Source organism: Scyliorhinus torazame, chromosome 5 (genome assembly GCF_047496885.1).
Source record: "Scyliorhinus torazame isolate Kashiwa2021f chromosome 5, sScyTor2.1, whole genome shotgun sequence".
NCBI lineage: Eukaryota > Metazoa > Chordata > Chondrichthyes > Carcharhiniformes > Scyliorhinidae > Scyliorhinus > Scyliorhinus torazame.
Window position 1 is genome coordinate 275,324,223 of NC_092711.1, and position 575,059 is coordinate 275,899,281.

Below are 575,059 nucleotides of genomic sequence, written 5' to 3' on the forward strand. Positions count from 1 at the left end.
GGGAGATCGCCTGAAAGAAGCTCCATTGCAGAGTTGGAATCAGAAAAGCAGAATAAACAAACTCCACCGTGCAGCTGAGGACTTCTTCACAAGATCTTGTGGAGGCCCATTATCACTTCCCACAGAGTGCAGAGTCACAGGATCTAGTAGGGCTGAAGAATAAATTTAGTTCTAAGCAGTGTCTAGTTTAAAAAGCATCAGCGCTGTACAAAAAAAAGCCAGAGGAGGCCACTTCCAAAAATATAGCAGCCAGCTTGGGTTTAGAATTTGCGCCATACCATATTATAGCCGAACTTATTGTAAGAGAAAAAAAAAGAATCAGAAGATTTAAAATTATCCGCCAATGCCAGGAATCCCCTCTAAAACACCCAGAAATCCTCTAATATCACAGGGAAGGCCCAGAATAGTTGCTTGAGTAAATTGCTGCACAAAACACTGCACAAAACTAAAGACAAAAGCCCGGGATCATCACTGCCGTGGGAACTCACCAAAATGTGACAAATGTGGGAAGACTCTTTCAAAAATGGTTATTGTGGTGCCATCTTTAAAACCTGCATGGCATTTAAAGCTGTACTCACCTGACCTTTCAAGCAACCACGGACAATAGTTAATCAACGCTACCAGACTAATCTGGACTGATCCAAGGGCCAGACCAAACACAACATTGGGGATTTTGGCAGAAAATACATGAAATTAAATGAAAGTTGCCATAGTCCCAGAGGCTGCTCTCCCCTTTGAGAGAGAAAGAGCGGACTGGTGGTTGTGGTGTTGGGTGTTCTGACACACAGATGAGCCAACACAGTTGCATATGGTACAACGCTTCTTTATTTAAACTTACTATTTACAGTTTGGTCTTTGCACTCTGCACGTGGGGGGTTCCCTGCTTGTGGTGTTTTAACAGCTCTTTCTTGTTCCCTTCTCCCCAGACCTACTGACCACCAGGTGTCGTGCTCATGCTTTTTATGTGGTTGGTGTTCTTGTCTGTGATTGGTTGTGGTGTTGTATACTCTGATTTGCCTGTTAGTGTGTCCATCATGATGTGTGTGTTTGAATATTATGACATCCCCCCTTTTTACAAAGATATGTGCCTACGTGGTAATAAATATGATCGTGTCGTGAGTGCATCTAAGAGTGTGTGTGTGTCGTGTGCAGCATGTGCATATGACGGAACTATGTACATGGGGCGATGTCGGGTGCGTCACATGAACCAAGTTGTACCATAACATAACATAAATGCGAACGAGAGAAGAAGAAAAAAAAACTTGAACAGTTGTCCAGTCAGACGACATCTGGAACGACAAACAACAACAGGTTATCATGTAAAATTGTGCAACTTGTTAAACATATGAACGGTATTATAAGTCCAGTCTAATGGGCTTGCGACGAGTTCGGGTTGACCGCCTCAAAGGTGGATCAAGAACCACCGGCTGCTGTGCAGGCATGGCCATGGGTGGCGATGGAAAGGGCGTGATGTGCGGCAGCTCCACAAAGTCATCCTCGGAAGCCTGTTGAGGATCTGGCGTGTGCGTACTGTGTGGCTGTGAGCGTGGAAGTCGGCGAAGGCCGCGCCGATTGCGGCGACGCACGGAACCATCCGGCATGCGAACCAGGAACGAGCGGGGAGCCACTTGTCGGAGGACTTCGGCCGGTGCTGACCAGCCACCATACAGTTGATGGACGCGTACTTCGTCTCCGGAGGACAGGGGGGGCAGGTCCGTCGCTCGTGTGTCGTACCGACTTTTCTGGCGATCACGCTGCAGTTGCATGTTCCGAAGAACCGCCTCATGGTCTGTTGTTGGTGCCAGGATGGAAGGTACCGTCGTCCTGAGGGAGCGACCCATTAGTAGCTGCGCTGGCGAGAGACCCGTGGATAGCGGGGCCGATCGATAGGCCAGCAAGGCAAGGTTAAAGTCCGATCCGGCAGCAGCCGCCTTGCACAGGAGCCGCTTGGCGATGTGGACACCCTTTTCAGCCTTCCCGTTCGATTGTGGATTTAGAGGGCTGGATGTCACATGAGTGAAACCATATGCTGCGGCAAAGGACGACCATTCTCGGCTGGCGAAACAGGGTCCATTGTCTGACATGACAGTCCTTGGAATGCCATAGCGAGCAAATGTTTCCTTGCAGGCCCCAATGACTGCGGACGACGTCAGATCATGGAGAGGCATAACTTCCGGGTAGTTTGAGAAGTAGTCTATAATAACGATGTAATCTCTGCCGAGCGCGTGAAATAGGTCAACACCCACCTTCGCCCAGGGGGACGTCACCATCTCGTGTGGTAGAAGTGTTTCCGGAGGTTGCGCCGGCTGAAACCTCTGACAGGTTGTGCAGTTGAGCACCATGTTGGCTATGTCTTCATTAATACCCGGCCAATATACCGCCTCCCGGGCCCTTCGTCTGCATTTTTCGACGCCCAAGTGGCCTTCGTGTAGTTGATGAAGAATCATCTGGCGCATGCTGTGCGGAATAACGATCCTGTGTGATTTCATAAGGACCCCGTCTATGTTGGTGAGATCATCTCGCACATTATAAAACTGGGGGCACTGCCCTTTTAGCCACCCTTCCGTCATGTGGCGCATCACTCGCTGCAGAAGAGGGTCAGTCGCCGTCTCTGCGCGTATGTGGGCCAGACTAGGATCATCAGCTGGCAGATTTGCTGCTGTCAGAGTTACGTGTGCCTCAATTTGACGCACGAACCCCTCCGCATCTGGTGGTGTGCTCACTGCTCGGGAAAGAGTGTCCGCCACGATGAGCTCCTTCCCCGGAGTGTAGATCAGTTCAAAATCGTACCTCCTGAGTTTAAGTAAGATGCGCTGGAGGCGAGGAGTCATGTCGTTCAGGTCTTTGTTAATGATGTTGACCAGGGGGCGGTGGTCAGTTTCGACCGTAAATCGTGGCAGGCCATACACATAGTCGTGGAACTTGTCCAGTCCAGTTAACAAGCCCAGGCATTCTTTTTCGATTTGCGCGTAGCGCTGTTCGGTAGGGGTCATGGCTCGTGAGGCATATGCAACCGGGGCCCATGACGACGTGCTGTCTTTTTGCAGGAGTACCGCTCCAATACCAGATTGGCTGGCGTCTGTTGAGATCTTTGTAGGGCGAGTCGTGTCAAAGAAGGCCAGCACTGGTGCAGTGACCAGTTTGTGCTTGAGCTCCTCCCATTCCCGCTGATGCGATTGGTGCCAGTTGAATTCTGTCGATTTTTTTACGAGATGGCGCATATTTGTTGTATGAGAAGCCAGGTTGGGAATGAACTTCCCAAGGAAGTTGACCATGCCCAGGAATCTTAAAACAGCCTTCTTGTCAGCCGGTCGTGGCATGGCTGTGATGGCGCTAACCTTGTCTGCATCGGGACGGACCCCTGACCTTGAGATGTGGTCCCCGAGGAATTTCAGCTCCGTCTGGCCGAAGGCACACTTCGCACGGTTGAGACGCAGGCCATTTTGTCGTATGCGGGTAAAGACACGTCGTAGACGATGCATGTGTTCCTGCGGAGTGGTGGACCAAATGATGATATCGTCCACATATACACGTACCCCTTCGATGCCTTCCATCATCTGCTCCATAATGCGGTGGAAAACTTCAGATGCTGAAATGATGCCGAATGGCATCCGGTTGTAGCAGAATCTGCCAAAAGGGGTGTTGAATGTGCATAGTCTTCGGCTGGCCGGGTCCAGTTGGATCTGCCAGAATCCTTTGGACGCATCCAATTTGGTGAATATTTTGGCTCGCGCCATCTCGCTGGTGAGGTCTTCTCGTTTCGGGATGGGATAGTGTTCCCGCATGATGTTGTTATTCAGATCTTTAGGATCTATACATATACGGAGCTCGCCAGAGGGCTTCTTTACACAGACCATGGAGCTGACCCATGGCGTGGGCTCCGTGACCCTGGATAGGACCCCTTGGTCCTGAAGAATCTGCAGTTGTGCCTTGAGGCGGTCTCTGAGTGGCGCAGGAACCCTGCGAGGTGCGTGAACGACAGGGATGGTGTCCGGTCTGAGTCGAATCTTGTACGTGTATGGCAATGTCCCCATGCCTTCAAAAACCTCCTGGTTGTGAGCAAGGAGGGAATGGAGATTTGCGTGGAACTCAGCATCCGGGAAGTCGGATATCTCATCTGGAGAGAGAGACATAATGCGCTGTACCAGGTGAAGGACCTTACATGCCTGTGCGCCCAGTAACGAGTCCTTTGATGAGCCGACAACTTCGAAGGGGAGTGTGGCCGTGTACATCTTGTGGGTCACCTGTAGCTGGCAAGGTCCTATGGACGGGATGACGTTCCCGTTATAGTCAACCAACTTGAGCCGGGATGGCGTGATGGGTGGTTTGACCTTCATGGCCTGGACTGCAGAATATGCAATCAGGTTGGCGGATGCGCCGGTGTCCAGACGGAAGGCGACGCGCGACCGGTTGACCGTCAGGGTGGCACACCACTCATCGGCTGGATTGATGGCATTGACCTTGTTGACATTGATGACGGAAACGCGGAAGGCATCCTGGTCATCTGCATCACTTAGCTGGAAGTCTTGATGCGTGGGCTGGACGGTCCTGACTTGTCTGCGAGATTGTCGAGGATGCGCCGGATCCATAGGTTGAGCCGCACGACAGTGGGCTGCGTAGTGGCCCATCTTGCCACATCTGCGGCACTGTCGGTTTTTTGCAGGACATTGCCCTTTTAAATGTAGAGCTCCACAATTGCCGCACGTCATGACGTCACGGCGTTCGTTGCGCCACTGCGCATGCGCAGTGCGATCTTGCGGTGGGCGCGCCTGCGCAGTGCGTCTCTCGTTGTGGCCGTTATTTTTGGCGCGCACCTGCGCGGGAGACCGCGAAAAGCGCGGGAAGCGGCCGCTGTCGTCCGGGCCGTGGGTCGGGAAGTGATCGACGGCCTGGATGCGTTCGACGTCGTGGGCGGCCTGGCTTGCCGATTCGACGGCTGGGGACCCCCTCCGTCCCAACTCGGACGCCTGAAATCGGGCAAAACGGCAGGTAGCATTTTCGTGGAGGACACAGGCTTCCACAGCAGACGCTAAGGTGAGGCTTTTCATTTCAAGAAGCTGCTGGCGTAGGCCACTAGAGGCAACGCCAAAAACAATCTGGTCCCTGATCATGGACTCTGTGGTGGTGCCGTAACCGCAGGACTGCGCTAGAATCCGGAGGTGAGTCAAAAAGGGTTGAAAAAGCTCCTCCTTACCTTGCAGGCGTTGCTGAAAGAGGTATCTTTCAAAACTTTCATTTACTTCAACTTGAAAGTGCTGGTCCAGTTTGAGGATGACCGTGTCATATTTGGCTTGGCTTTCGCCTTCTTCGAACACCAGTGAGTTGAAGACGTCGGTTGCGTGCGGACCTGCGTAGAAGAGGAGCATTGCAATCTTTGAGTCATCCGAGACATTCTGTTTCTCGGTGGCACGGATGTACAGGTCAAATCGCTGCCTGTAGAGCTTCCAGTTGGTACCTAGGTTCCCCGTGACTTGCATCGGCTGCGGTTTGCCGGTGTGGTCCATGTCCAGAATGGCAGGTTAGTAGGCAGGTATCGATCCACTCCTGTACCATGTGGTGTTGGGTGTTCTGACACACAGATGAGCCAACACAGTTGCATATGGTACAACGCTTCTTTATTTAAACTTACTATTTACAGTTTGGTCTTTGCACTCTGCACGTGGGGGGTTCCCTGCTTGTGGTGTTTTAACAGCTCTTTCTTGTTCCCTTCTCCCCAGACCTACTGACCACCAGGTGTCGTGCTCATGCTTTTTATGTGGTTGGTGTTCTTGTCTGTGATTGGTTGTGGTGTTGTGTACTCTGATTTGCCTGTTAGTGTGTCCATCATGATGTGTGTGTTTGAATATCATGACAGTGGTCACCACACCTCAGGTGAGAGGTGAGGTTGAGAAGGCAGGGCCTTCATTAATAACCTCAGCTGGTTGGGATTGGAATTGTGGGCATCGCTCCGCATCACGAATCAGCTGACCAGCTAACTGAGCTGACAACAATAGCTGCAGGATTAGATAAAAAAGCAAAACCTGAACAAATGAATACACTAATTTTTTCAGTAGGTCCTGGGTGAGACACAGTCAGAGTGAGTGTGGATATTGGGAATTTGGATCACAGTGGGAATTGAACTGATAAGTCTTCCTCTTTAATTTTTGTAAGTTCAGTAGGCTAGTGAAAGGTTTCTCAGGTAGCTGACTCAGCTGACTGAGTGACAGTTAACTGTCAATCACTTGAAGCCTGATTAGGGCCTCAATAAATGTTGATTACAATTGGAGCTTGACTGAGTCTAGATACATAGAAGATAGGAGTAGAAGGAGGCCTTTTATCCCTTCAAGCCTGCTCCGCCATTTATCATGATCCTGGCTGATCATCCAAATCAAAAGCCTAATCCTGCTTCCTCCCTATAGCCTTTAACCCCATTCGCCCAAAGTGCTATATCTAGCCGCCTTGCGAATATATTCAATGTTTTAGCATCAACTACTTCCTGTGGTAATGAATTCCATCGGCTCCCACTCTTTGGGTGAAGAAATGTCTGCTCATCTCTGTCCGAAATGGTTTACTCTGAATCCTTAGACTGTGACCCCTGGTTCTGGACTCACCCACCATTGAGAACATCTTCCCTGCATCTACCCTGTCTAGTCCTGTTAGAATTTTATAAGTCTCTATGAGATCCCCCCCTCAGTCTTCTGAACTCCAGCAAGAACAATACTAACCTAGTCAATCTCTCCTCATATGACAGTCCCACTATCCCAGGAATCAGTCTGATAAACCTTCGCTGCACTCCCTCGAGAGCAAGAACATACTTCCTCAGAAAAGGAAACCAAAACTGCTCACAATATTCTAGGTGTGGCCTCACCAATGCCCTGTATAATTGCAGCAACACATTCCTGCTTCTGTACTCAAAACCTCTCGCAATGAAGGCCAACATACCATTAGCCTTCTTTACCGTCTGCTGCACCTGCATTCTTACCTTAAGCGATTGGTGCATAAGGACACCTAGGCCCTGCTGCACACTCCCCTCTCCCAATTTACAACCATTCAGGTAGCAATCTGCCTTCCTGTTTTTGCTTCCAAAGTGAATAACCTTACATTTATCCAAATTATACTGCATCTGCCATTGATTTGCCCACTCACCCAACCTGTCCAGATGATGCTGTAGGATCTCTGCATCCTCGTCACAGTTCACCCTCCCACTCAACGTGGTATCATCTGCAAACTTTGAGATATTACATTTTGTTCCCTCATCCAAATCATTAATATATATTGTGAATAGCTGGAGTGGGAACTGCCACAAGCTTCCCGACGGTCAGCCCAGCAAGGCCGTCATCGCTATAAAACGTTTATGGGTCCACGAACGATGCCCCACGGCATTCACGCTGCAAATAATGGTCTCGCCAGCTGATTTGCCGGGACTGGGCTTGATAGCCCCTGCTAACAAGGGAGGGCGGCACTTAAACCGTCAACCCCTCACAACTCGGTTATGCCACCGAGGAGACCATCCCCACGATTTGCCAATGCCGACCAGGGCAGATTATGGGATGTGGTAGATGCCAGACGGGATACCCTGATACCCTGATAACCTGTTAACCTGAGGGTCTCGGAGGGTCAGCCACAGGGCAGCCAGTGTCGCCAGAAGTGGCGACGGTCTTCAGCTCGGGGAGTATGACCAGGAGGACCGGCACCCAGTGCAGCGAGATCATGACCTCCATCAGGCCGCATGGGTGAGTTGGCACGAGACCCCTTCTCCCCTGCCTCCCGCCCTCCCCCCCACCCCCCCCCCCCACCCCCCACATACTCACCATTTCCCTCCTTCTCCATACGGGCGGTCTCCCCACCCTTGTCCCCCAAGCCCCCGCACCGAGCCCTCCCACCCCCGCAATGAATGACACGCATGGCTCACAATGACCCTCTGTGTTCCCGCAGGAAAGGTTGGCCCACAACAGGCGGGAGAGAGGTCCCAGACAGGCGGCGGGTTGCCGGACATCTGAGTCCTCACCCAATACGTGGAATGGGCCCTGGGAGTCACGGGGTGGCCAAGGACAGATCAACGTAGTAGTTGGTGTATCGTGCAGAGGTGAGGTTCCACTGGCCCCCATTCAGGTGACCTGCCATACGTGAGTTGTTTGTGCCATACCGACCGACCCATCCTTCCCACTGACCAAGTGTTCATTCTCCCACAGGATCTCCATCCAACGGAGCCAGACCATTCGGGGTGGACCTTCCCCGGCTCCCAAGGAGAGGTCCGAGGATGTCACCATCAAAGCGTCACTACTGTTACCCCACCCTTTACCAGCACAGAGACACACACCTCAGTGGGCAATAGTAGTGGTCAAGCTTCAGGGGCACATACTGGTGAGCACTGCACAGCTCCTGATGCACATCGGGTGGAGGCAGGAATGCCTAGACGAGACAGCAATCGAAGATCAGCTGGATCCCAGGACGCTGCTGGGTCCCAGTCAGATACTGAACCTCTAGACCAGGTTTACCCAGAGGAGATGCAGATGCTAGCGTGCGGCCGTTATAATCAGAGAGGGTCTCGGAGTCAGCACCTGGAACAGGGCAGCACGGTGAGGCCCTCGGGGCCCAGAGCCCCCAAAGGATGCCCACCAGGGGCTTCGAAGGCCATGGTAGACAACAGGCTGCCTCCACCTCTGATGCATCCTGGGGACACACCTAGGCACAGCTGTAGAGCACAGAAGGCTAAGCAAGTCAAGGATCACTGAGGGTGAACGGGTTAAGTGGGGGATTGGTGCATTGTGTGGGGGGAGGGGTGCGGTAGGGGTTGTGGTGGGTGTGGAAAGGGGGTGGCACTATCGGGGGATTGAGGCAGTGTTAAATAGCATTTGTTCAATATTAAAACTTGTTGATCTTGACCAACATGACGCCTCTGGCACTTTCTTCCACAATGCGGGCGGAGCCCCAATCCCAAACAGCAAGCCCCATCTCCCCGGACACGGATGTCCTGGATGCCTCTCCACCCCACCACCTGGCACACCCTGCCCACGCATCCCTGGCCGCAGCGGGGGCCCTGGCTCACTGGACCCCAGACCCTGTACCTCAGACATCCGTACGTAACGTTCCCTGGACCGGGCGCTCATCTCCTCCCCCAGTGCACACAACCACCCTCTGGTTGCAGTAATGCCCCTGGTGCTGGGGCACAGCCCCTGGATGTTTGGATGTTGGTGCTGCATCCATCATGTTGCATCCCGCAGTGTTCAGGCAGTGTCCAGGCATCACAGTCTGATTCGGATGCTAGGCAATAACCCCCACATGCTACATAGCCACCTACCCACGGGAAACAACTTGGGATGTGTGAAGCGCTCACTGAACCACGATTGTTAATTTCCTGTTAGCAATAGCCTTCAGCCACGTGGCCAGAGGCCTCTGCTGTCAGTGGGAGTTATGAGTGGCCGGCGGAGCAGGCGGGCAGGGGCTTGGGTTGCTCTGGGAACAGGACCACATGATCTAGGGATTGGGGTGGCGGACCTGTGGGTGCTGAGACACCCCCACCCCCACCCGATGGCGGCTCACACAACTGAGGCAGGAACCCTCGGGGGCTCCGCCACCCCTTCTGAGTTCTGGGGAAGCAACTCCAATGACCCCGGGCTCATTAATAATAATAATAATAATCGCTTATTATCACAAGTAGGCTTCAATGAAGTTACTGTGAAAAGCCCCTAGTCGCCACATTCCGGCGCCTGTTCGGGGAGGCCAGTATGGGAATTGAAATCGCGCTGCTGGCCTTGTTCTGCATTACAAGCCAGCTGTTTAGCCCACTGTACCCAGGTGCGAAGATGGCTACTCACCTCCTCGGGTTCCCGCAGCAGCCCTTCTGCCAGCATCACATTTTTAAAAAGGAGTACTAATCGGTGCACGCATGACCACTTGCTGGGGAGGTGTTTGGATCATATGGTGCCGTTAGGTAGTGGGTCGCTCCTGTTAATTGGATGGAGAATAGTCTTAAGTGATGATTATTGGTTTCTTGCCATGCTAAGGAGGGTTCCTGATTTCGGCAACGGGTGTGGGCCAGTTCGATTGCAAACAGATTGGCTCCTGGCATGATTCTCGATTTTGGCCTCTCCCGCGATTTAACGGCCAGGATGGCAGTACCAAGGAGCCAGGCTGGTATTTTCCTGTGCCAGGGATCGGGCCCGGGGATGCCCTGCCCACGTTAGGTGGGTATGCGGGAGCCCAAGGACCCCTATATAGGGGAACTGGGGCTCCAGGGGTCATGTAAGGAAGGGGAGGGGCAGTCGAGAGATCGGGACGCCATTTTAAAATCTCCTTCTGCACTAAGGGTGATGTGTTGGGTGTTCTGGTTCACATGCAGGTCACCAACACTTGAAATTGCAACACGATTAGATTGAATCATTAACTGTTTAAACATACTCAGACTGTGGGTTAATACGATACTAGCTTGAAATAAAGAGCTTTGCCTTGTCCCAACCAGTCGATCCACTCAGCACATGGTGAATGTTTGTGTTGCAGGCTGTGAGCTGTGTCCTCCTAGTCAGCTGCAACTCCGAATGAGTGGGAACTCTGATGCCCCCTGTCTTTATAGTGCGTGTGCTCTCATTGGTGATTGGCTGTTGTGGTGTTGTGTGTGTTGATTGGTCCCACTGTATGTCCATCAGTGTGTGTCGGCACACTGGTGTATATTATGACATGCCCCTTTTATAAAAAATGTACCTGTGTGGCAATAAATAGTGTATGGTGAGTGGTCCTGACTATGTGTGTGCAAAATATATACAGGACTATGTACATAAAAACTAAGCTATTTACATGGGAAGGTGCCTGGTGCAGAAAAACAGTGTATCACAAGAATAACGAGATGAACACTATATACAAACCACTTGAACGATTAAACGGAAGAACAGAACAAATCAGAAAGTCCATAAGTCCACAAAGTTCACAAATTAAAGGTGGGAGCCGTATTCTGGTTGACCGCCTCAAGGGTGGGTTGGGAGCCGCCGGCTGAGGAGCGGGCTGGACTGCGCCAGAGTGAGGAGGACGCAGAGTGACCGGAATCTCTGTATAGTCCAGGTCAGGGACAACAGGAGGGCGTGGCAATGGTGGAGGATCACGTAGCGAGCGCGGAATGAGAGGAAGGGCACGTCGATTGTGGCGCAGAATGGAGCCATCCGGTAGACGAACCAGGAACGAGCGGGGAGCCACCTGCCGATGACTCACAGCGGTTGCAGACCAGCCACCATCCGGAAGATGGATACGGACGTTGTCATCTGGAGCCAGAGCAGGAAGATCAGCTGCACGGGAGTCATGAGCCACCTTGTGCTGTGCACGAGACAGTTGCATTCGTTGAAGGACCGGAACGGGGTTAAGGTCTGGGACATGAATGGACGGCACAGTCGTCCTCAGGGTGCGACCCATGAGCAGCTGGGTTGGCGACAGGCCAGTGGACAGTGGGGCCAAGCGATAGGCCAGCAGGGCGAGGTAGAAATCGGACCCAGTATCGGCAGCCTTGCAGAGGAGCCGTTTGACTATGTGGACACCCTTCTCCGCTATGCCATTGGATTGGGGGTACAGGGGACTGGATGTTACATGCACAAAGTTTAACTTCCTGGCAAAGTTGGACCATTCCTGGCTTGCGAAGCAGGGGCCATTGTCCGAAAACACAGTGAGTGGGATGCCGTGTCGAGCAAAGGTGTCCTTGCAGGCACGGATGACTGCAGACAATGTGATGTCGTGTAAACGTACCACCTCCGGGTAGTTGGAAAAGTAGTCTACAATCAGGACATAGACCCTGCTCAGCGCATGGAACAGGTCGATGCCGACCTTGGACCAAGGCGATGTGACCAACTCATGGGGCTGCAGGGTCTCACGTCGTTGGGCCGGCTGGAAGCGCTGACAAGTGGGGCAGTTGAGCACTGTGTTGGTGATGTCGTCATTGATGCCGGGCCAGTACACAGCCTCTCGGGCCCGTCGGTGGCACATTTCCATGCCAAGATGGCCCTCGTGTAGCTGTTCCAAGACAAGCTGGCGCATGCTGTGTGGGATGACAATGTGGTCCAGTTTCAGGAGAACACCATCGACTACCGGCAGATCATCTCTGATGTTGTAGAACTGCAGACATTGGCCCTTGAGCAACCCGTCTGTTAGGTGGCGCATGACACGCTGTAGGAAAGGGTCAGCCACTGTCTTGCGGCAAATTTGGATGAGGCGTTCATCCGTGGCAGGTAGATTGGAGGCCACGAAGGCCACATGGGCGTCAACCTGATAGACGAATCCCGCTGGGTCACATGGAGTGTTGACTTCCCTGGAGAGAGCGTCGGCAATGATTAGGTCTTTGTCCGGGGTGTATACCAGCTGGACGTCGTATCGCGGGAGCTTGAGCAGAATACGCTGGAGGCGAGGCGTCATGTCATTCAAGTCTTTCTGCATTATATTGACCAGCGAGCGATGGTCGGCCTCGACGGTGAATTGGGTAAAGCTGTACACATGGTCATGAAACTTGACGACACCGGTCAAAAGGCCCAGGCACTCCTTTTCTATCTGCGCATAGCGCTGTTCCGTGGGGGTCATGGCGTGTGACGCATATGCAACGGTGGCCCATGATGAGGCCTCATCGCGTTGCAGGAGCACTGTCCCAATGCCAGACTGGCTGGCATCGGTCAAAATATTTGTCTCTTTCGCTGGATCAAAAAAAGCTAAGACCGGGGCCGTGGTGAGTTTGGTTTTGAGTTCTCTCCATTCGCTCTCGTGGGCAGGGAGCCATTGGAAGTCTGTCGTCTTCCTGACCAAGTTCCTGAGAGCCGTGGTATGAGAGGCGAGGTTAGGGATGAACTTCCCTAGGAAGTTGACCATGCCCAGAAATCGGAGGACCGCCTTCTTGTCCTCTGGCGTTTTCATGGCTGTGATGGCAGCCACCTTGTCCGCATCCGGCTGCACACCCAACTGGGAGATGTGGTCCCCTAGGATCTTGAGTTCCGTCTGACCAAAGGAGAATTTGGCTCTGTTGAGGCGTAGGCCCTGCTCCTGTATGCGTTTGAACACACGCTGGAGGCGACTGACATGCTCCTGCGGGGTGGTGGACCAAATGATTATGTCATCGACATAGGCGCGAACACCTTCAATGCCTTCCATCATTTGTTCCATGATCCTGAGGAACACTTCTGAAGCCGATATGATCCCAAACGGCATCCTGTTGTAACAATATCTGCCAAAGGGGGTGCTAACGGTACACAGTTTCCTGCTGCATTTGTTGAGCTGGATTTGCCAGAAACCGTTCGAGGCATCAAGTTTGTGAAGAGCTTGGCACGAGCCATCTCGCATGTGATCTCTTCACGCTTGGGAATCGGATAATGCTCCCTCATGATATTGCGATTCAGATCCTTGGGATCAATGCAAATTCTCAGCTCGCGGGAAGGCTTTTTGACGCACACCATGGAACTGGCCCAGTCGGCTGGTTCCGTAAACTCTGGAGATCACTCCTTGGTCTTGGAGGTCCTGCAGCTGCTGCTTGAGGCGGTCCTTGAGGGGTGCTGGGACTCTGCGAGGTGCATGCACCACAGGCGTGGTGTTCTGTTTGAGTAGTATCTTGTACGTTTATGCGAGCGTTCCCATGCCTTCGAAGACGTCGTGGTGCTGATCAATGATGGCGTCGAGTTGCACCCTGAAGTCAGCGTCCTGGAAGGCAGACGTGTCATTAGGAGAGAGAGAGTGAACTCTTTGAACGAGGTTCAACAGCTTGCACGCCTGTGCGCCAAGCAGGGAGTCCTTCGAGGAGCCCATGATCTCGAAAGGAAGGATGGCATTCCATGACTTGTGCGTCACTTCAAGTTGGCACGAGCCGGTGGCAGGAATGATGTTGTCATTGTAGTCCAATAGCTGGCAGGCCGATGGAAGGATGGCTGGTTTGACACGAGGGCTTTGGAAAGCAGACCACGCCATGAGATTGGCGGAGGCACCAGTGTCCAGGCGGAATCGTATTTGGGACCGGTTGACCGTCAGGGTGGCACACCACTCATCGTCTGGATCGATGCTGTATACCGACAGCGGCTGGTGTCTTTGCTTCGGGGACAGCCTGTTTTTCGTTACGACACCGACTCGAAAAGGCGCCTTCGGGTCCTCGGTGTCACTGCAGTGTGGGAATCGGACTCGGTGACCGTGGGTTGAATTGCCCGAACATTCCTGCGAGGCTGGCTGAAGCGATATGAATTGGCAGGCCAAGCTGCTCGACAGAAGGCAGCATAGTGACCAAGTCTTCCACATCATAAGCATTGTCGAGATTTTGCGGGGCATTGCCGCTTTAAGTGGGTGGAGCCACAGTTGCCGCACGTCGAAACGTCAGCACGTTCGTTGCGCCACCGTGCATGCGCGGTGCGGTCGTGCGTGGTGCGCGGCTGCGCATTATATTCCTCAACATTGGCGTCCCCTCGTTTGGTGCGTACAAGCGCAGGAGTCCGCGAAAAGCGCGCGAAATGGCCGCCCTCATCCAGGCTGAGGCCCTGGAGGTGCTCAATCACTTGGACCCGTTCCGCCTCGTGGGGACCTTGCCGCGCCGTTTCAGCCGCTTGTATATGGGAATACCGACTCGTGGCGTTTTCATGTAAGACACAGGTCTCGATGGCGGTTGCTTGGGTGAGCTGCTTTACTTTGAGGAGCTGCTGATGTAGGGGGTCCGACTGAACACCAAAAACGATCTGGTCGCGTATCATGGAGTCGGAGGTGGGCCCATAGCTGCAAGATTGCGCAAGGATGCGGAGGTGCGTGAGAAAGGATTGGAAAGGTTCATCTTTACCCTGCAAACGCTGCTGGAACACGTAGTGTTCAAAACTTTCATTCACCTCTACGCTGCAGTGAGTGTCAAACTTGAACTTAGTATTATCTTCGTCATCTGCAAAGGTGAGAGAGTTGAAAATGTGGACGGCATGGTCCCCAGCCGTGGAGAGAAGAGCAATCTTTCTGGTGTCCGAGGCGCCCTGCCTGTCCATGGCTTTGAGGAAGAGCTGGAAGCGCTGTTTGAAAATCTTCCAGTTGGCCCCGAGGTTGCTGGCGATGCGGAGCGGCGGCGGCGGGCTGATGTTGTCCATGTTGCAGGATGACGGAATGCTGGCGGAAGGCAGATCACTTGCAGGGAGGTCTAAGAAGTGCTAATATCCCACCACTCCTGGTATCATGATGTGTTGGGTGTTCTGGATCACATCAGTGTGTGTCTGCACCATGATATACTGGTGTATATTATGACAAAGGGTTTCTGGCGAGCAGAGTTCCTGAGTGCAGGAAACGGGACTAAGTGCAGCCTCAGTGGGGCAATCCCCGTTCAAACCCTGGATTGTAACAAAGTCCTGTTAGGAAGCACCCGGCTAAACGCGCTCGACATGGGACTCTGTTGCAATTCAGTTAGATTAGGCCCTGAATGTTTTTTTTAAAAAGTTAGGTATAGCTCTTGGGCCGAAGGAGATCATAGAATATGGGGGGAAAGTGGGATCAGGCTACTAAGTTGGATGATCAGCCATGATCATAATGAATGGTGGAGCAGAAATAAACAAATCCTCGAATACATGTGATGAAGTTCTAAAATCATTCGATGCATAATTTAGTCTAAGAAGCAAGAACATTTTTTGGGGAGTGAAACTCAACAATGTGTCCAACAGATTGGAGAACCGGTTGACTCTTTTACAAAGAATTATACAGATTGGCGATGGCTATGACTATGCTGACTTTAAGTCAGATCTCAAAAGGGACAGAATTGTTGTCGGTGTAACTGATGATGTCTTTTCAGGCATATGAAGCCAAGGACAATCTGAACCTAGGAATGGCCATCACTGTCTTGTTCTGTGTCTGTTTCCTGGCCTAGTGTACAAAAGTATTGATTCTACTTATGACCTGCTGCCAGGAATAGTGAACTACAAATTGTGATTGTGCCCTGATGGTGGCATTTTGTTGCACCAGCAGAGAAGTTGTCTCAAGTGGTTGGAAATTGAAGGAGCACAAGCATAGGGACCAATGTACGCAACCTGTATTCCAAGCAAGGTATTAGCACGTGACAGTGCAGCAATAGTAAGTTGTCCTAAAAAAAGCACTAGATTAGCTACCCAGGGATCATGAATTTATATCGGACCCTTGGCAAGTTATCACGGAAGGTGCTGGATATTAGTAAAAAAACAACACAGCTTCTCCACTATTGCCTTACCGAAAGGGAGTCTGCTGCTCCTATACAGCCTGGTTTACATATCAGTACAGTCCTATGCCTTTCGATGCTCCTTAAACAAATGGAATGAATAGTGAATCCAATAATTATCCCTCGGCCACCATCATCAAAACAGATTATCTGACCATTATCTAATTACAGTTAGTGGGACCTCACTGGCTGCAAGTTGGTGCTGCATTTCCTTACATTACAACATTGACTACACATCAAAAGTATTTCATTGGGCTTTCTGAGATTGTGAAAAGTGATATAAAATAAAATTTTGCTTTTTTGGGGGGGGTTTGCCAGTGTTGCTCAGCCCTGAGAACAATTCTTTTTAAATATTAGGTCTTATATACTTGAAAGATGTGAACTTGGCAAAATTTGTATGATCCCTTTGCATCTTTAAGGTGCACCCACTTGAAGCACGGGTCTGGATAAAGTGCAATGGTCACACTAAGTTTGTGTGAAACTTTGACCTTCACACTCCGATACCTCAGCGAACTAAGCAATCTCTGGCCTGACACTGAGTTAGATTGCATTGTTGGGTAGTGTCCCCTTGTCAGATTCCTTTAAATACACCATCTTGTTTTGCATCTGTTTCCTGGACCTGTGGCTAGTGTATGGTCGCCTTAATTTCACTTATGGCCTTCTGCCAGGAGTAGTGAAATTGATTTTGGGCCATGATAAAGGCAGATATAAATATTTGTCTCCATAAGGCAGGCACCTGTATTTGTAAGTGCCCAGGCCCCTCTAATTTAGATTGACTCACCAGAATTTCTGCTTCTCCCAGTGGGTTTCTTCGCAGCACAAGGACAAGGTTGTATTGGCAGCTAAGAATAATTATTCAAATCAGCTGAAGCAAAAAACTTGGCACAATCAGTTCACCACACCAATGGTGGATGACGGCCCGGCAATTTGGCACAAATGCTGCAATTACACCAAAGTACAATTTTGGGCTCGTGGTTCATTGAAAGTTGCACAGCTTTTTGGATGCAACACTACATGAGGTACTGCATTGATAGGATGAAAAAAATATTTGCATACAGCTGGAAGGAAAAATCATTAATCTTTAAGAGGAGGGAATTTGACGAGTTCAGTCTTATCCTTCAGCAAAGTACTTTGTCACAGTTCAGTTGGTAAAGGCAGCAGATAACTCAGTGACAAGCACTTAGCGAATCAGTTTAAGGCCTGTGCGGCTGTGAGTAGCACTCGGGGTGCTTGTCCTCCGTAACTTTCAGCAGGGGATGAGAAAACTCTGCCGCCGAACATTACACATTGACCTGATGCTGGAATGTGCAAGCGTTTGCAGGGTGGATGCGGAAAGGAGAGGAACTCCGCTGCGATGTACGCTACTGTTGAATGGACTGATGACATTGACACGTGCTTTTCCACTTGAGGGACATACAGCAGAGAAATGATCTTAACTAAAGTCAAAACCATCAGTGGAGGAAAAGACAGCTGAGGGAGGGAATCCTTGCTTTCTAAAAATGTCTGAAATATGAAGTTAGAACTTCTGGTGAACAGCAGGGAACTGGGTTAATTGTACCTTCTAAGCCCCTAAGGAACTTGAGTATGTAAACACTATTCAAAGGAATGGATATTTCGTTACACCTGAACCACAAACCAGTATGGAATGTAGTAAAATAACATCATAAAATCACCAAACATTTTGTAAATCTCTGAGCAATTGAGCGACATTGATTCACCAGAAAACAACTGTTTGTTGGCATTTGGTGTCACCTCTGGTCTAATGAATCATGTATTTGCAGTATTGATCCAAAAAAGGCAGAAATGTTTTGCAAGATAGGGTAACCCAGGCAACCAAAAGGACAGCTTACTATATTGCCTTGCTAAGCCCCCAATATACTAAGGCACTGTCCAGGTATTTAATTTCAAACCAGCACACTGTAAACAGTTAGACAATTAATTTCTTGAGCCTGATATATATTGCATCTGTGTGGATAAGGTAGAATATATATTTTCTGTTTGGGGGATGGGGACAAGCAGCATTGTAAACAATTGTCTCAAACAGGCGGCAGATCCATTTTAATTTGCATTTAGAAGTAAGGTTGACCAGTGCACAATTGCCTAGCATTCAGTTGCATGAACAATTGGGAATGATTTTCTTTGTGCTCATCCTACTCATGCTGCCCATCCCTCTACCCCCTTGCCCCCAACTCCCCACACTTCTCTGCCGCCCATTCACTGTAACCTTTGAACAACAACCAGGAAACCGCTCGGAAAATAGTGTAAATGTCATTTGCGTGTTTGCACCATTTTTCTATAATTTCCACAGCTCTGGAAAAGTATGCTATGAGGACCATCCAAACAAGATGCAAAAGGATACAGGCTGGTTAAGTGATAGGGCAAGAACAAAGGAACCAGCCATTCAGCCCCACGAGCCTGTCCCGTCATTCAATGGTTGATCTGTGGCCTAACTCCATAAACCTACCTTTGGCCCATGTCTGTTTTCTATCTCAGATTTAAAATTATCAACTGTTTTAGCTTCAATTGCTGTCTGTGGGAGAGAATTCCAAACTCTACCAGCCTTTGAGTGAAGAAGTTCTTCCGGACATCTCTCCGGAACGGTCTGGCCGTTATTTTTAAACTATGCCCCCTAGTTTTAGATTCTCGAACCAGTGGAAATAGTTTATCTTTATCGACCTTGTCTTTTCCTGTTAATATCTTGAAGACTTCAATCAGATCACCCCTTAACCTTCCAAATTCAATGAAAATAGGCCTAATTTATATAATCTCTCCTTATAGCTTACTGCCTAAAGTCCAGATTTCATTCTTGTAACCTTACATTGCACTCCCACCAAGGCCAAAATATCCTTCCTAAGGTGTGGTGTCCAGAACTGCTCACAGTACTCCGAGTGGGGTCTAAGCAGGGTTTTCTTTCGCTGCAGCATAACTTCTGTGTCCTTATACTCCAATCCTCTAGATGTAAAGAATAGGCTTCATTAACCTTTTTGATTATTTTCTGCACTTGTTCATGGCATTTTAAAGATCGACTCACCTGAACCCCCAAGTCTCTTTAGACATCCACTGTACTTAACCTCTTCCCATTTAGAAAGTACCCTGCTCAGGTGGCTGATGGAGTATAATGTGGGAAATGTGAAATTATTCATTTTGCTAGGAAGAATGGATAAGCAGGTTTTTTTTATTGTAAAAGAGTAGTAAATGTTGGTGATCAGAGAGATTTGGGATTCATTTTACACGAGTCACAGACGTTTGCAATTAGGAAGGCAAATGCTAAGTTAGCCTTTACTGCAAGAAGGTTGGAGTACAAAATAAATTATTTCTGTAATTATAAAGGCCTTGGTGAGACCGCACCTGGAGTATATTGTACAGTTTTGATCTCCTTATCTAAGGAAGGATAAACTTGCCTTAGACGAGGCGCTACATAGCTTCCTCAGATTGATGTAATAAAAGCAAAATACTGCAGATACTAGGGGCAGGATTCTCCTTTCCAGGGACTAAGTCCCCACGCCGACGGGAGAACCGGCATCAACCACTCCAGCGTCAACAGCCACCGAAAATGCAGAATTCTCCGCACTTCCTGGGGCTAGATGGACGCCGGAGGGGTTGGTGCCGCTCCAACTGGCGCTGAAGGGACTGCGTGAGTTTGCGTATGCGGCGAAGGGCCGGCGTGATCTTGCGCATGCATGGAACCACCGGCATGGTTCCGCGCATGCGCAGACTGGCTGGAATATTCTGCCGCATGCGCAGGGGGTTGTCTTCTCTGCGGCGGCCATGGCGGAGCCCTACAGGGGCTGGCGCAGAAGGAAGGAGTGCCCCCATGGCACAGGCCCGCCCGCAGGTTGGTGGAACACGATTGCGGGCCAGGCCACCGTGGGGGCCCCCCCAGGGTCGGATCCCCCCCCGCCCCCCCCCCCCCCCCCCCCCCGAGGACCGCCCCAGCCTACTTACCTGCCAGATCCCACCGTATGGGACCAAGCCTAACCCATGCCGGCGGGACTGGCTAAAAACGGACGGCCACTCAGCCAATCGGGGCCTGGAGAATTGCCGGGGGGGCCGTGACCGGCGTGGCATGAACCCCGCCCCTGCCCAAAAACCAGCGGTGGAGAATACAGCAGCCGGCGTTGAGGCGGCGGGGCGGGATTCATGCTACCCCCTGGGGATTCTCCGCTAAACAGGTGTTTATAATACAGAACAAGGCAGCAGCGTGGGTTCAATTCCTGTACCGGCCTCCCCGAACAGGCGCCGGAATGTGGTGACTAGGGGCTTTTCACAGTAACTTCATTGATGCCTACTTGTGCAAATAAGCGGTTATTATTATTATTATTATTATTATTAATATGACTTTTCTTTGGAACTCCTTTGAAGAGGAACTCAAATTGATTCAAAATATTGACTCATGGATGGTGTTAAAATTCACTCGAAGGTGTGCCTTGGAACTTTCAACACTCCTCTTTGGGCTGCTTATATATAATACAGAAAATGTGCATTCAGTCATTATTTCAATACTGATTCTTGGGATCTGGACATTGTTGTTACAGTCAACATTTGTTATCCACCCTGAGTTACTCTGCATTTTGGACCACTGATAAACTGAATGACTTGATAGGCATCCTCAGAGAGCAGATAAGAATCAAGCATGTTTACATAGGATTGGAATCACATATAGGCCAAATGCAAAAGGTAGAAACAAACCTGTTGGACTTTAACCTGGTGTTGTAAGACTTCTTACCATAAGGAAGAGGGTGGTGTCTGGCAGTGATTTTGGTTGGGGGGGGGGGTGCCTGCCAGCAATTGGGTTGGGGAGATGTATGCCAGCGATTCGGGGTGGGGGAGGGGTGCTGTCTTGTTATTCTGAGTTCGAGGCACCATTTTAAAATGGCGCCCGGATCTCTGCGGAGCGGGAGGACCTGTCAGTGAGTTTAGGCCCTGCCGCTCAAGGCTAGCACTCAACCCAACCCTCTTCAAAAATGCTTCAAGGTGCCTTCGAATTGTACCTCAGCAGCGTTACCAGGCCAGTGGAAACACACTGATTTTAGATATGATTAGGGAGAATTGCTTCCTCAGTCTTGGAGTAGTTGCACCTCAAGGAAATTCTACAGTTCAACGCCAGGACACAGTCTGCAGGTGCCACGCGAGGTTGACGAAACCTCAGACCACATGCCCCCACGCTGTCGAGAAGTTGGCCCATTGGGGGCAGGGCATCGGGGGAGGACTTTCAAGTAACATCCTGAGGCCGTCCCAAGGGCGTGCAGCGTACTCACCGATGATGTTGTTTTGGAGGGGGCAGAGCATTAGAGTGATGCACGATCAATCACTACTGAAGCGAGATTGTAGTCCAATTGAAGGCTTTAATGATCAAGTAGTTACCCCGGCAGCTCCGGTACAGAATGACTGCTGTGGGTGAAACACAGACTCTTATTCTCCACCTGCTGGGCGGAACCAGCAGGCAGGTTCAACCACTCATACTACAGTATAAGGTACATCACACCTAGGTACCGTGATACCCCTAATATAGCCTACCACATTCACCCCCTGTTTAAAAAAGAGTCCGGCGGGGGTGGTGGCCTTGCTTTTACAGTGGTAGATGTTATAGCGGTACCCTTCGGTGCCTTTACATGCAATACACATATTTACAGATAATTATTTACAAGTTCATTTTACAATGAAACTATCAGCCGGTCGGAGGCCCTGGTCGTCCTCTGCGATCGTCGCTGTCCTGGTGGTGATGCTGGCGTCGGCTCGGGCATCCGTGGCTCTGGGAGCATGTCGTCTTCAGCTTCATCGCATCTGGATGGGGCCAGTGGGAGGACGGATCATCCTGGGAAGGGGGCTGCGGTGCTGTGCGCCGGTGAAAAAATGGTTGGGGTTGGTGGTGGGGGTGAGGGTGGGGATCCAGCGGGGACCAGATCCCGGAGGGAGACGGTGTCTTGTCAGCCGTCGGGGTGTGCCACATAGGCGTACTGGGGGTTAGCATGGAGGAGATGTACCCTCTCAATCAGTGGGTCCAACTTGTGGGTCCGTACGTGTTTGCGGAGTAGGACGGGTCCGGGGCCTGCCAGCCACGTTGGGAGTGAGGTCCCCGAGGAGGACTTCCTAAGGAAGGCAAGGAAACGTTCATGAGGTGTTTTGCTGGTAGTAGTGCACAGTAGTGATCGGATGGAGTGAAGTGCGTCGGGGAGGACCTCCTGCCATCGGGACACTGGGAGATTCTTGGACCGTAGGGCCAGTAGGACGGCCTTCCAGACCGTCCTGTTCTTCCTCTCTACCTGCCTGTTTCCCCGGGGGTTGTAACTGGTCGTCTTGCTGGAGGCAATGCTCTTGCTGAGCAGGAATTGACGCAGCCCGTCACTCATGAAGGAGGACCCCCTATCGCTATGGATGTAGGCGGGGTAACCGAACAGGGTAAAGATGCTGTGGAGGGCTTTAATGACGGTAGCAGCCATCATGTCGGGACAGGGGATGGCGAAAGGGAACCGGGAGTACTCATCAATCACGTTTAAGAAATAGGTGTTGCGGTTGGTGGAGGGAAGGGGCGCTTTGAAATCCACGCTGAGGCATTCAAAGGGGCGGGAAGCCTTCACCAGGTGCGCTTTCTCTGGCCTGTAGAAGTGCGGCTTGCACTCCGCGTAGATTTGGCAGTTTCTGGTTACGGCCCTGACCTCCTCGATGGAGTAGGGCAGATTGCGGGTTTTAACAAAGTGAAAGAACCGGGTGACCCCTGGGTGGCAGAAGTTGTCGTGGAGGGTCCGGAGTCGGTCTACTTGTACACTGGCACAAGTGCCGCAGGACAGGGCATCAGGAGGCTCGTTGAGCTTCCCGGGATGATACAAGATCTCATAATTATAGATGGAGAGCTCGATCCTCAACCATAAGATGTTATCATTCTTAATTTTGCCCCGCTGTGCATTGTCAAACATGAAGGCTACCGACCTTTGGTCAGTGAGGAGAGTGAATCTCCTGCCGGCCAGGTAATGCCTCTAATGCCGCACAGCTTCGACGATGGCTTGGGCCTCCTTCTCGATGGAGGAATGGCGGATTTCTGAGGCGTGGAGGGTGCGTGAAAAGAAGGCCATGGGTCTGCCCGCCTGATTGAGGGTGGCAGCCAGAGCTACGTCTGATGCGTCGCTCTCAACCTGGAAGGGGAGGAACTCATCGATTGCGTGCATCGTCGCCCTGGCGATGTCTGCTTTGATGCAACTGAAAGCCTGGCGGGCCTCTGCCGATAGGGGAAAAACCGTGGACTGGATTAGTGGGCGGGCCTTGTCCGCATAATTGGGGACCCACTGGGCGTATTAAGAAAAGAAGCCCAGGCAACGTTCCAGGGCCTTGGGCAGTGGGTGAGGAGAAACTCCATGAGGGGGTGCATGCATTCGGGATCTGGGCCTATGACTCCACAATGCACTACGTAGCTGAGGATGGCTAGGCGATCGGTGCTAAACATGCATTTGTCCTTGTTATAGGTTAAGTTAAGGATTTTTGCGGTATGGAGGAATTTGCGGAGGTTGGTGTCGTGGTCCTGCTGATCGTGGCCGCAGATGGTGACATTGTCGAGGTATGGGAACGTGGCCCACAGACTGTATTGGTCAACCATTCGGTCCATCTCCTGTTGGAAGACCGAGACCCCATTTGTGACACCAAAGGGAACCCTTAGAAAGTGGTAGAGCCGCCCATCTGCTTCAAATGCAGTGTACTTGCGGTCGTCCGGGCGAATGGGGAGCTGGTGGTAGGCTGATTTAAGGTCTACTGTGGAGAAAACCTTGTATTGCGCTATCTGGTTGACCATTTCAGATATGCGGGGAGAGGGTACGCGTCGAGCCTCGTATACCTGTTGATGGTCTGACTGTAGTCTATGACCATCCTATGTTTCTCCCGGTCTTTACAACTACCACTTGAGCTCTCCAGGGGCTGTTGCTGGCCTCGAAAATGCCTTGCTTTAGTAACCGTTGGACTTCCAACCTAATGAAGGTCCGGTCCTGGGCACTGTACCGTCTGCTCCTGCTGGCGACGGGGTTTGCAATCGGGGTATACCCCCTTGAGGGTCGCGGGGTCGCAGACAGTGAGGGGGGGTATGGGGCCACAGAATTTGAACGTTAAACTTTGCAGGTTACACCAAAAGTCCAGTCCCAGGAGAGTGGCAGCGCAGGGATGTGGGAGGTCGTAGAGTCGGACGTTATTCAACTCCACGCCATGGATCGTGAGGTTGGCTATGCAGTACCCCCGGATCTCCACAAAGTGGGACCCAGAGGCCAGGGAGATTGTTTGTTTAATAGAGTGTACAGCGAGGGAGCAGTGTCTTACTGTATTGGGATGGATGAAGCTCTCCGTGCTACCAGAGTCGATCAAGCAGGATGTCTTGTGCCCGTTGATGAGTACCGACGTCGTAGCGGTTGAAAACGTTCGGGGCCGAGACTGGTCCAGTGTCACTGAGGCAAGTTGTGGCAGAAGCTGAGAGATCTCGTCGGACGATACATGGCCACCCGAGTCGGGATCCTGAGGCATCATCCAAGATGGCTGCCCCCATGAATCGCACATGGCCGGCTGGGAGATCTCATCGGGCGATACATGGCCAGCCGAGTCGGGGTCGTGAGACGTCATCCAAGATGGCTGCCCCCATGAATTGCACATGGCCTGTGAGGAGAGGAATGGCAGCGGGCCCGGTTCGCCTGTGGAGACAGCGGCGGCCGACCGGGCCTGGCATACTGCCGCGAGGTGCCCCTTCTTCCCGCAGCCCTTGCAGATTGCGGATCGGGCTGGGCAGCATTGCCGGGGGGTGTTAGTTTTGCCCGCAAAAATAGCATCGCCCCCCCCCCCCCGGTTTCCTGGCTGCCGCACTGCACATGCTTGTGGGGAATTTAGGGGTGCTTTGGAATCGGCCGCGGGTGGGGTCCACCCTGTCTATGCGGGTACCGCGCGGTCGGGAACATAGGCCTTGGCGTTGCGGGAGGCTACATCTAGGGAGTGCACAAGTTTCCGTGCCTCTTTAAGCCCTAGCATGTCGTTTTCCAGCAGTCGCTGGCGGATTTTAGAGGACAGCATGCCCGCAACAAAAGCATCCTGTATTAAGAGTTTGGTGTGGCCATTGGCTGAGACTTGTGGACAGTGACAGTTTCTACCTAACACTAACAATGCGCGGTAAAAATCGTCCAGTGATTTCCCCTGGGATTTGCCGTCTGGTAGCTAAAAGATGCCGAGCGTATACCTGCTTCACAGTGCGGACGGAGTGCTCTTTTAACAAAGTCAGTGCGTCCTCGAAACCGTCCGCGTCTTCGATAAGCGTGTAGATTTCTGGGCTCACCCTTGAGTGGAGGACTTGCATTTTCTGTTCCTCCTTGGGCGTACTCGGGGCCGTCCTAATGTACCCGTTGAAACATGCCAGCCAATGTTTAAAAGTTGCTGCTGCATTTGCCGTGTGGGGGTTGATTTGTAGACACTCTGGCTTGATGTGGAGAGCAGCCATTCTTCAATTTTGTTCATTAAATTGATGCACGATCAATCACTACTGAAGTGAGGTTGTAGTCCAATTGAAGGCTTTAATGAACAAGTAGTTACCCCAGCAGCTCCAGTACAGAATGACTGCTGTGGGTGAAACACAGACTCTTATTCTCCACCTGCTGGGCGGAACCAGCAGGCAGGTTCCACCACTCATACTACAGTATAAGGTAGATCCCACCTAGGTACCACGATACCCCTAATATACCACCCAGAGAAAAAGCGCCGCCCCTGATTTTGGCGTCAAAACGGATTCTCCGGGCCAATCGCTGAATGAGATTTTGCCGACGACAATCGGAGAATCCAGCCCTAAGTGTTGATGCCAGGGCAGAATTCATGGACTTTCACGGCAGCAAAACTGGCGCCGAACCTGGATCGATTCAGCATCTGTGAAGGGGCTAGTACCAGGGCAGGTGGAACACAATCGATTTCAATGAAAAATGGCGCTGGATTCGCCGGGTCTGCGATTGACACTCAGGAGGCTGACAAGGAGCAGCATATACAGATTACACACCCTACACATACTCATCCCAGCCAACAAGATGGCACTGGTTGTGCTGGAGCGTGCCTATTTAGCTGAAGCGTCGGCTGGGCCCAGAGGGCACCTCGGAGGGATGGGGTGTGGCCTGGGGGGACACCTATATGACCCTTGGCCGTATGTTTACAGTGGGCTGGCAGTGGTGTGCACAGCTGCATGCTGCCTTGCCAGCTGCAGCAACGGTGTTCCGTGCTCGTCCACCCCGACCCCACAGCCACCTCCAAGCCACCCCCTGCTACTCCCCCCGGCCCTGGCAAAAGCCCAGCGGCTCAACTGTCAACAAACTATGGTGATGTTGGACACTTTCCGTACCCCCTCTTTCTCCCTCAGCAGCCATGACGCCGGTTTCACGATTTGTAACAGCACAAGTGAACCGCGCCGTTGGGAAATCGGCCCATCAGAGGCGGAGCATCACGGAGGCCCTGGAGAATACCGGGTCAGGCCCGCTAATGACATGCAAACAGTGTTTACTGTACATACGTTCCGGACTGCATTGACACCGTTGTCGAGGTGACGGAGAATTGCGATTTGGCATCAAATCAGTGCCCGCCGCGATTTTGGCGTCGCAACCAATTCTCCGCTCCACCACGTTTCCCCATTTCACCGTCAGCCAACGGAGAATCCCGCCCATGAAGTATTATCAGGTCAGAGATAATGGGATGAGGTGCAAGGTGAACAGGGGGGAGCTGAAGGATAATGTAGTGTTTGTAAAGGGAGATGGCAGGATCTTGGTGGATGACAAAAGAAGGGTAGAAGGTACTGAACCTTTATTGATATAAGATGCGCACCATTGTTTAAATTTCAATGTTGCAACATAGTCCCATTGTGGGAGGAGGGTCTTCAGTGGTGGCTAGAGTTACTGATGTGCTTAGTGGTCCAACTAAAGGGCACCCTAAAAATGATTAGTCAACCATTTGATGGAGAACCATGCTCTATGGTCATAGACAGCAGCATTGCTCCATAATTAGTGTGTCATTGCAGCATCATGCCAGCAAGGTCTGAAGCAGCAGTGAAGCTTGTCTATCCAACATATCTCAAGAGTTTTAGAGGAAATCTCAACAGTGTCTGAAGTAGGGTGCACAGCTATGCTTTCATGACCTTGGTTTAGACCACATGCATCAATGCACATGGATGTCTGAATGCGAGGAGCTCACATCTGCGATTCTCCAGTACAAGCTTCACCAAGCTAGGATGTTGGGAGGGGTGGGAGGTGACAGTGGTAGATCACTTCTAGGTACAGGCCTTACTGGGGACAGAGGGAAAGTTTCAAACACTGTGGAAACTACATATGGGTGGCACGGTAGCACAGTGGTTATCACTGTTGCTTCACAGCGCCAGGGTCCCAGGTTCGATTCCCGGCTTGCGTTGCTGCCTGTGTGGATTTTGCACGTTCTCCCTATTTCCTCCGGGTGCTCCGGTTTCCTCCCACAAGTCATGAAAGACGTGCTGTTAGGTAGTTTGGACATTCTGCTTGCTCCCTCCGAACAGACGCGGGAATGTGGCGACTAGGGACTTTTCAAAGTAACTTCATTGCAGTGTTAATGTAAGCCTACTTGTGACAATAAAGATGATTATCATTATTAGGTCACTGCACAATGTGTTCACAGAGCACCTCAGACATCCTGGATGATGGCTGAAGGCAACCTTGCCATTTTGCTAGCCATGGTGCAACTGAGGAGGAACTAACACAGGTTGATCCAGCACTCGGAACAACAATGGCCAGAGCATCTTCATAGACATTCGATGTGAGACATTAAATGGTGATTGCATAGGCCCACATTGTCCACAGGTGCTTGTGAATCAAGTTCAATGCCCTTAAATGCACACAATCATTTCAGCAGCTAGCTGCAAAATGAGGATACAACAAGCAATTATACCATATTTACAGTTGTGATTGATATTTACAATAGTTGCACACCTGCACCACCTCTGTGCCCTCAATGTTTCTTTATTTTTCTCTTTTTCATCTTTCCTTTCCTTAGCACTATACTTAGGTAGTGTTCCAGCTGCAGGACATCACTGCAGGAGTTCCTCAGGGAAGTGTCCTAGGCCTAACCATCTTCAGCTGCCTCATCAATGACCTCCCTTCCATCATAAGATCAAGGGCGCGATTCTCCACTCCCACGCCGGTTGGGAGAATCGCCTGGGCCGCCAAAATTTCCGGGGACGCCGGTCCGACGCCCTCCCGCGATTCTCCAAAGCGGCGGGAACGGGCCGGTCGAGTTTCGCGGGCCGCAGGCCGGAGAATCGGCGGAGACACCCAAAATGGCGATTCTCCGGCACCCCCGCGATTCTGAGGCCCGGATGGGCCGAGCGGCCAGGCCAAAACGGCGGGTTCCCCCCAGCACCGTCCACACCTGGTCGCTACAGTCGTGGGTGGTGCGTGAACGCTGGGGGGGCGGCCTGTGGGGGGGCGTGGGGGAATCCTGCACCGGGCTTCACCTTGAATGTGGGGTGACCCGCGATCGGTGCCCACCGATCATCGGGCCGTCCTCTCTGAAGGAGGACCTCCTTCCTTCCGCGGCCCCGCAAGATCCGTCCCCCATCTTCTTGCGGGGCGGATTTGGACAGGACGGCAACCATGCATGCGCGGGTTGGCGCCGGCCAACCCGCACATGCGCGGATGACGTCCATTATGTGGCGCCGGCCGCGTCATCTATGCGGCGCCGCTTTTACGCGGGCGACAAGGCCTGGCGCCAGTATCGGGTAGATGACGCGGCCCCGATACTGGCCCATTGTCAGGGTCTGAATCGGTCGGGACCGGGGCCATTGTGAACCTCGACGGCGTTCACGACGGCGTGGTCACTTCGGCGTGGGGGTGGAGAATCCCGCCCCAAAAGTGGGGATGCTCGCTGATGACTGCTGCATAATGTTCAGCACCATTTGCAACTTCTCAGATACTGAAGCAGTTCATGTCCAAATTCAGTAAGACCTGGACAATATTGGGCTGACAAATGGCAAGTAACAATTGTGCCACACAAGTGCCAGTCAATGACCATCTCCAACAAGATAGAATCTAACCATCACCCCTTAACATTCAATTACATTACCAACACTGAATCCCCCACTATTAACATCCTGGGGGTTACCATTGACCAGAAACTAAACTGGACTATCCATATAAATACTGTGGCTTCAAGAGCAGGTCAGATGCTAGGAATTATGTGGCAAGTAACTCAACTCCTGACTCCCCAAATCCTGTACACAATCTACAAGGCACAAATCCGGAGTGTGATGGAACAGGCCCCACTTGCCTGGATGAGTGCAGCTCCATCAACACTCAAGAAACTTGACATCATCCAGGACAAAGTAATCCGCTTGAGTGAGACCTCATCCACAAACATTCACTCCCTCCACCACTGACAGCAGTGTGTATCATCTACAAGATGCACTGCAGGAACTCACCAACGTTCCTTGGACAGCACTTCCAAACCTATGACTGCTACCATCTAGAAAGAAAAGGGCACCAGATTCATGGGAACATCACCCTTGGAAGTTCCCCTCCAAGCCACCCACCATCCTGACTTGGAAATATATTGGCGTTCCTTCACAATTACTGGATCAAAATCCTGGAACTCCCTCCCTAACAGCAGTGTGGTTTCACACTCCTAAAGGTAATTAGGGATGAACAATAAATGCTGGCCTAGCCAGAAAAACTCACATCTTATGAATGAATTTAGAAAATGGTGCAGCCCTGACATCCACAGCTGAGATTCAGGCAGCCAGGTGACAGCTAGTCCCTGTTGATTTTGAGGACTTTGGCAGATGTTATTTGGTGGCCCGAGGAATTGTGGTCTCCTGCTCAGATGCAGGTGCACCTTCCTTGGCCTGACCAACTGGAGGCAATGGAGTCACTGGCCGAGGGGAGGTGGAGTAGCAGGGCAAAGCCTCATAGGGTGCCTTGCTGGCACTCCGCCACCCTGTTGATGTGCACAATGGCACCTCCTTGACTCCTTGAGGTGATGGAGCACCTGCATGGAAGTTGAGGTTTCCTGTCCCTCTCCTGCCTACCCACTGCTTCCCTGCACTCATGGCTAAAGCAGTGGAGCAAAGGCCCACATAACCATCTGAATTAAGAGCAACAGTCGGCCTCTCAGCCCCTTGAGCCTGTTCTGCTATTCAATAAGATCATGGCTGACTTGATTGTAACCTCAATTTCATATTCCAACCTTCCCCAGATATATTTTTACCCCCTTGCTTAAACAGATTCTATCTGCCCCGTCTTAAAAATATTCAAAGCCTTTGAGGAAGAAAGTTCCAAAAACTTAAGGAGGGATTCTCCTTTAGCGGGAAAACCGGCGCGAACCACTCCGACGCAAACAGCCCCCGAAAGTGCGGAATTCTCCGCACTTTCGAGGACTAGGTGGACGCCGGAGGGGTTGGCGCCGCGCCAGCCGGTGGCGAAGGGACTGCGCGAGACCGCGCATGCGCCAAAGGGCCAGCATAATCCCGCGCATGCACAGAACCGCCGGCGTATTCTGGCGCATGTGCAGGGGGTTGTCTTCTCTGCACCGGCCATGGCGGTACCCTTCAGGGGGCGGCGCGGAAGGATGGAGTGCCCCCACGGCACAGGCCCGCCCGCAGATCGGTGGGCCCTGATCGCGGGCCAGGTCACCGTGGGGGTCCCCCCCGGGGTCGGATTCCCCCGCGCCCTCCCGAGGACCGCCCCAGCCGACTTACCTACCAGATCCCGCCGTGTGGGACCATGTCTAACCCACGCCGGCGGGACTGTCCAAAAACGGGAGGCCGCTCAGCCCATTAGGGCCCGGAGAATTGCCGGGGGGGGCGCTGCCAACGGCCCCTACCGACGTGGCGTGAACCCCGCCTCCACCCAAAAACCGGCGCCGAAGAATATGGCAGCCGACGGCGGGGCTGTGGGGGGGCGGGGGGGGGGGGTCAGAGAATCCCGCTGTTAATGTCCTCTGAGAGAAAAAGATTCTTCTCTTTTGTCTTAAATTGCTAACTCCCTTATTTTTAAATTGTGACCACAAGTTCTAGATTTATCCACAAGAGGAAACATCTTCTCCCCATCCACCCTGTCAAGACCCCTCAGGATCTTATACGTTTCAATCTAGTTGCCTCTTATACCTCTCATAAAACCTAGCTTGTCTAACCTTTGCTCATAAGACAATCCATCAACTTTTGTATTCAATTCCCCTCGGAATAAATAATAACATTCTATTACCTTTCCTAATTACTTGCTATGCCTCCATATTAGCCATTTTTAAAATTCATACACTAGGACACCCAAATCCCTCTGCATCTCAGATCCCTCAGACACACAGAATGTTCCCAGGCATCTGTTGCCCTTGTCCTTCTAGATGGTATTGAATGTTGGTTTGGAAGGTGCTGCCGAAGGAGTCCTGGTGAGTTCCTGCAGTGCATCTTATAGATGGTACAAACTGCTGCGAATGTGCATCGGTAGTGGAGGGAACTATTTTTGTGGAGAGGGTGCCAATCAAGTGGGCTGTTTTGTCTTGGATGGTGTCAAGCTTCTTGAAGCTGCACTTATCCAGGCAATTGGAGAGCATTCCATCACAATCCTCCCATGTGCCTTGTAGGTGGTGGACAGGGTTAGGGAAGCCAGGAGCTGAGTTACTCACCGTAGGATTCCTAACCTCTGACCTGTTTTGTAGCCATAGTATTTATAGGGCTAGTTCAGTTCTGATTCTGGTAAATGGTAACCCCCAAGAGGTTGATAGTTGTGGATTCAGTGATAGTAATGTCATTGAATGTCAAAGGGCGATGGTTTGATTCTCTCTTATTGAAGATGGCCATTGCCTGGCACTTATGTGGTGCAAATGTTACTTGCCACTTGTCTGGATATCGTCCAGGACTTGCTTTTCATGTGAATTGCTTCAGTGTCTTGAGGAGTCACAAATGGTGCTGAACATTGTGCAGTCATCAGCGAACATCCCCACATCTGACCTTGTCTTTGGAGGAAGATCATTGATGAAGCAGCTGAAGATGGTTGGGCCCAGGACACTAACCTGAGGAACTCATGATATGATGCCCTGGGACTGAGAAGATTTACCTCCAACAACCACAACCATCTCCCTTTGTGCCAGGTATGACTCCAACTTCTGGAGAGTTTTCCCCCTGATTCCCATGGACTCCAGTTCAGCTAGGGCTCCTTGATGCAATACTCTATCAAATGCTGCCTTGATATCAAGGGCAGTCATTCTCACCTCAGCACTTTTGAACCAAGACTGTATTGAGGTCAGGAGCTGAGTGACCCTGGCGGAACCCAAACTGAGCATTTGTGAGCAGGTTATTGCTGAGTAAGTGCCGTTTGATAGCACTGTTGATAACTCCTTCCAACACTTCGTTGATCATGGAGAGTAGACTGATAGGATACACTCCAAAATGGAAGATACCGTCCAATGACTCAATTTCAATGAGTATTTCATTGGCTGTAATGCAAGCTTTCCTCCTCATGTGGGAAACTAAGACAAGGAGACACAGTTTTATAAAATATGGGGTCTTCCAGAGATTAATTTCTTCTCTCGGAGGACTGTTAATCTTTGGAATTCTCAACCCCAGAGAGCAGTGGAAGCTGGGTCATTCAATATGTCCAAGGCTGACTTAAATAGATTTTTGATCTAAAAGGGAGTTGAGGCTTATGGAGGGGCAGGCAGGAAAAGATCAGCCTTGATCTTAATGAATGGTGGTGCAATTGTGGGGGCCAGCTCCTATTTCATATGGCTTTTTGTTCTTACCTGGTCTATGTGAACACACAGACATATAGACACAAAGGTACACACACACGCACACATCTTGTTATTTTCTCTGTACATATCTGCACTCCTCTAATTCTGCCCTTTTGTACATCGCATCAGTGGGCATGACTTCTGTTCTCTCGGCAACAAATCCCAAACTCCGAAATTCCCTCCCTCCACCTCTTGGCCTCTCGACCTTGCTTTCCTCCTTTTAGACACTCCTTGAAACCCACATCTTTGACCAAGCTTTTGGAAATCTAACCTAATATCGCTTTTTGGGTGGCTTGGTGTCATACTTTGTTGTATAATGGTCTTGTGAAATGCTCGGGATGTTTGTTACATTAAAGATGCTACATAACTAAGTTGATGATGTGTAGTTAAGTAACCAACTGATAACAGGCCTCAGTTTTAAGTTTCCATTTTGTCACTAGAGAGACCAGGGAGTAATCTTCTCCAAACAATTTGGCCTGACTTTACCAATTAGATTTCAAGTTTGGGAGGGGATGGCTGCAAGGTCTGCAGTGGGATCAACAGACACAGTTCAGAGTCAGACACGGTCCTTGGGACAGGACCGGTCCTCAATGAGCGGGAAGGAATTGGAGCGTCAAACTGAATCCAAAGTGGACTGCTATCATTGCGGAGGAGACCATCCCCAGGACACTTGCCATGTTTGGGAGTTCATGTGCTTTCATTGCAACCAAAGAGGGCACATTAAGTCCTTTCTTGGTAGGTCAATTATTCTGGAACATTTATTTTGAATCGAGCCACAACATTGGCATCATTACCCCAGCTATTAAGGAACAATCAGCAGTGGCAATGGAAGAAGACTCATAAAGAAGCGGCACCATATGGGCGGCACGGTGGCCCAGTGGTTAGCACTGCTGCCTCACAGCATCAGGGACTCGGGCTCAATGCTGGCCTTGGGTCACCTTGTGGAGTTTGCATTTTTTCCCCATGTCTGCATGGGTTTCCTCCGGGTGCTCCGGTTTCATCCCACAGTCCAAAGATGTGTGGGTTAGGTGGATTGGCCATGCTAAATTGCCCCTTAGCGTCCAAGGATGTGCAGGCTAGACTACAGGGCTAAGGGGATAGGGCATGGTGAACATGGATAGAGTGCTCATTCGAAGGGTTGGTGCAGACTCGATGGGCCAAATGGCCTCCTTCTGCATTGTAGGGATTCCATCATTCTATGAAGCTTTCGAAAAGTGAAGCAAGCATTACATCATTCTAGCTCTAAACTCCCTAGACACTCTGCCATGGTCCATGGGGCACATACATATCTGGATGCAAAGAGACTGTATTCTTTCAAAGGTCAAATGAATGGTACAGTCTGGCTGGAGTTATGAGAAGTCTGAACTGCTTAGGCCCACTCACTCATCAAGATGAGTTGACATATGAAGACGGCGGAATTCACTGGGAATCACGGGTGGTCGTCCTGTCGCTAACTTTTGGTTGGCTCTTAAATGTTGCTCGTTGTGTCTTTACTTAATTTGCTCTGTTTCTATAACCTTTGCTCTAGATTCGCCAGGTATCTTTATGATACCGCCACAAGGTTCAAGTTCATGTGCTGATCAATAACTCAATACACCAGTTAGTAAGTTTCAAATCAAAACACATTTATTACACACAGTTAATCACTACTCATGCATAAAACTCTACTTACTAGACTATCTCTAACACTAAAAGGCCTATACTTAGCTTTGGAACTGGCCCACCAGGTCAGGGGAACAAATGGCCTTTCGTTTGATTCTGAGTCTGCAGGATTCAAAGCTGGTATGGACTGGTAGCTAGGAGCGCCTATCTCATAGCGTGCGTTGACTGGAGACTTACTTGGTTGATGCAGCGACTAGGCAGGTCACTATCAAGGGTTGTTTTGAGCTGCTGAGTGACCCTGCCAAGAAGGACGAATTGAACTTGGGGACTCTACTTTATAGTCCCCAGGGGCTTCGCGCCGTTCGGGGTGGACCCGTATCTGGTTCCAAGTGATTGGACTATGTTCTGATCACTTGGATCGATTTCTCCAATACTGGAGCTTGTCCCTGATCACTGGGCGGTTCCTAAGTGTCCATTGGCCTTCCTTTGTCTTGGCTCCTGCTGGCGCCAAGGAGTCTGGCTTGGCCTTGTTTACCTTAAATGTTTCCAATTGTTCCCAGGGATTGCTCATTAATATGTGGATGGTCTTTAGTTTCAATGCTGTCTGGGTTTCTGCAAGTTATAATACACAGGAAACTTTGCACCTGCTTGTTTTTCCTGGCTTGACTGAATTTCCCTGCATTCTTTGCGGACCTCCATTTTAAGTCGGGAAGTGGCCAACCCAGGTGGCTACAGTCCTGCCTCAGCCTAGAGGGGATCGCCTTCACAAGCTATATAGCACCCACCAAGGGCAGACAAAGATGAAGATGTTGGCATGCAGCTACGTCTGGTGATGAGGAATAGATAAAGTAATTGAACAGCTCGTACTACAGTGCCACCCTTGCCAAATGCATCAATGTTTGCCGCCTTTGGAAATGGCCAGGTTGCCCATGGACCTGATCCACGTGAATTATGTGGGCCCGTTTTTCAGCAAGATGTTTTTGGTGCTGGTAGCTGCCCACTTAAAGTGATTATTGGTCCAGAAGATGGGGACCACTACCTCAGCGGCCACAGTTGAGTCTTTGCTACTCATGAGCTTTCCGAGGCAATTGTTTTGGACAATGGTACCCCCTTCACCGGCGATGATTTCCAGTGTTTTGTGAGAGCAAATGTCAGACAACACACGAGAATAGCCCCCTATCATCCAGTGTCGAACAGCCTGGCTGAACGAGCCGCTCAGATTTTTAAGAATGCCATGAAAAAGCAGTCAGATAAACGACTTCACCAGAGGTTGGCTAATTTTTTGCTGTTGTACAACTCAACCCCTCATTCAACTACAGGGGTCACATCAGCTGAGTTACTCATGGGCGGTCGGTTGAGAACCCGGCTTGTATTTTCAAAGTTGGCAGGGAGGGTGGAGTCACATCAGGCCTCCCAGATGAGCCAGAGGTAAGAGCAGAGAAGCAGCTAGTCGTTCTGTGTGGGAGACCTGTTTTTGTTCAACGTTTTGCAGCAGGTTCACTTTGGTTAGAAGGAGGGGTTGTGGCCTGGTTTTATGTGGTCGATTTTAACGGGAACTCCGTTAAGAAGCACGTCAACCACCTGAGGAGGAGAGGGATGGCTACCCCCAACATGGAGTCAACGAGTTATATGAACATCTTGCACACTGCTGTAACTTGTTACAGTCAAGTGGGCTCCCACTTCTGTTAAACCAACTGTATCTGTCGAGGGCAGAGAGGCTAGTTTGCCCATTGTGGAAAAGAATGGTTGGAGCTATGAAGTTGAGGAAAAGAAGGTAAAGGTGCCCAAACCAAAGTCATATGGGCAAACTACTCTTTGTTTGTCCAATTAAGGGGCAATTTAGCGTGGCCAATCGACCACCCAATTTCCCAAAGGAATGCCGAACCTGTGGGGGGCTTCAGAGGTCCAGGAGGACCCAGAGACCTCTAGTCCGACTGATGTTTTCTTGGACTCATTTTCCTCGGTTGTCCCTGTTGTAACTTTTGTATATAGTAATGGGAAAGTGTGTTAAGGGACTTTAGTGTGAGTGTGTGGGGGGCGGGGGTAAATGTGTTAGTGTGGCCCCTTTACGGGACCACGGGACCGGCCAATGGAGAGTTTACGCGGGGTCCTGCACAGTGTGGACCAGGGAGCTGAAGAGTAAAGACCGGTTGTATAATCCTGTGTGTCTGTTATCTATCTGCCCTTGCCTTTCATCATAAAAAACCCATGCCTCGAGCCGCCACAGTTTTCAATAAACTTTTGTTCATTTATTTTGTGCGAACCACGTGTGAAATATTATTAAAAATGGAATGGTAGATGAGAATTAATTTATTTTCTCATGCCTCTATACGAGAGTTGGAAATCACCTGGGAATTTGTCCATCAGAGTTTTAGTTTGGCTTTGCTTAAAAAAAAAATTGGATGAGTTCATAATTCATTTTTTTCTGATTTGGCTCTCTCCTCTGAAAGCGCTACCTCTGACTGAGCTCTATTTCCTCAGATGTCAGTTGTCTACCATGACCTCACCCACTGGCCTATCTTCAGGCATGATCAAAGACTGAGTGTGGATAGGTTATGGGCAAATAGGTTATGGGGAAATGGGCATCATCACTAATCTAATTCCTATCTCACCAATTGCACCCGCCCCCCCCCAATAATTTCATGCAGCAGTGACTGGATGTGTGAACCCTGACCGAATGGCTTCTGCTGACTAACCTACAGGTGCTGAAGCCAAAGGCAGTCTGATGTCTGCTGCCCCAGAAAAATTAGGACAGACCCGGAATCAAACTTGGGACCTTCTTGTCTGTTTCACTCAGATACAGGCTGCTTTACTAATTAGGTTATCGCCGGAGCTTATCAAGCTTGCACAGCAAAGGTGAGGGGGGGGGGGGGGGGGGGCAGCTGTGCCGACGGTTTGTCAAATACATTTTAGTTTGCAGAGGTGTAATGTTCTGACAGTACATTTTTCACAAGATCACTGCATTCAAAGTGTTAACGTGGTGATGATTGTTCAACATCCTGGAAACGGGGAAACAAACTGAAATATTCCAGTGAAATTTATCTGCTATCTTTCAAAAGATACTTTGCATTCTTTATACGTTTGCCATTACTGTTAAATATTGCCGTCAACCAACCTCCTTCGTCCCCTCCCTGATGTTACTTGATAGGTGACAGCTAAACATTCATGACATTAGCGATTCTAGCATGATTGGCAGCTGCATCCCTGCCTGCTTGGTCACTGAATGATTAGCATGCGATGCCCGCCTCAGCTGTTGCCTCACACTGTGAGATCCCGCTCACGGGGCTGTTATTCAGAAACTGGCACTCTCTCTTTTCTTATCTACATGCAGAGTGACGTCTAATCTCCGCCGAATGGGTTTTTGCAAGGAAATTAGTGCAAGTGAAGCACTTGAGACTGATGCTGCAATCAGCTGGGATGGAATGAATTAGAAGGGGAAAGAAGAAATCTCATCTGGCATGGTGGATCTGTTGGACAATTTTAGTTCAGAGCCCAGGTTGACTTCACAGAGTCTGCCAGATCCGCATCTTGAGTACTACAGTCTCCTGCATTGCACCATGACCTTGGATATACAGACCATTGTTGTATTTGCCATTATCGTAGTGTTGGTGCTAGTGAATGTAATTTTAATGTTCCTGCTCGGCACACGTTAATGGATGACTCTTGAGGTATTGAGTGACACAGCGCTTCAGAGGGACAGCTACAGTATGGCCCTGCAGTGATATGAATGACGTTGGTATATTATCTACCTAATCTTTTGTCGTGTCTTGTCTTTAATATGCCTGTAAGTCTAGTTATTTGTTGGCCAGATCTTGTGTATTTAAAAACAAAATAGAAAAGCTCTTTTGTGGCATTTTTTCTAGCATTGGAAGCTGTGCTCTGTAGAAATTTCTAGCAAGCAATTATTGGTGGTTTGTGTATTACTGGAGGTTGGTGTAAGTGTGTGCAGTTTCTGAGCAGTTGTAGCTGGAGGATTATTAATTTTAGCATTTATACATAAGATGAACAAAAATTATAAGTCATTCTAAAGAAAGATCCTTTATAAAATTGACAACACCTTTCACAGCGATGAATTTTCTGCTGGATTGCTGGCCTTTTAAACAGGATGATTAATTGCAAGGGGGAGCATGTTTTTTTCTTAGAATTTTTAAAGCAGATTGTTATCAGCGAGGGAAATAAGCACTTTGTTATGCACAATATGGCAGATTTGTTTCTGCTGTGAGTCAGATTGTACTCTGAAATTACAAATGCTGGCCTTGTCTCTTCTGTTGAATGTGTATAGAGCGGATGTTTCAGACCAGAGAGAGTTAACAAACCTATTGCAGATTAAGTCAAACCCTGAAGCAAACCTCTTATTGCAGTGTTAATCAAAATGTTTTTGATTTGTAGCTATTTCTGTAAAATGGCATGGCACAGCTTTGTTAATCTGGCTTTAGTCATTTTTGAAACATTGGAGAAAAAAAAAATCAGACCTTTGTGCCCATTCCTATGTATTGGACTAAATTATTCCAGTAGAATGTATAATGATCTGCATTTTCCTTCAGCCATTTTTAATGTTTGGGCTGCAAGTCCGGCAAGCTTGTGCAATTAGAAAATTAAAGCACTGTTTGTCATATCATAATGTTTAAATGGCATAAGGGGTGGTACATTATGTGCAGGCTTTTTGTAACACTCTTTTGTGCACAATATTCCTCCCCGTTATTAGTAAGCACTACATAACACAATTCACCTTCAGGGCTATTACTGGGGTCTCTGTGACTGAAGGGACCTGAGACGTGTTTAAAAATACCATCTAGTCAGAGCAAGTAGGAGGATCAGTCGTGATTCATGGGAGCTGTAAAAGATGTCAAGAAGCAAAAGGCAGGCTCCTCTGCCCTGCTATCCTCCAACTAAGATGAAAGATAAGAGAATTGAATACGGGCATATGAATAGGATGTGCATGTAACGTTGCCGATTAGAGTGTTTTAGCTAAGTAAATCTCATCCAATCTTGCAGTCTTTGCAGACTTTACTCTTGTGTCGTGTTAGGAATTTTTATTTCAGAATTATTGCTTTGAAATTTGGCACCAATAGAATCTGCGTCCGTCATAACAAAATAAATTATTTGGATTTTCTTAGTGCAAGGATTATCATGACAAAAATTGATGCATTTGCTAAGGAAGGAGAAGAGGGAATTTCCTCATTTTCATTTCCATCCCATCATCACTCCTCTCTCCCTCAGGCAGCTCGCCCCCACTCATCTGATTAGAGATTGGTGGGTGCGGCAAATGGGCTGTAAATTTCCCCTTCAAGCATTTTCAAATTAATCTTTGCCATCGGTTGATTGGAATGACTCAAATGCTGTTGTGTCCATTTGCCTTCTCCCGCAAAAAAAGGATCTCTTTTTTGTTCCCTTGAAGTGTTCTGTCCAGCAATTAGTATGTAACTGGCAGAATTCCCCTAAAAAAGGTAACTTGAGTTTGGAACTCAAGCTCATAACCTTCTGTCTTATGCAAGATGTAATCCTTTCTGGACTAGCTAAAAATGTTGATTCTTTTTAATAAGTTCAAAAAAGTGCAAGTATGTGAAGGTAGGGACTATGATTGGTAATGCGATTGTCCAAATACCTAATACACTGATATAAAAAAATTGCTATTTACTGTTTTAAGCAATTATTAGCCTGTTTATTTAAAATGGATGAACGATTCCAATATAACAGTAGAGGAGAATTTGATAAAGCAATACAGTTGTATTAAAAATTCAATAAAAATTGTGAAGGAAAAAAAATATTTATTTATTTTTTGTTTTCCTGACAATTTCCTAACCAGCACTCCTCCGTTCCTGATGGCATTATCTGTTGCTAAGTTACAGTTTAATGAGCTTGATCATCTGGTAGTATCTCATGCTAATGTTCTTTCTTCACATACTCACCTATATCACCGGGGTAGATTCCTTTTCTATATGGTGTTGTTAATCGGCTGTCCGTTATAGAACATGCCTAATTTAATTTTAATTGATTTCAGTAGACATGAAAATGAGGCATCTTCTACAATGGGTGATCCAGCCTGCAACGCCAGCTTTATTTCCAATCAGTAAGTTGAAAATCTACCCCGTTGATCCTTGGCAGGCTGTTTGACCACGAGGATATCATTTGCATATATTTATTTACAGTGAGGCTGACAGGAGAGTGATTGACAACTCAGGCTGACTACCCTATTTAACACTGGATTACTGGTGACATTTGCAGCACTCCATTGCTGCTTCAGTTGATGGCGCTTACAATGTGCTGAGATCGCTGCGCTCCTCTAATTCCAGCCTTTTGCCCAACCTTGATTTCCATCGCTCCACAATGGGTGGCAATGCCGTCAGTTGCCAAGGCCCTAAGCTCCGGAACTCTCGCCCCAACATCTCGGCCTCTTCCATTAACTTACTCTTTAAATCAGCCTCTTGTACCACACTATTGGTCATTTATCCTAACATCTGATTACGTGCCTGAGATACACCTGGGAGGTTCTACTACATCTCAGGTGCTATGCAGATACAGGTTATTGTTAGTTTTTCATTCATCAAACTGGGAAAGAACCTGAAATGTTTTTGATCTGAATGGCTTTGCTATCCATTGCCTTAACGGGTAGAACATTTGAAGAGTTTCATTATTAATGTTTTGTGGAAATACATTTACCCAACATTATATAAAGTCACAAACACTCAGCAAGAATTTCTAGTTAAGGTGTTCTCCACCAGAAAGGAAACCTATAGACTTTTAAGCTATATTTTTTGATGTTAGTGATTTGCTCGTCAGCACTCTTTCGTTGAATGTTGCAACTATTTTGTTGGCTAAAACACAAATTAAAAATTAATTGTCTTATTTTGGTTTTTTTAGAATGGCAGCCAATTGTGCATACTTGATAACCTTTGCCCTACTGGTGCTTTGACCACTCGCCTGTATTAGAGAAAAATTGGTTTACAAAAACTTAAACAATTGTGACAGTACATGTTTTCTAATTCAACCATACTGTGATCTTTTTAAATATCCAGCTGTGTTGCCATAAATTTTAATGATTGTGAGAGATACACACTGAAGAGTAGTCCGTGTGAAGTACGTTGCAGAACACAATCCAATTTATTTAATGTTACTTTATATCATTTATTTGATTGGATTCTGCAGGACCAATTTCCACCTTGGTCCAAACAACAACAAGCGAGCTGAATTCCAGAGGAAAGTTGGAAGTGACTGTACTTGATATCAAGGCAATATTTGGCCATGTGTTCCACCAAGGACCTTGATTAAAATTGAGTTCAATGAGAATTAGAGGGGAAAATCTTCAGTGGTTGGAGCCATAGGAAGGTGGTTGTGGTTATTGGAGGCCAATAATCTCAGCCCTAGGACTTCACCGCCAGAGTCCCTCAAAACAATTTCCTAAACCAAAGCCACCTCCAGCTGCTTCATCAATTACCTTCCATCATATAAGAAGATAAGTTGGAATGTCTCCTAATGATTGCTGTTTTCTAATCTTCCACCATTGGCGCACAGATTGGCAGCAGGGCGCACCATGTAGAAGATGCACGACATCAGCTCACCAAGGCTTCTTTGATAGTACCTCCCAAACCCTGTACCTCTGCCATCTAGAAGATCAAGATATATGGGAACAGTACCATCTGTGAGTTCCCCTCAAGCCAGACACCATCCTGACTTGGAAATATATTGCCATTCTTTCACTGTTGCTGGGGTAAAATGCTGGAATATTTTATCCAATAGCACTATGGGAATAACTTCAACACACCAAAAATAATAACTCAAGAAGGCAGCTCACCACTACCTTCTCAAGGGCAATAAGGCATGGGCAATAAATGCTGGCCTAGCCAGTGATGCCCACATCCCACAAACAAATAAAACAAAATAAGAGCAGTTCTCGACGTCTGGGTAGCCCAGTGGAGAAAGGCTTGTTCCCTGTCTCTGTGCCTCTCTTCTACAAGGAGTGAAAGTAGGGAGGTGTGCAGGGAAGGGAAAGACACCATTTGTGGAGGATAACTGTGAGTTTTCAAGGGGGCAATAGGCTGAAGGTGAACATAAGATGTTCAGATGAGGGTGTGAGGCATTGCCTGCAGTGAGACAAATAAGTGAAGCTGCAAGGTATCATTTTGAGGTGTGCTGTGCATTTGATAGTGTTACACCATTTACCTGTCATGTTCTCGTAAGATATGGGGTGCGATCCGTGCCAGGCGTGAATCAGTCACAATCTAACTGGCCTGCCTCCAGTGACAGGTTCCAGATCCCACCCAGACATGGCAAGGCACCAATTGACACCAATTAAGACCAATTACCATCTTATTAGCGAGATAGAAGTCCAATCTAAGGCTTCTCGGGAACTAATCGGCTCTGCAGTAAGTGATCATGCGGCACCATTTAGTACTCCTTTTTAAAAAAGGGTAGCTGGGTGCTATGGCTGCTGAGGAGAGCTGTGGGGGTGAGTAGCCATTTCCATTCCCTGGTATGCAGCCCAGGGACACTTTAGCTGCCTCCCGACTGCTTGGGGGGGAGGAGGCGTAACATCTGGGGGGCCAACAAGTCTTCCCCCATATCAAAGGCAACTACAGCTACTGCCTGTTTGTCTTACCAAGCACTTCCAGGACAAAGCCTTGTTCTTGGTTATATATTGACAATCATTTCAAGGCCCTTTGACTGTGAGTAGCCTCTAGCTGCGTAGCTGAAGGCTACTGCTGGTAAGGAATTGGAATATGGTTAGTTATGTGAGCACTTCACAGCTCTCAAGTGCATTCCCGTGGGTACACATACCACGTCTCAGACAAGTGTTATTGCCTCGCGCTCAAATCAAACTGTGAGGCCTGGACACTTTGCCTCAACCTTAGAAGCATCAGCATCACATAGGGAGCACCCAATCATCCCCAGAGGGTCTCCCACTTTGTGGTGGTCTGCTGTGCCCTCCACAACCTGCTGCAGCAGTGGGTCAACATACTTGAGAAGGAGGATGAGGGACATGCGGCTTCGTCTGAGAAGGATGAGGAGGGGCCGGACAAAGAGGGGCTGGAGGACGAGCCCAAGGAGGACCACGGGAGCAGCCAGAGGATGGAGAACAGGCGGCGGGGGGGCAAGAGTCCGCATGCCCGGAGGGCCAGGGTGGCCCTCATCCTCACCCGCTTCTCCCAGGACGAGGCTTTGTCTGTCAGCTCACCTCCTTTCCCCCCACCATTCACCCCCTCCCCCCATTGACCCCCACCTCCGTTCCTTCCCATCCAATTCCCTGCTTCCGCTCCACCCCTCCCCCATTCCCCGACCCACCAACACCACCTCCCAGACTACCCTGTTCCACCCTCCCAGGGTCTGTGTAACATAATTCCAGGATAATGGACTGTGTCAGCACTGTCAGCAGGTCACTATAAAAGGCAGGAGAGTGATGATAACCCGCTGTGAGGTTAGCTCTGGTGCTCCTCAGTTTGTGCCAAAGTCTGACTCCTGTTTCCTGTCAGCGCGCTCACACAATCATCTGAACGCTGAACGGGGTCTGCGTCGGGGACCCTAGGACATCTAGGACCACTGTGCCCAGGGGGCATGGGGTGGGGAGAGCAGAGGGCAACAGGGAGTGGGGGTGCAGGTATGCCTCCTGTGCAAAATAACGTTACAGAGGCTGCACATGTATCAGGTGTTTGATGTTTAATGGTGAACATTTTAAACTTCCATCATGCCCACTCAGTGAACCTCAATCTTCTAATCTCTGCCGTTACGACTAGGTGTATCACCAGGATGCACATCAGAGGTGAAGGCAGCCTGCTGCTTCTCGTGCCCTATGGCCTTTGTTGACCTTGGCAGACATCCTTTGGGGGCCTGGAGCCGGAGGACCACGGCTGACTTACCGTTGTCAGTGGCATCGCCGAGCCACACTGTTCAGCCTGCCAACCTTGAGATGCGCTGGTATCAGGAGTGGGGATTCGGTGAGGTGGAGACCACCGTTGTCTCCCTGGTTGCAGGCAGTAGGTCGGTCTCCAGTGCTTCTTCCTCTCGGAAGGTGCTCATAGTGCCCTGGGGGTTTCCATGGAATGGAGGGGCAGCTGGAGTGAGCTCCAGGGGCCTCTGCATCATCTGGCTTTGCCAGTCCTGGCTCCTCCATATTGCCTTCACCATGGTCCTCAGCGACTGGGACATGCTCTGCAGTGCCGCGGCAATTGTCCTGTATCTGGGACATGTCCCTCATCGACTGGGACATGATGTCAAGGCCCTCAGCCATGGTAATCACTGACTGAGCCATGCCTGGGACACCACCGTTCAAGGTGCTGACCTCATGCTCCAGGCTTTCCACTGCGGTCGCCACCCAAGCAGTGTTGGCCTCGGTGCCACACATTGCCGGCACCATCTCCTGCACCCGTAGACTCTGGAACTCCTCCACCCAGCTATACACTAGCTGGAGTGTCTCAGTCATCTCCTCCTGGATCTCACAGCCATGCCCTAGCTTTTGAACCAGCTCTGGGAATATCTTGCCAAGATGCTCGGATCTGACTAGGACTCAGTTGAGTCCAGCAGGCCTCCAACTGCTGACTCCCTTGGATGTTCCTGCCTCCACCTGATGTGCATCAAGATCTTGGTGTTTACCAGTTGGTGTTCCAGAGGCCTGTCTATTATTGTTGCTCACCGAGGTGTGTGTACCTGCGCTAGTGGAGGGTGAGGTTGACGGCTGTGACGCGTCAATGGTGGTCTCCTCTAACTGTCCTCCGAGGTGTTCTCTTGACTGGGGAGGAGTTCTCTTGGGGGAGGGGGGCGACCCCAGGTGGCCCTGCCCCATCAGGTGGCGATCCTGCGGGAAAAGGGACATGAGGTCAGTGGGAGGGAAGGATCATTTTGTCTGACTTGAGGCAGGTCATCCTCACCTCTGCGGTGAAGGCCAACCCCACGATCCCCAGGGCCTGTTCCTCATAGGGCATGAAGACTCTGCTGTCTGAACATCCACCGCCCGTCTGGGCCCTTTCATGCCTAACTTCTCCTGGGCTAACTTCTCCTGCGGGGACAGAGAGGGGCCTTGTCAACCACACGCTTGGTGCATCGGGTGGTTCTACGGCTGGTGGCATGTATGGGCACCATGCCTGGACATGGAGGGGATTGTGCTGGTGAATGCCAGGATGTGCTGGTGTACAAGCGCAGTGATTGGATGTGGGGAGGGTGTGAGGTTCCAGCCTCTTAAGCTAGGCCTGTTGTGGGAGGGTGTGGGGGGCTGAGGTCCGGGGGGTGGCAGGCAGAACTGACACCGGGGGGCCAGTATTAACTTACCCTTGCAGCCTGTGGAGGTCTTTGGTCCTCTTCATGTGCTGTACAGCGGTCGCCCTGGTCTGTGCCCGAACTGACCGTCGCTGCCACTGACTCCCAGGTGTCATTGGTGGCCCTGTAGCTGGCCCTCCAACCCCCTTGGGGGAACAGGATGTCCTGTCTCGCTTCCATAATGCCCAGAAATCTGGCCAGGTCGGCACCCCCGAAGTGTGGAGCAGGTCTGCGTGGTGCTTTGCTCATGTACTGACTGGGAGGAAGCTTTTAAAAGCAGTTCCCCCTTGTTAGCGGAGAGCCGCCAGGCGTGAGTCTCGTGAATCAGCTGGCGGGACTACCAGGACTGGTATGAAACTCGTGGAGGATAACTTTCGGCACTAAGTGCCATTAAGTATGGACCACGATCCCGCCAGCCTAGCCATCGGGAAACACCCAGGCAATTGCGCCCGATATGATATTTAGAACTATTTCCATTAAATCGCACCCATGGTCTCCAGTTGGAGGGAACATACTCCAGCTGATGATATTCTTGCCCATAGCCATAATATCTGCTTGCTTGGAGATGTCCTCCTGTTCTGCTTCCTGTCCTTAGGAGAGCTCACCTCACTGCAGACCCTCAGTAGGCCCTCCAGATAGGAATGAGAGACCCAAGGGGCTGCCTTCTCAGATCAGCCGATCTCCTATCCACTCCTGCTTATGTTAGGCTGGAAAAATCCAAGCGTTGCTGAGCTTTTCTGAGAAATACTGTGGTCATTAACACGTCTTCATTTGTCCACAAGGCCTAGCCCAATGTTTCAATAAATGGGGGATGAGGCACCATTAACTTGTCACTAAGTCAGTCCTGTCACTCATAGAGACAGCTAACCTGAGAAGTGGTGACATTGGCTTTGACCTCACTTCAGTCTTGCTGTACATGAGACATCACCTGTGATTTAATGACCTTAACTTAAGTGCACATATCTGGACAGCAGATGTAGGCAGGTTTATGTTTGACTATGATGCTGTCTATGGCCAAAAACCTATCAACACTGAATATCACATGTGAATAATGAAGGAGACCCCTAGAGTTACCAGCACCCTCTCCAACAATAATAATTCTCTGAAAGAGCAAAGCGGAGATAATTTCAAAAAAATGTAGCTGGTACTGTTTAAGGAAGGTAGAGGAATAACATTTAAATGGGTGCACTTATGCTCGATACACTGGTGCATGCTGCATAATGAAGTGCCACGTTCAGCCATTTCAATTAACAATTATAAGATTAGCATCTATGATGGTTGGAATGTGACCATCAATCTTAAATTTCTGTGTGTGAGTTATGTAAATCTCTACTTCAATAAAAATTAGCTACATTGATTCCTGATGTGAAGGACAACCAGTGTTGTCAATACCATGGAAATTTAAGGGATGAGATTTATAATAAAAAGGAATGAGGCAAATCACAAACCCTTTTAAAATAGTTTTAAACACTACTGTTACATTCTCACATCCCCATCTGAACAGCCTGCGCACATCTTCAGCCTATTGCCCTCTTGAGCCCCTCACTTACCCTCCATCACTCACAACTTTCCGCGTCATCTCCCTCCAAATGAAGAGAGTAAATTAATTGATGAATCCCTACAGTCCAGGAGGAGGCCATTCAGCCCACAGCGTCTGCACCAACCTTCCGAAAGAGCACACTACCTAGGCCCAATCCCCCACCTTATCCCTGTAACCCCACCTAACCTTTGGACACTAAGGCAATTTAGCATGGCCAATCCACCTAACCTGCACATCTTCTGGACTGTGAGAGAAAACTGGAGCACCCGGAGGAAACCCATGCAGACACACGGAGAACGTGCAAACTCCACACAGTCACCCGAGGCTGGAATCAGACCCGTGTCCCTGACGTTGTGGGGCAACAGTGATAACCACTGTGCCACCGTGCTGCCGTGAGAGGCAGACTCACCGGATGGGAGGAGGTCGGTGGGGTTTGATGGGCACGTTATTAGCGACTGGCCATGCATGACCACCTATTCCATTAGGAAGATGCCCTTGTTCTGTGAGTGTGCAGTTGTGAACATCGACCTATTTTGAGAATGTGAGCCTCCAGAGGCACTGATGCTTAATATCTGGGAGAGTAATTTGTTCAAGCGTCACTACTGAATGAATTTCTTCTCCTAAATGTTTAAAGCAAAATTAATGAGTTTTATTCCAAATATGTGATATTTGGTAGGCCTGGATACAATGCTTTAAAACATATATGTAGAAATGAGAAAGGAGAGGGCAGCACGGTGGTGCAGTGGGTTAGCCCTGCTACCGCACGGCACCAAAGTCCCAGGTTCGATCCCGGCTCTGTGGAGTTTTCACAGTCTCCCCCGTGACTTCGTGGGTTTTGCCCCCACAACCCAAAGATGTGCAGGGTAGGTGAATTGGCCACGCTAAATTGCCCCTTAATTGGAAAAAATTAATTGGGTACTCTAAATTTATTTTTAAAAAAGAAATGAGAAAGGTAAATGTATGACTTTTTGATAGTTGTCATGTTCCAGTGTATTATGAACTTTCAAACAATACTATAAACTTTTGAATGCAAAGAGACCAGTAAAAGCATATGACAATTGGCATTTCGAGCTTCACATATGAGTCTCAAGCAAATACCTAATTAAATATGGATATTCACAGCCATCCGGGGAATTCACACAACTATTTGTTTAAGGATGGACTATCAACAGAAGAGTTGTAGTGTTCCAGCCAGCTCTTCACTCTGTTGCATCATTGACAAAAGAAGCATTGAAACTCAATATGTGTTAAACAGATGTGAATGTATTCCATTTACCTTCCATTGTATTTCAATGGTCCCTCATCCAAACTAGACTGGATGGATTTCAAGGTGTCAGATTTCATGGGATTTGGGGTGGGCTGGCTAGATGGATACAGACCTGGTTTGTTTATAGAAGACAGAGTAGTGGTGGAAGGGTGTTTTTCTGAATGAAGATCTGTAGCTAACGTGTTCTGCAGGGATCAGTCTTGGGACCTCTGTTGTTTGTCGTATATATAAATGATCTGGAGGAAAATGTGGGTGGTCTGATTAGTAAATTTGCAGATGACACGAAGATTGGCGGAGCTGCTGATCGTGCCGAGGATTGTCGGACGATACAACAGGATATAGATAGATTGGAGACTTGGGCACAGAAATGGCAGATGGAGTTTAATCCGGACAAATGTGAGATGATTCATTTTGGAGGATCAAATCGAGGTATGAATTATACTGTAAATGGCAGAACCCTTAGGAACATTAATATACAGAGGGATCTGGGCTGCACGTCCACAGTTCCCTAAAAGTAGCAACACAGGTGGCCAAGATGATTAAGAAGGCATAAGCATGCTTGCCTTCATCAGCCGGGGCATTGAGTACAGGAGTTGGGAAATCATGTTGCAGCTATATAAAACCTGGTTCGGCCACATTTGAAGTATGCATGCAGTTCTGGTCACCACATTGTTAGAAGGACATGGAAGCTTTGGAGAGAGTGCAAAGAAAGGTTCACCAGGATATTGCCTGGTCTCGAGGATGTTGGCTATGAGGAGAAGTTGAATGAACTAGGATTGTTTTCACTGAACAAATGGAGGCTGAGAGGAGACCTGATAGAGGTCTACAAAATTATGAGCAGCATTGACAGGGTAGATAGAGGCATTTTCCAAGGGTGGAAGTGTCAATTACAAGGGGGCACAGGTTCAAGGTGAAAGGGGGAAAGTTTGAGGGAGATGTTCGGGGTAAGTCTTTCATGCAGAGAGTGGTGGGTGACTGGAACGCCCTGCCAGAGGATGTGGTAGAAGCAGGAACATTAGCAACATTTGAGAGACATCATGGATACATGAAAAGGGAGGAAATAGAGGGATACGGACCGAGTAAGGGCAGAATTTGTTTTTGTTTAGTTAGGGCATTATGATCGGCACAGGCTTGGAGGGCCGAAGGACCTATTCGTGTGCTGTACTTTTCTTTGTTCTTTGTTTGACAGCACAAGATGTGTAATCAACACACCACCCAATTTTGGAAAAAATGGGTTTTGAACTTATAAATGTTACATGGTGAGGAAGCCATTTTGTTGTCTGCTTTTGCAATAACAGCACAAAGCTGTTCTGCAGTAAGAGTTCCACCAGAAAGCTATCTAACTGACTACTAGTCATCTAAGCAGCCAAGGTACGAAACAGCAATACCTTGAAAGTGGGAGAAGGACTCTCCCACCTGTTCCAATCTCCTAAAAATTCAACTATGAGAAGACTTGCAGCGTACTAAGAATCCTTTGCTGTACAAGATCTTCAGTTCAACTAGAATATCGACTCATCTACGAAAGTACAGACCTGCCAAAAAAAAGATGGAAACAATAATAAGTTGTGCTCTATTTTTTTATCTTCATACCTATCTAAGTTTTGTGTGTGTGAAATTGTGTGTGTGAGTCGAGTGAGTGATATAACACTAGGGGCTAGTGTGTGATACGAAATAACCTATTTTTAAAAAAATGACAAAAAGCTGCCTTCTGGGATTATTTAAATTGTGATGATCACTCAGGATAAGAAAATTCCCCTTTCACATATAAACATGTCGATCATGGATAACAAAAAATGAAATTTACATTTTGTCTGTGACAAAATTGGGGGCTCATCTGGGATAAAACCCATTCCAAATGAGCCAAACCTGACTTTAAAGGAATTGGAAGTAGGAGGGGAAAAGTAACATAGCCAAAATTGTTCAAACAAGAAACAAAAAAATGACAGCAGTAATCTTTGAGTATTGACAATAGAAAATAAGATGGCTATTTTCAATGTGAAATTATCTGTGCAGGAGGAGGACTTAACTTGGCCAAAATTAGTGTCCCTCAATATAGAACCACTTAAAGACATAGTTAAGCAGGTAGAACCTAGCATATGTAATAAACTAATGGATTTGGAAACTCCTGATACAAAGTCAGCTACTGGTTTAGTTTATTCAACATTCTGCCTGCAATGAGTTCTGCCAGTTATGATCAGACAAAGGCTGCTAGTCTTGGTGCCTATGATCTCATACTAAAGGCATACCATCAACAATTCTGGAACTCCCATTAAAGCCTACTTTGACTTTCCTGGATTTAAGAGAATTAAACAATTAGCTTTTGATCGGTGGGTGCGAGCCCCCAAAATAGTTTGCATTTACGATGGATTAAGAGAAATGACTTCTCCGTCTTCCAAGCCATGTGTTTCTTGGCAGCGTGACGTTGCTGGCAGCAGGATTCTCCGTCCCCACCACTGGCCAATTGTAGCCACCCCAAGCCGCCTGGACACCGACAAGAGGGTGTGTGTTGTCAGCGGAACTGCGGAGAATTCATCCCATAGTACTACTAGAGGAGTTTGAAAACTGCCTCAAAGGTTACATGGGGGTGCAAAGCATTTTCAAAATCAGAAACATGATTATCTACTCATCTAGGAAAGTACAGACCTACTACAAAAGAGACAGTGAAAATCATAAATTGTAATTGTATTGTTTTACCTTCATCTGTTTTTAAGCTTTGTGTGCATGATAGTGTGTGTGAGTCGAGTAAGTGAGATGTTGCGTTTTAAACATCTGGTGCAAGTGTGTCCTGCACTGAAGAACTGCCAGTCTCTGATTGGCTGGCGGCTGTTGCTGGGCAGGATTTCCATTGCCAGTGTCCTAAATCCTGGAAGGCCCGTGCTGGCGACTTACATGCCTGACAAACACTTAATTCGGTAGGGCTTCCCTCACCGAGGAGCCACGGATTTCCAATCAGTAGCAGCACCCACTTCAGGAACACTAAATCAGCCCAAAATTTCAATTGAATAAATAGATACTTATCCACGCTCCCTGTGTGCTGAAAAAGTATTATGAGTTTATTTTTATTTATTAACTAAGGGTCAAAAGGCCTAAACATATTGGCACATATGATTGTTTGTGGGACACTAAACAGCCACCTCAACCTCCAATATGACAGACAAAAATAACATGCTCACGATTGACCAGAACGTTAGCCTAGGCGAAGATATCAGCCTCCAGGGCTACACTTGAAACAATAGTTAGGCCTTTCGCATATTCGAATGATGGACCTCATGCCTATTTGAAACCGCCTCTCTAATATGGGGTTTCCCTGCTCGTAGCCCTCACCAAGTTGACAAGCAACCAAGCAGGTGGCCCTTAAAGGTGCATGCTGTGACCAACAAGGGAAGCATTGAAATGGACTTACCTGAATTTAAGAACATAAGAACTAGGAGTAGGCAATTCAATCCCTCGAGCCTGCTCCACCATTCAATAAGGTCATGGTTGATCTCATCTAGGCCTCACCTCCACTCTCCTGCTTACCCCCATAATCCTTCATTCCACTACTAATTAAAAACCTATCTATCTCCTCCATAAATTTGTTTAATGTTCCAGGGTCCACTACACTCTTGTGTAGAGAATTCCACTTTTCTGGTCTAAATCTGCCATCCCTTAATATAAAACTATGGCCTCTCATTCTAGGAGAAACATCCGCTCTACATCTACTCTGTCAATCCCCATTAGCATCTTATATAGCTCAATTAGATCTCTCATTCTTCTAAACTCCAGCGGATATAGGCCTAAAAAGCTCAATCTCTCTTCATAAGACAAGTTCTTCATCCCTGGAATCAATCGAATGAACCTTCTCTGAACCACCTCTAATAAGGTTACATCTTTCCTCAAGTAAAGGGACCAAAACTGTGCACAGTACTCCAGATGTGCTCTCACCAATGCCCTATGTGGTTGCAACAGTACTTCCCTACTTTGCTATTCTATTCCAGTAGCAACGAGTGCCAAAATTCCATTTGCCTTTCCATCTGCACTGGAGCATTTTTAAGTTTCTTTCCATTTAGGAACAGTGATTGTTCTAAGAATTTTGAGGAAGAGGACAAATGCTTGAGCCACAGCATGCTTCTTCACTGGTCAACTATACCTATCCATCTTGTCATCATATTCCTCAAACTCATCTCTTTCTTCAGGAATGCATCCATTGAACTTAATAAGCTTTTCTCCATATCCAGCTCATTGCATTGCCCCCAACAAGTGGAACTTTGTAAATCATATCAAATTAACATCTACCTCACTGTTTAATTTAATCAATTCACCCTCTACATTTTATCAATGGAATAGGTGATGAGCACCCATTATATAGAGTTTCACTTGTGTTATGACTATTCCTTGTTTTTGAATCATAAGATCAGTATGATATAAATAATAACCCACAGTTTTTCATTGCATATACTCAATGTTTTAAATTCAATACCAATTCTCAATTCAGAGTACCTAACAAGAACAAGACAATTATGGATGAGCTCCAGAATAGTTCATTCATCCAGAAGAATCTACAGATCTTATGGCAATGTCTATTGTTTCTTAAATGAATCCAATATATGTACATCAACTATTCTAACCAAATATTCATTCCATGAATAACAAGAAGTGTCCCTGAAATTGGCATTTGATCCTTTCGATCAGTACCATTTTTCCATTCATCATCATTTAAGTTAAAGTAATATTCTATTTTTACCTTTTACTATCATGTATAACTCCATAGGGCAATTTTTTAGTCTCTTTGAAGTTCGTAGGGCCTGGGTTTCTCCAGTCCTTCCTTGTCACAGTCTTCTGGCATCATGCCTCAGGTCTCAATGCCTGATAATATGTGGCAACATGAGTCAATCCTATGATTCTGGTGATAAATTTAGTTTGGAGACTAAGTGAACTATAAAAATGGAATGTGAGAACAATGCTATACATTATGTTGCTTCTAATGGGGCAGACTATATTGTGCAGTTAATGACTATTGATCAGCTTTGGAAAGCACTATGGCTGATATTATTCATGCCACATTTTATTCCAATTAAAATCCAATTGGAATCAGCCATAATTAAAGCGAATCATAATTTAAGTAAATGGAGAAGGAATGTGGACTTTAAAAAATAATTTCCAATGTGTTATTTTCACATAAAAACCATTGCAAAAGGAACACCTTTTTGAATTAGGTGTAATTGTGGTTTATAATAATAATAATCTTTATTGTCACAAATAGGCTTACATTAACACTGCAATGAAGTTACTGTGAAAATCCCCTAGTCGCCACACTCCGACATCTGTTCGGGTACACTGAGGGAGAATTCAAAATGTCCAATTCACCTAACAAACACATCTTTGGGGATTTCTGGGAGGAAACCAGAGCACCCGGAGGAAACCCACGTAGACACAGGGAGAACACGCAGATTCCGCGCAGATAGTGACCCAAACCGGGAATCGAACCTGGGACCTTAGCACTGTGAAACAACAGTGCTAACCACTGTGCTGCCATGCCGGTTTTAACATAATATTATGTTCATAATCATTGATGAACAACTTCTCAATTCCTGAGAAACACAATTTATAATAGTAAAATCTCTCCAATAATTTCTCCAATTATGATAAACATCACATTTTTAAACAACATTTTTATTTTTGTCAAAGCTGGTTTGAAAGGTTAGCTCCCTTCTCTCTCCACAGATGCTGTCAGACCTGCTGAGATTGTCCAGTATTTTATGTTTTTGTGTGACATGGGGCTACCATTGGTTCCAGTCGGCAAGCAAGACTCATTGTCAAAATTAAGTTCCACCCTTTGAGTAATTTCATCTCCCACTGTCATGCATCCTCACGGTAAGAAGTCTCACAATAAGTGGACTTTAACCTGGTGTTCTGTGAGCATCTGAGATTTTTTCCATTGCACTGTGGCTTATTGTTGAAAGCATGGGAGTGCAGTATCCTCTCTCATGACTTAAAACATATCCAGCATGCCCCACTTCAACCCAACACTGTAGAACTAGGGACACTGTACCTACCTCGGTGTCTTCTTCCTCCTACCATCTTGACGCTTTTAAAATTAAAGCTTGATGACACTGTCTCACTGCTTTTTGATTTCTCTGTTCTCTTAAAGGTTAAAATTCTTACCAGGAATGTTACTGTAGAAACGATTAATGTGTTTGTCCCAAATTCAATGCTGATATTTTAATGGAGGCATTAACAAATTTATCTTAAATGAGTTAACACTTCTGTTAAAATAGCAGAGAAGAAAAAAACATTAAGTACTGATATAAATTGTTGCCAACTATACGTACTACCTCTTAGTCTTTTCAATTAACTTTGGCCTTTCTCCTTGCTTCTCAATAACATTTTCAAAAATCATGAAATATGAATCTATTCTTTGTATTCTCAAATAAATTAATGATTAATAAGATCAATCCAGACTGATTAGTCTTCAAACAAAGTAGAGAACAGACATTTCCAAAGAATACAAAGGCATTGGAAATATTATTCGCAACCTAGGTTTTGGAATTATTCATTGCATTATGGTTCAACTGACACCATGTTATTCCAAACCTTACTGTTATCTGACACATCGCCGAGCACAGGTGCAACTAAGAAACAATAGCACTCGCAGAACTGAAGAAAAATATATGTAGCATTTATTTTTGATCAAATTATAAGAACAGGAAAATACTATTTGGCTTAAGAATACCATCTCTCGTTCAGTGTCCAGCTGCATGTGTGTTTTTTCATCATATCCTCAATCTCCTTTTTCCAGAGGAATGCATTTCAAGATTTTTGATCTTTTATACAGAAAGGATTTGAGGTTTGGGCTTTGATTAAGAGGCATTGTGAAACAACACAATGCCTATTTCAAACAAATACAATGATGCTCATTAAATGATCTTTGAAGAACTCTGAAGGTCTCTCATTCTGGCCTTTTGGTGAATCCCCAATTTTGTTCACACTGCTCCTGTTCATTGCTAAACATGCCTTCAGTTGTGTTGACCCTTTAAACTCCTTTCTTCTCCTTTAAGATGGCAAGGTGGCACAGTGATTAACACTGCTGCCTCACAGCACCAGAGTCCCGTGTTAGATTCTGACCTTGGGCAACTGTCTGTGTGGAGTTTGCACTTTCTCCCTGTGTCTGCGTAGGTTTCCTCTGGGTGCTCCAGTTTACGCTCACAGTCCAAAGATGAGCAGGTTAGATGGATTGGCCATGCTAAATTGCCTCTTATTGTCCAAAGGCTATATGGGGTTAAGGGGCGGGGGAGTGGGCCTAGGTAGGGTGCTCTTTCAGAGGGTTGGTACAGACTCAATGGGCCAAATTGCTTCCTTCTGCACTATAGGGATTCGATGATTCTAAGATGCTCCTTAAACTTTATCATTTTGACTGGACTTTTGGTGACCCATCCTAATGTCGTCTCTGTCTCAGAGTCAATTACTTTCTGATTACATTACTGTGAAGTGGTTTGGACAGTTCCACACGATAAAAGGTGTGGTAGTCTGTGTAGAGGTATTACGGTACCTGGTAATGCTGGAACACCATTGGTAGTTATTGTATGCTTCCTATTGGTCAAGCTGTATGGTAGCTCCACCCTGCTAGGCGGGGTATAAGAGCCCGTGCCGTCCCAGCAGCCTTCATTCTGTACCTGAGCTGCTGGGGGAAACATCTAGCTTAATAAATCCTTCAGTTGGACTACCACCTAGCTTTAGTGGTCATTGATCGTGCATCAATTTAAAAAGCTAGATTTAAAAGGATGGAGCTCTGAATCAAGCTGGAGTGTCTGCAACTCAGCCCCCACGCGGCGAACTCAGCAGCAATCTTCAAGCACTGGCTGGCGTGTTTTAAAGGATATCTCGGGACGGCCAAAAACATACCCACGGGAGAACAGAAAATGCAAGTCTTGCACTCGAGGGTAAGCCCGGAGATTTACACTCTCATCAAGGAAGTGGAAGACTTCGATGCAGCAATAGAGCTGCTAAAAGGACATTATATCCGCCCGGTAAACCAGGTCTACGCCCGACATCTGCTAGCAACGAGGCGACAAATCCCAGGGGAATCGCTGGAATAATTCTACCGTGCACCCCTGGTGTTGGGGAGAAACTGCAGCTGCCCGCAAGTTTCGGCGAGCGAACACACAGAACTCTTGGTCCGGGATGCTTCCGTGGCAGGTATGCTGTCCTCCCAAATCCGCCAGTGATTGCTGGAAAAAGACACTCTAGGTCTCAAGGAGGCATGGGCCCTTGCAGGCTCCCTGGATGTGGCCTCCAGAAATGCCCACGTTTACGTTCCCGACCGCGTGCCATCTTCCCCCTCCAGGGCCATGTGTGGACCCCGGGTGCCGCCATCTGGTCCCGCGGACGCCACATTAGATGGATGGGCGCTGCCATTTTGTGCACCCCCAGCCATGTGCGACCAATGGGAGCCGCCATCTTTGATGGACCCCCAGGACCCCAGCTCGGCGGACCACACACTGCCCGAAGCGAACACTCAACTGCTGCGATTAGCCTCGGTGACTCGGGATCAGTCCCGGCCTCGTACACTCTCAACTGCTACAACGACTGTATTTATCAACGGGCACGAGACATCCTGCCTAATCGACTCTGGGAGCACAGAGAGCTTCATACACCCCACCACGGTAAGGCGCTGTTCTCTCCTCGTCCACCCCGTTAATCAAAAAATCTCCCTGGCCTCCGGTTCCCACTCAGTAGAGATAAAGGGGTTTTGTGTAGCAAACCTCACAGTCCAGGGAAGGGAGTTTAAAAATTACCTGCTCTACGTCCTTCCCCACCTCTGCGTGGCCACACTCCTAGGTTTAGACTTCCAGTGTAGTCTCCAAAGTCTAATTTTCAAATTTGGCGGCCCTATACCCCCCTCACTGTCTGCAGCCTCGCGACCCTTAAGGTCGACCCGCCTTCCCTGTTTGCGAACCTCACCCCGGATTGCAAACCCGTCGCCACCAGGAGAAGACGCTACAGTGCCCAGGACCGGATCTTTATTAGGTCAGAGGTCCAAAGGCTACTGAGGGAAGGGGGTCATTGAAGCCAGTAACAGCCCCTGGAGAGCTCAAGTAGTGGTGGTAAAGACCGGGGAGAAGCATAGGATGGTCATCGACTACAGTCAGACCATCAACAGGTTTACGCAGCTGGACGCGTACCCTCTCCCCCGCATATCCGACCTGGTAAACAGGATCGCGCATTACAAGGTCTTCTCCACGGTGGATCTTACGTCCACCTACAACCAGCTCCCCATCCGCATTAGTGACCGCAAATACACTGCTTTCGAGGCAGATGGGCGGCTCTATCACTTCTTAAGGGTTCCCTTCGGTGTCACCAACGGGGTCTCGGTCTTCCAGCGCGAGATGGACCCAATGGTTGACCGGTACGGTTTACGGGCAACATTCCCGTATCTCGATAATGTCACCATCTGCAGCCATGACCAGCAGGACCACGACACCAACCTCCGAAAATTCCTCCAGCCCGCAAAGATCCTTAACCTTACATACAACAAGGATAAATGCGTGTTTAGCACCGACCACCTAGCCATCCTCGGCTACGTAGTGCGAAATGGAGTTATAGGCCCCGACCCTGAGCGCATGCGCCCCCTTATGGAGTTCCCCCTCCCTCACTGCTCCAAGGCCCTGAAACGCTGCCTCGGGTTTTTCAGTTACTACGCCCAGTGGGTCTCCAACTATGCGGACACGGCCCGTTCCCTGATCCAATCCACAGCTTTTCCCCTGTCGATAGAGGCCCGCCAGACCTTCAGCCGCATCAAAACCGACATTGCAAAGGCCACGATGCACGCCATCGACAGGTCCCTCCCCTTCCAGGTCGAGAGCGACGCGTCTGACGTAGCTCTGGCGGCCACCCTCAACCAAGCGGGCAGACCCATGGCCTTCTTCTCACGTACTCTCCATGCCTCCGAAATCCGCCACTCCTCAGTCGAAAAGGAGGCCAAGGCTATAGTAGAAACTGTGCGACCTTGGAGGCATTACCTGACCGGCAGGAGATTCACTCTCCTCACTGACCAACGGTCGGTTGCTTTCATGTTCGATAATGCACAGCAGGGCAAGATGAAAAACGATAAGATCTTGCGGTGGAGGATCGAACTCTCCACCAACAACCATGAGATCTTGTATCGTCCCGGGAAGCTAAATGAGCCTCCTGATACCCTGTTCCGCGGCACATGTGCCACCGCACAAGTGGACCGCCTCCGAGCCCTCCACGAGGACCTCTGCCACCCGGGGGTCACTCGCTTTTTCCACTTTATCAAGACCCGCAATCTGCCCTACTCCATCAAGGAGGTCAGGACAAGCACCAGAGACTGCCAAATCTGCGCAGAGTGCAAACCGCACTTCTACCGGCCATAGAAAGCGCACCTGATGAAGGCTTCCCGTCCCTTTGAACGCCTCAGCATGGACTTCAAAGGCCTCCTCCCCTCCACCGACCGCAACACGTACTTCCTGAACGTGATTGACGAGTACTCCCAGTTCCCATTCGCCATCCCATGCCCCGACATGACCGCAACCACCGTCATCAAGGCCCTCCATAGCATCTTTGCACTGTTCGGGTTCCCCGCCTACATACATAGTGATAGGGGGGTCCTACTTTATGAGCGAAGAACTGCATCAGTTCCTGCTTAGCAAGGGCATCGCTTCGAGCAGGACGACCAGTTACAACCCCCGGGGTAACGGACAGGCAGAGAGGGAGAACGGAACAGTCTGGAAGACCGTCCTACTGGCCCTACAGTCCAGGAATCTCCCAGTCTCCCGCTGGCAGGAAGTCCTCCCGGATGCCCTCCACTCCATCCGGTCACTGCTTTGTACCACAACCAACCAGACCCCTCACGAACGTCTCCTTGTCTTCCCCAGGAAGTTCTCCTCTGGTACCTTGTTCCCGACCTGGCTGGCAGCTCCCGGACCCATCCTGCTCCGAAACCACGTGCGGGCGCACAAGTCGGACCTGTTGGTCGAGAGGGTCCATCTTCTCCACACTAACCCCCAGTACGCCTACGTGGCGTACCCCGACGGCCGACCAGATACGGTCTCCCTACGAGACCTGGTGCCCACCGGAGCCCCACGCACACCCCAGCCACCAGTCCCACTACCCCCCCCCCCTCCCCCCCCCCCTCCCCCCCCACCAGGGCACATTACAGGAGGATCAGTCCTTCCGCCGGCTCCGTCTAGGCCCCCCTAGACGCACCCCTAGACACTCCCTTCCCAGGTCAACCGTTTTCCCCACCAGCGCCGTCGAGGGGTGTCGAAGCTGCCACAGAGACCGACGCCATGCTCCCGGAGTCACAGACGCCCGAACCTCCACCGGAGTCACCACCGAAGCTCCGACGATCACAGAGGACAACCAGGGACCCCGATCGACTGATTGCTTCATTTTAAATTGTAAATTTAAATCATTAATTGTAAATAGTTAATAGAATTGTAAATAGTTACAAAATACTGTCCGTCGGTATTACGGTACCTCCATAACTAATTCTATCATGTTGCCATGTTTGTAGTATCAGGCCACCACCACATCCGGACTCGTTTTTAACAGGGGGTGAATGTGATAGTCTGTGTAGAGGTATTATGCTCCCTGGTAATGCTGGAACACCATTGGTAGATAGTGTATGCTCCCTTTTGGTCAAGCTGTATGGTAGCTCCGCCCTGCTAGGCGGGGTATAAGAGCCCGTGCCGCCCCAGCAGCCTTCATTCTGTACCTGAGCTGCTGGGGGAAACATCTAGCTTATTAAAGCCTTCAGTTGGACTACAACCTCGCTTTAGTGGTCATTGATCGTGCATCAAAAGTTGCTATATAAATGTTGTTACACTGGCCATTCCGTAAGCTCTTATTTTAGTATAAAGCTTTTGGTCCAGTCCCTTTTGAGGTGATGGTCTATTGCAGATGACAACTGTTAACCAGAGATAGATAATTCCAAAGCATCGGCATAGCAGCCAAAGGCTATACTGCCAATGGTGGAGGAAGGCAGAGGTAATCTGTAAAAGGCTGGAGGTGGGCAGCTTTAAGAGCCAAAAAGTAATGGGGTTGAAGGAGGATGCAGAGATAGGGAGAGACAAGGCAATTAAGAAGGTTAAGCATTGGCTGGGAATTTTAAATTTGAGGTCTTGGGCAATAGGTGCTATTGTAGTGCTGCAATTTCATGTTGGGCTGCCCGTGGCAACAAGGCTTTGGATGAGTTGAAGATTATGGCAGGAAATGTTTGGGAGGCAGACAGATTTAACATTGGAATAGTTACATCTAAAGGTGGCAAAGGCTTAAATGAGTGTTTAAATAAAACAGCCAACGTTGTCTACCTCATACGCTGCAGGAAAGGATGTCCCGAAGCGTGGTACATTGGCGAGACCATGCAGACGCTGCGACAACGAATGAACGGACATCGCGCGACAATCACCAGGCAGGAATGTTCCGTTCCAGTCGGGGAACACTTCAGCAGTCAAGGACATTCAGCCTCTGATCTCCGGGTAAGCGTTCTCCAAGGTGGCCTTCAGGACGCGCGACAACGCAGAATCGCCGAGCAGAAACTTACAGCCAAGTTCCGCACACATGAGTGCGGCCTCAACCGGGACCTGGGATTTATGTCGCATTACATTCATCCCCCACCATCTGGCCTGTGAAATCCTACCAACTGTCCTGGCTTGACACAATTCACACCTCTTTCACCTGGGGTTACCCCATCTCTGGATCTGTAAAGATTTAATCACCTGCTAATGCTCACATTCCAAGCATTGTTTGGCAACTTTGAATCTGTCTATATATATGTTTCTGGAACATACCTCTTCATTCACCTGAGGAATGAGCAGTGCTCCGAAAGCTAGTGTTTGACTTGTTGGACTTTAACCTGGTGTTGTAAGACTTCTTACTGTGCTACCCCAGTCCAACGCCAGCATCTCCACATCATAAATAAAATATGGCTTCAGTCAATGGTGAAGATAGGTGTGTTGAGGAGGTGGAAGAGGCAGTGGCCAGTTATTATGATGGAGATTATATGAAATTGAAAGTATCAAGACAGTTGGTTTTGGGCAGCACGGTGGATAGCACTTCTGCCTCACGGCGCCGAGATCCCAGGTTCGATCCCGGCTCTGGGTCACTGTCCGCGTGGAGTTTGCACATTCTCCCTGTGTTTGCGTGGATTTCGCCCCACAATCAAAAGATGTGCAGGGTGTCATAATATCCACTCATGTACATAATGAGATGGAGACAGGCAGTGATTGACACACAGGATGACCAGTAAGCACACAACACAGTGCAGCCAATCACCAGACAGGACACTACCACTATAAAGCCAGAGGGCACTAGGTTTCCTGCTCTCTCGGGACCCAGACACTGAGCAATCGGAGTCCACGAGCTAGCAAGTGCAAACACCATGCGGTAACTAGTAAGTCTGGTCAGGCTACTAAAAGGTCTCCAGTCAGTTCAGTATAGTGTCGACCCACAGCTGAATATGTATATCAGTTCTATCATTGAATAAAACAGCGTTGGATCTTCTCCAGTGTTAGATGTCTGTTTCTAGCTTCCCTGCATGGAGTGCAGTCCACATTGAACCTACCTGCCTAACACATCATGGTACCAGAGTGATACTGATCTTGACGGACCTACCTCGAGTGAATCAGCATTGACCAGCAAGCAGCCATCCGGTGAAATGGAAAACATCCAGCCTCCTCCGCAGCTCCGCATCTCCGGCAACATCGGCACCAATTGGAAAATCTTCAAGCAAAAGTTCCTCTTGTACGGGACTTCCGGTTGCGGCCATGCCTCGGTAGATCGCACGTTCGGCAGCTACAGCCGTGAACGGACTTTTGGGCCCTTTTAAGGAGCCCCAGCGGCACTTGGACGACGATTCCCGGTGTGGGAAGGCAGCAGTGAGGTTCCCCCAGCACGGTATGGAGTGGACCAGGAGCGGAGCAGTCAAAAAGCGGCACTGGAAAAGAGAGGAGAGCGAGTGCGGAAAAGCAAGATGGCGGTGGGTGGAGACCAGGCAGCGTGGGCTCAGTGGTCGCGGGAGCAGCAGGAATTTCTGAAAAGCTGCTTTGTGGAGTTGAAGGCGGAGATGTTGGCCACTATGAAGGCGTCGATCGAGAGGCTGGTGGAGACCCAGAGGGCGCAGATGACGGCAATTAAGGAGGTGCAGCAGAAAAGCTCTGATCACGAGGGTGAGATCCTGGGCCTGGCAGTGAAAGTGGAGGCGCACGAGGCGCTACACAAAAAATTGCAGGAGAAGTTCGAGGACCTGGAAAACAGGTTGAGGAGGAAGAATCTGCGGATTCTGGGTCTCCCTGAAGGCGTGGAGGGGTCGGATGTCGGGACGTACGTGGCTACGATGCTGGGCACGCTGATGGGCACAGGAACCTTCCCGAGGCCCCGAGAGCTGGATGGGGCACACAGAGTCCTGGCAAGGAGGCCGAGGGCGAATGAGCCGCCGAGGGCTGTGGTGGTGAGGTGTGTCCTGAGGTTGGCTAAGAAGGAGCGGAGTAGCAGGTGGGAGAACGCTGAAATCCGCATCTACCAGGACTGGAGTGCAGAGCTTGCCAAGAAGAGGGCAGGATTGAACCGGGCCGAGGCAGTTCTCCATGGAAAGGGGGTGAAGTTTAGCTGTTGCAGCCAGCACGGCTGTGAGTCACGCATCAGGACCGACGCCACTATTTTGATACGCCGGACGAGGCGTGGACCTTCATCCAAAATGTAAAGCTGGACTCGTATTAGTGGTTTGCGGCAGGTTATGGGGATGCTGGGGAATGGGAAGGGGCGATTTGATTTGATGTGTGTGCTTTCTGGGTATGTGTATTGATTTGGGAGGGGCTGTTCCCCGCGTTTGAAGGGGGGGGGGAGTAGGGGCCGGAGGTCCTGGGCCTTTGGGGATCGGGGAGAGGCTGCAAGAGAAGGGAGTTGCGCCACAGGGGACGGGGCCGGCCCAGGCAGGGAACGCGGGCTTTTTCCCGCGCAAAAGGGGGGGGGGACATGGCCCGACGCGGGGGGGCGGTACCAGACGGGCGCTTGCACTGGTTTGTAGGGGGAGTGGGGAAAGGGGGGTGACTTCGAGGGTGAATTCAATTGGGGGATCGTCGGCAGAGGCAGAGGCTGTCGTGGTCAGCAGGAGTCAGCTGACTTACGGGAGTGCAATGGGGGGTGCAGGGGGGCTAAGCAATTGCCTGACCAGGGGAGGGGGGTTGGGGGTGGTGGTTCTGGATTGCTGCTGTACTGACTGAGGGGGAGCTGGAGGTAAGAGGGAGAGTTGGGGCGGGGAACCCCCGTCTGGGGGGCTGGAGAGTGCGGGAGGCGTGGGCACGTGGCTGGCCTAAGAAAGGAGATGGCTAGTCAGCAGGGGGCGGGGCGGGTAGTCCCCTGATCCGGCTGATCACGTGGAACGTGAGTGTGGTCTGGGAGGCGCTGAAGGTGGTGGTCAGGGGAGAGCTAATCTCAATCAGGGCTCACAGAGAGAAGAGGGAGAGGATGGAGAGGGAGAGATTGGTGGGGGAGATACTGAGGGTGGATAGGAGATACATGGAATCCCGTGAAGAGGAGCTACTGAAGGCGCGCCAGAGCCTCCAAACGGAGTTTGATTTGCTGACCACGGGGAAAGCTGAGGCCCAGTGGAGGAAGGTGCAGGGGGCAGCGTACGAGTATGGGGCGAAGGCGAGTCGGATGCTGGCGCATCAGCTACGTTGGAAGGAGGCGGCGAGGGAAATTGGAAGAATCAGGTACAGAGAGGGGAACACGGTCCAGAGTCCAGCCAAAATAAATTAGGTCTTTAGGGATTTCTACTGGAACCTGTACAAGTCAGAACCCCCGGAGGGGGGGGAGGAGATGCGGCGGTTCCTGGACCAATTGAGGTTCCCGAGGGTGGAGGAGGAACAGGTCGAAGGTTTGGGGGCCCCGATCGGGATGGAGGAGATGATTAAGGGGTTGGGGGGCATGCAGGCGGGCAAGGCCCGGGGCCGGATGGGTTCCCGGTCAAGTTCTATAGGAAGTTTGTGGAATTGTTGGGTCCGTTGCTGGTGAGAACCTTCAATGAGGCGAAGGAAGAAGGGATTCTTCCCCTGACAATGTCTCGGGCACTGATCTCGCTTATCCTCAAGCGGGACAAGGACCTGCTGAAGTGTGGCTCATATAGGCCGATTTTGCTCCTCAATGTGGACGCTAAGTTGCTGGCGAAGGTCTGGGCCACTAGGATTGCGAATTGTGTCCCGGGAGTGATACACGAGGAACAGACGGGGTTTGTGAAGGGCAGGCAATTGAATGCAAATGTGCAGAGGGTCCTGAACGTGGTCATCAGGAGGGGGGAGGGAGGCGGAAATGGTGGTGGCAATGGACGCGGAGAAGGCCTTTGATCGGGTGGAGTGCGAGTACCTGTGGGAAGTGCTGGGCAGGTTTCGGTTTGGGGAGTGGTTCATGGGGTGGGAGTACTTCAGACTGTACCGTGGGATGAGGCAGGGGTAACCCCTGTCCCCCCTGCTGTTTGCCTTGGCAATTGAGCCGCTGGCCATGGCACTGAGGGAGTCTAGGAACTGGAGGGGGTTGGTCCGTGGAGGGGAGGAGCATATGGTCTCATTATATGCGGATGACCTGCTTTTGTATATCGCGGATCCAGTGGAGGGGATGGCAGAGGTCATGCAGACCCTTAGGGAGTTTGGAGACTTCTTGGGATACAAGCTCAATGTTGGGAAGAGCGAGCTCTTTGTGGTGCATGCGAGGGGTCAGGAGAAGAGGCTGGAGGAGCTGCCGCTCAAGAGGGTGGAGAGGAGTTTCCGGTATTTGGGTATCCAGGTGGCCAAGAGTTGGGGGGTCCTGCATAAGCTCAACTTGGCGTGGTTGGTGGACCAGATGGAGGCGGACCTTAAGAGATGGGATGTGTTGCCACTCTCCCTGGCGGGCAGGGTGCAGTCCGTTAAGATGACGGTCCTCCCTAGGTTCTTGTTCGTGTTCCAGTGCCTGCCTATTCTCATCCCTAAGGCCTTTTTCAAGCGAGTGAGCAAGAGCATTATGGGGTTTGTGTGGGCAAGTAAGACCCCGAGGGTTAAGAGACTGTTCTTGGAGCGCAGTCGGGGGAGTGGGGGGGGTGGACTGGCACTGCCGAATTTGTGTTGCTATTACTGGGCAGCTAATGTGGCAATGATTTGGAAATGGGTAACGGAGGGAGAGGGGGAGGCGTGGAAAAGACTAGAGGCGGCGTCATGTGTAGGTACTAGCCTGGGGGCACTGGTGACGGCACCGTTGCCGCTACCGCCGACGCGGTACACCATAAGCCCGATGGTGGCGGCGACATTGAGGATCTGGGGGCAGTGCAGACAGCACAGGGGGGATGTGGGGGCCTCAGTCTGGGAGGGGGGGGGGGGGCGTGGTTTGGTTTATGTAAGGGGCGTTTGCCCCATTTTGTTCTTAATTTGTTAAATCGTTTAAGGGTTAGAGGACTAAGTTGCTTTGCTTGTTGGCATATTGTCCTTTTTACTTTTCTTTTGCAAATTTTCTTTCCTTTTTGGAGTGTTTTGTAAAAATTATTGAAAAACTTTGAAAAAAAAATATATTTTTAAAAAGTTCCTCTTGTACATCGAGGCCTCCGACTTCGAAGCAGCATCGGATGCCAGGAAGATCGCACTATTTCTCTCCACCGTGGGGGACCACACCATCCACATCTACAACTCCCTTACGTTCGCTGACGGCGAAGACAAAACAAAATTCAAAACAGTCCTGCTGAATTTTGACAGCCACTGCGACATTGAGGTGAATGAGAGCTTTGAACAGTACATTTTCCAGCAGAGGCTTCAGGGTAAGGATGAACCTTTTCAGTCCTTCGTGACCCATTTCCGCATCCTAGCGCAGTCATGTAACTATGACTGATGGGTGATTCCATGATCCGGGATCAGATCATTTTCAGGGTCCACTCCAACTCCCTTCGGCAGCAGCTCCTGAAAGTCAAACAGTTGGCCCTCTCTGTCACTATCGAGACGTGCATTGTCCATGAGCCTGCTAAGAATCATTTCTCCCACATCAGGGCGGCAGAAACTGCAAATCTGGCCTCCCACAAGGTGGAACGGGTGCAGGCCATTGCACAAACGCAGGGCCTGAGCATCGAGGAGAGTGGCCGTTTTGCACGCTTTTCCCAGGTCCCTGCGCATGCGCGCCACGACCGAGTGGACGACGAGCCTGACAACCCGACAACGCAGGTGCGTATGTTGACAGACCGCACTGCGCATGCGCGATGGCGCACGGAACGCGCTGATGTCGGCGTCATGATGTGTCCGAATTGTGGCTCTGCCCATTTAGAGCGGCAATGTCTGGCAAAAGGACGCCGGTGTCTACAGTGTGGCAAGCTTGGCCACTACGCAGCCCTTTGCAGATCTGCTCCACCGCTCAGCAGCCAGCGATCCCAGCTGCGGCGCAGAAGTGTCCGCTCAATACAACCAGGCATGCCAGATTCCAATCCCGACAGCCCAACAGACCCTGATGCTGAGTGCCTCAAGTCCCCATACCGGGTGGGCATCATAACTACATATGCGCTGCCTTCCACCACAATGGTGGAATTCTCGATCCCCAGCGTGGATCCCGACGACGAGTGGTGTGCTGTCCTCACAGTTAACAAGGCTCGCATCCGATTTAAACTGGACACAGGCGCATCAGTGAACCTCATCTCAAAATCCGACCTCGACACCATCCACGCCAGACCAAGCATTCTTCCACCGGCCTGCCAGCTCCTTGACTACAATGGCAATGCCATAGCTGCCAGTGGCTCCTGTCAACTAGGGGTATCCAACAAGGTGATCAAGGCAACACTGCAGTTTGAAGTTGTTGGGCCTGACAGAGTGTCCCTGCTTGGTGCTCGAACCTGCAAGCCCCTGAACCTAGTTCAGTGAGTCCACACCATGTCATCATCACCGGCGACGGTCTCGCCTGATGGAAACTTGCAAGCCGACATAGATGATATTATCACGCAGTACCACAGCGTATTCGATGGAATGGGCATGCTCCCATACCGATATAAAATCCTGCTCAAGCTGAACACCACCCCTGTAATTCATGCACCATGCCGGGTGCCAGCACCCCTCAAGGATCGTCTGAAGAAGCAATTACAAGACCTCCAAGATCAGGACATCATGTCGAAGGTCACAGAGCCAACAGACTGGGTCAGCTCCATGGTCTGCATAAAGAAGCCGTCAGGGGAGCTTCGCATTTGCATTGACCCTAAGGATCTAAACCGCAACATCATGCGGGAGCATTCCCCGATACCAAAACGTGAAGAGTTGACCAGTGAGATGGCTCATGCCAAATTCTTTACTAAGCTGGATGCCTCCAAGGGTTTTTGGCAAATACAGCTGGATGCATCCAGTCGCAAGCTGTGCACGTTCAACACCCCGTTCGGTCACTACTGCTACAACCGGATGCGTTTTGGGATCATACCTACCTCCAAAGTATTTCACCGCATCATGGAGCAGATGATGGAGGGCATCGAGGGAGTGCAAGTATACATTGACAATGTAATTATCTGGTCCACAACTCCCCAGGAACACATCACTCGCCTCAAGAAGGTATTCCAGAGAATTCATGAACATGGTCGCCAGTTCAACAGGGCAAGTGCTCATTTGGTCAATCGGATATTAAGATCCTGGGTGACCACATCTCGCAGCAGGGCGTGCGGCCAGACGCCAACAAGGTCTCGGCGATCAACGCCATGAAGACCCCGGAGGACAAGAAGGCGGCCCTCCGCTTCTTCGGGATGGTCAACTTCCTCGGGAAATTCATTCCCAATATAGCATCCCACACCACGGCCCTCCACCATCTCTTCAAGAAGTCGACGGAATTCCAGTGGCTGCCCACGCATGAAGAGGAATGGCATGAGCTGGAAGAAAAGTTCACCACAGCCCCGGTTCTAGTGTTCTTCGACCTGACCAAGGAAACCAAGATATCGATTGATGCAAGCCAGGATGGCATTGGGGCGGTGCTCCTTCAGCGAGATGACTTCTTGTCCTGGGCTCCAGTGGCGTATGCCTCCAGGGCCATGATGCCCACTGAACAACGGTACACTCAGATTGCGAAGGAGTGTCTGGGCCTCCTGACAGGGATAGGCAAGTTTCACGACTACGTTTACGGCCTGCCAAAATTCACGGTAGAAATGGACCACAGGCCTCTAGTCCATATAATCCAAAAGGATTTAAATAACATGACACCTCGGTTACAGAGAGTTCTTCTTAAGCTACGTCGCTACGACTTCGAACTTGTCTACACGCCAGGCAAGGAGCTGATCGTTGCAGATGCCCTATCCAGGTCCATTACCACACCGTGTGAACAAAGTGACTTCATCTGCCACATAGAAGCTCAAGTGCAATTGTGTGCCACCAACCTTCCGGCCTCTGACGAATGGGTGGTCCAAATTCGTGAGGAAACAGCCAAGGATCCTCTGCTGCAGCGTGTGATGCAGCACCTTATCAATGGCTGGTAGTAGGGACAATGTCCCCAGTTCTATAACGTAAAAGACGACCTGACGGTGGTGGAGGGATTCCTTCCGAAACTCGACAGGATCGTAATTCCTCAGAGCATGCGGGCTATGGTGCTGGGCAAATTCCATGAGGGTTACCTTGGGGTCGAGAAATGCTGACGCAGAGCTCGGGAGGCGGTCTATTGGCCGGGCATCAGCCAGGACATTGCCAACACAGTCCTCAACTGCCCTACCTATCAGAAGTTTCAACCAGCTCAACCCAAGGAAACGCTACAACAGCACGAGATCGTGACCTCTCTGTGGTCCAAAGTAGGTGTAGACCTTTTCCACGCCAAGGGGGGTGACTACGTACTCCTGGTCGACTACTTCTCCAGTTACCCAGAAGTGGTGAAACTGTCCGACCTAATGTCGAAGGCGGTAATCAAAGTCTGCAAAGAAACGTTCAGCAGGCATGGGATTCCGCTCACGGTAATGAGCGACAACGGTCTTTGCTTTTACAGCCAGGAATGGTCTGATTTTGCACAGTCCTACAACTTCTGTCACGTAACCTCCAGACTCCACTACCCGCAGTCAAACTGGAAGGCCAAGAAAGGGGTCCATATTGTAAAGCGGTTGCTGTGCAAAGCTGCAGACTCAGGCTCCGACTTCAACCTGGCGATGCTGGCATACAGGGCAACCCCACTGTCCACTGGGTTGTCTCCACGCAGATGCTCATGAATCGCACTCTGAGGACCACAGTTCCAGCTATCCATGTTCCAGACCTTGACCACCTCACGGTCTTACAGAAAATGCAGCAGTCACGGGCCCAACAGAAGGCCACGTACGATGCTCATGCCACGGATCTTCCCGAGCCGGCCCCAACTGATCATATTCGCGTCCAGTTGCCTGAGGGCGGCGGGTCAGCCACAGGTGTTGTGATCAAACAAGTGGCCCCAAGATCGTCCCTTATCCACATGGTTGATGGCTCCCTGCTACGGCGCAACAGACGGGCACTGCGAAGAGTTCCACGCCCACTACCTGACCGAAGTGCCCCGCCGCCTACGATGCTTCCTCCGGATGTACCCTGCCACGAGGCCACCGATCTACCAGCAATCCTGCTGGCCCATGCGACCACCGCGATGGCAGCGATCCCGCCTATCCACGTGCAGGCGGCTACTGATCCACCTCTGCAGCGATCGACAAGAATTTGTCGCCCACCACAAAGACTGAATCTTAGACTGAACTTTTGTACATTTCGTGACTTCATCGATTTAACCTCTGTAAATATTGTTTCGTTTGCCATGTATCTGCACTATCGACACCTTCCTTTGTATATACATTCATTTAGACACCTTTTGTATATAGTCAGGCATATATATGTATATATATATATATATACGCACGCACACCTTAATATTTACTTATCTAAAAAAAAAGGGGAGATGTCATAATATCCACTCATGTATATAATGAGATGCAGACAGGCAGTGATTGACACACAGGGTGACCAGTAAGCACACAACACAGTGCAGCCAATCACCAGACAGGACACTACCACTATAAAGCCAGAGGGCACTAGGTTTCACGCTCTCTCGGGACCCAGCCACTGAGACAATCAGAGTCCACGAGCTAGCAAGTACAAACACCATGTGGTAGCTAGTAAGTCTGGTCAGGCTACTAAAAGGTCTCCAGTCAGTTCAGTATAGTGTCGACCCACAGCTGAATATGTATATCAGTTCCATCGTTGAATAAAACAGTGTTGGATCTTCTCCAGTGTTACACGTCTCTTTCAAGCTTCCCTGCATCGAGTGCAGTCTACATCAAACCTACCTGCCTAACACATCACAGGGTAGGTGGATTGGCCACGCTAAAGTGCTGCTTAATTGTAAAAAATGAATTGGGTGCTCTACATTTATTAAAACAAAGACAATTGATTTAGTCTGAGGCAATAAATTGTGTGAGGGTTGGGTTTGCTGGCAAGGGTATGAAGTTTATGGCAGAAGCTGAAAATGATTACTTCTGCCCCAAAATATACCTAAATGGTGCTTTGAAAATGTGTTCCTTCTTCCTCAACCGTGATTTCCCACCTACAGTTGTTGACAGGGTGCGGTCCAACTCCTGCACCACTACCCTTGCCCCCTCCTCCCTCCCAGAATAAGGATCGAGTCCCCCTCGTTCTCACATTTCATCCCACCAGCCTCCGTAACCCTTCGCCATTTTCGCTAACTCCAGCGTGATGCCACCAAACACATCTTCCCTTCACTCCCTCTGTCAGCATTCCGCAGAGACTGTTCCCTCCGAGATAATCCAGTCCACTCCTCCACCATACCCAGTACCTCTCCCATGGCACTTTCCCATGCAATCGCAGAAGGTGTAACACCTGCCCCTTTACCTCTTCCATGCTTAACTTCTCAGGCCCAACACGCTCATTCCAGGTCAAGCAGCATTTCACTTGCATCTCTTCCAATTTGGTCTACTGCATTTGCTGCCCCCAATGTGGTCTCCTCTATATCGGAGAGACCAAATGCAGACTGGGTGATCGCTTTGCTGAGCATCTTCGGTCTGTGCGCATTCAGGACTCTGACTTTCCTGTTGCTTGCCATTTTAACCAAACACCCTGCTCCCATGCCCACATGTCTGTCCTTGGCCTGCTGCAATGTTCCAGTGAAGCACCATTTTGGAAAGTGGCTTTTGTGAGGGCCACGAAGAATCCAGCACGAGTTTCAAGGATACAAAGAAATAACATTTATTTACAATAACATATATATACACAACAGCAGCAACCTTGCTTGCTGCTTAGACCTTCCTGCTGGTTCCAAACTGGCCAGCTTTATTTATACAGGGAGTCTGCTAATGATTTCTCCGCCCCCCTCATTGGGGAAGCTCATACTCCCACAGGATGGTGGGATTGTCATTAGTCCCCAGCCAATGGTAAGCAGGCAGGTTATAACAGTGGCATCATCAGAACAAACGCGACGGAGGAGAAGGAGTTGAGAGAAAGGGATAAAGTCCTTACAGGGAGTACGGTGCGAAGAGCTGTAGTCCAGATAGCTGCGGGAGTCAGTGGGCTTGTAGTGGATATCAGTGGATAGTCCATTGCCGAATTGGAGACAGAAAGATCAAGGAAGGGAAGAGAAGTGTCTGAGATGGACCAGGTGAAAGTGATGGAGGGGTGGAAACTGGAAGCGAAGTTGATGAATTTTTCCAGGTCTGGATGAGAGCATGACGCGGCGCCAAAATAGTCATCAATGTATCGGTAAAGTTGTTGTGGGAGGGGGCCTGGATAGGCCTGGAACAAGGAATGTTCCACACACCCCATAAAGAGGCAAGTGTAGCTAGGACCCATGCGGGTACCCATTGCTACGCCTTTGATGTGGGGAAGTGGGATGAGTTAAAGGAGAAGTTGTTGAGAGGTAGAACGAGTTCAGCCAGGCGGAGGAGAGTGGTGGTGGATGGGAATTGTCCGGGCCTCTTTTCGAGAAAGAAGCAAAGAGCTCTTAGGCCATCCTGGTGTGGGATGGAGGTGTAGAGACATTGCACATCCATGGTGAATAGAATGCGGTTAGGGCCCGCGAACAGGAAGCTGTCAATATGACGCAGGGCATCAGAGGAATCCCGGATGTAGGTGGGGAGGGAATGGACCAGAGGAGTGAGGATGGATGAAGGTAAGAGGAAATAAGGAGCATGCTGACACAATGGGCCTGCCGGGACAGTCCTTTTGTGGATTTGGGGAAATTGGTAAAAGCGGGCTGACGGGGTTGGGAGACTATGAGGTTGGAAGCTGGAAGGGGAAGGCATCCAGTGTTGGAGATAATGTCTTGACATTCAGTGGTCTGGTCATGGTCCAGGGGAAGGTAAGAAGAAGTATCTGAGAGTTGGCGCTCAGCCTCTGCGAGGTAGAGTTCAATGCACCAGACGACACCAGCACCCCCTTTGTTGGCAGGTTTGATGACAAAAGTCGGGGTTAGACCTGACGGAGTGAAGAGGAGAAAGTTCAGAAGGAGAGAGGTTGGAATGGGTGAGGGGGGCAGAAAAATTAAGACGGCCAATGTCCCGTCGACAGTTCTCAATGAAAAGATCAAGGGCAGGTAATTGTCCCGGCAGGGGGGTCCACTTGGAGGCAGAATGTTGGAGGCACCTGAAAGGATCAGTGGAACGAGGGGAGGATTCTTGTCCAAAGAAATGGGCACGGAGACAAAGGCGACGAAAGAAGAGTTCAACATCATGTTGAACCTGGAATTCATTGAGGTGGGGACGTAAGGGCACAAAACTGAGTCCTTTGCTGAGAACAACACGCTCAGCCTCAGAGAGGGGAAGGTCGGAAGGTATGGTGAATAGGCGGCAAGGGCTGGGTTTTGCAGGCAAGAACGCAGCTATATAAATTACTGTCAGCCTTGACCTAGGTGCAAATATTCCATTGCCAGACTGTTGGGAATTAGCAGGGAACAGCTAATATAAGAAAGCAGTCATATCAGTGCAGCCAATGGAAAAATTTGCTTTACATTATTTGCCTCTTTTGAGTATAATCTGGGATTTCCATTATCAAATTACCATATGTTTCCACTTTCACTTCCTCCCCTCAATGGACAAGCCTTCTAACTTACTCCACAACCTGCCTATCTTGGGTGTAAAATCTTCCATTCCATTTAATGATTCGCTTGTGACGCCTGATATCTGCAACATCAGTCATTTATCTGTATTTTTTCAGTGACTCTTGTCATAAACTCAGCAGCTTCACTGGGATTACCCCATAGTCCCCTCAGTTTTGAAAATAAATGTAAGTAATTTTCCATAATCTTTCCTCGGAATTTAAATACTTGAAACTGGAATTTCTGACAAAGGTGAACTAAAGATGATGGGCAAAATGCCAGGTTATGTTGTTTTTTAAGCTTAGAATGTTGATGGATTTTGTTATTTTTAATGCCTTTAGATACCAAAATCTAAATATTAAACTTAACTCATCCAATTTAATCAGCTCTCTTGTGCCCACAGATGGTAATCGTGTCCAACTAAAATCAGGGGCAGGATTCTCCGACCCCCCGCCAGGTCGGAGAATCGCATGGGGCTGGCGTGAATCCCGCCCCCGCCGGTTGCCGAATTCTCCGGCACCGGATACTCGGCGGGGGCGGGAATTGGCGCCCCCCCCCCGGCGATTCTCCGGCCCGCGATGGGCCGAAGTCCCGCCGCTGTCAACCCACGCCAGCCGGCGTGGATTGAACCACCTTTGGGACGGCGGGACATGGCGGCGCGGGTGGGCTCCGGGGTCCTGGGGGGGGCACGGGGCGATCTGGCCCCAGGGGGTGCCCCCACGGTGGTCTCCACCATGGCGAAGGCGGAAGAGACCCCCTCCACTGCGCATGCGCGGGGATGCCGTGAGCGGCCGCTGACGCTCCCGCGCATGCGCTGCCAGGCAAAGTCAGTTTCGCGCCTGCTGGCAGGACACCAAAGGCCTTTTCCGCCAGCTGGTGAGAGAACTGTGTGGGGTTAAAGACCAAAATGCCAGCCAGTTTTGATATCTATTAAATGGATATATGTTCATTATTACCAGGCTCTACTACCTATGAAATATCAGCCCCAAAGGTCTGGTTTGAATGTGTAAGATGAAGTGTGATACCCAGGAAAGTATATTGCAGTGCCTTGAGCCGTGGAGCACTGCAGTTTAGGCATTAGCTTAAATTTATGAACCCTGGCTCTAGAGCATTCAAAATCATCTTGTTGTTTCCTTAGTCTCTGAGATTGACACAGATTGTCTTTCACACTAATACACAGATGACCTAAAAAAATTCCCTTACCTGTAATCTAGTTCAATACTCATAGGATTTATATACTAAGATAAGTCTGTTGAATACTTGCTGTCGTTACTAGATATGGGAAAGACAATATACTGGTTTCCATCACTGTCAATCCCAAGAGTAGAGAGTAGTGCTCGGTGTAAAGTGCACTTGTAATTATCTGTTTGCAATGGCTAAGTCTAAATCTATTCTCATCATGCTGCAATAATCATAGCTTTATATTCCCACCAGTAAGGGATTCAATCAAACTTTCTTTCCAATGTCTGTTCGGGCCAATACTTGCCTTGACTCTTGTATGGTCTTGCTTCATGAGGGGAATGAAACCGAAGGGCCAATTTTAATCCTGCCTATCTGATGAAAACCAGGCAGGCAGTTAAAATCAATCAAAAGGTTTACCCGTCAACCTCCTGTTCCTTTTCCTCCGTATTGAATTTTAACCCGCAGTTCAGAGTTGGCATCAAGGTCACGTGACTGAAACGAATAGCACTCTTCTTTTAGCTACACGGTTAAGTCACGGGACAGATTTCTATTTGAACCCGTGTCCTATGGGAAAACTATTGTGACTTCTCTACCAAATGAAAACAGCAGGATGAAGGTTTAGCCAACGACATGAGTTTTAATACCTTTCCTTAGAATTCCCTTGTGGGGCTAGAAGAAAGGAAGTTCTCCTCTGGACCCTGCAAGGAAAATTCAGGTCTCCCCATCCCCAGACATCCCTCCAACTCTACAGGAAGGCCTTCCTTTAAGATACACTTTAAAACCTACCTCTTTGACCAAGCTTTTGGCCATCAACCTAAACATCTTTTTATGTGGTTTGATATAAAGTTTTCTTTGATAACATCCATGTGAAGCACCTTAGGACATGTTATTACATTAAATATACTATATAAATTCATGTTGTCTTCTTGTTTCGAGTGAGCAAACTGACCAAGGGCATACCTCTCAAGTTCAAATGACCAGAAGCCCCTGCTGCTAAGGGCAGGTGATTTGTTCTGCACCTTGGTCTGAGTGCACCTGATTTACACTCTGAGTTAAAATGAAGACTAAAGTAACAATAAAAAGCTGAAGTAAATGTGCCACAATATTGTGGAGAAGATTCAAAATTTTATTGATCTTTTTTGTTCTCTCCAAAACATGTATTTTTTCCTCACATTTTTTTCCTCACATGTATGAATCAGCTGTTTCACTGTTCCCAAGCAGTCATTATTCAAATATTAACATTCCGAGGGCAGATTCTCCACTCCCCCAGCCATGTATTTCTTAGCGCCACGCCATTCATTGGTGGTGGTACTCTCTACTTCCATTGCTTGTCAATGGGATTTCCCATTAAAGCCACCCCACGCCATCAAGAAACTCATGGGCTGGAGTTCATTTCCGGCAGCAAAAGAGAATCACAACGGCCCGAGAATTCCGGCCATAATTTGCAGAGGCATCACCGGTGGTGCAAGGTAGTTCAGAAAATCATGGGTGGCATTTTCCGGTTGCACCTGTCCCAAAACTGGAAATTCCCACCTGAGGTCAACAGACCTTTAAATGGTCTGTCAAATTGACTGTCCCACCCTCGATGATTCCTGCGGTGGGCAGGGCCGGACATTTTATCCCCATGGCTTACTGTGATTAATTTGCAGTACCCTAACATTCTCTGGGTGATTTAGGTGAAGTAGGGTAACTGAAATTAATATATATTACGATTGATATTAAAACGTGCATTAATAGCTTCACAATAGACACATGCAATGAGAGCTCTTTTTCTGCATGATGGGAAACTTAGTCAATACTACAATCATGATGGGATCTTTCCATGGTGGCTCATCCAGCAGTTTTAACAATAACAGCTTTCACAGTAATTCAATGCTGAACAGGGCTTACGGAGACTGAAGCCCATACCCAAGGCTAAGGATTAAGCTAATGGGAATATCTGCTGATGAAATAGTATGGTTAGTTAAGAAATTAATGATAAACATTACAATGAAAAGCAGCAGGATAAGAACTATAAATACGAACTCAAAGCCTGTAACTTTGAGAGAAGCTGCTTAGCAGGCTGAGACACACTCTCTCCAGCATATGCTTGAAATAAAGCCTTTACTTACTTGAAAGCACACAGATTTGGAGAGGTTGCTTTTACCACAACATGGGGCAATAAATGATCCCTGGCTACCATCATGCAGAAGCTTAATTTAATTGAAATAGTTCAATTTGTGTTTAAATTGTGCGTATTCATACTTCCAACTTCAGTGAAACTCCATGAACAATGTACACACCACCCATATAAGTGGGAGCCTTGAAAATCCTGACATATGCCATGTTCAAGTCAGTTCTTCAAAGTAGCTTCACATTGCACTATTATTTACAAAAGTACTTTTCCCATATATTTGGTAAATATTGCTGCATTTTGCTCTGTACATTAGTTGGTTCTTCTGGAAAGGCATTGGGTTGACATTTTCTCAGAAAACAGAAAAGGCCGATGGTGGGCGGGAAAAGCGACGTCTTGCCCGCTGCCAGCAATGTTGGCTTTTCACGCCATATCGTGTGGCATATAGTACCAAACATTTTCAAATACAAGTTCCATGCCATGATGCCTCAGATTCGCCTGCCCTGCCATCACCTCACAGCGCTTGAATGATTGGGGCACTAGATTTAAAGCCTGCCTCTGCACACAGTTACCATGCCTGTCACTGGGAAGTCATGGCTCCAAAAACTAAGAAGCATACTGCCCCAGAATTCACTGATGCCCCCTTGGAGCACCTGCTGGATGCAGTGGAGGCCCGCCGTGATGTGATATACCCATGGTGTGGGCCTGCTAGCAGATCACCAACCTAACATGGGCAACGGTGGTTGGTGCTGGCACCTTGCATCCAGTGCTGCAAGAAGATGAATGATCTCCGGTCTGCCGGGGTAAGTCACTCTTATCATCACTCACAAATCACACACTCACACACCCATTACACATCCACAAGGATCTCACTTAGTTCCAGCTGAAGGGGCCCCATTGCTCAATCACTAATACACATCTTCATGTCCCCTCGCTCGTCCCACTCACCATTGATACATGTCCTTATCATTTGCCTTGGCACATATCCTGATTACAGTCTCCATCTGTCATCATGCAGGACACGTTGGCTCACGGCAAGAGGGAGAGATCCCGAAAGGGGGAAGAGATGCCAGAGCACGGACTTTGAGGAGAGAACATTCAGCTGGCCAGGCAGGGCATCTACTGTTCCTTTGCTGACAGTGAGGTTGGTGGCAATAAACCAAGTGGTGATCCAGCACTGCATCATCCATCGGACAACAATGCTGTGAGCCATGTGTTCTGTTTCGCAAACCCCTGCCATGCACTCAGGCCTCTTTCTTTCACAGGCACAACTGGGAAGCAGCCAAGGGGGTCCACCAGCCAGGTCCTCCAGTCCTAGGAACAACACGAGGAATACACAGAGCCCGAAGTGAAAGAACAGTCATAGGATTTACCCATAGCTTCCACCACTGTAGAGCCACACACCTTTGTGGTACCCAGTTTTAGAACAGCCTCAGGGATACAATCTGGTGAATGCACTACTCTGTGAGATTCACAACAGGTGGAGGCAGGCACAACCAAAGGTGCCAGCACTCAGAGAATTGCTGGGGATCAGGAATCTGCTGAGTCCCAGTTAAATGATGAGTTTCTGGACACGGTCATGCCTCAGTTGCAGGTGCTCCAAAGGCAAGGGAAGGAAAATCAGGAAGAGGTGTTTGGTACACTCCTTGGATTGAAAGGCTCCAAGGATGAGACTATCTGTCTTATGGCTGCGTTGATTGTGCTGACACTCCAACCCAACGGAGACTTTGGTGCAAGCATTTGTCCTGCACTGCTCCCTGGTGCAAGCGCTTGCTGGTATCCATCAGTGCCAATTCCAGAGGATGGCAGGGCTTCTTGAGTTCGCTCCAGCTGCCCCTTGATCCCAAGGAGGAGGTCAGGGGCCCTTGCGAACCTATAGGATGGAGATCAGCTGGGGCAGCTACCCAGGTGACTCTGGAGTCTCTGGTCTATCCAAATCCCTTTTTCCTGTGACCGCTTCAGCTTCAGCTCCACAGGTTGAGGAGGGCGGCACTGCCAAAAGCAGGTCGGGGCCTTGCAGGACTCTGTCCTCCAAAGGACACCTGCGAAGGTCATCCCAGGCAACAAAGCATGGAACAAAACAAGCTGCCTCCACCTCCATTGTGGATATTGGTGATGCACAAAGACGTAGGGGCAAGGTTAAGAAGGTGAAGAGGTTCTAGTTGCACACCATGGGCATGGCTGTTGAGCACTTGTACCTAACGTTCACCTCTGTAAATAAACTCCCACTAATTGCACCCTTTCTATGGCTTCTTGTTCCGATGAGCTGTGTTCCTGTAATTCAGACAAGAAAACCTGATTCCTGAAAAATATAAAGTCCAGGGCTTCCTCCATGTCCTTTGTGCAAGTTTTCCAGCACATTGGTGGCATTCCTTCACAGTCACTGAATGCATCAGTTATGACTATCTCAGAGGGAATGAGGATGTCTTGCACAATGTACAGAGCTAGCGTCACTCATTCCACTCCTTATCCATGTATGTGCTCTGCACATTTGAGCTGTGGCTGGACGCACATCCCATATATCTCAGCCTCCAGTGACACTGTTCCTCAAGGTTTCAGCTCATGAATGAGGACTCCAGCCAACGGAGAGTTTTCCCCCTGATTCCCATTTACTCCAGGTTTAGCTAGGGGTCCTTGATGCCGTACTCGGTCAAATGCTGCCTTGATGTCAAGGGCAGTCACTCTCACCTCACCTCTGGCATTCAGCTCTTTTGTCCATGTTTGAACCAAGGCTGTAATGAGGTCAGGGGCTGAATGACACTGGCAGAACCAAACTGAGCATCCGTGAGTAGGTTTTTGCCGAGTAAGTGCCGCTTGATGGCATTGTTGATGATTCCTTCCATCACTTTGCTGATGATGAAGAGTAGACTGATAGGACGATAATTGGCTGGGTTGGATTTGTCCTGTTTCTTGTGTACAGGACACACCCGGGTGATTTTCCACATTGCCGGGTAGATGCCAGTGTTGTAGCTGTACTGGAACAGCTTGGCTAGGGGTGCAGCAAGCTCTGGAATACAAGTCTTCAATACTATTGCCAGAATATTATCAGGACCCATACCCTTTGCAGTTTCTAGTGCCTTCAGCCATTTCTTCAAATGACATGGAGTGAATCATATTGGCTCAAGACTGGCATCTGTGATGCTGGGGACCTCTGGAAGAGACCGAGATGGATCATCCACTTGGCACTACTTGCTGAAGATTGTTGCGAATGCCTCAGCCTTGTCTTTTGCACATATATGCTAGGCTCCTCCGTCATTGAGGATGGGGATATTTGTGGAGCCTCCTCCTCCAGTGAGTTGTGTAATTGTCCACCACCATTCACGGCTGGATGTGGCAGGATTGCAGAGCTTAGTTCTGATGCGTTAATTGTGGAATCACTTAGCTCTGTCTATTACTTGCTGCTTATGCTGTTTAGCACACAAGTAGTCCTGTGTTGTAGCTTCACCAGGGTGACACCTAATTTTTCGGTATGCTTGGTGTTGCTCCTGGCATGCTGTCCTGCACTCTTCATTGTCCTAGGCTGAACCATCTTCAGCTACTTCAATAATGACCACCCTTCCATCATAAGGTCCGAAGTGGGAATGTTTGCGGATGACCGCACAATGTTCAGCACCATTCGCGACTCCCCAGATAATGAAGCAGTTCATGTCCAAATGCAGCAAGACCTGGACAATATCCAGGCTTGGGCTGACAGGCGGCAAGTTACATTCGTGCCACACAAGTGCCAGGCAATGACCATCTCCTCCAAGAGAGGATTTCACCATCGCCCCTTGACATTCAAAGGCATTACCATCGCTGAGTCCCCCATAATCAACATCCTGGGGTTACCATTGATCAGAAACTGAACTGGACTAGCCATATTGATACTGTGGTTACCAGGGCAGGTCAAAGGCTAAGAATCCTATGGCGAGTAACTCACTTCCTGACCCCCCAAAGCCTGCCCACCATCTACAGGGCACAAGTCAGGAGGGTAATGGAATACTCTCCACTTACCTGGATGAGTGCAGCTCCAATACCACACAAGAAGCTTGATACCGTCCAGGACAAAGCAGCTTGGTTGCTCCTCTTTCTACAAACATTCAAACCCTCCACCACTGATGAACAGCCATGTGTAGTACCTTCTACAAGGTGCACTGCAGTAACTCACCAAGGTTCCTCAAACAGCACCTTCCAAACCCACAATCACTACCATCTAGAAGGACAAGAGCAGCAGATACCTGGGAACCCCACCACCTGGAGATTCCCCTCTAAGTCACTCACCACCCTGACTTGGAAATATATTGCCGTTCCTTCACTATCACTGGGGCAAAAGCCTGGAACTCCCTCCTTAACACCACAGTGGGTGTACCTACACTTAAAGGACTGCAGCAGTTCAAGAAGGCAACTCATCCACCTTCTGAAGGGCAACTAAGGATGGGAAATACATCCTGGCCAACCAGCGACGTCCACATCCCGTAAATTAATTTTTTTAAATGTTGCCTTTGGATCAGAAGCGGTTAAATCTTTCCCGCTGCATCGCCATGATATGACCCTGGTCATTGAGAGCAAATGAGCTGCCATCAGCCAGACAGGAGTTAGACATTCACTCTGTGAGGATCTATGGACTGACGACACTGCAAGTCATCATGTAGGGACTATAGGCAACTGTTGTGTCCCCATGACAGGAACCTTCTCACAGAGGATGGATGCTGCCATGAGCCAGACGGGAGAACAATGCTCACAGACACCATGGATGTCCTCATCACTCACAATGCATGCTATCCTCTGTGGACAGTATCGCATGGCTCCACCAGACATGTCCAGACACCAGAACTTCATCCTCAGCATCCCTATGGTTTGCTCCACTAATGTACAAATTGCAGCATGAGATTAATTGTCTCAACTGCACTCTCCAGCCACTGCACAGGTGTCATCAGCCACCCCCTCAGTGGCTATCTCTGGGGCGGGATTCTCTCACCCCAGGGCTGGACCGGAGAATCGCCGCGACCGGCGCGAATTGCGCCACGATACCGGGACGTGATTCTCCGGAGATTGCGCCATCGGTGATTCTCCGCCCGGGATGACCCGAGACCCGCTGGCGCCGTTCTAACCTGGTCTTACCCGGCGGGACCTCGGCGTGGATGGATCCGGGGGAGGCCTGGTTGGGGAGGGGGTCTGACCCTGGGGGGGGGGGGGGCTCCGCTGTGGCCTGGCCCACGATCGGGGCCCATCAATTGGCGGGCTGGCATCTCAGGCTGGGGGGACTCCTTTGTTCCGCGCCAGCCCCTGTAGCCCTACGTCATGTTGTGTCGGGGCCGGCGCGGAGAAGGGAGACACCACGCATGCGCGGAAATCGCGCCGGTCCCACTGCACATGCGCAGACCCGTGGCGCCCATCTGACACCGGGATTGGCAGCTGGGGCAGTGTGGGTCGCTCCAACCCCCCGCCCCCACCCCTGGTGAGCCAGGCGCCTCTGTTGATGTCTTTTTCTCTCCTGTCTACAAGTGAGAAAAATGACAGCGAGATCACCGGGCTCCATGTTCTTGACGGTCTCGGTCTCCTCACTGCTGAAACAAAGAGAGACTTGACGGTTAGCATTTGTGTCCCAAGGACCACTCTTTGTCCATTCATCGTCGTAACCTGCCTCTCAAAGCTACCCTCTGACTGCCTCACTGACTCAGTCCTGGCCACAACATTGATGCCAAGCCCTTACTTTGCATTCTGCTTTGGCAACACCTCACACCACCCTTGCGCTACACCACATGATCAAGAGGCACAGCTTTGGCCACTCGAATACACCCTGAACTCTCATCTCAAGCATTGTCCAATGCTTCATTCCAAGACCTTGCGCTCATCTTGATCTATGTGGGGCACTTGTCAATACGCACCTCAGCACACAACCAAGGATTAGGAGTGCTCACCTCAGGCAGCGTGCCATTGCCAACTCTCTAACATGATTTAGTTGCTTGTCTAGCTGGGCAATGGTATAGGCACACCATGGCAGTCATTGATTTTGGAAGTCAATATGCCAAGGGTTGAGTGACGAGCAATAGCTCTCATAAACTTAACTGTTGCTTGACTGGACATAATTGCATGACCAGCTTGACTCCAGTTATGCCAATTGAGTTACAGTTGAACAGTCCCAGCTGCACAGGGTACAGATGACTGACATGTTTATCAATTAGCTTTGTCTTTAGCAACATGTTGCCTCCAGAAGTCCCCCCTTGCCCCCCCCCCCCCCCCCCCATATTTGAATGGAACCGTCTGTCCGTGATGACTTCCACCATCCAACGCACTGCCCTCGGCTTCCATTCCCTATGTAAGGCCCGTCTAAGAAGGCCCTGGCCTGGCAGCAAAAGGCATCCTCAAAAAGCTGCTTTACACACTTGACAGTCAAACCCTCCGGTCCCCCGGTTCCCATAAGACCAAAAGAAATAAGAACAGGAGTAGGCCATTCAATCCTTGAGCCTGCTGCCCCATTCAATAAGACTGATGTGTTAAGTAAGTTGGTTCAACGTTGACTGCAACTGGATGCAGTGAAACTAGAAACAGGCTTCTGACACAGGAGATGGTCCAACACTGTTTTATTTAACTTCCTGATTGCTGTACATAGTCTGCTGTGAGTTGACACTCTATCAATCTAACTGATAACCTCCTACTGGCTTGACCAGACTAACTCTCTACCTCATGGAGATGGTGCACACTGGCTTATGCACTCTTACTATCTCAGTAGCTGTGTCCTGTAGTGAGAGGGAGAGTCTTAATGCCCTGTGTGCTTTATAGTGGTGGTGTCCTGTCTGGTGATTGGATGTTATGTGTCGTGTGTGTTCATTGGTTATCCTGTGTGTCAATCACTGCCTGTCTGCACCTCATTATATACATGAGTGGATATTATGACAAAGACCATGACTGATTCGGCATCCCTCATGCCCACCTGCCCTTTCCCTGTAACCCTTGATTCCTTTACTGATCAAGAATCTAGCACTCTCAGCCTTAAATATACACAAGGACGCTGGTCCCACAGTTCTCTGTGGCAAGGAGTTTCAAAGACTCACAACTCTCTGAGAGAAGAAATTCCTCCTCATCTCAGTCTTAAATTGCCCCCCCCCCCCTTTATTCTGAGACTATGCCATCTGGTCCTAGATTCTCTCATGAGGGGAAACATCCTCTCAGCATTTATCCTGCCAAGCCTCTTATGAATCCTATATGTTTCAATGAGATCACCTCTCATTCTTCTAAGTTCCAATGATTGGAGTCCCAACCTGTTTAGCCTTTGCTCATAAGATAATCCCTCCATACTGGCTATTATCCTCATGAACCTTCTCTGAACCGGCACAAATAAAATGATATCTTTCCTTAAATAAGGCGAATAAAACTGCCCACAGTGCTCCAGATGTAGCCTCTTCAGTACCTTGTACAGTTGCAAGGCTTCCCTATCTGATACTCCAACCCTCTTGAAATATGGGCCAACATTCCATGCGCCTTCCTGATTACTTGCTGCACCTGTGTGCCAGTGTTTCATGCTCAATCACCCCCCAAGTCCATTTGTGTTGCAGCTTTCTGCAGTTTTTCTCAATTTAAACAATACCTTTCTTTTGATCTGCCTTCCAAAATGAACAACTTCACATTTTCTCACAATTGCTAACTTTTTTGCCCACTTACTTAACCCATCAATGTCTCTTTACAAACTTTATCACTCTCGCAGCTTGCCTTTGCACTTAGTTTTGCATCATCTACAAATTTGGCTACAGTACCTTTGCTTCCTTCCTCCAAGTCATTAATATACATTGTAAACAGCTGTGGTCCCAGCACTGATCCCTGTGGAACCCACTGATTACAGGGCACCAACCTAAAAAAGAAGCCATTATCCCCACTCGCTGTTTCCTGTCCGTCTCTATCCATGCCAATATACTACCTCTAATACCATAACAAACTTTTGTGAGGTACCTTGTCGAACACCACTACTGGCTTCACTCCAGTTGAGACTTCCTCGAAAAACTCTAATAAATTCATCAGACACGATGATCCTTTCATAAAGCCATGCTGACTCTGCTTGATTAGATAATGGGGGTAATTTAACGGCCTTATCGTGCCCAACTTGCTGTCGCAATGAGACCATTGAAGCTCATGAGAGGCCTCTCGTGGGATTCGCGACGCTTGAGATGTCTCGTGAGATTCAACTGAACCTTGCGAGGTGTTGCTAATCTGGATCTTGCCTCACTGGGCGAGGTCCAGATATGCATATTTAAACGAGCCATTAGACTCAGCTAAATATATGTTTGCCAGATTCCCCTGGTACCTCAGATCTAACGGCCGTGCCTGGGAGACCTCACCTGGGCAGCATTTCGTACTGGCTTCCACAAACATGAACCAATCGTCACAGCATTTGAGGGGGTCTCAAAAAACCCGACAAAGTGCCTTTGAATAGTGGGATCTTTCTTGGTGCCCGAAACCGGATATAGAATTTTTTCATTGATTTGCCCTTTATGATTTTCTAACTGTGCTGCTGTTACTTCTTAATACTTCCTTAATTGTTTCCAGCACTTTTCCAACAATTAATGTTCAGCTAATTGGCGTACAGTTACCTGCTTTTTGCCTTTCACCTTTTTGAAAAGGAGTGTCACATTGGCAATTTCCTAATCCTCTGGTCCTCTCCAGAATCCAAGAAATTTTGCAAAATTACAATCAATGCATTCAATCTATCTATCCTACTATCTCTGTCGCTACGTTTAGGATACTGGGATGTAAGCCATCAGGGTCAGGGAACTTATCTGTCTTTAGCCCCAATAGTTTGTCTAATACGACTATTCTAGTGATGCTGATGGTATCCCCATATTCTCTAGTATTATGGGATGTTTAATGTATCTTCTACCATAAAAACTGATGCAAAGTATCTGTTTAACTTCTCTGCCATTTCCTTGCTCCTTAACTATCTCCTCAGATTCATTTTCTAAGTCGTCTTTGTTCACTTTGACCACTTTCTTCATTTTTATATATTTAAAGAAGATCTTATTGTCAGTTTTAATTATTCGTCGCTAGTTTACCCTCGCAGTTTATTTTCTCCTTCCTGATTAATTTTTTAGACCTCCTTTGCTGGATTCTAAATTTATTCCAATTTATTGCTTTGAGTGTTATCCCTGTCTTCCTCCAAGTCAAACCCCGGTACCCCGAGTCTAGCCTGGTGTTCCGAGTCAAACCCAGTACCCCCTCTCCCCCTGAATACATAGGGCCACTGCGAGCGCTGCACTCACCTCCGCCCTCCCCTTGGAGGTCTGCTCACCAGGTGTACGCCTTTTGAAGCCATGTTCTGGCAGCACATTGCTGTGGATGGATTTTGTGACGGGGTGGGGGTGGGGTTGGGGGGGGGGGTGGTATGATTCTGGCCTGTGTGTCCAATAATTAGATGCTAATTGTATTCAAATGAGAATCCTGGTGTTCAACCATGGGAAATGTGGCCCGGCACTGATGGGAGATGGGATGATCGCAGCAAGCACTCACGATGATATAAAATGCAGCTTTACACTTCATTGTGACATTTTTCACTGCCATCGCCAAACCCGCTCAACATGAACATGAGCGGAACATCTTGGCAATTGTTTTGCACATTTTATTTCTGCCTGTAACTTCCGTCACAATGTTTGGTTGCTGCTGCTATTTAAATAACACCACATAAAGTGGTAAGACTGGGAATACCTTTGGAGATTCCAACAGTGCAGATGATTAAAATAAGGAAGACAAGATGATGAGGCCAACAAGTGCACAGTAAGCCCTGAAATGTTTTACCTTGGGATCTGCAGTTATAGAACATCCTACATTAATCTAAATGTGAAAAGAGGGCTAGAATGGCTTGTAGAAGAAGAGCCAGAGTTCAAATTGTGCTTTTCCTCAACTTGTTGTTGCGATATGCTTCAGTTCTGCTTTAGGAACCACCGTGACTGATCTGAAGCTGGCATTTCCCCTCCTATTTTTGTATTTCTCCCTGCTCCACTTGAATGCTTGCCCAATGTCCAAGTTTGTTTTTACTGATATAGAACAACAGAGGCCTCTGAGGGCCCTTCCACTTGCAATTGCATGTTGTCATTGATTATGGACAACATTCCACTTTACAAAGAAAATAGAGGGTTGGAATTTCATCCTTGAGGTGCACAGTGGGGGTTGGGAAACTTCCTGACTTGATGCGACCACCTCAGGTAAAAGTGGCTCTGCAGCCAGGATCTTAATTACTGGGAGGTGGGTGTGTGTCTGAAGTTGGGCCAGCCGATAGCATAAAAACTTTGGAGCACAGGAGGGACGAATTCAAGAGGCAGGCATTTTATGATTCAGGCCCTATATAAAGAGTCACCCTGGAAGTCACTCCGTGACAAGAATAAAGTTGTGAAGTGGTGGCAAGGCTACGTAGGAGGAGACTTCATTGCATTGTCATGTGAGTATAAGTTTTAAATGTTGGCCACGTGGTTATATTTGCTTTCAAATATGGTCCATTAAGACTCTTCCATAGGAAACCTTAGATGCTGAAGTTTGCCTGTTGCAGATGTGTCAGGAGTGTCCTCACAGCTGATATTCACTGTTTGCAACAATCCACCTCCCACAGCCATGTAGATGTCAGCATCTTTACAGCTACAGCAGATCAGAGTACAAGAATGAGCATGGCACCTCAGAGGCTGGTACCCTTCATGTCCAGACACATGTTATTTCACTGGTCACATTTTCAAGTGTGGCCAGACAAAAGTGCCTCACCCATAACACCAGCACACTGTCCTCACAGGCATATGTGGCTCCAAGGGATTATTCCAGAAGAGTCTTATAAGTTCCAGACCACATCATGACATTCTGGGGTGTTTGCAGACATGCACAGTACACTCAACCCACAAATGGAACCAACACAGCAACATAGGTCCGTGGACTATTCATGGCGATGGAATAACACAGCGTAAAGTTGGATTCATAATTCATCCATGTGCTTTATTCATTGTCATGGCAGAATGTCTCAGAGGAACAGCATGATTGAGTCTCACGGACTTAGTGCACCCAGGTTCTGTGATCAGGACCTGGAGATCCTGGTCCGGGTGGTTGAAGGCCAGAGGGGCACTCTGGGCGCGATTCTCCACTCCCACGCCGGTTGGGAGAATCGCCTGGGCCGCCAAAATTTCCAGGGACGCCGGTCCGACGCCCTCCCGCGACTCTCCCAAGCGGCGGGAACGGCTCGGTCGAGTTTCGCGGAATCTCCGGAGACACCGAAAATGGCGATTCTCCGGCACCCCCGCTATTCTGAGGCCCGGATGGGCCGAGCGGCCAGGCCAAAACGGCGGGTTCCCCCCGGCGCCGTCCACACCTGGTCGCTGCAGTCGTGGGCGGTGCGTGAACGCTGGGGGGGGGGCGGCCTGTGGGGGGGCGAGGAGGGATCCTGCACCGGGCTTCACCTGGAATGTGGGGTGGCCCGCAATCGGTGCCCACCGATCGTCGGGCCGTCCTCTCTGAAGGAGGACCTCCTTCCTTCCGCGGCCCCGCAACATCCGTCCCCCATCTTCTTGCGGGGCGGACTTAGAGAGGACTGCAACCACGCATGCGCGGGTTGGCGCCGGCCGCGTCATCAATGCGGCGCTGCTTTTACGCGGGCGACAAGGCCTGGCGCGTGTAGATGACGCGGCCCCGATACTGGCCCATTGTCAGGGCCTGAATTGGTCGGGACCGGGGCCGTTCCGCGCCGTCGTGAACCTCGACGGCGTTCACGACGGCGCGGCCACTTCGGCGTGGGAGTGAAGAATCCCGCCCTCTGTATCCAGCAGGTAGAAGGAACCCTCCTGTCATCAAGAATAGAGCACGGCAAGAAATTCCTGCTGCGATGAGCGCTTCAGGAGCAAGCTGTGCTCAGGCAAGGTGAGCTGTTGACTGAAGTATACATTTTCCTCTGGTTTGGATGACTGAGCTATCAGATGGGAGACAATTGCCAAGTACGTCACCATCAACAAGGATGACCGAATGGACATGACACTCTTTTATGTCCAAGCATAAATGGAGCGATATCTGACTACCCACTTTGACACCTGGCCACAAAGATCATGCACGTGCATGGATACAGGATTCAATGTCCTCAATTTGTTTTTATTGTTCACATTCAGGAGAGGAGAGTTCAAATGCTGAGGCAATGATCCAGACAGGGGCTGGACGTGTGAGCCTCAGGAAGTTTTGTCCAGTCGAGGAGAGGACTTCTTGTGTATTCCTAGGTTAGTGTAGGAGGTACCAAATCACTTGTTGTAGGTGTCAAAGGTGGTGTTAAAGGTACCTTCGATCAGGCCGACTTCCGGTGACGGTGGGCGGGAAGCAGCCGCACAATAGAGGGCTCCCGTTCGGGAATGGAATTTTCGGGGCTTTAAGCCCGGTGCCAGGGTCCACGGAGGTGGCAAAAGCAGGGAGGAGGCACAGAGGAGGCACAGTGAAGGCACAGTAAAGGAAAATGTTGAGGGTGAGCAAAAAAACGGCCGTAAAAAAAACAGCTCAAGGTCCGTTGGGGAATGGAAAGTTCACCGCGGCGTCACCAAGGAAAGTGGAGGCTGGAGCACCAGAGGAGGCCACATTGCTTACGGCTGAAGAAATAACTAAGGTGATGGCTGCGGAATTCGGAAGGCAGTTTACAAAATACATGGAGACAATGAGGAAGGAGATGAGGGAGGTTTTGAGTGTGCTGGTGGAGGAGGCGATTTCCCCGGTGACGACGGCGGTGGCGAGCGCAGTGGCAGAGGTGCGGGAGCACGGGGAGGCGCTGAAGGAAGTCGAGGAGACATTATTGCAGCACGGTGATCAACTTACCTCGATGGGGAAGGAGATGCGGAAGGTGATGGAGATTAACAAGGATCTGCGAGGGAAAATAGAAGACCTGGAAAACAGATCCAGGCAACGGAATTTGAGGATTGTCGGGCTGCCCGAAAGAGTTGAAGGACCGAGGCCAACTGAGTATTTTGCCGTGATGCTGGCGAAACTATTGGGGGAGGGGGAGGATCCCTCCCGATATGAACTGGATCGGGCTCATCGATCGTGGAGACCTGTACCAAAGGGGAGTGAGCCGCCAAGGGCAGTGACTCTGTGCTTCTGTAGGTACAGTGTGAATGAGAAGGTCCTGTGCTGGGCCAAGCAGAAGCTGGAGCTGGTATACATGTATACCAGGACTTTACGGTGGAGCTGGCGAGGAGGCAGGCTGCCTTCAACCGGGTGAAGAGGGCACTGTACATTATAAAGGTGCAGTGCGGCATTGTATATCCAGCGAAGCTGAGGGTGACTTACAAGCTCAAGGGCTTTTATTTTGGAACGGCGGAAGCAGCGGAGGAGTTTGCGAAGGCATAAGGACTGTGGCAGAACTGAGAAATTGAGAAATGGCCATGTGCCAATGTAACCTCATGACTGTATTTTCTTCTTTTTTTGTTTCACTGCGTGCGGGTGTATGGCTAAAGGAGCCAATGTTGTATATATTTGGACAAGGGAAGTGATGGGACTTTCACTCGAAATTAGGGCTCTTTGGGGTGTAGGTGGATATGCGGGGTTTGTGTGCTAAAAGGGGATTTCTGGGCTTTCCTAGGGCCAGGCAAGGGGGAAAGGGACCCGGGCGGGGGCCTCCACGCTGGTCGGTTTAAGTTGGCCAGTGAACGGGAGAGAGGTAGGGGTAGGGTCTGCGGCCATCGTAGCCTGGCAGAACAGGGTCCGAGTGGTCTAGCCGGGGTGGAAAGTTGGGGGGAAGGATCCGAGGCTGGGGGGGAGGAGTTTTACAAGAGGCAGTGGACGGGAGGAGTTGGAGAGGGGGGGAGGCGGGTGTTTACAACTCTTGGGTATCATGTACGGTTACTCTTTCAGAGGTTGGATGGCGTTGAGTGTGAGTGAGGTACCTCAATTTAATTACGTTTACTTTAGTGATGGAAAGGGATAGGTATATACCGCAGGGCAAGAGTTATATCTGGGGGAAAGGCAATTATGATGCGATGAGGCAAGACTTAGGATACATCGGATGGAGAGGAAAGCTGCAGGGGATGGGCACAATAGAAATGTGGAGCTTGTTCAAGGAACAGTTACTGCGTGTCCTTGATAAGTATATACCTGTCAGGCAGGGAGGAAGTGGTCGAGTGAGGGAACCGTGGTTTACTAAAGCAGTCGAAACACTTGTCAAGAGGAAGAAGGAGACTTATGTAAAGATGAGACATGAAGGTTCAGTTAGGGGGCTCGAGAGTTACAAGTTAGCTAGGAAGGACCTAAAGAGAGAGCTAAGAAGTGCCAGGAGGGGACATGAGAACTCTTTGGCAGGTCGGATCAAGGATAACCCTAAAGCTTTCTATAAATATGTCAGGAATAAAATAATGACTAGGGTAAGAGTAGGGCCAGTCAAGGACAGTAGTGGGAAGTTGTTCTTGGAGTCCGAGGAGATAGGAGAGGTGCTAAATGAATATTTTTCGTCAGTATTCACACAGGAAAAAGACAATGTTGTCGAGGAGAATACTGAGATTCAGGCTACTAGACTAGAAGGGCTTGAGGTTTATAAGGAGGAGGTGTTAGCAATTCTGGAAAGTGTGAAAATAGATAAGTCATCTGGGCTGGATGGGATTTATCCTAGGATTCTTTGGGAAGCTAGGGAGGAGATTGCTGAGCCTTTGGCCTTGATCTTTAAGTCATCTTTGTCTACAGGAATAGTGCCAGAAGACTGGAGGATAGCAAATGTTGTCCCCTTGTTCAAGAAGGGGAGTAGAGATAACCCCGGTAACTATAGACCAGTGAGCCTTACTTCTGTTGTGGGAAAAATCTTGGAAAGGTTTATAAGAGATAGGATGTATAATCATCTGGAAAGGAATAATTTGATTAGAGATAGTCAACACGGTTTTGTGAAGGGTAGGTCGTGCCTCACAAACCTTATAGAGTTCTTTGAGAAGGTAACCAAACAGGTGGATGAGGGTAAAGCAGTTGATGTGGTGTATATGGATTTCAGTAAAGCGTTTGATAAGGTTCCCCATGGTAGCTGTTCCTTGAACAAGCTCCACATTTCCATTGTGCCCATCCCCTGCAGAAAATACGGAGGCATGGGATTCAGGGTGATTTAGCAGTTTGGATCAGAAATTGGCTAGCTGGAAGAAGACAAAGGGTGGTGGTTGATGGGAAATGTTCAGACTGGAGTCCAGTTACTCGTGGTGTACCACAAGGATCTGTTTTGGGGCCACTGCTGTTTGTCATTTTTATAAATGACCTGGAGGAGGGCGTAGAAGGATGGGTGAGTAAATTTGCACATGACACGAAAGTCGGTGGAGTTGTGGACAGTGCGGAAGGATGTTACAAGTTACAGAGGGACATAGATAAGCTGCAGCGCTGGGCTGAGAGGTGGCAAATGGAGTTTAATGCAGAAAAGTGTGAGGTGATTCATTTTGGAAGGAATAACAGGAAGACTGAGTACTGGGCTAATGGTAAGATTCTTGGCAGTGTGGATGAGCAGAGAGATCTCGGTGTCCATGTACATAGATCCCTGAAAGTTGCCACCCAGGTTGAGAGGGTTGTTAAGAAGGTGTATGGTGTGTTAGCTTTTATTGGTAGAGGGATTGAGTTTAGGAACCATGAGGTCATGTTGCAGCTATACAACAGTCTGGTGCGGCCGCACTTGGAGTATTGCGTGCAATTCTGGTCGCCGCATTATAGGAAGGACGTGGAAGCATTGGAAAGGGTGCAGAGGAGATTTACCAGAATGTTGCCTGGTATGGAGGGAAGATCTTATGAGGAAAGGCTGAGGGACTTGAGGCTGTTTTCGTTAGAGAGAAGAAGGTTAAGAGATGACTTAATTGAGGCATACAAGATGATCAGAGCATTGGATAGGGTGGACAATGAGAGCCTTTTTCCTCGGATGGTGATGTCTAGCACGAGGGGACATACCTTTAAATCGAGGGGAGATAGATATAAGACAGATGTCAGAGGTAGGTTCTTTACTCAGAGTAGTAAGGGCGTGGAATGCCCTGCCTGCAACAGTAGTGGACTCGCCAACACTAAGGACATTTAAATAGTCATTGGATAGACATATGGACAATAAGGGTATAGTGTAGATGGGCTGTAGAGTGGTTTCACAGGTCGGCGCAACATCGAGGCTGAAGGGCCTGTACTGTGCTGTAATGTTCTATGTTCTATGAGTGTGTGTGTTGGGGGGGGGGGAGGGGAGTGGACTCTATAGGTTAATGGTGACCATGGGTGGTCTCGGACTCCTTTTTCTTTTTCTCCTTTGTTTTTTGTTTCTACCATGGGAGGGTTTATTTTATTGGATGCATATATTGACAGGTGGGCCGTTGTTTGGGGTGGTGGGAGGATGGGATCATTGTTATTGTTAAGGGGATTGATTTTGTATTTGTTACCGTTTACTGTTTGTGGGTGGGGAGTAAATTTTGAAGGAAAACGTGAAAATGGAGAATAAAAACATTTTTTAAAAAAAGGTGCCTTCCATCATGACTTCAATGGTGGTGTTGATGGTTGTTCAGCATGGGGAAGGTAGATCGAGCATATTGGGCAGTTGCCTCATGGGGCATAAAGGAGGTGTTCCAGGCCAAGGCTTCTGCTCATATGGTTTTTGATAATGATCTATAACTGCCCCTGTGCTTGCACTAAGCATGGATTATACTAATTATTTCCTGTTGTGTCTCTCTCTGTACCTGGGTGCAGGAGGAGGTGTCTGAGTCACAGACATCACTGCACAACTCTCCTCGAAGGAGGGAGCACAGTAAGACAGAATCATAGAATTCCTACAGTACAGAAGGAGACCATTTGGCCATCAAGTCTGCACCAACCCTCTGAAACAACAATGGTGAAGCCTTGTGCATCCATCATGGTCAAGTCAGCTGTTCAGTGAAATGTCCATTGCTGATTGCAGTCAACCATGGGATGTGGGCATTACTGGCTAGATAAGCATTTATCACACTTGAGAAGGTGGTGTGAGCTGCCATCTTTAACTGCTGCAGCTGTAGTTACACTCACCCTGCTGTTGGGAAAGAAGTTCCAGGACTTTGACTCAACGGCAATGCAGGAACAATGATATATAGTTCCAAGTCAGTATGGTCTGCATCTTGGAGGGGAACTTTCAGATGGTGATTTTCCCATGCATCTGCTGACATTGTCATTCTAGATGAAAGAGGTTGCAGGCTTGGAAGTCGCTGCCAAAGGAGCTTTGATGAGTAGATGCCAAGTATCGTAAGAATGGAACACACATCTGCCTCTTTGGATTGGTAATGAAGGAAGTGAATGTTTAAGCTCGTGATGCCATTCATGTGAGCTGCCTTGTCCAGTATGATGTCTCGTTTCTTGAATATTGTTGGAGCTGCACTCATCCAGGCAAGTTGAGAGTATTCCATCATACTGCTGACTTGTGCTTTGTAGAAGGTGGACAGGCATTTGGGAGTCTGGAGGTGAGTCATTTGCCACAGGAATCTCAGCCTCTAACCTCCTCAACCACAGTCTATATATGGCTAGTCCAGTTCATTTTCTGGCCAATGATAAACCCCAAGATGTTGATAGTGGAGGATTCAGTGATGGTAATGCCATTATATGTCAACGGGCAATTCTTTTATGTTGGAGATGGTCATTTCCTGACACTTGTGTGGTTGTAAAGGTTTTTGTGTCCAGTCTCAAGTTGCAGATTTTCTGCTATTGTATCCATCATATCTGCATCATTCTCAGTCTCAAGTGCCACTGCACAGGAACACTCTTACATAGGGGCCAGATGTCGGTTATTGACAGGTGACTGCTTCACCATTTAGGTGACAGTCTCCAAAGCATACTTGCAGGCCCTTCTGTCATAGAGCATCTTATTTTTATTTTTTAATTTTTTTTAGAGTACACAATTTATTTTTCCAATTAAGGGGCAATTTAGCGTGGCCAATCCACCCACCATCACAGAGCATCTCATGGTCAGTCCCTCAAGATGACAGAATGCTGACTTATGAAAGTGAACATTTTAGCCATTGTGATGCCAACGAATCTCAAGGACACTTCTGAATTTTCTTTCTTGTGGTGGAATGGAAACCTTTGGAAGGTGTGAGGCAGTAATGGTATCAAAGGCACTCACCTACCGACAGCTGAACTGCCATTTGCTTCCGACCTAGAGCGCACCTATATCCTCAGTATTGCCTGGGAGAAGAACATCTGTATTAGGTTCTCCTTGTTTATTATCTGCTGAGCCAGCTCTAGGTACACGGTCGCGCCTCTCATCATTTCCCTCATCATCCTTCTCATCCTCTTGCTTGTCGTCTTTGGTTCCATCTTCATCTGAGGCAGATGGCGCCAGCTCCTTCTCCATCTCTTCCTCCAGTGAACAGCCTACTTCATCTGGCTCTGAAACATGCCTTCGCTGCATCATAGTATGTAGCTCCAGCAGGTCACAACTATCCTTAACACTCTCGTAAAAGAGTGGTCAAGCGGGGAAGGCATCGGAAACACATTTTTAAACGCCCATTGGCCTGCTTGATTATTGCGCTGGTTTGAAGCTGACTGCTGTTCTGGCACTGACTCCACTTAACTCCAATGGAGTAAGCAGCCACCACCTCCGTGGGTAAACTTTGTCACCCAGTAACCAGCCATGGATCTGTGCGATAGGCTCGAAAAGGGGCGGCATGCTTGACTCCCTCAAGCTGAAAGAATTATGGCAGCTTCCAGAGAATCGTGCGCAGATGTTAAGGGAAAACGTATTGTGGTCCCACACAAGCTGCAGATTGATGGAATGAAAATACTTTCTATTCATATATTTGTGCACCTACTGCGATGGTGCTTTGATGTCAATTTGTGTGCAATTCATTACACTTTACACATGTGGAAAGCCAGCTATTGACATTGACATTTTTGGCTCTGAGACTCTACTACAGTTGGAAAATTATGTGCTCCCCTACCCGAGCCAAGAGAGAATTGCTCAGTGATGTTAGCAGTTGTGGGTAGTTGATTGTGAGATGCCACAAGAGGTCTACAGCAGAGCTCTGGAATATTTTGGCTGCATAAAAGTTGAGAGTCGCAGTAACATTCACTGCAACTTGGTGACCTGTTGTTCGAAGTGCAAGGGCTGCCACCAACATGGCATAGAAACCATTTCCTAAGACATTCTAAACCTTCGCCTACGTTGCCTTTAGGTCATTTTGAGGAAGCCATCCCTGTTCTGATAGACCCTTTTCTCAGGTTAATATCTCACCCTTTTCAACTTTGATGTTCTGACTGGAAGCTTTGCCAACTCATGCCCAGGTACCATGGCTCTAGCCGCATATTGCTGCCTTTGCCGTTCTGCTTGTGTGAGGGTCCTGCGCCCATTAATACAATCTTCCTACCTTCATGGACAGCCCTCTGCACACCCAAAGGGACTGAAAAGTCATCCTCTTGGCTTATGTGCAAGAAATGAAGACGAGCAGCCCACACAAATGAGCCCGTTTTCCAGAATGCCCCCCCTCACCTTCCTTGAGACCATACAATAGTCTCTATATCGGAGCTAATAAAGCTTTAAATCTGATACCACACAGCTGTAAATATGGCTTAGAATTCTTTACCTCAGGACAATTCTTACCTGGGCAGCACGGTAGCATACTGGTTAGTACAATTGCTTCACAGCTCCAGGGTCCCAGGTTCGATTCCCGGCTCGGGCCACTGTCTGTGCGGAGTCTGCACGTTCTCCCCGTGTGTGCGTGGGTTTCCTCCGGGTGCTCTGGTTTCCTCCCACAGTCCAAAGATGTGCAGGTTAGGTAGATTGGCCATGCTAAATTGTCCTTAGTGTCCAAAATTGCCCTTCGTGTTGGGTGGGGTTACTGGGTTTGGGGGATAGGGTGGAGGTGTGGACTTGGGTAGGGTGCTCTTTCCGAGAGCCGGTGCAGACTCGATGGGCCGAATGGCCTCCTTCTGCACTGTAAATTCTATCTCTGAAAACTATTAGATGGCCACATCTCCACTGTCAAGTCGTGGAACACACAAAGCAATTATTGCACCTGTTGACAGTGAAAATCATGACTTACTGTTCTCTTCTATCTCGTTAAAGGGACTGGCTGATTTGTAAATGCCTGTGTGTGCTTTTATGTCCCCCCTCCTTTCAAACAACTTTCAATAGTGTAAATACCGAGATGGGGGCAGAACTTCCAGATCCAGGTCCCGCTCGCCATTTTGAACGTTCCATGGAGTCTCCCTGACTACATGTAAATTCAGCCCAGAGACTGTGAAGAAATATTTGACTACCCCGAAAAGAAATGCAATCTACGTGTGAGAAAACATTTTGTTAAAATAGTTGCTAATATATATATATATATATATAGATGTCATTGTATCTTTCCCTTCTTGAAAATGGAAGGAAAAACATGTGGAGATTGTTTCCTTTGCTGCAGTGGTACAAGGCATCATGTTTCTTCTACTTTTTACAGCTTGTGCTCTGGGTTTCCCCAGTAATAAAAACGCATTTTATGTGGGCATATTAAGAGCCTGACTCAGGACACCCTACCAGAATAACCAACTAGATGCAACCAGGGATTGTCATTCCATTCTAATTGGATGGAAGTACCTCACTGGACATCTCTGTGGTATTTAAAGCATCATTCCCTAGGCAAGCCGACAAGTACAGTCCTTCAGGTGGCAAAACTGTCATGGGGAAAAATTGAGCAAAATTTGTTACGCTAGACATTTGAAGACAATTGTTTTTAAAGGATAAGTCTGCAATTGTAATACTAGTTTTTTAAAAAATAATCAGTTTCTTCTCTGCTGAAAACCAACATCTTAAGCCCCTCTCCCTTATTCCCTCCACCCTCAACTCCAACAAGTGCAAAGTAGCTCATGGACATTACTCTGGTTGAGATAATCCAATCAGCTGTCTTTTCTTCCTCTAGTTCACCTGGCCAAACTTTCTTTACTTTTCCTGCTGCCCTAGCCCTGAACTCACATCTTTCTCTGGTTTCTCTCCTATCTACCTCATGCCCTCTCTGAACTCATTCTGCCTACGAGACCCATCTAGTATTCCCTCTGTCTTATTCCCAAAAAAACAATGATCACCCAACCTTCCCTTCTGGCTCCTATGATCAACAGTATTGTAAATTGTTCTCTAATTTTAGGTGTTGTGCCTCTCTACTTTGAATTTTCTGTCATATAAATGGACTTTTGAGGTTATAAAGGAGGCCTCAAGGTGATTTAGACAAGTTGAGCGAGTGAGCAAATACACGGCAGATGCAATATAACATGGATAATTGTGAAGTTATTTACTTTGTAAGAAATGCAAAATGGCGGAGGATTAGTTAAATAGTGATGGACTGAGAAATGTTGATATACATAATAATAATCTTTATTATTGTCACAAGTAGGCTTACATTAACACTGCAATGAAGTTACTGTGAAAATCCCCGAGTCGCCACACTACAGCACCTGTCCGGGTGCACAGAGGGAGAATTCAGAATGTCCAATTCACCTAACAAGCACGGCTTTCGGAACTTGTGGGAGGAAACCTGGTTTCCTTGTATACCAGTCACTTGAAAGCAAGCATGCAAGTGCAGCAAGCAGTTAGGAAGGCAATGTTATATTGGCCTTCATTGCAAAAGGTTTGAGTAGAGAAGCAAGGATGTCCTACTGCAGCTTACAGGACCTTGGTGAGGCCACATCTGGAGTATTGTGTGCAGTTTTGGTCTCCTTATTTAAGGAAGGATATTCTTGTCATAGAAGGAGTGCATTGATAGGCCATCAGATTGATTTCTGGGATGGCAGATTTGGCGTATGAGGAGAGATTAGGTCAATTAGGCCTCTATTCACTGGAATTTAGAAGAAGGTGAGAGGACCTCATTGAAATGTATTAAATTAGGACAGGGCTGGTCAGAATGGATGCCGGGATGATGTTCCCCCTGGCTAGGAGGCTTAGAACAAGGGTTCACAGTTTCAGGATCAGGGTACAACTATTTAGGACTGAAATGGAGAGAAATATCCACCCTGAGGAGATGAACCTGTGGAATTCTCTGTCACAAGAAGGCCAAGCCACTAAATATAATTAGAAAGGAAATAGATGGGTTTCTAGGCACTAAAGGTGCCAAGAGGTATGGGGAGACAGTGGGAGTATGGTGCTGAGACAGATAATCAGCTATAGTCATTATGAATGGCGGAACAAGCTCGAGGGGCTGAATGGTCTCCTCCTGCTCAATATTTTCTATGTCATCATCCGTCTCCTAAAAAAAAAACCTTGATCTGTCCTTGCAAACTAGTGTCTCAAATCTTACCTTCTTCCCTTCCTAAAGTTCTTGAACATGTCGTCTCCCAAATCCGTTCCCATCTTTCTCTGAAGTACATGTTTGAATAACTCAAATTAGGTGTCCAACCCTGCCACAGTATCAAAATGCCAAAGTAACAAATTACATCTTATGTTACTGTGCCTGAGATAAACTTTCCCTCTTCGTACTTTTTAGACTATCTCCAGCCTTTGACATGGTTGACCACACCATCCTCATCCAATGCTTTTCCACTGTCTTCCAAATGGGTGGGATTGCTCTCAGCTGCTACCATTCCTATCCATCTAACATAGCCAGAGAATTGCTTGTAATGGCTTCTGCTGCTGCTTCTACACTATTACCTCTGGGGTTCCCCAAGGATTTATCCTTGGCCCCCTCCTATTCCTCATCTATAGGCTGCCCCTTGAAGACATTATTCAAAAGCACAATAGTTTTCATATCTACACTGATAACCACGATCACCTCTCTCAATTCTTGCACAGGTGCTAAGCTGTCAGACTGCTAATTCAGCTGGATGAGCAAAAATTTACTCTATTAAATTTTTGGTAGACTTCAGCAAATATCTCTATGTGAACTAATATCTCTTTATGTAGCTCTGCTTTTGGTCGCCATCCCAAATTTTATTCACCAGTTCCCAACTTCATCCTTCCACCTGGCAACAGTCTGAGATTAAGCCAGCTGTTAGCAACCATGGTGTCACATTTGATCCTGAGATGAGCTTTCAACCTTGTATTCCTGCCATCAGTAAGACAGCCAATTTCAACGTACATAACAACGCCTAACTTTGCCTCTGTCACAACTCATCTGCCATGGAAAACTTCATACATGCGCTTGTTACTTCCATACTCGACTATTCCAATGCACTCCTGGCTGGCCTCCCACATTCCACCCATGTAAACTTAAGGGTTATCCAAAACACTGCTTCCCATGTCTTAACTGGCAGCAAATCCCATTCTTCTATCTCCCCTATTCTCACTGAAATACATCGGCTCTCAGTCTCACCCTTGCTTTCAAATTCCTCCATGTCGCCCCCTGCCCCTTCTATTTCTACAATCCACTCCAACCTCACAACCCCCTGAGATATCTTCATTCTCTAACTCTGGCTCCTTTTGCATTCCCAATTATCTTGCTCTATCTTTAGTGGCCATGCCTTCAGTTGCCTACGCCTCAAGCTCAGGAATTCCCTCCTCCATCTTTCTGTCTCTGTACCGCACTTTCCTCCTTTAAAACTCTCCTTAAAATCGACCTCATTGATCAAGCTTTTGGTCATTTTAACTCTTATCTCTTTATGTGGTTTGGTGTCATATTTTGTTTTATATCCTGTGAAGCACCTTCAACCATTTCATTATGTTAAAGTTGTAATGCAATGATAAGTTATTGTTTTTGCTGAGGTCACCTGTGGAAAGTTATTACATTGAGCAAGTGGATATTCCCATGGAAATCACTCTTCATTCATACTGTTTGGAACGGGGGAGGAAGCAAGTGAAGCCAGACATGTCAGATTACAACAGAGAAGAATTGTGACCAACCTTGATTATCCTCCCAACTGCACAGAAGCCAAAAGTCAATCTACAATGACTCTTTAGAGGCCTATTGTACCCAAGAAATCCTTTGGCCAAATGTGGCCTGCGAGCTACCTTAAACCTGAGAGTGCTCCCCTTCTTTGCAGTTGTCGTTGGTGCTGAATTCAGTGTCTACAATATCCGTGAAATGTTTCTCGGCTGAATTAAGGCTGCAATGATGGATTTTGAGCTGCCATGATAACATTTTTTTAAACTTCCAAGTCCAACAATTTTTAAAAGTAAAGCATACCCTCTCATTCTCTTTAGCCCCAGTCAGATCTCATTGGTATGTACTGCACAAGCATCTTTTGAAGTGGTGTTGTCGCTGGATAGTAAAACCTTCTGAATGATGTATCGCAATGTGAAAGGTTGAGAGAGAAATTGAGAGAAGGGCAAAGAAAGAACCAGAGGGACAGCGGGAATAGAAGAGAAAAGATAGAGAGATAGAAAGGCACAAAGACAGTGAAAGAACAAAAACAGGAGATAAAAATAAACCAACCTTTGGAGGGGCAAAGGAGGTGAAGATGCAGGAAGAAGGAGGATGGGAAAGGCTGGCAGTGTTTTCTTTTTCTATAAAGGCCATTTACTATTTTTCAGCATGTAGATTTGTCTTATTTGTGCCTCAGAAAAATTACTTGTTTATTTGTGTTGCTCAGATGATTGCATAGTCACACTTGACACATGTATCAGGCTTGCAGCTTCAAAACATTGGACATCCCTTGCATGTGCTAGGGCTCATTCCAGTGGTAATAGAATTGTATTGCATGCTGGAGGGACTATTCTGTTATTGCTGCCAAGGCATTTCAGCTCTGGCATTTTATGTTTCAATTTCATCCCAGGCAGCTACAGGGGACATCAATAGTCAGCCGTGCAGAAATATGGAAGCAAGCAGGTATTATTTATGCGTTATTTAACAAGCTATGCAAGTTTGTCACATTCTTTGTAGCCAACTGTTAACAAGTTTTTGAAATTGCAGGATTCCTCAAAATGCAGGGCATCATTGATTGTCCGCACATTGCACACATGCACTGAATTCATTAATTGCAGGAGCATTCACTCCATTAACCTAACAGGACCAGGCAGGCCAATGCTTACTCCCCAGGTAGCAGATATGATGTCTTTATTATAAGAACATTTATCGTGCAGCCATCATTTGATGAAGAAAAAAATGTTGAAAATTGGCACCTGGGGAACAAAGACTGCTCTCCACATCTCTCGAACGCATGACCCCTCGACAGCAGCCTGCTAAGTGAAATGAATGAAAATGAAATGAAAATCGCTTATTGTCACAAGTAGGCTTCAATGAAGTTACTGTGAAAAGCCCCTAGTCGCCACATTCCTGCGTCTGTTCGGGGAGGCTGTTATGGGAATTGAACCGTACCGCTGGCTTGCCTTGGTCTGCTTTCAAAGCCAGCGATTTAGCCCTGTGCTAAACAGCCCCTTTATTGGTATTGGTATAATGAGAAGTACGCATCCATGAATATCAATGTTGTGCATACGATAGGCATATTATTTTATGAAAATATTTTTATTAAACTTTTATCATTTCATACAAAAAAATACAAAAGTTCTGAACAACACCAGGAAATGGAATAATAAAAACAATAACTTATTCAACACAGCCTATCTCCCCCCCCCCTCCCACGCCCCCCTCTCCACAACAACTAACAGTGACCAATTCCTTAAAGTACAATATGAACAGTTGCCATCTAAGATAGAATCCTTCAATTGACCCCCCACGGTATACTTGACCTTCTTGAGGTGCAAAAAGTTACCTAACCACACTAAGGTGTGAGGTGGCGTCATCAGTTTCCACTCAGGAGAATTCATATCTGAGCAACCAGCGAGGCGAATGCCAGGGCATCCGGCCCCATCCTCAACTCCAGCAGGTTTGATACCCCAAATACAGCCACTAAAGGACAGGGCTCTAGTTCAATATTGCCGATATGGTGCTAAAAAAGAGATCCAGAAACCCACAAGCTTGGAACACGACCAGAATATGTGCGTGTTCGCAGGATCTCTCGAACAGCGCACGCATCTATCCTTAATCCCTTCAAAGAAACAACTCATTTTGGCCTTGGTGAGTTGCGCCCTAAACACTACCTAGAGTTGGACCAAACTCAGCCTTGCACAAGATGACATGGCGTTCACCCTGCGGAGGGACTCACTCCAAATCTCCTCATCCAGCATGGGTCCCAACTCCTCCTCCCATTTAACCTTCACCCCCTCGACCAAGACCAAATCCCCTTCAAAATCTGTCCATAGGTGCAGGACGTACGACATCTTCAATCCCGAACAAGAAAGCACCTTACCCAATAAGGTTGTAGGCGGTGCCACCACAAATTTCGGAAATGTCAGCCGATCAAAATTCTGAAACTGGAGGTACCTAAATGCGTCCGAGCTCGAGAGCCCGACATTCTCTTTCAGCTTCTCAAGGCTGGCAAACCACCCCTCCAAAAATAAATCCCTCACTCTCTCCAGCCCCTTCTCCTTCGCCCCCCCCCCCCCCCCGCCCCCCCCCCCCCCCCAAAAAAAATATGGCATCTAACTTTGCCGGTTCGAACAAGTGGCTCATACAAATAAGGGCCCACCTTAATGCTGGCCCCAACTTGAAATGCTGTCTTGATATTTTTTAAGTGGAGACTACCACCGGATTTGAAGAGAAGATTGGCATATTAAAGCAAAGTGTAAGATGATTAGACAAATCATGAAGTATACCATAATACAGCTTGAATAAGCCTTCCATTGTAACTCATGCTGTACAATTTACAGAATTCAACAACAAGGTATCACCAAGGAGTACTGTTATAATTAAGAAGTATATAATATTGGCACTGTAGCTTTACATTTAGAATAAATGAAGGGGTCATGTGACTTTTTGACAGCCTGACAGGAAACTTGGGTGGTTTGATTTTTAGAGATCAAAGGAAGGCTTCAATTATTTTACTGAGAAAAAGGTGCAAGATATTTATGCTTGGAGACAATGAAAGCACTTTTTGGCAATAAGGGCACGGCTGATGGTAAATGCCAAGCTGCTCAAATCCCAGAAGGAAAATTTAAAACTGCCTGTTGTAGGGAAAAATCCCTTGTACCAGTGCAGTCAAGAGGCCGAGTCTCAAGGCAAGGTTCAAAGCGTTCTTTATTGTACAATTACTGAAGCCTTCAGGGAGACCCACGCAGCCGGCTCAAACAGTGGCTTGGCCCACGTTGATCTGAACAATTACACATTCGCTCTGGATTTTTATAGGAATCCAAATTCGAGCGGGAACATTTGCTCATACAAAATAGTTAAAGGGTAGTTTTGATTTAGATCTCTCAGACAGGTTTAAACTGAAAATATGCATCTTTGTCAATTTGCATCTGTATGGTTGTGTCCGTGTTGATGAGATTACCTGTGCTTGGTCCGAGTGTCCCTCCCTTGTCAATTTGCATCTGTATGGAGTGTGTTCGTGTTGATGAGATTATCTGTGCTTGCTCCGAGTGTCCTTCCCTTCTTTAATGTGTTTCCCATTATCCCCCTGATGTGTCTCCTTAGCTAAATCGACCTCCGATGTCTGTGGCTGTGCTATGCGTTTATTTCTGTGTTTGCTAGATGAGGTGTTAATGTCATCTTTGTCCTGCTGTGTGTGTCGGGGACGCTAATCTAATTTATACATTTTTTATTCCTCCTATTCTGGTTTCTTTGCCTGCCTTGGCCATTTTATTAATATATTATTTCATTCTTTCATACGTCTTTGCAATACAGTTGTGCCATGTATCCCACTGCCAGGGTCTTGACTCGCAGATATCCCGATCTCCTGGCCAGGGGGCCGTTTAAAGATGCAGCCTCATGCTGTTGCTGGGCAGAACAAGGGTCTTCCATAAATTTCGAATTAAAGGTCTCTCAGCTGTGCAGAAGGGGATTTAAACGAATGTCCATCCGGGTGTCTCCTTCTGCATTGTGGGCACATTATAAACGGTGCCAATCGGTCCAATAAAACAGTCCAATGAATGAAGAATGTTTGATGAGATGAGATAAAAATATGATCTTGGAAAATGGCCTACTTCATGCCTATACGTTTGTTTTGCAATTTGTATAGTATGAGGAGTGGTATTGAAATCCAGAAGTGATGTCCCCGACGACTTGTGATGATTTTATAGTAAAGTAAATGTTTATTAAGAAATAGATGAAAATAAAAATAGAATTACACTTAAAAGACCACAATGGCTTCACACAGTACCAATACTTTGTTCCACACAATCTTAATTAACTACCTTCAGAGCTATCCTTCCCCATATCTGTTTAGCAACTCATTATAGATTTTAAGATCTGTAAAACTCCAGTAATTTTTACCACTTTTATTCTCTCTTGGGGTGCCCTCTGAGGTGTACAGCAAGCTTCTCAGTTTTGGCTTTGCTCACACTGTTTTCAGGGATATTCAACCATTTATTCCTGTTGTCTGCTGAGATCTAAAACAGTGGTTCCCATAGGCTTCAGTATCTCCTTAAATATGTTATTTCCCTTTGCTCTCTGCATTGTCTCACCCAGTCTCTTTAGAAATGCAGTCTCCCGGAATAATTTCTTTACTTTAACTTTTTAATTTAAAAGAAATTTAAAAGAATTGAAAAGAAAAATAAACTCACGCTACCCATACTTTACCTATGACGCCCTTCTTTTACACCCTGCATATCTTCTCCTTCGAGCCACAATAACCCACTCTTGTTCTGTAAATATGCTACAAATGTACTTTATGTTAACATCTGTTTGAAATTTTTCTAGATGCATTACAATATCAAACCCACAGTTTAGATTCACACAGTCTCTCTATTCCGTGCTTTAACAGCCACTCATATCCCAAAAGTTTAAAAATATGACAAGAATATTACCAACAGAAAAATATTACAATTTACTGGGTTTTCCTGACACTAGATTTACAATGAAGAGACTCTTGAGTCCCCTGAAGTCCCAGAAAGGTGTTGGAGATACTGGGTTGCAAACAGTTGTACTATAAACTGTCCATTTACATCTAAGATTAAAAGGAATTGGGTTTAAGAACAGCTAATACCTGGATCCAAGGTTGATGTGTTTTACATTGCCATGAGAAAAGGATAGAAAAAGCTATCCTTAAGATCAGGTTACAGGCATCCTTACAAATAAGTGTACATCAAAGGCAGGCAGCAGTTCTGTGTCGTCAGCTAAGAGAAAGGGTTGCTTTGCTTTGCAAGCAAAATCAGCTGAATGCAGGAGAGAGTCTCTAGGTGAAGAGACATCTCCTGCCACCATTTAAGGATTCTGGGAGATTTATCTTGACGTGACCAAGGGGAGGAAGAATCATCAGGACAGGTTTTACTGCTAATGGTGGATTTAGGAAACTCTCTCAAAATGGAGGAAGACCCTTGGGGATGCTCACTTGAAGTTACTACTTGATTAAATAGAAATAGGAGGACTGTATATCCGTGGAGAGTGTAATGGGTGATAAGAATGAGAGTGGGATGTTCCTTTCTGTAATTTAAAGTATAAGTTGCCTACAAAAATAAAATAGTGCTTAGTCAGTAATCATATGTTACAGTAAATGTTTTGGAGCATGAAATCTTGTCATGTCATAGTTCCAGCAAATAACTAGAAGTTTGGATCTCTTTAAAACTTATCAGTCTCTAAGCAGATCATAACAGTACTTGGAAGTCAAATCCGGACATTGGAGAGATGCAGATGGGGCTATTAATGCCATGTCCACATTCCAACTTGAGGAAAAGCATTCTGTGTGAGAACTTTCTTTTGTATCCTCGTAACATATTATTCATTAATGCCGTTGAACATTTTTCTACAGTGGTTCGAGACATGTTATAAGAACAGAAGAACTAGAAGCAGGAGTAGGTCATCTGGCCCCTCGAGCCAGCTCCACCATTCAATGAGATCATATCTGATCTTTTGTGGACTCAGCTCCACTCACCGGCCCATACACCACAACCCTTAATCCCTTTATTCTTCAAAAAATTATCTATCTTTATCTTAAAAACATGTAATGAGGGAGCCTCTACTGCTTCACTGGGCAAGGAATTCCATAGATTCACAACCCTTTGGGTGAAGAAGTTCCTCCTAAACTCAGTCATAACATGGACTGGAGGTAAGATTCAAAATGGTGACCATTTACTCTCATCCCTTTCTGGGCTGCTCTTCTTCAGGATTTGCAGGAATCGCGGCTAAATCCCGTTCCTCTATTGCAAGAAAAAGCTCTTGTGCTACCATTGCAGAAGAAGCTACTTTATGGACTCGCCCACTTATTTTTGCCATTGGCCGTGAATATTGAACAGCTCTGTACCTATTTTTGGGAGCCAAACAGGCACTTAAGGTGGCAATATGGTGGGCTTGAAGCAGATGTTCAGTGTAAGCTGGAGAATCATTATCTGCCGTAAAGACTTAGGCGGCAAAAGGCATCCAGGGCACATCATGTGTAACCTGGTGTTAGGTTTTACATGTTCAAGTAATGTGCCTAATATCTGTCTGAGGCTTCCTCTGCAATATTGTCTGGATGCTTTCAGGAAAACTTGCTCTCCATCTGCCTTACAGGCAGTCCTTAAACAGAGCATTGCAGGCTGCAATTAATAAGGTTGATGTTCAGAACAGGCTTGTTGTGGTAGTATGCATTAGGGGTCATGTGGGACTGTGAAGCCGTGATGTCATTGGCTGACAGATCCCGGGTCCTGGTTGGCTGTTGACCTCTAGCTCCGCCCTGAAGGCGGAGTATAAGAACCAGGAGTTCTCCCCCGCAGGCCAGTCTGCTACTGAACTGCGGGGAACAAGTCACGCTTAATAAAGCCTCATCGACTTCATCTCTATTCGTCTCTCGTGAGTCTTTGTGCGCTACACTTGTCAAACCCACGGCTTGGGGGCAGCATTGTGGCTGGCAAAGCCGCCCTGAAGACCCCGGAGCGATTGTTGAAAATGCTAGTAAGTCAGCGCAGTGAGTTTGAAGCTTCCTGCAGGGGACTGCTCCCATAATCACACCCTGGTTCTCTCCCATGTTTGTTACTGATTGCCATGCGGAGAGAGAGGGGAGGAGTGAGAGTCTGGAGCGCGCGGTGCCTCCACTCACTGCACTTTCCCATGTCTCCGACTGCTTCCCCCCTGGCTTTGGCCACATGGCCAGTTCTCTCTGCATTCTCCCACGGCCCCTTCCAGCCCCGGTTCTCCCTGCATTCCCCCAGCTTTCCGCATGTTCTCCCAGCTCTTGACTCTCACCTGTGTTCGGGCGCCGCGAAACATCAGGCCTCCCTCCATGTCTATTCAACTCTCATCACATCTTAACCACCCTCTCAACTTATTTAGCGAATGAGGTTAGGTGGGTGAGTGTGAGGGTGGATGGGTATGTGTGAGGGCGGGAGTGTGAGTAGGTACAGAGTGAGTGGGTATGAGGGTGAGTGTATGGGTGGGCGAGTGAGTGTCAGGGTGGGTGAGTGAGTAGGTAAGGGTGGGTGAGAGTATGTGAATGTGTGGGTGAAAGAATGAGTGTGAGTTGGTGTGAGGCTGAGCCTGTGATGGTGGGTGAGTGAGTGATTGTAGTGGTGAGTGAGTGAGTTTGAGGGAGGGCAGCACTGTTGCGCAGTGGGTTAGCCCTGTTGCCTCACGGCGCCGAGGTCCCAGGTTCGATCCCGGCTCTGGGTCACTGTCCGTGTGGAGTTTGCACATTCTCCCCGTGTTTGCGTGGGTTTCACCCTCATAACCCAAAAGATGCGCAGGGTAGGTGTATTGGCAACACTAAATTGCCCCTTAATTGGAAAAATGAATTGGGTACTCTAAAATTTTAAAACATGAAGAAAAAAAGTTTGAGGGTGGGTGGGGGTGGGTGAATGAGTGTAAGGGTAAGTGAGTGTTCAGGTGAATCTGGGTGCATTGGGAGTGAGGGTGGGAATGAGTGAGAGGGTGGGTAAGTGAGTGTGTGAGAGAGATGATTGTGTGTGAGAGGTGAGTGTGTGAGACGGAGGGATGAGTGTGTGAGAGAGGGGTGAGTGTGAGAGAGAGTGTGAGTGTGTGAGAGGGGTGAGTGTGTGAGGGAGAGAGGTGAGTATGTGTGTGAGAAAGAAGGGGATGAGTGGGTGTGAGGGCGAGGTGAGTGTGTGTGAGAGAAAGTGAGCGTGTGAATGTGTGTGTGTGAGAGAGGAATGAGTGTGTGTGAGAGGGATGAGTGTATATGAGAGAGAGGGGTGAATGGGTGGGTGGTCAGAGGGAAAGGGGAATGTGTGTCTGGCTCACTTCTCAGGGTTCCCATTCACCCTCACTCCCGCATACCAGGACGCACTCTCACCATGGGTGAGGATGAGTGAGTGAGCACCCTGAGGCTGTCAGCCAGCTGAACACACACACTCTCACCCTTTCTCACATTTATTTATTACCCATTTTCTGATTTTCAGTTTATTGTTGAGATTTTTCTTTGCGCAGCAAATTATTCCTTTTCATACATCAGCTTTTTGTAAACATCATGTTTAATGTTGTGAAACCTTGGCCGGAATTCTCTGGCTGTTGGGATTCTCTTTTCCCATTGGCAGCGCACCCCTGCCCGGGTTTCCCAGTGGCACGGGGTGGCTTCAATGGGAAATCCATTGACAATCAGCGGGAAGCGAGAACCTCCCCGGCAGCAAACAGCGCACCTCAGAGAAACACTGGGCTGTGGAACAAGAGAATCCCGCTCCTTACCTTCCCAAACTTTGCTGCAGCCATCATGACCCATTTGCCTTCTGCGCACAATCCTTTCCTAAAGATCACTGCAGGCATCGCAGAAGCCCAATTTCTGAGTCCTTCAGTGGGCATTCTGCCGTGTTTGTTTGGTGTTCATAGCTCACTGGCTCAATGTTAATGGGGCCCAAGGTCCAATATTACATGTACCAATCCACTCAGGAGTAGAGATCAGTCCTTGCAACCTCTGTCTGTTTTCTGCAATGAATGCATTTTAGTGTCATTGATTTCAACAAAAGATTTCTGGAGAACTCAAAGGAGAGCTCAAAGCCTTGGTTTGCTCCTCTTGCTCCATGTGGGAACGTTTCCAGTTCCTGGGACCAGCATGCGTGTAGGAAATGTCTTCAGCTACAGCTCCTGGAAGCTTGGGTTTTAGAGCTGGACTGGTGGCTGGGACACTGTGGAGCATTTGATTTATGAAATAGCCTCACAGCTAATGCAGTGACTACAAACTCAATTTATACATACAAAAGGGAAATAGATAATTCTGGCTAAGTTAAAGATTTGATCAGTTTATGCATTTAGGTTAGAAGGCACAAACTACTTCTACTTCATGGCTTGTTTTTGTATTGATCCCCTCATTTTTTAATGACACTTTACTCATCTTCACTTCTCTTCAGTTGAGGCATTGACTTCTTGCTGGGAAGCTAGTCACTCGCCAACATCTCAATTAAATAGCCGTTTTTCAAGTTGAACTTTGGGCAGGTTATTTACACGTGGCAGGTGTTGACATACATGTTCTTTCATCAGATAGGAATCAGGAGCAGTAACTTTTTTCATTTTTTCCCCTTTCTCATCAGGGATACCAAACGGAGTGCCCTCATTAATAACCAAACTGAGATTAACTTCTTCAATACAGAGTATTATGCATTGCCATCTCTGCTCTGAGTATAATTACATTCCTGCCTGCACAGTTTACAATCCCTCATTCTAGATTCCTTTCTAAGGAAATGTGCTAAACAATTTATTTGTTGTTGAGTGTCTCAGCCATTTTTAGTTGGTTGTCTTTTTTCACAAAAGGAGTCTCTTTCTTGGCAGTAATTTTCTTCTCCTCTGTTGGGTTCTATTCACATTTTGTCAACTTTACGCAATCATACATCGTATAATTACCTAGTCAATCAACTGCCAAATAGAGTGTGATCATGTACCAGAGATTGTGTGTGTGAGATGGCTTGTATTCATTTGTGATGATAATAACCTTAATCTCTGATTTTTTTCTCTCTCTTTCTCTCCCCTTTTTCTATGTTTATTTGTAGCTGATCAGTGGCGGTTACATTGTCAGTGCTGAGGCAGTATGGGATCACGTCACAATGGCCGACCGTGAGTTGGCATTCAAAGCGGGGGACGTTATTAAAGTCCTCGATGCCTCTAACAAGGATTGGTGGTGGGGACAGATCGACGACGAAGAAGGCTGGTTTCCAGCCAGTTTTGTGAGGGTAAGTGAAGGAGAAAGGGATATTTTCCATTTATTGTTGATTGCATCTTTCGTGAGAAATGTATCTGCACCGTGGCACAAACTGACATTTTGTGAACAGAACTGAAAACCTCAAAGAGGAAAGGAAAAAAAAAACACTGCAATCGTTGAAAACATGAAATAAGAACAGAAATGTTAGACGGACACAGTAGGATTTAACATCTGTAAACAGAAAGGACTATTTTTTTATAAAGAAAATATTTTTGGTGGAGATATTTTGTCAGTTCCGATGAAGGGTCTATTCCCCAAACTTCAGCCTTTCTTTTGCACTCACAGATGCAGCACAATTTCAGTTTTTACCTCTGAAAGCTAAAGTCTGGATATAACATACCTGTATTGTCATGATACAAAACGATGAATGCGTCTTAAAACTGATCAAATATTTAGGCTTTCTAGTTGCCACCCTGTGGGAGTGTACATAGGCAGTCAAAACCAATGCTCTTGGCTTATATAAAGGCAAAATACTCTGGGTGCTGGAAATCTGAAATAAAAACGGAAAATGCTGGAAAAATTCGGCAGGTCTGGCAGCACCTGTGGAGAGAGAAGTGAACGTTATGGATCTAAACTACCCTTCTGCAGAATAGTTGGAAAGGAGGTAGAGGAGATGGGGCAGAATGGAAGAACAGGGATAGGCCGAAACAAAGGAGATATGGACAAATCTGTCAACTAAAAGCAAAATACTGTGGATGCTGAAAATCTGAAATAAAAAAAGAGAATGCTGGAAAAACTCAGCAGGTCTGGCAGCATCTGTGGAAAGAAAAATATTTAACGTTTCAGATCTAAATGATCCTTCTACTAAATTCTCTTTGTTTATCCTTTGCCTTCAACTGTTTTGCGCCTGATTGAAATTTATCTTTGGTGAGGGGTGACAAGGTTTATTTCATTCACCAAATGCAGCAATCATTTTGTTGTTTCATATATTGCCCAGTGATTAGAATGAGTCAATATCAATTCTCCACTGTTTGGGAGAGTGAAAACAAATTAAGTTGTTGACTACTCCTCAACCTTACCATTTATGCCAATGTAAAGGCTGTCCCAAATGGATGCCTATCACCAGATGCACTGTGCAGGTTGCCTTTGTGAGTTGCATTGGCTGTTTCTGGTGGTGCAACAGAGAACTGAAAGATTCAATAAACGTGTTTGTTCGTTCTGAATCTGTCTAATAGACCCATCTGGTATGAATGTTTAGGTTTCAAGTAATCCAATTTGAGTTAACAGGTATGCCGCAGTATTTACTTCCATGTCTTCCAAATACAGGCTATAGTATATACATCTTGAAAATGGAGGCAAAGGTCAAACAATTTCAACCTTGTAGTTGCCTTGTAGATCAAGAGACATAGAACAATGATCCCTCGGGAGGAAACTGTACAAAATTGCACAATAACCTACTCTCATAAAGAGGTAGTCTCAACAGAGCTATTTTGCATGGTTCCTGCAGTAGATACTGGGCTAGTTGATCACCAGATTTTCATCGCTGGGATCTGGAGTCAAGTCCAGCCCAGACTGATATAATAAATTTAAATGTGTTTTTAAAGTATGAGTGTGCACAACAAACTGCCTATAATAGATTGCTAAATTAGCAATCTTGTTTACGAAATAAATGACCGCTATAGACATAAAAAAAGTATCTGGAAAGAATGCTTTCTTGGGTTTGAAAAATTTGATAGGGTAGTTTGATTCTGTAACTAAACGTACTGTATAAATTAGGGAGCTATATAATATAGCTGTTACATCAGACATAGTGGTATTTCAGCATTGTTACAAATGAAATGTAACAGAAAGGATGGCTTATCTATTGATGAGATTTAGAAGCAACAGTTTCAGAAAATGTCCTATATCAGTGAGTAGTTAGTGGGGTCCTAAGATGGCAAATGCTGTCATATTCATTGTCGTCATATTCACAATCATATTTAATTTCATTAGACTTAGTGTTTGAATACAACAATTAATGAATTTAAAAAGTGGTCTAACAGCTGCGATTGGCAAATGTATTTTACTTTTGGGAGCATAAGCACTTCATATGAGAGAAGAGATTATCCCTCTGATGGATTTGATTTTCTCTTATAATGCATAGCTGAATTAATGAAATTATCCTGTTTGAAGTTGGTTGTTTGGCTGAAATGTGAATGGTTAAGCAGTACATTACCAGAGGGAATTAAATCAATGTGTTTCTAATTCCCTGTATTAAATGGAACGAAATATAGATTTATTAAAAGTCTCTTTTTTTTCTTAAAGATGAACATTTCCTTTTGTGGACCTGAATGGAATTGGCTTTACAAATTTTACAGAAGAGAACTACTTTTTTAAAAATTCAGAAACCAAAGCATAAATAAGGAAGTAGAGTTAGATGATGCCAAGGTTGAATTTTAAAACTCTGAACATTGTAAAGAAGCTGTAAATACCTGCAGATCCCAACTGCTTCAAAAATGACAATCTGATGAACTGTGTGAGGAATGTGAAGGTCAGCTGCCAAGGAGTCTGATTAAGTAACTATAAGCTTCATCCCTGATCTGTGTTGAGTTATTTCACCTTGGTGAAGTTGCCTGGATTATAATTGTCTCCATTTCTTTTGTTAAAATTAGTGAATAGTGGGAAATGTACTTGCCTTCACTATCCAGAATCCAGGGCCAGGATTTTGCACTTGCTGAGTGGGCATGCAGCTGGCAGGAGCAATCGCAAAATGGGACATGGTGATGTGGGGAGTGTCCCAATGGCATTGTGCCACCTTACGGTATTTCAGTTGGCAGGCACGTTTGAAAGTCGGGACCGCTCCTGCCAACAGTTAAAGGGACAATTAAGCCCATTTAAAGAGCAATTGTCAGCAAAATGTTGAGCGGCACATTTACACTTGGCACATGGGTCACTCGGCCAGGCGGCCGTCAATAATCCAAGGTGGGAAAAAAGACCTACAGGGTAGTGGTAAAGTGAATAGTTAGGAGTTCTGCTGTGAGTAGTTTGGAGTTGGTTTACAGATACGTTCTGACTTTTTTTGGGTGTTCTGGAAAACTCTCTGATTTTTCAGCATTTCCCGATGCTTTCTGTCATGAGGCCCCCTGAGTCCGGAAACTTGTGCAACCATGTGGACAAAAATTTGGATCATATATTCTGATAGAGGGACCTCATCAGAAGAGGGGGAAAGGAGGCCAGTTGCCTGCAGGCAGTTTCCCAGAATTAGACCAATGGAATGAGAAGCGCTGCCAGAAGGGGTGCAGGACCAGCAAGAAATGCAAGGCAGAAGGATCTGGAGAAGATGCCTTTATTCAGCAGGTAAAGTATATTGGCAGTGTTCATGCTACCAGGACATGTCTGAGGTGCAGTGCGGAAGAAGGCTCCATCTCTTCAGGAAGATTGTCAACTCAATATGTGAAATGACCCGTCCTAAAATCGCCTCCAACTGTTTCGGTGGCCACCCTATGCCAATGGATCTTAAGGTAACAGTGACCATGAACTTTTTCCCCTCAGGATCTTGCCAGCCCTCAGCTGCATCAAACTGATCACTGACACACTGTTCTGAAAAATCTGTGTCTTCATTGATAAATACTCAGTTTTTAAAAAAATAATCTAATTAAATAGTACACGAGGATTGGATTTAATCTGATGCAAAAACATCTTTCTAAAGTTTAATTTCAAACGTTTAATTTAAAGGAATAATTCATGGCAGGACAGCTCCAAGGTGTGGTCTGCTCCTCTTGCTCCATGTGGCAGGCTGGGGACAGTTCCAGTCCACAGGGTCAGCATGTGTGCAGGAAGTGTCTCCAGTTGCAGCTCCTGGAAGCTCGAGTTTCAGAGCTGGAACGGCGGCTGGAGACACTGTGGAGCATCCGCGAGTCGGAGAGTATCGTGGATAGCACGTATAGAGAAGTGGTCACACCGCAGGCTCAGACTCCGCAGGCAGGAAGTGACTGGGTGACCATCAGACAGAGCAAGAGAGCGAGGCAGATAGTGCAGGAATCTCCTGTGGCCATTCCCCTGCAGAACAGATATACCATTTTGGATACTGTTGAAGAGAATGGCCTCTCAGGGGAAAACAGCAACAGCCAAACTCGTGGCACCATGGTTGGTTCTGCTGCAGAGGGGAGGGGTGATAAGTGTGACAGTGCAATAGTTGTAGGGGATTCAATTGTAAGGGGAATAGACAGGCGTTTCTGTGGCCGCAAACGAGACTCCAGGATGGTATGTTGCCTCCTTGGTGCTAAGGACAAGGGTGTCTCGGAGCGGGTACAGGACATTCTGGAGGGGGAGGGTGAACAGCCAGTGGTCGTGGTACACATTGGTACAAACGACATAGGTAAAAAAAAGGGATGAGGTCCTAAAAGCAGAATACAGGGAGCTAGGAAGGAAGTTAAGAAATCCGACCTTGAAGGTAGTGATCTCAGGATTACTACCGGTGCCATGTGCTAGTCGGAGTAGAAATGATAGGATATATAGGATGAATACGTGGCTGAAGGGATGGTGTCAGGGGAGGGTTTCAGATTCCTGGGGCATTGGGACTGGTTCTGGGAAGGTGGGTCCTGTACAAACTGGACGGGTTACACCTGGGCAGGACTGGAACTGATGTCCTGGGGGGCTATTTGCGAGAGCAGTTGGGGAGTGTTTAAACTAATGTGGCAGGGGGATGGGAACCAATGCAGGAAGCCGGAAGGTAGTAAAACAGGGACAGAAGCAAAAGGCAGTAAGGGGGAAAGTGTAAGGCAGAGAGGCCACAGTCAAAAATCAAAAAGGGCGACAGTACAAGGTACAGTGACTGAGGGGAGCTCAGTAAATAGGCCCAGTAATACTAAAGGAATAAAACGGGAAGTAAAAACATAAATGGAAAGCGACGCGGCAGGTTGTTACATGAAGATATGAGTTCAACGACTAGGAAAATTAGGAGAAAAGTTAAGAGGAAAAATAATTTACGAGAGGTTACTGATCAAGGTGTTAAGATTCAAAACAGAGGTATAAAAGCCAACATAAGTGTACTTTACCTGAATGCTCGTAGTATTCGGAATAAGGTAAATGAGTTGATGGCGCAAATCATCGTGAATTACTATGATTTAGTGGCCAATACTGAAACATGGTTAAAGGATGGTCATGACTGGGAGTTAAATATCCAAGGGTATCAAACTATACGGAAGGACAGAGTGGATGGTAAGGGAGGTGGTATAGCTCTGTTATTTGAGGATGACATCCGGGCAATAGTAAGGGATGACATTGGTGCTATGGAGGATAAGGTTGAATCGATTTGGGTGGAAATCAGGAATAGTAAGGTGAATAAGTCACTGATAGTAGTCTATAGGCCACCAAATAGTAACATTATCATGGGGCAGGCAATAAACAAAGAAATAACGGATGCATGTCGAAATGGTACAGCAGTTATCATGGGGGATTTTAATCTACATGTCGATTGGTTTAACCAGGTCGGTCAAGGCAGCCTTGAGGAGGAGTTTATAGAATGTATCCATGGAAATTTCCTGGAACAGTATGTAATGGAACCTACGAGGGAACAAGCGATCCTAGATCTGGTCCTGTGTAGTGAGACAGGATTGATTAATGATCTCATAGTTAGGGATCCTCTCGGAAGGAGCGTTCACAATATGGTGGAATTTAAAATACAGATAGAGGGTGAGAAGGTAAAATCAAAGACTAATGTTTTGTGCTTAAACAAAGGAGATTACAATGGGATGAGAGAAGAACTAGCTAAAGTAGACTGGGAGCAAAGACTTTATGGTGAAACCGTTGAGGAACAGTGGAGAACCTTCCAAGAGATTTTTCACAGTGCTCAGCAAAGGTTTATACCAACAAAAAGGAAGGACAGTAGAAAGAGGGAAAATCGACCGTGGATATCTCAGGAAATAAGGGAGAGTATCAAATTGAAGGAAAAAGCATACAAAGTGGCAAAGATTAGTGGGAGACTAGAGGACTGGGAAATCTTTAGAGGGCAACAGAAAGCTACTAAAAAAGCTATAAAGAAGAGTAAAATAGATTATGAGAGTAAACTTGCTCAGAATATAAAAACGGACAGTAAAAGTTTCTACAAATATATAAAACAAAAAAGAGTGGCTAAGGTAAATATTGGTCCTTTGGAGGATGAGAAGGGAGATTTAATAATCGGAGATGAAGAAATGGCTGAGGAACTGAACAGGTTTTTTGGGGTCAGTCGTCACAGTGGAAGACACAAATAACATGCCAGTGACTGATGGAAATGAGGCTATGACAGGTGAGGACCTTGAGATGATTGTTATCACTAAGGAGGTAGTGTTGGGCAAGCTAATGGGGCTAAAGGTAGACAAGTTTCCTGGCCCTGATGGAATGCATCACAGAGTGCTAAAAGAGATGGCTAGGGAAATTGCAAATGCACTAGTGATAATTTATCAAAGTTCACTAGACTCTGGGGTGGTCCTGGCGGATTGGAAATTAGCAAACGTGACACACTGTTTAAAAAAAGAGGTAGGCAGAAAGTGGGTAATTATAGGCCAGTTAGCTTAACTTCGGTAGTAGGGAAGATGCTGGAATCTAACATCAAGGAAGAAATAGCGAGGCATCTGGATGAAAATTGTCCCATTGGGCAGGCGCAGCATGGGTTCATAAAGGGCAGGTCGTGCCTAACTAATTTAGTGGAATTTTTTGAGGACATTACCAGTGTCGCAGATAACGGGGAGCCAATGGATGTGGTTGGTATACCTGGATTTCCAGAAAGCTTTTGACAAGCTTCCACACAAAAGGTTGCTGCATAAGGTAAAGATGCATGGCATTAAGGGGAAAGTAGTAGCATGGATAGAGGATTGGTTAATTAATAAAAAGCAAAGAGCGGGGATTGATGGGTGTTTCTCTGGTTGGCAATCAGTAGCTAGTGGTGTCCCTCAGGGACCAATGTTGAGCCCACAATTGTTCACAATTTACAGAGATGATTTGGAGTTGGGGACCAAGTGCAATGTGTCCAAGTTTGCAGATGACACTAAGATGAGTGGTAAAGCAAAAAGTGCAGAGGATACCGGAAGTCTACAGAGGGATTTGGATAGGCTAAGTGAATGGGTTAGGGTCTGGCAGATGGAATACAATGTTGCCAAATGTGAGGTTATCCATTTTGGTAGGATTAATAGCAAAAGGGATTATTATTTAAATGTTAAAATATTAAAACATGCTGCTGTGTAGAGAGACCAGGGTGTGCTAGTGCATGAGTCGCAAAAAGTTGGTTTACGGGTGCAACAGGTGATTAGGAAGGCAAATGGAGTTTTGTCCTTCATTGCTAGAAGGATGGAGTTTAAGACTAGGGAGGTTATGCTGCAATTGTGTAAGGTGTTAGTGAGGCCACACCTGAATTATTGTGTTCAGTTTTGGTCTCCTTACCTGAGAAAGGACGTACTGGCGCTGGAGGGTGTGCAGAGGATATTCACTGGGTTAATCCCAGAGTTGAGGGGATTGGATTATGAGGAGAGGTTGAGTAGACTGGGACTGTACTTGTTGGAATTTAGAAGGATGCAGGGGGATCGAATAGAAACATATAACATTATAAAGGGAATAGATAGGATAGATGCGGGCAGGTTGGTTTCACTGGCGGGCGAAAGCAGAACTAGGGGGCATAGCCTCAAAATGAGGGGAAGTAGATTTAGGACTGCGTTTAGGAGGAACTTCTTCACCCAAAGGGTTGTGAATCTATGGAATTCCTTGCCCAGTGAAGCAGTTGAGGCTCCGCCATTAAATATTTTTAAGATAAAGATAGATAGTTTTTTGAAGAATAAAGGGATTAAGGGTTATGGTGTTCGGGCCAGAAAGTGGAGCTGAGTCCATGAAAGATCAGCCATGATCTCATTGAATGGCGGAGCAGGCTCGAGGGGCCAGATGGCCTACTCCTGCTCCTAGTTCTTATGTTCTTATGTTCATTCACTTCAGGACTGCCAAAACTAAACAGGGAGAGTGGGCCAGAGGCTCCGATGCAATTACAGGATTTCCCTGCATCCAGGGAGCCATTGACTGCATGCATGTGCCCATAAAGCTACCAGCTAGGGAGCTGGGTGTCTTTGTAAATAGAAAGGACTTCGACTCGCTCAATGTCTAGACCGTGTGACTACAAGAGGGATGCAGGCAGGTTAAGTAAGTGGGCAAAAACATGGCAGATGGAATAGAGTGCAGGAAAATATGAAATTATGTACTTTGGTGGAAAGAATAAAGGAGCTGAATATTATTAAATGGAGAAAGACAGCATAAAACTCCAGCACAGAGAGATTTGGGAGTCCTCATGTATAAATCTCCAAAAGCTAGCATGAATGTTCAGCAAGTAATAGGGAAGGCAAATTGAATGTTGGCCTTTATTTCAAAGGAAATGGAATATAAAAATAGGGAAGTCTTGCTAAAACTATATAAGGTACTAGTTAGACCACATCTGGAATACTGTGAACAGGTTTGGTCCCCTTATGTAAGGAAAGATATACTGCCATTGGAGGTACTCCAGAGAAGTTCACTTGGGTGATCTCAGGCATGGAGAGATTTTCTTAAGAGGCAGGTTAAGCAGGTTGGGCCTGTACTAATTAGAATTAAGAATAATGAGAGGTGACCTTATTGAGACATACAAGATTCTCAGCGGACTTGACAGGGTAGATACTGAGAGGTTGTTTCCCCTTGTGGGAGAGTCTAATAATAATCTTTATTAGTGTCAGAAGTAAGCTTACATTAACACTGCAATGAAGTTACTGTGAAAATCCACAAGTCACCACACTACAGCGCCTGTTCGTGTACACTGAGGGAGAATTCAGAATGCCCAATTCACCTAACAAGCACGTCTCTCGGGAATTGTGGGAGGAAACCAGAGCACCCGGATGAAACCCACGCATAGGGAGAACATGCAGACTCCGCACAGACAGTGACCCAAGCTGGGAATCGAACCCGTGTCCCTGGAGCTGTGAAGTAAGTTCTAACTACTATGCTACCGAGCCAAGTCTAGGGCCAGAGGACATAATATCAAAGTAAGGTGTTGCCCATGAAGGCAGAGATGAGAAGGAATTTCTTCTCTCAGAGGCCAGTGAATCTGTGGAATTCTTTTCTGCAGAGAGCTGAGGCTGGGCCATTGAGTATGTTCACGGCTGAGATAGACAGATTTTTAATCAGTAAGGGAATCAAGGGTTATGGGGATAAGGCAGGAACATGGAGTTTAGGATTGTCACATAGAATCTACAGTGGAGAAGGAGGCCATTCAGCACATCGAGTCTGCACTAGCCATTAGAAAGAGCACCCCACCCTAGCCCCATAACCCCTCCTAACCTTTTTGGACACTAAGGGCAATTTAGCATGGCCAATCCACTTAACCTACACACCTTTGGACTGTGGGAGGAAACTGGAGAAGCCGGAGGAAACCGCGCAGAGATGGGGAGAACGTGCAGACTCCGCATAGTGACCCAAGCCGGGAATCGAACCTGGGACCCTGGAGCTGTGAAGCAACAGTGCTAACCACTGTGCTACCGTGCCACCCCATCAGATACCATGCATCTGACCTGTCAGACTCAATAGGCTGAATCGAATACATCTGCTCCTACGCCTTCTGGTCTTGTGCCTACGTTCTTCATAATTCTCAGGTGCCAAGGCTGTTCTTTGCTCCAGCTCACGGGTGGCTGGCTCAAAGAACAAAGAACAATACAGCACAGGAACAGGACCTTCGGCCCTCCAAGCCTGTACCAGACATGATACCACCCTTTGCCAAAATCCTTTGCACTTCAAAGAAAAAAGAAAGGGCTCCTGGGGGACAAAAGCTCCTGGGGGACAAGGACTGCAGCTAAGGAGAGCTACAACTGCAGTCATAATAGGCAAGATGAGGTTTTATTGCCTGGACCACTCGGGGATCTCTTCAATATCTTCCTGAGTTTATTGATTCCTGATGCATGCTGCACCCTGCTCTGTCAAGGGCCCATTGGAAGGTGAAGACAGTGATCCTGCTCCACAGGTTACAGAGGACGATTCAATTGGTGAGTCTGAGTAGGAACCTGAAGAGCCCCAGGATGAGAAGGAATATCCCAATGTGAGGAAGCTTATGGGAGGCCTTGATTCAGAGGTCTTTCAGTTAGGAATTCAAAGCAAGGAATTAGGATGATGGCAGAGGATTTTAACCCCATTGGATGTGCAAATGATTTTTACCCCTGTCACTGCTCAGTCAAGTCCCGACCTCTGAAATAAATTTTACAGCCCTTCAGATATGTGACATATGACTCTCAAGCCTCTTTCCTATCAGTTGCCTGAAGCACACTAAGGTCATTGCTTATAATGTAACATTTTAATAAGAAAGCAAAGATCCAAATGACCAGTGCACACCTGCCAATTAAACAATAATCACCTGTGGCGACCCCTTATGTGATAGTTGTGATTTAAATTTCTGTTTGCGAGTGCTATGTTTTGATGACCCCCTTCATCCACCCTCTGCTGCCAGCTGGATAGGGGGCAGGCTGCTGACTCTGATGCCCCATCGGCCATGATGACCTTGGCAGCCATCCTCTGGTCGCTGGAGCCTGTGTAGGCGCTGGTTGGACCGAGACTGAACTTGGTCTCATCAGGTGTGAAGGTCACTGGCAGAGGGGTGAAGCAGTTGCTGCCATCATCCAGAGAGGAGCCCCAGTTGTGAGCTGCAGCCCAACATGAGGTTGGGTTGAAACTCCCCGCTCACCATAGATGGACGGGCAGGTAGCAGACTGCCTCGTCCAGCTGTAACATCGCCAGTGGCCTGCTAAGGTCACTGCCACTGTGTGGGCTCGCAGTCCTGAATGCAACCGCATTCAAAGAAACTTTGAAAATGTGTTAACATATCTACAATTGATCAGAATGCAGATATCTGACGTGCCACAAATATATTAGTTTTTCCAGGCTCGGGAGGTTGTTCGCTAGCAGTTGTGAATTCAACGCAACATTAACAACCTTCCACCAATCTCTTCCTTGTTCAGTGGACTTTCACTCTCATCAGACGCCCTTGCGTCTCTGTCACCAGTGAACCTGGCACCAGAACAGTTGCAGTGCCTGCTGTTCCACCTGATTTGGGATAAGAAAATTTGGGATCCCGCTACCGTCTGTCCTGGCTCCTGCGCATTGCAACGCTGCTCCTCCTGTGAGGACAACGTGTTTCCATTAGTCCCCCTCGACATGCCTGGACGTTACAGCCTCCCCCCTCAAAGATGCTGGTTCACTCATCCGTCACATTGCCACACATCACCCCGACATACATGCCAGCCCTAGCCTACCAAAGCGTGGGATTATGTGCCACTTCACACTCTACATCTCACACCCGCGAGCACCGACAAATGCTGTCACCTAGAGACACCTAGCCAAGGTTCTAGCTGGAATTAATTCTCACCATAGCAGAGCACAAGCGGTCATTGAACCTTCTCCTCCACTGGATCCAGGTTCTGCGCACAACATCATTGCTCCTGACCAGGGCTGCCACCTCTGTACCCAGGCCTCCTTAGTCAAATGAGGGTGACCTCCCTTTGCCATCCTGGGGAAGCAGGATGTTGCGACAGTCAATAATCCCCCCAAAAAATCAGCGGGCAGACTGGCTCCGAGCATTTCTATCACGCCTGGCGTGGACTCCTAGCAACTGTGACATTCCGGAGACGGGAGCAGTGCACTCAATCGAGTGAAGTGTCAAAACATGCGGGTTCCAGGACAGCTCCTGAGGCTCTGAGCACTGACTGCAGCCTTCAGGGAGCTTCATTTCAGTTCCCCGCCCAGACTCCGCGTCTGCCCTCTTCCCGCCCCCAGCGCTGAGCCTGTTTTTGCACGGTCGGAAGCGAATTTCACATCCGCTTGCAGTCCCGCAGACTGATCATCGGAGAGGCTGAAAATACAAGCTAATGTTCAGGGTATACATGTAAAAATGGATGGCTTCCAGGCCCCATTCCCGGGTTGTATGACTTTGCTGTGTGCCCTTTGAAGAGTGCGGCCTTTACTGACCCGGCCAGTTCAATTGCAGAGATACGCTCGTCCTACTCCTCGACAATTTTCCTGGACCCGCCGTGGCAGGGCCCGTCACAGTGAGGGGGGACGCGGCAGGACAGCTAAAAGTCCGCTGCTATTCCAGCAGTGGATGGGAACGGAAAATCCGCGGTTCACTGCCTCTCAAAGGAACCGCGAACCCCAGTCTGCATGAGGCAACCTTTTAAAAGCTAAGTTCAAAAGGTCCCCCTCATGCCCCCACGCCAAGCAACTTTGACCTTGCACCCATCCCTATGGCCCCTCCCGCCCCCTATGCCAAGCTCTACCATTATACCCACTCCCAAGATGTCTGCAAAAAAGGGGAACTTTTTTGCAGATGATTAATTGTTGAAAATGGTATAATATCTGAGCGAGGACTTGCAATTTTTGGAGAACAGGAAGTTTGGCAAGGAAATGAGCAGAAAAAGAAAGATGTCAATACTGTTGTATTGATAAAGACTGTTACAAATTGGCATTTGTAATGGTTATAAAAACACATTGAAAATAAAAGCTGCTGCCAATTAGCATGATATTCACTTTAAGAAAGCATTACAAAGCTGCTAAGAATTGCTTAAGATTGTTTATATGGTCATCCCTTGTTAACAAGCTGCCAAGTTTTTGTACAACACACATCCATTATGGACTAAAAATAGCTCGTGATCTCACCATCTGTAACACAGTCCTGTGCATGCTGTTTCTGATCATGAATCTGATTATTTTGGTCATACATAAAACTTCTAAAATGGAATCATTAAAAATCAGACATGTATCTGATTGATGTTACACAAGAAATGTGAGTGCAGCCTAATACAATAAATCAATGGCACAAGGCAGGTTTGTGAGATGAGTCGACTCCAAAGTAGGAAAGCTTGAATTTTGCTGAGGGTATATAGTATAAAGGAAAAGGTGCATTGTGGAATCTCATAAGGAATTCTGTTCATTTTGTAAATTCCCTTAAAACTGCCTTATTCCTAAACAGTGACCTGTTCATAAAGAACCAAAATGTAAATAATAAACTCGTAAAAGAAAACCCGTTAAGGGCTTATTATCCATTCTGCTTTTCTCAACTGAGAGACAATTGTCAGAGGGGAAGGTTGTCCAGTTTGATCTGACATTAATTACTCTATGATGTAAAGCTGCTCAAGGGGATAATTCTTCTACATACAAAATTAAAGGAAAAATATTGAGTAAACTGTCATAATGAACAAATGTTGGTGCAGTTGATTCTCACGCACAGGAAACCACAGCACCAAGCCTTCGCAGGCAAGTCAGTCATTATCTGCTGGACGGCTGGTTCGTGATGCACAGCAAGGTCACCAGCATGGGCTCAATCCCCGTACCGGCTGAGGTTATTCATGAAGAGCCACCTTCTCAACCTTGCCCCTCGCCTGAGGTGTGGTGATCCTCAGGTTAAATCACCACTAGTCAGCTCTCCTTCTATAAGGGGAAAGCAGCCTATGGTCATCTGGCAGTATGGCGATTTTATTCTTTTTATTTAACCCCACCTGGTTGTATGGAGATCCAACTTGATGTGAAGCACATAAGATGTTGGTATGATGTCTTTGCTGAGTAAGGCTTTTAGCTTATGGCATTTATGTAGAAAATTTCTGCTGGGAGCTTAAGATATATTGTTACTGTCAGCCATACAAATTGTTATTAACATATTGGGTGGAACTTTCTGGTACTTCCAGCAGGATGCACTATGAGCTAGAGAGATCAGCATAGCAACTGGGTGGGGGGGGGGGGGGGGGGGGGGGAGGGGGGGGGAGGAACATGGAGGCAACCTGGTTCACTAATGTCCTTTAGGGGAGGAAATCTGCCATCCTTACCTGGTCTGGCCCGCGTGTGACTCCAGATCCATAGCAATGTGGTTGACTCTCAAATGCCTTTTGAAATGGAGGACAGTTAGGAACAAACAGTTCACACCCCATAAATGAATAATAAAGGACAGAGAGAAAAGAGGAAGACCCCTTTAGAAGATGCAATTGGAGTCTTTGCCCTTTTGTTATACTTTAACAAGAGACAGCAGTCGTCATTGGCTTCACAATACAGTTGCTCTATTTGAGCATTAATAGAGATGTATTTGAGAAGGGAAAATGTAGGCAACCATTAAGGAATCACAGCTGAGACTTCCCGTGGCCACTATGTGGTGTGCAGTTATGGTGGCTCCTTTTTGCCATGTTTATGTGAGGAAATTAGTTTAATTTGATGGATAGGGTCCCCTCCTATGAGTAATGCCCTGTAAATTTAATACAATGCAAAAGACTGGCAAGGGATCATCGTCAGACTCAGAAGTTCCTTGATCCTCAGAAAGGAGGGGGGGGGCTCATGTCGGAGGCTTCTGCTGCATTGTTAGTTCCTCCATGGCTGACTGAAACGTTGGCTGGCTTCTTGACAGACAAATGTAAGAAGCAGCTGCAGGCGGTCGTGGATCTGGAGAAGGCAATGGAGGGGCTTTGGCCCCTATTCGGGCAGCCTTGTAAAAGATCGAATAGCGGATAAAGGTACAAGGTGCGACAATACAGAAGGTGGAGGTGGCATTCTCTGATCATAGTGACCGGATTGTCTCCCTGGAGGCAGAGAGCGCATTGTGCCTAAAGAGCGTAAGGAGTGTAAAGTGCTAAAGGCCAAGGTTGACAATCTGGAGAATCACTCCAGATGGCAAAAAAGTATTGGGCTGCCAGAGGGCCTGGAGGGCTCAAACACCATGGACTGTATGTCTAAGATGTTTAGAAAGTTGGTGGGGGGAGGGGGTTGTTGGCAGTACCTAATCCGTTATGCTATTACTGGTCAACAAACATTGATAAGGTCTGAGGATAGTTCAGGGAGCCAGATTTTATACGGGGGTGGATGGAGAAGCTTTTGTGCATTGGGTCAAATCTGAGGACCCTGGTCACTGCACCACTCCTATTTTCCCTTTGGTGGTGAGAGCCACTTTGAAGATTTGGAACCAGTTTAGGTAGCATTTTAAACTGGGCTCCAAGTTTGGCTCTGATTTGCAGGAACCATAGGTTTGTGTTGTCTGGCTTAGACTCATTGCTTAGGGTATGAGAGGGGTTGGAGAGGTTTATGGACATATTTCTGGAGTGTAGGTTTGCTGGACTGGACGAGTTGGTAAAGAAGTTATAGAAGAGGGAACTTATTCAGGTACGTTCAGGTGTGCAATTTTTTTTACTAAGGAGCTTCCTACATTTCCCCTGGTACTGCCATCCTTGCTTATGGACAGAGTCCTGACCTTAGCCGTGTTAGGGGAGGGTAGGATTTAGGACATTTATGGGCAGACGTTGGCAACGGAGCAGGCTTTGGGGGAAGATGTAAATGGGAAGTGGGAGGGTGAGCTTGGTTTGTTTTTTGAGCAGGGAGGGCACGGTGTGGAGTGAGGCTCTCCACAGGATCAACTTCACCTCCTCATGTACGAGCATAAGCCTGAACCAGTTCAAGTGGTGCACGTGGTGTACAAGGCGCACCTGACCAGGGCGCGTATGAATGGGTTCTTCTCAGGAATGGAGGATAGGTGAGGTTGGTGCTCCTGGGAACCGGCGAATCACACACACACATGTTTTCGTCTTGCCTCAAGCTTGTCAGTTTATGGGTCTCCTTTTTTGATACAATGTCAGGGACTTTGGGCGTTCAACAGGAGCCGTACACGTTGGTGGCCATTTTTGCTGTTGTTGACTCACTAGTACTGCAGATGGGGACAAGGGCAGATGTTCTCATCTTTGCTTCGCTAATAGCCCAGAGGTGAGTTCTGCTGCGGTGCCAGCCTAAGGCTTCGGACTGTCTGGGGGACCTGATGGAATTTTTGCACCCTGAGAAGATCAAACATAGCATGAGGGGGTTGTTGGAAGGGTTCGACTCGAGGTGATAGCCTTTCATCTTTTTCAGGGAGCAGGCTCCATCAGCTGTTCAGGAGGGGGGGTTTGACTTTTATTTAAGATTTTGCTTTCTTTCTGGGGGTTGAGGGGGGAGGGAAGGGAAGGGCTGGGGATTGGGTGTGTGTACTTTGTGTATCACATAGTGTTGGGATTTGCTGTATTGTTTTTGTTATGAAAATCTTATTTGAATAAAATATATATTTTTTAAAGCTGCTGCGTATCTGGTAGATCATCAATGAAAGCCTCTAATGTGCTTTCTTCAATTGGCATGGATAATGGGCCAAAGGGCATCCAGTCATTGCTGAAGTGCAAGTTGAACTTAATCAGCAAACTAGATCAGAGATTGCAGGAGTGTCTTTGGTAAAGTGGAATAATTCATGAAAGTGTCCAATCCTCTCCTAATCTCTGTGGGTTTGGGATGTCAAGCAGCTGGGTTAGTATAATATCACCTACATCTGTGAGTGTGCGCTTCAGCTGCAAGGCTGCATCAGTGAAGAGCTAGTAGCTCTACACAGCTCTAGGGCATGACATTGGCTTTCTGTTTGCCAGTTGGAGGTCTATATTTTCCCAGTATTCGTTAATCTCTTGCATCTCTCAGGCTACAGGGAGAAGGAGGATACGTGCCCTGAATAATGCAGCCTGTGTCCAATGCTGCCTTCTTGATGACAATGATCTAATTGAGGAGGAAGAGAGGACCCTGTGTCGCCTAGCCGACCTCCGGTCCAAGATCCAGGAGAGCCCCAGCAAGACTCCGAAGTTGAGGAGGATAGACCCCTCCCATGGAGGTGACTTGCATGACTGAGGGACTACCGAAGAATACTTTCCTATCTGCAGATGAGTGACAGACAATGCCATTCACTTTTGTGCTTGTAAAGAGATGTGGTGAATCATATCTGCAGGGCAGCATGGTAGCATTGTGGATAGCACAATTGCTTCACAGCTCCAGGGTCCCAGGTTCGATTCCAGCTTGGGTCACTGTCTGTGCGGAGTCTGCATATCCCCCCCGTGTGTGCGTGGGTTTCCTCCGGGTGCTCCGGTTTCCTCCCACAGTCCAAAGATGTGCAGGTTAAGGTTAGGTGGATTGGCCATGATAAATTGCCCTTAGTGTCCAAAATTGCCCTTAGTGTTGGGTGGGGTTACTGGGTTATGGGGATAAGCGGGAGGTGTTGACCTTGGGTAGGGTGCTCTTTCCAAGAGCCGGTGCAGACTCGATGGGCCGAATGGCCTCCTTCTGCACTGTAAATTCTATGATAATTCTATAATCTGGCATATTCTGTGGGAGGATCTAACTGGGAGGACATCCCCTGTCAGTTCTCTGGAAGGTCACCACCATACTCATATTTTTGTGCCAGTGATTCATTCCGGGGATCAACAGGGGACCTCTGCAGCAACTCACAGTCCTCAACATATAAATGTATCAAGGAGATGACAAATGCCCTCTTCAGTAAGGCTCAACATTATAGGAACTTCACATTCTATGAAGTTAGCCAGGCTGCTGGATTTCTGGGGTTTCCAGATATCTCAGGCTTCCCGAGAGTACAGGGTGCAATCGATTGTGGCTTTGATAGCTCCATGGCAGCAGCCCCTGATGGTCATTAACAGGAACGTGTTCCATTCCCTGAATGTTCAACAGTTATCATCAGAAGCACATCATGTTTGTTTTTGCCAGGTACCCTGGGAGTCCCCATGAGTCATATACCCTGAGTCACTCCCAAGGCCCTCAACATATTCAAAGGGCTTCAGTGATTTACAGGGACAGCCGCTCACTCAGACAATGGTTCATGGCACCTGTGCATCATCCTCAGTCATTCGAAAGAGAGATATAATGATCCGTCATTGAGCAGACTATTGGCATCCTGAAGGTGCGCTTCTGATGTTTGGACCACTCTGGTTGGTCTCTGCAGTACACTCCACAGAGTATGTCCCGTGTCATCATGGTCTGTTGCGCCCTTCACAACCTGGTGCTGAAAAATGCGGATCCTTTGCCAGAGGTAGACATGGAGGAGGCTGAGAGCTCCTTGGACATTGAAGGAAGGGCAGGAATCTGTATTGGGAGATGGGGTCAGCTTCCACATGAGGATTCTATCAAAGAAGCATGATGTGGAAGATGTGCCCATGCTACACTGAGAGCCACAAAATTCCAGGAGGATCAAGGTACAGACGGCGAGACACAGCCACATTTCTTCTGTCCCTTAGTGTGATGCCATCCACTGAAAGACCGTTACAACCAGTGACATCGAGAGCAAGTTCGGCATTTGGATTTGCACCTTAAACCCTCATGATTCACGAGGCCTTCATATTTGGAAGGGAAGTGTTCTGGGAAGTGAAACTGGGTAGAACAGCGCAAATGCTTGATGCAGTTGTCGCCATCTTTATGAGAAACCTTTAGTGAACACCAAAATGCGCCCATGGTTGGAGACATCATTGTGGCTACAGGTCTTGTGCTTTGGCACTGTCAGTGAATTCTGCCTTCTCATTACAAGAGACAATTACGATGATCCATCCAAGGTAACTCCATGCTGTCTTCTAAGGAGTTTGGTTCATAATGTATTTTGCAGACACTTCCAAGAAAGAGTTTTGACACATCTCCCTGAAAAATCACAGGGGTAGAGCAACTATCACGAGTCAGCTCCACATCACATGAATGTGATGCTCAGAAAGGGAGGCGAACACTGAATGGGAGCATGGATCAGCCTCGCGATAAGAGGGCACATTGATGCAAATGTATGATGCTTTCAAATAGTGAGACCATTCTCATAAAGAGCAAACATATTTACAAAGATGTTCTTATACTTCCCTCCCACTCTCCCTGTTCATCCACTGTTTTGATTCCACTGAAAGAATGATTGTGCTACTCCATTGGAAAGCCGTACTTGTTAAGAGTCCATGTCAGAAATCGGGGCCTTATGAAATGTTTACTTTCCCGATGGACTAAAAGTTAAATAGTCAGAAATATTAAACATGTGTTGAGAGAATTAACCATCCAAAGGAATTCAGATTTTGGATCTGGGATAAATATGATATGTGGGCTCTGCGTGGAGGATGATTTATGGTCCAAATTGTGTTTTTACTGCTCTGGGTATTCTTACATTCTGATGAGCTACTATGACATAGTTGATAAAGACACTGCTACAGCAGTGAACTGTGCAGACAAGATGGCAATCGATGCTGAGCTATGTGATCTTATCTAGAACAGTCGTTGAGATTCTACAATTAGCATCATTGGCTATGAGCTGAGAACGGATAAATCAGAAATCCAAGGTTGCCAAACAGTGACTTCTTCTGAAAAGTGCTAATGTGTGGACATCAGATGAGGAGCCATTCGCGTTTGGATATGAAATTGTCAATGATTCAATTGCCTGCCTGGCAATTACTGTCTAGTCTCTTATATAAAAATTGGCCATTTGAGCAACGTACTGACACCAGTGCATACAATTGGCAAATTAACTACAGTATAGATAAGTGAGGTAATAGATTTTGGTAGGAAGAAAAAGGAGTACTTTTTTGGAAAATAATGGTCCAAATGGGGTGGAGGGACAGGGGGATCTGGGGGTCCAGATAAATAGATCACTAAATCCATTGAAGCAGTTAATAAGGCAATTAAGACAGTAAACACAGTGCTGGGATTCATTTGTAGAGCGATAGAATTGAAAAATAGTGAAGTTGTGCTGAACTTGTACAGAGCCTTGGCTAGGCCAAAAGGAGGTATGTGCTTTTTTGGACAATAGTGTCTAAATGAGGTAGAGGGATAGGGGGATCTGGGGGTGCATAGAAATAGATCACTAAATGCATTGAAGCAGTTAATAAGGCCATTAAGACAGTGAACACAGTGCTGAGATTCATTTGTAGAGCGATCGAATTGAACTTGTACAGAGCCTTGGTTTGGCCACACATGGAGCATTGTGAACAGTTCTGGGGCCAGATTTGTGTCCCCCGGTGGAGGTGTGAATGAGGTTGCAAAGTGCTGAATGTGGTTTTGTTTTGTGCGAAAGAAGATATCTTCTGTCTTCCTGACCCTATGCCATTTTTGTGTGGCCCTGTGGCAGCTCGGGAAGGTTTTAGATGCAACACACACACACACCACTTCCGAGGATGCGATCCTCATTATGAGGAACATAGAAAAATTGTATTTTCTTCTCGTATACTATTCTCATGTGTTGATGTGGGTTGTAGAATCCGTAAAAATACGAACCACTTTGAACAGTTCATGATTACGGTGGGAAGCCTGCCGAGTAGTCAGGAGCATTCTGAAATGTTTTCACTTCTTCAATGTTACAATGCTGTATTGTAATGTAGATTTGTTTTGTTGTAATGGTTGATCATAGGCCTCTGCCCTGCAAAGATAAGTTAACCATTATTTTGACCAGCATTGTGTAAGTGTTAACATGCATTACAGTATTCTTCCAGAGGAATACGTTCCACTGGAAAAAGGTGGTGGTAAACTATTCTTGTCATGTTTAGCACTGGGATTCAAATGTATAGACTGCTCTGACTGTGAACAAAACATCTCCTGCTTTTGGTATGCATGAAAATTTCTGAACACCTGCTCTCCTCCATTGATTGACAGGCAATCTGTTTTTAAATGGAGATGCTACTATTCTTTCAATTTCAGGTTCTTGCAATTCCAGTAACATTTTGCCCACTGTGGCCATCATGAATGTTTGTCTGATTTCCAAAAACTACTGCAACACTCAGTCCTATTGAAACCTTCTGTTTGGGGGAATGAGTGACAGTTTTATGAGGCTGCAATAACATACACAGCCTTTGATGTGTTTTCAAAGTGCATGGTTGCTTGTCTATACAATTTCATAGCCATTTAAAGGATTCATTTTTTCCCCAATGGAGAAGTATTTTTGGAACATCAATAATAGACCTTTGAATTAGACTTTTATTACATTGTCACAGGTCTAATATTTTAACTCTGTATTTGAAATAATTTCCATTGATATTTCACAGCCCCTGAGAACTTTACATGGTGGATACTGGTTGAGTGTCAATGGAGGATACATGGGGGCCATGGAAGTAGACCTAAGAGGCATGGAGGATCTTGGGCCACATGGAGGTAGCATGGGAATCTGAGAGGGCATGGTGGTGGCATGGAGATATGAGGATGCATCGGTCATCATGGGTGATCTGAGGGGGCATGGGGTGGAATAGGCGGTGATGGGGATGAAGGTTGAAGGCCAGTAAACAATGTTGAGATCTGGAATACTGTGTTGGGGAAGAAAGATGGGCTCACTAACCAGCTTGCCTCTGCATTCACATTCCACCCACACTCCATTGTAGCTTGCAAAATTCACCGTGAACTTGAATCCTGCATGAAGTAACAAAAATCTCAGGCAAAGTTATGATGGGTTGGACGTGCAGTTCAGAAGCTGCAAAAGTGTGCAAGTCATGTTTCCCCAAACCACATGAAATTCCGGACCATATTATATAAGATATAGATGCAGTGGATAAGGTGCAAAATAGATTTACTGAAATAATAGTTGAACTGAGAAATTATAGCTATCATGAAAGATTGAACAAACTGTGGTCCATCTCCCAGAAAAGAGAAGTCTGAGGTGTGACCTGATCGAGGCCTTCAAGATAATGGAAGGACTTGATAGGGTTAACGCAGAGATGTTTCCACTTGAGGGTGAAGCTAATAACAAAAGGCTATAAAGGTAAGATAGTCACTAATAAACATAAAAGGAATTCAAGCAAAGCCTCTTAACTCTGAGTGACTGAAATGTGTAACTCACTACCACAGTGAATGGTTGAGGCAAATAGCATGAATGCACTCAAGGAGAAGCTAGAGAAGATGGTGTTGAGGCCATACAAGATGGCACCACTCGGGCTGGAAGCAGACTCCTTCACTCATAGAATCATCATAGAATCCACAGTGTGTAAGGAGGCCATTCGGCCCATCGAGTCTGCACCGGCTCTTGGAATGAGCACCCTACTTAAGCCCACGCCTCCACCCTATCCCCGTAACCCAGTAACCCCACCCAACCTTTTTGGACACTAAGGGCAATTTATCATGGCCAATCCACCTAACCTGCACATCTTTGGACTGTGGGCAGAAAACAGAGCACCTTTGTGAGGTGTGCCCTATACACCACCTTCAGCTGTATCAGCCCCAACGTGGTGCATGAAGTTGAGGCATTTACCATCCGGAGCATTTCACACCATAACCCTTCCTCCATGCTCTCTCCCAACTCTTCCTCCTGCTACCCTTCTTAAACAAAGGAACAACATTGGCTATTCTCCAATCTTCTGGGACCTCCTCTGTAGCCCGTGAGGATACAAAGATTTCTCTCAAGGATTCAGCAATTCCCTCCTTTGACTCTCTCAGTATTCTGGGGTATATCCCATCATGTCCTGGGGACTTGTCTACCTTAATGTTTTTCAAGACCCCAATACCTCCTTTTTGATCTCAACATGACCCAAACTATCTACATAGCCTTCCCCAGACTTATCATCTACCAAATCCTTCTTTTTGGTGAATACTGATGCAAAATACTCATTTAATAATAATAACCTTTATCGTCACAAGTAGGTTTACAGTAACACTGCAATAAAGTTACTGTGAAAAGCTCCTAGTCGCCACATTCCGGCGCTTGTCTGGGTACACAGAGGGAGAATTCAGAATATCCAAATTAACTAACAGCATGTCTTTCGGGGCCTGTGGGAGGAAACAGGAGCAGCTGGAGGAAAACCACACAGATACAAAGAGAATGTGCAGAAAATAGCTCGCCCATTTAAATAGAATCATAGAATTTACAGTGCCGAAGAAGGGCATTCTGCCCTTCGAGTCCACACCGGTCCCTGAAAGAGCACCCTACCTAAGCCCATACCTCCACCCTATTCCCGTAACCCAGCAAGCCCACCTAACTTTTCGACACTACAGGGCAATTTACCATGACCAATCCACCAAACCAGCACATCCTTGGCCTGTGGGAGGAAACCAGAGCACCCGGTGGAAACCCAAGCAGACATGGGGAGAACGTGCAGACTTCACACAGACAGTGACCCAAACCAGGAATTGAACCCGGGTTCCTGGTACTGTGAAGCAACAGTGCTAACCACTGTGGTACCGTGCTGCCCCTTCCTCTGGCTCCATGCATAGATTCCCTCCCCTGTCCTTGAGTGGGCCAGCCCTCTCCCTGGCTATCCTCTTGCTCTTTATATATGTATAAAAAGCCTTGGGATTTTCCTTAGAAGATTCTACACTGAAAGGAAATGAAGGGTTTATGCTGGCAGTGCATATACTAAGTGGGAGAAGAAACAAGATACAATTGAAAGATGAGGAGGTGTTGATTGAGAAACAAATATGTGAAACATCAAGTGATGAAGAAATCCTGAGGGATTTAACAAAGAGGACCAAGTGAGCATGGAATGGTGCTAATGGTTGATGTGAAGGGAGCAAGGAAGGTGTGTAGTATGTCCTTGTGCTGGGTTGTAAAGTAAGTGATGGAGGGGAATTGTGGCACTGGTGGAGGCATGGGGTGAAGGACTGCTACGTGCATTCGAGAGAGAGGGAGGTAAATGAAGAACAATACTCTTCCTTACTGCTCTACTGAGGTAATTGAAACACTTCCTGCACTGTATCCAAGACCTGTGGAATGACAATTTTGGGGTTGTGAACATCTGAAATCTCCCTCCATTTCTGGAAGACAGATTGTTTGTGGACTGTCTTGTGTTATGGACCAGGGTTTAGAGAACCCCAATGTGTGTCATGGAGTTCACCTGACCCACAACTTTTAATAGATTGTGGTATGGGGAGCACACGGCCCACTCTACAGGTATGGTACAGCAGAAATGGAAAAGTATTTTTTAAAGCAAAACAATGCTTATTCTATGAACTCAAGTTAACCTTTCTAAAACATACAGTGAACATCTTAGCAACCATTAATTTAAATACAACCGCGAAAGAATACAACACTAAGTAATCCTTAATAAATTCCCAAAAAGCATCCAGAAGACAAAAGAAACACCTTTTAACAGAAGCACATCAGGTTTAAATACACTACTGAGAACATTTATAATTCTGAATTCACCAAATGATCAAGAGATAGTCTTTTCATGGCAGAGAGAACAACAGTAAACCTGCTTTGTCTGGCTTCAGCTCCAACACTGAAACAAACAAAAAAAAAACACAGACACACCCAAGCTTTTCTCAAAGTGAAACTAAAAAGCAGAGCCAGAGCTCAGCTCCACTCACACTCTGACATCACTGCAGTAACATGAGCAGACAAACATTTCTTAAAGTGACATTCTCATGACACTTGGCAATAATGTCAAAGTGGAGTTGACTTTTCTTCCCCACCTCTTCCAGATGCATCTCTAGAGAGGCCTCTGAGTACCATACTGCCTACTCATTTCTCAGAATATCCTTCTTCCAGCAGCTTGCAAACAAAGCAATCCACAAGGGAATGCAACCTCACTTTAAGAGGTGAATTCTTGTTTTAAATTGATCTGTTGCTGGCCCATTGGAAGCTGTCCTGCGGAAAGTCGGCATGTTTGCCACTCGGTTGGTCAAATTCATTGGGAATCCAAGATTAAAATTATGCTGAGTCTGGTAATTTTTCTGCAATGGGTGAGTTTTTAATTGAAACAAAAGTGCACCCGCCAAAACCTGGCCAATGGTGCCACGCTCCTGGGATGCCAGTGTGCCAGTTTAGCATTAGATCCTAATGATACCCAAGTTTGCAGTGAAGTAGGTTATACCAGCATAGGTGACTAAAGGCAATAAAAGGTATAAATGAGAAAGGATGTCAAGGTAACAAGCCACAGATAATTTTGAATCATATAATCTGGAAGTAATTACAGACCCTGCAGTTGAGAGATTAATACCTAAGAGAAATGTTGAGCACAATTTCACAGTGTTATTCCCAGCTGAGGTACAAATAGAATAAATTGCTTTGGTGCCTGATTTGTGTATTAATTTAATTTGAGTTGTCCCTGGTTAATGGACTCGTTCAATCAGTTTTATCCTTAATTAATGGATTTATTTGACACAGTGATACTTAGCTAGTGGAACACTTTGGCTGAAACAATCGTTGGGTCAATAATGAAAGGATTACTCATAATTTAACCGGGAGGCTGTGCTCAGTCCTCAGCCATGACCAGCCCAAGAATTACAGGAGATCTCTGGGTCTTCAGCAAGTGCAGGTTGAAATACTGTGGTGGTACAATTAGCTGAGAGAGTCAGGAAGTTGGGAATTCTTTTGGTGGTTGCCATTGAGATTCATTATATGAATGAGTACCAGATTGGGCCTCAATTAGTCTTGTGGTGCACCTTACGAGTACACTGACAGCGCATATATTTACGTTCAGACTGCCAGAGTTCATTATTAAGATTATACTCTTAGACCTGCAAGTCCTAGTCCTTTGAGGAAACTCAGAAGTGAATTCCAGCAGCTGGTGTAAAGGGGGCATTTTACACTCTCTGAGGACAACCAATATAAGTGGTTTGTGTATCAGCTCGCTCCCCTGGACAAAGTTGCAGAATTGTTTGTGTGATATCACCATTAGGATTACTATTTTAATTAGATGACTATCTTCATGAATTAACTGATAAAGAAAAATCACAAAATAGACAGTGCAAGATATCCCTTTCCTACAGTTTTCCCCACGTTATATAGGGTTGCCACAACAATGGTTGATCACCTTGATGTCAACCATAATTTTTTGGATTTGGCAGATACCCTTCCTGCCGCTAACCTCCCTCATTTATCCATGGCTGGGAACCAGAGTATGGCTGACCAGGAGTTTCTTCCACTCTTACCACCTGCCTTCAGCATGTTGAAAGAATTTTACAGGTCGACAACAAACTTTTTTGACCACATTATAAACACATATTGGCCATCAGGTCCTAGAGCATGACTTGAACCAGGATCTTTGGGTTCAGTGATATGGATGCTACCCACTGTCCTTGAATGCCTCCTTTAGACAGTGCAGGGTATATTAGATAGGATCTTACCAGCCTTGCAGATGTTGCTTTGGAAGCAGGAGGGTGGGAATTTTGGAAAGTTGCATGTGCCTCCAGCTGCACCATCTTGCTAGAGGGGCGGCAGACTGACGCGATTGCTCATCTGGCAGCATTGGGTAGCCAAGTGGTGGCAATTAACTGGCCACTTGGGGGAGATTGGTAATGCCACTAGGATATTGTTGATGTGTACTGACTGCAAGGCTGAAGGCCAGCAGATGGCTGGAGGTAACTTCCAGGTTACAACTGCAACCACAAACCATCCTGTAGAAGAGTTATTGTCACCTAATGATGGTGATTCAGTGCAATTTTCCAAATGGAATATTGGATTAATTGTCCTGTGACTACAGCGCTTCTTATTAATTTAAGAAGCATAGCTGAAGAGCCAAAACCCATACAGTACATTACCACCATTGGAAGGAGCAGAAAGAAATTTGTGTTATTAAAATCAAAGCCTTATCCGAAAGACAGCACCCCTGACAATGTAGCCCTCCCACAGTACTATGCTGAAATGTCAACTTCGGCTTTGCGCCTGAATCTCTGGGGTGAGTTTAGCGAACTTAAAGCCTCTTGACTCAGAGGCGAGAGTGCCACCACTAAATTGTCAATTAGAATAATAAAAGCAAATTACTGCGGATGTTGGAATCTGAAACGAAAGTCTGGCAGCATCTGTAGGGAGAGAAAAGAGCTAATGTTTCGAGTCTGATGACTCTGTCAAAGCTAACAGACAGAGAAAGTGGGAAGTATTTATACTGTGGAGTGAGAATGAAAGATGAGTCATAGCCACAGAAACCCAGGGAAACCGGGTTCTAATGGCTGATGTGTTGGGTAAGCTGGGTCTGCGAGGACTGCGTTTACTGTAGCAGAGAGAGAGACAGGCTTCCAACACTTGAGGAAATGCAACTCTATTTTATTGAACTCTTAGCTATTAAACATGCTTGAACTGTGGGTTGACACTATGCTGCGTTGACTGGAGACCTGAGGCTAACCTGACCAGACTATCTTACTACCACATGGTGGATGTTCTAGTTGTTGCTCACCGGCTCTGATTGTCCCAGAGGCTGCATCCCGAGAGAGGGGGAAAACTAGTGCCCCCTGGTTATATAGTGGCCGTGTCCTGTCTGGTGATTGGCTGCTGTGTTCTGTATGTTCATTGGTCATCCTTTGTGTCACTCACTGTCTATCTGTGCACCATCATATACTTGTGTGTATATTATGACATCTCCCCCTTTCAAAAAATGTCAATAAATAATGGGTGTGTGTATGAGCCTGACTATGTACAAAGAATGTGAGCGTATTTACATGAGTAGGAGCTGAACTATATACAAAATACATGAACGTATTTACATGGGAAGATGTCTAGTGCAGATAGGGTGCATACAACAAATTAGGAAGAAACAATATGTACAGATGTGTAAACAAAACACAAGGCAATGCAACATTCACTCTATAAGTTCAGTCTCTGTGGCGGACGACGAATTCTGGTTGACCGCCTTAAGGGTGGGTCAGGGGCCGTCTGCACTGGAATGGGCAGAGCTGCGTCCAACGTAGACGGTGGCAAAAGAAACGGCAGATCAGTGACCTCTTGGAAGGGTGTGTCCTGAGGAATCAGCAGGCGAGGCGGGACATCACGTTCAGGTGGCGAGCGTGGAAGCAGCCGCAGTGCCCGCCTATTACAGCGAAGAAAAGAGCCATCATGCGTGCGAACGTGAAATGATCTGGGGGCCACTTGCTTGACCCCCACAGCTGTGGCAGACCAGCCACCGTCAGGTAGCTGAACACAAACCCGGGCAGCAGGGACCAGAGCAGGGAGATCTGTGACATGGGCATCATACGCCGACTTGCATTGGGCCCGAGACAGTTGCATTCTTTGCAGGACCGGAAAATTGTCAAGGACCAGGACGTAGATAGCTGGCACCGTCGTCCGTAGTGTGCGGTACATTAGCAGCTGTGCTGGGGACAGGCCAGCAGACAAAGGAGTCGCCCTGTAGGCTAGCAGTGCCAGGTGAAAATCTGAAACCGAATCAGCAGCTTTACACAACAGTCGTTTTACAATGTGTACCCCATTTTCTGCTTTCCCATTTGACTGGGGGAAGTGACATGCGTGAAATTGTACCGTCGGGCAAAGTCCATCCACTCCTGACTGAAGAAGCACAGGCCATTATCTGTCATGACCGTAAGTGGAATGCCATGACGGGCAAAGGTCTCTTTGCACGCCCTGATGACTGTTGCTGATGTGAGGTCATGCAGTCTGACCACCTTGGGGTAATTTGAAAAATAGTCCACGAGGAGGACGTAGTCCCGGCCTTTCATGTGGAAGAGATCAATGCCAACCTTGGTCCATGGGGACGACACCAGTTCATGCGGCTGCAAAGTCTCTTTCGGCTGAGCCGGCTGAAACCGTTGGCACGTTGGGCAATTTAGGACAGTGTTGGCGATGTCGTCATTGATGCCAGGCCAATATACTGCCTCTCGGGCTCGCCGGCGACACTTTTCCACCCCCAGGTGAACCTTGTGGATTTGGCCGAGGACGAGCTCTCGCATACTCTGTGGTATTACTATCCTGTCCAGTTTCATTAGTATGCCATCGACCACTGCCAGGTCATCTTTTAAATTGTAGAACTGTGGGCACTGGCCCTTCTGCCAACCATCTGTGAGATGGCGCATGACCCTTTGGAGTTAAGGATCCCTGGCCATCTCTTGACGAATCTGCACGACCCTTTCGTCAGTGGCCGGTAAGTTGGATGCGCAGAACTCAACACGGGCGTTGATCTGGCAGACGAAGTCCGACTGCTCGCACGGCATGGTGATGGAGCGAGAGAGTGCATCGGCCACAATGAGCTCCTTGCCCGGGGTGTAGACCAGGTCGAAATCATAGTGTCAAGTTTGAGGAGGGTACACTGTAGGCATGGCGTCATATCGTTGAGGTCCTTCTGTATGATGTGAACCAGTGGCCTGTAGTCCGTTTCGACCGTAAACTTGGGGAGTCCATACACGTAATCATGGAATTTGTCAATCCCCATGAGGAGGCCCAGGCACTCTTTCTCGATTTGAGCATATCGCTGCTCAGTAGGGGTCATGGCTCCAGATGCATTTGCGACTGGGGCCCAGGAGGAGGATTCGTCGCGCTGGAGGAGTACTGCCCCAATGCCAGCCTGGCTCACGTCAGTGGAGATCTTCGTCTCCTTGGCAGGGTCGGAAACCGCCAGGACGGGGGCGTTGGTGAGTTTTGCCCTGAGCTCACGCCACTGTTGCTCATGAGTGGGGAGCCACTTGAAGTCGGTGTTTTTTTTACAAGATTGCGGAGCGCTGTGGTGTGAGATGCGAGGTTGGGGATAAACTTCCCAAGGAAGTTGACCATCCCTAGGAAGCGGAGGACTGCCTTCTCCTCCTCCGGTGTCTTCATAGCATTGATCGCCGACACCTTATCTGCGTCTGGCTGCACACCGAACTGCGAAATATGATCGCAGAGGAACTTTATTTCTGCTTGACCGAACGAGCACTTGGCTCTGATGAGTCGGAGGCCATGCTCGTGGATCCTATGGAACACTCGCTTGAGGTGATCGATGTGTTCCTGAGGAGTTGTGGACCAGACAATGATGTCATCGACGTAAACTCGCACCCTCCCCGATGCCCTCCATCATTTGCTCCATTATTCGGTGGAACACCTCGGAGGCGGAGGTGATGCCAAAGGGCATCCGGTTGTCACAGTAACGACCAAATGGGGTGTTAAAAGTGCAGAACTTTCGACTGGATGTATCTGGCTGTATCTGCCAAAACCCCTTGGAGGCATCCAGCTTCGTAAATAACTTGGCGTGAGCCATTTCGCTAGGGAGCTCTTCTCGCTTAGGGATGGGGTAGTGATCCCTCATGATGTTACGATTCAAATCTTTGGGGTCGATACAAATGCGAAGTTCCCCTGACGGTTTTTGACACAAACCATGGAGCTAACCCAGTCCGTGGGTTCCGTGACCTTAGAAATGACGCCCTGGTCCTGGAGGTTTTGCAGCTGCTGCTTGAGGCGGTCCGTAAGGGGTGCCGGCACCCGACACGGTGCGATCGAAAGATGTGCGCACATACGCAGTTCGTTCCTCGGCCTCGCCGTCCCCTCGGTCGTTGTGCGTATGCGCAGGAGCCCGGGAAAAGCGCGCAAAATGGCTGCCTTCATCCAGACTCAGGCACTGGAGCTGTTTTACAGCCTGCACCCGCTCCACATCGTGGGGGCCTTGCCGCGCCGTCTCTGCCGCCTTGCTATGGGAGTACCGGTCATTAGCGTGGTCAAGTAGGACACAGGTTTCGATGGCGATGGTGAGGGTGAGCTGCTTAACTTTAAGGAGTTGCTGGAGAAGGGGATCGGAATGGACCCTGAAAACGATCTGGTCGCGGATCATGGAGTTGGAAGTGGAGCCGTAGTTGCAGGATTGCGCGAGGATACAGAGAAGGACTGAAAAGGTTCATCCTTACCCTGAAGCCTCTGCTGGAACACATAGCGTTCAAAGCTCTCGTTGACTTCGATGTCACAGTGGCTGTCGAACTTCAGCAGGACTGTTTTCAACTTTGTCTTGTCCTCACCTTCAGCAAAGGTGGGGGAGTTAAAAATGTGGATAGCGTGGTCCCCGGCTGTAGAGAGGAAGAGGGCAATCTTTTTGCTATCCGATGCGGCCTCAAGGTCGATGGCTTCAAGATACAGCTGAAACTTCTGCTTAAAAATATTCCAGTTCGCACCGAGATTGCCGGCGATGCGGAGCGGCGGGGGGGGGGGGGGGGGGGGGGGGGGGAACACACACACGCTGTCCATGTTACCGGATGGCTGATCGCTGGTCAAAGGCAAAGGCAGACTATCTCAAGGTGGGTCCGTCAAACTCAAACATAACTCACTGGTACCATGATGTGTTGGGTAAGCTGGGTCTGCGAGGACTGCGTTTACTGTAGCAGAGAGAGAGACAGGCTTCCAACACTTGAAGAAATGCAACCTCATTTTATTAAACTCTTAACTATTAAACATGCTTGAACTGTGGGTTGACACGATGCTGACATGACTGGAGACCTGAGGCTAACCTAACCAGACTATCTTACTACCACATGGTAGTGTTAAGGTAGATAGCGATGAGGACTGTCAGAGGATACAGCAGGATTTAGATTGTTTGGAGACTTGGGCGGAGAGATGGCAGATGGAGTTTAATCCGTACAAATGTGAGGTAATGCATTTTGGAAGGTCTAATGCAGGTAGGGAATATACAGTGAATGGTAGAACCCTCAAGAGTATTGAAAGTCAGAGAGATCTAGGTGTACAGGTCCACAGGTCACTGAAAGGGGCAACACAGGTGGAGAAGGTAGTCAAGAAGGCATACGGCATGCTTGCCTTCATTGGCCAAGGCATTGAGTATAAGAATTGGCAAGTCATGTTGCAGCTGTATAGAACCTTAGTTAGGCCACACTTGGAGTATAATGTTCAATTCTGGTCGCCACACTACCAGAAGGATGTGGAGGCTTTAGAGAGGGTGCAGAAGAGATTTACTAGAATGTTGCCTGGTATGGAGGGCATTAGCTATGAGGAGCGGTTGAATAAACTCGGTTTGTTCTCACTGGAACGACGGAGGTTGAGGGGCGACCTGATAGAGGTCTACAAAATTATGAGGGGCATAGACAGAGTGGATAGTCAGAGGCTTTTCCCCAGGGTAGAGGGGTCAATTACTAGGGGGCATAGGTTTAAGGTGAGAGGGGCAAGGTTTAGAGTAGATGTACGAGGCAGGTTTTTTACACAGAGGGTCGTGGGTGCCTGGAACTCGCTACCGGAGGAGGGGGTGGAAGTAGGGACGTTCGTGACATTTAAGGGGCATCTTGACAAATACATGAATAGGATGGGAATAGAGTGATACGGACCCAGGAAGTGTAAAAGATTGTAGTTTAGTCGGGCAGCATGGTCGGCACGGGCTTGGAGGGCCGAAGGGCCTGTTCCTGTGCTGTACATTTCTTTGTTCTTTGTTTGTTTGTTGTTGATGTTCTAGTTGTTGCTCACCGGCTCTGACTGTCTCAGAGGCTGCATCCCAAGAGAGCGGGAAAACTAGTGCCCCCTGATTATATAGTGGCCGTGTCCTGTCTGGTGATTGGCTGCTGTGTTCTGTATGTTCATTGGTCATCCTTTGTGTCACTCACTGTCTGCCTGTGCACCATCATATACTTGTCTGTATATTATATCAAAGGCCACAGAAACCAAGGGGAAAGAGTGCTAATGGCAGTCCCCAGAGAGGACAAAAGATGTGAAAGGTCAAACAGTTTGACCTTTCACATCTTTTGGCCTCTCTGGGGACTGCCATTAGCACTCTTTCCCCTTGGTTTCTGTGGCCATTAGCACCCGGTTTCCCTGGGTTTCTGTGGCTGTGACTCATCTTTCATTCATTCTCACTGCACAGTAAAATATTTCCCACTTTCTCTGTCTGTTAGCTTTGACAATTAGAAGAATAACTTGAGTTAACTGGCCTCGGTGTCTCTGAGCAAGGGAAATAAAGAAATAGGCAGAGTTCCCATTCCAGGTCACTCGTCGGTGACCCCTGCTAGCAAATGCATACGTGCATTTCGGACAAGGACAGGATCTGATCCAATTGTAATGTCCTTAACTGTTCAATAATGCTGAAATTGCTCATCTCATCCTGCACATGAATAATGGTCATTTGAGTAAGATACTGAAGAGCTACAACAACCCATGAAACCGTAAAGCAGCAAAAGTCAGTGACATCAATGAAGGGAGAAAATTGGAAACAAATTCAAAATGCTGATTTGTAGTGTCAATGAACAGGGTTGTAAGGGGAAATAAGAAAAGCTGAGTATTAACAGCATTAAAAAAAAATGTTAAAGAGATTTTTAAAAAGTATTTAAGACACCAAGGGGGATAGAAAAGATTTATCTGCAGCATTATTTTAAGTTAAATTACAATATTATTAACTGCAGGTTAAAGGTATGCAAGTACAATCTGATAAAATACAAGTGAAGTACAGTGTTGATGCCAGGAAGCAGTTCTTCACAAAAATAATAATTAATAATATTATTGTACACTGGTTTTCCAGGTACGATAGTACAAGTGAAAATTGAATATTTCAACAAAAATAATCTTTGCATATTAGGTACTGGTGATGGGACGGGAACATAGGAGTAGGCTATTTAGCCCCTCAAGCCAGTGTGATCATGGCTGAAATAAAATACAACTCGACACTGAAGCCAATTCCAGCACCCTAAATGCTACACTGGCTGGAAACAGTTAATTCAGCATAGACTGGGTCAGCATCAAATCTGGTGTCTCTGACCTGTACAGCTTTATGCTGCACTGAGTGGTTTCTTTACCCACTGTGTCATTGGGTCGTTGAAGTCAATTATTAGATTGTAAGAAAATATTTTCTCAATGATCCAATGCAGGAAAATAAACTGTAATAATTGAGAGCACAATGCTGATGGATAATAAGAATATGGATTTGGTGTCTATATGTAGCAGAAAGTGTAAAATTGTAATTATCTGTATTAATTCATGTCCCTTTTGGTTTGCAACTAAACAATTGACATCATGATTTTCTGCCATCCAAATGCATTTTCCTTGTTGCACTATTTTGAAAGGGGTGTAAAATACACCACCCTATTATTACAATCATTGCTGTTTCAAGTTACGAACATTTGGAATACCATGGGCTGGATTTTCAAGAAGTCGGGGAGACTCCTCGGAGGGATGTAAATGGCAGCCAGGACCCAATTCTGGAATTCCCAAACCCATTTGTTATGTTCAAAATCATGAGGGGTCTGGACAAGGTAGATAGGGAGTGACTGCTCCAATTGACTGAAGAATCAAGAACTAGAGGGTGCCAATTTAAAGTGTGATGCGACCATCAATTCACTCAAGGACTCGTGTCGAAGTAAAACAGTGGTTTTAATTAGCTATCAACTTTGCCTGCCTGTGACTGGTACATACTGAGGACAGTCCCACAGGCCAGCTACTCTTATACTCCTTCAAAGGGGCGGAGTCATTGGCTGAGCCCGTACATGCTCCAACATCCTCCAACATCTCCCCCTGTGGGTGAAGCCATACAATGGCCCACAGATAAAACCCACAGGGTTAATAACATAGAACATAACTGGTGAATTAACTGTATTTACAAACATAGAACATAACTGGTGAATTAACTGTATTTACATTCACCACAAAGTGATTGGAAAAGAACCAAAAACAACATGAGGAAAACTTTGTTTAATGCAGTTGGAGGTTAGGTTCTGGAACGCAATGCTTGAGAGTGGGGTGGAGGCAAATTCAGTTGGCGTTTCCAATTTTCCTGAGTGACTTTTAAGAGTGCGGGCTGGCTCGGGTCACAAGCCTGTACCCCACAATCCCGACCTGGCAGGCTGCAATGCGGGGATTGACATGTCCTAATCCCCAATTTTCATGGAGTCAGGCCAGCTTTACCCCATGCCAAGGTATGTCCCCACTCACCCCCTATGATCCCTCATGCCGCTCCATTGCCAAGCTAGTGCACCCCTATGCCCATTCACCTACTATACACTGTATAAACCAATGAACTCTATAGTGAAAATAGGATATGTTTAAAAAGCTTTTAAAAAAAGTAATTGATACATTTCTACTTATTTAAAAAAAACTTTTACTACAGGCCAATAAAAGTGATAATTATTAAGACCCTTTAAAGCATCAATAGCTGAATCTTCTAACACTTGAACCTCTTTATCTTCTGTAAATAAACATTGTAAAATTGACTGATGAGGTCAGAGAGCTAGAGCTGTCAATAAAACAATGTTTCCTCTGGGATTGAGGTGTTTTAGTACTCTGATGCATTTCTGGGCTCTCAGCCAATCCTCATCGTGCATTCTTGGTTGGGAGCCCAGGCATCCATTACAATAATGAAACCCCCAAACCCCCAGGGTAAACATTGTTTGATTTGTTCAAAATCATGTGGGGTCTGGACAAAGTAGAAAGGGAGTGACTGTTCCAGTTGACTGAAGAATCAAGAACTAGAGGGTGCCAATTTAATGTGATTGGCAAATAAACCAAAAGCAACATGAGGAAAACTTTGTTTCATGCAGTTGATGGTTAGGTTCTGGAATTCAATGCCTGAGAGTGGGGTGGAGACAAATTCAGTTATGGATTCTAAAGGAATAATTATCTGAAAGAGAGAAACATTTACAGGGTTCCAATGAAAAGGTGGAGGAGTGGAACCACCCAAGTTACTCTTGCAGTGACACTATTCATAATTTTGAAAACCTATTACAACTCAAATTTCAGTCTTTTTTACAGAAGAAAAAGCTGCAACCTGTTCAAAAGCAAATGTACTGTGGTTGCTGGAAATCTGAAATAAAAACAGAAAATACTGGAAATATTCAATATTGTGGAGCGAGAAACAGAGTTAATGTTTCAGGTCACAACCTGTTTATTTTTTCTGATAGACATAACCACTCACTTCTGGTATCATTCTAGTAAAACACTTTTGCACCTTATCCAGCGCCTCTCGTATCCTTTCTATAATATAAAGACATAACTGTTCACAATACTCCAAGTGTGGCCGAACCAAGAATCTGTACAAGTTTAGCATAATTTATCTGTTTTTCAATTCTATCTTTCTAATGAACCTCAGTGCTTAATTTTTAAAACAAATCTGTCGTTTTTAACCTGCGTCACAACTTGTAGTGATTTGTGTGTGGGTTCACCAGATCCTTTTATTTCTCTATCCACTTAGATACAGATTCTCCAAAGAATATGTGGCCTCTTTATTCATCCTATAAAGATGTACTGCCTCACACTTATTTATATTGAAGTTCATTTGCCAAACGTACTCCCATTCTGCAATTTTACTAATGTAACACACATTTTGCTGCTTTCTTCCTTGTAATGATTATACACCCCAATTTGGAGTCAACGGTAAACATTGAAATTGTACTTTAAATTCCTGGGTCCAAATTATTTATTCAAATAATGAACAACCGTTTGGGCGGCAAGGTGGCACAGAGGTTAGCACTGATGCCTCACAGCTCCAGGGACCCGGGTTCGGTTCTGACCTCGGTGACTTGTCTGTGTGGAGTTTGTACATACACCCTGTGTCTGCGTGGATTTCACAGGGTGCTCCAGTTTCCTCCCACAGTCCAAAGATGTACAGGTTAGATGAATTGGCCATGCTAAATTTACCCCTTGGTTGGGGTTGCGGAGATGGGGCGGAGGTTGGGCCTAGGTAGGGTGCTCTATCGGAGCAGGGGCCAATGCAGACTCAATGGGCTGGACTGTAAGGATTCTATGAACTCTTATCTGTGAACAGTGATCCCCCAGCACCAATCCTTGTGGGACATCACATACCATCGTTTGCCAGTCCAAGTAACTACCTTTACTCCAATGCTCTTTCCTATTTTATAGTCGGCTTACTATCCATTGTTCCTATATTCTACAAGTTCTGACATTTGTCACCAGTCTGCCATGTGATACATTATCAAAGGCTTTTTGGGAATCCAAAATATCTTACCTCTATTGTATTACACTTATCTACTTTTTCTGCTTGTGCACTTTAATTCTTCAATGAATTCAATATAAATCTTTTTTTCCGTAATTCAAACTTTGACATCAATCTCATGACTCTCCTCTACAATTTGAATATATCTTTACTCTCATAGTCATATAGTTTTACAACACAGAACACAGAAAGAGGCCCTTCGGCCCATCATGTCTGTAATGGCCATCAAGTGGGTCCCGAAGGTCAGCCAGTTGGCAAAAGTGGGTCTCGGGAAAGAAACGTTTGGAAAATACTGAGCTAGATGGTGGTGAATCTGTGGAACTCTTTGCCGCACAAGGCTGTGGAGGCCAAATCACTGATTGTCTTTAAGACAGAGATAGATAGGTCCTTGATTAATAAGGGGATCAAGAGTTATGGGGAGAAGGCAGGAGAATGGGGATGTGAAATGTATCAGCCATGATTGAATGGCAGAGTAGACTTGATGGGCCAAATGGCCTAATTATGCTCCTATGTCTTATGGTCTAAACTGATTCTGAGGCATGCAGGAGAGCATATGGAATGGAATGTTGTGGACTTCGTGTTAGGGGCTGCAGATTCGAGTTGTCACTTGTTCCAATTTGTCCCAATGGGTGATTTTCAGCCTGTGATCGCTGTCAGTGAGAGAATCAGGAAATGCAATTCTCTCCAGAGCAACCGCATTTCCTGATTTTCCCTGTACCTCACTAGTGATGTCACAAGGCTCACACCCACAAAGGGGGAAAATCTATTTAAATTGATTATAATGCATTTCAATGTTATTAACAGGCACCCCTGCCACATGTTTCCTCCTCACTAAATGATCATACCCCGCTGATGTGTCGTCACATCGGCGAGGTTTACAAAAGGTTTGGCAAAATGAAAATCAGTTGCGAGGATTACTCTAGGGGCGCAAAGTGCCCTGGCACTGCCCCTGGCACTGTCCTCGGATCAGGTTGGCAATATTCACCTGTAACAGGGGGGAAGCGCTGGAGCGGGCTCTCGTGGGATCCCCTTGGGGAGCGGGTTTCCATTAATGTGTGGTGGGGAGTGGAGAGTGGGCTGTGAGGGGGAAATCTTGCAGGCATGGAAGGGAGTCAGCACTGAGGGCGGTGGAAAGTCAACAAGACTTCAGTGGCGGGGGAAGTCCCCAATCATTGTCCATTGGGGGGGGGGGGGGTGACCCCTGATAATTATCCGGTGGTGGGGTGGGGGGAGAGCTCTGATGAAATTACGGGAGTGGGGAGAGTCCCATGGATAATCCGGGAGCTGGGCCGTAGGCCACGATACCTCCATGGTTGACGCTGCGTGCCGTTAGTTTTTATTGCTGATCTGCGCACCCCATAAAGATGGCACCCTGATCTCTGTGGAGCCGGCCTTCCAGGCTCTATCAGGCCCCACCCCACCAGAGTGATGTCATAAACCACACCCACTGTTTATTCTTTAAAAAGGCTCAAGATCTGGAGAGGAAACTGGTTTGTGCAGCTGGAGATCTACAAGGCAGTTTTTAGTTTGAGCCTGACACTTTGCCAAATCCTGGGAAGATTCTCCCCTTTGTGTTTATTTAGCAGTGGAAATGTTTTGGTATTCATCTCTCCTCTATTTTTCTGCTCATCTCAGTGAGGTCACTACACATCTCAATCACTCGCTAATAGGTCAATTGCTTAATCGGTCAATATCAATTGAATAGTTTGTACAGTTGTGTTTCATTCCTTGGAATGTATCTTCAGGAGCTTTTCTAGTGGCTCAGTCAGTCAAGGCCATGTGGCTGAGTCACATAGATCAAGAAAACATGTTTGGGCTGGAACTGCAGACAACAGTCTGCAGTTGCCTCCAGTGTCTCCCAGACTAGAGATTGAAAAATCTGTCAGGGCTCTGCTCCTGGTTTGTATTCAGCGATTGCATCTATCATGTGTGAGCATTGGACAATGGCAGAATTGGCTTTTAGTATAATGCTCTTCTATAGATGAATGGTACAGTGATACTCATCGCCTAGACTCGCATGAAGAATGATCATTTTAACAAGGTATCATCAGACTGATGATTGGCAGCCTATCACCCCCTTTCAGGTATGAAGAGCAAAGAAAAGTGGCTTCTTTGCACCCACTGTCACCAGACACGTGTGAAAGTGATGATCACAATTTTGTCAGGAAATCCTGCCTTGGTCCAGAATGTGTAGATAAGAAAATTTACAAGTTACCTGCTTGGAATACTTTTCCCTAAAGTTATTTACCTATCATCAGCAAGCTGATATAATAAGGGCGGTGAAAGAAATTGATGCCAGTCAATTATCCATCTTATTTTTCTTCATTTAATGGCAGCTTTGGGTGAACCAGGAAGACACTGTCGATGAAGCCAGTAGTGGGATTCAAAATGGGCATCTGGACCCGAACTCCGACTGTCTATGTCTCGGCAGGAGCATTCAGAACAGAGACCAAATGAGAGCAAATGTCATCAATGAAATTATGAGCACAGAACGACACTACATTAAACATCTGAAGGACATCTGTGAGGTAATAATAACTTAACTGCAGCTTAACTTCCATCATACTGATAATATAAATTACATACGAGAGCTCTGAAATGCAAGTAGCAATTGCTTCACATTTGTTCTGAGAATCATTTTGTGCTACTCATCAAAATGTCATCAAGCGGCTCAGGCTATTTAATTACTAATAATTTGTGTCTGCAACTAAAACTTAAAGCTGCAATGTGGTAAAGTATCAGGTTACTCATGAAAAGGTAACATATTCTCATTTAAGTATTCTTCTGGCAAACTGAATTCCAATAACATCTAATAACATCACAATTGAAATGCTCACTGGAGATGGGTTAAAGTGCGAGATGTTTGAACTTACAAATTTATGGAGTGACTGTTATATCCCTGAGAGTTGACACCCAGGTGATTTGTGTTTGCCTATAACTCCCTCAACTCCATTGGTCAATATAATTTACACAAGCCAACTCTTCCGATGGCGCAGTTAGTACGGAGCAGTATGTCACTGAGTCACATGGATTAACAGTCTCAGTTTGAACTGATTTCATAACCTTGCCATTTGGACTGCTACATTTGGGCCTTAGGAACAGTGAGCTCTTTGGTTTCTATCCAAAACCCTTTAGTTTGAAATTGTGTGTGTCTTGTTTTTAATTATAATGCTCTAATGCACGGTAGCATTGTGGATAGCACAATTGCTTCACAGCTCCAGGGTCCCATGTTCGATTCCGGCTTGGGTCACTGTCTGTGTGGAGTCTGCACATCCTCCCCGTGTGTGAGTGTGTTTCCTCCGGGTGCTCCGGTTTCCTCCCACAGTCCAAAGATGTGCAGGTTCGGTGGATTGGCCATGATAAATTGCCCTTAGTGTCCAAAATTGCCCTTCATGTTGGGTGGGGTTACTGGGTTATGGGGATCGGGTGGAGGTGTTGACCTTGGGTAGGGTGCTCTTTCCAAGAGCCGGTGCAGACTCGATGGGCCTAATGGCCTCCTTCTGCATTGTAAATTCTATGATAATCTATGATATAATCTAATGCCCCGACTGTTACTATGACAAAAATGGTAACTTTTAAATCATATTTAAATTTGTAATGATTTAAAAAAAAAGGAATATTGACTGAGGATCTCACTGCCCTTTATAAAAGAAACTGGTTCAATTTCTTCTGTTCAAAGTGACAGGCCGAGACTGGAGAATTAAACTTGGTACTTAGGGCTGGAGTTTTGCAGAGTCACCTCTAAAAATAACAGGCAGGCCCATATGTGGAAGTCCCACCCCCTCTTCCAACCGATTCATCTTTTACCAGCGAAGGGGAAAGGATCATGGCATGATTCACACAGAGGGAAACTTAAACTCTGCAGGGCCATTTGAACTTACTGCTAAATTCAAACATACCCCACTTTGGCTATTGCAAAGGCCTTAACCGACAGTGTGGGAGCCACAAATTGATGGAGTAGACATAAATGTTCATGAAGAGCAGATAAGGTCTGCTTAAGTGACAGGATCTGAAGTGTTTTAAATCCCCCACTCTTTAACCATGAAAAAAAAGACTGAACCTGACAATAAAAGTTAAAAAATATTCCTCTGCCTTCCTTGACATTTTCCAAAGGGTTATTATTATGCCAGTAGAAATGCTTTGCTGAGTTTCAAAAACTATAATTAGCTAAGGGGGGAGGGGGGAGGGGGGGGGTTCTGGGTTCATAAGTGTAATTGACATTTAAATAGGCTATTAAAGGATTAGCTGTCTTTAATGTGGGTCTGAACAAAGTTTGCTTTTATAAGAGATCAACCACTTGAGATTTCAAAGCTTTGAATAGGTTTCATGAATGGAATTTTGTTTCACCAGCAAAGGTGAGTGTGAGATATATTAGATTGTTAGACGTTTCTTTCATCTCCAAATGACTCTCAAGGTCTGTCCATGGTGGATCCTGGCTGAATGACTCTGGTGGTTGTTTGGGGGCTATGACGGGCCAGGGGGATGAGTACAAGGATGAGAGAGTATCAAGGGCGAGGGCCAGTGGACCTAACTGTGTTTTTTTTTAAACTTTAAAGTCCCAGAGAACTAAGTAGGGCTTTCTAAGCAGCTTCACCCCTCCATACCCCCGCACCCTCCCCAATCCTGCATGAACACGTAGTATCTGCATGAAAAAGAACTGGTCTGCAGGATTAGCGAAAATCCCAAGATAATCTATGTATATTGAGGGGAAGAGGGTAACCAGGGACAGAGTAGGCCCCAATATGGACCAAAGGGGGCAATCTGTGCTTGGAGCCGGAGGACATTGGTAGGGTGTTAAATGAATACTTCACATCTGTCTTCACTTGGGAGAAGGAGAATATAGGTACAGAATTTGGGAGAGGGACTGAGATTCTTGAACAGTCTGGCACAGGGAGTGAAGAGTGAGTGGAAGTTTTGGCAGACTGGACAAATCCCAGGTACAGATGAGTTGTATCCCAGACTGCTGTGGGAAGCAAGGGAGGAAATACAGGGGGTCTGACACAATTTGTTAATTCCTTCATGGCCACAGGAGAGGTACCAGAGATTTGAAGGGCAACAAATGTGGTCCAACACGCTGGTGTCCAGTGGCATAGCACAGGGATCAGTGCTAGATCCTTTATTGTTCATGATGTATATAAATGATATAGATGAGAATGTAGGGGGGGTGATTAGTAAGCTTGCAGATGACATGGAGATTGGCAGGGTGGTTAATAGTGAAGAAGATCTTAGCTTACAGGAGGATATAGATGGATTCGGTAGATCAGTGGCAGATAGAATTTAACCCTGAAAAGTATAAGGTGATGCACTTTTGAAGGCAAGGGAGTACTCAATGAATGGCAAGACACTAGGAAGCTCAGAGGAACAGCGGGATCTTGGGCTGCCTGTCCACAGATCCTTGAAGGCAGCAGGGCAGGTTAATAGGGTTGTTAAGAAGGCATTTGGGACTTTATTAGTCGTGGAATAGATTATAAAAGCAGGGAGGTTATGTTAGAGTTGTGCAAAACTTTGGTTAGGCTACAGATGGAGTACTGTGTGCTGTTCTGGTCATCTCATGATAGGAAGGATGTGATTGCACTGGAGAGGGTGCAGAGGAGATTCACCAGGATGTTGCTTGGGATGGAGCATTTTAGCTATGAAGAGAGGCTGGATAGGCTTGGGTTGTTTTCTTTAGAGCAGAGAAGGCTGAGAGGGGGACCTGATTGAGGTATATAAGATTATGAGGGGTATGGACAGGGTGGACAAGAAGCAGATTTTTTCCGCATTTGAAGCATCAATAGCAAGGGGGCATACTTTTAAGGCGAGGGATAGGAGGTTTAGTGGGAATTTGAACAAAACATTCTTCACCCAGAGGGGGTGGGAGTCTGGAATGTACTGCCTGGGAGGGTAGTGGAGACATAAAACCTCACAACCTCACAAAATACATGGGTGAGCACTTGAAATGTAATAACGTTCAAGGCTATGGGCCAAGGGCTAGAAAGTGGGATTAGTGTAGATTTAGTGTAGGTTTGTCAGTGCAGACTCAATGCGACAAAGGGCCTCTTCTGGACTGCATGACTCTGTGAGTCTATGACTGCTTCCAGGGTCAGTGAGTCTAACTTTACCCTGTCCCTAGAATCCCTCTACATATAGCAGCAAATTCTTTTTTGAAGATTACCTCTGTTATAGCCTGTGTTTTAGTCACCATGCTGATGACAGCAGGGGAAAAAGGACAATTGGAACATTTTAGGCTGACCTAAGTTACTGTTATGCAAAATACAGCAGCGCTAAATACATTCTAAACTTCTCCTAATCATGACTTCATTCAAATTACAGAACTCACTTGTCCCCGAACAGGAATGAATTACAAGGCATATGTTGATACCTGTAAATAGATTATTATGCTAAAGTTAAATTTACTACATATTAGATTCAATTCATTAACTTCGCCACCAAATGTTTTATCAAATATTATTCGCCCTGTGCGGAAACACTTGGATGAGGAAAAAATAGGTCAATAGAGAGTGAATATTTGACTTACTATTCATGGTGAATTATTGTGATTAAATTTGCTACTGCATATAAAGTTTGCTGAAGACAGTAAAATGTTTTTTTTTCTTATTTTAGGGATACCTTAGGCAATGCAAAAAACGCAGAGACATGTTCAGTGATGAACAACTGAAAGTCATATTCGGAAACATCGAAGACATTTATAGATTTCAAATGAGCTTCGTCAGAGACCTGGAGAAGCAGTACAACAAGGAAGATCCTCATCTGAGTGAAATTGGGCCCTGCTTCTTGGAGCATGTAAATTATAACCCTGTTCGATTAGAATATCATTTCACATCATCTGCATTTCTGTGTGTAATTGTTGTGTTCCTTTGTGCTGACCTGATGTTCTGGTACTGTAAAAAAAATATTCACGAAGGTGTTTAAATTGTGCTTTTCTTTAATAATAGCTAATGTGCATGAAATCCTTCTGCCTGCTTTTTTAATGAAAGCATTAATCCCCTTAATGGGCCTTCATTGAAACACTGGACAAAGGAATTTCAAATGAATCCATTCCTTAGCAATATTGCACATCACAATTTCAACTTTCAACCAAAGCTTATTTTGTTAACAATGTTGCCTTTATTCGTACACCATCAATGGCATTTTTGTACATTTTTTTTTTCAAATATTCCAGCGCTTCGAAAATCAATATTATTGAATATTGAAAATATATGACAAGAGACAATTACTATCTCATTGAATCAAAACCAGTGCTAATTTTTCAACTGTAGCTGTTAGTTCTATGTAAATCTTTCTGCTCCTTTTCAGTGTTCTTTTATATTTATTTTCAAATACTTATCTAATTCCATTTCAGTCCAGTTATATACTTAAAATAGCTGCTTGTAGTAAAGCAGATCAATTCTAATAGTGTGTCCCAGTAATGGCCGTGAACCTAAGCCCAATCCCCTGTTATTGATTTTTCACAAATGGAAACAGTAACTGACATATACTTGAAATATAGGGGTAAACGTTCCTCTTTTGTGATGGAGAGGAAGCAGATGGATTATGTGCCTCTAAGGAAGCATGTTTAATTTGTTGTCCAATACTTGTAACTGGACAGAAAATTAGATGGGCTCTGGGTGCAGGTATGTTAGTTCTTCACTTGATGTTCCACCAGGCAATAAGTTATACCAAGCGCAAAAATGAAAATCTGCCCCGTAGTATAATAGCTGGCTAATCAATAAGTGAAAAAAAATCCCTGTTTGAAGCAAGAAAATAGACACAACTCAAGGGCTTGGATTAAAGTAATTGGAATGTGTTAGAATACAACTAAAGAAAGAACAAATTCCTTTTGTGAACATATGTCACAGAGTGCTTTTCAGCCAATTAAATTGTTTTGAAGTGTAGTCGCTGTTCTAATATAGGGAAACACAGCAGCCAGTTGGTTCACAGTAAAACAGTAAGATGCCAGTGACCAGATTCTTTGTTTTATTGATGTTGGTTGAGGGACAAAATATTCTCCAGGGAAACCTCCTCTGCTCCGAGAATGCCATGGGATCATGAGATCTTTCATATCCACCTGAGACAATGCCTTGGTTCAACATTTAATTCAAAAGACAGAACCTCCGGAAGTGCAGCATCCTTTTAGTACTGCATTGAAATGTCGGCCTACATTTTGTGCTCATGTCCCAGGAGTGGGACGTAAACCTACAACCTGCTGACTCCAACCTGTTAAGTTATAGGAGAGAACTCCCACTGAGCAATGGCTAACACCATGTGGGAGCAATTCCCTTTAAGATTTACCTAAGGATGTCGAAATTAGAGGCGCATTTAAATACATTTGCACTGGATTCTCCTGGTTCCCGGGAACTAACGGCCTCCCCTGTTAGGCCTAGACCGGGCGCAGTTTAGTACTGGTCTACACAAACGTGGACTAAGTCTAATTGCACCTAGAAGTTTCCCACTGGGAGACCACTGGGTAGTTGGGAACAAGGTAGGGTTGCTGCCTGGCTCAGGGTCCCAAGGTAGCAGTGCTGGTGTGCCAGGGTAGCACTGCCAACGGTCGGGGCCTAAGGGGGGCTCTGCCCATGAAAGGGCGTGTGAGGTGGAGTATGAAGGGTGATTGGGGGGGGGGGGGGGGTGAAGGGTGTATATAAAGGCACCTCATAAACGTTGAGGGGGTTAAGGGTGGGGATTCTGAAAGAGGGGGACCCGATAGAAGTGGGGAGGCCTGCAAAGCGGGTGCCCTCAGCGACGGGTGTGGATCTCACCCAAAAAGCCGGCGAGAAACACCCCGCCAAACATGGCCAAAGAATTCAAAAATACTTTTAGATTTTTTAAGAACATAGTCCAAAAATGTCAGCCAGTTATCTCTACTGCCCACACTGATGTATTAGTCTGTCAGCTCAGGAAGTTGATTGTTCGGCTTTGCCTGCACATCTAGTATACATATATATATATATATATATAATATATTTGTTGTATTCATTTACAGCAAGATGGATTTTGGATTTACTCTGAGTACTGTAATAATCACCTAGACGCATGCATGGAACTTTCCAAGCTGATGAAGGATGGCAGATATCAGCATTTCTTTGAGGCCTGTCGACTCCTTCAACAAATGATTGACATTGCCATTGATGGCTTTCTCCTCACTCCTGTGCAGAAGATCTGCAAATACCCACTGCAGCTTGCGGAATTACTCAAGTATACAGCATTGGAACATAGGTAAGAATTGGAAACAGTGTTTGTTTTGAGACCATTGTCACTCATTTTAGAATATCACACTCTGACCGCATTTGTCAGTTTAGCATTGCTCAGCAAGAGCTGATTCCCTCAGTGGGGTTTGGGTGTGGAGAGCCCATGGTAATTTACCTCAACAAAACGTGGGGACTTCAGGGAATAATGTTGGGGGGAAAATATAGGAAGTCATATAAGGATGTGGAAGTTAAGTTCCAATATCCCACTCCATGCACTGACAAAAATGATTTTGCCTATCAAACTACTTGAGTAAATTTAGGTTTCCCCCTAACTAGCCAAAGTCTATCTTCCGGAAATGTTTGACATTTCTGCATACAAATAAATAATGAATGGCGCTGTTTCTAATTTTGCCAGCTTCCGATACATGTTGTATAGACACACCTGAGGCTGTGCTCATTATTCTAAGATTGGGGGAACACTCAAGTGGTATTCATACTCAATACTGGTCAGTTAATAAATTGTTTGATTTGTCATTGCAACTGCATTCATTTAAAAATAGGTATACAGTATAACATAAACAGTTTGAACTCCACTAATTTTTACATGTCAGTAATCTGGATCAGGTTGACAGCTTTAAAAAACAAATGGAAAGCAAAGAGCTGTTGGCATCTTGCAGTGTACATTGCCACACTCCTTTGTCAGCATTTATAGATCAGTGTTTACTTTAAACAAAATGTCCTCCAGCTTTGAATCTATAAACATTTGTTTGTTTTATCCTTCCATGCTTTAAACCTTTAACTTTGAACTTCTGGCTCTGAGATGTGCTTAGAACATGACAATTAGCAGTAGCCCATAAATCAGGGGTGGTATTCTTGTGCTACAGACACATAGCATTGAGATTATGGCATCTGCTGTCAATTTTAAACTACAGTTGCATATTTAATGTGGAATTTGTCACATTGGTTAGAAATTTATATGGTTGCCTAGCGTTAGTAATGTGTGGCCATCGGCATTCAATTCAGCAATGGTTAATTGGCCACTAAACTGCTGTGGGGTATGCTCCCCAACTGGAGGTGGGCTTGACCTTGGATTTTCCATGTTGGGGTGTGGCACCCACTGTAAACAATCCACCCCTATTGTTTTGAGATTCTGGGAAAGAATGAGCATGGAGGAATATTTTGCTTTCAGTGGGGAAAGGAAAGGAAAATTCAAAGAGCTACTTTTCATAATGCAAAGACAAGTAAACTAGGTTAGAGGCTGGATATCGAGTATTATTTTGCTTGCTTTTCTTTTTCTCTTCTATTTTTCCATTTTATTTTCGTTGTTTTTATATCTTTTCTTTTCACTGCGGTATATTTGGTAGGGAAATAAAGAATGCATTTATGACTTTTCTGCAACTGACAGACGGAAGAAATGCTCCTTTCATTGTTTCCCTAGGTTGCAGGTATTCAGTACCTGTTGTATTTTTCTCTGCTCCTCTAATTTATCCCATGCTGTTCCGCATATCCCTATTCTTTGTTCCCAATCTTCAGCTCTATCTATCTCACTCTCCCTATTCACTCCGTCTTATCTAGAACCCTAAGACTGGGCACCAGTGGCGTCATTCTCCGACCCCCCACCGGGTCGGAGAATGGCCGTTGGCCACCGTGAATCCCGCCCCCGCCCCCGCTGAAGTCTCCGCTCCCGGAGATTGGGCGGGGGCGGGAATCCGGCCGCGCCGGTTGGCGGGACCCCCCGCTGGATTCTCCGGCCTGGATGGGCCGAAGTCCCGCCCAGGAATTGCCTGTCCCGCCGACGTAAATCAAACCTGGTATTTACCGGCGGGACCAGGCGGCGTGGGCGGGCTCCGGGGTCCTGGGGGGGGGCGCGGGGCGATCTGACCCTGGGGGGTGCCCCCACGGTGGCCTGGCCCGCGATCGGGGCCCACCGATTCGCGGGCGGGCCTGTGCCGTGGGGGCACTCTTTCCCTTCCGCCTCCGCTACGGCCTCCACCATGGCGGAGGCGGAAGAGACTCTGCCCACTGCGCATGCGCGGAAAACTGACAGCGGCCGCTGACGCTCCCGCGCATGCGCTGGGAAACTGACAGCGGCCGCTGACGCTCCCGCGCATGCGCTGGGAAACTGACAGCGGCCGCTGACGCACCCGCGCATGCGCCGCATTTCCGCGCCAGCTGGCGGGGCAACAAACGCCATTTCCGCCAGCTGGCGGGGCGGAAATCCCTCCGGCGTCGGCCTAGCCCCTCAATGTTGGGGCTAGGCCGTCAAAGATGCGGAGACTTCCGCACCTTTGGGCCGGCGCGATGCCCGTCTGATTGGCGCCGGCTTTGGCGCCAGTCGGCGGGCATCCCGCCGTTGGGGGAGAATTTCGCCCCAGATCTTCAATTTCATTAATGTTAAAAATGAACAGTTAAAGTCAAATCAGAATTTGATTTTTTATTGTGTATTTGAATGCAAAGGAATTGTGCAACAGGTTTAAAAGAAAAAAAAACAGGGGTTACTGGGATTTTCCAAATCAATACCGCTGACAATTCGGAAAGACTTTTGGAAAATGGATCACTGCATTAAAAAAACAGATTGGTGCTGAATGCATCCTAGTTAGCCCCTCACCAGCTCAAGGTCTATGAAGATCATTTAGGATTTCCAGTTTAAGGGCAGCTTCCATGTGGTGGTAAAATGGCTTCTGTCCAAAGCCTTTGTTTTACCCAAGATGACCTCAAAGGTTGCATGACTATTACTTCAGAGGTATGTTAAGCAACAGCGCGCAAAAGGCAGCAGTGTACACCGGCACTTCATAAAAAAGAGAAAATACATTGCACGCACTATCCTTTGCAATTATATGTTACCCACGTACATGGGACTGGATTTTCCGCACCCCGACGCCGAAATCGAAGCCGGCGCCAGGGCGGAGAATCCAGTTTCCTGCATGGAATCGGGACCGGTGCCGATTCCCGGATACTCCGGGCCACGAAAAGCGGCCGTTGCTGGAGGCCCGCCCAGCCATTCTCCGCCCCCGACCGGGAAAAATCCCGACGGCGTGGCTCTAACATGGTCCTGCCGATCGAGACACTAGCGTGGCAGCTGCGGACTCAGTCCGCGGCCGCCCTGGCCGGGGGCGGGCCGACGGAGGGCAGGAGGGGCCTTATATGGCAGCGCGCTAATTTTGGGTGGTCGGTCCGGGTCGGATGCGCGGCTGATCGGAAGCACTATGTTTAGGGTCCAGCTCCACGGTCTGAGTCTGCCATGGAGCACGGTGCACATGCGCGGCCTCTGACCCAGACGTGCGGGGGCCCATATCTGCAGCAAAATCTGCTAATTTCACACTGGTTCACTGCTAGCCCCCTGCAGGGCTAGGAATATGTGGCCCTTTCACGCCAGTTTTTCTGGCATTGAAGTCCACAGTATTTACGACGGCGTGGGGACATAGGCCCAATAACAGAGAATCCAGCCCATGGTCTCTCATCATCCATGGACAAAAATCTGTTTATTCTTTATAATCTGTTCTGGGATGTCATTGTGTCATGAGTGGCCCTTTAGCTTGCTTGGTTTGATGTTCACTACAAGCACCGCACTGGCTGATGCAGTCCTTAATCTCGTTACTCATGGAAGAGAACTTCCCTCACCTTCCTCAGATTCGATGTGCTTCCTTGATGGCTTATGTGGGTGCTCTTTAATGTCTCTTTTCTCATCTCCTTAGGAATTATGACTTTAGTTCCTTTTGCAAAATGCCATCTTTTGCAATCACTTCAGCTTTGTGTGCCCAATACTCTTTTCTCACAAAAGGCATATCCTTGATAGTTTTGGGCCACCTTTTCATCACTACTTCCAGTAGCACTTGAAGGGTACATCCCATTATATAGTTTACTTGATCTGGTCTGGCAGAAGTGTCTCTGCTGAGTTGATGGATTCCAGAGCATGTTATGCAGTTGCTTCTTTTTGAATCTACAAGGTTTCACATTTTGTAGTGGTATCATCAACTTCCTTCAAAGCGAGTGCAGCTCTGGACACCACAGTGGTGATGGACATCTGCGTCCCTTGCTTGTGTATCATTTCCAAATGATCTGCAAACCGATTCACATTCTTTGAAGGTGCTTTGGAGCATATTGAAGGAGTTTGAGAAAGATGTTTTGAAGTGACTTCTGGACAGACACTACCATCACTTTCTCTCTCCCAAACAGGTACCTGTTAAAATGCTCACAAGCAAAGGCATTCTTTCTAAATCTGTACATAGTGTGGTTCAATTGCATTAATGCTCTGCATGCAAAGACAACTGGCTGTCTTTGGTGCAAGAGGGTTGCTCCAATGTCTTGTTTTTCTGGCATCGCATTGCAGGATGACTTTGTTGCTGACATCATAGTACCTCAGCACAGACATTGTCATCACTTGTTGTTTGATGTGAGGCAAAGCTGCTTTTTTGTGCCCTGCTCCAATACCACTGAACATTCTTTGCATTGAGCTTGTGTAAAGGTTCAGGCTCCAATAACAAATTGAGCAACAACTTTACTACACAGTTTACAAACCCAACAAATCTTGGAGCCGCTTCACATACATTGGTTGCTGCATTTCTGCGACAGCTCTCACCTTATCAAGGTCAGTGTGAACTCCTTTTATTGTCAGTACATGACCTACGTCTTGACTTCAGTCATTTTCAGTTGCAGGTTTATCTTGTACAGCTTCAGGTTCACCTGGAAAGCTCTCTCCAGCAGTCCCACTAGAGCCTGATCATGGTCTGTGTTGACTTTTTCCATCTTCTCTCCACATCAATAGACTAGTAGATCATCCATGATCGCTTCCATTCCTGGAAGATCATTGACTCTCTTATGCTGTCAATGTTGATACGGTTCTGCAGCAGTAGAAATTCCAAACACGTGTGCAATCATCATTGACCGGCAAGAAAAAATTGCCCCCCTTAGGTAACCTTAAACCCTACGATGTAAATGGAGAAGATTGGGCCCAATGCGCAGTGCACATGCATTTCTTTTTCTGGGCTAAAAATATTGAGGGAGATGAAAAACAAAAAGTGATCTCACTGACAATATGCGGGACCTCGACATTCAGCGTGATAAAAAGTATAACCTATCAGATGCCCCTGACTCTCAAACCTTTAATGAGTCAGTAGACTTGGTAAGAAACTCCTATGATCTGAAGCCCACTGTTATACTCCAGAGATATAATTTTAACACAGCAAGGAGGACCCAGGGGGAACCTGTCACCGAACCTTCGGCCAGATTACAAAAATTTGCAGAACATTATGAATTCAGACCAAATGTGAGACAGATTTGTGTGCAGAATAAAAACTTAACCCAAAATATATTATTTGTAAAACTCAACCTATATTTCAACATGTATCGAAATAGCTCTATCACTGAAAGGTGCAGAAAAAGGGGCTCAGGAGCTACAAGGGGCATCAGACAGCAATGTCCTATAGTTAGGTGGGGCCTTGCGTATCAGTGGCCATTCCTCAACTGAAGATGCTTGTGTAAGTATGATGTCAGATAGTCCATTACAATATCGGAGCTCAACTCACATCACCCAGCTGTCAAGGAATTGCAATGACAGTCCCAAGATTGCTAGGGAACATGTTCTGGAAGGTTGCAGATGCCAGACGATGGATATTACAAGAGGCGCAGCCAAGACTAGGCTATCGGAATAGGCAAAATGCGTGCTGTTCAGGAAAGAAGCTAAGGTCAGTATTGGCCTGCAACTTTCAGTTATACCCACCATCAGAAACAGGGACAATACAACTAAACTGCATCATTACGACTAAGGTCACCCCAATAATGGTGGAACTGCTGGAAAATGGTAATCTATTGAAAATGGAGCTGGACACAGAAGCTGCGGTCTTTGTTATCGGGATGCAGACACATGGGGCACGATTCAGTGGCCCCATTGTGCTCGCCGCAGATCTAGGCACAACGGGTGAATCGCAAAGAGTTCCAAAATGCTCCCCACAGAATGATCTGAATCACGCCTTTGCTGGTTAACTGCCTTACAGCGTCAGAAAACTGGGTTCAATTCCAGCCTTAGGTTATTGTGGAGTTTGTATGTTCTCCCCATGTCTGCATGGATTTCCTCCGGGTGCTCCGGTGTCCTCCCACAGACCAAATGTGTACAGGTTAGGTGGATTGGCCACACTAAATTGCCTCTTCCGGTCCAAAAGGTTACGTGGGGTTACTGGGTTCCGGGGATAGGGTGGGAGCGTGGGCCTAGGTAGGGTGCTCCTTCAGAGGGTCTGGGCTGACTCGATGGGTGAATGGCCTCTTTCTGCACTGCAGCGATTCTATGATTCCATGAAATACCCGGATACCGCATTCATATGGCACCCGGGACTCAGCGGTCACTCCTGCGCGGTCTCGCCAGGGCGCCGTTTAGTACTGGTCCGCACAAACGTGGACCAGGCATAATGGCAACTCGGGGTGCCTCGCAGGCCATTGCAGGCCCCTGGGTGGTCAGGGACAGGACAGGGTGGTATTTTGGCTCTTCCCCATGTACCCGAACACCCTGACACTGCCAGCTTGGCACTCTGGCGGTGCCACCTAGGCACCCTATCAGTGCCAGGTGCCAGACTAGCAGTGCCAGGGTGCTCAAGTGCCAGTTTGGCAGTGCCAGTGGTTTGTCCTGGGGTGGCCTTGCCAATTGGAGGGGGTGAGGGGTGGGGGGTTCCCAGGGACCTCCACAATGTCAGGGGGTGGGGATCCAGAAAAGGGAAGGGGGGCTTGAAAAGGAAGGGAGTAGTGAAGATCGGGCCTGTCAATCAATTTGGCACCCCTGATCAATGAACGGTGGCGGCATGGTGGCACAGTAGTTAGCACTGCTGCTTCACAGCGCCAGGAACCAGGTTCAATTACAACCTCGGGTGACTGTCTGCGTGGAGTTTTCCAGGAAGGACTTGGGAAGGTAAGAGCAGTCAAGCCAAGATTTCTGCCGGCCCTGATGTTGCACCTAAATATTTTATAGCGAAACAGATCCCATACTCCCCATTGGACAATGAGTCTCACTTCAATATGCGTTCCCAAGATCGAACCAAGACGTGAGATCTAATCTCCTCGCCTTGGAGACCACAAATGGGGACCAGACAGAATGGCACTCGTGGGGGTCTCTCAGAGTATCGGAGGTCCCCAGATGCTGGCACTCTGAGCATGGTGGCACCTTGGCACTGTTGATGCCAGCCTGGAATCCTGGCACTGCCAGGCTCGCACCTTGGACGTGCCACCTGGATGCCAGCCTGGCACTTCCAAGGTGCCCAGGTGGCACTGCCAGCTGAAGGGGCACTGCCAGGGTGCCAGGCTGGCACTGTCAAGGTCCCAAGCTTGCAGTTTTTGCACAGTGGGGATCGGGCCTGGGGCTGCCGTGCACCAATGCCAAGAAATGCGGTGGGGGGGCCAAGGACCCTGCATACGTGGGTTGGGGCTTGGGGGATCTTTGTGTTCATGTCAGGGGGTCGAGAGATTGGGACATCATTTTAAATGGCCTATTGATCTCTCCCTGCACTGGGGAGTTCCAGCAAGCAGAGCTCCTCAGTACAGAAAACGGGACTACGTACGTCCTTGGCACGTGTTCCCTTCTGAGGCCCCCAAGGTAACAGAATGGCCGCTTGAGTGCTGGGAAACACGCAACTAATTGCAGGCTAGGGGGACTCTGTTCTTCTTCGAGTAGATCGTGCCCAGAGTTTCTGCATGCACGGAATGCCAGAAGTCCTGGTTTCCAATAATGGCACTGCTTTCACCAATAGTGAATTCCAAATAGTGATCCAATGGCATCAGACATATCAGAACAGCATTTTATCACCTGTCGTCAAATATTCTGGCGGAACAGGTAGTGCAGATTATTAAAACTGGCATGAAGAAACAACCTGTAGCATCCATAGAGACTAAACAAGATTTTTATTTGACTACATGACTACTCGTCACCCAACAACAGGAATTACCCAAGCAGAACTGTTAATCGGATGCTGGCTTCGTACGAGATGGAGCCTACTTTTCCCAAACCTGGCGGGGAGTTTTGAGTCCCAACAATAGAGCCAGAAAAGAAAATACGACTCTACAAGAACAAAACGAACACACCATACAGGTGATCAGGTTTATGTGAGAAACTTCGGAGCTGGTCCCAACTGGATCCCTGGGATCATAATGGAGAAAACGGGGTCAGTGTCATTCAAAGTGAAGATGCAGGTTCAGCTTGGAAAGAAACACTGGGCCACCTCAGGAGCAGGATGCTTGCCTCTGAACAAGCCTTGTTACCGGCCATGGCTGTGGCCGTGACCAGTACTGGACAACAGCTGAAACCCGGATAATGGGGACATGGACTCTGAGATGGAAGCAGAGAGAGTTGGTGTCCTGCTGAAGCGGACACCAAAAAGGAACCCGCGTCAGTAACTCTTTGGCGCTCCCTCCCGAAATGAATGTCCCCAATTCGGTTCACACCACCAAATCCGGTCCCAATTTCGACTGACCTCAGAATGATTGCCAAGCAGCGGAAGGGATTTTCTTACAGTGAGGGTACTGGGGGATAAATGGACTGACCAACCTGTGGACTTCGTGGAGTTTGAAGTTTCCAATAAGCCGGCCGGAACTCGACCAATGGGAAAAGAGCTGCTTGAACCTGGTCGGTATTCTGTAAGTCTTGGATTTGTGCACCGTAAACTATGGCTGCGGCCATTTCCATTCAGTAAATAAAAGGGTATGGTGTCGGAAGACTGATCTTGGCAAGATTAGTACAACTATACAAGTCACAGTGGGGAGGCAGTGGAGTAGTGGTATTGCCACTGGACTAGTAAGCCAGAGACCTAGAGTAATTTTCTGGGGAACTAAGGTCAAATCCCACCAATGCAGACAGTGAAATTTTAATTCCATAAAAATCTGGAATTAAAGGTATAATGGTGACCATGAAACCATTTCCGATTGTTGTAAAAACCCATTTGATTCACTAATGTCCTTTAGGGAAGGAAATCTGCCATCCTTACCTGGTCTGGCCGACATGTGACTGAAGATCCACAGCAATGTGGTTCACTATTAACTGCTCCTTCAAGGGCAATTGGGGGTGGGCAATAAATGCTGGCCCAGCCTGTGACGCCCTTTGTCCTATGAACAAATATAAAAAATGTATTAAAAATAAAGGCATTTCTCCAAACTGCACAGTATGATTTAATAGAAAACCTTGTAAATGTCAGTTCAGGCAGGTTTGGCTAGGGGTTTCTCAGCTGTTCTGTCGGTGACTTTCATGTCTCTATCTAACCACGCTTAATTGTTTTCTTTGGGCCCGGGGGAGTTTCTCTCCGGGCTAGCCCACGCAATGGATGGAATTTATATGCTGTTCACGCCAAAATCCCATTGACAATGAAATTCCTGCTAGCGGGCTGCCACCGCCACCAAAAAACATGAGAGTTGCTCGATAAATTCCCACCCTTAGAATTTTTTTCATCACTGGAGAGCTGAACTCACTGGCCAGTCTGGCTCCTCAGAGATCGAGGCTCCATTTTGAAAAGGCCGCTGAGGGCCCCCCTTTTCAGGCCTTCCCACGCCCACCTATGGGCCTCCCCCTTCAGGAACCCCAACCTTTGCCTCCCCAACCGTCCAGAGGCCCCTTCATACCCACCCTTCACCCGCCCCACACTTCATACGCCCCATTCCTCCTTTCATGGGCATGGCCCCCCTCAGGCCTTGACCCTTGGCAGTGCACCTGGCACCCAGACACGTGGCACTGGCACCCTTGACAGTGCTCCAGGATGGCAATGCCATGGTGCCAGCCTGGTAGTGCCACGGTGCCAAGGGGAGAACCATGGTGCACCCTCCCTTGTCCCTGACCACCCAGGGGGTCTCCAATGGCCTGGGAGACCCACCCCCCACCCGATGCCGTTCTGCCTGGTCCACCTTTGTTTGGATCAGGTGCTAAACAGTACCTGGCTGGGGTCTCCTTGGGGAGGCCAATTGATGCTCGGAGCCGGTTAGATCTGGCATCAGCATGGTTAAGTGGTTTCTTAAATCCACTTAACTGTGCGAGAAGTGGTTTCTTAAACCCATTTAATCGTGCAAAACTGGACCTCGCCCATTGTGGGTGGGATCCAGATTGTGACATCTCACAAGATCTGATTGGATCTTGTGAGGTGCTTCGGCCATCAGGGCTCCCGGGAGACCTCTTCCAGAATTTACCGGCCATGTCCCGCGCCAATTCTGGCGAGAAGTGGCTGGTAGATCGCGCCCCATATATGGAAAGTTTTAGTTTAGTGCATGCTTTGTTTTCCACTGAATAGTGCATTTGCTGAATGAGTCACTGAAAGTATGCATATCCCCACTTTTACAGGATCGCTGAATTTGCTTTATCTGACCAAGAGTAAGCTCTCATTCTTCTCCGATGTCACCCTGTAAACTGCCATCCTATGAATTAGATTCTACATGATGAAAAATAATGTACAACCACCAGTAGTTATAAGGAAAATAATGACCCTGAAAGAAAGTCCCGTACCCAGCTCTTTGGAGCTAATTTTCCAAACAATTGAAATTTCGCTGAGAATGTTTAGCTAGTCGTGAGATTGTGTAAATTAGCTGCTTTTGGGTGTTTTTTGTTCCCTCCTGCTTCAATCAGCGAGACGGTAAAAAAAATCTGGCAATGCTGCACAAATAAAATGGCTCTTGTCAATAGTGTGGGGCACTTCTTGGCATCTTTGTCGCAACTCTAAGTGGCTAGTGTTACAAATTTCAGTTTGCTTAATTGTTCATTTTAAATATACGAGGTCCTGATTTAATTAATGAATCACAATAATAGATAAACAGGAAACATATCGTTCAGATTTTAACCTCTCCGCCACCAACCGATCCAATCTAAAACCACCCCTATTTAGGTTAAAATTCAGCCTGAAATGTCTTACGCTGTAGGTTGTTAAAGTCTTGTTTGAAATTTGTTTTTGAAATTTCAAAGCCATTCACAAGAGGTAAGAGTCCACAAAACAAAACTGCTTCTAAGTTTTCATTAAACTGGCAACCTCATTCATCGAGGTCAGTACAGGAAAAAAACTTGCACTGTTATTCTAATGTTATTCCGTGCTATTCCACATTCTTCGAATGTTATTCTATGTTATTCTATACTATTCTAAGCCTGGATAAAGCAGAGAGAACCTTGAATTGAGACCTCAAAATGTAAAGCACTTCATTCCACAGCTAAGCTACCTCATGATGGAATGACAAGGATATGGTTAAAATATTTTTTTAAAGATTCTTCAGTTTAATATTTCTTTAAAGAACAACTGGAGAAAGGTGCCTCCAATCTACAATTTGGAGTTTTGACAAAGGGTCATCTGGACTCGAAACGTTAGCTCTTTTCTCTCCCTACAGATGCTGGCAGACCTGCTGAGATTTTCCAGCATTTTCTTTTTGGTCCCAGAAGTGAATGTCCTGTCTACTTTGAACATCTTTCACAACTTTTTTATTTTGATCTTCATTATCTTGGTCACCAGTCCTCCCAAACAACGATGACCTTGGCCAGACTTTGTGATTTGTGTATCCTCAGGTGAGTCAGCAGACCAATCCTGGAGCTGCAGGTCTTTTAGCAGACAGGACAAGAGTTAGCCTGAGGTAGGGTGCTCCTTAAACTATGATTCTGCCCTTTTTCCTTCCACTTTAGTTGTTTCTCCGCAGCAGGGTTTATGTGATCAGTTTCCGACTCTGTTGCGCCATGTTGGATGAGGGACCTCAATGTGAGATGGTTAGCGACAGGTTCCTGCCAAGTAATTATGTCACTTTCTCCCCATTTCAATGACGCCTTCAGAATGTCCTTCAAACGTTTTCTGTCCTCCTTGAGATCGGGTTCCATCTTTAAGTTGTGAAAAGAGGGTCTATTTTGTAAGCTGTTTATTCGGCATGCGGATATATTTTCCAGATCAGCGGAGCTGATTTCATATGATGTTAGTTGCATCACTGGAGGAATTGGCTTTAGTGAAGATGCTGGAGTTTGCTCACCTGTCATCCCACTTTAAGTATCCTGTGGACCTATTAATGTTATAGCCAATATTTGTTTATTCATTCATTTGCAATTAGACCAGTGTTTATCGCCCATCTCTAATCATTCTTTAGAAGGTGAATGTGAGCCATCATCCTGAACTGCTGCAGTCAGTGTGATGAGACTGCTTCCATAGTGCTATTAGGGAGAGAGTCCAAGGAATTTGACACAAAGATGATGAAGGAACAACACATTTCCTAGACAGGTGGTGAAAAGGAGTGACTGTTTAAGCTGGTAGATGAGATGCTGATTAAGCTGCCTGCTTTGCCCTGCACGGTGCCAGGTTTCTTGACTGTTACAAGTATACACAAGTCAAATAATGACATTGAAGTGTTTCATATACTGTGGAAGTGGAGTGGTCAGTTCTGCTGTGCACAGTTAAATTAATAGTCACCCCACATCCTATTGCACTTGTGTGATATTTTTGCACTCATTTACATCAGTGATTTTCACAGCAAGATTGTTAATTCAGAGCTAATTAGTGCTAAATTAGGTGAAGATTTGTCGACTAATCACGAGAATGTGACAGAGAAAATTAGACTTTCATCCTATTGTTTTAGCTGGATTCAAAGGAGAAAGACCAGGATACAACCCAATCACCAATCTCCAGGAAGTGTATTCCTGCTACGGTTGGGTGAAGCTGTAACAATATATCAGCTGCTTCATTGGCCCACTGTGCATGTATTAGCTCTTTCAAAGAGCTATTCAATTAATCCCACACTCCCCACAGCTGTACATTTTTTTCCCCTTTTCAAGTACATATCCAATTTCCTTTTTAGAGTTGCTATTCAATCTGCTTCCAGCACCCTTTCAGGTTATGAAATCCAGATCATAACTTGCTGCGTAAAAACATTTTTCTCATCTCCTCTGATTCTTTTGCCAATTACTTTTAGGGCGATATATCAAAACCTTTTTTTCATTCTGTTCCAGTGACTATAGATACGTTGCTGCAGCTTTAGCAGTCATGAGGAATGTGACCCAACAAATCAATGAACGCAAAAGAAGATTGGAAAATATTGACAAGATGGCTCAATGGCAAGCTTCAGTCCTTGACTGGGAGGTAGGCTTTTCATTGTAGGCTGTGAAACAGTTCAGTGCTAATGCTTAGTGTACATTCTTCGCTTACAAAGGTTTCTACACAAGTTAAATAATTCAATTTAAGCAATTACATTAACTCAGTACAATCAATAGTGTTTTAAATTCATTTTCATATGAAAGTACTGCCATTGTTATGGTGTCAGTCTAAAAAAAAGTGGAATCATAGAATCCTACAGTGCAGAAGGAGCTCATCCAGTCTGCACTGACCCTCCGGAAGGGCACCCTACCAAGGCCCATGCCCCCACCCTACCCCCGTAACCCCACCTACCTTTGGCCACTAAGGGGCAATTTAGCCCAGCCAATCCACCTAACCTGCACACCTTTGGACTATAGGAGGAAACCAGAGCTTCTGGAGGAAACCCCTGCAGACGGGGAGAACATGTAAACTCCACACAACAGTCACTTAAAGCTGAGATTGTACCCGGCTTCCTTGCGCTAACGACTGTGCCACTGTGCCACCTGTGTACTTGTAGCTATAAGAATATAATACATATTTTCAAGCACTTTCCTTATTGGAAGAAAAATTTTCTCTACCTCTTCTTTCTTCATTAGGAGAAAAGTTATGGACTAATCACTAGATTAAGACAGAAAAAATTAGACTTTCATCCCATTGTTTTAGCAGGATTCAAGGGAGAAAGACCAGGATACATTTTACCATGGCTAATTTTCACAATCAAATGAGCAAAGCTTCGAGAGAATGTCTGTCCAGATCTTCTCTTTAAATCGTGCAGTATTTTTATCGTTCGCACTATTCCCTCGCCTTTCAGTTTTCTTTTATTCATCATTGACATTAATCACAGGCTAAATTCTGAGACTGCAGGGAGGGAGGGAAGCCTGGAATTTCACCAACCAGCTGGTAAGCTGGTTCCCTGGCTCCATCCGCACAGGCTGGATGGCTATATGCGTACCGGCCTGCAAGCAGTGAATTCAACTAATTAAAGGTCCATAAGGTCTATTGTAAGGGGTCAAGTGGAAAGCTTTGGTGCACAAACAAGTCAAGGAACAGTGTAGCTGTCTGGAAGTGACCTTCCAGTGGCAGACTAGGGAGGCACCCCTCGAGGCAATCTTAAAGACCTTTTTTGCCTGCTTAGCTTCAACTGCAGTTTCAGGCCTGCCTGTGGAGGACCTCAGGCCTGCAGCTGCAGTGGAGGCAAGGCAGGCAAGGAGTTTTTTAAAGATGAAGAGAAAAGACATTCATCTGGGGCACACTCTCACTCACTAGCTTGCAAAAGCCATCCATTGCTTCTTCTGAGCTGGAGAGCCTCCAATTGGTCCTTAATTGGACCCCAAACCTACCCTCTTGTTATGAATCAACCAATTAAAGCAGAATAACACCCAGTTTCTCTCACAGTTTAGGCCCCACATTTCCACTATTCTCCCGACAATGAAATAAGCTCGCTCTTCCAGATTTTGCAATGTGGCTGTGAGATGCGGCTAATTCTTGTAATTCAAAAAATTCACCAATACTGTATCACCAGCTAGAAACACTTCTGGACTTTTTATATATCCCAATTTTCAAATCGCAACTTCTTGCTTTGCTGTCTCTCTTTTTTTTACTTTTCTCAACCCTGCTGACATCCTTGATAGAAACCTAAATACGTAGAAAATAGGAGCAGGAGGAGGCCTTAAGGCCCTTTGAACCTGCTCCGCTATTCAATATGATCATGGCTGATCATCCAACTCAACCTTCTCCCATATCTTTTGATCCCTTTACCCTGAAGAGCAAAATCTAATTTCTTCTTGAAAACATACAATGGGCAAAATTCTCCATTTGGGAGTCAATGGGCAGGGTTTTCCATCGCCAACGGCAAAATCGCGTTTGGCGATCGGCCAGAGAATACACGTTTCTGCTGGAATAGGGGGCGGCGGCGTTTTTCCGATGCTCTGCCCCCTCAAAACCCGAGTATGGAGCATGCCATATGACGGCCTCAGGACGTCACCGAACCCCGTGCTCCACCCCTGATGGGCCAATTCCCGACGGCGTAGGGAGTGTGTCCTCACAACGTTCGGAGACCTCACGTAGCAGCTGCGGACTGTGTCCAGTGCCGCCACAGTCGTGGGAGGGGGGGGCTGTTCCGCTGGCTGGGGGGACTTCGGCAGGGGCTGGGGGCACTGGTGGGGGTGGTCCGGGGGTGGCGAGGCTGGTTACAGGGGGTCAGTTTTTGGAAGGCTGGATCCACGCACAGCTGGCACCATGTTGCACGGCACGGCCGCCACAGGCCGTTGCTGTGCGCATGCACGGCCACAGACTCCGCCATTCTGCGGCCGTATCCGCAGGTAAAGCTGGGGGCTTTAGGCTGCCTGACTGCCAGCCCCCAATCGGGCGGACGATCAGTGCGGGGGCAGCACTAACTTTCTGTCAGAATCAGAGAATCCTGCCCAATGTTCTCCCGCAGGAGGTGAATTTCACAGGATCTCCAACCAGGAAGTGATTCCCAATCCTGCTTTATGCATGGCGAGGATTACGAGGATAACGTGAATCCCGCTAGTGGGCCTCCATTTTGAGCAAATGGCCTGAAAACAAGGTCCCACAGCTCACCACCACATCGCAAATCCGCCCCCCACCCCCTCCTTACATCGCCAATCAAACCCCCATGCCTGGAATTTCTAGTTCCCCACCTTCCCCCAAGTACAGGGGTGACCCGACCTGGAAACGAGTGACATCTCCGGGGGGAGGGGGGGGTCCACCAATTTAGGGGGTCTCTGGGGGGGGGGGGGGGGGGGCGCTCTTTATTTAGGGTGTCTTGTTGGTGGGTGAGCAGGTCTAGCATTATAGGGTGGTGGGGAGGTAGCCCATTGATAGACTTTGGGGGCAACTGCCTTTAGGGGTTTCCCCCTTGGCCCACCACGAGATCCAGCCCGTCAGGTTCACCCTGGAAAGTACCAGTAGTAATTTGTGCCCATGTGATTTCAGGTCCAGAGGATCGGAGAATCGCGAGGGCCCGGAGAATATGGGGCGAAAGTCTCCATCCCGCCCCGCCACATTTCTGCCCCGACCGGCCGGCGGGAGTCTCCGTAACACCGGCCGGTCAATGGGGTTTCCCATTGTGGGGCAGCCCCACGCCGTAGGGAAACCCCCGGGCGCCGGCAAAAGGGAGACTCCCGCCGGCGGAGAATGATGCCCATGGTGCTCAGCCCGCTAAGTGCAAATATGTTATTAAGACCCATTTGCATCCATTTGCATCCTCCTGCTGACACGTGGGCGCGAACCCCAATCCCATCACCAGCCGTGTGTGCCAATCCCAATTTTAACCCGGACGCTCTATTCTCTGCCGCATTGGGAACCCCGCTACCGCTGGCGGACAGCGGAGAATTTTGGCCTCAACTGCTTTCCGTAGTGGAGAATTCCACAGGCATACCACTCCCTGGCTGAATCATAGAATCATAGAATTTACAATGCAGAAGGAGGCTATTCGGCCCATCGAGTCTGCACCGGCCCTTACAAAGAGCACCCTACTTAAGCCCACATATCTACCCTATCCCCATAACCCAGTAACCCCAACTTAACCTTTTTTTGGACACTAAGGGCAATTTAGCATGGCCAATCCACCTAACCCGCACATCTATGGACTGTGGGAGGAAACCAGAGCACCCGGAGGAAACCCACGCAGACACGAGGAGAACGTGCAGACTCCGCACAAACAGTGACCCAGCCGGGAATCGAATCTGGGACCCTGGAGCTGTGAAGCAACTGTGCTAACCACTATGTTACCGTGCTGCCCCTAAGAAATTTCCAATCATCTCATTTTAATACGCTGCAGTAAAATCACACATTTACAATCACAATTTCACAAAGCTTTCTTGGATTAAAACAAAACTTCACATTGTCTAAATTATTCCAAGATGTCACCTATAGTACCAAATTAATTCAAAGATTATGGCTGCTTGAAAAACTTGAAAAAGTTTGCAATGGCTGAAACAGTATCTTAGCCAGCAGCCAAGCCCAAAAACATACAGTGTGGTTCAAAAATATTCATCTTTTAATGTTTACTTGCTTTGGAGAAAATTAATGAAGACTTATTCAGAATGAAATGGTTCTGTTTTGGTGTAGTTGTTCATTCTTGAGGTCAAATCAGGCTTACTACTGCAGGGATACTTTGCCATCATTAATTTAATCAAGACTTAATGATTGAATGTGTAAGTTAATGGTTGGGATAGAACTGGTCAGGATAGGAGGTGATTGACTTTTTATCTTGGATGGCAATTTAATAAATATTATTATTCTTTCTGTCACTGATGCCTTCCCCAACATTTTCACAAACATATCAACAGGACTATCATGTACTTATAAACAACTTCAGAAAGTTGACCTTTGTGTCACTGGCCATACAGTTCCCAGCTGGTTAATCATCAAATTTCAGCAGCTTCCCAGAAGTAGGAAGAGTGACTTTGCCAGTCATATCAAATCCTGAGATATTGTTAAGGGAAATCTAACATTCATTTTTAAAATATATTTTATTCCAAATATATTCAAAAATACAAAAACACAATCAGTAACATTGTCAACACCCCCACAGTTCACAGTTTGTGCAACTTTCCCCCTTTTCACCCCCTCCCCACCCTCCGCTCCATCTCCTCCGCCCCCCCCCCCGACAAACAATTTCTCAAACATTGTCATGAACAGTCCCCACCGTGTCTCAGAGCCCTCCACTGAGCCCTTCAACCTGAACTTAATACTTTCCAGCATTTCCATCAACTCCGGCATTTCTGATACCCTAAAGATCAGCACCATTGGGTGAGTCCTGATCTCTACCCGCTCAGTCTTCGATAATCTAATGAATACCACCTCCCAGTACCTCTCCAACTTCTCACAGCCCCAGAATATGTGCACATGATTCACAGGCCTTCGTCCATACATCTCACAGTCATCTGCCACCCCTTGGAAGAACCCACTCATCCTCGCCCGGGTCATATGCACCCTGTGCACCACCTTGAATTCAATCAAGCTCATCCTCGTGCACCAGGAGATCGAATTTGCCCTATGCATCGCCTCACTCCATGCTCCCCATCCTATCTCTCCTCCCCCAGCTCCTCCTTCCATTTATTCTTGATCCTCACCACCTGCGCTCCCCCTTGCTCCCCCAGCCAACCATGTATATCACCAATCCTGCCCTCCCCCCACATCCGGTAGCAGCAATCGCGCTCCAGCAGGGTATACTCCGGCAGCTTGGGAACCCACTCCATTGCTTCCATGCAAATTTCCCTCCACTTCCAATACATGCCATTCGCGTCTCCCAGCTTAAACCTGTGGTTTACACAACGGTGTCAGCACCGATATCTCCTCTATCCTAAAGTGTCTCCTCAACTGTTTCCACACCCTAATCGTGGACTGTACCACCGGGTTCACCGTATATCTCGCCGCGCCAACGAAAGTGACGCCGACACCATGGCCCTCAGGCTGGACTCTCAACAGGACTCTTCCTCCATCCTAACCCACTCTAACCCCTCGCCCTCCCACCACCATCTAACCGTCTCCACGTTCGCTGCCCAGTAGTAATACAGCAGCAACCCCTTCAGCACCCTGCTCATTATCACATACCTCCCACCTGGGTCCCGCACTTCCTTGGCCCCTACAAACCCCGTCCTTCTGCTTAGCAAGGTGGCCACCCCCCGCGACTTTGAATCAAACCCTGAGTGAAATAACTGACCAACTCATCCGTTTCTCAACCTAATCTGATCCTTCAACTGGAAGTGTGTCTCCTACAGAAAGGTCACCCTGCCTTCAAACTCCTCAAGTGCGCGAAGACCCAAAACCTCTTCACCGTACATTCCACATTACAAACAATACCGGAGGCTTACGCCTCCACTCCCCTTCAACATTCACCATCATCCCCTTCCAATTCTACCTCTTTCAATTTCGCCCTGAACGGGCCCATCCAAGATGGCCCCCTTCTCCACCCATGACCACGCTCAACCTCCAACTCTGCCAGGGCACGTCCCTCCCCACCCTCCCCTTGGCCCATCCCCCTTCCACGAGGCCATTCCCCGTGGCCACCTCCCCCACCCTACTTCCCTTTCCCAGTATTACCTGCCAGCATGGTAGCTCCTACCCAAAGGCCCCTCCTACCTCCACCCCTCCCCCTGCCTTTCCCTCCTTGATCTGTGCAAATGGCCCCCCGTGGACCCCACCATGCCCCACACAAACAAAGACATATGCAAAATCACAGGTCACACCCTCCAAAAAAACCAACCACAGATGATGGGTGGGGGGGGGTGGGGTGGGGGGAGAGGGGGACATTTGCCCCCTTACAAACTCATAGCCCCCTAACAAGCAACAACAATAACAAAGTCACCCAACCCAAAAAAAAACCCACCCTCTGACCCCCCCCCCCACAATACCGGCATCTTCAGACCTCTGCTGTTCCAGCTACTCCATCTCCCATTGACATTCAATTCTCCCCTAATTTATGGTCTCTTATGAAGTCATTGGCCTCTTCTGGTATTTCCAAATAACACTTCCGACCATCAAAAGTTACCCATAGTTTCACCGGGTACACTACTTTGGACTTGTTAAATCGGGCAATGCCTCTTCGCCAGCTCCACTCCGATACCGTGATAGGTACGGACCGTGTTCTCCTCCCATTCGCAGTTCCACTTCCCCCTAGCCCACTTTCTGGCAGGATCTTTTCCTTCTCCACAAACCTGTGGAGCCTTACAATCACCGCCCGCAGCAGCTCCCCCGCTTTTGGCTTTTGCCTTCTGGACCTGCACACCCTGTCCACCTCTGGGGCCTTGTCCAGCAGCCCCTCCACCAGCAGTCCCGCCAGCATCCTTGAAACGTGGCACTTGTGCCTTCCACACCCTCCGGCAGGATGCCGACACGCAGGTTCTGCCTTCTGGACCTGTTCTCCTGCTCCTCTACCTTTGCCTTTAGTGGCTCACAAAGGTCCCCCAGGAGCCCCACCTCCGCCTCCAATGCCACCACCCGATCACTGTGGTCGGACATCACCTCCTCCATCTCCCGTATCTGTGACCACTGTGCCTCGAGATATTTCTCAACTCGTTCCATCGATCCTTTCAGGTGTGCTACCGCTCCCTCGATGGCCTTCGACCGATCCTCGTACATCTCCTTTCGTTGCTGGTGGAACTCTTCTTTAAGAAACGCCATCAACTGCTCCATCTGGAGCTATCCAACTTGCAACAACCCTTCTCCCTCCGTCATCTTCAAATTGCTACTGCGCCACAAGTCTCCTCCAATTTGTTGCCAGTCTGGTAACCAGCAACATGCCACTCATGGGGGCAACATCTCCTCCACACCGTCAGCTACACTTTCCTGTCAAAACTACCCGACGTTCGGGTAAGAAGAGCTCAAACCAATGTCTTTGAGCCAGAGCTGCCCTGTGTGCGACCATTCACTCCATGGCCGCCACTGGAAGTCACAATCTAACATTCCTTTGTCCATGTTTGACACGCCCCAATAGTGGAAAGATTCAGTGCATTGTACAAATAGTTAAAGAACATATAAATCAGCTTTTCATGAACATACCACTGATAGGAATTGTATCTTGTGAAATGGTAAGGATTGTCTCATCTAGGCTCATAGTTTTTTTAAATCCTTGTATTACCAGTTTTTTCTGCTCCCCTCCTGAAGGTGTTAATTATAGTTGGTGTACAATTCCACAGGTGTATTATCATCTGGTATCTTTTTCATTTAAGTCATGTGTCATGATGATGAGTGTTGGTAAGCCACTTTGGCCATTGGTTTGCCACTCCTGCTGACCTCACCTCATTTCATAGATGTGCTGTTGCAGATTCAACCTGGCCAGGAGCACGGAATGTACTACTGTTAATCTTCAGAAAGTTAGTTGGTAAAGGATAGAGATTGAGTTAACCTTTGCACACTTTATCAGCATTTATTTACAAAGTTACATATTACAAGCATATGCCTCCTAACCCAACAATCACTTTTTTAGCCTTTTAGAACTACATGTTATCTGATGTTTTTTAAATGGGAAGAATCATTAAATTGACATTGTTTCTTCTCAGGAGACATCATTATGGCATAGCAATCACGCAGCAAATAGAATGTTGCACTATATCATCAGTCCGTATAGCTTAAATTGTAGAGGGCGGGATTCTCCCAACGGGAGTCTAAGTGCTGACGCCACTGGAAGTCACAATCTAACATTCCTTTGTACATGTTTGACACGCCCCAATAGAGTGAAAACCGGAGTGTTTCACTCCGGCGTCGGAGCCTGCTCCCAGCCCCCTATTCTCCCGCCCTCGGGGGCTAGGAGCGGCGTTGTGTATTTTACGTGCGCTGGGCCTTGGCGCCATGTAAAAAGCGGCGCTGTGTAAATGACGCAGCCGACATCGCGTAAATGACGTCACCAGCGCATGCTGTCATCCTCCCCGAGGCTGCCCCGCAAGCAGATGGCGGATGGGTCTTGTGGGGCGGCGGAGGAAAGGAGGTCCCCCTTTCGAGAGGCCGGCCAGCCAATCGGTGGGCACCGATCGCAGGCCAGACCCCATCGGAGCCCCCCCCCAGTGCAGGAACCCCCTCCCCCCCCCACAGGCCGCCCCCCAGTGTTCCCGCGCTGTTCCCGCCGGCAGAGACCAGGTGTGGATGGCTGCGGCGGGAACCTGTCGTGTTGGGACGGCCGTTCGGCCCATCCAGGCCGGAGAACCGCCGCTCGCCTTTTTCAAATGGCGAGTGGCGATTCTCCGAGCGGCCAAGCGTGATTCTCGCAGTGCCGGTTTTGAGAGGGTGGGAGAATCGCGTGCGGGTGTCGGGGTGGCGTGGAGTGACTCGCGTGGCGCCCCGGCGATTCTCCCACCCGGCGTGGGGGTAGAGAATTCCGCCCAGGGTGTCATACTGAAACTGTACAGTGCTCTGGTCCGATGCTGAATGCACAATTCACCAAATTAACACTTTCATTCACCAAAGCCACTGGGCAAATATGCAAGCCCTGCTGAAGGCAATGGGAAGGGCTCATGAGATTGTTCCCTACTATCAAAGAATTGAGAATAAAATCTTTTTTTAAAAATATATTTTTATTAAAGCTTTGCAAGATTTTTCATAATAAACAATAGTAATAATCCTAACACAACAAAATAGAGTGAACATTAACATAGTACAGAAAGAGAATATACAATAGCAATTAACTAGACGTTACCCCACGCCCCTCAGTCTTCCCACACCATCCCAGCGGAACACTCACCCACCCCCCCAAACTCCCTATGGATTGCTGCTGCTACTGACATTTTAATTTTCCCTGAGAAAGTCGACGAACGTATTATGCACCCACTCAACAAGTGGCAAAATCATTTAAACACATAAGTAGGCGTCTGTATGTGGTGTTGTCCCTTGCTTCTCCCGGACGGATTTCGCTGCCGTTGCCGTCTCGTGCTCACTTCCGCTTCAGCGCCCTCCCGTCTTCCCCCTTTTCTCTGTTCCTGTGGATGCAAAGTTTGTTAATGTTTCCCTGCCTACCCCCTCCCCCTCCACCTCCTGGTTCTCCTCTATTGTTCCCTGTCTCTTCCCTCTACCCCCCTGATGCTCGATCAATAACTCCAGAAGCGAGATTGGATGACAGTTGAAGGCTTTATTGGACTAGATGGTTCCCCCAGCAGCGCAGGTACAGAATGCAGCTACTAGGGAGACACAGGCTCTTATACTCCGCCTTACTGGGCGGAACCAGCAGGCTTCACCAATGATATTGCTGTCTCAGGTACCTCCCACACCAATGGTCTTACAGCATCAACCTGGGTACCGTAATACCCCATAATACCGACTACCACACCCTCCTCCCCCCCGCTTCTGCCCCCCCCCCCACTGTGGTTCGCCTTTCCTTCCTCTTCGATTTAGCTGTTCCCCCCCACCCTCCCGGTCTATCTCTCCCTCTCATGCTTTGGCTACTTTCCCCTGTTTCTTGGCTACCTGGCTATTCTTCTGCTTGTTTGTTGGCCACAAACAGGTCCCGGAACAATTGGGTGAATGGCTCCCACGTTCTGTGGAAGCCATCGCCTGACCCTCGGATGGCGAATTTGATTTTCCCCTTTTGGAGAGATTCCGAGAGGTCGGACAGCCAGTCTGCAGCTTTGGGTGGTGCTGCTGACCGCCAGCCGAACAGGATTCTACGGCGTGCGATCAGGGAGGCAAAGGCAAGGGCGTCCGCCCTCCTCCCCAGGAATAGATCTGGCTGGTCTGAAAACCCGAAGACCGCCACTTTCAGGCATGGCTCCACCCTCATCCCCACCACCTTGGACATTGCCTCGAAGAAGGCTGTCCAGTACTCCACAAGTCTGGGGCAAGACCAGAACATGTGGGCGTGGTTGGCTGGGCCTCCTTGGCACCATTCACATCTATCCTCCACCTCAGGGAAGAACCTACTCATACGGGTTCTTGTTAAGTGGGCTCTCTGTACCACTTTTAGTTGCATCAGGCTGAGCATTGCGCACGTGGAGGTGGAGTTGACCCTATGCAGTGCTTCACTCCAGAGTCCCCACCTTATTTCGATCCCCAGGTCCTCCTCCCACTTCATTCTTGTTGCGTCCAGTAAGGCGTCGGCCCCTTCTACCAGTCGGTCATACATGTCGCTACAGTTTCCTTTATCTAGTATGCTTGCATCCAGTAACTCTTCCAGTAGTGTCTGTTGTGGTGGTTGTGGGTATGTCATTGTCTCCTTTCGTAGGAAGTTTTTTAGTTGAAGGTACCTTAGCTCGTTCCCCCTGGCTAGCTCCTTTTGTTGTCTCCTTTCTCTGTCAGTTCGCCCAGTGTTGCCATCCTGCTGTCCGTGTATAGGTCCCTGACTGTCAGTGTCCCTCTGTCCTGTCCCCACCTTTTGAAGGTGGCGTGAGTCAGTGCTGGTGTGAACCTATGGTTGTTGCAGTTGGGAGCTTTACCCGACATTTTGGTCAGGCCAAATTGCTGCCGTAGTTGGTTCCAGGACTGGAGGGTAGCTATTACCACCAGGCTGCTGGAGTGTTTTTTGGGTGGGGATGGGAGTGCCACTGTGGCGAGGGCCCGAAGGGAGGTCCCCATGCAGGATGCCTCTTCCGTGCGCACCCATTCGGCTTCTGGCTCCTTGATCCATCCCCTTATTCGCTCGGCCATCGCCGCTCAGTGGTAGTATTGTAGGTTTGGGAGAGCTAGCCCCCCCTGGATTTTGTTTTTTGTAAGACCTTCTGTGGGATCCTAGCATTCTTTCCCCCCATACGAACGCCATGATTAGTTTGTCTAGTGTTTTGAAAAAGGCCTTGGGGATGTAGATCGGGATGGATCTAAGTCGGAAGAGGTACCTGGGCAGCACCTTCATTTTGATCATCTGGATTCTCCCCGCGAGGGAGAGTGGGAGTGTGTTCCATCTTTGCAGGTCCTTTTTTACTTCCTCTGTCAGATGGTGAGGTTCCATTTGTGGATCCCTTTCCAGTCATGGATTCCCAGGTAGCAGAATTTGAATTGTGCTTGTTTAAACGGCAGTCCCGTTAGGGCTGCCCCACCTACTTGTGGGTGTACCGGGAAGATCTCGCTTTTGCTCATGTTGAGATTGTAGCCCAAGAAGGCGTCAAACTCTTTCAGGAGCGCAATAATTCCGTCCATGCTGCTTTGTGGGTCCAAGACGTAGAGGAGCAGGTCATCTGCATAGAGTGAGACTCTGTGCTCTCTGCCACCCCTTTGGATCCCCCTCCAGCTTTTTGTTGCTCTGAGCGAAATTGCTAGTGGCTCGATCGCTAGAGCGAACAGCAGCGGGGACAGTGGGCATCCTTGTCTGGTGCCCCTGTGCAGCTGGAAGTATCGGGAGTTGGTGTTGTTTGTCTGTACGCTCGCCATGGGAGCGCTGTAGAGGAGTTTTACCCAGGAGGTGAATCCTGTTCGAAGCGCGAACCACTCCAGTATCTCTATGAGGTATTTCCATTCGACTCTGTCGAAGGACTTTTCTGCGTCTAGGGAGACAATCACCTCTGTTGTTCTCTCCCCGGATGGGGTCATTATCACGTTCAGCAGGCGCCTAATGTTCGAAGTAAGTTGTCTACCTTTGACAAAGCCCGTCTGGTCCTCTGCGACCACCTCGGGCACGCAGTCTTCTAGCCTTTTGGCTAGAATCTTGGCCAGTATTTTGGCATCCGCGTTCAGCAGTGAGATGGGTCTGTATGACCCACATTCCATTGGGTCTTTGTCCTTCTTAGGTACCAGCGAGATTGAGGCCTGTGCTAGCGTGGGTGGCAGTGTGTCCTTAGCCAGCGAGTCTGTGAACATCTCCCGCAGGTGCAGGGCTAGTGCTGTCGCAATTTTTTTTTCCCGGCACCTTCCCCGCCTGCATGGAGCTGATGCTGTCCATGATCTCTCCCAGTGCTAGTGGTGCTTCCAGGTCCCATTTTCTGCCCTCCCCCATGACTGGTATGTCCAGTCCATCAAGGAACCGTTTCATCCTGGACTCCCTGATGCACGATCAATGACCACTAAAGCGAGGTTGTAGTCCAACTGAAGGCTTTAATAAGCTAGATGTTTCCCCCAGCAGCTCAGGTACAGAATGACAGCTGCTGGGGCGGCACGGGTTCTTATACCCCACCTATCAGGGCGGAGCTATTATACATTCTAGCCAATAGCAAGCATACAGGTTCTACCAATGGTACTTTAGCCTCTCAGGTTCCTTAATACCGATAATACCACATTCACCCCCTGTTAAAAAAAAGTCAGGCGGGGGTGGTGGACAGAAACTACAAAACATAACATGGTATAATTAGTTGTGGAGGTACCGTAATACCTCCGTACAGTGTTTAGTAACTATTTAAAAGTCTGGTAGCTATGTACATTTGGTGTTTTATATTTACAGATTACAGTTAAAATGAAGCAGTCAGTCGATCGGGAGCCCTGGTCGTCCTCTGTGATCGTCGGAGCCTCGGTGGTGACTCCAGTGGCGGCTTGGGCATCTGTGACTCCGGGAGCGTGGCTTCGATCTCCATGGCAGCTTCGTCACCCCTAGACGGCGCTGGTGGGGAAAACGGCTGACCTGGGAAGGGAGCGCCTGCGGGGGGCGTCGGTGGGTGGGGGCGCCTAGACAGGGGCGGCGGAAGGAAGTTCAGGAAGTACGTGTTACGGTCGGTGGAGGGGAGGGGGCCTTTGAAGTCCATGCTGAGGCGTTCAAAGGCACGGGAAGCCTTTATCAGGTGCGCTCTCTCTGGCCGGTAGAAGTGCGGTTTGCACTCTGCGCAGATTTGGCTGTCCCTGGTGGCAGTCCTGACCTCCTCGATGGAGTAGGGCAGGTTGCGGGTCTTGACGAAATGGAAAAAGCGAGTGAGCCCCGGGTGGCAGAGGTCAACATGGAGGGCTCGGAGGTCGTCCATTTGTGCGGTGTCACATGTGCCGCGGGGCAGGGCGTCAGGAGCCTCATTCAGCTTCCCGGGACGATACAAGGTGGGTTGTAGGTGGAGAGTTCGATCCTCCACCTCAAGATCTTGTCGTTTTTTATCTTGCCCCGCTGTGCATTATCGAACATGAAAGCAACCGACCGTTGGTCCGTGAGGAGAGTGAATCCCAGGTAATGCCTCCAATGTTGCACAGCTTCTACTATGGCCTGAGGAGTGGCGGATTTCGAAAGCATGGAGGGTACGGGAGAAGAAGGCCACGGGTCTGCCCGCTTGGTTGAGGGTTGCCGCCGGACGCATCGCCCTTGACCTGGAAGGGGAGGGACTCGTCAATGGCGTCCATCATGGCCTTTGCAATGTCTGCTTTGATGAGGCTGAAGGCCTGGCGGGCCTCTATCGACAGCGGAAAAACTGTGGATTGGATCAGGGCATGGGCCTTGTCCGCATAGTTGGGGACCCACTGGGTGTAGTAGCTAAAAAACCCTTGGCAGCGTTTTAGGGCCTTAGAGCTGTGAGGGAGGATGAACTCCATAAGAGGGCGCATGCGTTCACGGTCGGGGCCTATAACTCCATTTCGCACTACGTAGCCGAGAATGGCTAGACGGTCGGTGCTAAACACGCATTTATCCTTATTGTATGTTAGGTTAAGGATTTTAGCGGTCTGAAGAAATTTTCGGAGGTTGGTGTCGTGGTCCTGCTGGTCGTGGCCGCAGGTAGTGACATTATCGAGATACGGGAATGTTGCCCGTAAACCATACCGGTCAACCATTCGGTCCATCTCGCGCTGGAAGACCGAGACCCTGTTAGTGACACCAAAGGGAACCCTTAAGAAGTGATAGAGCCGCCCGTCTGCCTTGAAGGCACTGTATTTGCGGTCACCAGTGCGGATGGGGAGCTGGTGGTAGGCGGACTTGAGATCCACCGTGGAGAAGACCTTATAATGTGCGATCCTGTTTACCAGGTCGGATATGCGGGGAAGGGGGTACGTGCCCAGCTGTGTAAACCTGTTGATGGTCTGACTGTAGTCGATGACCATCCTATGCTTCTCCCCGGTCTTTACCACCACTACTTGAGCTCTCCAAGGGCTGTTACTGGCTTCAATGACCCCTTCCCTCAGTAGACTTTGGATCTCTGACCTAATAAAGATCCGGTCCTGGGCACTGTAGCGTCTGCCCCTGGTGGCGACGGGTTTGCAATCCGGGGTGAGGTTCGCAAACAGTGAAGACGGGTCGACCTTGAGGGTCGCGAGGCCGCAGACAGTAAGGGGGGGGGGGGGGTATAGGGCCGCCGAATTAGAAGGTCAGACTTTGAAGGTTACACTGGAAGTCTAAACCCAGGAGTGTAGCCGTGCAGAGGTGGGGAAGGACGTAGAGACGGAAATTTTTGAACTCCCTACCCTGGACTGTGAGGTTTGCTACACAAAACCCCTTTATTTCCACTGAGTGGGATCCGGAGGCCAGGGAGATTTTTTGATTAACAGGGTGGATGAGGAGGGAACAGTGCCTTACCGTGTCAGGGTGTATGAAGCTCTCCGTGCTCCCAGAGTCAATTAGGCAGGACGTCTCGTGCCCGTTGATGAAAACGGCCGTCATAGCGGTTGAGAGTGTTTGAGGTCGAGACTGATCCAGAGTCACCGAGGCCAATCGCAGTAGTTGGGAATTCTGTTCAGGCAGTATGTGGTCGGCCAAGCTGGGGTCCTGGAGGTTCATCCAAGATGGCGTCTCCCATAGGTCGCACATGGCCGGGGTTGCACAAAATGGCGGCGCCCATCCCTCAAGCGTGGCATCCGTGGAACAAGATGGCGGCGCCCGGGGTCTGCACGTGGCCCTGGAATATGAGGGTGGCGACGACCGCTGGCCACACGGGGCCCGTGGAGAGGTTTGTGGTGGCAGTCCAGATTCGCCGCTGGAGACTGCGGCCACCACTCGGGCCTGTCACGAAATGATCCTTTTTGCCGCATCCCTTGCAGGTGGATGCGCGGGCCGGGCAGCGCTGGTGGGGGTGCTTGGCCTGCCCGCAAAAGTAGCAGCGGGGCCCCTCGGGGTTGCCAGGCCGCCTTGCAGCGCAGGCCTGCGGGGGGGGGGGGGGGGGTGGTGGGGCCGCTGCCGCGCGGTCAGGAATGTAGGCGAGGGCATTACCGGATGCCACGTCCAGGGAGCCTGCAAGGGCCCGTGCCCTCTGAGACCCAGGGTGTCCTTCTCTAACAGGCGCTGGCGGATTTGTGATGAAAGCATACCTGCCACGAAAGCGTCCCGGACTAAGCGTTCCTTGTGTTCGCTCGGCGAAACTTGCGGGCAGCCGCAGCTTCTTCCCAGCACCAGGAGTGCACGGTAGAATTCCTCCAACGATTTCCCAGGGATTTGCTGTCTTGTTGCAAGCAGGTGCTGGGCGTAGACCTGGTTTACTGGGCGAATATAGTGTCCTATTAGCAGCTCGATTGCTGCATCGAAGTCTTCCGCTTCCTCGATGAGGGTGTAAATCTCCGGGCTCACCCTTGAGTGCAGGACATGCAGTTTCTGCTCTCCCGTGGGTGTGTTTTCGGCCATCTCGAGATTCCCTTTAAAACACGCCAGCCAGTGCTTAAAGATTGCTGCTGAGTTCGCTGCGTGGGGGCTAAGTTGCATACACTCCGACTTGATTCGGAGTTCCATCCTTTCTTCTTAAAATTCTAGCTTATTAAATTGATGCATGATCAATGACCACTAAAGCGAGGTCGTAGTCCAACTGAAGGCTTTCATAAGCTAGATGTTTCCCCCAGCAGCTCAGGTACAGAATGACGGCTGCTGGGGCGGCATGGGTTCTTATACCCTGCCTATCAGGGCAGAGCTATTATACACTCTAGCCAATAGCAATCATACAGGTCCTACCAATGGTACTTTAGCCTCTCAGGTACCATAATACCTATAATACCACACTCCACCCTTGGGGGCTCTGAGGTGTACAGCCCTTTGTAAAAGGCCCTGAAGGCTTTGTTGATATTTTCTGGTTCTGTTTCTAATGTGCCCCGAGTACCCCTGATTTGCGCAATTTCTCTTGTGGCTGCCTGCTTTCTCAGCTGGTGAGCCAGCAGGCAGCTGGCTTTGTCTCCGTGTTCGTACAGGGTCCCACGTGCCTGGCAGAGTTGATGCACTGCTTTACTGGTGGAGAGCAGATCAAAGTTCCTTTGTAACTCTTTCCTCTCCGCTAGGAGCTCTACGGTCGGGGCCTCAGAGTATTTGCGGTCTACCTCCAGTATGGAGTCGACCAGCTGCTGCCTCGCCACCTTTTCCTCCCTATCTCTTCGCGCTTTGAAAGCGATGATTTCCCCTCTTAGTACGGCCTTTAGCGCTTCCCAGAACGTGGAGGGTGAGACCTCCCCGTTCTGGTTGTTCTCCGTGTATTCTGCTATGGCCCACGATATATTTTCGTAGAAGGCCTTGTCTGCGAGAAGGGCAACGTCCAACGTCCATGTGGAGCGTTGGGCCCTGCCCATTTCCAGCCTCCCGTCCATGTAGTATGGAGTGTGGTCTGATATCGCCATTGCAGACTAGCCCACTTTGTCTATCCCCGGAAGCACCGTTTTCCCCACCACAAAAAAGTAAATTCTGGTGTATACGTTGTGTACTGGGGAGAAGAAGGAAAACTCCTTCTCCCCTGGGTGGGTGAACATCCAGGGGTCCACCGCTCCCATCTGTTCCATAAAGTGACCGAGTTCCCTTGCCATGCTTGAGGTTTTCCCCGTCTTGGGGTTCGATCTGTCAGTCGTTGGATCCTGTACACAGTTGAAGTCGCCCCCCATGATTAGTCGGTGTGTCGCTATGTCCGGGATTTCTGCCATTGTCTTCTTGATGAAGCTCGTGTCGTCCCAGTTGGGCGCGTACACGTTAACTAGTACTACCGGTGCCCCATCCAGGGCCCCGCTGATCATGATGTACTGACTCCTTGGGTCCGTAACCGTCTTTGTCGCCTTAAACATCGTCCATTTGCTGATCAGTATTGTCACCCCCCTGGCCCTCGTCCCGTAGCAGGAATGGTAGGTCTGTCCCACACAGCCCTTTCCTACCCGCAGTCGGTCCTGCTCTCTCAGGTGTGTCTCTTGGAGGAAGATTATGTCGACCTTCATATTTCTTAAGTGGGTGAGGACTCTGGATCTTTTCACTGGGTCATTGAGTCCCCTTACGTGCCAGGTGACTGTCCTGGTGGGGGGGCTTCTGTCCCCTCGCTCCTGTGGGATTAACCATATTTACCTGGTGGACACGTCCCTGCCCTCCGGGGTTGCCCTTTGTTAGGGGGCCGTACAGGATGGCCGCTGTCGCTGCTCTCTGCATGCGGACGGGCCCCTGCGCTCCGGGGTTTCCCTTCGTCCAAGGGGCACCTGACATGGCCGCCCGCTGTGTGACCACCACGCGGGTAGCCCCCTGCACTCTGGGGTCTCCCTTCGCCCAGAGACCGTACTGGGTGGATGCTTGCAGCGATTCCTTGTTCCGAGCCCTCGGTTGTGGCACTTTGTAGCCCTATTGTTGTTCCTTTTCTAGCCATGTTTGTCCCTGTGTTCCCCATCCCACTGATCCCTCCCTTCCTGTGTCCCCTCCCCCCCGGTCCCTCCCTTTCCTCCCCTTTTCTCGACCTCTCCCATATATCCCTCCTTTGTCCCTCTTTCCCCTGCTCCTATCCCCGTTTACTCTCCCGCCTCTGTTGAGTGCCCCCCCATCCCCCCCGTCCTCTCCCTCCTGGCGCCTTCCCCCCTGTTGGGGGCACGCTGCGGCCCTGCTTTGTTGCATGTCCCCAGCGCTAGCTTTCTTGCTGGTGCGGTGACCCCCCTCTCAGGAGCAACTGTCTCGCTTCTCCTTTGCCCAGCCTCTGCGTTTTTCTGCCCGCTCTTCCCCCATCCTACCCTGCGCTCTCCTCCCTTGCTCACCCTTCTCCGCTACTCTCGTTCCCTCGTGCTGGGGCCTGGTCAGGAATAGTTAGCATGAAATGAACCAACAGAGAGGGAAAATGTAAATTATTAAATAGAATATGAAAGTTAAATATGAGTCCTTCTTCAATGTATCTATTGAATATGGCATGGGGCAGTAGCGAAATACAGATTTAAGTCTGATGGCAGACAATTCTTCATACACACAGTGATTAAAACTTGAATTGGAACAACACAGTAGCATAATAGTGGCAAAAACCCTGGAATAATTTAAGAAACTGACTTTACCATTAGCCAGTACGGGCTGGATTTAACATGGAGGCGGTGGCACTCTCCCCTCCTCCGCACACACGCACGCACACAATCCATATTTTAAAGATTATGATAAACCTGCTTTTGTTTGACTGGGCACCTTGAGCCAATTTTACAGCTCAGTCCGTGTCTTTGGTGCCTATCTTTGAGGAAATCCTCCCCCGGAAGGTTGTTAGGCAATTGGATGGCAGACAGCTTTCTAGTCCCTGCAGTTCCATTGTGAACAGAGACCAATGCTGGCACTACAGGCAATCAACCCTGCTGAAGAGCCCTGGAGTTGAATAGAAGGTGCATGGGGGCTTTTGCTGGGGCCAGTCTGACAGGTTCCCGTGAGTGTGGTGTAGGTGAGGATTGGGGTGGAGGTGGGCACAATATGTGGAAGGCGAGTACCTTGAGGGGGTGGGAGAGCGGTGGTGTATTCTCAAATGGGACTGACACCCCCACTCCCCCCTCCAACAAGGCTGCTAGGTTTCAGCTGGGGCCTCATCATTTGTTGTGAACACCCCCCCATTGCTGGTAAAATATCAATAGTAGTGTGAGGAGGCCCATAAGTGGTAACTGGCAAAATCCCAACGGAGGTGACGGACACTGTGCCTCTACCATACCGTTAAATTTTACAGCCCCAGCCATCTGCCAGATCACTCTCAATGAGGGGGTGGTTGGACGGTCAAATTCCACCCACAAACTTTTCCAGAGGCATGAACTTGTGAGAGCATCCTAAAATATATATATTTTAATAAATTTAGAGTACCCAATTAATTTTTTCCAATTAAGGGGCAATTTAGCATGACCAATCCACCTACCATGCACATCTTTGGGTTGTGGGGGTGAAACCCACGCAAACACTGGGAGAATGTGCAAACTCCACACGGTCAGTGACCCAGAGCCAGGATTGAACCTGGAACTTCGGTGCTGTGAGGCAGTGGTGAGCATTCTAAAATATGACATCAAAATGGCTTCAGACTCTGCCATTGAAAGTGGAATTGAGAGAAGTCTGCAAGTGGGGTTGACTGAGAGACACAGGCAATTTACATTGGCGTTAAGGCTTCAGGAGGTTGCAACGGAAGGGTTGAAGTGGAGGGAGCTATCAATGTGAAGAAGTATTTTGTATTTAGCCCGGAATTATTTTCGGGCATCAGAGTTTGAATAAATTCAGTCGTCTTCCTCAGTTTGTGAAATGATACAATTTCTGTGTGGCACCAGGAAAGTTGAACACTGAATTCCATGGCATTTGAACAATTTGTCGGCTTCATTGCAGAGTCCAAATTTATTCATTTCAAACTGGGCATTTTGGTCATTCGAAATGAATGTGGGGCAACAGTATGTTTGCATTTTGGATGGTTTTGTAACAGCTTCGAAGAGCAGCATTCAGAAGACTGAAATATAACACAGGGATTAAAAGATGCTCTCCACTTCAGTTGCCTTCGGATATTGCAGAACTGACATGATTGCCATGGGAACAGTTCAGACTGTTACTATGATCACATTGTTTCCTCAACCTTCCTGAGGGAGAGCAGATGACCTTTATGATGTAAATGCTCATGTCTCCTGATAAACAGAAAACCTCCATATATAACACAAATTGGCTTCATTTTGTTTTCATGCACTCTTTGTGCACCTCGGATCACATATTCACTTTAATTCCTGGCTGTCTTATTTTAACAGTCATTCCCTGTTTAAAATAAATACATTAATAACTGTGCAGTTTGCAATTTAAACACTTTCATTAAGGCACTAGAAATAGAGTGCCCAAGGAATTACACCACAAGTGTGTCTACAATTTGATGTGTTGGGTGTTCTGGATCCGTGGAACACATACAGACCACCAACACTTAAAATAGTGCAACATTATTTTATTAAGTTAGATACTGTTGAACATACTTTCACTGTGGGTTAACACGATGTTAGATTAAACTAAAGACCGATGCCTGTCCGAACTGTCTATGCACTCAGCACATGTGCTGTGATCATGATCTGTGCTGTAAGCTGTAAGCTCTGTCCTTGTAGGAGGCTGCATCCTGAATGAGCGGGAACTCTGATGCCCCATGTCTTTATAGTGAGTGTGCTCTAACTGGTGATTAGCTGTGGTGTTGTGTGTGTTGATTGGTCTTGCTGTGTGTCCATCAGTGTGTGTGTATCTGCACCATGATATACTGGTGTATATCATGACATCCCCCCTTTTATAAAAGAATGTATGTGTGTGGCAATAAATAATGTATGGTGAGAATGTTCCTAACTACGTGTGGGGTGCGAAGACATATTTACAGGACTACGTACATGAGAACTAAGCTATTTACATGGGAAGGTGCCTGGTGCAGAGAAGCAGTATGCACCAAGAATAACGAGATCAACATTATATACAAACCAGGGAAACGATCAAACAAAGCAACAAAACAATTCAGAGAGTCTATAAGTCCGCAAAGTTCATAAATTAAGTCTCTGAGGTGGGCGACGAATTCTGGTTGACCGCCTCAAGGGTGGGTCGAGAGCCGCCGGTTCAGGAGCGGGCTGGACTGCGTCAGAGTCAGGGGGAGGCAGAGTGACAGGGAGCTCTGCATAGTCCGTGGCATGGTCAGCAGGAGGGCGAGGCGACAGTGGAGGATCACGTGGCGAGTGTGGAACGAGACGAAGGGCGCGTCGATTGCGGCGCAGAATAAAGCCATCCGGTAGACGAACCAGGAACGAGCAGGGGCCACCTGCCGAAGGACAACAGCGGTCGCAGACCAGCCCCCATCGGTCGAGGTCTGGGACATGGATGGACGGCACCGTCATCCTCAGGAGTAACTGGGCTGGCGACAGGCCAGTGGACAGCGGGGCGGAGTGATAGGCCAGCAAGGCAAGGTGGAAATCGGACCCAGCATCGGCAGCTTTGCATAGGAGCTGTTTGACTATATGTACTCCCTTCTCCGCTTTGCCGTTGGATTGGGGGTACAAGGGACTGGATGTCACATGGGCAAAATTGTACCGCCTGACAAATGTTGGACCATTCCTGGCTGGCGAAGCAGGGACCATTGTCTGACATAACCGTGAGCGGGATGCCGTGTCGAGCAAATGTTTCTTTACATGCACGAATGACGGCAGACGAGGTGATGTCGTGCAACCATATCACCTCCGGGTAATTCGAAAAGTAGTCCACGATCGGGACATAGTCTCTACCCAGCGCGTGGAACAGGTCGATGCCCACCTTGGTCCATGGTGACGTGACCAACTCATGGGGCTGCAGGGTCTCACGTGGTTCGGCCGGCTGGAAGCGCTGACAAGTGGGGCAGTTGAGCACTGTGTTGGCTATGTCCCCATTAATGCCGGGCCAGTACCCTGCCTCTCGGGCCCATCGGCAGCACTTTTCCACGCCAAGGTGGCCCTCGTGTAGTTGTTCCAGGACAAGTTGGCGCATGCTATGCGAGATGCCAATGCGGTCCAGTTTTAGAAGAACCCCGTCTACTACCGCCAGATCATCTCTGATATTATAGAACTGAGGGCATTGGCCCTTGAGCCACCCGTCCGTTAGGTGGAGCATGACACGCTGTAGCAAGGGGTCAGCCGCTGCCTCGCGGTGAATTTGGACGAGGCGTTCATCCGTGGCAGGTAGATTGGTGGCCGCGAATGCCACATGGGCGTCAACCTGGCAGACAAATCCCGCTGGGTCACATGGAGTGTTGACTGCCCTGGAGAGAGCGTCAGCAATGATGAGGGCTTTGCCTGGGGTGTATACCAGCTGGAAGTCATATCGCCGAGCTTGAGAAGAATACGCTGTAGGTGAGGCATCATATCGTTCAAGTCTTTCTGCATTATATTGACCAGCGGGCGATGGTCGGTCTCGACGGTGAATTGAGGAAGTCCGTAGACATAATCGTGTAACTTAACCACACCAGTCAGAAGGCCCAGGCACTCCTTTTCTATCTGTGCGTAGCGCTGCTCCGTGGGGGTCATCGCACGTGAGGCATATGCAACTGGGGCCCATGATGAGGCCTCATCACGTTGAAGGAGCACTGCCCCAATGCCGGATTGACTGGCATCAGTCGAAATTTTGGTCTCCTTTGCTGGATCAAAGAAAGCTAAGACCGGCGCCGTGGTCATTTTTGCTTTGAGTTCTCTCCATTCGCGCTCGTGGGCAGGGAGCCATTGGAAGTCTGTCGTCTTCCTGACCAGGTTCCTGAGAGCCGTGGTGTGAGAGGCAAGGTTAGGGATAAATTTCCCTAAAAAATTGACCATGCCCAAAAATCAGAGGACCACCTTCTTGTCCTCTGGTGTTTTCATAGCTGTGATGGCAGCTACCTTGTCCGCATCCGGCTGCACACCCAATTGGGAGATGTGGTCCCCGAGGAATTTGAGTTCCGCCTGACCAAAAGAGCATTTGGCCCTGTTCAGGCGGAGGCCATGCTCATGTATACGTCTGAATACGCACTGGAGGCGACGAACATGCTCCTGCGGAGTGGTGGACAAAATGATTATGTCATCGATATAGACCCGAACATCTTCAATGCCTCTTCCATCATTTGTTCCATAATCCTATGGATCACTTCTGATGCAGAAATGATCCTGAACGGCATCCTGTTGTAACAATATCTGCCAAAGGGGGTATTAAGTATTTGAGTATAAGAATTGGCAAGTCATGTTGCAGCTGTATAGAACCTTAGTTAGGCCACACTTGGAGTATAGTGTTCAATTCTGGTCGCCACACTACCAGAAGGATGTGGAGGCTTTAGAGAGGGTGCAGAAGAGATTTACCAGAATGTTGCCTGGTATGGAGGGCATTAGCTATGAGGAGCGATTGAATAAACTCGGTTTGTTCTCACTGGAACGTAGGAGGTTGAGGGGAGACCTGATAGAGGTCTACAAAATTATGAGGGGCATAGACAGAGTGGATAGTCAGAGGCTTTTCCCCAGGGTAGAGGGGTCAATTACTAGGGGGCATAGGTTTAAGGTGAGAGGGGCAAGGTTTAGAGTAGATGTACGAGGCAAGTTTTTTACGCAGAGGGTAGTGGGTGCCTGGAACTTGCTACCGGAGGAGGTAGTGGAAGCAGGGATGATAGGAACATTTAAGGGGCATCTTGACAAATATATGAATAGGATGGGAATAGAAGGATACGGACCCAGGAAGTGTAGAAGATTGTAGTTTAGTCGGGCAGCATGGTCGGCACGGGCTTGGAGGGCCGAAGGGCCTGTTCCTGTGCTGTACATTTCTTTGTTCTTTGTTCTTTGTTAAATGTGCAAAGTTTCCTGCTGGATTTATCGAGCTGGATTTGCCAGAATCCTTTTGAGGCTTCGAGTTTGGTGAAGAGGTTGGCTCGAGCCATCTCACATGTGAGCTCTTTGCGCTTGGGAATTGGATAATGCTCCCTCATGATATTGCGATTTAGATCCTTGGGTTCAATGCAAATTCTCAATTCGCCGGAAGGCATTTTCCCACATACCATGGAACTGACCCAGTCGGTCGGTTTCGTGACTTTGGAAATCACTCCTTGGTTCCAGAGGTCCTGCAGCTGCTGCTTGAGGCGGTCCTTAAGGGGTGCTGGGACCCTGCGAGGTGCGTGCACCACAGGTGTGGCATTCGATTTTAATAAAGTCTTGTAGGTGTACAGGAGCGTGCCCATGCCCTCGACGACTTAGTGGTACTGGTTGATAATGGCGTCGAGCTGCGCCCTGAAGTCGGTGTCCTGAAAGGCAGACGCGTCAGCAGGAGAGAGAGCGTGAACTCTCTGAACTAGGTTCAACAGCTTGCATGCCTGCGCGCCAAGCAGGGAGGCTTTCGAGGAGCCCACGATTTCAAAGGGAAGGATGGCTTTGCGTGACTTGTGCATCACTTCGAGCTGACACGAGCTGCTGACAGCAATGGCATTGCCATTATCATCTAATAGCTGGCAGGGTGATGGGAGGATGGCTGGTTTGGCACGAAGGCTTTGGAGGTCAATGAGATTGGTGGAGGCACCAGTGTCCAGGAGGAATCGTTTTTGGGACCTGTTGACCGTAAGGGTAGCACACCAGTCATCGTCTGGATCGATGCTGTATACCGATAGAGGCTGGATTCTTTGCTTCGGCGATACCCTGTTTTTTGTAACGATACCGATTCGAAAAGGTGTCTTCGTGTCCTCGGTGTCAATATCGGGTAGTCGGTCCGCATCGGACTCGGTGACCGTGGGTTGAATGGCCCGGACATTCCTGCGAGTCTGACCGGAGCGATACGAATTGGCAGGCCGAGCTGACCTGCATAAAGCAGCATAGTGTCCAGGTTTGCCACATCTCAGGCATTGTCGGGATTTGGCAGGGCATTGCCGCTTTAAGTGGGCGGAGCCACAGTTGCCACACATTGTAGCGTCAGTACGTTCGCTGCGCCACCGCGCATGCGCGGTGCGGCCGTACAAGTACGTTCGTCGACGTCGCCGTCCCCTCTTTCGGTGACACAATTGTTTCATTATAGTTTGTGAGGCGTCCACAGTGTTTAATGTATTGTGTACTGATAGTCATTCCAAATTCCACTGATTTTCCTTTGTTTTATATTTGTGCTCATTGAGACATGGATGTTAGTTTCTGCATGCTGAGGGCATGCCATTGTTTCCTAAGCTGAAGTTGCACCTATATAACTCCTTTCATTGCCCCAGCATATTCCAAAGTGCTTTCCACCCAATGTAGTATTCTTGAAGTGCAGTCAGTCACTTTTGAAATGTAGTTTCCATTTGGAAAGTTTTCATTTACAACTGAGATGAGGAGCAATTACTTTACCCAAAGGTTTGTTAATCTTTGGAATTCTTTATCCCAGAGGGTTGTGGGTGTTCCATCATTGAATACATTTAAGGCTGGGATAGACAGATGTTTGGTCTCACAATGAATTAAGGGATTTGGGGAGTGGGCAGGAAAATGGAGTGAAGCCCAACATAAGGCATGATTGATCTGAATGGCAGTGCAGATTAGATTGGGCACAGAGTCTATGCCTGCTCCTATTTCTTGAGTGCTCTTGTGAGCAATTCTAAGCCCAGAGCTAAGAGATTCAAAGGACCACAAGCATCCCAATTTTTGTGTTACACCTCCAATGGTCGCTGACTGGCATATCATTCAGTGGGGTTGTAGTTAGAAAGTTTGGTTTGATAAATGGTTTAAGAGAGTGGGTAAATGACAGTTAAGACTGTGATATACCCACTTGCCTGGATGAGTGCAGTTCCAACAGCTTTCAAGAAGCTTGACACCATCCAGGATGAAGTAGCCCTCCTGATTGGAACCCCATCCACTACCTTCAACATTCACTCCCTCAACCTCTGATGCACAAGGGCAGAAATGTGCACTATATCCTGAAAGTCATGCTGTTAGATGAATTGGACATTCTGAATTCTCCCTCCATGCAGCCGAACAGGCGCCGGAATGTGGCGACTAAGGGCATTTCACAGTAACTTCACTGCAGTGTTAATGTAAGCCTACTTGTGACAATAAAGATTATTTTAAAAATATATAAGGTGCACTGCAGCAACTCACCAAGGCTTCTTCAATAGCACCTTCCAAACCCACAACCACTACCACCTAGAAGGACAAGGGCAGAAGTCATATGGGAACACCACTACCTGGAAGTTCCCGTCCAAGCCACTCACCAACCTGACTTGTAAATATATCACAGTTTCTTTATTGTCCCCAGGTCAAAATCCTGGAACTCCCTACCTAACAGCACCAAGGGTGTACCTACACCACATGGAAGGCAGGGGTTCAAGGCAGCGGCTCACCATCTTCTTGAGGGCGATTGAGATGGCCAATACATAGAACATAGAAAATACAGCACAGAACAGGCCCTTCGGCCCACGATGTTGTGCCGAACCTTTGTCCTAGATTAATCATAGATTATCATTGAATTTACAGTGCAGAAGGAGGCCATTCGGCCCTTTGAGTCTGCACCGGCTCTTGGAAAGAGCACCCTACTCAAACTCAACACCTCCACCCAACACCAAGGGCAATTTGGACATTAAGGGCAATTTATCATTGGCCAATTCACCTAACCCGCACATCTTTGGACTGTGGGAGGAAACCGGAGCACCCGGAGGAAACCCACGCAGACACGGGGAGGACGTGCAGACTCCGCACAGACTGTGACCCAAGGCGGAATCGAACCTGGGACCCTGGAGCTGTGAAGCAATTGTGCTATCCACAATGCTACCGTGCTGCCCTTGAGAACAAATAAATCTACATTATATCATTTTACCGTAATCCATGTACCTATCCAATAGCTGCTTGAAGGTCCCTAATGTTTCCGACTCAACTACTTCCACAGGCAGTGCATTCCATGCCCCCACTACTCTCTGGGTAAAGAACCTACCTCTGATATCCCTCCTATATCTTCCACCTTTCACCTTAAATTTATGTCCCCTTGTAATGGTTTGTTCCACCCGGGGAAAAAGTCTCTGACTGTCTACTCTATCTATTCCCCTGATCATCTTATAAACCTCTATCAAGTTGCCCCTCATCCTTCTCCATTCTAATGAGAAAAGGCCTAGCACCCTCAACCTTTCCTCGTAAGACCTACTCTCCATTCCAGGCAACATCCTGGTAAATCTTCTTTGCACCTTTTCCAAAGCTTCCACATCCTTCCTAAAATGAGGCGACCAAAACTGTACACAATACTCCAAATGTGGCCTTACCAAAGATTTGTACAGCTGCATCATCACCTCACGGCTCTTAAATTCAATCCCTCTGTTAATGAACGCGAGCACACCATAGGCCTTCTTCACAGCTCTATCCACTTGAGTGGCAACTTTCAAAGATGTATGAACATAGACCCCAAGATCTCTCTGCCCCTCCACATTGCCAAGAACTCTACCGTTAACCCTGTATTCCGCATTCATATTTGTCCTTCCAAAATGGACAACCTCACACTTTTCAGGGTTAAACTCCATCTGCCACTTCTCAGCCCAGCTCTGCATCCTATCTATGTCTCTTTGCAGCCGACAACAGCCCTCCTTACTATCCACAACTCCACCAATCTTCGTATTGTCTGCAAATTTACTGACCCACCCTTCAACTCCCTCATCCAAGTCATTAATGAAAATCACAAACAGCAGAGTACCCAGAACTGATCCCTGCGGTACGCCACTGGTAATTGGGATCCAGGCTGAATATTTGCCATCCACCACCACTCTCTGACTTCTATCGGTTAGCCAGTTCATTATCCAACTGGCCAAATTTCCCACTATCCCATGCCTCCTTACTTTCTGCATAAGCCTACCATGGGGAACTTTATCAAATGCCTTACTAAAATCCATGTACACTACATCCACTGCTTTGCCTTCATCCACATGCTTGGTCACCTCCTCAAAGAATTCAATAAGATTTGTAAGGCAAGACCTACCCCTCACAAATCCGTGCTGACTATCCCTAATCAAGCAGTGTCTTTCCAGATGCTCAGAAATCCTATCCTTCAGTACCCTTTCCATTACTTTGCCTACCACTGAAGTAAGACTAACTGGCCTGTAATTCCCAGGGTTATCCCTAGTCCCTTTTTTGAACAGGGGCACGACATTCACCACTCTCCAATCCCCTGGTACCACCCCTGTTAACAGTGAGGACAAAAAGATCATTGCCAACGGCTCTGCAATTTCATCTCTTGCTTCCCATAGAATCCTTGGATATATCCTGTCAGGCCCGGGGGACTTGTCTATCCTCTAGTTTTTCAAAATGCCCAACACATCTTCCTTCCTAACAAGTATTTCCCGAGCTTACCAATCTGTTTCACACTGTCCTCTCCAACAATATCGCCCCTCTCATTTGTAAATACAGAAGAAAAGTACTCGTTCAAGACCTCTCCTATCTCTTCAGACTCAATACACAATCTCCCGCTACTGTCCTTGATCGGACCTACCCTCGCTCTAGTCATTCTCATATTTATCACATATGTGTAAAAGGCCTTGGGGTTTTCCTTGATCCTACCCGCCAAAGATTGTTCATGCCCTCTCTTAGCTCTCCTAATCCCTTTCTTCAGTTCCCTCCTGGCTATCTTGTATCCCTCCAATGCCCTGTCTGAACCTTGTTTCCTCAGCCTTACATAAGTCACCTTTTTCCTCTTAACAAGACATTCAACCTCTCTTGTCAACCATGGTTCCCTCACTCGACCATCTCTTCCCTGCCTGACAGGGACATACATATCAAGGACACGTAGCACCTGTTCCTTGAACAAGTTCCACATTTCACTTGTGTCCTTCCCTGCCAGCCTATGTTCCCAACTTATGCACTTCAATTCTTGTCTGACAACATTGTATTTACCCTTCCCCCAATTGTAAACCTTGCCCTGTTGCACGCACCTATCCCTCTCCATTACTAAAGTGAAAGTCACAGAATTGTGGTCACTATCTCCAAAATGCTCCCCCACTAACAAATCTATCACTTGCCCTGGTTCATTACCCAGTACTAAATACATTCTGGCTTTGCCAGCGACACCCACATCCCATCAAAAATACATTTAAATAATGGATCTTATGGACCACTGGGGAGGTTTTCAAGTTACCAAGAATATCCATTCAGACTCCTAAAGAAATAGATTTGTTGTACACTTACTCCCAAATTGACATAAACTTAAGAGTATTTAAAAATTCAGGGATTATAACACAATAGAGTCATGAATAACCTGAAGATAAGAAGGTGATTTATTGAGAGTATTCAAGATTCTAAAAGGTACCGGCAAACTAAATGTCAATTTGCTTAGCATAGGCACAGATCTGACTACAGGAAAATACTATTTCAAGCTTAGAAGAAGGATAATGGAAAGCCAGTTTAAATTTGACTGCAGTGTGGATGAGAAATGTATGGAACAGGCAAACATGGAAGTAACGGGATAATTGTATCATCGCTTTCAAGTGATGGTTTGATAAAGACCTGACAAAATATTTAATTGAAAGTATAATATATTTCCGAGACACTGGACCGGGGGGGGGGGGGGGGGGGGGGTGGAAGAAACTACTGGGTAATTATAATTTATTTTGCATAAAAAGTGACTTTCGAATAATAGGATAGTCTATAAAACATAGGTTCACAGAAACAGAAACATTAAAATTTCTGGCTGCAAATGTGATACTAACCATATCGTCTCACGGAAAGCTTTCCTGAATTTTGAAAAAAAAATTATTTCTGTTTTGCCATAAACTTATAACCATACTTGGATGCAAATAACCCTATAATTAGTTTTTTTCATTTCAATTTTTCTATTTTCGGCATTTATTTATGGCTACATTTGGGCATTGTCATTCCTCTGAAAGATTTAAAAAATGTTGTCCTCAATACAAAATCAAAAATTAGTGCTAATAACAGGGTTTGAAATTACATGGAGTCAAAATCTCTGTGGCTGTTTTTATATCTAAATTGTAAAAATAATGCTAACATTAACGCTTGTAAAAACAAAGCCATTATTTACATTTTGCTACTCATTTCACTTATTACTTCACTTACGAAAATATTCAAACATTCAAAGATCTGAGAATCTCCCAAGGTATGGACACTTTATTTGAATGCCATTTTTGTTTTTAGTCGATGTTTTCCAATTTTTTCTTGCTTTTATTTCATGAAGGCACAAGTTTCACATTTTTGCCCTCTTGTTGCTAAATTGAGATTTTTCACTTTAAATCGAGTCTCCAAATATTCAAATATCATTATAAAATTGTTAAACTGCTGCCTCGCGCCAAGGACCTGGGTCCAATTCCGGCCGTGGGTGATTGTCTGTGTGGAGTTTATACGTTCTCCCTGTGTCTGTGTGGGTTTCCTCCGGGTTCTCCCGTTTCCTCCCACAGTCCAAAGATGAGCAGGTTCAGTGGATTGGCCATGGTAAATTGCCCCATAATGTCCAAAGATGTGCAGGTTAGGTGGGGTTACGGAGATCAAGCAAGGGAGTGGGCCGAGGTAGGGGGTCGGGACCGACTCGATGGGCCAAATAGCCTCCTGCACTGTAATGATTCAATGATCCTAAAAGACTAAGAAGGCAAGGGAATATATAGGATGAATGGTAGGACCCTAGGAAGTACAGAGGATCAGAGGAACCTTGGTGTGCATGTCCATAGATCCCTGAAGACAGCAGGACAGGTAGATAAGGTGGTTAAGAAAACATATGGGATACTTGCCTTTATTACCGAGGCATAGAGTATAAAAGAGCAGGGAGGTTATGATGGAGCTGTATAAAATGCTCATTAGGCCACAGCTGGAGTACTATGTGCAATTCTGCTTGCCACACTATAGGAAGAAAGTGATTGCACTAGATAGGGTAGAGAGGAGATTCATCAGGATGTGCCTCTGCTAGAGCATTTCAGCTATCAAGAGAGACTGGATAGGCTGGGGTTGCTTTCATTGGAGCAGAGACGGCTGAGGGAGTGGGGGGGGGGGGGCTGATTGAGGTGCATAAACTATGAGGGGCATAGATAGTGTGGATAGAAAGGAACTTTTCCCTTTAGCGGAGGGGGTCAATAACCAGGGGACATAGATTTAAGGTAAGGGGCAGAAGGTTTAGAGGGGATGTTAGGAAAAGCTTTTTCACCCAGAGGGTGTTTGGAATCTGGAACTCACTGCCTGAAAGAGCGGTAGAGGTGTGAACCTTCGCAACATTCAAGAAGTATTTAGGTGAACACTTGAAATGCCATAGCCTACAAGGCCACAGGCCAAGTGCTGGAAATGGGATTAGAGTGGATAGGTGCTTGATGTCTGGCAAGAACATGTTGGACTGAAGGGCCTCTTTCCGTGCTGTAAAAACTCAACGACTCTATCAAACTCTCCGGGGTTGGGGCCAGCTCACAATTGTGATATGTGTGGGATAATTTGTGCAATCTCTCATTTCTGAAAAGAAGCTTTTTCAGACAAAACGTAAAAGGTTCTGCATGAAATTAACAGGAAGGCACTTGAAGGATATCAGAAAGATTAGTGCAAGTGACAGAAGCCTTTCAACCTATCTAACACATCCTTACGGTCTTCTTATCATCATGTCTAACCGACGTCTGAATTACTCCAACTTTTTTGCCTCTATTACCCTAGCTGGCAACTACCCTAAGCTCATCGTGCTTCATGACGCCAGTTCTGAACATGCCTTTTACCAGTTTGAACTTCAGTTGCTACATTAAAACCATGCTCTGAACTAATCCTTTTTATTCCACTCAGTGGGAAATAAAGTCATTCTGGGTGGTAAAGAATCATCAGCCCTTTGTGAATGATTAATTTTCTTCTTTAATGCATTTATACCCCAGTATTCATTACACAGCTATAAAGTTTCCTCTTAATTATCTCTTCAAAGGCTAAAAAGCTTGAGTTTTTCTCATCCTTGTTCTTAATTCAGTCTTTTGACACTAGCGATCAGATTGTAACAGTTCCCGGGACACCTCCAGAATTTGATGGTTACTTGTGCCTTGGTGATCAGAACTAACACCATCGGTGCTCAAGGTGGGCCTTGACCAGAGTACTTACAATTCAGCATAATGGCCTCAGACTGATTTAGCAAATAGACAACTGGGTGCATTTCCAAAGTTAGAATGGATTGAATATCTGATGAAACAGCATTGATCTATGAAATATAGATTGATGTTTTGTGTCCAGTGGCTGCCTGATTGATCCAATTCAAAAAATTCTTGGGAGAGAGATTTGTTGGTGTTTGGTCTTGGATGTGAAGGCAGTCACATAGCCACAACATGTGATCATACCTGAAAACGCGAGGCCAGCCAAAAATCTGGGAGAGCTGACCGTGTCCTGTCGCACCTCCATGGGAAGCTACTCTTCTGCATGAATGTATTTCAGGCCACCTACCTCACTGCAGTGGCCTTAAGTGACTGCTGGGAGTGGGGATATGGTGGTGTGGGATGGGTGAGTTAGGGAAAATTAAAAATGGAGTTGGAAAAATACACCACCGAACCCCACCTAAATTTTTAAAAAAACATTTACCCCCAAAAAACTTTAGCTAATGTGGTGCCCTTCATGACTTCAGAGTCTCAAAACACTTCACAGCCAATTAAATCCTTTTGATGTGTAGTTTATGTTGTAATGTAGAAAATATGACCTGGAGCATTTATACAGCAAGCTCCCATAACAGACAATGTGAAAATGACCTGATCATCTCGTTTAATGGTGTTGATTGATTGACAAATATTCACTAATTATAGGGTAAATATTACTAAACCTCACCTTTTCACATGGTGCTGATTCCAAGCCCACATTCTAGCCAAGAAAGACTGAGCATTTCAGACCAAGTACCTGCTCATTGGGCAATAATTTCCCAACGGGTCCTAAAACATCTGTTTGTTTCCTCACTTACTTACCTACCTGTGGCCCGTTTTGCAAAATAGCCCAACCCTTTCCAGTTAGATGTTTTTCAAGCATCCTTGTTCATTGGCATTAACCCACATTGCAAACAAAATAGTTTCAATTTGGATTGGTTTCTACCCCATATGAATTAATAGTTAAACAAGCATTGAACTGGATCATATTGGATAGGTGACTATTACAAATCTTCCAGGCTACCAACCCTCTAATATTAGAGAAATATGGAAGCTTAGTAAGTCACAAGTTGTTTTTTGAGATTTTCTTTTAATATATTTTAAGGGTGACGATGTTCTGGACAGGAGCTCTGAGTTGATCTATTCTGGGGAGATGACATGGATTTACCAGCCTTATGGGCGGAGCCAACAGAGGACATTCTTCTTATTTGACCATCAATTGGTGATGTGTAAAAAGGTAAGACAGTATTGTTGTTGATCCTCTATGTTTTCCGGCTATCTGGTTATGGTGGGAATTTGAGGTGAGTTTGAATAAAGAAAGCGCTTCGACTATTTGAGTTCACACATACAAAATTTCAAAGCTACCACTATCCTCACAGCATCTGATACCAGCTGGAGCAATAGCTGAAGTGCTACAATTAGCCTTAGTGCATGTCTGCATAAAACATATCCTGCTTTCTATCCATTGACCCCTGCTGATGAAGCATCCCCTGGATGAGGTGACAACAGTCTGCTGGTATCTGAGGGACTGTGTCCAAGGACATATCTGTGGGTTAGCAATTGCATTCAGTCGCGGCCACTTTGTTGACTCTTTGAGTGTCCTTAAAGCTCTAGAATAGCATCCATGGTACATCATACTGTTCTGGGGTGATTCGTGTTGATCATCATATTGGTTAGCGCTCACAGTGATTGTCCGCTAGGTTTTCTATGTAGGCAGATCATCATGTCAATCAGCATGTAATGTTGATTAGATGCCAATGGTGCCATTTTGGAACTCAGTGCTCTAGCTAACACCCTCTCTTAACATTGGACAACTAACTGCACATGTATTCAGGAGGAGTTAGGATCCCAAACTTTTTAAAGAGATCATCAACTGGCCACAGGTTAGATGCTGGCTGTTTTCTTCTGTTACTGTGATTTTATAAATATTTGGTGTTTTCTGTAGTGGTTTACAGCTGTCAAAGTCTAAAGGCATTGTTGTGGAAAGTTTTGAATGAATTCTGACTGACTCCAAGATTTTTGCATGACCAGTTGCTCCCAGATATGGATGCAATAGCAGGTTTTTCCCTTGGAATATAGCAAGACTTGGAGAACAGAGAGACCACAGGGCAGGAAAATCTGCTGGAAGAAGGAGGAGGAGAAGTGCCGCTGATTTACATTGGAGGAAATTGCAAATGGCCTTGCAGGACTTCCAGGAGCCAGCAGTGTCTCCTTCATTAGGGTTAGGACATGGAGGTATGCTACTGGCCTCTGATATGGTCCTGTTGCCTTCAGTTTTCAAGAGAAAGGGAAGTCACTGAGAGTCTTGCAATCTGTTTGGCTGATGTGCCTGTGGTGGTATGTATTAGGTGTAATACGGTACACCATGAATGCCGAGGAGCTATTGGAGGACAGATGCTGGGTCCTGATTGGATCTGCCGCCTACTGGGCTCCACCCAGATAGGCGGGGTATAAGAACCCGGTTTACTCCCCGCAGCTGCATTCTGTGACTGAGCTGCTGGGGAACAAGTCTGCTCAATAAAGCCTCGATTGAAGTTCTCTACATCTCGCCTCGTGTGTGCTACACTGCCTGTCACGGTTGAATAGCTGGTGATGTGCTCAAGCTATCAGTTAAGGGTGAGGCTAGAAGTCTGCACCCTTCCGATGGTGAGTGCCCTCCCTTGTAGGCCCGGAGACTTCCAGATATTCCTCGGCCTATTCCCCAGGATCCCAATTAGCCTTCACCAGGTGTCCCCCAGCCCTCTCCTTGCCGGGACACCTACCACTTACCTAGTTTCTGTTGCCTGATACTTAGCCTCAGGCACGTTGCGCAGTGCCTCTTCCAGCCAATGCAGCGCTGTGCCTGGGGTACCTGGAGAGCTGTCAGTCAGTGTGATTGGCTGGCACTTCTCTAAAGCGGCACTTAAGCCCTGTGATGGACAGAGGTTCTGTCTCCTGCCAATCAACACTCATTTGAGGGTAAAATGGCATCAGTCTTGTTGACATTGGCAGGCGTGTGTTCTCCATCAACTCTCCGGATGGCGGGGGCTGATCCTCTGTTGTCTGAAAAATTTGGGTCACTGTCAGAACTATTGATGATGTAATTTGTGAATTTGGTTTTGTGTAGCAAGGACAGAAACCTGGGAGATTGAAACAGTGAGTTACAGGAAAGATGAACACTGATTTGAGAGGCTAATATTTCTTGAAATTTTAAACAAGGATAATAGTTTGAAGACTTCCTAATGATGTGCTCTGATAATTTGTAGTTTGGTTAGTTCCATTTTCCCTAATTTACACTCCTTTTCTTCCAGGAATGGGGTGGGGGCGGGGGTGGGGTTGGGTGCAGGTCCCAAATTGGATCGACCTAGAAAAAAGGCACAGGCATCATGACACACAATTAACCCCCGTTCATTATAAAGCAAGCAGCACAGCAATTATATGCATTTGAGTGATTGTTGCATGCAGCCAGTGCTAGATCCGTGCTGTGCTTTGACTGCATGCACCAGCAGGGGGCCTAGAATCCTAACACCATTTGCCTGTGCTACTAAAAGTTACCATACACCCCTGAAATGAGAAATACATTGAGATTGGGGCAGGTATTGGCAGTCGTGAATGAAGTGAACGTAACCTGAGAAACGATGAGGAATGACATAACACGTGAAAGAGTGGTATCTGAGGTTTTGGGATGCTGCACAGAGGCCTTGGTAGAGGAATGGCCAGTAGGAAAGATGTCCCGTATCTGCAGGTGCCAGGAGGCTGGACATAGAAATGTTTTGGTTGAATTGCGCTCACTGAAACAGCCCATCACTTCATGCAGCAAGACCTGGACAACATTCAGGCTTGGAGTGATAAGTGGCAAGTAACATGTGTGCCATCACAATTGCTAGGCAATGATGATTACAAGATAAAAGTTAATCAATTCCTCTTGACATTCAATAGCATCACCATTACTGAATCCCACATAATCAACATCTTTGGCGCGGGGTGGGGAGGTCACCATTTACCAGAATCGTAACTAGACAAAACACATAGGGCAGAATTTAATACTCTCCTCAAGGAGCATTTGGAGGGGGAGTGGGCATTTAATTTAGAAAGAGGGTGCAGGGTGAGGAGTCTACTGCCTTCCCATCTCTGTGCAATGTGGAATCTGTATGGATGGAGATAAGAAACACCAAAGAGGAGAAAATCTTGTCGGGGGTTGTCTATAGGCCCTCAAACAGTAGTATATTTACAAGGGAAGGTATTAAACAAAAAATCAGAGATACATACAATAAGGGTGACTTTAATTTACACACAGATTGGACAAACCAAACTAGCAATGGTACAGTGGAAGGGGAAATCCTTGAGTGTAGGACTGGAGGATAGCAAATGTGGTCCCTTTGTTCAAAAAGGGGAGTAGAGACAACCCCGGCAACTATAGACCGGTGAACCTCACGTCTGTAATGGGTAAAGTCTTGGAGGGGATTATAAGAGACAAGATTTATAATCATCTAGATAGGAATAATATGATCAGGGATAGTCAGCATGGCTTTGTGAAGGGTAGGTCATGCCTCACAAACCTTATCGAGTTCTTTGAGAAGGTGACTGAACAGGTAGACGAGGGTAGAGTAGTTGATGTGGTGTATATGGATTTCAGTAAAGCGTTTGATAAGGTTCCCCACGGTAGGCTATTGCAGAAAATACGGAGGCTGGGGATTGAGGGTGATTTAGAGATGTGGATCAGAAATTGGCTAGCTGAAAGAAGACAGAGGGTGGTGGTTGATGGGAAATGGTCAGAATGGAGTTCAGTTACAAGTGGCGTACCACAAGGATCTGTTCTGGGGCCGTTGCTGTTTGTCATTTTTATCAATGACCTAGAGGAGGGCGCAGAAGGGTGGGTGAGTAAATTTGCAGACGACACTAAAGTCGGTGGTGTTGTCGACAGTGTGGAAGGATGTAGCAGGTTACAGAGGGACATAGATAAGCTGCAGAGCTGGGCTGAGAGGTGGCAAATGGAGTTTAATGTAGAGACGTGTGAGGTGATTCACTTTGGAAGGAATAACAGGAATGCGGAATATTTGACTAATGGTAAAGTTCTTGGAAGTGTGGATGAGCAGAGGGATCTAGGTGTCCATGTACACAGATCTCTGAAATTTGCCACCCAGGTTGATAGGGTTGTGAAGAAGGCCTATGGAGTGTTGGCCTTTATTGGTAGAGGGATTAAGTTCCGGAGTCATGAGGTACTGTTGCAGCTGTACAAAACTCTGGTACGGCCGCATTTGGAGTATTGCGTACAGTTCTGGTCACCGCATTATAGGAAGGACGTGGAGGCTTTGGAGCGGGTGCAGAGGAGATTTACCAGGATGTTGCCTGGTATGGAGGGATAATCCTATGAGGAACGGCTGATGGACTTGAGGTTGTTTTCGTTGGAGAGAAGAATGTTAAGAGGAGACTTAATAGAGGCATACAAAATGATCAGGGGGTTAGATAGGGTGGACAGTGAGAGCCTTCTCCTGCGGATGGAAATGGCTGGCACGAGGGGACATAGCTTTAAACTGAGGGGTAATAGATATAAGACAGAGGTCAGAGGTAGGTTCTTCACGCAAAGAGTGGTGAGGCCGTGGAATGCCCTACCTGCAACAGTAGTGAACTCACCAACATTGAGGGCATTTAAAAGTTTATTGGATAAGCATATGGATGATAATGGCATAGTGTAGGTTAGATGGCTTTTGTTTCGGTGCAACATCGTGGGCCGAAGGGCCTGTACTGCGCTGTATCGTTCTATGTTCTATGTTCTATGTATACGTGATGGGTTTTAGACCAATATTTGAGGAACCAACCATGAATAGATTATCCTAGACTAGGTGCTGTGCAATGAGAAAGGATTAATTAACAATCTTGTTGAGTGGAATCCCTTGGGAAAGAGCCACCATAATATGATAGAATTCTTCATTAAGGTAGAGAGTGAAGTCGTCAATTCTAAAACTAAGGTCCTGAATCTTAATAAAGGGAACTTTGAGGGTATGAATTGCAAATGGCAAGAATAGATTGGGGAACCTCACGGGATAGGTAATGGTTCATATTTAAAGAACATGTGCATGAATTATAACAATTATTCATTCCGGTCTGACGCCTAATAAAAGAGGATAGGTGGCTCAACCAAGGCATACAAAATAAATATTAGATCCAAAGAGGAGACATGTAAAATTGCCAGAAAAAGCAGCAAGTCTGAGATTTGGGAGCACTTTAGAATCCAGCAAAAGAGGACAAAATATTTGTTGGAGAGGGAGAAAATCGAGTATGAGATTAAATTGGAGGGAACATAGAAACTGACTATAAAAGCTTCTATAAATATGTGAAGCGAAAAAGATTAGTAAAGACAATTGTAGAAGCCGGGGAAATTAAATGGGGAATAAAGAAGTGGCAGAAGAATTGAACACATACTTTGGTTCTTTCTTCACAAAAAAGGACACGAATAACCTTCCAGAAATGTTGGGGGTCTAGTGTGAGGATGGAATTGAAGGAAATCGTATTAGAAATAAATGGTGCTGGGGAGTTAATGGGGGTTAGAGGCTAACAAATCACCAGGGCCTGATAATCTACATTTCAGAGTAGAAGTGACCCTGGGAATAGTGGATGTATTGGTAGTCATCTTTCAAAATTCGATTGATTTTGGGGCAGCTCCTACAAATTGGAGGGTGGTAAATGTAACCCCACTAGTTAAAAATGGAAGGAGATAAAAAAGGGAGAATTACAGACCAGTTAGTCTGACATCAGGGGCGTCATTCTCCGCCGGCGGGAGTCTCCGTTTTGCCGGCGCCCAGGGGTTTCCCGACGGCGTGGGGCTGCCCCACAATGGTAAACCCCATTGACCGGCCGGTGTTACGGAGACTCCCGCTGGCCGGTCGGGGCAGAAATGTGGCGGGGCGGGTAGGAGAATTTCGCCCCAGGAGTGAGGAAAATGCTGGAGTCTATTATAAAAGATGTGATAGAAGAACATTTAAAGAGCACGAACAAGATTGGAAAAAAACAGCATGGGTTTATTAAAGACAAATCAGGCTTAACAAATCTACTGGGGTTTTTAGAGGATGTAAGCAGTAGAATAGATTAGTGGATTGGTATATTTCGACTTTCAAAAGGTTTTTGATAAGGTCCCTCATAATAGGTTAGTGGGAAAATTTAAGCACATAGGATCGGGGTAATGTATTGGCATTGACTAAGGATTGGTCGACAGACAGGAAACAGAGAGGGGGAATAAATGGATCTTTTTCCAAGTGGCAAGCAGGAATACCGCAGGGATCAATGCTTGGGCCCGAGTTGTTCACATTATATATAAATCACCTGGATGAGGGAATCAAATGTAACATTTCCAAGTTTGCTGGCGACATAAAACTGGACGGAATTGTGGAGTCGATAGGGCCAGAGATACGGATACGGAGGGAGCGGGACATGCAGGGGCAGAGCCCAGAGTGCCAACCAGGGCCACCATGTAGCTCGGTCGACCTGGTTGGGCACGGGGGCACGTACCATGCTAACATGTCGGCCTTTCACCCCATGCAGACAGTGGATATTTGAAATCAACCAGCACTGGTTGCCTTCCTGTTAGACGCCGCAGCCCTGGGGAATGCCCTGCGGCTGTACGAGCTGGAGCTACTCGAGGAGGAAGCTGCAGCAGCGGAGTTTGCAGCAGCGGAGTGTGCCGCAGAGGAACAGGAGGCAGCCGACAGGATGGAGAGCCAGCTGCCCATCAGGCCGTGCAAAGGAGTCGCTGGTTCATTCGAGGACCTACCAGACTGGGCATGCCATCGAAGACTCCGGCTGATCAGGGAGACAGTGCGATATTTCTGCGAGATTATGGCGCACCTGGCATCACGGGCGTATTCGGGAGGACACCCACTCCCGGTGGTCGTCAAGGTGACAGTCGCCCTGAACGTCTACGCTATGCAGTCCTTCCAGGCCCCAAATGGGGACCTGTCCAGGGTCTCACAGACCTCGGTGCATGGGTGCATCCGCACCATCACGGAGGCCCTATACACCAAGGCGACTCAATACATTTGTTTCAATGTGGACACAGCCCACCAGGATGCACGGGCAATGGGGTTCGACGCCAGCGCTGCCATGCTCCGGGTCCAGGGGGTGATTGATGGGATGCATGTCCTCCTACAAGCTCCTGCAGATGACAGGCCGCTCTACACAAACTGAAAGATGTCCGACTGGATGAACGTGCAGCTGATATGTGACCATGAGCTTTCAATCATGCACATCATGCCACACTCAACGATTCCTGACATGATCGAGACACACACCTAACACCATGCTCCACATCCCAGGGGGTTGGCCCCTGGGTGATGTGGGTTATCCACTGCGGTCGTGGCAAGCACGGGAGCCGCACAACATGTGCGCCTGGGCCAACGCGCATGGTACGCTCTGATCGCCTCCAGGTTCACCGACTGGGGGCGAAGGGACTGGTCAGGGGCATGGACACTTTATCCTCCCCAGCCCCCAATGCCAACTTAACTGGTGTCTAGCTTTCTGATCTTATGGACCCTAGCGCTATGTCTAGATGGATCCCCAGACAGCACAGTAGGAACAGAGGCAGCCTGCTGTGATTCCCACAATGCGACCTGGGTCCCTGATGGTAGCCGCCTTCTGCAGAGACCGGGCCTGGATAGACCAGGTTGTTGCTCGGGCTTCACATGTGACCCGATGCTGTCCTGTTCTGCCTGCTACCTACCAGGACAGGAGTAGGGTGGGGTGGTAGTTTGTGGTGCTGTAGTGTTCCGGCACCTCCCCTGTGGGAGTCACTGGCATGGGCCCCATCACCTCCTCCTCCCTCAAGGTGCCCGGTGGCCCCCGAGCTACTCCGTGGGATGGGTGTGCAAGCGGAGCTATCCCCTGAGGCTCCCCTGCCACTGCTAGTCCTGGAGGTCCACTCTGGTCTCGGCCAGGGTCTGCACGCTCACGGCCATAGAGCACAGGGAGTGGACCATCTCCATCTGGGACTGCGCCACATCACTCATTGACTGTGCCACCTCCCTCTGTGTCTATGCCACATTGGCCAGTGCCTGGGCAATGCTGCCGACATTGCCTGCTGTGACTGGGCCGCATTCAGAAGTGCTGCTGCAATTTCCAGGTGTCTCTTGCACATGATTGTCTGTGAGGTGGCAACCCTGTCCTGGGCGTCGGCCAGCACCTGCACAGAATGCCCCAGGCCTTGGACATGTTGATCCACAGCCACAACCGTCACCCCAATGCCTCCACCGAGGACACCATCCATGTGGTGTTGGCCTGGGTGACACGCATGGTCGGCACCACCTCCTGTTCCTGCACACGGTTGGACTCTTCCAACTGCACCTGCTCGCCAACAACCTCTCATGTAATCCCTGACTCTGCGACTGCATCTCCACAATTGATGGGACTGTGCGTTCCAGAAGCCCGAAACCCGTCTGAATGACAGCTAGTTCCTGCGCCAGCCTGCCCTCCGTTTCTACGCCCCCTCGGGAGTTCCTACCTCCACTTGCTGTGCCGGATCAGCTGTGTGGTGCAGATCGTGTCACAGGAGCCTCTTCACTAAAGTGCCCAACCGAGCTGCCTATCTCTGGGTTGGGGGAGAGTGTTGGAGACAGCTGTGACGGGAAATCAGTGGCATCCTCAGACTCGAGCTCTGGGGTGTCCTGAGTCTTGGGCCGAATGCTGCCGTCCAAGCTGCTCTCATCGTCAGTGCTCACCTCACGCCGGGGCTCGGCTGTGGCACTGGCTGGGGCGGGGGCCACCAGATGGTCCCACCCCATCTCCAGCAGATCCCGCAAGACGCAGGAGAAGACGCATGAATAGACTGCAGGCCGGTGGGAGTACGGGTGGTGGGGGTGAGAGGAAGGGTGGGGCTGAGGATGGTGTGGGGGTGAGGGTACTGTGGGGCTGTTGTTGGGGGGGAATTGATACACGTGTCAGAGGGAACAGCAACTCTGCAGCGTCTCACTACCTCACCCGCGGCCGAACTCCACCCCGGTGACCTCCCTTCGCTTCGGGCTGCCGACCACGTCCAGGGCCTCTGCTCTGCCACACTCAGGTGCTGCAGATCCAGCGGTCTCCCTCCACTTCTCTTCCTCACCTGGCGGTTATGTGCGACCTTCTCCTGAGGGGAGTGGAAAAACAGGAGATGACAGTGTTAGATAGTCCGATGCATGCAGCCCAGGGGGTGGGTAGCTGGTGGCCAGGGCACCCAGCCATGACAACTGGCATATGGTGCAGGGTGGCGGTTTGGCCGCCCTCTGGATTGTGCAAGGAGGTGGGGGGGGGGGGGGGGTGCGTGGGTGGGCTACAGGTATCCTAACCACTGTGCAGCCTCAATGAGAGGAGATCTAATTGAAACGTACAAAATTCTCACGGGTCTGGGAAGACTAGATGGAGGGAGGATGTTTTCCCTGGTTGGGGAATCTAGAACCAGGGACACAGTCTCAGGATATGGGGTTGACCATTTAAAAACTCAGATTAGGAAAAATTCTTCACTCAAATGGTAATGAACCTGTGGAATTCTCTCCCACAGAAAGCTGTGGAGGCCATGTCACTGAATGTATTCAAGAAAGAGATAGATTGTTTTTAAATTTTAATGGCATCAAGGATATGGGGAGAAAGCAGGAATATAGCATTGAGCTAGAGGATCAGCCATGATCATATTGAATGGTGGAGTAGGCTCAAAGGGCCGAATGGCTTATTCCTGCTCCAAGTGCCTATGTTTCCATGCCCCAATTATCGCTGTGGTAGAAAAGTTCAAGGGAGGGTTTTCCTATGCAATGCCAGTTGAGGCCTTTATGTGAGCAATTAATGGCCACTTTACTGGACGATTGGTACTTAATATAATGGATCTTGGTGGTTGCAGAGGAGCAGACCACCAAGGTCTTTGTCAAGGGTAGACAGCTAACTGAGAACATCAGGCAGCTGCTGAATATAATAATGACCCCACCCGGGGAGAGAACACCAGAGGTGATTTTCTCCCTGGAGGCAGAAAAGGCCTTTGACAGAGTCGAATGTCAGTTCCTCATTGAGGTACTGGAGCGGTTTGGGCGAGAGACTGGGTTCACCTTGTGGGTGAAATTCCTGTCTATTGCTCCCAAGGGAAGTGTTCAGAGCAACACCACCAGCTCTGAATACTTCCAGCTGCACAGAGACACAAGGCAGGGATGGCCACTATCCCCGCTGTTGTTCACCCTGGCATACTAACCTTTGGCAATTGCTCTGTGTGTTTGAAAAACTGGAGGGGTATCCGACGAGGAGGCAGAGAGCACAGAGTCTCACTCTGTGCGGATGACCTGCGCCTCTACATCTCAGACCAACAGAATGGTCGGAAAGTAATCATGAAGCTCCTGGAAGAGTTCGGGCCTTCTCGGGCTACACACTCAACCTGGGCAAGAGCGAGGCATTCCCGGTGAACCCAAAAATCTTTGAATTTGTCTGTATATATGTTCCTGGAACGTACCTCTTCATTCACCTGAGGAAGGAGCAGTGCTCCGAAAGCTAGTGTTTGAAACAAACCTGTTGGACTTTAACCTGGTGTTGTAAGACTTCTTACTGTGTTCACCCCAGTTCAACGCCGGCATCTCCACATCATAACATATTAAACATATTCATTTCTTTCTGCTATTTCATCAAGTTCTTAATCCATTTATTTAAATGTTTAATTTTAAACAGGCTGGTGATTTAATTAAAATAGCAAAGAGAGCAATCTAATATGTGTATAAAGCATTTATATGAGACTATTTCCAGACCTAATTTCTGCCTTGTATACTCTGCACGTGCTGAAGGTGCCTTGGGACATATTACTATGTTAAAGACAATTTACAAAATTCATGCTCAGCCTTGAGATACTCACCTACAAACCCTTCCATACTATACAACACAGATCAGCTTTTCATTGAGCAACCTTTAACATTTGACAATGGGGAATGCCACAGTTTTTCTCAGCAGTGAATTAGAATAAAACAATGTTGAAACTAGGGACATCCTTGCTCAGTTCCAACCTGAACTGGGGTGGAGCACTTACAAGTGGACTGTGTGTATGTACAAAATGGCCCACTCATGGATTTTTAAAATGGCTGTGCCAGCCATCTGTTTTGCATATTTAGAATCAAACCATTTTCCCTTTGAATGAATGCATGTGTCCCACCTGTGGGCCAGATGAAAAATATCACACCGGAAAACCAGATTTATTTTTCTTTCAATTTTTCATTTCTCATACCAGGAAAAAAATGGCTGTTTATTACAAAACCAAATTCGTAGTTCTCCGTGTCAGAACACTTATTAATTGCTCGTCGGTGGGATTAATATAGGCTTGTGCCAGTTTGGAAAAATCACCAGAATCAGCATCAACACAATCAACGAAGTGCTATTTTGTATGACCATTGGAAAGGCTTTACAAACACAAAGACAGAAGAAATAGGAGCTGATGTAGGCTACCTGGCCATTTGCGCTTCCTCTGCCATTCAATAGATTATAGCTGACGGATTAAGGCCTCAGTTCCACTTTCCTGCCTGTTCCCCATAATGCTGGACTGCCATGTAGATCAAAAATCTGCCAGCTTTGAATACATTCAATAACCCAATTTCCACTGCTATCCAGATGAGAAAATTCCAAAGATTAATGACCCCCTAAGCGAAGACAGTCCTCCTCATTCCATTTTATATGGGATACCCCATATTCTGAAACTGTGCTCCTAAATTCTAGATTACCCCACAAGGGGAAACATCCACTCAGCGTCTAGCCTGTGAAGCCCCCTTAAAGTTGCATATATTTTGATAAGATTACCTCCCATTCTTCTACATTCCAATGAGTTAAGACCCAACCTGCTCAACATTTCAATTCAGGACTGCCTTTGCATCTCATTAAATCCAAGTTTGGGACATAGCTGTTAGTGGGCAGCACGGTAGCACAGTGGTTAGCACTGTGTCTTCACAGCGCCAGGGTCCCAGGTTCGATTCCCTGCTGGGTCACTGTCTGTGCGGAGTCTGTACGTTCGCCCCGTGTCTGCGTGGGTTACCTCAGGGTGCTCCGGTTTCCTCCCACAGTCCAAAGACGTGCAGGTTAAATGGATTGGCCATGATAAAAGTGCCCTTAGTGACCAAAAAAGGTTAGGACGGGTTATTGGGTTACCGGGATCGGGTGGAAGTGAGCGCTTAAGTGGGTCGGTGCAGGCTCGATGGGCCGAATGGCCTCCTTCTGCACTGTATGTTCTATGTGCTATGTGTTGCTTCACAGCTCCAGGGTTCGATTACTGGCTTGGGGCTCTGTCTGTGTGGACTCTGCATGTTCTCTCCATGTCTGCATGGGTTTCCTCCGGGTGCTCCGGTTTCCTCCCACAAGTCCCGAAAGACATGCTTGTTAGGTGCATTGGACATTCTGCCGGAGTGTGGCGACGAGGAGATTTTCACAGTAACTTCATTGCAGTGTTAATGTAAGCCTACTTGTGACACTAATAAAGATTATGATTAGAAAGAAAAGCAAAGAGATCAGTGATCCTTACCAATGAGGAGGAGGCGGGCCTCAGTCCATCTTATTCCACCCAGACCAACCTTATTCTTCCCAGTGTTGCATCCATTTTTTTCTTCAAATTATTCCAAGATTTCTTCCTCCCACTGCTATTCCCTGAACTTTCCAAGTGTTGATCCCCCCTTTGTATGAAAAGAACCACCCTCTGACATCAACCCTCATGTTACTTTTTACTAGCATGAGCCTATGAATCCTTGTCCTCTTCGAATTTAATTTGTTGTAAATGGGATTTACCTGTTCCATGTCAGTTACCATCTTTCTGCATCTATTAGTTCACCTGCTAACAGATACTTACACTGAAGGCTAAAAAGCCCAAGTCTCTCCAAATTTACCTCATGATTCAGTCTCCTGAGGCCTATGGGCATTAGCCTTGTGGCTCTTCTGTGAGCATTTGAATCTCTCACCTTCACAGTGACCAGAACAGTATATCAGGCTTTGTGTCAAAAAAACATCCACGAGTCCTGAGTGATGACGACCTTATTAAAAAATAAACATCCCGCTGTGTTCGAACAGAATTTTGAGATTCGCTTTCTAAATTCAAAGACATGGAAATTGGTTAAATTTACAATTCATCTATTTTCAATTTCTGTAGGCTAACTGACTTCCAGTTCAATTTATCTGACTTGATTTCCTCGGATTGATTTTCCTTCTGTAGACGAACTAATTTGGATTTATTTTGTTAAACTGCATTACTTGTTCCAGTTGAATTTCACAGAAGCCTAAAATTATATGTCTTCCAGAAGTTATTCTGAATGCATCAGCACAGATCTTATTATTTGCTGGCATTAGGTGTTCTATTTGTGTAAAGTGTTGAAACATTCAGGATGGAATTTCATGCCTTCCCCATGGTGAGTTTGGTGGCAGGGGTGGTGGGGACATTGTTGGCATATAACCAGGCTGGAGGTTGGCAGTTCATAGAAGCATCATAGAATTTACAGTGCAAAAGGAGGCCGTTTGGCCAATCGGATCTGCACCGGCCCTTGGAAAGAGCACCCTACTTAAGCCCACATCTCCACCCTATCCCCTTAACCCAGTAACCCCACCTACCTATTGGACACTAAGGGGCAATTTAGCATGGCCAATCCGCCTAACCATAGCTTTGGACTGTGGGAGAAAACTGGAGCACCTGGAGAAAACCCACGCAGACATGGGGAGAAAGTGCAAAGCTCCATGCAGATAGTCACCCGAGGTCGGAATTGAACCCGCGTCCCTGGAGCTGTGAGGGCGCAGTGCTAACCACTGTGCCACAGTGCCTGCCAGTTGTGGATTTCCACCCTGACTTGGTCCAAGGCAGGAATGCTGTGGATGGCCTACCTTCTCCAGGAGCTATTGAGGCCCTGAAGTGTCTAGCCAGTGCCCATACAAGGCTTTCATGCTGCTGCCATAGGTTCTAATCCAGTATGGGGATTAGCAGGAAGTAAGAAAAGAGTTGCTTGTGGGCTCCGAGGGTATCCCTCATTCAAAGGCACTCAGTGCCAGATCGAGAAATCCAGCATCAGAAAAGGGGAGGGGTTTGCCTGCTGGCACCCACCATCCTGCCCTTGCTGCCAACCCCTCTCCCCCATGACCCAACCTGATGATCTCATTCCTGCTATCACTCACCTGTGGCCTGGGACCCAGCGATGATACCATCTTCTGGTGGGTGTTGTACTGGCAGCAGCCATCGCACCCCATAATTGACCAGCTGCTCTTAGAAGGCGGGACTTCTGTCCCTGGGATCCTTGATCCTGGGGAAGACCTGCCACTGTCCAATTGAGTGCCTGAGTGAACCTTAATCTGGCAGGAATCCCTAAAAGAGGCAACTTGGGGCTCTCACCACCACCTCCATGAAACACTGCCCTCATTGAGTGCCACAGAATGATAAGTGCATGAGTCTGCCCCATGCTGTCAACTGGGGCCATGCTATTTTTCACTCAACAATACTGCTGCCACCAAAGCTTTTCTGAACTTTCCTCCTTCCTCCTCCTAAACCGCTTCATACGTCCATTTGTCTGCTTTGTGCGTCCAAACACTTGAAATCAAGACTCCTCACAGTTGCTCGCACGAGCATGTCAGCCTGGAATTTGCAGCCATATTGACAGTGAATCTGTCAGCATCACTGCTATTATTCTGTATAACTAACAGCAGCTTCTAGTATCCGCACATACAAACACGTGTATCCGGAGGTTGATGTCAGTAATACCCTGTTCCTCCACAGAATGCTGTTGCAGTCTTTGTAGGTACAATCGACATGATTTGACGTGAACTTCAAGTTTTAACACAGTATTCTCACGGTAAAAAACCATTGCGATTAGCCGACAGCTCTCCAGCCTCTGAAAGCACAATGCCGCAGTGGCCGAAAGAGGCACTGCAGCGCTCTGCCTGGGACTAAGAGTAGGGAACCGATGTGAGGTAAATAGCAGGATTCCTGGGTAGGGAATGCCCTGGGAGGCTGTGGTGGGTGGGGTGGGGAGGGATGAGTGGGTGGTCGGAGGTGGGGGGGGGGGGGAGTAGTGGTCTGGTCCATGTGTGGAGGTGCACCTGGTCAGAACGGGGATTCCAATGGAGGCGCACCCCCCCCCCCCACACCAACACATACGCACACCCTTCCTGTCCATGTTTGAGGTTCTTGCCTTTTGGGTTTCCCACCTTGAGATACCCGGCGCTTACCAGCCTGAAAACTGAAGCTGGATAGGAAAAGGCCCTTAACTGACCATTAAGTGGCCACTTATGGACTTTAATAGGGGCAAGGCCGGGCTTCCTATCCGAGGCACTGCTGTCCCACCATGAAATTGCGTCCAAGTAGGGGCAGGCGTGGTGGCAGTGGTAATCCTGTCCATGCAATTTCACGTTCCCCATCCCCCCACCCCAAAATCTTCAGAGGAGCACAAAAGGCCCATGTCTCACAGGCATATAGGAAGGCGGGTTCACAGCTTTGGACACAGCAAGTTGCTCATTTCCTCCACAGTGTCTAGTGTAAATGGGAAAATGCTGAACTTGTTCTGCCAATTCTATGTTTCACTCACTGTCAATGCAGCCGCTTCTGGAGATTGTGCTTGCGAGATAGGTGGAGTTAACTATAGCATTCAGGGCTGTGTCATTAATAGATATAGTGGGTGGTGTATAGTCTGACTTTGGTGGTAGTTGATGGGAGTATCTCTGTCTTCCTTAAGCCGACAGTTAATTCATAGTTGTCAGCTGCTTTTGAAGGTCATGCTCACAAGGTGACACCAGGCACAGTCATCGCAAAACAGCATTTCCCATATCATCACCCCTGATACCTTCACTGAGGATTTCAGTCACCTCAGGTTGAAGAGGTTGCCATCTGGTGTGAATTGGGTGAGTATTCCATCAACATTTATCAAATACCCCAGAATCCATGGCAACAAAAAATATACTGAAGGGCACAAGGGGCCATGACACACCCCTACTTCACACTACTTGTTACGTCAAAGGAGTCAATGAATTCACCACATTGACTGGCCATTGTTCCACTGTGAAACTGCTGTATCAGATTTACGGCTCTATCAGAACATCTAAGTTTGGCTCAGAATTTCCACAAGGCCGCTCTATTTACTGTGTCAAAGGCATTTGTCAGGTCAACAAAGGGACAGTGGAGTCCCATCTGCTGTTAATGGCATTTCTCTTGTGTTTGCTGAATGCAAGTGCCGCTGCCATTCATGAACTCACTTTGACTTCCTGGCAGTACACGTTCTGCTATGTGGCTTGCCAGTCTGTCGAGTAAAACTTCTGCCCAAATCTAATAGAGTGAGACTCCTCCGTGGTTGCAACACACAGATTTCTGTCCTTTTTCTTTGTACAAGTGAACAATCGTGACATTCTTGAACTCCTGGGAATGATTTGTTGATCCCACATTGTGGGATATAATTGTGTAAGTTTGACGGTAGCTAGGGCCCCCCAGATTTGTAAATTTCTCCAGGGCTTGGAGCTTGAAGCTTTCCATGACGGTATGTGCCTGATGGCTTTGTCAACCTCCGCAACAGAGGTTTTGCTGTCCAGCTTTTATCGTTTGGGCCAGTCTGGAAGTTTGCCTACAGCTGCCACATTTGTGGTGGATGGGCTGATAAGCACACCTCTAAAATGCTCACCCCATTGCTCTTTGATAATTGTCCTCTCCATCAGGAGAGATTCTTCGTCAGTGCTGAGCAGAAGTGAGTAGCCGTGTGAGAAAAGACTACATACAGTCTTCAGGGCTTTTGCGAAAATTCCTCACATTGTGCTAATCAGTATAGACTGAAGTTCTGCCTTTGTCCCACCTTGCATCTTGTGCAGTTTCTGCTGCAGGTTCCATTTGCTCTCCTGGAGCAATGGATGAATCCTTGTTTCAAAGCGACACTGCATTTTTCTCCTTAATTCTCAGTTCCTTAATTTGATCATTGTTTTCATCATGCCAATCTTGGTGATAAGATCAAATTACTGTGGATGCTGGAATCTGAAACCAAAGAGAAAATGCTGGAAAACCTCAACAGGTCTGGCAGTATCTGTAGGGAGAGAAAAAGAGTTAACGTTTCGAGTCCAGATGACCCAGTGGTTCCTTTTCTGTGTTCCCTGGACGTCATTGGCAGTTTCCAGAGCTGTTGAGCTTGGCGATGCCACTTCAAAACCATCTCTTGGACTTTCTCAAATCCGAGTCTGAATTACTCTCAGCACTGTGGGGATGCCAGTTCCTGCACATCTAACTTTCTTGGGGTTCTAGCACATGTTGGTCTTCTTTTCAGTGAGATTGTAAATTTCATCTTGGAGGGTAGCATCCTGTGGTCTGGAGAAAACACTGCTCCTCTCATAACCCTGGTGATCGTAACATTTTTTTATATTGCTCTTACATGTAAAATTAAAGCCAGTCTTATGCCAGTGTTTAGATCTTGGGTGCATCCAAATGTTTCTATGCATTGCCTTCTGTCTAAAAATGACCTTTATGATTGCCATATTCCAGTGGGTACAAGGGCTCAAGAGAAGCATAGTATTGCCGTTGCATTTTCCCACATCTTAATTCCCTAGGACGCCATCCTAAGCCTGATAGTTAGCTCCTATCCTTGCATTGAAGTCTCCTGTCACAATGGGTTTATCCTCCTGTAGATTATTTGCCATAGCTCTGTACAGGCCCTCATAGAATTTGCCATTGATATCCTCAGGACGAGTCATTATTGGAGTGTTTGCACGAACTGCTCATTATTGTCACATTCTTGTTGTTCACAAGAGGGTAATGTCATGACAATCGTTTTGCTCCTAGGGAGAGTACCCAAGCTTTATGCAATGTCAAACTTGATAGCAAAACCAGCGCCTGCCTCTCACCTCTCACCAGAAGAATGTATAGCCTGTTGTAAGCTCTAGAGCTCTATAAATGTAACTAGTAGACTTGAACAGGGGGAACTGGTGGATGTGGTTTAGTTAGACTTTCAGAAGGCTTTCGACAAGGTCTCACATAGCAGATTGATATATAAAGTTAAAGCGTATTGCAGCACGGTAGCAGAGTGGTTAGCACAGTTGCTTTACAGCTCCAGGGTCCCAGGTTCGATTCCCGGCTTGGGTCACTGTCTGTGTGGAATCTGCAGGTTCTCCCCGTGTGTGCGTGGGTTTCATCCGGGTGCTCCGGTTTCCTCCCACAGTCCAAAGACGTGCAGGTTAGGTGAATTTGCTATTCCAAAATTGCCCTTAGTGTCCCAAAAAAATGGTTAGGTGGGGTTATTGGGTTATGGGGATAGGGTGGAGGTGTGGGGCTTAAATAGGGTGATCTTTCCAAGGGCCGGTGCAGACTCGATGGGCTGAATGGCCCCCTTCTGCACTGTAAATTCTATGATTCTATGATTATGGGTCGTGCCTTGAGATGGATAAAACGTGGTTAGAAGACAGGAAGCAAAATGTTGGATTAAATGGGTCTTTTTCTGATTGGCAAGCAGCGATTAGTGGGATATTGCAGGGATCTGTGCTAGGACCCCAACTGTTCACATTATATATTAATGATTTGGATGAGGGAATTAAATGTATGGTTCCAAATTTGCAGATGATGCAAAGTTAGGTCGGAGGGTGAGCTGTGAGGAGGATGCAGAGATGCTTCAGCAGGATTTGGACAGGCTGAGTGAGTGGGCACATGCATGGTAGATGCGGTATAATGTGGATAAATGTGAGGTTATCCACTTCGGTAGCAAAAATAGGAAAGCAGATTATTATTTGAATGGGTGTAAATTGAGAGAGGTGGATACTCAGCAAGTCCTTGCATCACTAAAAGTAAGCGTGCAGGTACAGCAGGCAGTAAAGAAGGTAAATCATAGCGAGAGGTTTTAAGTATTGGAATAGAGATGTTTTACTGCAGTCGTATAGGGCATTGGTGAGGCCAGACCTGGAGTATTGTGTGCACTTTTGGTGTCCTTATCTGAGGAAAGCTTTTCTTGCTATGGAGGGAGTGCAACAAAGGTTTACCAGGCTGATTCCTGGCATGGCGGGACTGTCATATGAGAAGAGAATAAATCGGTTAGGATTATATTCATTGGAGTTTCGAAGAGTGAGAGGGATCTCCTAGAAACCTACAAAATTCTAACAGGATTAGACAGGGTAGATTCAGAAAGAATGTTCTGATGGTGGGGGAGTACAGAACTAGGGGTCATAGTTTGAGGATAAGGGGTAAGACTGAGGTGAGGAGAAATTTCTTCACCCAGAGAGTAGTGAATCTGTGGAGAAATGTCTTCACCACAGAAAGTAGTTGAGGTCAAAACGTTGCATAATTCCAAGGAGGAATTATAATTTTTATAATATTTTTTATTGTCACAAGTAGGCTTACATTAACACTGCAATGAAGTAACTGTGAAAAGCCCATAGTCGCCACATTCCGGCATCTGTTCAGGTACATGGAGGGAGAATTCAGAATGTCCAAATTTCCTAACAGCACATCTTTCAGGACATGTGAGAGGAAACTGGAGCACCCGAAGGAAACCCACGCAGACACAGGAAGAACATGTAGACCCCGCACAGACAGTGACCCAAGCCGGGAATCGAACCTGGGACCCTGGCGCTGTGAAGCAACAGTGCTAACCAATGTGCTACCATGTCGCCCATGGGGGCGAAAGGGATCAAGGGAAATGGAGGGAAAGCGGGATCAGGATACTGAACTTGATGATCAGCCGTGATCATAATGAATGACAGAGCAGGCTCGAAGGGCCGGGTGGCCTCCTCCTGCTTCTATTTTCTGTGTTTCTATGGAGTAGGCCATCCTCTGCTGCGTGGGAGTCGCTTAAACGAGCAATTTTAATATTGTATCGTGATAGGTCCCTGTAAACCGGACCAATTCTGAGCAGGGCTCTGGAGCTGTGGTCTTTGTCAAGCAGAGTTTGTAGGTTCCAAGCTAATGTTTCTCCTTTTTATTTGTCTCGCTCGCAAGATACCTTAGTGTTTGGTTAATATTAAGGGAATGGATTTTGGGATATAAAGAGATGTGTGTGAAGGAGTCCACAAGTTGTGCACCCAAGAAACACCTGCGCATGAGTACAGTGGAGATGGATTGTACTTGGCCAGCCTCATTCTCTCGATTTTGCATATTTGTTCCCGATGGCTTGACAAGTTAAGATGACTGAAGATGTGATTGCAGTGCAGCATATTCTGCGCCCGTGCTGATTAACTTTACAGCTGTCCACACAGCTGTGCTGCGATGCTATCAGTATCACTAAGGGAATACCTTTCCCCCTGCTACTTAATAATGGATGATTGGAGATAGGTGTTGTCCTTCACGTATGGACACCAGCCCTCATCTAGATTGGCTTGTGAATCATTTCATTTGCCCGGGTAACAATGGTGTACTAAGTCATCATTAATGATGAGCAACCTTTCTGGCCCTGATAATTTTATAAGTGCAGAGTCTCATTTGAATTGAATGATTTTTAAAATTGTAAAAATTAATTTTTTCCATGTTGTTTATCTTTCAGCCTTTACCTTAATCCCATGTGTATGTCTTTGCCTTATATAAAATGATTAAACATGTTTTAACCTCTGATCAAATATGTTTTAACCCCTGATTTTTACTTCATGCTTTGCTGTCTATGACCATTCTTCAATCTCTTTGGTTGATCAGCCTGTTTGCTGTTGTCAGGTGCCGCAGATAGTGCCAACTTCAACGTCACATCAAAATAGCAGAAGTACATGCTTTAAAGAACAAAAGAACAAAGAAAAGTACAGCACAGGAACAGGCCCTTCGGCCCTTCAAGCCTGTGCTGACCATGCTGCCCAAAGCCCGCTTAATCTTTGTGGGCTAATGTCTCAAGGTCAGGGGTGAACACCATCCCTTTGATGCTGACCACAAACACTAGTCGTTCTTTCCCAATGACTTCAAAACTTTTAAAGTCTTCCCCTTTCATCTTCAAACTTCTAAAATCCAAATTTAGCTTTACCTGAAATTATTTCCTGAGAAGACTCGTTTTCTCATTTAGTCTTGGGGCTGGATTCTCCATTCTGGAAACTGATGGGCAGCATGGGAGCACAGTGGGTAGCACTGTTGCTTCACAGGGACAGTCTGAATTCTTCCTCTGTGCCCGAACAGGGGCCGGAATGTGGCGACTCGGGGCTTTTCACAGTAACTTCATTGCAGTGTTAATGTAAGCCTATTTGTGACAATAAAGATCATTAAAAAATTAAATTAATTAAGTGCTCCTGCCAGAGTAGAATCGCTCTTGGTCTCTGCTGGTACTAGAGTGGCACCCAGGAGCAATTCCCTCTCCTTTTCAATGCAAATTTATGCATTGATGGGAGCTCGTGCGAAATTGATTGGAAGATCTGGATTTCAAAGGCAGTCAAGGGATTTCAAGCCCTTTGAAGTGTACTGGACATTTAAGGAAACCTCTGGCACTTGTAACAGTTGCTGCTTTGAACACTTGTGTCTGAGGCAGCAGATGTTCTGAAAAGGTACGTGAAAGTTCAGTGCTTTTTCACCCTACTGCCATGTCTGATCTTCAGCTTTCAGGCAGAGGACTCTGATGAGGGGCTTTTATGGGCGGGGTCTCTGATGGAGTCTCTGTTGGGGTCTGATGGGAGTTTCTACTAGATGGATCTCTGATGTGACGGGATCTGATGGGAGGCTGGGGAGAGTCAGATGCGACTCTCTGTTGGGTGCCTGCTGGGGGCACTGTGGTGGCTGGTGGTGAGGTGGTGAGGTGGGGAGGCACGATTTGCATTCTGGGGGGAGTGGAGCCTTCTGATGGACTTTTGGGATCATCTCTGTTATGCACTAACTCCCTTGACCCACCACATTGTCCACTGTGTCATCACGGGGCTGGTTTAACACAGTGGGCTAAAGAGCTGGCTTGTAAAGCAGAACAAGGCCAGCAGCACGGGTACAATTCCCGTACCAGCCTCCCCGAACAGGCGCCGAAATGTGGTGACTCGGGGCTTTTCACAGTAACTTCATTTGAAGCCTATTTGTGACAATAAGCGATTTTCATTTTTCATTTCATTTCACCATGTCAGGGCCACACTAGAAAATACCTGCACCAATCCGCAACCATGTGAATCCTGGCTGAGAGGTCTGAAGCACCACTGGGGCCTGGAGAATCAGGCTTCCAGCCCATTAATCAGATGCAAATGAGTGCTAATGACTCATTTCCATCTTCCCGGCAGCGCGGACATGTAACTCGCTGCATTGGAATGGGTTTGGTGCCTGGTGCTGTACCCATCTTTAACCCGATGCTTGATTCTCTACTGGATCGGGATCTCCACTACTGGCAGCAAGCAGCAGAGAACCCACCCCTTGGGTCATCTTCCCTGAGAAGATACCTTTACACTTTGATTTTCAAATATCAATACATAAATCTTTGATTTTAAAAATCTCAGTTTTCCCACACCATTTCTTGATTGAGGCCCAGATCCATCTTGGCAAGTATCCTGGAAATAACTGAATACCCCGAAGCCAGCATTTCCCATCTTCATGGGGGCGGGACTGGAGTCAGGCCGGTGTTCGCACATGCACAGTTCACAGAGGCAGTTAGCCATTTATGTCACCAGCTGCCTCCACTGACGTGGGATGTTGGAAAACTAGGAGTGTGGAATCCCGGAATGTGGAGATTAGAACAGTCAAGAGGTGGTCTGATTTTGGTGGACGGTTTTAGATAGCCAGGATATCCCTTTAGAGAGATAAGGTACCCCTTTGGATAGTGCCCTGGCACACCTTCGGAGAGGTAGGGCTTCCTTTGGGAATTGCTAAAAATGAACATGATTATTTACTTTTTACACACAAACTCTTTGGAACTGTCAAGCTCTTAAAGAGCTGGCCAAGAATTGTCAAACCTGTCAAAACTGTTCAGGAAGTGTCAAAGCTGTTAAAGAACTGTCCCAGGATATTAGACGAGTTGTCTTGAGGGGGTAAGGGCATAGGATGGTGGATGGTGGGCATAGTTTGGTGGGCATGAGTTGGCACTAAGTTGACATGGGGTATGAGGGCAATGAGGTGGGTAGAGGGGAACAAAAAATTCATTCACAGGATGTGGATGTCGCTGGCTCGCAGCATTAATTGCCCATCACTAACTGCCCTTGCTAGGCTAATTCAAAGGGTATTTAAGAGTCAATCCCATTGTTGTGTGTCTGGAATCCCATGTAGGCCAGCTGTGTAAGATTGACAATTAAGGACCTTAGCAAGCCAGATGGGTTTTTACGACAATCGACAATGGTGTCATGGTCATTAATTCCAAATTTTATTGGGTTCAAATTTCACCATCTGCCGTGGAGGGATTTAAATTTGGGTTCCTAGGAGCACCACCCCTAGATTTCCGGGATTACTAGGCCAATGACAATACCACTACTCCACGACTTCCCCACTCAGTTGACTAAGGGGGTATGGGGGCCGTGTATGGGATCATTGGTTGGCATGGATGGGTCATAGGGGGTGCATGGGGGGAGATGAGATGTGAGGGCTGGAAGGATTTAAAAAATATATTTTTTGTTTATTTAAACACTGTGCAGAGCACAGAGGCAGGCCTTGCATACGGCATTCAGATTCTTTCTGGGGTTGGTCACTGGAGTTGCCTGCCCTTACTCCTGTTTCAACCCATCCCTGACCAAAAATCTGACCTCAGGGCAGACATTTGGGGCGCGATTCTCCACTCCCACGCCGGTTGGGAGATTCGCCTGGGCCGCCAAAATTTCCGGGGACGCCGGTCCGACGCCCTCCCGCGATTCTCCCAAGTGGCGGGAACGGCCCGGTCGAGTTTCGCAGGCCGGAGAATCGCCAGAGACACCCAAAATGGCGATTCTCCGGCACCCCCGTGATTCTGAGGCCCGGATGGGCCGAGCGGCCAGGCCAAAACGGCAGGTTCCCCCCGGCGCCATCCACACCTGGTCGCTGCAGTCGTGGGCGGTGCGTGAACGCTGGGGGGGCGGCCTGTGGAGGGGCGAGGGGGGATCCTGCACCGGGCTTCACCTGCAATGTGGGGTGGCCCGCGATCGGTGTCCACCGATCGTCGGGCCGTCCTCTCTGAAGGAGGACCTCCTTCCTTCCGCGGCCCCGCAACATCCGTCCCCCATCTTCTTGCGGGGCGGATTTGGACAGGACGGCAACCACGCATCCTGGTTACCGATACCGCGGCCCCGATACTGGCCCATTGTCGTGGCCTGAATCGGTCGGGACCGGGGCCGCTCCACGCCATTGTGAACCTCGACGACGTTCACGACGGCGCAGCCACTTCGGCGTGGGAGTGGTGAATCGCGCCCTTGGTTTTTTTTAATATAAATTTTTAGAGTACCCAATTCATTTTTTCCAATTAAGGGGCAATTTTAGCGTGACCAATCCACCTAGCCTGCACATCCTTGGGTTGTGGGGGCGAAACTCACGCAAACACGGGGAGAATGTGCAAACTCCACACAGACAGTGACACAGAGCTGGGATCGAACATGGGAACTCAGCGCCGTGAGGCAGCAATGGTACTCACTGCACCACCGTGCTGCCCCTAAGGCACATATTTGTAAAGATTAGATTCGCCAAACTGAAAAACCTCCCACCTCAGCAAACATGACCAGGGGACGAAGATCTGTGCCTGAGGCCGCATTGAGGATTGGTGTAAAACACTTTTGCTTTGCATTGATGCTAAAGCTCTACTGCAAGTACAAATCCCAGACCAATTCAATACTAGTGAAAGCATGGCAGGTTAGGGGCCTGACTCTGGATTTCTGCTTTATTTTACCCTGACGTCTTAATATTGGTGTGAAGCGAAACTGCTCTCCCCTGATGCTATAGTATAAATTTGGCTTGAGTAAGCAAAAGTGTGATCTGACCCCAGACATCCACCAATGCTGCCGACAATCAATCTCTAGGATATGGATGAGAGAGGGCCAAGGTGACTCACTCCCTTCTCTCAACTTTCCCTGTTGCCATGTTACTGTTACCAAGCACATTTCCTCATAGTAACCCAAAAATGGCAGCAGATTCTATGTAAAACCATTGGTATAAATCTGTAGCCAATTGCACACGCTGTTACAAGTGCAGAATAAGTGCACCAATGTCCTGTCACAAAACATTTTATAGGACAAAATTTGAAGACAAACATCTGGCAGATTATCCAAAGGCTGGATTTAAACTGAACACTAAAACTCACCAATTGTTTATTTTACACTTAATTGTTCTTAGATAAGTCGTTTGATCTGAGCACTCATATTAATCCAAAATGGCAAAACATCAGGTAATAAAAGGGTCGTTAAAAGCCTCCTGTTAATGCATTATCGATTAGCACAATAGTATCTGCATTATTGGTTGACATTCCATAAAGTCAGACAGGCCGAGGTAGGAACATTCTCTCTCTGATAAATAAAGTGGTTGCAGCAGGGTCAGTGTGGAAATAGCGGCCAGAGAATTGATTGCAGCACAAGGTGGAGATCTTGTGCTTCAATTGGCTTGAGGGCCCTTTGTTCAGTGTGGAATCAGCTAGAAACTGTAACCATGACCAGATTGATTGCATTTATGACCTGTTTCAGAACAGCATAATGTTATTCAAAAGTAGAGGATTAGGGCACACAATCCAACTAAACCAAATGCGTAAAGCATGTAGCTTAATCTGTATTGGTGCATAGGGAAGTATAAGTCATACGTTTCAAAATCATTGAAAATGAAATATAATGTAAAAACTAGAAAGAATAATGGGCGTGATTCTCCACTCCCACGCCGGTTGGGAGAATCGCCTGGGCCGCCGAAATTTCCAGGGACGCCGGTCCGACGCCCTCCCGCGATTCTCCCAAGCGGCGGGAACGGGCCGGTCGAGTTTCGCAGGCCGGAGAATCGCCGGAGACACCCAAAATGGCGATTCTCCGGCACCCCCGCGATTCTGAGGCCCGGATGGGCCGAGCGGCCAGGCCAAAACGGCAGGTTCCCCCCGGCGCCGTCCACCCCTGGGGCAAAATTCTCTGTTATCGGCGGAAAGTCCGCCGATCGGCGCAAAAAACGGCGCAAATCCGACTTGCGTCACGTCGGAAAAATGGGTCGATAGTCTCCGGCCCGAAATGGGCTAGCAGCGACGTAATGGGATCCGCGCTTGCGCAGTGGTTCACGCCGTGCAGCGTCATATGCGCTGCACGGCGTGACGGCTCATAAGGCCGCGCTGCTCCCCCCCACCCGACCGGAACACCCAACCGCAACACCCGACTGGATGGCTGGCCGTCGCTCAGCCCCGAGGTTCGAGTCACGCGATGTGGAGGCGCTCCTGGACGCGGTGGAGCAGAGGAGGGACGTCCTGTATCCCGGGCACGGCCGCAGAGTTGCCCCACGCCACAGCCGGCGTCTGTGGAGGGAAGTGGCAGAGGCCGTCACCGCTGTGGCCCTGACACCACGGACAGGCACCCAGTGCCACAAGAAGGTGAACGACCTCGTCAGAGCAGGCAGGGTGAGCCTCCCCCATATCCCCCCCTCCCCCATATCTCCCCCTCCCCCATATCCCCCCCTCCCCCATATCCCCCCTCCCCCATATCCCCCATATCCCCCCTCCCCCATATCCCCCTCCCCCATATCCCCCCTCCCCCATATCCCCCCTCCCCCATATCCCCCCCTCCCCCATATCCCCCATATCCCCCAGTGAATCTAGCCCTAACCTTAACCTCTGCAATGCACGCGCTACCGATGGCGTGCATTCATATACCTGCCTAACACTGTTGCCTTTTACCCCTGCCCCCCCCCTCCCCCCACAGGAGAAGCGCGCACACAACAATAGGGAGCATGTGAGGACTGGAGGAGGGCCCGCTGATGAGAGGCCACTGACCATACACGAGGAAAGGGCCCTGGAACTGGCTGCCGGACCTGAGGACCGGGAGATTGCTGATGCAGAGGTCGGGGGCGTACTAGCAAGTGAGCCACCGACAGCCCGTCCCCATATCCCCCCTCCCCTATATCCCCCTCCCCTGTATCACCTGATCACTGCCTGATGTCTAACCATGCATGCTTCATTGTGTATCGCAGGACCAAACGTCCAGGCACCCATCCCCGCAGATGCAGACCGCCCGCAGGATGCCCCTCGGAGACCACAGGAGACGGAGAGACCCGCACCCTCCAGCATGCGACGCCCGCAGGATGCCCCTCGGAGACCACAGGAGACGGAGAGACCCGCACCCTCCAGCATGCGACGCCCGCAGGATGCCCCTCGGAGACCACAGGAGACGGAGAGACCCGCACCCTCCAGCATGCGACGCCCGCAGGATGCCCCTCGGGGACCACGGGAGACGGAGAGACCCGGACCCTCCAGCATGCGACGCCCGCAGGATGCCCCTCGGAGACCACGGGAAACGGAGAGACCTGGAGCAACAGGGAGACGACACCCCCGTCACGTGCGGGAGCGACCACCCAGCGACGAGGGGGGCAGCCACAGGCCTCCGTCACATCCGAGCCAGGACACCACTACCCAGGACACCACTACCCAGGACACCACTACCCAGGACACCCCTACCCGGGACAGCACTACCCAGGAAGACGAAATACCGGACAGTGAGTCAGAGTGGATGGGTGGAGATGAACCCCCACCCCAAAGTGCCATGGACTCAGAGTGGGACGAAGAGCACGACACAACGCCACTGCTGTCACCAACACCCTCCACCATCGCAGAAACACTCACCACAGTTGGGCACTTTAGTGATGAGGCGTCTGGTACACTCACTGGTGCGCACAACACAGCCGTCCCGGTAGAGCAGGTGGAGGTAGGAGCAGCAGAGGGACCGGGCGGTCGGAGGGCAGCCCAGCCCAGGCGAACATCTGCCGCCCAGATGGATCCCGGGTTCCTGCAGTTACCACACCCACACATAGATCCGATGCAACCACCGACCCGGAGACGATGGAAGAGGGTGACGGGCGGCTTGCGGCGGCTGCGGTCGCAGGTGGAGGAGTCCACCCGCGTCCAGGAGCTGGGAGTGGTGCCGGTCATGCGTGCCACCCAGGCTGACACCGCACGGGTGGCGTCCGCGGTGGAGGCAATGGGTGCGACGGTGTCAGACATGGGGAACGGTTTGCGAGGCCTGGCGCCTTTCGTGCAGGCGGCGTCTGTGGCCCAGGAAATGGCTGCCCTCTCACAGGAGGCCATGAGCCAGTGCCAGCGCCAGATGGCAGAGGCGCTCAACGCCATAGCCCAGTCTCTGCAGGCCATGGCCCAGTCTCAGCAGGCCATGGCCCAGTCTCTGCAGGCCATCGCTGAGGGCATCGGCGCCAGTGGCCATGTGCGAGCCGGCGTCGCACTGTCACAGACAGGGTTTGCCAACCCCCTGGGCTCCATGGCTGCAAACCTGCAGACCCCTGTCGATACCAGCACGGGCCTTCAGGACTGGCAGCGCCAGATGTCGGGGGGGCGTCGGATGGCCAGTCCGTTCGCATCCCCCACCCATGTAGAGGCCTGGGGGCCATCGGGCACCCCGAGGGAGGAGGAGGTGGTGTGGTCCGTCCCGGCTCCCTCTGTAGGGGAGGTCCCGGTACACCGCGACACCTCGGACTCCCCCCCTTCCGTCCCAGGTGCATCGGGTGGGCAACGGGCAGGACAGGCTGGCAGCTCGCCATCCCAGTCGCCCGGGCCGCAGCCTGGCCCATCTAGGCCAAGACGCCCCAGGAAACGGCCACCAAAGGGATCCAGTGTCAGAGGGCAGGAATCACAGGAGTCCACCTCCAGTTCTGCTGTACCGTCTGGGGAACCACGTAGACGTAGTCAAAGGGCCCCTAAGGCCAAACAATTAGACACTGAGTAAGTTGGCACGGGTGCAGGGCACAGATGAGTTTTAGGGGCTAGGGCACGTGCATGAACTCCTTTGGTTATTAAAGTCAATGTTACACCTACCGAAGCTGCCTTTGTGCTCTGTCCAAAGTGTGCGGGGGTGTCATGTACGTTGAGCGCAAGTGTGTGTGTGAGGGGTGGTCTTACCTCAGCCCCAGGTGAGTCTGCCCCCTTCCCCCTGGGCCGCCATCACCATCCCCCGGGCAGAGGACGGGACCGTGCGCTGCAGTGTCACAGCCGCATGCAGGGATGGTCCGGGTGGATGGTGGTACTGTGGCCATGGGTCAGACAAAGTCCAACGATGTAGAGCCAGGAGCTCATCGCAGGGCGGGTTGTCATCATCCTCCATGGCCTGCGATAGACACGCGTCCACCCGCAACTGTGTGAGCCCGGCCCGTTGTGCCGCAGGTGGATCGGCAATGGGGAGGGGGGGGGGGGGGGGTGGTGGTGTGCATGCGGGTGGGGTGGGTGGGGTTGGGGAGGGGGGTGAAGGTGCTGGGTGGGTGGATGGGTGGGGGGTGTGGGGGGTCGGCTGTTGCCATGGTGTGCGGTCTGTGGCCATACTACCCGATTCCCATGCCCATCTAGTCAGTGAAGTGGGCGTCTATCAGTCTGTCCCGTGCCCGCTGGGCCAGCCGGTAACGGTGGACAGCCACCCGCCTGTGTCTACCCCGTCTGCCCTGACCATTGCCCCCATCCCCCTCATCTGGGGAGGACTGGGCCTCTTCCTGCTGCTCCTCCACTCCGCCCTCCTCTGCCTGCGGCACATCGCCCCTCTGCTGGGCTATGTGCAGGACGCAGCACACCACAATGATGCGGCCGACCCTATATGACCGATACTGGAGGGCGCCCCCAGAGAGGTCCAGGCACCTGAAACGCATCTTCAGCACGCCAAAGCACCTCTCGATCACTCCCCTTGTCGCTACATGGGCATCATTGTAGCGGTTCTCCGCCTCATTGCGTGGCCTCCGTATAGGCGTCATCAGCCACGATCGCAATGGGTAGCCCCAGTCGCCCAGCAACCAGCCCCTCAGCCGGGGATGGCGTCCCTCGTACATGCCGGGGATGGATGACCGCGACAACACGAATGAGTCGTGTACACTGCCTGGGTGACGGGCGCAGACGTGCAGGATCATCATGCGGTGGTCGCAGACCACCTGTACGTTCATCGAATAGGTCCCCTTCCTATTAGTGAACACGGCCTTTTATCTGCAGGTGGCCGCACGGCGACGTGCATCCCATCGATCGCGCCCTGGACCATGGGGAACCCGGCCACGGCAGAGAAGCCCACGGCCCGGGCATCTTGGCTGGCCCGGTCCACGGGGAAGCGGATGTAGCGGTGCGCCATGGCATATAGGGCATCTGTCACTGCCCGGATGCACCGGTGCACCGATGTCTGCGATATGCCGGACAGGTCCCCACTCGGTGCCTGGAATGACCCCGTTGCATAAAAGTTCAGGGCCACCGTAACCTTGACGGACACGGGGAGAGGGTGTCCCCCGCCAGTGCCACGCGGTGACAGGTGTGCCAGCAGGTGGCAGATATGTGCCACGGTTTCCCGGCTCATCCGGAGTCTCCTCCTGCATTCCCGGTCCGTGAGGTCCTGGTATGACTGCCGGGGCCGGTACACACGGGGCGCCCTCGGGTGCCTCCGTTGCCGTGGGGCCGCGGCGTCCTCCTCCCCCTCCTCGTCCTGTCGGTCAGGTGTCCCTCCAGCCTGGGCGGCTGCCGCCTGCCCCTCTGCGGCAGCCTGCGCCGCCTCTCTGGCACGCTCCTCCTCCTCCTCCTCCTCATCCAGGGCAACATAGACATGAGCGGCTACCACCACGGCGGCCAACATCGCTGGATGATCTGAAAACATGACGGCCTGGTGGGGGGGAGGGGAACGACGACATGTCATCATTGCCCATATCCCTTCCTCCCCCCAGCCAGGTGGCATGGACCGCATGGGTCCAACTGTTGGAGGCTGGCACCTGGCCAGGTGGACCAACTCACTTACCCTCCCATCCCCCTCCTCCCCCCAACCACCACCCCAGCACGGACCCCCCCCCCAACCTCCACCCCAGCACGGACCCCCCCCAACCTCACCCCGGCACGGCACGGACCCCCCCCAACCTCCACCCCGGCATGGACCCCCCCCAACCTCACCCCGGCACGGACCCCCCCCCCCAACCTCCACCCCAGCACGGACCCCCCCCAACCTCCACCCTGGCACGGCACGGACCCCCCCCCAACCTCCACCCCGACACGGACCCCCCCCAACCTCCACCCCGGCACGGCACGGACCCCCCCCCCCAACCTCCACCCCGGCACGGACCCACCCCAACCTCACCCCGGCACGGACCCCCCCCCCCCCAACCTCCACCCCAGCACGGACCTCCCCCCCAAACCTCCACCCCGGCACGGACCCCCCCCCCAAACTCCACCTCGGCACGGACTCCCCCCCCAACCTCCACCCCAGCACGGACCCATCCCCAACCTCCACCCCGGCACGGCACGGACCCCCCCAACCTCCACCCCGGCACGGACCCCCCATCCACCTCCCCGGCACAGACCCCCTCCCGGCACTCCCCCGGAGCCCAGCCTACTCTAACCCCCCCCCCCCCCACCGCACACACGCACACACAACCCGAGACACACCTCTCCTCACGCATTCAGACTGCGGCCACGCCATTGCCTGCCCAGAGCCAACCCCCCAGGCCGTCACTCACCTCCACGCTGGTCGGCGTGAGCCTGGAGCACCGGGTCACGCCGATGAAAAGGAGGTTTAATTTACGTCGACGTGAACGGTCATCACGTCGACGGGACTTCGGCCCATCCGGAAGGGAGAATATCGGCAGGCCGAAAGTCTGCTGCCTTGCGCAGACCCGTGACATTCTCCGCGGCAGCGGCGACATTAACGCCCCGCCGACTTTTCTCCCTTCGGAGACTTCGGCAACCGGCGGGGGCGGGATTCACGGCGGCCAACGGCCATTCTCCGACCCTCTGGGGGGTCGGAGAATGACGCCCCTGGTCGCTACAGTCGTGGGCGGTGCGTGAACGCTGGGGGGGCGGCCTGTGGGGGGGCGAGGGGGGATCCTGTACCGGGCTTCACCTTGAATGTGGGGTGGCCCGCGATCGGTGCCCACCAATCATCGGGCCGTCCTCTCTGAAGGAGGACCTCCTTCCTTCCGCGGCCCCGCAAGATCCGTCCCCCATCTTGCGGAGCGGATTTGGACAGGACGGCAACCACGCATGCGCGGATGACGTCCGTTTTGCGGCGCCGGCCGCGTCATCTATTCAGCGCCGCTTTTACACGGGCGACAAGGCCTGGCGCGGGTAGATGACGCGGCCCCGATACTGGCCCATTGTCAGGGCCTGAATCGGTCGGGACCGGGGCCGTTCCGTGCCGTCGTGAACTTCGACGGCGTTCACGACGGCGCGGCCACTTCGGCGTGGGGGTGGAGAATCCCACCCCATATATTGTACAGAGGATAATTCTCGTCTGTACCTTAAAATAAAAATGGCTTCCTCGATAACCACATGTGTGCCTTAAAAAACAAACCACTCTGTTGTTTGACAGTGTGGAACCCTGTCCTCAACAGGGAACCTTTGCTACTGGACCAGACGCTTCAACTGAAGTCAATGGGAAAGAAAACTGTGTAAAACTGTCGATTCATTATTAACCGTTTTTCATCCATCAACAAAAGTTCAAATTACCGCCATCATTCATGCGCTTGCATTTTCCAGCTGGAGTCATGGAATAAATAGTGCTTAATAATTAGGATTTAAAAAATTGCTTCCATTGCTTCTTCAATGGCTTGGGGATAAATGGGTTAATTGCAGTGCAGCAGTCCAACGGAAAGGTCCACGATTTGATCCCTGCAAGTATATCACAATATGGGCATCATTGGCAAGGCCAGTATTTATTACCCATCCTTCTAATTGTCCCTGTGAGAGTGATGGTGAACCACCTTCTTGAACGCAATTGAGTCATTTGCTAGGCCATTCCATGGGGCAGTTAACCATCAACCTCATTGACACGAGCGAAATCACATCTGGCCAGACCTGATAATGATGATAGACATTCGGGATCCAGATGGGTTTTTATGAGAATCTGATAGTTACATGTAGGTCACTGTTACTGAAACTAGCTTTTTACTTGAAATGTATTTAATTCATTGAATTTAAATTCCCCAGTCGCAGTGGTGGGAATTGAATTAATGTCTCTGGGTCATTGGTCCAAGCCTTTTAATTATTGAATTACATATTTTGCTATGCTACTATTCCCCCAAAATCTGGTAAATGCTGAACCCAGAGTCAACAATTCATCATGAAAACAGTTGGAATTTTTCAGAACGCACCTGGCGGTAAATGAGGAACCATGAAACAATTGCCCTCAACTGTATTTTGCAATTTGATACAATGTGAAGAAATATTTAAAAACCAGAGGATGATTTTAAATAACACAAATGTTGATTAAATAATAAAAGAAACAACAATAAAGTCAACTACAAGTACCAAAACAATGGTTATATACTGTATCACTAACTTTGCCCTTTTCCAGCCACCTTTATTTCACTACCGTTCAGAGATCATTCTCCCCAAACTCCTATAACATCTTTTAGGTTTTTAAAAACTATAAACACAATCTAGTAATTGTTTCCACACCAGGCAGTTTATCTCTTTGGGGTTGTTTCGGGGTTTTTCAAGCAGGCTTTCTTCACAGACACAGCTTTCTGGGAATTAAAACAACTAGTCCTGCTATTGCCTGAAGTCTCAAACAGTTACCCTTGCATAGGTTGAATGCTTCCAATATAGTTTTTCCCATTTGATATTCCCTTATCTGAACTGCCCCCTTCAGGATCAAACTTAATTACCTTCATTTCATGAGTCAACATTTTAGAATGCAAATGCAAAGTTTGCACCTTGTCTCCCCCTTGAACCTCTAACACCTTATGCAAATCCTTTATGTTCTATTCCCCATTGTTACCAACTTGTCTTCGGTAAACATCTGTTTGCATTGTTGCTGGGTTCATCAATATATCAAAAGTACAAGTTCCGTTAACACAACCAAACTGTCCCTGCCATTAAAGAGCATACATCTTCCAATAGTTTAAAAAAATATTTAACCAGCAGAAAATATTCTAATTTATTGATTTTCCCTGATACTTTCATGCCATCGCTATTTTTCCTGACAGATTTTCAGCAAACCCATCTGGGCAACTACTATCTTTCAAGGAAGACATTTTGTCACCTGCTTTGACTTACAAATGACCCATTCCACATTATCTGATTATCTATCTCATAATCACCTCAGGGAAATGTGGATGAACAATAAAATTGCCCACATCCCCAAAATATTTTTTAAAAAGTATACCCAGTAAATTTTGTCTGAGCTAATACACATTGCCAAAGAGTTTAAGCAATTAAAGATAAATAAATTCAAACAAACGTAAAACTTAAATTATGGTAAAAATATATTAAAATGTAAGCAATTATACCTCAAAACTCTTTTAGCCTCTCGCACTCCATTAGTTTCTTTCAATATACTTCTTGAGCATAGAATCACTCAAAATCTATTCATAGGTCCAATTTTCTAGTTCAAAGTTGGTTGATCAATTCCTGAGTTAGTTCATTTCAGCTGTGGAAACAGAAAAAGCACTTTAATTGGTCTCAGCCTTGCTGGAGAAACATCATCCAAGATTCTCACTTCTCATTGATATCTAATGACATCTGTTAAAAATGTGTGACGGTCAGTTAGGGGAAAGGTTTGGGCTTGCCTTGCTTGCGGCATCTTCTGCAGTCAAATGAGTTGCAGAATCTCTCTGTCTGTGTTCATACATGAAGAATGCCTATGTGAGCGAGGTGCTTCCTGGCTGTCAGGATAAGTGCATCAACAAAGAGCAGCGTCAAGAGAAGTTGGAAGGGAGGAGGAAAAGTATGAAGAATAAGAAAAGGAATCTTTGATGGTAGAGAATGTTCAATCCAGTAGCTGTTCTCTAACATCATCATAACAATGCCAAACTTGGCATTTGCATTATCACAACTGAGAACTAGATTTAAATATTTTCTAGTGCACTATTACTAGATAAGCAAGCATTCTAATTAAGCACACAAAAACAGAAATTACTGGATAATCTCAGCAGGTCTGACAGCATCTGTGGAGAGAAAAGGGAGCTAATGTTTCGAGTCTGGATGACCCTTTGTCAAAGTTGGAGGGAACTGGAAATGGGATCAGATTTATACTGTAGTGGGGAGGGGGGGAGGGGGAGGGTAGAGCGGTGGGGCTAGATAGGGGGCCAGCAATAGGTGGAGACAGATGAAGATACTACAGTATAAATCTGACCAAATTTCCAGTTCTCTCGAGCTTTGACAAAGAGTCATCCAGACTCGAAACGTTTGCTCCCTTTTCTCTCCACGGATGCTGTCAGAGCTGCTGAGATTGTCCAGTATTTTCTGTTTTTGTTTCAGATTCCAGCATCCGCAGTAATTTGCTTTTATCTTTGTGAAGCATTCTAATATGTTGTCGTCAAGCTCCAGGTAATAAAGAACTGCTGGCAGCAGTGAAACTTCATAAAAACTAATTGGAATCCCACAAAAGCTAACATTAGATAGCAATTTCACTTGGAGTTTGACGTAACCGGACAGTTTAATGGCAGAATTGTCAGGCAAAATGGTAGCCTCGGACACCTCAATAAACAAGATTTCATTATATTGCAAACTTACTTCAGCAAGTGTCTGAGCTAACAGACAATGCTAACAAGTTGAGTGAGAGCAAATGATTTAATATTTGTAAATGAGAATTCTCTGCGGAATCTGATGGTAAAATCTCAGGAAATGGAAAATAAAGAGATCAAATACTGATTTGAAATTCTGAAGCTAAAAAGGAACTTCTGAAAAAGAAAGCTAAGTTGATATTTCAGGAAAGATGCATACAAACTGATGTCTCACATTAAAAATATATTTGAGGACAATGTTGTGAAAAAATAATGTTCATTTCCAATCCTCACTGATGAAGCTATTTTTGTTTATTTCTGCTTGGGATTGGATTGCCATTACTGGAAAAGTTAAAAGACACCTGGGGCGAAATTCTCCCCCAACGGCGCGATGTCCGCCGACTGGCGCCAAAAAGGGCGCCAATCAGACGGACATCGCGCCGGCCCAAAGGTGCGGAATGCTCCGCATCTTTGAGGGCCGAGCCCCAACATTGAGGGGCTAGGCCGATGCCGGAGGGATTCGCGCCCCGCCAGCTGGCGGAAATGGCGTTTGTTGCCCCGCCAGCTGGCGGAAATGGCGTTTGTTGCCCCGCCAGCTGGCGCGGAAATGCGGCGCATGCGCGGGAGCGTCAGCGGCCGCCGACAGTTTCCCGCGCATGCGCAGTGGGGAGAGTCTCTTCCGCCTCCGCCATGGTGGAGGCCGTGGCGGAGGCAGAAGGGAAAGAGTGCCCCCACGGCACAGGCCCGCCCGCGGATCGGTGGGACCCCATCGTGGGCCAGGCCACCGTGGGGGCGCCCCCCCGGGACCCCGGAGCCTGCCCACGCCGCCTGGTCCGGCCGGTAAATACCAGCTTTGATTTACGCCGGCGGGACAGGCAATTTCTGGGCGGGACTTCGGCCCATCCGGGCCGGAGAATTGAGCGGGGGGGGTCCCGCCAACCGGCGCGGCCCGATTCCCGCCCCCGCCCAATCTCCGGTACCGGAGACTTCGGCGGGGGCGGGGGACTTTGGCGTCGGCGGGATTCACGGCGGCCAACGGCGGGGGGTCGGAGAATGACGCCCAGGATCTTAACTTCATCCATTTGGGTCAGGAGTAATGTTTCCTGTAAAATGTTGCTGTCGTGTCTGGCCAGTATTTTTCAATGCATGGTACCTTTCCATTTAATTTTGTGGGCGTGCACACGCAGTATTTAACTTAAAATAGTGCCTAAACTGTATATCTGCACGTGCACAGTTTAGTAGGGCCTTGATGAGGAATATTCAGGTGTGTAATAATGGAATAGGAAAGTATCAATAAATCGGATGTGATTACTTCCACTGGATTTTTAAAATCGAGACAGCATGGTATTTTGACTTGATTATTCTTTTGCAGAATAGGTTATTTAACATTCTTAGGATATTTAAATAATGGATGATCTATTTTGTTTAGTTTTTTTCATCCATCGCTACTGAGAATTACATATCTTTCCATAAACACTTTATTTTTCAACTTTTTTCTTTCTTCTACTTCCATTGCTGTACATGTTGTCTCGAGCTGTGTACTCTGCAGCACATGCCATTCAATTTCCAGTACCCCCACACATATGCATCAGTTTGGACGCTATTTGATTGTGGAGGTTATTACAATTGTGGCTCATTCTGTTTAATTTGATGTCCACACATGCACACCTTGCACAAGAGATGACTGGACTGTGATCGATAGCAGAATTATTCCCTTTTGTTAGCAGAATGGCACTGAACTCAATCACTGTAATCAAGTTGATGTAGCTCCAGTAATTCATACAAGAACGAAGCCAAAATTGAAAGGGAGGTTAAGCTTGGCTTCGTTGACATTTTTCATAAGGAGTCATGACTGATTCTGCCAATTGCACATAGAATCACTACAGTGCAGAAGGAACTATTCAGCACCGACCCTCCAAAACAGCACCCTACGCATGCTCACTCCCCCATTACTATCCCCACCTGACCTTTATGGACAACAAGGGGCAATTTAGCATGGTCAATCCACCTAAATGTCACATCTTTGGACTGTGGGTGGAAATCTGAACAGCCGGAGGAAACCCACACAGACAGGGGGAGAACGTGCAAACTCCACACAGACAGTCACCCAAGGCTGGAATTGATCCCAGATCTCTGGCACTGTGAGGCAGCAGTGCTAACCACTGTGCTACTTTGACGCTACTTTGTTGATAACTGTGAAACATAGATCGGCCTATTGTGAATATTTGGAGTGCAATTTAATTAAGCAAATCAAAATCAATATCCCAGGTTTGTATATAATAATAATAATCTGTATTGTCACAAGTAGGCTTACATTAACACTGCAATGAATTTACTGTGAAAAGCCCCTAGTTGCCACATTCCGGCATCTGTTCGGGTACACAGAAGGAGAATTCAGAATGTCCAAATTACCTAACAACATGTCTTTCGGGACTTGTGAGAGGAAACTGGAGCACCCGGAGGAAACCCATGCAGACACAAGGAGAACACGCAGACTCCGCTCAGACAGTGACCTAAGCCGGGATTTGATGCACTATCAATTACTACGAGACGAGAGTAGAGAATAATCAAGGCTTTATTAAGCAGAGATGTGTGGCCTCCTGCAGCTGCTGCCAGAATGGGAGCAGCTCTGGTGTGCACGCACATTTATACTCCGCCTACATGGAGGAGCCAGCAGTCAGGGACTTACCCCCGTACTTCTAGTACAGGACCTTACCGTATTACATGTACTATACAGTTACTACATCTACTATACAATCAGTGGTGACTACCACATTCACCCCCTGTTGAAAAAGAGTCCAGTGTGGGTGGTGGAAATATTTACAGTTCAGGCAAAATTTACAAGTTCAGTCAGTCGGGTGCCTTGATCCTCCACTGTGATCGCCTCGGTCCCGGTGGTGATGCGGGCGGCGACTTGATCGCCTGTGATTCTGGGAGCGTGTTGTCCTCATCTTCATCCCCGAGTGGAACCAGTGGGTGGATGGATCGTCCTGTGGCGGGGGCTGTGGTGAGGTGCGTTGGGGGGGAGGTGAGTGGCGCCGGGGCAATCGGAGGGGGGGTGTCGGGTGGTGGGACACAGGTGGGGTTCCAGCTGGTGCCAGATCCCGGAAGGAGACTGTGCCCTGGCGCCCATCGGGGTGCGCCACGTAGGCGTACTGCGGGTTCGCGTGCAGTAGTTGTACTCTTTCAACCAACGGGTCTGTTTTGTGGGTCTGCACGTGTTTGCGGAGGAGGATGGGTCCAGGAGCTGCCAGCCATGTTGGGAGCGAAATCCCAGAGGTAGACTTCCTAGGGAAGGCAAGGAGACGTTCATGGGGGGTTTCATTAGTTGCAGTGCAGAGTAGTGATCGGATGGAGTGGAGCCTGTCGGGGAGGTCCTCCTGCCAGCGGGAGACCGGGAGGTTTTTAGACCACAGGGCCAGCAGGACGGCCTTCCAGACTGTCCCATTCTCCCTCTCCACCTGCCTGTTTCCCCAGGGGTTGTAGCTGGTCATCCTGCTTGAGGCAATGCCCTTGCTGAGCAGAAACTGACTGCTGCGTTTTTAGTCGGTGGAGGGGAGAGGCACTTTGAAGTCCATGCTGAGGCGATCAAAGGGGTGGGAGGCCTTCACCAGGTGCGCTCGGTCTGGCCGGTAGAAGTGCGGTTTGCACTCCGCGCAGACCTGGCAGTGTCTGGTGACAGCCCTGACTTCCGCAATGGAGTAGGGCAGGTTGCGGGCCTTTATGAAGTGAAAGAACCGAGTGACCCCCGGGTGACAGAGACCATCGTGCAGGGTCCGGAGTAGGTCCACTTGTGTGCTGGCACGTGTACCTCGGGATAGGGCATCAGGGGGCTCGTTGAGCTTCCTGGGGCGATACAAAATCTCGTAATTGTGGTGGAGAGCTCGATCCTCCACCTTAAGATTTTATCATTTTTGATCTTGCCCCGCTATGTATAATTAAACATGAAGGCAACCGGCCGTTGGTCAGTGAGGAGAGTGAATCCCCTGCTGGCCAGGTAATGCCTCCAATGCCGCACAGCTTCCACGATGGCGTGGGCCTCCTTTTCGACCTGGAGTGCCAGATTTCAGAGGCACGGAGGGTGCGGGAAAAGAATGCCACGGGCCTGACTGCCTGGTTGAGGGTGGCGGCCAGAGCGACGTCCGATGCATCTCGACCTGAAAAGGGAGGGACTCGTTGACTGCGTGCATCGTGGCCTTGGCGATATCCGCTTTGATGCGGTTGAAGGCCATGCAGGCCTCAGCCGTCAGGGGGAAAACTGTGGAGTGAATGAGTTGGCGGGCCTTGTCCGCACAGTTCGGGACCCATTGGGCATAATAGGAGAAAAACCCCAGGCGTTGTTTCAGGGCCTTGGGGCAGTGGGGGAGGGGGAGTTCCATGAGGGGGCGCATGCAGTCGGGGTCAGACCTAGATCTCCGTTTTCCACAACATAGCCAAGGATGGCTAAGCGGTTGGTGCGGAACACGCACTTCTCTTTATTGTACGTGAGATTAAGGAATTTGGCGGTGTGGAGAAATTTGATAAGGTTAGCGTCGTGGTCCTGCTGATCGTGGCCGCAGATGGTGACGTTATCTAGGTACGGGAAGGTGGCCCGCAGGCGCGGGAATGGTCAACCATTCGGTCCATCTCACGTTGGAAGACCGAGACCCTGTTAGTGACGCCGAAGGGAACCCTAAGGAAATGGTAAAGGTGGCCATCTGCTTCGAACACAGTGTATTGGCGGTCCGCATTGTGGATGGGGAGCTGGTGGTAGGCAGATTTCAGGTCCACTGTAGAAAAGACCCGGTACTGTGCAATCTGATTGACCATATCAGATATGCGTGGGAGGGGGTACACGTCGAGCTGCGTGTACCGATTGATGGTCTGACTGCAGTCAATGACCATCCTGTGTTTCCCCCCAGTCTTTACTACTACCACTTGAGCTCTCCAGGGGCTGTTGCTGGCCTCAATGATGCCTTCCCGCAGTAGCCGCTGGACCTCCGACCTGATGAAGGTCCTGTCCTGGGCACTGTACTGTCTGCTCCTGGTGGCGACGGGTTTGCAATCCGGCGCAGGCTTGAGGTGGGCTGTAGGCAGTAGCTGGTGGGGCCCGTGATGTCCATGAGGATGCCGTGCGGTCGGGGGTGTATGACTGTACGTTACGGGAGGCTACTGTTAGCGAGTTCGCGAGCTGCCTGGTTGCTGCAAGGTCAAGCATACACCCTTCTAATAGGCGCTGGCGAATGTATGCCGACCCCATGCCCGTAACAAAAGCGTCTCTGATTAAAGGTTCCGTATGCTCGACTGCCGAAACTGCCTGGCAGTCACAGTTCCTCGCCAGGATGTGCAGGGCACGCCAGAAATCGTCTAAGGACTCACCGGGGAGTTGCTGTCTTGTGGACAGGAGGTGCCTGGCGTAGAGTTTGTTAATCGGCCGAATATAATGTCCTTTCAGGAGCTCTATTGCTTCTGTGTAAGTGGGCGCATCCCGGATAAGGGGAAAAATATCAGAGCTCACCCGTGAGTAAAGGACCTGGAGCTTCTGTGCGCCCGATCGATGATCGGAGGTAGCTTTCAAAGCAGGCTAGACAGTGGTCAAAGGCCGACGTGGCGTTGGCTGCTTGAGGGTGCAGCTGTAGGTGACCAGGCTTGATACAAAGTTCCATCGCTGTAATATCTCTGCTTAATAAATTGATGCACGATCAATTACTACGAGACGAGAGTAGAGAATAATCGAGGCTTTATTAAGCAGAGATGTGTGGCCTCCTGCAGCTGCTACCAGAATGGGAGCAGCTCTAGTGAGCACACACATTTATAATCCGCCTACTGGATGGAGCCAGCAGGCAGAGACTTACCCCCGTGCCTCTAGTACAGGAGCCTTACCGTATTACATGTATTATACAGTTACTACATCTACTATACAATCAGTGGTGACTACCACAGGAATCAAACCTGGGACCCTGGCACTGTGAAGCAACAGTGCTACCACTTTGCTACCATGCCACCAAGTGCCTCCGTGCCGCCCAGTATTTAAGTTTTACACTTAATTATTTATATTGCAATCCTTAGTGAGATAAATGCCTTGCTTGAGGGAGCCACCCATCATCTTTTTTCCCAACCTGCCAATTTCCCAACCTGCAAAGCAAAAAACAAACAGATGTACAGATTAAATGCCCAGGTTACTTACCCATGTCCAGATACCACCATCCATGGCGCCTCCTGCTGGTGGAACTTTCCGGTCTCGCCAAAGTCAATGGACGTTTGAACAGCTCGCTGTATTTTTTGGTCTTGCCCCGCCCGTAATTGTTTTCAGACTTCTGGACAGGTGGCTTGTTTACCCTTTCAAGGCCACCAGGATCCTACTTTAAATATGCAAAATGGAATCTGATGACGCCAATTCAACCATGTCAGCATCTGCACTGGCAGCCAAGTGGAGAAGTTTCTCCAGTGTCGCTATTAGGTGAAGCCAAGTCAGAACTTGCCAAGAAGAGTAAAATTTGAAATTTTCTTTTGTGGTGACATTAGGAGCTGCATGACCTACTCTGAATCCTACAAGGGAAGTTATAGCCTCCCTGCCCTCAGAGTCTCATCGTCTACTTCCCTACCGCAAGGTCACTTTCTCACACTTCTCTGATGTTCAGCGATTTTCCAAAAGTTAGAAGGTGCTTCCTGCCCACCTCTCATGCCTACTGGTTGGGAAGTGGGCTAACAAATGTTAATGAGACATGGCAGCTACAATCACCATGGCCCCATGCTGCCATGATGGACATGAAACTAACTGAGATCTGCTGGTAGGTGGAATTCCTCTCCATCACGGTAGCACCGTAGCATTGTGGTTAGCACAATTGCTTCACAGCTCCTGGGTCCCAGGTTCGAATCCCGGCTTGGGTCACTGTCTGTGTGGAGTCTGCACATCCTCCCCGTGTGTGCGTGGGTTTCCTCCGGGTGCTCCGGTTTCCTCCCACAGTCCAAAGATGTGCAGGATTGGCCATGCTAAATTGCCCTTAGTACCCAAAATTGCCCTTAGTGTTGGATGGTGTTGCTGGGTTATGGGGATAGGGTGGGGGTGTGGGCTTGGGTAGAGTGCTCTTTCCAAGAGCCGGTGCAGACTCAGTCGACCGAATGGCCCCCTTCTGCACTGTAAATTCGACGGCCGGGATTCTCCAATCTTGCGGCCAAGTTCTGACGCCGGCGTGAAAAGTGGCGCGAACCACTCCGGTGTCAACGGGCCTCAACTGGCAGCTATCCACCCCTCCCTAGGGGGCTAGTATGGTGGCGGAGGGGTTTCTGCAGATCTGGCGCCCAAAAGCTAGCTGGCCACGGCCAGCGCGAGTCCGCACATGCACGCCACGGCCAGCGCGAGTCCATGCTTGCGCGTAGGTTCCCGTCTCCGCGCCGGTCCCCCGGAAATATGGTGGAGCCTACAGGTGCCCGGCGCGGAGGAACGTAGGCCTCCACGGAACTAGCCCGTCCGCTGATCGGTAGGCCCCGATCGTGGGCCAGGCAACTGTGGAGGCCTCCCTACTTCCCCCCCGGGGGTCGGATCCCCCCTCCCCCCCCCAACCCCCCTCCTCCCCCCCCACCAGGACAGCCCCCGCAGACAGAACTCCGAGGTCTCACCGGATGGGGCCATACGTAACCCACGCTGGCGGAATTCGGTAGGCACTCGGCCCGTTGAGGCCCGGAGCATTGCCGGGGAGGGGGGGGGGCGCTTTCAACAGCCTCCGACCGGCGCGGCGGCGATCCCGCATGCGCCCTAAATTCGGCGTCGGAGAATCGGCGAGCCGGCGCCGGCCTATAATTCCGGCCTATGGTTCTATGGTCAAATTAATGGGTTTACTGATGATAAATGCCTTTTATGATAAAGAAAATGCTGGCATAGGTTAGCACCTTCACCATGAGAAATATCATCAGAGAGGAATGTCACATACCATGCCGCCTCAGCAAAGGCAAGTCATGGCATTCAACAGCAGCTGACAGCTTAAGTACCTAAAATGGCAGATTGAAAAATACATACTTTATGTAATCATTCATGTGAACAAAGAAAAAAGTGTTTCGCAGCCCATAAAATTCTTTTTGAAGTGTAGATACTCTTTTAATGTAGGCACACAGAGCAGAAAATGTATCCACAGCATGATCCCACAAACAGCAATAAGATAGATGGCCTGTTTTCCTGTTTTTGACGATGTTGGTTCAGGGATAAATAATAGCCTACTCACTGGGAGAACACCCTTGCTATACTTTGAATTCAGCCAAGGGATATTTATTTCCACCTAAGTGGGCAGGACTGTGAAGATGCATCTGCATTAATGTAAGGTACAGTGGAACGTTCATTATCCTTCTTCGTATTATCTGTTTTTAAAATTATTCACCAGGATTTTTGCAGTGCCAACCATTCTGCAACACATCGCCTCACTGTACAATTCTTTAGCCATAGTCCACTCCTATTAGTTTGACACTGCTTAATTCGAATTGCAGAACTATTAACATTGCTTGACACAAAAATTTCTTTGAATTATCTGGACTAGACTACATTTTTGTTTCTTTTTAAATACGACTGCATTGTTCTTTTCTTCAACTCTGTAACATGCATTTAACATCAGAGTTTATGGATGCTCAATTATCCACTAATTTATTCATTCAAAAACAGTGGGCGGCGCACGGTAGCACAGTGTGTAGCACTGTTGCTTCACAGCTCCAGGGTCCCAGGTTCGATTCCCGGCTTAGGTCACTGTCTGTGTGGAGTCTGCACATTCTCCCTGTGTTTACGTAGGTTACCTTCGGGTGATCCGGTTTCCTCCCCAAAGTCCCGAAAAACGTGCTGTTAGATGAATTGGATATTCTGAATTCTCCCTCTGTGAACCCGAACAGGCGTCGGAATGTGGTGACGAGGTGCTTTTCACAGTAACTTCACTGCAGTGTTAATGTAAGCCTACTTGTGACAATAAAGATTATTATTTATATCAATGTTAGGGTGATAGTGGTGGTTTAAGGGTAAGGAATAGGAGGGAGAGTGACTGCAAAGGCAAAGCTTGCCACCTGCTGCTTTCAAGTCGATTGGGGTAAGAATACCCCAATATTCCCACAATCTGATGTTTCCCTGACACCCACCGATCTCATTGGCAGCGGTACGCTTGGCGGAAATGGATAGAACAAACCCGAGAATCCATCCTGCAAGGGTCAGAAATATTTTAAAGAGGTCTGCAGTGACCCCAATATAAAAAGGGAAAATCTAAGTACTTTCATCAGGAGCATTGCTCACTCACCCGCCAACTTCCTCAGAACTGACAAGCTGCATCAGATTTTTCAGCATGTTAGGACTGGAAGGTGCGTGCCGTAGTTGTGCCCTAAGTATGTGCATTTCAGGGAGGCCAACTTTTATTCATTGCAACAAATGTGGAAAATATGACAAAAAGCTACATTGCCGTCTTCAGGAGAAGCAGCACATACATTTGCAGCCAGGTGTGTATGGGCCTATGGTTCACCTTTGCCTTTTCTGCTGTGTAGAAAATTTACCTCAAGACTGCTTTGTTTAAAAGCAAGTACGGGGAGTATGTACTGTATTCATCATAGGCAAAAGAAAAGTGTAATAGGCATTATTTGGAGAGAGTAAGACATTTACATCAAGAGAGTGGGTGCAATTGGCATTTAGCTTAGTTGGCAAAATATAACGATCAGTATTCTCTGATTTTCAGGGAAAATGTATTCAACTGAATTAAAATAACATTACTCCTTGTGTGTTTATGGTTTTTTAAATTTAAATGGCATCTGTTTCAGAGGTTTTACAATGCCTACTCAAAGGAAGTGACATAGGTTTCCAGATAAAACCTGCGTAGAATTATTTTTTAAATGTATCACAATTTTCCTTTACCAATGTTCTTTCCTCCATTCTGCTCTTGATTTATTGCTGGACCCTTCTTTTCTAGGTGCAACGTGTTGTCTAGTCAATAATCCTTCCTGATAGTACGTGTTAGTAGGTTATTTGACTATATTTGCTAATACAGCTGAACTCAATTCTGTCATTATTTAGTATCTGCATAGAGTTCTAGATGTCAGGAGCTGGGATCTTGTTTGCTATTCTGCTCCCTAATACATAACAGAGTCCAATTGCAATCTCCCGACAAATATTAGCCACGATTTATTCTGCATAGATGAAAGATTCAATACAAAACTTTCTTGATCTGTGTATCTTAGCTGCTCACTGAATAAACATGCTGAGCTACTGGGGGAGCCAAATAATTTCTGATGCCAACACTGTTTTTAATCCAATAACTTGACTTTTCTCAACTAAATCTTGGCTTCTGTGTCCCGAGGAACAGATGCACAGTACAGACTGCAACAAATGTAATTAATCCTCTGTCAAATTCATTCCTTTAGAAAAGAGCCAGATAAACATTCAGTGAAGACGGTGTGAAGGTTATCAGGATAAGTACAGACAGGTTAACAGATATCCTGAAGAAAACGCCTCCTGTTTTTGGGGCCAACAAAGATATCGCTGAAATGTAATAGGTCAAAATGAACAGTAAAAAAATGAATGTGCAATATCTATATTGATTTTTTTGTTTGTTTGTTTTGGAGGTCATGGAAAATTTTAACAAGGCTTTATCTTCCATTGTGGCTCTAAATACATTCAACATGTTTCATTCTGTAAGAAACAGTGAATTGTCTTTGGAATTAGCAAGTCAGAATTTGTTTCATTTTCTTGCTCCAGCATAGCCTGCTAAATTACCCTGACAGATGGAGTTCTATTTGAAAGGTCCTTAATTAATTATCTGCTAATCTGAGAATTTGTTCCGTATATCAGTAACCTTTGGGGAAGAGTATTTTCTTTGCTCCAATCTTGCTCAAGTCTCCTGAATCCTATACAAGTACCAGTCTGTCCCAATGCTCAACAACCAAGATAAATAGTTCGCTTATTCACATCTTGGGCGAGATTCTCCGACCCCCCGCCGGGTCGGAGAATCTCTGGGGCTGGCGTGAATCCTGCCCCCACCGGTTGCCGAAGTCTCCGGCATCGGATACTCGGCGGGGGCGGGAATCGCGCCGCGCCGGTTGGCGGGCCCCCCCGCGTGATTCTCCGGACGGATGGGCCGAAGTCCCGCCGCTAAAATGCCTGTCCCGCCGGCGTAGATTAAACCACCTACCTTACCGGCGGGACAAGGTGGCGCGGGTGGGCTCTGGGGTCCTGGGGGGTGCCCCCACGGTGGCCTGGCCCGCGATCGGGGCCCACTGATCCGCGGGCGGGCCTGTGCCGTGGGGGCACTCTTTCCCTTCCGCCTCCGCCACGGTCTCCACCATGGCGGAGGCAGAAGAGACGCCCTCCACTGCGCATGCGCGGGAATGCCGTCAGCGGCCACTAACGCTCCCGCGCATGCGCCGCCCGGAGATGTCATTTCCGCGCCAGCTGGCGGGGCACCAAAGGCCTTTTCCGCCAGCTGGTGGGGCGGAAATTCGTCCGGCGCCGACCTAGCCCCTTAAGGTTGGGGGTCGGCCCCCAAAGATGCGGAGCATTCCGCATCTTTGGGGTAGCGCGATGCCCGACTGATTTGCACCGTTTTGGGCGCCAGTCGGCAGACATCGCGCCGTTTCCGGAGAATTACGCCCCAGATCTATACTTTGCATTATTTTGAATGACTTATAAAATTGATTTTGAAGTGGTTGGAGTAACAATAGACAAGGACATGAAGAAAATGCACTGTCTTCCTTTAATTGTTACATGGGATATTTAGCATCTAGTTCAAACACAGGAATAGGCAGATAGGACCTAGGACATCAGCTTAATGTTTCATCCTGAAAAAATGTATCTTTGACTATGTTACAGTCCCTGGAGTGTCAGCCTACATTATGTGCTCAAGCTCTGGTGTGGAGGCTGAACCCACAACCCTCTGAGTCACAGGAAAATGTTTCCTCAACTGAGCTGAGCTGACACATTGATGCAAAATACATTTAGACACGGCACATACTATTTTTCTGTACTCAAATGTTGCTGCTTCTTGCACCTCCAGAAGCAATCCATACCTCAATGCAGTACTGCTTGATATTTTCAGTACATTCTTAGAGTTCCTTGTGATATAATCACAGTAGGTTTAAAAGAAAATAATTTGCAGTGGGTTATATGGAAATCCTGTGTACTTCTATTAAACCTTTTAATTTAAATAAATTTACCATAGCAAATTTAATTAATTTGTAACAAATATGAAGTGTTAGTTTGCCATGAGTAAACATTTGGACAGTATATTTTGCTAAATATTAGGGTATAGAGATATACTTATAAGTGAAGATGTAGGAAAACACCTCTCCCAATTCTCTCCTCTTTTTCCTGAAGACATTGACTGTTACTCCTGGTTTATTGGGTGACTAAGTGGGTGACCAAGACACTCTTATATCTCATACAAATAGTTATTCTTCGAGTGTGACCTTTGTGGCAGAGTATTGCTGGGCTATTCAATTAGGGGTGCATCATGGTGAACATAAGAATAGGAGTAGGCCATTCAGCCACTCCTTCTCAAAACTGTCCCACCATTTAGTTAGATCAGGGCTGATCTGTATCTTAATTCCATCTACTCATCCTGTTTCAATAACCGGTAACACCCTTGCCTAGCATAAATCTGTCAATCTCAGGTTTGAAATGTTCATTTGACTTCAATTCAACAGCTTTTTGGGAGAAAGCAAGAGGGCGCAACAAAGTCCTCGAGTGAGTGTGTTTAGCCACGTGTTTCCCAGCACTCGCAGTGCCGAGAAACACACGGCTATTAAACGCGACTCGCTTTGAATAAGAGACCTGAATGGGGAACACGCAGCTGATGCCACTCATAGCCCCATTTTTTACAATGGGAAGCTCCACTCATTGGAACTCCCATTTGGAATGAGTGATCAGGACGCCATTTGTTAATGACCTCCCATCTTTGATGCCCTGAGAAAAATCCCCGATCACCACCAGCCCGAATACAACATGGGAGGGTGCTCTGGCCCCCTTCCCCGGTAACCCTGGCCCGACCTCGCGTACACAAAAAATGGCAACTTAGCACCTTGGCAGTATGAGACTGGCACCCAGTGTGCCATACTGGCACTGCCAGAGTACACAGGTGGCACCAGCAGGGCCAGGGCATCACCCTGCCCAAAGGGCAACAGCTGGGGGCCTCCGATCCCCTTGGGACCCCTACGGGTGTCATCCAGTCTGGTCCCCATTTGTGGCGACCAGTACCAAACAGCACTGACCCGAGGTCCCTGAGGCAAAGGGATTGAATCCCAAAGCCTCAGGTACCTTGGTAATCTGCACATTAGTATCAGGCTTACTGCCTCACTCTAATGTGCAGATTTGCTAAAAGGTGACCCTGCCCATTGTGGGCGGGATTCCCCTTGCAACATCTCGCGAGATTGCGGTGAATCTCACAAGGCGTTGCGAGCCGGGTAGATCCCGGTTTTCATCAGCCACGCTGTGCCACAGCAAGCTGCTTTTCCGATGCAGCCTGACTGGAGGATTGTGCCCAAAGATTCAGATTTCCACTAATCTTTCAGCCATCTGGATTTTAAGGTCATGCCTCCCTTTTCCTGACTCTCCCTGTCTACCACATCAAAATCCTTTATTCATCTTAAACATCTCCATCAGGTCTGTGTGGAGTCTGCACGTTCTCCCCGTGTCTGGGTGGGTTTCCCCCGGGTGCTCCGGTTTCCTCCCACAGTCCAAAGATGTGCAGGTTAGGTGGATTGGCCATTCTAAATTTCCCTTAGTGTCCAAAAAGGTTAGGTGGGGTTACTGGGTTACGGGGATAAAGTGGATGGGGTGGAGGTGTGGGGCTTAAGTGGGGTGCTCTTTCCAAGGGCCGGTGCAGACTCGATGGGCTGAATGGCCTCCTTCTGCACTGTAAATCCTATGATTCTATGATCCCTTAATCTTATGTATTTAACAAATATAAGACTTGTCTATATAATGCATCCTAAGGCCAACGGAGCCATAAAATTCCAGCACTAATAATTGAATACTTTTAGTCCCAATATCATTCTGCTAAATCTGCACCTCAACTCCTCTTGAGGCCAGAATTGAATGTTAATACTCCAGAAGGGGTCTGTATAACTGTAATAAACCTGCACCTTTCCTGTCCCCTCAGGGGAAAAGTCAAAATTTCATTAGCATTTTAAATTATCGTAAGAAGTCTTACTACACCAGGTTAAAGTCCAACAGGTTTGTTTCAAATCACTAGCTTTCGGAGCACTGCTCCTTTCTCAGGTGAATGAAAAGGTATGTTCCAGAAACATATATATAGACAAAGCCAAAGATGCAAGACAATGCTTTGAATGTGAGCATTTGCAGGTAATTAAGTCTTTACAGATCCAGAGATAGGGGTAACCCCATCTCCCCATTTAAACCCCATTTAAATTATCGTTAGTACATTTTTGCACCGGATGGTACAAAGGAGAGGAAAAGGGCAGCGGTCCCATTGAGCATGTTCCATCTCTGCATTGTTGATGATCTCTGGACACCATCAGCATCCCCTCCAAACAGCAGTCATTGGGAAAAAGAGTTGCGCTCATTAATACCTTTTTTCTTGGGTTCTACAAGTGCCTTTAGAGCTCTAAAATGGTGCCCACAGTGAACATACTCTGAGGAGCCTTTTTCTGATTTCACACCTGATGCACAAACCAGTTGCGCCCAAACATGGGTGCCCATTCCCATAGAATATAGCACGACTTGACAAATAAACAGAGGTCACACAGAGCTGGCCACGCTGCTGGAAGAGGGCAAAAGGCTATCAGGAGGAAGTCATAACCACCCAGGGTGTTCAGTGAGCAATTCTCTTCTCTAAACCCCAGCATGGAACAAGTGTGTGAAATCTGCTCATGAAAAAGCACATCCTCACTGACATTAACCACCTGCTGCAGCCACAAATGCATTACCAGTGGCTATGAGGATGACCATAGCAATGATGTTTCACCCCTTACTTTTACCTGACTTCTTTGAGAGTGGAATTGGAGATATTTTCAATGTCTCACAGCGACTCTCTATTCAATGACAGCTAATTACATTTCATTCTGTCGTGCCAAAGACAAGCAGGTACAGTGAGTATGCAGCTTTATGAGATTTTCAGGCTTTCCCACATTAAACCAGCCCTATATCAGAACAGAAAGGGATTCCACTCCCTCAACATCCAGTTAATGTGTAACCAAAGGTAGCAAACCACCAGGTCAATGAAGATATCTGGAAAAGAACCATGATGCCTTCATTCTTCAGCAGTCCGCTGTGCTAACTGCATATGAGCCATCATGGCAAACCACAGGATAGCTATTGGGCAGCAAGAGTTACCTGCTGGCCACATGGCTGATAACTCTGGTGCTTAATCCATATAAATGGTCACAATCTGCAAATATTGAAAACTGTGCTGCCACACAAAATGAGATAGGGCTGACAATTGGTATGCTGCAATAACACTTGCACTACCTGGACCACTCTGGAGGAGCTCTGCAATACCGAACAGAATGGATATCAAGATTTGTGGTGGTATGCTGCATGCTGCACAACCTAACCATCATGTGGGATTAACCTATGCCACTAATGTGAGCAGCTCCTAATTTGTATGTTCGTACCTTGAACACTCTTGTAAGACTGAACATCTTGCAGCAGCACATCAAGGTCCTCAGGTCATGCCTCCAGGTTACCATTGCCTTTTGAGCTTGTGTCTGGAACTTCCTTTCGCCTGAGAATCCAGGACCTCCCTACTCCTTTCTACCAACTCCTCCAAGATCTCTAGTGCAGCATCTAAAGATAATTATTATTATAGACCTTGAGCCAGTCCCTCCTCTGATGTGACATTCTTCACCCTTCAACCATCTTTCTAAACCAAGGCCTGTTTGCACTTTCAGGTGGTCAAAAAAGAGCTATGGCACTATTTTGAAGAGGTTCAGGGGAGATACCCTCAATGTCCAGTCCAATGTCTATCCCTCAGTCAACAAAAAACAAACACATTATCTGATCAGTGTCACTGTGGTGTTTGTCGGAGTTTGTTGTGCACATATTGGCTGACATGTTTCCAATATTCCAATGGTGACTGCACCTCAAAAATACTTCACAGTTGTAAAGCACTTTGGGACGTAGTCATGAAAGATGCTATGTAAATGTCTTTTTTATCCCCCCCCAAGTTAGAGTTAGATTCCCTTGAAACCCAACTCCCAGCAGAAGGTCCAGCCACAATGCATATCCTTTTTAAAAGATGCACATTAGTTTTAAACTTCACAGGCAAGCTTTAAGTAGTGCGAATGATGATATCGGTCCCGCTGCTGATGTGTCCAGCCAATAGAAAGCTTGGGTAGTGCTGTTTTGACAGAAGAGATCATTCAGTTGCCGAGCTGCTTGTGTTACTTTGAATGAGCCACGCCTTAGCCACGCATTGCCATCTCTGCGGCGTTTCTCAGGGGCAATGCATTTAGTCGTCATCAAATCTCCCCATTGTTGTTGAATTTTCATTGGTTTAATGCATGTTTCCCAATTTAAGTAGTTCAGTACAAATGGAATCTCTAGTCCTCTTTGCCTCGCTCCCCAACCCTCCCTTAAGCTTTTCCTTGAATCATCAACTTTTTGCACAAGCTTTTAGTTAACCCTCATTATCACTCGTTTGGCTTTGCAAATTTTGGTTTCTGATTGCTTTAGACCCATGTGTTATTCATATACAACCATTTAAATAAAGATGCCATTAATTAAAACCAGTCTACGATTGTATACAATAACCTCCTGTTGTGAAGTGCACAAATGTGGATATTGGATAAAGAGAGAATCAAGCTTATCTTTGCTGTCAGCCATAATACAATATTCTCCAGAATGATCACAAAAATAATTACAGATGAGGGAGGCCAAATTGGCTCATCAAGCTTCCATAGAAACACACAATCTTCATACGAATTCACAGGCTAAAAAGTAGGCGCTTGGGTGAACAAACAAGAGAGAGCTGGTGTGTATGCAATTTTCAGTCCAAGTATTAGCAGAGAAAGGTGAAGCGATTGGTACTGCACACAATAAAATAATGAATGAGCCTGTCTGAGTAATGGTTAGTGCATTATTAGATTAAGGGGCGATGTATGCATAAGGTGCCCAGAACAATTTTCGTTCACCCCCAAAATATTTTGCTGGTGTGAAGCACATTTTGGAAATCCGGTGTTAGTTTTTCTACATTTATTAAGTTTATCAATGTTAAGTTTCTGTGAAGTAATGTACTCAACAGTGCAATAAATGTAGCAATTGGAGGTACATTTCCTCTGCTCAAAATGGAGACTGAACTGTTGTTCTTAATCAGATCATGGAACTGGAAAGAATGGTTTGGATAGCCTGCAACCTTACTTCAATGTTGATAAATTGGCCTGAATCAAGTTACTTCACTAGAAATTGCTACTCATTTATGCCATAGCATAAGAGAGGTTAGAAAGGGAGCCCTAGATTAAGTAATGCACAAGGTGCCCAGAACAATTTTTGTTCACTCCCAAAAGTATGTTGCTGCTGTGATGGGAAATGTAACACTGTTCTATACCAGCTGAACCACATTTCATTTCAATCCAGCCGCCTAAAATCTAAATTTAAAACGGCTAGAGGATTGAAATCCCATGGAACCTGTGTCGAGTTGAGCTACATTTTAATGTTTCTATGAGGTGACCCAGTGCTGCATTTGGCTTGTGTTATATGCATTTATCTATAATTGTGCAAGCAAGGAGAAGCAAAATTTTTTTAAAAAAGGAAACGCTCAAAGAAATCAGACGTTAGCTACTTATTAAGAATTGAAAATGCTGGAAATACAAAGAGAGTCATTCAGCATTTTGTTTCAAACACAATCCTTCTGTTAAGTAAGATACAATTGAAAATAATAGAGACATTAATAATAGTGCTTGATTGTTTTTCAGGGGAGGTTAAGGAGGGAACTAAAGGCCTGAATATTCTTTGCTGGTTGCTTACTGTCACAGCAGATAATGAGCAAGAGGGTAGCAACCGATAGGCAGCAGTTCCAACTCAGTGGGGAAAAATGCAACATGGTACATCAGGAGTGCTTGAAATGATGTAATATTGCCTGTCCCACACAATTGTCAAATGCGTAGATTACTGTCACGGTGTGCTGCCAACAGCCCTAAATGCACCTTAAATTGTGCTGAAGGGATCAGGTGTAAAAAGAACAATTTTAATGTGCATCTTCCTTCCAAACTCTTTCAAACTCACATTATACCAATAGCTGGAAATCTGCTCTGGATGGAACACTTCAATATCCATCACCAGGAGAGCTCCAGGAACACCACGACTGCTCGAGCTGGCCAGGTCTTGAAGGACAGAGCTGCTAGATTGGGACTCTGGCAGGTGGTGAGAGAACCAACCTGAAGGAAAAGCTTACTTGACCTTAGATTGTCAATCTACCTGTCGCAGGTCCATCTGTCCATGACAGAATTGGTAGGAGTGACAACAACACAATCCTTGAGAAGATAAATATGCGACTTTACACTGGAAGTATCCTCCATGTGATGTGTGATGCTATTACTGTGTTAAATGGGATATATTCAGATCAGACCCAGTAGCTCAGAACTGGGCATCCATGAGACACCGAGAGCCATAAGAGCAACCAAATTGAATTCTTTCACAATCTGTAAGGTCATAGCCTAGCATCTTCCTCACTCTACCAATACAATCAAGAAAAGGGGGGTGCGGTTTTAATGAATAAAGAACAGAGTCCCATTTTGGGCATGAATAGCACGGTGATTTTTGGAGAATGCAGTGTCGACAACACCCCGCTGCAAAACAGGACTTCAAATTCTATTTGCTCCGTTCTCATGATCATTAAAGGCCATTGTATATCCATGTCGTTGGTTAAATGTTGGCACAATTGACTCAGTCTGAGAAACATTGTCAGGAACAATATGGCTGACTTCTGTAGTCTTTGAATACCAGCAGATATACATTGTAGATTCAGAAGAAGCTCTCTATCATTGCATCCTTATGGGGATAAGTTGAGACATGCTGGGAGACTCAGGAAGACTGATAGTGGAGAAGAAGCCAGGAAAAGCAGTCATGTGTGCAACTTCACAGAAAAGTGCAGCATCAATTGAGAAAGAAATATTTCTACTGTAATGTTAATTGTTCCAGCAGTGATTTACGGATAGGCCGCTGCGGCATAGTATTAGCTCAATAATATCATCAATATGCTGGAGCCAAGATTTCAGTAAATCACTGGCGGCAGTTTGATATTTCTTCCAGAAACTGAGCTTGATCTCTGTAAACTATCTACGTAAGTGTTCAAAGGAAGAGGAGGAAAGCCAGTCTGAATCAATTGTCAATTCATGTTGGACATATTCCTGCAGGTTTCGTTGTATGACCTCCCACCTCAACCATTCTCAGCCTTCTCGATCTCAGCTCCAGTTCTTTTATAACTAATAACAGAATATGTTCAAAGAAAATAAAAGCAATAAAATATATTGGTGAAATAATGCTTTAATGGATATTATTGAACTCTGGGGCGAAATTCTCCGGTATCGGCGCGATGTCCACCAACTGGCGCCCAAAACGGCGCAAATCAGTCGGGCATCGTGCCGCCCCAAAGGTGTGGAATGCTCTGCATCTTGGGGGACCGAGCCCTAACCTTAAGGGGCTAGGCCCGCGCCGGATGAATTTCCACCCCGCCAGCTGGCGGAAAAGGCCTTTGGTGCCCCGCCAGCTGGCGCGGAAATGACATCTCCGGGCGGCGCATGCGCGGGAGCGTTAGCGGCCGCTGACGGCATTCCCGCGCATGCGCAGTGGAGGAGTCTCTTCCGCCTCCGCCATAGTGGCGACGGTGGGCCCCGATCGTGGGCCAGGCCACCGTGGGGGCATCCCCCGGGGCCAGATCACCCGCGCCCCCCCCCAGGACCCCGGAGCCTGCCCGTGCCGCCTTGTCCCGCCGGAAGGTAGGTGGTTTAATCTACGCCGGAGGGACAGGCATTTTAACAGCGGGACTTCGCCCCATCTGGGCCGGAGAATCGCGGAGGGGGGGGGGGGCCCGTCAACCGGCGCGGCGCGATTCCCGCCCCCGCCGAATATCCGGTGCCGGCTAATTCGGCAACCGGCGGGGGCGGGATTCACGTCAGCCCCCGGCGATTCTCCGACCCGGCGGGGGGTCGGAGAATCTCGCCCCAGATGCTATTCTGTACCTTGTCTGATCTTCCTTTACATTGAAGTCAGTAATGGAGGGCTTACCAACGTATGCAAATCCAAATTTTATAATACAAGCAGAATCCTGGTGTTATTTTAGTTCCTTAAACCAGCCAAAATATCAATGGTTTGATGGTTGGTAGCTGAGCCCAGCCTGCCCACTGAGGATCAAGGACAGAATTGCCAAATTGAAAGGGAAAGCACCTGGAGACTAAGAATTTGAAACTTTTGCTGAACGCCTCAGTTGCATGGTCTAAAACCTTCTTTGATTTCCATATTGAGTATAATGGACAGATTATTTGAAAATCCTTGCCAGAATTAATTACTTGCCTTCTGTGAGAGCAAGTGTGGATGGTAGGCGTAGGAACTATTTTTGCATCCCAATTGTGAGGGCAAAGGAACATCACTTGCAGCATCAGCAAAGTGGGCATGTTGGCAGTGCAGCAGGGCACAGGGTTTGTCTACATGTGGTGTTTACCAAGCTCACTGAAGATTAATATGTAAGAAGGCTCTGATTCTCTCAGCAGACAGTGCAGAGCTGTGCAAGTTTCAACAAGAGAATCTTTTAAAGTTTTTATTCCAACTTGTCACTCTCTGTTCCAGGCTCTTTGCAGACAGCAATGAGCAGCATGGGGTGCATGCTAGCTATTCAATTGCATACGCTGTCATTAAAGAATAAGTGGATGCTCTGTTTAATAAGGCAAGCCAAATATCAAGTTCTCCTTAAATACGTAAGTCAACATGACAGAGCAGTGAGATTTGCAAAAGTTACTCGGTCGCTATAAGTCCAGGCTGCTTTTCACTGCCCTCATGTGCTGAGTAAGGCACTATCACATGAGCCACCATCTGTTATGAACAGGATGGAGCGCCACTCTCTCTCTCTCTGTGCAGCTGGTCTTGGGCCATCATTGATGTAGGTGCGAACATGGTTCCCTGCATTCATGCTGCACCATTCCAACATCTAAGCACTTTTTGAGTAAATGCTGTAGGCAAAGGATGACCATTATAGGACAAGAGCTATCTGTTATTAACCTGATTGATTAATGACCATTGAGCCGCAACAAATTTTAGTTGAAAGGCACTTCAATAATCATCGAAGCATATAGGGCGATAATGGAACGGACCATTGGTGTGCTGAAAGAGGAATTCAGATGCCTGGAGAAAGTACTGACTCCATCAGGCCTCATGTAATCATAGTTGTCTGCAAAACTGTATTGCATAACCTGGTCTTGCAATCGGACCAAGACATCAAAGCTGCTGTATTTGAGGAGGAATCCTCATCAGAATGACTCCTCCTCCAGTGCTTCTTTTGAACCTTCTGTAGAATGAGGAGAATCTAGTGTAGGGATCAATGTCACTATGGCAGTGACAGCTAATGAAACAGTGGATTACTACCAACCATACTTCAACAACCCTCTCTATATTGAGATGTATTTTATGCGCTATCCTCACAGTGTTGGCGATCCTTTAATAATAATAATCTTTGTTAGTGTCACAAGTAGGCTTACATTAACACTACAATAAAGTTACTGTGAAAATCCCTTAGTCACCACACTCCGGTGCATGTTTGGGTACTGTGGTGGTATGTATTAGGGGTAATATGGTACTTGTGAAGCCGAGAGGCTATTGGCTGACAGGTCTTGGGTCCTGGTTGGGTCTGCCGACTTCTGGCTCCGCGATGAAGGCGGAGTATAAGAGCTCGAGTTCTCCCAGCAGCCGCATTCTGTAACTGAGCTGCTGGGGAACAAGTCTTGTTTAATAAAGCCTCGATAGACTTCATCACTTCTCGACTTGTGTAAGTCATTGTGCGCTACAGGTACACAGAGGGAGAATTCAGAATGTCCAATTCGATTAACAAGCACGTCTTTCAGGACTCTGGGGCCGGGGGGTGGGGGGGGGGGGGGACCAGAGCACCCGGTGGAAAACCCACACAGAAACATGGAAAATGTGCAGACTTCGCACAGACAGTGACCCAAGCCGGGAATCAAACCCGGTTTCCTGGTGCTGTGAAGCACCAGTGTTAACCACTGTGCTACTGTGCTGCCCTTTTTGTCACCATCCTTCCAAGCAAAGGTAATTTTGCATTGGGCCAAAACTCCTCATAATTTAAAAATTATTTCCATAATCTCTTAACTTTATTTGCCCCAGTGGAATTAGATGTAATATGATAAAGGAAGTTGATGGGCGCAGTTAGTTTCATTTTAAAGGTGCTCACTGCCTGTCTTTTCTAGTAAAGCGAAGTTGTCTGATGTAAGTAGGATCCCAATTGCCATTGTTAGTCTGAGCACCTTGCAGGTTTGATCAGTTTCACAGGAAATGAAACCAAAGAGCACACTCAACCTAAGTATCAAACTTAGTGCTCTTCTGGGACCCGACAAACTAATCTGGGCTACCGTCACCTTGGGTGCACCCCTACCCCACTCTGCCTCCTGATTACGACATCCACCTCTCCCCACAACCAACCTACCTAACTGGTGAACGTCAAATGTCTTGAGGCCTCTTGCTGCTTGGGGCAAGCTTCATCAGGATGCCTGAATGGCATTTGGCAGGCTACAAGGCAAAATGATCCCCATTATGAGAAGAACACACTTCAGCGGCTCAGTTATGAAAATTCTCAAAGGGGGGTGTGGAGGGGGGTGCAGAGAATCCCACCCATCATCAGTGAACAAAAAAGGATTTATTTTGTGATCTTCAAGAGCAACAGGGCATTTGCAGTCAGCTCCTAGGGCAGCACGGTAGCACAGTGGTTAGCACTGTGGCTTCACAGCGCCAGGGTCTCAGGTTCGATTCCCGGCTAGGTCACTGTCTGTGTGGAGTCTGCACGTTCTCCCCATGTCCACGCAGGTTTCCTCCGGGTGCTCCGGTTTCCTCCCACTAGTCCTGAAAGACGTGCTGTTAGGTAATTTGGACATTCTAAATTCTCCCTCTGTGTACCCGAACAGGCGCCGGAATGTGGCAGCTAGGGGATTTTCACAGTAACGTCATTGCAGTGTAAGCCTACTTGTGACAATAAAGATTATTATTATTATAATTATTATAATACTGCCTAGCAGTACTTCTCCTCCCGGGAATGATTCTCCACTCTGAGTCCCGATTGGTCATTAAGGCCAGGTGACCTACACTCTGCTATGTTGCTCTTAACGGGATAATCACCACATCAACCAAAATATACACAGAACTTCAGGTGTTTTACCACCAATGCCCTGTACATTGTAACAAGATGTCACGACTTTTATACTCCATTGTCCTTGTAATAAAGACAACATGCCATTTGCCTCCTGAAATGCTTGCTTTATCTGCATGCTAACCTTTTGTGATTCATGTACAAGGATCCATCCCTCTGTACTCAGCATTTTGCTGCCTCTCTCCATTTCAACAATTTTCTCCTATTCAGCTTTGCAATTATTTTAAACCTGGATAAGAATGCAGCCATACTCAAGCTTTAAAAACTCAAGTTTTTTTTATCCTTTTCATCATTGATGCTCCTTTAAAAGTGATTAATTCTTGGTCCATGAGCACTGGCGGATGAGATTTGGTCATTTTTAATGTTTTCATGCGATTGAGTGAAATGCCAGACCACTTCTGGGGGCAATTGAGAGTCATATTGGTATGGAACTGAAGTCACCTATAAACCAGACTGGAAGAGGATGACAGATTTCCATCTTTAAATGACATTGGTGAATCAGTTTTTACTTCCTTGAAAGTTTTATGGGCAATATTTATGTTCTTAATTTTTCAAACTGAATTCAATTTCTGAAACTGTCAGAATTAGATTGAACTCATATTCTCTGGATTATTAATCCAGATCTCTGGACTACCAGTAATAAATACATTACGCGACTAAATCCCTACAGAGTTTTGTTCTGCCCTGTGGACTTTGGTTTATCACCTCCATTTAAAAATGAATTAGGCTCTAATTAAGGAACATTATTTGGTGCAACTTTAAATTTTGCAATATATCCCATTAATTTCTACATAGCATGATTTGCTGTTGCATTTTTGCATAATATTCCCAGCAACAGTGAAACTAATAGTTTCTGATCAATAACAAATCATTTTTAACAGCAACCATCGCTGCTTTTCAAGGGTGGATCTATATGCCTTCTGTTTTAACACGTGTTGTTTCTTAATTTCTTTTCTCAAGGATTTAATACGACGGGACATACTTTACTACAAATGCAGAATTGACATGGACAAATATGAAATAAACGACATTATTGATGGGAGAGATGACGAATTTAATGTTAATGCCAAGAATGCCTTCAAACTTAAGAACAAGGAAACAGAGGAAGTGCACTTATTCTGTGTAAAGAAGCCAGAAGAGAAGCAAAGATGGTTACGAGCTCTTCACGAAGAGAGGAAAATGGTTCAAGAAGATGAAAAGATAGGCAAGATCATTTGTTATTTCTCCTCCCCTGTCAAAAATGCTGTGCCACATTATGTCATATTTATTGTAAGAACCATGCCAGTTTGCTAACATGCACAGAGCAGCTCTCTTTGTCACACAAATGTTGCATCGGTGAGGAAAATGGAGGATTTTGGATGGGTGGGAGCAGATTGTTCTGTTGAAGTGTGCTTTTAGATTGATAATTGAACACTGGGAAAATAGTGGGAAAGGGAAGATCCATAATACCATAAGACAAACAAGCAGAATTAGGCCATTCAGCCCATTGTGTCTTCTCTGCCATTCAATCATGGCTGATATGTTTCTCATTCCCATTCTCCTGCCTTCTCCCCATTACCCCTGACCCCCTTATTAATCAAGAACTTATCTATCTCTGTCTTAAAGACACTCAGTGATTTGGCCTCCACAACCTTCTGTGGCAAAGAGTTCCACAGATTTACCACCCTCTCTCAGTATCCTACAAGTTTCAATAAGATCCCCCCTCATCCTTCTAAATTCCAACAAGCACAGACCCAGAGTCCTCAGCCGCTCCTCATATGACAAGCTCTTCATTCCTGGGATCATTCTTGTGAACCTTCTCTGGACCCTTTCCAAGGCCAGCACATCCTTCCTTAGATCTGGGGCCCAAAACTGCTCACAGTACTCCAAATGAGGTCTGGCCGGAGCCTTATACAGCCTCAGAATTACATCCTTGCACTTGTGCTCTAGCCTTCTCGACATGAATGCTAACATTGCATTTGACTTCCTAACTGCCGACGGAACCTGCACGTTGACCTTAAGAGAATCTTGAACTAGGATTCCTAAGTCCCTTTATGCTTCTGATTTCCTAAGCATTTCCCCATTTAAAAAATCCACAACTTTCACCAGACTGCTGGTGATTATTTTTGGGTTCATTAGTAAGAAAGGACGCTTTTACTATCAAAGCAAGGAAAGTATGTGACAGAAGTTCTGTGAAAGAAGCTATCACAGGCTGGTTGTCTTCTTTGCCTTTGTCAGACATGATTAGTGACAGAAGTGTTGTACTTCTCCCATTGCTGACATGTCATCACCATAAAAGTGCCTTATAATTTTCCCCTTTTTTTAATATACGGAATGCTTGGGGTTGAATGTTGAGCACACGCACTGCTTTAACCTTAATAGAATTGTACTAGGATCTGCATATATCTGGTCCCAGCCGTAAGTCACTATAGCTGGTGTGACCCCAGTTGTGTGGACACTTGCCGTTAGACAGGTTATTGAAGGACTTGATCCCGACACTGGGGTGGGGTGGGGTGGGGGCACCTCATGGCACTTATGTCAGTATGCACCCTCTGGACAGATTTTCAACTCTTGTGTATTATCAAAATTGTTGGAACAATGCCTCGTGCCATAATGTTTGGTAACAGTCCTGAAAAGGTTGCTTTAAATGTACGAGTTTATTCAACAATAATCAATGAACTTGTGTTGCACTTATAATTGTTAAAGAACTTGAAATTATGCATTGCCTTTAACAGAAGTAGCACTTCTCAGTGCATCAGATCAATGATTTAATCAGATCTCATCATTGGATGGAGATATAGTGAAAGGGATGAATAGTGCTCACAAGTCGGCCTTGAAAGTGTGGTATGCAAAGAAAATATAAGTAGGATAATATCCCAGTGCAAAAGCAGGCATGATAACAAAAAACACACTTCAAATAGTGGGAATTCAACACTGCTGTTTATCGTTTTTTGACATAATAGTCTCTTGATAATGGTTTATTTTTTTCAACATTGGTCCTGTCTGATTCTGCATTCCTGAAGGTTTTGTCAATTATTATATGTTGATATGCACATTAACTTGGATTATTGTGTGAATAGGGAAGTCAAATTGGGAAATCAGAGGCTGTTCATTTCTGTCAGTGCTGGGGATGTGGATTTGGATGTAAATTGGACACTGAAGTGCATGTTGTAACAGAAAATACTAGGCAATCTCTTTGTCAAAGCTCTGACAAAGCGTCATCCAGACTCGAAACATTAGCTCCCTTCTCTCTCCGCAGATGCTGCCAGACCTGCTGAGATTGTCCAGTATTTTCTGTTTTTGTTTCAGATTCCAGCATCCACAGTAATTTGCTTTTATTGAAGTGCATGTTGTAACTGATGCAGTGGATTCCATACTTGCATTCATGATGAACAGTAAGAAGTCTTACAACATCAGGTTAAAGTCCAACAGTTTTTTTTCAAATCACTAGCTTTCGGAGCACAGCTCCAACATCAGGTGCCCTCCGAAAGCTAGTGATTCGAAACAAGCCTGTTGGGCTTTAACCTGGTGGTGTAAGACTTCTTACTGTGCCCACCCCAGTCAAACGCTGGCATCTCCACATCATTCATGATAAAAGCATGGCAAATTGTCCTCATTTGTCCTCATCTGACATTCACACACACATCGGGGTCATTGAATAGGAATCATGATCAAGAATTCAAGCCCAGTTTTTAAAAAAATTGATACCCTTTCCATGAAAATGACAGGCTGTGGGGTTTTTTTCTGGTGTATATGACACACCTCCAACTGGATGTTTTAAGGTCAATCTCAATTACATTGCAAACTCCTGGCCTGGATTGGAGTCTTGCTGGGCACTTGCACAGTTATGTAACACTATGCAGTTATTTTAAAGGTCTGGTTTTTTTTTTAACAAATGAGAAATTCACCTGAGCCTGAAACTCTGTGCTGGGATATGGAACCACAACTTCCTGCTTCAAGTATGCAACTGCAGATCTGCCGTTTCAACCAGCGACGCAAGGCAGTTTATTATATTCAGCAGTGAAGACATCCTCCTTACAAGACAATGTGAAATCTCTGTTGGAGGTGTTGGCAAAAATGCTGAATGCAGTGTCCAACAACCAGAAAACCTCATCTAGATGAGGGTTAGGATAAAATTCACAGCTGTGTTACCTAGCAAATCCTTACACTAAGTACAATATATGTAATCCTCAAAATACTTCCTCCGAAACCACGCATTAGGAGCCAGAATCAAACAGAGCCTCAGTGGAAAATAGTGGGAACAGGACAAGTAATGTTAAAAAGACAAGCCTTAAGGCTTTGTGACGTAACACACGGTGCATTCACAATAAAGTGGATGAATTGATCACGCAAATAGATGTAAATGGGTATGATATAGTCAGACTTATGGAGACATGGCTGCAGGCGAACCAGGAAGGGAACTGAACATCCAGGGGTATTGAGTATTTAGAAAGGATAGACAAAAAGGGAAAGCAGGTGGTGTTGTTTGCTGGATAAAGAAGAAATTAACACAATAGTGCGGAAAGATATTGGGCGAGATCCTCCATCCCGCCGCACCCGTTTTCTGGTACGCCGTGATCCTCCGTCCCAGCAGCCGGCCAGTGGGGTTTCCCATTGTGGGCACCTCCACGCTGTCGGAAAATGAGTGCGCTGCCGGCGGAGGGGAGGTTCCTGCCAATGGAGAATCGAGCCCATTAGATCCGATGGTGTGGAATCTGTATGGGTGGAGCTGAGAAACCCTAAGTGGCAAAAAACGTTAGTGGGGTTCTATGTAGACCCCCAAATTGTAGTGGTGATGTTGGTAATGGCATTAAACAGGAAATTAGAGATGCATGCAATAAGCAAACATCTGTAATTATGGGTGACTTTAATCTGCATATAGATTGGGCAAATCAAATTAGTAACAATATCTTAGAGGAGGAAATCCTGACGAGTATATGGGAGGTTTTCTGGACAAATACATTGAAGAACCAACTAGATAACAGGCCGTTTTACACTGGATATTGAGTAATGAGAAAGGAATAATTGGCAATCTAGTTGTTCGTGGCCCTTTGGGGATGAGCGACCATAATATGATTGAATTCTTCAGCAAGAGTAAGACTGAAGTAGTTGATTCTAAGACTTTGGTCCTGAATCTTAATAAAGGAAACTTCCAAAGGTTAAGATGCGTGAGTTTGCTATGATGGTTTGGGAAATATTAGTTAAAAGGAAGATGGTGGATAGGCAATGGCAAACATCAAATTGAACTGCAACAATTGTTTATTCCTGTCTGGCGCAAATATAAAATGGGAAAGGTGGCCAAACCTGAGCTTATAAGGGAAATTAGATATAGTATTAGGTCCAAGGAAGAGGCATACAAATTGGCTGGAAAAAAACAACAGACCCGAGGATTGGGAACATTTTAGAATTCAGCAAAGGAGGACAAAGGGATTGATTAAGAAGGGGAAAATAGTGGACAAAAGTAAGCTTGTGGGGAACATAAAAATTGACTGTAAAATAGGCACATGAAGAGAATAAGATTGGTGAAGACAAATGTAGGTCCCTTACAATGAGAAACCGGGGAATTTATAATGGAGAAGAAAGAAATGGTTGACTGACTAATTACATACTTTGTTTCTGTCTACACTAAGGAGGACACAAATAACATCCCAGAAATGTTGGGGACCACAGGGATTAGTGAGAGAGAGGAACTGAAGGAAATCAGCATTAGTAGGTATTGGGGACATTGATGGGATTGAAGGCTGATAAATCTCCAGGGCCTGACAACCTACATCTCAGACTATTTACAGAACTGGTCCTAGAAACAGTGGATATATTGGTGGTCATCGTCTAAGAGCCTATATACACTAGAACAGTTCCTATCGAACTGATGCAGTCCCACTATTTAAAAAAGGGAGTTAGGGAGCAAACAGAATTGTAGACCAGTTAACTTGATGTCGGTGGGGAAAATTCTAGAGTCCATTATAAACTATAATAGTAGAGCACTTGGAAAATAGAGGCAGAATCAAACAGAGTCAGCATAGATTTATGAAAGGGAAATCATGTTTGACAAATTTACTGGAATTCTTCGAGGATGTAACTAGTAGATTTGATAAGAGAGACCAGTGAGTGAGGTTTGTTTGGATTTTCAGAAGGCTTTCGACCAAGTACCACTTAAGAAATTAGTGTGTAGAATTAAAGTACATGGGATTGGGGATCGTGTATTGCGATGGATAGAAAACTGGTTGGCAGATAGGAAACAAAGAGTAGGAATAAACGGGTCTTTTTCCAAATTGGCCGGCAGTGTCTAGTGGGGTACCGGAGGGATCGGTGTTGGGACCCCAGCTATTCACAATACATATCAATAATTTAGATGAGTGAACAAAATGTAATATTTCTAAATTTGCAGATGACACAAAGCTGGCTGGGAGGGTGAGCTGTGAGGTAGATGCAGAGATGCTTCAGTGTGATTTGGACAAGCTGAGTGCGTGGCTGATGCAGTAATATAATGTGAGGTTAACCCTTTGGTAGCAAAAAGAAGAAGGTAGACTATCATCTGAACGGCTACAAATTGAGAGAGGGGAATGTGTAATGAGACCTAGGTGTCCTCATGCACCACTGTCTGAAGGTGAGCCTGCAGGTTAAGCAGGCGGTAAAGAAGGCAAATTGTATTTTGGCCTTCACAGCGAGAGGATTTGAGTAAAGGAGCAGGGATTTCATGCTGCAATTAAACAGGGTCTTGGTGAGGCCACACCTGGAATATTGTGTGCCATTTTAGTGTCTTGGACAAAACTCTCCACTTTGCGATGCCGCAAATGCAAACAGCGATTGGGCAGAGAATTGGGCGCCGGCCAAAATCAAAGTCTATACCCAACTCCGAATCGGGTGCCACGCTCCGATCCCTTGCTGGTGGCGATAATGAGGTTTCCGCCCTGTGCCAGCGGTGGCATGCAAAACTGGCATTTGCATCAATTTAAATGTGACTAGGATGTTTGGCGCACTATGCTCCAGGCCTCTGCGATGCTCTGCCCCTTTCAGGCGGAAGTCACAGGTGGCGCAGTTTACTACATGTATTTACAAATGAGGACTGAGCACGATGGCTGCTGAGGCGGAGAGAAAAGGTAAGTAAAGTTTTAAGAATCATTAAAAACTGTAGCACTTGCTAGAGGGTGGCTGCCAGGGCTGGGGGATGTAGCGGTGAGTGACTCACTGACAGCTCCGTGGATTTGTGGTGTTACCCTCGGGATTGGGGCGGCCTGGCACAGGCTGCCATTGCTGCAGTATTTGTTTTAAACGCACCTATTTGGTACAAGTTACAGGCCCCTGGCTGCTCACTCTGCTGACTGCTCACTGTGTCCTGTAAATGATCATGAGCTTCTGATCATTTGGAAGTCCACCCAGGACCCCCACCCCTGGTAACCCTCAGACCCTAGCTGACCCATCAATGGGATGGGCACGGCCAAGCTCAATCAATGGCCCACCAGGTGCTACCACTTCTCAACGCAGCCACACTGCAGGGTGAGCAGGGGAATAGCAGAGCCCGCCCCAAACAAAAGATGCATGCACTGTGGCTTTTGGCACCCTCACTGGCATATTGCCCCTCATTGCAAAGGCCTCACCAGTGACAGAAACAGCTAGCCCACTCCTCAGAACCACCAGCTGTCTCCAAGCCCTACCTACCCACCGTGCCCCTGCGACAATCCATTCTGCCCCCCTGACAGGTTGTCACAACCTGTGTGTCATACCCAGGACCAACATCACACTGCAGCTACACTCCCAGCAGACACACACTTCCCTGCCTCACCCCCATCTGTAGGACCTGCCCACATATTATGGAAATGATTGATGGGACACGGTGACCCTCTCCACTGCAAAACCAGGTACCCTGCTGGCAGGATAACATGGGGCCCACCCAATGAGGACACCCACAGTAGACACCACTGGGGTGAGAGGACAGGGGCCGCAGAGCCTATCGCTGACACAGGCTGCAACAGTCTCCGGTACCCCTGTTGACAGGGATGGGTGGTGAGGATAGAGGCTCCCTGGGCCGCTCACTGAAAGGGACAGGGTGCAGTGTGGCATGCAACATATCGGGGGCAACAGCGGAAAGATGGGGTTGCAACTCAGGGCCACCACGTAGCCCAGGATTTGGTTGGGCAAGGGAATACTTATCTTGCTAACATGTCTTCTCTTTTCCTCCCCGCAGAGAATTAATTTCAGAGTACAGTCAGGAATGCGTGCTATCCACTTGGCCACAGCTACCGTTGCGGACGCACGGAGGCTGGAGGCACAGGGCCTGCTCGGGCGGGACACTGCACACGAGGAGCCTGCCCCAGAAGAGGAGGGGGCCAGCCGGTGAGGCTCCAGTGCCAGCGGCCCGTCAGGCCAAGGGAGAGGTGCAAAGAAGGTGCCGCATGATGCCACTTGTATACCATCAGCACCTGTCCTTCGAGGAGGTGCCAGACCGCCTGTGCCACCAAAGATTTTGGCTAACCAGGGAGACCATGAGCAAGGTGATGGCGCACCTGGAACCGCAGAGGTATGGAGTGGATATCCGCTCCGGATGGGTGTCAAGATGACGGCCACCCTGAATGTTTTTGCCTCTGGGACTTTCCAGGGGCCGAGCAGGGACCTGTCTGGGAAATCGCAGACATTTGTACACAGGTACATCTGCGCTGTAACAGATACCCCATGTGCCCGGGCAATGGACTATATAAACTTCAATCTAACCAAGCCCACCAGTAAGCCCGGACAGCAGGATTAGGCAGCATCTCTGGTGTGGCTATCTAAAATGCCCAACCGCAAAGGATAATGGGAATTGTGGTCAGGCTGGGACACAGACAAGACACAGCTTGTGTGTATTGGCAAACAGCAACCCAGATCTATACAGAAACTTGCACCTGCTAGAGGTCAATCACAGATCTCCCCAGGACAATGGGACTCAGATTGAAACATAACCGTAGTAACAGACTTGGGGGCGCCTATTCACCTTATTTGGGAGTGCATACGTGCCTTGGACCATAACAACCAGGACCCGCCCAGCTCTCAAGGTACCCGCCTCTAATTGGCCAGAATCGATTAGGGTGATCAAAATCCTATCGATCCATTGGATCCCAAGTTGGGACCGCCGAAAAGAGCGCAGAAGATCAGAGTCAAGAGGAACTGCGCGAACGCTCTGTCTCTTTTGGGACCGGCCTCTGCCCCACCAACTGCAGCATATCGACCAGCCAAGTTCTCAAGGACCCGCGATCGCTACTGGAAGGACGAACCTCAGCCCAGACGTACCTGACAACTTCCAGCCGCCACACGTGCGGAACCAGATAAAGGCCTTATCTAACCTGCACAAAGCTGGTCAGTTGAAAGTTAAGTAAAGTTCATTTAAGCTGTTAGATATAGTCTAATGTGTAGTCGCGTGTAAGTTATGTTTGATAATAAACTGTAGTTGAACTAATATACTGGTTGTGTGGTCATTTGTCCAATACATGGAACGCACTCGCATCTTGTGGTTATTAATAAAGATAGAAGTCAACACTGGCATGCCCCCATCCAGGGGTGATCGATGGAACACAGGAGCACCGGCCCATCAGGAGGAGAGGAGGAGGGTGCCCTTCATCAATAGGAAGGGATTCCGTTCTCTGACTGTGCAGTTGGTGAGTGACCACCAGCTGCACATCATGCATATCTGCACCCAATATGCAGGCAGGATGCGTGACGTATACGGCCTGGTGCTCTCGTCTGTTCCCGGCACCTCCAAGGTGCTCCCTCGGATGAGGAACTGGGTCTTGAGCGACAAGGGTTACAGGCTGAAGTCTTGGCTACTGACACCTGTCCTGAGGCCCCAGACCGACGCGGAGAACTGCTATAATGACGCCCATGCAACAACCAGGAGCACCATTGAGCAGTGCACTGGCGTCCTCAAGATGCGCTTCTGATGCCTGGACCGCTTTGGTGGGAGACTCCAATATAGCCTCACAAGGTTCTCGAATTACATGTTGGCCTGCACAACATCGCACTGCAGAGGAAGGACATGCTGGAGGAGGACGAAGAACGGCAAGCCTCATCTGATGAGGCATGGAGCCAGGAATGGCACGGCAGGCAGCCCAATGTGTACTCCAGGGCCGCTGCACACGGAACAGCATCATCACCTCCAAATTTATCTACAAGGAAACCTGGTCTCTGGCAGCTCCACCTCCCTGTCCCACATCTCCATACTCCCCCTGCCCCACCCCTCTTCCAAGTGGTGTCCCCTTAGATATAGCCCCTCACATCCTCCCCTGTCCCTCCTCCCTCACTCGATCCCACCACCCCAGCACACCCACCACCTCTGAGGGTTCGACCAGCATCATTATAGAGTGTTGGCCCTGGGCAGGCAGTATCAGCAGGCCTTGTCCACAGGGCGGAGGATGAAGATGACTCGCTGTGAGATGAGCTCTGGTGCTCATCATCGTTTGACAAAGTCTCACTCCTGCCTTCAGGATCACCTTCCACTGTCTGCTTGGGTGATCTGCATATATAATGACCATTCCATCTCACGGGCCCAAATATTTTTTGGGGTGGTGTGGGGGTGGGGGAGTTGTGGGGATGGTGGGCAAGGATTTGATACTCATTGGGTAAGCTGTCTTACAAGGTACCCTCACACTTCTGGCCCCATACACTGCTGCCCCTGAGGGTGCCCAAGGTGAAATGTTCAATTGTAATGGGGACCCTAACCCATGCTATCCTCCACTCCCACACCCCACACCACCAACGTCCCATACTCCCCACCCGGTGCATCCTCTACACCCAGGTGGCGGGGGGGTGGGGTGGAGTCTCGCAGACCTTTAGAGACCCCTGGGTGGTCGGGCACTGGGAAAGGTGGTACCCTCACACTCCCGCTGACAACGGGGCACCATGCCACTGCCAATCACCCCGGCACTGCCAGGGTGCCCAGGTGCCACTGCCCAGGTGCCAAGATGCCCGTGCCAGGGATTGGACATAAGGGTGCCTGTCCTGGGGGTGAGTGGGGCTCCAGGACCCTGTAAGAGGTATGTTGGATACAGTGGAGGGTGGGGGGATGCGTGGTCGGGATGCTGAGGGGGGTGGGGGTCAAAAGATTGGGGCGGCATTTAAAAATGGAGCCCCGGTCCATGAGTCCTCTTCCTGCACTGGCAAGCTCAGCTCAGGAAATTATGTAAGTGCGGCCTCGGCGGGTCGCCGAGGCCAAAAAACCCACAAAGTGCCATTAAATAGTACTGTCCCTCTACACATGCTCAAAACAGGACTCTGTTTCCGTCCCGTTAAACCGTGCCTATAGTTTGCTAATTAATGACTCTGGTAGCTGCATCAGCCTCATTATATTTTGAAAAATTCTTTAAATACTCATCAGGTCAGGCAGTATCTGTACAGAGCGAAACAGAATTTCAGGTCTAAGACCTTTTAATAGAATTGTTCTTTCAGTGGAAAGGGGAGGATCTAGTGGTCATGGTCCATGTAGGTAACAGCAACATAGGCAGGACAAGGAAGGAGGTTCTCCATAGTCAGTATGTGGAGCTAGCCACCAAATTAAGAAGCAAAACATCAAAGGTAATAATTTCTGGATTATTACCTGAGCCACATACAAATTGGCAGAGGACAAACAAAATCAGAGAAGTTAATGCAATGCTCAAAGACTGTAACTACACGGTGGGACAGAGTATGAAAGAAGAGTTAACGGGAGCATGTCAGAAAGAGACGGTGATAATCTTGGGGGATTTTAATCTACATACAGATTGGAAAAAATCAGATGGGCAAAGATAGCATAGATGAGGAGTTCTTGGAATGTTTTCAGGATAGTTTCTTAGTACAACCCGTTCTGGAGCCAACCAGAGGGCAGGTTATACAGACTTGGTATTGTGCAATGCAATAGGATTAATTAATTGATTAATACCTTGGGTATCAGTGATCAAAATATGTTTGAAATTTACATTTGCTTTGAGAGAGAGAAGAGTGCGCCCAAGACTAGTATTTTAACCTTAATTAAGGGCAATTATAAGTACATGAAAGCAGTGCTAACTAGAGTGAACGGGCAAATGTGCTTAAGGGACAGATCAATAGAGGTTCATTGGAAGACATTTAAAGTGATATTTCAGATTACAAAATAGACCCATCCCAATGAGAAAGAAGGGGATGACCTATCATCCGTGGTTAACTGAAAAGGTTAAAGATAATATCAAACTCAAAGAAAAAGCATGGGCGCGATTCACCGCCTGGGATGGCCGAGCGGCTGCGCAAAAAATCCGAGTCCCGCCGGCGGCGTCCACGTGTAGTCGTACCCAGCGGGACCTTGGCGTGCATGCATCCGGGGGCGGCCTAGTTGGAGGGAGAGGGGGGTCCGACCCCAGGGGGGAGGGCCTCCGCTGCGGCCTGGCCTGTGATCGGGCCTACCGATCGGGCTGGGGACCTCTTTTGTTCCGCGATGGCCACTGTAGCCCTACGCCATGTTGCGTCGGGGCCGGCGCGGAGAAGGGAGCCACCGTGCATGCGCGCCAATTGCGCCGGTCCCACTGCGCATGCGCGCATTGGCGCCGGTCCCACTACGCCTGCGCAGACCCACGGCACTCATCTGATGCCGGGATCAGCAGCTGGAGTGGCCTGGGTCACTCCAGTGCCGTGCTGGCCCCCTGTAGGGGTCAGAATCGCTGATCCTGAGGGCATGTTGACACCATCGAGAAACGCAATGGCGTTTACGACGGCGTCAACACTTAGCCTCAGGATCAGAGAATCCCGCCCCATATATTTGTGCAAAGACAAGTGGCTGGTCAGAAGATTTGAGAGAAGAAAAGAATATCAAAGAATGACAAAAGATTGATAAAGAGGAAAAAACTAGAGCACAAGAGAAAGCTAGCAGTAATATAAAACTGGACAGTAAGAGTTTCTATAGGTATTTAAATAAAAAGAGTTAAGAAAGTGAGCATTGGTCTGATAGAAAGTGCCTCTGGGGGCAGCACGGTGGCGCAGTGGTAGCACTGCAGTCTCACGGTGCCAAGGTCCCAGGTTCGATCCCGGTTTGGGTCACTGTCCGTGTGGAGTTTGCACATTCTCCCCGTGTTTGCGTGGGTTTCACCCCCACAGCCCAAAGATGTGCAGGGTAGGTGGATTGCACACGCTAAATTGCCCCATAATTGGAAAAAATTAATTGGGTACTCCAAATTTACAAAAAAAAAGAAAGTGCCTCTGGAGAATTGGTAATGGAAAGCAGGGCTTGGCAGATGAATTAAGCGGCATTTTGCATCAGTCTGCACTATAGAGGACACTGTGACGGTTTTGTGAAAGGGAAATCCCATTTACCCAACTTATTGGAGTTCTTTGAAGGAGTCGCGTGTACTATGGATAAAGGGGAAACAGTGAATATACTGTACTTAGATTTCGAGAAGACATTTGATAGGTGCCACATCAAACATTATTGTGCAAATAAAAGCTCATGGTGTAGGGAATAACACATTGGAATGGATTGAAGATTAGCTAGCTAACAGGAATCGAGTTGGCGTAATTAGGTCGAGTTAGCAGTGGGACTACGGTGCTGACGACCCGGGTTCTGATCCCTGGGTCACTGTCCGTGGGAGTTTGCACATTCTCCCCATGTCTGCGTGGGTTTAACCCCACAACCCAAAGATGTGCAGGTTAGGTGGATTTGCCACGTTAAATTGTCCCTTAAATAGAAAAAAATAATAATTGGGTACTCTAAATTTATTTTAAAAAAACATTATGCAACTTTGGTGACATGGATGAAGGGACTGAAGGTATGGATGCTAAATTTGCTGACGAGACAAAGATACATAGGAAAGTAAATTGTGAAGAGGTGATAAGGAGGGTTAAGTGAGTGGGCAAAAATCTGGCAAATGGAACATATTGTCGACAAATATGCAATTGTCCATTTTGGCAGGAAGAATAAAAAAGAAGCTTATTATCTAAATAGTGAGAGATTGCAGAGCTCTGAGGTGAAGAGGGCTCTGAGTGTCCCGAGTGCTTGAATCACAATAGGCTGGTATACCGATACAGCACGTAATTAGGCAAACTATTAGAATGTTATTGTTTGTTGTGAGGAAAGTTGATTAAAAAAAAGAAGGGAGGTTATGCTTCTGTTGTGCAGGGCTCTGGTGTATTGTATACAGTACTGGTCCCCTTATTTAAGGAAAGATGTAAATACGTGAGAAACAATTCAGATAAGATTTACTAGACTAATACCAGAAATGGACGGGTTGTCTGATGAGGAAAGGTTGGAGGGGTTAGGTTTCTATCCACTAGAGTTTAGAAGAGTAAGAGGCAACTTGATCAAAATCTTTAAGATCCTGAGAGGTATTGACAGGGTGGATGTGAAGAGAATGTTTCCTCTTTTTGGATAATCTGGAACTAGGGGTCACTGTTTAGAAATACGGGGTCTCTTATTTAAGATGGAGATGAGGAAAATCATTTTCACTCTGGGGTTCATGAGTCTTTGGTACACTCTTCCTCAAAAGACAGTGAAAGTCTTGAATTTTGAGTATTTTTAAGGCAGAGCTAGATAGATTATTGATTAACAAGAGGGTGAAAGTTTATAGGGGGTAGGCAGGAATGTGGGATTAGGGTTACAGTCAGATCAGCCACAACCTTATTGAATGACAGAGCAGAGTCGAGGGGCCGAGTGACCTACTCTTGCTCCTAATTCATATCTTTGTATGAAGCATCTTAGAAAGTTCGACCAACATCCACATCCTCAGTATTTTACCTGATCATTGCATCTATGTTAATTTGGTATTTATGGATAATGCAAGAATGTCTGAGCCAAGCTTGAAAAGATTTCCTCAGACTCATCTTCCCAGTTTGTCTTAATCTTAAAATAAATGAGTCATGACTGTTGCATTAATGTGTATGATCCTGTGTTCCAGATCACTGACCAATTTTTACATTTATTCAGCAGAACTCCTTGAGATTTTTGCACATCTATGTATGCCCCAGATTTCTACCAAGATGCAACTAATAATGTCCTGATAATGGTCCTGAAAGTCAGTACTTTTCACAACAGACTCCTGTTGTAATATTGGCAGTCATTTGCTTGTTTGCATGGGGATTTATGCCAGAACCCAAATGCATAGGATTTCACTCCACCTTTAATAGGTGTTTCCTCTGTAGCTAGTCAACAGCAGACTGCCACATTACTTAAAACTGGTCATCAACATAGATGCAGATGGAGCTCTGAACTTTGCAGTTCCCATGCCCTGCCCCATTACTATGACCTGATACATGACTGACTAAGGTATGCTTGATCTGACCAGGTGTCATGGCTAACACGGAGCATATGAGTGCCCAATCTTTGGTCCAGGCTGAAAATGCGGCCTGCACTTACAAGGACTTTTTTCTTTTTGTAGGTGATAAAAGGTAATTATTTAGGAAATATTTCTTAGGGATCCAAAAATCAACTCCTCCCCATCACAATCACCCTTCTCCCCACTCCCCCCCCCTCCCCCCCCCCCCCCCCCACCCCACCCTCAGGGTGCTTACTCTTCCATTATTGTTTCCATTTGTTTCACTGAGACAGAGTCCTGGGTATGCCTGCTAATGGCAGTCAAATTAGGAATTTGAGGTTTCAGACAGGTGCATCTCAACATTTGTACTGAGATCTGCATCATAGCACAGTTCAGACCAGGAATATCGACTATTGTGAAAAAATACATCAGCAATCTGCTTGATACATCTATTCAACCTAGCCATGTTCCATTTACCTCCTGCTTGAAATTTTATCCACACTTCACCTCCTCTAGTGTTAACACAGCCGACTTGAAGACACGGTAACGCAGTGGTTAACACTGCTGCCTCATGGCACCGTGGACCCGGGTTCGATCCCGGCCCTGGATCACAGTCTGTGTAGATTTTGCATTAATCCGTGTGTCTGCATGGGTCTCACCCCCACAATCCAAAGATTTGCATGGTAGGTAAAAAAGACTGCAGAGATACAATGGCAAAATATGGAAGGATTTAATGAAGATCCCTGTTGTATATGCTGCTCTTGCTCATGTATTTGCTTTGTTTGGCCCCTTGTTCCACACTGTAACCAATCACTGTTTGTCGATTTACCATTTGCCAATGTTCTCTGTTGATTATTCTTTTGTCTACTATGTACGTACTGTGTACATTCCCTCGGCCACAGAAAAATATTTTTCACTGTACTTCAAATCAAATCAAATCATAAAATCATACAAGTAGATATATGGCAGTGTGCATCAACTCTGAAAGGTGAAGGGCATAATTAATGCCACAGGATACAAGATGGTATCTAAGACAAATCCAAATTTGTAACACTGGCCTAAAGTGAGATGTTACTAAAATAGAGGTATACCTCATTACCGTTGAATAATTAGAATTTGTATAATAAATACAGAGAAATATCTCAATGTGCTTCATGAACAGGAAGGAGTTGAGGAAAGATCTGGGGAAAATTATCGAAGGAATGATCCGAGAGTTAGGTTTAGAAGTGAAGGAGAAAGTTCACAAGGAGGAGCAATTTGTGAAGGGGCTTTGTTATGGGCCAGGGTTTAGAAAACTCCAAAGTATATAAAGTGTATCACCTGACCCACAACTTTTAATAAATTTTGGTTATGGGGAGCACAAGGGCCCCACACAGTAAACATCTTATCAACTATAAACACTGATACTTTCCCAAATACAATATTCTATAGGTAACCCTTAGTAACTTTCCTAACAACATCCATAAGCCAAAACACTTTTTAACAAAGACAGTAGGTTTGAATTCTCTACAGAAACAGGTATTACTTTGAAATCATCAAATGAGCTGAAGACATTCTTCAGCTTGTAGAGAGATACCAGTATACATCTGCTTGCTTTGACTGCAGCTCTCCAACTCAAAGTGAAACTAAACAGAGCCACAAAGCAGCTTTTCAGCTCAAAACGAAAGTAAAAGCAGAGCAGAGCCCAGCTCCACCCACACACTGACATCACTGCAGCTATTTGATAAACATCAATTTCTTAAAGGTATATCCACCTGATAATTTCAAGCCTTCCAACTAGTGGTGAATAAATGCTTTACCGCTGTGGCTCGCAAACGGTTTTGCACATGGGAATGAGGCTTTTGGGAGGTGAAAAGCTTACTGGAGTTCATTGTGAGAAAGGGCGGGATAGTTCTGAATACAATGCAGATTGTAATATGCAAATATGCAAAAAAACCATATGCAAATATGGTACTTGACGATTTGTAGACTGTGTAGGAGATTTACAACAAGAAATTTTGTCTTGACTTGATGTCGGCATGGATGAGAATTTTTGTGGTTATTGGACTGAGGTCGAGATGGAGATAAGTGCTATAACGGTTGTTTTCATTCCATTATTTAAGTATTCTTAATTTATTCCACAGTCGATAGTACAGAATTTGAGTATGGCTGAAAAATGGAGACACATGTTGTCAAAGCTTTTCATCTTGTACTCACAGGACAATTCGCAAGGTACTTTATTGTAATAGGAACAACAGTTTATACTGCATGAGAAGAGAATGCTGATTGGTTGACAAGTGGACTCAAATTGGTAGCGGCACTGCCATGGAGAATGTATCAGTTAACTCTTAACTGACAGTTATCTTCGAGCTTTATTGAAATTCAAACCAGGCAGATTGGCTCTGATTGGTCAAGGCATTGCACTGAAGGATGAACCAGGGATTGGCGGTCATTAATTTTGTTTAATTGGAAAAGATGCAATGTGTGTACATATTCCTTTTTCCTTCAAAGGACAGGGCCTCATGTGTGAATATCTGTAGCATCCAGATGTATAAGTAAGCCACACTACAAACTTGATAGATAATCTTAAATCGGCTGACAGCATAATTCCTAGCGCACTCAAGATTGTTTAGAAAATGTCCAATCACAGAATCACAGGTAATGTTGAACACTATTAACTGATGCCTTCTCCATAGCAACACCTCTACCAATCAGAGTCCACATACTAACAAATCAGCACTCTCTTCTCATGCAATGTAAATTGTTGTGAACAGTCTTGCTGAGTACAAAAGATTCAACAACATGTGTCGCCTTTAATCAACAGTAGATAAGTAATCCTGATTTTGAAATTGTTTCTTTCAGCTTTGATAAAATACTCCAGTTGAACTTGTTTTCTATCTACATGAAACCTTAAACTTATTAGTGAGCAGATTGTGTGATAATTTAGAGTCATAGAGTTTTACAGCACAAAAAGAGGCCCTTCAGCCATCATGTCTGTGCCAGCCATCAAGCACCTATCTATTCTAATCCCATTTTCCAGTACCCATTTGGTCCATAGCTTTGTATGCTATAACATTTTAAGTGCTCATCTAAATGCTTCTTAAATGTTGTGAAGGCTCCCGTCTCCACCACCCTTTTATGCAGCGAGTTCCAGATTCCAGCCACCCCCTGGGTGAAAGGGCTTTTCCTCAAATCCCCTCTAAATTTCCTGCCCCTTACTTTCAAGCTATGCTCCCTGGTTATAGTACAGAATTTGAGTATGGCTGAAAAATGGAGACACATGTTGTCTCCCTATCCACCCTATCTGCATCTTTAATTCTGTACATGTCAATGTGGTCCCCCGTCAGCCTTCTGTGCTCTAAGGAAAACAATCCCAAACTAACCAGTCTCTCTTCACAACTGAAAAACTCCAGCCAGGCAATATCCTGGTGAATCTCCTCTGCACCCTCTCTAGTGCAATCACAACTTTCCTATAGTGTGGCAACCAGAACTGCATACAGTACTCTAGCTGTGGCCTAACAAGTGTTTTGTACAGCTTCATCATAACCTCCCTACTCATAATCTCGATGCCTCGGCTAATAAAGGCAAGTGTCCCATATGCCTTCTTAACCACCTTATCTACCCATCTTGCTGCCTTCAGGAGTCAATGGACATGCACACCAAGGTCCCTCTGGCCCCTTGTACTTCCTAGCATCCGATATTCATTGTATATTTCCTTGCCATGTTAGTTCTCCCAAAATGCCTTGCCTCACACTTTTCAGGGTTAAATTCCACTTGCCATTGTTCCGACCATCTGGCCAGTCCATCTACATCATCCTGTAATCTAAGCTTTTCTTCTTTGCTATTTACCACACCACCAATTTCCGTGTCATCTGGAAAGTTATTAACTATACCTTCTACTTTCACATCTCAATCATTAATGTACACTACAAACAGCAAGGGACCCAACACCAATCATTTTTTAAAGTTCATTTTATGGGATGTGGGTGTCACTGGCTAGACCAGCATTTTATTGTGAATTCCTATTTGTGCTTAAGAACTGGTGTTGAGCTGCCTCCTTAAACGGTTGCAGTCACTGAGCTTTAGGTATGCCCACAGTGCTGGTAGGGAGGAAGTTACAGGATTTTGACCCAATGTCATTGAAGGAACGGCGACATATTTCCAAGTCAGGATGGTGAGTGGTTTGGAGGAGAATTTCCAGGTGGTGATGTTCCCAGGTATCTGCTGCTCTTGTCCTTCTAGATGGTGGTGATCTTGAGTTTGCTGCCTAAGGAACCTTGGTGAGTTCCTGCAGTGCATCCTGTTGATGGTACACATGGAAGCATAGCAATCAAGCTTGTTGAGCTTCTTAAATGTTGTTAGAGCTGCACTCATCCAGGAAAGCAGAGAGTATTCCATTACACTCCTGCCGTGTGCCTTGTAGATGGTGGACAGGTTTTGGGCAGTCAGGAGGTGAGTTACTCACCAAGGATTCCTTACCTCTGACATGCTCTTGTAGCCACAGTACTTATATAGCTAATCCAGTTCAGATTCTGGTCAATGGTAACCCCAAGATGTTGATAGAGGGTAATCAGCGATGGTAATGCCATTGTATGTCAAGGGGTAATGGTCAGATCCTCTCTTATTGGAGGTGGTCATTGTCTGGCACTTGTGTGGTGCAAATGTTACTGACCACTTGTCAGCCCAAGCCTGGATATTGTCCAGGTCTCGTTGCATTTGGATATGAACTGCTTCAGTATCTGAGGAGTTGTGAATGGTGCGGAACATTGTGCAGTCATCAGCGAACATCCACACTTCTGACCTTATGATGGGAGGAGGGTCATTGATGAAGCAAGTTAAAGATGGTTGTGCCGAGGGCACTTCCCTGAGGAACCCCTGCAGTGATTTGCTGGAGCTGAGATGATTGACCTCCAACCACCACATCTTCCTTTGTGCCAGGTATGACTCCAACTAGTGGACAATTTTCCCCCTAATTCCCAGTCTTGCTAGGGCTCCCTAATGCCATACTCAGTCAAATGCTGCCTTGATGTCAAGGGCAGTCATTCTCACTTAGCCCTATGGTACACCATTGGACACAGTCTTCCTGCCTTAAAAACAATCTTTGACCATCACCCTCTACCTCCTGCCACTAAGCCACTTTTGGATCCAATTTGCCCAATTGCCCTGGTTCCCAAGTACTTTTACCTTCTTGATCAGTCTCCCATTCGGGACCTTGTCAAAAGCCTTATTGAAGTCCATGCAGCTACATCAACTGCACTGCCCTCATCTACACACTAAAAAATTGAATAAAATTTGTAGACACGATCTCCCCCTTACAATTCTGACCATCCTTACTTAATCCTTGCCTCTCCAAGTGGAGATTAATTCTTTCTCTCAGAGTTTTTCCCCAATAATTTCCCTACCACTGATATTAGATTCACTGGCGTGTAATTAACTAGTTTTTCCCCACTTTGCTCCTTGAATAATGGTACCACATTAGCTTTCTTCCATTCTGTGCCCAGAGAGGATTTGAAAATTGGCATCACAGCCCCTGTGCTCTTCTCCCTTGTCTCCCATAGTTGCCTGAGATTCCGTAACTACCTTAAATCTTACCGAGTTATGGTCACTGTCACCCAAATGCTCCCCCATTCACACTAGGTTAGTACTATGTCAGATCTTAATTTAAAATCTATAGTAAAGCCTGAAGATGACTAACCAGAACTTACTAGGTGAATTGAATTCACTACTCACTCAGTCTCTGTGTCACTCTGTCAACTGTCTTCTCACACACCATTTACTGGATGAATACTTGGTTAAGAATGGGTTTGAGGGTTATAATAAGTGGAGAGATATATAAATAAATGGAGAGATAGATACTGCAGTAAGTGTGGTGGAGCCACTTATCCAACCATTCCAACTCCATGTGTTCCTAGTTCACCAAAGTTGAACAAAGCACTCAAAAAATGTTTGACTATGCCACTGTACAGTTTTAGAATACCATCTTCTGATTTATACTTTACTGATCCAGCAATATAATTTTACATTCTATTTTCTTTGGACAGTGCTGCTATACCAACATATGAGCTAGATTTTTCTGTGCATTTTAGCTAGTCTAGTTGAGTGCAGTATACCTCTTTCACCTTTGCCTATAACAATGATGTCATCATCCATTACATGCTTGGAGCATCCGTTATTCCTTCTAAATTGCGATCCCTTGCATTTGTTTAATCCATTGTGTAGATTTCTTGATACTTCCTCCTTCCCAACTGCTCCATCCCCTCCTAATTTAGGATAATTTACCAAGTTGACCAGTTTTTATTCGATTTCTGAATCTAAGTTCTAAAAATATATTAGGAACAGCAGCAAAAGTGCTTGACCTTTTTGGATGTTTTGCCTGTGTTTGTATAAATCCTTATGAAATAGAGATTATGACACTGGAACTGTATTCAATCTGTTGGAAGAAATGGACACGATGGACGTAACAGCCTTATCGCTGTTCATGCCAACATATATAGCAATAAGTGGTGAACAGGTTCACCTGATTGTCTTAAATTAACATCACTGGGGCTGCTGCCATTTATATTTTGGTGTTCCTCTTTAATGATGTATTCATCGTTACATTGTGGCTTTATTATTTCTGTTATGTGAATTATTCTGATAAGAATCTGGCAAGGTGACTGTGAGTGAGAAGGAATGCCTGCCAAAAAAGGAATAATTGGATGGGGAGAAAGCAACATCATGACTCATGTTTTTATTAGATCTGTGCTAAGAACCAGAAATAACTTGCTGTCTGATTTTTCAGAGTGTGAAAAGATGTTTTCTTCAGATGGAATTCTGGAATATTCACTTATAGATGTAAAAAAATTCAAATGAGAATCAGCAGTGATTACGTATTTCGCACGTTGATGTCTGGCTGTAGGCAAGCCTGAAACTTCATTCCTATGTGCATTCATTCACAGCGAGCAGATGCCTCACGGGGAAACCCACTGATGTGAAATTAACATTCTTATACAAGTTACATTTTTTCCAAACTTTGCCCCCTTTTCTCCTCCTTCTGCTGAAGACACTGTGGTTTGCTAAGGAGTGCTTCCAAATGCATCAGTGCCAAACTAATCTGCACCCAATTCTGGTTATTGGTTGCAGATATGCAGGTCGAAACAAAGTATCTCAATGTAAACCTGCCCTTTGAACTCCGTGCGAGAAGGTCGTCCTTCAAACGGCCTCGAATCATAGACTGATTCAGCACAGAAGGAGGCCATCCTGCCCATCACATCTGTGCTGTTCTCTAAAAGAGCTTTCCAATTACTCAAATTCCAGCTTTGTCAACAAATCTCTTTCCTTTCATGTCTTTATATAATTTATATTTTAAAGTTAATACAGAAACTATTTCCACCATCCTTCCAGATCATAATAACACTCCAAAGAGAAAAAGGAAATCCCTCACCCCCATCTCCCTATTGGTTCTTTTGCTGGATACCTTAAAGCTGTAACCTCTCAATATGGACTTGTCTGCCACTGTAAACAATTTTGCCTTATTTACACTATCAAAGCTCTTCATAATTTTGAATACCTCGATTAAATCTCACCTTAACCTTTTCTGCTGGAAGGAGAAAAATTCCAGCTTCTTTAATCCCTCCATTTAACCAAAATTGCGTATATTGTTAAAATAGCCCCAATTGGTCCTCATGAAGAAAGCAAATCTGAAAATCAGAATCTGTCTTTTCTTTCTTTGTAGCAGATGACTGACCTGCCTGCTCGGGATTTCATTCATCTCAAGTTTTTATTTCAAATAACATTCCCTCGTCCTGTGAAAAGGAGAAGGATTAGCATTGAACCCCACTTTAGCCAACCTCCCAGATAGCTAACATCCAAGTTGAGCCTGTTATACATGATTTGTAAAAAGCAACTTGTCTGCCAAGAACCGTAAGTGCTGCAGACTGGAGCAGCAAATGTCTGCCAGATTGAATAAGAACAGCTACCTAATGGAATTTTCATGTGAACAGGGATTACGGTGCAATTGACAATAAAAGGTGCCCAGAGCTGTGGAGGAGTTAATCCACAGATATCAAATATTGTCTAGCAGCTGCCAAGAAAATAAAAATGAATCCACTTAAATTCAGTGAAATAATCATTATCCATATGGTACCATTCCAATCAGTAACCCACACACAAAAAACATTGGCCCTGCTCATCGTCAAAACCCATGTTTTCACCTTCAATTATGAATCAGAGAATCGTTACTGCCATCTGAACCCTATTACTGATCAGTATTGAATGATCTGCAACTACATGTGAAGATCTGTCAGGGCATTAGACATTAATTATTTTCTTTGACCGCCATTCCATGCCAATTGCTGAGGAACATTCAGTCCCTCCACCACCGATGCACAGTAGTAGCAGTGTGTCCAATCTACAAGATGCACTGCAGGAGCTCGCCAATGTTCCTTGGCATCTTCCAACCCATGACCACTGCCATGTGGACGGACAAGGGCAGCGGAAACATGAGAACATCCCCACCTGGAAGTTTCCCTCCAAGTCACTTACCATCCTGACTTGGAAATATATTGTCATTCCTTCACTGTTGCTGGGTCAAAACCCAAGTACTCCATCTCTTATAGCACAATGGGTGTCCTGGCACCACATGGGCTGCAATGGTTCAATAATAATCTTTTAATAATAATCTTTATAATCTTTCTTATTGTCACAAGTAGGCTTACATTAACACTGCAATGAAGTTTCTATGAAAATCCCCTAGTCGCCACGTTCCGGCACCTGTTCGGGTACACAGAGGGAGAATTCAGAATGTCCAATTCACCTAACAAGCACGTCTTTTGGGACTTGTGGGAGGAAACCAGAGCACCCGGCTGAAACCCACGCAGACACAGGGAGAAGATGCAGACTCCACACAGATAGTGACCCAAGTAGGGAATTGAACCTGGAACCCTGGCACTGTGAAGCAACAGTGCTAACCATTGTGCAACTGTGCTGCCCACAAGGAAGCACACCACCACCTTCTCAAGGGCAAGTAGGTATGGGCAGCAAATGCTGGCCTAGCCAGTTTAGCCCACATCCCGCAAAATTTACTTTAAAATTAAAATTAAATCTAAAAAAACATTCCTGCCCAGTTTGGAATGTTTATGACGAATGTGACATCATCAACGATTCTGTGAGATACCCAAAACCTCCACATTTAATTGACATTAGCGTATGAATATCATCCTGGTGTTTTTACGATCCCAGACCAGACCCCCAACAGTGGCTAGGATACTGGACCGAAACGCCAATATTCTAGGTTATTTGAAAGACTGTGCAGGAGGAATGATTCGCGCCAGGAGTGATTGCATGAAGAAATAGGGATATGGTATTTTTAAATTAAAATTTTATTATGAATATAATATTAAACTTTTTAACTTCACACCTGAAAAGACCATGTTACAATTACCCCCTTAACACTACTACTCAATTTCCCATCAAACAACAATGAAAGAAACATACAGCTCTCAATCTATCTTAAAATCAGCATGACATAGAGAACATAGAGTAACAAGCGTCACAGAATCGCTACAGTGCAGAAGGAGGCCTTTCGGCCCATCGGATTTGCACCAACCCTCTGAAAGTGCACCCTACCCATGTCCACTCACTTGTCCACCCCACCCTATCACCGTAACCTAACCTGCACATCCCTGAACTCTAAAAGGCAATTTGTAGCATGGCTAATCCATCTAACCTGCACATCTTTGGACTGTGGGAGGAAACCAGAGCACCCAGAAGAAACCAAGCAGACACGGGAAGAGTGTACAAACTCCACACAGTCACCTAAGGCCTGAATTGAACCTGGGTCCCTGGTGCTGTGAGGCAGCAGTGCCAACCCACTGTGCCATCGTGTCACCCTTATACTCGCTTTATAAAACATATTTGGTTCCTGTTAGAACCCTTTCAGACTCTGGCTGAATATTTTCAAAAAGCTGGTTCACCTGGCATGATTCAGTTTCTTTCTTGGCCCCAAACAAGACTGCTCTGCTTTAAATATTATTATTTTGTAACTATCCTACTGTGATAGAATTGCGAACTCAGTGTCAGACAGAGCAGACTTCACCTCTTCTCTTTCCAAACCTGACTCTCTGCATTCCTTGACTCCACCCAGCAATAACATCATCTCGCCAAGCTGGAAAGAAAAATAACGTTGCAGACCAAAAGAACCTTAACTGCCCAAGGACTTTGCCCAGTCAAACCACAGTGCATTGGCCCAGACTGAAAACCACATTCCTTCGGTCAATTTCACCTTCTGGCTCATAGAAGCTCCTAGGCCTTAACAAGACACAGTCCTTTTTTAAAAATTCAAGCAATGCAGTCAAACACATGTAAATGTAGACTTTTAACCCTTAAATTTTCCTAATATGTCGAAGCCAGTATTCCTAAAATCCTCCATATGTCACACCTCCCCTTAAAAAAAAAAGAACCAACAATGCAAACAAATAGCTTCATTTCTTAAAAACCCTTTAAACATTAAACATTTCTTAAGATTACATACCACTATATTTTATAAGGTATATCATTTCACATTTTTAAACAGGCAAACATAAACATGAGTATAGTCCATTTTAGTCTCTTCACACTTAACAATCATGATTATCCATCATAACTCACATTTTTTCTTCCTCCCACATGTCAAATTCATAAATTAAATGCTTGTAACAATAAATTCCATCTAAATAGTCTCGTATTTCGGTTTTTAAATTTGTCCAAGAATTTTGATGGATTATAGTCCGCATATATAATTGTCTCAAATAAATTATTCATAACATAAATGTTAAAATTGTGTAACGCCAATACCGAACTCCAAGTCTCCTTCTCAATAGTCGAAATTTTTTGGGGTTAATGTTGAATTTTCTAGAAAAATATCCGATTGGTCTTTCAATTCCTTTGTCGTCTTCTTGCAGCAGTACACCAACACCCACATCACTTGCATCAATTGCCATATTAAATGTTTTGCATAATTAGGTGTTAACAACACTGTTGCAGTGGTTAACGCAGTCTTCAGATTATCAAATGATTCCTGACATCCAAATGTTTTGTGTTCTTTTTAGTTCAGTCAGAGTAGCATAGCAACCATGCTGTTGAAATGTGGCACAAATTTCTGGTAGAAACCACTCATGCCCAGAAATGTCAGAACTTCTCTCCTAGTTGATGGTATTTCAAATTCTCCAACAGCTTCCGTCTTCACATTCTGTGGAGCCATCTGACCAAATCCAGATTTAAAGATTTAAATGAGCCATTAGGCTCATTTAAATATGTCTACGCCTCATTCTTCTATGGCCTGGGAATTAACAGCCGTGCCTGGAAGACCATGACGCTGTTTAGCACTGGTTTCCACAAACCAGGACCAGGTGTAATGACACCTGTGTGTGTGTGTGTGTGCGTGGGAGGGGGGGGTGCTCCCAGGCAAGGTGTTACACTTGCACTTCTGTGGACACCCAGGCATCTTGGCACTGCCAGCCTGGCACTTTGTCAGTGGTACCTGGCACAGTGGCAGTGTCACCCTGGCAATTCCAGGATACCAGAGTGGCACTGCTAGTTTGGCAGGGGCATAGCTATGGCGCCAGGCTGGTAGTGCCAAAGTTCCTGGGTGCCAGGTTGCCCATGCCAGGAATTGGTCCATTAAGAGGTGGGGTGAGGGGGGGCTCAAGGACCCCATAAGTGGTAATTGGTTAATTGAGGGGGACCGGAGACCACGGTGGGGATACTGAGGGGTGTCAAATGATCGGGGCGGCCTTTTAAAATGCGCCTATTCGGCGAATGCTCTTCCTCCATTGGCGAGTGCAGGAAATTATGAAAATATGGCCATGGCAGGGCATTGATCGCAGAGGCTAAAAAACAAACGACAAAGTGCCATTAAATAGCAATGTAATTCTCGGCGCTGCAGGTCCCGCGAAACACACGGCTAAACGCGCCCGAAACAGGACTCTGTTTCTGTCCCATGTTTCTGCCGCATTAAACCGCGACCAAAGATTTTTCTTCCTCCTCTTCCCTGAGATCTCGGATTAAGCACTGCTCTTTCTCAGTGAGAATCTGGTGCATTTTAGTGAACTCTGATATCATGTGGGTCTGCAGGCTGCTCGACTGTTCCTTTAAAATGGAATGTCCACTGAGTTCCCAGGTTCGATCCCAGCTCTGGGTCACTGTCCGTGTGGAGTTTGCACATTCTCCCCGTGTTTGCGTGGGTTTCGCCCCCACAACCCAAAGATGTGTAGGCTAGGTGGATTGGCCACGCTAAATTGCCCCTTAATTGGAAAAAATGAATTGGGCACTCTAAATTTATTTTGAAAAAATGGAATGTTAATTATGGTTTGATGGACTAGTTTCGGATTAATTGCTTCTGTGGATTAGAATATTATCCTTTCCTTTCTGCAATCTAAGTTTGTAACCTGTGCAACAGGAGGAAATGATGCACTATACTTTTTAATATTTGCGCATAATTGGTTGACAGAAGTCTGGGAATTTTCAACCTTCCAGCCTAAATTAGCAGCCCCTCTTAGAAAGGATACATGACTTGTTGGTGCAGGAAAAGGATGTGATATGCTGATGCAACAAGAGTTCTCTTTCCAAGCTTGGAGACAAAATAGTTGCAACTTTATCATGCATCAGCTCATTCCTTACCTGAAAATGGTTGTCACTGACACTCAAGTGTAAAACAGTTATTTCACCAGCATTGAGATCATTCACCTTGATGAAAGTAAAATTACTTTAATAATGCCTCATTTGGTTTGGAAAGTCTCTAATTTATTATAATGCTTTTCAGGGTTTGAAATCTCGGAATATCAAAAGAGACAAGCTGCAATGACTGTACGGAAAGTCAGCAAACAGAAAGGTGAGTGTGTATTCGTGCACTTGACTTTCATTCTACAGGCAGTGTTACAGAATTGAAGTTAATTGCTGGAGTAAGAGCTAGAAGGGTTCTGCCCTGATGCCCAGTCAGCAAAGACACTCAACCACGCTGATCAGGAGGTCGCAGCAGGCTTAATTTCTAGTCTGTCCCAGTTTAGCTGGGGCTGAAACCAGATCATATGTGAAGTGTGCGGGCATTGATTTAAAACAAGGTTGGGCTCGACCTTAATGTCCTCAGTGCTTGCTTGAATAGTTGTTCTATCTCACTCACTTGACAAGGTTCATGCGGAGAAGATGATAGAGGGCTACCTTTGTCCACAAGAAGAAATTATCAAAAAACGTTAGACATTTTGCGAAAAATAGTTTTAATCACTGGAGTGAGAAGTTTGAGATACAAACACTGGGGGGGGGGGGGGCTGGATTTACATCTCCAAATGGAAGGGGGAGTTGGGGTGCAAAACACTGCGCTTATTTTGATTCTCCTCCAAAATAAAATGTCCTCTGCCTTTCTGACTCCATGCCATTTTTGTGTATCCATTTCATGGGTTGGTGACATTTGGGTGCACATTGTGAGGACGACAGAAAATTTTATTTCCTCCTGCATAATATTTTTGAGTGATGGAGATGGGCTCTGGAAGTCCCAAGAAAACACATCTCCTTGGAAAGGTTATGAGTGCTGGGTAAAGCCTGCTGAGGGGTTGGGGACTTTCCGATAGATAAATACAAAATATTTTATCACCTTCAAATGTCACTGTTAGATGCTGTACTTCAAAGCATGTATCCTTTTAATGCAGTGACTTATCATAGGGATCTGTCCAACAAAGGTAAATTTAACCTCACATTGACCACCATTGTGAAAGTATTGTCATGCATGACAATACTTTTACAATTGTCAAAAGTTCCATAACTCATTTAAGAAGTAAAAGAGAATTATCCTGTCTGCCTTCGCTGTCATGTTTTGTGCTGTGATTTAAACTTGCTTTGGAAGTTGGAAAAAAATGTCAGCACCTGCTCCCCTTCATCGATTTGCAGGCACCTGGATTTGTCAGTTACATACAAGGTAGTTGGAAGTTTTAATTATGACACCTACATGCATTATGAATGCTTGGCTGTGTTTCAGAAGCTCATAATGGCTTTAGCTCAGCCAGTGGTCCAATAATACAAGAATGTTGACACTTTAAAAGACTATAATAGAATATTCCTTTGATCTTGTTTCTTATGTGTTTATAAACCTAATTAGTACTTACAGGATTACCTTTTTTACACTGGAGTAAATTGTTCTTTCTTTTCCGGATCAATGATAGTGGTTGCATTCAGAGATAGTGGGCGAAATTCTCCCCCAACGGCGGGATGCCCGCTGACTGGCGCCAAAGCCGGCGCCAATCAGACGGGCATCGCGCCGGCCTAAAGGTGCGGAAGGCTCCGCATCTTTGGCGGCCTAGCCCCAACATTGAGGGGCTAGGCCGACGCCGGAGGGATTTCCGCCCCGCCAGCTGGCGGAAATGGCGTTTGTTGCCCCGCCAGCTGGCGCGGAAATGCGGCGCATGCGCGGGAGCGTCAGCGGCCGCTGTCAGTTTCCCAGCGCATGCGCGGGAGCGTCAGCGGCCGCTGTCAGTTTCCCGCGCATGCGCAGTGGGGAGAGTCTCTTCCGCCTCCGCCATGGTGGAGGCCGTAGCGGAGGCGGAAGGGAAAGAGTGCCCCCACGGCACAGGCCCGCCCGCGGATCGGTGGGCCCCGATCGCGGGCCAGGCCACCGTGGGGGCACCCCCCGGGGTCAGATCGCCCCGCGCCCCCCCCCCAGGACCCCGGAGCCCGCCCACGCTGCCTGGTCCCGCCGGTAAATACCAGGTTTGATTTACGTCGGCGGGACAGGCAATTCCTGGGCGGGACTTCAGCCCATCCGGGCCGGAGAATCCAGCGGGGGGTCCCGCCAACCGGCGCGGCCGGATTCCCGCCCCCGCCCAATCTCCGGGAGCGGAGACTTCGGCGGGAGCGGGATTCACGGCGGCCAACGGCCATTCTCCGACCCGGCGGGGGGTCGGAGAATGACGCCCAGTATACTTGAATTCAAATTGTGAGAGGTTAAATTCTTACCAATGGTTTTAAACTGTTGCATGGCTCCTGAGGACTATACATAGAACATAGAAGATACAGTGCAGAAGGAGGCCATTCGGCCCATCGAGTCTGCACCGACCCACTTAAGCCCTAGCTTCCACCCTAACCCCGTAACACAATAACCCCAACTAACCTTTGTTTTTGGTCACTCAGGGCAATTTATCATGGCCAGTCCACCTAACCTGCACGTCTTTGGACTGTGGGACGAAACCCACACAGACACGGGGTGAATGTGCAGACTCCGCACAGACAGTGACTCATCGGGGAACGAACCTGGGACCCTAGTGCTGTGAAGCCACAGTGGGAGGCTTTCAAGTGTCAGTTGAAAGGAATTCAGGACCGGCATGTTCCTGTGAGGAAGAAGGATGAATACGGCAATTTTCGGGAACCTTGGATAACGAGAGATATTGTAGGCCTCGTCAAAAAGAAAAAGGAGGCATTTGTCAGGGCTAAAAGGCTGGGAACAGACGAAGCCTGCGTGGAATATAAGGAAAGTAGGAAGGAACTTAAGCAAGAAGTCAGGAGGGCTAGAAGGGGTCACGAAATGTCATTGGCAAATAGGGTTAAGGAAAATCCCAAGGCTTTTTACACGTACATAAAAAGCAAGAGGGTAGCCAGGGAAAGGGTTGCCCCACTGAAGGATAGGCAAGGGAATCTATGTGTGGAGCCAGAGGAAATGGGCGAGGTACTAAATGAATACTTTGCATCAGTATTCACCAAAGAGAAGAAATTGGTAGATGTTGAGTCTGGAGAAGGGTGTGTAGATAGCCTGGGTCACATTGAGATCCAAAAAGACAAGGTGTTGGGTGTCTTAAAAAATATTAAGGTAGATAAGTCCCCAGGGCCTGATGGGATCTACCCCAGAACACTGAAGGAGGCTGGAGAGGAAATTGCTGAGGCCTTGACAGAAATCTTTGGATCCTCACTGTCTTCAGGGGATGTCCGGGAGGACTGGAAAATAGCCAATGTTGTTCCTCTGTTTAAGAAGGGTAGCAAAGATAATCCAGGGAACTACAGGCCGGTGAGCCTCACTTCAGTGGTAGGGAAATTACTGGAGAGAATTCTTCGGGACAGGAACTACTCCCATTTGGAAGCAAATGGACGTATTAGTGAGAGGCAACATGGTTTTGTGAAGGGGAGGTCGTATCTCACTAACTTGATAGAGTTTTTCGAGGAGGTCATTAAGATGATTAATGCAGGTAGGGCAGTGGATGTTGTCTATATGGACTTCAGTAAGGCCTTTGACCAGGTCCCTCATGGTAGACTAGTACAAAAGGTGAAGTCACACGGGATCAGGGGTGAGCTGGGAAGGTGGATACAGAACTGGCTAGGTCATAGAAGGCAGAGAGTAGCAATGGAAGGATGCTTTTCTAATTGGAGGGCTGTGACCAGTGGTGTTCCACAGGGATCAGTGCTGGGACCTTTGCTCTTTGTAGTATATATAAATGATTTGGAGGAAAATGTAACTGGTCTGATTAGTAAGTTTGCAGACGACACAAAGGTTGGTGGAATTGCGGATAGCGATGAGGACTGTCAGAGGATACAGCAGGATTTAGATTGTTTGGAGACTTGGGCGGAGAGATGGCAGATGGTGTTTAATCCGGACAAATGTGAGGTAATGCATTTTGGAAGGTCTAATGCAGGTAGGGAATATACAGTGAATGGCAGAACCCTCAAGAGTATTGAAAGTCAAAGAGATCCAGGAGTACAGGTCCACAGGTCATTGAAAGGGGCAACACAGGTGGAGAAGGTAGTCAAGAAGGCATACGGCATGCTTGCCTTCATTGGCCGGGGCATTGAGTATAAGAATTGGCAAGTCATGTTGCAGCTGTATAGAACCTTAGTTAGGCCACACTTGGAGTATAGTGTTCAATTCTGGTCGCCACACTGCCAGAAAGATGTGGAGGCTTTAGAGAGAGTGCAGAAGAGATTTACCAGAATGTTGCCTGGTATGGAGGGCATTAGCTATGAGGAGCGGTTGAATAAACTCGGTTTGATCTCACTGGAACGAAGGAGGTTCAGGGGAGACCTGATAGAGGTCTACAAAATTATGAGTGGATAGTCAGAGGCTTTTCCCCAGGGTAGAGGGGTCAATTACTAGGGGGGATAGGTTTAAGGTGAGAGGGGCAAGGTTTAGAGTAGATGTACGAGGCAAGTTTTTTACGCAGAGGGTAGTGGGTGCCTGGAACTTGCTACCGGAGGAGGTGGTGGAAGCAGGGACGATAGTGACATTTAAGGGGCATCTTGACAAATACATGAATAGGATGGGAATAGAGGGATACGGACCCAGGAAGTGTAGAAGATTGTAGTTTAGTCGGGCAGCATGGTCGGCACGGCTTGGAGGACCGAAGGGCCTGTTCCTGTGCTGTACATTTCTTTGTTCTTTGTTCTTTGCTATCCACTTGTGCTACCGTGCTGCCCAGAAGTAATGGATACTTCATGAGTGGTTATGGGGGATACATGGGGGTGGAAATGGAGATGACATGGGTTTTTCATGGTGCCTCTGAGGGGATATGGGGTGACATGGTCGTGGGGCGGTGTTGAAGGAGATAGGGTGAGAAGACATGGGACAGGATAGGAGGTAGGCTTAAGGGGCTTTTAAACAATGTTGGGATTTGGGCTGAAGCTATGGAATGCCAAGATGGGCTTTTGTACCCGCACTCCTTATTCACTCTGTCAAGGCTGGGGAAATGCACTGCAAACCCAACCCTTGTGTGAAAAGACAAAAATCCCACTAAGTCACACAAAGGAGAGTGCAAGTTCTGAAGAAGGAAAAGTTTCCTGTACATACTGAAAACACAGAGTGCAGATTGTACCTAATTGTCTCGCCATTAGTAAAAAATAATGTACAGTGCATGACAAAATTTCCTATACTCAATGGACAGAAGACCATTCATGCATTGGTTGCCTACAATGTTTTAAACACAAATATTCCAGAAAATACCCAACGGTGTAGAGCAAATGTGTACAATAGCAAACTAAAATTACCTTCAAGGTTTGTTTATTTAAGGCAGTTGAACTGTACAGACCAAGAACAACTCAGGCTATTCAGCAGTCTTTGATTCATTTGCTGTTTTTGGCAGAGATAGCAGTACAGCCATTGTAGTCTGACTCAGTGTCTCTTCGATAGGAAGGCCAGAAGTCAACTATGGCTTCTGTTTCTGATCACTATTCAGGACCTCTGATCACAGTTCATATCGGTTTCTCGGAGGCCAGATCTATGCCTGACACACCGCACCCCTGCTCCCCAATTAATTACTTTTACTCTGGATTGCACTTTGCCCTTTTCCATAACAAACTTAAACATTAAAAAACTATGATCACTTTCCCCTAAATGTCTTTGACTGCTCTAGGATATCCTCCCTCAGGCAGTTACATTCTGCTTAATTAGTACTACCACTCCTGCTCCTTTCTTTCCTTCCTTGGGCGAGATTCTCCGACCCCCCGCCGGGTCGGAGAATCGCCGGTGGCTGGCGTGAATCCCGCCCCCACCGGTTGCCGAAGTCTCCGGCACCGGAGATTCGGCGGGGGCGGGAATCGCGCCGCGCCGGTTGGCGGGCCCCCCCACGCGATTCTCCAGCCCGGATGGGCCGAAGTCCCGCCGCTAAAATGCCTGTCCCGCCGGCGTAAATTAAACCACCGACCTTACCGGTGTAACAAGGCGGCGCGGGCGGGCTCCGGGGTCCTGGGGGGGCGTGGGACGATCTGGCCCCGGGGGGTGCCCCCACGGTGGCCTGGCCCGCGATCGGGGCCCACCGATCCGCGGGCGGGCCTGTGCCGTGGAGGTTCTCTTTCCCTTCCGCCTCCGCCACGGTCTCCACCATGGTAGAGGCAGAAGAGACTCCCTCCACTGCGCATGCGTGGGAAGCTGTCAGCGGCCGCTGACGCTCCCGCGCATGCGCCGCCCGGAGATGTCATTTCCGCGCCAGCTGGCGGGGCACCAAAGGCCTTTTCCGCCAGCTGGCGGGGCGGAAATTCGTCCGGCGCGGGCCTAGCCCCTCAATGTTGGGGCTCGGCCCCCAAAGATGCGGAGCATTCCGCACATTTGGGGCGGCGCGATGCCCGTCTGATTTGCGCCAGTCGGCGGACATCGCGCCGTTTCCGGAGAATTTCGCCTCTTATCTTACCTGAACATCATGGGCGTCATTCCCCGACCCCCCGCCGGTTCGGAGAATGGCCGTTGGCCGCCGTGAATCCCGCCCCCGCCCCCGCCGAAGTATCCGGTACCGGAGATTGGGCGGGGGCGGGAATCGGGCCGCGCCGGTTGGCGGGACCCCCCGTTCAATTCTCCGGCCCGGATGGGCCGAAGTCCCGCCCAGAAATTGCCTGTCCCGCAGGCGTAAATCAAACCTGGTATTTACCGGCGGGACCAGGCGGCGTGGGCGGGCTCCGGGGTCCTGGGGGGGGGAGGGGGCGCGGGGCGATCTGACCCCGGGGGGTGCCCCCACGGTGGCCTGGCCCACCGATCCGCGGGCGGGCCTGTGCCGTGGGGGCACTCTTTCCCTTCCGCCTCCGCTACGGCCTCCACCATGGCGGAGGCAGGAGAGACTCTCCCCACTGCGCATACGCGGGAAACTTTCTGCGGCCGCTGACGCTCCCGCGCATGCGCCGGGAAACTGTCAGCGGCCGCTGACGCTCCCGCGCATGCGCCGCATTTCCGCGCCAGCTGGCGGGGCAACAAACGCCATTTCCGCCAGCTGGCGGGGTAGAAATCCCTCCGGCGTCGGCCTAGCCCCTCAATGTTGGGGCTAGGGCGCCAAAGATGCGGAGCATTCCGCACCTTTGGGCCAGCGCGATGCCCGTCTGATTGGCGCCGTCTTTGGCGCCAGTCGGCGGACATCGCGCCGTTGGGGGAGAATTTCGCCCCTTGTATTCAAGAATATTTAGTACCAGGTGCTGGTCTATTTTGGCCAAGCTGCCATTATCACCAAGACATTGTTCTTATGCGACGACCTGCGCCTGCAGCTCACCAACTTTATTTACTGCACACTGTGTTCACATACTGTGGGCGCGATTCTCCACTCCCACGCCGGTTGGGAGAATCGCCTGGGCCGCCAAAATTTACTGGGATGCCGGTCCAACGCCCTCCCGCGATTCTCCCAAGCGGCGCGAACGGCCCGGTCGAGTTTCGCGGGCCGGAGAATCGGCGGAGACACCGAAAATGGCGATTCTCCGGCACCCCCGCTATTCTGAGGCCCGGATGGGCCGAGTGGCCAGGCCAAAACGGCGGGTTCCCCCCGGCGCCGTCCACACCTGGTCGCTGCAGTCGTGGGCGGTGCGTGAACGCTGGGGGGGCGGCCTGTGAGGGGGCGAGGGGGATCCTGCACCGGGCTTTACCTGGAATGACCTCCTTCCTTCCGCGGCCCCACAAGATCCGTCCCCATCTTCTTGCGGGGCATATTTAGAGAGGACGGCAACCACGCATGCGCGGGTTGGCGCCGGTCAACCCGCTCATGCGCGGATGTTGCCCGTTATGCGGCGCCGGCCACGTCATCTATGCGACGCCGCTTTTACGCGGGCGACAAGGCCTGGCGCGTGTAGATGACGCGGCCCCGATCCTGGCCCATTGTCAGGGCCTGAATCGGTCGGGACCGGGGCCGTTCCGCGCCGTCGTGAATTTCGACGGCGTTCACGACGGTGCGGCCACTTCGGCATTGGAGTGGAGAATCCCGCCCTGTGTTCTTCGTTCAGCGACTGGTGAATCTTTGGAATTCTGTATCCCAGTGGTCTGTGGAGACTCAGTTGTTGAATAATGCTCAAGACTGAGATCGGTAGATTTCTACATATTAGCAACATAAAGGGGATAGTGTAAGAAAATGGGGCTCAAGTAGAAGATCAGCCATGATCTCGTTGAATGGCAGAGCAGGTTTGAAGGGCTGAATGGCCTACCTTTCAGACAATATCCCAGACAGCACGATAACCATTCCTGAGTATGTCCTGTCTCACCGGCAAGACAGACCAAGCAGAGGTGGCAGCACAGTGGTATACAGTCGGGAGGGAGTTGCCCTGGGAATCCTCAACATCGATTCTGGACCCGATGAAGTCTTATGGCTTCAGGTGAAACATGGGCAAGGAAATCTCCTGTTGATTACCACGTACCGGCCACCATCAGCTGATGAATCAGTACTCCTTCATGTTGAACACCACTTGGAGGAAGCACTGAGGGTTCAAGTGCACAGAATATGCACTGGGTGGAGGACTTCAATATCCATCACCAAGAGTGGCTTGGTAGTATCACCACATACCGAGATGGCCATGTCCTAAAGGACATAGCTGCTAGACTGGGACTGCAGCAGGTGCTGAGGGAATTAGCAAGAGGGAAAAACATACTTGACCTCATCCTCACCAATCTGCCTGCTGCAGATGTATCTGTCCATGACAGTATCTGTAGAAGTGACCACCGCACAGTCCTTGTGGAGACAAAGTCCCGTCTTCACATTGAGGATACCCTCCATTGTGTTGTATTGGCACTACCACCGTGCTAAATGGGATAGACTTTGAACAGATCTAGAAACTCAAGACTGGGCATCCATGAGTCACTGTGGACCATCAGCAGCAGAATTGTATTCAAACACAATCTGCAACCTCATGGCTCGACATATCCCCACTCAACATTACCACCAAGCCAGGGGATCAACCCTGGTTCAATGAAGAGTGGAGGAGAGCATGCCATGAGCAACAGCAGACATACTGAAAAATGAGGTGTCAACCTGGTGAAGCTACAACAGAGAACTACTTGTGTGCCAAACAACAAAAGAAGCAAGTGATAGACAGAGCTAAGCAATTCCACAATGAACACATCAGATCTAAGCTCTGCAGTCCTGCCACATCCAGCCGTGAATGGTGGTGGACTATTAAACAACTCACTGGAGGAGGAAGCTCCACATATATCCCCATCTTCAATGATGGAGGAGCTCCGCACATATGTGCAAAAAACAAGGCTGAGGCATTCGCAAAAACCTTTAGCCAGAAGTGCCGAGTGGATGATCCATCTCGGTCTCCTCCAGAAGTTCCCAGCATCACAGATGTCAGTCCTCAGCCAATACAATTCACTGCACGTGATATCAAGAAATGGCTGAAGGCATTGGATACTGCAAAGGCTATGGGTCCTGATAATATTCCGGCAATAGTACTGCAGACCTGTGCTCCAGAACTTGCCGCACCCCTAGACAAGCTGTTCTAGTACAGCTACAACACTGGCATCTAGCCGGCAATGTGAAAAATTGCCCAGGTGTGTTCTGTACACAAGAAACAGGACAAATCCAACCCAGCCAATTACCGCCCTATTAGTCTATTCTCCATCGTCAGCAAAGTGATGGAAGGAGTCATGAACAGGGCTATAAAGCAGTACTTACTCGGCAATAACCTCCTCACAGATGCTCAGTTTGGGTGCCACCAGGGTCACTCAACTCCTGACCTCATTACAACTTTGGTTCAAACATGGACAAAAGCTCTGAATGCCAGAGGTGAGGTGAGAGTGACTGCCCTTGACATCAAGGCAGCATTTGACCGAGTATGGCATCAAGGAGCCCAAGCTAAACTGGAGCCAATGGGAATCACGGGGAAATCTCTCCACTGGTTGGTGTCATACCTAGCACAAAGGAAGATGGTTGTGGTGGTTGGAGGTCAATCATCTCAGGTCCAGGACATCACTGCAGGAGTTCCTCAGAGTAGTGTCCCAGGCCCAACCATCTTCAGCTGCTTCATCAATGACCTGCCTTGCATCATAAGGTCAGAAGTGGGAATGTTTACAGATAACTGCACAATGTTCAGCACCATTCGTAACTCCTGAGATAATGAAGCAGCCCATGTCCAAATTCAGCTAGGGATGAAAAGTGGCAAGTTACATTTAGGCCACACAACTGCCAGGAAATGACCATCCCGTGAAATGAATTTTAAAAACGGCACCAGAGCTGATTCAGACCAATAAGAAATGCAATAAAATCTAAATTCATTACCATCTGACCTGGCAGGATCCCCGCCTACGGTGTCCCATCTGGCTCATGGCAGGACAAACCTGAGCAAAACCAGCGTGAGCGGCAGAACCTGCCGGAGTCATGCCCGATCTGAAAACCCTTTGAGGAAAGAGCCCTTGAGTTGGCCAGCGAGGAGAGGACCGCATGTGTGCAGAGGGCGAGATGTGGGCAATAGACATAAGTGAGAACCCTCATCATGTGCAGCCATGAGCCCATCTGACAACCCCCTCCCTGTGAGAGACACACCTCAGGTCCCCACACCATGAAAGTTAACACTGCAACACTCGTAAAGCCGAAACAGGTTGGACACGGGAAGCGTTGCATGCACAGCAGCCCCTTTAGACTTAGAGGCTCATAGCCATGAAGGGCAACTGAGGCCTGCGAGCGACCCGACCCCTGAGATACTGAAAGTGACCCCTTCATTTTCCCGACCTTCAGGGCGGCATGGTGGCACAGTGGTTAGCACTGCTGCCTACGGCGCAGGGGACCCGGGTTCGATTCTGGCCCCGGGTCACAGTCCATGTGGAGTTTGCACATTCTCCCCATATCTGTGTGGGTTTCACCCCCACAACCCAAATGTGTGCAGGGTGGGTGGGTTGACCACGCTAAATTGCCTTTTAGTTGGGGAAAAAATAGGGTACTCTAAATTTTAAAATGACCTTTCCCGACCTTCCATGGCGGGAATCTCATTATATCACCAGCGAAGAGCGAGGGAAATTGGGAAACGCCGGTGAGAATCTCGTTTCCTGCTTCTCACCAGATTTTGCGTCATGTTGTCAAAATTGACCCCAGAGAGTGTGCATTTGAGAGTGTGTGTGTGAGAGAGACAGAGTGAGTGTGTATGAGTGTGGCTCACTCTCAGTCTAAAGGTTCTCACTCACCCTCACCCCCATACACCAACACATATTCATACCCAATCACACAGTGGGTGAGGATGAGTGAGTAAGGACCTTGATACTGGGAGTAAGCTGGACGCAGACATTCTGATCTACTCTCACTCTAATGTTTGCCTTCATCAATTACTCTTTTAAAAAATGATCAATTTATTGCTTTTACATCGCTTTATTTTTGCTCAGCGAGATGTTTCCTTTCTTCATGTTCAATGCTGTATCAAACTTTATCTTTCCAAAATTTGCTCATCGGTGTTTGAATGAGAGAAAAATGGAAATGTGGCCCCTCACATGAAAAGGCTGGACAAGTCTGGTTTAAAACATAGTTTAATATTATTGTTGAGAAGTTGATAGAATACTTGTGAGGAGGTGTAGTGTAATGGGTAATGGAGTAGTTATGGTAACGAGTGATGTAGACTATGATATAACAGTAACACAAGCAGCTATGTGCTAAATACTCGGAAAGAATGGAACTGCCTGTACTCGTGAGAGACATGCCAACAATGTAACCTATCTTATATATAGTTTTGCTCTTCTTTAATTTGGCAGAAGGTATCTGTCTTTATCAAAGAAGAAAGTTCCAGGGATAAGTAATTTATGTTACATTAATAGATTGGTGAAGCTGGGGTTGTTTTCCTTAGAGAAGAGAAGGTTCAGAGAAGGTTTGATGGAGATGTTCAAAGCAATGAGGGGTCTAGATAGAGCAGTTAATAGCTTTTCCCAGTGGCAGAAGGGTTGAGTACCAAAGGACCCAATTAACATAAAAGAACCAAAAGCAACATGAGACAAATCTTCCTCATAATAATAATCTTTATTAGTGTCACAAGTGTCTTATTGTGGGAGGAAACCGGGGCACCCGGAGGAAACCCACGCAGATACGAGGAGAACGTATAAGCTCTGCACTGACAGTGACCCACGCTGGGAATCGAACCTGGGTCCCTGGCACTGTGGAGCAACAGTGCTAACCACTGTGCTACCATGCCGCCCACATATATCGTGCCTTCCAGTGGCAGGACCTGCGATCTACTACCTTTGAGTATAGTGGAGGCAGATTCAGTCATGGCTTTCAAAAAGAGGTTTGGATAAGCACGCCGAGTTGCTGGTTAAGTGTGGAGGAGTGGGAATAATTAAATTGTACTGATAGAGAGCTGAAATAGATTCAAAAGGCTGAATAAGCTTCTTCTATGCTGCATTATATGATTCAGGTAGGGCCATTTCACTAGATTCAGGTTGAATTTATATTATAATCAACTTTGGTTTCAAGTAAAGCTACTGAGAATCATGGAATCCCTACAGTGCAGAAGGTTGCCATTTGGCCCATCTAGTCTGCACCGACCCTCTGAAAGAGCACCCTACCTCAGCCCACACCCCCATCCTATCCCTGTAATCCAGTAACCCCAGCTAACCTTTTGGACACTAAAGAGCAATTTTAGCATGGCCGATCCACCCAATCTGCACATATTTGGACTGTGGGAGGAAACCGGAGCACCCGAAGGAACCAATGCAGATACAGGGAGAACATGCAAACTCCACACAGACAGTCACCCAAGGCCAAAATGGCACTCGGGTCCCTGGCGCAGTGAGACATCAGTGCTAACCACTGTGCCATAGTGCCGCCCAACCTTGGCACCAACCCTCCAGGTGTCACTCCAAATGCCCTTTAGACGGCCACTTAATATTGTACAATGAAGAGAATTCAAAGTAACACATAATGTTGCCTAATGATATATATTTTTTTCTTTTCAGGAGTGAACTATACAAGGTCATTACCTCCCACGTACCCAGCACCCCCGGATCCTGTCCATCAGAGAAACTTCATGCTCACTGATGGCATCCCTCAGGGGTCAATGTATGAACTAACGGAGCCCAAACGCAGCCAGTCTCCATTCTGGCAGAACTTCAGTAGGTTGGCGCCATTTAAAAAGTAACAGGCCATATTGTTATGGGAGGACCCATCCCTGGACATTTACTCTTGGCAGTTAAAAACAAAAATGTGGACCAACAGACAATGTTTGGATCATGGATCTCGGTGATTAAACCATCTGCTGACACCTTCCCTGATGAATCTTGGTTCAAAGCAACATTTTAGCTAATTATTTCATAATGTGGGTTCAACTGTTCAAAAAACATGCAGTGTATGACAACGGAAGGTCAGAAAGGAAAACTGAAATTCAGACTCAACCTTCATCACATTATTTCATTTGTGATTATGTGAACCTCAGTGTGCTCTTCAGTGCACTGTAATGCAGCTGTACACAAATACACACACACAAACACACACTCACATATACGTTTATATATATATATGTGTGTGTGTGTATATATACATATATCTCGCTTCTGTTATCCTGAAAGCTTATGACATATGTACTGGAGTGTGAATGTTTTATTGCTTGATTAGTTCTACATAAGCTACTACAGATATTTTAATGATAAATATTGTAGGCACACCTTTAATGATTTATTATATATCCATGTATACGATATATTGTACTGAGTGAACAACGCCAAACGCTATTTGAAGAGGTACATGTTTGAGAACGCTGGACTATTAGTCATTGTGTTAAGAAATCAGCCACAGTATTTGAAGCCATGGAGTTTACAAAGTAAGAGTTAATTGACAGGGCTATTCTTATGGTATCTCTGCATTTAGGTGGTGAGCCAATTTTGTTCCTCGATACAACAAAATCATTCAACACAATGGATATATAATCATTCGTTTTTCACCAGAAAAATCAATTGTTTATATAATTAACATTCTTTGTTATGTTTTAATTCGCGTTTGCTACAGCATTACATCTAACAGTTACTAAGGATCATTAACAAATCCAATTGCATTTTACATTGAGAAGTTGTGATCTTTTCAGCAAGTCAGTTTATCCTTTCTTCATCTTGTGCACCCTTGGACAGTTGCCGGCACTTCCACAGGAACGGCATTAACCATCTGATTGATCCCATGTGGTAGCCCTGTGACATCTCTGGACTATTTTAACTGAAGTGTTTGCAATTCAATGGAGCTCTGTGGATTGAACAGTGTACTACACAATAGGTCACAAACTATGTCATGAAGGAACCATTACAGATTAAGGAGTTAAGTTATCTTTAAATATTGTCCTACAAAAATGTTTTGTGCCCAAGTGATGTAAGCATTTGTTTTGTGATGTGCTAATGTTTCATTATTTTACATTTCCAATGCATATGATGAAATAATACATAGTATAAAAATGGTAAAATAGCCAATCTTTTGAAATAATAATGAACATTTTTATAGAACTACAGAGCTACTTTTCCAATAATCATAGCTAGATATTATTTTCTAACAATCTAAATAATTAAATATTTATTAAACTAGTGCCAAAAATATAGAAATAAATTCAGAAAGAAAGCCTAGTTAGTATATGATTCAACATGCGGGCATTTAGCTATACGAGGGTCATTCACTGCCAACTAGCAGATCGCTCATTCTGTGCTGTCACTATATAAGGGTTGTTGGTGCCCTGTAACTAAAGTAGTTAGCTAAAATCCTGTTTAATCAAAAATGTATTTTCTCAAACTGAAGATACGGTCCTTCAGGTATATGTTATTGCAATCCATTTAGGGAATTTAGTGGCTTGCTTTTGTTTCATTTCTTCTTTATTGAATAATTAAAGCCCTAATTATTAGTTTCATTGTAATTGCTGTGATATTTGGCCAATCATATTCAAACTCTTTGCTCAGGTAAATTATAGAATGATGTGCCATATAAACTAGTGATTGACCGGTACATAGTTCCACCTGTCCAGTTTTCTGGGATTTTCAGTACCTTCATATTGGTAAGGGTATCAGATACTGTTCAACCATCAGTTGGACCAAATGTGAAACTATAGATTGTAATTGGAGATTGACATTGTAACACACACCAGCAGAGTATACAACCTATATGAAGAAAAAGGCCAAGGCTTCTGTGCTGCTTTAATCTGAAGGCAGGCAGACATTATCAATTATATCTTTGTATAGTTTACAGGCAAATGACCGCATAGGATGACCCAAATAGTGCCTACGCATCTGTATTTCAGGCATCCTTTTTTGTCACTTGACCTGGGTACTGAATAGGAGGTTTCTCAGGGGAATATTGGCCAGAACACTGATCTTGCTAGCTCATGCTCTTTGCAATATACAACCAAGCGATCTGCAATGCCCAGTAAGCCAGATGAGAACTTAATTCAAAATTTGGAACAATGTAAAGCATCCTCCCCGAATGTACAACAATTCAGTGGTCTCAGTGTTGGATGGGAAGGGCAATGTGAACAAACAAAAGTGGTATGTGAATTTTCAAATATAGAGAGAGAGACAACTGCTGAACCAACCATTGCTGTTATGATAAATAGTAAAATGATTGTGTCACTTATCATGCTTACATGGATGGGGACTGGATGCCATTGGTGAATTAATGGATATTGATCAGCTATCTTTGAAAATTTTTGCTAAATTTATTCACCGCTCTTAAGAAAAAGTAAGAATAGCTATCTGTCACCCCTTTGCAGAATAGCAGATTAGGGTTTGGGCTCCCTCGATGGTCTACTGGGTAAAATCATGAAATACTGTGCCATACAGAGCAAAATGTTTGATTCTTGGTCTTTGCTGAAGTACATGATCTGAGTCAGCAGTGGGAATGCTAAAACTTATCTCAGTAAATATGGGCCCCCACTCCCGATCACTATCCTGTAATACCTGCTAGAAGGTGCACACATGCAATGATCTAGTAAGAGCTGTCCAGATTCATACCTGAAGAATAGTCTATTTGGCAATGGGGTTTGAGTGTTGTTAAACCTACAGATCCATGATCCATCACAAATACTGAGAGTGTTCAGAGGAGTAACAAAAGATTGAAGTTATTTCAAAAAATTATGAGTGTTGCTGCTCTTTGGTTGAATATTAAATGAAAGGAGATTGCGGTTCCTACATCTTGTTGACTTTATCTCACTACAAATATAAACCTCCAACTCAAAAGGCTGTTTATGAGGTTAACTAAAATTCAGAAGCATCTTATCTTAATCAAGTTGTCTCAAGGCAAAGTATTCCATGCTTGTAAGCATATTAATGGATGCCAGTACAAATCAGGTTATTGTACCAGTCTATCACTATATAAAACCCCTCAATTTTGCCTTATTGTGTTAATGCAATGGAGCAAAATTGCATCACACAAACGGGTGGTAGCAGCTTCCCATTTCATATTGTACTGCTCCAACATCCTTGAATCATCTAAAACTATGTAAGTCATTCTGCATAATCTTGCCATTATGGAAAGAGTACATATGGCACATACACACACATGCAGACACAAATCAGTGTACAATGTTCCCATGATTTTATACAGCTTTGTGTCAATATTGCCACATGTTCTGTGTGCAACAGAGTTGCTATCAGAAAAAAATCACTTCAAATTAACTTGATCGGGAGTGGCTCCACCTTCCAGTTCCTGTGGAACTTAGGGTAAACTGCCAAATTTTGTTTCTTAATTTATAATCTCATACAGGAAATGTCTCATAATTGAAGACATGGTGGCATTATTTCAAGTATGTCATTGCAGCACTACGTAAAATTAATTCTGAAAATTGCCAGTGTGCATGAAGTAAATGTAAGAATGAACACTTGAAACACTAGTGCACAGATTAAAGAACAAGTTCAGGGAGGGGATGGGGTGGGAATGGTGGTCAGTGGACAGAGGGATGTGAAAAGATTTAGGAAAGACCATGGTCAGCATTTCTTTTTAAATTGGGAAGCAGCATCCTCTTACAAATGAAAAACACGGGCATAAGAATTACCATTAAGTGGATTTCTTACCTGTGGAAAAATGAAATGTTACAAAAGAATGAGGTTTACAAGGGGCAGGAACAATTCTTTAAAATCCATAGAGTGTAGATTAGAATTATTGTATCCGGCAAAGCTAATGCTTCAGTTTTGAACTCTTTGTACTGAAGATTGCATAGTTACAGGCACTGGATTTGTAAATGCTACCTAATTATCAATTCAAGTGTATTGATGAGAAGTGGTGTGAAGACATCTCATTTCACGCACATAAACTCACAACAACAGCAATGTCCAATTACAAAGCTATAATAATAGAATCTAAGCAGCCTCGACGGTCTAAAAAAATGAATAGGACTTCCTTGTTATTGATGCGCATGCCCAAATGTACCTTGTTCAATATAGAAACGTGATTCTCAGTACATATCATATTGCAACATGCCATGCTATGGGCGATCAATTGAGTAGCAAGACAGTCCTGTTGAAGCCAGTACTGTATCACTCATTAGTTAGAATGAAGTCTTTAAATAAACATCACAATTTAGCTTGGACCTGTAAAATATCAGCATTTTGCTCAGAATTTCATTTCTACATATGTAGAAATTAGTTGTAAAGGGATTATTTCATGGATTCAAACTGTTTATTTTGTAAAATTGCTGTTTGAATTTGAAAAGCAATGCATGTATGATGCCATTGGACGCTATGCATGGTCTCACTGCCGTTTTTTGAAACACACATGGTATTGATTGATCATTTTTAGGAAGTGATACAACACCAGTCAATAAAATGGAAGTGCAAATCCTGACTTCTTGTTGCAAGACAAACCATAGCATGGTAAAACCACTAGTTAAACCTGACTGTGTTAGATGCTAGTTGCTACCAATTTAGATAGGTTTGAGATTCCTACGTGAATCGTGCTGTAAAGAGTAGGATAATATTGGCAGAGATCCAACCAATTGCTCCAGCAGACCAGAGCTTAGATACTCATTATCCAAGACAGAAATGGCCAATATTATAAATGAAGAGGTTGCAAATGAACTTTGTCAGTTTGTGGATGTAGATAGGTAGGTAGAATTGAACACTATCTTTCATGGGAATAACTTTCTCCTGATTATAGATTCACTTCAGTTTTGCTCCTTTATGTAGAATACAAATGGGATATTCCCTATAATGCACAAATATATCTCCGGCTCACTGTCATTTATCCTAAGTCTACTGTGAAATGAGTAGTACTTAGCAATTTATATGCACTTGTATCATTGATTCCCTCACATGAATACATATTATATAATAATTACATATCTGTTTTTTATAACAACTTTCATGTTAATTATAAAAGCATTGATGCCTGCAATGTACCGAAGGACAAATTTTAGATCTCCACTTGGCACAGGAGCAAGATTTTATGGAGAACAGGCAAATGGCTGATTGTCAAGTTGTGAGTCTTATCTGCTGCCGTTGCTGCCCTCGGTGATACAATTAAATGTTGGAACAGCCTGAGTAAAACAGGATAGTTGAAGCACATAGCTGTAGCTGACTCATATTACATGGCCATATTACATCTAAAGTTAAGAAAGGATTAAGTCGTATTGCTTGAGCGAAAGAGAAAATGCTGGAAAATCTCAGCAAGTCTGGCAGCATCTGTCGGGAGAGAAAAGAGCTAACGTTTCGAGTCCGATGACTCTTTGTCGAAGTCGTTTTGCTTGCTATCTGTCACAAATAGTATCGATTTTCCTTCACATTTATATAAAGTTAATCCGTAAAGTTGCTTCAAGTCGTATTTTAAATACCCATTTAGTTAAACTCTCAACCTTTTGATTTGGGTATTAAATATGTTCACAAAAGATTCATTTACCTGCCATTCAATCAAGAATTTTGCCCATGGTTAATATTTTTGTTAAAAGAGCCAGCAGAAATCTAGGATGAATATCTTAACAAAATGTTTATTAATATTGCACAGTCTTTCAACCCCAGTAATATAAATGTTGCAGTTAACAAACACATAATTACTTAGAAAGTATTAATGGTAAAGTATTTGCAATATATTTTCTCTGTAATAGCCTAAATGGCAATATCCTTACTCTTTATACTGCAAGAGAAGTTTTTAACAAAGGGATATTTTCTCTATATTAGAGCTATAAAATGCCAATAAAAGACATGTAGGGAATGAAATAATTAGTTATAATAATTAATTTACACAGCGTAATGTTCTGACGTTTGATGGATGTTTTACTTCATGGATAAATTCAGATTGTGTCACATGGGCTGATTGGCTACAACACTGGAAATTATTTCTCAAATGGACCAGTAGGTAAAGATATTGCCCTATATGATGACAAGTCCTACAGACCAAAAAGTTGCAGAATTGACTGCTGATCTTAAGTGGGCTAGCAACTGGATGGCTACAATTGGCGTCAGCACCTCAGTGGTTGGAAAATTACTTATAGGTTAGGATCCGGGAAGGGCTGGTAAGGACAGCTTGAACAGCAAAATTAATCTGCTGACATCCATATCACTTCACATGGCAAAATGCCCACTTGGATAGATAGTGGCACCCACTGGACTTTATATTCAAAGTTTAGCACCTTTAGAACGGAGAAAAGATTGTGTCTTTTGCAGCATATATGAAAAATGTCAGCACAGAGATCAGTGTGTCAGTAAAATTTCACATTCCTTGCATTCAGAAAAGTCACTCATGTAGCCCTTAAATTACATTCTCTTTATCAGTAAGTTGTTGTTTTCTCAAAATAATATAGAATAACAGTAACTCTGTGATATAGCAATCAATTTCATTGTAAGATATTTATATATTTTTAAGAGCATTAACAGCAATTTCCAGCAAAGAATGGAATAACATATAAGCAGCTAGATAAATTAAAATCACTTAATCACCTGCCAAAAAAAACCCCAGCATTAACTTGCTTGTAAAAAATACTTTTATAGTCTTTAGTTCCTTGGAAGACCAGCAATATTGCCCAAAAGCCAATCTAGTGATGGTGTTAACCAGAGTACTAAGGACTAATGATGGACTACCACTTTAGCCTGGGATAAAATCAGCCTACTCTGGATAAGAATAGTCTTCTCTGTCCATTGGCTATTAAAATCCTACATGAAATTAATCTGGCCATTCCTAGTCCATTTACTGCATGTGCAGCGCAAAACTGTCCCTAGTTTGCATTAAGTGACACAAACATGTGTCATTTACAATGATAGAGGCTGTTGTTCTAATGTTGGAGCTGAGACATTCTGATAGACCGATTAGAGGGAGCTTTGTTCTGCATATCCATGCAATATCTAACCTGATAATTATTTATACTGATATCAAATTCCTCAATTTAGTAATCCCAGTTATCCAAATTGAATTTAACTCTTTTTTAAGTTTCCGTTGTAAATCTGTGGGAGTTGAGTTCTTGCCAGCCTGTGGCAGAATGAGACAATGGCCGTTTTATCCACTTGGTTTCATTAACGTGCTGGAGCTGGGCATGGTGCAGCTGCAAACATGTTTTTAAAAAATCAGGAAATCTTTACCTGCTTGCCAGTAGATCAATGTGGGATGAGGAGTTCAGGGGATTGCACAGTACAGGACAAAGGGAGCCTGGGGCGGGGAAAGCCTCACCTTGCCCTTTGGTGCACAGAAGAGTGCTGCAGCTCCTCCTGGTATTGCTTCTGAACCTCTTCTGACAAGTCTGAGAGGCTCAGCAGCTTCACCACTCAAGCCAGAGTTCAAATTGCAATCGGGGTCTGATTACATCATCAGACCTCAATCTGCATGTTTAAAGAAGGAAAACATCAGTGTAGCGACAGTCCTGTCATGACAGCAAAAAAATCATCAACGTGGATCAGGATAGGACATAGCCGGATAACCTACCAGTAGATTTTAGCTTTCCAGTCTACATCATTTCCTATAATTGAAGGTGTTATAACTGTTTTGCTTGAACAATCGTAGGAAGTTCAATATAAGAAGAATCTCATCACTTTTTCTACACAATCAAAACTGTAATGTCACCATAGTCCCAGATGACCATGGACTGCTTTCTCCTTTGAGGGGGAGAGCTGACTGGTGGTGATTTAACCTGAGGATCACCGTAACTCGGGCGAGGGGTAAGGTTGAGAAGGCGGGGCCTTCAGGAATAACCTCAGCCGGTACGTGAAATGAACCTACGTTGCTGGTCTCGCTCTGCATCACGAACCAACAGTCTAGCCAACTGAGCGAAACCATATCAAAACTAGTAATTTGGTAGTACCTTGCAAGAGTATTTTTGTTAAATTAGCAGATCTAGTTAGAATGTTCCTCTTGACCATAATTGACCAAAGGCCATAATTGGAGAATAATTCACTTGACCAAATCAATGTAGAGATAGGGGGGAAATTATGACTTGAAAACATTGCATTGCCAGTGAATGGCGGAGGTTTGAATTAGAATATTTCTGCTGTAGTTTAGCTCAGTGTACTTTTGTCTTGATGTGAACCCTAATTGTGATGAGCATTGACTCGCGGGCTTCTCTTTTGGGATCTGTTTCAGTGATTGCAAACTAAGTACAAATCTGGCTGAACTCACAACTCACATTAGTCACATGCTTGAGTTCGATCTTGTTCTCAAGTTCTCTTGCTTTAATTAACATTGGGGATTGATAGATCGAAACAAAAAGAATGCGTTGAGAGGAAGAGTTGCTGTGCTCTTTCATAATGTAATGACCCAATTGGTCAACTCCAAGGTGTTATTCACAAACATGTCTGTTGGGTCATCAGTCCTCCAGGGATAGCATGGCTTATCAGGACAAAACATATCAAGAGCAAACATTAGCTAGTCATTCTTTGCTTACTGACAATGATAATCTTTGCTTTTACTAAAATTTCAGTTGAGTTGAATAGCAGCTGGGTTCTGCATAAAATACGTTATTCTTCCTGGAGTGATGTAAATCATGTTAAGTATAATGATTTACCTGACGTAATATAATACCTTCTCTATTTTATTGAGAAAAGGACATCCAAAAGTTGCATTAACTCCATTGTACTTTCCATGGAGGTGCTTGTGTTTGTCATTCTGGTGAAGTACTATGTCCTGCGGGGTACCACCTTAAGAATGTTCATTGGTTTTGAAATGCAGTGATCTCTCTGACAAGATCGGGCCTCTGTTGAAAAACACAAAGTAAAATGGCTTCTGTAGGAAAGGGAAACCTGTCAGTTTTTTTTAAAAGATCAGTTGCCTATGAGTGCTCATGAGAATGGTTGTCAAATGTGTTTGCTAGACCCATGGTTAGAAAGATTATAAAATGCACACAACTTTCTGAGGTTTGCAACAAACAGTTGTGCCACTATCCTCCCACTGCTGGCAGAACGAGTTTTAGATAAATCCCTTCCGCCCACCCTCCAACCAACCCCTCCACCCCCATCCCACTCCGACTATGTATAGTTACAAAAGTATATATGTAAGCTTGGTGCTGTAATGTTGGAAAAAAAAATGTTCTTTCTATTTTGTTTATCAAATTTAAACATAAGAATTTTGTAACTTTTGTGAATGTTTGTCAATGTTGTTCTACATGCATTAAAAGCTGTCTTGCAATTAAAAAAGGTCACAGCTGATTTCCAAAGGTTTTGTTTAAGCTTTTGTTGCTACTCGTACAATGGAGCATTTGTCATTTGCGTGGAAATTGTGCAGAACACAACCGATTCTATTCCAAATCATGTTTTACTTGGTCTTTTTAAAAAGTACTTTAACCCCTTCATGGAGGGCCCCATGACTGTCTGTAGTTGTGAAATTAGACAGCTGTAATAGAGCTTGAAGATGTCAATGCACACATCCTGCGAAATTAAAACAAAATCAACTATTTTGATCCCTTTTCATAGAAAACCCTTCTAAAACCTTTTGACTAAGTGATGTAATTTCCTTCTTTCTCATTGGGTTCATAGTTAGCCAATCTATTATTAGTTTAAAGTTTGTGAGAGGAAATTCCCTTAAATAACACATTTATCACCAGGTCATACAAAGTAGAAAATCCTAGGTGGGTGGTGTTAGTCTGGACACTAATTTTGGGATTGGCCTTATGGGCAGATGTTGAGTGAAGACAGCATTGGCTTTGGTACGTTTTGTAGTTGAAGACCCTGCTGTTTGACTATCTTGTCTCACATTTGAAAATAAGGTGGTGTACTAGGAGGTTGTCCACATCTAAGAACTTCATCATAACAATGTCGGCAGGAGAGGAGATAAGGGGAAGAAATGGAGGAAAACTGAAGCATTGCACCTTCATGTTCTCACTAGTGTTGAAAGTAAGGCAGCCATTGATAGGTTTAGACATTGAGAGATACACGTGTTTTCACATCTGTAAGATTCATAATTATACACTGAAGAATTACAATCATAATAGCCATTTATTGCTGACTCAAGTAATCATTTGGCCATTTCAAGATTGCAAAAGGAAAACAAACAATCACATATGAAGTGCACATTTAATAATCACAGAGTAAATGTCAACTAAAGGAGGGCAGATTGAAATTCAAAATTTATTTTCAATCAGATATTGTCTTTTTAAAAACTTATTGACCTTTTTTGTTGCTGGAGTTTTGATTGGATTTTGTGAAATTGTAATCATTAAAATCCCGGCATCGTTCAATCAGATATAACTTGGTTTATGTTTTGCAATATTGCTGCTGACTTGCTTTTCAGTATTTTTATGAATGCCTTTGGGTGTTTCTTTGCACAGCATTTATTTTTCTGTGTAAATATGGAATACTTTTTTCTGACACTGTTCACTTGGTTATAGGGATTTTAAGTTCCTTTTGTTTTATGGCCCCGTGTATGTATGTTATAATGTTTGTGGCTGAATAATATTTTGTTATAGTTTTGTACCTGTATTGAAATCACACAATGTACACAATAAATGCTTTCAGCTACTTAGTCTATTGTATGTGCCTTTGCCACAAATAATGGCGTAAGGTCAGGTTTGCATCCGGCTTGTTGCTTTTCCTTGTGACTTTATTTCCCAGTCCTTAATTGAAAGTAATGGTGTTTGCTGCAGTACATTTTTCTGAATTATTGTCACCTTTCAATGCCACAACCAGAGATTATTTATGATGTGTGAATCTAAACAGTAAGTTTAATAGAATATTAGACCTTCAGGGATATTCAACGGTGTGAATGATTCTTGTCTCAACTGATGTGCATAACATGCGGTTTTCAGTAAATATCGCCAGACAGTGATTAGGAAGAGGGTGTTTCATCCCCTCTCCCACCCTCCGGGGTTTTGGGGTGCTGTGGCCAATTGTAGCACCTCATCTATTCCCAAGGTCAAAATTAGCTAGTTAGCCTTTATTCAAACTTGGATGTTTCTGGATCTGCAGGGTCCATTTATATGCTGGATTTTTTCCCCCAATTCTATCAAAAATAAGAGCTGCTTTGGAGATATTTATATAACATGTGACTCAGTCAAAGCACCCTGATGGTTTAACTAATTACAAGCTAAAATCTTATAAAACAGCATTTTATTCTACAAAAGCTGTTAATATTAGAGTTACACGAGTTACAAACTGCATATTGTGTGCAAAACGTAAGTTAGTTGGCTCTCCTGATAGATCTCTTGGTAAATGTGGAACCAAGCAGGGAGAGCAACAGAGTCCACATTCAATATGCTGAATTAGGGAGTAATTGTGCTTCAATTGACCAAGGGACCCTGGGCTAAAGAGGGATTGGGAATATCAGCAAGAATTCCTGTTCTGGATCACTATACAGCAACCCTTCAATGTCAGGGAAGGGTAAAAATCGGGTTGCAGTTGCACAATCTGCTTTCACTCAGTATCGATTCCCACACATGAAAAGTGGATGAGATCATGCAGGATGGCTGGGCTAGGGGATACACCTCACCACAAGAGGTCAGCACTTCTTTCCGGAGTTGAGAAAAGAAACATCATGCAGAGTAATCAAGTCAACTATAAGCACAATAATAGATTCACTCAGATTGACTCCCAACAGTTTTGGGGACATGAATGATATTTGGAACGAGTCAACTATTGGCTTGTAAATCAGACCCTTAAAAACCAATAGCAGGGTCCATTCACCTCTCGAACAACAAACTGGGACTGTGTAGCTGTGATAATTGAATGGACAATTGAAAACATTTAAAGTGAATCTTGAGTAGTTTATTGTCTGTAGGCTAATGTTAAATGATGGTCTCACAATAACTCACAGGTTACCTTTTATTTCAATTGAGACTAAATCTGATTTTCTTCACTCACAAGCAGTCATCTAACATTATGGCGTGAAGTGAAAATTCAGTGTTAAGTGCTATATCATTACTGCAGAAAAAATGTTGCATAGAGGGATTTAATCAATGCATTATCTTGTATTTTAACACCAACTTAGAAGAAATTAAGTTTTTATTGCCTATTATTTTAGTATCTCATACTCCCATGACAGGATACAAAAAAAAGTTATGTTGCCTGATTGGATCCCACCTCTAATTTACAATTTCTATTTGGTCAATGCTTCTCTGAACATCATTTTTCTCTTAAGCTGCACATATATAATTGACTTTTTCAGGAATTTTATTTTGACTATTTTTCTATAAAATGCATTTGGAAAGAGTTACTTTGATAAAGTGTGGTTTAAAGTATAGTGTGTTCATACAAAATTTAAAACAAGTACTGGTAGTTATAGTTAATATATTTTAAAAAATTATTTTCCTCCAAGGCTGTAAACAATAAGGAACTAATTAGATTGTCTCCATAATTGAGAGACTTCAAGACCAATTGTTGGAAATTATTGGTACCAGATATTTGCATCTCAACAGAGGAGATAAAGCTGAGAGGTTGAACCACAGGCATTAAAGTCCAACAGAGGCTGTAAGAAGGTTAGAAAGAAAGGTACTAATCAGAAATTATTTTGTTTAAAGTCAAGCAATCCACTAATGTGGGGAGATATGTTTTTGTTATTACGTAAAGACAAACTGTACTGATCTAAGTGAATTTGATCCTAATTCTGTATGTTATTATCTGTGAAATAAAACAACTTAACAATTTGTATCTTGTCTTATCTCACCAATCCCTTTGAAAAGCGGGCCAAGCAAACAGTAACTGTATGAAAGACAGTTCAGAACACAAGGGGATACTGTTGTTAAAGCCTAGGTTATAGCAGCATATAATGGACATGAAGCAAGGGAAAGATGCAAGATGCTCAGACTGCACATAGGAATTGCTTCTACTAATGTACCCATTGAGTACCTAAGGTAAGATCCCAAACTTGTATTGATTGGGGCAGCTCCTGAAACACATTGGTGACAAAGGCAATATAAACTGATTAAAAATTCAAGTGAACAGAATCAAAACAATGATGCATTGAATATGGCTAAAAGAACATAAGTTGAGTTGGAATGATTATCAATTGAGGAGAAAGGCAAGGAATGGGTTTTCCAGGTGAAAATGTGAACATTGAAAGCTGTCAAAGAATAAGAGTGTTAGAAATGTCATAATATGGTGCCATGGTGGTGATTCATTGAGATCTTGAAGCTTGTGTGTTTAAATCTTTATTGGTAGGCGTTAACTATTTACAGTTCTAAGTATAGACTTGCATGGTGTTGCTCCCACCATACAAGGCTAGCTGCATACAGCGTGTTCTCCAGACTGTTCTCTGACCATGTGACTACATCCATCACACTGTGGCTGATGTCCCACATCACCCTTGCTCTGCCGAGCATCTTGCGCATATCATCACATCCCCTTTTTCAAAAGGTTTCCTCCCTTCTAACAGAGAACACAACACAATGTTTTCTTCCTATCACAATACAACTTTTTACTTCCTAGCACAATACGACATATTATGCCTTGATGGTTCGTTCGCATCTCAGCCTGTCACGTCATGTGTGAAGGGATTAGCACAATTTCTAAAGGTTTTTTTCCGATAAGTTAATATTTGGTCCTTTTCCTTCTAGTATTCCAATTCTGATTATATTTCATCGACCATTTTATCATATTGATATTCGTGCCTTTCCACCAGTGTGACTATTTCAGTAATTTTGTTCTGACATACAATCTGTTTCTTTCTGTGTCTGAATTGTTGATCCTGCTGTCATTTTTAATGTTTATATCAAGCTTCCCTTCTTCAACTTTCTTCTGAAGGCTCCAAATAATTTCGTCTGATTCCTTGTTGAAACTTGACAGTTCCAAATTCAATTGTTCTATCTTAGTTTTGTAAGAACTGCACTGCTTAATTTTTTCTATAAACCTCTTTTTCAAGCTCTTATACTCCTGATTCAGTTCTCCGCTGGACTTGTTCATATTTTCTAATTGATTTTTCATGAAGTTCAGCTTATTTTCCATTGTCTTTATTAATTTCTCCCTCATTTGCAAATTGTTTGCAACTTTTTTTTCTCCAAGTTTGCCGTCAGCTATTTCATATTAATAAAAGCAAAACACTACGAATGCTGGAATCTTATGAACAGAAAATGGAAAATCGCAGCAGTGTGGCAGCATCTGTGGAGAGATAAAATAGAGTTAACGTTTTGAATGAGTATGACTTCTTCAGAGTCAAAGAGGGTTAGAAATGTGATGGATTACATACTAAATAAGAGGGGCGGAACATCTGGAACAGAGTAGAAGGTCAGTGATTGGTGGGAGCAAGGAGAGATTGAAACAAAGATGCGTGGGTCACGAGACAGAGGAAGCATTAATTTCAGGAGAAGATGCTCGTAGTTGCATAAAGGTAATGTGTCAGAGCATTATTTCCCTTTGTCTTGAGGGTATCGGAAACTCCTCAATAACTGTTGATTTCACATCCCGTGTGACCATTCGACCCTGTCCAATTGTATGGCCAAGGAAAGTGACTTGCGCCTTTCCAAATTCACTTTTGGCTAGGTTTATCACCAAACCCACCTCCTGAAGTTGATCGAATAACTCCATCAGATATTTTAAATGTTCTGTCCATGTCTGGCTGAAAATTACCAGATAGTCGATGTATACCGCACAATTGGGTAATCCTGAAACGACTTTGTTAGTAAACCATTGAAATGTGGCTGGGGTGTTTTTCATGACAAATGGCATAACTTTGAATTGTATATACCATCTGGAATCACAAAAGCTGAAATCTCCTTCGCCCTTTCGGACAAAGGTACCTGCCACTAACCTTTAAGTAAATCCAGTTTCGAAATAAAAGCTAATTGACCCACTTTCTCAATGCAATCCTCCAAACGTGGGATAGGATAAGAGTCCGTTCTTGTAACTGCATTAACCTTTCTATAGTCCACACACAACCGTGGGGTACCATCTGGTTTAGGTACCATCACTATGGGTGAACTCCATTGGCTGCAACCCACTTCAATTATGCCATTTTTAATCTCTTTGTTAACCTGTGCCAATTTAAACGGTTAAGTCTATATGGATGTTGTTTGATTGGAACAGCACTTCCCACATCTACATGTATAGCCATTTTCGTACTTCCCAATTTATCTCTACAAACTTGCCCACGTGATATCAATAACTCTTTCAGGACAGTCCGTTTTTCCTCTGGAAGGTAACTCAACAATTTATCCCAATTTTTAAGAACATCCTCATTTTCCAATTTAATTTGAGGTATGTCAAATTCACAGTCATCCGGATTTGGTTGGTCACTTTGAGTTAGAATCATTAAAACCTCCTCTTTTGCCTCTCCTTCCCTTTCAAAGTACCTGTTAAGCATATTCACATGACACACTCGGTAAGTCTTCCTTCTAACTGGTGTTTTTACCACAAAATTCACCTCACTTAATTTCCTTTCAATCTGATAAGGTCCAAAAAACCTTGCTTTTAAAGGTTCACGTACCACTGGTAACAACACTAAAACTTTATCTCCACTGACAAAACTACGACCTTTGGATTTCTTGTCCGCTACCCGTTTCATCACATTTTGTGCAACTTTCAAATGTTGTCTAGCCAATTCACCTGCTCTATTTGTCGTTCCCTAAAATTTGACAGGTAATCTAAAATGTAATTTCCGATTTCTCACTCACCAATTTCTCCTCAATCAATTTACGTGGCCCTCTTACCTCATGACCAAACATTAGTTCAAAAGGACTAAATTTGGTTGACTCATGAGGTGCATCCCTAATTTCAAACAGTACAAATGGAATTTCTTTATCCCAATCCTCTGGATAATCTTGACAATAAGCCCTCAACATTGTCTTTAATGTCTGATGCCACCTTTCTAACGCTCCCTGCGATTCTGGATGGTACGCAGTTGATTTAAATTGTTTTATTCCTAAGCTATCCATAATTTCTTTGAATAACCTTGAGGTAAAATTTGATCCTTGATCCAATTGTATTTCTGTGGTAGTCCATATCTAGTAAAGAATTTAAGTAATTCCTCCACAATCTTTTTAGCTGTAATATTACATACTGGAATGGCCTCTGGAAACCTAGTAGACACATCCATTATAGTCAAAAGATATTGATTCCCACTTTTTGTTTTAGGAAGCGGTCCTACGCAATCAATTAGGACCCTTGTAAAAGGTTCCTCAAATGCTGAAATGGGTATTAAGGGCGCTGGTTTTATCACTGCTTGAGGTTTCCCTATCACTTGACATGTGTGACATGATTGACAAAATTTAACTACATCTTTATGTAGTCCAGGCCAATAAAAATGTTTCTGGATTTTAGCTTGAGTTTTCCTTATTCCCAAATGACCTCCTACTGGTCCCTCATGTGCAACTCGAAACACCCCCTTTCTATACCCTACCGGCAATACTACTTGATGAACTTCTGCCCACTTTTCATCCGCCTGCACATGTAAAGGTTTCCATTTTCTCATCAAAACATCACTTTTACGGTAATAACACTCTGGTATACACTCAGATTCCTCTTCCGTGTATGCTTTCTGATACATCCATTTTATTTCTACATCTTTCTGTTGTAACTCCGCCAATTTTCTTGAACTAAAAATATCCGCCTCATTCCCCACCTGTTCTTGTTCTTTTTAAAACATCTGATCAAAAATCGTTTCTGATAATTGCACTTCAATGTCATCTTCACTCTTTGATTTCTCCTCTTGTCTTAACCTGTGACTTTGCGACCATGTTACTACACAATCGGAAAAATCCCAGGATATTCGTCCTTCAACCCTTCAGTTGTCTGATTTTCCACTGGCTTATCAACCACAGTAGGCATCACTCCCACCTGCAATCCAGCTATATCATTTCCCAAGATAAACTGTATTCCTGGACAAGATAGTTTCTCTATTACTCCTCCTATCACTTCACCACACTTCACTGAACTTTCCAACCTTACCTTATATAATGGAACACTACTCCTCTCACCCTGAATTCTACATATTACCATCTTTTCTGGCAACATTCTTCCCAAACTACATAACTCCTCATCTCTTACCATTAAAGATTGACTAGCTCCCGTATCTCTTAAAATGGTTACTTCTTTACCTGCTGCTCCTGATGCACATGAGTAAACTTTACCCACACAAGTAAATTCTTTAAAGAGATCTGGCACCTTCTGATCAATCACCTCGTGATAAGGCTGTACAATATTTTGCACCTCTTTCGCTTCACTTGGGCTTTCCTTTACCACTTTAACAATCCCCACTGTCTTATCCTTTTTTTACCACATCAGCCTTCCCAGTGCTTTTCTTCAACCACCAACACTGTGACTTTACATGGCCTAGTTTATTACAGTGAAAACATTTGAAACTTTTCATGTCTCTTCCACCCTCCTGGATTTATTTTTTAATCTGAGGTACACTCTCCTTATTATCTCTCATCAGATCACCTTTGCCTCTACCACTTGAATATTTCTCATGTCCCCAGTTTCTATCCCTTACAGGCTGAAACTGATGTCGGAAACCAAGCTTTGATTTATGCCCTTATTCATAATCATCTGCCATTTCTGCTGCTAACCTCGCAGTTTTAACCCTCTGTTGTTCCACATGAGTTCTCACTACATCAGGAATTGAGTTTTTAAACTCCTCCAAAAGTACAATTTCTCTGAGAGATTCATACGTTTGGTCTATTTTCAAAGCCCTTATCCACCTATCAAAATTACTCTGTTTGATCCTTTCAAACTCCATGTATGTTTGACCAAATTCTTTCCTTAAATTTCTGAACCTTTGTCTGTAGGCTTCAGGCACTAGTTCATATGCAGCTAAGATGGGTTTTTTCACCTCCTCATACATCCCAGATACCTCCTCTGGTAGTGATGCAAACACTTCACTAGCCCTACCTACCAGCTTTGTTTGAATCAGTAATACCCACATGTCCTGTGGCCATTTCATTTGTTTAGCTACCTTCTCAAATGAAATGAAAAAGTCTATTACCTCCTTTTCATCAAACCTTGGCAATGCTTGGACATATTTAAATAGATTCCCACCAAGCCTTCGACTTTGACGCTCTTTCTCACTATTCTGATCATTATCATCCAACTGTACGTTTCCCTTTACACCTGCCAATTTTAACTGACTGTCATGTTTCATGACCATTTTCTGAAGTTCAAACTCTCTCTCTTTATCTTTTTCCCTGATCTGTATCTCCCTTTCTCTTTCGTTTTGTTCTGCTCGAGCTATTCTTTCTTTTCTCCTTTCTTCTCTCACCTTTTCTTTTTCCTCTCTCTCCCTTTCTTTTTCCTCTCTATCTCTTTCCCTCTCTATCTCTTTTGTATTCAAGCTGCTTTAATTCTTTCTCATGTTCTATTTGTTTAATTTGCAACTTAATTTTTGCCATTTCCAATGAGTCAAACTGTATCTCAGGCAACTTTAAAAGCTTAGCCATCGCCATAATTACCTCATCATTTTGCATTTTGTCAGGTCATGTTAACTGCAATGTTTTTGCCAAATTTAACAGTCTGCTTTTAGTCTCTGTCCAGAAGGTACTGCGTGTGACCGTCTCCTCCCCAAAAAATTTCTGAACCTCTGAAAGAGCCATTGTCCACAACACACTCCCTACTTAAACTAGAATACCACACCTGAAAAGCAACCACAATATTCTCACCCCTCACTGTCTTTAATTTCACTAAGCCAATCCAATAGATAGACTTGTATCCCCCTCAGGCCCCCAATTTGTTATGGGCCAGGGTTTAGAGAACCCCAAAGTGTAGCATGGAGTTCATCTGACCCACAACTTTTAATAAATTTGGGATGGGGAGCATACGGCCCACTCTACAGGTGTGGTGCAGCAGAAATAGAAAAGTATTTTTTAAAGCAAAACAATGTTTATTCTATGAACTCAAGTTAACCTTTTTGAAACATACAGTGAACATCTTATCATCCATTAATTCAAATACAACCCCCAAAGAATACAACACCACGTAATCCTTTAAGCTTTCCTTTTAACATCCATAAGACTTCAAACACCTTTTACCAGAAGCACATTAGGTTTACATTCACTACTGAGAACATTTATAATTCTGAATTCACCAAATGATCAAGAGAGAGTCTTTTCATGGCAGAGATCAACAGTGCACCTGCTCTGTCTGGCTTCAGCTCCAACAATGTAAACAAAACTAAAACACACCCTGCAGCCTGCTCAAAAATGGAAGTAAAAAGCTGACAGACAGCCCAGCTCCACACACACTCTGACATCACTGATAATACCCATTTCTTAAAGGTACTCTCACTACAGATATTTATATACACACCCATTTATAAACACCCATTTCTTAATGGTACTCTCACATGACAATGGGTCGCATATTTTTAAGTTGTCTTCCATTGGCTTAGCCATATATGGACTTCTTCCTGTCCTGCTGTGAATACCTGTCTAGCTTCAATCAGCCTCTGCTAATTTCAACCAGTTTGTTGTGATTAACCATTCTATTCAATTCAAATTGTCCTATTCAATTCAGCAGTATCACTGCAATTAACAAGCATTGATGTAATTAGCAAGTAACACACACATCCAGTTTCCAAATAATGAACACTGCTCTGAATTCTTTTTTAAAAAATTAAATTTAGAGTATCCATTTTTTCCAATTAAGGGGCAATTTAGCTGGGGCAATTTAGCATGGCCAATCCACCTACCCTGCACATCTTTGGGTTGTGGGGGCGAAACCCACGCAGACACAGGGAGAATGTGCAAACTCCGCACGGAGAGTGATCCAGAGCCGGAATCGAACCTCGGCACCATGAGGCTGCAGTGCTAACCACTGAGCCACCGTGCTGCCCACCACTGCTCTGAATTCTTAGCCAGAGCATTAATCCTTGTCTTGCACACCTCTGTCTCTTTCATCGATTTACATTACCAATATAAATTGTCCCTTAGCTTGCTTGATCGGAACACTGCTATTGAAATTGTTTCACCACGTGCCTTCCCCACTACAAGTCTTCCAATTCTAGGCTCTTCTGTAACCTCCTTCTCTCCAACCTTGCTGCAGACATTTCAGCTCTCCTAGTCATTGACCTGGATTTCCAATACCGATACAGGTAGGAGGAGTCCATAAGACATAGGAGCGGAAGTAAGGCCATTCGGCCCATCGAGTCCACTCCACCATTCAATCATGGCTGGATTCAACTCCATTTACCCGCTCTCTCTCCATAGCCCTTAATTCCTCGAGAAATCAAGAATTTATCAACTTCTGTCTTAAAGACACTCAACGTCCCGGCCTCCACCGCCCTCTGTGGCAATGAATTCCACAGACCCACCACTCTCTGGCTGAAGAAATTTCTCCTCATCTCTGTTCTAAAGTGACTCCCTTTTATTCTAAGGCTGTGCCCCCAGGTCCTGGTCTCCCCTGCTAATGGAAACAACTTCCCTACGTCCACCCTATCTAAGCCATTCATTATCTTGTAAGTTTCTATTAGATCTCCCCTCAACCTCCAAAACTCCAATGAATATAATCCCAGGATCCTCAGACGTTCATCGTATGTTAGGCCTACCATTCCTGGGATCATCCGTGTGAATCTCTGCTGGACCCGCTCCAGTGCCAGTATGTCCTTCCTGAGGTGTGGGGCCCAAAATTGGAAAAGTCCCTGCTCGGCCCACCCACCCTGCGAGAAAGTAGTCACCAAAGCAAGCTAATCATTGCTGGGTGGTCGGGTGGAGGCTGAAGTCCAGTCAGCCAACCTGGGTGCAAGTACAATGGCAGTCACGTGCTGTTCTTCGAGACAGGATCTACTCCCATTTGGAAGCAAATGGACGTATTAGTGAGAGGCAGCATGGTTTTGTGAAGGGGAGGTCATGTCTCACTAACTTGATAGAGTTTTTCGAGGAGGTCACAAAGATGATTGATGCAGGTAGGGCATTGGATGTTGTCTGGATGGACTTCAGTAAGGCCTTTGACAAGGTCCCTCATGGTAGACTAGTACAAAAGGTGAAGTCACACGGGATCAGGGGTGAGCTGGCAAGGTGGATACAGAACTGGCTAGGTCATAGAAGGCAGAGAGTAGCAATGGAAGGATGCTTTTCTGATTGGAGGGCTGTGACCAGTGGTGTTCTGCAGGGATCAGTGCTGGGACCTTTGCTGTTTGTAGTATATATAAATGATTTGGAGGAAAATGTAACTGGTCTGATTAGTAAGTTTGCAGACGACACAAAGGTTAGTGGAATTGCGGATAGCGATGAGGACTGTCAGAGGATACAGCAGGATTTAGATTGTTTGGAGGCTTGGGCGGAGAGATGGCAGATGGAGTTTAATCCGTACAAATGTGAGGTAATGCATTTTGGAAGGTCTAATGCAGGTAGGGAATATACAGTGAATGGTAGAACCCTCAAGAGTATTGAAAGTCAGAGAGATCTAGGTGTACAGGTCCACAGGTCACTGAAAGGGGCAACACAGGTGGTGAAGGTAGTCAAGAAGGCATACGGCATGCTTGCCTTCATTGGCCGGGGCATTGAGTATAAGAATTGGCAAGTCATGTTGCAACTGTATAGAACCTTAGTTCGGCCACACTTGGAGTATAGTGTTCAATTCTGGTCGCCACACTACCAGAAGGATGTGGAGGCTTTAGAGAGGGTGCAGAAGAGATTTACCAGAATGTTGCCTGGTATGGAGGGAATTAGCTCTGAGGAGCGGTTGAATAAACTCGGTTTGTTCTCACTGGAACGACGGAGGTTGAGGGGCGACCTGATAGAGGTCTACAAAATTATGAAGGGCATAGACAGAGTGGATAGTCAGAGGCGTTTCCCCAGGGTAGAGGGGTCAATTACTAGGGGGCATAGGTTTAAGGTGAGAGGGGCAAGGTTTAGAGTAGATGTACGAGGCAAGTTTTTTACACCGAGGGTAGTGGGTGCCTGGAACTCGCTACCGGAGGAGGTGGTGGAAGCAGGGACGATAGTGACATTTAAGGGGCATCTTGACAAATACATGAATAGGATGGGAATAGAGGGATACGGACCCAGGAAGTGTAGAAGATTGTAGTTTAGTCGGGCAGCATGGTCGGCACGGGCTTGGAGGGCCGAAGGGTCTGTTCCTGTGCTGTACATTTCTTTGTTGGGTACAGTGGCAGGCTGTTTAAAAGGGACTTTGCCCAGAGAAAATAAAACACAAAAGCCCTAATTTCTCATACTTCCTTCACCATCCAAAACCTCCCTATGTCCCATTCATGTCACCTCATGCACCTCACCCACCCCCTCAGATGCTTTCATACCCATTGAACTGCTGAACATTTTCCAAAACCAATTAACACCATAATTTCATTGGTATAATGTTAAAGAATATATTAAAAAAACCTTGAAAACATTTAATATTTTGATCATTTACTCCTCCACTTTAAAATGACAAACCACAAACACTTGAAATCACTTGCGCGATGTAAACAAAAAGGACTGAGTGCCCAGACGTTTATCAGAATACCTGGCCTCAGAGTTAGCATTGCTTGATTGATAATTCTGGCTCTATGATCTCTGCAGTCAATTTCACAATGTTTGTTGAGATAACGCAAGTGGTTTCAATTGTTTCGTGTGGGTTGTTTGAAACTTCAAACAAGACTACATGATTGACACTTTTATTAACTTGTAAGGAGACCAAAATTGTACACATTTTCCAGGTGTGGTCTCACCAAGGCTCTATATAATTGCAGTAAGACCTCTTTACTCCTATACTCAAATCTTCTTGAAATAAAGGCCAACAAATAATTTGTCTTCTTAACTGCTTGCTGTACCTGCAAGTTAACTTTCAATGACTCATTTACAAGGACACCCAGGTCCATTTGAAATTCAACACTTCCCAGCCTCTCACCATTTATGAAATACTCAGCATTTCTGTTTTTCCTACCAAAAGTTTATTTAACCACACAATTCTCCACATTGTATTACATCTGCTAAATTTCTGCCCACTCACTTATCCTCTCCAAGTTCCTTTGAAGCATCCTCCTCACAACTCACACTTCCACCTAAATTTGTGTCATTTGCAAACTTGGAAATATTACATTTAATCCCCACATCCAAATCAATTATATAGATTGTGAATAGCCTGGGCCCAAAGACTGATCCTAGCGGTACCCCACTAGCCACAGCCTGCCAACCTGAAAATTACCTATATATTCCTATTCTCTGCTATCTATCTGTTAATCAGTTCTCAATCTATGCCAGTATAACCCCCCCCCCCCCCCCCCCCTGCCAATCCCATGTGCTCTAATTTTGTTTATTCACCTCTTCTGTGGAATTCCTTGCCCAGTGAAGCAGTTGAGGCTCCTTCATTAAATGTTTTTAAGATAAAGATAGATAGTTTTTTGAAAAATAAAGGGATTAAGGGTTATGGTGTTCGGGCCGGAAAGTGGAGCTGAGTCCAGAAAAGATCAGCCATGACCTCATTGAATGGTGGAGCAGGCTCGAGGAGCCAGATGGCCTACTCCTGCTCCTAGTTCTTATGTTCTTATGTTCTGCGGTATCTTATCAAAAGTTTTCTGAAAATCTAAATATACCATATCCTCAGTATCCCCTTATCTATTTTTTTTGAACATCACTTTCTTGGAATTTTTTAGTTTTTACACAAATTTGCATACAACAAGCAAAAGCAAATGGACAGCAACAGGTACAACCCAAAACAACAGTAACTACAGTGTTAGGAACAACAAGACCAGATGAATCAGGGACCAAATCCCCAACAGATTCCTCCACAAATAAATGTCCCACGTGCTCCTAAACAGGATACAGACAACAATTTAGACCTACACCACATCCTATCTTAAAAACAGAATGACAGAAGAAGAAAACAATACCCTGAGAACCCCAGTACTAAGGGGAGTTTGGCTAACTCTTGCAGTGCAACACTTCTCCAGACCCAGACTAGAATAGGCAGCCACCCTCACTTTAGAGATGGTGAAAGGCAAATTCAAGGAAAGGACCGGCACAACCAGACCCATGTTATCAACCCAGAGTCTCCCATAGAAAAAGTAAAGAGAAAACAAGAACAAGAGCCAAGAGTGAGGAACCCCACAACCCCATTCCCCAGCCCCAGATCCAAGGACAAAATAGATCATCAAACCACCAGTACTAACACCGTCCCCAAAAGGGCAACCGTGAGGTCAAGACACAAGAATCAAGAGGAATATAGCCCTTGCCCCAGTCGAAAAGACGAGACAGAAACCCACACCAGGAGGGAAGAAAGGGCCAGCCCACACCTCCGGAATTGCGGGACCCCCCTCCGACACCTCAACGACCATCAAAAAAAAGAAAGGATTTGGCCACGCAAAAGCCAACAAGAATAGATATCTGCTTGTGCGTGCCACCAAGGCCCACCTTCCAACACTACCACCCGCCTGCAAGGGCTTAAAAATGAAGAGGAATATAGGTCACAACTCCTAACACCTCACCAAGTCCAAAGAATGGTGAGGAAAAAGAAGAGCAAGAACTGTCGGAACTAACCCCTTGGATCTATCATATTACAGCAAAATAAAGACTGGTCAACCAACCGCCATGTGGGCCTGTTCAACACTCAGGAGGAACAAAGCAAGGATGAAGACTGGGCCCTACCTTCACATCTACCCCAATTCACTATCTCTCTGAATGTGGACCACCCAAACTTGGACCCGCCATGGCACTCCCAAAGGAAGCACCACTGTCCGAGGAGCAATGGGATAATGACCGCGACACCGAGCCCTAGGACTACTATGAGCCCCCCTATCCCTCCATCACCCCCCCTCCCCTGCTGCCCCCAAGGCTAGACCCAACTGGTCTGCACAATCATAGCACCTAAAGAACCCCTCCCATGAGGAATCATTCCACAGGATACATCACTTACCACCAAAAATAGAGGATATTAAAACCTACCATACTCACACAAGTTTTAAAAGCGGAAGAACAGTCAAAGCGGGAGACCCAATTCAGGAGAAATGACCGACTCCCCCCACTTAAGGGGAGCTCGACAAACCCCCAACCTCAACAGGATAAAAGGTAGTCCTGGGCCTGAAGAAGAACATGTTCAGCCAAACATAAAAAGATTAGATCTGACAATTGTGCCTTCCTCGAACATTGCGAGGACAGAACTAACCTACCACCAACACACTTTACCCCTCCCTTTGCTCCGGCTCTGTTAATCGTACCCCCAAAGTTATAATAGGATAAAGAAACTGCACAAATCCTGCAATCAATATTCAATGTAACATGATAAAACCTTATTAATTTAGGATAATTAACAGTGCAAGACATCACCCCGAAGAATCTATTTTCTTGCTTGCAAGCAGATAAAATGGCAACATTAACAAACAACATGGTGACTATCAGGGAGTAGAGTCCGGGATCACACTGAGGAGTGAGGCAGTCATTGCCACAGGCACACAAAGAACGTTGACATCAAGGATAAAGCAGAATCTAAAACGGTGAGCATTCTTCAGGACCTTCCAAGGATTTCGACAATCGGAATATGAGTTTCATTACTTCCAGCCTGCTGACTCGAACCAGTCCAGGCAGTCAACAACCTCAGCTCTCACAGGAGGGGATGGTCTGGTTGGCTCGGTTAACCCCCACCTCTCTTCCGACACCAGGAACAGGACAACACAGAACCACAGGTTAGAAAGCCACCCCAACCCCAGGTTTGGAAGATAGGATTAAATATGCTCCATCGAATTAGAGTTGCGCCCACTCCAGATTGGATCCCCGAAACATGGCAACCAGTTCTCAAACTCGGCTGGCATCCTCTCCACTATCTCACTGGAGACACCAGGCCCAGCAGCGCTCTTCACTGGCTCCCCCTCGTCCACATCTGTATCCCTCAGGATGGATGATAGGCCATGTAACAGGACTGCAACCATGCGGAGGCGAGTCTCCACCAAGGATAATGTTCTCTCTGTCACAAGAACCTTCTCGTGTGCCGCCATTGCCTCGATAAAGACAGCTCCTGAAACTGGGCCTTGATGTCCCACTTTGCAGAGCCAAGCCATTGAGATAGGTTAACTTCATCGCTAGCAGCCCATCATCTGCCAGTGAACACTGTACCACCATGACTGGAATCCTCTCAAAAATAGTTGCGCCACCGAAGACAGGGCCCCACCCCAACTCCTTCTAGCTGGCATGAATCAATGAGGATTAAAGGTTTTCATCTCGGTTCAATAAAGACAAAATAAGATGTGCACAAGGTTAAAAATTAGCAGAACCGAAGCTTGCAAAAATCCAGCCGCTCCCGCTCTCACAACACAGGACCTCCCCCCTTATTTATTCTGCTAGTTACACCCTCAAAAGAAATCCAACAGGTTTGTTAGTCATGATTTCCCTTTCCCTTTCCCTTCCATGGAGACTATGCCCTATGCTATTATTATCACATCCTTTATTATAGAATCTAACATTTTCACAATGACTGACGTCAATCTAACAGATATATAGTTCCCCATTTTCTTATATAATGGGGTTACATTTGCCATCTTCAAATCTGCATGATCCTTTCCAGAGTCTATAATATTTTGAAAGATGACCAGCACTGCATCCACTATCTCTACAGTCACCTCTTAACACTCTGGAATGTAGATCATCAAGTCCAGAGATTCATCTACTTTAAGTCTCATTAGTTTCTCTCGTCCGTTTTTTAACGAATGTTACGTTATGACACCCCGGGCGAGTGCACGGTCAGTTCCAGCCCCACAGACCCCGGAATCCCAACATAAGTAAATTAACCAATAATTTGTGTGTTTCCTAAGATCTTTAACCCTTAACTTCTCCAATAAGTTACAGTCACCATATTTATAAGTAAAACATTAACAAACTGTTTATTTATAACAAGAGTAAAATATGAACATATAAAGGAAATAATGGAACGATGGTCTACTAGTCTACCTACTCCTAAAGCCCTGTCCATCCTCCATCCAGACACAGACAAGACAGACACATGGGGAAGAACTAGGGGCGGAGTTAAAATAATGGAAATAGAAGGAAAAGGTTTGAGGTGAACCTTCGCTGCTGCGGTTGTGGCCTCTGTAGGTGCCAGTCTGTTCCGAATGCAACTGTCTAGGGAATTGATTGACACAGGAGATTTGGTTCAGTGCAATTCTATCCTTTGACCACCAGATGGAGCCTCCATCTCCCTTAGATATTACTGGAGCTTTATACCTGAGAAATTAAAGACTTTTCTGTTTGCCTGATCTCTATGCAGAAATTTCAACTGTATTATGAAGAGGGTCCTCGGGCTGTCTCGAAGTTTTTCCCAGCCATTCAGACCGAGGATTAACTGGTGAGAAACTGCTTGCAGCCTTTCACTCTAGAAGTTCCTTTCACAGATCTGACTGCTGCCTGCAGTCTTCCAAATAAGAGTGCCTTCAAGGGCATGGCTAGGAGCGTTTTAAATTGCCTGACAAAGAGGGAGAGGGAGTTTTCCAGCTGCCTCCTACCTATGTCTTCATACAGAACTCAGGACAAACAATGGAGCTCTTCCCATGACCCCCCTGTCTTTTGGAAGATTCTGAATGGCTCCACCAATCGCAAGCAACAACAGGAGATGGGTCAGAATTCCAGATTCACCAATTGGCTGCTTGCCAAGTCTGTAAAACTGACATCATGGGCTATGCCACAGAACCTAAAGGCGAGGTCCTGGGCTAGTTTATTAGACCAGGGGTGTTTCAGTTTGCCTAAAGTCTGTAGCCTAAGCAAAAATCCCAATGTAGTGGCAGCTAACAAGAAGTCTGTAGATTAAGGGTGGTCAGCAGGACAGGAATTAAAAAAGACACAGAACAAAGGTATTACAACAGTATCCTAACAATTAATACCTTGCAAGTCCTAATTTACGCTACTCCCTTGATTCTCCATTATTTCTGACAGATATTTTCATCTGTGAAGACAGAGACAAACACTGGAATGTTCCTGGGCCCCCCGCCAACAGAGGGAATGCCGATGGTCCACTGAATGGGGCCTCTGGCCAAAAATGGGATTTGTGCCGAGTGTCAAACCCATTTCGAGTCTCCCGTCCTAGCCCACCGGTTATAATGGGGTGCCTCACCTGCACCAGTGGGTACGTGGAAAGTTCCAATCTGCATTAATTTGAATGTTATTATCAGGTTGGAAGCCCGATACAATAAAGTCCACTTGGCAACCAGGAGCGCCATCGAGTGGTTCATCGGGCTGTTCAAGCTGGGGATCTACTGTCTGGACCAATTTACAATATAGCCCTAGAGTCCTGGATCTTCCTGACCTGCTGCATGCTGCAGAACCTGGTGCAGCAGTGCAGCGACGTGATGGAGGAGGAGGAGAAACATGAGCCCCCGTTGGATGAGGAGCATCATGAGGCCGTCCAGGAAGATCCCAAGGAGCGAAGATGGCTACTCACCTGCCCGGCTCCCCGCAGAAACCCCTCCGCCAGGTTCACGTTTTTAAAAAGCAGTACTAATTGGCACCAGAGTGCCCACTTGCTGGGGAAGCCGCTCAATCGCGGGAGGCCATTGGATATGGCGTGTCTCCCGTTAATTGTATGAAAATAGGCTTAAGTGGTGATTATTGGCTTCTCGCAATGTTACAGCGGGATCCCGATTTCGCCGACAGGAGCGGGCTGGTTGCATTGCAAACGGTTTGGCGCCCGGCACAGAGACCCAGTGTAACCGTTACATGGGAAAGCTGGGTATAGAGGGTTATGGGCCAAATTCGGGCAATTGGGACTAGCTTAGTGGTAAAAACTGGGCGACATGGACAATTTGGGCCGAAGGGTCTGTTTTCATGCTTTAAACCTCTATGACTCTATGACATGGAGCAGGCTCATCAGGACATGGCTAAGGCGATACAGGGCTATCGCACAAAGGAGAACCTCATTGAGTCAAGATTCGCCGACTAGGAGGCTTATAGTCGGGTAGCTCTATCTCCATTATCCTGCTTATCCTCAAACCATGCTTCCCATCACCCTTGTTCCCACCCCACTTGCCTTCAACCTATTTACGCCTTTGCATAACCTATCCTCCGTCTCCGCCCTCCAAAGGTCATCTTAACTTCGCACCAGTGATAGGCCTGGATTGGCAGTGTCAACGGATCTCTTCTGTGGGGCAGAGAATGATAACAATTCGCTGTGAGGTGAGCTCTGGTGCTCCTCATTATCTGAGGAAGTCTGAATCCTGTCTTCTTGATAACATACCACTGACCGCCTATCTCATCCCTGAATGTGCAACTTACCCCTGAGTCACATTGTTCTTGGGGGGCGGGGGGGAGGATGCTATGGGAGAAGAAGCGAAGTTTGGCCTCATAAACTGAGAATGCTGTCATACCAGGGTGTCTCACACAGGTGCTCTCATGGCTTGTCATTTCTGGATGAGGCTGGAGGTCAGCGATCCGTGTGGATTGCCCCATAGCTCCAGCCTAACTCCACCCCACCAGTGTGAAAGCAGAGAGTGAGAGCAGAAGTGTTTAATAGTGCGTATTTACTTTGAGTATCACCTTCCCCCTGACGAACTCTGTGCAACTACACCCATGCTTAGTGGTCCTGTATCTTCCTACATGTACATAGCCTCCCACTCCTTCTAGGTGTTCCCCCAGAATGCACAACAGAACTGGGGGCAGTCTGCTGCTCTTCGCATCCTCAGGCCTGTGATGCCATTTGTGGGTGTCCTCGGGAGGGCCTGGACCTGAAACAATCCAATCAGCTTTCGGGGGTCACAGGTGATGACGTGTCAGCCTGTTCTGCCTGCTGCCGAGGAGATGTATTGTTGGGAGGGGTGGGGGAGCGGGGTAGATTCAGAAGGGCTGGAGACTTCCAGCATCTCCCTGATGGGAGGCTACGAGTTAGGCTCCATTACTCCCTCCTCCCTCAGGGTGCTTGCTGGCCCCAGGGCTACTCCATGGGACAGAGGGACAGCTGGAGTGAGCTCCAGAGGCTCAGTGTTATCTAGCGATGCCAGTCCTGGAGGCTCGTCATTGTCTGAGCCATGTTGTCAATGCCTTCAGTCGTGGTGCTCTATAACTGAGACATGTTTCTCTGTGAGTGAACCAGGTCTCTCAGTGCCTCAGAAATGTCGCCTGTGAGTGAGCCAGCTCTCTCAATCCTTTGTGACTAGTACATAGAATCATTGAGTCCCTACAGTGCAGAAGGAGGCCATTCAGCCCATCAGGCCTGCACCAACCCCTCGAATGAGCTACCCATTTACACTCCGTTGTCCACCCCGCCCTTTCCCTGTAACCCCATAACCTAACCTGCACATCCCTGGAAACTAAGGGGCAATTTAGCATAGCCAATCCACCTAATCCACACATCTTTGGACTGTGGGAGGAAATCAGAACACCCGGAGGAAACTTACGCAGCCTTGGCGAGAACGTACAAACTTCACACAGACAGTGGCCCAAGGCTGGAATTGCACCTGGATCCCTGGTGCTGTGAGACAGCAGTGCTAACCAATTGTGTCACTGTATCATCCATTGCTCAACATGTTGCTCAACGTATGGCCAATGATCCCTTTGCCCTCTGCAATGGCCCTTTGTGACTAGGCAAGCTCAAGAGTGCCACAGCAATGTCCATCTATATCTGGGACATGACCATGTGTGATTGAGCCCTCCTGTGCCTCATCCATGGACACCACAGGGTGACCCAAGCCTTGAACAACTTCACACATCTTGGACCTTTTGCCCAAGGCTTTCCACTGCGGACGCCACTGTTGCAGTATTGAAGTGGATGCCATGCATTGCTGGCACCATCTCCTGTGCTTGAAGGCTATTGGACTACTTCAGTTGAACGTGCAAGTGCTGGAACCTTTCTGACACCCTCTTCTGTAAAGTCTGGCTCTAAATTTGCATCTGCATGAGTGATGGGATAAACTTTTCCAGAGGACCAGCATTTGTCTTGGGGGCAGCTTTGCCCGAGGATCGGGCAAGCCTCTCCCTTGGCAGTTCCTACCTCCATCATATTGCTGCGGCAGGTGTGTGGTGCTCACCAGAGGGTGCTCCAAAAGCCTGTCTACTAACGTGTCTCAGCAAGGTGATTGTTTAAGCGCTGGTGAATGGTGCTGTTGAAAGCAGTGCTGAGAACTTGATGTCCTCCCCAGGGGCCTTCTCCTGCGTGATCTGATGCATTTGACTGGGAGCTTTGGCCCCGCACGGCTCTGCCTCATCTGGTGGAGATCCTGGAAGACAAGGAACATGGGGTCATCTTTTGGGAGGGGTCATCTTTTGGGAATGATAAGGTTGTGGGAGATGAGAGACTCACTTGAGATTGAACATCTGGACAAAGCTGCATTGGAATATCACTTCTTCTGCACAGGCTGAACTCTACGTCGGACACTGCTCGCTTCTTGGCCTCTCCCGTGAGTTCCATGGGCCTCTCCACAAAGAGGGTGAGGACACATATCTCAGGCATGCCCCGCCCGTCTTTTCTCGCTCCCTCCTGTTACGTCCTGTCTTATCCCAGGGGACGTGAAAAGGACATTATGAGACTCTGGCAAGCCAGTTGGTGGTTGGGGGAGGAGAGGGGGGTTATAGCAGGTGGCATGTGTGGGCAAGGCGCCGAGCCATAGGAGGTGGAAAGTGCTGGGGATTCCTGTGGGGTGGTTCTGAGGGGGATGGTGGTAGGTGGTGTGTTAGATGGTTGCAAGAGTTTTGGCTCAGATGCCAGAGGTTAGGGATGGGAGTGATGCCATAGGCATACAGGTGAGTACACCCCTGGCAGCTTGAAGGAGGTCATTCATCTTCTGGTGGAATTGCAGGGCGGACCACTTGGTCATGCTGCCAGCACTAACGGCCTCCGTCACATCATCCCAGGCTTGAGACATGACATGGGCTTGGTGTCTTCTGCCCACCCTGGAGAATAGGATGTCCCTCTCGTCCACAGAGTCCAGCATCCTATGGATGTCAGCATCCAGGAATCTTGGTGCACCTCTTCTTGCGGCCATCTTCTTGCAGCTAGAGTGACAGTCTGTGCTGAAGGGAGCAGTATAAAATCTGCCCCAGCTGGTCAGCAAATCACTGGGGAGTCGGGAATCCGCCAAGATTCACGAGGGCAGAGTGATTGCCCATATGTATGAATGAATGGGCAATCTCATCTCTTCAGTGCTCCTCGTGCCAGCAGGAATCATTCCGGTTTTCCTGGTAGCGCGAGCACTTTGTCTGTAAACGGGAGATCATGCCCAAAGTATTTGTTTAGTTTCTCTGCAATTTCCGTATTTTCCATTATAAATTCTCCAGACTACACTTGTAATGAGCGTATATTTGCTTTTGCTAATCTTTTCCTTTTTACATACCTACAGAAGATTTTACAGTCCATTTTCATGTTTCTCACTAGTTTACTCATCTTCTTTTTTAATCCTTTTTTTGATACTCCTTTGCAGAATTATAAATGCTTTCAATCCTAAGGCTTAACGTTTTTTGGCAACTGCATATATCTCTTCCTTTGATCTAACACAGTCCTTGATTTATTTTGTTAGGTATAGTTAAAACTTGTTCCTTGGACTTCCGGGTGCGGCGATGACCAGCTGAGTCGCACGTTTCGGCAGCTCCCTGTGAAACGGACTTTTGGGCTCTTGATAGGAGCCCCAACGGCAATTTTAATGGCTGAAAACACCGTGCGGTAAACCAGAAGGGTGTTCCCCCTGGACACGGATGGAAAAAGGAGAGGAAAGTGGCCAGATTGCAGCGGATCCTTTGGAACAACGGCAAGGAAGGCAAGCAGAAACCAAGATGGCGTCGGAAGGTGGCAGTTTCATATGGGGCCCTGAACAACAAGAGTTTTTGAAACGCTGCGTGGAGGAGATAAAAAAGGAAATGAAGAAAGAGTTGTTGGCCCCGATATTACAGGCGATTGAAGGGCTGAAAGAGGAACAAAAGACCCAGGAGCAGGAGCTTCGGGTCGTGAAGGCGAAAGCAGCAGAGAATGAAAACGATATACAGGGTCTGGTGGTGAAGTCGGAGATACAGGAGGCACACCAGAAACGATCTGTGGAGAGGTTGGAGGCACTGGAAAATAACGCAAGGAGGAACAACTTGAGGATTCTTGGCCTTCCTGAAGGTGTGGAGGGGGCGGACGTCGGGGCATATGTGAGCACGATGCTGCACTCGTTAATGGGAGTGGAGGCCCCGACGGGTCCGTTGGAGGTGGAGGGAGCATACCGAGTTATGGTGCGAGGATCGAGAGCAGGAGAAGCTCCCAGAGCCATAGTGGTGAGATTTCTCCGTTTTAAGGATAGAGAAATGGTCCTTAGATTGGCGAAGAAAACTCGGAGCAGTAAATGGGAGAACGCGGTGATCCGCGTCTATCAAGATTGGAGTGCGGAGGTGGCGAGAAGGAGGGCGAGCTTTAATCGGGCCAAAGCGGTACTTCACAAAAAAAAGATAAAGTTTGGAATGCTGCAACCGGCAAGACTGTGGGTCACATATCAAGGGAGGCACCACTACTTTGAGACGGCGGATGAAGCGTGGACTTTTATTGTAGAAGAAAAATTGGAATGATTGGACTACGAAAATGAACGTTTGGACAAAGTGGTGGGACGAGTGGGGGGGGGGGCGAAGAGGGATTGTATGATTAATCCTGCGGTATGGTAACTTTTCTTTCTCCCACAGGTGGTGATGGGGGGAGGTGGGGAGGGAGAGGAGATGGGGCGTTGGCCATGGGAGGCGGGGCCGAGGGAGAGGCGCGGGCTTGGTTCCCGCACTATGATAATTATGGCGGGAATAGAGAAGCAGGAAGGAGGGGGCGCCGCACGGGGCGAGCCGTGATCACGGGGGGAAGCCGAGGTCAGCCAGAGTTTGCTGACTTCTGGGAGCAACATGGGGGGAGTAATTACGCTAGCGGGGGGTCTAGCGGGGGGGGGGGGGGGAGGGGGGAATTACTGGGTTGCTGCTGCTGGGGAAAGGGGGGAGTGGGTACGGGAAAGGATGGGCGGGGGGGCACCGTCTGGGAGAAATACAGCTGCGTGGGAACTGGGCGAGAAGCTGGAAAAAGATGATGGCTAACCGGCAAGGGGGGGGGGGGGTGGGAAGCCCCCCAACTCGGCTGATCACGTGGAACGTGAGGGGGCTTAACGGGCCGATAAAGAGGGCACGAGTACTCGCACACCTTAAGAAACTTAAAGCAGATGTGGTCATGTTACAGGAAACGCACCTGAAACTGATAGATCAGGTTAGGTTGCGCAAAGGATGGGTAGGGCAGGTGTTCCATTCGGGGCTGGATGCGAAAAACAGGGGGGTGGCTATATTAGTGGGGAAGCGGGTAATGTTCGAGGCAAAGACTATAGTGGCGGATAACGGGGGCAGATACGTGATGGTGAGTGGCAAATTACAGGGAGAGATGGTGGTGTTGGTAAACGTGTATGCCCCGAATTGGGACGATGCCAATTTTATGAGGCGAATGCTAGGACGCATCCCAGACCTAGAGACCGGAAAGCTGATAATGGGGGGAGACTTTAACACGGTGTTGGAACCAAGGCTGGATAGGTCGAAGTCCAGGACTGGTAGGAGGCCGGCAGCAGCCAAGGTGCTTAAGGATTTTATGGAGCAGATGGGAGGGGTGGACCCGTGGAGATTCAGTAGACCTAGGAGTAAGGAGTTCTCGTTTTTCTCCTATGTCCATAAAGTCTATTCACGCATAGACTTTTTTGTGTTGGGTAGGGCATTGATCCCGAGGGTGAGGGGAACGGAATATACGGCTATAGCCATTTCGGATCATGCCCCACACTGGGTAGACTTGGAGATAGGGGAGGAAACAAGAGGGCGTCCACCCTGGAGAATGGACATGGGACTAATGGCGGATGAGGGGGTGTGCATAAGGGTGAGGGGATGCATTGAAAAGTACTTGGAACTCAATGACAATGGGGAGGTTCAGGTGGGAGTGGTCTGGGAGGCGTTGAAGGCGGTGGTTAGGGGGGAGCTGATATCAATAAGGACACATAAAGGGAAGCAGGAGAGTAAGGAACGGGAGCGGTTGTTGCAAGAACTTTTGAGGGTGGACAGACAGTATGCGGAAGCACCGGAGGAGGGACTGTATAGGGAAAGGCAAAGGCTGCATGTGGAATTTGACTTGCTGACCACAGGCACTGCAGAGGCACAATGGAGGAAGGCGCAGGGTGTACAGTATGAATATGGAGAGAAGGCGAGCAGATTGCTGGCACACCAATTGAGGAAAAGGGGAGCAGCGAGGGAAATAGGGGGGGTGAGAGACGAAGATGGAGAGACGGAGCGGGGAGCGGAGAGAGTGAATGAAGTGTTTAAGACATTTTATAAAAAATTGTATGAAGCTCAACCCCCGGATGGGAGGGAGAGAATGATGGGAGTTTTTGGATCGGCTGGAAATTCCCAAGGTGGAAGAGCAGGAAAGGATGGGATTGGGAGCACAGATCACGGTAGAAGAAGTGGTGAAAGGAATTAGGAACATGCAGACGGGAAAGGCCCCGGGACCGGACGGATTCCCAGTTGAATTTTACAGAAAATATTTGGACTTACTCGCCCCGCTACTGACGAGGACCTTTAACGAGGCAAAGGAAAGGGGACAACTGCCCCCGACTATGTCAGAAGCAACGATATCGCTTCTTTTAAAGAAGGAAAAGGATCCGCTACAATGCGGGTCCTACAGACCAATCTCCCTCCTCAATGTAGATGCCAAGGTCTTGGCCAAGGTAATGGCAATGAGAATAGAGGAATGTGTCCCGGGGGTGGTTCATGAGGACCAAACTGGGTTTGTGAAGGGGAGACAGTTGAACACGAACATACGGAGGTTGTTAGGGGTAATGATGATGGCCCCACCAGAGGGTGAAACGGAGATAGTAGTGGCGATGGATGCCGAGAAAGCATTTGATAGAGTGGAGTGGGATTATCTGAGGGAGGTGTTGAGGAGATTTGGGTTCGGAGAGGGGTATGTTAGATGGGTGCAGCTGTTGTATAGGGCCCCAGTGGCGAGTGTGGTCACGAATGGACGGGGATCGGCATATTTTCGGCTCCATAGAGGGACAAGGCAGGGATGTCCTCTGTCCCCATTACTGTTTGCACTGGCGATTGAGCCCCTGGCGATAGCGCTGAGAGGTTCCAAGGGATGGAGGGGAATACTTAGGGGAGGAGAAGAACACCGGGTATCTTTATATGCGGATGATCTGCTACTATATGTGGCGGATCCAGCGGAGGGGATGCCAGAAATAATGCGGATACTTGGGGAGTTTGGGGATTTTTCAGGGTATAAATTGAACATGGGGAAGAGTGAGCTGTTTGTGGTGCATCCAGGGGAGCAGAGTAGAGAAATAGAAGACCTACCGTTGAGGAAGGTAACAAGAGACTTTCGTTACCTGGGGATCCAGATAGCTAAGAATTGGGGCACATTGCACAGGCTAAATTTGACGCGGTTGGTGGAACAGATGGAGGAAGATTTCAAGAGATGGGATATGGTAGCATTGTCAATGGCAGGGAGGGTGCAGGCGGTTAAGATGGTGGTCCTCCCGAGATTCCTCTTTGTGTTTCAGTGTCTCCCGGTGGTGATCACGAAGGCTTTTTTCAAAAGGATAGAAAAGAGTATCATGGGTTTTGTTTGGGCCGGGAAGACTCCGAGAGTGAGGAAGGGATTCTTACAGCGTAGTAGGGATAGGGGGGGGCTGGCACTACCGAGCCTAAGTGAGTATTATTGGGCCGCTAATATTTCAATGGTGAGTAAATGGATGGGAGAGGAGGAAGGAGCGGCGTGGAAGAGATTAGAGAGGGCGTCCTGTAGGGGGACCAGCCTGCAGGCTATGGTGACAGCCCCATTGCCGTTCTCACCAAGGAACTATACCACGAGTCCGGTGGTGGTAGCTACACTGAAGATTTGGGGACAGTGGAGACGACATAGGGGAAAGACCGGAGCACTGGGGGGGTCCCCGATAAGAAACAACCATAGGTTTGCCCCAGGGGGAATGGATGGGGGATATGGAATGTGGCAAAGAGCAGGTATAACGCAATTGAAAGATCTATTTGTGGATGGGAAGTTTGCGAGTCTGGGAGCGCTGACCGAGAAATATGGGTTGCCCCAAGGGAATGCATTCAGGTACATGCAATTGAGGGCTTTTGCGAGGCAACAGGTGAGGGAATTCCCGCAGCTCCCGACACAAGAGGTGCAGGACAGAGTCATCTCAAAGAAATGGGTGGGGGATGGTAAGGTGTCGGATATATATAGGGAAATGAGAGACGAAGGGGAGACTATGATGGACGAACTAAAAGGGAAATGGGAAGAAGAGCTAGGGGAGGAGATTGAGGAGGGGATGTGGGCAGATGCCCTAAACAGGGTAAACTCGTCGTCCTCGTGCGCCAGGCTAAGCCTGATTCAGTTTAAGGTATTACACAGGGCACATATGACTGGAACACGGCTCAGTAAATTTTTTGGGGTGGAGGATAGGTGTGCGAGGTGCTCGAGAAGCCCAGCGAATCATACCCATATGTTTTGGTCATGCCCGGCACTACAGGGGTTTTGGATGGGGGTGACAAAGGTGCTTTCGAAAGTAGTAGGAGTCCGGGTCGAACCAAGCTGGGGGTTGGCTATATTTGGGGTTGCACAAGAGCCGGGAGTGCAGGAGGCGAAAGAGGCCGATGTTTTGGCCTTTGCGTCCCTAGTAGCCCGGCGCAGAATATTGCTAATGTGGAAAGAAGCCAAGCCCCCGGGGGTGGAGACCTGGATAAATGATATGGCGGGGTTCATAAAGTTAGAGCGGATTAAGTTCGTCCTAAGGGGGTCGGCTCAAGGGTTTACTAGGCGGTGGCAACCGTTCGTCGAATATCTTGCGGAAAGATAGATAGGGGAGAACAAAGAAGGCAGCAGCAGCGGCCCAGGACTTGGGGGGAGGGGGGGGGGGGAGGGATGGGGGGGGATGGGGGGGGGGGTGTGTGGCCTGAGACAAGGCAGTTGCCAATTAGGGCTAGTTTTTATTTTTGTTATTTAATATTTATTTATTTGTTATTGTTTTTGTTTAAATTTAAAAAGGTCATTATTATCTGTATTGTTACAATGTTGTGTAAAGGATGCACAATGTACTGTGTTGGTTGACCAAAAATTTTCAATAAAATATTATTTAAAAAAAAAAACTTGTTCCTTGTTAGGCATCATGCGGCGCAGTGGTTAGCACTGGGACTAAGGCACTGAGGACCCGGGTTCGAATCCCGGCCCTGGGTCACTGTCCGTATGGCGTTTGCACATTCTTCCAATGTCTGCGTGGGTTTTAGCCCTACAATCCAAAGATGTGCAGGTTAGGCGGATTAGCCATGCTAAATTGCCCCTTAATTGGAAAAGAAAAATAATTGGCTACTCTAAAAAAAATGTTTTTAAACTTGTTCCTTGCTAGGTTTTTGTGTATTAAAGGAATGTATTTTTGTCATTAACTATGTAATAGATTTTTAAGTGTTAGCAATTACTTGTCTTCTACCATGCCTTTCAATGTAATTTCCTAATTCAGCATAGCCAATTTGCCCCTCACACTTTAATAGTTTCCTTTGTTTAAGATTAGGACCCTAGTTTCTGATTGAACTACATCACTTTCAAACTTAATATATTGTATTAAGGTCTTATTATATACCATATTATGGCTCCTTTTCAGAGGCTTCTTTACAGTACGTTTATTCATTAGACTTTTATCATTTCATAATATGTAAAATTGCCTGTTCCCTTGTTGGTTCCTCAACGTACTGCTCCAGTAAACCAAAAGAATGTGCATGGCCCTCTACGCTCTCTGAAGACATTCCTCTGACTCTGTTCCACTGCATTTTTCCCCATCCTTCCACTCGATAATTGGAAGCTACATCTTGGGCGGGATTCTCCGTCGGCCAACCCCGGAATCACGAAACACAATCGGGCATAAAATCATGCATCAGCTGGAAATCGAGGCCAGTGCTGAACAGAATAACATGCTCCGGTCCATAAACAGCAGCGTGAATATGTTCTAGGCCATATACCGGCGTGGCTATGCAAATTGCACAGTAAACGCCATTGGCATATCCTTAACAGACCCGACACGGAAATTCCCTGGCCTCCAGCAATGCTCTGCCCACGTCAGGAGGAATTACCAATGGCAGGTTCCATTATGGTAGTTCAAACGTCATGGTTGCTGATGGAGAGAGGGGGTATGAAAACTGCCCAACATCGCTATAGTATGCTGACAGTTATGTCGCTGCCTGGGGGGGGGCATCTGTCAGGGCTGGGAGAATCACCTGCTAGTGCTTGCATTCTAAGCAATGTCTGGCATCTTTGAATTTGTCTATATATATGTTTCTGGAACATACCTCTTCATTCACCTGATGAAGGAGCAGCGCTCCGAAAGCTAGTGATTCGAAACAAACCTGTTGGACTTTAACCTGGTGTTGTAAGACTTCTTACTGTTCTTTTTCTATGTCAGCAGAATGCTGTTTGGTCTCAGTTAAAGACTTGATACATGACAGAGAGGTTTTCTTGTCCCTTTAGCTCTGGACCTAGAATAGCACTGCTCCCAGTCCTGTTGCCGATGTATCCACCGCTACATTAGTTGGAAGTTCGGGATCATAATGAGCCAGGATCTCTGAAGATGTTCACATTGTTTTGATCTTTTCAAATGATTGCTGCTGATGCTCCATCCAGCACCATGCCTAGACTTGGCACAAATATGTCTTGTCTTCGAGGTTCATTTACTAGAGCTAAGTGAAGTAGAAAGTTTCCTATTTGCTTCACCATACCCATAAACCTTTGTAATCTGATGATACTCCTGGGCTGCAGGAATTCTTTTATGTCATTGGGCTCCTGTAGAACTGCAATAATTCCTGCTGCCTGTATAATTATGGCCCAGGAATTTTGTCGTGGGTTTGGAAAATTCATTCTTCTCGTTGAATGTCAAGCCAGCACCTTGTGCATTCTTAAGACTTCTCCTTACCTTTTTGTCATGTTCTTCCTTTGTTGAGCCATGGGTTAAAATATCGTCCATGTGCCATAGGTCACCTTCTATGCTCACTAATATGTTGGACACCATCCTTTGGAAAGCTTCAGGTGCAGACATGAGGCCAATAGGCAAACAGTTGAAACAGTAACAATAAAGATGTTATGAAGGTGGTTCAGAATTTTAAGTCATAATCCTGCGGTAACTGCCAGAATCCATTGTTTGCATCGGGCTTGTGAAGATTGTTCCCTTCATGAATTTGGCTAGGTTTTCATCTACCAATGCCAGTGAATATATTTCATCTTCCGCCACCTTGTTTGGTTGTGTCAGGCCAATGCAGATTTGAATAGAACTACGGGTTTGGAACTACTACGATACCAGGTATCCATCTGTTTGATTTAGTGACTGGCAAAATGACCCCTTGTTGAAACATCAGGCTGGATTCTCCGCTCCTCGATTCAGAAATCACGTTCGGCGATGGGGCGGAGAATCCGTTTTGGCGCCGAATTCGGGGGCAGCACCGTTTCTTAAATTTTCTGCCCCTGAAAACCGGCGTATTCGTGGAGTACGCCGCGCCGAGTATCCACCGCCTCAGGCAATTGCCTGAGGCTCGCCCCGCGATGCGTCTTCCCCGACCGGCCGAATTCCCGACGGCGTGGGTCTCCCATGATCCCACCGTCCGGGGTCCTCGCGTGGTGGCTGCGGACTCAGTCCGGGGCCGCCACAGTCAGGGGACTGTGGATAGGCAGGCGTGGAGTCTTCATTCGGGGCTAGGGGCCATATTGGCAGATAGAGTTGCGAGCTCTATGATGGCTGCCTGTTAGCCCCCAGCAAAACGGTGAATCTGTGGCCTTTTGACGCCAGTTCTCCAGGCATAAAAGACCACCGTTTTCACGACAGTGTTGCGACTTAGTCCCAAACATGGAGAATCCAGCCCGTCATCTCTATCTCACTCTCAACCCGTTTCAGAAGTGGGTGTGGGATCTTCCTGTGTAAATATTCAAATGGGCTTTGCATATGTCTTGCGCATGATGTGGTGCCCAGTTTTCAATTTTCCCAAGCGTCTGAAGAGTTTCGGAAATGCTCTGCTAAATTTGGTGTCTCGTTCATGTTCGTTGACTTCACCAACTTTAAGCATTTGGTTCAGACCAGTGCAGCTTCCCTGCTCAACAAAGAACAATCCTGATTCTGAATAACATATATGGGCCAGAATTTTCCTGATGTTTGCTGGGGACAGGAATATCTGGTCCCGCCAGCAGCACACCCCTGCCTGCGGGTTTCCAATGGGGAAATCCCATTGAGAGCGGCGGGAGCAGAGAATCCTGCCACCAGTGAATGGTGCGCCTCCACCCACCACTAAGGCTGGAGGGCCAGACAATCCCACCCATAGTGTCTCAGATTTTTTTTATCTTTGTACTTGAGTGTTACATTAAGCTGACCTTTAACATTTAGCTTGATTCCTCCTAGACCTCGGGAGTTGAATTGATGAAGGTTGCAGAGTAAGTTTTTGCAGCCATTGAACAGATAAAACAGAGACTCCAATTCCTGTGTCAAATTTGAGTTCGATAGGATATCCATTGACTTCAATGTGAGGACCCCACTATTGGCTTTTGTTTTCTTTTATTTCTTCTGGGAAAGTGATTTCCTCATTATCGGTTGACTGTATCTCTTGGATAGAGCTTCATTTAGCAGGTTTTTCCTTCTGTTTTGTAAACTCAAGCTTTCTTTAATGAGCCACTTTTAAAATGACCCATCTTGCCTCATCCATAGCACTGTGCAATTGGGGCGGGGCAGTCTTCACATCGATGGACCTTCTTCCTGCACGGCAGAGACATTGGAAAATGATAGTTGTTGCCTTTTCAGTGCACCCCCTTGTTGCTGCTCCGAGGTACTTTCAGCTTTGCAGCCCACAAACTTCATCAGGCTGTTCTGCAGGATTTCCCTCGTAGTTCTTACAAAGACTTTATTCTGCCTCTACAGTTCGGCCTGCCTCGTCAGTTGTACAGTTTTACTCTGTGCAAAATCTTCCTGAGATTCGAAAAGGGCAGAAACGTTTTCATCTAAAACACCTACGACCATTCTATGGCTGATCCAAGTTGTCTTTTAATATTCTATATTCACATTTGTCAGCCAAATGGTAGAGAATGGTGAATGAATTGATTCCTTCGCTCTGTTCTTGATAGCACTGATTACATTTTGCCCTGTCTGTTATATTACCATGACTGGTAATATGTTGTATTCTTTGCCTTTTCCTCCAGGATAGCCTGATGTAGTATTGACAAAGAATATACCAACCAAAAGATTGAATCAAAACTAATTTATTACATTATTAATTAAATGAAGTTTGCACGTTCTACTGAGTTATAAATAATAAGCAAATGATCTTGAATCTGTACTACAGTATTCAATATTCTACCTAACTACTAAACTACACTATGACTTGACCTCATGCTATTAAGGCAGCACGGTAGCATTGTGGATAGCACAATTGCTTCACAGCTCCAGGGTCCCATGTTCGATTCCGGCTTGGATCACTGTCTGTGCGGAGTCTGCACATCCTCCCCGTGTGTGCGTGGGTTTCCTCCGGATGCTCCGGTTTCCTCCCACAGTCCAAAGATGTGCAAGTTAGGTGGATTGGCCATGATAAATTGCCCTTGGTGTCCAAAATTGTCCTGAGTGTTGGGTGGGGTTACTGGGTAATGCTGATAGGGTGGAGGTGTTGACCTTGGGTAGGGTGCTCTTTCCAAGAGCCGGTGCAGACTCGATGGGCTGAATGGCCTCCTTCTGCACTGTAAATTCTATGATTCAACTTTCACTCTGCTCTCCATGTTCTCTTCAGCTTCTCCTCTCAGCTTCTCCCAGAATTCCTAAAGAGACTGTCTTATATAGTGAATTAATAACGCCCTCTAATGTTTGATTTACACATAGATGCAATTATTAACCCTTCACGGTACTGACTATATACATATCATTACACTGTCTATTACAATGTTTCGACGGAGACTAAACTATGAGTTAAAGGCTCCAATTACATTCTGTAGGAGGCTGTTTCTTCACTCATTCGTTGTCTGGCCAGTACATCATCTGCGATGCGACCGAGAGTAGATAACAAAGTGCCAACCTGAGCTTTTTCACTTTTACTCACAGTACTTAAAGCATTACGGTACCGGGTGAAACACCTTCACTAGCTTTGCTATCCCACAGCCTGTATGGGGCCTTCTACACTTTAGAACAATTCTGGCCGCGGTAAAAGATATTGCTTATGCTGGCTTGAGATTGCCGTTTCTTGTGTAGTTTGCCTTGCTAGTTGCTGAGCAGTCTCTGTTTTCCTTATCCGGTGTGGTTGCTGTGTTGGCTTTCAAGTCCGTCACCCGTTGCTTTCTGCTGCTGCGGGGCTTCTATTTGGGTAATTTCTTATTGTTACTCTGAGGGTGTAGTTACTGCTGCCACCATCTGTTATTGTTGGGTTATCACAGGAGACTTTGGTTTTCTTACTCTGAAAGAGATGTGGCTGGAGTCAAAGGACTTTCCTTCAAAACTCTTCTTATTTACACAACCAGCTATATCGAAAGTTCTAGAACACCAGCAGATATCTACAGCTAGGAAAGAGAAAGCTTTGACAAAGAGTCATCGGACTCGAAACGTTAGCTCTTTTACTGCCAGACCTGCTGAGATTTTCCAGCATTTTCTCTTTCGTTTCAGATTCCAGCATCCGCAGTAATTTGCTTTTATCCAGATATCTACTGCTCCTTTCTTAGATGCTTCTCACTCATATCTCTCAGTGAGTGGTGTCACCATGAGATAGTTCCTTATGCACATGCTCAATAGTTAGTATTAGAGTTAACCCTTTTCTCTCCAGGCTGTTGTTACTGAATGAACCATAAGCTCACATGAAAGGGAATAAATGTTAATATGGGTGCTGAAAATGATGGCACTGCTTCAGGTACTCATTTAAAACACAGGCATCGAATTTATAGTGCAGAAGGAGGCCATTCGGCCCATCGAGACTGCACCGGCTCTTGGAAAGAGCACCCTACCCAAGGTCAACACCCCCACCCTATCCCCATTACCCAGTAACCCCACCCAACACTAAGGGAAATTTTGAACACTAAGGACAATTGTAGCATGACCAATCCACCTAACCTGCACATCTTTGGACTGTGCGAGGAAACCGGAGCACCCGGAGGAAACCCACGCACATACGGGGAGGATGTGCATACTCCGCACAGACAGTGACCCAAGCCAGAATCGAACCTGGGACCCTGGGGCTGTGAAGCAATTGTGCTATCCACAATGCTACCGTGCTGCCCTACTAGTCAAGTAGTTACAAAGCATGGTGAGCAACAAATAAACCTGACCACGTTCCTATGCCAAAGATTATCTGCATCCAACTACCCTGCATGTTTATCAATGAATTTCTGACATGCCTCATGTGGCATCCAGCCATCTTTTGATCCTGATTTTGGCGATTTGATGCTAACATCAAATATTATCTCAAATACAGGGCTACTTTAAAAGGTGCACCAATATTTGCAAGTGCCAAAGCGATAGAAAAATTCCCAAAAATCTTTTTATAATATTTTAATGCCCGGTGAAGGCATGTCCTATTCATAATTTTAAACATGGACTGCATGCAGTATATAATTTTCTGAAACTGTCCACCAGTTAAAATACTTGACTTCCTTGTAAGAAAACTCAAGTGACTCACTCCATGCAGGGGGTAGCCCACCACAGGCGGTGGTGCAGAAGTGGAGACTGAGAAGAAGTTTGCCACTTGGCATGATCCTGTTTTTTGGCCAATGCGCCATTCTCCGTCCAACCTCAGTGGCGGAGAATGGAGCATCCCAGACAAGAATACAAGCAATAGAAGCTGTGGTAGACCATAAAGCCCATTGGGCCTGCTGCGCTATTCAGTTCAAACATGGCTGACCTTGGGTTTCAGCTCCACTTTTCCACCTGCTCTCATATCCCTTGATTCCCTTAGACACCACTATTGGTTGGCTGCAGGATCTTCTGGTCCTGTTGTTGTCAAAGCAGTTTTATGTTGAGTGCGCCCCTTGTTGCTGGGAAACCAGTGGCAGGGTTGCGCTCTCGATGATACCAGAAGATTCCACTGGTGTGAATAACCTGAAAATTCCGGCCATAGTGTATCTGGACTTCCAGAAGGGATTTAATAAGGTCTCATGGTGTTGGGGGTAATATATTAGTTTGGATAGATAACCAACAGGAAGCAAAGAGTGGGGATAAATGGATTTTTGATTGGCTAGGTGCAACTAGTGGTGTGCCACAGGTTTCGGTCCTCGGATCCCAATTATTTACAATCTATATTAATGACTTGGACATAGGGATAGAATCTACTATAACCAAATTTATAGATGACTTTGAAATAGATGGGAAAGCAAGTTGAAATGAATTATTAAGAAATTTATAAATGGATATGGATCGATTAGGTGAGTGGGCCAAAATTTGGCAGATGGAACTAACGTGGACAAGTGTGAGGATATCCATTTTGGTCGGAGAAATGAAAAGACAACTTCTTATCTAAATGGAGAGAAACTTTTAAAATGCTTCGGTGCAGAGGGATCTGGGTGCCCTTGTGCATGAATCGTAGAAAGTAAGTATGCAGGTCCAGTAGATAATAAAGAAGGCAAATGGAATTTTGCCATTCATTGCTAATGGAATAGAGTATAAATGTAAGGAAGTTCTGTTGCAACTATATAGGGCATTGGTGAGACCACATCTAGAGCATTGAGCACAGTTTTGGTCCTTGTATTTGAGGAAGGATTTCATAGAATTTACAGTGCAGAAGGATCCATTCAGCCCATCGAGCCCTTGGAAAGAACACCCTACCCAAGCCCACACCTCCACCCTATCCCCGTAACCCAGTTACCCAACCCAACCTTTTTTTGGACACTAAGGGCAATTTAGCATAGCCAATCCACCTAACCTGCACATCTTTCGAATTTGGGAGGAAACTGGAACACCTGGAGGAAACCCGTGCAGACATGGAGAACATGTAGACTCCACACAGAAAGTGACCCAAGCCGGGAATCTAACCTGGGACCCTAGAGCTGTGAAGCAACTGTGCTAATCACTGTTCTACCATGTTGCCCCGAATGTAAATACATTAGGTGGAGTTTAGAGAAGGTTCAGTAGATTGATTCCAGGGGTGAAGGACTTGGCTTATGAAGAGAGATTAAACAGTTGAAGCCTATACTCGCTGGTGTTTAGAAGAATGAGAGGCAATCTCATTGAGGTATATAAGATGATAAAGGGGGTTGACAGGGTAGATATAAACTAGATGTTTCTCCTTGCTGGACATTCGAGAACAAGAGGCCATAGTTTAGGCTGAGGGGTAGCAGATTTATAACAGAAAGGAGGAGGGATTACTTCACTCAAAGGGTCGTGATTCTGTGAAATTCTTTACCCTAGAGCACAGTGGACGGCGGGGCACTAAAAAAAATTGAGGAGATAGATTTTTAATTAGTAGCCGGATGAAGGGTAATGGGGAGCAGGCAGGAAGATAGAGATGAGGCCCAGATGAGATTATCCATGATTGGATTGAATGGTGGAGCAAACTTGAGGGGCTGAATTGCCTACTCCTGCTCCTAGTTCATATATTTTTATGTCAAATGTAATAACCTAGATCTTGGTGTGCAGGGAACAATTTCAAAGTTTGCAAATGAACATAACTGGCAGAATTGTAAACTGTGAAGAGGACAGTGTAGAAATTCAAAAGGACATTTTGGTGGAGTGGCAGATGAAGTTCAATGTGGAGAAGTGTGAGGTGATACATTTTGGTAGGGAAAATATGGAGAGACAATGGGGGAAAATTTCCGAAAACATGACTCAACTACCGCTTTGCGCCCTGCACGGATCTGGCTGCTCCGGTTAAATAGCGGGAAAGGCCAAAATCGAGATTTGTGATGGCCGCAAATCAGTTTGCTATCTAACCACCGACTCCTGACGGCGAGTTCCGGATCATGCCCAAATCTGGTGAGCATGTTATTAACCCTCATTTGCTTTCATTTCCATCTCATTAGCGAGATAGAAGTCAATTGCAACAGCCTCCCAGGAATTAACCCGTCCCCATCGAGAAATCACGTGGGTGTCGTTGAGTTCACCTTTTTAAAATCGTGAAACATAGAAACATAGAAAATAGGAGCAGAAGTAGGCCATTCGGCCCTTTGAGCCTGCTCTGCCATTCATTATGATAATGGCTGACCATCCAACTCATTAACCTAATCCTGCTTTCGCCCCATGTCTTTTGATCTCCTTCGTCCTAAGTGCCATATCTAACTGCTTCTTGAAAACATACACAGCCAGATTCTCTGTTCCTGTGACTAAGTGTTGACGCTGGGGCAGGATTCGTGGACTTCTACGACAGTAAAACTGGTGCCGTGCCTGGACGTGGAATACAATCAATTCCAATGGGAAACAATGCGGGATTCGCCAGATTCACGATTGACACTTAGGAGGCCGACAAGCTGCAGGCGCATATGCACACTTCACCCCCCATCCCAGACATCAAGATGGCAGCGAAGGCGCAGCACCCCGTTTCATGGACGGTGAGCTCGTGAGAAGTGTCGGGCGGCCCTGTACCCCGGCCTGGGACGGAGGCCACCAGCCGTTGCCGTTCACCATGCCTGGACGCAGGTGGCAGAGGCTGTCAACGCCATCAGCAACATCGTCCAGACTGGCCAGCAGTACCGTAAGAAACTGCACAGCCTCCTCAGGGCGCCCAGGGTGAGTAGGCAGCACTGTGTCCCTGGAACCAACCCCCGCCAAACCCACCCATTACCCACCGCCCCCACCTCCCTTACCTGGAGGGCGTATAAATCCTCACCCTGCACCACTTGCCGGCACTCATACCAGCCGCCAGGTGCCCTGCCTGCTAGAGCCACCAGCTACCCACACCCTGGGCTGCATGCATCAGACTGTCTAACACTGTGCGTTTTCTGTCCCCCCCCACCCCCACCCAGGAGAAGGCCGGCCATAACTGCCGGGAGTGGGAAAAGACTGGAGGGGGTCCACTGGACCTGCAGCCCCTCACCGTGGCAGAGCAGCAGGCCCTGGATATGGTCGGCAGGCCAGAGGAAAAGGCAGTATCCGGGTGGAGGTCAGGCAAGGAAGTGGATAAGTGTGAGGTTATCCTTAACGTTTTTGAAGACGCCCAATACCTACTCCTTTTTGATCTCAATGTAACCCAGACATCACCCACCAAATCCTTCTTCCTCACAGGAACATCTCGGTCCTGAATTCCTATCAACTGACATTTGAAAGCCTCCCACATGCCAGATGTTGATTTATTTACAAACATCCACCCCTAATCTAGATTTTTCAGTTCCTGCCTAATATCGTTATAATTAGCCTTCCCCCAATTTAGCACCTTCACCCAAGGACTACTCTTATCTTAAAGCTTGCTGAATTATGGTCACTATTCCCAAAATGCTCACCTATTGAAACTTCAACCACCTGGCCGGGCTCTTTCCCAATACCATGTCCAGTACAGCCCCTTCCATAGTTGGACTATTTACATATTGTTTAAAGAAGCCCTCTTGGATGCTCCGTACAAACTCTGCTGCATCGAAGCCCCTAGACACAGTCAATATAGGGGAAGTTAAAATCATCCACCACAACAATCTGCAGCTTTTACACCTTTCCAAAATCTGCCTACATATCTGCAACTCTATCTCCCGCTGGCTTTTGGGAAGTCTGTGGTAAGCCCCCAACATTGTGACAGCACTCTTCCTTTTTCTGAGCTCTACCCATATTGCCTCGCTGCATTAGCCCTCTTGAGGTGATAATCTCCTCAACTAGTAGTCCAACACCCCCACCTCTTTTACATCCCCTCTGTCCTGCCTGAAACATCAAAATCCTGGAATGTTTAGCTGCCGATCCTGTCCCTCCCTCAGCCAAGTCTCTGTGATGGCAACAACATCATACTTTCAAGAACTAATCCAAGCTCTTAAGTTCATCTGCCTTACCTATTGTACTTCTTGCATTGAAACAAATGCACTTCTGTCCACCAGTTCTGCTGTGTTCAGTAACATCTCCCTGCCTGCTCTTCCTCTGAGTCTTACTGGCCCTATTCTCTAGTTACCCCTCAGTTATTTCACTTTCTGACCTAATGTTCCGTTTCTACCCCCCCCCCCCTCCCCTCCCCCCGCCACACTAGTTTAAACCCTCCCATGTGACACTAGCAAACCTCGCGGCCTGGATATTTATGCCCCTCCAGTATAGATGCAACCCATCCTTCTTGCACAGGTCCCACATGCCCCGGAGATCTCAATGATTCAGATATCTGAAACCCTCCCTCGTACACCAGCAGTTTAGCCACTTGTTTAGCTGTACTATCCTCTCACTGGCATGTGCCACAGGGAGCAATCCTGAGATTACAACCCTGGAGGTCCAGTTTTTTAACTTTCAACCTAACTCCCTGAACTTCTGCTGCAGGACCTTGTCACTGTTCCTGCCTTTGTCATTAGTACTAATATGTACCACGACCTCTGGCTGTTCACCCTCCCCCTTCGGAATGTCCACTGCCCATTCAGAACCATCCTGGATCGTGGCACCAGGGAGGCAACATACCATCCTGGAGTGTCTTTTAAGCCCACAGAGCTCCTATCTCTGCCTCTAACTATAGAGTCCCTTATAACTATTGCTCTTCTGCGCTTTCTGCTTAACAACAGATCCAGCCGTGGTGCCACTGCTCTGGCTGCTGCTGCTGTTTTCCCCTGATAGGCCATTCCCCCAACAGTATCGAAAACAATGTACTTGTTAGAGAGGGGGGGCAGTCTCAAGGGATTCCTTCACTGGCTGCCTGCCCCTTTTAGCGGTCACCATCTATCTTCCTACACCTCGAGTGTAACGACGTCTCTAAAACGCCCATCCTTGACGCTTTCCGCCACCTGTATGCTCCTAAGTGCATCCAACCGCTGCTCCAACCGATCCATGCGGATTGTGAAGAGCTAAAATTGGGTGCACTCCCTGCAGATGTAGTTGTCCAGAGTGCAGGAAGCTTTAGGGACCTCCCACATCTCACAAGTGAAGCAATTTACCCTTCTAACTGCCATTTCTAGAAATAATTAATAAATTAATTTTAAAATAAATACTTACTGAATTAAAATAAGTTACAGTTAACTATATACTTCCTAGCACTAGATTTCTACTATAAATCACTCACTTTATTCTTTAAGCTTGGTTCCCTAGCTGTTATCTTTTTCAATTCTTTTAGTTACAGCTATTTATGCACAGTCCCTATTTTACTCACATAGTTACTCACCAACCAATCAGCTTACCGCTTTCCTGTGATGTCATTGTTGATTTTTTGGGGGCTTCTGGAAGGGACAGTCCCAGCAATCGTGGAGATACAGTCGCAGAGCCAGGTTTACATAAGTGGTTGACGGCGAGCATCCAGCACCTACAGGCGCAGGTGGAGGAGTCCTACAGGTGGAGGTGGAGGAGTCCAACTGCGTGCAGGATAAGAAGGTGGTGCCGGCCATGCATGCCACCCAGGCCCACACCACACGGGTGGCATCTGCGGTGGAGGCCTTGGGGACGAGGGTTTCGGCCATGGATCAGCGTGTCCAAGGCCTAGGACAATCTGTGCAGGCGGTGGCCAAGGCCCAGGACAGAGCTGCCCTCTCACAGGCAGCCATGTGCCAGAGCCACCTGGATATTACAGCGGCACTCCTGAGCATGAACAGTCACATCAGGCCATGGCTGAGAGCGGCGGCGGCATTGCCGAGGCACTGGCCGATGTGGCGCAGACACAGAGGAAGGTGCCGCAGTCATTAATGTGGACCAAACCCAGAAGGTGTTGCCGCAATCACAGCATGACTTGACGCAGTCCCAGACCGAGGTGGTCCACTCCCTGTGCTACATGGCCGCAAGCATCCAGGACTGGCAGCGGCAGGTGGCAGGGAAGCCTCAGGGGTTCTGCTTGTACCCCTGTCCCAAGGAGTAGCCCAGGGCTATTGGACGCCCCGAGGTAGGAGGAGATGATGGGGCCCGTGCTGGTGGCTCATGCAGGGGAGGTGTCAGAATCCTGCAGCAACTCAGACTCCTCCCCCTCCTCTTCCTGTCCCTGACACATTTGGTGGAGAGCAGGTACAACAGGGCGGTATCACACCACCTGGGACACCTGGGCAGCAACCGGGCCCATCCAGGCCAAGTTGCCCCAGAAGATGGCCGTGAAAGGGGTTCCAGGTCGCAGGGCAGGAATCACCACAGGCCGCCTCCACTCATGTACCATTTGGGGGTCCACCTAGACATAGCGTTAGGGCCCCTAAGGCCAGAAAAGTAGACACCAATTAAGTTGGTATGAGTGCAGGGCACAATTTATTGATAGGGGCTAGAGCACGACTCTGTATATGTTTTCAGATTAAACACCAGTGCACAATGCTTCAACCTGCCACAGTGCTCTGTCAGAAGGATGTGAGGGGTGCGCTTCTCTGGGCTGGCTGCAGAGGGGCGCCAGGGGAGGAGGAATGGATGGACATTGGGATGGGCTTGGCTTAGGGACCGTAGTTCAGCCAGCGCTCACCACTCCGGCACCCTACACACCCCTCCCTCCCACCGTCCCCATCTCCTCCACCCCAGTGGATCGATGGGACAGTGTGCTGGAATGGCCAGCTCGCATGCAGGGATCACACAGGAGGACGGTGGAAAGTGCTACCTTGGGCAGGAGTCAGATGTTGTCAAGTGATGCAGAGCACCAGTGCTCATTGCAGAGCGGGCTGTCATTATCCTCCATCCCATGGACCATACCCGCTGTTACTGCCAACCCAAGGCCCACACCCCAAAGTGAGGCAAGTATGCAGGACTGGGGGGGGGGGGGGGGGGGGGGGTGCAGGCGGGGGGGTGACCAGGAGAGGGACTGTGGGGGAGGGATGTGGTGTCCATGCCCCTGGCCAATCTCCCCTCCCCCAGTCGATGAATCAGGAGGCGTTTAGAGCGTTCCGTATGTGTTGGCCCTGGAGCACAAGTTGTGTGACCTCCCGTGCCCCATGTCCTGTCCATCTTTAGGTATTGTGGAGACCCATAACGGGTACAATTACAACTGCTGCCTGTCAAACTCATCCAGGACATAGCCTGTCCTGTTCTATGCTGATGGTCACTTTAACTCCCTTTGACTGTGGCAACCTCTAGCTTCACAGTTGAAGGTTATTGATAATGAGGAATTGGCCTTGATAGTTGTGAGAACACTTCACAGCTGCAGGTTGTTTTTGCTGCTGGTGGCTGCAAATGTCTAGAGCCTGCTGTTGCTGTTTCCGTCGTTTTCTGTAGATGGAAAGAAGGACAATTTTTTCTAGCATTCCTGACTCCTGGAACACCGGGCTCAGGGGGATGTATGAATCTAAAAGGCAATACAATTTGAAGCAAGAAAACACTGCGGGACCTGGTGCGTGACATTGATCCAAATGGGCCACTGTTGACGTTGTTGAAGAAATGCTTTTGCAGATTGCTGATGCTTTTCTTGCTGATGTGGTGAGTGTTGCATGTAACTGGCACGTTACCGCGGGTCAAAAAGCTGGAAGTCAAGGATTTTAATTATTTAAATATGCTAACCTGGGTCACACCCAATGAGGGATGAACCAGATTATGACTGCGGGATGGAACTATCGCGCACTGTTGGGCGCCTGCCGCAAATCCCATTTAGGGGCTTATCCGCTATTCGCCAACACAGTCGGAGAATTTCCCCCAATATAAAGTAAGGGGTACAATTCTTATAGGGTATAGGAGCAGAGGGTCCTAGGTGTATATGTACATGAGCTTTATCAATTAGGGAATCTATGGTCCTCCATTTCCTTTCTTGGCCTTTTCCAGTTTATTATGGGCTATCTTGTCCTATGAGGACAAAGAGAGGGCATTGTGAGCCGCACATGTGATGGATCAGGGGTGTCCAAAGCAGGTGGCATGTGTGGGCACCTGGACATGAGGTGGTTAAGAAAAAAAAAGTGGGTACAACAAATTTAATTGCTATCGACTGCATTTGGAACCAGTGCAGGCGGATCCCGAATCATGACCGCCATGAACAATGAGCAGAACACATTGATTTCTAACATCTGCTTTCATCTAAAATTCAGTGGAATTACTAGAGGCCAGGCTTTATCTTTTTATTGTACCGCTTCGTGAGAATAGTTTATCAGTCATTTCATCTTTTGCAAAACGAAGTTGTATTGTGCACCTATACCATTAACTTCAGAATGCAAGCGTTTTTTAAAACCTAGTGTGGAGATATTTAGCACAGCACACAAACAGTTTATTTTAACAAATATTTTACAGATCCTTATGTACAAACATTTACAATTGACGAACAGACAAGGGGAAGATTCTGAACTAAGTCAGCCCCAATCCAATTCACTTCCTGATCGGTGATTCCAGTCAAATCCCTTTATTCTGAAAACTGATCGTTTTTGGAGATCTCATAATCAGTTTTTTTTTGGCTTAAGTAACCTCTTACAAGTTGTATAATATTTTTGACCCGGGAAATTGGAACACAACAAGATAGGTGCTCCCTCTCCGCCCACACACCACATCCCCCCCACCCAAGCAAACCTTCCTTTTCTGAACACAATAAAAGGCTCCAAAACTATGTACCTTGGTACTATGTCCAAGGTACTATGGCTTTGTTGCACAATTGTATTAAAAATGAGAAGCTCTGTGTAGTCCATTAATGTGAAACATCAGTAGCATTACATCCCAAATTGTACAGAAAAGCTCAATTCAGAGCTATATTCCAAGGGGAGGTGGGGATATGAGTTCAATGTGCAACATTTTCGACTGGTGCCATACTTCCTTCACATAATTTGGGATCAACACCTGGAATGGAGTAGGTTTATGGAGACAGACACCTCCAATCATTCAAGAAACAATTGAATGCTCTGATGAGAAACTAGCATTTTTGAGATGGGTGAATAGGGCTGAATTGAATGCTCTTCCTTAGCTGCATCTATTTTCTGAGTTGTTTCCAAGGTACATGGTTCAGTTACATATTTCATACAAAAAAAACCCTTCCGTTGGCATTTTATTAACGATATGGGCTGTAATTCTCTGCCGTTGGGATTCTCTGGTTCCGCCTGCAGCGCATCCCCGTGGGTTTCCCGGCGGCGCTGTGTGGCTTCAGTGGGGCCGGAATCCGTCGGCCATTCACCGGCGGTGGGATTTTCTGGTCTGGCTGCACGGGGTGGCTTCAATAGGAATTCCCATTGACAGAAGTGGGGACAGAGAATCCCGCTACCAGCGAACGTTGCACCGCCTCCCGCCGCCGGGAAACACGCAGTTGGGAGGCCGGAGAATCCCATTCGGGAAAGTCCCATTGACAGCTGCGGGGACAGAGAATCCCCCTGCCAGCAAACAGCACGCCACCTCCTGCCATCAGAAAACACGCATCTGGGAAACCAGAGGACGCCGCCCATGACGTTCTGTTTAAACAATATGACAAGAATAAATTGAATTTCATCAATTTATTCTTGCGACAGCTCAGTAGTTTCTTTTTAAAAAGCAGATTAGCAAATGAGACAGAGAGCCCTAGATTTTCGAATAGTTTGTAATGTATCTTTTTGAACATTGTGACCTTATGACCTTTTCTTCCGCAGAACTCAGTTCAACTTCACATTGACTTTATTTTCAGGGCAGCTGTTACTGACAGCATTTGATATCTGTGGGTTAACTCCTCCACAACCCTGAGCACCTCTTATTGTCATTTACTCTCTAATCCCTGTTCACATGAAGATGCCATTAGGCAGCTGTACTTATGCAATCTGGCAGTCACTTGCTGCTCCACTCTCCAACACTTATAATCCTTGGCAGGCAAACTCCTGATATCTATGAGACACCATTTATAGCCTGTCTGACTGGGAGCTCAACCGAGTTGGGATTCAATGTTACCCGTCTCCTATTCTTGGTCCCCGGACAAGGGAATGTGATTAGAAATAAAAATATAAGCAAGGGAAATAGAAAACGGGTCCACTAGCCACGATAAAGAGAAAATACAGGTTCTGATGTTTTAGATTTGCATCCTTCATTAGAAATGACCGTGGCAATTTTAACTCAATATGTTGTAAAATTGACACGATTAGTCACCCATTTTGTACCCCGCCTGATTTTATTTTCCATTAAATTCACTTGGTGCTGAGACTGTGCAAGTTTCTCAAGGAAGGCTCCTGTAGCCAATATACAACCGGCACACCATCAAATGGACTTAGTTTGAACCCAGGTCCATTGTTGAATTCAACCCTTGCAATTTCTATTCATATGGACAAATTATCCCGTTGGTTTTAGCTTTAATTAATCCGTTGATCATCCAGCTGATATTAATACAGTTTGCTGGCAGTCATCCTGTCTGTTTCTTGCTACACCAGTTAGATTAAAATTAGAATCTTAGTTACAGGACAAGGCCATTCAGCCCCTTGAACCTGCTCTGCCTTTCAATTAGGCCATGCCTGATCTGTAACCCAATCCCACCTACCTTACTCTCTCCATGCCTCTTAATAAGCTTTGCCCGAAGGGCATGAAGATGGAAATACATTTTTGTAACATCAAAGAAATTCTAATAGATAGAAAGAAATGTTGACAAGGCTGCACACCCTCAGTGTCATTTCTCTTACGGAGGCTGAACAACCCACTGTGCATTTCTAGAAACAGTTCCAGGTTTCCTCAATTTGCAGTTTTTCATTTTTTAATGCTATTAGATGGTAGGGATGTTCTATCTCACATTGGAACAATTAAACAGAATGATTGAGGATAATTTTTTTTTTTGGTTTCTGTGCAGAGAATTTTTGCCCCGTTCACTCTCTTTGGGTAAAGTGAGCTCAATATGGTAAATTCCTAGTGCAGACCTGCATCCCAAGGGTTAATGCATTCCTGGCAATGGCCCTCAATTAAAACCTGTAATCAAATGTTCGTGAAATTAATGCCATATAGCGTCATTCTTTTTAATTCCATGGAGTGACTGTAGGTGATCTGAATCATGATGTGGTAGAATTGGAGAATGTACTCGATCAATAGCATATGAAGGTCACCCTCCAAGATGGCGCCGGAGCGAGGTGACTTCTTGCAAGCTGTGTACAGCATTCCCTCTAATTCTATCTTTTACTCTCGTTCTCTGCTTCTAAAACCTCATTCTAACTGTTTTAAAATCTCTGACAATGTTCTTATTTAATTACTTACAGATTTAGCGCCTTACTGCCATCAGACATTTGAATGGACCTACCTCGTATTAAGTTGATCTTTTCTCTACACCATGCTATAACTGTAACATTATATTCTGCTGTCTCGCCTTCCTCCCCTATGTATGGTATGCATTGTTTGTACAGCATGCAAGAAACTATACCTTTTACTGTATACTAATACTTGTGACAATAATAAATCAAATCAAAAATGAAGCAACTGCTTGTCGCTTATTTGCCCTCCTCACTAGAACAAGGTTAAGAGAGAGATGCCATAAGACAAAAGGAGGTGAAAAGCTTACAGAATGCTTAGAAGTAAGATTACAGCTGAATGTTCCTTGTGTGAGTTAATTCGACCCAGAGAGATGAATGGGCAGGGGATCAGCATCACTTATCATGAAAAATCATACATCTTTGGCTTTTCTGCTTTTTTTTTTTTATTCGCAACCAAGACCAAAAAGGGAAGCAGGAATATTTTTGCTCTGATTTCAGTTACTGTAGATAGGACCCTATCTGCAAGAGATTGAAATTGCACTGTGCAATAATAAACATGGATTAAAATATCAGAGGAATTTAACCTGAACGTGTAAATACATAATGCACAGTGCAATTTCAACACCTCGGAGAGCATTAGTTAGGGTAATGTTTCGAATCCAAGTTCTTTGAATGCAACAAATGGCTTTACTCTGGTTATGATTGTTAATAGTGCTTTTATTGCTGCTGTTTGTGACAGTGAATGGCGGCTTTATCTTTGGCAGCAGAAGAAACATTGGAAAAGGAATTTGTTTTTGACTTCTTTTTGGTTCACAGTTCAGGACGTTTTTGCCAAAAACTTGAACTCCTTCATTTTAAAATGCAATATTTATCCTTCAGTTTTTGTTCTCTTTCTTAGCTGGCAGGAAGGAAATTTAAAACAAAGAGTTGACCCTGAACTTGTGATATGAATAGTTTCAGGTTAACATGCAGCATATTAAAACTGCCCAGGATCTTTGACTACTCGCCCTCCTCAATGGCCGAATGCATTAAAAACATTCTTCAACGTGACGCCAAACCTTCAAGACTAATATATCTCATGTTCTATTCCTATTCAGTGTTGAGCTAGTATGGGATGTTCCAATTAGTCCCTGTTCCCCTAGCATTGGAGATGGATAAAATCTATGTTGGTCTTTGGGATTTGATCACTCCCCAGTGGAAATAGTGTACATGCATGAACCGCAAGTGAGAATATAATAGGTCTCAAAAATGATGGTGACCCCCACCACCACTAGCTTGAATAGTCTATTATCACTCATGGTCCAGCACATGAAAATTAATAAATTAGCTGAGGTCTTAGAATCTGTACCTCACTGAGAATCAGTGTCATCAACGGGAAGAAAAAAACTGACAATCTTTCTCACCTTTACTATGTGGGGGAAAAACATTCAGAGCTCAACAGGGTAGCAGCCATGTTAGGGAGAAGGTCGCAAAACAATGTCATCTCACAAATCAATTTGGAGATCCCACTGAATAATGGACAAGACCATTTTCAAACTTTTCAAGGGCTGCACCAACCACAAATTATACCAAGTCCTGACCACATTTTCTTTTGAATTGAAAAATAAATTTGAACAGAATAATTTTCAGGTTGCTATTTAGTCAGAGTCGGGGATGTGACTGCAATTGTGTAGAAGCCAGTTTAGGCTGCATTAAGGTGAGGTTGAAGAGCTACTTCTCTTCCACTGTTCTCTCAGAAATGTGCTGTAATATTGCAATCGACTGCTGATGCTTCTAGAAATGCAATAAAATGGTAAGAGAATGAGTTTCAGTGAGGTAACAACTCATCCAATATTGGAAATACACATTGTGTCTGTCAGCATCTGTAAGAGACTAATATTTTGGTTGTAGGCCCTTTAATTGTTCTTACAAAGGATCTCTATCCAAGACACAAATCTGTCTTTTCTCTTTTCTGATGATTTTGGACCTGGCATACACTTGAGCATTATCTGGTGTTTTTCATTTCATGTTTCGAACATTTGCTTTATCACCACTGATATTTCTATTCCTGAGTTAAATTATATACCTGTTTTTTTTTCTCCTTGTTGTCCCAGAATAAGCATTTCTGCGCAATTTGGAAAACAACAGTTACCTGATAAACCAGTGCAATAAATGTAATAATAATTCCAACAAAAAGAGGAACCTTAATATGAGTTAGAAATTTCTATTTGATTAGAAACTTAAGATTAATTGGGCATAACATCATTAGGACTTGTGGAACTGTCCGGCAGTTCGACCACAACTTTTCAAAAACTTTTACAATTCAATTTATTTGGGATTTGTCTTTGCTACTCTTAGGGTGCAAGGTAAATTCAAAAATTGTAAAAAAAATATATAAATCTTAAGCCTATAAACGATTACTGTCCCACCAAAGGACAAAATTGGCATATCTGTCAATGTCTTTGGCGAAAACCACCTCTTCAAAATACCAATATCAGTGCCTACACCCTGTATACTTACTCAAGGCTGAGAACTTTTCCTCTTTGTTTAAAACTTCAATACTGCTTTACTGCTTACGGCCAAGCTCTTTTAACAGCTCACCTGCACTTCTGGATTCAGGAAAAGTTGATGCCTGCCTCTGTAAGACTTTGCCTTTAAAATGTCTCTCACTCCCCCTGCAGTCAACTCCATCATGGACATGCTCCTCTCACCTTCCCTGTCTGGTTCCTCTCTCAGCTCCAGAAACATCGACCTGCACAGTTTCCGGCTTCCCTACATTTAAATCCGGAATTCCTTAGACACTCCTGCTACTTCAAAATTACAAAACTTCTTAACCCTTTAATTTGTCCTATAATCGACAGGCTTTCAAAATTCAAGCTGGGTGTCACATAATTACTTTCCTTGGTTTTACTACGTTTTTCTCCTTTACTCTTTTTTTAACCTCAGGTCCTGCATTTTGGCCTTTGGGTCTTCACAATAGATTTGCATTAAAAAAAAAAGGGTTGCTTCAAAAGCGAATAAAATAGCTTGGCATTTCTCTTGATTGTTTTTGACACAGTGCTTGATCGAAAGAATTGCTGCCAATGTATAAAGCAAAAGTTGCTCAAAAGAAACCAAAGTGGTTTATAACATATGTTTTGTGTCTCTGGCAGGGTCTGCAATTTTCAAGCTGCCTATTTTCATTGTCCGTTCTCTTCTTAAATAAAAAAAAAATCAACCCAGTCTTTCAATCGGTTATTCCTAGAACCCATATCGGGGTCCAGTTTGCATCTTACTCCTTCCTCGCTGGTAAAGTTTTGGTGTAATAAAAATCTGTCACTTTAACGTTTTTGACAGGTTACAAGATTGCCGCACATCAGTCCACTCCTGTTTAGTGTTCTGCAAAGCCTGGGTCTTCTGTTCATCTACCTGGACATAGTCCACCCGCTCTTCCAGCATGGATGAAAGGAATGGCTTCTGTGTATAAGACCAAATGAAACTATAGATTAAATGCAGAGACATATCTACTCTTTAATTCAAACCATTTCTCACTCTTACTCCCTCTCAAACTCTTTCTTTTACTTTATTTCACTCTTTTTTGTCATCATACATGTTCTCTCATATTCTCTCACTCTTTGCTTTCTCTCTCACAATTTCTCTTGCACTCCTATTTTCGCACACACGCTGCCTCTTAATCTTTCTCTATCATTCCTTTCTTATGTTTACTCTTACTGTGACTATGAGCATTTTACATTCAGAGATATAGCATAGATTTTCGTATTATTATTTGCGAGAACAAGTCCAGATTTGCACTTTCACTTAGTTATGATTGCTACATATATTTCAAGTGGTAAACTGCATTAATGTAATCTAATCAAGCAAAATCAGGAGAAAATACCTTCTGAACGGGGGAGGGCGATGTTGCATTGAAGTCTAAGGCTAGGTAGTCCAGGTTTAACGTTCGGGGCCACTGGCTGCTGCCATTATATATGGAGCTAGAGCGTTCCTGGGGATAAAGATATCATAGATTATCATAGAATTTACAGTGCAGAATATCAATCAATCAAATTGAGGGATTAATGTATTTCATGTCAATTCATTCAAAAGCAAAATACTGCAGATGCTGGAAATATGAAATGAAATAGTTGGAAATATTCAGTAGATAAAACAGCACATGCATGTGGTGAGTGTAACAGCTATGTTTCAGATCAGCAACCTTTTGTTAGAGCTGGAAAAAATAAATTTAATACTTTTTGAAAACAAATTTTATTTGATAACATTCCTATGACATGCCTTAGGACGTTTTACTACCTCAAGGTATAAGGATCCTCCTCTTAACCCCGATTTGTCTCTTGTTTTTTCTATTCTGGACAATTCTTGTGTCTATGCCTTTAAGATGAATTTCTCCTTTAATTAAAGTGGCTGATAAACTGAGGATTGACTTATGACCTCAAGCAAGGCAGGTTGCAAAGTGCTGTTTATATTTCAGATCAGTAGATTCAAGGCAGATCAGTGATGACACATTGTGATGGACTTGGCTGTCGGCAAATGGACTGCTTTGATTGGCCGGGCCTTATCAAAAGCTCCTGTCAATTGGTCGAGGTTTTCCTTGGAATGTTCCTTCCTCTGTGGACTGCGTTTGCTTTTACTTTCATTTTGGTCAGAAGCTGGAGGGTCACAGCCCTGATCTCTCTCTCTCATCTAATGGATTATTTCTGAATATCCAAAGTAAAGACCTTTCTCCACAACTAGACTGAACTGCAGAGAAATTCAGGCCAGCCACTAGCTGCAGACAGGGTCTATTGTTTAAAACCCCTTTTTTTAAAGCTTGTATCAGGAACTCTGTTCTTACCTCAGTAAGGCTATTAGTCATTCTGATGGAGTTGAAAACAAGTAAGGATTAAACAGGCCTGAAATGGATCCTTTAAGTGAAGACCCAGGTTAATTAAAGTTAAAGTGACTCCCCAGATGGAATCCTACAGCTTGGGAATTCTGACTGCATGTTTCTGCCAGAAGAACCCCATTAGTAATCTAGCCGATGGCTTTGATCCCTAACCATCCTGGGATGACAGCCTGCTGCAACGACCTTGGAGTCAGAAGAAAGGGCACTCAACTTTCATTTCATTTTTAATTCCTACTATTTTAACCCCCCTCCACCCCCGCTGTGTGTGTTTGGTTAGGGGGTGGGTTCGGAAAAGGGGTAAGTTGTAGATTAGCTGGACATTATTCTATTGTTGTTATTGCATATTTCAACTCTGTTCCTGTTATAAATAAACAGTTATTGTGTTCAACTTAAAAACCTGGTGGCTATAACTTATTGAGCAGTCAAGGGGCCAAAGATTCTGCAAACTTTATACAAATTATTGGTTAATTCACTTCTATTGGGACTCCGGGGTCTGTGGGGCTCGAATCACCCACGTACTAGCCCAGTGTTATATCGAAAGATGCTATTAAAATGCGAGATCTTGCTTGTTTTTCAACAAGTACAGATGCAAAATTAAGGTGGGAGGAGAGCAAAGAACAAAAGAGAAGGTCTGTAATGTGGTGGGAGGCAAGAGAGATGCAATGATAAAAGGGATGAAGCTGAAAGGCAAAATGAGATGGTAGTGCAACAAGGAAAGACACAAAAAGTGGGCATACAGGAGGTGTAAATAGCAACAGCAGAATCATTTCCAGTACCTGTAGTTCAAAAGAAATGGGAGCAGTAGATATCATCAGAAATTGTTGAATTCAAATACTGGGCAGGATTCTCCGCCCTCCCAGCCTCATGTTTCCTGACAGCGGGAGGCAGTGCTCCATTCGCTGGCAGTGGGATTCTCTGTTCCCACCACTGTCAATGGGATCTCCCATTAAACCACACTGGGAAACCGGCAGGCGGGGGTGCACTGTCTGTGGGACCAGATAATCCTGCCACCAGCGAATGTCTGGAAAATTCCAGCCATCGGGTCAGGAAGGTTGTAAAGTGCCCAACTAGAAGGGGAGGTGCTGTTCCTCGTGCTTCCACTGAATTTTGCTGAAATAGTGCAGGAGGTCGAGGACAGAGAGATCAGAGTGGGATTGGGATGGAAAATTAAAATGTCAAGTGACTGGAAGGACAGGATCTTGCTTGGAGACTGAAAGGAGGTGTTCAGCAAAGTGATCGTACAACCTGCATTTGTTTTCCCCATTCGCGAGAAGAACAGCAAATAAAGTGTGGTGAATTGTACAAGTAAATTAGTCTATCACTTGGAAGGAGTGGTTGGGGTCTTGTTTGATGGGACGTAAGGAGGTGAAAGGGCAGGTATTTCATCTCCTGTGCTTACATGGGAAGGTGCTGAGGGAGGAGAGCAGGTGTTGAGGAAGTGAGACATGGTTGAGGGCCTTGTCAAATAGAGAGAAAAGGAAGACATATTGAAAGCACAGATGTAGAAGGAGATATTATCACAGCAGATACAGCAAAGGTGGGGAAAGTGGAAGAATGGTGTAGAGTCCTTATAAGAAGCAGAGTATAATCAAAGTGAGAGAGAGGTGGGTTGATTGTAGATATTGGTTGGAAGCCTACCCGAAAGACAGAGATAGAGAAGTTGAAGAAGGAAGTGAAAGAGGTGACTTTAGATGATATGAAGGTGACGGAGAGGGTAATCAGATGCAAAGTTAATTAATGTTTCCAGCTTGGAATAAGAGCAGGAAGCAGCAACAATACAAACATCACTGTACTAGAAAAAGAGTTGAAGAGAAGGCCTATGTAGGAATGATGATATTCCCATGAAAAGACAGGCTGAGGTAGGACACATGTAGGTTTCCATAGTAACACCCATTATTTGGCAGAAATGAGTGTAGTCCGAGGAGAAATAGTTCAATGTAAGAATAAGTTCAGCTGGGTGGATGAGGGTGGCGGTGTTTGGGGGCCGATTAGGCCTCCAAGGAAAAATCTGAATCCCCCAAGCCACCCTCATGGGTTTTAGAGGTGCAGAGAGACTGGACATCCTAGATGAAAAGGAGTAGGTTAGGGAAAATGTCAGAAGATGTTAGAAGAGTCACAGATGTAGGTCAGAAGAGACTGGGAGAGTTGAGATAGTACAAAATCAGATCCGTGGGTCAAAACGGGCTGAAATGATGGATCTATCAAGGCAGTCCGGTTTGTAGATCTGGCGCAGGGCATAGTAGCAGGTTGGATGAGAACTTTTCAAAAACATTTCAATTTCAAAAACTGCTTCTGACAGTAAACAGTATGAAGGATTTCACACCTCTTTTTTAAAAAAAGCAATCTGAAATACAAATTTCTTTTTAATCTGTTTGGGGAGACTATTACCAGGATTTGATCACAAAATCCCAAGAACATTTTGCATTTAAGGAATGAAAGAAAAGTCCATTAGAGTAAACAAGCCCCTCAGTTTAAAAATCAACCTTCCATTCTCACCATAAATCAAAATCACTTCCCTATTCAGAAGCAGATCAAATGTCTTTTGAATTAATTTATCCTTCAGTGGCCTTCCGTGGTGATTTGTTCCATGGCTGAAATGGGGGGGGGGGGGGGGGGGGGTGCACGGCACGGTGGCATAGTGGTTAGCGCTGCTGTCTCACAGCACCAGGGACCCGGGTTCGAATCCGACCTCGGGTGACTGTGTTGAGTTTGCACATTCTCCCCATGACTGCGTGGGTTTCTTCCGGGTGCTCGGGTTTCTTCCCAAAGTCTAAAGATGTGCAGGCTAGATGGATTGGCCCTGCTAAATTGTCTCTTAGAGTGGGGTTTCAGGAATTGGGTGGGGAATCGTGCCTACGTAGTGTGATCTTTCGAAGGGTCGGTACAGATTCAATGGGTCGAAGGGCCGCCTTCGCACTGTCGGGATTCTAATATTCTACTCTTGTTTCCTAGACTTTAGCTTTGTTGCATGTAAACTCACACATTGTGAATGGTTTTGCTAATTGATTGTTGATTTCTGCTCTTGTACCTGGAAATTGCCAATTGGATTCTGCATCATTACCATAAGACCATAAGACATAGGAGCGGAAGTAAGGCCATTCGGCCCATCGAGTCCACTCCACCATTCAATCATGGCTGATTTCAACTCCATTTACCCGCTCTCTCTCCATTGCTCTTAATTCCTCGAGAAATCAAGAATTTATCAACTTCTGTCTTAAAGACACTCAACGTCCCGGCCTCCACCGCCCTCTGTGGCAATGAATTCCACAGACCCACCACTCACTGGCCGAAGAAATTTCTCCTCATCTCTGTTCTAAAGTGACTCCCTTTTATTCTAAGACTGTGCCCCCGGGTCCTAGTCTCCCCTGCTAATGGAAACAACTTCCCTACGTCCACCCTATCTAAGCCATTCATTATCTTGTAAGTTTCTATTAGATCTCCCCATAACCTCCTAAACTCCAATGAATATAATCCAAGGATCCTCAGACGTTCATCGTATGTTAGGCCTACCATTCCTGGGAACATCCGTGTGAATCTCCGCTGGACCCGTTCCAGTGCCAGTATGTCCTTCCTGAGGTGTGGGGCCCAAAATTGCTCACCGTATTCTAAATGGGGCCTAACTAATGCTTTATAAAGCTTCAGAAGTACATCCCTGCTTTTATATTCCAAGCCTCTTGAGATAAGAGACAACATTGCATTTGCTTTCTTAATTACGGACTCAACCTGCAAGTTTACCTTTAGAGAATCCTGGACGAGGACTCCCAAGTCCCTTTGCACTTCAGCATTATGAATTTTGTCACCGTTTAGAAAATAGTCCATGCCTCTATTCTTTTTTCCAAAGTGCAATGGACTTGCCCACGTTGAATTTCATCAGCCATTTCTTGGACCACTCTCCTAAACTGTCTAAATCTTTCTGCGGCCTCCCCACCTCCTCCATACTACCTGCCCCTCCACCTATCTTTGTATCATCTGCAAACCTCGCCAGAATGCCCCCAGTCCCATCATCTAGATCGTTAATATATAAAGAGAACAGCTGTGACCCCAACACTGAACCCTGCGGGACACCACTCACACCGGTTGCCATTCTGAAAAAGAACCTTTTATCCCAACTCTCTGCCTTCTGCCTGACAGCCAATCGTCAATCCATGTTAGTACCTTGCCTCGAATACCATGGGCCCTTATTTTACTCAGCAGTCTCCTGTGAGGCACCTTATCAAAGGCCTTTTGGAAGTCAAGATAGATAACATCCATTGGCTCGCCTTGGTCTAACCTATTTGTTATCTCTTCAAAGAACTCTAACAGGTTTGTCAGGCACAACCTCCCCTTACTAAATCCATGCTGACTTGTCCTAATCCGACCCTGCACTTCCAAGAATTTAGAAATCTCATCCTTAACAATGGATTCTAGAATCTTGCCAACAACATGTTACATTTAATTCCCTTTGCTATATTTTTATTACCTCAACTTGATACGAAGCCGATGATTAGCAAGGAGGTTTTCAGGCATAATAAGGGTAATAAGATCAATTCTGGAGCAATATATTCCATGCTGCAGGGAAGAATGAAAAACTCCTGAATCACAATTTGGTTTTGTCAATTTCCAGCCATCCGAGATGGGCGGGATTCTCTGGCCTCCCAACTGCGAATATTTCAGCGGCGGGAGGGGGTGCACTGTTTGCTGGTGGTGGGATTCTCTGTTCCCGCCTTCAATGGGAATTCTCATTGAAGCAATCCCACGCTGCCGGGAAACTCATGGGAATGTGTGCACTGCCGGCGGGACCAGAAAATCTTGCCGTCAGTGAATGGCCCATGTCTAAAACAGGCGTTAGGCCTCTTGTATATGCTATGGGGCTTATTGCCTGGTTCAGAACCCTTTCCAGAATTCTACCTGCCCTGAGACCAGCAATGTTGTCTTTTAAATGTATTTTATTACAAACATGTATCAAAGCAGGTTACAGCAAATAAACACCCCTGAAAACATACTTCCCACCAATCAACTATACAGTCTGTACAGATCCCCCCCCCCCCCCCCCCCACCCCCCGCGACGAACAACTCCTCAAACACAGTCACAAACACCCCCCCCACCCTTTATCAAACACCACTGCTGAGCCCCGTAACCCATACTTTATCTTCTCCAACTGCAGGAAGTCATACAGGTCACCCAACCATGCCCCAACCCCCGGTGGCGATGCCGACCGCTACTCCAGCAAAATTCACCGCCGTGCAATCAGAGAGGCGAAGGCCAAGACATCGGCCTTCCTCCTCTCCATGAGCTCCGGCTTCTGTGAAAACCTAAATATCGCCACCAAAGGGTCCGGATCCACCTCCTCCTCCACTATCCTGGCTAAGACTGCGAACACTCCTGCCCAGAATCTTCCCAATTTTTTGCAACTCCAAAACATGTGCGTGTGATTCGCCTACACCTCTCACACTCATCTGCTACCTCCTGAAAGAACCCACTCATTCTCGCCCGAGTCATGTGCACCACCTTAAACTGTATCAGGCTCATCCTTGCACGGAGGTCCCGATTACCTTTCACAGTGCCTCACTCCATACTCCCCAATTGTTCTCCCCTCCCAATTCCGCTTCCCATTTCTCCTTGATCTTCACCATCCGCTCACCTCCCTGCTCCCCCAGCCACTTGGGACCAGCAATGCTACTCTGTGAATTACCAAAGGTAATCTTCCCCATGACATTCCACTATTCTACAAGTTCTGAACTATGTAATGTTTTACCATTGCTGTGTAATTTTCGTCATTCTCCCCATTGAGAGTGCTGTAAAAACTTCGAGCAGAATTGCATTGACTCTCTGGTGTGATGCAGTTGGCTGTACTCCACCTGCTTTAAAAAAGAAAAGGAAATGTATGGCTAAAGGATCTCAGCACAACATACAAAATTGAAGAGTTTTCAACAAATTTTCAACAACCCCCCTCCCCCCAGCAAAAAGAAAGCAACAAGAACACAAGTAGAAATTATACATTGGATTTCCCCATGTACAGTAACCCCCCTTATAACAGTAAACAGCACAAATAGGGGAAAAAAACCACCTTGACCCAAACACCCCCCCAAGAGAACCCCTCCCCCCCTACCCCCCTGTCCCTGAGCTGCTGCTGCTGACCTCCTCCTAACGCTCCGCAAGATAGTCTAGGAACGGTTGCCACCGCTTGAGGAACCCCTGCACAGACCCTCGCAAGGCAAACTTTATCCTCTCCAGCTTGATGAACCCTGCCATGTCATTGATCCAAGCATCCACACAAGGGGGCCTCGCATCCTTCCATAGTAGCAAAATCCTCCGCCGGGCTACCAGGGACGCAAAGGCCAGAATACCGGCCTCTTTCACCTCCTGCACTCCCGGCTCATCCGATACCCCAAATAATGCTAATCCCCAGCTCGGCTTGACCCGGGCATTCACCGCCTTGGACATAGGCCTCGCAAAACCCCTCCAAAACCCATCCAGTGCCGGGCACGACCAGAACATATGGACGTGATTTGCTGGGCTCCCCGAGCACCTCCCACATCTGTCTTCCACTCCAAAGAGCCTACTCAACCTCGCCCTGTCATATGCGCTCTGTGAGTAACCTTGAACTGTATTAGGCTGAGCCTGGCGCAAGAGGAGGAAGAATTAACCCTACTCAGGGCATCAGCCCACAGACCCTCATCTATCTCCTCCCCAAGCTCCTCCTCCCACTTGCCCTTTAACTCCTCCACCGAGGCCTCCTCCTCTTCCTGCAGCTCCTGATAAATCGCCGAAACCTTGCCTTCTCCAACCCATACACCAGAAATCACCCTGTCCTGAATCCCACATGCCGGAAGCAGCGGGAATTCCCTCACCTGCCGCCTCACAAACGCCCTTACTTGCATGTACCTGAAAGCGTTTCCCGGGGGGAGCCCAAACTTCTCCTCCAATGCCCCCAGGCTCGCAAACGTCCCATCAATAAACAGGTCCCCCATTCTTCTAATCCCTGCTCGATGCCAGCTCCAAAACCCCCCATCCATCCTTCCCGGGACGAACCAATGGTTCTCCCGAATCGTGGACCAAACCGAGGCCCCCACCTCGCCCCTGTGTCGCCTCCACTGCCCTCAGATCTTCAGTGTCGCCGCCACCACCGGACTCGTGCTGTACCTTGTCAGTGAGTGCGGCAGCAGTGCCGTCACCAGCGCCCTCAGGCTCGTGCCCACACAGGACGCCATCTCTAACCTTATCCACGCCGTCCCCTCTCCCTCCGTTACCCACTTACGGATCATCGCCACATTGGCTGCCCAATAATAGCCACACAGATTCGGCAGCGCCAGTACCCCCTGTCCCTGCTACGCTCCAGAAACACCGGGCGGGATTCTCCACTCCCGCGCCGAAGTGGGCGCGCCGTCGTGAACGCTGTCGAGGTTCACGACGGCGCGAAACGGCCCCAATCCCGACAGATTCAGGCCCTGACAATGGGCTAGGATCGGGGCCGCGTCATCTACACGGGCCAGGCCTTGTCGCCCGCTTAAAGGCGGCGCCGCATAGATGACGCGGCCGGCGCTGCATAACTGGCGTCATCCGCGCATGCGTGGTTGCCGTCCTCTCTAAGTCCACCCCGCAAGAAGATGGCGGACGGATCTTGTGGGGCCGTGGAAGGAAGGAGGTCCTCCTTCAGAGAGGACGGCCCGACGATCGGTGGGCACCGATCGCGGGCCACCCCACATTTGAGGTACCCCCCGGTGCAGGATCCCCCCTCGCCCCCCCAGCAGGCCGCCCCCCCGCGTTCGCGCGCTGTTCCCAACGGCAGCGACCAGGTGTGGACGGCGCCGGGGGGGATCCCACCGTTTTGCCCTGGCCGCTCGGCCCATCCGGGCCTCAGAATAGCGGGGGTGCCAGAGAATCGCCATTTTGGGTGTCTCCGGCGATTCTCAGGCCTGCGGCCCGTGGAACTCGACCGGGCCGTTCCCGCCGCTTGGGAGAATCGCGGGAGGGTGTCGGACCGGCGTCCCGGGAAATTTTGGGGGCCCAGGCGATTCTCCCAACCGGCGCGGTAGTTGAGAATCTCGCCCACCCTCTTCACCCTCAGGGTCTTATTCGCGCACACAAAACCCACGATGCTCCTACTTACTCATTTGAAAAAGGCCTTGGGGATCAAAATGGGAAGGCACTGGAACACAAAGAGAAACCTCGGAAGGACCGTCATTTTTACCGACTGCACCCTACCCGCTAGTGAGAGTGGCAGCATATCCCATCTTTTTAAATCCTCTTCCATCTGCTCCACCAACCGCGTCAAATTAAGCTTGTGCAGGGCCCCCCAACTCCTAGCTACTTGGATCCCCAGGTACCGAAAGCTCATTTCCACCCTCTTCAGCGGTAACTCGTCTATCCCCCTTCCCTGGTCCCCGGAGTGCACCACAAAGGGCTCACTCTTCCCTACATTGAGTTTATACCCTGAAAAGTCCCCAAACTCCCTAAGGATCCGCATGACCTCCGCCATCCCTTCCACTAGATCCGCAACATACAACAACAGGTCATCGGCATACAACGACACCCGGTGTTCCTCTCCCCTCCGAACCAATCCCCTCCATTTCTTGGACTCTCTCAGTGCCATGGCCAGCGGCTCAATTGCCAGTGCAAACAACAAGGGGGACAAGGGGCACCCCTGTCTCGTCCCCCAGTACAGCCGAAAGTACTCCGACCTCCGCCGGTTCGTAGCCACACTCGCCACCGGGGCTCTATATAGCAGCCTGACCCAACTGATGAACCCCTCCCCGAACCCAAACCTCCGCAACACTTCCCAAAGATACTCCCACTCCACCCGATCAAAGGCCTTCTCCGCGTCCATAGCTGCCACTACCTCCGCTTCCCCCGCCACCGAGGGCATCATAATCACATTGAGGAGCCTCCACACATTTGTATTTAGCTGCCTACCCTTTACAAATCATGAATCACCCCCAGGACACAGTCCTCAATTCTCGTAGCCAGCACCTTCGCCAGCAACTTAACGTCAACATTAAGGAGCTAGATCGGTCTATACGACCCTCATTGCAATGGATCCTTGTCCCGCTTCAAGATCAAAGAAATCAGCGCCCTGGACATTGTCGGGGGCAAGGTCCCCCCTCCCTCGCCTTATTAAAAGTCCTCACTAGCAACGGGCCCAGCAGGTCCACGTATTTCCTGTGGAATTCAAACGTGAACCCATCTGGCCCCGGGGCCTTCCCCGCCTGCATGCTCCACAATCCTTTAACCAGCTCTTCCAGCCCAATTGGCACCCCCAAACCAGCCACCTCCCCCTCTTCCACCCTCGGGAACCTCAGCTGATCTAGGAATCGTCGCGTCCCCTCCTCCCCGCTGGGAGCTCAGACCTGTACAGATCCCCATAGAAGTCCCTAAATACCTTGTTTATTCTCACCGCACTCCGCACCGTATTCCCCCCTCTATCCTTAACTCCACCAATCTCCCTTGCTGCCTCCCTCTTCTGAAGCTGATGTGCCAGCATCCGACTCGCCTTCTCACCATACTAATACGTCGCCCCCTGCGCTTTCCTCCATTGTACCTCTGCTTTCCCCGTGGTCAACAGGTCGAATTCCATCTGGAGGTTCCTTCGCTCCCTAAGTAGCCCCTCCTTGGGGGCCTCTGCATACCTCCTGTCCACCCTTAAAATCTTCTCCACCAACCTCTCCCTCTCTCTCCCCTCTCTCCTCCCTGTGGGCCCTAATGGAGATTAGCTCTCCCCTGACCACTGCCTTCAACGCCTCCCAGACTACCCCCACCTGCACCTCCCCGTTGTTGTTGGCCTCCAAATATCATTCAATACACCCCCGCACCCGCCCGCACACCCCTTCATCCGCCAACAGTCCCACATCCAGGCGCCACAGCGGGCACTGGTCCCTCTCCTCCCCCAACTCCAGCTCCACCCAATGAGGGGCGTGGTCCAAGATGGCTATGGACGAATATTCCGTTCCCTCCACTTTCGGGATTAGCGCCCTACTCAAAATGAAAAAAATCTATCCAGGAGTAGGCTCTATGGACGTGGGAAAAGAAGGAAAATTCCCTGGCCAGCGGCCTGGCAAACCTCCATGGATCTACTCCCCCCATCTGGTCCAGAAACCCCCTGAGCACCTTGGCCGCAGCTGCCCTCTTACCCGTCCTGGACCTAGAACGGTCGAGTGCTGGGTCCAGCACCGTGTTGAAGTCCCCCCCCCCCCCCCATTATCAAGCTTCCTACCTCCAGATCTGGAATCCAACCCAGCATGCATTTGATAAATCCGGCATCATCCCAATTCGGGGCATATACGTTCACCAGTACCATCCGAACCCCTGCAACCTACCACTCACCATCACATAACGACCTCCATTATCCACTACAATATTCAGTGCCTCGAGCGACACCCGCTTCCCCACCAGTACTGCAACCCCTCTGTTCTTCGCATCCAGCCCTGAATGAAAGACCTGCCCTACCCATCCCTTTCTCAGCCTAACCTGATCTGCCTCCTTCAGATGTGTCTCCTGGAGCATAACCACGTCTGCCTTCAGTCCATTTAAGTGCGCGAACACCCGGGCCCTCTTGATCGGCCCGTTCAGCACCCTCACATTCCAAGTTATCAGCCGGATCGGGGGGCTACTCGCCCCCCCCTTGCCGACTAGCCATCTCCTATTCTAGGCCAGCCACGTGCCCGCGCCTCCCGCACCCTCCAGTCCCCCAGGTGGCGGACCCCCGCCCCGACTACCTCGCCTACTTCCAGCTCCCCTTTGGCCAATGCAGCAGCAACCCAGTTCCCCCCCCCCCCCCCCCTCCGCCCCCCCCCCCCCCCCGCTAGATCCTCATCTAGCCATTTTGCTCCCCCCATGACACTCCCGTAAGTCAGCTGACTCCTGCTGACCCCAGCCTCCCCGCCCTTCCGCGACCCCCCAGTGTGAGAATCCGCCCACCCCTTGGCAGTCAGTGTTCGCCCCTCTCCAGCACCACCCTTCCCTGCCGTCCCCGCCCCCATCCTTCCCTAACACGGGAAAAAGCCCCCGCTTTCCTGAACCCCCCCCCCACCCGGCACAGTTCCCTTTTGCGGCCTTACCCCAATTCCCCATCCCCGGGCCTCCACCCCCCCCCCCTCTTCCTCCGTGGGGCCCTGCCTCTCCTACACCGACACCCACACTCTCCCACAGCCCCCACATCAAATCCATTCACCCATCCCCACCCAGCACTCAAACGAAAAGAACATTCCCCAAACGCAGTAAACACAGTAAACCCCCCCCCCCCCACATGACAAACCCTCAATCTGAGTTCAAATTTTCAGTCTGTATAAAGTTCCATGCCTCATCAGGTGTTTCAAAATAGTGGTGCCGAACTTTGAACGTGTCCCAGAATCGTGCTGGCTGCAGCATCCCGAACTTCACCCCCTTCCGAAGGAGCACCGCCTTAGCCCGGTTGAAACCAGCCCCCTTCTTAGCCACCTCCGCACTCCAGTCCTGGTAAATTTGGATCTCCGTGTTCTCCCACCTGCTGCTCCGCTCTTTTTTGGTCCATCTCAGGACACACTCTTTGTCCATAAAGCGGTGGAACCTCACCACTGCAGCCCTTGGCGGCTCGTTGGCTTTGGGTCTCCTTGCCAAGACCCGATGAGCCCCATCCAACTCCAGGGGCCTCGGGAAAGCTCCCGCACCCATCAGCGAATTGAGCATCGTGCTCATATATGCCCCGGCATCGGGCCCCTCCACTCCTTCAGGGAGACCCAGAATCTGAAGATTCTTCCTCCTCGACCTGTTCTCCAGGTCCTCGAATTTTTACACCCACCTCTTGTGCAGCGCCTCGAGCGCCTCCACCTTCATCGCCAGGCCCAAGATCTCTTCTTCGTTCTCCGAGGCTTTTTGCCGCACCTCTCGGATCGCCGCCCCTTGGGCCTTCTGGGTCTCCACAAGCTCTCAATCGCCGCTTTCATTGGCGGCAGCATTTCTGTCCTCAGCTCCTCAAAGCAGCATTTAAGAAACACCTGCTGCTCCTGCGACCACTGCGCCCACACTGCTTGGTCTCCACCCGCTGCCATCTTGCTTTTCCTCTCTCACACTTTTCGCTGCACCAGGATCATTTTTTTAACCGCTCCACTCCTGGTCCAATCCATATAATGTTGGGGGGACCTTGCTGTCACCTTCCCACACTGAAAGCCGTCGAACAATTTCCGTTGGGGCCCCTCTGAAGAGCCCAAAAGTCCATTCCCGGCTGCCGAACATGCGACCTACCTAGGCATAGCCGCATCCGGAAGTCACAAGATTGAAGAGTTATTCATAGAAATATAGGGTGGGATTTTCTGGCCCTTCCCACCAGTGGGATCTTCACGTCCCGCCGAAGACAACCCCTCCCCCCTCTATGCAGTGGGTTTTACAGCGGCTTTGTTAGCTTTTGTTCCAGATGGAATGAAATGAAAGAGCAAAGAAGTTTATTGCAGTTGTTTAGGGTCATGGTGACACCGCACCTGGGGAACAGTGGGAGGCAGGATGTGCGTTGCAGGGGGTGGGAGGCCGGCCACTGGACTTCGCTATCGGACCACCCGCACAAAATGGCGGCCCGATAGCTTGATTCGCGACGGAATTCCTTGTGATCCCCCCCCCCCCATGCATAAATTTACATGGCGAGGGAGAGTAAATCGCTTCTGGTCGCCGCTCCCAGGGTCAGACCGAACCAGAAGCGATTCAGCTCTGGCAGCGGGACATAGTCTCCCGAACCCAGCCCATAAAATGCTGAATAGGCATGATAGAGTAGAGGCTGGAAGGATATTTCCCCTGCCCAGTGTTTCACAGTCTCAGAATAAGGGTTCGCCCATTAGGGCCTGAGGAGTGAAGAAACCTCTTCATTCAAAGGGTTGTTCAATTCTCTAGCCCAGAGAACTGTGGATGTACGATTGCTGAGTATATTCAAGGCAGAGATTGACAATGTTTTGGATACTAAAGGAATTAAGGGATTATGGAATAGTCTGGGAAGGCGGAATTGAGGTAGAAGATCAGTCAGGATCATATTGAATGACAGAGGAGGCTCAAAGGGCCAAATAGTCTACTCCTGCTTCTATTTCTTCTGCTCCGAGGTACGTACCCGTTTCTATACAGGGAGTAGATGCTTTTGCTCATTGGGAGGAGTTGGTATTACTTTATAAAATTGCCCCTCATTCAAAATGAGCGGCAATTTACTTGTATTTGCAGAATTATGACACCATTTTCTCAATAGGCTACAGAGCCTGTGGGACTCATCTGGGAAGGCCTGGATGTTCTGTGAACGGGTTTTAGACAGGGCAGCAATTCAGGCACTCACAGTGCTTATTGGCTGGAAGGAGAAAAAAACAGTGAGAGCTTCTGCTCCTGATTTCCATCCAATGCCCACGGCTGTAAGTGACAGTGAGTGAACATCACCTGAGAACAGAATCAGACTTGATGGTGATACTCATTATGGTTGGTTAGTCTGCTGACATGCTAACTCGAATGTCATGATCTTAATGCTGGCAGAAAATCAGTTACGATAACACCAATCAGGAACTCCAGCCTTCACTATCTGGACTTGGCAATGTTCCTGAGAGTTGTTAATGAGGATGGAATCATACTCCAGCAATCGGCACCCTCAGGACTGGAAGGAGGTAGTGGAAGAAAGGAAAGAGATATCTGTTCACACGAGTGAACCTGGTATGGAGGGAAAATCTTATGAGGAAAGGCTGATGGACTTGAGGTTGTTTTCGTTGGAGAGAAGAAGGTTAAGAGGAGACTTAATAGAGGCATACAAAATGATCAGGGGGTTAGATAGGGTGGACAGTGAGAGCCTTCTCCCGTGGATGGAAATGGCTGGCACAAGGGGACATAGCTTTAAACTGAGGGGTAATAGATATAGGACAGAGATCAGAGGTAGGTTCTTTACGCAAAGAATAGTGAGGCCGTGGAATGCCCTACCTGCAACAGTAGTGAATTCGCCAACATTGAGGGCATTTAAAAGTTTATTGGATAAACATATGGATGATACTGGCATATTTTAGGTTAGATGGCATTTGTTTCGGTGCAACATCGTGGGCCAAAGGGCCTGTACTGCGCTGTATCGTTCTATGTTCTATGAATATACTTACAATGGCATACTCCACGTCTTGCTGACACAAGAATGATTGTAGTGACCCCTAATCGTCGAGAGGTTCGTCAGATCTAAAGGTGGCGGTTTGACTGCAATTAAAACCATCATGAGTGAGCAGACAGATTCATTAAAATAGTTTTTTTAAATACTTATTCTGCCTCGAGTAGTCTTCTCACGTTTCCTTTGATTTTACAATACATCGGCAGTCTATTTTATGGATTTCCCGATTTCTAAAATTTTAAACATTCAAGTTTCAGCCTTGAAATGAACCACCTTGATCATTCTTTCACCTACTGAAAACACAACCTATATTCTCTCTTACGATATTGTATGCAGACAATGCTGACAATGACATTTACCTCCGAGAAGCTGCATAGTCTCTATAACATCATCCTGCGTAAAGCTGGAGGATGAAAAAGTATAACCTTACAACTTAGCTATTTACTAATGAGTGAGCCCCACTGCAGATGTTCACTACTGTCTGTGACTCTGCATCAGTAAAACCTCATGTATACCTTTGAGTGAGGCATATAGTCACATAAACACCCTATATGACTGTTAGGACCTAGGCTAGATCGAGGCCTGTGCAGAGTTGTATCGAGTTGTTGCCAGTAATAAACTTCATGTAGTTGTGTTCAATCAGAAGCCTAGCAAAGATAGGGTAGAGACAGATCCCGTGGGGTCTACATCAAAACCCTCAACATGTATGGTGGCAGCAGACTGTAAGCAACCACGATTTTCGCCACTGGAGTTATGATGGTTCCCCAGCATTACTCCAGCTTACCAATCACCCCTGCCACTTTGTGATGATGGTGGACGTTAAAAAATATGGTTTCCCATTTATTCTGATAGTGAATTTTCATTTTAGTACAGTTTGCAAATTAGGAAAATGACCTTTAGAAACGCTATCTTCATTTTGATTTTAATGTGGTAATTGTGAATGCTCCAAGGGCCGCACCAAACCTGCACATGCTCAGTCTTTTTCTAAACAAGCCACCACTTCCCTCTCCTGTGCCACCTGCTCACTGCCTCCTGTTTGTTACCCCTCTCCTTACTCTTCCACTCACTCCCCCCCCCCCCCCCACACTCATTGCTTTTCTCCCCTCACCCTCCCACTCCCTCCTGCTTGCCGGTTCCCATTTCCCGACCACCTGGTTACCACTTGCCATTTCCCAGACTGCCCCTCCTCTTCAGTTGTGAGTGAGGGAATGAACGAGGCGGAAAAAGGGACAGGAAGTGAATAAGACGGTCAGGAGAGAGAAGTGGGTGCACAAATAGGTCTAGCCCCTAGGTGGTGAGGACATGACCGAGCATTGTTCCCTGGCACTCTGGTAGTGCCCCCAGTACTTCTCCAGGGCACTGCCAGAGGGCCTTCTCAGGAGCTCCATTACATGGGTTCTCCTTATCCATAAGGTAAGGTTTTTACTTGGCAATAGTCTAGAAGTGCTAACTCTGGAAAATTACACCATCCAACAAAGCTGGAAAGGTCATTCTCGGCGGCAGGATCTTTTGGACCCCGCCGATGGTGAAGCCCCTCCACGGGTTTCCCGACGTTGGGGGAGGTGGGGGCAGTGCAGAGAATGGGACAGTGGGATCTAACCAATGGTGGGCCACAAGGGGAGCAGAACATCCTGCCCAGTTATTCGAAAATCACTTCCAACCCCAGCGTCACTAATTTAAACTCAAAGTTCAGCACAGGGCATCCTCACTCTCCAGACCACCAACCCACTCAACCCCACCCCCACCACCAGCCCCAGCCCCCAGGAATCCTCGGATCATATTTGCATCATAAAATACAAATGACAAATATATCATCTGATGTATTTTCCACTACTTTCTCCAGCACTATTCTGGTACATGAGACGTTTGGTGTTCAGAATTTCTATTGGTAGCACACAAACCCCTTACAATGTAAATAACCAAAAGGCCAGCAGGATCATCAATTGTATCTAAGGCACTGCTTCTCAAAATAATGATTTTTAAAATTTAACACAGCGCAGACCGTCAACTGCTCGCGACCACAGAAGGCCTCCAAAGCTGCCAATCTCCACCTCTTCTCCACCTACGCAACTTCATAATTAGATAGCGCCTTTAACATAATAAAACATCACAGCATTAAGATGAAGTATGGCACCAAGCCACATAAAGAGATATTGGCCGCCATTCCCCGACCCCCCCACCGGGTCGGAGAATTGCCGGGGGCTGGCGTGAATCCCGCCCCCGCTGTGTCCCGAATTCTCCGCCACCAGAAATTCGGTCGCCGCGGGCGGGAATCGCGCTGCGCCAGTCAGCGGGCTCACCCCCTGCGATTCTCCGTCCCGCGATGGGCCGATGTCCCGCCGCTGTCAACCCTCTCCCGCTGGCGTGGATTAAACCACTTTTTGAACGGCGGGACAAGGCGGCGTGGGCAGGCTCCGGAGTTCTGGGGGGGGGGGGGGGCGCGCGGGGTGATCTGGCCCCAGGGGGTGCCCCCACGACGGCCTGGCCCGCGATCGGGGCCCACCGATCTGCGGGCGGGCCTGTGCCGTGTGGGCACTCTTTTTCTTCCGCCTTCATCATGGTCTTCACTATGGCGGAGACGGAAGAGACTCCCTCCCTTGCGCATGCGTGGGGATGACGTCAGCAGCCGTTGACGCTCCCGCGCATGCGTCGCCCGGCGAAGACCTTTCGGCGCCGGCTGGCGTGGCACCAAAGGCCTTTCCATGCCAGCCGGCGGAGTGGAAATTATTCCGGTGCGGGCCTAGTCCCTCAAGGTGAGGGCTTGGCCCCTAAAGGTGCGGAGACGTCCGCAGCTTTATGGCGGCCCGACGCCGGAGTGGTTCCTGCCACTCCATTACGCCGGAACCCCCCGCCCCGCCGGGTAGGGCGCAATATACCTGAAAGGGTCGGAATCGCATAACGTGCAAGATTATCCGGAACACCGAGGAGCACCCCGCTATCTAATGCCCATCTTCGTAGATTGGGGGCCTCAGCGGGGATCTCCCCCACTCGGCCGCACCCAGCCCCATTTTCTGCACTGAGAAGTTCTGCTCGCCGGGACTCCTTCTCTCGAGCCCCCAACATGACCCAACCCAACCGCCCCCACCCAGCCCCAACTCAAGGGAGTCAGCAGGCAGGGGCAATGCCAGTCTGGCCCATTAGTACTGCCCCTGCCTGCTGACAGTGCCACATGAGCCTCTTGGCAGTGCCAGGCTGCCACCCAGGTGGCCCTCCCAGGGTGCCAGGCTGGCAGTTCCAGGGCACCATCGCGCTCAGAGGGAATGCACCTAGGGGCCTCCCACCTCCTGGGAGACCCTCACGACTGCGGTTCCATCTGGTCCCCCTTGTGGAGACCCGCATTGAACGGCGCTTCCCAGAGGTGCCAAGGTGAGGGAGTTAGATCGTCTTGGGTAGATCTTGGGAAAGCATATTAGAGTGAGACTAGCTGTCTCACTCTAATAGGCACATTTGCCAGAAAGCGATTCCACCCACAATGGGCGGGATTCACATCGCAACATCTCACGAGATCGTGTTAGATCTCGAGTGGCGTGGCAAGACAGGTAGATCCCTGAAGTGAGATCTCTTGGCATCTACCAGACAAGTTGTGCGCACTGCTTTTTGGGTGCAGTGTGACCAGTTGAATGAAAGTTGAATGACCAGTTGGGTGCAGTGTGACCAGTTGATCCCGCCCATAGGTTTTAAGGAACGTATTAAAGAGGAAATGGATGTAGAGAAACAAGAGAGGTGTGAGGTGGGAATTCATGACCTGATAACACAAATAGAAATAGAGAAGTAAGATCGGATAACCATTACAGAGACATTGCTACAAGAAGGCATCTGAATATTGAAGAATACATGACATTTAGGAAGGACAGGAAGTTAGGAAAAGGTGGTGGATTGACTCTGGTAATAGCACAATAGAGAGGGATGACCTAAATTCAGGAAACCAGGATGTAGAAACAGTTTGGGTAGAGATAGAAAATGGCAGAGGCAAGAAGTCACCTGTGGAAGTCATGTGCAGGCCCCCGAACAGTAACTACACAGTAGGGTGGAGCATAAAGGAAGAGATCAATGGAGCTTATCGGAATGGTATGACAATAAGCATGGGGGAATCTTAATAGGCGGCACAATAGCACAGTGATTAACACTGTTGCTTTGCAGTGCCAGGGTCCCAGGTTCAATTCTTGGATTGGGTCACTGTCTATGTGGAGTCTGCACTTTCTCCACGTGTCTGTGTGGGTTTCGCCCAGACCCTCTGGTTTCCTCCCACAAGTCCCTGACGTGCTGTTAGGTGAATTGGACATTCTGAATTCTGACTCCGTGTACCCAAACAGGCGCCGGAGTGTGGCGACTGTTGTATTCTCTATTCTGCTTTACCTGGATGGTTCGGATGCGTTGAATAAAGAATACAAAGCTTTGCGAACAAACAAAACTATAAATGTATTACACTACTAACTAAAATTTGTTCACATTCCTAAAGTAGAAGGATATTATATAAAACTATGCTATCTCTAACTTACAGACCTTTCAAGTATACAACTGCTCTCTATGCCTGACCCTCTTCCAGCTCTCTCCTAACTCTCAACTCCCAGAATCCCCAAGTCCATGATATATATGCCTGTTATGTGGTTCCCTCTAGTGGTGTGAATTATCATACCCTTTACATCCCAGTCAATATACATATCATGATAGTGACTAGGGGCTTTTCACAGTAACTACATTGCAGTGTTAGTAAGCCTTCTTGTGACAATAATAAAGATTATTATCTACATATAGACTTGAAAAATCAGATGGGCAAAGCTAGCATAGATGAGGAGTTCATAGAATTATTTCAGGATAGTTTCTGAATACAGCAGATTCTGGAGTCAGGCTATACTAGAGCTGCTTTTGTGCAACAAAGTAGGATTAATTAATGATCTCATAGCGAAGGCACCCCTGGGTAGCAGCAACCATAATATAATTGTGTTTTACATTCATTTTGAGGGAGAGAAGAGTGCGTGGAAGACTAGTATTTTAAATTGAAATAAGGGCATTTATGTGGCAGTGAAAGCGAAGTGTGTTAGTGAATTGGGAAATGACGTTAAGCAGTAGATCAATAGCAATGCAGAGGTAGACATTTATGGGGATATTTCAGAATACACAGAATAGAGACATTCAAATGAGAAAGAAAAATTCCAAGAGGAGGACCCACCATCCATGGTTGACTAAAAGGTTAAAGACAGTATCAAACTTAAAGAAAAAGCATATCATTTCACAAAGACAGGCGATTGACAGAAGATGGGACAGAATATAAAGAACAGCAAAGAATGACAAATAGATTAATAAGGAGGGAAAAATGGAGAGAGTATGTGAGAAAGGTAGCGAGAAATTTAAAGATGGATATTAAGAGATTCTATAGATATTTAAATAATAAAAGTTAACAAAAAGTGAGAACTGGTCCGATAGAAAGTGCATCTGGGGAATTGAAAATGGAAAGTAGAGAGGTGCCAGATGATTCAAACAGGGATTTTAATCACTCTTCACTATAGAAGGCAAAAGTATCATCCCAGAAATTGCTGTAAATCAGGAAATGGAAGGGAGGAAGGAACTCAGCAGAATTACAAATACCAGGGAAGTGGCATTGAGCAAACTGTTGGGGTTGCGTGCTAAAAAATCCCGGGTCCAAATGAACTTCATCTTTGTGTCTTCAAAAGGGGAGACAGAAAGCAGGAAACTACAGGCCAGTTAGCTTAACATCTGTCATAGGAAAAATGTTAAAAGTTATTATTTATGCTGTTATAAAAGGGGACGTAGAAACATTTACGGCAATCAGGCAGAGTAATAGGGAAATCATGTTTAACCAATTTATTGAAGTTCTTTGAAAGAGTCACATGTGCAGCATATAAAGGGAAACCAGTGGATGCAATGTACTAAGATTTCCAGAAGACCATAAGATAAAGGAACAAAATTAGGCAATTCGGCCCATCGAGTCTGTCCCGTCATTCGATCAAAATGACATGTCCTCATCCCCATTTTCCTGCCCTCTCCCCATAACCTCTGATCCACTTATTATTTAACAGATTTGTGCTCGAGGTGCTGTTACCTACAGGGCTACAGACCACAAGCTGGAAGTTGGAATTAGACAGAATAGTTCTTTCTTAGAACATAAGAACTAGGAGCATGCATAGGCAATTTAGTCTCTCGAGCCTGTTCCACTGTTCAATGTGATCATGGCTGATCTCATCATTGCTCCATCTCCACCGTCCTCCCTGTTCCTTGTAACTCTTCAACCCATTACCAATTAAAAATCTGTCTAACTCCTCCTTAAATACACTCACTGTCCCAGCATTCACCACATTGTGGGGTAGCAAATTCTACAGATTCATGACCTGTTAGGAGAAGTAGTTTCTCCTCATCTCTGTTTTAAATTTGCTACCCCTTATCCAGAGACTATGACCTCTTGTTCTAGATTGCCCCACAAGAGGAAGCATCCGCTCCACGTCTACTTTAATCATACCTTTTATCATCTTATATACCTCAATTTGATCTTCCCTCATTCTTCTAAACTCTAGTATGGGTCTAAACTGCTCAATCTCTCTTCATAATACAAACCCCTCATCTCTGGAATCAAACTAGTGAACCTCCTCTGAACTGCCTCCAATGCTGCTGTATGTTTCCACAAATAAGGGGACCCAAAACTGTGCACAATACTCCAGGTGCAGTCTCACCAATGCCTTGCACAGTTGCAGCAACACTTCCTTACCTTTATACTCTGTCCCTTTAGCTATAAATGCCAACATTCTATTCACTTTCATTATTCCCTGCTGCACCTGCATGCCAGTTTTCTGTGACTCATGCATGAGGACACCCAAATCCCTTTGCCACGGAGCACCGCAAAGTCTCTCCCCTTTTAGATAATAAGTTGCCTTTCCATTTTTCTGACCAAAATGAATGACCTCACACTTATCCACATTTATCTACAAGGTTTCAGCAGAAAAAGAACTGAGGCGGAGCAAAAGTCCAGCAACATTATGGAGGTGGAAAAGGGTGGTCCTAGAGATGGAGCAAGTATGAAGGCGGAAGCCCACCTCAGGATCGAACAATTTGTAGAGGTAAACTTCTTGGTGGACGATTGGGAAATGCAAATTAATTTTAGGTTGTAAATTGTCAGGGGTCAGGGTGCATTCAAGATAGATGCTATCATCAAATCATAAAAAAGTTAAAGCACAGAAGGAGGCCACTCAGCCCATCTTGTCCATGCCAGCCTGAAGACATCCAGGTGCCTTTTCTAATCCCACCTTCCTGCACCTGGTCAATAGACCTGTCGCTTAGAGCACTAAAGGTGCAGATCCAGATACCTTTTAAAATAATTTAGGGTCTCTGCCTCCACCACCAACACGGGCAATGAATTCAAGACGCCCAGTACCCTGCCACATGGTATCTCTAGCAGTAATATTCAAGTGGAAGGTCCAGACTCTGGCTTCTAGCCAGACAGATAAGGATAGTTTTCTTTCCCGACAAAATCATCAGATAAACTGTGTTTGAGGCAGTTATCACCTATGCCTAGTAGGCAGAAACATGTGTCTAATTTAGTTAATTCAAACATATTATTAAATCACACAGATCGCAAAGTTATCTGGTTTGGGAAATTGAAATGTTAGACTGAGCTCATTAGCGGTAAATGAACCTCAGGTTGTGAATTAGCAGCAGTCGGGGGTACTGTAATGGGTGCAATCCTGCTTGTGATACTTCCACTATTGTATGGTCCAATATGATTTCTAAAAGTACTTTGTGGTGGGACTGAGATTGAGATAGATTATCATCGACAGTTAGTCCTGGTCTAAGTCCTGTGGTGGCGGCAGGAATGCGGAGTGGGAATTTGTGTTACATCAGTTGATACTGGCCTAATAAATTATGCAATCGGGGGTTTCCCCGACGGTTTGCATGACAGGACTGGCAGGCTGGATAGCACATGCCCCGCTGTCATAGCTGGGCGGCATATTTAAAAGCAGCTTGGTTATCCACTTGAAGATCCAACTCTCTGAAGTGAGCCGGTCCACATTGTAGAAGCTCCACCCACCCAATACAGTACATGGTGTTCCAGCATCTGGTCACCAGAGACCTCCATCTTCCCTTCCAATCTCTATGGGCTGCCCCAGACCTCCTTGCAGCTAAGTACGACGTGCACTCGTTCTCGGGACCAGAATCATATCTCACTGCCGATGTGGTAAATCTGACGGGGGGGGCGGTTAGGTCTTTATCTGCATCCGATTAACAGGAAATGGTTTGATGCTAGCCTCTGACGGGAATGATGGCCCACCATGACAAGTGACACTGGTGGGAAATCAATGCAGTTCATAAGAACATAAGAATTAGGAGCAGGGGAGGCCATCTGGCCCCTTGAGCCTGCTCTGCTATTCAATAAGATCATGGCTGATCTTTTTGTGGCTTCAGTTCCTCTTACCCACCTGCTCACCATACCCCATAGTTCCTGCCACATTACTGCCCAGCAGCCCCCCTCCCCAGCACCATGAAATCTTTCAAGTTCCACATGTGAACATATCACATCAGTTAAGTCATCGAACAACAAATAGAGCCATGAATTAAATATGTTCCTGCAACAGTTCAACACTCCCAATATAACACAGTCCTTTCACTTTTTAAATTTGCCTGCTGTTCATATCTAACATTTTCAGGTTTTGTTTCAAACATCCAATCATTTTTTCCATCATACTTTTGCCCTGTTGTATTTTTATCTTCAGCACATAATAGAAGATCTCACACATTGGAAATAAAATGTGGGGTTTCCAAAGGTGGGATAGAACTCACCATTTGAGAAACTGAAGAGAGACTGTCAGGGGAACAGTTTCAGCCCAGCCTTCCTGTACCAGCTTTCTTTATTTGAGAAATTATCCCAATTACTGATGAACTTTGCTTTATTTCTCCTGCACCATTTGTTTAGTTAATTGCTAACATCCTCAGTTTTCCCATTAGTCACACTGTCTTGCCCAGCATTACATCCATAAATTCTATTTCAAAGCCCTCACCTTGCATTTTCTTCCTATTCCAAATGTTCAAACATTTAATGTGACAGTAGACGTGGTTAGAGCTAATGAACTAAGGCACCAAGACAGAGGCAAGGGCATTACAACCTCAGTATAAGGTTTGCATCTGTGGGGCTAATTACATCCATCCCTCCATGTGCTCCCAATGAATAATACAACATTGGCAAGTGAATTGTAAGAATATATATGGCCCCAAAATTACTTGAACATTTACATAACCATGGCAGCACAGTAGCACAGCTGCTTTACAGTTCCAGGGTCCCTGTTTGGATTATAGGCTTGGGTCACTGTCTGTGCGGAGTCTGCACGTTCTCCCCAAGTCGGCGTGGGTTTCCTTCGGGTGCTCTGGTTTCCTCCCACAGTCCAAAGATGTGCAGGTTAGGTGGATTGGCCATGCTAAATTGTCCTTAGTGTCCCAAAAAAAAGGTTAGGTGGGGTTACTGGTTTACGGGGATAGGTTGGAGATGTGGACTTAAGTGCGGTGCTCATTCCAAGGGCCGGTATAGACTCGATGGGCTAAATGGCCTCCTTCTGCACTGTAAATTCTATGATTCTATGGTTCTATGAATCATCGATTCTAAAGCTTCTTCCATGGTAGAACTACCTTCCAATAAAGTAACTTCACCTGCTCTAGCATTCAGAAAATGTAGGATTAATTAAAGATCTCAAAATGACTTATTCATTTATTCATTCAATTAGGGGCTGGTTTAGCACACTGGGTTAAATCGCTGGCTTTTAAAGCAGACCAAGCAGCACGATTCAAATCCCGTACAAGCCTCCCCGAACAGGCACCGGAGTGTGGCGACTAGGGGCTTTTCACAGTAACTTCATTGAAGCCTACTTGTGACAAAAAGCGATTTTTATTTTCATTTCATTTCATTATTCATTAACATAAAGATGTTATTAAAAAAATAAATTGAGATGTAAAGTTTGGGACCTTCGGAAACAGCCAGAACAGGTACATTCTACCTAATTTTGTAGCATATGCTACTGTATAAAAGTGAAATATTCTTTTCAGGTTCATGTTTATATTTTCCTTACACTCGTGAACAGACATAACCTTACACCATATATACTATATCCCATATATATACAGATATTAATGTATAAACTGTGCATATTAGAAATCACCCTTACTCTTTCTGACTCGAGGCTTGAGATTCCTGTTAACCGGAGGAGGTTCAACGTCTGTAGCAAGTGTAGGTAATGGCAGATTGTCCGTGGTGACTGATGGCAAGACGAGGTTTGTACAGGCTGGACTCATGGGAATGTAACCATCTGATGTGCAATCAGCTGCAGGAATTACTGGAGAGGATCGTGGATTCATAGGAACATAGCTGTCATCAGTGCTGTCCATGGTACTAAACTGCTGGCCAGGGAGTTTCAGCTTTAATAAAGATAAATAGTTCGGTTTACAAAATGCCATGGTGAGACATGCCAGAGCACCTGAAGCGATGCATTACATTTTAAATTACAGTACTGGAGCTAATAATAGCACTCACAGTGGGTTGAATTGTCCCCTTCTGTTGCTTAAGTTCTTTGATTTGAATAAACAAAAGTATTGCAACCAATAAGAACATGTGAACATAAGATCGAGGAGTAAGAATAGGCCATCTGGCCCTTTGAGCCTGCTCCGCCATTCAATGAGATCATGGTTGATCTTTTGTGGACACAGCTCCACCTTCCCGCCCGAACACCATAACCCTTTATTTCTTTGTTCTTCAAAAAACTATCTATCTTTATCTTGAAAACATTTTTTATTATAAATTTAGAGTACCCAATTCATTTTTTCCAATTAAGGGGCAATTTAGCATGGCCAATCCACCTAGCCTGCATATCTTTGGGTTGTGGGGGCGAAACCCACGCAAACATGGGGAGATTGTGCCTACTCCACACGGACAGTGGCCCAGAGCCGGGATCGAACCTGGGACCTTGGGGCCATGAGGCAGCAGGGCTAACACACTGCACCACCGTGCTGCCCATCTTGAACATATTTAATGAAGTAGCCTCAACTGCTTCACTGGGCAGGGAATTCCATAGATTCACAACCCTTTGGGTGAAGAAGTTCTGCCTAAACTCAGTCCTAAATCTACTTCCCCTTATTTTGAGGCTATGCCCCCTAGTTCTGCTTTCACCCGCCAGTGGAATCAACTCCCCGCATCTATCCTAGGCCAATGGCAAAATACATGTTCAATGCACAAGCGTTATTGGTGCGTAAGTCATCAGCAACACCTGACGAGTAAAAGATAACACGTGAGTTACAAATTGCTCATGAAAATGGAAGCACACCTCCTTATTCTCATTCTTAGACATGGTCTCGTGTCTAGAGACACATTAGGCAGATGAAGCAGGCATGTGCATGCTCCATTACCTCACATTTATAAACTTTCACTTCCAACAGTTTGTGACACTTTTGTTTTTCCGAGCTCAAAGATCTCCTCCTTTAGTATGACCCTTGATGTGTTGGGTGCTCTGGATCCGTGGAACACATACAGGCCACCAACACTTAACATAGTGCAACACTATTTTATTAAGTTAGAAACTGTTGAACATACTTTCACTGTGGGTTAACACGATATTAGATTAAACTAAAGACCTATGCGTGTCCGAACCAGTCTATGCACTCAGCACATGGTGAGGATCTGTGCTGTAAGCTGTAAGCTCTGTCCTTGTAGGAGGCTGTATCCCGAATGAGCGGGAACTCTGATGCCCCCTGTCTTTATAGTGCATGTGTTCTTACTGGTGATTGGCTGCGGTGTTGAGTGTGTTGATTGGTCTTGCTGTGTGTCCATCAGTGTGTGTGTATCTGCACCATGATATACTGGTGTATATTATGACAACCCTTAAGCCGAAGCTTATGATAATCTGTCCTAATATCTCTTTGGGTGAATTGAGTACTCTGCCAGAGGCAGGCTGGGAGTGAGTGGGCCTGTATATTGGGGTGGGAAGGTGCGGGATGGAGACCCTGTCGTCTTCAGGAAGCTACCCAAATAAGTACTGTGAGTGAATGGTCGAATATGGCCGAGGGGAAAAAAAAGATTTTGAATACAAGCAAAGCTTTGACTAAACACAGTGACCCAAACCAACAGCCACAGGAGAAGAAACTCTTCCAAAATCCAACTGACAGCATGCTTTTTCCATGCTCTCAAAGGCTGATGAAACCAAAGCATGTGAATCATACAGAGCTCCAATGCAACAGGGTTACTGTGAAGCAAGTTCATGAATTCTTTTTTGGAGACAAAGAGAATGACTTTTCTAATCTGGAACAAAGACTTTCTTTTGGAAGGAGTACCTCTACTTGATTCTTCTATTTTTCCTTTTTTTGGAAGTGGGTAACAAAATATTTTTGGTCTGTAGAGGGCAACATGCATATTCTATTTCCAATATTACTTTATATCCAGGACTAGTTGTACTTGAAACTGGATGCTCTTACAAGATGAAATCGTCAGACTTGGTGGGATAGTTGAAATTGTTTCACTATTTATGCTGTTTCTTTATTTTGTCAACTAATTGTACAGGTGTATTTTGATCACTGTAATAAAAGTTGAATCTATCCTTAAACAAAAAACAAAAAAACAAAAAAAAAGGGGCAGCACGGTAGCATAGTGGTTAGCACAATTGCTTCACAGCTTCAGGGTCCCAGGTTCGATTCCCGGCTTGGGTCACTGTCTGTGTGGAGTCTGCACATTCTCCCTGTGTGTGCGTGCGTTTCCTCCGGGTGTTCCGGTTTCCTCCCAAAGATTATCCAAAGATGTGCAGGTTAGGTGGATTGGCCATGCTAATTTGCCCTTCGTGTCCAAAATTGCCCTTGGTGTTGGGTGGGGTTACTAGGTTGTGGGAATAGGGTGGACTGTGGGCTTGGGTGGGGTGCTCTTTCCGAGAGCCGGTGCAGACTCGATAGGCCGAATGGTCTCCTTCTGTACTGTAAATTCTATGAAATTCTACGGCCTGTCAGCTGGAGGTCAATTGAGGTTATAATTGGCCACTTAAGTCCCACTTAAGGATTTCATCCCAACACCACTGGTATTCAATCAGGCAGAGACCATGCCATGTGAACACACTTCCAGGTAAACCCTTGTGGGGACACCTGCATCCTATGTCTAATGGAGATTCGCGGAATGCCAAGCGAGGGATCCTCTGGAAACCATCCATAGGTGGCCACCTCCTACCCTGACAACAACTGCCCTTTTCCCCTCACGAGGGCCCCCTGACTGGCTCCAGCAATCCGGTTCCACTCACTGTCATCCAGAGGCTCCAACAACAATCTTCACCCTTGGACCTCCTGTACCCTGCTCGCCTCTGATTGGTCAACAGCTCTTGGACGTCAGACATTTGCTTTGCACCAGAAAGTGTGGTGGGAAATTGCCACTGTTCAAGCTGGAATCCCATCGGTAGCCAGCAGGGAACCTGATTGGGACTTGTGCCACCCAGCCAGTGGAAGGGCCCACAGACACAACTATTAAATTCTGCTCTTTACGTGGCTGCGTATCAAGTTCTGTCTGATGAAGTACCTTAGCACTATATCAATGGAAATTTCTGCTCTTGGTAATTATATGTGCATTTGTGCGGCACGGTAGTACAGTGGTTAGCACTGTTGCTTCACTGCGCCAAGGACCTGGGTGCGATTCACGGTTTGGGTCACTGTCTATGCGGAGTCTGTATGTTCTCCCCATGTCTGCAAGGGTTTCCTCCGGGCACTCCGGTTTACTCCCACAAGTCCCAAAAGACGTGCTCATTAGGTGAATTGGACATTCTGAATTCTCCCTCTGTGTAGCCGAATAGACGCCGGAATGTGGCGACGAGGGGATTTTCACAGTAACCTCATTGCAGTGTTAATGTAAGCCTACTTGTGACAATAATAAAGATTGTTGTCATTAGTGTTATTATTTGACGTATCTGTGTGGAAGGTGTTCAGTTGTAAATGTGCCCTTTCGTGCCCTACTTGATACCAGATGATTGAGGAGATTGTCAGATCATCCCCTGAGCAGAAACAAATGGTATCACCCTGGACGAAGTGAGGCGTGATCTTCTTATTTTTTCATGTCATGCAGTAAGTCTCACTTTTAAGTTGCCCCATTCAGCATCATTTTACGTTAATGTTATGGATATAATGGGGCTCATTTATGCTCTTACCATTGGAATTTCCACTTTAATATTGTTTCTCGTCAGGGCTGCTGTGACCCAATCAGTACCATTTTACAGCAGCTTTTCCCACCCCTCAGAGACATTGGCCTAAGCTCTCTCCTGTTCCTGGAGACATTTCTACCTCCTCAGAACTCTCTCCTACTCCACTAGACCCTCCCCGCTCCTCAAGACGCTCTCCCAGAGAATCTACACCATTCCCAGGGAACCTCTGCCTCACGCAGAGAACATCTGCCTCTCCCAGAGAACCTCTCCTGCTCCCTCATAGAACATAGAACATAACAGCGCAGCACAGGCCCTTTGGCCCTCGATGTTGCGCCGACCTGTGAAACCACTCTAAAGCCCATCTACACTATCCCCTTATCATCCATATGTCTACCAATGACCATTTGAATGCCCTTAGTGTTGGCGAGTCCACTACTGTTGCAGGCACGGCATTCCACACCACTACTACTCTCTGAGTAAAGAACCTACCTCTGACATCTGTCCTATATCTATCTCCCCTCAATTTAAAGTTATGTCCTCTCGTGCTAGACATCACCATCCGAGGAAAAAGGCTCTCACTGTCCACCCTATCCAATCCTCTGATCATCTTGTATGCCTCAATTAATTCACCTCTTAACCTTCTTCTCTCGAACGAAAACAGCCTCAAGTCCCTCAGCCTTTCCTCATAAGATCTTTCCTCCATACCAGGCAACATTCTGGTAAATCTCCTCTGCACCCTTTCCAATGCTTCCACATCCTTCCTATAATGCGGCGACCAGAATTGCATGCAATACTCCAAATGCGGCCGCACCAGAGTTTTGTACAGCTGCACCATGACCTCATGGCTCCGAAACTCAATTCCTCTACCAATAAAAGCTAACACACCGTACGCCTTCTTAACAACCCTCTCAACCTGGGTGGCAACTTTCAGGGATCTACGTACATGGACACCGAGATCTCTCTGCTCATCCACACTGCCAAGAATCCTACCATTAGCCAGTACTCAGTCTTCCTGTTATTCCTTCCAAAATGAATCACCTCACATTTTTCTGCATTAAACTCCATTTGCCACCTCTCAGCCCAGCGCTGCAGCTTATCTATGGCCCTCTGTAACTTGTAACATCCTTCTGCACTGTCCACAACTCCACCGACTTTAGTGTCATCTGCAAATTTACTCACCCATCCTTCTACGCCCTCCTCCAGGTCATTTATAAAAATGACAAACAGCAGTGGCCCCAAAACAGATCCTTGTGGTACACCACTAGTAACTGGACTCCAGTCTGAACATTTCCCATCAACCACCACCCTTTGTCTTCTTCCAGCTAGCCAATTTCTGATCCAAATGCTAAATCACCCTGAATCCCATGCCTCCGTATTTTCTGCAGTAGCCTACCGTGGGGAACCTTATCAAACGCTTTACTGAAATCCATATACACCACATCAACTGCTTTACCCTCATCCACCTGATTGGTCACCTTCTCAAAGAACGCAGTAAGGTTTGTGAGCACGACCAACCCTTCACAAAACCTTGTTGACTAACTCTAATCAAATTATTCCTTTCCAGATGATTATACATCCTATCTCTTATAAACCTTTCAAAGATTTTGCCCACAACAGAAGTAAGGCTCACTGGTCGATAGTTACCGGGGTTGTCTCTACTCTCCTTCTTGAACAAGGGGACTGGCACTATTCCTGTTGACAAAGATGACTTAAAGATTAAAGCCAAAGGCTCAGCAATCTCCTCCCTAGCTTCCCAGAGAATCCTAGGATAAATCCCATCCGGCCCAGGGGACTTATCTATTTTCACACTTTCCAGAATTGCTAGCACCTCCTCCTTATGAACCTCAAGCCCTTCTAGTCTAGTAGCCTGAATCTCAGTATTCTCCTGGACAACGTTGTCTTTTTCCTGTGTGAAAACTGACGAAAAATATTCATTTAGCACCTCTCCTATCTCCTCGGACTCCAAGCACAACTTCCCACTACTGTCCTTGACTGGCCCTATTCTTATCCAAGTCATTCTTTTATTCCTGACATATCTATAGAAAGCTTTAGGGTTATCCTTGATCCTACCTGCCAAATACTTCTCATGTCCCCTCCTAGCTCTTCTTATCTCTCTCTTTAGGTCCTTCCTAGCTAACTTGTAACTCTCGAGCGACCTAACTGAACCTTCATGTCTCATCTTTACATAAGCCTCCTTCTTCCTCTTGACAAGTGTTTCGACTGCTTTAGTAAACCACGGTTCCCTTGCTCGACCACTTCCTCCGAGAGGATCAATGGATCAGAGAGCGAGAGGATCAGCGAGCGAGAGGAACAGCGAGCGAGGGGATCAGCGAGCGAGAGGATCAGCGAGTGAGAGGATCAGCGAGCGAGAGGATCAGCGGATCAGAGAGAGGATCAGCGAGCGAGAGGATCAGCAAGCGAGAGGATCAGCGAGCGAGAGGATCAGAGAGCGAGAGGATCAGCGAGCGAGAGGATCAGCAAGTGAGAGGATCAGCGGATCAGCGAGCGAGAGGATCAGCGAGCGAGAGGATCAGCGAGCGAGAGGATCAGTGAGCGAAGGATCAGCGAGCGAGAGAATCAGCGAACGATAGGATCAGCGAGCGAGAGGATCAGCGAGCGAGAGGATCAGCGAGTGAGAGGATCAGCGAGCGAGGGGATCAGCGAGCGAGAGGATCAGCGAGCGCGAGGATCAGCGGATCAGCGAGCGAGAGGATCAGCGAGCGAGAGGATCAGCGAGCGAGAGGATCAGCGAGCGAGAGGATCAGCGAACGATAGGATCAGCGAGCGAGAGGATCAGCGAGCAAGAGGATCAGCGAGCAAGAGGATCAGCGAGCGAGAGGATCAGCGGATCAGCGAGGGAGAGGATCAGGGAGCGAGAGGATCAGCGAGCGAGAGGATCAGCGAGTGAGAGGATCAGCGAACTATAGGATCAGTGAGCAAGAGGATCAGCGAGCGAGAGGATCAGCGAACGAGAGGTTCAGCGAGCGATAGGATCAGCGAGCGGGTGTTTCGGCGAGACAAAGGTTCGGGGAGCGGGAGGTCCAGGGAGCGGGAGGTTCCGGGAGCGGGAGGTTCCGGGATCAGGAGGTTCCGGGGACGCAAGGTTCCGGGGACTCGAGGTTCCGGGAACTCGAGGTTCCGGGGACGTGAGGATCTGGGGAGCGGGAGGATCGTGGAATAGGAGGTTCCGGGGAGCGGGAGGTTCCGGGGAGCGGGAGGTTCCAGGGAGTGGGAGGTTCCGGGGAGCGAGAGGTTCCGGGGAGCGAGAGGTTCCGGGGAGCGGGAGGTTCGGGGAGCGGGAGGTTCGGGGGAGCGGGAGGTTCTGGGGAGCGGGAGGTTCGGGGGAGCGGAAGGTTCGGGGGAGCGGGATGTTCGGGGGAGCGGGAGGTTCCGGGGAGCGGGAGGTTCCGGGAGATGGAGGTTCCGGGAGATGGAGGTTTGGGGAGCAGAAAGGTTGAATGTTGAAGGTACATAGAAAGAGTTAGCATATTTATTTCACATTCGTTAATTCCTAGATTTGTTAATGAAATAATGTATGGAATTTCAATTTACAGTGTTTTTTTCTGACGAGAGGGGCCCTACAGAACCTAACTCCAGATTTTACATTACATATAATGGGATAACCTGATTTAGTTAAAGTTGTTTCATTTGAAGTTGCACTTTTCAGGATCACAACTCCAATGTTAAGTGAGGAATTACTGTCGTTATGGCAATACAACAGATTCCTACGTTTCAATACTCAGAATACTCACCACATTTAGATTAAACCCTTCATCTGCCGACAATATGCAGTTCCCTTGAAAATCAGTAAATGGCTGCAAATTACATTCCTCTGTGTCTGAAACAGAATATTTGATTGTTACATTTAGGTATACATCATTATTGCATAACAGGCAAATTCAGAAAAGACTAGAAATATTACCTTCCCACGCTCACCCTCCTGTGATTGAATATCCTGCTGAGAGTCAATCTTAACTCATACTTGCAGAATGGTTTATGTCCTAAAGAGATGCTGGAATCCTTCAGAGGTTGTGCAGTACTGTGCCCAGTTTTGGTCTCCATACTTTAGGATTGATATCCTTGCATTGTACGCAGGGTAGTCAAGGTTCGCTAGATAATCCCTGGCATGAGAGGCTGAACACTAATACTAATACTTTCTGGGCTAATACTTTCTGGAGTTTAGAAAAATGGGAGGTGATCTCAATGAAACATACAAGATTCTGAAGGGCTTCTGAAAGGTAGGTATTTAGACTTTGTTCCCCCTGGTTGGGGAATCTAGAACATGGGCCAGAATCTGAGGATGAAGGGTTGATAATTCAGGACTAAGATGTGGATTTTCATAGAATTTACAGTGCAGAAGGAGGCCATTCGGCCCATCGAGTCTGCACCGGCTCTTGGAAAGAGCGCCCCACCCAAGGTCAACACCTCCACCCTATCCCCACAACCCAGTAACCCCACCCAACACTAAGGGCAATTTTGGACACTAAGGGCAATTTATCATGGCCAATCCACCTAACCTGCACATCTTTGGACTGTGGGAGGAAACCGGAGCACCCGAAGGAAACCCACACACACACGGGGAGGATGTGCAGACTCCGCACAGACAGTGACCCAAGCCGGAATCGAACCTGGGACCCTGGAGCTGTGAAGCAATTGTGCTATCCACAATGCTACCGTGCTGCCCTTCTGTGGAGAAGGGTCTTCACTCAGTGGGCTTCCCCAGAAGGTTGTGGATGAACCATTGATAGATTTTTCATCTGTCAGGGAATCAAGGGTATAGGGAATGGGCAGGAAAGCAGAGCTGAGGTAGACCATCAGCCACCATGGTTGCGAATGGCAGAAATGACTGTGCTTCTATTTCTTATGTTTTGTCCGAGAAGATTCATTTCGTGGGACGTGAGCGTTTTTATTGCCGGATCCTAATTGCTCTTCCATTTCAGAGGGCATTTGAGGTTTCCTTCCCTCAAGGATATTAGTGAACCAGATGGCCAATCAACAATGGTTTCATGGTCATCAGTTGACTTTTAATTCCAGACTGCCATTGAATTCAAATTTCTCCATCTTCTGTGGTGGAATTTGAACCCGAGATCTTGCTCTGATTCTCTGGATTACTAGTCCAGTGACAATACCATGGTGCCACCGCCTCCTCTATTGGAGGAACAAAAATGCTAACCCCTATATCAGTTATTTTCTTCACTTAAATTTGTATAAAACTGGTATTTATATATCACCTTAAACATGGAGAAACAGCCCTTAATGCTGCACAGAGCAATCAGGAGACCAGAGAAGGATTTCAACACCAGAGTGAGAGCTTTGGATTTGAATGACTGAGAGGGCAGGAGGGAGGGAGGGAGGTGGGGGTGGGGGGGCAAGAGTCAGCATTGGTCAGAGAGAAAAGGGGCGATGGACAAGCAGGACGCGGTACAAGATGAGATATGGGCCTCAGAGTTATACACAAGATTAAGTTTATGTACTGTGGAGGAATGGAGGTGGCTGGGGAATCCTTGGAATAGAAGAGGTGACAAAATCATAGAATCACTACAGTGCAGGAGGAGGCCATTTGGCTCATCAAGTCTGTACTGACCCTCTGAAGGAGAACCCTACCTAGGCCCACTCCCCCTCTATCCCCGTAACCCCACCTAACCTTTGGTCACGAAGGGGCAATTTACCATGGCCAATCCACCTAACCTGCACATCTTTGGACTGTGGGAAGAAACTGGAGCACCCGGAGGAAACCCACACAGACACGGGGAGAAAGTGCAAACTCCTCACAGACAGTCACCCAAGGCCAGAATTGAACCCAGGTCCCTGGTGCTGTGAGGCAACAGTGCTAACGGCTGTCCTCATGGATGAGGGTTTCAGCTGAAGATGCTGTACGCTGTGAGAATGTTACAGAGCTGAATGTACGCAATCTTTGTGATGGAGAGAATATGGTTCAGAAAACCAGCTCAGCGGCAAAATGGATAATGTGGCTGAAATCACCTGGTTCAGTTTCAGATACCAGAGAGGGAGGAAGCTGGAGTTTGTGGAATGAGTACAGGTTTTCTGGCAGTGACTGAGGGCTGTCGATTAATTTATGACATGAGATTAAAATTTGAAGCATGCTGAAAATATAGGAAATAAATGGATGTTAATCAATTGGGAAAAATCTTATACAGGTTAGCAGAGCGAAATATTTATACAGTATATCACACAATCAGGTTCAGTAATATTACCTTTCCAATTTATTGTTTTCTCCAGACTTGAGAGAGGGATTCTTTTGGGTACGGGTACGGGTGGGTGATTTATCGCATAGGCACCATCTCCATTCTGAATCACTTTGTGTGTCTTTTCACGCTCTGTTAATTGGTTTGGCTTTGGTGGCCTTGGGGGTGGGGTGTTGGACAAAAGATGAATCCCTGCTACGCCAAATGGCAACGTATTGTGGTTTTTGTCAAAGTTAAAGATCTGTGAGAATGAATAAACTGACAATGGAGATGAAGATGCTGAAGAAGGTCCACTTTGATCTTGATTGGAAAGTATGACTACTTGTGAATCTTGCAGATTTTTATATAAAGGCACGTTACAAGACATTTGCGTTGGAGTGCCATTCCTGAGCTGTAGATTCTCCTGAGTGTCATCTGATCCTGTCAACTCAAAGGAATGATCGAGTAATCTATCACACGGTGAACAGCTGTTGCTTCTGTAAAAAGAAAATCCGATTCAGATAAAGAAAGAATAAAACACTCGCGAGTTGTATCGAAATCTCTCAGAAATGTTTCAATACATTGAATATGCAATACATTATGTTGAAAATTTAGTGACTTATTATGTAGGCAACATGCAGCCATTTTGTAAATGGCAAGATGCCACAAATAACAATGAGATGAAAGACTTGTTAATCAGCTTGAGAAATGTTGGCCAGATCATCAGGAGAATTTTGCTCTTCTGTAACAAGTGCTGTAAGATCTCGAGCATCCACCTGCATCATTGAAACGCGCAGAAGCGGCCGCAATTTAAATTTAATCTGAAGGCTGGTGTCTGAATAATGTAGCATTCCTTTTATACTGCACTGAAACGTCAACCCAGATTATGTGCTCAAGTCCTGAAAGTGAGGCTTGAATTAAAAACCTTCTGACAAAGGCTTGAGATGTTGATTCAAGTGCCAGGTGGCTATTGGTAAGCGATGATCATTCCTTTGTACAACTTCCGCTAATGTTACTTCAAATCACAAGGTAAATTCACATTGGCCCATTTTGACCTCGTCCCTCTAAAATGTAAGCACCATTTTCCTATTATAGTAGTCATCTGATTCTGAAATTAGCACCGCATTACTACCTTTCCTCGGGAGGCCAATAACAGGCTACGCTATCATAAAAAAATTATGAATGTGTAGAGCATGTCCCTCTTCCCACAGGGCCAGACCATCATTCTGCCACACTGGCAGGTTTACGGGGGGGAGCATTGAATTGTAGGAACGGGGATCCCACCGGGTTCCTGCCTGCCCCTTTCTCGCAGCACCTTTATGTGGGCAAAGCCTCAGACAGGAAGTGTGCCCTTTTGAGATTCTTAAGTGGTCAGTTAATGGCCATTTGTGGGCCATTTCCCACCCAGCCCTAGTTTTTTCGGGAGGATTTACCTGACGTGGGGGATGCCCAAAAGAGACAGGATCTAGTTTCGGGAGGGAAGTGGGGGGCTGCACTTCCATTAGAAGCCCCCTTCTGACTATGGGCAAACTCCTCTTAAGGTCCAATGGCCACTGGATCTCCTGCTCCTGTCCCCCTCCCCACACCCCTTCACCAGACATTCTCCAAACACCCTGTACGCCCCCTTTCCGATTTTTCCTCTTCCCCCCAGGCCTTTCTTATACTCTCTCCTGAGTGAGGGGCTGAAGTCCCCATTCAGCCACTTAATGCTCATTAGAGTGTGAAATGATGACGGGGTATTCGGAATTGCAGGGTTGTGTTCCCTGCCAACTCTTCAGATAGAGAGAAGTTCCCCGCTATCCAAAACTTTTAGGGCGTTAATTTTCCAATTTTCTTTCATTCGCTCCCAAAGATGTGAACTCTACGGTGCAGTTCCACATGTGCTTCCAGTCTTTGGGATACTGCTGTGAGGATAGCTTTCATATGTGAGCCAGATTAGCGAGAGCTGGTAGCTTACAAAACTGCAGCTGATATCAGCATTGAGGCTTGTCCTACCCATGCTCAACATTTGGACTTTATACTTTATGTTGGGGAGGGATGGGGGAGGGCATTGGAAAATGGGGACTTCTTTTGTTTTTCCTAGCTCGGACCATTAAATATAGTGCCCCAATTGATGCGTCATTTGATGTGGTCAGCTAACTCACAATAGACCAAGGGTTGATCCAAGGTCTGTATTGTCATAGTTTAGAAAGGGGCATTCCTAAGCCATGTGTCCCTAAAGTATTACCTTGTTTTTGCTTTTATAACATGTACAAGGAGTAAGTTGGAGGAATAAATGAGGATAAATTAAATAATCAGTCTCTTCCTGTAGGAACGCCGCCACCATTGCCTTGCTGCTGTTGCATCAATAAAGCAATGAGAGATGGTATGTAACTGGTAAAGCAGCCTTTGAAGCTTTATCTCCAATGTCTATTTGAGCCGAGTACAGTGCTATCTGACATTTGTTCACACCCGCCTGGAGCCACACTGGCAATTCAATGATGCGAGTGAGCTAATCCCTGACTCACATGGCTGAGATTTCTGAATAACAGTCAGTTTCTACTGTGTCCATGTCCATCAATTAATCAACAAAAACTGAACTTGTAACCCTGAACATTCAGGTCAACACTAGGGCGGGATTTTCCGGCCACACCCGCCCAACGACTGGAGAATCCCGCCCGAGGTCAATGGACTTCTCCATTGTCCGCTGCTCGCCCATGGCGTTCTTGCGGCAGGTGGGTGGAAGAATCCAGCCCTAGGTTTCACAGACCAAAACGGGGCAAGTTTCATCTGGATGAAATCAGGTGACTACAGCCTAGGCAGCAGTTAGAACAACACAATTGGTTCTCACATCCTTGAGTTGGTGGGGGAAGAAAAATCAGCCAAGGTTCTCACCTCTGATTGCCATCTAGTGGCCTCTGTTGAGAAGTACATCTGTAAATGATGCACGAGAACAGGGGCACGTTCAGCTATGGTACCCTCAACAGAGAAATTGGCCTAAATTCTCCAGTGGTTGCCATTCAATTTTCCCCCCTGCAGCAACCCCCTGACCACAGGTTTCACAGCAGCATAGAGTGGTTACAATGGGAAATCCCAATGACAAGCGGCGGGAAGATAGAATCTCGCCATCAGCAAACGGCGCATGGTTGAGAATCACACAGCTGGGGGGCCGGAGAATCGCTCTCATTATCTGCCGCAATCCTCTATTTGGGCTTACACCTAAAGAGCAGTCTCTTGGCCTAAGGTATAAGAGCTGCCCAGCCTGTGAAACTGTACACACCGAAGGCCACTGCCTTCCGGAGAGATGGGGAGGAAACTGGAGGAAACTTAATTTACTGCAGGTCGCATTAACTGACACGTTGTATTCCCAATTAACATCAGCTTAAACAATAAAATATCGCTATGATGTAACTTTCTGTGAATTAAATATACGAGCCAGTGGGAAATTAACAGAAACTGAGCTAGACTGATAATTTAAGAAATAAATTACAATGGAAATGTTTATAGCTCTGTCAAAGATGGAATTGATGGGGATGGTAGCAAAGAAGGACAACTGGTGTCACTCCCTCCATCAACAGTTTTAGTCATTTGATTTGCCCAAATCCTTTACCTGACGATATTGATTGACTTGGTCTCACACTGGGATAAAATAAGATAATCCAGAGGCATGACTGTGGACAGTGTGGATTCTGACTCACTCTTCCTGGACTCAGCTTCCATTACAGAATCTTGAGTTGAGGGAAACTGGTCTCTAGTCGCTGACTGTGATGTATGAGTTGAAACAGCAGGAGATGGTTGAAGAGATGAGGAGGTGGTAGGAGAAGAGCTCCCAAGGGAATCTGAAAGAGAAATATTCATTATTTCATCCTATATTTAATACTGTTGCTTAGATGGTGCTTGGAAACCTTGCTCAAAGTCCGCCCCCTCCCCGTCCCCCATTGGAGGAATTGTTCTTGATTCACCATTGTCGCTAGGTTAAAATCCTGGAACTTCCTACTCAGCAATATTGTGGTGGCCTCTTTACTGCACAAACTGCAGTGGTTCAAGAGGAAGCCTGAAGAACATTTAGAATGAGCAATAAATGCCAGCCTTGCCAGTGATACCCACTTCTTGCAATTGAATTGTTTTAAAAGCCAGGTACATGATGAAATTCCACACTGGTGTGAAGTGGGTCTATCAGCAGCATGAAGTGGGCTTGTAGCAAATAGTCAGCCTGTAATACACTGCGCCGGTTCTTATTTTCCGTTGACTTGGAAATTGTTGCCAAGGTTTTAGATTTCAAGCCCGGTAACAGTGAGACTAGGAGATGGTCCCCCAAAAGAGTTTGAACTATTGTTCTGTGACCTTCAGTGGAAAGAAGATTGGGAATAGTGAGGGCTCAGCTGAAATTTCACTGTGAATCCATTTCGCACTGCTGGCATTGACCAATTTCACCCCCTGTAATTTTACTCCAGACATTAAACTATCGGTCATCTAATCAGTACCATGTATAGAATAGATCAGAAAAAGCAATGAATGGTACAGCACCCGTTCTATCCCTCTCTTCAGGATCTTTATCCACATATCATTACTTGTAATGTAGAAGCTCAGTAACTACTTAATATAACTCTTACAACACCAGGTTAAAGTCCAACAGGTTTGTTTGGAATCACCAGCTTTTGGAGCACAGCTCCTTCATCACCCGAGGAAGGAGCTGTGCTCCGAAAGCTAGTGATTCCAAATAAACCTGTTGGACTTTAACCTGGTGCTGTAAGGCTTCTTACTGTGCCCACCCCTGTCCAATGCCGGCATCTCCACATCATGACTTAATATAACTATTGCTATAACTGATCATATTAACTGTAAATATGAATTATCAGACTATATATAATTCAATTTAAACCCTTGCTTCTCTGCCCAGTTAATATTTTTTTGCTATTCATCATTTTGAGTGCAATGATGTTTTTAATATTGTGAAATTTGACATTTATCTGATATGATTATTTCTGTAACTATTGGAATTCTAACATCTTTTCTCAGGAATACAGTTTTTATGATACTTTCTGGCATGCAGCACATTCCTAATATTCTCCTCAATATTTGCACTGCAGGTAAAGGATCCTAATGCTGTGAAATGGGACAATTCCCATTCTCAACATTGTCCATCAGTATCAAGCACTCCCAGATCAGTTATAGTGGAGATCAGCTGCAGTTTTGTGCGATGGGTCCCCTGCTTCTAGGAATTGGACCGACAGTGCCCAAACTAATTCCAGATAAAACCCATGTAGCCGGCAGATAGAGAAGACTTTTTACTTTGAGCCGGGATCCCACGATCGTTCTAGATAAAATCACTTCACACAACACAGTTTAGAAAACTGCCGCAATATAGTTACAATTTTCATTTTACTTCCTATTTACGTTTACATATTCCCATTAATGTGTTTAATATTCTTCCTCAATTCTTTGTTCTCAACTTTTATTTTACCTCTGAAAAACCAAATAATTTACTGCTATTTATGGGATAGCCCACCAGGGGACACCAAAGCTAAGTTGCTAGGACTGCTGTATCCATAACTGCTGCACACATTCATTCCACTGTAGCTGTAAAGGCATCAGAAGACTGGGAATATTTGAAAATTCTAAAAACTGAAGCTAATATAACTTTCTATTTCTATTTCAAAACCCTTTTTAGGTTCTCCAACATATTTTTCCCTATCATCATTCTTCTGCTGTGTGATCAGTCTTATTTTAGGCTGTACATTTTGCTGCGCTCCTATGAGAGTTCCTCCATGATTGACTGATAGGACAGGCACTTAAGTGGGTGGGACTGATCTTGACAGTTCTCACCCAGATGGAATGCATAGTACTCCATTCAGAGTTCAGTTTAGAACAGAAAAAAGAAGCGTCTAATAAGGGCGGATGAATTGGGATACCAGTTCAAATAACAGAGAGCACAACTTAAGATAGGAATAAAATCTAAAAGTCAAGGACAAATTTTTTCACATAAATTGTAATGGAGAAATAAATGACCACGAAGCCCTTGAATCACAGTAGACATTGGTGCAAGAGAATGAGATACGTTTCTCTTTCTGGCCACCCGTGTTATGTAGTTTGCCAGGATCCTGCTCCCAATGCAGTTCAAGAAAAGCCTGGCCTAATGTACAACTCATTCCTTCCCCAGTAACAATTGCAGGAGTCAAAACAAATTTCTCCGCATCAGTCTTTGAACCACGCACTCTGATCTTATTTATTCTATTCCTATTTGCTCATGGCTCAGGCAGTATTACCACCTTTGTGGTTCTGCTTTTTAATTTCATAGAATTCCTACAGCACAGAAGGAGGCCATTTGGCCCATCGAGTCTGCACCAGCCCTACCGAGGTCCACTTCCTTGTAACCCCACATAACCATTGGACACTAAGGGGCAAATTTAACATGGCCAATCCACATAAACTGCACATCTTTGGACTGTGGGAGGAAACCGGAGCACCTGGAGGAAACCCACGCCGACATGGAGAGAACATGCAAACTACACCCAAGGCCGTAATTGAACCCGAGTCCGTGAAGCTGTGATGCAGCAGTGCTAAACACCATGCCACCGTGCTTCCCCATTCAATGACCTTGCTTCCACCGCCTTGAGGCAGCTACGCTGTGGAGTGTTGTCTGATTACTGTTAATATTTATTTTAGCTGGATCTCTGTCATAATTCACCTCCCTGCAATAGAGGGCAGGATTTTCTGGCCCTTCCCACCAGTGGGATCTTCTGGTCCCGCCAAAGGTGACCCCCTGCAATGGGTTCTTCAGTAGCGTGACAGGCAAGCCATGCTGACAGCCAGTGGCGAGTCATCTCCACCACCAATTTATATGTGGAACTCTTTGCCGCAGAAGGCTGTGGAGGACAAATCACCGAGTGTCTTTAAGACAGAGACAGATAGGTTCTGGATTAATAAGGGGATCATGGGTTATGGGGAGAAGGCAGGAGAATGGGGATGAGAAAAATATCAGCCATGATTGAATGGCGGAGCAGACTCGATGGGCCGAGTGGGCAAATTCTGCTCCTATGTCTTTTGGTCTTATCGTACGAAGTCTTACAACACCAGGTTAAAGTCCAACAGGTTTGTTTCGATGTCACTAGCTTTCGGAGCGCTGCTCCTTCCTCAGTCGTATGGTCTTATGGTCTTATTTCAGCGTTGCATTTAGGCAAAGTCACATTTATTGGCTGTAGGGGGATTATGAGCTGGAATGGAAACCTTCAGTGGCCGAGATCAAGAAGGGGGAACAACAAAACCAGGATTCCTGCTGTTGATTGCTAATCAATGACCCTACAGAACAGTGCGCATGTGCGTATATATGTTGGGTGGATCAGCTAAGCTCAACAACCAAATAGGCCTGCTCACACTCAAATGAAAAATGGTCAGAATGGTGCCATCTGTGGATTCACCCTGCATCAAGAGTCAGCACCCTCTAAAGAGAAGGGGAGAGTCATCGAGGAAACAAAGACCGTCATGCAAGACAAAGAAGGGAAAAAGGATCCAAAGATAATGCAAAATATAGGATCCGACAATAATTCCCTTCACCAACCTTCCTGCTACCCTTTAAGCTACAGTGATTTCCCCGTAGTACAGCAAAGCTAAAGGAGACTCTCCAGCTCAAGTAATCATATCATCATGCATCAGTGTCAGTGCCTTGCACTCCTGGCAGCTACATCAAATATTCATGCACCATTTCTAATCAGAGGACATGGAAAGGTTTTAAAAGAACTCTTTAAAAATAAAACATGAAATATATTCAAATGAACACAATATATGTGTTGCATTTCACAATTAAAGCTTGTGAAATGGATTTGTAAACTGGAATATGTAAATTATCACAGCAGGTTCATTAGAATGCAGAGGTCTTTAAAAAAACCTGGCTGGTTAGCAAAACATGATTGGTGAGTAATAATCAGACTTACAATTAAGAATGCTGCTTAATGACTCCCTTTAAAGGAAACTGAAGTTATTTTTAACTCCTTTGAAGCCTGATTAGGTTAAGGTATTGCCTGATATAGTATGAAGCAACTTAGGCAGGTTGACTCTCCAGTTAGTGCTGCAATGGGCTTCAGTGAGGGAAAGGGGAAACCACTCTTGATTACCAATAACTGACTGATGAAAAATGTGTTTCTGTGGATGCAGGCAGGACCCTGCTGCCTCCGGTGTTTTAATCTCTGTGGCCTCTTGATGTATCTCACATCGAGTCGGACAAGGGCAGGATTTGGTCATTAGGGGGCTCTGATGAAAGTGGTGGGTCTATTAAGGAGTTCACCGCCACATCTTCACACCCGAGGGCAAAGGTTCTGGTACATCACACATTGCTCTAGGTGTTAATTAATAACCACATTATGCTTCACAAGGCAATGCAACCCAAAAGTAGGTCAGTAAAAATAATCTCATCAATTGGAAAATGCAACCCACAGAATTAAAGGCTCGCAGTATGTACAGCATTTTAAATAGGACGTAGGACAAAGTGATATACACTTCTGGAGCAACGTAGTCTTTAAAAGTAAATCTACAAAGTGGAACAGATAAAGTTAAAGGTGTCTTTATGTTAAAATGTAACAAATGATAAATAAGCAGTATGATTGACCTTTGTTGCTCATGTACCAATGTTTCCTGAGTGGTTGTCAGACGATTAGGTTCAAGTCTCAACCCACCAACAGAGTCTGTTGAGTCTCTTATGATATTAAATAGTGCCATTAAACCTTGTGCCTGCATTGTAGATGAGCCTTTATATTTTCAATCAAATTGCCTTGGGACTTGAGGTAAGTAGCACTGGTGTAATAATGGCGGCTAGCAACTCACTCTAAAAACCTAGTAGCAGTGTACAGGCAACTTGTATTCGTAGAATCCCTACAATGCAGAAGGAGGTCATTCGAAGGTCAAGTCTGCACCAACCCTGTGAAAGAGCAATACATTCAGGTCTCCAGATTATTGAGAGAATTGACTAAATTGAACTACCCAAATTATGCAGTATGGTGAAGGCCTGAAGTGTGAGGTCACAGCTTAAAATGTTGAAATTAAAGGCATGATTTAGCCAAAACGTGTGCTAGCGAGCGGGAACTGCCATGAGCTTCCCGACGCTCAACCCAGCAGGTCACCACTATAAAACGTTAATGAGCCCACTTAACGAGACCCCACGGGCTTCACACCGCAATTGACAGTCCCACTGGCTGATTTGACGGGAACACACTGCCCCCTGCCAACAGGGGAGAGTGGCATTGATCCTGCACAGCCAACCGCACTCAGCTCGCAGCCATGCCACCGAGGAGACCGGCCCCACGATTCGGGGATATCAACTTGGACAGATTGTTGAATGCGGTAGAGGCCTGACGGGATGTCCTGTTCCCCCGAGAGTCTCGAACGGTCAGCCATAGGGCAGACAGTGCCGCCTGCAGTGGCAGTCAGCTCGGGGAGATCAATGATCTCCACCGGGCCACATAGGTGGGTTGGCACAGGACCCCCCCGCCGCCTCCAAGAATACATCTGGCATCGCGCAGCACCATTCCGTGCCGCAACCCAACCATGTCGAGCAGTGCCACCCATGACGCCCCACCCCCACATCCCATGCCCCAATACTCCCCATTTCCCCTTCTCCCCGTCCCACCCATACCCCCAATCCACCCCATCCTCCATCTCACCATTCCCCCCCGTACTCCCCTACCCCCTTCTCCACATTCCCCAATACCCCCATCCAAACCCTCCTAGCACTGCCGCAATGATGACATGCATGGTTCATGATGCTCCCGCAGAAGTTGGTCCATGACAGACGGAAGAGGGCCCAGATGGGCGGTGGGGTGCCAAACATCACAGTCCACACCCTCTACAAGGAACAGGGGCTGGAGGCCCCGAGGGTAGCCGAATACAGATCTGTCACCGATGTAGAGTGCGGCGCAGAGGTTAGGGTCCACCGGTCCCAAGCCAGATGACCTGTCACACGTGAGTTGTTAATGCCATGCAGACCAACCCATCCCTCCCATTGACCACATGTCCTTTCTCCCACAGGATCCTCATCCGACGGTGCCGGCGTGACGTGGCTGTTAGCTTGCGTGCAGACAATGGATTGGGCATCATCAGGTAAGTTAGCAGTAGAGGTCACACAAGTGAAAAATACAAATAGAATAGATTCAGAGATAATTGATGTATTTGTGGAGAGTAGAGAATGAGGGATATAAGGGGACATTATCGACTTTTAAAAGCCGTTATTTTAATGTTACTATTTAAATCTGTTAACCTCACAGACCAGGTGACTTTCTCGTCGGAGTCTTGGAGGCCACGTGACTCCCCATCCAATGGAATAGGAGCGTGTGGGGATCAAAGCTGAGTGCAATCAAAATTGCGCCTGATCTCTTCCTGCACTGAGGTGTTCCAACCGATGGAGCTTGTCAATGGAGGAAATGGGACTAAATGCGGTATCGGCGGGGCATTCCCCGCTGAGACCTTGAATTTCAACAAAGGCCCGATAGATAGCATGGTATTTCTTGGCGCTGCGACACGCCCACCACGGGATTCTTGCAATTCAGTTAGATCATGCCCCCAATATGATACCCCCCCCCCCCCCCCCACCGCCCCTAGAATTAGGATTCACTGGAAACAGAAGACTATTCCTGGATTTCAAACACTTTATCAATGCTCAATGGTTTTCCCCCCAACCCCCTCCCTCCCAGGATTTACCTGAGGGCTGCTGTCAATGTTACAGTGGCCCAACATTTATCTGTGCATCGCCAATGAGCTATCTGGAGCCATACAGTAGATGTGTGCAGCTTAGCAGTTTGATTAAAACTAATTGGGATTTAGTATTGGAATTATTCCTTGTGCCCAGTGAACCAGTTTAAGCCCCTTATATCTGTAAAAGAAAAATGTTGCTGGGGGTCGTGGCCATTTCATGATTCTCAACATTTTTTGTGTTTATTAATATTCCATCTGCTAATATATTTGTTCACTCAATGGTGCCATCAGACTGTCCTTGAACGCTCTGAATAAAGTTTTCCAATTATCAAATTGGTCACGCCTTGGGGAAAAAGATGAGTTGATGAACGAGATCTAGTTCACTTCACAGCAGTTCCACCTTGTGTCGATTACAGGCAGAAAGGGAAGAATAGAGAAAAGAAGACAGCAAAACCAGGCTTCTTGACATTAAGTGAAATAGAAATTGGCTGTTGATCGTCATTGAAGTTTAGAATAATGGCATCACATTTATTAATCCTTCAGAATGAGTGTCACCTTAATGATTTTGATTATCAGCATCTACAGTGAAATGTTGGAAAGTTTCATGGGCTAATTGGTTCTTTCCTCCAGCTTTTCTTGACACTGTGTAAGCTAACTCGCTTTGGTAAAGTTCGATTTCGTGGGATTTTTAAACATAAATTTCTGTTTCTTTTCTCCAGTACTGTACAGCCTGTATGTGTGTATATATACACATACATACACACATAGGAAAAATTACAAGTTTAAAGAAAATGCCACTTCTATTTTGCTTTCCATTCACAGAATCACCATTTTTGTATTGTGACTGAATGTTGTGACTTTTACTGAGAATTCAATGCCCAGATAAAATATTTAGCATTGTGTGAAGCTGCAAGATGCCCTTCCCTTTAACAAGTTTTAATGGACAGAAAGGACACTTGGCTCACTAAGTCAGCACAAGTTGTAAATGCAGTGACATCCATTGCTTTTCAAGGAATAAAAACATCGCAGATGTAAACCATTCATGAGACAGATCAAAATCTTTTGGATTTCTATGCACAGCAGTATTGAACCCATGATCCTTTTGTTATTTGACTTGAGGCTCTTAACAAACAAGATTGTCTTTATTGAGTTCCAATCCAAGGGATCCTCCTGATAGATCAATGGCCTACTAATGTGTCAACCAGCTACTGGGCAGTATTATCAGTCAATACTAAAGGATTTATTTTATTGTAACTATGACCTAAATGGGTTTCTTTGTGCCGTCAGCTGCCATGAGACATACTCTGGACTGGATGATGGACTGTGTCATTTTAAATGCCAGCATAGGGCTAAACCTTCTGTCCTGAATTAGAAAACATGGACAGATAGGACTCTAAAGCTGAAAACAAGGTAAATTTCTTTTTATCTTCCTCTTCGAATGGACTGCCTGTTGTTGGGCTTTCAAGTCATCGGGCATCCTTTGCTGACTCACAGATATGCAGCTCTTTATGTGGATGACCAGCAGTGAAGCCCAGACTATTCAATGATGGTAGGCATCACAATTGACCTCCATTCTGCCCTCGCCCAAAATGCACACCTGCACCGTGTACCAATTGTCATTGACGGCAATCAGGAGCAGAAATCCTGCTTTTTTTCTCCCCCTGTTTTTAGCCCAGGATACTGAAGCCAATTGTAGCACTCAATCTGCTCCCCTAATTGAGACAGTAATCAGTAAAGGCCAGAAAGTCAGCCTGAGAACTTTTGTTTGTATGGTCCCTATCCAGCGGCATTTAATGGAAATGGTATTGGGCAACTCTAAGTGTGGGTTTGATTATGATGCCTTTCACAGTTGAATAACCTACTAAGACCTAATATTTAGACTCGCACTACAGAATGGGGATCTAGATGGATTACCTATAGAACAATACACCAGCAAATATATGCATCTTCAAACTTGAAAGAGATTTAAATATTGCTGCAAAAGGAGATTTTTTTGTTGAGGTTTTCTATCTTGCACTCATTGGAACTTTTGCAAGAATACAACAGGAAGGAAATAAACAATTTTATGCAATCATCAGCACTCTTTTCTTGTACAGTATAAATTTGTTGATTTTCCTTACATTTTATTCTTGCGAATACCCTGATGAGTACAAGACCAAAAGTTTCAACAAAAATCTCTCAGGAATACATTAAAATGGCAGGCAGGCCCCGATTCCAAGATTCCCGATCCAGTTCTCATCTCTGGCAGTGTTTATGGGCATGGGATAAAGGTACGGGAAAGCCACCTGTAAACAGCACTGATGCTGGAATGAAGAGCTTGTCGTATGAGGAACGGTTGAGGATTCTGGGTCTGTACTTGTTGTAGTTTAGAAGGATGAGGAGGGGATCTTATTGAAACTTACAGGATACTGCGAGGCCTGAATAGAGTGGACGTGGAGAGGATGTTTCCACTTGTAGGAAAAACTAGAAGCAGAGGACACAGCCTCAGACTAAAGGGACGATCCTTTAAAACAGAGATGAGGAGGTATTTCTTCAGCAAGAGGGTGGTGAATCTGTGGAACACTTTGCCGCAGACGGCTGTGGAGGCCAAATCACCGACTGTCTTTAAGACAGTGATAGATAGGTTCTTGATTAATAAGGGGATCAGGCAGGAGAATGGGGATGAGAAAAATATCAGCCATGATTGAATGGCGGAGCAGACTCGATGGGCCGAGTGGCCTAATTATGCTCCTATGTCTTATCGTCTTATGCCCTTGTCAGCTCCATTGAGGGGGTGGGCAGTCCAACCACATGTCCACCCCTCCGGCACCCTCATGCAATTATGGCATTGTCATTGGACGAGTAACCCAAAGACCCAGGACAATGCTCTGGGGACAGGGGTTCGAATCCCTCCACGGCAGATGGTGAAATTTGTATTCAATAAAAATCTAGAATTAAAAATCGAATGTTGACCATGAAACCATTGTCATAAAAACCCATCTGATTCATCGGTGTTCTTTAGTGAAGGGAATCTGCCATCCTTACCTGGTCTGGCCTACGTGTGACTGACTCCAGTCGCATAAAAATGTGGTTCACTCTTAGATGCCCTCTTGTTGTAACATACCACTAAAAAGTCTAAAAGGAATTAAAACGGACGAAGTACGTGGCCTCGACCTCAACACCAGAAATACAATGACAAACTCATCCCTCTCAGCCCTTCAAAATCCTCCTTGCCAACATATGAAGACATGTGCTAAAATTGAGCGAGCTGTCCCACAGACTAGTCAAGCAACAGCCTAACATGAACACGCTCATGGAGTCATAACTTACAGGTAATGTTCCAGACAACACCATCACCATCCCTAGGTATGTCCACTCTCACCGGCAGGACAGACCCAGCAAAGGTGGCGACACAGTGCTCCAGTCAGGAGCGATTGCCCTGGGAGTCCTCAACATCGACCCCATGAGATTTCATGGCAGCAGGTTAAACATGGGAAAGGAAATCTCCTGCTCAATGCTACACGTACTGCTGCCCCCTCAGCTGATGAATCAATGTTGAACACTGATTGCAAGAAGCGCTGAGGGTGCAGAATGCACTCTGGATGGGGGATTTCAATATCCACAACTGACCCAGATGGCCAAGCCCTGCAGAACACAGAAACATAGAAAATAGGAGCAAGGAAGAAGCAATTTGATTCTTCGAGCCTGCTCTGCCATTCATTATGATCATGGCTGATCATCTAACTTAATAGCCTAATCCCGCTTTCCCCATATCCTTTGATCCCTTTGCCTATACCTAATTGGTTCTGAAAACATGTTTTGGCCTCAACTACTTCCTGTGGTAATGAATTCCACAGGGTCATTGCTCTCTGGGTGAAGACATTTCTCCTCATCTGTGTCCTAAATAGTCTACCCAGTATCCTCAGACTTTGTTCTGGACCCACCTTTCTTGCATCTACCCTGTACAGTCCTGTTAGAATTTTATAGGTTTCTATAAAGTCCCTCCTCAGCCTTCTGAACTGAGCAAATACAGTCCTAACCGACTCAATCTCTCCTCACACATTAGACCCGCTATCCCTGGAATCAGTCTGGTAAACCTTCGCTGCACTCTCTCTAGAGAAAGAACACCCTTCCTCAGATAAGGAGACCAAAACTGCACACAATATTCCCAGGTGTGGCCTCACCAAGGCCTTGCATAATTACAGCAAGACATCCCTGCTCCTGTACTCAAATCCTCTCACAATGTGTCAGTGTCAGCCTTATTTACCGCCTGCTGTACCTGCATGCTTACCGTCAGCAACTCGTGTACGAGGACACCCAGGTTTGGTTGACTTCCCATTTTTGGAGGTCAATGATCACAGCTTCAGGCCATCACTGCAGGACTTCCTCAGCCCAACCATCTTCAGCACCTTCAACAATGACCTTCCTTCCATCATTACGTCAGAATTTGGGAGGTTTGCAGATGATTGCACAATGTTCAGCACCATTCAGCACCACAGATTCTGAAACAGTCCATCTCCAAATGCAGCAAAACCTGAACAATATTCAGGCTCGGGCTGACAAGTGGCAAGTTATATTTGCGCTAAACAAGTGCCAGGCAGGCACTTGACCATCTCCAACATCAGAAAATCTAACCGTCGCCCATGACATTCAATGGCATTACTATCAACATCTTGGAAGTTACCATTGACAAGAAACTGAACTGGACTAGCCATATAAATACTGGGCGGGATTCTCCCAGCCCGACGCCGGGCCGGAGAATCCCGGCAATCGGGCCATGCCGCCCCGACGCCGGCACGCGATTCTCCGGGGAGCGGATAATCGGCGCCAGTGGCGCCGGCGCGTTTGGCACGGCGCCCGTCGCCCGGGATAGGCCGAGCGGCCGCTCTAAAAAGGCAGAGTCCTGCCGGCACCATCCACACCTGGTCGCAGCCGGCGGGAACTCTGCGCGCAGGGTCGGGGGGGGGGGGGGGGAGGGTGGGAGAGGGGCTCCGACCCCGGGGGGGCCCTCCGATGGGGCTTGGCCCACGATTGGGGCCCACCGATCGGCGGGCCAGCCTCTCGCTCCCCGCCCTATTTTCTTCCGCGCCGGCCCCTGAACTCCCGCGCCATGTTGTGTCGGGGCCGGCGCGTCGAGGGAGGCCACTGCGCATGCGCGGGTTGGCGCCGGCGCCATTGCACATGCGCATATCCCACGGCGCACAGTTCGCGCCGGGCTTGGAGGATGGAGCGGCGTGAACCGCTCCAGTGGCGTGCTGGCCCCCTGTAGGGGCCAGAATCGGTACTGCCAGCAGCCCGTTCATGCCGTCGTGATACACAAAGGCGTTTCCGACGATGTGGACACTCTGACGGCGAATGGGAGAATCCCGCCCACTGTGTTTACAAGAAAAGGTCAGAAGCTAGGAATCCAGTAGTGTGACTCACCTCCTAACTTCCAGAAGCCTTATCACCATTAACAAGGTACAAGTCAGGAGTGTGATGGAATACTCTTCACTTGCCTGGATGAGTGCAGCCCTAAAAACACTCCAAAACCATCCAGGACAAAGAAGCCCAATTGATTGGCACCCTTTTCACAAACATTCACTCCCTCGTCCACTGATGCACAGTAGCAGCAGTGTGTACAACATACAAAATGCACTGCAAGAACTCCCCAAGCCCCCTTAGACAGCACCTTCAAAACCATGACCACTACCATCTAGAAGTCAACAACTCCTTAGTGGGAGTCCCCGAGCATGTCCTGTCCACCTCAACCATCTCGTCCAGCAATCGTCCAGGCTCCTCCTTCCTCCTCCTATCCCTGTGCGCCTTAAATTAGATTATCTCCCCTCGGACCACCACCTTCGCCGCCTCCCAGAACATGGCCACTGACACGGCCCCGTTCTGATTCAGCGCCATGTAATCCCCAATCCTCGACCTCACCTATTCACAAAACCCCTTATCTACCAAAAGACCCGAATCCAGCCTTCATCCCAGCCTCTGCACTTGCCCTATGCTAAGCCTCACCTCCAGCCAATGCAGCGCATGATCCGAAATCATGATTCCAGCATACTCCGTCCACACCATCACTTAGTGCCCTGAGTGGCACGTTGCTGGAGGAACTGCTGGACGCTGACAGTAGGGAGAAGGGGAACTGTGGGGACATGTAAGGACGACTTTTGGAAAGAGCAAGAACACCATTAGACAGGGCAGACAGAAATGGGAGGACGAACCTGGTGCGGAAGTAGGGTGGGGACTCTGGAGCGAAGCACTAAGTAGGGCTAAGTAGTACTAAAAAAAAAGCAGTTAGACAGTTACATGGGCAGGGTGGGTGTCGAGGGTGGGTATAGAGGGATATGGGCCAAATGCAGGCAAGTGAGACGAGCTTAGTGATAGAAACTGGGCAGCATGGACCGAAGGGCCTCTTTCCGTACTGTAAACATCTATGACTCTATGACCACCCCCATCAACAACACCGCTCGACTCACCACGAAGAAATCAAATCTCAAATACAAGAAGTAACACCTCCCCCCACCGGGTTCATAAGCCTCCATGGATCAACCATTTTCGTATGTCCCATAAACCCACCCAACTCCTTCGCCATCCTCAACCTTCCCATTGACTTGGGTCTTGGCCTCGGTTCCATCATACAATTAAAGTTTCCATCCATAATCAACTGATGCAGTCCAGGACTGTTCCCAGTAAACCCTTCACAAATCTCACATCATCCCAATTCGGCACATATACATTAACTAGCACCACAAGCGTACCCTTCAACACCCCACTCACTATCACATATCCACCTCCCAGGTCCCGTACTTCCTTGGCCCCCACAAACTCCATCCTTTTGTTCAACAGAATGGTCATCCATCTCGACTTCGAGTCAAGTTCCAAGCGAAATACTTGTGCCACGCATCCTTTCCTCAACCTAACCTGGTCCTTGACCCGGAGGTGTGTCTCCGGTAAAAAATCACCTTCGCCTTCAAACTCCTCAGGTGTGCAAAAACCCGTGAATTGGCTTGTTTGACCCATGGATGTTCCATGTTAGATTTCTTACTGGAGGCTTATGCCTCCATTCCCTCCTACCGTCCGCTATCATCCCCCTCCGGTTCTACCTTCTTCAATATCACCCTAAACTGGGCCCATTCAAGATGGCGCCCCTTCTCCGCCCATGACCACGCTCAGTCTCCAACTTTGCCATCTCGTAATCCCCCCTCCCGCTCCTCTCCCCACTCCCGCCTGGCCACCTCTCACGGCTTCCCCCCGCACCAAACCTCTGTTCATCAACATTACCTGCCAGCGTGGCAGCTCCCGCTCGAAGGCCCCCCCTACACAACCCTCCGCCCCTCCCCCCACCAGTCCCTCCTTAGCCTGTGCAAATGGCCCCCCTACCCACCTGAATGCCCCTCAGTCGGCAACTTCACTTAGCGGGTCCCACCATACATACCCTTTACCCATAAAGAAAAACATCCAAGATCGGAAATCGACCCTTCCAAAACGAAAAACACCACAAACAGCAGCATTCCCTTAAAAAAAAAATTCAAGCTAATGGACAGCACTAATTGATAGGCCATCTGCTGTGGCTGAGAAGAAAATTAGGACTGTATAATGCAGTGGAGGAAGATGGCACACAATCTGACTGGCCAGCCGCTCTACCAGTCCTGGCAGTGCCAAGAGCACGTTCATGGGCACTGCTGGGGACTGTGAGAGGAGGATGAAGAGGAACTCATGGACCGCCGGACTCAGGTAAGTCCGACATCTTGGGAAGAGTGGGTTTGAGTAGGCTGGGGGGTTGGGGGGAGGGGTGCTTAGGTTTAAGGCTGCTGGCGGGTAGGGAGAAAGGGGAGGTTCCATCTTTAGGGGACTGCCCCTAAACACAGAATGCCCCCTTTCACCTCACTCTTTGATGAAATTATTTAAAGTCTCAGGATGGAGGCAGGAAGAGCCCTAAAGTGGACACTTAAGTGACTCAAGCAGATGCAGGGTGGGAATATCGACCAAGGGCTTTCCTACTCAGAACTTATTTCCGTTGGGAAACTGTCTGGTATCGGTCCCAATGCCAACCCACCAAATGTTCAGACATGTCTGCCTCCTTCCTCGCCTCCCACAGGAGCAGACGGATCCGACCATCATCACTCTGTTTTATTTAACTGACCAAGAAGAGAAATTAGTATAGATAGCTTTCTTCACTGAATAAAAACAGGACAAAAACCAGCCACAATGCTAACGTCCTATTTACTGAGTCAACATCTCACTTATGTTTACAAAAAGGGAAAGTCCGACTCTAATCTTTGCACACCAATACCAGGAACTACCCATCATGTTGATATCAACATAAACCCTGGCTCACTCACTTCAGCTGAAAAACATTGGCCAGAATTCTCCGACCGCTGCGATTCATTTTTCATGTCAACAGCACACCCCTGCCCGCAGATTTCCTGGTGACGTGAGGTGGCTTCAAGCGGCGGGAGTATAGAATCCTGCTTCAGCGAACAGCGCGCCGCTGAGAAACATACGGCGGGGGGACCACAAAATCCAGCCCATATTAAGCCCCTATCAGTATTCATGGCTTATTTCACTTACTACTTTGATGACTGAGCTCATCTGTCATTCCTTCCCCGCCAAGGTCTCCATATTTATAAATTCTGATCGCACTTTTTTTGTGTTGGAAGGCCCTAGCAGCTGGGTAGGTGGTGCCCTGGTGGATACTGACTGCCTGGTTGGCTTTGGAGCTAATGGTGCAAGAGATGAAGAGCTTCTGACAGGCACTGACAGTGGTGTTGATGTTACTGGAAATAGGCCGATTAGTCAGCAGAGCTGGTGTTCCTCAGGGGAATAGCTTTGTACAGAGGTCAAGGGTCAGACACATCCCAGGCAACAAAAGTAACAGTGTCAAAATTTAATCAGAGCAGAATAATGGGAACTGATCAGAGTTGGGTATTCAAGCTTTTTTGTAAGATTCATATCTGTTTTCTGCAATTGGCACTTTTATGATGTAATATCTACTATTACTATTTGTGACAAGTAGAATTTTCTTTATTAAGTAATGTTACTTTGAACTATGCAGATCAGAGTAAGGATTGGGTCTTGAGCCAATGATTCATGATGCCCTGGCCACTTTTACGTCAATTCAAAGCAAACTGCTTATTTTGACAAAATGATTACGGTCCATGAAATGTCGGAATCAGTAGGTAGAACTGTAATTATCAGGGTGGAATAAATTGCACGACTGCTATTCGCAATTACAAAGGAAGTGACTTGAAATGCCTAAGCGTGGAGAGATGCTTCTATTTTGTCAGAAAATGACTCCTAACAATGAGAGCTTCTCTGACATCAGATTTGATAGAAAAATCCAGAAAGGTTCATCACAACTGGATTCAGTGTAGGGATGTAGAAAAGTTACCTTTCTTTGCATAATCTTCAAATTATGGCCTTCACAGGAAATACAGGATAAGTACAGAGGAGGAAGAACACTTAGTCCTTGAGGTATGTCCATCCTAAAGAGCTACCTGCCACTCAAACCGTCATGGAAGATCGTTTTAGATATGATTTCAGAATTTTCTTCTCCAGTCTGCCACCCATGAGTTCCACGCATGTGTGAGCACGCTTCACTGAAGGACTTACAGACATGAATCCTAAACTTGCTTTTTACTTGTTTGAACATGTATCTTTTCACCCGTCACTCGCAATTAAATATTTCGGATTTACTGCTTCCACAGTGGCGATAAATACTGGCCTAGCCAGGGAAGCCCACATCCCGTAAAAAATAATTTAAAAACTGTTCAAAATCTTATACCTCTCTATAAGGTCACCCTTCAGTCACTCCCTCTGAAATGCCTACATTTCTCCAGGTTTTTCCAAGTAATTCAAAACTTGGGATCAGCTTCATTGCTCTTTTCTAACCTGTTTGCAGTTTTAATTTTTTGTTTGCATTTATGGTGGCTAGAACTAGACATAGTTCTAAAGGTACGGTTCAACCAAAGCACCACACAACCGCATCATGCTCTCCTCTGACACTACTCTACAGGTTTGGCTCTCTCATTTAGCATTCAATTTCTTTGGCACTCTGCTGCGATTGGACTTGTTGAGTACCAAGTCCACTAAGATACTGGATCTTCAACATTAGGCATTTTAACACCATTAGTACAACATGTATTGTGACATGTTCTTTCTATGCCCTGCACATGATTGTTTCAATCAGTCCACTAATATATTACATCCAACTCATTCTGGATTTCTCTGGCTGCATAATTTGCAATGGTTTTCCAAATCCACGCCAGTCCAGAAATTAGTCAAAAAAATGTCACCTCAAACAGCTATACCTACTTCGCAGCTTCTAAATCAGACATTTCGCTTAAATCAAAATACTCCAAAAACTTGACCACTTTCGTGACTCCACTGCATTCACTTTGTCCAGCAAAGTCTAATGGAGGTTGCTGAATACTGGAGAAGGAATGATACAGATGTTGTGTTATGCTGCTTCGGATAACACAGGCTGCTACTTGATGCAGTCTTAACGAAAGAATGCTCCAGACTCTGAAATGAGGTCAACGTGTTTATTGAACTATTAACACAGTTCTCAAATGAGTTTGACTTTCTGCTAATCTAGTAACTCAGTCTAACTGTATCAGCTTGCTCTAAGCCACATGCTGGGGTGTGATGCTGCTGATCAACCCTGTCTAACTCTCTAGATGTCTGTCTGTGGAAATAGGCCTCATCCCTTTTATAATGTTGATGTCATACCCTCTTGTGGTGATGCCACCTCTGAGCGTCCTGACTGCCCATTGGTTGTGTCCAATTCTGAGTGTTCATTGGTTGCATGTTTGCATTTCATGACATATCCTCCTTTTTTTTTAGATGTATATACATGTGAATGTGTCTGTCTAATGTGACTGACTGAGGAATACAGAACAGAACAAAAAAAACAAATGCTCATAAGTCCAGTCTCTGAGGCTTGCGTCTGATCCTCGTCGACCGCCGGAGAGGTGGTGGAGGGGATGACGGTGTCTTGACAGGCGAGTGGGAGGCACGACTGGTGGCCTCGTGGTTCGAGGTGTGTGGAGTTGGCAATTCTACATGCGGAAATGGAGAGGAAAGTGGTTGTGGGCAACTTTTCGCAGTGCCCTTCGATTTCTTCGCACAATGGAGCCATCAGAGACCTGTCGAACAACGACAGCCGGACCAGACCACCCACCATCCGGTATCTTGATCCTGACTGTGTCTGCCGGGGATAGGACGTCCAGATCGGTGGCATGTGCGTCATAGCCCTGCTTCTGGCTGTCACGAAGCTGCTGCATCGTCTACAGCACCGGGAGGTGATCAAGGTTGGGCAGGTGTATGGCTGGAAGCGTCGTCTGCAGGTCCCTGTTCATCAGCAGTTGAGCTGGCGACATGCCAGTGGACAAGGGAGTCGCCCGGTACGCAAGTAGTGCAAGGTGTATGTCGGAAGCGGAGTCCGAGGCCTTGCGGATGAGCTGCTTAACGATGTGCATCCCTTTTTCGACTTTGCCATTGGACTGCGGATAGTGCGCACTGGAGGTGACGGGCCTGAAATTGTAGCTCTTGGCAAACGTGGACCATTCTTGACTGTGGAAGCACGGGCCATTGTCGCTCATGACGGTGTTCGGGATGCCATGCCGTGAGAATGTCTCTTTACACGCTTTGATGACGGTCTGTGAGGTGAGGTCTGGCAGCTTCAGCACCTCAGGATAGTTCGAAAAGTAATCGATGATTAAGATATAGTCGCAACCATTCACGTGGGATAGGTCAATGCCAACCTTGGACCACGGAGAGGTCTGTAGGTCATGTGGTTGGAGCATCTCCTTGCTCTGCGCTGGTTGGAACCTCTTACAGGTTTCACAGTTCTGGGCCATGTCCGTGATGTCCTGGTTGATGCCGGGCCAGTAGACAGCTTGCCGGGCCCTGCGTCTGCACTTTTCTACGCCCATGTGTCCCTCATGAATCTGCCGCAGCACCAATCTGGAAACGTAGCAGGATGACTATCCTGTCCAGCTTGAGCAGGATGCCATCGATCGGCGTCAGCTCTTTAATATCATGCTTAATGCTGACACGCCTTTTACAGGATGTGGCTGTTCAGATTTATTTGATAATGGCTTGATATGATGCTTTTTTATGCACAGCAAGGTTCCGGCGATGACTTTGTAGAGATCAACACTTGTTGTAGAATTGAGGGCATTGTCCTTTCTGCCAGCCACTGCTGAGGTTGTAGATGACTCACTGCAACAGGGGGTCTTTGGCTATCTCTTCTCGGATGAGAACGATCTTCTCATCTGTTGCCGGGAGAGTGCTTGCACACAGCTGCACCTGCAATTCAATGTGCTGGATGATCTCCAGTGGTTCACTGGGTGAGTTGACGGAGCGGGACAATGCATCAGCGATGATGATCTCCTTGCCAGGTGTGTACACCAAATTGAAATCATACCTCCGGAGTTTGAGCAGAATTCTCTGCAAACGAGGCGTCATGTCGTTCAGGTCATTTTGGATGATGTGGACCAGAGGCCTATGATCCATCTCAACAGTAAATGTTGGCAAGCCGTAGACATAACCATGAAATCTGTGGATGCCGGTGAGAAGACCTAAACACTCCTTCTCAATGTGCGCATATCTGGTCTCAGTGGGTGTCATTGCCCGTGACACGTATACTACTGGTACCCAGGATGACGTGTCGTCTCTTTGAAGCAACACCACCCCAATGCCATCCTGACTCGCATCTGTGGATATCTTGGTCTCTAGGTCTGGGTCAAAGAATGCAAGGACGGGTGCAGTGGTGAGCTTGGCATTCAGCTTCAGCCACTCTGTTCGCTGCTCTGCCTTCCACTCAAAGGCAGTTGATTTTTTCAACAGGTTGCGTAGCGCTGTGGTGTGTGTGGCCAAATTCGGGATGAACTTGCCAAGGAAATTGACCATTCCCAGGAAGCGCAGTACTGCCTCTTGTCCTCGAGGTCTTTCATTGCCTCGATGGCTTTAATTTTGTCTGTATCTGGGCGCACATCATGTTGCGAAATATGATCGCCCAGGAACTTCAGCGTGGATGTCCCAAAACAGCACTTGGACCTGTTTAGCTTGAGGCCATGTTCATGTATGCGTTGGAATACTTTCTTGAGTCGCAACACATGTTCCTCTGGGGTTGTGGACCAGATTATGATATCGTCAATGTAGACACGAACTCCTTCTATTCCCTCCATCATCTGTTCCATGATGCGATGGAAAATCTCTGATGCCGAGATGATGCCAAATGGCATTCGGTTGTAGCAGAATCTGCCAAAAGGTGTGTTAAAGGTGCAGAGCCTTCTGCTGGATTCTTCAAGTTGGATTTGCCAAAATTCTTGGGATGCGTCCAATTTTGTGAAGATGCGCACGTGTGCCATCTCTCTCGTAATTTCTTCCCTCTTCGGGATGGGGTAATGTTCCAGCATTATGTTTTTTTTTAGATCCTTGGGGTCAATGCAGATGTGTAGGTCCCCCGAAGGCTTCTTTACGCACACCATCGAGCTGACCCAGTCGGTTGGCTCAGTGACCTTGGAGATGATGCCTTTTTGTTGTAGACTCGTGAGCTCTGCCTTCAGGTGCTCTCTCAATGGAGCAGGGATACTTTGTGGTGCGTGGACCACTTGGCATCAGGCCGCAGTAGAATCTTGTACTCCTATGGCAGCATGCCCATCCCGCTAAATACATCTGGGTACTGGGTTAGGATGTTGTCGATGCTGGCCTGGAGATCCGAATGGGGCGGCGTCATGGTGTAGACCCTTTGAATGAGGTTCAGTTGCTTGCAGGCGTGCGCACCTAGCAGGGACTCCCTGTCTGGTTTAACAATCTCGAAGTGTAAGCTTGCCTGTCCGCGGCCAGGATTAATTGGACTTGCGATGTGTCCGGTGTGGCGTATTCGCACTTCGTAATAATGCCCACTCGGTAAGTGTTGTCCAGGTATTCATCACCTGTCGGAATTGGGAGCGCTGGCTCCTGACTGGTGGTGCAGATCTGCACAGGGCTGCATAGTGGTTTGGTTTCCCACAGTTTAAACAGTGTTTGCCTCTTACAGAGCAATTTTTTAAAAAATGGGCGGTGCTGCAGTTTGCACACATCATCGGCGTCATGATGCTCAGTGTGTCGTTGCGCATGCGCGGTGCGGTTCTTGGACGTCTGCACCTGCGCAGTGCGGTTTTCGGCCGCTTCGTGTTCCCGATCGCATTGCGCATGCGTCGGGCCCTGGAAAGAATGCACGAAATGGCCGCTTTTATCAATGTGGAGGCGCTGCATCCGGGAGATGGCTTGAACACTCTCCAACTCGTGGGAGGCTTGTTTTTCACTTTCTGCCGTTTTGTACTGTGAATAGCGATTTTTAGAGTGCTCATGCACAGTACATGTTTCAATCGTGACTGGCAGGATCATGTGCTTGATTTTCTACAATTGCTGTCGCAGAGGATCAGAGTGCACTCCAAAAATGATTTGGTCTCTGATCATGGAGTCAGTGATATCACCAAAGTTGCAGGATTGCGCTAGCAGTCTAAGGTGAGTTAGATAGGAGTTGAATAAGGATTCGTCTTTACCTTGCATCCTCTGCTTGACGATGTAGCGCTCAAAGATTTTGTTGGTGTCCACCTCGCAGTGGCTGTCAAATTTGTCCAGGATGGTTTGGTACTTTGTTTTGTCCTGCCCTTCGGAAAAGTGAAAGGAGTTGAAGATCTCTATCGCATGGTCACCCGCAGTGGTGAGTAGAAGAGCTATCTTCCGAGCATCGGTCGCGCCATTGAGGTCGGATTCTTCCACGTATAGTTGAAATTTCTGCTTGAATGATCGCCAGTTGGCACTAAGATTGCCGGTGGTCCTGAGCTGATGAGGAGCCTGAATCTTGTCCATTGTGCCTGTATTCAGTAGCTGGTTGTCACGGATCTTGCTGAGTTGAACTAAATAGATTGAACAGTCACACCTGGTATCATGCTGTGTTATGCTGTTTCGGATAACACAGGCTGCTACTTGATGCAGTCTTAATTAAAGGATGCTCCAGACTCTGAAATGAGTTCAATGTGTTTATTGAACTATTAACACAGTTCTCAAATGAGTTCGACTCTCTGCTAATCTAACTGTAGTAACGCAGTCTAACTGTACCAGCTTGCTCTAAGCCACATGCTGGGGTGTGATGTTGCTGATAAACTCTGTCTAACTCTCTAGATGTCTGTCTGTGGAAAGAGGCAGGGTGTGAGTGCCTCATCCCTTTTATAGTGTTTATGGCCTGCCCCCTTGTGGTGATGCCACCTCTGAGTGTCCTGACTGCCCATTGGTTGTGTCCTATTCTGAGTGTTCATTGGTTGCATATCATGACAACAGAAACACACTAATGGTGCATGTGTGCTGGATATGTACTAAAATATGAATTAGGAGCAGGTGTAGGCCATTCTGCCCCTTGAGTCAGATCTGCCATTGATTGGATGGGAGGTCAACTCAATATTCATGTGCATTACGATGTACAACAATTCCTCACTTTTTGTCTTGGGCAATGTGGTTTTGTTACAACCTCGCTGATAAAATAAGGAACATGTATCCTTCGAACATCGCAACATTTGCAATGACATAATTTGCCAGAGTTCCTGTTTCACGGCCTGAACCTCTCGGGCTGACAGTTTGAAATTTACCCTCACTAATAAGCTTACAATGAACCTGCAAATAGCAACCTCAATTACCGCAGTTTTCCCTGTTCTGAACCAATGGTTTCTGATATCTCCTGGTGTCCCGGCATCCGACTGGGTTGGTTCCAATACCCTTCAGCTCCTCTAACACAAAGAGTTCATGAAGCAGGTTGGTCATGGCACAGCAGATTTATCCGTCAGAAAGCAGTTTCTGCTCTCCCTGCTGTCAGGCTGAGGTGCAGCCAGTGAATGCGACTATCTCCCTCAGCAAATGGTTGAATAGAAACCCTTTTACCAGTGCAATAACACAGCCTTCTCTGCACACCACCTTCATTGCCCTCACCCATCTCCCTCTCCTCCAAGAACCAAAACCACAAAAAACAGTATGGAAATATAAGGCTGTATGTACCCTGGCCACTCTCCTTCACCCATGCCTTTCAGATGACTGCTATCTATCAGCTATGAACTCAAACCTGAAATCCATGCAGGAAAGGAATCCTACAAAACTGGCTACACTGTGCGATACATCTCTTCCACAACTCGGCAGGGGGTCAGTATTGGAGCTCAGTCACTCTGAGCTCTGAATGCAACTGAGTAGGAATCCCTGCACCGAACATCAGAAAAATGCCATGAATTACCACAATCCTGCAAGAGCTGATTGCTGAAATCTGTGACTTTGGTCACGTCCTCGTGTTCAGCCATTGTCGTGAGAAAGGCTAGAAAGAGTATGACGGGTCCCAACCTTAGACCCTGGCCTACTGGAGAATGAAGTTTGTGTAACCAACATAATTTCATCAAAGAGGCGCCCACACAAACACCCCCCCCCCCCCTCCCCACACACACACACGATCCCGGGGAAGTTGAGGCAGGTAATACAGTGATCGTTATCATTTGTACCTGTTCCATCATCACTGGAACTAAAGCCGCAGATTAGACTGATGTGTCGTACCCATCTGTTCATTTCGTCCTCAGTTTTAGCCACCAAGTAGAATGTACGAGCTGGAGTCTTAACTTCAAAAACGTAGTTATTGTGGAATTCCTTTTTACTGAGCTTTAACCCAGCTTCAACGTTCTCACATTCAGTGAGGTTTATCATACGCAGTGGTTTCTTGGAGTGTTGGGTTTTGTAGTATTCGAGGACGTCTGGGTTGCCACTCAATCGTCCACTACGTAGCACAAACCAACGCTTCCTCCAGGCCTGGAGAAACAGAGAATAGTCAGATTTGAGCAACATTGCAATTGCAGAGATTTTACAAAAATGTTTTTCCCCCTCTTGACGCGTGTGACTCTCACTGGAATACATTTCCTACAACTTACCTTGATGGTAGTTCTTCATTTGTAATGCTAAATATTGACTGCCGGTGTGTGCTCTGATTATTTCGGGAGTGGGAGGAACCAGACTTCCACCTGGTTACTGTTAGGTAAGGGTACAGAACTAAGGCTGATAGATGGAATTAAGACATAGATCAGTGTGATATAATTGGGGCATAATGCCCTGCTCCAGTTCCTGTTTTCCTTGTCTTCATCTGACAGCCACACATCAGTAGTAAGGGATCAATGGTGACCAACTAGTAGAGGGAGTTCTGGCTGAGTTATCATCTCCTAGCACAGGGCGCTAAGACAAACAGCCGTGCTCCTGTCACAACAGAAGTGGTGAGTTGGCCTCAGTTGCTTAAAGTTTATCATAACAATAGGTTCTCGGCTATGCTTGCCCAACAGTCCAAAGATGTGCAGATTAGGTGGGTTGACCATGCTAAATTACACCTTAGTGTTAAGTTAGATGGGGTTACGTAGATAGGGCAGGGGAGTAGGCCTGGGTGAGTTGCTCTTTCGGAGGGCCAATGCAGAATCGATGGGCTAAGTGGTCTCCTTCCGCCTGTAGAGATCCTGTAGAGATTCTATGAACCTCCAGTTCACGGGCTGAATGCGGTCCCCAAGACAATCTGACCCGACCCACCACGTTTCTGAGCTTGATGGTTGAAGACTAGATGGTCAAAATTCTGAAAAGTACTGCAAGCTTGCTCAACCAATTACTGTTGAGCCTATCAGCAACCAACGCCGGGAGGAATCAGCCTGTGATTGGACGAACCCAAGGTCAATTGCTTGGTTTCTATTTGCGAAGCTCTAAGAGGGACTGCTAAGTACAATAAGGGTAGGGCGGAGCAGATACTGTGGGCTGAGAGACAGACATAGGTCTGAGAACTCCATGGTGTTACATCAAGCATTTGAGCAGGTATCAGCTTCTTGTGAATGGGAAAAACAAGGGCATATGACTCACTGAGTCAGTGTTCAACGTGAAAATTAGGGAAGGTGGTAAATTCATTTCTCATCTGAAGCCTATTTATAAAGGTGTAGACTTTTATTTGGATTCATGGCAGAATGGTTAATAGTGCCCATCTGATTTTATCCCCTCTTCCCAAAACATACACACTGTGAACGAGGCAAGAATGGAAATGTAGTCCGTCCACAAAGAGAACAAAGTGAATACCAGCTTTCTCACTGAATCAGCATTCCATGAGGTGCAGAGAAGGTAAATTGACAAGTTAGTCTTCTCATCTGTAGCTTGGTTATAGTGTTGCAGATTTTTGCAGTTTAACGTAACAGTGAAATAAATTTCTATTCCTCTGAACTTCTTTCCTTTTCTTCCCAAAACTTACACGTCAGCCCGTCATGTGAGAAAAAATTCAAAAGGTGCCCCCAAAGGAAAGGGCAGTGGGGTGGCGGGTCGCTAGGAGGGGAGTAGGCTGTCAACTTAAAGGACAGGAGAGAACACTACAATTCTGTACAAAACTTTGGTAAGGCCACATTTGGAGTACTGTGTACAGTTCTGGTCGCCTCATTTTAGGAAGGATGTGGAAGCTTTGGAAAAGGTGCAAAGGAGATTTACCAGGATGTTGCCTGGAATGGAGAGTAGGTCTTATGAGGAAAGGTTGAGGGTGCTCGGCCTTTTCTCATTAGAACGGAGAAGGATGAGGGGCGACTTGATAGAGGTTTATAGGTTGATCAGGGGAATAGATAGAGTAGACAGTTAGAGACTTTTCCCCCAGGTGGAACAAAGCATTACAAGGGGACATAAATTTAAGGTGAATGGTGGAAGATATAGGGGGGAATGTCAGAGGTAGGTTCTTTACCCAGAGAGTAGTGGGGGCATGGAATGCACTGGCTGTGGAAGTAGTTGAGTCGGAAACATTAGGGACCTTCAAGCAGCTATTGGATAGGTACATGGATTACGGTAGAATGATATAGTGTAGATTAATTTGTTCTTAAGGGCAGCACGGTAGCATTGTGGATAGCACAATTGCTTCACAGCTCTAGGGTCCCAGGTTCGATTCCAGGCTTGGGTCACTGTCTGTGCGGAGTCTGCACATCCTCCCAGTGTGTGCGTGGGTTTCCTCCGGGTGCTCCGGTTTCCTCCCACAGTCCAAAGATGTGCAGGTTAGGTGGATTGGCCATGATAAATTGCCCTGAGTGTCCAAAATTGCCCTTAGTGTTGGGTGGAGGTGTTGACCTTGGGTAGGGTGCTCTTTCCAAGAGCCGGTGCAGACTCAATGGGCCGAATGCCTCCTTCTGCACTGTAAATTCAATGATAATCTATGATTAATCTAGGACAAAGGTTCGGCACAACATCGTGGGCTGAAGGGCCTGTTCTGTGCTGTATTTTTCTATGTTCTATGTTCTAGATGGTTCTCAGCTGCCCCAACCCTTCCCGATGTTGGGTCGCTCAATCAGACACTAGTGCCTTTGATTGTGTGGAGTTTGCACTTTCTCCCCATGTCTGTGTGGGTTTCCTCCGACAGTCCAAAAAATGTGCAGGTTAGGTGGATTGGCCATGCTGAATTGCCCCAAAGTGTCAAAAGATAAGGCAGGGTTTCAGGGTCAGGGAGGGCGATTGGGCCTAGGTGGGGTGCTCTTTTGGAGGGCGGTGAAGACTCAATGGGCTGAATGGTCTCCTCTGCACTGTAGGCATTCTATGAATGAGGGATGCACCATCAACCCCAAGGAGCTGGCATGGAACCCCGACATGGGTTTACATGTCGAGCTGTCCGCACTGGGTTAATAATAGCAGTGGTGGGATGAGGCCCTTAAAAGTGCATTCATTGCCCACCCAAGGGCCTCAACTGGCATTGGGGTACGAAAGCCATCCTCGGGCCTTGTTGCCACGGACATCATCGGGGTGGAGGCAAGTAGGTGGGTGGTCCCCACCCGCTACCCTGTTTAAATGTCTCCCCCACCACAGAACTCGCCACGGGTGAATGGCATTTAATTCCACTTTTTTTTCTGAGAGCTGACTAATTTTGGGTCATGCTGTATGCTGTGAATAACTTTGCAACATTCACTGCTTAAGTTCACATGTTAAAGGATAGTCACTCGGGCAAAATACTGGAGGGCTGCTAAAATAACCTGCATGGTACAGATAAATATTTCCTCCTTTTGCAAGTATTAGAAAATAGATAATTTCACAATATCTTTAATTTGAGTAGTAGTACAAATGGGAAGGCATCAAAGTTAAATATATTTCTAATAAGAATGAATAGATGAGAGATTAGCACAGTATTCTTTTGTAAGTACTGTCACATGGTTTTCGACACAACACATGCGGTAAAAGTGGTTTAACACACACTGCGCAATTTCCTTTCATCTCGATTTCTCAGCTTTGGTTGCTTGAAGAAGAATTTCCACTGCAATTATTCAAATTGGTCAGGGATTACTCACTACAATGATGTACATATCATAGAAACATAGAAACTAGGAGCAAGAGTAGGCCATTTGGCCCTTCCAGACTGCTCCAAAAATTCATTATGATCATGGCTGACCATCCAACTCTGTAACTTGTTCCTACATTTCCTACCCATATCCTTTGATCTCTTTAGCCCCAAGAGCGATGTCTAACTTATTCTTGAAAACATACAGGGCAGGATTCTCTTACCCCGGGGCTCGGCCGGAGAATCGCCGGGACTGGCGCGAATCGCGGCACGCGCCCCGACGCCGGTCCGCCGATTCTCACACCCCTGGGAGAGCGGAGATCCGCGCTGTTGGCGCTGGAGCGGTTGGCGCGGCGCTGGTCGGGGACTGCTCTATGGGGCCCCCGTAGCGATTCTCAGCCCGGGATGGGCCGCGCAGCCTCGCTAAAAAAGCCGAGTCCCGCCGGCGCCGTCCACACCTGTTCTTACCCAGCGGGATCTCAGCGTGGATGCATCTGGGGGTGGCCTAGTTGGGGGGGGGGGGGGGGGGGGTCCGACCCCGGGGGGAGCCTCCGCTGTGGCCTGGCCTGCAATCGGGGCATAGCAATCGGTGGGCAGGCCTCTCGGGCTGAGGGCCTCTTTTGTTCCGTGTCGGCCCCTGTAGCCCTACGCCATGTTGTGTCGGGGCCGGCGTGGGAAATGGAGCCACTGCGCATGCGCGCATTGGCGCCGGTCCCACTGCCCATGTGCAGTCCCGCGGCGTCCATTTGATGCCGGGGATCGGCAGCTGGAGCGGCGTGGGTCGCTCCAGTGCTGTGCTGGCCCCCTGTAGGGGTCAGAATTGCTGCTCCTGAGGCCATGTTAACGCTGTCGAGAAACACGACGGTGTTTATAGCAGCGTCAACACTTAGCCTCAGGATCAGAGAATCACGCCCACAATGTTTTGGCCTCAATTGCTTTCCGTGGTAGCGAATTCCACAGGCTCACCAGTCTCTGGCTTTTTCTCATCTCAGTCCTAAAGGGTTTATCCCATATTATTAGATTGTGACCCCAGGTTCTGGACACCCTCACCATCGGAAACATTTTTCCTGCATCTACCTATCTAGTCCTGTTCAAATATTATCGGTTTCTATGAGATCCCCCCACTTTCTTCTCAACTCCAGTGAATAGAATCCTAACTGTCTCAATATCTCCTCATATGTCAGTCCACCATCCCAGGAATCAGTCTGGTAAACCTTCTCTGTACTTCCTCCAGATCAAGAATATCTTTCCTTATACAAGGAGACCAAAACTGCACACAGTATTCCAGGTGTGGCCTCACCAAGGTCCTGTATAATTGCAGCAAGACATCGCTGTTCCTGTACTCAAATCCTCTGGCTGTAAAGGCCAAGGGAGGGGGTGGTGTAGTGGTATTGTTACTAAACTAGTAATCCAGAGCTCAAGGTAATATTCTGACTCCGGTTTGAATCCCACCACGGCAGATTGTGAAATTTAAATTCAACAAACATCTGGAATGAAAAGTGTAATGATGACCATGAATCCATTGCCGATTGTCGTAAAATACCTATCTGGTTCACTTATGTCCTTTAGGAAGGAAATCTGCCATCCTTATCCGTTCTGGCCCACAGATAATTCCAGACCCACGTGTGGTTGACCATTTTAAACATTTTTCCATTTAAGGGGCAATTTTAGCATGACCAACCCACCTACCCTGTACATCTTATGGTCATGGGGGGGGTGAGACCCACACCGACATGCAGAGAATGTGCAAACTCCACATGGACAGGGACCTAAGGCCAGAATTGGACCAGGGTACGCTGTGTCATGAGGCAGCAGTGCTAACCACTGCATCACCGTGCTGCCTTGTGGTTGACTCTTAAATGCCCACATAAGTCACTGGGTTCAACCACTCAGTTCGAGGGCAATTAGAGATGGGCAGGGATGGTACAGTCGTCACTGCCTGCCATTTGGAAAAAGCCTTTTATAATGGACTCTAGCATTTCCCCCACTACCAACCTCAGGCAGACTGGTCAATAATTCCCTGTTTTCTCTCTATCTTCCTTTTTAAATAGTGGGGTTACATTAGCTGCCCTCCAATCTGTAGGAACAGTTCCAGAGTCTATAGAATTTATGAAGGTGACCACCTATGCACCCATTATTTCTTAGGCCACTTCCTTAAGTACACTCGGATATAAATTATCAGACCTTGGGGATATATCGGCCTTCAATCCAATCAATTTTCTCCAACACCATTTCCCGACTAATACCCATTTCCCTCAGTTCTTCTGTCTGATTAAATCCTGTGTTCCCCAACGTTACTGGTATGTTATTTGTGTCCTCCTTTATGAAGACAGAACTAAAGTATGTATTTAATTGGTCAACCATTTCTTCATTCCCCATTATAAATTCTGACTGTAAGGGACCTACATTTGTCTACAGCAATCTTTTTCTCTTCACATACCCCACCCCACTACTTCCTGCCGTCAATGCCCTTGGCTGGTTCACCCCTGCTCGCTGACTCACACTGAAGACATTTTATAGCCATTAGGCCATTAATAGGCATTGTCCCATGTCCATGAACTGCCAGCCCAATCAAGCGATTGTTGGCTCTCTGGCCCCAATAGCAATGGCCACTGCTGAAACAGCAGCACTTTCTGAAGGAAAATGTGATGCAATGGTAATTCTGAGATCTCACCAGGCTGGCAGGCCCTTGTAAGGGGGAGGGTTGTGGTTGTGGGATGGACAGGTTTGGAGGGGAGACCCGTTGGAGAATATCATGAGGGCCTCTGTTGGGCACAAGAGAAGGGAAGCGACCCTTAAGTGGTCATTACTTGGCCATAAGGGCCTCAATTGGTCCATGGGGATGGCAGGACAAAGCAGCCCACTTGATTAGCACCCCATCCACCACCTTCAACATTCACTTCCTCCGCCACCAACGCACAGTGGCAGCTATGAGATGCACCTTCCGAGCCTGCAATGACCAACAGCAACAGTTACACTGGAACACCACCACCTGGAACCTCCCTCCAAGCCACACACCATCCTGACTCAGAATTATAGCGCCGTTCCTTCACTGTCGCTGGGTCAAAATCCTGGAACTCCCTTCCTAACAGCATTGTGGGTGCTCCTACACCACATGGACATCAGCAGTTCAAGAAGGTAGCTCACCACCAACTTCTCAGGGGCAATTGTGGTAGTTATGTCCAGCACAAAGAAATGGTTGTGGTTGTTGTAGGTCAATCATCTCAGTCCCATGACATTACTGCAGGAGTAGTTTAGGATAATGTCCTATCATAGATTATCATAGAATTTACAGTGCAGAAGGAGGCCATTCAGCCCATCGAGTCTGCACCGGCTCTTGGAAAGAGCACCCTACTCAAAGTCAACACCTCCACCCTATCCCCATAACCCAGTAACCCCACCCAACACTAAGGGCAATTTTGGACACTAAGGGCAATTTATCATGGCCAGTCCACCTAACCTGCACATCTTTGGACTGTGGGAGGAAACCGGATCACCCGGAGGATACCCACGCACACACGGGGAGGATGTGCAGACTCCGCACAGAGAGTAACCCAACCCAGAATCGAACCTGGGACCCTGGAGCTGTGAAGCAATTGTGCTCTCCATAATGCTACCGTGCTGCCCCAACTAGGCGCAACCATATTCAGTTGCTTCATCAATGACCTCTCTACCGCTATGTCAGATATTCGCTGATTATTGCACAATGTTCAGCACCATTTAAGACTCCTCACATACTAGTCATCTGTGTCCATGTGAAGCAAGACCTGGACAACATTCAGATTTGATAAATTGCAAGTGACATTAATGTCACATAAGTGCCAGGCAATTACCACATGGACTACGTTGGCTCAAGAAGGCAGCTCTCGGGCAGCATGGTGGCGCAGTGGGTTAGCACTGTTATCTCAGGGCACAAAGGTCCCAGGTTCGATCCCGGCTCTGGCTCACTGTCCGTGTGGAGTTTGCACATTCTCCCCGTGTTTGCGTGGGTTTTGCCCCCACAACCCAAAGATGTACCAGCTAGGTGGATTGGCCACATTAAATTGCCCCTTAATTGGAAAAAATGAATTGGGTACTCCAAATTTTTATTTTTTTTAAAAGAAGGCATCTCATAACCACCTTCTCAAAGGCAATTAGGGAATGGATATCAATGTTGTTCTTGCCAGTGTCGCCCACAGTCCATGAACAAATGAGAAAATGTTGAGTGACCTCTGTATTTCTAGAGGTTCTGTATATCCAATTTATTGCACTTTGCTTTCAGACTTACAGGGCGGAATTCTCCAATAATGGGGCTATGTCCCCACGCCAGCATCAAAACGCTGTCGAATCATCTGGACTTTCCTGAAGAAAGTTCAGAGTGATTCTCCTACCTGAAGGGGGCTAGCAGGGACCCGGAGTAGTCCTCACAGCTCCGGCTGCCGATACGGGACCCTGCATTTCCAGTCGGGGACTGCGCATGCGCACCCCGGCCTGCATCGGTCGCCCTGCGCGACATGACAGACCCACACTGCGGACCGGCACAAAAAAAATAAGCCCCCCCCCCCCCCCCCCCCCCCAAGATCGCACGCGCATGCGGATCAGTGGCCCCTGATCAATAGCCTGGCCGTCTGTGTGGCCTCCCCCCAGTGAAGGATATCCCTGCCCCCCCACCAGGGCGGCCGCGGGCTCACTCCGCAGACGCCACTGGCCGTTCCCGACAGGCAAAACGTGGTTAGAACCACGACGTCGGGAACTCAGCCTGTTTACGTCGGAAAATCGCTGCGGGGGCCTGTCAATGACCCCCGATGTGTAGACAGCGCACGCGCGCTAATTCTCCAGGGACCGGAGAATTGCGGGAGCAGTGTCGGACCGAGTTCCGGGTTTGATGCCCATTCTCCGCCCCTGCATCGATCGTGATTTCGGCGTGGAGGCTCGGAGAATCCCGGCCATGGTATCTGCAGTATTTTCTACTTGCTGATGCACAACATGAGTGCGGTTTGAGAAAATAGGATACATTATTTGCAAGTGAATTACAGTAACTTGCACAACATAACTGAACAAGCAGTACTTTATGAAGCCTTTCAATGGCATGAATACATATCGGAGGTCATTTCTCTGATTAGATAATGGCAGCCTTGCCATTTGTCCTGCTGTACTGTGACTGGATACACTGGGAAGAAGTCAGTCAAAATTCCATCTACAATCTAAAAAAAAATCACGCTTTGCACCTAATGCAGGGTAGTCTCCATTTACTATGGATTCAGTATTATCTATATTTGTTTTATAGTGGCATCCAGTAACCAAATAATCTAGTCACTGTCCTGTATATATTCCCACATAACTATAATGATACTTATATTTGTCAGTTCTGAGTAACTGCACATCAATTATTCATCAGATATGATGTAAGCCTTATATGACCACATCATTTATCTTCTACTGTGCTTATTTGCAGTACTTTAGATGTTGTAAGGGACAAAGGTACTCCAATGTAAAAAATAAATGACTTGGTATTGTTTCTATGAAATTGTAAGTTTTTATCACTGAAAATGTCTTTCCTCTTTTCTTCAACTTTCCAATGTTATGTTCCTGATGAACATTTAAATTAAAAGAAGTTGTGACAAATTGGAACCTGAAAATTGTGGAGTGGGCCTTGAAGATGTTTTTCTTTTTAAAAAAATAATGTATGGGATGTAGCTTTCGCTGGCTAGGTCAGCATTTATTGCCCATCCCTAGTTGCCCTTCAGAAAGTGGTGGTGAGCTGTGTTCTTGAACTACTGCAGTCCCCGAGGTGTAGGTACACCCACAGTGCTGTTAGGGAGGGAGTTCCAGGAATTTGCCCAGCGACAGTAAAGGAACGGCGATATATTTCCAAATCAGGATGGAGAGTGACTCAAGGGGAACCTCCAGGTGGTGGTGTTCCCAGGTAATTTCTGCCCTTGTTCTTCTAGATGGTGGTGGTCGTGGGTTTGGAAGGTGCTGCCTAAGGAACCTTCCTGAGTTCCTGCAGTGCATCTTGTTGATGGTACACATGACTGCCATTGTGCGTCAGTAGTGGAGGGATTGAATGTTTGTGGAAGGGGTAGCAATCCATCAACAACAACTTATATTTAAAATAACTCTGCTGACATAATAAAACATCCCAAGATGCTCAACAGGATGTTTCAAAGTATGACATTGAGTCACATAAGGAGATATTAAGTCAGATGATCAAAACTTGCACAGAGAAGGAAAGTTTTAAAGAATGTCTTAAAAAAAGAAAGCAGAGGTTCCTGTTCCTGATTGTCAACCAACTGGAAAATATACATTTGGCTGTCATGCGAGCACAGAGTTGAACTCAACTGTGACGGTGTCTAAAGTCATGTGTCGGACACTCACTCAATAGGGACACTCATGAAGAATAGCAATTTAGGCAAGAACTGTCACTGACATTGGCAAAAGCCCAGATACCACAACAAATGTCAGCATCTCCAGTATTGAGAGAGAAAGGAATAGCGGATTTCTTAACACATTTGCCAACCTAGAACATTATGTAATACTTTAAATAAAAATCACATTTAAAATCAAGCTGGTAAAATTATTACACAGACAGAGTGTGCCACAACCAGGAGGCCTGAGGCTCACCCCAAATTGGATCTCACGCCAAATTTCAACTATTTGGGAGAGCTAACTATTGTGCTGCCTGGGGCAGTTCACCCATTTCAAGGGTATGAATTTTGGTCATATGCGTTGCCTATTAAGTGATTCTGAGGTCGTCCCAGGAGATTGGGGAAGGATGTTGCAAGCTGTGGAGGTAGTTATCATGTGTATCAACTGTGACACTCAAAAGAGCAGTAGACCTGGGAGGAGCACTTCTGTTTCGTCTGGCTCCATGTAGAATTTGAAAGTTTCACTTTTTGTGAAAGAACAAAAGAAACAGAGGTCAGGAGCAGGCTATTTGGCCCCTTGAGCCTGCTCCACCATTCAATATGATCATGGCTGATCTGATTGTGGCCTCAACTCCACTCTCCTGTCTGCCCTCCAAACCCCTCAACTCCCTTGTCTATTCAAAATATATCTAATTGAGCCTTGAATAACCTCAGCCTCCACTGCTCTCTGGGGAAGAGAATTCCACAGAAATTTCCATCTCCGTTTCAAAAGGGAGACCCCTTAGTTCTATTCTCCCCATAAGAGGGATTATTGTGCAGTATCCACACCATCAAGTTCTTTCAGGATCGTATATTTTTCAATAAGATAACTTCTCATTCTTCTAAACTCCAATGGATACAGGCCCAGCCTGTTCACGCTTCCTTCATAAGAAAAGCTTTTTATTCCAGGAATGAGTAAAACATCTCTGAACTACTTCTAACACAGTTGTATCCTTTTTCAAATAAGGAGGCGAAAACTGTATGCTACACTTCAGATTGTATTGTTGCAGTAAAACTTCCCGACCTTTGTGTGCCATTCCCTTTCGTCTTCCCAATCACTTGTTGCATTTGCATATAACTTTTTGTGATTCATGAACCAGACAGGTGTCATGGTGTGCACCCATGCACATCATGAGGTGGAAGCGGGCAGTGGCGGACACCCAGGTGGGCCAATCAACATGCAGAACGGAACACTAACCAATCACCAGACGGAACACCAGAGGGGGTCTTCCAACTATGGAACACCCGAGGCATCAGCACTCGGCCTCTTTCCACTGGTGACAATTGTACCGACAGTCGAGGTGTACAAATCATTCAACACCTACACGTGGATCAGAGTTAGCCTGGTCTAGATAATTAATGTTAGTTTACTTAGAGTAGTAGAAAGTCAGCCCACAGCCAGCTGTGTGCTTCGTTACTAAAGTTCAATAAATCTTATTGAACCAACGCCTACGTTTGGTGTATGCTTGATCATTTAACTACATCGTGTTGCAGTCCGTGTTACCCCAGGGTAAATAACAGAACAACAGGCAGATCTCTGTACAACCAAGCTCTTCCATCTTTCTCCATTTAAATAGCATACTGCTTTTCTATTCTTTTTGTCAAAGAGCACAAGCTCACATTTTCCCCATGTTGTCCTCTACACCTCAGGTTTTTTTTTCCCATTCACTGAGCCTATCTATATCCTTTTGTTGACTCTTACCTCCCCTTGCCAACTTACTTTCTTAGCTAACTTAGTGTCATTGTAAATTTAGCTATGTTTGGTCTCTTCATCCTGTATATTAACCTAAATTCTGGATAGTGGAAGCCCCAGTACTGACAGTTGTGGCACTCTACTGATTGCAGGTTGCCAACCCAAGAAAATCTTTTATCCTTAGTCGGTGCTTCCTGTTAGCTAACTAATCCTTCATCCATGCTAATATGTTACCCCCTATGCCACGAGCTGTTATTTTGTGTGAAACCTTTGACATGGTACCTTATCAAATGCCTTCTGAAAATCCAAGTACACCACATCCAGGATTCCCCTTTCTCCGTCTTCATTGTAACATCCTCAAGGAATTCCAATAAACATTTTTCTCCCTCTTGAATAATCTGCTGGGGACCATCCAGAATCTAATGGATTTTGGAAGATTATAACCAATGTCTCTATATTGCTGCAGCCATTTGCTTGAAGGCCTTAGGATGCAAGCTATCAAGCCCTGGCGATTTGTCAGCCTTTGGGTCTAACTGTTTTCCCTGGTGATGATTTTAAGTTTCTCTCTCCCTTTCATCTGTTGATTTTTCAAGTATCTTTAGGAATTTTTCTAAGTCCTCTGCAGTGACAACTGACACAAATATATGTTCAACGCCACGTTTTCCATTATTAATTCCCCAGACTTACTATCTTGGGGACCAACACGCAATGTAGTTATTATTATTTTTTTTTTTAAATTGTAGAAACTCTTGCTATTTATTTTTAAGTTTCTAGCTAACGTTCTTGCATAATGTAATTTCTCCCTTTTAACTGCTTTTTTAGTTATTTTTTGCTGGTTCTTAAATTCTGTCCAATCACCTGACCTACCACTAATCTTCACTACAGTCCTAGGCCCAACCATCGTCAGCTGCTTCATTGATGACCTTATTCCATCATAAGTCAGATGTGGGGATATTTGTTGATAATTGCACAATGTTCAACGCCATTCACAACTCCTCAGATGATGAAGCAGTCCACGTGAGAATGCAGCAAGACCTGGACAATATCCAGGCCTGGGTAGACAACTGACAAGTAACATTCGCGCCACACAAGTGCCAAGCAATGAACATCTCCACAAGATAGAATCAAGCCATCACCCCTGGACATTCAATGGCCTTACCATCACTTAAATCCCCCACTATTAACACCATGGAGGTTACCTTTGAACAGGAACTGAACTGGACTAGCCATATAAATACTGCGGCTGCAAGAGCAGGTCAGGGGCGAGGAATCCTGTGGTGAGAACCTCACCTCCTGACTCCCCAAAGCCTTTCCACTACCTATAAGAGACAGGTCAGGAGTGTCATGGAATACTCTCAACTTGCTTGGATGAATGCAGCTCCAACAACACAAAAGAAGCCCGACACCATCAGGACAAAGCAGCCTGTGATTTGCACCCCTTCCACAAACATTCACTCCCTCTATCACTGCTGCACTGTAGCAGCAGTGTCTACTATCTACAAGATGCACTGCAAGAACTCACCAAGGCTCCTTAGGTAGCACCTTCCAAATACAAGACCATTACTATCTAGAAGGACAAGGACAGCAGATATTTGGGAACGCCACCACCTGGAAGTACTTCTCCAAGTCACTCACCATTCTGACTTGAAAATATATCGCTATTCCTTCACTGTCACTGGGTCAAAATGCTAGAACACCCACCCTAATAGCACAGTGGGTGTACCTGCACCATACGGACTGCAGTGGTTCAAGAAGGCAGCTCACTACCAACTTCTCAAGGGCAATTAGGGATGGGCAACAAATACTGGCCTGGCCAGCGAAGCCCACATCCCGTAAAAATGAAAAAAAAATTGTACAGTATTTCTTTCAATTTGATACTATTCTTAACTTGCTTAGTTTGCAACAGGTGATGCATCCTTCTTTCTCACTGAGGTAAGTCTTTGTTGAGAGTTACCAAAAATGTGCTTAAAGGTTTGCCTGTCTCATTGCAAAAAATCTGATTTAGAACAGCCTTCTCAATGTTTGGTGCTAGAATGTACTGCTCCAGAAAATTGCCCCCAATACACACTACAAACTTATTTCCCAGACTACATTTGCCAATCTGATTTATTGAATCTTCATTTAGAAGAAAGTCACCCATGAATGATTTTTACATGCCCCGCTTATCTTTTTCGGAATACCCTGTCCTATAGTGTAACTATATCAATGTTTAATATTATGGTTTTTTTTACCGTTTTTGTTGGGGGGCAACCCTTAGTGATTGTTTACAAACATGAGTGGAGCAGGCCTGGGCTTGGCACCTCCAACACTTGGCACCATCCGATTAAGATAAAATTGGCATTTGGTTCCTCATTTACATATGTAAGGGGTCTAATGATTGTTCCAGGCAGTCATCATGGATGCCTGAAAAATCACCTGACCCAATTGGTGTTGGACACATTTCATGGCCCTTGTGCCGAAGAAATAATGCCACAAAATTGATGGATTTATGCCTAGTTCTGTGCTTGGAAAATAGGTGCAATTAGGTCCGATTTGTTCCCTCACCTCGGGTGTGACCTACCCGAATTCCCTGGGAAGAAAGTCACTTTTAACAGGGTGTTTCCCGGCGCTCGGAGTGGTGAGAGACCCCATGCTATTGAACGGGATTCTGTTTCCATTCGGGTAGATTTGGGGCCTTAGCGGGGAACTCCCCGACGAGGCTGCACTCATTCCCATTTCCAGCACTGACGAGGTCTGCTTGCCGTAACTCCTCAGTGCAGGAGATCGTGACACCATTTTTAAGTGCCGTCTTGATCTCTCGAACTGCCCCCAAAGCCCCAACTCACCTATAAGGAGCCCCTTTCACCCACACAGGGCACCCCTGCGCAAGATCCTGCAGAGGAAAATGCCAGCTTGTCACCTTTGTACTTCCAGCCTGGCAGTGCCACCTGGGCACCTTGGCAGTGCCAGAATGGCACCCAGGTGGCAGTGCCAGGGAACCAGGCTGGCAGTGCCAAGGTGCCCAGGTAGCACCAACGGTGCCAAGGTGCTACGCTACCCAGAGGTCAAGCACCTGGGGGTTTCCGATCCCCTGGGAGACCCCCACCAATGCCGTTCTGCCTGGTCCTCATTTGTGGAGAGCAGCACTGAATGGCGCTTGCACATGTTCTCCAAGGTGAAGGGGTTAGATCCCAACACTTTGGTTAGATCATGGGAGAGCATAGTCGAGTGTGATTAGCTGTCTCGCTCTAATTCGCAGATTTGCTAAAAAGTGATCTGCCTACAATGGGCAGGATTCACACAGCGACGTCGCTTGAGATTGTATTAGATCTCTCAAGGCGTAGCGAGCCGGGTTGATCCCCGAAGAGGGATCTCCTGGCATCTATCGGCCGCATCTCACCACACCGCTTTTCGGGTAAATCATGCCCCTTGTGTTAAAACGTGCAGCTAACAGTTTCAAGACAAAATTATGGCATATTTTTAGAATCCAAATGGTCACATTTATTATTTACCTTACAGTTTATCTGGGATTGATGCCAGAAGCCTGCAAGACTCCTATGGGATTGTAAATGGGATTCTGTATTATCTAGGAAGGTAACAAATGTAATACAGCTCCATCTATGAACACTTGAAACCAGGGATCTATGACCTTTCTTACATTATGAAATGTGTGTATGTGTCTGTGGTGTGGGCGGACGGGTGGGGGAGGTAGTGCTTGATTTCCAATAAAGATGTTAAAATACAACTGACGCAACATATGACTACAGTCAGAAATCTATATTTAATCTCCATGTGCTGGTAATGCAGACGTACAGTGCAATTTATAACAATATGGTAAGATTAGGCATAATTATACCAACCTTTGATTTTTGATCATATATCTATGCAGTATAACACAAAAACATATCATATTAAATACTTATATTTAAAATAAACCTTTCCCCAGCTTTCTTCACCAACTCAATACTAATATTGCAAAACAGTCTTGTGGGTGCTGACAATCATCTGGTACCTCAACCAAGTGACTATTTTTTATAAATTACTCTGAACGGTGAATATCATCAGGCTATTTGACCTTGGGAGATATTATAATTTAGACAAAGCCTTTTCTTGCCAATGAGGAAACAAGGGTTGAGGCGAGAGAAGGTGCAGGCACCAGATAGTGATAATAAACATTAACCCTGGCTAATTTTTTCCACTTCCAAGCCCCTGGCACCACGGTCAACTAACAAGGGTTCAAACCAGGGGCCTTCTGATATTTTTAGCTTTAACACTTGATTGGTTTCACCTTATCTGTATGTTTTGGGTAAAGATAAACAAAAGAATAAAATAAATGATGCACATATTAATATGCAGTATTCATATTGCAATGCATGTGCACATTGGTACAATTCAGCTGGGTCACATTTGCATGATTGTTATCAGTCTCACGATCTTTTTGTGATTCTGTCTACTTAAAATAACACAGCATTTACGAGCAGTGTGCTGTGTGCGTCTCATAAGACAGTCAGCAGCTTCTCTCGTTCCTGTTCTATTATTAACACGGTCACTGCTGATCCTTTGAGAATGAACTACCGTCAGGTGACAGAGAATAACTGCGACATTAAATATGACAAGTAAGCACTCAATACTCCATTGCTAAAATAGTTCTCTTCCAAGAATTGCAGCCCTTGCCGTGTTTCAAAACACAGTGAAAACACAAGTCCCTGAGAAACTCGAAAATAAATAAAAAGTTCCCTTTGATATCTGGAAGTTGATTTTGTTTATCAAAATAACATACAAAAAAAAGGAAGTTTTTTAACAAAAATGCTGAGTCTAGGAGCATTTGACAGGTCAGATGACAATGAACAAAACATGACGACGAAAGATTGGGAAAGCAGTTGCTGTGCCTTGCAGTGTCAGAATGTAAGCAGATATTCAAGTTCTGTTTTCCAACTTGTGTATGTTTTAAACTTACTCATTCTTTTACTTAAAACTGACACTCACAAGATTTGGCGGAGTTCTCAATTTACATTTACCCATCTTTTTTTGCATGACACTTTAGTCAAGTTTATGCGGAAATTCCAATTTGGACGGAACGGCTGAATCACTCAAAATGTCTTTTATTTACAACTCCTCACATTTGGGCTCAGTAACCTTGCAAATTTTTATTATGTTGTCCAAGCGATAGGAGCCTGATTTCCATAAATTTTCTAGAATCCCACTGGATGAGGCAGGAGATTCAGCTGTCCAACTGAACAGCAGCACTGCAATGGTCACAGGACAGGAAGCAATTGGCCAGCAGATGGTTTGTGCCAAGTGCATTGAGTTTAAGATACCCCTTCAGAGAGGACAGGAGAAATGTATTGATGCAGAGTTGTTATGACGTGGATTGCTTTGTCATATGGACTGGTTGATGTGGAGACGATTGGCATCTTTTACAGGAAGAGAGACAAATACTTGGAACAGAGGGAGATAGAGGAGAGAGAGAGAAGTTTTGAATTGCTTTAGAAACAACCTGCACAGACAGAGTGGGAGCTGAATGCTCTCCTCTGTGCTGCACAGATCAGTGGTGGCCAACTTGAAGTTTTGCGCATCACGGGCCTGCCAACTGCACACGTCAGTGCTAATTCTCACCTTAGGACACTAGTGCAACACGATTGCAGCATAAAACTGTAATAGGCATAAAATTTACAGTGCAGAAGGAGGCCATTTGGCCCATCGAATCTGCGCTGACCCTTGGAAAGAACGCCCCACACCTCCACCCTATCCCCATAATCCAGTAACCCCACCTCACCTGTTTTGGACACTAAGGGCAATGTAGCTTGGCCAATCCACCTAACCTGCACATCTTTGGACTGTGGGGGAAAACCGGAGCACCCGGAGGAAACCCACGCAGACACGGGGAGAACATGCAGACTCCGCACAGGCAGTGACCCAAGCCGGGAATCGAACCTGGGACCCTGGAGCTGTGAAGCAACTGTGCTAACCACTGTGCTACTGTACTACTCAAAGGCTTTTATACTTCCTGTTGGTTGTTGATGAACGACCAAACAGATTGATGTGTGCTTTTTTCTGACCAGAGGTGCAACCTTATGGCATGGAATAATAAAATAAAGTACTCTGTGCTGAAAATTATAAGCTTTCAACTGGGCTGCATGGTAGCACAGTGGCTATCACTGTTGCTTCACAGCACCAGGGTCCCAGGTTCGATTCCCACTTGGGTCACTGTCTGTGCGGAGTCTGCACGTTCTCCCTGATTCTTTGCGGGTTTCCTCTGGGTACTCCGGATTCCTTCCACAAGTCCCAAAAGACGTGCTTGTTCGGTGAATTGGATATTCTGAATTCTCCCTCAGTGTACCCAAACAGGCGCCGGAGTGTGGCGACTAGGGGATTTTCACTGTAACTTCTTTGTTCTTTCAGGAAGTGTAGAAGATTGTAGTTTAGTCGGGCAGTATGGTCGGCACGGGCTTGGAGGGCCGAAGGGCCTGTTCCTGTGCTGTACATTTCTTTGTTCTTTGTTCTTTGTTCATTGCAGTGTTAATGTAACCCTACTTGTGACAATAAAGAAAAGATTATTAAGATGTTTTAGATTGCATGAAGGTTAAAAAAAAAATTCTTCTGGTCATTATGTGACATGGTAAAGGCACAATTTTAAAACTTCATCTGTTTGGCATTTCCAATGAGACGTGAATGTGTTCTTCTAGAAATCATTTACAATTTTGCTAAAAATAGCAGCTGATTTTTTTACAAAATCATTTACAACTTTGCTACACCTGGGAACCAGAAGAATTCATACATTATTGCGTGACTGAATAGTCAACTCTTCATGATGTATTAAGTATTGATCGTTAACTCACCTAAAACTGACAAGGATTTATATGTCGATCTGTACAAATGGGTGACTAAATCAGAGAGCACTCATAAGTTATACAATGATTGAAGCTGTAACTCATTATGCTTCCCTGCTACCTCCACCCTCCAGTCTGGCAGAGGAGTATGTGGCCTTATTGGAAACACACTACCAGGATTTGTTTATCCTGCATTTAAATGAAAAAGGACGGCTAATTTGCACCATTGACACCCAGAAAGGAAACAAAAAATTAGAGGTTAGAAAGTGCCTATTTTCCTCAATATTATAAAGATTTATCCAGGAATTAAAATAAGAGGCTCACTGATAAAAATACAATTCTCGTTCGCTGGATATTCTAGAAATCCCATGTCAAACATATCAATGAGTAAAAGGTTTATGACATCCCACGTTACTCATTATAAATAACAAAAAATTATAACATTATTTGAAAGAATGAGTGACAAATTGAAGGGTGGGCTGATAGTTGCTTACATGGCACATGATGCTTCAAGACCAGTTAAGCCTTTATTTATTTGTATACAGACTCAGTAATTTTGTCCTGAAGAAGAGTCACATTGGACTCAAAATGTTAACAGATGCTGCCAGACCTGCTGAGTATTTCAAGAACTTCTGTTTTTTTAATTCAGATCTCCAGCATCCGCAGTATTTTGCTTTTACTTCAGCAAAATTGCATCTCAGCTCTAGAAATAAGCACAACTGCCTCACTCTTTACTATTAAAATCTTACTGCAAACATATCCATGATATCACATAAGTTTCTACCTGTGACTTTGCATGCACCACGTCCCCCAAGACTATAGACGCTCAGTACATCACCCCGGCCATAGATATATCACCCAGCCAGTCAATCAGTGGTACCAGCCAAGTCCTGAGACAAGGGGCAGGATTTTAGGGCCTGAATTTCTTACCCGTCAGACCCGTACACTCAGAGAGCCCAGAACTCGATTTCATGTCAACCTGCCAATTAACAGGTAGCCAACGTGAAACGCGCAGTGGAAAAGGCTCAGCGCTGCTGTGGTGGTGGGATGGGGTGGGGCGGGGGGGTGAATAGTGGGAAATGGGGGGTATGGGCTGGCACTTCTAATGTGCTCCCTCAGGAGGACGGCTGCTGCGGAGCTGTCTCAGGGTGCTGTAGATCAGTAAAAAACAAACTGCGATTAAAAAAAACAATCAGAGTGTTGAGGCAGCACATTCAAATACAAACATCTGTCCTCAGACACCTTGTAAACATTATTTCAGTCCCAAACATTCATCCCGCTCTGGATCAAGGTTGCAGCTAAAACGTAAAGGCCGCCTGGCCAATTGGCCCACCTGCCAATTGTAAAAGCATAAGGGCCATGCAAAACTATGTTCAACTGGCCCCTTCATGGGCTAAATTGCCTGTTTGATTGTCGGCGGGCACGCTTCCAACTCACATGCGCGGCCACCAATAGAAATATCGGGTGGGTTTGCAATGATTCTGGGACGTGAGCCTGAGATTTTCTCACGTGATTTTGCACGCTTCCGAGTCAGGCGCGTGCCCACCCGAGCAATGTAAAATCCTGGCCTAGCTTTTGGATCAGGTAAACAACACAGGGTTAAATGGGGTCACAAGAAAGAATTATATATAGCTCTTGGGACTAAAGGGATATGGGGGGAAGGCGGGATCAGGGTTTTGAACTTGATGAACTGTCACGATCATAATGAATGGCAGAGCAGGCTCAAAGGGCCGAACGACCTCCTCCTGCTTTTATTTTCTATGTATGTTTCTATGTAACCCTGTACTGTGTGAGGAACAGCTACCATGGTTAAACAGATAGGTCAAAATAACACAAATCACTTTGTGTCGTCATCCTCAACTGCAAGTTGTTCCGCAGCTCTGTTCTAACCTAGTTCTGCAATATTCTCCAGCTCTATACCCAGAATACAGAAAAAAGATTGGCCCAAAAGTGCCCTTGAAACCTATAAGGCCTAACTAGATACCATGCTTAATTGACACAAGAATCCCTTCAAATAGTGCTTGTGAAAGTTGCTCACCAATTGCTCCAACCATGATTTACCTGCATGAGTTAAAGAAGTGACTGCTCAGGTGTGCATGGACCTCTAATTTATCAAAAGGGGTTCAGATACGATTTCTACTGTCACCTTTAAATGACAACTACCCTTTCTGTGAGTCTTTGTCGTGGATTTCTATTATGTGCTTGAACCAACATGCTTGAACTATTTTGGACCCAAGAAATGCATCACAATTTCTCCCCCTTAATGCTTCCAGTTTCTGCTCTAGGGGTTGGAGTCTTCCGCCCCGCCCATCGCAAGATCACCACGGGTGAGACGCAGACAATGGGAAAGTCCATGCCCTCGGCCGGAATCTGTGGTCGCCAGGCGGGCCCAGCCGGAGAATCCCGCCCAGCTCTACTGACTTGTGTGCTCTGCGGATCCAATTACTACTACTGGTATTTGTCCGCAATTCCCCCTTAAAAATATACTGATGATTGTACAGGACTCCAGAGCTCCAGTTTTGTTTGTCTGTGTGTGTACATTCCAATATCTCTGCTGACTCAAGGGTTTCTAGATTATTTTGCCTGTGTGCAAACCACCTGTTCACAATTTCTGGTTTGGGTCAGTTAGAAGTAGTTGGTTTGGAAAATCGGATCTGAAACTATCAATGATGGAGGAGATATATTTGCTGAAATACCAAGGTGGTGATTTTCAATGGCACCTGCTCCATTTACATTGAAAAATGTGATGATCGGGAGTTGAAAATTGAAAATAAAAATTGCCCCACAGACACATGAAACCCACCCCGTGTTATTTTCAGACTAACCTGCAAATAAATGGCCAGTGTTCCCAACTAAAAAAGGCCTTACTGCCTATTCAAAAACACAGGGTCACAGGGTCCATTGTCCGTTTTAAGTTCCTTTCTGCAATTTGCAGTTCCAATGGAAATAGCGTAGGAAAGCGGAGTTGGGGTAGAAGATCAGCCATACTACTGAATGGTGGAGTAGGCTTACTCCTGCTCTAATGGCACCAACTCCCTGCAGGTGTACAGGTTCATGAGCAGCAGCAAGCCATTGGTATCAAATTGAAGTAGCCCTTTAAGTATGAGCTTAGACAGGCTTTCTCTGTCAGAGAGCATCATATCCAAACGTCACTGTGTCCTGCTCGGACATCTCCAGATGTGCAACTGCCAATAGAAGTCATTTGGATTTAAGGAGGATCAGGAAACTGTCAGATTGCTCTCCCCCCATCCCCGTCCTCCCTTCTTAGCCAAAAGACACAGGCACCCTTCAACTGATTGAGATTAGCAAACCTCTTCATATGGGGAAGAGGGCCTTTTGCTTCCCTAATCGCATGCCGGAGAATCCTGCTCGGCTGATGGTCAGCAGCACCACCCACAGCTGCAGACTGGTTGGCAGACCTGGTGGAATTTCTCCACCTGGGGAAGATCAAGTACACCATACGAGGGCAGACGAAGGCTTCCACAAAGCGTGGGGGCCATTCATCAGCCTGTTCCAAGACCTGTTGGAGGCCAACAGCGATTAGGAAGAGGGGGGAATGGAGGAAGACAAGGGAAGGCACACATAAGGAAAAGGGGCAGAAGGGGGAGGGGAGAAAAGGGTACCCAAGGAAAGCACAGAACGAAGCACTGGGGCAAGGGGAGGAGGGGAGGGGGCATGCAGCACCCCACTCCCAACAAGAAAAATTAAAAGCCCCAAAAGAAAGAGGCAGTGCGCAGTACATGACAAGCAGGGCAGATTTCAACACAAAGGGGGAAACTAAACTACCAACGAAGGAAATGGGGAAGGAGGAGGGGGAACCTCATGAAAAAATTATTGTAAATAAGAAGTAAACTTAATTGTAAATGCCAGATACACTTGAGCTGTTACTCTGTAAAAACTGGAAAATACCAATAAAAATATTTTTCTAAAAAGAGAACCTGCTCAGAAGATGAGGCTTAGTTGTAAGTAATATTTAGTAACAACAATACAGCTTACTGGAATAGTAACAAAACTAATCATAGAATGCTCTGCAAAGGTGTGGGACTGTCCCACTGATCTTGAATCATGCAGGATTTTGTTTTTCATGATAAGTCACTCCTTAACCACAAATGGGTTTCTAAGAGTTTGAAATGAAGATAATGCAAATGAGTAAAGGGAGAGATAATTGCGTGTCTGAAGAGGATAGGCCTAAAGTATCATCCTAGCTTCACAAGGGTGTGAGACAACCTGATACTCAGCACACTACAAGGGTGCAGTTGCACTGGGTTCGGCATTGCAAAGACACAACTCTGGAGATGGTGGTACGATTCTGCAGTACACTGATACATTTCTGTTCAGGAGTTTCACTGTGTAGTGGGGAAGCTCTCACAATCCAATTTCAGGATAAAACACTCCACAATATTGGATGTTCTGGAAGAAATTTAGTTTATATCCATGTATTGAATAGAACTGTTTTGCTTCACTGCCTTCCCTGTTTTATAACCAACTTTGCATAATATGTAGCTCTGTCTCGGAATGATCTTTGGCCTGGAACTGACGTTTACTGTTACCAAAACAATATGAGAAAACTGAGTGGCAGAAACTTGTTGTTCATCCAATAGCTAGCAGCCTCAGACCAGTAGTTATAACTATAGTTTAGGACATCATTATGTTACAGGTATTTACTGGGAGCAATATTTGGCTGGCAGATACAACACAGCAACTGTATCTATGTAGCACATTTCACATGCTAAAACATCCCAAGACATTTCACAGGAGGATTATAAAGCAGAATTTTATAATGGGCTGCAAAATGCTATATTAGGGCAGATAGTCAAAAGCTTGGTCAATGAGGTAGTTTAAAAAAAATTAATTTAGAGTGCCCAATTATATATTTTTCAATTAAGGGGCAATTTATCGTGGCCAATCCACCTACCCCTGCGCATCTTTGGGTTCTAGGGGTGAGACCCACGCAGACACGGGGAGAATGTGGAAACTCCACAAGGACAGTGACGCAGGGCCGGGATCAAACCCAGGTCCTCAGCACCATGAGGCAGCAGTGCTAACCACTGCGCCACTGTGCCGCCCTAATGAGGTAGGTTTTAAGGAACATCTTCAAGAAGGAAACCGAAGTAGCAAGGCTTTTTCCTTTATTCTTTCATGGGATGTGGTGGGCATCACTGGCAAGTGCCACGTCTGTTGCCCTTTGAACTGAGTGGCTTTGTTGCCATTGCAGTGGGCAGTTAAGATTTCAACCACAATGCTGTGGCTCTGGAGTCACATGTAGGTCAGACCAGGTAAGGATGGCAGATTGCCTTCCCGAAAGGATATTAGTGAACCAGATGGGTTTTTATCACAATCGATGTTAGTTTCCATTACTGAGGCTAGTGATTTTTAAAATATTAATACATGGGATGTGGGTGTCGGAAATAGGCAGCATTTATTGCCCATCGTTAATTGCCCTTGAAGGTAATGGTGTGCTGCCTTCTTGAACTGCTGCAGTCCATATGTTACGGTGCTTTGAGGAAGGAAATTCCAGGATTTTAACATAGCGACACCGAAGGCATGGTGATATAGTTCCAAGTCGGGATGGTGTGTGACTTGGAAGGGAACAATGGGGTGATGGTGGTGGTGCTCCCATGTTTATATTAGCCTGGGCCTCTGCATTACTAGTCCAGTGACATTATCATTACACCATCACCTCCCCAATTCGAAAAGGAATTCCAGAACCTATTGGCACCTGACAACATGGCCACCAATGGTGGAGCAGTTAAATCATGATCCCCAAGAAGCCAGAATCTTGGGAGCGTGGTGGGGGATGGAGGAGATTATGATGATGTAGAAGGGCGAGCTGATGGAGGGATTTCAAAATAAGGATGAACATTTTCAAACAGGCTTACACTGCTGTCTTCTGCACTGCTCTCTGGTTAAGAGAAATGGAGCAGCAGAATATTAGTTATATCTGATTATTAACAGAGAGCAGATTACCCTGCCTTCTCCTGTCTCCTCTTGAACTGATGTTGCATCTTTCGCCTAACATCACTTTGGGTTACTCTGCACCTGAATTACATTGTACAGCTGGTATTGATACAAATCATTAGCCAATTCACATTAACTGTATCTTCCCAGTCCTGGGCTGGTAAACTTGGAGGCAGAGGGACTTGAAAAATAGCAGGGGGCTATGTGGAGATGACTCTCTGATTAATTCCTGCCACCAGAGCAGTTGATCATGGAGGTGAGCAGCCAATTTGCAGATTTAAAGTCCCTTTTAAGAGCAGCTGAATGGAGACAGCCTCCCTGTGGCAGTCCGCGGACCAACAGAACCGGAAGCATCACTCGACGGTGATAGAACTTACCCTGCAGTTTGAGAGGAAGAAGCTGGAATCAGATGTAACTGTATTACAATTAAATAAAGGTAACTACAAAGACATGAGGTAGGAGCTGGCCAGAGATGATTGGAAAGGGAGCCGAGCAGGGAAGTCAGTGGAACTGCAATGGCAGGAGTTTTGCGGGGTTATTTGGGAGGCACAACAGAGATTCATCCCAAGGAGGAAGAAACATGCTAAGTGAGGCATCCATGGCTGATGAGGGGTCAAGGACAGCATAAAAGCAAAAGAAAAAGCAAACAAAGTGGCGCCAAAGACGGCGCCAATCAGACGGGCATCGCGCCGGCCCAAAGGTGCAGAATGCTCCGCATCTTTGGCGGCCTCGCCCCAACATTGAGGGGCTAGGCCGACGCCGGAGGGATTTCCGCCCCGCCAGCTGGCGGAAATGGCGTTTGTTGCCCCGCCAGCTGGCGTGGAAATGCGGCGCATGCGCGGGAGCGTCAGCGGCCGCTGTCAGTTTCCCGGCGCATGCGCGGGAGCGTCAGTGGCCGCTGTCAGTTTCCCGCGCATGCACAGTGGGGAAAGTCTCTTCCGCCTCCGCCATGGTGGAGGCTGTGGCGGAGGCGGAAGGGAAAGAGTGCCCCCACGGCACAGGCCCGCCCGCGGATCGGTGGGCCCCGATCGCGGGCCAGGCCACCGTGAGGGCACCCCTCGGGGTCAGATCGCCCCGCGCCCCCCCCCCAGGACCCCGGAGCCCGCCCACGCCGCCTGGTCCCGCCGGTAAATACCAGGTTTGATTTACGTCGGCGGGACAGGCAATTCCTGGGCGGGACTTCGGCCCATCCGGGCCGGAGAATCCAGCAGGGGGTTCCGCCAACCGGCGCGGCCCGATTCCCGCCCCCGCCCAATCTCCGGTACCGGAGACTTCGGCGGGGGCAGGGGCGGGATTCACGGCGGCCTACGGCCATTCTCCGACCCGGCGGGGGGTCGGAGAATGACGCCCATGATCCTTTAAAACAGAGATGGGGGGAATTTCTTCAGCCAGAGGGTGGTGAATCTGTGGGACTCTTTGCCGTAGAAGGCTGCGGAGTCCAAATCAGAGAGTGTTTAAGACAGAGATAGATACGTTCTTGATTAATATGGGGATCAAGGGTTATCGGGAGAAGGCAGGAAATGGGGATCAGAAAAATATCAGCCATGAATGAATGGTGGAGCCGACTCGATCGACCGAGTGGCCTAATTCTGCTCCTATGTCTTATGGTCTATGGGAAGGTGCCACACTAATGAACAGCCAAAACCGTGACAAATCATATGAAAATTGTCAAATCAATGCAAACTAGCCTGTAAAACTATTGTTGTAGGTAAAGAATATCATAATGTAGATACAATGAAAATGGACTTACCATAATAAGAATAAAATTAATTAGCTGGCCATCGCAGAGTCTAACGAAAGAATTCAGTTGGACAGTTAGTTCATCGATTTGACCTCATCTAAATTATTGTCCATTACAATGCAGCATAAAGAGGTTTAAAGTTGTAATCAGTGACAAATGGAGACCAGAAGAACAAGTATATTGTGACCAAAAAGAACAAGAATATTCATAGGTCAGGTTGTGACGACACCTTGTTTACCTTGCAGGGGGCTTTCTCATGGTGATCATCCGAGGCAAAGAACAAAGGTAAGTCTCTATAAATTGTACGAAGTCTTACAACACCAGGTTAAAGTCCAACAGGTTTGTTTCAATGTCACTAGCTTTCGGAGCGCTGCTCCTTCCTCAGGTGAATGCAGAGGTCTGTTCCAGAAACAGACTCTGCATTCACCTGAGGAAGGAGCAGCGCTCCGAAAGCTAGTGACATCGAAACAAACCTGTTGGACTTTAACCTGGTGTTGTAAGACTTCGTACTGTGCTCACCCCAGTCCAACGCCGGCATCTCCACATCTATAAATTGTGGCACTGGTGCTAATTTTCAGCACACTTAAATTAAGTTCAAAATAAAGTGTCAGGAGTAAAGGTTTTGGTATAAACCACCATGACACCAAAATTGCCCTTCAGGCAATAACTGCTGTTAAAATGTAAGTGTACACATTAACCAGATAAAACTTGATCGGTCATGTCATTTTTGCAGGTTTTTATTAAAAGAACTTCACAAATATCAAAATCTAAAGATATTTCAAACAATTCATTTGTGAAAATAAAATTCGAAGTCAGTCACACAGACATACACAAATGCACCAATTCCCTCTTCATGCCATAGCCACGCTACTGCATCCAGAAAAATAATTTTTTAACAATTGACTATTTTAATTTTAATGTTTAAAACCCAAAAGCTTTCAAGCTAACATAGCATGCATACCATAAATTGTTTTTAATAAAAACATGGATGAGTTAAATTGCCAATGTTGGTAATTTGTATTTAGCTGTATGTGTGAATAAAAGAGTGCACTCCTGGGTGTCTTTCTCATTTCACAAACCAGCTTTTTCAGAGGCCATGGTTTCCATACAAAATACACTTAAACAGAATGGAATGAAAATTCCTTTGATTCTTTAAAATCTTGGCAAACCATAATTCTTGCATAACCTAAAGGGTCAACAACAGGTCATCCTGTTCTATGCGCAACAGTCAGCCTCAGCACATGACTTGGAAAGCCCAAATGTTCTTAACTGAAAAGGAACATAAACAGGAGATTGTGCAAAGTGGATCTGTCGCCTTGGCTATACGGGACAGTTGGTTGTTTATAACCTGCTAAGAAAGAATCAAAGATGATAAGTCATTCAGTGATGTTTTATATTTGCATGTAAGAGCTTGCGCTTCATACAACTTGTTATATACAGAATCACAGAATCCCTGTAGTGCAGAAGGAGGCCATTCGGTCCATCGAGTTTGCACCGACGCTCTGAAAAAGCATCCCACCTCGGCCCACTCCCCCGCCCCATCCCTGTAACTCCACCTAACCTTTAGATACTAAGGGGCAATTTAGCATGGCCAATTCACCTAACTTGCACATCTTTGGACTGGGAGGAAACCGGAGCACCCGGAGGAAACTCACGCAGACATGGGGAGAACGTGTAAACCCCCCACAGTCGCCCAAGGTCAGATTCGAACCCGGGTCTCTGGTGCTGTGAGGCAGCAATGCTAGCCACTGTGCCACCATGCCACCCATGATGTTAGTATGATACACTGAATGAATCAGATGATAAAATGATAGCTGGTAAGAATTCCTATCACCCTCTAAATGCAGGACAGCCAGCAGACCTTTAACGCAACATTGTGGTAGAGCTGCCAACATGAGGGAACTTTTCAAAACAATTTGCCAATTCATTCAAACACATAGAACATATTTTACTTTTAAAAAGTTATGTTGAAATAAGTGACAATTTCATGAGGGAAATTCCACTGAAATTTGTATTTATACAACACCACTAACATAGTAAGAAACCCTGAAGTGCTTCACAAGAACGTTATCAAATATAATTTCACAGCAAGCCATATAAGGAGATGTGAAGGCAAATGGGGTAGGGTTCAAGGTTCAAGGGAGATCTTAAAGAATTAAAGAGATGCTGACCAAAGGAGGTCCATAGCTTAGAACCTTCACGTACAGTTAAACAATTAAAATAGAGGGTATACAAGATGCCAGGATTGGAGGACCATAGATATCTTCGAACATTGTAGGGCTGGAGGAGATTGCAGAAATGGAGAAGCAAAGCCATGAAGGGATTTGAAAATGAGGATGAAAATTTTAAGAACAAGATTTTGCTTAACCGGGAGCCAATTTAGGTCAGTGAGCAAGACTAGGTGCGAGTTAGAATGGCCTCAAGTTTACGGAGGGCAAAATATAGGAGACCGACCCGGAATCTAGAGGTACAAAAGCATGGATGAGGGTTTCAGGAGAATGGGAGCTGAGGTGAGGCAGAGTCGAGCAATGATACAGAGGAAGAAATAGGGGGTCTTAGTGATGGCAAAGATATATGGTCAGAGGCAAATCTTTGTGACCAAATATGGACAGCCTGATTCAGCCTCAGATGTTGCAAAGTAAGATGAGTCCGTAGCTAGGAAAAGGAATTTGTGGCGGGGGGCTGACTTCAATGGCTTCTGTTTTTCGAATACCACCTGGAGAAGATTTCTGCTTATCCAAAGATGGAGGTTAGAAAAATAGTGTGATAATTTAGAGACAGTGATAGTGTCTAGAAAGGTGGTGGTGCAGAGAGCTAGGTGTGAGGTGCTTCAACATCCATGTGAAAACGAACACTGCTTTTGGATCATGGCACCAAGAAGATGAGAAATGGGATAGGCCAAAGATAGATCTTTGGGAGACACCAGAGACGGCAGGAATAGAAGCCACTGTAGATGATTCTCTGGCTGTGGCTGGATAGTTAAGACTGGAATCATGGGAATGTCTCACCCAGTTGGACATGGTCTTCAAATGTAATCTTTCTTTTCAGTCAAATGCATGACTCTTTTCCTGTTGTGAGTCTTGTCTGCTAAATATTGGCACTTTTAAGAACATACGTGATTTGCAAACCAGATTGGTATCTAGTGACGCTAAATGTGAAGTGAGGGAGGTCTCCAATATCCATCTCTGCACTGCTGAAGACTCATGCTGGCATACTGGTTCTGCAGGTGCTCACTGACAATTCGCATAGGTGATCTTTGCAGGTGATAGAAGTCCAGTTTGTATTTTCCCTGTATTTATTTAAGCTTTTTCTATGTAGGTTTTCCTCCCTGAGGGATTAGAATTGCAAAACATTGCTAGGGTGAGCAATGTTAGTGGGCTTTCCTAACGTTTTGACGATTATATTTACAAACCCATTTACCTTTAAAGAGTTAGAAGGTAGCAATTGTTCTTTGTGCTTGGATTTATTTCATGTGGCCAAATTCCCGCTGGCCATCCTGAGAGCCGGTGCATAACTGATTCCCCACTGACTCCAACAGGCCCACTGCCATTTCATGTTCAACTGAGCTCGGATTGGCAGTAGACGGGTCTTCCGTCCGCCCGTGGAAGGACGTCCTGCCTTAGAGAGCTATCAGCCAATCTGATTGATCTTGGCACTCTCCTTTCCCGCCCGAGATGAAGATTCACCCATTTCTTGGTTTCCAACCCTGCTTGACCCACGCCCGCCAGCCTAAACATTGAGGCTGGGTGGGAAAAGACCCTCAATTGGTCGTAAAGTGGCCACTCAAAGGCCTTAATAAGGGAAAAGGCAGCCCCAGGTCCTCCCTGCCCCATTGTGAAATTGTATTTGGGACATGGCATGTGGGATCCCAGAGGGAATTCCATCTGCCCAATTTTAGGCCCCCCCAGTCTCAGAACCCGTCTGAGGAGTGAGATTCTGCCCATGCAATACCAGAATAAGGTACAAATCTTTGTGCTTCTGTTAATTTAGCAATCGGTTTCTCTGACCACAGATTTCATCAGAATATAAACCACCAACAGTCTTGCCTTCACTGGTAACCAAGATGGGACTAGAAACAACGACTTCTTAGCGCTCAGAATACAAAGTGGTGGTTACCCTACAGTAAACATGTAGTTTCTGAAGAGCAATTTTCTGAGTTTAGAATACAAAATGGGTTGTCGAACCATCAGTGTTAGCCGAGTCCTAGGTGCAAAGTTTTTGGTTGTGAACCACAAACCAGGTATCGTCTTAAAAGCAGAAAGCTCTGTCTGTCATGTGGGTTACATAGTTGGCTAACCTTCCTTCTCTTGCTCCATTCACAGCTCATCTTGCTGAGAGATTTCAGAGTATTTCTCTTGCTAAGAGATTAAAAAAACAGAGGAATACAATGGAGACCAGGCTATCACAGCATCCATGAAGACCAATTTTTATGACCTTAGCACAATATTTTCCACATACACAAAGGTCAGGAGAAAGGTGAAGACATACTTATCCACTAGATTTTAGTGACTCATTAAAATGTACAAAAAATAGGTTTTCCAACGCCTAATAGAAGGCTTTATCTCAAGTGGGCTGAAATGCATAAGGGTGGAAGGTATGATATGGTTTTATAAAGCTCTGATTAGATCCCACTTACAATAATAACTCTGTTCGAGGCACTGCATCTCAGGAATTGGCCATGGTGCAAGTTCAGTGCAGATTCCCCTGAATAATAGCCACGCTGAAAAGGTTAAAATAGAAGGACAGTCTTGTATACCCTTGATTATAAAAGATTGAAGGACGATCCAATTAAGGTGGATAAGCTAATTAAACAATTTGGTAGGGTAGATAGAGAGTAACTGTTACTTCTGGTTAGAAAGTACAGAGCAAGGAGCCATAACCTTAAAATTAGAATTACATTCGTCAGGGGCGATGTCCGGAAACATTAGGTAATCTACAACTCTCTCTCTCTCTCTCTCTCTCTCCTCCCCCCCTCCCCCACCCCAACTGCTCACTCTCAGTCCGTTGAAAGTTTCAAAATTAAGATTGACCAATTTTGTTAGGCAAGGATAATGGTTATTGAGATAAGGCAGAGATCAGCCTGCGAGAATGCTGGCCTGTTACTTGGTGCCTACCTCCAGGCTGCTGAACTTTCCCCCCCTTGCATCAAGAAATATTCACCCTTAACAAGGCCCTGAATGAGCCTAATTGCTGCCCACCTCATGGGGTAGGTGTGTAAGTGGCTTGAACCGACCTTGGCCAAAATGGCCAATGGCAGGAATGAGGGCAGGTGTGCAGCACATTGCCCATTGTTGGTATTTCTCGGCCTAACCCGTCGTTGATCTTGATGTCGACAGGGCCAAGTATTCGTACGTCCTTAGGTAAAGCCAAACCAGATCCTGCAGCTGCTGCAGACATAACTCCGACTTACAAATGAGGCAGGACAAGGCCTTCATAGCCTTTCACTTCATTTTTATGGAATTCCACTCTGTTAAACTTGATGCTCTAACCCGCCTGCAAATCCCTGAAATCCGAGGATGTGCAAGGGTCTAAATTTAGTCTAAGAACAGGCAGTTTCTTCATATGCTGCTGGAAGACTATACTTAACATTTGTGTTTAACATTTGTGCTTAGAATTTAGGCATAAGGCCAAGGCAAGGCGTGGGCCTACATCAGGGGTGTCCCAACTGAGGAAATACAGTCACTCCTATGTCTGGACAGGAGCAACAAGCTGTGGATAAGGACAGAAGAGAGCCAGGAAAATCATCCTGTAATATAACCTACAGGATGGGAATGCTTGTCTTCCCCATGCTCCTTGCGGAGTACGAGCTCCCCCGCTGGGGGCGGGATATCTCAATTAACCAATGTATGAAACGTGGGCCAGTAATGCACCGATTGGAAAAGGAAACCGGTAGGGATCTATCAGGTAGTGTAGATGTAGTTTGTGTAAATAAAACTTTGTTTCTTATTTTACTCAGTGTGGACTCCATGGGCGAGATTCTCCGACCCCCCGCTGGGTAGGAGAATCGCCGGGGGCTGGCGTGAATCCCGCCCCCGCCGGTTGCCGAATTCTCCGGCACCAGATATTCGGCGGGGGCGGGAATCGCGCCGCGCCGGTTGGCGGGCCCCCCCCCGCGATTCTCCGGCCCGGATGGGCCGAAGTCCCGCTGCTAAAATGCCTGTCCCGCCGGCGTAGATTAAACCACCTACCTTACGGCGGGACAAGGCGGTGCGGGCGGGCTCCGGGGTCTTGGGGGGGCGCGGGGCGATCTGGCCCCAGGGGGTGCCCCACGGTGGCCTGGCCCGCAATCGGGGCCCACCGATCCGCGGGCGGCCTGTGCCGTGGGGGCACTCTGTTCCTTCCGCCTTCGCCACGGTCTCCACCATGGCGGAGGCGGAAGAGACTCCCTCCACTGCGCATGCGCGGGAATGCTGTCAGCGGCCGCTAACGCTCCCGCGCATGCGCCGCCCGGAGATGTCATTTACACGCCAGCTGGCGGGGCACCAAAGGCCTTTTCCGCCAGCTGGCGGGGCGGAAATTCGTCCGGCGCGGGCCTTGCCCCTTAAGGTTGGGGCCCGGCCCCCCAAGATGCGGAGCATTCCACACCTTTGGGGCGGCGCGATGCCCGACTGATTTGCGCCGTTTTGGGCGCTAGTCGGCGGACATCGCGCCGATACCGGAGAATTTCGCCCCATGTCCTTATTAAACATCCCCCAAATGATTATGAACTTAACTTCTACAATGATTTTTATTTTCTCTTGCTCTCAAGTCAATAACAATCAAGACAAAAATACCAGACATTGCTTGCCGAGTCCACACATGCTCTGTAATGTTCACTGATAATGACAGGTAATGCACAAGGCTCCAAACAAAAGCAAGGTAATTGATCAATGGATTCATTAGTCATCACTCACTATCCTGACTTGGAAGTATATCGCCATTCCATCACTGTCGCTGGGACGGAATCTTGGAACTCCCTCCCTAACAGCACAGTGTATGTACCTGCACCTCAGGGACAGCAGCAGTTCAAGAAGGCAACTCACCACCTCCTTCTGAAGGACAATTAGGGATGGGCAATAAATGCTGGCCTAACCAGCAACGGCCACATCCCATAAATGAGTTTTTTAAAAAGGGCATCTTTCTGACCAATGGATTCAAACCAAACCAAGATCCGGATTTTCATTCCTGAGGCACGAGCAGAGTCCAGAAATTTCCTGGCTGGTGCACTCATCTTGGGAGAAGCGGTCCCAAATATCGGAGTCTTTATTCGAGCAGGTGGCGAAGGGATGTATGCTGGTGTCAGGCCCTCCCCTGGAAACAGTGGGGAGGCAGCCACAGAAGGTACCAAGTGTTGTAAGATTGTATATTTTCGCATAAAGGGATCTACAGATTTGTACGGTTGTACACATGTGTATATTAATATATATGAATATATATATATATATACAACTGTCCTAACTCGGTGCTTTCATCATGCTAACACTGGCCATACTCACTATTACATGGAAGAAGTAGAATGTGTTTCGCTACATCATAATCTAGCCAGTACTGCTTCTCCAGTTCCACATTAACCCTTACAGTCCTGAACATCCTAATACCAGGCAAAGTGCTGATACAGGCTGGTTAAAAGGTCCACTTTGGTGCATTGGGATTTAAGTCCTCTCGATGTCAACCCGATGCCCCATCATACCCCCAGCTACACCCATGGTCCCTGATGCTCTCCAGACCAAGCCATGTCCTACTACTCAATGCCCATGGCCCCTCAAACCCTTGATACAAACCCAGGAACCCCCCCCCCCCACTTATCACTATGGCCCATTATAGCCTTATGCCAATGTAATGTCACCCCATGGTCCTCCGCCCACCATTCTCTTTCCTTACACTCACCATGCCAACTCACTCATTGTCCACCATGGCAGACCTTAGAAGGCATGTTGAGATGAAATAAAATAAATGTTCTTAGTATCTATTAGGGACTTAGATCCCTATAACAAAAACATATAACATTCTCTTTGATTAAAGCTCGATCTGTATATTTTAATCACTTCAAGAACCTGGGGCGGGATTCTCCGCAATCGGCGAGATGTCCGCCGACCGGCGCCAAAAACGGCGCGAATCAGTCCGGCATCGCGCCACCCCAAAGGTGCGGAATACTCCGCATCTTGAGGGGCCGAGCCCTCACCTTGTGGGGCTAGGACCACGCCGGACTGATTTGCGCCCCGCCAGCTGGCGGGAAAGGCCTTTGGTGCCCCGCCAGCTGGTGCGGAAATGTCTTTGCCGGGCAACGCATGCGTGGGAGCGTCAGCGGCCGCACACGGCATCCCCGCACATGCGCAGTGGAGGGGGTCTCTTCCGCCTCCGCCATAGTGGAGACCATGGGGAAGGCGGAAGGAAAAGAGTGCCACCACAGCACAGGCCCGCCCGTGGATTGGTGGGCACCGATCGCGGGCCAGGCCACCGTGGGGGCACACCCCTGGGCCAGATCGCCCTGCGCCCCCCCCAGGACCCCGGAGCCTGCCTGCGCCACCTTGTCCCGCCGGTAAGAGAGGTGGTTTGATTCTCGCCGGCGGGACAGGCATTCCAGCAGCGGGACTTCGGCCCATCGCGGGCCGGAGAATCGCCGGGGGGGGGCCTGTCAACCGGTGCGGCGCGCTTCCCACCCCCGCCGAATATCCGGTGCCAGAGAATTCGGCAACCGGCGGGGGCGGGATTCACGCCAGCCCCAGCGATTCTCCGACCCGGCGTGGGGTCGGAGAATCCCGCCCCTGATCCTTTATAAAACAAAATTTGTGTTCATAGCCTCACATGAAAGATAGTTAATTCCTTAATAACCTCCTGCAGCTGTCAATCAGAGTTCTCTATAACCCTTCAACCATTATCAATTAAAAATCTGTCAAACTCCTCCTTAAATTTTCTCACTGTTTCAGCATCCACCACACTGTGGGGTAGCAAACTCCACAAATTCAGAGCCTTTAGTGAGAAGTAGTTTCTCCTCAACTCTGTTTTAAATTTGCTACTTCTTACCCTAAGACTATGGGGCGAAATTCTCCGGAAACGGCGCGATGTCCGCCAACTGGCGCCCAAAACGGCGCAAATCAGTCGGGCATTGCGCCGCCCCAAAGGTGCGGAATGCTCCGCATCTTTGGGGGCCGAGCCCCAACCTTAAGGGGTTAGGCCGACGCCGGAAGAATTTCCGCCCCACCAGCTGGTGGAAAAGGCCTTTGGTGCCCCGCCAGCTGGCACGGAAATGACATCTCCGGGCGGCGCATGCGCGGGAGCGTCAGCGGCCGCTAACGGCATTTCCGCGCATGCGCAGTGGAGGGAGTCTCTTCCGCCTCCGCCATGGTGGAGACCGTGGCGAAAGCGGAAGGAAAAGAGTGCCCCCACGGCACAGGCCCACCCGCGGATCGGTGGGCCCCGATCGCGGGCCAGGCCACAGTGGGGGCACCCCCCGGGGCCAGATCGCCCCGCGCCCCCCCCAGGACCCCGGAGCCCGCCCGCGCCGCCTTGCCCCGCCGGTAAGGTAGGTGGTTTAATCTACGCCGGTGGGACAGGCAGTTTAGCAGCGGGACTTCGGCCCATCCGGGCCGGAGAATCACGCGGGGGGCCCGCCAACCGGCGCGGCCCGATTCCCGCCCCCGCCGAATATCCGGTGCCAGAGAATTCGGCAACCGGCAGGGGCGGGATTCACGCCAGCCCCCGGCGATTCTCCGACCCGGCGGGGGGTCGGAGAATCTCGCCCCTGATCTCTCTTTCTCGAATCCCCACAAGAGGAAGCATCTGCTCCACGTCTACATTGTCCATACATTTTATCATCTCAATTTGATCTCCCCTCATTCTTCTAAACTCCAGGGTGTGTAGGCCGAAACTGTTCAATCTCTCATTATATGCCAAACCCCTCATCTCTGGAATCAACCTCATGAACCTCCTCTGAACTGCCTCCAATGCAACTACATCTTTCCTCAAATAAGGAGATCAAAACTGTGCACAATACGAAAGCTGTGGTCTCACCAATGCCTTGCATAGTTGCAACAACACTTCCTTACCTTTATACTCTATTTTTTGAGCAGTAAATGCCAACATTCCATTTGCTTTCTTTATTCTCTGCTGTACCTGCATGCTAGTTTTCTGTGACTCATGGACGAGGAACCCCAGATCCCTCTGCAACAGGACACCCCAAAGTCAATCCCCATTTAGATAATAAGTTGCCTTCCCATTTTTCCGACATTCTGGCCCACTCACCTAACCTATCTATATCCATTTGGAAGGTTCTAATTTCCTCATTGCAACTTACTGTCCCACCTATTTTTGTGTCATTTCCAACTTTGGCTGTAGAACTTTCTATCCCTGTATCCAAGCCGTTTATATAGATTGTAAATAGCTGGGATCCAAGGACCAAATCCTGTGGCACCCCACTAGTTACATCTTGTCATCCAGAAAAAGATTAATTTATCCCGACTCTCTGTCTTCTGTCCGTCAGCCAGTCTTCTATTCAAGCTAATAAATTATCCTTAATCCCATGTGATCTAACCTTGTGAATTAACCTTCTGTGCAGCACACGCCTTCCAGAAGTCCAGATATACTACATCTATAGGATCCCCATTATCTAATTTGCTTGTTACATCTTCGAAGAACTCTAGCAAATTAAGCAAACTTGATTTACCCTTAATGGGCGAGATTCTCCGACCCCCCGCCGGGCCGGAGAATCGCCGGGGGGCGGTGTGAATCTCGCCCCCCCCCCGGCCGCCGAATTCTCCGGCACCAGAGATCCCGCTGTTGTAATGCCGGTCCCGCCGGCGTGAATTAAACCACCTCCCTTACCGGTGGGACCAGGCGTCGCGAGCAGGCTCCAGGGTCCTAGGGGGGGGCGCGGGGCGATCTGGCCCCGGGGGGGTGCCCCCACGGTGGCCTGGCCCGTGATCAGTGCCCACCCATCCGTGGGCGGGCCTGTGCCGTGGGGGCACTCTTTCCCCTCCACGTCGGCCATAGCCTCGACGATGGCCAATGCTGAGGTGCCCCCCTGCGCATGAGCGGGGATGACATCAGCAGCCACTGACGCTCCCGCGCATGCACGGACTTCCTTCCAGAGTCTCTTCGGCCCCGGCTGGCGTGGCACCAAAGGCCTTCCACACCAGCCGGCGGAACGGCAACCACTCCGGCGCGGGGCTAGCCCCTAAAGGTGAGGGCTTGGCCCCTAAAAGTGCGGAGAAATCCGCGCCTTTGGGGCGGCCCGGCGCCGGAGTGGTTCACGCCACTCCATCCCGCTGGGACACCCCGCCCTGCCGGGTAGGGGAGAATCCCACCCCATAAAAGTATGCTGACTCTGATGGTTAGCATTTTGCCTTTCCAAATCATAGAATCATAGAATCCCTACATTGCAGAAGGAGGCCATTTGGTCCATCGAGACTACACAGCCCCTTTAAAAGAGCACCCTACCTAGGCCCAAGCCCCCAACCCTATTCTGCAACCCCACCCTAAGAGAAATCCACCTATACTGCACATCTTTGGACTGTGGGAGGAAACTGGAGCACCCAGGGGAAATCCACGCAGACACGGGGAGATTGTCCACACAGACAGTCACCTGAGGTCGGAATTGAACCCGATTCCCTGGCATTGTAAGGCAGCAGTGCTAACCACTGTGCACCTTGCTGCCCCAAATGTCCTGATATAACTTCCTTGATAATTGCCTCTAACAATTAACCAGATGTTAAACTAACTGGTCTGTAATTTCCCATATTCTGCCTCTCTCCCTTTTTGAATAAAGCCGTTACATTAGCATTTTTTCAATCCACTGGAACCTTTCCCGTGTCCAGGGAATTTTGGAATATTATAACCAATGGCTCCACTATCTCTGCTGTCACTTCTTTTATAGTTATTGAAATAACTTTACAGCTCAACAGTTCTACAGATCTTATCCACCTCCTTAGTACTTTCATATCTACTCTTAAAAATCGTAAGTCACACATTACGGGAAATGGGCATTGTTCCAGCAAACATGGGGTCTGTTTGAACTCAGCACTGAGTTCAAATGGTCCTGCTGGGTTCAGGTTTCCCCCATGTATGAATCACATTCTAACCCCTTTCCCCGCATCCACCCCTGGCCAAAACAGGATCTGTTGGAAATGAGGTGGGATTTTTGGATCCATGTTTGATAAGGTGTAGGGTCTGCATGATTTCACTCAAATCCAGACCCAAGTTACCCCAGAATGAGGTCAGGAGCTGAGTGGCCCTGGCAGAACCCAAATTGAGCGTCACTGAACAGGTTATTGCTGAGTCAATGCTGCTTGATAACACTGCATGTTGGGTGACCCCTCTCATCACTTTATTGATGTTTGTGAGTAGTCTAATAGACGGGTAGTAATTGGCCTAGATGGATCTGTCTTGCTTTTCGTGGACAGGATGAACCAGGGCAGCTTTCCACATTGCCAGGCAGATGCCAGTGTTGCAGGTTGGAACAGCTTGGCAGGCAGGGTGACTAGTTCGGAAACATTCAGTGCTATTGCCGGGATACGATCAGAACTTGTCACCTTCAGCCGTTTCTTGATGTTGCATGTAGTGAATTGAATTGACTGAAATCTAGCATCTGTCATTCTGGGGATCTCCGGAGGAAGCCAAAATGGATCATCCACTCGGCACTCCTGGCTGAAAATTGTAGAAAATGCTTGTGGCAAGACAACATAGCTTAGATCTGATCCTTTGGTTGCTGGATCGCTTAGTTCTGTCTATCGCAGACTGCTTCCCCTGTTTGGCACACAGGTGGTCCTGTCACTTCGCCAGGTTAACATCTCATTTTTAGATATGCCTGGTGCTACTCCTGCATTCTTCATTAAACGTTGGTTGATCTCCCAGCTTGATGGTGATGGTAGAGTTGGGGCTATGCTGGGTCATGGGTTATAGATAGTGGTTCTATATAGTTCTGCTGATGTTCCACAGCAACTCAAAGATGCCCAGTTTTGAATAGCTAGACCTGTTCAAAATCTTCCCTATTTGGCACAGTGGTCATGCCGCACAACATGATAGAGGTCATCCTCATTGTGAAGGCGGATCTTCCACAAGGACTGTGCAGTTGTCACTCTGACCAACATTGCCATGGACAGATGCATCTATGATAAATAGATTGGTGAGGATGAGGTCAAGTACATTTTTCTCTGTTGCTCTTTCCTCATCACCTGCCACAGGTCCAGTCTAACAGCTTTAGGACTCGACCAGCTCGATCAGTCATGGCGCTACCGAGCCACTATTGGCGATTGACACTAAATTTCCACAACACATTGTGTGCCCTTGCCACCCTCGAATAAATTATTTTCTATACAGTTCAGTACCGATTAGAAAAAAAGATTGCTCATTGCAATTGACACTTTAAACAGTAATGCTGTTACTTCCAAAATGAAAATGAGGAACAAGATTGAAAGCAAGAACAACATAGAGACTGCCCAACCTCATTTCAAATCAGACTCCTACTGCTAGTCAAAGGATTCTTTCCCATCAGCCAGCACTGGATTTGGATCCACGACCCAGAAGCGGAGTTTGTAACCACTGCCTCTTTGTGTCAGTTAGATTTGCATGAAATCTTTGCATAGAATCAGGTGATATTCAAAGCAGAAACTTTGGATAATGTGGATATATGGAGTGCTTTTCCGAAGTGAGTGTACAACACACAAAACATAAAGTCTCACATTTCTAAAAAGCAATGTAAAAAATCTTGCTGTTGCTGATGCCATTAATGCTGTTGAATTCTGAGAGAGAGATTTTCCTTCAAGCTTTCCTACTTAAATTGGACCACAGGCTCATACTGGGTTGAGGATTACAAATGAATTGATATGGAAACTCCCTTAACAATACATTTCTCTCCACTGATGCCTGGCCAGCTGACTGTTTTCAAAATTCAAGCACCATTAAATTTCCAGATTGCAGTTTGGACCCTTTGGCTGACTGCCCATGTGCTCGAGCCAGAGTTTGAACCTTAGGTTCAAGTTATCTTGAATTTAAAAGCTAATGATAGAGCTGTCAGATTCAATGAAATGTCCACCATTGGAATTATTCCAAACTGGTTGCCAGGCTCTGCGACATTTGCAAATAAACATAACTTTACAAATGTTCAAAATCTAATTGAACTCAACAGTTTATCAATTGCCCTTCAATTAAAAAAAACCCTGGGCATGTTTCTCTGACTCGGCGCACCAGATTTCTGGTGCAGCACCCCTTCGGGATTCTCCATTCCGCCAACTGGTCAATATTTCCCATTGTGGGGCAGCCTCACACTGCCGGGAAATCCCCGGGCAAAATTGAAAATCCCGACGGCGGAGAATTCAGCCTCCTAAGTACTGTTCAGGCAGCTTCATTAGATAAGACCAGCTCACCCCTTTTCCTCCTGACCTCACTTGCAATATTCCAAACTTAATTTTGCATATTTTCAAATGCAATGATTGTACTGATTAAATTACATGGAAGAATGTTCAGTGGGAAGACAATTAGAGATTAGGCAATTGACTGAGGTATCAGTGTTGATTCTACAGAGGCACCCAACGTGAACAATTTGCAGAGTTAGGTGTTGAAACTACCCCGGTTGCAATCCCCAATTTGAATAAGTATTTGCCCCATACTGGCTTTAACTCTTCCGGATCCAAGCTGTTATCTGGCCTGGATCTCACTGGTGCAGCCCACAGAGGCTGGTCCCTCTCGCCTCACTGGCATGCCAGCAGTCACACAAATGACTGGTTCCGACTGTGTATCACCAAGGAGTGGACTAAATTTTTGTCTCTTACAAGTCATCAAGGAAGTTCTTGGAAATGTCTAAGACCCAGGTCAGCTGGATCACTGCTATTTTGCTTGCCCTCCACTCGTGTTATAGCGGGAGACCTGCAGAATTGCTTTGTATCAAATGCTTTGGGGGAAACGGAGAAGCGAAGTGAAGAAACTAATTCACGCCTGCCCAATTTAATTTAATGTTACATCAGCTCTCATTTCATAATCATTGTGTAATAAGTTACTGGCAGATCTTCACTTTTAATCTGAACAGTCACCAGGTATTTATTAGCGGCACCCTTCTCCCCTGAAGGAAGCGGTAGAAACATTTTAATTTTTATTCCATTCTTAAAGTTACAAAGCCAATGTGCAGAGTGGATAGGAAAATGCCGTAATCCACCTCATTGCTTGCTCCAAAAAACAATTCAAATTCAAGTTGAATTCAATTCATGGTCTCCACAGAAGAGACATGCAAGATCCAAGCCCAGGAAATGGCTCAATTTGGACTTAATCTGACGCTTGATCTTAGCCAAAAGGGCGAACTGATCAGATCAGATACTATGACCATATTTAATGCTGCTCTATCACCTGTACAAAATAGGTCTAGTGCTTTCAATTATTACAACAATTACCTTTCAGGATTCAATGTTTGCCTGCAGTGAAATCTCAAATTACTGAAGTATAGCATGTGTCATAAATATCAGTAATTTGAGCTGGAATTAAACCTTGACAGGTTGATTAATCAACTTTGGATGAATGCCAGATGAGCTTTCAAGTTCCTCTGGACATGTCCACACCATTTTCCCCAATTTCCCCCCTTTCTCCATCCCTCTCCTGACTTTTGTGGTGGTGCAGTTCCAGTTTTGGGTTTCGTCCAATAATATTGAAGTCACAGATTCTACAACACAGATAAATCATGAAAAATGAAAGGGGAGGATTTAAAAAAAAAACATATAACTATGTAGCATGATAAACTTGCCACATTTTCTGTAAAATAAAAATGTTATTTTCCTTACCTTATTAGCAACAAACAAAGAATACTCCCTTTACCTGTCATGACTGAAACTGTACACAACACGGTTAATTTTGCACCTGATTTTACATTTTGTTGAGTACAATAAAGACAGAATATCTTAGTAGAATTTAGATTTATGAGTTGTAATCATGTTCATTGCAATGAATCGCAAACAATGTTGAAGAAAATGGCTACACACTGTACCACAGATTGTGAAGAAATTCCAAAAATTGAACCTCCAGGTACAGCATACTTAAAGATTTGTTTTTAACTCAACTGACTTTATTGGATAGATTGTATAGTTTGTTTGCACGGGTGATTGCAGAGCCAAAACAAGCGACAGCTGGAAAGGTCACATTGTGGGTGTCAATTGAGGACAGGCTGGTCTTGCAGTGAAACCTCACATTGTCGAATGGTCTGTCAGCATCAAAGAATGCCAACTTTACTGAGGTAATAGTGGGGTATCTGCTGCCCAATGGTGCCACCCCTAACAAACACAAAAAAAATCCTAAACCTTCAGAAGAAGAGGAAATTAGTTATAAACGCTGAAGATTTAAAAGTGTGATAGTTAGCATGTAGAAATTAGTATGCTGAGAGTTTATAACCATAAAATTACGCACAAATAATCTCCACAGGGATTGCTACTATTTTAAATAGGGATGGCAACCAACTCATTTTAAAGACCATTTAAATACTACTAGTTTTCTCATTGAACAAGGTGTAAGGAATCATGGTTCCTTCTGTTCATTATTTTCACCCAGAAAGATAGACTAATGTGATGTATTCATCCAGACACTAGAGGGAGAACCAGGTTATTATCTGTTTGAGTGGAGGCGATATGCGAATTGTAGCCAAAGACATTTCCTGTGATCAAATAATTAATATTCATAAAGATGTGATTTGTTGGTTCAGGAATATTAATTAAAGTTTGTGAATGTTAGCAGAATTAAAAATGATTTTGGGCTCTGAAAATTAATAATTAGTCCACGTACATTACACAAGCTTTATTTAACCGTTTGCTCTGGCATGATCACATCAGCATAGATCCAGTGCATCCCACCTGTCTACATAATGTCCAAGTAACAGTTTAGTTCCACTAGTATTGCGACTTCAAACTGCCTCATTCACCTGTCACAATTACCCTACTTCAACAGAAAAACAAATTACTGCGGATGCTGGAATCAGAAACTAAAACAGAAAACACTGGATAACCGCAGCAGGTCTGACAGCATCTGTGGAGAAGGGAGCAAACGTTTTGAGTTGAGACAAAGAGCCATCCAGACTCGAAACGTTAGCTCCCTTCTCTCGCTACAGACGTTGTCAGACCTGCTGCGATTGTCCAGTGTTTTCTGTTTTTGTATTTCAATGCCTTCTCAGTGGGAGAAATGGATGACTCAGATCGAGTGTGTCATGACATGTTTTGATATAATCATTATTATGCAAAATAAAACTTTACTTTTTCATTATGTGGGAGATATTTGCAAGACAAATAAACGCTACCTTCAATTGAAAATGATGCGTATTACAACATGGCGATGAAAGCCCGAGCTGCTCTGAATCAAAATGCAACAGATGAATCAATATTATTTTGATAAACTTTCCTGCGCAACAATGATTTGGTGAATGCTTTTTGCACATGCCACTGTTGATAAGAAAAATTCAGAAAGATATTGATCAAAAAAAAATGGAGCTGTTGAATCCTAGGGTATGAATCCTCGCCACTGACGTAACGGAAATGTCGTCCAGTAAATATGGGAGTTAAATGGCATTTTTTTTAACTGGGTAATGATGAAATGCAAACCACGTCATACTGAGGTAAAACTAATAAAACCAGGTCAAATCCAGTACTGTCAATTTATCATTATCTAGGTAAAGGGGAATGGATGTAATGCTTTCTGAAAACAAAGGGTTGGATTTTCTTTCTTGGTGGGTAGCAGGATTTGGGTACATTCATGGTTTTAATTGTTGGGTGGGGGGGGGGGGGGGGGGAGGCTATGGTGGTGATTGCAGGCTGCAGTCAGGCCAGCCGACCCGGGAAAAAGTTTGGAGGCAGCCATAGGGAATGCCGGGTGTCGAGGGGGGTTGTTTGAAGGCCTGCCTCAGTGCTGTGGATCTTAGTCCCAATTAAAAACAATACAAGTAGGACACTCTAGTCCTGACTCTTCACACTCCCTCAGCCACCCCCCCCCTCCACCAACACACACAGTCGCCATGCCCCATCCATGCCACCTCACGCCTCCCATCCACCCCTATGGCCCCTGCTGTCCCACGTACCAAGCTATGGTACTACCATGGCTATTCACCCACTGTACACTGTATCGAACCAATAAACCCAACAGTGGCAATAGAATCATAGAATTCCTATAGTACAGAAGGAGGCCATTTGGCCCATCAAGTCAGCACAAAACCGCTGAAAGAGCACTCCAACCAAGCCCACTCCCAACAACGTATCCCAATAACCCCTTAACCTAACCTACACATCTTAATAGTATGTGTAAAAGACAAAAGCTTTTTTTTAAAGAAAGGCATTCATTGATAACTTTACACTTTCTTGAAAAAAAAAACCTGCATTTTGTTACTGGCCCATAAAAACGATCAGATTTAAGGCTGTCAATCAAGCAATGTTTCCTCTCGGGCTTAGGAATAGGATTGGTGAAACAGAAATTCCTCGGATAACAAACCTCACATCTTGCTGTACATTGCTTTAGCTATTAGGTTTACCTGGGCCTCATAATTCTCCTCTTCTCTGAATGTGGTGGAAACACTAATACTGGCTTTAACTACCAAATCCTTATCAATACATTGAATAGATGAACAAATTGTGGAATACAGTAGAATACAGATACAGGGCGCAATCTACCGGCCGCGTTGCTCCCGAATGGTGGTTTGAAGGGTGGGGGGATGGGTGCAAGGCAGGTATGAAGGGGCTTCTGGAAGATTGGAGGGTGGAGGAGAAGGGTGGGGGTTCTGGGAAAGCCTGCAGAGGGAAGGGTCCTCAGCGACCCATAGCGGGGTGCCATCACTTGGAGGTGGGGGTTGTGGGGTAATGCACATGTATGTGGGGTAAGGGGGACCCACAAGCCCACTTAGAGATCGGGGCCCCCTATCAAAATGGTGGCCTAATCTCTGAGGAGTTGGTCTGGCCAGAGAGTTCAGTTCCCCAGCGATGAAAATAATTCTGTTTGGGCTTGACCGGAGTGAAACTCCCCAGGGCCCAAAAAAGTAACTAAGTGTGGTTTGATATCGGGCGGCACGGTGGCACAGTGGTTAGCACTGCTGCCTATGGAGCTGAGGACCCGGGTTCAATCCCGGCCCCGGGTCACTGTCTTTGTGGAGTTTGCACATTCTCTCCGTGTCTGCGTGGGTTTCACCCCCACAACCCAATAGTGTATATGTTAGGTGGATTGGCCACACTAAATTGCCCCTTAATTGGAAACAAATAATTGTAAATTTACTTTTTAAAATGTGTGGTTAGATAGCGATGGGGAACTCGCCGACAGAACCGGGGTGAAACTCTCAGCAAAGCCCACCACAAATGACGCTTAGAAATGTTTCTGTTAGATCGCACCCACAATCTATGGGCGCGATTTAGTGCATAATTTCTAAGTGTCATTTTGGCCGTGACTGATAGGGTGCGTCTTGACAGCCACGTTGGCAAGACCGAGGCACGTATTAGTGGCACTTAAGTGCCAGAAATGAGCTTCTTGCCATTATTAACTGTCTCGTCGTCTGATTCACCAGACTCGCGCCTCAGCATCTCGTCGCGAACAAGGGGGAGCTGCCTTTAAACGTTCCCTTACCATTCACGCCCAGTCCACACACAGGCATGGCAGCATGCAGACCTGCTCCTCACTGTGGATGTGAGACAGGACATCCTGTTCCCCCGAGGGGCTCGGATGACAAGGAGCAGAGTTGCCTGGGAGGCAGTGGCAGCTCTGTCAGTGCAAGCGGCACAACAGGGATGATGACAAGGAGGACCACTTTCCAATGTAGTAAGAAAACCAACGACCTCCACAGGGCTGTAAGGGTAAGTTAGCACTTGTCTCCTGGCATCAGCTTTGTCTGCCACCCCACAAATCGCCAACCAACACCCACCCTGACAAATCACTGGCTGACACCTCGCACCCTCCCCACATCTTGTTCCGTCGTAGTCCCTGGCACCCACCAGCACAACCCCTTCATGTCCAGTTGCAGTGCCCATACATGCCACCTGACATAGACCCCTCTGATCCATCAAGCGTGCAGCTCACAAAGTCTTCTTTTTGACCCCACATGAGAAGATAGCCCATAATAAGTTGGAAAGGACCAAGACAGGGGCGGGTGGGGGAGGGGTGGGGGGCAGAGCACTAGAGAGCCGAATCCTCACCCCCTATGGGGAACAGTCCCTAGAGATCGTGGGGTTGTCCAAGGAGGAAGCCATCACTGACAGTGAGGTTGGCCTGCGCCACAGAGGTGAGGATCCACTGCCCCTTCACCCAGTTGATCTGTCTCAAGTGAGTTGGTCATGTCAGACAAAATGATCCTTCCCTCTCACTGACCACATGTCCATTCTCTTGCATGATCTCCATCTGATGAGGCTGGGTCATCCAGAGGCGTCCCCCAACTGCTGCCACTGAAGAGACCACCTCAAGTGAGAGCTCCGAGGAGATCACCATTGAGGCGTCACAGCTATCATCCGCGCCTTCCACCAGCGTAGAGACGCACACCTCGGTTCTGCGGCACAATCTGGTGAGCACCACACGAGATTTAACTAAATAATGACAGCGTTTAGCCGCGTGTTTCCTGGCATTTGCTGCGCCGAGAAATACAATGCTATAAAACGGCACCCAGGCTAAATAGGGGGACTTAGCTGGGAGCTCGCGGCCAAGGCTGCACGTAGCCCCGCTGTGTGCACTGAGGAGCTTTGCTCGCTGGAACTCCTCAGTGTACCAAGACATCGGGGCACCATTTTTAAAGGTGCCCAATCTCTGGAACCCCCAAAGTGACTGTTGGCTGCTGACCCTCCTAGAGGTCAGACAAACTGTTCAGGCTTCAAAGTTTGATTGAAATACAATGAAATAATCATCATCTGAGACATGGCACGTGTACTCACAAGAATCCACTTGAGAACTGTGAAACATTATCACAACAAACAAGGCTGATTCCTTATTAGCAATAACCTTCAGCTGTGAAGCTAGAGGCTGAAGGGAGTTAAAGTGACCTTCAGCATATAACCAAGAGTATTTGGTAGGGCAGACAGTCAGCAGCTATAGTTGCCCCTGTTATGGGTATCCACAATATTTAAAGATGGCTTGAAGGCTTTACAGACAAAAAGCCCCTCAACCCCACCACTTTCTCCGAATCTCAATTTTAGCCTGTCCCGCTTTTTAAGCGGTGTGCCCAGATATACACCAGGCGCAAGTGGTGGTTAAATCGCACCCTATGTGATATATTTTTAAAATTGCAAATGCAGGCTGTTGCTAATTTTGCCTTAGTTCAATTGCTCTGTTTTATTATCTTTGCTCTCGAGTCGCCAGGTATCTTTATGATACCGCCACGAGGTTCAAGTCTGAGTAATGATCAATAATCCAATACACCGATTAGTAAGGTTTAAATCAAAGCACATTTATTATACACAGTAATCGCTACTCATGCACAAATTCTACGTCTAAGCTACTTCTACAACAAACAGGCCTATACTTAACTTTGGACTGGCCCACCAGCTCAGGGAAACAAATGGCCTTTCGTTCGGGTTCTGAGTCTGCGGGATTCGAAGTTGGTACGGGTTGGTAGCTAGGAGCACCTATCTCGTAGCGAGCGTTGAATTAAGACTTACGATTTTGATCTTCACTGCTCCGGTCACGGTCAATGTTGGTTCATTGTTGCTGAGTGACCCGGGCAGGAAGAATAGCGTGAAGAGAGCGAAGAGGTGGAGAAGAAGAGAGCGATTTGAACTTGGGGCTCAATTCTTATAGTCCCCAGAACTTCCCGCCTTTCGGGGCGGATCCTGTACCTGGTCCCGAGTGATTGGACTTTGTCCCAATCGCTTGGTTCGATTTTCTCCAATGCTGAAGCGGTTCCCTGATCGATAGGCGGTCTTGAGGTGCTCGTTCACCTCCTTTTGTGTAGGCTCCTGCTGGCGCCGAAGAGTCTGGTTTTGCTTTGTGTGTCTAAATGTTGCTTATTGTTCCCGGGGATTTGCTCATTAGTATGCAGATGGCTGTTGTTTTGTTATGCTGATGGTTGCTGGTATCGATATTGTCTGGCCTTTCCAAAGGTAAATACACAGCCAACCTGCAGCTGCTGGTTTTTGTCTTGTTGGCTGACTTTCCCATCAGCCTTTGCCATTCGCCATTTTGAATCGGGAGTTGGCCATTTTAAGTGGCTACATTCCATCCTTGTGATCCTTGTAACACGAAGCATGAAGGATCACATAACTATGTTGCTTTCCATTCCCTGACCTGGGGGGGGCACTTCCCTCATGGCCTCTACACTGACCATAACTATGCAAAAAACTTTAACTGACAATTCTAAGGGCGCTATGTCAAACAGAGACATGCATTACAAAACTATAAACTGGAAATCTCTAACGGTTCTTGATACACTACACTCATTTAAACATTTCATTATTCTACCTTCCTCAACCATACAAACAAAATCATAGCAGTTTATACATATTTTTCCTGGCCTGGCAGTCAAGCTCAGGATCGTACAATTTGCTCATGAACATCTCTTTACATTTCTTTATTTACAATAAAACCGCAAATGAATGCTCGTTATTATAGATCGCGGGGGTCAGGGGTCTGGTCGTATCCGAAAATAGGGGATCTGATCCTATATACCGGGGTTCGAGCGCGGTAGGCTCTCCTTCTCCATTTCCTTGGATGCATATTCTGCACGATGCAGCAGAGTATCGCCAATACCAGTAAGGTTTCTATTACATATGACAGAGAGTACCAGGTTATAAACCTGGCACACCACGATGATGTGGTGTCGCTGGTGACTGGACTCTGGGTACTGCGGGGAAGTGAAACATTAACGGCTGGGGGGGGGCTTGAAGTCGTGGGGTTCGCGTTCACTCGCAACCAAATGTCCATTATTATGGTGATGATCCATGTGAAGGAAGTCCTCATGGCTCTTCTCTTTCCTTTTCTTTTCTTTTCTTCTCCGGTCCTGGAGCTTCTGGAGTTCTGTGGAAACAAGCATAGTGTCTGTAACTATCTTTGTTTAACATCTCGTACAATAGTCTGTCTGTCCTTTAGTGCCAATTACTCCCTTTATAATTGATCACTATGTGTGATTCCCTCATTTTATTTTTCAAAATCCGAATTTTAGGACAAGACACACTTCCCAATAATGAACCAGTGTGAGCCGTCTCGTAGACTGCGCAATTTACCATCCAAATGTTTCAGGATGTAAATAGCATGTGGTTGGCAACCTAAGGGTTACCTGAAACAAAACAAAACTTTTTGAACTAGAATTTCCAAAATGAGGTGCGTATGGGCCGCGACGGGTAAGAGTTGGATGGAGTCCCCGGGTAGGACGGCTACCAATGCCGTGTCTCTCCTACCCGAGCGAAGTTGACCAGAGGGGTGGTTCCCAGGCAGGGCGGGTCCCAAGCCGTTTCTCCACTGCCTGAGAAACCAACAAGAACGGGCAAGAAAAGTAGTCATCGTGGTGGGGCTGCCGTAGTGATTCTTTCCTTCGAACCAGAAGGGCAGTTATGAACAGGGGTCTGGGTTTATGTCGACAGACAAGTTCCACTGAACTGGCGTCTGGGACCTGAACAAGTCTCTGCAGACAAACTAGTTCCGCTTAACTAGCGTCTGGCCAATAGCAAATCTCTGTGGGCAAGTCCTCAGAGGTTTCGGCCAAAAAACGCGTGGGTCCGTGAAAAAAATGTTGCGGTCTGACAAACAACATAAAACATGCTGCAGGTTCCATCAGAAAGGACACCACTTCTCCCAAGCGGTTCCTTTTAAAACATCATCTGGACACCTCAGTTCTCGGTTGCGAACAGGGTCGCAAAGGGGTTCTCGGTTTGGGAGTCAGACCCAAGGTCGCCATCTTCTCCCGGGTGCCAAACGCTTGAGTGTATCAGGGCTGAAAGGGCTGCATGGTGTGAGGTGGGTTCGCTCTCGTCGTTGCGGACGAGTTGGAACGAGTTATCTCGGTGCTAATAGTTGGTGTCTAGTTGTGTGGGGACAGAATCGGGGTCGTCAGTGTAGTTCGGTGGTCGGTGGTGGGGTTTATTTAGGAAAGTGATCATGAAGGGATCACTTGGATTGTAGTCGGAGTCGCTGGATGTGGGTCCTGTTGCATGGGGATAGTAGGGAGGGGTGCTGTGGCTATCGTCCGAGTCACAGTCGCTGTCTCTGCTGCTGCAGTCTGTGGGTGTTTCGGGGCGGAGTGTATATTTCGGGGGTGGAGTCGAGGTCGAGTCCGTGGCTGGGCTGGACGTGTTGGGGGATGGTAGGGTTACGTTGGCTGTGGGCGGGGCGTGGTGTGCTGCGCCGAGCATGACGTGGTGTGCGTGGTTCGACTGTGTCCCATATGCCTTCAGCTGGTTGATATGGAACTACGCAGTCTTACCGTTGGGATACCTTATTTTATATACGGAAGGGCTTACTTTGTCCGCAATGGAGTACGGACCCGAGTATTTTGGTAACAGGAATGTGCTGGGGTTACATACGGAGAGCATGACTTGCTGCCCTATACTGTACTCAGTCGCATGCACTGTCTTGTCGAAATAAGCCTTGCTCTGTTTCTTCCTGGTGCCCAATTTTACTGTGGCTGCTAGCTGAGCCGTTTTAACATTTTCAACTAATTGCTCTACTGCTTTTTCATGTGTGAGGGCCGTCACCTCGGGGCTGGTCAAGTCTAAACCTAACAAAAATTCAGTGCCTTTCATGGGGCATCCGGTCATGAGGGTGTGTGGGGTGTAACCTGTGGAAGTAGAAATTGTATTACGCAAAAACATCAGCGCAAAAGGGAGGACTGAGTCCCAAGTGGTGTTGTCCTGCTGGACCATTTTTCTGAGGGTGGATTTTAGGGTCCGATTCATGCGCTCCACGATACCACTCGACTGTGGGTGGTATGCTATGTGGAATTTTTTGGTTGATGCCAAATAGCGTGAGGACGTTCTGCATGACACCTCCCGTAAAATGGGAGCATTGGTCGGATTCAATGTTGCGGGGGAGTCCCCATCTTGTCAAGATGTGGTGGGTCAAAATCTTGGCTGTGGTTTTTGCAGTGTTTGTGCGGGCTGGAAATGCTTCCACTCATTTCGTAAATGTGTCAATTACCACAAGTACATATTTATAGCCATTCCTGCAAGGGGGAAATTGTCCTATAAAATCGATCTGGAGGTTAGTCTAGGGGCCATTAACGGGTCGGGTGTGGCTGAGTTGAGCCTTTTTGGCATATCTGTCCGGATTATTCTGGGCGCAGATAAGACAATTCACGATGTAGTGATTTACATCATCCTTTAAATTCGGCCTCCAACAAAGCTGCTTGAGATGGGCTGTAGTGGGATCGATTGCCTGATGTCCATGACCGTCATGGAACAAACAAATCAGTTGATTCCTGTCCTGTTCAGGAACCACATAAAGGGCGTCTTTTAACACCACACCGTCATGTGTGGTCAGTGCATTTTTGAACCTCTCATAGGGAGCTGGAAATTTTCCTTTTACAATCTCCCTGAGATTGCTGTCCTGCTTCTGGGCCTCCACTAGATCCTTGATCTTTGTCTGTGAGACCTGAACTGCACTCACTGATGCGCCTTCGGGGGGTGTCCAAAAATATCCATGCCTGGAACCTGCTTTGGCCAGTGCGTCGGCTTTCACATTTCCATGGGGGGAGGAACGATGGTGATTGCGAACTTTGGCTGTCCCAAAAGTCCTGTTCTGGGCTCTCTCTAAAATGTGACGGAGCAATGGGGCTGAGGGGAGGGGTTTTCCGTCTGCGGAAACAAGTCCTCTTGCTTTCCACAGGGGCAGAAATTCCGTGAGGCTGTTGCAGACATAGAGGCTGTCCGAGTATATGTCTGCTGGGCTGGGGAAGGAATCTGGGTGTTCCACTATATACGCGATGGCCGCGAGCTCTGCTGCCTGCGCGCCTAAGTGGCCTGGAAGTTTTAACGATATTTCCTCAAGGGCGCGTCCCTGCGCGTCCTCGACATAGATTCCGCAACCTGTTATGCGCTTCCCATCCAAGACTGTGGAAGATCCATCCACATAGATCTTTATGGACTCACACGTGTCTGTGTGCTGGGGGCTCTGGGTTGAACTACCTATCTTTCTGGGAGGTGTTTTAGCGATAAAGGGGCCTGCGTTGTGGTGTGGAGAGATAATTTCACATTCATGGGGGGTTCCGGGGTACTGTAAGTTGTCGGCTAAAAAGGTGTGCGTCTTTGTCCTTTTAACAGTGATGTCCTGTCCCTGCAAGAGAAGGGTCCATCTAGCTGCTCTAATCTGGCTTACTGTACCGTCCTTGAGTCGTCCGTCCAGTAAAAGTTGGGTGGGGGGGTGTTCGGTGAGAATTGTAATGGGGTTCAGTCCGGTAATATGTGAAACATACTGCACTTCCCAAAATACTGCGAGCAGGTGCCTCTCACAGGCTGAAAATCCCTGCTCCACAGCATCTAAAATTCTGGAGGCGTAAGCTACGGGCCTTAACTGGTCGTGCCGTTCCTGGAGGAGCACGGCCGAAAGGGTGCGGTCTGTGGTCGCTACCTCTATAGCGTAAGTGGAATACGGGTCTGGAACTAGTAGTGCGGGGGCTGCTATGAGTGCCTGTTTTAAAGAGTCCACAGCATCCGTATGCTGCGGAAGCCATTCCCAGGGGGCTCCCTTTTTTAGGAGGTCTGAGAGGGGCGCTGCCTTGCTGGCGAAACCGTCAATGTGGTTTCGGCAGTAGCCAACCAGTCCTAAAAACGACCGGAGGGCTGAAATGTTCTGGGGAAGGGGCAATTTAGCAATCGAGTCAATCCTTTTAAGCTCGATCTCGCGTTTACCATGTGTGATAAATGTTCCCAAATATATCACTTTTTCTTCCAAAATCTGGGCCTTTTTGGGGTTGACTTTACAACCGATTGAGTGTAAGAGTTCCAGGAGTTCGGACAGAAGCTCAATGTGCTCTTCCTTGGTGTCTGTCTGCAGTAGTAGGTCATCTACATACTGAACCAGACATTCGGGGTGAGAGAATTTGGCTAAACCATTTGCCAGCTGTCGGTGGAAAATGGAGGGGGAGTTGTGGAAGCCTTGTGGCAGGCATGTCCACGTGTACTGCTATGCTTTAAAGGTGAAGGCAAATTTGTACTGGCACGCCTTTGCCAATGGAATGGACCAGAATCCATTACTGACGTCCAAAACCGTAAAGAATCGGGAATTGAGTCCCTGCTTGAGCATGGTCTCGGGACTTGTTGCTACTGTGGGGGCTGCTGCGGGGGTGATTTTGTTGTGTTCCCGGTAATCGATGGTCAGTCGCCATGATCCATCGGGCTTTCTCACTGGCCAAATCGGGGCATTATTAGTGGAGGCTACTGATCTAAGTACGCCCTGCTCTAATAAGCTTTCTATTACCTTGGAGATTTCTCCCTCTGCCTCTTGGGGAAATCCATACTGTTTTTGGAGTCTAGGGTCAGGTCCTGTTATTTGTACGGAGCCAGTTATCCGTCGACAGTCGTGCTTGTGGGTCATGAATGCTGCCCTGTTCTTTTGCAGAACTGCCCCATCCTGCTTGTCCGTACTAAGCGTGGTCGGGTTGAACCAAAATTCACCTACTGCGCTAATTTTGTTCGTGTACTCTCCTATGTTGAGCGTTGCAGGGGCTCTTGCGGATTTTGCCATCTTCCAGACACACTGGTTGACTGGATCGAATGAAAGATTATGGGAATTCATGAAATCAATTCCCAGAATGTGTTCTGCTGTGTGGAGCAGGTCAACTAAGACTATGGGGTGCTTGGTGGTGATGGTATCGATTTGAATGGGTACAGGGGCTGTGATGTGTCCCTGCTGTGAGTGGCCTGTAAAGCCGCTGAGGGTGATGGTGGCTGTAGTGGGCCACGTGTCTTTTTGGAACATGGTGGAGGAGTGTATTGTGGTGCGGGACCCTCCTGTGTCCCAGAGAAATTCGATGGGCTGTCCCCGAATTTTCGCTGCAACTACCGGTCGTCCGGACCTATCCCAAAGGGTGTCGCAGACCCAACGGGGGGAGCCCGTACACCAGCAGTCCATTCCGGTCAAGTCTGTCTGATCTGGACGGGCGCTAACGCTATGAATGGGCTCTGTCTTTTTCTTACTCAGAGTGCCCGTCTGCTGGGCTCTCTGTGGCTTTTTAGGGGCATTGCACTCTCTTGCGAAGTGTCCCAACTGTCCGCAGTTGTAACACTCCTGTGACTTGGGTGGGGGGCTGTTCTTTCCCTCATTCACCCATGCGGGGTTCTGGTGTGTTTTTACTGCCTGCATATCTGCTCCGGCCTGCTTTTCCTCTGGATTCTTGACTGCGGGTTTACTTTGTATAGATTGCTCCCAAGCGCGGGACAATCTTTTCACTACCCACTTCTCGTTATGTGCCTCCTCTGAGGGATCATAACTCGCGCAGGCTTTCTGTCCTGTTTCTGTGGCATGGGAGATAAGGGTGCAGGTCCATTTGGCCGTGTTGTCTGGGGACAAATGGGCACGGTCTAAGTCTCCAAAGACTGCTGCAAAGTGGACCCACAGGCGTCCAGCAAACGCTGTGGGGTGCTCGGATTTCTTTTGCCTACATTTGTTGAGGCCATCTACGGGGTCACCCCTGTTATACCCGATCGCATCCAGGATCGTGGTATGCATTTCTGCAAGGGTGCCTCCTCCTACATTCTGTGGGTCGGGAAGAGCTGCTGCTACTGAAGGGTCTAAACTTAAAACCGTGAGCTTTACATGCTCTCGCTCATCCATGCCGTACATGGTCGCCTGATGCTTGACTGTGGCAAAGAAATGGTGGGGATCTGAGGTGGGGAGGAACAGTGTGATCTTATCGCACGCGTCCCGTAATTGGGTCGCGGTTAAGGGGGTGGAGTATAGAAATTCCGCATTGTCCGGTGTGGCTGTGTGGTGGGTGGTTACTGGGTTCATTGGAGCTTGAACTATCTGCTGTGTGGGGGGTTGGGGCGCTTTCCTCTTTTGTGGCTTTCCCTGCGCACATGTTCCCTGAACATATCTCTGCGCTGTTTCGTTCAATTCTTCCCAATCAGGGCCGTCTTCCTGATTTAATTTTTCTCCAAAGGTTTCCTGGAAACCTTTCTGAACTGAAAGCCGCGATTGCAGCTCTGCAATCTGCTTCCGGCACTTTGCGTGATCTAGCGTGCTTTGTCTTTGTTCTGTGGTGTGCTCTTAATGCTGCCTTGTGGTCACTACACTGTCTCTGTAATGCTTCTACCCACTTTTCCTGTTCCTCACGTACCAGGACTGCACGTTGCCTGTCCTGATAGGCCTTTTCGTATTGAGACTGGAAGCTGCTGAAGTGCGCCAGACAAGACTGGTGAGCCCTTTTGGCGTCATCCACCTCGACATCTTTTGCTGCCAACTTCCTTCTCAATTCCAAATTCTCCTTTTCTACCTCGCTTACATCGACCTTACTCATTCGATGTATGCCCTCAACTTCTTTCCGGAGTGTCCTAACGACCTCCTCTGTGCCTCGCAATTGTGCCAAGCAGGACACGATTGGCATCGGCTTGCGAGCTTTCCCTAAGCTCTTTTTGTGGATCTCACTCAGGTTCTCCCACCAAGTATGTCCTATACTCCCGGGGCCTGATTCCTCATTGTCACAGAATTCATTCCAAAGGGGCCATCCTTTCCCTTTGAGATATTTCCTGATCTCTTCCTCCCAAATGGGACATTGTCCCACTCTACTGCTGCTGGTCGCTGCGACCGCAAATTCCTCTGGGTTCATTAGGCGCTGCATTGCCTGCATTGCCATCTTTCCTATCCGAATGCTGCTCTTCAAATTTTGGGACAGGGGTATTAATCGGAATGCTGCTCTTCAAATTTGGGACAGGGGTATTAAGGCGGTGCTGTAAATATGGGTATGGCTTTCGCTACTTTCCGAAATACAAACTTCCGACAGTTTGGTCGCAAGAAAAAATCTATCAGTTTTACCTTATCGCCCTGTTAGTTACACATGCATACACACACTTCCAAATTATGAGTATTGATCAGAACTGTTTGAACACTTGTGGTTTTCTGTTTCCAATTGGATCTCTAATTCAAATTCTGGGTTCTCCCGGAGTGGTTTTCCACTTCTAGATCGGGTCCCGTCAGGATGTCGCCAAATAATGTTGCTAATTTTGCCTTAGTTCAATTGCTCTGTTTTATTACCTTTGCTCTCGAGTCGCCAGGTATCTTTATGATACTGCCACGAGGTTCAAGTCCGAGTAATGATCAATAATCCAATACACCGATTAGTAAGGTTTAAATCAAAGCACATTTATTACACACAGTAATCGCTACTCATGCACAAATTCAACGTCTAAGCTACTTCTACAACTAACAGGCCTATACTTAACTTTGGACTGGCCCACCAGGTCAGGGAAACAAATGGCCTTTCGTTCAGGTTCTGAGTCTGCGGGATTCGAAGTTGGTACGGATTGGTAGCTAGGAGCGCCTATCTCGTAGCGAGCGTTGAATTAAGACTTACGATTTTGATCTTCACTGCTCTGGTCACGGTCAATGTTGGTTCGTTGTTGCTGGGTGACCCGGGCAGGAAGAATAGCGTGAAGAGAGCGAAGAGATGGAGAAGAAGAAAGCGATTTGAACTTGGGGCTCAATTCTTATAGTCCCCAGGGGCTTCCCGCCTTTCGGGGTGGACCCTGTACCTGGTCCCGAGTGATTGGACTTTGTCCCAATCGCTTGGTTCGATTTTCTCCAGTGCTGGAGCGGTTCCCTGATCGATGGGCGGTCTTGAGGTGCTCGTTCACCTCCTTTTGTGTAGGCTCCTGCTGGCGCCGAAGAGTCTGGTTTTGCTTTGTGTGTCTAAATGTTTCTTATTGTTCCCGGGGATTTGCTCATTAGTATGCAGATGGCTGTTGTTTTGTTATGCTGATGGTTGCTGGTATCGATATTGTCTGGCCTTTCCAGAGGTAAATACACAGCCAACCTGCAGCTGCTGGTTTTTGTCTTGTTGGCTGACTTTCCCATCAGCCTTTGCCGTTCGCCATTTTGAATCGTGAGTTTACCATTTTAAGTGGCTACAAGGCACGTCATGATTTTTTCCATTTGCATTTCTATGTCCACACTTATTGGAAGTTGTGTATGCCAACCTGTAATACTACAGTTATACCATCCCTCGAATAGAAATATTGTAGTTCTACTAGTGGTGGAAAGGTATAATTACAGAATGACTCATGTATACAGGCCGGAGCAGGGGTTGGGAGGGGGCGGGGATTTTGACTTTGGGTCATGCAGTAAAATAAGCAATATTGGTCAGTGAGTAGGGAGGTTATCCTTTAGTTGTACAGGATAGTGATGAGACCACATCTGGAGTATTGTGTACAGTATTGGTTTACCTCATTTAAGGAAAGATGTTAATGCATTTGAAGCAGTTCCGAGAAGGTTTACTAGACTGATACCAGGAATGGGCGGGCTGTCGTATGAGGAATGGTTGGAGAGATTAGGTTTGTATCCACTAGAGCTTAGAAGGGTAAGAGGTGACTTGATCAAAAACTTTAAGATCCTGAAGATTATTGACAGGGTGTACGTGGAGAGGATGTTTCCTCTGGTCAGAGAATCTAGAACTAGGGGGTCACTGTTTGGAACTAAGGCATCGCTTATTTAAGACAGAGATGAGGAGAATTCTTTTCTTTCAGAGGATCATGAGAATCTGGAACTCTCTTCCTCAAAAGACAGTGGAAGCAGAATCTTTGAATATTTTTAAGGCAGAGCTTGATACATCCTTGGTTAACAAGCGGGTGAAAGGTTATTGGGGGATAGGCAGGAACATAGGTTTGAAGTTAGGAGCTAGGACTTCTCGCACTGGAGGACTGTAACTTTGGAGGAAGAGCTACAGAAATCCCGGAGTAGGCTCGAGGGGCCGAGTGGACTACCCCTCCTCCTAATTTGTATGTTTGCATTTTTATTGAGTTAAATGAGTTGAACGGCACAGTGGCAGAATGGTTAGCACTGCTGCCTCACAGCGCCAGGGACCTGGGTTCAATTCTGGCCTTGGCTGTCTGTGACTGGGGAGTTTGCACTTTCTCCCCGTGTCCGTGTGGGTTTCCTCCGGATGCTCTGGTTTCCTCCCACAGTCCAAAGATGTGCAGGTTAGGTGGATTGGCCGTGCTAAATTGTCCCTTAGTGCCGACAAAAGGTTCGGTGAGGCTATGGGATTACAGGGATAGGGCGGGGGAGTGGGCCTGGGTAGGATGCTCTTTCAGAGGGTCAGTGTAGACTTGATAGGTCGAATGGCCTCCTTCTGCACTGTAGACAATAGGACTGTAGGGAATAGAACTGATAATTAAGAGAGACATAAAACCAACAGCAAATCTGCTTTATGCTATCATGCAAAGCCAAAATTACTTCTATTGTTCCTGTTATATGCACAGGCAAAGGAACTTAACATATAAATGTAAAAGTAAGGACAGGACGTGCAGAAAGAGAAGTGATGTCGTTGTTTAATGAAGGAAATGCAGCTGCCAATTTTCAGACTAAGCAAGGAGAAAATGACAACACAATTTTGGTTGATTAAATGTCAGATAGGGCATTAGAGAACACCCCTGCTCATTTACAAACAGTGCCATGGAATATTTATGTTCATCTGAGAGGAAGAAGCTGGGCCTCCATTTAATATTTTGTCTAAAAGATGGCACCTCTGAGAGTGCAGCACTCCCTCAATACTGCAATGGAGTGCCCGTCTTTTGATTGCTAAATTTAGGAAGACACAGCCTTCTGACTCAGGCTGGAATGTTACAAATTAAGCCATAGTTGGCTACAGCAAGACATTCCTATCAAATAACCAGTAATGTATCAAGAAATTACCAATATTCCTGGAATCTCATTATACAATCTAAACATAATATTGATTTTGTGGTTCTAAATCCGATAATGCAGCCATCAATATCTGGGCATCATCCACTTGTGATCTCAATTTCAGTAACTGGAAAACATTATGTTGTTCAAGATTTACATATTGTGTTTTAGAAAATCTGGTAAATTGCATAAAGTATGGGGCTGATTTTCTGCGGGGGGCTTCCCGCACTGGAGGACTGTAACTTTGGAGAAAAAGTCACAAAAATCCCTTAGCAAATTACTCAAGTCGCAGTTAAACCATTTTTTCAGGATTTTCCCAGCTCCTTGTGCAAAGATACACTGAGTGAACAAGGGAACCTTTGTGGAAATTCAGCTCTATGTTGTCAATCTATTTTAAAGGAGAAAAAAGAATGTAATGTGGACACGAGAGCAGAAGTCAGCATTTTCCTTTTGAAAATGATGCCACATTGATTGTATCGCATTTAATTCTGAATAATTAATCGGTGTTTAAAGATATTCAGAAGGAGACCTAAGTTCTCAGCTTCATGTGTCCATTTGTTTCCATGTAAAATTAGCAAAATATACTCCTCAGTTACAATTTCTTTTTTAAAGATTCCCCTTCTTCAAGATCCGTTTGTCAACATTATTAAGTAATTGCATCTGTCTTAAACTTCTCAGAAAAAAAGGTGTTTCCCAGATATGCAACCAAAGAACGTAAACAACTGGGCAAAATAAGCACCACAAGCTAATGTTCGAATGGAGTTTGTGGTAATTCTGTTAGCAGCTGATGGTATCATATTTCTTAATAAAGAGTCCTTCATTTAAGTCATTCTTCCCAGAGGTCTTTTGCTTTCCACGGCCTTTCTGCTACTCGAGTTCCTTAGAATTAAGCAACTCCCTTTTGTGGTTATACACCCACTGCCTTTACTGTCAGCTGTTATCATTTTGCAATAAGCAGCACAAAATATTTCTGAATTTCATTGCCTGTCAACTCCCAAACCTTACTTATGCTCCAATAAAAGTGGCAACAAAATTATTTTAAAAACTGATTAGGATCGATTGTCAGTCTATATACTGTGATTTTAAAAAATCGTAATACTCTGCACAATGAATGACGCTGCATTAAGAATTAGTGTATCAGCCAGAGGTTTGATCTGGTAAAGCTACTTGTTTCCTACATTAATTCAGTCTAAGTAACACTAATAAAATGTTCTTCAGATGACAATGGGAAATTTACTGAGCAAAGGGAGGGAAATTGTTCCAGTTTGGAGATGTCATCCTAAAACAGTGGCTGTGCACCAATTTGTACATGTTCACATATTTTAACACTTTGTACAAACAATGAAGACTGAAAATGATGGAAATCTGAAATACAACATTGAAAATGCAATAAGTAAGTAATGGTCACTGCAACATTCACGAGTGGAAAAAATAAATGACATTTCAGATGGGCAGCTTTTAGAACTGGAAACTGAAAAATGAGCACTTTTATAGGACTGAACAAGATGAGCAGGATTAAGAACACATACATGTCAACAGGCAGATATCTAGATTGCTATGACAAAGGGTAGTTCCTGGGTTCAATTGATTTATCCTCCAGTTTTGAGTCTATACCTTGTAAATGGTACAGTTTGTGCTCTAATCTCTCCATGTAGCACATTCCCATTGCACTTGAGAATCCATCATATCCTTCTTTCAAATGTTAAGTGAGGTGGTCATTATCCTCGTAAATTTATGCAATTTCTACTGATTTGCACTCTCTTTTGTTTAGTGTGATTACTACTCATGTATATCTTAGTTTTGTTTTCCTTACAGCAAAATATATGGGAACAGATAAGTGGATAGAATTCAAGTTATTACAGCATCAAAATAAGGAAAGTAGATCTTTAACATATTGCTTTGGGGTTAAATGGACAGCTTCAAAAACCAGTAGAGGGATCACAATGTGCAATTAATTCACATCTGTTGATTGCATTACAGCCAGCGTGTCATCTTCATGCTGCCTGTTTATATGAGTGATCTCTGTGTCCAACCCATGTTAACCATGTTGTTCATTTCCTGGACACATGAACAATTTTAAATGGCTCGCGTCGTTTAAAGCTAGCTAGTACTGGTTAATGCTAGCCTATCTCTCTTAAAGGAGATGCGTGTTGTAGCTGCAACAGGTGCTGGGAGTTAGGGTTGAAGAGAACTTCACAGGATAAAGAGTGAGGATTTGCACAATAAAGGAGAGCACGAGCTCTAAGCTTCGCACTCACTGACCTACAGGTTCTGGTGGAGGGACAGGAAGGGGGAGAAATGTCCTTTATTCACCAGTGGGAAAGAGGCCCTCCAGACACATGGCCAGATAACAGTGATAGCGGATAGTCATCGCTGCCAGCCGCCAAATCCCACGGCGCCTGAATGTAGTGCCATAAATGGTTCAATGACCTTACATGAGCAATGAAGGTCATCTTCAAATGCCATATTCTATAAACTGTACCAGTTGCCACAGCCACTGCCCGCAACACTCACCACACCCCCAACACTCGTCTCTAAACACCACAACCTGCAAATTCCACTTCAAGACACTCACCATCCTGACTTGGAAATATATCGTCGTTCCTTCAATGTCACTTGGTTAAAATCCTGCAGCTCCCTCCCCTAGCAGCACAGTAGGTGCATCTACACTGCATGGACTGCAGCGATTCAACAATGCAACTCACCAATTACAAATGGGTAACAAATACTGGCCTAGCCAGAAAAGCCCACATCCCTTGAATGAATAAAACAAATCTCTATCATTCAGACCTCATCCCTTCCATTCATATGGTTCACTTCACCCTCGCACATTTAACACTGCTGCAAGCCTCACACCACATCTCACAGGTTGCGTACACTGCCAGCTATTCAAATCATAATAACCAAAGCAGCCAAATAAATTGCACCGCACACACTGACATACTTCTCTCTCTCTCTATTGCAGGACAAGGTGCCACACAACTGATGGAAACATGGGTTAACCAGAATGGCAGGCATTGCTGCATGTCTCCAACCCCTTGGAGGGCAAGCCCATTATTGAGGTTGTAACTAGCACCCAGCCTGAAACCATTGAATATGCTGGTAATCCCATGTCTAATCCTCCTTCTCACATCCCACACCCCCGTCGCCCTACACATTCTTCAGATTTACAAGCTGAAGATGTTGTAAACATTCTCTTCTCACTCTCCCCCTTACCTCGCACCCCAACCTTACCCTTGTGGCTTGTTCCTTTCAGATGCTTAAGAGGCACAACTGACAGGCAGGTGAGGAACATCAAAGCATGCATGATGAAGGTACAAAACTTGTCACTTGATTGCATACTTACAGTTATAAGCTCAGATACTGACACCACCATGCTCATCTTTTTTTAATTCTTTCTTGGCATCTGAGTGTTGCTGACATTTATATCCAATTCCTCCATGAACTGGATGGAGCATTTAAGAGGGAAGTTAAGAGTAAACCAGATTGCTGTGGATCTGGAGTCTCATGTAGACTAGATCAGGACAAGGCTGGCTGATTACCTTTCCTACAGGGGCTTTAATGAACCAGACTAGGTTTTACGGTAATCAATGATGGTTTCATGCTCATCATTACTGAGATCAGCTTTATATTCCAGATTTTATTAACTGAATTCAAATATCCCCAGATCCTTGGCCCCTGGATTGCTCATTCAATGACATTATCATTACACCGCCATCTCCTGATAAATCTTAAGGCTGAGGGTAGACGGGAAAAGCGGTGTTCAAGTCGCCGACAGCAATGGTGGCTTTCTCCACTGTATAGTGCGACTCTTCGAAAAAAGTCCCTCAAGATCAGGACCCACAACGTGTCGCTGGGGGGAGGGCGTCTGATTCACCCATCGCACCAGCAACCCAGAAGCATGAGGATCAGGACACTATTTTTAAAGGTTGCCCCAGCGCATCCCCCTTCCCCCAATACCCTGGCACAGCCCGGTCACACCCGGGTAGAACATAGACCGGAGGAAGCACATGCAAATGTTGAGATATGGGGACTGCAATGAGGGGGTGGGCGGGGGAGGGGGGGTGGCAGTTAAAGATAGTGATTTGCACACAGGTTCAGCTACAGAATGTTCAGTTGAACACATCAGTGGGGTGACCTATTCATAGAATTGTAGAATCACAGACTCCCTACAGTACAGAAGGAGACCATTCAGCCCATCAAGTTCACACCAACCCTCTGAAGGAGCACCCCAGCTAGGCCCATGCTGCCAACTATCCCCAGTAACACCACCTAATCTTTTTGACACTAAGGGGCAATTTAGCATGGCCAATCCACCTAACCTGCACATCTTTGAACTGTGGGAGGAAACTGGAGGACCTGAAGGAAACCCACGCAGACGTGGGGAGAAAGTGCAAACTCCACATAGTCACCAAGGCTGGAATTGAACCCAGGTTCCTGGTGCTGTGAGGCAGCAGTGCAAACCACTGCGTCATGTTTTTGTGTCAGGGGAGTTCCTTCCTGATGTTCAACACTGCATCTTCCAAGAGAAGGACTTGGCTGGAGTGTTGAGCTCCAGAATGGCACCGTTGGTGTCAAATAAGCAGTGCTCAAATACTGATCTGCAACATTTCAGTGGAGGTTCACTGCACATGAGCCAATACTTGCATCAATCTGGCAAACAGCACAATTCACCCCTCAAGGGTGCGGACACCATTATGAAGCTCTGATGCTAATTGTTAAGTTCAAAATAATGTATGATAATGTAATTATACTGTGTCTGTTCTCAGCCTGACTGTTACTGCTCATGATTTTGACTACCTGATGTTGAGGTAGCCATTTCTGATTTTGTGTTCATCCCCATGTATTCAGTAATACCTGAAACACCTGAACATGTATTTTGCACCTAGTGCAGGTGCATATGGTCGCTTAACACTGTACCACAAATTTGAAATGTAGATAAGCTCAATAACTCGGGTTCCTGGAAACCCGCATGCAGCATAGTCCTGCACATGGTGTGCACCAACTAATTACAGTCAATACTGTGTCAGTGATCTCACTGCTGACGTAGTTAAAATCTTTTTCTGTGGCATAACTTCCTTATTTTACTTAATTTATCATCTTATTGAAAGATGTTTATCCTGGCATGATTAGATTGTTTTTTAAAAATTGCATAACATTTTCATATTTAATTATTTTTTGGATATTCTGTCACATCATAACGGAAGCAGATTAAGAATTAGAGCAAGTAAGATAACTATCATAAAAGATAACCAGAGTATTCAGAAGGAGTTGTAGAAAGTGAGAGGTTATTTTCTTTGCATTTCCCGGTGTTGCTTCAAGTCAAGCTTGTTTGATCACTTTGAATTGTGAGACCACTTAGAATTGTAAGACCTTTGAGGAATTGTATTGCATACTCCTGTTCTTACTTCATTCTTTCCCATCTCTGTGCATTCAACATTTGCAAGTTGGATGATAGCAGGAGTGCTTTACTAGAAGTTGTCCTTGTTCTGGGAGTTCTGTTTCACTTTCTGCTTGTACATCTTCTAATGCTGTTGGGTTACCTCTGTAACACCTTCCTAGATGATGTCCAACGATGTCTTCATCAATCGATGAAGAGAGTTTTTTTTTAAATTTTCAAGTACCCAATTATTTTTTTCCAATTAAGTGGTAATTTAGCTCAGCCAATCCACCTACCTTGCATATCTTTAGGTTATGGGGGTGAGACCCATGCAGACATGGGGAGAATGTGCAAACTCTGCGATATTCTCTGCTTTCTTGATAAGGATGGCTTTGATGTGTAATGATCAACAAAGAACATCAAGCTATCTTGATTAACAACAAAGCTAATTTATTAACACTACTTATAACTAGATTATTTATAATAACCTTTATTGTCACAAGTAGGCTTACATTAACACTGCAATGAAGTTACTGTGAAAATCACCTAGTCGCCACACTACGGCGAAATAAATTACGCTATAACTCTATCTACAGATCTCCTCAGCATATGACTACTGTCTCTCATGCCTAAACACCTTCTCCAAGAATCAAGGGTGTCACGTGAGCTACATGACTGCTCTTGATCACCATCAGGTTGTTAGATGTATTTTACATAGAATTATTAACCCTTCATTTACCATACAATATCCATACTGCCACTTCCCCCGTCCTTTGAATTTGTTTGGAGACTTGTACAAACATATTTACATGATGTGAGCATTGTATGTATTATACATGGTTGAATTGTTATTGTCCATGTGTTGACAATTTTAAAAATTCACAATTTGAGTCTGTCTGGTTTTTTTAAATGCGTGTGGACCTTCTCAATCGTGGTTGTTCAACAGATGTTGTTGTCTTCGCTACAGTCATAACATCTCGTTGTCTTGTTGTCGAAGTTGTCTTAAGTAAATCTGTGTCAAGCTCTATGTGTGGAAATGCAGGTTGAGCTGTCTTCACTTTGAGAAGCACTCTACAATTCCTTCGTAGGGTCGAACCTTCGTCCGTTAGAACAATGTACGAGTGTGGAGCTGCACGGCGAATCACACGTGCCATGCAAGACCATCCTCCAGTTGGAAGCTGCACCTGCACATGATCTCCTGGCTCTAACGTTGCTAGATCCTTCGCTGTTCTGTCATAGTAACATTGCTGATTTTGGTTGTGTTGCTTGATTTTCTGCATAGCATTGTCATTGGCAGGATTTGCTGTAGGTAAACATGGTAATGTAGTACGTAGCTGTCGATTCATCAGCAGTTGTGCTGGTGAGAATCCAGTCGCTAGTGGTGTCGCTCTGTAGCTTAACAAAGCTAAGTATGGATCGCTTCTGGAATCCAATGCTTTTTTGGGTAGTTGCTTTGTTATACACCTTTTTCAGCCTTCCCATTGGATTGTGGATGAAGCGTGATGGAAGTGACAGACTGAAAGTCGTATTGTTGAGAACTCAGTCCAGTAACAGCTGTCAAAACATGGTCCATTATCACACATGACAGTAAATGGGATTCCACGCTTTGAAAATACCTCTTTTGTAGCCTTTATGACCACTTTTGAAGTGGAATTGGGTAACTTGATCACCTCGTGGTAGTCTGAGAAGTAGTCGATGACTATCAAATAATAATTTCCATGGAAGAAAAACAGATCGATGCCGACCTTCGACCATGGAGTCGTGACGAGTTCATGCATTGTAAGTGTTTCCTTCTGCTGATGGGACTGGTTCTTCTGATAGGTTTTGCATTGATACCTGGCCAATATACGGACTGACGAGCTCTTCCTTTGCATTTTTTCATCCCCAGATGGCCTTCATGCACCTTGCTGAGGATCATGTTTCTCAACAAAGTCAGAATTACAATCCGGTCTTGTCTAAGCAGGAATCCGTTCACGCTGCTCAGATCCGCTCGTATGTTCCTGTTGTTGGAACAAGTTCCTTTGGGCCTACCATTTCGCATGCAGTGCAACATACATTTCATCTTTGCATGTTACTGCCTTGATGAGTTTCATCTTTTCATCAGAGACAAGTATACTTTCTTGAATCAGGGTTGCTTGAGCTTTGATTACCTGGACAAATACGTCGTCCCTGGATCTTCAGTTGCACGCGACAGTGTATCCGCTACAATTTCTTTACCCGGCATGTAGACTAGCTCAAAGTCATACCTTTGAAATTTCATTATCATACGTTGGCGTCTCGGAGACATGTCGTTCGTTTTTCTCAATGATGGATACGAGAGGATGATCAGCTGTTTCCACTGTTAAGGTGGGTGCCTATACACATATTTATGGAATTTGTCCATATCAGTGAAGAGACTTAAACACTCTTTTTCAATTAGCGAATAGCGCTGTTCGGTTGGTGTCATTGCGCTCGAGGCAAATGCAATCGGTTGTCATTACCCATCACCTGTCTGCTGTAACAGCACAGCTCCTATGAAGTCTTTATTAGCATCTTTAGATATCTTTATGACTCTTGCGATCAAAAAAGGACAGAACTGGTGCTGTGATGAGTGCTGTCTTTAGGTCAGACCACTCCTTGTGTTCTTCAGACCACGTGAACACGATATCTTTCCATGTTAGCTCTCTGAGAGCCGTGGTACGTGATGATAGATTCAGGATGAACTTTCCAAGAACGTTTACCACACCTAGCGATTCGGGATGAACTTTCCAAGAAAGTTTACCACACCTAGCATTCTAAGAACCGCTTTCTTGTCTTTAGGAGAAAACATTTCATAATGGCTGCAACTTTTTCAGTGCCTGGCTGCACACCCTGAGCTGAAATCTGATCACCTACAAACGTGAGTTTGGAGGTACTCAATTCACCCTATTTAGTTTTAAACCAAACTTCTGAATTCGCTGCATGAATTGAAGAAATCGTGCGTTGTGTTCTTCTTCATTCGCTGATGATGTCATCAACATATACTCTGACGCCTGCAATACCTTCTATCATTTGTTCCATTGCTCGGTGAAATATTTTGGATGCAGATACGATACCAAAAGGCATTCGATTAAAGCAGTATCTTCCATATGGAGTATTAAAAGTACAGAGATTACTGCTGGCTTCATCTAGCTTGAGTTGCCAAAAGCCTCTGGTTGCGTCTAGTTTTGTGAATATTCTGGCACCTGACATCTCACTCGTGATATCTTCACGTTTGGGAATCGGGTAGTGTTCCCTCTTTATATTTTGGTTGAGATCCTTAGGATCGATTCAGATTCTTAGGTCACCATTTGCTTTCTTGGCGCGCATCATAGAACTAACCCAGTCAGTTGGTTCCTCCACTTTGGTGATTATCCCCAGCTGCTGCACACAGTCAAGTTCCAGTTTTAGGCGTTCCCTCAAAGGAGCTGGTATCCTCCTTGGTAGGTGAATGACTGGTTCTCTCTAAGCTGAATTCTATATTCGAATGATAACGTTCCCATTCCATGAAAAACATTAAGAAACTTGTTAATAATGGCATCAATTTGGTCTTTGCCATTGGCTGAGATCTTGTCTGAGCTGTGAATGCACTTCACCAGCTGCAGTAGCTCACATGTCTGCACATTCAATGAAGATCGCTTCAGTCCTACAATCTCAAATTTGATAGGAATCTCCTGGTCTTTGACCTGAAAAGTTAGATAGCCAATCCCCATTGTGGTGATAACATTGCCGCTGTAGTCCCGCAATTGACAGTTGTTTTCGTCAATTTGAGGTTTTGTTTTTAGTTTGGCTATATCTGATTGATTTATTAGATTAGCTCATGCACCAGTATCCAGTTTCATTGGAATATTGGTTCCATTAATTTTTGCTGGAATCGTCCAATCATCATGATTGTGAACGATTGAGATCAGTTTGAAAATCGTCCGCATCAGAAATTGGCTGTTGAACTTTGTCTACACTTTCAACTATATCAACAAAGAAAGAGTTTTCTAAATCAAACTTATCTTGCACCGTGTCAGGTCTACGTGTGTGCGTGGGTTTCCTCCGGGTGCTCCGGTTTCTTCCCACAGTCCAAAGATATACAGGTTAGGTGGATTGGCTATGCTAAATTGCCCTTAGTGTCCAAAATTGCCCTTAGTGTTGAGTGGGGTTACTGGGTTATGGGGATAGGGTGGAGGTGTGGGCTTGGGTAGGGTGCTCTTTCCAAGAGCCGGTGCAGACTCGATGGGCCGAATGGCCTCCTTCTGCACTGTAAATTCTATGAAAAAATTCACTTTATTGTCATGTTTCTTTAAACTTATTTCCTGCACAGCTCTTTTCTTATGAACTGTACCCATTTTCTTAAATTGTTGTGTTGTGGTTCCCTTTCTACACTGAGAAGCAAAGTGATTACATCTGTGAAACTTTTTCACTTGGTGGGTGTGGCCACAATATTTGCATGTCATGCCGCTCGTGATGTCATGCGCAAAATGGCTGCTTCTTTTTCAAATGCGCCACAGCATCAATGGCGTCAGCCATGTTGTCGTTTTTGTGTCACTTTCACGGACCAACATCTCAGAATATTGATTTTTCGCCAGTTCACTTGCTCAACATAATATATTAATGGCATCTTCTAACATTAACTTCAATTGTCTCAGTAAACTCTCACACAGTTTTTCATTTTTAACTCCATATACTATCTGTTCATGCAGCAGGGAGTCTAAGAGAATGGAAAAATTACAGGTCTGCGCTTTAAGCTTGAGATCTATAATAAAGCAGTCAAGTGTTTCACCTACTTTCTGGACTCTTTGTCTGAAAAGATATCTTTCAAAAGTTTCATTTATCTGAAGCTCGCAATGCTTGTCAAACATTTCGATTACTTTAGTATCTATTTTTTTTACCATCCTCATTCTCAAAGCGGAATGCCTAAGTCTTGCGATCCAGCCATTTTTAGGAACAGCGCTATTTTCCGCTAGCCGCTTCGAGGTCTAAGGCAGAGATATATAATTTAAACTGCTGTTTGAAATTTTTCCAGTTAACATCAACTTTACCCGATGTCTGAAACGCCCGTGGAGTTTGCAAACCTTCCAGCTTGTTTCGACTGGGCAGTATTTTTGACGTTCCTAGTTTCAAGCCGTTGCCAAATCTATTCTTTGCATTCCTTTGGGTGCAAGAGGAGAGGTTGAGAGGGATCCCTTCTCCGACCCCCCGCCGGGTCAGAGATTCCCGGTGGGCAGCATGAATCCCACCCCGCTGCTCCGATGCCAGCTGCCGTGTTCTCCAGCGCTGGTTTTCAGGCGGGGGCGGCCCACCCAGCAATTCTCCGGGCCCCAATGGGCCGAGCGGCCGCCGGTTATGGCCAGTCCCGCCGGAGTGAAATGAACATGGTCCCACATGGCGGGACCTGGCTGGTAGGCCGGCTGGTGTGGTCCTCGGGGGGGCAGGGGGGATCCGGCCCTGGGGGGGACCCCCACGGTGGCCTGGCCCACGATCGGGGCCCATCGATCTGCAGGCGGGCCTCTGCCGTGGGGGCATTCCTTCCTTCCATGCCGGCCTCTGTAGGGCTCCGCCATGGCCGGCGCGGGCAAGATACCCTCTGCGCATGCACAAGAATACGCCGGCCGGTCTGCGCATGCGCGGAACCACGCCGGCGGTTCCATGCGATGCCAACCCCTCCGACGCCGGCCTAGCCCCTGGAAGTGCGGAGGATTCCGCAACTTCCGGTTGGCCCGATGCCGGAGTGGTTCGCGCCATATTTGTACGCCGGCGTCGGGCCATCGGGGGATTCGGGAGAATCCCGTGATGTTTGGGCAGTCCAGGGTCTTCGTAAGTTTTGCCTGAGCTTGCACCCCAGTGTTTTTTTTTAAATGTTTTTTATTGGGTTTTTGAATAAAGTATATTTACCGTTATGTACATAGAAGAGAAGGGAACACGCACAAAAAATAAAACAAACAAACAAACAAAAAAAAAAGTTAGAATAAAATAACTGGTAGGGTATTATGTGCTAGCTCAACAACAGCAGCTCTGCACAATTGGCAGTATTGTTTTTAGCACATAAGTAGGCATCTGTTTGTGGGGGGGGGGGGGGGGAACTGGGGGGTGGGGGGTACATATACATTTGGGCGCCGGGGAAACAAATACAGAAAAATTACAGAGGGCAATACTCGAATGGATCTGGTGTTGGTGATGTTGCTTGCTTCTCCCGGACGGTTTTCGCTGCCGTCTCGCGATCACCTCCACTTCAGCCGTTCATCCAGATTGTCCTTGTTCTCTGCTCCTGTCGATGCCATGTTTGTTATTGTTTCCCATGCCCTCCTTCCGGCTGTCATTCTCTTGCCTCCCCCCCCCCACTTCACTGGTTCCCCTCTATTGTTCCCTGTCTCCCCCCTCTTCCACCCCCCCCCCCCTCCCCTTCTCCTGTGATTTGCCTTTCTTTTCTCTTCGGTTTTGCATCCCAGTGTTAACGTAACAACGGAGACAGCAGTCCAGTGATTAACCCAACTTAATTGGCATCTATTATTACTGGCTGTATCTGACACCAGAAGGGACCATCACATCTGACCGGTCAGCCAAAGCCCAGCTCAAGTCAGGCAGTCTGCAACAGTAAGGTGCCAAAACCTCCATGGTCTATCTGGTTCAATGGGTGCTTGAAACTTAGAGTTTCTGCAAGCTGGAACATCAGGATCCTGTGCATGGGACTGACAGATGGCTTGCAGCTGATCAATAATGCATGCAAGATGGCTGTGATCAACATGTAAGTTGATAGGCTGAAAAGTGACATGAGACCAAGCTTGCCATGACAGATCACTGAAAGAAAAACAATGTTTATCTGGCAAGGTAACAAGCACGTGATCAAGGTCAACTTTCACTGTAAGGAACTCACTGCTCTCAATGATAGAACCCCTCAGAAATTGTTCAGAATGTGTTCTCTCCCTCTGTCTCTCAACCCAAGCAGCTAACTTCATGAGTAGCTATGCTATTCATTACAGAGGTAAAAGACCAAGTTCTATGAAGAGCTTGACTGGACGAGAAGTTTGGGTTGGCGAGGGGAAACAAATTCAGGTATCTGGAGGTGCAGGACTTCCTACGTAAACAGGTGTCAACCTTCCTGCTCCTACCGCTAAGGGGGATTCAGGACAGGGTAGTTTCCAGAGGATGGGTCGGAGAAGGGAGCGTCTCTGACATTTACAAGGAACTTATGGGGTCAGAGGAGACGCAGACTGAGGAGCTGAAGCGCAAGTGGGAGGAGGAGCTGGGAGGAGAGATAGAGGATGGTCTATGGGCGGACGCATTGAGTAGAGTCAACACGTCCGCAACATGTGCCAGGCTCAGCCTGATACAATTCAAGGTCGTTCATTGGGCTCACATGACAGTGGCCCGAATGAGCAGATTCTTTGGAGTGGAAGACAGGTGTGCAAAATGTGCGGGAGGACCAGCGACCATGTCCACATGTTCTGGACATGTCCGAAGCTTAGGGGATTTTGGCAGGTGTCATGTCCACGGTGTTAAAAACAAGGGTGGCGCTGAGTCCAGAGGTGGCGATTTTCGGGGTGTCGGAAGACCCGGGAATCCAGGAGGAGATAGAGGCAGACGTTCTGGCCTTTGCTTCCCTGGTAGCCCGAAGACGGATACTGTTAGCTTGGAGGGACTCAAAGCCCCCAAAGCCGGAGACCTGGCTATCGGACATGGCTACCTTTCTCTGTTTGGAGAAAATCAAGTTCACCTTGAGAGGGTCACTGTTAGGGTTCACCTGGAGGTGGCAACCGTTCGTCGACTTCTTTGCAGAAAAATTAATCGTCAGCAGAAGGGTGGTGGGGGGGTTAGTTTAGCCTAGAGTAGGGGGGTAATAAAGGTGGGACCTGAAAGGGAGGGTGACGGCTTTTGCACTATGTATATAGTTTCATGTACATTGTTTATTGCGTTGTTGTTACAATACCAAAAATACCTCAATAAAATGTTTATTAAAAAAACATTCTCAACACACACAGTTACCATAGTTCTGACTGTCATACAGTGTAAACTATCGTGAGTATACAACTTTTGAAACATTTTCATTCAAAGCAGAAATGTCAGCCTCATATCAAGCTCAGCCACAGTACCTACCCTGATAAAAAACAACAGTTCCTTGTCATGACTTGAACAGGCGCTCTCCAGCATTCCCACACAGAGTGAAGAGGCAAAGTGACACATACTTTGAGACAGTATCTAAAATGAAATGAAATTAATGAAATGAAAATCGCTTATTGTCACAAGTAGGCTTCAATGAAGTTACTGTGAAAAGCCCCTAGTCGCCACATTCCGGCGCCTGTTCGGGGAGGCTGGTACGAGAATTGAACCGTGCTGCTGGCCTGCTTGGTCTGCTTTAAAAGCCAGCGATTTAGCCCAGTGTGCTAAATACCGCACTCACAACATGGGAAACAAGCAAAAAAGTGACTAACCTCACTGCGATGGAATCTGTCATTGAAGTCAAGTGATCTGCTCTCATTAATTACAGCAAGAAGTCTCACAAGTCTCAGGTTAAAGTCCAACAGGTGCCCACCCCAGTCGTGCGCCGGCATCTCCACCTCAGTAATTACAAGAGATACCCAAGTGAGAAGACTCTGAATGTACTAAGAGCCACACAAAGTAAACAGACTGCTAGGTAATACACAAACAAATGCTGGTTACAGCTTTTCCAGAATATCCAGACTTCCTAACGCATGGGAAATGTTAGGGAATAAGATAGGGTCAAGGGACAACAGGTCCATCAGCAAAGAAAATGTCTCTATTGCGAACTAAGGCAGGGAGGTTAACACTGACTGCAATGAACAGTTGGCAAGGTGGGTGGAAAAATGTTAAACACTCGGGGGGTAAAACTGTCACTGAGGAAGCTCTTGAAACCATGGAAAGTTTGTCTTCTTATTTAATTCTTTCATGGAATGTGGGCATCTATTACCCATCCCTAATTGCCCTTGAGAAGGTGGTGATGGAAATATAGTTCCAGGGCAGGATGATGTGGGGCTTGGAGAGAAACTTGCAGGTGGTGTTACCATGCATCTACTGCCCTTGTTCTTCTAAGTGGTAGTGGTCGTGGATTTGGAAGGTGCTGTGGAAGGAACCTTGGTGAGTTGCTGCAGTGCATCTTATAGATGGTACACACTGCTGCCACTATGCATTGGTGGTGGAGGGAGTGGATGTTGTAGTGGTGGATAGGATGCCAATCAAGCGGGTTACTTTGTTTTGGGTGGTGGCGCCTTTAGTGTTGTTGGAGCTGCATTCATCCAGGCCAATGGAGAGTATTCCATCACACCCCTATCTTGTGCCTTGTAGACACTGGACAGTCAGAAGGTGAGTCACTCACTGTGGAATTCCCAGTTTCTGATCTGCTGTTGTAGCTACAGTATTTATATGGATAGTCCATCCAGTTCAGTTTCTGGTCAGTGGTAACCCCAGCATATTGGTAGTGCGGGATTCAGCAACGGTAATACCATTGAATGTCATGGGGAGATAGTTATTGTCTGCACTTGTGTGGCACGTATGTTACTTGCCACTTACCAGCCTAAGACTGAATGTTATGCAGGTGGATGCCCACTCTAAGTGGCAGTTGGTTCAAGAGATGGTGATCACTACCTCACCGGCGACAGCTGATGCCGTGTGTCGAGTGTTTGCCATTCATGAGCTTCCTGAGTCAATTGTTTTGGACAATGGCACCTCCTTTACCAAATTTCTGTGCAAGCCAATGGCAGACAACACACAAGGACATCCCCCTGACACCCAACGTCGAACGGTCTGGTTGTCCAAACCTTCAAGAATGTCACGATAAAACAATCTGATAAACCCCTTCACCAGAGGTGGCTAATTTTAAGTTGTTGTACAACTCAACCCCTCATTCAACCTTGAGGTCGCACCAACTGAGCTGCTCATGGGCTGTCAGTTAAGAACCCGATTGGATCTTGTGTTATCACCTTTGGTGGGGAGGGTCAGACACGTCAGGCCTTCCAGAAAAGTCAGCACTGAGAGTAGAGGGGGCGACAGGTCATTCCGGGTGGGGGACCCAGTTTTTCACTTCCTGTTTGCCTTGGTTAAAAGGACAGGTTGTGGTCCAGTCAGGGCTGGTGTCTTATGTGGTCAATGTGAACGGGAAGACCATCAGCAAGCATGTCAATCACTTGCATCGTTGAAGAGTGGCGACTCCAACTTGGAGTTGACAAGTCCAGCGAGCATTGTGAATACTCCTGTAACTCTGTCCAGTCAAAGGGAGCCAGGGGCTCCCAGTGAGGTCAGTTTGTCTGCCGTCGAAGTGGTGTCTCCTGACCACTTGATCGCCCAAAGAGTGCCGAACCTGTGGCAGGGCAATGAAGGTCCGGGATGACCCAGAAGTCTCCAGACCGAATGACTTTTAAATGGATTATTTTTCCCCTGTTTTCTCTGATAACATTTGTAACTTCTGTACATAATTTTGGGGTAGCATAATAAGGGACTTAAGGAAGGGTGGGGGTGGGGAAAGGATGTGGTAGCGCTGTCCCTTTAAGAAGGCAGGTTCCACAGACTATGTGATTGACTTAGGGCCAATCGGATGGGAGCGCACAAACCCCGGCCAATGGGGAATTTGCACGGGGCCCTGGGAGCAGGGCCCAGGACCAGCGAGCTGAAGTGTTAAGGCCTGTTGTATAGTGTTCTGTGTCTGTTACTTAACTGCCTTTGCCTTTCATCAATAAACCCCTTTGTTACCTACTGGAAGCCTGCAGAGTATGTCTCGAACCGCCACAAATATCTACACAATGAAAAATGCACATATTTTGCTCATCAGCCTCCAGATGTTACATTGATCAAGATACTAAAACCATTTTCAATAAAGAGGAAGAAAGATAGTCACTAAATGATTGTAATTCTGTCTTGGGCATTGGAGGGTGAAGGAAAGGGGGTCAGCTAGGTTATAAATGAATGAACACAAGAGGGACATGTGAAGGACGGGGTGGGACTGGGGAGTATACACAATCGGAGCAAGAGGTGAGGGGATGGTGAGAACGGAATAGGCAGAGATGTGACTGCATTGAGGTGGTAGGAAGGAGATGGGACGTGGACTATTGCATAACTATCAAGATAGAGACCTAATTCATCCTGAACTTCCAACTATCCGAATCAGATGTATCCCTGATAGTGCATCCCAGATGCATTCCAGAATACAGAGGAGGATGAAACAATGAAACTGGCAGTAAAATACTCTCATTGCTTCACTGAATATCTCCTACAATGAGGAGAACATTGCTGGCCATGTCTTCAGCTGCATGAGGCCTAAGCTTTGGAATTCCATCTCTAAACTCCACCACTTTTCTACTTTGCTTTCCTCCTTTAAGACATCCCTAAACACCTACCTTTCTGACCAAGCATTTGGTCACATGTCCTATTATCTCCTTACATTGCTTGGTGTCAAATTCTGTTTGAGAGCACCTCTGTGAGGAACTCAGCATATTTTATTAACTTAAGGATGTTATCTAAAGGCAAGGTGTTGTTGAACAACAGTACTTAATTATCAAGAAACTTCTTTCTGACTTCTTTAAGATTTCATAGAATTTACAGTGCAGAAGGAGGCCATTTGGCCCATCGAGTCTGCACCGGCTCTTGGAAAGAGCACCCTACCGAAGCCCACACCTCCACCCTCTCCCCCTAACCCAGTAACCCTACCCAACACTAAGGGCAATTTTGGACACCAAGGACAATTTAACATGGCCAATCCACCTAACCTGCACATCTTTGGGCTGTGGGAGGAAACCTGAGTACCCGGAGGAAATCCACGCACACACGGGGAGAACGTGCAGACTCCACACAGACAGTGACCCAAGCCGGGAATCGAACCTGAGACCCTGGAGCTGTGAAGCAATTGTGCTATCCACTATGCTACTGTGCTGCCCTAAGTGACACTTACATGCTGTCTCCCCAGAATAATCAAATTACGATGAGCAAAACCATGGAAGATATGCAAATATTATTTTGAAAGTCCCGACCTCCAGACATACAAACATCAATCCGTCATGAATTTCCTAAATTGACTCCCTGGGTTACAAGCTTTAATTTCCAATTTGTCCATTTTAAACTGCCAACTTTTCTTTCTGTCAGTGACTCACAGAAGTGTGATTTTTGCTGGCCATTGTAATTTCTCCACAATCAAAACAAAAAGGGATATAGACCACATGCCTTGGGAGCGAAGGCAGTTCCAAAGCTCCAGATAACTGCATTAGTTCATTGCAAGCTAAAAGAAAAGAGAAAAACATGTTTTGAATTCCTTTTACTGCAAAAAAAAGGAACCTCCCATAGTCCTTTCCTCTTTATCTTTTGTCTACATTTGTTTTTGTGGGAATCAGGCTGTGTTGATAGTGTTAACCCTGTGTTCTACTAAAATTAAAAACCTTCTGTCCATTGGGTCAAGATACCAGAAGCCTGTTGGAAAGACCACAGTCGTCTCCGAGGCTGAAAACCTACTCCACTTGACAATAATTAGAATAAAGTGAGAAATACTTTTTGGATTTTAAATCTGCAGACTATATGTTAAGCGACTTGCCCAAATATCAGAATATTCTGAAGAGAAGGAGGGAGAGAAAAGCACTGCTAAGAAAAAATTAAAAGCCTTTTTAAAAAAACGGGGGAATAGAAGCTCCGTTTACTCTTCGGATTCAGAAAGCCAGCAGGAATGTCAGAAAGGAGGGGGGGATCTTGTGTTATCACCCTCGATATAACTGTCGTTTCAAAAACAAAAGTACCTGATAAAGGGTTAAAATCTTTATAATGAGTTCAAAATTGTGATATGGTAAAGACTTTTTTTCTACTTGCCAGCTGCATACAATACAACTTCCTTTTAGGCACAGGTGCCATGTTTCTTAAAATCAGAAACTAAGCAAACAGGCCCATCAAACTGGAACTGCTTTGAGGAGTTCCTCCTGCTTTACTGGAAACCGTAAGTTACAACCAAAAAACACATTTCTTAAACAGTCAGAAACTTGGCAAGCAGTTTTGAGGTTTGGGGTGCATAACAGGCATTTTGTCAGTTGCTGGGCGATCCCATTTATAAGTGAAAAGCTAATAGATTAGCAACCCACTGCAGGAGTCCTCATGTGGACTATTACTTGGGTTTTCCCATTTTAATTAACGTTGCCATGAGAAACCAATTACAAGAAATAAAGCATTGTTTTGACCACTATATGATTCAATGCAAAGGGAACTACTGTAGCAGTAAATTAAGGAACTACATTACTAATCTACTTAAACCATACATATAGCTTAAACCCATGGTATCAGATGATTTTAAAAGGCATATTTTCTAGAGGCACAATAGGAGTTTAAGTGATACGGGGAAAAAAACTGGCCCTGACATGTTAGTGTTCGTGGAACTCAATATAATTCCTGATTGCCATGCTGTAATGTGCAAGTCGACAATTTGTGTTCATTTCAATCACAATAAATTTTGAGGCCGAAATGATTCTGTATTTGAGGTCACTGCTCTTTCATGTTACTGAATGTATTCAAATCAAACCTAAACAGCTGGACTGAAGGTCTCTTTTCCCATACTAGGGACTGACATAGTATGCCAGACACGTAGTGGAGTTGGGGAGGATTTCACTCTGGTACAATATGAGGAGGATCCTATGAACCGAGCAAGAAAGTTTCCAATGTCCAGTATTTCTAGCAATATTGTAAACGTTTCTTCAAACATGTCTATGGTTTTGATACAAGTTGCAGTCAGCAAAATCACCCCACCATGTTTATATTTGGTCATGGTGTGTGGGTGCGATTGGCTAGGCCAGCATTTATTGCCCACCCCTAATTGCCCTTGAGGAGGTAGTGGTGTGCATGTTGTCAAGGGTAGATGGTTAGATTCTTTCTTGTTTACAATGTTGCTAAACACAAGGATCAGTATAAATCTTCACCATTATCTTTACACTTATTGCAAAAAGATGTTGAATTCTATCCAGACATGTGACCAGGAGCAGACGTAGGAGCAGAAGTAGTCCATTCGGCCCATCGAGTCTGCTCTGCCATTCAATGAGATCATGGCCAATCTGATATAATCCTCAACTCCACTTCCCCATTTTATCCCAAGAATCCTTGATTCCCTTACTGACAAAAAAAATCTGTCTACCTCAGCCGTGAACATACTTAACGACCCCTCCTCTACAGCTCTCTGCAGTAAAGAATTCCACAGATTCACTACCCTCAGAGAAAAAAGTCCTCCTCATCTCTGTCTTCAATGGGTGACTCCTTACTCTTTGATTATACCCTCTGGTCCTAGACTTTCTCACAAGGCGAAATAATAGATCAGCATTTACCCTGTCCAGTCCCCTGAGAATCCTGTATGTCTCATAAAGTCACCTCTTATTTTTCTAAACTGCAATGAATACAGGCCCAACTGACTCAACCTCTCCTCATAAGAATATCCCTTTATACCCAGGATCAACCAGTGAACCTTTTATGGACTGCCTCTAAAGCCAGTATATCTATCTTTAGATAAAGGACCAAAACTGTTCACAGTATTCCAGATTTGGTCCAACCTTTGGCCTTGTATAGTTTTTGTAAGACTTCCATATTTTTATACTCCATTCCCTTTGAAACAAAGGCCAACATTCCCAATTATCCACTGAACTTACATGCTGCGTTTGTGATTTATGCACGAGGAAGTTTATGCATGAGGACACCGCCCCACCCCCCACCCCAATCCCTCTGTGCTGCAGCTTTCTGCATTCTTTTTCCATTTAAGTAATATTCAGTTCTTTTATTCTTCTTATCAAGTGCATGTGGGAGGATGATTTGTTTGCTGTGAGGGGGACTTGGGCTGTGTCCAGTCTGTGCTTAATCCACGTGGCCGATGCATAACTTCAGCTGAAATGAGCAGGCTAAAGGCTGAAAGTTCCTGGCTGAATTGAATCTGGAATTATGTGGAGGTGACGATGGGCTTGACTGCCAGCTAGCCAGCCTTTTGGGAAAGGCTGCCTCACTTTGTGTCACTCAAGCACTTGATAGGCCACCGGTGGGCCTTCTCTCCGGGGATCAAGGACGCTGGGGATGGAAGTTCCACCCATCCAAAGCTGGCAACGTCTCTTTGGCCTCAGCTGTTCTATACTCAACAGCACCAATGGGGAAGTGGTGGCTGCTGCCAGTACTGCACCCACCCAGGGGGTTGGATTAAGAAGGGACTCTGGCACACGTGAGTGATGGCAGTAGGTGAGGGGATCGGTTTAAAGGCCCAACCTGACCCAATCCCGGATTAAAGACTCCCGAAATGGCGGAAACCCCGTGCGAGGATCCGAACGTGCCGCAGGATAGACCCATACTTGCGGATCCCTGGGGCTCGACCGGATCACAAACATGCCTCCCCCGGTAACCCCAAAATCGCAACCAGTGCCCGGGACCCTGCCAGGCGCGACCCGAAAACAAAACCAGCGCCCCAGACCCTGCTAGATCCAACCACCTACCATCCACAAGGTCAAACTTCTCCCATCGGATCCCGGGACCATCCAGAAGTAGTAGCCAAACGAGGAAGTGAGGGAAATGTGGCAGTCTGCAGATGAGACTAAACCAACGTGGTTTCAAGACTCCTTCCCCCAGCATATTCCTGACAAATGTCCAAGCGATTGAAAACAAGCTGGACAAGCTTATCGCTAGACTTACTTCTCAGAAGGAAATAAGGGACTGCTGTGTGCTCTGCTTCACAGATACATGGCTCACCCTGCCTCACCGGACTGTGCCATACAACCTGAAGGCTTCTCAATACACCGGGCGGACCGTACGGCGTCATCAGGAAAAGCAAAAGATGGAGGTGTTTGCTTCCTTATCAACTCCTCCTGGTGTTCGGGCGTGGCGACCCTGGTGACCTACTGCTCCCCGGACCTGGAATACTTGACTGTGAAGTGCCGCCCATACTACCTTCCACAGGAGTTCACTTCAGCCATTATCACAGCGGTCTACATCCCGCCCCAGGTGGAAGTGAAGAAGACGCTGGATGAATTGAACACAGCTATAAATCACAATGAAACAGAACACCCAGAGGCTTTGGTCATCGTGGCCGGGGACTTTCACAAGGCCAACCTCAAGAGTGTATTGCCAAAATTCCACCTACACATCTCATGTCCACCAGCGGGGCTAACACTCTCGACCACAGCTACACAAACATCAAGGGCGCCTAACGATCCATCCCCTGATTGCACTTCAGAAAATCAGACAATAAGACGGTGCTCCTTCTCCCCGCATACAAGCAGAAACTTAAGTGGGAGAATCCGGTTAAGACGGGCGTGCAGTGCTGGTCCGAGGCAACAGAAGAGCTCCTACGTGATTGCTTGCATTCAGTGGACTGGTTTAAGAACTCAGTGACAACTGGGGAACTGTGTGTGTAAGCCATGTTAGCTGGGTATAGTTGGTGGTTGGGGAGGATGTTATTTACTGAGCTTTGTTTACATTTGAAATTGTTGTTACAAAATCACAAATGCCTTAATAAAATGTTTTTTTTTTTTAAAAAGGAACTCAGCGACCAACCTAAACAAGTATGCCACCATCATCACAACTTCATCAGCAAATGTGTATAAGACTGCATGCTAAAGAAAGTAGTACGCACATTCTCCAACTGGAAACCATGGCTTAACCGGGAGATTGACTCCATACTGAAGATCGGGTCCTGACGCGGTCCCTGGTCGTACACTCAGATCCTGTGCGGACCAGCAGACGGATGTGTTTGCGGACATCTTCAACCTCTCCCTTCTCCGTTGCGAGGTTCCCATTTGCTTCAAGAAGACCACCATCGGAACGGTGCCAAAGAAGAACCAGGCAACATGCCTCAACGACTATCATCCAAACCTTGACATCAATCGTAATGAAGTGCTTCGAGCGGTTGGTCATGAGGCACATCAACTCCGCACTCTCAGAATGCCTAGATCCTCTGCAATCCGCACACCACCACAACCAGTCCACAGCAGACAGCATTTCCCTGGCCCTACACTCTTCTTGGAGCATCTTGACAACAAGGACTCCTACATCAGACTTCTATTTATTGAGTACAGTTCCGCCTTCAAAACCATAATCCCAGCCAAGCTCCTATCAAAGCTACAAAACTTAGGACTTGGCTTCTCACTCTGCAACTCGTTCCTCGATTTTCTGATCCATAGACCACAATAAGTAAGAATAAATAACAACACCTCCTCCATTATAGTCCTCAATACTGGGACCCCGCTAGGCTGCGTACTCAGACCCCTACTGTACTCAGAATACACACACGGCTGCTTAGGAAAATTTGGCTCCAACTCCATCCACAAGTTTGCTGACGACACGACCGTAGTGGGTTGGATCTCGAACAACGATGTGTCAGAATACCAGAGGAAGATGGAGAACCTAGTGGAGTGGTGTAACAACAACATCTCTCCCTCAATGTCAGTAAAACCCAAGAGCTGGTCATTCCCTTCAGGAAGCAGAGTATCGTACACACCCCTGTCTGCATCAACAGGGCTGAGGTGAAGATGGTTGACAGCTTCAAATTCCTGGGTGTGCACATCACCAACAATTTGTCTTGTCTACCCATGTCAGCACTACGACCAAGAAAGCGCAAGAGCACCTATACTTTCTCATGAAACTAAGGAAATTCGGCATGTCCACATTGACTCTTACCAACTTTTACAGATGCACCACAGAAAGCATCCTATCTGGCTGCATCACAACTTGATATGGCAACTGCTCAGCCCAAGACCATAATAAACTACAGAGAGTCGTGAACACAGACTAGTCCATCACGCAAACCCGCCTCCTGTCTACACCTCTCGCTGTTTTGGGAAAGTGGGCAGCACAATCAAACACCCCTCCCACCCGGCTTATTCAGTCTTCCAACTTCTTCCACTGGCAGGAGATACAAAAGTCTGAGAACATGCACTAACAGATGCAAAAACAGCTTCTTCCCTGCTGTTACCAGACTCCTAAACGACCTTCTAATGGACTGATCTGATCTCTTCATACCTCTTCTCTACTAAGTAGTACTAGACTCCAATATGCTTCACCCGATGCCTGTGTCTATGTATTTGCATTGTGTATTTTATGTTTGCCCTATTTTTTTTTCTTTTCATGAATGGAATGATCAGTCTGAACTATACGCAGAACAATACTTTTCACTGTACCTCGGTACACGTGACAATAAAGCGTAGTTCATTCCCAATCCAATCCATGGGAAAGGGTGGCAGCAAAAAGGGTAGTATGCGTCTCTTAGTAGGTCCCACCCCCCTTCCTAATGTCAAATCCCTTGAGTGCCTTTGAATAAATCTCCATCCTCCCCCCCTCCCCCACGCCGCCCCGCCCCCACCGCTGGGAGGACATGTGTTTGTTTGTAGTGCTCCCTGCGCAGCAAGCCCCCTGCCTGCCACTGGATGAATACCAGCAGCAGCAGGAGGAAGCTCTTGCCACAGACTTAATCAGAGTGCCGGCAGGAAGGTCCCATCTATCAACCTCCCCCATGATTATATGCCCCCCCCCCATACCCAAAATCAACCACCCATGAGGGAAGGTACAAGATTCTGCCCCGTAGTTGCTAGTTTAATTCCAGAGGATGCAAAGCGGCCCTCAAATGAACTAGCTGTCACTGTAATTTTCGGATAACAAAATGAAGCAGTTAATCCAATGAGGTTGGTCGTTCAATTTGTCAAATTTCGATCACCAGCAGTTACTCTGTGGTGACCAACATCTGGAGAATTCCTGTAGCAAAGTCGTGGACACGTATGGGTAATAATTTGTTGCAGAGTCTGTAAGTGCCCCAGCAGCTGAAGACATCCTGCCCAGTGAGTTGGAAGTGTAAACAAGTTAATTTAGTCAAACCCAGGAGCAAACACACAAGAAGTTGTTTGAACAAATACAAGTAACGTCATAAATGATGTCAGAACCCATCTCTGAAGAAATGCACTTTCCCATAGTGAACATGACATGTTTTGGTGGACATTGCAGCTGATGTTGTCCAACCTCAACACACACATGCTTTTAAATGATGAAATAGTTGCTGTAGTGCAAACGTGTGTTTCATCCTGTATTTCAAAGCAATCCAAGTGTGTGCATTTTATAGATAATCCTTGGACAATCGGTGTCTGAACAGGACTCAATCACCAATTGATAGAGACCACATGAAGTTTGTAAAGTTATTTTAAACCTCAATAAATTTATTTATTTTGCCATTTAATTTTAAGAAACGCTAAAACAAAAGGAGAGCCAGTCTTTATATTGTGACTTATCTTCAGAACACTACAAAGTACTGAATGTGAGCTCTGCAATACATGTGGCCTTTAGATATAATGAAGAAATTAGATGTTTCCAATCCTGTAAGCTCACAATGAACACAGATGCACATAAACTATATCGTGTACAAGTTCAGCATTCCACCTGTGCAGGAATCAAAATAGATCAAACCATTTCTGAAGAAATGCATTTCCCCATAGTGAGCATTACATGTTTTGGTGGACATTGCAGCTGATTTTGTCCAACCTGAACACACACATGCTCCTAGCATGCATAACTGGGTAATCAGCAACCAGGAGTGGAAATCTAGCTCATTTCCCCACTTCCTAGTCCAAGGCTACTGAAGTGAACTGAGTGCGTCAACTGTAAAGCTGCTTTGAGGCTTGCAACAACGAAGACCCTGTCCCCTCTCAGCTGCAGCATAACACTGAGAGGAAGCTATGGGGGACTTAAAAAGGGGGAAAGCTCAAGCAAAAATAATGTAAAACTTGATCGAAGCAATAGTTAATCAAAAAGGGTATATGGCAGCTTAAAATTAGTGCTAATGAAACTGGAATTATGATGGTGCAATGCTATGCATAGAAGTTCTTCCAATAAATGAAAGTATAGGTTAGCTGTTTGTCTTCGCAACTTTGATAAATAATTTGATTACAGAGGGTAGGGCAGAAAAATGCACAAGTACGTTCTTACCTCTCCCTTGCACGTTGAACAAAATGGCTCACCTGGATGGAAAACGTATATCTGTATAACTTTGGAGCATTGGAATGGAATGAAAACTGTACACACCAAGACTTTGATCATGAAATGCTACACTGGTCAAACACAATCAAGTCATAACTATAGTGTTGCTAACCAGAGGACACAAATTTAAGATGCTTGGCAAAATGACCAAAGGCGGAATAAGGAAAAAAATTGTTTACGCCAACAAGTGGTTAAGACCCTGCCTGAGAGTACGGTGGGTGCAGATTCAATCATAGCACTCAAGGAGGAACTGGAGAAACACCTGAAGAGAAAAGATTTGCAGAGCTACAGGGGAGCTGGATTTCGCTAAATTGCCCTTGTGGACCTGGGCCAGATGGGCAAAATGGCCTTCTGCGCTGTAACGACTCAATGATGCTAAAATATTACATTGTGAAATGAATGTTGATTTTAAATTACATTTTCACTTTGTCACCCCCTCTGCACAGTGTCACAAAGACAAAAGCTGGTTTCCAATCTTAAAATGCTCCAGGAATAAAACAAGAAAACCTTATATTAGCACCGTACTATCCACTGTTCCTGCATTCCCTTGTTACCTGAAGAAATCACATTTAGCATGATTCAGGGCAGTTAAAGTGAGTCACCAATTCAGTGCGCTGTACTTTCCAAATCATGACAGTGGTCTAATCAGAAGATTTCAAATGGAAGTGTTGTAAATTATTTCCATGTTTCAGTTGTCAATGTTCTGGCCTATTAATGTCCCGGAGCCGTCTGTCTCACTGCTGTTTGTGGGTCTTGATGGTTTACTTGCATAATATCTTTCACTCATCCCTGATATTTCTGAGGGATGAGATAAAAGCGCTAATAGATACAGGTCCTTTTTGCTTTCATTACATTGCACCTTTGTAGCTTCATAACGTTTCCTGGTGTGCATGATGCTACATACTTTATTTGAGTATAATAAAAATGATCCTGAACCACACTGTTTTAATTGGCAGCTCCATTTGAAAGGATCAAATTGGACTCTGCCAATGGCTTAGCTTTCAGGAGTAGTGCATAACTAAGTCGTACAGCGCAAAGGGCGTGATTCACCGATCGCGGGACTAAGTGTCCGCGCCACCGTGAAGCCGTCACGTTTCACGACGGCGCGAAACGGGTGCGGGCAGTAGGGATTCAGGCCCCCACAGGGGGGCCCGTAGACTCACGGAATGCTCTGGCCCTGACGCAACATGGCGCAAGGGTTCTGGGGCCGGACGTGCAACAAAGTAGGCCGGGGGGGGGGGGGGGGGGGGGAGAGGCCGGCCCGCCGATCCGTGAGCCCCGATCGCGGGCCAGACCCCATCAGAGGGCCCCCCGGTGAAGGAGCGCTTTTCCCCGCCCCACAGGCCGCCCCCCCCGACGCTTCACGCAGAGTTCCCACCGGCAACGACCAGGGGTGAACAGCGCCGGCGGGACTCTGCCGTTTCCGCGCGGCTGCGCGGCCCATCCGGGCCGGAAAATTGGTGGCCCGGCCGCTGACAGCAGCCTGCGACCGGCGCCGCACCAAACCCACCGGCGCAAATGGCGCCGATTCTCCGCACCTCAGAGAATCGCGCGCGGCGTCGGGGCGGCATGGCGCGGTTGCGCCGATTCTCTGGCCCGGCGCGGGGCTCGGAGAATCGCGCCCTCAATGTCCCGATTGAGTCTGTGCTCTTTTGGCTAATTTGAGCTGGAGCAACAGCAGAGTTGCTACAATTTTCTCTGCTGCCCTGAGTTTGAAATGGAAAGGTAGGCCAAGAATTCTTGCTCCTGATCATCAACCAAGGAGTGCTGCTGGAAAGACAGTGTGATACTGGTCAGGGACAGGATTGATGCAGGTTGCCATGGCCATGGTGAAGTCACCTTGCTTAAATGTGTAGAATCACTGTTAGGGCAGGGTCAAAATCTCCAGGAGTAAAGCAAATGAGAAAATTGGCAAAATTAAACCCTTTGAAAACATAATGGATGTTCAGTAAAATCCAAATTATTCATAATTTTCCATAGTAACTTCATTGCAGTGGTTCATGTAAGCCTACTTGTTGACAATAAAGATTATTTTTAAAGCTAAGTTGGAAAACTGAGTATAATTGTAAAAAAACAAGTTGATGTTGTTAAAAACTCTCCTGCAACACTTAACACCTTGAACATAAGTCATTTTAGCATTTCGCTTGGTACCTTGGGCTGGATTTTCCCATGGGCCTCGAGACCCCAATGCTGGCACTAATGGGGGTCCTGAGCCTGTTCAAGCCTGCAGCAAGGTTCAGCATCCTAATCTTCCTGGAGGCGGCCTTTTAATTGGACACCACTGCCAATCAAGAAGCCAGCTGCTCTGGAGTCTTGGCAGCCCCGCTCGGTGAGTGGGCACTGCTGAGGCAGCTCGGAGACCATTAGGGTATGGTGTGTATAAGGATGAGAAATACAGAGGGGTGAAGTCGGGAGACCTTCAAAGCAGAGGGTATCCCTCTATGTGGGCCGCGGGTGCAGCCTTTCCAGGCTGTGGCCCTGTTATTGGGGAACCGAGCATCCAGCTCTCATTGACCCCCCGGCTTGCTGCAGGATCGGCTGTCTCCATGGATCTTGCAGCATCTGCAGATGATATTGAGATGTTCCGCCATTGATTCCATTGAAGCCACAAAAATCACTCCTAATTATGGCTTTAAATGTGTTAATTGGCTGCCCATGTCTGTGGAGAATTCAGCTGATCCCACTTTCTGGAATGCCCCAAGACTTTACTCAATATAGCCGTGCCCTATTTTCCCACCTCCCTCCCCCAATCCCAAACCCGCCATCATGGGGCCTGTAAAATGCAGGCCCTGAAAATATTTGGCTCTACCTTCTAAGGATAAATGTAGAAACTACATGGGCGCATAGATATTTAACACAGCAAAGCTTCAGATGTCTGTCGTAATAGTAAGGGGAGAGGTTAATGTCATCAGGTTACTGAGGAATATTACTGCCTTGGAGTAAGACTATTCTCTTTAGTATGTACAATGGACTCTTTCCAATTAATCTGCCAAAATGTCTATGGGACACAGATCATGCCTCACAGGGCAGCTTGCTGTTAACAATCTCCTCATGTCCAACATAAATCAACCTCCCAGCTCAAGAAAGATTAAATTCAAATTGTATTATCGTATTGCATTTCACTTCATTATATGGCTGTACTTCAGCACCATTTTTATACCATCCAAATGTTATTGTCCTCTCTTGGAGATCTCCGCTATTGTTAAAGACAAAGGAGATTCCAGGGTAAGAATGAATCTTTTCTTATAGCGTGAAAATGGAGAGCAGAGTGGGGATGACACTGCAAATACATAGACTGGAAAAAAATATCTGAATGAATATTAAGCTTCACTGATTGAACACATAATTCAAACTGTAACAATACTGTCCCATGTGACTCACACTATCATAGTTAATCATGTGGTTCATATTATTCTTATTCACATACAGCTGTACTCTCTGCATGCATCAGAAGATACCTCTCACCACCTACATTCATTGTTAAAGCCCCACAGCTCTAGAGCGTGAGTTATAATATCCTTTCATAAAGTAAAACTGGAAAACAATTTTTCTCTCTCGCGCGCCATGCACCCAGCCAAGCTGTCTGTAGCTTCCTGTAAGAAGGTTCACAAGATGAACATGGGGGATGGGGGAGGGGCAAGGCAGTGAATTCTTTCTGTCAATAATTCTGGAGCAAAATAAATTTAGTATAACTAAATTTATATTTCAACTTCTGACAATTGCTTCTCTCGTATTTTCCTTTCTTCTTTCAAGGGAATTGGCTGATTTCTGCTCCATGCCTCCCCCTGGGCTGTACGGCTAAGATCAGGAAATGGTTATTGTGGAAATATTAGTCTGTGTTTAGGAGTACTTGGAGGTTTACACTCTGACAAATTATTATTTAACAATTTAAACTGTTTCTAATATTACTGCTAACTGATCTAATTAGTTAAAGGCACTATCCCATATAATACTAAGCCATAAACACAAAAATAAAATCCTGGATTTTGCGCTCAGTGTGCACTGATTTTATCAGTGAAGGTGGCAGCACATTTTTGTTTTGCATGGATAAAATCTGATTGAGTTCTTTTCTCAACTTCCCCGTGCACTAATTTGTCCTCCAGCAACAAAGGCTACCAGGCCACAAATGACTGGAGTAAATCTCTTGTGAAAAACTGCACAGGAGGCCATACTTACAGCGACACTCACCCTACACCTTAAGCTTCTTTGAGCAGCAATGATCTGGATGCCCTCACTTCACAGTGGAGACTGCCACTGAGCTATGTCACATGCTGCAGCCACCTGAGTCTTCAACCAGGGCACTGAACGCACTTCCTGTGGCTATTAGCATCGCCATCTCGTTAGAACATTTCCGCAAGGCTCCTTCCAGGCTGTGGCAGATGACATGGGCGACATCTGATCATTTGCAATCCCCGATGCTATCAGGGGGGTCACTGTAATTTCATTCAAATCATCTCTCAATCTTGCAAAATTGTTAAAAGAGGGCACTGGGAGTCAGGTGAGGGAATTCCCGTTGCTCCCGGCCCAAGAAATTCAAGACAGTGTGATCTCAGGTGTATGGGTCGGGGAGGGCAAGGTGTCGGCAATACACCAGGAGATGAAAGAAGAGGGGGAAGCGCTGGTAGAAGAGTTGAAGGGTAAATGGGAGGAGGAGCTGGGGGAGGAGATCGAGGAAGGTCTGTGGGCTGATGCCCTAGGTAGGGTTAATTCCTCCTCCTCGTATGCCAGGCTCAGCCTGATACAATTTAAGGTGGTTCACAGAGCTCACTTGACGGGGGCGAGGTTGGGCAGGTTCTTTGGGGTAGAGGACAGATGTGGAAGGTGCTCAGGGAGCCCGGCGAACCATGTCCATATGTTTTGTTCATGCCCGGCACTGGAGGGGTTCTGGAGAGGAGTGGTGGGAGCAATATCTCAGGTGGTGAAAGTCCGGGTCAAGCCAAGCTGGGGGCTAGCAATATTTGGAGTAGTGGACGAACCGGGAGTGCAGGAGGCGAAAGAGGCCGGCATTCTGGCCTTTGCGTCCCTAGTAGCCCGGCGAAGGATCTTGCTAATGTGGAAGGAGGTGAAGCCCCCCAGCCTGGAGGCCTGGATAAACGATATGGCTGGGTTCATAAAGCTGGAGAGGATTAAGTTCGCCTTGAGAGGGTCTGCGCAGGGGTTCTACAGGTGGTGGCAACCGTTCCTAGACTATCTCACGGAGTGTTAGAGGAAGGTCGGTCAGCAGCAGCAGCAATCTGGGGGGTGGTGGGATTGCCTGGGAGGGTGGAGGAGCAAGACATAACATGAAGGGTTGGGAAAACTGGCACGTACGGGAGAGAGCCAGTGTACAAAGCTATGTAACCATATCATTTTGCCATGTATATATCTTGCTCTGTGTGATTTCTCGTTATTTTGTTATGGGGGGGGGTTATTGTTTGTAAGGGAGAAAAATTGTGTTAAAAAACTTTAATAAATATATATTTTTTTAAAAGAGGGCACTGGGTGTTTGCGTGCGTTTCGGCCCCACAACACAAAGATGTGGGTTGGTTTAGCACAGTGGGCTAAACCGCTGACTTGTAATGCAGAACAATGACGGCAGCGCGGGTTCAATTCCCGTACCAGCCTCCTGGAACAGGCGCTGGAATGTGGCGACTAGGGGCTTTTCACAGTAACTTCATTGAAGCCTACTTGTGACACTAGCGATTATTATTACGTGCAGGGTAGGTGGATTGGCCACGCTAAATTACCTCTTAATTGGAAAAAATGAATTGGATACTCTAAATTATATTTAAAAGAAGAGGGCACTGGGGATGAAGACCTGATTATCAAGTACTCATGGAAAATACACTCTTGCATGCAATTTTTAATACGTATTTAATAAATATTTTAAAACTTTGCTGCGAGTTTACTTCTTTTTCAGCACTGCTACCATCTTTGCCGCTTCTCTGTAGCTAGGCAAGAAATATGGCACTTTGTCACTTAGCCTGCCTCAGCTCCCACCACCCTCTTCCTGTTGGGTTTCAATGGATTGAAAGGAGTCGCAATTAAAAAAGAAAGGCTTTCATTTTCCCTTGTAGCTCACGCGTTAGCTTGCTGACCTAAAGTTCCATTTTTAATCTGGTTGTTAAATTGTTAACTTTAAACAGGCCATCGACTAAAAGTGAACAAAGGAGTTTTTAAGTAAACCAGTCAATCAGAGTGTTACCAGGAAGAATTAAACCCTGACCTGTTACACTAGCCTTGAGAACATGGCATGAATGACAACCTTGCTCAGCAATCACTGGTTTTGAAAAACAACTAGCACAAATAATTTGCCCGCAAGACTTGTTATACACCCAGGATGAATTTAGTTCCCATGTACTTCTGCTAAAGTCAAATTTTCCCCCAACATTTTTAAAAACACATATAGGCCATCTAGTTTTAAGATGAACAGCCTTAAATCATAAGGAAAAGTTTAAAAAAGCATGCTATAAAATAATCATAAAAGAGAAGTCAAAAGTGAGAATTTTTTTATTGAATTGTGATACACAGATACACTTCTCGTGATTGAAAGCAATTGATTCTGTGAAACTCTATGTCATCTGCTAGGCAGAAAATATAAACTGTAATTTCTAAAATAAATTTGCATTCATCAGGATGCTGCTGACAGGGAATGGAAGACCTTTTGGCTGCCAGCATCGAGCAGTCCCAAGTCAGGAATTGCATACTGAGCAGCAAAATAAAGAGGCCTTAACTGTGCCCTGCCAAGTGCCCCGATTTTACTATAATCATAATGGCAAGGCTATGAGTGCTCGCCATTATCACAGAGTACATCTGACAGACATTTCTGGTATCCACATTGCACAGTTAAATGTACAAGTTTAAATGCAGAAGTTGTTGTCAGAGACAGCCCTTTCCTCCACAGGGTTCATTTTTGCAGACCTTGCAACAGGACTGTTTCATTAAATGACGGCAGTGGCATGAACTTGGGGTTCTTATCCATTAATTTTGGACTAAAAATGGCTGAAAAGATTACGGTTTGTTGCATTTAGGAGAGACTATGTGCTTTCAACAGCATCATTAAGTGATAAATGCTGCTGAACAGACTTGGGCATTTCCCTCAGAAGAAAAAATACATGGAGTTTTTACATTTTTATGTCTGTTGTCCCAAATCCCCTGAAAGGGCACGAGTAAAATTTGGGTATATGTGCCCGAATATCAACTACTACTGCAGTCGTATAACAATTTAACCAGTTGTCACATGACTTCAGTTATCCCGTGGCTCCTCTGCTGTAGAGGGAACAACCAAAAAGTACTCAACTGTACTTTTTATTTATTTCATGTAGAGCCCTAAAACGAGAAGAGAGGGAAGACTTTCCCCTTAATGCACAGGGATGTGCAGATTAGATTATGGGTTAGAGGATAGGGCGAGGTGAACGTTGGAGTGTAAATGGGTAGAGTGCTCATTCGAAGGGTTGGTACAGACTCATGGGCTGAATGGTCTCCTTCTGCACTATGCGGATTCTATCCCATTGCTCCCTGTGCAATTAAAGAATGTTTTTTTTCATTTAGAACATCGAATGTAGAATCCCTACAGTGCATCAGGAGACCATTCGGCTCATCGAGTCTGCACCCGCCCTCCGAAAGTGCACCCTAACTAGGGTGCTATCCTCTGCCCTATCCTCGTAAACACACCCAACCATTGGACAATTAGGGGCAATTTAGCATGGCAAATCCACCTAAACTGCACTAAATCCACCTAAATCCTTCCTGTGGGAGGAAACCAGAGCACCCGGAGGAAATGCACACGGTCACGGCAAGAATGTGCAAACTGCACACATTCAGTCATCCGAGGTTGCAATCGAACCCGGGTCCCTGGCGCTGTGAGGCAACAGTGCTAATCACTGAGCCACCGTGCCGCCGATGTGGCTTTGGTACATTAAGACACACAGAATAAACTTTATTTGTGACACAACTCTAAGCAAGAAACCGTAATGGCAATTTTGGAAGTAACTGCTTCCTCTGCAGTTTCTCAATCAGTGAGAAAGCGTCAAAGTATTGATGTTTAAACATTCTAGCCCAACCTCCAACTGTGCTTGTATCAATTATGGTGATTCAGCTGAAAAGCAGAAATTACCACATTTACTGGACCATAAGACGGACTAAACCATAAGACGCACCAGGATTTCAAAATAACTTTTTAAAGTTAAAAGAAAATATTTTGGAAATATTGCATGTTATCCATCAGACACATAGTAATTTTAAGTAATTTATTTCCCAAAAAACATTTTAGTAAATACGATACTGTTCATACCTGCAGTGCGATGTGATAATTAGTATTAAATTAAAATTAGTATCTAATACTTGGGTGAAATTCTAAGAAATCCCAACAAAATAGCACAATCAGTGTGTATCTTCAACACTTGGATGGCTGTGGTTTAAGACGGTGGCTCACAATTAGGGATGAGTCTTGTCCGCAACACCCAAATCCCTTGAATGAATAAAAAAAAATTACCACATGAAATCACAAAGATTTATTTGTAGCGGATACCAGGGTGGGACACAACAGGATACATTTAAAAAAAAAATCTTATAAAGCCAAACACCAGATTAACGTAATCATAAGACCATAAGACTAGCAGCTGCACCACCATTCAATCATGGTTGATATGTTTCTCAGCCCCAATCTCCTGCCTTCTCCCCATAACCCCGGATCCCCTTATTAATCAAGAACCAATCTATCTCTGTCTGAAATACACTCAATGATTTGGCCTCCACAGCCGCTGTGGCAATGAGTTCCACAGATTCACCACCCTCTGGCTGAAGAAATTCCTCCTCATCTCAGTTTTAAAGAATTATCCCTTCAGTCTGAGGCTGTGTGCTTGGGTTCTAGTTTTTCCTACTGGAGGAAACATCCTCACCACGTCCACTCGACCTAGGCCTCTCAGTATTCCTCAATAAGATTCCTCCTCATCCTTTTAAACTCCAACGAGTACAGACCCAAAGTCCTCAACTGCTCCTCATACAACAAGCACTGTATTGCATAAGTGGCATAAGTTTGATTTTTTTAAAATTTAAAGTGCCCAATTCTTTTGTTCCAATTAAGGGGCAATTTAGCGTGGCCGTTCCACCTAACCAGCACATCTTTAGGTTGTGGGAGTGAGACCCACACAGGTACGGAGAAAATGTGCAAATTCCACACGGACAGTGGCGCCGGATCAAACTCCTCGGATCCTCGCCGCCGTGAGGCAGTAGTGGTAACCACTGCACCGCCCTTTAAGTTTAATTTTCAGTGAATAATGTTTTGGTTGTCTCATAATAATATGGCATCCCAAACATTATTAAGCTCTAACTTGATGTCACCTAATCACCACTTCCCAATTTACCTTCTCTTTTATTCTTTCCTATGCCAGGCTACATAAAGATTCTCGGCTCTTCCATCTTAGTTTCTTAAATGTCTTTTTAGAAGTCAAATGCTTAAAATTACAGAGAGCAAATTAGCAGACAACATTTGGCACATTCCCATAGCTTTACAGTTTCTCCTATTTTAAGGCAGGCATCATCTCCAACGGTGGATATTGGGATGTCAATAAACACGTTCAATGTCAATCGCTCCTATTGTAAATGTGAGGTTTATATTTTTTCTTTAAAATTGAAAAGTGGTTGATTCTTGTGAGTCACCAATGTAATTGTCCACAGCTCAGAAATTGTTATAGCCCAACAGTTGAACAGTTCTCATCTGTAGTTTGTAAACGTTCTTCAAACATAGGAATAATCAATTTAGTTCATTCCACAGGGGTGTGGAAACCGTTAAGCGGTCATGAACACATAAGTGTTTCAAGAAGGTCTTCTGCACAAGGATTAAACTCTGCAATCCATTCATTCGCCATTTGTATTTAAATTATTATTATGTGGAAGAATAACTTTGTATTTATCTAATTGTTTCATTGTTCTTCAGCCTGTACAGTGAAAAATCAGGTCTAGTTTATTCTTGCCTTGGAGCCAGAACACCAGGGGTTCAAGCCTCACTTCAGGATTAATGACATAATCTAAGGTGATTCTCTATTACATTATACAAGGAGTGCTGCATTGCCAACAGTGTGATCCTTTGGATGAATAGTTGAACCACATTAAGATGCAAATGGAACATTTGTGGCATGATCTGAAGAAGAATGGGCATTCTCCAGCAATCCTCATAGAATCATAGAATCCCAAGGGGCGGCACGGTGGTGCAGTGGTTAGCACTGTTGCCTCACGGCGCTCAGGACCCAGGTTTGATCCCGGCCCCGGGTCATTGTCCGTGTGGAGTTTGCACATTCTCCCCGTGTCTGCCTGGGCCTCACCCCCACAACCCAAAGATGTGCAGACTATGTGGATTGGCCATGCTAAATTGCCCCTTAGTTGGGAAAAAAAAGAATTGGGTACTCTAAATTTATGGAAACAAATATTTTAAAAAGAATCCCTACAGTGCAGAAAGAGACCATTCAGCCCATCAAGTCTACACTGACCCTTTGAAGGAGCATCCTACCTAGGCCCACGCCTCCACCTCATCCCCATAACCCAGTGATCCCACCTAACCTTTTGGGCACTAAGGAGCAATTTAGCAATCCACCTCGTCTTCACTTTAAGGATACCCTCCATTGTGTTGTGTCGCACTACCACTGTGGGACAGACTTCAAACAGACCTAGCAACTCCAGACTGAGCATCCATGCGACGCTCCTGGCAATCAGCAGCAGCAGAATTGTACTCAGCCACAATCTGCAACCTCCATGCCGGGCATATCCCCTATTCTACCATTACCACCAAACAAAGGGTTCACTCCTGGTTCAATGAAGAGTACAGGAGAGCATGCCAGGAGCAACGTCAGGCATACCTAAAAATGAGGTGACAGCCTGGTGAAGCTACAACACAGGACTACTTGTGTGCCAAACAGCATGAGCAGCAAGTAATAGACAGAGCGAAGTGATTCCACAACAAACGCATCAGATCTAAGCTCTGCAGTCCTGCCACATCCAGCCGTGAATGGTGGTGGACAATTACACAACTCACTGGACGAGTAGGCTCCTCAAATATCCCCATCCTCAATGATAGAGAAGCCCAGCAAATCTGTGCAAAAGATAAGTCTGGAGCATTCGCATCAATCTTCGGCCAAAAGTCCCGAGCGGATGATCCATCTCAGTCTCCTCCGCAGAGCATCAGCATCACAGATGTCAGTCTTCAACCAATATGATTAATTCCACTGGATACTGCAAAGACTATGGGCCCTGAAAATTTCCAGCAATAGTACTAAAGACTTATGTTCCAGAACTTGCAGCTCCCCTAGCCAAGGTGTTCCAGCTACAACACTGGCATTAACCCAGCAGAATGTAAAATTGCCCAGGTGTGTCCTGCATACAAGAAACAGGACTAATCCGACCAGCCAATTACTGCCCTATCAGTCTACTCTCCATCATCAGCAAAGTGATGGAAGGAGTCATCAGCAGTGCTATCAAAGCGGCACTTACCCAGCAATAACCTGCTCACGGACACTCAGTTTGGGTTCCGCCAGGGTCACTCAACTCCTGACCTCATTACAGCCTTGGTTCAAACATGGACAAAAGAGCTGAATTCCAGAGGTGAGGTGAGAGTGACTGCCTTTGACATCAAGGCAGTATTTGACTGAATATGGCATCAAGGAGCCCTAGCTAAACTGAAGTCAATGGGAAGCTGGGGGGAAACTCTCCGCTGGTTGGAATGATACCTGGCACAAAAGAAGATGGCTGTTGTGGTTGGAGGTCAATCATCACAGTGCTCAGCAAAGGTTTATACCAACAAAAGGAAGGACGGTAGAAAGAGAGGAAATCGACCGTGGATATCTAAGGAAATAAGGGAGAGTATCAAATTGAAGGAAAAAGCATATAAAGTGGCAAAGATTAGTGGGAGACTAGAGGACTGGGAAATCTTTAGGGGGCAACAGAAAGCTACTAAAAAAGCTATAAAGAAGAGTAAGATAGATCATGAGAGCAAACTTGCTCAGAATATAAAAACAGATAGTAAAAGTTTCTACAAATATATAAAACAAAAAAGAGTGGCTAAGGTAAATATTGGTCCTTTAGAGGATGAGAAGGGAGATTTAATAATGGGAGATGAGGAAATGGCTGAGGAACTGAACAGGTTTTTTGGGTCGGTCTTCACAGTGGAAAACACAAATAACATGCCAGTGACTGATAGAAAAGAGGCTATGACAGGTGAGGACCTTGAGAGGATTGTTATCACTAAGGAGGTAGTGATGGGCAAGCTAATGGGGCTAAAGGTAGGCAAGTCTCCTGGCCCTGATGGAATGCATCCCAGAGTGCTAAAAGAGATGGCAAGGGAAATTGCAAATGCACTAGTGATAATTTACCAAAATTCACTAGACTCTGGGGTGGTCCCGGTGGACTGGAAATTAGCAAATGTGACACCACTGTTTAAAAAAGGAGGTAGGCAGAAAGTGGGTAATTATAGGCCAGTGAGCTTAACTTCGGTAGTAGGGAAGATGCTGGAATCTATCATCAAGGAAGAAATAGTGAGGCATCTGGATGGAAATTGTCTCATTGGGCAGACGCAGCATGGGTTCATAAAGGGCAGGTCGTGCCTAACTAATTTAGTGGAATTTTTTGAGGACATTACCAGTGCAGTAGATAAGGGGAAGCCAATGGATGTGGTATGTCTGGATTTGCAGAAAGCCTTTGACAAGGTGCCACACAAAAGGTTGCTGCATAAGATAAAGATGCATGGCATTAAGGGTAAAGTAGTAGCATGGATAGAGGATTGGTTAATTAATAGAAAGCAAAGAGTGGGGATTAATGGGTGTTTCTCTGGTTGGCAATCAGTAGCTAGTGGTGTCCCTCAGGGATCAGTGTTGGGCCCACAATTGTTCACAATTTACATAGATGATTTGGAGTTTGGGGACCAAGGGCAATGTGTCCAAGTTTGCTGACGACACTAAGATGAGTGGTAAAGCAAAAAGTGCAGAAGATACTGGAAGTCTGCAGAGGGATTTGGATAGGCTAAGTGATGGGCTAGGGTCTGGCAGATGGATTACAATGTTGACAAATGTGAGGTTATCCATTTTGGTAGGAATAACAGCAAAAGGGATTGTTATTTAAATGATAAAATATTAAAACATGCTGCTGTGCAGAGAGACCTGGGTGTGCTAGTGCATGAGTCGCAAAAAGTTGGTTTACAGGTGCAACAGGTGATTGAAATGATAATCGCTTATTGTCACAAGTAGGCTTCAAATGAAGTTACTGTGAAAAGCCCCTAGTCGCCACATTCCGGCGCCTGTTCGGGGAGGTTTGTACGGGAATTGAACCGTGCTGCTGGCCTGCCTTGGTCTGCTTTCAAAGCCAGCGATGAAGGCGAATGGAATTTTGTCCTTCATTGCTAGAGGGATGGAGTTTAAGACTAGGGAGGTTATGCTGCAATTGTATAAGGTGTTAGTGAGGCCACACCTGGAGAATTGTGTTCGGTTTTGGTCTCCTTACTTGAGAAAGGACATACTGGCACTGGAGGGTGTGCAGAGGAGATTCACTAGGTTAATCCCAGAGCTGAAGGGGTTGGATTACGAGGAGAGGTTGTGTAGACTGGGACTGTACTCGTTGGAATTTAGAAGGATGAGGGGGGATCTTATAGAAATCTATAAAATTATGAAGGGAATAGATAGGATAGATAGATGCGGGCAGGTTGTTTCTACTGGCAGGTGAAAGCAGAACTAGGGGGCATAGCCTCAAAATAAGGGGAAGTAGATTTAGGACTGAGTTTAGGAGGAACTTCTTCACCCAAAGGGTTGTGAATCTATGGAATTCCTTGCCCAGTGAAGCAGTAGAGGCTCCTTCATTAAATGTTTTTAAGATAAAGATAGATAGTTTTTTGAAGAATAAAGGGATTAAGGGTTATGGTGTTCGGGCCGGAAAGTGGAGTTGAGTCCACAAAAGATCAGCCAGATGGCCTACTCCTGCTCCTAGTTCTTATGTTCTTATCTCAGCTCCAGGACATCACTGCAGGAGTTTCTCTAGGCCCAGCTATTTTCAGCTGCTTCATCAATGACCTCCCTTCCATCATAAGGTCAGAAGCTGGGATGTTTGCGGACGACTGCACTACATTCAGCACCATTCACAACTCCTCAGATGATGAAGCAGTCCGTGTCCAAATGCAGCAAGACCTGGACAATATCCAGACTTGGGCGGACAAGTGGCAAGTTACATTCGCACCACACGTGCCAGACAATGACCATCTCCTACAAGAGGGAATCTAACCACCGCCCCTTGACATTCAGTGGTATTACCACCACTGCATCCCCCACAATGAATATTTGGGGGGTTTACCATTGATCAGAAACTGAACTGGACTATCCATATTAATACTGTGGCTACCAGAACAGGTCAAAGGCTAGGAATCCTACATCGAGTAACTCACCTCCTGACCACCATCCCCCTCCAAGCCTGTCCACCATCTACAAGGCACAAGTCAGAAGTGTAATCCACTTTCTTGGATGAGTGCAGCTCCAACAACACTCAAGATGCTCGAAACCATGTAGAACAAAAGAGCCTGCTTGATTGTCACCCCTTCCATCAACATTCAAACTCTCCACCGCTGATGAACAGTGGCAGCCGTGTGTTCCATCTACAAGATGCAGTGCAGGAACTTGCCAAGGTTCCTTAGACAGCACCCTCGAAATCCACGACCACTGCCATCTAGAAGGACAATAGCTGCAGATACCTGGGAAACCCACCACCTGGAGGTTCCTCTCCAAGTCACTCACCACCCCAACTTGGAAATATATCGCCGTTCCTTCACTGTCGCTGGGTCAAAGTCTTGGAACTCCCTCCCTAACAGCCCTCAGGGTGTACCTACACCTCAGGGACTGCCGCGATTCAAGAAGGCAGCTCACCGCCACGGATAACTATGGGTGGGCAATAAATGCTGGCCTAACCAGTGACACCCACGTCCCGAAAATGTATTTTTGTAAGTTTATATTGCTTAAATTAAGCTAGTTGCCTCTGCCATTTGTTATGATCTGGAATGCAAACGTACAAACATACGAACAAGGAGCAGGAGTGAGCCATTCATATCCTCAAGCTGGCTCCACCATTTAATAAGATCATGGCTGATCTGATAGTAACCTTACATCTACATCCTGTCTACAACCTATCACCTCCTTGCTTATCAAGAATCTACGCACCTCTATACATGGCAGTGCACTGCCTGAAAGGATGTTAGAAACAGAATGTAGCTTCAACGATGATTTCCAAGAAGAAACTGGATTTATTCTTGAGGAGGGAAAACTTGCAGGTCTTCAGGAAATGAGCAGGAGCAAGAAAAGGGTACTAATTGAAAGAGCCCAGGAAAGCACAATAGCCAAAATGTCCTTTTGCTGTGCTTTATGATTCTAAGATGATAATAAAGGAAAGAGAACTGTAAATGTTTGGTTCCAGTGGTAGAGGTTATTTGGAATCAATCCGCAGACCTCATGTTTGGGTAATATTTAGGTGTTGGTTCCCGGGACAGACTTTCATTTTAGGGCTGCTGATAGTGAGCATAATAATGGTCTCTGACATCCCATAAAATGAAAAAAAAACAATAAGGGAGTGGAATCAAGTCAGTGAAAGAGATCATAACAGGGTGAGAGGGAAAGTGAAAATTAAATGAGTACAAAGCTCCTTCACCACAAATTCAGGGTATTGTTCTCCCTTCCCTTGGTTGAGTTACTGAGTGAGCAAAAAATGGTGAGTGAATGAGGGAGTACGAGTTTTTGTGTGAATGTATAAATATGATAGTGAGTGACAGAGAGTGATAAAGTTTGAGGGAGTAAGTAGACAGGGGAGTAAAGGGTGAATTGCTGAGAGAGGGAGTGAATGAGTAAATCAATGAGAGCTGAGCATGAATGATTGACTAAGAATGTGTGGCTGAATGGGTGACTGAGTAGAAGACTGAGCGAGGGAGTGAGAATGAATTAAGTAAGTGTATATGAGAGCAAAGGAATAAGTGTGAGGGTAACTCGCTGAGTGAGCAAATATAAAAGTGAGTAAGAGTTTATGTGATTTGCTGATTGAGCTGGTGAATAAGAGTGTGAGTGAGTATGACTTTGTGAGAGCGAGTATTTGAGTGAATGTGAGAGAGTAAGGCCCAATTTTAACTCATTCAAAACCCATTCACTTACACAGAGTTACTGAAAAGAGTCAGCCTGCAATGAATTCCAACCTCTGCACTCACCTTCTCACGGTCAAAGCTGAGATGCAGAAAGATGAAATTCAGATTTTACAAATTGTAAATACCACTCAACTACTCAGATGCTGTAGAAGGGCTGGTTTGATGCTCTCTGACTGGCCTATTTGAAGGCGGCTGTACATAAAGTCTAGCGGGTTCCTGCCAGCTGCCCACCCCTGCACCCACTGCAATTATACCAGCAGCAGGGGTGATATCGGGCAGGTCGCCCACCAGTGAGCCTATTGGATGCACAATTAAGGGATTATCCCATGAGTAATGGGATTTAACTGACAGCGGGAGGGGCCTCTACCAAGTTTCCTAGCATGGGCTGGTGGCAGGCAGGGGGTTACCCTGTATTAAGTGACCACCTAAGTACATCTGAGGGGGGTCTCCAGCTGAGGCATTACCATCCTGTAGCCGCTCCCCCCTCCTTCGGCCAAGGGTTCCCTTTCCTCCATGACCCTTTAAACCATGGACCCCTCCCCTTTGCCTGGGCCTGCCAACCTGGCTCCAGCAAGACCCTCCCCCCTCCATCCAAATAATTACCAAGTCCTGACCACTAAACACCTTCTCTAGCCCTAACCACAGTATCTGCGATAACCATCGCTCCCAGGACACTGCTGCTACTGAACAGCTTCAAGCCTCTGATTGGCTGGCAGCTCTATGAGGCGGGATTTTCTCTCCCTGAGGGACAAATATCCCACCTCCAGACTATTTATGGCTAATTGGCTGTTAAATGGCTGTGGGCAGCCATTCTATTGCTAGGAGGGCTCCAAGCCTCAACCTTCAGCCAAGACCTTGCAACAGCCAAACGACTAAACGTTAGTTGCTAAGTTCTCACACAGCTTATAAATTGAAATAATAGCAGTGTTTCTAGACTTGTATAATTATTCACTGTTATTTACTGGCGTTATCTAATTGGGTAGCTCCTTCAAATGGTCTTCTGTGCTGTATCATTCTTTGATTCTATCACTTTTTTTATCAACTGTTTTCATATTATCTAATGCAAACATGCCTTGTACTGATCGCACATGTGCAGATTTAGCACCAGATAGAATAATTTCAGAGTAAAAAGTAGCCAACCCAAAGTGAACCTTTGCATGTTGTTCTCCCAAACCTCTTAAACAGCCTGAACATGTTCTTACCAACATCAACACACAAACATTTCCCAGTGGGTACAGAGGGTGGGGGGTCATTGACTAATTTCCAGCAAAAGGAACCTTAACTGTTCTTTTCCTTCTGTAGCCAAGGGACACTATTGTACCCCAAGTGCTGTCTTAAATGAGATTGGCATGGTCAGCAGAAACTGAATAATATTATGATGTGTTAATGCTGCTCATTGTACCATATGGCCCAGCTCTCTCCTAATTCAACTCCATGGTAACTTCAAGAATATGCCTGTCGCAGTGAGTCAAGGTGGCAGCAAATACTGAGCGAATCTCACAGCTTGTATGTATTCTCTATTATAATTCCTAATAATTGTTGGAAAACTCAGATGGGGTAAATAAAGGTAGTAAATATGATAGGAGCACTGCAAGTTGACTCTTCCAATTGTTATCCCTCGCTTGTTGATCCTGGTTGGAAAAAGTGAGCAAGCATGTTAGCTGCCTGGGGACAAGATCAGCCTTCATTGTGATGCCCACAATGGTTGAACAACTTGCCAGCATTCATTATTTCAGCTCACTGATGAAGAACATCAACTTGAATGAGGTACCGCAGAGTGACCAATACCCAATAGCACCCTAGCCCAAGAGTTGGCACCCACAAGAGGAGAAGGGGAAGACATAGTAAAAAAGCAACAATTCTTCGATACCAAATATGTATTCTGTTTGTGCATTATGCTTCTGTAAATATTTAAAATGGACAACTGTTTGCTTAAGATGCCTGGATGGATAACTGCAAGGAAACATTTTAACTTGTCTCAAAATATGCATAATATTTACACCCACAAAAATAAATACATAAGGTGCCATGTAAGATTTTTTTTTGCCTTGAGCTCAGATGTTTTTTTAGGGAATAATAACTTGATGTTTTATCATGCACCACAAAACACTGGATACTATATCACAAATCAGTAAATCCAAATGGGAACAGAAGAGATAAATTGAGAAATGATCAAGTCTGTCAGATCTCTTGTCCGCTCTGTTTTCAAAAGTTCTCCACTTATAATATATTTCCATTATTTACTGTTCCTGTTTCCCACCTAATCCCAGCTGATCAAACTTAGTGTTTTCTTCATAATGCTAAAATTGAACGAAAATTATACTTCTGCGAACAAATTACAATAATTGTTCTCTTTAAATCGTACTTGTTCATTTTACATATGCAAAAAGTAAATATGTGATAAATGAGCATCGATGATATATTGCTTATGGATGATTGTAGTTAAGCATTTCTCTTCGAAACACTTCATAATTCTTTGAAAATAGTTTTATTAATATACTATAAGCAGTAGGCATAGTTAATGGACCATCATTACTAGTCGGTGAGAGCGGCTGTTCGGGGAAGAGCTAAGTGGTTTATTACAAATGCACTTTTCTATGCACCAGACCTTGGAGGGAGGCAGCATTGTAAACAAGTTCAGTTTGACCGCTATTATGAAGTTTCTTTTTTTTTGTCTGCCGTCCTTCTACAGCTAAAAACACGTCAATGCCCAGGCTGGGGAAGCTGACTTTTTATTTATGGCGTTACAGCTGCTGACAGACTCCCAAGGACTATGGAGACTGCCAACCCATCCGACCTGATCCCCCGAACACTACTACTTCTTGTCCCAAAAGGTTACTGCATGCAAGACAGATCAACCCGCTCATCTGTGACCCGGGCTGACCACCAGCCCTTACAAGCTCCCTGCAGCTTCACAAACATACCCCATTATTACACAAACCCATTTGCTCCAGCGATTTACAAATGTGACTCCACATATATATATGCAGGCGGCATTGCAGGCGAGCTGCCGGAGTATCGCGTTTAAATGGAAGGGTTATTCCCATATTTGAATCCAATTTGTAAACTGAACCAGATCGATCCGTTAGCTGAACTGGGCGCCCGTGGTGGGCGGGGACTAGTTTCACTTTAATAACAGTGTTCACACGAGATCGAGTTATCCAAGCACATTTCACCATTTATTCCCTTCTGTGCCGAGACACAATTTCAATGGCAGCGTCGGATTCACCGGGCAGTCAGAACATTGCAAAGACGAACATTAGATATTTATATATATATATATATGTGTGTGTGTGCTGAGGATCACAGGAATAAACAAGTTCCAGGCGAATCCTGCTCAGGACAGTGCTGAGAAAATCATAGTTTAGTGTCACCATCCCAACCCCGCCCCTTCTACTAAGCAGGGAGCCAGCCTTCTGTTACAATGTGTTGAAGTGGTTGCAACAGGTCAGTTACAATATCGGCTCAACATGTGACACCCCCCCCCCCCCCCCAAACACATATATATACACACTTCCCCGCCGTTATCAGGACTTTGGGAACATTGTGAGGTTTGAGGTACAATTTGTCAGCGTGTTTTGGCGAGCCCACCCTCAGCCAATTGCAGTGTCAGTGTTGTCAACTACATTAAATTGTCATGTTTCTCTCTCTCTCTCTAAATGTTCCTGCTGGATCACTTTGCTTAGAGTGCGCCTGTAACCTTATGGCACAGCTTCCGACTTGGTGATGTTTTGAAAGCACGCCCTAATTTCTCAGAAAAACAGACGGGCGGTTGGCTATAGTGTAGTGTGTGTACACGGTGCACTGAGCACCCCCCCCCCCCCCCCCCCGGGCGCGAAACAAACACAAATACAACCAAAATAACTTTCCTTCCAACAAATTGAACAGATCAGCAAAACGAAGCTGGTTTAAGATGATTTTTTTAAAATGCTGAAATGGATCTTGCCTGTCTGTCTATAAATGATTTACTCCGGCCAGAAATACACAAGATCCCTCAGCATCTACTGGGCAGCTCCTGCCTACTTGGTCATAGTGACTGAGTGCAATTGGCCAAAAGTACGTACATTGTAAGCAGTTCCGAGCCGTATAGCAGCATCAAACCATAAGCCGGGCTGACAGCACTTCATTACTTACATAGCGTTTTAATTTCTTTTCTGGAGGTGATTTGATGAGCCACCCGGTATAAACGACGTCTTCTGCGCTCATGGCTGCGGAGGGGGGTGGAGGTAAAAGCCACTTCTCGTGCGGATTGTGTCCTGTTGCTATTTTTCCCTCCTGTTGTTATTGCTGTCACTCAGCTCCTCCATACACAATGCGGTGTAAAATCCATCACGGTATCTCCTCATCTGTGCTGATGGCACAAGTTCCTTGTGTTGGAGGCGGAAGCGCTGCGAGCGGCCAGCTCTCCCACCCATCGCACAGATCCGTCCAATAACACTCACACCGTGGGCAATGACGTCCTCGTAAACAACAAACACACATCGAGTATCCTCACCCCCTTTTACAAAATGCAGAAAGAAAAACTGAAAGCGCTTTCCCAATCAGCCTCCGGGCACAATTGTGAAGTAATATGAGGCAGGTTCATTTTTAAAAAATCCTTTGAATAGTATTGTTTTGGGGAAACACGCCCAATTGGGGAATAAAAAACACATCACTTGGTGTACTCCAAGCTCTGTGTATTCCTGCATTTTCTTTCTGGGTTGCTGACGCAGGTTAGTTCTCACGCGGTCCAATCCCTGGTGAGATGATATTTGGTCTTTAAAATAGAATGATGGGCAATCCCGTAAACAGATTTTATTAAAAATTGAATCGAATTCACTCCACTGAACGCTGTTGATCAGCAGAGGCTTTGTCCCGGTTAGCAGAGGTGACATTGCGGTGATATGCGATTGTTCGTGTTCTTCCCGAGTTCTTATTTCCACTTTCGAGTCATTTCTCTTGTTAGTCTTATTGACGTTCTGTGTTAATATGTGAATTAACGTTCCAAAATCTTTATTAGGATGTTTAACCTGAGGGGGAACAGCAGGTTGTAAACTCACCGGAATGTTTTACTTAGTTACAGGCGTTACACAAATGCATCTTGTTGTCACTTATACTGTTCTTCAATCCCACTTCGACACAGGATTCATTCTGTGCATGTATATTGATAGTATATTTACAATGCTATAAATAAATATCTCATGATTGGGAGGCATGGTGACACAGTGGTTAGCACTGGTGCCTCACATCGCCAGAGACCCAGGTTCAATTCCGACCTTGGGTGACTGTGTGGAGTTTGTACGATCTCGCAGTGGCTGCTTGGATCTCCTCTAGTCCAGATTCCTCCCACATTCCAAAAATGTGCAGATTGCGTGGATTGGCCACGCTAAATTGCCCCTTCGTGTCCAAGAGATTAAGTGGGGTTACAAGGATATGGGGGGGGGGGGCTAGGTAGAGTGCTCTTTCAGAGGGTCGGTGCAGATGTGATGGGCTGAATGGCCTTCTTCTGCACTGTAGGGATTCTATATTTTTATAATAATCTCTAATCTTTATTAGTGTCACAAGTAGGCTTATATTAACACTGCAATGACGTTTTAGTTTGTTTGATTTTAAAGAGAGGGTCCCAAATCTCTCTTAAAACTCACACTGCTAATGTCTTCATACAAATATTTGTCACAGAACAAAAAATATATTACTTGATCAGCAATCGTTCTCTGACCCACAATCTCCCTGTCATAATAGAATCCCAACAGTGCAGAAGGAGGCCATTCGGCCCATCGCGTCTGCACTGATCTTCTGAAAGAGCACCCTACCTAGGCCCACCCCTCTGCAATCCCATAACCCAACTAACCTTTGCACACCAAGGGACAATTTAGCATGGTCAATCAACCTTACCTGCACATCTTTGGATTGTGGGAGGAAACTGGAGAACCCAGAGGAAACCCACACAGAAAGTGCAAACTCCACATAGACAGTCACCCAAGGCCGGAATTGAACTTGGGTCCCTGGTGCTGTAAGACAGCAGTGCTAACTACTATCATCCATCATATTCTTTCTAATCTCTCTCTGTTTCAATCAATAGTCCAATAGTCAGCGTTCCTCTGCCGGCTTCTGTTATTCTTCCTAAATTGCAATATACTAACCCTACTTTCTGCATCCTCAATATGTCAAAATCAAATCTCATTGCAGTCTCCAGCTCAAACTCATTCTTCCCCAGGAGCACCTCACCCACCACAATTTTTCTGCACCCTTTAGGAGTTTATAATTCAATCCTTTTTCTACACCTTTCATAACTGGACTATCCTTTATCTCAATTTAAATAATGATAGTAATGCCCTGCCACTGGGGTGTGACCTTTTTGTTTCTACAAAGGTCATGCTTGATGCCACCATCAATTCACTCGAAGACACGTGGAGAAGCAAACCGTGGTTTTAATCAGCTTAGAATTGAGCCTGCCTGTGACCGGTACAACACTGAAGGCGGCCCCACAGGTCGGCAGCTCTTATACTTCCCATAAAGGGGGTGGAGCCATGGGCGTAGCCCGTACATGCCCCAACATATCCCCTGTGGGTGAAGCCACACAATGGCCCATAGGTAGAGCCCACAGGGTTAATAACATAACACAGTGCACTGGTGAATTATCAGTAATTATACATTCACCACATTCACCCCCTGTTTAAAAATGAAGTCCGTCTGGGGTGACGGGCTCATAGATTCAGTCGGTCCGGTGCCCGGAACGTACGTTGCGAGTGCCGAAGCAGTGGTGTTGCAGCCGCTTCGGGTGGCTGTGGAAGTGGGTCCGGAGCAGGCACAGGCGTGGACTCCTGGAGCGGCTCTTCCGAAGCTTCATTCCTGGCGACCGGTGCGGCGGGTGGGAGGGAACGTGGGAACCATAAAGGGGTGGGGGCGCTGAACATGGGAGGTTGGACGGGGCATAGTGTGGGGGATGCAGTAGTGGGAGTGGTGTTGGAGCCTGCGGGCGCCAGGTCCTGGAGGGAGACGGTATCTTGCCGGCCATCGGAGTGTTCGACGTACGCATAGTATGGGTTGGAGTGCAGGAGCTGGACCCTCTCTACCAGGGGGTCGGTCTTATGGCTCCGAACATGTTTTTGGAGGAGGACTGGACCCGGTGTCATCAGCCAGGGCGGAAGCGAGGCCCCTGAGGTAGCTCCCCTAGGGAAAACAAACAAGCGGTCATGAAGAGTCTGGTTTGTGGCCGTGCAAAGGAGGGGCCTAATAGAGTGGAGCGCATCGGGGAGGACCTCCTGCCAGTGAGAAACTGGGAGATTCCTGGACCGTAGGGTCAGTAGGACGGTCTTCCAGACCGTCGCGTTCTCCCTCTCCACCTGCCTGTTTCCCTTGGGGTTATAACTGATAGTCCTGCTCAAGGCGATGCCGTTACTGAGCAGGTACTGACGCGGTTCGTCGCTCATGAACGATGAGCCCCTGTCGCTGTGGACAAAACTGGGGAAACCAAACAGGGTGAAGACACTATGCAGGGCTTTAATAATAGTGGGCGTGGTCATATCAGGGCAGGGAATGGCAAACGGGAAGCGGGAGAACTCATCTATGATGTTAAGGAAGTACGTGTTGCAGTTATTGGAGGGGAGGGGCCCTTTGAAATCGATACTGAGGCGTTCAAAAGGCCGGGATGCCTTTACCAGGTGGGCCTTATCCGGTCGATAGAAGTGCGGTTTACACTCCGCACAGATTTGCCAGTCTCTGGTTATAGCTCTGACCTCCTCGGTGGAGAAGGGCAGGTTGCGGGCCTTGATGTAATGGGCGAGCCGGGTGACCCCCGGGTGGCAGAGGTCATCGTGGATAGCACGTAGTCGGTCATCTTGCATGCTGGTGCATGTGCCGCGGGACAGGGCATCTGGGGGCTCATTGAGCTTCCCAGGACGATATACTATATCGTAATTATAGGTGGAGAGTTCGATTCTCCACCTCAAGATCTTATCATTCTTGATCTTGCCCCGCTGCGTATTGTCAAACATGAAGGCAACCGATCGTTGGTCGGTGACGAGGGTAAACCTCCTACCAGAGAGGTAGTGCCTCCAGTGCTGTATGGCTTCCATGATGGCTTGGGCTTCTTTTTCGACCGAGGAGTGTCGAATGTCGGAGGTGGTGAGGGTGCGTGAAAAAAACGCTACCGGTCTGCCTGCTTGGTTGAGGGTGGTGGCGAGAGCGACCTCTGAGGCGTCGCTCTCCACCTGGAAGGGGACGGACTTGTCCACCGCGTGCATCGCAGCTTTGGCGATGTCCGCCTTGATGCAGTTGAAGGCCTGGCGGACCTCGGCTGCCAGTGGAAAGAGGGTGGCCTTAAATAGTGGGCGGGCTTTGTCCGCATACTGGGGGACCCACTGGGCATAGTAGGAGAAAAGTCCAAGGCACCTCTTCAGGGCTTTGGGACAGTGGGGGAGAGGGAGTTGTAGGAGGGGGCGCATACGGTCAGGGTCGGGCCCTAGGACCCTGTTTTCCACGACGTAGTCGAGGATGGCTAGCCTGGTTGTGCGGAAAACGCATTTCTCCTTGTTGTAGGTGAGGTTGAGTTTTTGGGCGGTTTGGAGAAATCGGTGGAGGTTGGCGTCGTGGTCCTGCTGATTATGGCCGCAGATGGTGACATTGTCCAAGTACGGAAACGTGGCCCGCAGCCCGTACTAGTCCACTATTCGGTCCATCGCTCGTTGGAACACCGAAAGTCCGTTCGTGACGCGAAAGGGGACCCGGAGGAAATGGAAAAGGCGGCCGTCTGCCTCAAACGCCGTGTAGTGGCGGTCCTCCGGGCGGATTGGGAGCTGGTGGTATGCAGACTTCAGATCCACCGCGGAGAACACGTGGTAGTGCGCAATCTGATTTACCATGTCTGCAATACGGGGAACGGGGTACGCATCGAGTTGCGTAAAGCGGTTAATGGTCTGGCTGTAATCAACCACCATCTGGAACTTTTCCCCGGTCTTGACGACCACCACCTGAGCTCTCCAGGGGCTATTGCTGGCCTCTATGACCCCCTCCCGCAAGAGACGCTGGACAGAAATGTGATGGCTCACCCGTGCGTGGAGGAGGCTCAGCTTTTGTTCGTCAGTGGCGGATGACATAGACGACACGGCGAGATAGGCCTTGAAGCATCAAAGCCAATGTGAAAAAATTTATTTCGCCTCCGCGGCCTGTGGATTGAGTTCCAGTCTGTCAGGGCTGATTCCATAGTGGTATTTTAAGCTGATTAAATTGATGCGACCATCAATTCACTCGAAGACAAGTGGAGAAGTAAACCGTGGTTTTAATCAGCTTAGAACTGAGCCTGCCTGTGACTGGTACTACACTGAAGGCGGCCCCGCAGGTCGGCAGCTCTTATACTTCCTGTAAAGGGGGTCGAGCCATGAGCAGAGCCCGTACATGCCCCAACATATCCCCTGTGGGTGAAGCCACACAATGGCCCATAGGTAGAGCCCACAGGGTTACTAACATAACACAGTGCACTGGTGAATTATTAGTAATTATATATTCACCACAATGCTCAAGAATGAATATTGAAGATTTCTTCTGGTCACCATGCTGTAGAAATTCAACTGAGAATTACCCATTTTTCAGATGCTGAATAGCTTCTCAAGCTTCCAATAAAATGGGTAGGATGTGCTCGCTCATATGCTATCAGCATATTGGTAAAAGCTCTGGGTGCAATCAAGAAAACAACATTTACTTGCCCTAACAGGTAGTATTTAAAGGATCAATGTGTTTGGCTGCAGCCGACAAGGTAAGTTTTAAGTTACCCGAATTTAGATCCATGAAGATTAGGAGTGATCCTCAAACCCCACCGCCTTCAAAGAACGTAAGCTGCCTTAACTCTGGGTAGAAATCCACCCCGGCTACTGATTCCTCTGATATCTGCTCCCTCCCCCATCACCCCCTTCATCATTTACTCACGTACCCAAAGACTGCTAGTACTCTAGCAGCCTAAAATGTGATGATGCTATGCTGGGTGAGCTGTCTTTTATACTTCCAATATCAGGATGCGTTAGGCTTCAGTATTCAGACATAGGGATTGTACACAGATCAAGTTCCCTGCATACAGAGAAGTGGGCACATCCAAACTTCTAGACTCGTATGTTATCAACTTCACAAATACAGCAGGAAGATATTCCATGTAGTGTAATTTCCAGCAAATTGTTAGCATATTACATTGGAATGCATTTATGATTTTTCCAAATACGGCAAGGATAGAAAATCATGTGGCTCAAGAATAGCACCCCTGTCTCATGCGAACATTCATATGAATACACATGGGGAAGGGGAGGGAAGAATTGGGGATATATACAGGTGGCTGGGGAAGCAGGGAGGCGAGTGGGTGGTGAATTACAAAGAGAAATGATGTGGTAAACCACGTTATTGTGTTATATGCATTGTTCTGTATCATACATGCCTGGGCTTGTCCAAACTGGCTCCGCCTGTGGCTCCTCCCTCGGGCTTCTGTATAAAAGTGGCAAGTCTCCGCCTCCGGACCCAGTTCGGGTCCAGAGGCAGGAGGATTGCTGTTTAGTGTATTAAAGCCTCAGTTACGTTTATCAACTCGTCGTGTATTATTGATGGTGTATCAGTTTAAGACACTAAACTTCTAAAGATAGATTCTTCACTCAAGGTGAACTCCTCACTCAAGCCTGATCGCTTGGAACTGGCCCCACAAGCAGCCGATGGTACAGAGACGTTTGAACACTGGCTAAGCTGCTTCGAGGCGTATCTCGCATCCTTCAACGAATACTTCACAGACCTCCAGAAGAAGCAGGTCCTACACGCATGGGTGAGCCATTGAGTCTTTAACCTCATCAGGGACGCCCCCTCGTACGCGGAGCCAATAACGCTGCTAAAAGGACAGTACATGAAATCCGTCAACCAGGTACATGCTAGGCACCTCCTCGCCACGAGACAGCACCGCTCGGGGGAATCACTCGCAGAATTCCTGCGTGCCTTGCGCATCCTCTGTCGGAACTGTGACTGCCGTGCGATATCGGCTACCCAGCACACGGAGTTGCTGATCAGGGACGCCTATGTCGCGGGCATGCACTCTAACTATATCCGCCATCGACTATTAGAAGGGGGGAAACTCGGCCTCCAAGAGACAGTACAACTCTCCAACTCACTGAACATGGGGGCCTATACCTCCGACCGGGCAGCACCCTCGTGGGCCTCGTGGACGATTATAACGGTACACGCAGCTCGATGCGTACCCCCTCCCCCGCGTATCTGACATGGTCAATCAGATTGCGCAGTATCGAGTCTCCTCTGCAGTCAACTTGAAGTCCGCGTACCACCAGCTCCCTATCCCCCTGGAGGACCGCCAATACACTGCCTTCGAGGCAGATGGCCGCCTCTACCACTTCCTCAGGGCCCCTTCGGCGTCACCAATGGGGTCTCGATCTTCCAAAGGGCAATGGACCGAATGGTTGACCAGTACGGGCTGCGGGCCACGTTCCCGTACCTAGACAACGTCGCCATCTGCGGACGTGACCAACAGGACCATGACAAAAACCTCCGTGCTTCACACCGCGAAACTCCTGAACCTAACTTATAATAGAGAGAAATGCACAACCCGTCTGACCATCCTTGTCTACGTCGTGGAACACGGGGTCCTACGGCCCGACCCCGACCGCATGCACCCCCTCTTGGAACTCCCCCTCCCCCACTGCCCCAAAGCCCTGAAGAGATGCCTGGGGTTCTTCTCTTACTATGCCCAATGGGTACCCAACCATGCGGACAAGGCCCGTCCACTGATCAAGTCCGCCACTTTTCCCCTGACGGCTGAGGCCCGACTGGCCTTCAGTCGCATCAAAGCAGACATTGCCAAAGCCCGATGCACACGCTGTGGACGAGTCCATCCCATTCCAAGTGGAGAGCGATGCGTCGGACTTTGCTCTGGCCACCACGCTCAACCAGGCGGGCAGGCCCATGGCTTTCTTCTCCCGTACCCTCCATGCCTCCGAAATTCGACACTCCTCCGTCGAAAAGGAGGCCCAAGCCATCGTAGAAGCTGTGAGACATTGGAAGCATTACCTGGCTGGCAGGCGATACACTCTCCTCACTGAGCAACTGTCAGTTGCCTTCATGTTTAGCAATACACAGCGGGGCAAGATTAAGAACGACAAGATTCTGAGGTGGAGGATCGAGCTCTCCACCTACAACTGCGATATCTTGTAACATCCTGGGAAGCTCAATGAGCCCCCAGATGCCCTCTCCCGCGGTACATGTGCCAGCGCACAAGTAGACCGACTCCGGGCCGTCCACAACGACATCTGTCACCCGGGGCTCACCCGCTTTTTCCACTTCATCAAGGCTCGCAACCTGCCCTACTCCATCGAGGAGGTCAGGTCCGTGACCAGGGACTGCCAGGTCTGCGCTGAGTGCAAACCGCACTTCTATCGGCCAGACAGAGCACATTTGGTAAAGGCCTCCCGTCCTTTTGAGTGCCTCAGCATGGGCTTCAAAGGGCCCCTCTCCTCCACTGACCGTAACGTGTACTTCCTCAACATCATTGATGAGTACTCCAGATTCCCCTTCACCATCCCCTGCTCTGACATGATCTCTGCCATCGTCATCAAGGCCCTGCACAGCCTTTTCACCGATCGGGTTCTCCGCCTATATCCACAGTGATCAGGGTTCCTCCTTTATGAGTGACGAGTTGCGTCAGTTCCTGCTCAGCAAAGGCATCTCCTCCAGCAGGACGACCAGCTACATCCCCCGGGGAAACGGACAGGTGGATCGGGAGAACATGACGGTCTGGAAGGCCATCCTACTCGCCCCACGGTCAAAATGTTGCCCAGTCTCCCGCTGGCAGGAGGTCCTTCCCGATGCGCTTCACTCCATCCGGTCGCTCCTATGTACAGCTACTAACAAGACGCCCCATGAACGTATGTTTGCCTTCCCCAGGAAGTCCACCTCCGGGGTCTCGCTTCCATCCTGGCTGACAGTCCCAGGGCCCTTCCTCCTCCGGCAGCATGCGAGGAGCCATAAAACCGACCCCCTCGTCGAGAAGGTCCTGCTGCTCCATGCAAACCCCCAATATACCTATGTGGCACACCAGGACGGGCGGCAGGACACAGCTTCCCTTCGGGATTTGGCTCCTGCAGGCTCCCCGGAGACAATCACCACCACCACCACCCCCCATCCTACACGGTCTTCCCCCACCCCTACCCACCTCCCTCACGAACTGACACCCGCAGGCCCGCCGGCAACAAGCACCACCACCTCCGCCCGTACACCCCTCCCCCCTTCGCAGACTCAACATCTGGGTGAAGAAGCTGATGACAACATGCTCCCGGATGCGCAGGTCTCGACGCCGGCGCCCACACCACAGCCGGGACTGAGGCGATCACGGAGGAAGGTCAAGGCACCCGACATACTTGACCTTTAAGACCACTTCACCCCCGCCGGACTCTTTTTTAAACAGGGGGTGAATGTGGTAAACCATGTTATTGTGTTATCTGCATTGTTCTGTATCATACATGCCCGGGCTTGTCCAGGCTGGCTCCGCATGTGGCTCCTCCCTCGGGCTTCTGTATAAAAGTGGCAAGTCTCTGCCTCCGGACCCAGTTCGGGTCCAGAGGCAGGAGGCTTGCTGTTTAGTGTATTAAAGCCTCAGTTACATTTATCAACTCATCGTGTATTATTGAAGGTGTATCAAATGGGAAGCAGAGTTGGGAGGGGAGATCAATTGGGGTGCATGGAGCGAGGCACTGCATAGGGTAAACGGGACCTCCTCATATGGTGCACAGTGTGCATATGACTCGGGCGAGAATGAGTGGGTTCTTTCAGGGGGTAGCAGATGAGTGTGAGAGGTGTGGGCGGGGAACAGCGAATCATGTGCACATGTTTTGGAGTTGCGAAAAACTGGGAAGATTCTGGGCGGGAATGTTCGCAGTCTTAGCCAGGATAGTGGAGGAGGAGGTGGATCCGGACCCTTTAGTGGCGATATTTGGGGTCTCAGAGAAGCTGGAGTTCATGGAGAGGAGGAAGGCCGATGTCTTGGCCTTCGCCTCTCTGATTGCACGGCGACGAATTTTGCTGGAGTGGCGGTCGGCATCGCCATCGGGGGTAGCAACGTGGTTGGGTGACCTGTACGACTTACTGCAATTAGAGAAGATAAAGTATGAGTTAAGGGGCTCTTCAGGGGGGTTTGAGGAAAGGTGGGGGATGTTTGTGACCGTGTTTGAGGGGCTGTTCGTCGCGCAGAGTGGGGGGGGGGGGGGGTGAAAAAGAAGAAAAATCTATACAGACTGTAGAGTTGATTGTTGGGAAGTATGTTTCCCGGGGTGTTTGTTCGCTGTAACCTGCTTTGATACATGTTTGTAATAAAATACATTTTTTTTTAAATGAATACACATGGGAGTTAGGAACAGCAGGAGACCACTTGGCCCCACAAGCCGGCTGCGCCATTCAACAAAATCATGGCTGATCTGATTGTAATCTCAACTCCACATTCCTACCTACCCCCTATAACCTTTCACCCTTTGCTTACCAAGAATCTATCTACCACTGCCTTGAAAATATTCAAAGACTCTGCTTCCATCACCTTTTGTGAAAGAGTGCTAAAGGTTCAATACCCTAAAAGAAAAAAAAGATCTTAATCTCTGCCTTAAATGGGCAACCCCTTATTTTTAAACCCTAGTTCTAGATTCTATCACAAGAGGAAACATCCTCTCCACATCCACCTTGTCAGGGCCTTATGCATTTCAACCTCTTACTCTTCTAAATCCCAGCAGATACAAGCCTAGCCTGTCCAACCTTTCCTCATAAAACAACCTGCCAATTTCAGGTATTAGTCTGGTAAACCTTGTCTGAACTTCTTCCAGTGCATTTAAATCCTTGCTTAAATAAGGAGACCAATACTGTCCACAGTACTGCAGATTTGGTGCGGGATTCTCCGCTGCTGTGATTCTCCGTTATGCCAGCACCTGGCGGTTTCCTGGTGACCCACAATGGGAAACCCCATTGACCGGCCGGCGTAACGGAGAATCCCACTGACGGGTCGGGGCAGAAATGTGGCGCAGCGGGGCGGAGAATCCAGCCATGATCTCACCAATGCCATGTATAACTGAAGCAAAACTTCCCTACTTTTGCATTCAACTACCCTTGCAATAAACAATAACATTCTATTAGATTTTCTAAATACTTGCTGTACCTGCGTACTAACCTTTTGTAATTCATGCACTAGTACACCCAGAACCCACTGCATCTCAACTCTGCGATCCCTCACCATTTAGATAATATGTTTCTTTATTATTCTTCCTGCCAAAATGGACAATTTCACATCATTTTCCCACCTGACATCCATTTGCCAGATCTTTGCCCACTTACGTAACCTCTATATATATCCCATTGCAGCCTCCTTATACCCTCTTCACAACTTGCTTTCCAACCTATCTTTGTGTCATCTGAGTCAGACGTTCTGGGTTCAAGTTCCCGGATCCTTTGGCCACAGAAGAAACATTCACGATGAGGTTCAGCAGGTTGATAAATCAGCCTGCCATTTCTTCCAACACTTACTCACTATTCCCCAAAAGGGAAAATAGTGTGCGTGAAAATCAACAACAAATAAAAAACTCCCCTTACAATGTGAGTAACACAAAGCAATCAGATGAAATCTAGCCACTGTCAGACTGGAGTCTGACAGTGTTGGAGACAATGAACTGATTGAAGCAGGATGTAATAGCTAATGTCTCTGTTTCAGGGTAGAACTAACTCTATAATATATTTCAATGATCATCTGAAACCCCTTTATGAAATATTTTGTTCAACGAGGCTTAGGTAAATATCTTGATTTTTAAAAATCTATGAACAGTTAAGATTTTTAAAATTTTTAACCTAATACAAGAATCTACACGATCCAATGGTTTGAATAGCACACTGTTTCAATCAAAGCTATCACGGCCTATATGGGTTATTGAAAATTATCCTTAATAGGCAGCAGGGTAGAACAGTGGTTAGCACAGTTGCTTCACAGCTCCAGGGTCCCAGGTTCGATTCCCGGCTTGGTTCACTGTCTGTCCGGAGTCTGCATGTTCTCCCCGTGTCTGCGTGGGTTTCCTCCGGGTGCTCCGGTTTCCTCCCACAATCCAAATATGTGCAGGTTCGGTGGATTGGCAGTGATAAATTGTCCTCAGTGTCCAAAAAGGTTAGGTGAGGTTACTGGGTTACGGTGATGGGGTGGGCTTAAGTGGGGTGCTCGTTCTAAGGGCTGGTGCAGACTCGATGAACCAATGGCCTCCTTCTGCACTGTAAATTCTATGATTCTATGATTAGAGGAGTGGAAGGAAAAACAGATAATTTGTTTTGTAAATTTTGCTGTTTCAGCCTGATTTTCTTTTCCATAACTCACTCATCCCTAAATTCATAGTTGTGTGTTCTGTATTGATGTGAGACACGCCCATACCTTGCCAAATAGACATTCTTTATGCATATGCTTGATAAGGAGTGTTGACAGAGCTGTCAGCCAAGGGTCAGTTGTAGCATTTTTGCCCCCACTCCAGGACTTGAGCATAAAAATCAAGGCTGCCCTTCGGCGAGGTACTGAGAGCACTGTTGGAAGTGCTGCCTTTTGGATGAAATGTTAAATTGGTGCCCTGTCTGCCTCCTCAGGTAAACATATAAGATTCCATGGTACTATTTCCAAGTAGAGTAGGGGAGTTAACCATAGCCAGTATTTATTCCTCAACCATCATCTCAAAACAGCTAATCTGCCCATTCTCATATTGCTGTTTGCTGTGCTGGAGTTGACCAATATGTTGCCTACATTACAGCAGTCACCTACATTTCAAAGAAATACTTCAATTTCTGTCAAATGCTTTGGGGCATCCTATAGTCCTGAAAAGTGTGACATAAATGCAAGTATTTTCTTTTTAATCATTTAATAATAATAATCTTTATTGTCACAAGTAGGCTTAGATTAACACTACAATGAATTTACTGTGAAAAGCTCCTAGGCGCCACATTCCGGAGCCTGGTTCGGGTACAATGTGCAAATTACCTAACAGCATGTCTTTTGGGACTTGTGGGAGGAAACCGGAGCACCAGGAGGAAACCCATGCACACACGGGGAGAACGTGCAGACTCCACACGGACAGTGACCCAAGCCTGGAATCAAACATGGGACCCTGGTGCTGTGGAGCAACAGTGCTAACCACTGTGCTACCTAGCATTACAGCCTCCTGTCCATGCCTATTCAGACACATGTACTTTGCAGCAAAAATCTCCCAAGGTAAATTAGTGGAATCTTGATTTTGCTCTTGTTTGCTGAAGAACATTGAACCTGCTTACGGTTTCTCCATCATTGGAATGATGAAGCTCAAGTAATTCCACAAAGAGTAGGAAGCTGGGATCTATATAAAGGGTATGGCTAAGTAACACATCACATGGTACATTTAATTACTAAGATATTGATGGGTCTGAATTTTACTATGTAATACTTACTGGATAGCTTCAAAGGCAAGCTGTGATGATCTAACTGAAAATATTACGGCTTCCAAAGATTCAAGATGTGGGGTAATGCCTGCCTTGATGATGTACTGAATAAAAATACAATGGAGTGTATAGAAAGTGATAAAGAGCAGGAGATCCTGGGCATGATTCTCAGTTTATGTTGAGTTAGGTGATCTCAACCAGGATGTCAGCTGCATTGCCACATAGAGTCTCAGTACTACCGAGTTAGAAAGGGGCAAAGGCAACCATGGTTTCTGGTCTGGACCGCTCTCAGCTACTTGTGGCAAAAGGTGGAAGTTGGAGGAGGGAAGGATCAGGATTGGCTATTCTATCTTCCACAATAGCTGACTCACATGTTAAGAATGTCCATGTGGAAGTATTAGTGGAGGTCGACTGATGCTAATAAAGTTATCCCCTTGCAAGAATCATGACTTCAGGAGAGAAAGAGGGGGACAAAAAGGCCCCAGTATGATTGAAGGATGTGACACATAGCATGATCTGGGATACCATGAGAACCCCATGGGACATAATTGACTTGATACATTCCAGTTAATCAGTTATGCAATATTTACATGCAAGTACAGACAGACACACGTCATGATACATTTCTTAAATACAATTGCAGTATACATACCATGGATAGCAGAGCTCTGGAACTCAAAGTAGTAGTAGAGGAACTTGTTTGTGATTCTGAAACAGTGGAAAGATTTGTTTTATATATTCAGCGTTTCTTTTACAAGGGAGAATATAATGTTAGAATTAATTCTCTGGAAACAGTAACAGCAAGATTCTTTATACCCATGTGAGAATTATTTAGTTCTGGATTCTTACAGACAAATGTCAATTGTTTCACACGAAGCATTCTAGCCAACCATATATTGAGACTTTTGCTATTATACATCCTGCAACATTTAGATAATTTATTCTTGGCCCATGTATTACATAATTTGTGTTATGGAAATTGAGCTGTGTATTATGTATGAAAAAAACAGCTTCTGCTGATGCTTAGAGTAACCACAATCTATATATGTTCACCCACATCATAATGAAAGATTATTCCTGATTGCTCACTCCAGTTATGCCCAGTTTTGATAATACTCTGTGAATATCAGTGGAGAAGACCATGAATAGGCAAATCTTGACACTTACATTGGGATAAGTAAGTCCCGACAGATTTTTATGGCCATGTTCATTACAAAATTATACTATGCCAGTATCAGTTTCTGCTGGCTTACAAATCCTTGCAGACGCTGTCAGGAATAAGGCCGCATCTTCTTGGATGCCGAACTGATACATTGCACTGACACTAATATGAACGTTGACACAAACAGAGGCTGGCAGTGGGATAGACTGGATGCAAGCTGGGATCACTGACTATCCATATATCTTGTGGTATGCCTGCCTCAATGCCATTGTTTTGAGATTTGACTCTATCATGACTCTGTCATACTCATTGACAGAGGTGAAAGGAATTGAAAGGTTGTGTCAATCTCACCCTCCTCTCCGAAAGCCCGTGTCTGTGTATATCTAAAGACCGCCCTCCTTGGGAGCTCATATTTCTCCCTCAATTCTTCAAATGTTGCAAAACGGCCTTCAAGAAACAAGTCTTTCAACGTATCACACCATTTTATTCCCAGTCTTGAGACCCAGTGTCTATTCTTGCACTGCTGTTTCGTTCCCCTCTGTAGCTGAAAGTACTCCGAGCTCATTTTGTTCATTCGTACCCTTGCCCTCAGATCTGCGTACAATAATTTGACCCAAGCAGCGAATTTCCGAACTGTTCCAACACCCCAAACAAATATTTCCATTCGACTCTGTTGAACGCCTTCTCTGCTCGTATTCTGAAAGTCTCAAGGGGAGATTGATTAATGTGTCCCCATGGGCCTTGTAAGGGTTACTACAAAGGACAAACAAGACTCAGCGCAAGTTTGGATAGGGACAAGATTAGCTTAAATTTGCAGAGACTGGAATAAGGGAGACTGTATTTGAGAGTACTGGAATAGTCAGCTCCTGCAAGCCTTTCCTTGAATCTTGTAAGATTTGTGATTTGAACTGGCTCCAATGTGAACAAATCATTAATTAGAACTGTTGGTATCGGCAACGGACACATTTCTGAGCAGAAATCACTATACCCAGGGAATTGGGAAGACTATACTTATTTTCAAATTCTTTTAATGATTTCAACAACTTGCATTTTTATGATGTTAACATTAAAAAGTCAGTTTCTTGGCAGCACAGAACTTGAATATTGCTGAAAGGCGAGACGCAAGAACACAAGAATTAGGAGCAGGTGTAGGCTATTCAGGCCCCCAAGCCTGTTCTGCCATTCAATAAGATCATGGCTGATCTGATTGTGACCTCAACTCCGCTCCCCTGTCTGCCCCCATATTACCCTTGACTCCCTTGTCGATCAAAAATCTATCTCACACCTTGAGAAGGTAATGATGAGCCTTGAATATATTCAATGATCCTGCGTTTGCAGCTCGCTCACAAAGAGATTACAGAGACTAACGACCCTGTGAGAGAAGACAGGGGAGAGACCTTTCATTTTTAAACTGCTTCCTCTTGTTCTGGACTTCTCCACAAAGGGAAACATCCTCTCAGCATCTGCCCTGTCAAGTCCTCAGGCATTCAAATTTGTACATCATGTTGGGTAATTATGTGGGAGACGGAACATATTTTTCAACTGACGGCAGCAATGGAAAATATCACCTGCTTAGCCACTGTTTAGTAGCAGTATGAAATGACTTGCTGAACATGTTGATCAAAAGTTTTGAGATACATTGCCTTTCCAGGGTACTTTGAAATGGACTGGACACTTTTCAGGACTGTAAGTGGCTGATTTGTGAGTTTGAACAATGATTTGACCAGGATAGCCATTGCCCCGCAGGATAGCTTTTTTTGCATGCACTCTGTATTTGCGTCAAGTCCACTTTTGGACATGAAAAGTGCCAGGGTGATGTCAGATACATCGGCTGTAAGTCCCAACGATTAGCTGATCGAATCAAACAAAATATTTCTTCTGTTGTTCATAATAGGCAGAGTATAGGCCACACTCATTCACTCATTCACTGGCAACAGCTGAAATGAAATGTCTGCTGTTAGATGTTATTCTATGATTGGGCAGCATTTGCAGAACAATCATGACTGTGCTAATTGCTACATTAACAGCAAAGTTATGATAGTTGAGCTCTTAACAAGGCACATTTTCACTTTTAAAAAATAAATTCAGAGTACCCAATTCTTGCCAGAAATGACAAACGTTCATATGCTGAGACCTGTTTTCTGCAAACAAAAGGAACATGTAGCCGTGCCTTTCTTGAGAGTCTATAGTTCCCCTTTGTTTTTGCCATGGCAACATCTTAGCCAATCAGAACCAATTTGCCAATTAATCAGCAACCTTTTCTCCTGCAGTATAGATAGATTCTTGTGATTGTTTCAAAATTGGAATTTGTCCGGTTAATTCCAGATGAAAAACTTCAACAACATGTCTGTCTTTTCAGCCATATTAAAAAATACCCTTCGCCTGTGAAAGGTGGCAGGAAATTGGATGCCAAATCATTGAAGAAGAGATTAGGGGCACGTCTGCAAACCTTAGGGAGTACTAGGAGGTGTGAGGCAAGGTAGTTGACAGACGTGCTACCCACGGTTGTGTGGACAGAGGGAGAATGCATAAAAGGACAGGACCAAAGAAACATAGGGCGTGAGTGGAGGGGTCAGAAGGCTGGAGTTGCAGAGATGGGACAGGGCAAAGTCAAGTAAAAATTTGAAGAAGAAAATATACAAACATGCAAAATGATAGACATGAAAAGACCTACTGGCCCATCCAGTCTATCCCACGTAATTGTAATGCATTATGCATCACCATAAAAACACTCCACACCCACCTGGAGCTATGTAATCTCCTGCCAGAGGATACAACCCAAGAAAAATCTTAAACCAATTATGTAACAAAACAAAATTCCTGTCTGACTTTCTTAAGCAATCAAAACTAATCTAGAAGATCACCTTGTTCTAAATTTATGTTGGAGGATATCAATCTCTTGTGCGAGGCAATCCCCCCCCCCCCTCCCCCGCCCCCCGCAGCCAGAAACTGGCTCTTGCTTTAATGTATTCAGCAAACCAGTGTTTACTACCTGTTCTACAGGTCCACAATTCTATGAAAAAGAAGAAACGCCTATTATCAAACTAATTCCATCCTTGCATAACTTGCAGGTGTGGCCACTGGTTCTCCCTAATCTATTCTGTTGAAATGATTAGGCCAGATCAATACATTCTAATCATTCATGAGTAAAATACTAATGTCATTTATACTCATCATGAAACCGCACGTTTGTCATTAAAATAACGATCTGGTTCACTGATGTCTGTAATAATTCTAGGAGGCGCAGGGTGAAATCAAACTGGCTTATTTTAATCTGAAAATAAAGCTGCTACCACGGCACACAAAACAAATGTCCCAACCCAGAACTATCGGGGAACGCCGATCCGAGTCTAGGAGCTACTTTTTTTCAAAATATATTTGATTCCAAACACATACAAACAATCAGCAAACAAATAATTATTTCAAACAGTTTGTCATTTTACCCTTTTCCTCCCCTAAACTACACCAACAGCCCCTCCCCCAACATCACTTCCCCACCCCATCCACAGGCTGGCAAAAAACAGAACTTCAATTAAAGACAGAAAGTGCCTCCATCTTACATAGAACCACTCTTCCGACCCTCTGAAATTAACTTAACCTTCTCCATTTGTAGAAATTCGGCCACAGCCCCTAACCCCGCCGATACCTTCAGCAGCGGCGCCGATCTCCAACCAGTAAGATTTGCTACCAGGCAATCAGAGTGGCGAAGGCCACAAAATCAGCCCCCTTCCCTTCTAGCAGCTCCAGTAGATCTGAAACACCAAAAATCACCACCAAAGGGCATGGCGTCATCCTCACCCCCACAATCTCTGACAGGGTCTCTCAAAACAATGCCCAGAATCTCCCCAACTTTGGCACAATCAAACATATGAACATCATTCGCAGGCTCCCTTCCACACCTCTCGCATCAATCCTCAACCTCAGCGAAGAACCTACTCATACGAGCCTGAGTCATATGGGCCCTGTGCACTACCTTGAACTGTGTAAGGCTCATCCTCAGTTAGCAATTTATCCAATAGCGCATACTTTGGCAGCTGAGGAAACGAGGGGAGCTCCTTCCATATGAAATCCTGCACCTCCATATACCTGAAATCGCTCCCCTAGGCAACTGGAACTTCCCTGCAACTCCTGTAGCCTCACAAACCTCCCCTCAATGAACATGTCATTTACCTACTCTGCCCCTTCCCTATGTCAGCTCCTGTACATCACGTCAATCCCTGCTGGTATGAATCGATTATTCCCACATATTGGGGCCAATACCGACTCCAAAGTGTTGCTTCCGCTGGTTCCATATCTTGAGGGACGACACCACAACAGGACTATTGGTATATCTACCAGGGAGAACGGGAGGGATGCCGTCACCAGGTTCTTTAAGTATGCCCTCACATGGGAGTCCTCATCCAACTGCACCCAGTCCAACTCACTCCTACCTCCACCAGTGTCTCTCTTCTCCACATTTGCTGCCCAATAGTAATTTGGAAATGCCCCCCCCCCCCCCCCCCCCCCACCCTCCCCCTCCCCCTCCCAACCCACCACCCGACATCCTCTCTGCAAAAAAGCCCTCTGGATCCTAGGCATGTTTCCTGTCCATACAAATTCCAAAATTAATTTATCCACCCTCCGAAAGAACGTCTTTGGAAGGAATATCGGAGGGGACTGAAAACAAATAAAAACCTCGGCAAAATGTTCATTTTTACAGTCTGTGCGTTCCCCATCAAGGACAGTGGCAGGATGTCCCATCTCTTCAAATCCCCTTTTTCCCCCTCTACCAAACTGGCCAAATTCCACTTATACATCGTGGCCTAGTCGTGGGCCACCTGAATACCCAGATTGCAAAACCTTATTTTGGCCAGCTTAAATGGCAAGTCAGCCAAATTCATATTCCTCCCCTGGGCATTCATCTGGAATACCTCACTTTTTGCCACATCAGTTTGTACCAGGAAAATAATAATAATAACAATAATAATAATCTTTATTGTCACAAGTAGGCTTACATTAACACTGCAATGAAGTTTCTGTGGAAAAAACCCTTGTCGCCACATTCTGGCGCCTGTTCGGGTATACAGCGGGAGAATTCAGAATGTCCAATTCACCTAACAGCACTTCTTTCAGGACTTGTGGGAGGAAGCCGGAGCACCCGGGGGAAACCCACAAAGACACGGGAAGAACATGCAGACCCTGCACAGACAGTGACCCAAGCTGGGAATCGAACCTGGGACTCTTAATAATGCTGAACGTCAGGGCCCCCCATGCTGTCGAAAGGATTACTTTATGTCTGTCATTCTCTTCTATGCCATTGGTGCAGAAGACGTAGCGCGTATGGTCGACATACTGGGGCCAATCCTCCAGGTCCACATCATAAGGCTCGAACTTCCCAAATAATGCTGCCTCAGGAAGGCAGACAGCATGATTAGAGACCCCTCCCACCCACGCCTTGCCTTTTTTCAGACTCTTCCATCAAGCAGAATTTACAGAAGTCTGAAGACCCACACACCCAGACATAGGAACAGCTTCTTCCCCACAGCTACTAGACTCCTCAATGACTCCCCCTTGGACTGATCTGTTCCCTGTAAGAACACTATTCACGACACCTATGCTGCTCTTGCTCATGTATTTGCTTTGTTTGGCCCCTTGTTCCGCACTGTAACCAATCACTGTTTGTCGATGTACCATTTGTCAATGTACTCTGTTGATTATTCTTTATTTGTCTACTATGTACGAACTGTGTACATTCCCTTGGCCGCAGAACAATACTTTTCACTGTACTTGGGTACATGTGACAATAAATCATATCAAATGAAATCAATGGCAGTGCCAGAGTTGTGGTCGAAGAGTTTTGAAAAGGCTGCCCAGTCGAAGAGCCTGAAAAGTGCTTGATCCTCATCGCCAATGTAATAATTCCAGGAGGCACGGAGTGAAAGGCCAAACAGGGTTATTTTAAGCTGAAAAGAACACCACAGCACACAAAACAAATGTTCCAGCCCAGGACGATCAGGAACTGCCGCTCTAAGTCTGGGAGCTACATTTAAAGGTCCCGCTATATGAGCCCCAGCTGGGTGGGCCTCTGGGCCATAGGAACCCTTATTCTATGAAATCCACAGGGATTAGCGATCCCCCAGAGTCCTCATGAATGTTATCACAATGTCTGTCAGGGAGAAAATCTGCCGTCCTTACCTAATCTGGCCGACCCATCACTCCAAACCCCCATCCCTGTGGTTAACTCTAAACTGCTCTCTGAAATGGCATAGCAAGCCATCCAGTTGTATGTATTCAGTTGCTACAGGCAAAAGCACTGTGGGTGTACCCTCACCACCATTTTCCCAAGGGTAATTGTGCAATAAATGGTGGCCTTGACAGTGACTCTCATATCTGAAGAACAAATGAAAAACCTAACTAAAGCTTCACCATATTGATCATGGGGTTTTAGAAATAAATGCACCAAAATACCCATATCGCTTTCTTTCAACAATTACTTCATTTATTTTCCAAGTGGGGTGCATGTATGTTTAGAATTTAACCTGTGCATGAAACCTTTCTAAGTTATACACCATTTTTTAAACACAAATCCAATTCCCCAGCCCACCAAGCTCTGCTTGTAGTAGTTAAGCATTGTCAACAATTTTAACTCTCACATATCATCTGCAAATTATTCCCCACAAACCTACATTTAGATCATTAATGAATGCAGTAAGTATCCTAACATTGATCCCTGTGGGGCACTGCAGATCACTGGTCTCCCAAGTTGACCTAAGTCTTTTCTAAGTATATTTACTGAGGTTTTACATTTTAGAGAATGACATAACAAAGTTTCAAAATAATACATTGCCACAAGCAAGAAGAAGAAAACCACTTACCATTGATAAGTACAGAATGTAACAGGAGAACGACACCACAACTGGCGCGATAGACAAAACTGGGTACTCATATGGCCCCACCAAAGACCAAGGGAGGAGCAGGATAAAGTCATAAAGACATGATAAGATAAAACAATGCACACCCTTCCATGATACACAAGTCCAAAATCACTACAAGAAATCAAGATAAATTTCACCCACTGTGATCGGGCACGTACCAAGGTACAACTTCCCCGACCCCAGCAGCACCAACGACCCATCACAACCTCCTTTCCCCGGATATCAGACCCATCTGCACCCATGCAAGAGCCAAGAATGCATTCATCATACCCATCCTTACGGAAAGCAAAAGAAAATACAGAGAAACCGTGGTTCGAATGGAAATTAACATACATGCCACACATCGCAACTTAACCCCAATGAACTTCCAGAGCAGAACCAAAATCATTCCATACATTTGTGGAGAGAGAACCAGCAACAACATACCCAGATTACGGTCTGTTGCTCTTATTAGCCTTAGTTTTATTAGCTCTAATTATGTCACCTTTGCTCACGAGTCGCCAGGTATCTTTCTGATACCGCCACGTGGTTCAAGCTCGAGTTATGATTAAGCACACCGCTTAGTAAGATTGAATTCAACGGTCATTTATTATGTACAGCAATAGATACTTACACAATAATCCTACTATCTATATCAAAACCTACCACTACTGGCCAATACTTAACTTTTGGGGATGGCCCACCAGGTCAGGGAAACGAATGGTTTATCGAATTGGATCTGGCCTGCGGGATTCAAAAGGCTGATACAGGTCGATGGCTAGGAGTCTCTATCGGGTAGCAATCGCTGGAGTCAAACTTACGGTTTCTTGTCGATGTTTCTTGCAACGGTTGTGAGCAGGAGAAGAAGGGAGAGAGAGAGAGATCTGAACTTGGCCCCTCACTTTATAGGGCCCAGGGGCTTCCTGCTTCTCGGGGCGCCCCTTGACCCTGAGTCCCAAGAGATTGGACTTGTTCCCAATCACTGGGTTCAATATGCTCCAATAATGGGGCGATTCCTCGATCAGGGGGGTGGTTGTTCACCTGTCTTTGTTTCGGCCACTGCAGGCGCCGACAGGTCTGGCCCGGCATTCAATTGCTAATATGTTGCAATTGTTCCCGGGGATAGCCGATTTAACTGTGGATGTCTGGGTTGATGTGCTGCTAATAGTCTTGAGTATCGATCTGGGCCGACTTCCCCAGAGCCGAATACGCTATTCTGTCTGCAACTGTCCGTTTGTGTCCTGTTGGCTGCTTTTCCCATCAGCCTTTTCGGTTAGCCATTTTAAATCGGGTTTTGGCAACATTAATGGGGAATCAGCCATTTTAGGTGGCTACAGGTCAAACCTTCGGGACCCCCATAGAAGAAAAAGGAGGAAGAAAGAACAGAACTACAAGTACTAACTCATCAGAGACCAAAGTATCAGGACCCAACCCAAACCTCATACGTCTCTGGTGTCTGCCAAGCACCCACCAACGAGGAGAAGAACAGGCCGCTCAATCAATCAGAAGACGTCCCACCCTCCAGGGAGAAAACGGGATATCTACCAAGCATAGAACTCGGTCCATCCCCAAGCCCTCGTGCACCCGGGAAACAAAACCCAGCCTGACAGGGTACCCCCCACAGGCAATTCTGAAAAGGGACACCCCAGGTCTTCAAGGGCAACAGTATACCAGCCACGGTATTGAGCCTAGCCCAACCCAGCACCCGTCAAAGCACAAGAATCTATACCCCCAGGACCTCCTACACACCCCAAAACTTTATACCCAAGCTGAGCACACACTCTTGCAAGCACATCCAGGGCAATGCACCTTCCGCACTCACACTACAAAGGAAAGGATAATTACTCCAGCTCTAGCCGAAGGGGACCCCAACTTGGGGAGAGAAAAACCATCAAGACACCCATCAATTGGGGTCCTGGAAGAAAGTGCTGATTCCCTCCTCCCCTGCACCTCCAGGAAAATCTCCCCCTGCCCCCAAAAAACACTGGGTCAGAACAGGATTAGAACCAGCACAATGCTCACCCAGTTGGAGAAAGGAAGAGAAAAAGAACCCCCAAGGAGGGAATGCCCAAACTAACTCAAAGTGACAGCCGTCGCAGTAAGGATACCCAAAGCAACTCACCTCCTCAACAACCAAACATAATTACTGGTTCCACTTTCGAAAATAATACACATCGCACTCTAATAATAGTTCAAGAGAAAAGAGAGAGAGACCCAATTGGGGAGAGAAAAAAACTCAACCATAAGGAAAAGTCAGAAGGAACCCAGTCCTCCCCAGGATTAAATAAAATCTGCCCAGGCCATCAAAGGATAAAGACACTTAAATTAAGTACAATAAATCCCTAAAAAAATGCAAAACTGATTGTCATAATATCCACGCATGTATATAATGAAGTGCAGACAGGCAGTGATTGACACACAGGATGACCAGTAAGCACACAGCACAGTGCAGCCAATCACTCCCGGAGGGCACTAGGTTTCCCGCTCTCTCTGGACCCAGCCACTGAGACAGTCAGAGTCCACGAGCTAGCACAGTGCAAACATCATGCGGTAGCTAGTAGGTCTGGTCAGGCGAGTACAAGGTCTCCAGTCAGTTCAGTATAGTGTCGACCCACAGTTAAATATGTATGTTAGTTCTATCGTTCAATAAAACCGTGTTGGATCTTCTACAGTGTTAGAGGTCTGTTTCTCGCATCACTGCATCAAGTGCAGTCCACACCGAACCGACCTGCCTAACACATCATGGTACCATGGAGTGATACTGAAAATTGACGTAACTACCTCGAGTGTATCAGCATTGACCAGCAAGCAGCCATCCGGTGACATGGAAAACATCCAACCTCCTCCGCAGCTCCACATCTCCGGCAACCTCGGCGCAAATTGGAAGCTCTTCAAGCAAAAGTTCCTCTGGTACATCAAGGCCTCCGACCTCGAAGCAGCATCGGATGCCAGGAAGATCGCGCTACTTCTCTCCACTGCGGGGGACCATGCCAACCACATCTACAACTCCCTCACGAGAGGGAGTTGCAGAAGGGGGTGCAGGCGGTCAGGGTCCGCCCTAGATCTCCATTTTCCACGACGTAGCCGAGGATGGCTCGCCTGGTGGTGCGGAAAATGCATTTCTCCTTATTATAGGTGAGATTAAGTTTTTGAGCGGTTTGGAGAAATCGGTGGAGGTTGGCGTCGTGGTCCTGCTGATCATGGCCGCAGTTGGTGACGTTGTCCAAGTACGGAAACGTGGCCCGCAGCCCGTACTGGTCCACCATTCGGTCCATTGCTCGTTGGAACACCAAAACCCCGTTCGTGACGTCAAAAGGGATCCGGAAGAAATGAAAAAGGCGGCCGTCTGCCTCAAACGCCGTGTAGTGGCAAACCTCGGGACGGATTGGGAGCTGGTGGTATGCAGACTTCAGATCCACCGTGGAGAACACGCGATAGTGAGCGATCTGATTGACCATGTCTGCAATCCAGGGAAGGGGGTACGCATCAAGTTGCGTAAACCGGTTAATGGTCTGGCTGTAATCAACCACCATCCGGAGCTTCTCCCCGGTCTTGACGACCACCACCTGAGCTCTCCAGGGGCTATTGCTGGCCTCTATGACTCCTTCCCGCAAGAGACGCAGGACCTCAGACCTAATAAATATTCTGTCGTGCGTGCTATATCGCCTGCTGCGAGTGGCTACTGGCTTGCAATCAGCGGTGAGATTAGCGAAGAGGGAAGGAGGGTCGACTTTCAGAGTGGCTGGGCTGCACACAGTGAGTGGGGGCAGGGGTCTGCCAAAGCTAAGCGTCAGGTTCTTATGATTACATTGAAAATCGAGCCCTAAAAGGAAGGGGGCACAGAGGTCTGGGAGCACGTACAGCTGGAAATTAGTGTACTCAGCGCCCTGTACCGCTAAGGTTACCGTAGTGCACCCTCGGATTTGTACCGAGTGCAACCCGGAGGCGAGGGAAATTGTTTGTTGCGCCGGGAATATCTGGAGCGAGCAGCGGCTTACCAGATCCGTGTGGATGAAACTCTCGGTGCTCCCGGAGTCGAACAGGCAAGGTGTCTTGTACCCGTTAACCCGGACGGCCATCATTGAGCTCTTGAGGTGCTTGGGTCACGACTGGTCCAAGGTGACTGCACTGAGTTGAGGGTAACCGGCAGCGTGGTCGGCTGTGCTGGGGCGGCCCCCCGGTGACTGTCCGAGCAGGTCGTACGCATCGAGCGGCGTAGCAGATGGCATCCAAGATGGCGGCCCCCATTGATCAAGCGTGGCGGGCGTCGAGGAAGATGGCGTTCAAGATGGCGGCCCCCATGGATCGCACGTGGCTGGCCGCGTGGGGGAGGATGGCCAAAATGGCGGCCCCCGTGAGTCACACGTGCTGTGTGGAGTCGGAGTCGGCAGGCACGCTGCCACATTTCAAGGTCTGCGGGTCTGAGAGTTGGTAGTCCGGGTCTGAGAGTTCACATGCTTAGGTTTGGCGAGGCAGACCTTGGCGAAGTGCCCTTTTCGGCCGCAACTGTTGCAGTGCGCGTTGCGGGCCGGGCAGTGCTGTCGAGGGTGTTGAGGCTGGCCGCAAAAATAACAAGGCAACCCCCCATGATGAGTGGGTGGGCGCGTAGCACAGGCCTGGGGTAGTCTCTGGTCGGGAGCCCATGAGGGAGTCGAGTGTTCGGCCGGAAATGCAGTGAGGCTCTGGAAAGCGACCTCCAGTGAAGTCGTCAGTTTCACCGTCTCGTCCAGGTCCTGGGCCCATTTCTCGAGCAGTCGCTGCCGCACGTAATTTGACCTGACCCCTGCAACGTAGACGTCTCGGATGGCGAGCTCCATGTGCTGAGTGGCAGTAACGGCCTGATAGTTGCAGTTGCACGCGAGGGCTTTGAGGTCGCGCAGATAGTCGTCGAGTGACTCCCCGGGGCGCTGGCGTCGAGTAGTGAGAATATGTCGCGCATAGACCTTGTTCACAGGCCGCACATAGATGCTTTCGAGGATTGCGAGAGCGGCGGTATATGAGGTGGCCTCTTCGAGTTGCACAGAAATGCGGTGACTCACCCGTGCGTGGAGGAGACTCAATTTCTGTTCGTCCGTGACGGATGACGTCGGCGACGCGGCAACGTAGGCCTTGAAACACCGCAGCCAGTGTGAAAAAATTTCCTTCGCCTCCGAGGCCTGTGGATCGAGCTCTAGTCTGTCAGGTTTGAGGGCTGACTCCATAATCGTTTTTGTTCAGATAGTTAATTACATTGATGCGACCATCAATTCACTCAAGGACTCATGTCGGAGTAAAACAGTGGTTTTAATTAACTATCAACTTTGCCTGCCTGCGACTGGTACATACTGAGGACACTCCCACAGGCCAACTACTCTTATACTTCTTCAAAGGGGCGGAGCCCGTACATGCTCCAACATCCTCCAACATCTCCCCCTGTGGGTGAAGCTATACAATGGCCCACAGATAAAACCCAGAGGGTTAATAACATAGAACATAACTGGTGAATTAACTGTATTTACAAACTTAGAACATAACTGGTGAATTAACTGGATTTACATTCACCACAGTGGGTCAGCTCCATGGTCTGCATCAAGAAGCCGTCAGGGGAGCTTTGTATTTGCATTGACCCTCAGGATCTAAACCGAAACATCATGAGGGAGAATTACCCGATACCAAAACGAGAAGTGTTGACCAGTGAGATGGCTCATGCCAAATTCTTTACTAAGCTCGACGCCTCGAAGGGTTTTTGGCAAATACAACTGGACGCGTCCAGTCGCAAGTTGTGCACGTTCAACACCCCGTTTGGTCGTTACTGCTACAACCGGATGCCTTTTGGCATCATATCTGCCTCCAAAGTATTTCACCGCATCATCGAGCAGATGATGGAGGGCATCGAGGGGGTGCGAGTGTACGTTGACGATGTCATTATCTGGTCCACAACGCCCCAGGAACACATCACTCGTGTCAAGAAGGTATTCCAAAGAATCCATGAACATGGTCTTCAGCTCAACAGGGCCAAGTGCTCATTTGGTCAATCGGAGGTCAAATTCCTAGTTGACCACATCTCGCAGCAGGGCGTACGGCCAGACGCCGACAAGGTCTCGGCGATCAACGCCGTGAAGACCCCGGAGGACAAAAAGGCGGTCCTCCGCTTTCTCGGAATGGTCAACTTCCTCGGGAAATTCATTCCCAATATGGCATCCCACACCACGGCCCTCCGCCATCTCATCAAAAAGTCGACGGAATTCCAGTGACTGCCCACGCATGAAGAGGAATGGCGCGAGCTGAAAGCAAAACTCACGACAGCCCCAGTCCTAGCGTTCTTCGACCCAACCAAGGAAACCAAGATATCGACTGATGCAAGCCAGGATGGCATTGGGGTGGTGCTCCTTCAGCGGGATGACTCCGCGTCCTGGGCTCCTGTGGCATATGCCTCCAGGGCCATGACGCCAACTGAGCAATGGTACGCTCAGATTGAGAAGGCGTGTCTGGGCCTCCTAACAGGGATAGTCATGTTCCACTACTATGTTTATGGCCTGCCGAAATTCACGGTAGAGATGGACCACAGGCCTCTAGTACACATAATCCAGAAGGGTTTAAAAGACATGACACCTCGGTTACAGCGTATTCTTCTAAAGCTACACCACTACGACTTCGAACTGGTCTACACGCCAGCTAAAGAGCTGATCGTTGCAGATGCTCTGTCCAGGTCCATTACCAAACCGCATGAACAAAGTGACTTCATCTGCCACTTAGAAGCCCAAGTGCAGTTGTGTGCCTCAAACCTTCCGGCCTCCGACGAACGGGTGGTCCAAATTTGTGAGGAGACAGCCAAGGACCCTCTGCTGCAGCGTGTGATGCTGGCAGAAGGGACAATGTCCCCAGTTCTATAACGTAAAAGACGACCTGACGGTGGTGGAAGGAATCCTTCTGAAACTCGACAGAATCGTAATTCCTCAGAGTATGCGTGCTATGGTGCTGGGCCAACTCCATGAGAGTCACCTTGGGGTCGAGAAATGCCGACGCAGAGCTCGGGAGGCAGTCTATTGGCCGGGCATCAGCTAGGACATTGCCGACACAGTTGTCAATTGCCCTACCTGTCAGACGTTTCAGCCAGCTCAACCCAAAGAAACGTTGCAGCAGCACGAGATTGTGACCTCTCCGTGGTCCAAAGTCGGTGTCGAACTTTTCCACGCCAAGGGGTGTGACTACGTACTCCGGGTCGACTACTTCTCCAGTTACCCAGAAGTAGTGAAACTGTCCGACCTCACGTCGAAGGCGGTAATCAAAGCCTGCAAAGAAATGTTCGCCAGGCATGGGATACCGCTCATGGTAATGAGCGACAACAGTCTTTGCTTTTACAGCCAGGAGTAGTCTGACTTCACACAGTCCTACAACTTCCATCACGTCACCTCCAGCCCCACTACCCACAGTCTAACGGGAAGGCCGAAAAAGGGGTCCACATTGTAAAGCGGCTGCTGTGCAAAGCTGCAGACTCAGGCTCCGACTTCAACCTGGCAATGCTGGCATACAGGGCCACCCCACTGTCCACTGGATTGTCTCCAGCCCAGATGCTCATGAATCGCACTCTGAGGACCAGCCATCCACGTTCCCGACTTTGGCCACCTCACGGTCCTACAGAAAATGCAGCAGTCACGGGCCCAACAGAAAGCCACGTACGATGCCCATGCCACGGATCTGCCTGAGCTGGCCCCAACTGATCATGTTTGTGTACAGTTGCCTGAGGGCTGCTGGTCAGCCACAGCTGTTGTGCTCAAACAAGTGGCCCCAAGATCATTCCTTGTCCGCATGGCTGATGGCACCCTGCTACAGCGCAACAGACAGGCACTGCGAAGAGTTCCACGCCCGCTACCTGACCGAAGTGCCCGCCACCTACGATGCCTCCTCCGGACGTACCCTACCACGAGGTCATCGATCTACCAGCAATCCTGCCTGTCCACGCACCCACCACGATGCCAGCGATCCCGCCTCTCCAAGCGCAGGCGGCTCCTAATCTGCCTCTGCGGCAATCAACAAGAATTCGTCGCCCACCACAAAGACTAAATGTATAGACTGAGCTTTTGTACATTTTTGTGACTTCATCAATTGGACCTCTGTAAATATTGTTTAGTTTGCCATGTATCTGCAATATCGCAACCTTCCTATGTACATACGTTCGTTCAGACATCTTTCTGTATACAGTCAGGCACATACACATATATATATTTATAAGCATCCACACCTTAGTTTTTTTTTAAAGAGGGGGCAGATGTCATAATATCCACGCATGTATATAATGAAGTGCGGACAGGCAGTGATTGACACACAAGATGACCAGTAAGCACACAGCACAGTGCAGCCAATCACCAGACAGGACACCACCACTACAAAGCCAGAGGGCACTAGGATTCCCGTTCTCTCGGGACCCAGCCACTGAGACAGTTAGAGTCCACGAGCTAGCACAGTGCAAACACCATGCGGTAGCTAGTAAGTCTGGTCAGGCTAGTACAAGGTCTCCAGTCAGTTCTGTATAGTGTCGACCCACAGTTAAATATGTATGTTCGTTCTCACAGAATTTACAGTGCAGAAGGAGGCCATTCGGCCCATCGAGTCTGCACCAGCTCTTGGAAAGAGCACCCTACCCAAGGTCAACGCCTGCACCGTATCCCCATAACCCAGTAACCCCACCCAACACTAAGGGCAATTTATCATGGCCAATCCACCTAACCTGCACATCTTTGGACTGTGGGAGGAAACCGGAGCACCCGGAGGAAACCCACGCACACACGGGGAGGATGTGCAGACTTCGCACAGACAGTGACCCGAGCCGTAATCGAACCTGGGACCCTTGAGCTGTGAAGCAATTGTGCTATCCACAATGCTACCGTGCTGCCTTATCATTCAATGAAACCGTGTTGGATCTTCCACAGTGTTAGAGGTCTGTTTCTCGCATCGCTGCATCAAGTGGAGTCCACACCGAACCGACCTGCCTAACACATCACTGATTAGCTCTACTTGGGAGCTATCCTCTATCTCTGTGAGGCCGATTTAAAACTACCAACCCTAACCTCCCCAACATCCTCCTCCACACCCCCCTCACCCCACCTTGGCTCCCACTCGTCTTCTTTGGAAGGAGTGAAAGGGTGCACTTCTCATAATGAACTCTATATGACTTTGCTCAATCAGGATATTCAACGAATGACATAGGCCATCATGCTCACATTTCATACTCGCCTGAAGGAAAAAAGAAAGCAACAATATTCAACAACATGATCAACGGGGATAACTGAACAACCGCAGGGCAAACTGCAAGGTAAAGACATCTTCCGTGCTGCACGAGAAGGCGAAGGACAAAATAGGATCAACAAACACTCTTCAGGCTCCCTCAAGGATTCCAGTAATCAAAGCACTAATACACCATCACTTCTACCATGCCATCTCACCGCGCCCAGGCAGCTTACAGCCTGGTCAGGGGAATGACTTGACCCGCTCAGGCTTCTCCGATACCTCATGACAAGCAATGAGAATAGGTCAATACAGGACCAGTGATCGGTGGACCCAACCTGCCCCCAGCCTCAAAGACAGAAGACGCTGTGCTCCATCGAATCTGATGTACCCTGCCTCCAAACCAAGATTACTAAAGCCAATTTTCAAACTCAATCGGGAACTCGCTTTCCACCTCTCACCAGGGACCAGGCTTGAGGTCACACCCCGCCCGGCCCCCATGTCACGAACCTGTCAGGATAGATGACACACCATGCAGCAGGATCTCAATGACATGGAGGCAGGCCCTCACCAAGGTCTTCTTTCACGTGTAGGAACCTTCTCATGCGCTTCCACCACTCTCTTAAATGTGCCCTGCAAATCTTCAAAGTGAGCTCTGATGACGTGCACTGCAGAGCCGAGATTCAGCCAAGACGGAATTTCGACCGCATTTTTCGTGTTGGTCATCATCCAATGCACACAGCACCACTATGGTGAGGGTCAGCTCAGCAGCAAATGCAATCTGAGCCCCACCGCAGCCCATTCCGACTGCCATAAAGAAACAAGGATATTAACAATTTGTCTCGGCTCTACTTCGCAAAAACACTAATCAGAAGCTTCCAGGGACGTAGCAGAAGCCATGTGGCCCAAGAAAAGACAAATATGAAATTTGCAGCATGATGAAATAACGGATTGAAGGACCACTCCCATGCACTCATCACGTGACCCTCATAGATCCAAGTCTATTGACTAGCACTTTCTACCTACTTGCATTCTTCCACTTGTCAATCCATTGCAGGATATTATCATTAATTCCACAAGATTTTTATCTTATAGAGCAGCCCCTGTTGGTCAATCCTTATCCTGTTAGTATAATTTGGGTTCTTTTTTTCTTATTTCATAGTGTGTGGCATTGCTGTTATTGCCCATCCCTAACTGCCCTGAGAAGGTGGTTGTCAGAGAATCATAGAATTTACAGTGCAGAAGGAGGCCATTCGGCTCATCGAGTCTGCACTGGCCCTTGTAAATAGCATCGCATTTAAGCCCACTCCCGCAACCCCACCTAACTTATTTGGACACTAAGGGCAATTTAGCATGGCGAATCTACCTAACCTGCACATCTTTGGACTGTGGCAGGAAACCGGAGCACCCGGAGGAAACCCACACAGACATGGGGAGAACGTGCAGACTCTGCACAGACAGTGGCCCAAGCCGGGAATCAAACCTGAAACCCTGGAGCTGTGAAGCAACCGTGCTAACTACTGTGCGGAGCTTGTGTAGCGAGTTTGTGGATAAATTCCCGGAGAGATGTCTGATCAATATCCTTTATTTATGGAACCCTACAAAACCAACACATACAGAATTATGAGATTGGTACCAATTTTATGCTCAGGAGTCTGTAAACTACGTTCTCTAAACCCTCATTTCAGCCCTGTGCGAGACTAGTGAGATATCCTGAGGTGTATCATTGTGTACCAGCTTTATGCTGTTCACTGCTTAAGGTCACGATCAGGTTGGTGTGGAGGCACTCTGCAGACATTAAGAGAAAGTACAATAGCTATACTTGAGTTAGTACAGAAGTGAACACACCTGGAAACATAGGCCACCAATCCACTTGTACATGCTTATTCAGTTTCATCAACGTATTGTGCTCCTGATAGTTCACAGGCATGAACGGCAAGGTTGGAGGTAGGCCATGCCTGTTTGTATTTTCTTATCTCTTAAGACGATCCGCCTATCCAAATCTTCACGCATCCCTGACGATTATCACTTTTCCGCCAGTAACATTTCTTTCCACCTTTTTCTCAAGGGATTTTTCAGTTCACAACATTTGATGACTAGAATTGGAATTGGTACAGTATGGCTGCACCTGTTGATTAGTATGCTACCATACTGCCATCTCACTTTACCAATAGTTTTATACCAGGCAGCTAACCAAAAGCTTTCTGAAGGCCCAGCAATGTCTATTTAGTTACCCTCATCCACAAACTTTGTTCAATCAAATTGTAAGACACGGCCTTCTTTTCCAGAACTGTGTCCTCTTTATTAGTGGTAATTTATTGCATCCATCCTGTTCCATCATTTTCAGACATAGGTTCAGGAAGGACAGTGAGTTTAATATACTGACAAGTACGGCATCAATGCATGTCAACAAGTATAGAGGCGGTGAGTGAAGAGCACTCTGAGCAGGAGAGATTACAGCCAGCTGTGTTTTGGCCAAGTTGGAATTTGTGAAGAGAGGCTGTTTAGAACTCAGAAAAGGAGGACCAAGGGATTGATTAAGACGGGAAAATAGAGTACGAGAGTATGCTTGCGGGGAACATAAAAACTATAAAAGTTTCTGCAGGTATGTGAAGTGAAAAAAATTGGTGAATAGGTCCCTTACAATCAGAAACAGGGGAATTTATAATGGGGAACAAAGAAATGGCTGACCAACTGAATGCAATACTTTGGTTCTGTTTTCACAAAGGAGGAAACAAATAACATACCAGAAATCTTGGGGAACGCAGGGTTTAGTGAGAAGGAGTAACTGGAGGAAATCAGCATTCGTAAAGAAATGATGCTGGGGAAATTGAAGGCCAATAAATTCCCAGGACCTGATAATCTATGTCCCAGAGTACTTAACGAAGTGGCCCTGGAAATAGTGGATGCACTGGTAGTCATCTTCAGAGATTATATAGACTCTGAAACAGTTCCTACAGATAGCTAATCTAACCCTAGTAAACTAAAAGGGAGATAGAGACAAAACAGGGAATTATATGAGTCAGCCTGACGTGGGTAGTGGGAAAAATGCTAAAGTCCATTGTAAAAGATTTAATAGCAGAGCACTTGGAAAACAGTGGCAGGATCGGACAAAGTCAGCATGGATTTACGAAAAGGAAATCATGCTTTACAAATCTACTGGAATTCATCAAGGATGTAACTAGTAGTGTTGATGAGGGGGAGCCAGTAGATGTAGTTTATTTGGACTTTCAGAAGGCTCTCGACAAAGTGCACCATTAGCATGTAAAATTCCAGTGGGATTGGGGGTAGTTCACTTAGATGGATAGAATACTGGTTGGCAGACAGGAAAGAAAGAGTAGGAATAAACGGGGCTTTCTTTTTACAAAAAGCAGGCAGTGACTATTGTAGTACTGCAGGAGGGGGCTGGTTTAGCTCACTTGGCTAGACAGCTGGTTTGAGATACAAAGCAAGGCTAGCAGTGAGGGTTCAATTCCCATACCAGCTGAGGTTATTCACCTTCTCCCTCGAAGGGGCAAGCAGCCGATAGTCATTTTGGACTATCATGACTTTACCTTATCTTACTTTACCGCTAGAACCCCAGCTATTCACAATATATATTAATGATTTACATGAGGGAACTAAGTGAAAGATTTCCAAAATTGTAGATGACACAAAGCTGGGTGGGAGGGTGAGCTATGAAGAGGATGCAGAGATGCTTCAGTGTGATTTGGACAAGTTGAGTGAGTGGGCAAATGCAAAGCAGGTGTTGTATAATGTGGATAAATGTGAGGTTACCCACTTTGGGAGCAAAAACAGAAAGTCAGATAATTATTTGAATGGCTATAGATTGAGGCAAGGGAATGTGCAATCTGACCTGGGTGTCCTTGTACACCAGTTGTTGAAAGTAAGTATGTCGGTAAAGCAGGCAGTAAAGAAGGCATATGGTATGTTGGCCTTCATTGCAAGAGGATTCGAGTACAGGAACAGGGATGTCTTGATGCAATTATAACAGGACCTTGGTGAGGCCACACCTGGAATATTGTGTGCAGTTTTGGTCCCCTTATCTGAGGAAGGATGTTTTTGCTATGGAGGGAGTGCAACAAAGACTGATTGCTCGGATGGTGGGACTGATGTATGAGGAAATATTGAGTCAGTTAGGATTCTATTCACTGGAGTTTAGAAGAATGAGGAGAGATATCATAGAAACATATAAAATTCTAACAGGACTAGGCAGGATAGATGCAGGAAAGATGTTGCAAGTGTCCAGAACCAGACGTCACAGTCTGAGGATATGGGGTAAACCATTTAGGACTCAGATGAGGAGAAATGTCATCATCCAGAGCCATGTGCCCCTGTGGAATTCATTGCCACAGAAAGCACTGAGGTGAAACAGTGTATGTTTTCAAGAAAGAGTTAGATACAGCTTTTGGGGCTAAAGGTATCAAAGGATACTGGGGAAAATCAGGAAAAGGTTACTGAGTTAGCTGATCAGCCATGATCATGCTGAATGGCAGGGCAGGCTCGAAGGGCCGAATGACATACTCCTGCTCCATGTTTTCTAAGATGCAAAGTCAGAAAGAAAGCGTTGGAATAATTGAGTCTGGAGGAGAAAACAGCCTCGATAAGGGGATTAACAGCAAAGAGATTGAAATATATATATATAGAGATCGAGGTGGACAGTGTTTCACAAATGGAATTGGCCGGTATTGGTAATGAAGATGGAAGTTCACTTTAAAGCTCAACTTGAAGTCAAAGAAGGCTCCAAGATTTTTCACGGGCCTTGTGCAATACAAGGAGATGGGTGGAGTTTGTGGCAAGGGTACACAATTTATAGTGAGTGACTTCAGCCTTTAGAAGATTAGGTTGTTGGATAGGCGGCCTGACAACAGGACTGGGGCATGATGAAGAGAGGTGATCGAGGTAAAAATAAGTGATAAACATAAATGTTGAAACTGACACTTGTGCCTGCAACTCCTGTTGCAAAATGGCAGTACATAACTGAGCAAAGGAGAACAAAGATAGAAGACTGGACGGCTCCAAGGGTGACTGTGGTGCGTTGGAAAGTGAATCCACTGCTGGAGATGTGCCAGGTAGGTGGGAGTAGAACCAAGCAAGGACAAACCCATAGGGGTAGTGACACAGAGCTAATGGAGGAGCATAACTCTTGCACCAAATGCTGCACAGAGGTTGAGGAGACCAAAAATAGATAATGCAGTCACGCAGGCTGCCAATCATAAATTTTCCCAGTGCTATGTTACTGCTGGGAACAGCACAGAGATCCAATAGTCTCCTGACAGATTTTTTTTTAAAGTAGATTTTGATTACATACATGTTGTTTGTCCTGCCACAGCACTCCAGAAGATTTTTTGTAAGTGTATTCATTTATGGGATGTGGGTCTTGCGGGCACGGCTCTAATCACCCTTGTGATTAGCGAATTACCCTTGAGAAGGTGGTAGTGAGCCTTTCTTGTACTGCTGCAGTCTGTCTGGTGAAGGTACCCACAGTTAAATAGAATGTTCCAGAGTTTTGATCCAGCGACAATGAAAGAACAGCAATATAGTTCAAAGTCAGGATGATGTGTGGCCTGGAGGGGAACTTGCAAGTGATTGTGTCTCTATGCACCTGCTGCCTTTGTCCTCCTAGGTGGTAGTGGCCAGAGATTAAGGAACTTAAAATACTGAGCAAATAAATCATTACACATTATAAATGTTAAATATTGTTCACCGTTTTTTTCAAATGAAGCAAGAAAGAGAATAACCTGTTTGCTATCACACGTGTATAATGACATATTTCATTGACTGTAAAGAGTTTCATAATATCCTGAGGATGTGAAAGGCCCAAGAGAAATGTCAGTAGTCAGTATGATTTTTTTCTAAAGGGTCACATGTTCGATTCCAGCTTGGGTCACTGACAGTGCGGAGTCTGTCAGTTCTCGCCGTTTCTGCGTGGGTTTCCTCCGGGTGCTCCCGTTTCCTCCCACAAGTCCCAAAAGACGTGCTTGTTAGGTGAATTGGGCATTCTGAATTCTCCCTCAGTGTGCCCGAACAGGCGCCGGTATGTGGCAACTAGGATTTTCACAGTAATTACATTGCAGTGTTAATGTAATCCTACTTGTGACAATAAAGATGATGATGATTATTATTATTATTATTAATGCCAATTTCCAATAAAAGGAATCAGAAAATTGTTTGGCTGAAAGTTCAACAAGTTAACCACAAATATGCCGCTTTCTATAATAGAGCGCCATTTCTATCTTGACCTCTGGTTTGAATTGAATAACTGTGTTCCAGTTTATACCTCACACATATGGAATATTTCTCAAAACATACAAAGGGCTTTAGATCCATCTTTCTGACTGATATTTTCTGTGATTTGTCTGTCTAAATGGCGCCATCACATGGCCAGTGAAAGAAATCTCCACTGCTTAACAAGCGCTATTGCAAATCAATATAGATTCCTCTTTGGAATTTGCTCCTTTCCCTAGAAATCATAGAATCCCTATGGTGCAGATGAGGCCATTTGACCCATCGATTTTGCACCGACCCCCTGAAAGAGCATCCGACCCAGGCCCTATCCCTTGACTCTAAGGGGCAATTTAACACGGCCAATCCACCTAACCTGCACATCTTTGGACTCTGGGAGGAAAGTGGAGCACCCGGAGGAAACCCATGCAGACATGGGGAGAACATGCAAACTCCACACAGGTGGGCATCCAAATTCGGAATTGAACCCGGGTCCCTGGCGCTGTGAGGACTGTGCCACCATGCTGCCCTATTTTGCAAAATTGAAAACTAGATTGCAGGTGCATTATGGATTGGTGCTATTGGTTCTGTAGTTAACCATACTAACAATAGCTTTTAAATATAAAATGATTAATACTCCACATTGTGGGATACAGTAGAAAGTGGAAAGTAAGTTCTTCTATTTTTAAAACCCCCCCTGGCTCTTACTCCAAGCAAAGGTTCAAGTGGAGGGAAACTCATAAATCTGGCAAGGTGGTAGCACGGGTGGAGTCAGAATCATTGGTAAACTCTTGGCATGGCCCATTTCCAGGAATTCTGGAGGCGCATTAACATCTAATCGACTTATGTGCCCAAATATCCTTGGTCCCTTAATTTTCCCTCTTTGATTTTAATTCTGTTTGATCATATTCCTGTGAGTTCTGTCACAGGATCTCCTGCCCATATCCATCAGTCCAGTTACACAGCCTTTGTATTCCGCTTTGTCAAAACTTCTAAAACTAACAAAAGTGTGAAAAGGCAATGTAAATCAACCAGTTCAATAGCATTATTATTTATCTTCTAATTGCTCCCAACAGTGTCTAAATCATTAAATTCTGGAGAATTCCAGGACAATTCTTGAGGGTTTGGCAATACTACCTCCGTTGCAAATAGTGAAACTGGATGGCAGAAGACAGTCCTTTTGCCATTAATGCTGTGGTGCAAAATTGCAGGCTCCTTATTTTTATCACTAACCACCTCCTTAAACCCCTACCTTCAGGTCTAATGACAAATAGGAGGAACAAAAGGATCTTTTGGTCTCAATAGTCTCAATGGATATAATGCCATCAATTCAGCAGCCCAACTTCTCGACCCCTTCCCCACCTTAACCCTGAATCTTCATCTTTAATTTCTCCTCATGTTCTTCCCACACCATCTCCTTATCCATCACTCTTCCCAGTGTGATCCCTCAATATATTCTGAATTTCAAACTAATTTTCGTACTTTAAAACTGACCACAAAAAGGCTGCAAAATATGGCTGTTTAAGGCTGTTTGAGGGTCGCCTGACTGCTTTTGTGGATTGAAACCACTCCCCCGTTCCAGGAGGGAACTAATGGAATATCCCGGACTGATGTTGAATCAAAGCCTTTTCCTGAAACCCAATCCAAATGGATAATGCCAAATTGAATGGGTTAATGTGGCTGTCTCAAACTCTCATGTGTGTAGGATGTGTCCTTATAGTTATAGTATCGTACAGTGCAGAAAAGGCCTTCGGCCCATTGTGTCTGCACTGAAAATAACCATCCCTAATCTCGCGCTAAAACCCCCTTACCAGTACTTTCCTGATGGGGTTTCGTATCCAAGTGCTTTTTAAAGCTTGTGAGGTTTCCAGCCTCCATTACCTTCCCAGGCAGTGCATTCCAGATTCTCACCACCTTCTGAGTGTTTTTTCTTCCTCAAATCCCTTCGGAATGGCTTGCCCCTCACCCTAAAACTATGCCCCCTTGTAATTGACCCCCTCAAGAAGGGTAACAGTGTCTTCCTATTTACCCTGTCTGAGTGTCCTAAGCCTAACCGTCAGCTGCTTCATCAATGACTTTCCTTCCAACATAAGGTCAGAAGTGTGGATGTTCGCAGATGACGGCACAATGTTCAGCACCATTCGCGACTCCTCAGATAATGAGGCAGTCCATGTCTAAATGCAGCAAGACCTGGACAATATCAAGTAATGGGCTTACAAATGCCAAGTTACATTTGTGCCACACAAGTGCCAGGCAATGAGCATATCCTACAAGAGAGGATATAACTATCGCCCCTTGACATTCAATGGCATTGCCATCGCAGAATCCCCCACACTCAATATCCTGGGGGTTACCATTGATCAGAAACTGAACTGGACTGGCCATATTAATACTGTGGTAACCAGGGCAGGTCAAAGGCTAGGAATCCTACGGCAAATAACTAATTTCCTGACCCCCCCCCGCCCAAAAAAAAGCCTGTCCACCATATACAAGGCACAAGTCAGGAGTGTGATGGAATATTCTCCACTTGCCTGGATGAGTGCAGCTCCAACAACCCTCAAGAAGCTTGATACCATCCAGGACAAAACAGCCTGATTGATTGCTCCTCCTTCCATAAACATTCAAACCCTCCACCACCAACGAACAGTGGTAGCCATGTGTACCATCTACAAGATGCACTGCAGTAACTCACTAAGGTTCCTCAGACAGCTTCCAAACCCACGACCACTGCCATCTAGAAGGAGAAGAGCAGCAGATACCTGGGAACACCATCACCTGGAGGTTATCCTCAAAGTCACTCACCACCCTGACTTGGAAATATATCGCTGTTCCTTCACTGTTGCTGGGGGCAACATCCTGGAACTCCCTCCCTAACAGCACAGTGGATGTCCCTACGCCTCAAGGACAGCTGCGGTTCAAGAAGGCAGCTTATCACCACCTTCTGAAGGGCAATCAGGAACGCCCACATCCCGTCAATGAATTTTTAAAAACCCTCATACTAGGCGTGACCATTACCCTTTGAAGAAAAGGATTTTAAACTCATGGAAGTTACATGATGTGGGAATCATAGAACATAGAAAAATACAGCACAGAACAGGCCCTTAGGCCCATGATGTTGTGCCGAACCTTTGTCCTAGATTAATCATAGATTATCATAGAATTTACAGTGCAGAAGGAGGCCATTCGGCCCATCGAGTCTGCACCGGCTCTCGGAAAGAGCACCCTACCCCAAGGTCAACACCTCCACCCTATCCCCATAACCCAGTAACCCCACCCAACACTAAGGGCAATTTTGGACACTAAGGGCAATTTATCATGGCCAATCCTCCTAACCTACACATCTTTGGACTGTGGGAGGAAACCGGAGCACCCGGAGGAAACCCACGCACACATGGGGATGATGTGCAGACTCCGCACAGACAGTGACCCAAGCCGCAATCGAACCTGGGACCCTGGAGCTGTGAAGCAATTGTGCTATCCACAATGCTACCGTGCTGCCCTTAAGAACAAATTAATCTACTCTATATCTTACAGGGGCTGTTTAGCACAGGGCTAAATCACTGGCTTTGAAAGCAGACCAAGGCAGGCCAGCAGCACGGTTCAATTCCCGTACTAGCCTCCCCGAACAGGCGCCGGAATGTGGTGACTAGGAGCTTTTCACAGTAACTTCATTTGAAGCCGACTTGTGAAAATAAGCGATTTTCATGTTTCATTCTACCGTAATCTATGTACCTATCCAATAGCTGCTTGAAGGTCCCTAATGTTTCCGACTCAACTACTTCCACAGCCAGTGCATTCCATGCCCCTACTACTCTCTGGGTAAAGAACCTACCTCTGACATCCACCCTATATCTTCTACCATTCACCTTAAATTTATGTCCCCTTGTAATGGTTTGTTCCACCCGGGGAAAAAGTCTCTGACTGTCTACTCTATCTATTCCCCTGATCATCTTATAAACCTCTATCAAGTCGCCCCTCATCCTTCTCTGTTCTAATGAGAAAAGGCCTAGCACCCTCAACCTTTTCTCATAAGACCTACCCTCCATTTCAGGCAACATCCTGGTAAATCTCCTTTGCACCTTTTCCAAAGCTTCCACATCCTTCCTAAAATGAGGCGACCAAAACTGTACACAGTACTCCAAATGTGGCCTTACCAAGGTTTTGTACAGCTGCATCATCACCTCATGGCTCTTAAATTCAATCCCTCTGTCAATGAACGCTAGCACACCATAGGCCTTCTTCACAGCTCTATCCACTTGAGTGGCAACTTTCAAAGATGTATGAACATAGACCCCAAGATCTCTCTGCTCCTCCACATTGCCAAGAACCCTACCGTTAACCCTGTATTCCGCATTCATATTTGTCCTTCCAAAATGGACAACCTCACACTTTTCAGGGTTAAACTCCACCTGCCACTTCTCAGCCCAGCTCTGCATCCTATCTATGTCTCTTTGCAGCCGACAACAGCCCTCCTCACTATCCACAACTCCACCAATCTTCGTATCGTCTGCAAATTTACTGACCCATCCTTCAACTCCCTCATCCAAGTCATTAATGAAAATCACAAACAGCAGAGGACCCAGAACCTTTCCCTGCGGTAAGCCACTGGTAACTGGGATCCAGGCTGAATATTTGCCATCCATCACCACTCTCTGACTTCTATCAGTTAGCCAGTTCGTTATCCAACTGGTCAAATTTCCCACTTTCCCATGCCTCCTTACTTTCTGCATAAGCCTACCATGGGGAACCTTATCAAATGCCTTACTAAAATCCATGTACACTACATCCACTGCTTTACCTTCATCCATATGCTTGGTCACCTCCTCAAAGAATTCAATAAGACTTGTAAGGCAAGACCTACCCCTCACAAATCCGTGCTGACTATTCCTAATCAAGCAGTGTCTTTCCAGATGCTCAGAAATCCTATCCCTCAGTGCCCTTTCCATTACTTTGCCTACCACTGAAGTAAGACTAACTGGCCTGTAATTCCCAGGGTTATCCCTAGTTTCTTTTTTGAACAGGGGCACGACATTTGCCACTCTCCAATCCCCTGGTACCACCCCTGTTGACAGTGAGGACGAAAAGATCATTGCCAACGGCTCTGCAATTTCATCTCTTGCTTCCCATAGAATCCTTGGATATATCCCGTCAGGCCCGGGGGACTTGTCTATCCTCAAGCTTTTCAAAATGCCCAACACATCTTCCTTCCTAACAAGCATTTCCTCGAGCTTACCAGTCTGTTTCACACTGTCCTCTCCAACAATATGGCCCCTCTCATTTGTAAATACTGAAGAAAAATACTCATTCAGGACCTCTCCTATCTCTTCAAACTCAATACACAATCTCCCACTACTGTCCTTGATCGGACCTACCCTTGCTCTAGTCATTCTCATATTTCTCACATATGTGTAAAAGGCCTTGCGATTTTCCTTGATCCTACCCGCCAAAGATTTTTTGTGCCCTCTCTTAGCTCTCCTAATCCCTTTCTTCAGTTCCCTCCTGGCTATCTTGTATCCCTCCAGTGCCTTGTCTGAACCTTGTTTCCTCAGCCTTACATAAGTCTCCTTCTTCCTCTTAACAAGACATTCAACCTCTCTTGTCAACCATGGTTCCATCACTCGACCATCACTTCCCTGCCTGACAGGGACATACATATCAAGGACACGTAGTACCTGTTCCTTGAACAAGTTCCACATTTCACTTGTGTCCTTCCCTGACAGCCTATGTTCCCAACTTATGCACTTCAATTCTTGTCTGACAACATCGTATTTACCCTTCCTCCAATTGTAAACCTTGCCCTGTTGCCCGCACTTATCACTCTCCATTACTAAAGTGAAAGTCAAAGAATTGTGGTCACTATCTCCAAAATGCACCCCCACTAACAAATCTATCACTTGCCCTGGTTCATTGCCAAGTACCAAATCCAATATGGCCTCCCCTCTGGTCAGACAATCTACATACTGTGTTAGAAAAGCTTCCTGGACATACTGCACAAACACCACCCCATCCAAACTATTTGATCTAAAGAGTTTCCACTCAATGTTTGGGAAGTTGAAGTCACCCATGACTACTACCCCGTGACTTCTGCACCTTTCCAAAATCTGTTTCCCAATCTGTTCCTCCACATCTCTGCTACAATTGGGGGGCCTATAGAAAACTCCCAACAAGGTGACTGCTCCTTTCCTATTTCTGACTTCAACCTATACTACCTCAGTAGGCAGATACTCCTCGAACTGCCTTTCTGCGGCTGTTATACTATCTCTAATTAACAATGCAACCCCCCCACCTCTTTTACCACCCTCCCTAATCTTATTGAAACATCTATAACCAGGGACCTCCAACAACCATTTCTGCCCCTCTTCTATCCAAGTTTCCGTGATGGCCACCACATCGTAGTCCCAAGTACCGATCTATGCCTTAAGTTCACCCACCTTATTCCTGATGCTTCTTGCGTTGAAGTATACACACTTCAACCTATCTCCGTGCCTGCAAGTACTCTCCTTTGTCAGTGTTCCCTTCCCCACTGCCTCACTACACGCTTTGGTATCCTGAATATCAGCTACCTTAGTTGCTGGACTACAAATCTGGTTCCCATTCCCCTGCCAAATTAGTTTAAACCCTCCCGAAGAGTACTAGAAAACCTCCCTCCCAGGATATTGGTGCCCCTCTGGTTCAGATGCAACCCGTCCTGCTTGTACAGGTCCCACCTTCCCCAGAATGCGCTCCAATTATCCAAATACCTGAAACCCTCCCTCCTGCACCATTCTTGCAGCCATGTGTTCAACTGCACTCTCTCCCTATTCCTAGCCTCGCTATCACGTGGCACCGGCAACAAACCAGAGATGACAACTCTGTCTGTCCTGGCTTTTAACTTCCAGCCTAACCCTCTAAACTCGTTTATTACCTCCACACCCCTTTTCCTACCTACGTCGTTGGTACCAATGTGCACCACGACTTCTGGCTGCTCCCCCTTAAGGATCCTGAAGACACGATCCGAGAGATCCCTGGCCCCCGGGAGGCAACATACCTTCCGGGAGTCTCGCTCGCGACCAGAGAATCTCCTATCTATTCCCCTAACCATTGAATCTCCTATTACTATTGCTTTTTTTTCTCCCCCCTTCCCTTCTGAGCCCCAGAGCCAGAGACATGGCCGCTAGGGCCTTCCCCGGTAGGTCAGCCCCCCCAACAGCATCCGGCCACGAGGGATCCCTGCATTGTCTGCCTGTTTGTTTTCTTTCCCCTGACTGTAACCTAGCTACTCTTGTCCTGTACCTTGGGTGTGGTTACCTCCCTGTAACTCTTCTCTATAACCCCCTCTGCCTCCTGGATGATCCGAAGTTCATCCAGCTCCAGCTCCAGTTCCCTCACACGGCCTCTGAGGAGCTGGAGTTGGGTGCACTTCCCGCAGGTATAGTCAGCGGGGACACCGGTGGTATCCCTCACCACCTCCATTCTACAGGAGGAGCATGCAACTGGCCTAGCCTCCATCCCCTCTTTCCTGACAGAATATAGGTGTCCTGTGGACCAACTGGACTCTGCTCCCAGTCAGCTGCACTCTCTGTAAACTCCTGGCTCCCTTCTCGCTCTTTGCGGAAATGTAGGAAACAAAATTAAAGGAGCACCTTATTCTTTACTCACCTAACTCTCTCAGTCACCAAACTCTCACTATAGCACTCAAATGCACCAAATTCAGCACTCAGTGCAAACATTTTGTTGTCTGCTTTCAAAACCAGTAAGAAGCTGCTTGACGACTGAGATGTTCCACCAAACCAGCTGAAAATCACTCAGTAGTCAAGATAGTAAACAGCAATGCCTTGAAAGTGGGAGACCCTACTGGAGAGAAGCAGTCCACAACCTGTTCTACCTTAGAACCAGCCACCTCGAGATTGGAAGGAATGCTGCGGCAATTCAAATCTTGGGCCAATGGGTCAGCTGCAATGCCGCATGCCGTTCCCGGGCACAGCTATTGGCAACTTCGCCCCGTGTGACATGTGGGGTGTCGGACCAGATGTAATCATCGGCAGGGGTCATGCCGACCGATTCTGCTCATCCGTTAGTGATTGGAACTAAAAGGCTTTTTTTCTGTCGCCCGGCTGCTCCTAGTGCTGCACCGGTTTTGTCTTCTTTTTCTTCTGTTTTATCGTCCTCATTGTCTCCTCTTTATCGTCGTCCTTCGAGAGGACTTTGGAGGGAAGAATGTAATAACCTGTACGGGCACATCTGGCTGGGGATGATTATTTCGTGCTCATTAGGAGTGTGAGCTCCCCTGCTAGGGGCGGGGTAGCTTCTCACGACAGGCATAAAAGGTAGGCTGGTGTGGAGCCGACCTACAGAAAGAGAGGACCCAGTAACTGGGCCTTGTGTAGATAATATTGTTAAATAAAGGAATTTCCAACTCGCTATGGACTCCCCATGCCTTATTAAAAGTATATTGTTTTAAAATTCCGGTCTTGCCTCCATAGCTTCATTATTAAACTTCACCCAAAACCTAGTCAGCAATCACCTAGCTAAGAACTGTCTGTTTTGCAAACAAGTAAACACTCTTGCTGGCAAGGTCTGCTGATATTAGGACCTTGAGATAGAGCATTTTACTAGCATGGGCTCTCTACTCTAATACAGGTGTCTTCGATCTATCCCCCTTCTACCAAATCCATTAATTTATCTTTTAGCTTCCAATCAGGGAGGCACCAAAACCAAAGGCACAATTTAAATCTCTCTGCCTATGATGTGTTGCCATTCCTTATCCCCATTGATCTCTGTGTAGCCTTCATTGAATCAACAATCCTTCTCCAACAACTTTGTTCTGGTGTTCTGTTCTGTGGGACTGCATTTGGTTGATTCCATTCCTATCCATTTGCGATCAGAGGATTTCTGGCATGTTTTTTGTCATGACCGTTGCACTGCCACCTTCAGACACCACCAAGGATTCATTTTTGCTCCTTGCCCCTTCGAGGCATCTTGCAAAGCCATGGGTCCCACTGTCATGCATACCTCCCTCAATGCCTACACTGCCTCTGTGCTATCAGATTGCTTGTTGGATAAGCTGAACATTGGAAAGACCAATGTGATAGTCTTTGACACTGGCCACAAACTATGTATACTGATTATTATCCTAATCCAGCAAATGCCTAGGACTGAATC

The 575,059-nt window shown here is 46.8% G+C and overlaps 2 protein-coding genes across 5 annotated transcripts; one reads left to right on the forward strand and one right to left on the reverse strand.

The window, feature by feature from the left end:
• Nucleotides 1-38,051: 38,051 nt before the first annotated feature.
• On the forward strand, nucleotides 38,052-314,752 carry arhgef9a (Cdc42 guanine nucleotide exchange factor (GEF) 9a). 2 transcript variants are annotated; one of them, XM_072505604.1, is made up of 10 exons: nucleotides 38,052-38,204; nucleotides 110,550-110,729; nucleotides 149,364-149,555; nucleotides 153,631-153,810; nucleotides 155,990-156,222; nucleotides 169,114-169,243; nucleotides 202,331-202,462; nucleotides 261,892-262,135; nucleotides 288,886-288,954; nucleotides 301,699-314,752. In XM_072505604.1, the coding sequence occupies exons 1-10, from the start codon at nucleotides 38,196-38,198 to the stop codon at nucleotides 301,878-301,880; spliced, it is 1,551 nt and encodes a 516-aa protein (XP_072361705.1). In that variant the 5' UTR covers nucleotides 38,052-38,195; the 3' UTR covers nucleotides 301,881-314,752. The 2 variants fall into 2 exon arrangements, with proteins under 2 accessions (XP_072361705.1, XP_072361706.1); XM_072505605.1 differs by having other exon boundaries at nucleotides 38,062-38,200.
• Nucleotides 314,753-354,973: 40,221 nt separating this feature from the next.
• Nucleotides 354,974-529,395, reverse strand: gab3 (GRB2 associated binding protein 3). Of its 3 annotated transcripts, none has more exons than XM_072505607.1 (10): nucleotides 529,142-529,395; nucleotides 424,444-424,744; nucleotides 400,878-401,106; nucleotides 397,319-397,785; nucleotides 394,856-394,941; nucleotides 387,114-387,363; nucleotides 376,952-377,042; nucleotides 368,632-368,737; nucleotides 361,892-361,999; nucleotides 354,974-361,470 (listed from the first exon to the last, which is right to left on the reverse strand). In XM_072505607.1, the coding sequence occupies exons 1-10, from the start codon at nucleotides 529,211-529,213 to the stop codon at nucleotides 361,330-361,332; spliced, it is 1,851 nt and encodes a 616-aa protein (XP_072361708.1). In that variant the 5' UTR covers nucleotides 529,214-529,395; the 3' UTR covers nucleotides 354,974-361,329. The 3 variants fall into 3 exon arrangements, with proteins under 3 accessions (XP_072361708.1, XP_072361707.1, XP_072361710.1); XM_072505606.1 differs by lacking the exon at nucleotides 529,142-529,395 and adding an exon at nucleotides 497,017-497,112; XM_072505609.1 differs by lacking the exon at nucleotides 529,142-529,395 and having other exon boundaries at nucleotides 424,496-424,549.
• Nucleotides 529,396-575,059: the final 45,664 nt, after the last annotated feature.

Coding starts and splice junctions, on each gene's coding strand:
- gab3 (XM_072505606.1), bottom strand. CDS start 497,103: ATGTGTCACTTTGCCTCTTCACTCTGTGTGGGAATGCTGGAGAGCGCC. Junction 401,107..424,443: donor TTCCAGTGATGATGGAACAG/GTACAAATGATA, acceptor TTTCTCTTTCAG/ATTCCCTTGGGAGCTCTTCT. Junction 362,000..368,631: donor ACGAAAATTACACAGCAATG/GTAAAACATTAC, acceptor CTTTATCCCCAG/GAACGCTCTAGCTCCATATA.
- arhgef9a (XM_072505604.1), top strand. Junction 149,556..153,630: donor ATCTGAAGGACATCTGTGAG/GTAATAATAACT, acceptor TTCTTATTTTAG/GGATACCTTAGGCAATGCAA. Junction 262,136..288,885: donor TCAAGAAGATGAAAAGATAG/GCAAGATCATTT, acceptor AATGCTTTTCAG/GGTTTGAAATCTCGGAATAT.